General features: G+C 42.8%; 5 protein-coding genes and 2 long non-coding RNA genes across 26 annotated transcripts in view; 3 read left to right on the plus strand and 4 right to left on the minus strand.

The window, feature by feature from the left end:
• Nucleotides 1–14,367: 14,367 nt before the first annotated feature.
• Nucleotides 14,368–54,723, minus strand: CSRP1 (cysteine and glycine rich protein 1). 2 transcript variants are annotated; one of them, XM_007481133.3, is made up of 6 exons: nucleotides 54,613–54,723; nucleotides 39,575–39,687; nucleotides 26,811–26,979; nucleotides 22,904–23,033; nucleotides 16,877–16,970; nucleotides 14,368–16,111 (listed from the first exon to the last, which is right to left on the minus strand). In XM_007481133.3, exons 2-6 carry the CDS (start codon nucleotides 39,684–39,686, stop codon nucleotides 16,035–16,037), a joined length of 582 nt encoding a protein of 193 aa, XP_007481195.1. In that variant the 5' UTR covers nucleotide 39,687; nucleotides 54,613–54,723; the 3' UTR covers nucleotides 14,368–16,034. The 2 variants fall into 2 exon arrangements, with proteins under 2 accessions (XP_007481195.1, XP_001363524.4); XM_001363487.5 differs by lacking the exon at nucleotides 54,613–54,723 and adding an exon at nucleotides 52,063–52,375.
• Nucleotides 54,724–111,087: 56,364 nt separating this feature from the next.
• NAV1 (neuron navigator 1) lies at nucleotides 111,088–480,549 on the plus strand. Of its 12 annotated transcripts, XM_056815718.1 has the most exons (34): nucleotides 111,088–111,487; nucleotides 183,856–183,918; nucleotides 222,069–222,289; nucleotides 233,921–234,716; nucleotides 240,374–240,477; nucleotides 276,328–277,095; nucleotides 363,118–363,220; nucleotides 367,566–367,931; nucleotides 438,405–438,543; nucleotides 440,568–440,865; nucleotides 441,616–442,306; nucleotides 443,072–443,515; nucleotides 444,087–444,128; nucleotides 446,248–446,396; nucleotides 449,415–449,585; nucleotides 450,696–450,748; nucleotides 451,774–451,797; nucleotides 451,912–451,989; nucleotides 455,284–455,367; nucleotides 455,642–455,753; nucleotides 457,156–457,277; nucleotides 461,924–462,120; nucleotides 463,395–463,560; nucleotides 463,649–463,817; nucleotides 464,360–464,457; nucleotides 464,840–464,935; nucleotides 465,201–465,360; nucleotides 465,697–465,932; nucleotides 466,574–466,728; nucleotides 466,878–466,949; nucleotides 468,925–469,121; nucleotides 470,004–470,122; nucleotides 471,600–471,797; nucleotides 474,008–480,549. In XM_056815718.1, the coding sequence occupies exons 4-34, from the start codon at nucleotides 233,953–233,955 to the stop codon at nucleotides 474,101–474,103; spliced, it is 6,471 nt and encodes a 2,156-aa protein (XP_056671696.1). In that variant the 5' UTR covers nucleotides 111,088–111,487; nucleotides 183,856–183,918; nucleotides 222,069–222,289; nucleotides 233,921–233,952; the 3' UTR covers nucleotides 474,104–480,549. The 12 variants fall into 12 exon arrangements, with proteins under 12 accessions (XP_056671696.1, XP_056671698.1, XP_056671700.1 ...); XM_056815722.1 differs by lacking the exon at nucleotides 449,415–449,585 and having other exon boundaries at nucleotides 111,089–111,487; XM_056815717.1 differs by lacking the exon at nucleotides 222,069–222,289 and having other exon boundaries at nucleotides 111,089–111,487.
• LOC103093828 (uncharacterized) lies at nucleotides 249,020–374,745 on the minus strand. Of its 7 annotated transcripts, none has more exons than XR_001627818.2 (9): nucleotides 374,547–374,745; nucleotides 371,185–371,330; nucleotides 278,291–278,363; nucleotides 274,772–274,811; nucleotides 274,499–274,561; nucleotides 264,533–264,580; nucleotides 261,221–261,277; nucleotides 260,679–260,764; nucleotides 249,020–255,187 (listed from the first exon to the last, which is right to left on the minus strand). It is a non-coding gene; the product is annotated as an uncharacterized LOC103093828 (long non-coding RNA). The 7 variants fall into 7 exon arrangements; XR_001627811.2 differs by lacking the exons at nucleotides 371,185–371,330; nucleotides 374,547–374,745 and adding exons at nucleotides 318,606–318,639; nucleotides 355,639–356,679; XR_001627819.2 differs by lacking the exons at nucleotides 371,185–371,330; nucleotides 374,547–374,745 and adding exons at nucleotides 318,606–318,639; nucleotides 355,994–356,678.
• On the minus strand, nucleotides 417,030–438,472 carry LOC130457118 (uncharacterized). Its single transcript, XR_008916154.1, has 4 exons — nucleotides 438,265–438,472; nucleotides 422,776–422,828; nucleotides 420,295–420,436; nucleotides 417,030–417,294 (listed from the first exon to the last, which is right to left on the minus strand). It is a non-coding gene; the product is annotated as an uncharacterized LOC130457118 (long non-coding RNA).
• A 6,532-nt stretch (nucleotides 480,550–487,081) lies between the features above and the next one.
• Nucleotides 487,082–521,991, plus strand: IPO9 (importin 9). Of its 2 annotated transcripts, XM_056815729.1 has the most exons (25): nucleotides 487,200–487,337; nucleotides 492,533–492,643; nucleotides 499,684–499,745; nucleotides 499,967–500,053; nucleotides 500,384–500,585; nucleotides 504,762–504,850; nucleotides 505,669–505,755; nucleotides 506,700–506,819; nucleotides 506,916–507,016; nucleotides 507,268–507,326; nucleotides 509,934–510,085; nucleotides 511,035–511,133; nucleotides 511,933–512,039; nucleotides 512,312–512,451; nucleotides 513,661–513,820; nucleotides 514,348–514,574; nucleotides 515,293–515,441; nucleotides 515,979–516,107; nucleotides 516,992–517,267; nucleotides 517,744–517,910; nucleotides 518,620–518,753; nucleotides 519,521–519,640; nucleotides 520,067–520,168; nucleotides 520,450–520,526; nucleotides 520,896–521,991. In XM_056815729.1, exons 5-25 carry the CDS (start codon nucleotides 500,525–500,527, stop codon nucleotides 521,004–521,006), a joined length of 2,667 nt encoding a protein of 888 aa, XP_056671707.1. In that variant the 5' UTR covers nucleotides 487,200–487,337; nucleotides 492,533–492,643; nucleotides 499,684–499,745; nucleotides 499,967–500,053; nucleotides 500,384–500,524; the 3' UTR covers nucleotides 521,007–521,991. The 2 variants fall into 2 exon arrangements, with proteins under 2 accessions (XP_001368702.1, XP_056671707.1); XM_001368665.4 differs by lacking the exon at nucleotides 492,533–492,643 and having other exon boundaries at nucleotides 487,082–487,337.
• Nucleotides 521,992–538,289: 16,298 nt separating this feature from the next.
• Nucleotides 538,290–542,676, plus strand: SHISA4 (shisa family member 4). Its single transcript, XM_007481137.3, has 5 exons — nucleotides 538,290–538,829; nucleotides 539,215–539,383; nucleotides 540,351–540,484; nucleotides 541,696–541,863; nucleotides 542,103–542,676. Exons 1-5 carry the CDS (start codon nucleotides 538,751–538,753, stop codon nucleotides 542,147–542,149), a joined length of 597 nt encoding a protein of 198 aa, XP_007481199.1. The 5' UTR covers nucleotides 538,290–538,750; the 3' UTR covers nucleotides 542,150–542,676.
• A 9,405-nt stretch (nucleotides 542,677–552,081) lies between these two features.
• The window catches only part of LMOD1 (leiomodin 1), a 68,547-nt gene continuing 43,912 nt past the window's right edge, over nucleotides 552,082–576,716 (minus strand). Inside the window, exons 2-3 of the mRNA XM_001363646.4 lie at nucleotides 557,987–559,417; nucleotides 552,082–553,035 (exon numbers count right to left, since the gene is read on the minus strand). Of these exons, the coding sequence (XP_001363683.2) occupies nucleotides 553,009–553,035; nucleotides 557,987–559,417 (1,458 nt within the window). The 3' untranslated portion in view covers nucleotides 552,082–553,008. The remainder of the gene's footprint in view (nucleotides 553,036–557,986; nucleotides 559,418–576,716) is intronic.

Here is a 576,716-nt window from a genome sequence, read left to right on the forward strand (position 1 = left end):
TTCTCCTTATTCAGTGCAGTATACCCTGCAGGGCACCCAGCTGCCCTTTCTTTTCCCTGTCTCCACCCTGTCTGAGTTGGATACTACAGGAAACTTTTAGACCCCTAAACCTGGGGAGATTTAGGTTTGTCCTAGCACTAATATTATGGTAGGATTCACTCTTTTTCTTGTAACTACTTCTGAGTCTTCTCTCTAACTATATTCTCCCCTTGCAAGAAGGAACTTTCTTCATGAACTTCCTTCACCTAGACTAGAGGATTTGGGGGTCCCTAAAAGGCCTCCCCTGACATCTAATGCACCCTTCTTTGTCCCAGATAGTTTGCTTGAAATATGTCCCCTGGCTGCTAGTTAAGATTTGATCAACCTTAGCTCTTCATCCATGTTCTAGGCTAGGATCTGGACTCAGACCCTTTGAGGACCAGGTGATCTCAAAAGCAGAAGCTGTCATCCAGATTGTTATGGAAGGAGATTCAAAATGAATGGCTGGGTTATAACCAGAGTTAGGTAGGTGAGGTTTTGCTCCAGGCATTGGGGAGTGGAATAAGGATAGGAATAGAAAGCAGTTTCCTATTTTCAACCCTCCTCAGGAACAAGCTGGGGCACCTGGGCATAGTCAGGGAGAGGTAGAACAGATTATGGGGTTGCTTTCCAATAATAACAAAACCCCCAATAATAATAACAATGGCCAACATTTATATAATCCTACTCTGTGCCAGGCACTGGACTAAAGGCTTTACAAATCTTATCTCATTTTATCTTCCTAATACTCTGCAAGGTCAGTACTATTATTATCCTCATTTTACAGTTGGGGAAATTGAGGCAGAGTTGAAGTGAGTTGCCCAAGATCATGTAGCTAGTCTTTGAGGCTAAATTTGGTCTCAAGTATTCCTGATTCCAGGCAGAGTGATCTATCAAACAAGTAGCAGAAGGGGGCTTCAACTTTGAGAAGCAGCATGAGACAGAAGAAAAGCTAACTCCAGAATTGGAAAACTGGGTTCCAATTAGGCTTCTGATGTACTTTCTGTGTAACCTTGACTAATCCACTAAGCTTCCTTGATCCTGTGTTTGTTGTTGTTGTTCAGTCCAACTCTTCAGGACTCACGGACCATCTGTGGGGTTTTTCTTTGGCAAAGATACTGGAGTAGTTTGCCATTTTCTTTTCCACTGAATAAAGGCAAACAGAGGTTGAGCGACTTACCCAAGGCTACACAGTAAGTGTCTGAGGTCAAATTTGAACTCAGATCTTTCTGACTCCAGGCACAGCCCTCTATCCAGGGAGCCTTCTAGCTGCCCCTGATCCTATATTTTGCATCAATAAAAATGAAGTCCTCCCAGGTCCGTTGTAGCTCTAGATATATGATTTTATAATCCTATAATTCTGGCCTAGAGAGTCCTTGGACTGACTGAAGGGAATGGGATTAAATGATTTTCACAGCAGATATACCCCAGGCTAAATAGAAGGAGACCTCTAGTAGGTTCAGGGAAGGGATGGAGAGGCATAGCTGCCATGAGCTATAATCTCCTCACCTTCTAGAGGGTCCAGAGCCCTGTATCTGGGCCTCCTCAAAGGAGGGTAAGAATTCAGGAACTTCTGCTATCCCTTTCCATCTTCACACACACACACACACACACACACACAATGGGGACAAGGGACAAGACCACATGTGCGGCTGTTTTCCAGGTAGCCAATCCCACTGCTTTTCCTCCTCAAAGGAAAGACCCAGCCCTTTGCCCATCCCCTGTTGAAGGACAGGTCTCACCCACATCCATGTTAAGAGGAAGGGATGGATTTGGGGGTTTGTGGCTGCTTTTGGACAGGGATAATGTTGGTGGAGGGAAGATATGAGTGAATAGAAAAGGATACTGGGCCTGCCCGCCCTTCTTCCCACGACCTTTCTCCCTCTACCAGACTCACTTGCTATCCTACTGACTCGAAACTGATCTCCCTTGGCATAACTGGTACCCAGTTCTCAAGCATAATTAGTTCAAATAAGAAGCAATCTTCCTATAGCTTCCCTCCTTTTAATAAGGAGCCTCCTAGAAAAAGCTGATGACACTTCTAGCCTCTATTTCCTCTCCGCCCACTCATTTCTCTCTGCAAGGTTACCAAGAATCTCCTCATTGCTAAATCCAATGGCCTTTTCTCAGAACTCACCTTTCTGGACCTTTCTAGCTGTCTCGGCATCATTGGCCACTCCCTGCACTTCAGTACTCTCTCCTCCCTCAGGTTTGGTGATACAGCTTTCTCCTGGTTCTCCTACCTGTCTGACTCCTTAACTGGATCATTTCATCAGTGTCCCACCCATAACTGTAGGTATCCTTCAAGGCTCTGTCTTGGGTCTTCTCTCAATACCCACACACTCTCTCTCCATGATCTTATCAGCTCACACCAGTGCCATTATTCACTCCTTGCAGATCTGTATATCAAGCTAATCTCTCTTTTAAAAAATCCTTATCTTCCATCTTAGAATCAATACTGTGTATTAGTTTCAAGGAAGAAGAGTGGTAAAGGCTAGGCAATGGGGGTTAAGTGACTTGTCCAGGGTCACACAGCTAGGAAGTGTCTGAGACCAGATTTTAGCGTAGGACCTCCCATCTCTAAGCCTGGTTCTCAATGCACTGAGCTACCCAGCTACCATGTAATCTTTCTCTTGAGCCCCAGTCTCACATCTCCAATTGCTCATTAGAGTTTCCCAATTGGAGTTACCCAATGGCATCTCAAATTTAACATATGTGTGGTGGTGAGAGCAGGTAGGTGTCTCAATGGATAGAGATGGGAGGTCCTACGTTCAAATCTGACCTCAGACAATTCCTAGCTGTGTGACCCTGGGCAAGCGTAAAAATGGAGATCCCCAGAAGTCCTTGCTCTAGTTCCCGAGATGCCCTCTAATCTCACTGAGATTTCCACCTGGGTGAGATCAAAATTTCTATTTAACTGGCTGTAAAAGCCTACTCAGCTCTCTTCCTACTTCTGCTTCCAAGCAGACTAGTCTCTCATGATATAAATGAAATTGAATGGGCCTTTCAGCCCTCCTAGGCATGTGCTTTCTTACTTGCATTTTCTTAAATTCTTTAATAAACCTCTAAAAATATAATACTTTTAGCAGAGAAACAATTTTTAACTGCTACACAAGCCACTTAACCCTCATTGCCTAGCCCTTCCCACTCTTCTGCCTTGGAGTCAATACATAGTATTGGCTACAAGACGGAAGGTAAGGGTTTAAAAAAAAACAACCTTATTCTCCTTCAAGGTTCACCACCAATGTCATCTTTTTCATGAAGTCTCCCCCAATCTCCCAAATGTTTAATGTTCTCTTTCTCCTCAAATTACCTTGTGATTATTTGTTTACCATGTCTTTAAGCAGCTAGGTGGTAGAGTGGATAGAGCACTGGACTTAGAATAAGGAAGACATCTTCAAAAATTCAAATATAGCCCCTGATACTAGCTTTATGGCCCTAAGCAAGTCACTTAACCCTCTTTGCCTCAGTTTCCTCATCTGCAAAATGAGCTGGAGAAGGAAATGTCAAATCACTCTAGTATCTTTGCCAAGAAAACCCCAAAATGGGGTTATGAAGAGTTGAACATGACTAAAACAACTCAACAACAAAAATAAAAATTTCTGAGGGGCATCACTTTCTAAATGCAAAAAGTAGGGGCAGCTAAGTGCTACAGTGGATAAAGCATTGACCTTGGAGATAGGAAGTCCTGAGATCAAATTTTACCGTAGACTTCCGACACATACTAGCTGTGTGACCCTGGGTAAATCACCTAACTCTATTTGCCTCAGTTTCCTCATCCATAAAACAAGTTGGAAAAGGAAGTAGCAAAACCACTGGAGTGCTTTTGCCACTCCAAGAAAACTCCAATTTGGGTCACAAAGAGCCAGAAAACAATGAAGCAACTCAACAACAACAGCCTACTATGTAACTCCCATATCCAAGACTCTTCAATGGCTCCCTATTCCTTGTAGGATATAATACACATTTTGCAGCTCAGTATTTAAAGCTCTTCATAACATGACTCCAGCCTGTCTTTCCAGATTTATTTCACATTACTGCCATTTATATATTTCACAATCCTACTAATTTTTTTTGCCATTTTCCAAGTTTAGCATTTAATCTCCCTAACCCATGTCTTTGTATGAGCTACGCCTCATGTCTAGGATGCATTCCCTCCTCATTTCTTTCAGCTCTTGAAATCTTTAACTTCCTTCAAAGTTCAGTTTGGGTGCCATTTTCTAGAGCAAGTGTTTCTTGACCTAATCCATAGTGCTTTTTCCTTCCTATAATTGTCTTTTATTTACTGATCTCCTCATACATTGTTTCCTCTCTGTAAGTTCCCTGAGGGCAGGCGCTCTTTTTCTTTTTTGTCTAGGTATCTCTACCATCTAACACTGTATTTTACTAGCATGTGGTAAATGCTGAATAAATGCTTGCTGAATTGGATTGGTAGCTATGAGAGGATCTCCACAGATAAGGGCACCTCTTTCCCTCAACCTTGAGCTGGCATCCCAGAGTGGCATCCCCCCTTTAAATTGGAGGGACTTTTCCTGATTCTTGTTCCAACTCTTTATGGCTTTCCTGAAAGGGATCACTGAAGCATCAAGGATCATAGGAACTATAGGACTTAGCCCTGAAAAGAATCATTTAATCTCTCTCTAGTTTATAAATAAAGAAACTGAGGTCTTGCCCAAACCTGTGTCCTCTGCCTGGGCGACATCCTTTCCCGGCCAGTAGGCTTTTCCTCTTTCAAAACCTTTAGCTCTCTCTCTAAATATCTGGCTCTGGTAGAAGACCGCCTCATTTGCTTGAGAAATAGTTTTCCCCCCAAAACCATTTCATGGCATGCTGTAATGAGATCAAAGAATTCCTCCCAATAGTAAGAGAAGGGTTCCTTTCTTATAATGGCAGCAAGGTGGTACAGTAGATAGAGCTCTGGACCTAAAGTCAGGAATCTCCGGAGTTCAAATCCAGCCTCAAACATTTTAATAACTGTGGGACCTTGAGTAAGTCACTAAATCCAGTTTGCCTCAGTTTCCTCATTTGTGAAATGAGCTGGAGAAGGAAATGGCAAACCACTCCAGCATCTTTGCCAAGAAATCTCCAAATGGGGTTATGAAGAGTTGGACACAACTGACTGAAATGACTGAACAATAACCACAAACACCTTCTCATGTGGTTCCAAGTAAGGCTTTTGCCCCATTGCCTGAGGTCCTTCCATTAAAGTGTCTCTTCTTTGGACAAGGAAGGTTTTTAAGTCTTCAAGAAAACTATATCTGGGATTAGTCTGTGCGTATCTGAGAGAAAAATCAATATGGAGATAGAAGGTAGGGTAAGGAGAAGGTTCAGGGGAAATATGCTAGGGAAGGACTGGAGAATGGATAAGAAGACCCCAAGACACTGAAAAGGAGAGGAGACGTCAAGACCACACTTATGTGGTTTTACCCAGGTTGGGGTCATGCCCTGCTCCCAAACCTCCAATCTAGATTTGGGTCTGTCCTAACCTTGGACTAGTTACTTCTCCTTTCTAAACATCAATGTTCTCATCTCTAAAATGGAGATGCAAGAGATGCCTAAAACAGCTCTAGGAAAGATCCAGAGAGATAGCACTTGTGAAATATTGTGTAAACTGTAAAGCCTTTTCCTAAGATCAATAGTCCAGTGCTTAGCTAGTGCCTGGCACATAGCAAGCATTTAATAGATGCTTATTGATGATTGACTATTGACTGACTATGGACAAGGAGAACAGGTTTCTCTGTGACTCTATGGCGCCATCTGCTGTTGACTAGGGGCATTGTTGCTGCCTCCCAGTAGAAACCTCTGCCCCCCACCCCATTCCCTCTCCCACCTCAGCTAGGAATTCTTCTTACCCCCTCACTCACACACATTCCCCGCCCTGCTCCCTCCCAAGGCCAGAATGTGCCACAAATCCAACTGTTCTAACCTTTCCCAGCATAGTCCTCTGGCCCCCATCTCTGCCTGGGGCCAGCGTCTGATTCGTCATTCTTGCTCAGTCCCTCCTGCTTCTGCCTCCCATGAGGCCTACAGAGCCTGTCTCCTTTTCCTAGCATTAGCTCCCAGGTGTTCCAGGATGAATTAGGGGAAATCACGGCAGCCAAAATGGGTCCAAACCCCAGGCCTCTCAAAGCTTGTGACTTTGGGCAAGTGACTAACAATCTCTCAGCCTCAGTTCCTTCACCTGTAAAAATGCAGGGAGGTAGGGACAAGATGATCTCGGAAGTCCTTCCTGGTTTGAAAACTGCGCCTGTGAGACCACAGCCTTCTCTAGCTAGTGCCCAGCAACAAGAATTCTGCATGGTTGGCCAATGGCGGGGCTCCCGAGTAAGAAGTTGACCAGCTGCCAGAAATCAGTTTCGGCTGTAGCAGGGATGGGAGAGCAGCCAGGAGAGGGCGGCCTGCCTCCAGCATCCAGTCCTCTTCTGAGATCCACTGAGTCCAGCGAGCCCGCCAAAGTCTCCAATTGACCCTAGAGCTTCTGAAGGACTTTGCACCCCCTGAGCATCATGGAAAATATCCAGCTTGGTCTCTGTGAGGAATCGTTAGGATAACCAGGCTCAACTCGTTTCACTTACAATGCTCTCTTCTGCATCTCTTGTAAGATGTAAGCTCTTATTTCCTCTGGAGAGACTTCTCTTATCACTCCTTCCTTTCTTCCTTCCTTTTCTCCCCTCTCTTTTCCTCTTACCTTTCTTCCTGCCTTTATTTTCTCATCCTCTCCTTTCCTCCTTCCTTCTTTTTTCTTCCCTCTCTCCCTCCATCCTTTTTTCCTTCCATCCTTCTTTCCTCCCTTCCTTTCTTTTCCTCCTTCCTTCTTTCCCATAAGGTAGTAAAAAGATTAATTGGCTTAGGGTCAGAAGATAATGGAATTCAACTCCTAGCTACTAAGATGCTTACAAGATGGGTGACCCTGGTCAAATCAGTCTCTGCGCCTCAGTTTCTTCATCTGTAAAATGGCAACATTTTATAGTTGTTATTTATTAATAATAACAGATAACATTTATACAGCACTTTAAAAAATGCAGAATATTTTCTGCAGGTATCTCATTTAATCACAACAATAATCCTGGGAAGAAAAAAAAATGAATCAATAATTAAATTCCTACTATATGCCAAGTACTGTGCTAAGCACTGGGGACAATAAGAGACAAAATAAACAAACAAACAAACAAACAAGGAGCTTACAATCTGATGGTACTGTCATTATCCTTAATAGACAATCCTCATTGTATGACCTGGTCAAAGTCAAATTGCTAGTAAGTCTGAGGCTGGATTTGAACTCAGGTTTCCCATCTATTTCTATCACAATCTGTTTTGCTACTTTAATTTCTTGCAATATTTACTTCATAGGACTGTTGAGAGAAAATCAATTCATGAACTTTAAGCTATTAGTCAATATGAATTATTATCTATTCCTTCAAAAAATGCTTCCAAAAAACCCTACTACTACTACATTCAGGACACTGTTCTAGACCCTGTAAGGAATATAAAAAGACAGAAGTCTTGACCTCTGCTTTGGAGATATGAGAGTCTGGCAGCCACCCCCAGTGTTCTCCCCCATCTCTGAATTACTATGGCTTTATAACAAGTCACTGGGTTCTAAACAAGAGAGGTCATGCTCTGAGTTATAATTTATTAATGTTCAAACAAAGGATACAGCAACAGATGGCATGTGCCAGCCAGTGACAGCAGACCGAGTCCCTTTTGTACTGACATAGGACATGCCACAAAACAGAGACTTGCCAGTCTTGCCAGAATAACAAACTGACCTGAGCAGCTCCTGAACACTGAGGCTCACCCAAGTGGACTCATATCCCTTGGCGAATCCACTCATTTGGAGTGAGCAGAGCAGCCCCCAGGACTTCTGAATAGCCGATCACAATTAAACCTGATGAGACCTAAGCAGAGATGGATGGAATCCTCTGGTGCTCAATTATTATTTCTTTTTTTTTTAATTTGAGCATTTCCAAACATTATTCACTGGAGACAAAGATCATTTTCTTTTCCTCCCATAGCTGATGAGTGATTCCATTGGGTATCACATGTGTTCTTGATTCGAACCCATTTCCACGTTGTTGGTATTTGCATTAGAGTGTTCATTAAGAGTCTCTCCTCTCAATTATTATTTCTACCTGTGGATTCATCAATCATTCCAGAAGTTTCCATATGACAGGCCCTTCCTCCTTCCTTTCAAGGAAGGCGCCTCGTCTGAGTACTTATTGTGTATACCCCTCCTGTGCCACTGAGCACATCCTGCCTTGTTATCGTCAATTATATTCCATGGGTTTGTTTTGTCCCTACAGCTGAACTAGAAAATTCTCCAGGGTGGAGGACTATGTCTTAATCTTTGGGTCCCTTCAGTCTTACTTCATAAGGAAGGATTTAAAACACTTTATAAACATGATTTTATTTAACCCTCACAATCATCTGAGGTGAGCACTATTGCAGTCCCCATTTTACAGATGAAGAAGCATCTGAGAGAAATTAAATGAGGTGCCCTGCATCACAAGTAGTGTTTGAGGGGAGATTTGAATCAGCAACTTCCTGACTGCAGGTCCACCATTCTACCCACTGTGCCTCCACCATCAGTGAAAAAGGTCATTCAGGGCAGCCCTCCTCTTAGAGGTGAGAGTTTAAGGGACCTGTCCAATGCCACACAGAAAAGAAGGGCAGCTGCAGGATTCCTCAGGATACATCCAATGCTCTTTCCATTAAACTCAGCTCAAAAGTAATCAGCAGAGAGGAAGAGGCAAGGCTAGGGAAGCTTTTCACACTAGCCTCAGGTCAAACTCATCCTTGCCCTATTTTCTTAGCCCCTGGGAGATTGATCAGCAAACAAATACTACTACACCTCTTATTACTACTACTACTGCTACTATTACTACTACTGTTACTATGACTACTACTATTGATCTTACTATTACAGCTGCTACTATTACTACTACTGTTACTGTGACTACTGTTATTGCTATTATTGCTACTACTACTGGTGATGATGATGAAGACATCACTTATTTGTATAGCATTTTCTAGATTTTTAATGACATCATTTTTTTGTTTCTAATTTTTTAATTTAATTAATTGAGAATATTTTTCCATGGTTACATGATTCATGTTTTTTCCCTCCTGTCCTCCCTCCCCCCTCCCAGAGCTGGCGAGCAATTCCACTGAGTTTTACATGTACCTAAATGACATCATTTGATTGTCATCCCAACTCTTCGAGATGGACTTCTAGCCTTCAGATAGTATGGTTGATAAAGCACTGGGCTTAGAGTCAAGAAGATATGAGTCTGAATCCTCCCTCAGACACTTACTAGCTGTATGACTCTGGGCAAGTCACTCAACCTTTGTCTGCCTCAGTATACTCATCTATAAAATGGGAATAATAATATCCCACCGCCACCACCACAAGGATTGTTGTGAAGATCAAATGAGATACTATTGGTAAAGCACTTAGCATAGTCTTGGCACAGAGAAATGCTTAATAAATGTTCCTTCCTTTTCTCTTCTCCCCCTTCAGGAATCTGGGGTTTCAAGTGTGTGTTCATTTCCTCCCCAATGAAGATACCAAGCCTTCTACAGCTTAGTGAGTGATCTTTGATAGTTATCATGCTTGAAAATGCATCATTCTTCAATCTACCTGGTGATAAGCTTGACTAGACTGAGGTGGGCTGGTCCTGGCAAATAACCGATGTATGGTCAAGTCATCCCTGGGTCTATACCAAAGCCCCTGTAGACTTGCTAGACCTGACAGAGTTTAGGCTACCCTAATATGCCCCCCTAGAATCCAGACTCACCTCTGTAGCACAATGAGGCATCAGAAGAAGTCTTTAGTCAAGGAGTACCATTCATGAAATAATAATGCCTTCTCTGTCTTGCCCATCCCACAGAGTTGGGATGACAGTTAGATGATGTCATGTTTGCTTGAAATCTATTAAGTGTTATACAAACAAGTGGTGTTATAAGCAGTATAAGTAGTAATTGTAGTAATAGTAACAGCAGTAGTAGTAATAGTAAGAACAGTAATAGTAGTGGTAGTAATAGTAGTAGTAGCAATAGTAGTAGTTAGCAGTAATAGTAGTAGTAATAGTAACATCAGTAGGAGTAATAGTGATAGTAATAGTAGTAATGGTAGCCGTAGTAGGAATAATAGTAGCAGTAATAATAATGATAAGCAGCATTTGTTTGTTGGTCAATCTCCCAAATGCTAAGAATTTGAACTAAGGCTGATGTGAAAAGCTTCTCTCAATCTGTCTCTCCCTCCCTACTGACCTCTGTTGAGCAGGAGTTCAGTGAAAAAGGCATTAGATTTAGTGTAAGGAAGTGGATTCAAGTCCTGTCTTTGTCTTTTCTTTCCTGTGTAACTCTGGAGGAGTCACTTAAAGCCTCATCTCTAAAATTCGAGGGTTGGACTCAATGGCTTCCAAAGTACCATCCAGTTCTAAATCTATTAACAGATGGACTACCTACAGAGGAGGAGACAGAATAATTTTTCTAGCAGAAACTCCAGATATTCTGTTCATATGGTCCTAAAATTAATTTCATGCAAATGAGGAGACAAAGAATAAACTCATTTGGTAGTTTATTTCTTGCTGAATTTGCATTATGAGTAAGAAATGACACAAAAGGCATTTGGGTGGTTAAGTGGATAGAGTTTTGGACCTCAGACCAGAAAGACCTGACTACAAGTCCTAGCTGTGACTCTGGGTAAGTAATTTAATCCTAGTCTGCCTCAGTTTCCTAATCTATAAAATAGGAATAGTAATAAGACCAGCCTCCTACAGATGTTGTGAGGATAAAAGTAGATTTTTAAAAGCACACTGCTGGCCTCAGACACTTTCTAGATGTGTGACTCTGGGCAAGTCCCTTAACCCTCATTGCCTAGCTCTTACCACTCTTCTGCTTTGGATCCTGCACATAGTACTGATTCTAAGATGAAAGGTTGGGCTTTTAATTTTTTTAAAGCACATTACAAATCTTTAAACACTATAGAAGTGCTGGTTATTGTTATTATAGTGGTTATGAATTAATATCAAATCCCTATTTTCCTTTTCCTTTTATTCTTCCTTTTTTCCTTTATTCCTGTCCCTTCCTTTCTTTTTCTTTCTCCCTTCCATTTCTTCCTTCCTTCTTTCCTTCCTTTTTCTTTCTCCCATTCTTTCTCTTTCTTTCTCTTTTTCCTTTTTATTTCTTCTTCCTTTTTTTTTTTTAAACTTATCTCTCTATCTTGCTCTGGCCAGATGTACAGTGGTTGCTCACAACCTGATTCCATTGTTGATTGGCACAAATGTTTTGACCTTATCTCTCTCTCACTTGGGCCTATTCACCCTTCCTTAAGCAGATGGTGACTCCCTGCTCCCAGGAATCTCACCCTATTGGGCCTATCTCAGTTAGGACACAAGATCAGCTCTACTCCACTGCAGCTCACTCTGGAGCTCAAGTGAGCCACCACCTACTCAGTAGTGGTGATCATAGGTTTGTTCAACTACACTCATCTGCTCCTTTTTTCAATATCATCTTTTATTGTTTAATTCTTCCAGTTTACATACTTCTCCTATACTTTTCAAGATTTCCTCATTTGTGATATTTGGGGGGTTATTGGTTGATTTCCTCATGTTTAAATTTTCATGTATAGTTCATTAATCCTCTATTTTGTTAAGGCATATTGCCAAAGGTATCCTTTTCCCTGCATTGCCATTGTCCCCCACAATCTTTCTCATCATAATCAGTCTCTTTCACATATTTATGGGGTTTTCTTATGACAGATTCTTTGATCCACTCATTGGTCAAGATGTCATTGAGAAGTAATGCCAGAAGCAAGACATATTTCCTAAGATGAGATGCTCCAGGGCTGTGACTTCTTCCTCTGCATATTATTCCCATAGTGGATTTTTACTCTAGGGGCTTCTTAAAGAATTAGCTTTAGCCTTTGACCCAGCCATAGCACTGCTGGGTTTGTACCCCCAAAGAGATAATAAGGAAAAATACTTGTACAAGAATATTCATAGCTGTGCTCTTTGTGGCGGCCAAAAACTGGAAAACGAGGGGATGCCCTTCGATTGGGGAATGGCTGAACAAATTGTGGTATATGTTGGTGATGGAATACTATTGTGCTAAAAGGAATAAAGAACTAGAGAAATTCCATGTGAACTGGAACAACCTCCAGGAAGTGATGCATAGTGAGAGGAGCAGAACCAGGTGAACATTGTCCACAGAGGCTGATACACTGTGGTACAATTGAATGTAATGGACTTCTCCATTAGTGTCAATGCAATGTCCCTGAACAATCTGCAGGGATTTAGGAGAAAAAAACACTATCCACAAGCAGAAGTCAAAAAGTGGGAGTAAAAACACCAAGGAAAGGCAACTGCTTGACTACAGGGGTGGAGGGGATACGTTTGAGGAAAGACTAAATGAACACCCTAATGCAAATACCAACAACATGGAAATGAGTTTGGATCAAGGACACATGTGATACCCAGAGGAATCACGTGTCACCTGGGGCGGGGGGAGGAAAAGAAAATGATCTTTGTTTCCAATGAATAATGTTTGAAAATGACCAAATAAAATAATGTTTAAAAGGGGGAAAAAAAGAATTAGCCTCAGGAAAGGTCTGGGATTCAGCTGGGAGTGATATACTAGTTATTATCCTATGATTTTGTGTCCAATCCTTTTATTTTACAGATGGGAAAAATGAGTCAGAGAAAGATAAAGTGACTTGCCCAAGGTCATGCAGTTAGTGGTAGAGCCAGGATTAATTCCAAATCCAGCATTCTTACCATTGTTCTACATTGCTTTCTTTCAACTTATTCATCTGAATATAAACTGTATTCCTAAAATGAAATCTCTTTAAAAGTAAAAATGTGTATGTGCTGACAAAGAATGATTTTAAGTTTATGGTACAGAAGTATATTTATAGAAAATTTATGTTGCCACTTTTTTCCATTTAAAAATTTAAAAAAATTGTAATGATACTCTTAAAAACAAAAATCTTTGCCTTCTATCTTAGAATCAATACTGTATGCTGGTTCCAAGGCAGAAGAGCAGTAAAGGCTAGGCAATGGGGGTTAAGTGTCTTGCCCAAGGTCACTCAGCTAGGAAGAATCTGAGGTCAGATCTGAACCCAGGTTCCCCCATCTCTAGGCCTGACTCTCAATCTACTGAGCCATCTAGTTAACCCTTCTTGATACCCTTTTAAAAACACCTTTCAGTGACTCCCCTGTTCCCAACAAGAGAATAGTTCCCTACAACAAAGCTGATTCTTTCCATTAAAATAAAAATGTTTTATTTACTTTTATCACCACCTCTTTATTCTTATTGCTTTTCTTTGTCATTCCACACTCAAAGTCTACACAATCAAGATTTGAAAAATAGGTGTGTTCTCTGTCCAAACCAATATAATATTTGACATTTTCCCTTAGATGTTGGTAAAGTCCTTTTGTTTGGTGGCAAGTTGAGGGAGAAGAGAGAATCTACAAACTCTGAACTGGGTAAATAAGGGGAAGGTCATGATTCTCTCTGACCATATGTCAAGAGAATCAGGGGGGCTCAGAGGGCCCTCAAGGTGAAGCTAGTAGAGTGGGCAGCAACAGTAGAAAGAGTTAAGGTCTACCACCCTCAACAACTCAGAGATGTGGGCCTGAGTTACAGAGGAGTGAAGAAAATCTCACATGGGACTGGGCAGGGGTTTATCTGGTTGTGGGGGCCCCAAGGTCTTACAGAAATCAAGAACTGAAATTATTGAACAACTGACCCCATTAGCCCTCCCTGTCCCTTAGGGAAGTACACTTTCTAGTTCTGATGGCTGGGTTTTTCTCTCCTTATGGGGCTTCCCAGATCAGAAGTTTCTGGAATCAGTCTGACTGGCCAACCTCAAAGCTGAGATCACAGCTCAAATGTCAAAACACCAACAGTTCCCATTGGTTTTCTCCAAATCTAGGGAAGAGGGACAAGTAACTCCAGGTAGTGATTAGGCCTTGAATGGAGAGCCAAAAAGTCATGAACTGAGTCACCTTGTGAAGCATGGATTTAAATAAGAATGACATGCAATAATCCTTGTCATTGTTCTCCACCACCCCTATGATGAACATTCCCCGTTCCTTTAGTCTAGGGCTCATATGGCATTGTCTTGAGTTCCTTTTCATTTTTCTCAACCAGCCTTAATGTGATAATTTCCAGAACTCCTGAGAGAAAAGTAGTCAGCAAAGAGATGAAAACAAAAGCTTGAGTAAACAGAGTTTCATATTTTTTCTGACCCTTTAGGTACCATTTTACTACCCCATCCAAGTTTCTTTCAGTTTCTAGGGGATTGACATTATTGCCATCTCTCAGGACTGGATACCAGGATTCTTTGTTTGTTTTTTATCAGCTTTATTGATTACATAAGAAATTAGCTTAAATACATTGTCCTTTCCAATGGCAGATATCACAGATGTATCCCTCAGAATAAATTTGTCCTAGCCCGATGGTTCTTCCAAGGTCTCCTACTTCCCTGGTCAAGATCCAGTCTCACACTCTCCCAAGGACTGCTTCTTCCCTCAGGGTCTAGCAGTGATAGGGGTGGTTGGAGCAAAAAAGGGACTTAGAGAAAGAAGGATTGAGGGAAGGGAAAAGGTAATGGTGGAAGGAAGAGAATATGAGCCCAGCTAGGAGACCCTAAAAAAAGATCATTGCAGGATGGTTAAGAGGTAGGTTGGGATAGATAGAAAAATGTCTAAGTGGTTTGGAATCTCTAAACTACATCAAAATCTTCCCCTTACAAGTTTTGGAAATTTCTACAGAGTGGAGAATAGACTGAAGAACCCCTGGAGAGGAGCTAGGAAAGGGTTAGGGCTCTAGGCTGGCCACCAAAATCTCTAGCCTGAAGATTCCCCCTGATGAGAGTTAGCTTTGAGTTCCCTGAGGTTTGGATCACTGACTGATGTTCAGGAGTCTAGTTTAGCCCAGAACTCCTTATGCCATCAAAGCAATGGTGTGGACCACTGGGGGATTCCAAAACTGACCCTGCCTTTGAGGGAGCTCCAGACTGGAGGTGATATGGGCCTGATCCCAGTGCTCTAGGCCTGTGGCTAGCAGAGACCATTCCCAGCACCTCCTAACAGGAGTAACGTGGGCACTGTACAGACTGCCGGCAAGAACAAAGAGGCCTCAAGCAAACAGTACTGAGCATTCAAATCCATTGTTGTCCTCGAAGGTCAAATATAATGTTTGAATGTGTGCAGTCAAGCAGTGTTTAAATGTGTACATGCACACTCAGAGAGTGTGCCCACGTGAGCAAGGGTGTTGCCCATTCCAAGCCTTTGTGGGAACACAAAACTTCAAGGTTCTATCCTGTGGAAATTGCCACCATCCCCTTGTCTGAAGGCATCTGGGAGTGGGATGAATCCAAGTGATGGTCTGAATATTGATGCCCTTCTTCTTATGCCTCTTACCTCCTCCTTTCCCCTATGTGCCCCAAACCAAATCCTGGGAAGGCTTTTATATATATTCTTCATCCTTATCCCTTCCTTTGTCTTCCCTTCCCACATTCTCTTCTGGCTAGTATAGTTTTCTGGGATTCAGGAAATTGTTTCGGATCCTTTGGCCAATCTATGCAGTTAGCAGATGGAGTGAGGGGGCTAAAAGACAAAAATTCTGGAGAGCTAGGGGCGAGGATGCAGGATCACTTCTTGGAAAAGCATTAGTACTAGAAGTCCTTTAGAATGTTCACACTAGAAATGGTATCAACTAGGTAAGGTGAGCAAGAAGGTGGGCCCTAGAAGCCCAGTATCCCAAGCAAAAACCCATACTGCACAAAACCAAAACCTGTGATTATAGATGCTAGTATAAGTGGCAGAAGAGAGAGAGAGAGAGAGAGAGAGAGAGAGAGAAAGAGAGGTGGGAAAAAAAGAGAGACAGAGAGAGAGAGAGAAGCAGGTAGCTTCTTTATCTAGCCTGGTCTACATAGACAAGGGCTGGAGTTGGCATTGGTGAGGCACCAGAGGTGAGCAAAGGAAATGGGAACACTGGCAACTGCTTCACTCCGAATGGACCAAAGCCCCAGCTCCTTGGCCAAAGCCAAATCCTTTGGGCCCAAAGTTTTTGGCGTAACATCCTGCAAAGGAAACAGATGGTTAGATTTCCATTTGTCACAAAGGCCAGGTGGGAGCATGTTGGGGACAGGCTCAGGTACCAAGATTACCATCCTTGCTGCCCATTGTTGCCTGTGAGGCAATCCACCTTCCTCTCATCTATAAAAGGCTTTGTGGGACAGTGGAAAGCATGAGGATGTTGGACCTAGAACACCTACCAGATTCAAGTACCTTAATTTCCTTATCTATAAAATAGGGCTACGACTTATACTTCCTAGCTCTTAGGGTGCAGTGAGAATTCCTAAATCTTAAAACATGGTAGTTTCCTTGAACTTCTCTTCCTCCTCTGTAAAATGAGCACCTCCACCAGTAGATCTGAACTCCTCAAGGGTAGAGATTGTCTCACTATTTGTATTTGTATCTTCAGCAACACACTCTGTTTCTGTCCCAGAGTAAGTACTTTTAAAAAAGCCTTTTTATGCATTCCTACAATAAATTTTTGGTATGAAAATTGGCTTTGATTTCCTCTACTTTGCTCCAAAGTTCCCCTGATGCCCTATTTATTCAGAGGCAATCTATATACTTACACATCTTAAATTAGAAGGTAGAGATGCAGTTAAGTATATTTCATTACCCCAAGTCTTCATTTGTGGAAGACAGGCCTAGATGATTTCTGAAACACCTTCTTGCCCTAAGATGTGGTGCTTCTTTCATGGAGTATGGATTAATCTATCACATGGTGGGCCTAAAGTCATATCCAGCAGCCTCACCCTCACCCAGCTACTCACCTTTGCAGTAGATTTCCCCATCCTTGTCTGCCAAGGTAGTGGACTCCAGGCCTTTGCCACACTTGGCACACCGGAAGCAAGACTTGTGCCAGGACTGGGAAGAGAAGGGAATGGGTGTGTGAGCTGTTCTGTAGTCAATCCTCCCACTCTAGCCCCTAGGGGAAACTGTGCTGAGTGAACTTCAAGATACTAATGAGGTCTACATTGCCAATGGAGCTAAGAAAAGCGAACTTCAAGTTCCAGATTGGAGAGGGAGTCAGAGACAGCGAATATGTACGGGAGACATCTCAGTTATTAATATAACCAGTTGAACTCAGTTGTAGTCTGTCCTGCAGTCAGCTAGCAGCCAAGTGAAGCACTAAGTACTGGGGGGTAGAAGGAAATGTAAAAGACAATTCCTGTCCTCAAGGAGCTTATTAAGTGGGGGAGAAAACATGCAGATAAATATGTTCACACAGGATTGAAACAGGATAATTCGTAGATCTCGGGGAAAAAAGGCACTAAAATTAAAGAAGATGTGCTTCTTGCAGGAGGTAGAACTTTGGGTGAGACCTGAAGGAAGCCAGAAGATAGAGATGAGAAGGGAGGAGAACATTCCAGGCACAAGGGACAGCCAGTGAAATGTTGAGAGTCAAGAGACAGATTGTAGTGTTTGAGGAAAAGCAGATGGACCATTGTCACTGGATCCGGAGTATTCTGAAGGGAGTAAGATGTAAGAAGACATGGGAGGTAGGAAGAGACTAGATGATAAAGGACTTCAAAAGCTAAACAGATTTTTATGTTTGACCCTGGAGGTAATATGGTCATCATTTGGCCAAAAAGCTAGTATTGTTGTTGTTGTTCAGCTGTTTCCAAGATCCCATTTGGAGTTTTCTTGGCAGAGGTACTGAAGTGGTTTGCCATTTCCTTCTCAAGCTCATATGATAAATGAGGAAACTGAGGCAAATAGGGTGAAGTGACCTGCCAAAGGCCACAAGCTAGTATGTGTCTGAGGCCAGATTTGAACTCAGGAAGAGGAGGCATTCTACTATACTATACTATCTAGCTGCTCTCCTCCCCCCCAAAATCTAGATACCAAAAGACTTGTTTTAATAATTTTTTAAATGTCTGCAAAATTCTTTTCCTTTTAGGATGATTTCTCATCTATTGTCTCTTTTTATAAAAGTAGAAAGAGGAGGCAGCTAGGTGGCTCAGTGGATAGAGAACCAGGCCTGGCAATAGGAGTCCTGCATTCAAATATGGCCTCAGACACTTCCTAGCTATGTGACCTTAGGCAAGTCACTTAAACCCCCATTTCTTAGTCTTCATTACTCTTCTGCTTTGGGACCAATATATATTATTGATTCTAAGACAGAAGGCAAGGGTTCTAATAAGTAAATAAATACATGAATAAAATAGAAGTAGAAAGAATAAATACTAGATCTGAGTTCAAAAGATCCAAGCTCTAATCACATTTTTAATCCTGAGCAAATCACTTGCTCACTAGGTCTCTACTTTCTTGTCTGTAAAATGGTGTGTGTGTGTGGGGGGTGATAATAATAACAATAATATTCTCAGGACCTGTCTCATAGGACTATTGAGCAAAAAGTGCATTGTAGACCCTAAAGGGTCATACAACAGAATAGATACAAATGTCCCCTCTTTTACAGATAGGGAAAATGAAACCTAGAGAGAATAACCAAAGTAAAACAGTTAATTGAGTGACCAAGCAAAGATTGGTAATCTATTCTCCTGAATCGCCACCCCAGGGCCATACTTCCCTGGATTGTATTTACTACTCCTCTGCATTCATTTATGAGTTGTACCTCCCTACTAATTTGGAAACGCCATGACAAGAAAGAAGTTCGATTATTTTGTGCTTCCTAAGGTGGGGATTGCCAAAGATCTGTTGGTTTGAATTGCTTCCAGTTCTATTTTTTTCTCCCCTGATGACTGTCCTAGGTCTTATTACTTCACCAAGTTATACTTCAATCCCTACCCCCTACCCCTTTTTAAAAACCTTACCTTCCATCTTAGAATCAATCCTGTGTATTGGTTCCAAGCAAAAGAGAGGTAAGTGCTAGGCAATGAAGGTTAACTGACTTGTCCAAGGTCACACAGCTAGGAAGTGTCTGAGGAGAGAATTGAACCCAGGACCTCCTGTCTCTGTGCCTGGCTCTCCATCTACTGAGTCATCAAGCTACCTCATCACTTCTGTCTTTTAAAATACCTAGCTTCCTTTTTTCCTGGTCCCATAGCCCTGTACTCTATTGTTGTTTGTTTATTTTTTTGTTTTTCCTGGTTCCCACCCATCGGCCTCTACTCAGCTAAGACAGCAAGGGACAGTCTTTCATCCCTGAGGTGGGAAAAGGGAGAAGGCAAATGGAAAAGAAGTATCCAGAGAAGACAGTGAAACTCCAAAGTACTCAAACCAAGATGCGGGGAAAGAGGAACTTAGTACCAGAATTGAGGTCCACTTAAATTCTTTAAAAAGGTCATTAAATTACACTCGGAGAACCCAGTCGGTCTGGAAGACCCAGCTTCAGAACAAACCTATGTCTCCAACACTGATGTTCAAGCAAGATTTCTATTTTCCTCCCAACCTTGAATAAGTCCAGCCAAGCCCAGCAAGGTCATAGATTTGGGATCCCCCTCAGTTGACTAGGTCCTGGGAACTTCCTCCTTTACCCAAAGGCCATCACTTCAAGGAAGAGGATTGTACCAAAGAAAACTGCTCAAAGTACTTTTAGCTCTGGGGGGAAAGTGCACTGTGGTTCAGTGTCTCACTAGGAATTTTGGACCAGCAATGGCCATATGTGTTTCCTATCTAGACTTAATGGCAAGTGAACATGGCTATATGTTCCTTTATGGAAAGAAGCAAGATTGGGGCTTGCGAAATTTGGCTTGGGATCTCCCCAAAATAGCCAAGTTCCTAGCAGATGAATCTCATCAGAAATCATTTAATGAGCCGAGTTGCTGATACATGGACAGCTACCAGAGATAAAGAGGATACCAAAACACAGCATTCCAGATGGGGACAAAATGGTACCTTTCCAGGGCAAACAGGATGCTGGGTTTGAGGAAGAAAAGAATACAGTGAAGAAAACAGGGGTGGGGACAGTGGTGGAATGGGAACTGTTCATCTCAACTACAAACAAACTGTCTCCAACTGCAGGAAAGTAAAATAATCTCTGGTACCCTGAGTTTGTTGAGCTCCCCAAGTTTGTTCTTCCTGAGTTTGTTCTTCCCCAGATCCTGATGACCTTGGGTGAGTGACAGTGTAGCCAGTTATGGGATCAAGGAGTCCTAGGTTCCATTCTCATCTCCTCAGATTTCTTAGCAAGAACAAAAGCTCCCATTTCATGTCTCCCAGGCTGCAAATGGGTCAAATCCTGGATTACCCCATCACCCTTCTTATTGTTCATTTAATCAAGTTCCCCTCATTTCTACATTTCTACAACTCCAAAAATCTCTCTAGATTACCCTTTCTGGATCAAAAAAAAAGTGATAACTTTTTTTATTCTCTCGAAACATGAAGTACAACCTCCTACATGAAGCCTTTCAGGATCCTTCAAACTTGTAATGCCTCCCCCTATTACCTTGCTTTCCCAACATCTACTGGAAGCCTTTCCCAATCCTTCTTAATTCTAATGTCTTCCCTCTTATAATTATTTCCCACATACTGCATATATGGCTAATTTGTACATATTTATTTCTTTGTTGTTTCCCCCCATTAGCTCCTTGAGGGCAGGGACTATCTTTTGTCTCTTTGTATCCCCAGTGCTTAGCACAGAGCCTGGCATATAAAGGTATCTTTTAATAAATATTCACTGAGTGATTGCCTGACTTGTAGATGCATAGAGTCTTCCCTCCCTATATCGCGGTTCACTTATTAGGGATTCACTGTATTGCAGGTCTAAAAAAAAAATCTAATTCTGTATTGCAGAGTTTTCTCTATATCATGGGATTTTGCAGATGAATACCACACTGTACACAATGGAAATGCAGTACACCACTACCATTTGCATAAGTTTGCTATCATGAGATTGTAGGCAGCACACTATTGGCTGATAAAAGGCAACCAACCACAGCACTGTGTTCTGTATCCTGGGCACTGATTGGCTTAGTGACTGTAGCATTAGTCTGTTTGCTCTCCTACTACTTGCAGATTTTCACCTATCCTGAGGTCTCTGGAATGTAACTCCTGCAATTAGTGAGATACTTTGTGTGCGCATGTATGTTTTTTCCCTCCAATAGAATATGTCTCTTGAGGTGACTAAATGACACAGTGAAAAGAGCACCAGGCTTGGAGTCAGGAAATCTTGAGTTCAAATTCAGCCTCAGATACTGGCTGTACAAATCATTCATCTTGTCTGCCTCAGTTTCCTCAACTGTAAAATGAAGATCACAATAGCATCTACCTCTTGGGGGTGTTGTGAGGATCAAATGAGATAATATTTATACAGGGCTAAGTACAGTGCCTGACATATACTGGGCACTTGGTAAAGGCTTTTTCCCTTTCTTTCTCATCCCTTCATCACCACCACCCCTAGCTGAGGAAAAGAGACTATTTTATTTTTATCTTTGTAAGGTCAATGCCTATCACAGTCCCTGGCATACAGCAGGTACTTAATAAATGTCTCTTGATTAATTTTATCCCCATTACTAGGTTAGCCTTTGTTCAAGTCCTGAAGATAATAAATATGTGAGTTGATATTTATATCAACTGTCTTTTGTTCACTACATAGGATAATGGCTAAGGAGTAAGGAGAGTAGCCTAGAATTTAGCTGTAGTCCTCTAAAGTTGCCTCTGAAGTTCAGGGATCCTGGGCATGCCACTTTCAGAGGATTCTAGGTTTAAAGATAGAAGAGCCCTTAGAGATCATCTTGTCCCTCCCTTTCACTTTACAGATTAGGAATGAGAAGCCCAAAGCCATTAAATGACTTGCCTAAGGTCACCTGGGTAGAGTAAGGGGCAGAGCTAGAATGACTCTGGGCCTCTTCTGTAAAATGAGTTTGTTGAATTAGGTGATCTAGTAGATAGTGCATTGGGCCTGGAGTCAAGAATATCTAAGTTCAAATCCAACCTGGATGCTTATTAGCTGTGTGACCCCAGGCAAGTCACTTAACCCTGTTGGTCTTAGTTTCCTCATCTGTAAAATGAGAAGGAGAGTGAGGTGGCCAAACCACTCCAAGTATCTTTGCCAAAAGAAAACCTCAAATAGGATAACCAAGAGTCAGATATGACCAAAACAGTTGCCTTATCCTCTTCTAGGATTTTCTATCAATGTGTTTTAGTCTGTATGCCCTGAGAAAGGGCATGTTTATGCAACTATGTACAGTGTACAGGTTTCTTTTAAAGCCTCTCCAATGGTAATAAGATATGAGAATAAGTGTTTTCAGCTTCTTGAAGAACAGAACTACAAGGGGTCCAGCAGGCAGAGCATTAAACCTTAAATGCAGAAAGTTCAGAGCTGCCACCTCTGGAAGTGAGGCAGGACATCTGACTAAATGACCTAGTATGGAACTTATTTCAAAAGAATCTCCTTGGGGCAGCTAGGTGGCTCATTGGATAGAGAGGATTCCAGGAGTGGAGACAGTAAATCCCGGGTTCAAATCTGGCTTTGGACACTTCCCAGCTATGTGACCCTGGACAAGTCACTAACCCCAATTGCCTAGGGCTTGTCACTCTTCTGCCTTAGGAACAATACTAAGTATTTTTTGTTTTTTTTTTTAAACCCTTACTTTCAGTCTTGGAATCAATACCGTGTATTGGCTCCAAGGCAGAAGAGTGGTAAGGGCTAGGCAATGGGGGTCAAGTGACTTGTCCAGGGTCACACAGCTGGGAAGTGTCTGAGGCCAGATTTGAACCTAGGACCTCCCGTCTCTAGGCCTGGCTCTCAATCCACTGAGCTACCCAGCTGCCCCACTTAGTGTCAATTCTAAGACAGAAAGTAAGAGTTTTTTAAAATAATTTTTTTCTCTTTATCTATTCAACCTGCTACCTCTCCACACATGTTGACTGACCATGCCAAGATGGCAACTTACCTTCCCAGCTCCAATCACTTTTTCCGCAGCATAGACTGCTTGTCCACACCGAGGGCAGCTTTCAGAACCTCCTATCTTCTGGGCAAATTTGGATGCGTTAGGGTTGGTCGTGGGCCTGTGCCCAGGGGTCCTAGGAGTAGTAAGGACAATAACAATAATTTGACATTTATATGACACTTTAGATGTTTATATAGTGCTTGTAACCACTTCGTTAAACTCACACATGAAGATACTGCCATTCCAGGATAGTAAATGCTTAAGTTGAAATGGATGCCCAAGTGACTTGGGAGAAAGAGTTTCCTGGATCTTTATGGAAAGGCATATTATTAGATACTCATGACCTCCCTTCTTTCACCTGAGTCTCAGAATGGGGACCATTCTCTCTGTCTTTGAACCATAAAGTATTAGAGCTGGAAAGGCCCAGAGAAGACTTCAGAGAAACCTGGGAAGATTCATATGAACTGATGCAAAGTGAAGTTAGGAAAACCAGGAGAACAATTTATATAATAATGACAACATTTTGAAGACAAACAACTATGAAAGACTGGTGAACACAATGGCCAACAACAATTCCAAAGGATTCATGCTGAAGTGTTATCTCAGAGAGAGAAGTGATGATCTGAGATTTTTATTTTTGGACATGGACAGTGTAGGAATTTATTTTGTTTGACTATGCATGTGTATAATGGATTTTACTTTTCTTGCTTTCTCCATGGTGGAGAAGGTGTAAACCTCAAATTTCCTTAGACTTATAAATGTTGGAAATTTCACCATTGGGATATTTCATACTTGGAAATTTTCTTACTGATAGTCTATTGGAATGGGAACCCCATTGGCATGGGAGGTTCCTTCTCTTCCCTTCTTCAGATTACTTTAGGACAGAAACCTTTTGCTGAACAATGGAAAGGACTTTGACCTATGCTTAAGCATAGAACAGGAATTTCTTTGAGTCTTGATTGATTTTAGAATTTATACAATGGAGATACTTGGAATAAATCTCCACCCTATTCAGTCCTAATAGGATTGAGTAAGGGCTGCAGCCTAGATCAAAATTTAATTATTCCAATCTCTACCATACTCAAGTTAACAGGATTTAGAAAGGGCTGTAGCAAAGGAGTAAAGATTTAATCATTTGAAAATATGACCTTCAACAGACATGTGCAAAAGCCAGAAACCCCTGGGCGGTCCTGGGTTAAGCAAGAGCCTCCATTGACAGGGAAATTGATGAACAGTGATTGGTAGATGTGAGGACTGAGGGGAGGCAACTTGGAGGGTTTCCTTAAAGATAGGGGGTCTGAAGACTCAGGGAGGGGGTTGAGGTTTTGGTCGGTGTGGTTGCTGGGCTCTGAGAAGGCTTGCTCTGAAGGAAGCTGAAGGTGGGGGCCTCTGAGACTGTTTCTCCATTTTGGACACGTGAGTAATAGGGACTGATCTCTTTTCTTTGCCCCAGCTATCTAAGGGCTTGGGCCTTTTGGCCCAGCCTAAACAGAAGGGGTATTTAAGCCCTATTCCCTTCTCTCCCTTTTTCTCTCTCTCTATCTCTAATTCCCTTCTTACTCCTATTGTAATTAAACTCCAAAAAAGGCTGACGGCTGACTTGAGTTTTTCAATTAGGAATTACATAGCTGATTCCTTGGCAACCTTAAATTAATATATATCAGTCTTTTAAAGTGATTCCCTTGTTACAAAGGCAAGATGGGAAAGAGAGAATGTGAACTTGAAAATCAAACTGAACTTAAAAAAGATTTTTTTAAGACCCATATATAATCATCTAGACCAATGTTCGCATTTTATAGAGGTGGAAACTGAGGTGCTAAGAAACCAATTGTCCTAATCAAAGCTATATATCTAGTTAATGGCAAAGCTGGGACAGGCACACAGATTTCTAGACTCTCCAGTCAGTACTCTTTCTGCTACAACATATCACTTCTCCATTCACTTACATTCCAAACTTCAGCATCATTTTTCTTCTTATTCACAAAACAATTCACTACCCTACATCCTCCTCTTCTCCCACAATGCTTCTGTTCTAACCCTTATGTCACAAGACATCTAAATGCAAATCATTCCTCATGGGACAGCAACCTCTGTAGAAAACTGGGCAGCTGCATTTGTGGCTTACTGACCATGTCACTGGGACCAGGAAGCCAGCCAGAACTGGCCACAGGTAGGCACCAATCAATAAGTAGTAGGTAAGAGGTCACCCTGCGTCTTTAACTCTAATGTTGCCATAACCACTCGAAAGCAAAATTACTTTGGGCAATGCCTGGGGAAAGGAAGAGGAGCTATGGCAGCTGTATTCATAACAAGAGATTAAGGTTGTGCGAGCTTTAAAGAAAAATTGGGCAAGAATTTCCTCTGAGCCTTCCAATTTTCATTGAAAGCCTTCCAAAACATCCTCAATGTCTGGAGTTGGGGTGTAGGCCAAAAACTAAAAAATTTTCCACTCTACCAGAGGAATATACTAGAAAAATTACCAGACTTGAATTAGACCAGGATTCTTGATCTAGAAGACCAAGAATTAACTCTTTCAGTGCTCTGGGCCTCAGTTTCCTGACCTGTAAAATGAGAAGATTGGACCATGGAGGGTCCCTAGCTTCCTTTCCATCACTGACATTCTACAGTTCCATGATTCTACATGGCTAAACAAAGTTCCTCCCCCTGGGGGTCCAGCAATACATTCTTACTACATGAATTATGGTCATGCCTAACACTTAGAATCTTGGAAGCAGCTAAGGAGCATAGTGGATAGCTCACTGTACTTAGAATGAGGAAGACACAAGTTCCAACACTGCCTCATACACTTAGTAGCTATGAGCCCTTGGACAGACTTCAGACTTGGTTTCTCCATCTTTAAAATAGTGGAGAATAGCCCCCTCTACCTTACCGAGTTGTTGTGAGGGTTTAAAGGGACAACACATGCCAAACACTTTTTTTTTTTAAATCCTTACCTTCCGTCTTGGAATCAATATTGTGTAGTGGTTCCAAGGAAGAAGAGTGGTAAGGGCTAGGCAATGGGGGTCAAGTGACTTGTCCAGGGTCACACAGCTAGGAAGTGGCTGATGCCAGATTTGAACCTAGGACCTCCCATCTCTAGGTCTGGCTCTCAATCCACTGAGCCACCCAGCTGCCCCCCAAATACTTTCTAAAGCACAAAGGGCTATCAAAATGCTATATTGATTAAGTTGAGTTGTTACTCCATTGCTCTGCACTAAAGCAGGAATCACCTTCCACCCCCTCCAATGAGCAACCATCTAGTCTTTGCCTGAGAATGTCCAGTGATGGGAAACTCACTGCCTCTAAAGTAAGCCCATTCCACTTCTGGAGTGTTCCCCTTGTCAGGAAGTTTTTCCATATCTTGTGCAGAAATATCTACCCATTGCAATTTTAACCATGACTCCTACTTCCAGAGCCAAGTAGGGTCCATCTAATTCTTCCACAGGGCCCCTTCCTATGTTTATCATGGTTTTCCTAAGTCTTCTCTTTTCCAAGATAAACATCCCTTGTTGTTGTTGTCATTTCAATCATGTCCAACTCTTTGTGACCCACTTGGGGTTTGGGGGGTTTTTTGGCAAAGATACTGGAGCAGTTAGCCATTTTCTTCTTCAGCTCATTTTAAGATGAAGAAACCAAGGCAAACAGGGCTAAGTGACTTATCTAGGATCACACAACTAGTAAGTGTCTGAGGTAACATTTGAACTCAAGAAGATGAGTCTTCTTGACTCCAGGCCTGGCACTCTATGCACTGTGCCACCTAGCTGCCCCTGTAGGAGAGAATTAGCATTTGTTCAGTTTTCATGACTCACAATGAGCTTGGGTCCACTAAAACCTCCTGGTTGTTTTCAATATAAACAACTAGTCACACTTTCATCCTATACTTGTAAAAGAGATGGAATTCGGTACTTACTCTTCATGCTTGATGCCCAGCGACTCCCCTTTATCGGTGCTCAGTGTTCCAGCTCCCTGACCATATCCATAGCCCTTTGGACCATACTTCTTGCCATAGCAGGACTTGCAGTAAATCTCTTCACCATGAACAGCCACAGTAGTACTATCCAGGTTCTTCTTGCAAACCACTGAGGAAGAAGTAGAAGAATGTTTGAGAGCCATAACCAGGGCAGGGCAACTGAGGTTTTGGCCCAGGGCACCAATTTTAGAGGACATTTAAAGCTCTAGCAATCCTTTAGCAATGTAGAGAAATTACAGCTAATTAGCAAAAAAAAAAAGACATAATCAAATTAGGAAGCTATCATATGGCCCGATTCCTACCCCACTTCCCCATATACTCCAAGTGAATCTCAATTCATTTTAGTCCCACCACTCCTTTAACATCCGCCAGCAGGGATGTCCAAGTGTCTTGCCTTAAAAAGTTAATTCTGGGAAACATTTAGTATCACTCACCCTTGAAACAATGTTTCATGCTCTGGGTACAAAAATGATTAGTTCCAATTTGAGTCTTAGAATCCTAGAAATTCATTAATGAAAGGGACCAACCCTCCCTCAATTTACAGTGGAGGACATCAAAGCCTAGAAAGATTCATTATTTCCTGTCTAGTCCAGAGCTTTTCCCACAGGTGGGAGAAGAAAAGGGGGAAAGCAAGATAAGGCACTGGGTAGAGAATCATGGGAAAGAAACTAACCACCATATATAAATGGATAATGACTAAAGTTCTCCAAAACAGATAGATAAGGCATGTATTCAGCCCTTCCTAGGCATGTTGTCCAGGCATTTGTATTGGTATCATGCCCTGAGGATTTATGTACCTTTAAAAACTAGAAGGTAAAGAAATCTAGAATGGTCTAGGGCACAAACAGTAGAGTTTAGACTTAGAAATACTCTGATCTCCAGTGCCTAGATAGATGTAGCTAGTCCTTGTGTTATTCCAGCTTTGGAGAGTCTGTCTCCCAAGTCCTCTCCTCCAAGGAAAAGGCCACGCAGTATAGGTTTAGCCTCCTCCTTCTCTTTCAGACTTTCTCCCTAATTTTTTTTTAAGTTCTTACTTTCTGTCTTAGTAACAACCCTAAGGCAGAAGAGAAGCAAGGGCAAGGCAACTGAGGGTTCCAGCTAGAAATGTCTGAGGTTGCATTTGAACTCAGAACCTCCTGTCTCTAGGCTCGGCTCTCAATCCACTGAGCCACCTCACTGCCCCCTTACTAAATATTTAAATTTAATTGGAATAAGTTCCCAACTATTAGAGGTTTTGGCCATTAGAATGGGATCAGGTAGCAGTTTGTTGACATCACCTCCTTCTCTTTCTGTCTTAGAACAGCAAGAATATCCACTCTGCCTGGCAGTTCCATCTTATCTAGACAGGGCAACCTCACTATATCTACCAGCTGCTCTGAGCAAACACAGTCTCAATTTCTTTAGGCTCTTCCTTTGAATCTAATTTAACTCCACCATACATCCTACAGAATTTAGTGCATTGGACCTGGCTGCTTCCCCAAAATGTGCCCTTGCTGAATGATAATCCAGGGAAGCTACCAGAATTATGCCCTCCTCCTCATCTCACCCTCCCTCAAAGCAGGCGTACCCTTGGCTCCTTAATTTTTTTTTTTTTGGCACTAATAACTGTTGTCTTTCCTTAAAGGGTCCTGGGCTAACTTTTCCTCCACCCTCCCTCCCCTACATATTCAGGTTGGAGATTTTTGCCTAAATATAGATTCTCCTGGCCTGCTCCTTTCCTCCCAATCCCCACCCTAATCCAGTACAGCAGCAAGACTAAATAAGGAACTCTCCAGCCTCTTCTCTAATGGCCTGGCCTCCCAGGAGGAGCTCCCTGTGATTAGGAAGGAGGGAGAAAGGACAAGAGGCCAAAGGCTCCAACATTCCCATCTAGGGATGAGAAGTCTACAGATTTGGCCAAGACTATTCTTCTCTCCCTGTGAGGCCCAAATGGAACTTGGAGCTCAGAGATCAGAGGTAAGGTAAGAAACTGATGACAGTGAGGAGGAGTCTAAAAGAGGATAAGAGGTACTTCTTTGAAAACACTAGAGCTAGAAGAGGCCTTAACATCTGGTTAAGTAACTTCATTTTATAGATAGGAAACTGAGATGTTGGGCAGGTCATTCAACTTTTGGACCCTCAGTTTCCTCATTTGTAAGATGGCAATGATATTTGATGCCATCTAGCTCACAGAATTGCTTTAAGGAAAGCACTTTGTAAACTTATTATTATGCAAATGAAAGTTAGGATTCTTTAAGATCCCATGGTTATTTTCCTGGAAGAGTCAGAAACCAAATCATTCTTTCAGCACCAATTTAATCATCCCCCAATTTAATCATGATGAAAGACCCTCTGTCCTTATAAAGTAAGGATCTTTTATTATTTTTTCAATTTTTGAAAATTTTATTTAATTAGTTGATTTAGAATATTTTTCCTTGGTTACAAGAATCATGTTCTTTCTCTCCTCTCCCCTCCTGTAGCCAAAGAGCAATTCCATTGGGCTTTACATGTGTCATTGATCAAGACCTATTTCCATATTCTTTATATTTGCACTAGGGTGATCGCTTAGAGTCTACATCCCCAGTCATATCCCATCGACCCATGTGATCAAGCAGTTGTTTTTCTTCTGTGTTTCTACTCCCACAGTTCTTTCTCTGGATGTGGTTGGTGTTCTTTCTCATAAGCCCCTCCAAATTGTTCTGGATCACTGCGTTGCTGGAGTAGAGAAGTCCGTTATATTTGATTGTACCACAGTACAGTCTCTGTGTACAATGTTTTCCTGCTTCCGCTCCTCTCACTCTGCATCACTTCCTGTAGGTCATTCCAGTCCCCATGGAATTCCTTCACTTTATTATTCCTTTGAGCACAATAGTATTATATCACCAACAAATACCACAATTTTTTCAGCCATTCCCCAATAGGAGGGCATCCCTTCATTTTCCAATTTTTTGCCACTGAGCTACCCAGCTGCCCTCAATTATGGATCTTTTAAAATAGCCTTGGGGGGGGGGGGTAAGCTGGGTAGCTCAGTGGATTGAAAGCCAGGCCTAGAGACAGGAGGTCCTGGGTTCAAATTTGGCCTAAGACACTTCCCAGCTGTGTGATCGTAGGCAAGTCACTTAACCCCCATTGCCTAGTCCTTGCCACTCTTCTGCCTTAGAATCAATACACAGTATTGATTAAACACAGGTTTAAAAATAAAATAAAATAGCCTTTGGGGTCTGGGAGGTTTTCTGATGAGGACAGTGAAAAGGTTATCTGATAAGGACAGTCTCTTACTGGCCCCACAAAATCTTGGTTGGTGATCATCAAAGAATGGGAGTTCTGTAGTTTCCTCTTGTATATCATGCTGTCCAAGGAAGAAAATCCTCAAACTGGAACCCTCGATCTTAAAATGGGCTGAGGAGAGGTAAGTGCATGGGCTGATCAGTACTGAACATCCCTATCTAATATCTAATATCAAGGTATGGTTGGCTCAGTGCCTCACTATCTTCAGGTAGCAAATCAGGTATTAATTTACACGAGGAGAGGGAGTTTCCTCAGTGGGAATTCTCTAAACCAATATAATCAAGAAAGGCTTTTCAAAAGTTTTTCAAGAGATTTCTCCAACATTCTTAGGGCCATGCTCCATTTTAACATCCCATTGTGTCCACCACAGCAATCAAACACAAGACCTGGATATTCCTTAGCAGGCCAATCCAGATTAAAATGTAATTGGGAAAACTTTTAAAAATTATTAACAACACAATAAAAAAAGATAATTTAAATGTGTGGTTTTCTAAATCAATTTGAAGCCCATAGGAATACATATGTAGTATGGATTAGTGCCCCCCCCCCATCATTTCCATTTGGGGCAGCTAGATGGTGTAGAAGATAGAGCAACAGGTTTGTAGTTCAGAAGACCTGAGTTCATATTTGGTCTCAGACACTTGTGTGACCCAGAAGTCAAGTAGCCTCTCCTTGACCCAGTTTTCTCATCTCTAAAATAAGTACATTGGACCAAACAATGAAATACACTTGAGGTCTGTATGAGCAAAGAATAAATTGAAGTCTGTGTCTTCCAGCAAATTAAATAAATAAAATAAGCACATTGAACTTTATAGTCTTTAAGATTCCTTCTAGCTATAAATCTCTGATCCTATCATCTCTTGCCAAGGTGCCTTGCTGCTGCATGAGTGCCCTCTATGTGCCACCTGCCCCCTTTCCTAGTTTTAGATCCATAATCAAATAAATACTGTCGTTGCTACTGGAGAAAGTATATATGTTTACTTCTCTATGGCTTTTATCACCATCTCTGTAACATTCCAAAGCAAATTGCCCCTCCCTGGCTATCCCTCGCTCATACATGTAGAACAACATCCCTCTAATAACAACCCCTTTTTAACTTCCAACATAGCCACTATTCTAGTGCAGGCCCTCATCACCTCATGCCTTGATTACTTCAAAAGCTGCTGGACTCCAATACATCAGCCATCAAAATCATTCTCCTTATGTGTGGATATGACTGGGTCACTCTGCTACTCAAAAAGCTTCAGTGGCTCCCTCTCCCCTCCAGGATGAGATGCAAAGTGCTCTATTTGGCATTCAGAGCCCTTCATATCCTAGCCCCCATGACCTTTCCAGTCTTCTTACACCTTCCTCCCTTCCGTGCCCTCTTTGATCTACTGACACTCACTTTATTGCTCTTCCATAGACAAGTACCTCCATCTCTCAGCTTAAGGCATTTTCTCTGGCTGCCCCCTTGCCTGGAATGTTCATCTCTGCCTACTGACTTCCTTGGATTCCTCTAAGTCCCAACTAAAATCCTCTCTAATAGCCCACAGGAAGCCTTTTCAAAGCCTTCTCTTAATGATATTAATTAATTGTTTGTACATACTTGTTTGCTTTTTTGTCTCCCCCATTAGACTGTCAGTTCCTTGGAGGCAGAGGCTGTTTTGTGTCTCCTTTTGTATCCCTAGCATTTAGCAAAGTGCCTGGCACATAGTAGGCACTTAAATCTTTATTGACTGAATGATGTTGACTCCTATTAGAATGTAAGCTCTTTGAGGGTAAAGACTAGCTTCCTTTCTGATTTTTAATCTCCATTACTTGGCAAATAGTGTGAGAGTGCCAAGAACTGGGGATTCAAATAGAAGGTGAATAAATATTTATTCATCTATTCACTAAAATGTTTATTCATTCATTCATTCTTTCTTTCTTTCATACTGTCAGCCTACTAGTGTTTACTTCCATTAATCTAGGTTAGGCCTAACTGAATTTTAGTTTCCACAGGATTTACTGCCAAATATTTCTTTATTCCAAGAGGTGTCACTCCCTCCCCACTCAGGATAAACATATGAGCATTTAGTAGGGAACTTGTCAACCACTGCTACCTATTTTAATTTAACCCTTCCCACAAAAGCACTAGGGAGGCTCTGAAAATACTCAGTGCTAGTCTGGATGCATGCTTTCCCATCTAGGTGCCTCTTCATGGGCCTGTTGGAATGTCCTTGAAGTCACTTATCTCTCTCTCTCTCCATCGACTGGCTCCAAGATTGATCCCCAGGACAGGAGCTGTGCTTTTCTCCTACTCTGGTATATTCTGTCCCTTCCTTGTCCATCTCATGTCCAATGTAGAGAAAATGCTGGCACCTAGCTCAGGAGGATCAAGGAGAATCAAGGTCTCAAAGTGTCAGAGAAAAAAAACTTTCAAGATCTTAGGGACAGCAAGGTGGGTACTTCTTTTAGGGCTGGTTTGAGGCTTGTGTGGTAGTACCAGGAACTCAGGCCAGACCTCAAATCCTGATGAGCCCTTCTATCCTTCTACTTTTATCTTGTCAGTCATCCTGAATTCAAGCTGAGAGTCATCATCTCATAAACTAGCAGCTTCTTGACCACAAGCTTCTTCCAGCTGCCTGAAACTTCAAGCCAGATGGTGAAATAGGTTCATAAGTGGCATATCACAACCTCAGAATTAGAAGGTACTTCAGAGGTCATCAGGTACAACCTTTCCTGGGCCAGAATAATCTCTGTGCTCAAAGACCTCCAAAGATAAGATCTTGTCAACATGGCATTTTTTCTTAAATGAAAGAAACACACAAGAGATCAGTCAACTGTCCAGTGATTTAGGCTGAAAAACACACCATTGTCTGATTATCTAAACACATCAGGCAAAGGTGCTTTTCCAGCCCAGGGTATCTGGCCAGAGGCCAATTCCCCATTCCATAGAGACGAGAGGTAAATGTGAAATGAACAAAACAGAGACTTGGCAATTACCTATTGAACAATATGAGAATTCCAAGTAGATACTTAAGGGTAAAAGAGACACCTATTGGGCCAAATACCCAAAAGGATTTCCTACACAGATAAAAGGAACTAAAGAATTATCCAGAATCTAACCTTTCCATATTTCCACTGGCCCATTTCTAGGCAGCTCCCACATTCTCTAAAAGGAGCTGCCAGCCTTTAGTTTGTCCCATTCAAAATTCAAGCCTGAGGGGGCAACTAGGTGGCTCAGTGGTTTGAGAGCCAACCAGGAGACAGGAGGTCTTGGGTTCAAATCTAACCTTAAATATTTCCTAGCTGTGAGACCCTGAGCAAGTTAATTAACCCTTATTACCTAACCCTTGCTGCTCTTCTGCCTTGGAACCAACACACAGTATTGATTCTAAGATGGAAAGTAAGAGTTAAAAAAAAAATTCAAGCTTGAGATCTGTATCTCTTAAGAGGCAACACAGAAAAGAACACTGGATTTGGAGGCACAGGACTAAGATCAAAATCCCTGTTCTGCCACTTTGAGACCTTAGAAAAGTTACTAAACAACTCTGGCTTCGTTTTCATGTGGATAATAACAGGATTGGACCAGATGACTTCTGGAGTCTCTTTCACCTCTAAGGAATTGCTTTGGTCTTCTCCTCCTTGACACTTAGAAATCTTTTGGGGAAAAGAATAGTCATGATTATGGATTCTCATCCTCATTGTTTCATGAGTATTTATACTAGTACATAGTAATTATACTAATTAGAAAGGCGATGATCCTGGAAGACATACATGCTTCTCCTCATTGCCTATAGTATCAAATATAAATTCCTTTATTTAAGGAATTTAAAATCTTGATTTGACTTTAGACTAGACATATGCTCTCTCTCTCTGTCTCTCTCTCACTTTGTTTCTCTGTCTCTCTGTGTATTTCTCCCTGTGCCTCCATCTGACTCTCTGTCTCTGTCTCTCTGTCTCTCTCTCTCACTTTGTTTCTCTGTCTCTCTGTGTATTTCTCCCTGTGCCTCCATCTGACTCTCTTTCTTTGGCTCTCTGTCTCTCTCTGTCTTTGTCTCTGTGTCTCTGTCTCTCCTCCCTCTAACCTAGCCCATTGGCTATTCTCCAAGCAAAATAATAATTTTTTGCCTCTGTGCCTTTGTATGGTGTATACAAGCTGTCCCTGCTGCCTGGCATGCTTTCCCTCTTCACTCCTTCCCTCTCGAAACTCCTAGCTTCCCTTAAGACCAGTTCAAGTACTACCTCTTACCTGATGCCTTTCCCAGTTCCCCCAGCTGTAGTGCCTCACTCCCAAAGACCATGTATTTATTTTGTATATATCTTATGGTCTTAGAGAGTTACCATCCTAGAGCTCTGAGAGCAAGTTAAGTCACTTACCCAGTGTCACAAAGCCAATATATGCCAGCAGCAGAACCTGAACTCAATATTTTCTTGTTTCAAGGCCAGTTCCCTACCCACTGTGCCAAGCTCTCTCTCAAGATGCCTAGAATATTATCAATATTTAATAAATGCTTCATGGTGGATAATATTTGAGAACCAGTTTAAGTACAAAGATATACAACCAGCATGCCACTGGTCCTCAGGAAAATGTGCCATCATTTCTGAATAAATTCTGTTCTCTTGGCATCTCTCTCTCCCTCTCTCCCTCCTTTCTCTCTCCCTCTCCCTCTCTCCATCCTTTCTCTCTCCCTCCCTCTCTCCCTCCCTCCCTCCCTCTCCCTCCCTCTCTCTCTCTGTCTGTCTGTCTCTCTCTCCCTCTCCTCCACATCCCCCCCTCCCTGATCCTCTTATGTATTCTCCACCTTTGGCTCCCAGTCCTGTCATGACTGTGCATTTCCAGTCCCCTGCTCTGTGCTGGTAACCTGGCCCCAGGTCCTGCCCTTGTCTATCTGCGCCTTCGTCCTTCATTCCTAATCTACCTCTGTTTGTTACCTCACCTAACCCCGAATGGAAACAAAATCATTCAGGGTACCAGGAAGCTGACACCACAGCCAGTCCTGTTTAGGTCAGAGATTGAACAACATTCTTTTGGAAGCCTCTCCTCCCCAGAAGCCAGGGCCCTTCACTCCGTCAGCTTGCCAAGACAGCTCCTACTCCCTCTGGAAAAATAAACAACTCAAAAATTCCAGAGTGGAAGCTCCAGCAGAAAGCTGCTGATAACAAGATGCTGCTGCTTCTGAGTCCTTCACCGCAGGCTGGAGGCCAACAAGGCCCCACCGGAGCCCATTTGGTCCCTGCTCACCCAACACGTCCCTCCCAGCTGTCAGCTGAGAGGAAGTCAGCAATAAACCTTATTAGCTACATTTGGGGATGTCTTCAGGCTGACCTACTGGGCAATGAGGAAAAAGCAATGTCAGTGAAATGCAGCTGATTGCTTACACCTTCCCTCAACTCCTCAGCACCAACTGATCTCTTTTTTTCTTTAAATAATCCTTACTTTCTGTCCCAGTAACAAGTCTAAAAAAGAAAAGCAAAGGCAAAGCAAATGGCATTAAGTAACTTGCCCAGGGTCAAACAGCTAGGGAGTGTCTGAGGCTAGATTTGAACCCAGGGTCTCCCAATTCCAGGCCTGATGCTCTTGCCACTGAGCCACCAGCTGTCTTTACTAATCTCCTTTTCTACCTGGTTCAGATGAATTATACATCTCTACTTCAACTAGTGTAAAGCAGACATGGCCCTAATTTCCAGAATCTCTAAGACAGACTAGGAGGTTTAGGGTGTTTTTATGGGGCAAGCAGTGACTAGGGAGAAGGCATGAATTTGATTTTGTCCTGTAGGGAACTCCAAATATGGAAACTCCATCCACACAACTATAATTTGTATTTTTAAAAAGTTGCCCAAGGCGGGGCAGCTGGGTAGCTCAGTGGATTGAGAGCCAAGCCTAGAGATGGGAGGTTCTGGGTTCAAATTTGAGCTGAGACACTTCCCAGCTGTGTGACCCTGGGCAAGTCATTTAACCCCCGTTACCTAGTCCTGACCACTCTTTTGCCTTGGAGCCAATACACAGTATTAATTCCAAGACAGAAGGTAAGAGTTAAAAAAAAAAGTTGTCCAAGGAATGGAGAAATTTAACCAGACACCTCTGTGTCAGAGACAAAATTTGAACCCGAATCTCCATGAATCCAAGATCAGTCCCTTATCCTCTATGCTAAAATGCCTCCTGGGCTTTGACTACATGACTCTTATAGGTCTACTCCAGATTGCGCCATATTGAATGACAGCCCTACAATTCTATCTTAGTTCCCCTCTTCCCATTACAATTACATTACCTTTCATTACAATTCATTAGATTCAGGTTTTATTCATCTCTGTTTTCAACACAGCACCTAGCAACAGGGTATTACTCAAAGTGGGCACTCAGTAGGCATTAGAGAAGAAGGTAAGGGGTAATGGAGAGGAAGAAAGAAAGAAAAATGGAATTGAATATTCAATTGACACAGAGGAAAAGGCACTGGTCAGAAGACTCAAGTTTGACCCCTGGCTTTGCCACAAGAACCCTGTGGTCTTGAATAAGTCATTTCCCTTCTCTGGGCTTCAACTTCTTCATCTGTAAAAGGAAGAGGTTGGGAGAGATAGCCTCTAAGGTCCTTTCCAGCCCTAAACCTAGGATTCTATAGTCCTACTCCTCCTAAACATGAGGGTCTTAATAGTTTCCTCCCTCGGCTTTCCTTGTGAGCACACTCTTGTTTTTCTACCTTTGTGTCTCTCACATGTCCCCTTCTTTCCAAGCACACAACCCCCACCCTCCTACTGAGGTCCTCATTAACTCATAGCTGAACTAATGCAAGAGCTTCTGGTTGGTTTTCCCTGCCTCTAGTCTTGTCCCACTCCAAGCATCCTCCACTCAGCTGCCAAAGTGATTTTCCCCCATCACTGGTCTGACCACAGCAACTTCCCTTCCTACACCACCTCCTGAACTCACTCCAGTGCCTCCTTGTTGCCTCTATAATCAAACATAAAATCTTCTGATTGGTATTTAAAGGGCTTCACCACTCGCCCTTGTCTCGTGCTTCCAATCTAATTCCCCTCTAAGTACTCTACAATCTAGAAACAGTAGCTTTCTTGCTGTTCCTCATATTTGATGTCCTAACACCCCTTTCCTTTTCCCTGTTGTATCTTATGTCTGGATTGCCTTCCTTCATGCCCATTACCTGTTGTCTTCTGTAGCTTCCATCAAGACTCAGCTCAAATCTCATCTCCTGCAGGAAGCCCTTCTGGTGCCCTCCCCACTTGCTCCTGCCCCTGGTTCCTTTCTAAGATTACAATATGCTACATAACCAGTGCTTAGCAGAGCACCTGGCACAGGGGAGGTGCTTAATAAAGGCCTGTTGGATTCACTTGACTTTTAGGTTGACTCTCATTAGTGATGTAAGCACCTGGAGATTGCTAGATGGATCAGTGGATAGAGAGCTAGGCTCAGAGATGGGAGGTCCTGGGTTCAAATTTGACCTTGGACACTTCCTAGCTGTGTGATCCTGGGCAAGTCAATTAATCCCAATTGCTTATCCCTTACCTATCTTCTGCCTTGAAGACAATACTGAGTATCACTTCTATGACAGAAAGTAAGGGCTTTAAGAAAAGAAGAATGTAAGCACCTTGAGAACAAGTAACATGTACTTGTCTTTCATTGTATCCCCAGTGCTGGGCACAGTGCCTGGCATAAATAATAAGTGTTTAATTAATGTGTGTTGACTGACTGGCTAAATTCAACCATTTTGTGACTTGAGAAGTGTATTCCAAAGTTCTGAAAACCCCTGGGTATGTGTGTCTCTCTTTCTCCTTCACTACTCCTTTTATCTCTCTCTGTTTCTGTCTCTTTCTCTTTGTCTTGATCTCTGCCTCTCCTTTCTTGCCCCTCCTTCTGGCCTCTCTCTTTTTGTCTGTCTGTATATCTTCTTTGTCTTTGTATGAGTGTCTCCTCCTTCTCCCTACCTCTCTGTCTCTGTCTTCTCTCTCTCTCTCTCTCTCTCTCTTTTTTTTTTTTTTTGGTCTCTATCTCTGTCTCTGTCTCTCTCTCTATATATATCTCCTTTTTGTCTGTGGGTGTCTCTTCTCCTCCTTCCTTCTCTGTCTTTATCTTGTCTTCATCTCTTTCTCTTTCTTCCCTCCTTCCTTCCTTTAAGACTCTTTCTTTCTTTCTTTCTTTCTTTCTTTCTTTCTTTCTTTCTTTCTTTCTTTCTTTCTTTCTTTCTGTCTTTCTTTCTTTCTTTCTTTCTTTCTTTCTTTCTTTCTTTCTTTCTTTCTTTCTTTCTTTCTTTCTTTCTTTCTTTCCTTGTCTCTGTGTCTATCTGTCTGTCTGTCTCTCTTCAGAGAAGCCCAGTGATAAAGAAAAAGCCCCCTTTGAATACCCAGACCATGGACATTTTGCTGGCTACTAGAACAGGTTGTTCTAGTAGGTTTGAACAGTTCATAGTCTTTGGCTTTACTCATCTTAAGGGAAGGACTAGAACCAGCCTTGGGATATTTTCAGTCCCAATGGGTGTTCAGCTGATACTTCCTCACTGACCTGTCCCCATTTGCTATCAAGCTGACCCTAGGAATCGCTACTCCAATGATAAAACCATCTGCCAGCTTACAAAGTGAGGACTCCTAAGTCTCCTCGACAGTTCAGTTACTTGGTATGACACACGTCAATCACACAAGGCAAGCAGATCTCTCTGTCCACTTTCTTACCCACTCCAGGTCTGAGGGAGGGTAAATATTGTCTTTTATTTTTTAAACCTTCACTTTCCACCTTAGAATCAATACAATGTATTGGCTCCAAGGCAGAAGAATGGTAAGGGCAAGGCAATGGAGGTTAAGTGACTTGCCCAGAGTCACACAGCTAGGACATGTCTGAGACCAGATTTGAACCCAGGATCTCCTGTCTCTAGGTCTGTCTCTCAACCCACTGAGCCACCCAACTGCCCAGATAAGAGTTTGTGACTCTGAGCTCCTTCCTCATCTTGCTCTAAGTATGATGACAAACAGTAACTGAGCCTTAAGGAACAGGTGATGAATGGAAACATAGATACAGATCTAACCCCAGATTTGGTGCCCTTCTGCTCTGGAGTGACCAGTTGCCTTCATTGTCTTATGCTAAGAGTAAGTTTGGGTTCAAAGGCTAGTGATTCTTTGGGGCCCAAGAGTCTGGCTCCTAAATGTCTGGACAATGACTAAGAAGAATAGAACAAAATTCCAAAGGAGAAAAGTTTTGTTTACAAAGTCCCAACATGTTCTGTTCTCATCTGCTAAACATCGTGCCACCCCTGCCAACTTGTGGCCAGTTCCTCTCCTAGGAAAGCAGCTTCTTGGGAGAACAAAGAGGTCTTTACAGCATTGCCCTCCCCAGTTGCTGTTTCAGCCAAATTTAGACAATATCCATTCCCTAGGATGGGTTCCCTAGAGTGTTGATAGGCCCAGCCAGTGCTAGCAGATCCTGGGTCCCAGCATCCCATGGCAACAGCAGAGCCCAACAGCACCATACTCACTGCACAGGAAGCAGGACTTGTGGAAGCTGTTGCCTTCACATTGAACCTCTTCAGCAAAATAAACCGTCTTTTGGCATACGCCACATTTTTTGCCTCCTCCCCAGTTTGGCATCCTAAGAAAGAAATGCAGAAACAAGGCATGAAAAACCTGTGGAAGCACAGAGAAAAGACAGAAGGCTGAGGAACAATGAGGGTGCCATGGAGGCAGAACTAGACGTAACCCTGAGACTTGTATACTTCAAGATGGCAGCCATCCATGGACAGCCATGCCCTCCCCAGTCATTGGCCTTCATTTGCTTCAAAGGTATCCTCCCTTAATCTAGCTATCCTATAGAGGTTTCCATCCAAAACAAGTCAACAAAAGCATACTTTTAGAGCCTGAAACATATCATCTAGTTCAGGCCCCTCATTTTATAAATGAGGAAACTGAGGCCCAGTGAAATTAAATGACTTGCCATCATCACAAAGGAAATAAATATGAGAGGCAGAAACTCGGCACCTCTGACCTTAAAGCCAGTATTCTTTCCCACCAAGGCTTTCTATTCTAGATACTGTTGGGAAATTCAAAGAAGTACAGTTCAGTCCCTGCCTTTCCAGGGCTTATCTCCAGTTGAAAAGATGAAACAAGGGGACCACTAGGCAACTCAGTAGATAGAGAATCAGGATTAAATGTGGCTTTAGACAATTCCTATCTGTTTAAGACCCTGTCCAAGTCACTTAACCTAGCCCTCACCACTCTTTTGTCTTACAGTTAATGCTAAGACAGAAGGTAGTGACTTTGGGCAAGTCACTTAACCCCCATTGCCCAGCCCTTACCACTCTTCTGCCTTGGAACCAATACAGAGTATTGATTCTAAGACTGAAGGTCAGGGTTAAAAAAAAAAAGAAAAGACAAAACATAAGTATGTGAAAAGTTAATGATACAAGAAGTAAATAACAGCTGAAGATACTAGTCATAAAAAAGTCACAAAAACCCTTGCTGAAGAGGTTCAACAATCCTTTGTCCAGAAACAAAGTCCAAAGTACACAATAGCATTTTATCACCATCATATACCACAGTTTGTTCAGCCATTCCCCTTGGGACATCCCCTTGTTTTCCAATGCTGACTCGCTATCCATTACACCATGCTGTCTCTCTAGAATAATAATGATAATGATGGTGAAGATGATGATCATGGTGGTGGAGATGGGGATAATGATGATAGCAGTTGACATTCATGTAGCACATGGTTTACAAAATATCCTAAATGTATTATTTATTATTTCGGCATAATAGATCACCCAGATCCTACATCTGTGCTAAATGCTTCCCAAGTTTCAACAGAAACTTGTGCAGACAAGATATAGGAGAAAACTCAGGGCTAGTTCTCGGGGAACCCCCAGTCTGATTAAAGAGACCAAAACATGCATAGATACTTAAAACACACATTAAGGACTTTGTCTTACACATCTTGGGGACCATTCGCCTCCCCCATCTCTCATTCTACCTATTGCCCCAGGACCTTGAACCAATATGCAGGCATTGGATAAATATCTGTTGATGAATAAATGTTTGGGAGAGTTGGAGTGTGTATGCTAGAAGAACTGCAATGACCAAACTGGGAAGACATATTCCTGGAGGGGTTTCAAAGGTGATGAAGGGTTCTGTTTGATCAGCATTAAGGCAGAAAATTTCAAGTGGGAGTTGGCTCCCAGAGATCTCTCTTCTTGTCCCCACACCACTCATTAGGTAAAGGACAATTCAATAAAATCCTAAAGAATCTAGAACCAAATAAGGGAGGGATCCTATAGCAAGAAAGACTATCACCTTTCTTTTCCAAGTCAGAGGATAATAGAAGCAAGCATCACAAAGACAGAGTTGGAAGGAAATTTGGAGGTCATCTATTCCAGTTCCTTCATTTTACAGGTGAGGAAACTGAGGCCCCGAGAAGAGGAAATAAGTGGCAGTACCAGGATCCAAATACAGATCCCATTTCTGAAGTTTAGTAGTTCAGAACTCTTTCCCCTGTACCGTGCTGTTTTCTCCAACATTTTGGAGCATGTTTGGCTTATATACACCATGTATAGGGGCCCATTGGTGGTATAGTGGATAGAATGCCAGCCCTGGAGTCAAGAAGACTCATCTTCCTGAATTCAACTCTGGCCTTAAACACTTTCTAGCTGTGTGACCCTGGGGAAGTCAATTAACTCTGTCTCAATTTCCCCTTCTGTCAAATAAGCTGGAAAAGGAAATGACAAATCACTGGTTTCTTTGCCAAGGAAACTCCAAATAAAGTCATGAAGAGTCAGACAGGACTGAAAAACACCACCACCACCATCATATCCAAAGCCCACAGCTTCATTCATTTGCATGCTTAAGTCTCACCATTCTTCAGTCTCTTCCTTATGGTGGAATAGAAAGCCTGAATTTGGAATCTTGGGCCTGGAGTTAAAATGCCAGCTCTCCACTGACTACCTGTGTGACCTTGAACAAGTAAGTCGCTTCAGCTTTTTGGGTATCCCTCAACTTCCTCATTTTGAGAAATGTCTGAATGTCTGAATGAACTAACTCGAAGCTCTCTCCATTCTCTGCCTAAATTTCTGTGATCCTGGACCACTAGATCTATGCTTCCAAACAGGATATATTCTGTTTCAAAGCATCCAGGAGACTCTCACCCTACTCTCTGCTATCAGTCCCCTTTCCTTACTCTAATCTCGAATACCATTTCCTTCATCCCAGGCCCCGAAGCATCTTCAAGTCCTGATGGCTTTGTCTGGTGTGAGGCTGCCCTCATAGTTCAGGTTTATATAGCACATTGGGGCTTACAAAGTAAACATTCTGAGAGGTCAAGTCACTACAGCTATTATTGTACCCATTTGACAAATTACCATACTGAGGCTCAGAATCATTAAGATTTTCTCACAGTTATACACCTATATATTGGAGCAGCAATTCAAACCCAGGTCCTCTGAAACCTCTCTGCGCTCCCTGGAGGGACAAGTTGGGGTTGTGGGACCCAACAAGAGATTATGCTTCCCCCTCAAGTGTGAATTTTGCCCTGTACTAAATTGTGGAAAGCCAGCTTTCAAATGAAGTATTTTTGTTTGGTTTGGGTTTTTTAGATATAAGAGCTCTTTGCCCTGGGGGGGAGACCCACAACACTCCTTTGCTGAGCGCCATAGAAGCCAGACCTTGTTTCTCCTGGCTTTTAGCCATGGGCAAACGTCCATGCAAGTTCCCAGGGAATCAAGAAAAACAGAAGAAAAGATGGAGACCAGAAGACCGGTCAGGGAGAAAATCTGTCCCCGGAGGCTTCTTATTGGGGTATTCTCATATAACAGATAAAACCAGTCTGGCCTCCTAAAGATTCCATTAATCACTTGGTTGGGAAGACTGGGACTGACTTAAAAGTAACTAATGAGGGGGAAGCTCAGAGCCAGGGAGGCAGAAGGAGCAAAGAGGCTTTGGAGACCCACAGGGGCTTTGGTGACATTCCGTTCAATCCCGTTAAGGGCCTTTCCTAGGGGATGCCTTGCCAGTTTCATATTAGAGGAGATGCTCCACTACAATAAACTTGGCTATTCTTTCTTTCTCTCTATGGGGGAGAAGTTGGGTTTTCAGTTCACTTCTCACTCCACCTCCTCTTGGTTTCTGCCCAACCCCCTTCTTTTTGGCCAAGTTCTTGACATCTGGAATCCTGGATTGCCTTAAAAGGAGACCTGCTTCTCCAAGGCTCTATGTCACCAGGCGGAGGGAGGGGGCCCTTCTTTTCATTCTTCTTGAGAGACGGAGGCTCTGAAAAGGGCAAGTCCTCTCCTAGGAGACTCACTCCCAAACCCTCACAAAACCTGCTCAAATTAAGACTCTTGTTCATCATCCAATGGGCTCCCCAGGTAAACCCGTAAGCCTACCTCCCAGGCACTGGACCAGATGCTCTTGGAGCAATTTCTTCACTTCATTCTTGAAAGTCTGCTGAATTCTCTGTCTCAGCTCTGCTGATGGTGATGGGTCCTGGTACCCATCTGATGCTCTGAGCCTCAGTTCCCCTTTGTAACATACAACTTGTTGCTCAGTTCTGTCTGACTCTATGGGACCTCATGGACTTTTGTCCATGGGGTTTAACTGGCAAAAACACTGGAGTAGTTTGCCATTTCCTTCTCTAGTGTGTACCCATTTTACAGAGGAGGAATTGAGGCAAATGGGGGCTAAGTGACTTGCCCAGGGTCACACAGCTCACAAATGGCTGAGGCCATATTTTGAATTCAGCCCTTCCTGACTCCAGGCGTGGTGTTCTATCCACTGCACCACATAGCTATCAATATGTATCTTACATATTCTCTAACTTGATTCTCACAATTATACTTTAACTCTGGTTGTGCAAGAACAAATGAGAAAATTAAGGTTCATAAAGACTGGAATATGCCCAAGGCCATACAGCATGAAATTTGCAGAGCTAGAATTCTAGTGAAGGTCTTCTGGTTATAAGTTATAAGATTGTTTCTCATTTAAACTTTATATATCTTCTATGTTTATTTGCATGTGGTTTTCCTATTAGAATTTTAGCTCCTTGGAGCAGTTAGGTGGTTCAGTAGTTAGAGAGCCTAGAGGTTCTGGGTTCAAATTTGATCTCTGATACTTCCTAGTTGTATGACCTTGGGCAAGTCACTAAACCCTCAATGCCTGCCCTTATTACTCTTGTGCCTAAGAGCCCATATTTAGTATTGATTCTAAGATATAAGGTAAGGGCTTAAATTTTTTTAAAATTAATTTTAGCTCCTTGAGGGCAGGGACTTTTTTTGTTTTGTTTTTGTCTTTCTTCATGTCCCTGTCTCTTAACATATGGTAAGAATTTATTAAAATGCTTGTTGTTTGGATCATCCCATTAAACAATCTTGCCTCCATATATATGTAGAGGATACATTCTGTATCCCCCCCAATCTATAAAAAATGAGGATTTACCTTTCAGTTGGCCTATATGACCACCCATCTTGAACTATGTTCTGGATGATTGTTAGTAACCATTGCTTTGAATAAAAGTGCCAGCCATACATCTACTGCATGCACAGCATTCTCCTGGGTGCTTTATGCTCTCCTGTACACAGAAGCCACATGTAATGCCTTGCATGGAGTAGGTACACAATAAATGTATTTGGAGTTCAGGCCTAACAAATCAGTTATGAAAACACAACCTTTTGAGAAGGGGAAGTTGCCTCCTGGCTGTTAGAGATGTGCTGTTCCCTGTTCACTTCAAATAACAGGAAATCTGGGGCTGGCACCTTTAAAGATCAGCTTCTAGTGTCATGTGGCTAATCCTATCATTTGACCACAATCCCTCTGTTATGAGACATCCTTGAAGAGGGATCCAAGATGGCAGCAGCTTCCCCACCTGGTTCTTCCCTAATCCCATTTTTAAATAAGGCTTGATATGATTTTTTAGGATCAGAAGGGCTAGAGTTTAGGGAAAATTAAATGGAAAATAAGTAACCCATTTCGCTATAGTATATAATGGAAACAATATTGAGTTTAGAGTCAGAAGGCTTCAGTTTGAATCTTAACTCTGTGACTTTCTTCACTTTTAAGCCTCAGTTTCCTCATCTGTAAAATGAAGGAGTTTCTAAGATCCCTTTCAGTCTTAAATCTATGATCTTAGGGAAAAATGTGTTTGACTCCCAGTTCTGATGACTACTAGAGATCAGAGGGGAAAAAAGGACAAACTTTTGAGTCTCAGTTTCTTCACCTGTCAAATGGTAATAATAATGTTTATTCCTTCTTTTTCAAAGGAAAGCACTTTGGGGCAGTTTGTTTGCACAGTAAATGGCTAGACTTGGAGTCAAAAGACCTCTAACACTCTTTAACTTCTATTAATTGTTTCCTCATCTTCAAAATGGGGATAATAAAAGCACCTACCTCCCAGGGTTATTGTGAAGACCAAGTGAGACAACATATGCAAAGTGCTTTGCAAACCTTAAGGTACTAAATAAAGGTTATATACTAGCATTTATTCAAACCACTACACCTACTTGAAGGGGCAGGTAGGTGAAACAATGGATAGATAGCTGGGCCCAGAGTCAGGAAGATCTGAGTTCAAATCTAGTCTTAGACATTTACTAGCCAGGTGACCTTAGGCAAGTCATTTAACCTCTATTTGTCTAGAAGACAGCTAGATGACATTGTGGCTAGAGGGCAGGGCCAGAAGTCATGAAAGAGCTAAATTGAAATCTGGTCTCAGATACTTACTAGCTGTGTGATCTTGGACAAGTCTCTTAACTCTGCCTCAGTTTTTCCACATATAAAATAAGCTGGAGAAGGAAATGGCAAACCACCCCAGTATCTTTGCCAAGAAAGCTCCAGATGGAGTCACAAAGAGTCAACCACCACTGAACAATACACATGTGAGTCACCGATTATCCATAGACATCTGGTTTAATTATGAACACATTACCTCTCAGTCAATGCACCAAATAAGACAGGATAAAGAATTGTTTCTTTTTTTTCCCCATCATTCCACTAATTCATTTATCCCAAAGAAATAATAGACAATCTACTCCTTATATCTTGTTTCTCTCATCTCAAACACAATCAAAGTTACCCCTAGAAAAAGGGCAACATTCAAACACTCCCTCTACATCCCCACCCACTTGGTTTCATGGAGTCAAGTGGTTGCCTAGTTAGGAAAAATTCTGCTAACATTACCTGGGCTCTTTGGTATCTGGCCAGGTACACAAAAGAGCTCTCAGGCCCTTGAGTTTTGCAACCTAAGCTCACCTAATCCTCCATTTTGCAGAGAACTTCAAAGAGAAAAAGCAGAAATTGTCCTATCTATTAGGGCTTGGGGTTAATGTCCTGGAAGAGGTATTAGTGGCCTGGAAAATAAGACTTTTTTCAAAGCCTAGAAGTCACTTCTAAGGAGGAACAGGATCATTGGGCAGAAACAGATCATTCTGAGGATAAGGAGATGGCCTCAGAAACTAAACCTCTCCACAGTAAGTCTCCTGAATGTGCCTTGTGTGGTTAATACAGAGTGGAGATGGAATACCGCCGAGAATACCCCAATATAGATTAAGCAAAAAAGGCACACAAAGTTGTGGTGGTGGGATTCTGGCTTAGTGGCACCATATGGCAAGCTTGGGGCCACACAATCAGTAACATTGTGGGTGCAGTGAAAAGTACAGTGTGTCTGGAATCGGTTCTAGACCTTCCACAAATTGATTTCATGACCCAAGGTCATTAGGAGTCACTTCATGCCTCTATGCTTCAGTTTCTTTATTTGTAAAATAAGGGTGCTAAACTACATGCTCTCAAAAGCACTTTCCAATTCTAGGTCTATTCTCCCATGATCCCTAAAGTCAATCCCTTTCGCTCTAACAGCTGAAGAAACTCAACCTTTGTGGCCTCCTCTTGAATATCCTGTCTTTCTCTCACCTAAGCCATAGACTTCCATTTCTTCCTATCTCTTTTAAGCTCACCTTCTCCAGGAAGCTTTTCTTGACTGATATCACCCCCAATCCTCCCTATAACATGCCCTGAGACTTCAGTTTGTGCTTTTTAAATTTTTAAATTTTGGTTTGAAGTCAATTTTGATTGCGTTAAATATGCATTTTAATTCTTCATACATTTGACTAACCAAAATATGAGCGACCAGTAGGCAAAGAAAAGGGAAAACCTACAAGCCAATCAGAACCTACAAGAACAAACCTACAAGACAGGCTTCCTGTCTATCCTCTATATCTCCCCATAGTACCATCTATAGGACATTATGCATAGAAACTGACTCTTGTATGTTAAATTATGAAGAGTGAAACAAGCAGAACTAAGGGAACATTATATATAGCTTTGGAAATATTGGTTGAAAAATGACTTGTGTATGTCCACCTCCAGAGAAAGAACTAAGAGAAACAAGCAAGACAGTTTTATATATAAATATTTTTGGGGGGCAAACAATGCCTTCTCTGGTGTAGGAAGGAAGGAAGAGAGGGAGGAAGGAAGGAAGGGAGGGAGGGAGATACCTAAGAATTTTAATGTAACAAACTAATTTTTTAAAAAGAAACTGAGTCAGGGAAAATTATAACTAGCATTATATATACACTGGCTCCTTTAGGATGATCATAGCTCTAAAAGTACCATCTATGTTCCCTCCCTCCATCTTATAGATTAAGAAGTTTAGGGAGATTAAGTGACTTCCAGTGTCATTAAGTTAGTAAGTGGCAGAGGGAAAACAGAACCTAAGTCTTCTGACTCCAGGTCCAATATTGTTTCCATTAGATCATAGTGCTTCTCAAAGATGAAGGTAGTAGGGGCAGCAGTCTAAGAATTAGACCAGTTTTTAGTTTGTAGTTTAGTTTTTTAACTACTGATCCTACTTCCCTTGTGCCATTCCCCTAAACAAGGACACTAATGAAAGAAGTACTTGACATCTCTGAGGACAGATCCCAGACCCTGGTAGCTAGCCTTCATTTTATTTCCCCTAACATGTCATCTTTCAAGAGCCTAGACACTTCCTCTAGCCCAGGGGAAGCTACGGAACCCAAGCCTGGAAATACCAGAAGCCTCACTATTTACACACTTTACCATACATGGGAATCACTAATAGGCGACGTCAGACAAATTCCTAGGGAGAGATGTATTCCAGCCACATCATTATCATATAAATTCCTGTCAACTGGAGGCAGCCGGCAGGATGCAAGGGGCTTACCCCTCTAGACAGTGACAGAGGGGTAATGCTCAGTCTCCCTCTCTAACCCCATTTAACGCCTTTGTCTCTCTTCTGCCCTTAAAGATCTCTCTCTGATCCTAGTTTTTGCAAGAAAATTCCTTTTCTAGACATATTCTGCTCCCCATAAACCTCTTGGATCTGGTATAACCATATATATAAGGATCCCAGGGACTTTCTCCCTCAACAGATATTTATTTGGCAGAAAATTGGAAGGCTACACATTCTAATCCTGCCCCTGTCATTATGGTACTATGTGACATTTTTTTAGGCTTCTTTACTTCCTTAAATTGTCCAAATTTGGTTAAAATTTAAATCTATAAAATAGATACATTATAAGAATTTTTAAAAATCTAAAATAGAACACAAATGTTGTCTATTGTCTTGTAATTGTATTTTCTCTAGCCATGTTACTTTGGTGTTAACATACTTAAAGGATTGTCTGACATATTAAGGGGAATTTGGAAAAGTGAGGCAAAAAAGTCCCGTAAGGACAACCTTGCTTGATCTCTGCTGAGACAGCCTAGTGTCCATTTCTACCTTTTTCAGTGTTTTTAAGCATTCTGATTGACCCTGAGAAATTGAGATCAATCAGAGAAAACCCATTAGGTGTGGCTCCTGTTGAGTTTCCTTCATATCTTTCTTCCTGGATCTCATTCCAGTCCGGAACTCTTTGGGAGGGTGGTTTTTACTACCAAATATATAAACTCCAAAGGCCAACATAATCATTCCAAATCTGCCCTTTCTTCCCAGAGTACCACACAGAATTACTTGAGCACATTTCTACTCGCCTAGCCTGCAGTTTCTACATTGTTACTAACCTAAGGAAAACAGGCAAGTAGCTATTAACAGGGTTTCAATAAAGGCAATGAAACATGACCAATCAAATCCCACTCTGTGGGACAGATCAGCTAAGAACTCCAGATTTCTAAGTCCTAGTCTTCTTAAACTCTAGCTCTCATTGCCAAAAGAAAAAGATATTTGAAATTAAGAAAGAAAAGGTCCAGCATAGTCAGGGGGAAAAGCCAGATTAATGAATTCAGATTTAAATGGGACTTGAGGGGAGGCGGGATTGATGTCTTTCCTTATTTTCCTGGGCCTCTTGCCTCACTCTCTCTTTAGCTCTAGGTCTCTGTCTCTCGTGTCTCCATGCATCTCTCTCCTTCATTACTTTATCCCTCATTAGCAGTCCAGTTCTCACAAAGATTCTTTCTAGCACTAAAATGTGCTAATGAAAATACAGCCCTCTCTGTCTAGCTGGCCTGCCACTTCCCTTCCTCCACCCCTTCTTATGCTTTGTAAAGCCAGAAAGCCCAATCATCCTATATTTTAAAACCCACTCTAGTGAACTTCCTTTTCTCTCTGACCTACTACATATAGCTTAATGAGAAGGATGAACTCTGGGAAAATTCAAAATGCAAGCTGACTTGCTTGGTGGACATGTGAAGTTCATCTGAGTTCATGCCAGCTAAATAGCTTTCCTCTAAAGCAATGACTCAGTGATCTGGGCTGATCCATCAGGGCTAGAGATCAGTTCAAGAAAATGGGATAATGATTCAAAGATATCAGAGCTCCTCAGAAAACAAGGGAAAGGGGGGATTCTTCTATTCTCCACTCTAGGTGGGAGAAGCTCTCTCCCATAACATCAGAGCTGATAAGAGAATTAATGAAGAAATTCCTTCAACACAGGATTTCTTTGAGAGGGAAGGAACAGAACCAAGGCACTCATAGGTTTATATATGGAAAGACCCTAATAGTCATTCAATCCAATGCCCTCATTTAAAGATGAGAAATTGAGAACCAGATTGAATGAAGGATTTGCACAAGGTCATACCAAGTAAGTGGTAGAGTTGGGATTTGAACTCAGGTCTTCCTGACTCCAAGTCAAACACTATCCACTATATCATGTGCTGTTTGATGTGGAGACCTAAAAAATTAGACACCAAAATGGTTTAGCAAGATCTACTTAATGCCCTGATACCCTCTTTCTACTCTCACTCTAACTTCCACCTGGAAAGAACACTTAATTAGGGTGTTATTGTTATTTTATTATAGCTCACATATAAATAAATCTATGGTAACATTAGTTGTAAACTTGTTGGTTCTATGTATGCTTACCTTTCTAATTCTGATTTTTTAAAATTGAGATTATTATTGTCTATTTTTCTTTTTTATAAAACCTTTACATTCCATCTTTGTGTCCAATGGTAGAAGAGTAGTAAGGGCTAGGCAATGGGGGTTACATGACTTGCCCAGGGTCACACAGCTAGGAAGTACCTGAGACCTTGAACCCTGGACCATCTCTAGGCCTGGATCTCAATCCACTAAGCCACCTAGGTGCACACCCTCACTCCCCAGCCCTGTCTATTTTTTCCCCCCAGTTATTATATGGATACTCTGGAACTAGCAGGGGCAGGCTATGAAAGAATGAACCATTCAGCTCTATAATTCTTGTTACTTTTTCCCAACACCCTTCTCATTTCAGCTCTGTCACAGGCTAAGTCCCAACAAGGATGTTCTGCCTCATTTAATCCCCCAAGACAGGCAAAGGGGCAATTAGGCCGATCAATTCATTCTTCCCCTAAAATGGAGGAACTGGAGTAGGCAAAGGCAGAACCCAGCATTTTATAGAAGGAAGTTAAGGAAGTACATTGTACCGTTGCCATCTAAGACGCAGATCCTGACTCAAACTCAAAAAAGGGGGGTGGGGTGGGGGGGACAGGAAAAGGCGGGAATGGAGAGTTTAGACTAGACTTCTATGGCCCCTTCCAGCTGTATCCTTCTATGGTTCTATGGAATGTCTTCATGTCGGAAAAGACAGAACTGGGGGTCGGGCTGCCAGGGACCCAGGAGACACACAAAGACGGGAGTTTCAGGACTCTGGAATTTTCTCTCAGCAGTCAAACCTGAGGCACAGGTCTTAAATATGTAAGTATAAGAGCAGGAAGGGCAACTCTTCCAAACTCGCTGAGAAAGGCAGCTGGGAGCTTTGGGGGCACTTAGAGCACTTCCAGAAAATGAACAAGCTCTACTTCAGCACGCTGACAGCCTCGGGAGAGAGTAAGGAGGGTTTCAGTCTAGATTTGAAACCATGAGTCCTCTCCAGTGTCCTCTCGCTCTCACCCCACCCCCCTCCCTCCCCAGTCACATAATCCTTTCATTTCTGGGCCCTAACAAGCCCCGAATACAGAGGGCTGGAGAGTAAGGGGAACATAGTGCCTGGCACATAGGAGGTTCCTTGAATGGAATGACACAGATGCCCACATTTTGTCTTCGTGACACTCAGGGAGTGTCAGTAAAGCCAAGAAGCAGCTTTCTGGTCACTGTCGTCCCGCAGGGTGCGCTCAGTACCAACAGAAAGGAGGTAAAAGGAAGGAGAAAAAAGGAAGGAGGAGAGCCTCTGCGGGGACAGGTGCTGCAGGGGCCGAGGACCTTCAGGACAGAGAAGCCATTGCCATGCCCCATCTGGCTGCAGCCACCCCAGATGGCAAGACTTGTCTCCTAACGTTCTTCTCCAGTTGCCTCCCTCTGCCCCTTTGCCTCCTGCTCAACTCTGAGGATCCTCAAGAAATCCCCTCAGGAAACTTCCCGCCGCCGCGGGATCCGAGTGGGCAGGGCCCGCCTGTCTGAGCGCCACGCTGCGGGTGCCAGCCAGGCTGGTGAGGGTAGGAAGGGTGGGGATGCCCAGAGCCCACTGCAGGAACCCGGCAGGAGGGAGAGCACAGCCCTGGCCGGACGCCCGGTCCTTGCAGCAGCTGCCTGACGGAACTGGAGGGTAGGAGCCACTCACTCACTCACCTGACGGCTGCGGCGGCGGCTGGCTCCAAGGACCGGCTGGAGGGAGCTCTCTCAAGTGGCCCGTTGGTCGGGTGCCGCTCAGGCCCTCCGCTTTGTTTTTGTTCTCCTCCCGAGAAGGCGTGTCCCGGAGCAACACCAACCATCAGAAAGCTTTGCACACAGCACCAGCGGGGCGCTGATGTCATGTTTCCTGAGCACTGTGGCGGGGGCGCCAAAGGACCCCGGGGCAGCCCAGCCTGTCGCGGCCCAACCCGCCAGGGAGGCCCCGGGGAGGTAGGCGCCTGGGAGTTCTGCATCCCACCTGGTGCCTGGACCACTGGCCCCTAGAGGGACCAGCGGAGGCTTAGATGCCTGGACAAGGAGAGGTCTTTAGATTTCTTGTTGAGCAGATGGATAGTAAAAACCCACCGGCTTTCTCTGAGATCTTTCTTATAGAAGTAGGAGCCTATGGGTGAGAGATGTTGCATACACTGTCGGATGTGGTCAGTGTGTCAGATGGGTTTAGTTGAACTGTCTTTTAAAAAAGTTTTGTTATACATTTTATAACGTGTATAATCTATATCAAAATGCTTGCCTTCTCAAGGATGGGGAGGGGGAGGAAAGAGAGAGGGAGAGAATTTGGAATTCAAAATTAAAAACAAAACAAATGAATGTTAAGTTTTAAAAGCTTTGTTACCAGAAAAAGCCCAGAGAATTGGAAAGTGGAATATTCCTAAACAAATGTAATGTAAAAACTACAAGTAACACCAAAACAAAAAGAAAAATTTTTTTTAAGGTTTTCAAATTCTTTTATGCATCTTTACAATGTTCCCAAGGATACATACTCATCCCCCAGGATAAATAAAAAAAGCAAAAACCTACTACTTTCAGAGCAGTAGATGTTCAACATGGAAAGAAGGTAAGCCAACTGTAATAAGGTGAAGGAGGTAGAGTAATCCAGCTTCCTACATTCCTCTAAACCTAGTTTTCTTCCACCCACCTAGCAGCTGCTAGAATCTGTTCATTTCCCATCCCAGAAAGGGTTTGAAAGTTTCCCTTGACCTCTCTGGATCCTAATCTCTAGTTTGTAAAACCTTCTGTTGGGATGCTCAGAGTTTCTGCCAGCTCAGACTTGTAGTTGACGTAGGAACAGAGGACAGGAACTGAAGCTGCAATTTTGTTGATATAAGAAACTCCTCAGTGAGGGAACTCCCAATAGCAATGTAGGTTGGCCTCTTTTCTGCTATGTATAACCTCAGAAGGTTGCCTCCAGAGTTTGTAACTTGCCCAGTACCACACAATACAGTACAATAAATATTAACCACCTACTATGTGCTAGGCACTGTGCTAATTGTTGGGGATACATATTAGAAAAAGTAGACTCTGCCCTCAAGGAGTTTATAATTTAATAGGGGAAGGCAATATCCAAAAGAAAACTGGAAAGGAGAGGGATGGTGATGGTGATGGTGAGGAGGAGAAATCAAAAACAAGTAGAGCATCTGGTTGTAAATGAAGAGATGGCTGAGATTGTGAGCCCTCTAAAAGTGAAGCTTTGGGAAGAGGTTTTTTGTTTTTGTTTTAATTTTACCCTCCAGGCCTCCAATCAGAGGGACAGCAACAGTTGGTTATGAAGAAGGTTATGGAGGAAGTGTGAGCACCAAAGCTGAAGAAATCTCCTGGTGATGAGCATAGTCTGGGGGTAGGATGGTACATGATGATGATGATGGGGATGGAACTAAGCAGATTAGCTGGTTATAAATTAAGATTCCCCCACAGACAGGATGTGTCTTATCATATAAACCTTAGTTGTACCCCTTTCAGGGCCAGTGGTCCAGACCTTAGGTGAGACAAAGAGGCAGGATTTGAAAACTGATCTTTTTGACTTTGAGGCCCAAATTCTTTGTACTCTGCCATGTACTTCTCAATGGCATCAGTATATAGTGACATAGTCCCCATTATTTCTTCCTCTCCCACACACTTGATGCTAGAAGAGAAAGACTGGAGGGAGGAGAAAAGAACTATAGGAATGTGAAAATTCCAACCAAAGCACACAACATACTGAATGACACAAAATTCAGATTGAAGAGAAACACTTTAAATGGAGTAACCCATTCTCTGTTTAACCATATGGTGTGAGATTTAAAAGAGTGGGATGCCATAAACTGTAATATTTAAAATAGCTGGAAGGCCATAAACTGTTTTAATTAAAATAGTGTATGGCGTAAATTGTAATAATTAAAATGGTTGATAGATACAAATTGTAGTGAGTTAAAATGGTGGAAGATATAAATTATGATAGATATAAGAAAGGGTGAGTAAATTTGACCGCTGAAAATATGTTTCCACTACAGTGTCTTGTTTTTAAATCAATATATAAGGTAGTCGCCAGGGAAATATTCCCAATTATTCAATATACCCAAGTCAACTGGGTTTTATAGAGATTTTAATTAATAATACAATAAGTAATTAAAGGAAAGAGAGAAAAAGGAAATAAGTATGAAGGGCCTTAAGCCAACATGGCCTAGACCTGAGCCTTGAGAGAGATCAGTCAGTCAGTCTTTTATCACTCACCACAAGGTCTGTCTAAGCAAGGATTCTAGTGACAGCAGGACAGCTCCATCTCAGCTGACTTCACCAGAGAGAGTTCCAGCCAGAGTCCTCCTCAAAGAGCCTTCCAGCCAGAGACTGTTCCAAAGGGCCTCTCTCCAGAGCCTCCAGAGGGACAGAGTCCCCTCAGAGGAGCTCCAGCGAGACCTCCTTAGAGATTGTCCTCCAAGAGCTTCCCTTCTCCAGAGCCTCTCTCAAGAGATTCTTCCCAAGCGATCCTCATCAGAGATCCTCCAAAAGGATTTCTTCCTCAAGAGATTCTGCTTTTTCTTATATAGGGGTTTTTCTCCTATGTCACCTCCCCTAAGTCCTTACTGTAAGACTCTATGGCTTACAAGACTCATCCACAGGGTCGGCCAGTCCTGTGACATCCTGTTTGGGGTAACGAAAAATGAAGAGTAATAAAAGAAGAGGTGAACACTATATGAAAAGAGAGAAATAGTGCCAATTTTATTTGCTTCACACAGAACTTTTATAGGCAAAGACTACTTAGACAAAACCCACAGGAATTTATCATTCTTCATTCCAGAAACTCTAACCTTGGTCCAGGGATAGGCAGGTGTTCAAAGGTTAACCTACATTCTTTGTTTATTACAAATACAAACAAGGGGAAGAGGGGCAGACAAGGGGATAGGCGCCCACCTAATCGCAATTTGCCTCTCATAAATGTTATCCTGCATCCTTCATGTTTACTGTTCCATCCTTGGTCCCAGGATGGGTGAAGGTCAATCCTCATCTTTGTCTGAAGCAAAGACAAGCAAGTCCACAACTTTATCTTAAGCAAATACAAATAAAGAAAAGAGGAGGTATTCCTTGACTACAATTCCCCCTATTTGTTTTGCAAAAGACTTCTGTGGAGAGCCAAGATTCGGCCAATTTTGCCCAAGCTGGACAAAAGGAGTTGGAACAGACAGGGAAGAAGGACCGCTAAGATAACTATGAACTGTATGAAAGTTAATATGGTTATACTCATTTGAGCTAAAGGAGATAGCCAACTTTGGCCTGACAATCCAATTGTATAAGGAATCAGCAATATGTTCGGGACGAAAGTCTTCAGCTAAAGAGTTATCCATCTCATCAATGATATGGTTCAATTCTTGAATATCCTCTGAGATGCTACTTTTTAACCAAAGACCTTGTAAATCATTTCTAATTTCTTCAAATGCAAATCATTTCTAATTTCTTCAAATGCATCAGACATGTTAGCTTTAACAGGAAGGAGGCAAAAGGCTGAATAGCGATAATCACACCTTAATTTACCCTTGATAGCTAAAATTTCCACTTGATTGGTTAATAACAATACATCTTTAGATATTTGTTGTAAAGCATAAAAACCCTTGTATTAATATCCTGCTGTGAGTGCAAAACCTGGGTTACATTCTGTGCAAGCCCATGTAAGTATTCTGCATCATGTTCCAGGGTCTGTACATTAGCTACATTTTTTACTAGAGAAACACTTCTGACAGTTGTAGCTGTTATGGCGGCTATAAGGGCTACAATTCCTAAAACTAAGCAAGAAATACATCTTCTTTTCCTAGGGCTGATTAGTTGAGACAATTTTTCCATTGCTCTATCTGCTGGTGAGTGATACCACCCCCCTGAGTGTTTACCTTGAATGTCTAATGTAACACTTCTAGTTACTGGTTTTTGGACTTTTCCATTATAAGTAACATTAACCTAATGAGACATATTTACTTTATCCAATGCCAGGGCTATCTTTCCATAATCAGTCAAAATCTGTGTGAAATTAGCAAAATGTAACCAATTAGCTCTGGGGGCATCACCCACAAAGGCGAGCTTATCCTATAAAACAATCATGAAATTTATAAGAATCCAATTTCTTTCCAATACACCTTGTGTTGTTATGCCAATACACCCAAATCATATTTTTCCAATGAATACATGATGCCCTTTTAGATCTACATGATAGCAAGGGCAGAAACATATTAACAGTGTCTCTTTGTTCATATCCCATCACATATGGACAAATAGGTCTTTCTTGTCCCCAAATACTATCACAAGATTCCCCTAGCCAACCAACCTAGATATTGCAGTGGGCCATAATCTTCATATTTTTCCCTTTTATCTACATGATAAGGTCCTATCCAGAAAGAGTCTGACAGGTCAGGAAGACCATAATAATGCACCTGCAGAGATCTGAGGGGCAGGCATGCTCACTGGGGGTGCCTCAACTAGTCCAGTCCAATTGAAAGGCACAAACAAATTGTTGGCCTGATTGTTGTCCTTAGCTTGTCTCTCAAAATGGTAAATGCCAGGAATATCAGTTAGTTTTTGTATATAAGATGACTTCTGGTAAAGCGTGTCCCATGCTGACATACTCTACCCAAGTTGGTTGTTCCCCAAAGACCATCTCTTTACTCCAGTAGCTTCACTTAAATTCTGGAATAGAAGTAGAAGAGTCAGTATCTTATGGAGATGTTGTCAAGTCTCCTTGTGAGGCTTCCTGCGTCCTCTCCTTGTCCTTCTCTTTATGGTCAATTTCTTGAACTCAGCAAGGAGGGAGCCATACTCTGTCTTTACCTGTGGAGACACAAACAGAACCTCGGCCTTGCAGGACCACTGGGTGGTCCTTGCCTCTTGCCAAGTTTGATTATCATCTTTCCACATGCCAAGTTTTTGTTCTGGGGCAAGGAGCACAGGAGTGGTGCCTGAATTTCATTCATAAGAAAATGCAGAGAAAAAATTTTCATCTCTGGATATATTATTGGAAGTAAAGATCAAATTATTTATAGTATATACAGCTATTGCCAATCATCAATGTGGGATGCTGTCTCCCCCTTTTTGTTTTAAAAGAAATGTTTTTAAGATCTGATTACTGTGCTCCGCAATAGTTTGTCCTTGTGGATTGTGTGGGATACCTGTGAGGTGAATAGCCCAAGTGTGGCAAAAAAGAAAAAATTGTTTGGAAGTATAAGCAGGTCCATTATCTGTTTTAAATGTTCTGGGGGAACCAGTCATTTCAAAAGTCATTAAGCAGTGATTAATAACATGAGAAGTTCTTTCTCCCATCAAGCAGGAAGCTCATAAAAATCCTGAATAAGTATCCACAGTGACATGGATATATTTAAGTCGTCCAAAGGACCATTCATGGGTCACATCCATTTGTACTATTTAAGTCTCTGGGATTCACAGCAATATGCATTGGGGGGTGGTTTGGAACACAATTAGGACACTTTTTAACAATACTTCTGGCTTGATCTTTAGTGAGTTGGAACATTTGGCATAAAGCAGTACTATTTTGGTGAAATCTATGATGTGATTCCTCAGCTAATTGTATATCAGTTAGATAACATTGAGCAATCAAAGCTTGATCTATGATATCATTTCCTTTAAAAATAGGTCCAGGCAGATTGGTATGACTGCGTACATGCATGACATATACTGGATGTGTCCTTTGTCATATGACAGTTTGTAATTTACATTTGTACATTGCTTTGAGTAGATCTGATGACAGCTTTTTCTATACCTTGCAAGAACTGAAAAATATATTTAGAGTCCATTATAAGGTTGAAAGGTTCCTGAAATAACCAAAAAACTAGTCAAACAGCTGTTAATTCATTTTGATGGGTAGAAGAATAAGGAGTGGTAAAAATGACAGGTGAACTGCCTTCCTTGTATACTCCTGTCTTGTAATTAGCATTTGCATCAACACAAACATTAGGTCCTGATACCGGACAATCTCTTAGAATATTAGGAAAAACAATAGGATGTTGTGACAAAAAAGAAAATAAGCCTTGTGGAGTGTAGGTGGTAATAGCAATGGGGTATGCTAACGGTAAAGACTAAATATTTCTGTAGTATATCTTTAGCAATGGGTACCTGGACTTCATGAGGATACTCTCCTAAACCTGAGACCACATGTTCTATGCCTTTCCATATTAATTGAGCCATAAGACAGTCATAACTCTGTAAAGCCTTTCCCATTTTGCTGTTTAGATGTAACCATTTAATGACTCTTTGTTTCTCAGTTAAGGCACCTGTTGGTAACATTAAAGTTGCAAAAATAGTCACTTCCACGGCTAATTGAGGCTGATAATGGTTAAGTGGAGCCTGATTCAATTTATCTTCTACTATCTCTAAAGCAAGAGAGGCCTCCGGTGTCAAAGTTCCAGGGGAATTCAAGTCAGAACTCCCTTCCAGTGTTTTGAATAAAGGTTGTAATTCAGTTGTAGTAAGAAATGAATATTGCCTAACACAATTGATATCACCTAACAATTTCTGATAATCATTAAAGCAGTCCTTTCTTAATTGTATTTTTGAGGCATAACAGATGTTGCCTATAACTGAGCCCCTAGATAGAGTACGGGACTTGTTTTGTGAATCTTATCTTGAGTAATAGCTAAATGGTATTTTTGCAAGGTAATTTCCAATTGACTATAGATAGCACTTGCTTATTTGAGATTCATCTTCAGCTACGATAAGAATATCATCCATATAATGGACGATGTACAGAGCAGGAAAGTGTAGTCTTACAGAATGAAGGGCTGAAGCTACATCTTGTTGGCTGAATAATCTTATCGTTCTGGACATGGAATGTTTGCACTAAAATTCACAACTTCAAACAAGCTACTTGGTCAGACCAGGCCTGGCAAAGTTTGTTTGTTTGAGTGTCTTACAACCTCTGAATCTACGATTAAAATACACTTATCTTAAGTTCTATCACACAGAGGTTGTTAACTCTTTGAGATCCCTATTGCAGTTCATAAGTATTAGTGTGGAACTTCTTTCTCCTTCCTGTGTGCAAGGAAGGGGTTAATAGCTTCTGAGCAATTGATCCTAAGGCTCCTTGGCTCAATTTAGATTTATTACTTAACAGCCTTGTCCCATCCTTCTTTAACAAGTGAGCTTACTAGAATATTGAATTTATCAAACCTCTTTCATAATAATTTACTCTCAGTGGATTTTAGTTTAAACTCCACAACTCCCAAATAACTTTGATTAAGTCCTTTAGCGATGTTTCAGTGTGTAACCAAACTGAAGCACAAAGCATTTACGTGCACTCCTCAAAACCTGTCTAAAGTAGAATAAAACCTACAGTTTAGTTTTCGTTTAGCCTAAAATATTGCTATATTCCTGATTAAATTCCATCAACATTATTACAGTTATATCTAATTCATACTAAAATTTAAGAATATCAGTTTGTTTCTCTATTCATTACTCTTATTGCAGTGGAACACTTCATAAAACGAATCCAGACACCTCCAAATTCAATTATAAACTTATATAGATAGGTTATAAGATCTAAAGTTATTTCCCTTCACATAAAGATTCTTATTTGACAATCAAACAAACCTTATCACAAACATAGTTAGGTGAGGTCAGAGATCCTTAGGTTTGTCCTCGGGGGCTGGTTACTTTCACAGTTACTTAATCACATTCCTAGGTAGCTATATGTTACCTGGCATTCCAGCCAGACCTCTTTGATATTCCTGAAGTTCCTTTTGTTACCTGACCTTCCTAATTCTTATCCTTCAGCTAATTAGAGTATTTTTTTGCAGCCTGCAAAAACTGTTTGCCCTCCTGAGGGGGAGGGGGCTGGGTCTGTTTCCTAAAAAAAAACTTAGGAAGGGATAAATCCCCTTTATCTACTTTAATTAATTATTTTCTCTTATTGGGACTACTTCATTATTTCTCCTGGCTTCCCCTCCTTACCATTATTGTAAGTAGAGGAAAGGCACTATATGGAATTGTATTCAATCTTCATGACAAGCCCTCTTGATTTCAGGGCTGGTTAAATTGGTCTTGTTAAGGACATACAGTTTGTATATCATATACCCTTAACCTATTTAGGTGGAAAACTTAATTCTCTTCATAATACAAATGCATACATATTCTGTATTCACTCAGCATCACTAATTTCCAGCATTTGGTATCTGAATACATACGTGTTCATCTCTAGATTACAAATTCCTTCCTATGCATGTTTCACATTTAAAAACAATTCATATAACCTTGATCAAAAACATCATTTAGAAATTCTCTCTTGCAAAATACCCAATTCTTAATACTAGTATTATAAAATTCCATGAACAGATTAATTACTTAAACTTCTTGTGTGTCATATGATTTCTTGTTACTATTCCTGACAGCACATGCATTAAAATAAATCTGATTTGAAAAAATCCCAAATTTAATTTCTAGAATAAGTTCTTCTCAACAACAGGATGACTTTTACATATATAAAGTAGCCAGTGCAGTGCAATTTTTTGTCCTGATAGAATAAAATATTCCCTCTCTGTGTCAGTCTGGCTATTAGCCACATTTAGACAATTCTCAAATTCACTGAAACCATTATGCAAAGCAATATTTAATAAAACAAACTTCTAACCAGGAGTTTTGTTGTGCTCAATAAAATCTGATTAATATTTCACATTTAACTGACAAATAGTTACACGAAATTAAATTTAGATCATATCAAAATCATTAACAATACTCCCAAATTGCTTACATCAAACCATAGGATTAATCTTAAGTGAAAAATAATCTCTAATTGTGGAGTAAAAATCTCTCTTTTTCTGCTCTGAATTTTTCTCTTTTTCGCTCCTTTGGGGGCCCATCCAAAGGAAGAAAGAGGAAAAAATCATTGAACAGGTTATTTGCTTTTGTCCTGTGCTGAGGATTTTTGACAGACAAGTTCAATCTTGCAACTATCCCATTTTATACTCTTTCTTTTTGTGAGTGTCCAATTCAAGAATACATAGAGATGAGACTTTGACAAAGACAACAAAAAACAGAAACACACAACATTGTGACAAGCATGCTTTGCAAGGAAAAAATCAGTCTTTTAGGATCCATTCTAAAGAAAATATATAATTTCCCTCTCACCCTTAGAGTATCTCATATACTCACCACCGAGGGGATCTCCGTAACGTCAAAACTTTGCATGACCAGCACACAGCGTCGGGGGTTCTCCAAAGAGAACCGAAAGAAGGGTTCCAAGAAAAGAAAAGAATGGGGGGAATGGGGTCCCCAATAGGGGACAGTTTAAACTAAAAAGCGAAAGAGAGAGAGAAAAAGTTGGGGAACAGAGGAGGCCCACAAATACTGCACTCTCTCTGTCCGATTCTTCTGCCCATCCGAGCTGCAGTCTCGGGGCAAAAGCTGTTAACTCTTCGTCATCCTATGACCATCAAAGGAATCGGGATTACGAATGAAAGTCCCTGTCCGGGCAGCCATTTGTAAGACTCTATGGCTTACAAGACTCATCCACAGGGTCGGCCAGTCCTGTGACATCCTGTTTGGGGTAACGAAAAATGAAGAGTAACAAAAGAAGAGGTGGACACTATATGAAAAGAGAGAAATAGTGCCAATTTTATTTGCTTCACACAGAACTTTTATAGGCAAAGACTACTTAGACAAAACCCACAGGAATTTATCATTCTTCATTCCAGAAACTCTAACCTTGGTCCAGGGATAGGCAGGTGTTCAAAGGTTAACCTACATTCTTCGTTTATTACAAATACAAACAAGGGGAAGAGGGGCAGACAAGGGGATAGGCGCCCACCTAATCGCAATTTGCCTCTCATAAATGTTATCCTGCATCCTTCATGTTTACTGTTCCATCCTTGGTCCCAGGATGGGTGAAGGTCAATCCTCATCTTTGTCTGAAGCAAAGACAAGCAAGTCCACAACTTTATCTTAAGCAAATACAAATAAAGAAAAGAGGAGGTATTCCTGGACTACACTTACATCTACTAATCACTGTAGACATTTTCCAAAGGACTGCCCATCTGAATTCCTGCTAAGTTGACTAATCCCCTCAGTAAGTCTGAACCAGAGAAAACACAGCTGAGTTGACTAATCTCATTAAGAGAAAACCTGCCCAACCTTTATAGGTACCTAACATCCCATTATATCAATTCTAAAAACAGGCATGGCTCAAAGAACTCCTTGCCTCATCATAAGCATGGGTCCAAGTACTTTCATTGTTTAGCAAGGAGTTTTCTCCCCTAAAGCAGTCTTAAGTACGGGTGGAGTAGAGGTCCTCCCATTGCAAGGAGTTTTCTCCCCTAAAGCAGTCTTAAGTATGGGTGGAATAGAGGTCCTCCCATTTCTGATCCTGGCAAGTTCTCACATCAAAATGGGGAATGTTTCCAGTAGGGAATTTGTTCCAATGGAGGATTCCTCAATGTGGAAATTTTTAACATTCACAAGTCTGAGAAATTTCAAGATTTACAATGGTTTGTGGCTGACCCTCTCCTCTCTCTTTCTGCCAGTAATAGTATCCCTACTCTGTCCTTTTAGAGCAAAAGACTTCATCTTTTGGATTACTAAGATTGAAGTCTATGGAAATGGGAGCTTGCCAAACCCTATGATAGGCCCCAGGCTTCTCAATATTATTATCCGTTCAGAATAGCCACTGTAGAAAGAGGTCACCCTAGTCTTTGATATAGATGAGCCCCTTCGCTTGGGACAAAGAATGCTATCCACCTCCAGAGAAAGAACTGTTGGAGTCAGAATACAGATCAAAGCAGATCAAATAAATCTTCGTTTATTTGGGTTTTTGTTTTGGGGTTTTGTTTTGATATGATTATTCTCTTACAAAAATGAACAATATGGAAATATGTTTTGCATGATAAACCTAGATTGAATTGCTTGCCAGGTCCAGGAGGGGGGAGGGAGACAATTTAGGTCATATAACTTTGGAGAACTTATGTGGAAATTTGTTATTACATGTAATTGGTAAAAAAAAAAATCTTTATGATAAAAAAGTAATCCCTTTACTTGGGTCCTTGGAGACAAAGTATGGGGGGGAAATGTCTGGATTCTATTTACTTGCCATGTGACTTTGGGTAAGTTATTTAAGCTCTCTTGGCTTCTGTTTCCTCATTTTTTAAAAATGAAGTTGAACCAGATGATCTGTAAGAGTAATGTATCATAATATTCAGATCTGGGTTTGAATCCTGCCTCTGATACTACTTGTAGATTTGGGGTATATTACTTAGCTTTTTAGAATCTTAGTTTCTTCTTCTCTTAATTTGAGATAATAATACTTCTAATTACATCACAAAGTGGTTGTGAGGAAAGCACTTTCCTAACAGTAAAGTGCTATTTGTTGGTCAGTCATTTCAGTCATGTCCAACTTTTCTGACTCCATTTAGGGTCTTCTTGGCAAAGATTCTGGAGTGATTTACCATTTTCTTCTCCAACTCATTTTGCAGATGAGGAAACTGAGGCCAACAGTGTTAAGTGACTTGTCCAAGGTTGCACAGCTAGTAAGTGCCTGAGGCTAGATTTGGACACAGGAAGATGAATTTTCCTGATTCTAGGCCCCGCACTCTACTGCACCACTTACCTGTCCTGAAATGCAATAAAAACATGAATGATTATTAAATCCTAAGTCCTTTTCTCTCCTTGAAAGAAACCACTAGATAGAGGTAGAGAGGAACAGTCCCAAAATTTTGATTAGATATAAACTTAGAGAGTCAATAAGCATTTATGAAGTACCTACTATATGCCAGTCTTTGCACAAATCCGGGAAATACAAAGAAAGGCCAAAGATGGCTCATAATCTCAAGGACTCTACAGTCTACTATTTCTGCTCCTGAACCCTGGACGGAATCCTCCTTATCAAGGAATCTGGAACAATCAGAACAATCAAATGCACTGGGTAAATAAGAAGGCATTTCAAGTAATGGTCCCTATAATGGATGATTATTATGTCAGGCTCACAGATCCAGCAGAGACCTCAGAGACCACCTCACCAATCCCCTTCATTTTATGGTTGAGGAAACTAAGGCCTAGGAAAGTGAACCCATTTGCCCAAGGTCACACAGGAAGGAAATAGCAGAGAAAGCATTTGAACCCTGATCATTTTACTCCATAGCCTTTCTACTCCATACTCTTTCCACTCCCTGTTACCAGCAACAAAAGGCAGGCAGCATTTTTTGTACTCTTTTTTTTTAACTTGATTTTTTTCTATTGCATATAGAAACAATTTTTGATAATTGTTATCTAACCTCTTACTATTCAGATTCTCTCCTTCCCTGAGGTGATAGTCTGATGTAAATTATACTAGCCTGTCATGCAATACATATTTCCATTTTCCTCATTCTACATTCCCCAAAGGAGACACGTATCACATATATAATAAAAGCTCATGAAGGAAATATAGTGAAAATAGCATGTTTTCGTCTGCAACCAGACTCCAAAAGTTCCTTCTTTGGCTATGGATAGTTAAGATGTCCCGAAACTGCCATTACCTTTCCCTAAATAACAATCCCTCCTCCTAACTTTCCTATTTCTATTGAAGCTATCACAATCCATCCAGTCCCCCAGATTTGCAACCAGCTCTTTCTCATCCCCCACATCTGGTCCATTAGTCCTCTGTGTCCACTGATAGCACACAATTTATCCACCTACCATCTAGTTTTGGATTTGAATACAGGTTCTCTGATTCTAGAACCTGTAATTTTTCCACTTACTGTGATACATTCCCCACCTCTTGGTGATCATGAAAGTGGAACATTTCCATAAATGCCTATTCATGAGATGCCCACTGCAAAATGCCCCGGAAGCAGTTAGTGAAAGGAGCCCAGAAAAAACACTAAAGCTGAATGTTTATCTTTGGGAATCATCTTCATAGTCATCTAGGAAGCATTCTACTCTTTCCTAGTTAAGTTGCTATTCCACTCTCCATAGGGGCTTTTCCAAAACTTCTTGTCTTTCCTCAAGCCTCCCAAGGCACTACCTTCCCCTTGACCTTCCAGTTGAGGACATCCTCTTTTACTTCAACAAAAATAATTGGTGGGGAGGCAGATAGGTTGCTTAGTGGGTAGAGTGCCAGGCCTAGAGATAGGAGGTCCTGGGTTCAAATCAGACCTCAGACACCTCCTAGCTGGGCAAATCACTTAACTCCATTCCCCTCTTCCCCCTTGGTAATCATGAAAGTGGAATATTTGTGGATTATAGTGAGATTAAGTTTATGACCATCTCTGAGCATGGCTGAGGTAGATTAAAGATATAATAGAACTTGAAGGGGTTGTAAAGTAGAGGCCAAGGTGTTTAAAACATCAAGATATCTATCAAAACCCCTTAATATAAAGGCAATAGTAGCAATGGAAAAGACTGTCTACCAGGTAGTAAGATTCTTAAAAAAGGAAAGACCTTAAAAATTGTTGTGAAGATCAAAGTGGAGATCCAAAGCAAGGCAAAAACTTGGTCTATGCTCAAGACAACATGCAAAGAACTATGTATGTATAAGAAAAATAGAATGTAAATGGTACGTTTATAAAAGGAGAGGTGGAAGAAGGAAGGAACCAGCAAAGACCTCTTGCAGATGGTGGAATGAATGGGTAGGCTGGAGAAGGCTTGTATTGGTCCAGGAAAGCCATTTGTTAAAGTTTCCGTATGAACATTTAGACTTTAGAAGTAAGAAAACACTATGTAAATCAGGGCTTAATCTGTTGTTATTCTGATTGCCTAGATTTAAGAAAGTGATAGGAAAAAATGTTAATAAATGTAGATTGTGGAAAATTAATATTGAATTGGGAAATAATTTTCTGCCCCCCCCCCCCACCAAATAGTTTGATTTTTAGGCTGAAACAGTTTCTTCCCCCAGGATATGAAACTGGGCTGGATCTCTCTTTGTTAAGATCTTTGTAAAGATATTGTAAAGATATGTAAAGATACAAAATATATTTTGTAAAGAATAATATATAATAATATATACTTGACTCACTTGAGAGACTGGATGATGAAATCAGCAAGCTCTAGCTGCCATTTTGGACTGCAGTGACCCAACCACATGGTGAGCTTCTTGACGCATTTAAGATTGACCTCTTTTCCAAAACATCTCAGCAGCAAGAATTACCAAGAGAAATTCCATTTAAAATCACCCTAGACAATATAAAATACTTAGGAATCTATCTGCTGAGACAAACACAGGAACTATATGAACACAACTACAAAACACTCTCCACACAATTAAAATTAGATCTAAATAATTAAAAAAAACATTAATTAGTCATGGGTAGGATGAGCTAACATAATGAAAATGACAATCCTACCAAACTCATTTACTTATTTAGTGCCATACCCATTGAACTACAAAGGAACTTTTTTACTGAATTAGAAAAAAACATAACAAAGTTCATTTGGAAGAACAAAAGATCAAAGATATCAAGGGAAATAATGAAAAAAATGTGAAGGAAGGTAACCTAGCAGCACCAGATCTCAAATTATACTATGCAGTGGTCATCAAACCAATATGGTACTGGCTAAGAGACAGAAAGGAGGATCAGTGGAATAGACTTGGGGTAAATGACCTCAGCAAGATAGTCTAAAATAAATCCAAAGATCCCAGTTTTGGGGACAACAATCCACTATTTGATAAAAACTGCTGGGAAAATTGGAAAACAGTGTGGGAAAGATTAGGTTTGGATCAACAACTCACACTCTACACCAAGATAAACTCAGAATAGGTGAATGACCTAAATATAAAGAAGGAAACTATAAGCAAATTAGTTGAACACAGAATAGTATACTTGCCAGATCTTTGGGAAAGGAAAGATTTTAAGACCAAGCAAGAGTTAGAAAAAATTACAAAATATAAAATAAATAATTATGATTACATTAAACTAAAAAGGTTTTGTATTAAACAAAACTAATGCAACCAAAGTAGAAGGGAAGCAACAAATTGGGAAAAAATCTTCATAACAAAAAACTCTGACAAAAGTCTAATTACTCAAATTTATAAAGATCTAAATCAATTGTACAAAAAAATCAAGCCATTCCCCAATTGATAAATGGGCAAGGGACATGAATAGGCAATTTTCAGATAAAGAAATCAAAACTATTAATAAGCACATGAAAAGATGTTCTAAATCTCTAATAATCAGAGAAATGCAAATCAAAACAACTCTGAGGTACCACCTCACACCTAGCAGATTGGCTAGCATGACAGCAAAGGAAAATAATGAATGTTGCAGGGAATGTGGCAAAATTGGGACATTAATGCATTGCTGGTGGAGCTGTGAATTGATCCAACCAATCTGGAAGGCAATTTGGAACTATGCCCAAAGGGCAATAAAAGACTGTCTGCCCTTTGATCCAACCATAGCACTGCTGGGTTTGTACCCCAAAGAGATAGTAAGGAAAAATACTTGTACAAGAATATTCATAGCTGCGCTCTTTGTGGTGGCCAAAAATTGGAAAATGAGGGGATGCCCTTCAATTGGGGAATGGCTGAACAAATTGTGGTATATGTTGGTGATGGAATACTATTGTGCTCAAAGGAATAATAAAGTGGAGGAATTCCATGGAGACTGGAACAACCTCCAGGAAGTGATGCAGAGCGAAAGGAGCAAAACCAGGAAAACATTGTACACAGAGACTAATACACTGTGGTACAATCAAATGTAATGGACTTCTCTATTAGTAGCAATACAGTGATCCAGAACAATTTGGAGGGATCTATGGGAAAGAACAGTATCCACATTCAGAGAAAAAACTGTGGGAGTAGAAACACAGAAGAAAAACAACTGCTTGATCACATGGGTTGATGGGGATATGATTGGGGATGTAGAGTCTAAAATTTAGAGTCTAAATGATCACCCTACTGCAAACATCAACAACATGAAAATAGGTTTTGATCAAGGACACATGTAAAACCCAGTGGAATTGCTCATCGGCTACAAGAAGGGGTAGGGGGGAGCAGAGGGAAAGAACATGATTCTTGTTATCAAGGGAAAATATTCTAAATTGACTAATTAAATAAAATTTTTTTAAAAAGACTGACTTCTTCCTGCAATCATGTAATGAGGAGGGGGTTGAGGTCTCTGATTTCACCTCCTCTGTTTATAAATCAAAGATCTCCAGATCATAAAATGAGTGATGACATCACAAGGGGTAGGTTACAAAATTGATGATGCCAAAGATTTCCTGGTTCTGCTCACTTTCACTTTGTATCAATCCACATAGGCCACCTCAGGTTTTTTCTGACCATTCTACTCATTATTTCTTATAGTAGCCCAATGTTGAGTCATTTCAGGCATGTCTGACTCTTCATAACCTCATTTGGGGTTTTCTTGGCAAAGATACTAAAGTGGTTCACTAGTCCCTTCTCTAGCCTATTTTACAGATGAGGAAACTGAGGCAAACAAGATTAAGTGACTTGCCAGGTTCACATAGCTAGTAACTATTTGAGGCCAAATTTGAACTCAAGAAAATGAGTCTTCCTGGCTTCAGGTCAAGTATTCTACTGCACCACTATGCTGCCCAATAGGATCCCATCACAACCATATACCACAATTTGTGTAGCCATTCCCCAATTGATGGGCAGGCTCTCAAGTTTCCAATTCTTTGCCACCACAAAAAGAGCTGTTACAAATAATTTTGTATATGTAGTTCCTTTTCCTTTTCCTTTGATCTCTATAGATTTAATGGTATTACTATGTCAAAGCACAAACTGTTTTATAGTTCTTTGGAGGTAGTTCCAAATAGTCTAAGCAGTTCACAATTCTGCCAAGGCATTAGTGTCTCTGCTTTTCCATATGCTATCTAGGATCTGTCATTTTTCTTTTATGACATGTTAGCCAATCTGATAAGTATGGTGTACATCTGAGACATTTTAATTTGCATAGTGATTTAGAACATTTTTTCACGTGATTCGAGATGGCTTTGATTTCTTCTTCAGAAAAGTGACCATTCATGTACTCTGACTATTTATTAATTGGAAAATGGCTCTTATTTTTATAAATTTGATTCATTTCTTCATCTATGTGAGAAAGACCTTTATCAGAAAAACTTGCTGTAAAAATTCTTTTCCAGTTTCCCACTATCCTTCTAATTTTAGTGACATTGGTTTTGCTTCAAACTTTTTAATTAATGTAATCAGAATTATCCATTGTACTTCCCATAATCCTTTCTATCTCCTGTTTGGTCATAAACTCTTTTCTTATCCCTAACACTGACAGGCAAAATTTTCTATGTCTCCTAGACTGCTTATGATATGAACTTTTATTGTCTAAATCACAAACTCATTTTGACCAGATAATGTGAGATGCTGGTCTATGCCTAATTTCTGCCAAACTGCTTTTTAGTTTTCCCAGAAATTTTTGTTAAACGCTGATTTTTTGCCCCTAAAGCTAGGATCTCTGGGTTTATTAAACACTAGATTAATGACCACCTAATCTAGTCATGATCCATTACTTCATTTCAGAGAGTCAATTGTTAAACATTTACCTGTATATCCCTATATGTGTAAGTCCTTTATATAGGCTAAAGAATTATATATTAAGAGATATATTATCATGTCATTAGTGCCATTGCTCTAAGGAAATGGGGAAAAAGATTCAGGAACCAAAGAACCAAGAATGAACTCCCTAAATGCTGAGAATACTCTCCCAGGAAACTTTTTAAATTTTATTTATTTTTTTTAAAAATATTTTTCCATGTTTACAGGATTCATTTTTTCTCCCTCCCCTCTTCCCTCCCATCTCCCAGAGTTGACAAGCAATTCCACTGGGTTGTGCAAATGTTATCATTTGGTATTTATTTCCATATTATTCGTTTTTGCTATAGAGCAATCTTTTAAAGCCCAAACCCCAAATTATATACCCATATATACAAGTGGTAAGTGATGTCATATGTTTTTCTTTTGCATTTATACTCCCATAGTTCTTTCTCTCAATGTGGATAGGATTCTTTCTCACAAGTCCTTCAGGAGTTTCCTGGATTATTGCATTGCTACTGGTAGTAAAGTCTATTTCATTGTATTGTTCCACAATGTTTCACTTTCTGTGTATAATGTTCTCTTGGTTCTGCTCATTTCATCAGGTCATTGAGGTTCTCCTAGTTCATATAGAACTCCTCCAACTCATCATTCCTTAAAACACAATAGTATTCCATCACCATCAGATACCACAATTTGTTCAGCCATTTCCCAATAGAGGGACAACCCCTCATTTTCCTTTTTTTTTTGCCACCACAAAGACCATGGCTCTGAATAGTTTTGTACAAATATTTTTCATTATCTCTTTGAGGTACAAACCTAGTAGTGGTACTGCTGGATCAAAGGGCATGCAATCTTTTAAAGCCTTGTGGGCACAATCCCAAATTAAGGCCAGAAAAATTAATACCCTTTTTCTCAGTTTTTATGGTAAATAAACATCAAAAAATAAAACAGTGGGAACCAGTGAAAAGAGCACTTGAAGTCTAAAGTTCAGTCCTTCATGACCTCACAGACCATATTGTGCATTGTAAAAATGGAGACTTGAATCCAGGACTTCAATCCCCAGAAGTCCTTGCTCCACTTCCCCAGAATGCTTTGTAATATCACTGAATTCTCACCTGGGCCAAGAGTGAGATGGGGTATTTAACCTGGTTGTAAAAAGGCTCTGCCCTTTTTCCTACTTCCACTTGGGAGCACATGCGACTCTCTACCCAGCAGGCAAGATGTGAGTGGTGGTGAATAGGCTCTTTGGGCTTAGACACGTGCCTCTCTTACTTGTATTTTCTTTATATTTTAATCTTTAATAAACCTCTAAAAATATAATACTCCTTGCAGAAAGAAACTAATTTCTACCTCTATCAGTTTCCCCCCCTAAATTTTAATCTTTACAGCTTGGAGACCACTTCAGGAAAACGAAATATCTCAATCTTCTGATTCTTTTCTCTACTTTAGTTCAGCTTTTCATAGCTACTGCCTAGAATTTTTTTTTTAAGCACGTTTCTCTGGCCAAGGTTTTTTACCCTCACAAAGCTGCTGCTCATTCCAAACTTTAGATAGCTCACCCCACCTGGCTCGGCCTCTTCTCCCTGCCTGCAGCCATCTGCTCCAGACCGTTTTACTGTTTGACCCAGATTGCAGCTCACCTGCCCACCCCAGCTGCCCGCTCTGGCTCCCAGCCCCGCTTGCCTGCTTTCCTGTCCCAGCCCTGCCCACCCTGGTGTTCACTCTCGCTCACCCGGTCCCTGTTTAACCCAGATCTCAACCACCTGGTGACCTGCCTGCCCAACAAACTCTAGCCTTTGTTAGATTTAAAATGGTTGAGGTCTTAAACTGTAGTGATTAAAATAGTGGAAGATATAAATTGTGATAGATATAAGAGAGGGTGAGTAAATTTGACCACAGAAATATGTTTCACTACAGTGTCTTGGTTTTTAAATCAAATATAAGGTGGTCGCCAGGGAAATATTCCCAATTATTCAATATACCCAAGTCAACTGGGTTTATAGAGATTTTAATTAATACAAATATGGAATTAAAGAAAAGAGAGAAAGAGAGAAAAAGGAAATAAGTATGAAGGGCCTTAAGCCAACATGGCCTAGACCTGAGTCTTAAGAGAGAGAGATCAGTCAGTCAGTCTTTTAACACTCACCACAAGGTCTGTCTAAGCAAGAATTCTAGTAACACCAGGCCAGCTCCATCTTAGCTGACTTCACCAGAGAGAGTTCCAAAGGGCCTCTCTCCAGAGCCTCCAGAGGGACAGAGTCCTCTCAGAGGAGCTCCAGTGAGATCTCCTTAGAGATTGTCCTCCAAGAGCTTCCCTTCTCAAGAGCCTCTCTCAAGAGATTCTTCCCAAGCTATCCTCATCAGAGATCCTCCAAAAGGATTTCTTCCTCAAGAGATTATGCTTTTTCTTATATAGAGGTTTTTCTCCTATGTCACCTCCCCTAAGTCCTTACATCTACCAATCACTGTAGACGTTTTCAAAAGGACTGCCCATCTGAATTCCTGCTAAGTTGACTAATCTCCTCAGTAAGTCTGAACCAGAGAAAATGCTGCTGTGTTGATTAATCCCCTCAGTAAGTCTAAACCAGAGAAAACACAGCTGAGTCGACTAATCTCATTAAGAGAAAACCTGCCCAACCTTTATAGGTACCTAGCATCCCATTGTATCAATTCTAAAAACAGGCATGGCTCAAAGAACTCCTTGCCTCATCATAAGCATGGGTCCAAGTACTTTCTTTGTTTAGCAAGGAGTTTTCTCCCCTAAAGCAGTCTTAAGTACGGGTGGAGTAGAGGTCCTCCCATTGCAAGGAGATTTCTCCCCTAAAGCAGTTTTAAGTACGGGTGGAGTAGAGGTCCTCCAATAGCAAGGATTTTTCTCCCCTAAAGCAGTCTTAAGTACAGGTGGAGAAGAGGTCCTCCCATAGCAAGGAGTTTTCTCATCAAAATGGGGAATGTTCCCAGTCCAATGGGAAAATTTTTAACATTCACAAGTCTGAGAAATTTCAAGGTTTACACCTTAGAGCAGATCACTCATCACTCAAGACTCATTTCTACCAGCTGGTAACAAATGGGGGTATTGGCTCCATGTGGGCAGATCAGAGCATAGGAGGGAGAGAGACAAGAGGGAAAGAAGAAAGGTTTTTTCAAGCAGGAAATTAAAAGCATGGCTATTTTACAAGAATACCTTTTAATTGCATTGATCCTTTTATTGACTTCACCTGCATGTCAGGGTGGAGATTCAGCTCTGTACAACCTTTTAGCTAACTTTGGGGAGGCAGCTGGGTGTCTCAGTGGACTGAGAGCCAGGCCCAGAGATGGGAGGTCTCTGGTTGAAATCTGGCCTGAGACACTTCATGGCTGTGTGGCCCTGAGCAGATCACCTGGACCTCATTGCTTACCCCTTATCAATTTGCCTTCAGACAATAGGTATCTAAATGGATAATTAAAAACAAAAACAAAAAACAAAAACAACCCCAAAAAGACTGGAGGTTATATAATTTTAAGGCATTTCAGACTCCAATGGTTTAAAAAAAATCTCTGTATTCTATTGCATTTTACTGTTTACTTTGTTTAAGGTTTAACTTTGTGATTTTAAGTTCATATATTACTGCATTCAATATTATTCTCTTATATTGTTCATTTTAATGTACTGAGTTTTGACTACTGTTATATTCTGTTGTTTTCCCCCTATAACTATATTGAACAAATATCATTGTAATTAAGCCCATATATGAAAAAACCAGCCTTTCTAGTTTTGACTTTGTAAATTGTCACATAGAGGATAGATGGACTTCATCAGAACTGGTTACAATTGTATAACAACCTTTGGAAAATTTAATGTGCTAAATATCTCAAATTGATTTTAAGGGTTTTTTAAACATGATTTTTGGAATTTTTTTTAAACAATCTCTGGTTATTTTGCCTACCCCTACCATGAGGTAAGGCCCATTCTAGTAGCTGAAGTGAAATACAATTATAACCCCAAACCTTCCCGCATTTCTAAATATGTGAATGGAAGTTGGGACAGTTAATCTCAGGGTATTTGTACCCCTAAAAAGCCTCCAAAAAAGGAGCACCCCTAATTTATACTCTTCAGCTCACTACTTTACTTCCACCAGAATGATATCTCTAACCCAAAATGAGTTTTACTTTGTTTAAAAATATGTTTATTACCAAGGTTGAAAGATTTGCTACGTTTGTAAAAACTGTGACAAATATCCATCCATTCATAGGTTTTTTTTAAATGCCATACAGCAACTTATGTGAAATATGATAGTGTGTTTGTTTGCTATTGTAATTAATTGGGCTATTGAAAATTTTGGAGATTTTGATAACTACATATTTGTACTACTCCTCAATTCATTTGCTCATACTTACAGTGGATTGTGGCCAGGTATGAAGAGGAAATGGATCTCATTTTTGGTGAGAAAGCCTTGTAATCTTTATTTTCTTAGCTGACACTATGTCAATTATTATAAACTACATTTTTGAATTTTTAAAAACTCTTTTATTATTATATTTTTCTTGCATGTGCAATATACTTTTTCAGTTTTTTTTTATTTTTTCTCTCCTTTTTATATTTGAAGCATGTCACCAGCATTAAGGTTTTCTTTAACTTTTTGACTTTTCAGTACTATAAGTTTAAAATTACATTTGTTAATGCATGCCCAAAAAGCTAGAGACTATAAAAATGATGCCACTAATTATTTAAAAAAATTATGGGACTTTGATTAATGATTCTGTCTGATTCCAGGACAAGATATACACAAAAGAGCCATTGCACAGTGCCAAAGAAGCACAAAGTTAAACTGCATAGTGCCAATCAAGCACAGGGTCAAAGAGACCAACCAATCCTGGTGGGACTGATGTAATTTTGAGCCTAGACAAAGAGGACTTGAACATGTTTGGGGTTCAAGGTTGCGGCTGTTTAACATGTTTTAAAGGCAGGTCTTCCTTGGTCCACATTCTACCAAGTATCTCAAACTTGTCTCCTACTTGGCTCCTATAATCTGGTCCCTTTTCTGCCTCTCATAGTGTGGTACCTTTCTGTAGTTCTGGCTACTGACTGGGTAAATGAATCATTGCTTAAATCACTTTAATTGGGCCCTGATTCAAGGACCTGTTATAGATTTATTTTTCGTTTACTTGGAATTTTTACACATAAGACTTTGATAGTCTATATTTTCTTCCAGTATTTTCTTTTTTATTTGGATTTTTCTGATATCTTTTTAATTTCTCTTGCCAATTGATTCATATACCTCATACCTCAGCCATGCATCCCTAAGTGATCCTGTATTTTTCAATCACCCTCTTAATGGGGGAATGTAAAAAATATCATTATTTAAATTGCAAAGTTTAAATTCCTTTTTAGAATAATTTTAGGTGAAGAAAAATGCTACCTCTCTGAATCCAGAAACTGAACTGTTGGAGAAGACACCATGAAGAAGCCTCCAGACTACAAGCTGCACAAAAATGAACTTTGGGTGTGGTTGACTGAACATTTATTTGTACGTATACTTTCATACCAAAGGGGACTGCCCCCTAACTGGCTTTTTGTCAATGTGTCCAGCAATTATTGGTTTTGTTCTTTTTTTCTCTTATCCTCAAATTATTGTAATCTTTAAATTGATTATGTTTTTATGATCCTTTGGGGAAGTCCTTCTTCCCAGAGGATCAAATGGGGGATGTAAAAATGGAGACTTGAATCCAGGACTTCAATCCCCAGAAGTCCTTGCTCCACTTCCCCAGAATGCTTTGTAATATCACTGAATTCTCACCTGGGCCAAGAGCGAGATGGGGTATTTAACCTGGTTGTAAAAAGGCTCTGCCCTTTTTCCTACTTCCACTTGGGAGCAGACACGGCTCTCTACCCAGCAGGCAAGATGTGAGTGGTGGTGAATAGGCTCTTTGGGCCTAGACACGTGCCTCTCTTACTTGTATTTTCTTTATATTTGAATCTTCAGTAAACCTCTAAAAATATAATACTTCTTGCAGAGAGAAACTAATTTCTACCCTGCCTTCAGTTTCCCTAAATTTTAATCTTTACAACATGGAGTTTTCTTGATAAATATGTGGTTTGCCATTTCTATCTCTAAAGGATTAAGGCAAACAGAGGTTAACAGTGATTTGTCTAGGACTCCACAGTTGAACTCAGGTCTTTCTGATTCCAGACCTAGCACTCTATACACTGAGCCATCTAGTTGCCTCCTGAAGTCCAAGGACTTGGGTTCAAACCCCCTTTCCCATGTTGACTTGTGTGATCTTGGCCACGTAACTAAACTGTTTTCCAACTACAACATCAACCAATTGATCAATCAATAAACATTTATTAAACACCCATCCATTTTTCTAAACTCTTGGGGATTGGACCAAATAACCACTGAAGTCCCTTCCAGCTCCAGATGGCTGATTTCCCAATCTCAGTTCACTTCGTTAATTTAGTATTTCTACAGGTAAATTCCTGGGAGCTCTTGGAGGACTAGAAAAGGTTTCATATCCATGGGAACTTGGGGGAGGAGGTTGAAGAAGAAAAGGAAGTCCAACAGATAAATGGTAGATAGGCTAATCTGAGAAAAGACAACGTAGACAATTTTTGAAGAACAAAAGCCTGGATTAAAGAAGGCTAGGAGGAAACAGGTAGAAATACAAGAATGGAAACATAAGAAATAGAGATGAAGTTCCAAACAAGGTAATCTAGTTTCAGAGTTTCATTAGGGATTATTAAGACTTTCCCAAGAGTGGGTGCACTGGATAGAGTTCTGGGTCTGGGGTCAGAAAGACTCATCTTCATGGGTTCAAATCTGACCTCAAATATTTATTAGCTATGTGACCCTGGACAAGTCACTTCACCTTATTTGCCTCAGTTTCTTCTTCTCTAAAGTGAGCTAGAAAAGGAAATGGAAAACCACTCCAGTATCATTGCCAAGAAACCACCAACTGGGGTCACAAAAAGTCAGACATGATTGAAAGCTATTGAACAAACAACAAACTTTATATTAAAGAAGGGGGAAATGCTTTGGGCAGGGCAAACAGGTGGCTCAATGGATAAAGCATCAGGTCTGGATTTGGAAGGACCTCAGTTTAAATTTGGCCTTAGATACTTCCTAGCTATGTGACCCTGAGTAAGTCCCTTAACCCCCTTTGTCTAGCCCTTGCCTTTCTATCTTAGAATTGTTAGCAAGACAAAAAAGTAAGTGTTTAAAAAAAAAAAAAGGCTTTCCCCGGATCAAGAAAAGAGACTCAGAAACTCTCTGGACTCTAGTGTTGGATTTGCATTCCACAGTTATTTTGAAACAGGCAAGATAGCTTTTCGAATGACCACATCCTCTTCTCTAACCTTGATGCAAATAATTTTATATATCTACTTCCTTTCTCTGTTGGTCTGTGGCTAGCTGCCTAGAGAGATAGAAGGCCTCTCTCAACAGAGGTTGACAATTACAACCAGTCAATTTCCAGCATGGCATAGGTAAGGGGGAAGAGGCAAAATGGAGAAATCTGGATGGGAAATCTTCATTTGGGGTATCAGGACCAGAAAGTAACCAAGAAAAGAATGTCAGGAGGCTTGAGCTGTCTTGGCTTAAAGTTTTCTAGGCAGCAGGAATGAACACGGGGGTTTATAGATTTAGAGATGGGAGGAATCTTAGAGATTATGTTGTCTCATTCCTTCATTCTACAGAGGGAATTGAGGCTCAGCAAGATTAGTTTACCTAATGCCACACAGACTCTAAAAAGCAGGTCTGAAGCCAGGTCCTCTGACTTCAAATCTGATGGTCTTTCTCCAGCCCCTCACCAAGGCCTGCTGACTGAGATTAAGGACAAAATTTATGTTTATTTGTGTAGGAGAAAGAGGATGTTCTGAACATTCTAGCTCAGTTTTGTGTGTCCTGCATTCTTGTCCCACCTGATTTCCCATACTTCTGCTGATGTTCCATGTTCCCTGTTATTCTCTCTCTCTCTCTCTCTCTCTCTCTCTCTCTCTCTCTCTCTCTCTCTCTCTCTCTCTCTCTCTCTCTCACACACACACACACACACACACACACACACACACACACACACACACACACACACACTCTCAATTCTCTAAAACTATTCTGGCCCTGGATTTGGCTAAGGCCTGGGTAAATATCAATGGTTTGAGGCAATAAAAACCAAGTTAAGGATAGACAGCCATCTACTGGCAGGGGATGGACTAAATCCGATTTGTCAAGTCAAATCCCATTTAAATCAAGTCACCAAACCGCTCAACTGTAAAATAGTGCCTTACACTTGGGGTAATCCAGATTTAGGAAAAAAGTAATAATTCTGATTTACACTCTCAGATATTTAGATGGGTTGCCATGCCATCCATTTCCACTAGACTTGGAACCCCTTTCTTGATATTCCCAGTGTTTAGCACAGAGCCTTGCTCATAGTAGCTACTCAATAAATGCTTGTTGACTTGATTTGACTCTGTTTGAAGTTTCCTCCTATATTGCAGATCAAAATTATTTCCATTCTTTTCCATCCTGGGCAACTCTGGTCCATGTCCTTCTGAAAGTACTCCAAAGAAGATTCACCCAATGTTCCAAAGACTTTCTTGTCATTGTCAGAATACTACTGGAATAGTCTAGTTATCCATCTTGTCAATTCTCGCCCTGCAAATGGACCACTTTCTCTTCCTGTCATGCATTGAGTTGATGCAATTTTAGCTATGATTCTCCTGAGTTTCTCATGCATTGCACTCACCATTTACTTCTCCCTTGTCCTTTGTGTTGTTTTCTTTTTCCTCCTCTCTTTTTGAGACTCTGTGTCTCCATGTTTCATCTGGGATTGGAAGTGCAATAGACTCTCCTGGGCCCTATCCCAGAGCTAATCATTATGGAAACTTTAACCTGCTCTGCTTTTCTGAACTAGGCTGGTTCTCCCCTCCTTAGACAGCCTAGTAGTCCTCTACTCCCAGGAGCTAAATAAATCAGTGCAAGCCTTAGAGCTGATATCTAATCAGTTTTAGTCCTGCTACAACTCCAGACTCCTAAACTCAAGTATTCCATTAGCTGCAAGCTCCCCAGTAGTATGAAGTAACAAGCATGCATCATTCATTATATCCAACTTGTGAAATTTGTTTTTAATTTTTCATGTCTCACTCCCATACAGTCGCGCCAGTAGAATATTGCTGTTAAAGTTAGTTCTCCCCCTCCTCCATCCCCCAAAGAATCTTTGGACCATTAGAGAATCTTTGCAATTTCCTGAAGAAAATCCAGCAACTGTCATCCCATGTTTAACTCTGGTCCGAATTTATAATCCACTTCTACTATCTATCTCAGGTAGACATCCCTGGACAAGCTCTAGGTTTTCCAAACTAAATGCATCTTGAAATCTGGACAATGTACATTTTTCATCCACTTAGTCATTCCTGTATTAGTCAAATCATACTCTTTTGAGTGGTTGCTGATCTCTTCTAGGAGGTTCTACAGTTTTCCAGGGCTTAATATAACCAAAACATTGTCATTCACAAACAGAAGCATTTGGAGGACTTCAGCTTCCATTAGAAAGCCCTCTTTAAATGGAACTCTACATTTTATCTCCTCCATTACAGTAGCAAACACTTATCAATCAATCAATCAAAAAATGTATTAAGCACCTACTATATGCCAGGTATTTAGCTAAGGGCTGATGAAATAAAATTAAATCAGAAGCCATTCCTTGCTCTCAAAGAGCTTACAATCTAATGGGAGAGACAACATGCAATCAAATATATGTAAAGCAAGTTACATATAAGATAATCAGGAAATCAATAATAGAGGGAAGACACTGGAACTTTAAGAGTTTAGAGAAGATTTTCAGTAGAAGATGGGATTTTAACTGGACTTAAAGGAAGCCAGGGAGGTTAGCAGTCACATCAGAGGAGGGAGAGCATTACAGGCATGGGGAACAGCCAGGAGGCCAATGTCACTGGATCAAAGAGTACAATGGAAGAAAACTGGAAGAGTAAGAAAGAGCTTAGATTAATAAGAGTTTTGAATGTTGAAGAGAGCATTTTGTATTTGATCCTGGAGGCATAAGGAGCCACTAGAGTTTATTAAGTAATCTGATTTTAACTGGGTCTCAGTCTCATGCTCTATAAAATGAGCAGATTGTATTCTAGGTCCTCAAAAGTTCCTTCTAGATCTAATGTCCTGTGATTCAATATTCAATATACCATAATATATTACATACTATAATAATATACTATCAGAGGCTAGTGTAGGTCTTCATCACCAAGAAAAAAAAATGAGTTGCTCCCTCTGCTGGTTTGTTGGTGAAAATAACTTCTCAAGATCTTTTCCAAAGAGGTAAGAACTGGGGAGAAGATCATAGAATCATAGATTTAGAAAGTACATCAGACAACCATCTGGTCCAACATACACACACTCTTTTATAGATTAAGAGAATGAGACCCAAGGAGTTAAGTTCTTTGCCTAATGTTGCACCAGCAACTTATTGTAGAGATTCATGTATCAGGAAGGCCTTGAACTAGTACTGGATAACAATGAAGAGTACCAAAAGTTTCTTCTTCTTTCTTCTCTTCCTCCTCCTCATCCTTCTTTCTTCTTCTTCTTCTTCTTCTTCTTCTTCTTCTTCTTCTTCTTCTTCTTCTTCTTCTTCTTCTTCTTCTTCTTCTTCTTCTTCTTCTTCTTCTTCTTCTTCTTCTTCTTCTTCTTCTTCTTCTTCTTCTTCTTCTTCTTCTTCTTCTTCTTCTTCTTCTTCTTCTTCTTCTTCTTCTTCTTCTTCTTCTTCTTCTTCTTCTTCTTCTTCTTCTTCTTCTTCTTTTTTTCCTTCTTTCTTCTTCTCCTTCCTTTTTCTCCTTCTTCTTCTTTTCCTTCTTTCTTCTTCTCCTTCTTTCAACAAATGACTGAAAGTGAGTTGGTTCATAGGCGGAGAGACCTCAGCAGATATGGAACTATTTTTTTCCCAGCAGAGATTTTTGGTGTTTTTTCTTCATGATGTATTCATTTCTCTCCTCTATAAAATCATGTCTCCATTTCCTAATCATTTGCTTCATCCCAATGACATTTTCTTGGAGCTTATCTTCAGAGAAAAGGAATCTTCTAATATAGTAAGAGTAGCAGTAGTTTGGTCTAGAATGTGCATTTTATGGATGTCATTTTAACTGGCAGATATGTTAACCATAAAGGCAGATATAGTTAGCTTGCTCACTCTAGTTTTCAACTTCCAATACTCAGGCCCTACCACAGTGATCACTGGAGATCTCATATCACCTTTAAAATACACTTTGCAAAGAAGACCCTCTAATAATGGGAGCATTCCTCTTCCTGTGTAGTGTTTACTAAGAGAAAGAGTTAAATTGTCCTCTACTAAGCTCTCTTCTAAGGTAATCTCCTCAAGGGCAGAACTGAATCTTAATAATATTTGTCTCCTCCTTGGAGCCTATATTCCCTTGTATATAGTAGGTACTCAATAAATGCTTGTTAAATTAAAAATAATCATAATAAGGGGGTAGCTAAGTGTCTCAGTAGACTGAGAGTCAGGCCCAGAGATGGCAGGTCCTTGTTTCAAATCGTACCTCAGACACTTCCTAGCTGTGTGACCTGGGCAAGTCACTTCATCCCTATTGCCTAGCCCTTACCACTCTTCTGTCCTAGAACCAATACATGGTATTGATTCTAAAATGGAAGATGAGGGGTTTAAAATGTTCTTAAAAGGACAGCTGTCATTTATATAGCATTCTAGAGTTGCAAAGTAGATTCACATACATTACATCATTTGAGCCTCATAATCCTGTGAAGTAGTTAATGCAAGTATTATCATTCTATCTGACAGAAGAGAAAAGTAAGACTCTACAAGGTTAAGTGATTTGCCCAAGGCCACACAGTTAGCAAAAGCAGAATTGGGATTTGAACCTATGCCTGATTGAAAAGGAGATATGGTTTAGGGTCTGGAATAAGCCTCTGATTCAGAGATAACAGGGTTGAATTTAGCAAACAGCCCAAGTTAATCTTTCACATTCTTCATCTTGGTATAGAAGCAACTGGATCACATAGTGAATAGCATCAGGAAGAATTAAAATCCAGCTTCAGACAATTACTAGCTGTGTGACCCTGGGCAAGTCACTTAACCTGGTTTGCTTCAATTTCCTTGTCTATAAAATGAGCTAGAGAAAGAAATAACAAACCATTCCAGTATTCTTGTCAAGAAAACTCTAAATGGGGCTATGAAGACTCAGACACAATTGAAAAATTGTGCTAAACATTTTTACATGTATGTGTTTTCTCCTCCATTTGAGGCCAAGCTTCTTGTGAGTAGTGATTATTTCCATTCTTTTCATTTATATCCCTAGTCCCTAGCACAGTTCTTAACACATAGTAGGCACTTCAGAAATACTTGTTGATTGATTGGAGAAAATATAATAGTGATAAAAGGAAAGTCACTCATGTGGGGCAAAAATTATCAGTGCAAATGGAGGGAGGGGAAATGTCGTTAGACATCAATTCATTTGAAGATAGTCCTGGCTATGCTATTGCTATTCGGTTATGTCTCACTCTTCATGGCCCCATGTATCATACTACCCATGAGATTTTCTTGGGAAAGATAATGGAGTGGTTTGCCTTTAATCCAGTGGATTAAGGCAAATAGAGGATAAGTTACTTGCCCAGGGTCACACAGCTAGAGAATGTCCAAAGCAGGTTTTGAACTCAGGTCTTCCCAACCCCAAGTCCAGTGTTCTATCTACTGATAACCATTCCATTTGAGTCAAAATGAGACGTAGCTTCCCAAACAACTAACATGATTTTAAACTATCATTTTAACTGAAGAAAAGAAAGGTGATAGATCTCTCATCATCATCAAACCACATCTGGAGGATGAGAATGGCTAGGATGGTCAGGAGACTCATGTTATATACATATAAACAAATATTTATTAATGCAATGCCTGGCACATAGTAGGTACTGTCTAAATGTTAGTTCTTACTCTGATTGTTATATATGTATAGTAAGAGCTAACATTTAGATGCATGTCTGCATACATATGTATCTTGAAGGAATTCAGAAGTTTAAATTTTAAAAGGAAAAAAAAAAACTTAGGGGAAACTCCAAAGGGAGTAGCGGTATCCACTCTCTGAGGGATCCAAACTTGTAGTGCTAGTGGGCATTGGCAGAGTGAGTCCAGAGTGGGTCTTTCATCAGCCTTATTTTATACACCTTTTCATTCAGTTGCTATTCCAGACAGACTCTTCCTGAAACTTGATTTGCCATCTTCCTCCCCAAAGGAGACATATATCTTTGCTTCTCCCTGCTGACTAACCCAGTAGAATGTAAGCTCTACCATTTCATTTCTATTTTTGCATACCCATCATCCAACCCAGTGTTTTTACATACTTAAATATTTAATATTAATATTCAAACTTGTTTAAAATATTTAATTGCTCAATTAAATTAATTAAACATCACACAAGCCTGGATGAGACAGAAGACAAGGTTTTGTGCCTCCTTCTCTTGAAGCAACAAGCTCACCTTCTGTACCTTGACAGTATCTGCACTACTGATTTTAAAGGCTTATTGTGAAGAAGTAATTTATATCCAAGTAAAGGATATGAGGGAGGAAAGACAGGAAAGAGGGAAAGAAGGAGGGGAGGAAGAAAGAGAAAGAAAAAAGAAAAAAGGAAAGAGAAAGAAAGAAAGAAAGAAAGAAAGAAAGAAAGAAAGAAAGAAAGAAAGAAAGAAAGAAAGAAAGAAAGAAAGAAAGAAAGAAAGAAAGAAAGAAAGAAAGAAAGAAGAAAGAAAGAAAGAAAGAAAGAAAGAAAGAAAGAAAGAAAGAAAGAAAGAAAGAAAGAAAGAAGAAAGAAAGGAAGGAAGGAAGGAAGGAAGGAAGGAAGGAAGGAAGGAAGGAAGGAAGGAAGGAAGGAAGGAAGGAAGGGAGGAAGGGGGAAGGGAGGGAGGGAGGGAGGGAGGGAGGGAGGAAGGGAGGGAGGGAGGGAGGGAGGGAGGGAGGAAGGGAGGAAGGGAGGAAGGGAGGAAGGAGGAAGGGAGGGAGGGAGGGAGGGAGGGAGGGAGGAAGAAAGGAAGGAAGGAAGGAAGGAAGGAAGGAAGGAAGGAAGGAAGGAAGGAAGGAAGGAAGGAAGGAAGGAAGGAAGGAAGGAAGGAAGGAAGGAAGGAAGGAAGGAAGGAAGGAAGGAAGGAAGGAAGGAAGGAAGGAAGGAAGGAAGGAAGGAAGGAAGATCGTTGTTAATGTTGGAGGATTTATGAAAAGGCAGGCACACTGAATCATTGTAGATAGCACTGCAGATATGTCCAAGATACCCTATTATTGGACATGTTCTCCAGAGAAGTTAAAGACTGAAATAAAGGTTAAATACTTGCCAAAATGTTCACAGTATCTCTCAGTAAAGAACTGGAAACAAAGTGGCCCATCAATTTGGACGCCTAAAAAATAAGAAAGGGCAAAGAATTCAGAAAAACAGAGGAAGGTGTATATAAACTAATATAGAACAAAACAGTAGAACCAAGAGAACAGCATACACAATACCTACAACTATGTAAATTTCTAAAAATAATTAAAGGAAGTCAAAACTCTAGATAACTGAAAAACCAATGAAGGTCCTGGGGTATAGATAGTGTAGTGCCACCCCTGGCAAAATGGACATACATTCACAGAGTTTGGTGTTGAAGTAAATCAAATGGGGCAACTAGGTACCTCAGTGCATAGAAAGCCAGGCCTAGAGATGGAAAGTCCTGGGTTCGAATTTAGCTTCAGACACTTCCTAACTATGTGATCCTGAGCAATTCCACTGCTTAGCCCTTACCTCTCTTCTGCCTTAGAACAGATACATAATATTGATTCTGACTGAGATGGAAGTTAAGAATTTTTTAAAAAAGAAATACATCTAGCAACAGGAAAACGGCAGGGATGGGATGATCGGTGGGGGACAGGACAAAAGGAGAGTAATACAGAAGAGGGAATAGTTCCAAGAAAAATAAATTTCCTCATTTCAAAAAAGGAATTAAAAGGGGATTCAAAAGACAAGCAATGAACGGGAATTTAAGAGGGTGTCCTTTACTTACAAAATGGCTGAACAAATTGTGGTTTAAGAATGTAATGAAATGCTATTGCAACATAAAAAAGATAAAAGAGATGTTTTTAGAGAAATTGGGGTACTCTAAATTGATGCAAAGAGAAAAGAGATAGCAAGTTACGCAAAGAAACAACACTCTCAAGAAAATCAGCTTTGAAAAACTGAAGAACTCTGATCAGTGCTGTGATGAACATTGTCTCCAAAGGACATATTATAAAACATGTTACCCACCTTCTGACAGAGATCCAGAGATGGATTCAAGGTTCAGAAAGAGACATGCATTTTTGGACATGGTTTTTGAGAGGTATCATTTTGCAAGACTATTTTTATTTGTTATAAGGTTTATTTGTTTTATTTGGGCTTCTCATGGAGGGAGAGCAATAGCAATATAACAATTCTGAGAGGCAAGTGCTATTATCTTTATTTTAAAGATCGGTGAATTGAGGCTTAGAGAGGTTCAGTGACTTGCTTAGAGTCACAAAGCTAATAAGTATCTTGAGGCAGGATTGAACCCAGATCTTCCTCACTCCAAGTCCAGCACCCTCTCCATTCTGACACCCAAATGACAATCCCAGCATCAGATAGGGCTCGAAGAATATGAGAGATTGTGAACAATTGTAGACTGCAATAAGGGACAGTACTGCAGACTGGTATAGTCATGTTGCCTTCCAAGAAGGAAGGAGATGAAGTGGAGAGATGGAAGCACTCACTTTTCCTGTGCTGGGATTGAAAATACTGAGTCTGCCCCTGCAGCAGGATCTCTATATCATTTATAGGATTGGGACTTCACCAAGTAGTACACTGATTTTGGTGGGACCAGGAGTCAAGCCTCTGGACAGAGAAGGGAGTTCACTGGGAGGAGGAGCCTTCCCCAACTGCTTTGCTAAGGGCATGGTGGAGTCTTTTCTGTTTAGCTATTCCATAAATAAAACCTCTTTTGTTTTTAATGCCTTTGTTAGCCTGAGTGCCTGGAGGAGAGTTCAAAGCCCTTTAAGAGACTTGAGTCTGTTTCTGACATGCCAGGGAAGAGCCTGGGTGGGGGCTTAAAACACTGAGATTATTATGAAAGAAAGGCTTCCATAGTAGAGCTTGGTCCATCATGTCAGAGGTCAGGCTCTGACACACAAGTTACACCCATCTATAAAAGTCCTATTCAGGATAACCATACTGCAAAACATCTGTGAAAAAAAGACCCTCCTCTTTCTATTAATGGAAACTCTATGTTCATATTATGTGTGTTTATAGTGGGTTTTCCCAGTTAAAGCTCTACTTTGGACTAGCAAAATAACTAGTCTCAGTTGAGATCCTCCACTGAGAACCATTCAGCTCAATGCATCCTCTGGCTTGGGACTGATATCAAATGACAAAAAACATTGTTTTAAAAGAAAAATGAGAAAAAAAAACAATCAACAATATCAATCAATGCACCAAAGAAATCTCTAAAATATATGCAACATCCCATACCCAGTGATCTTCTACTTTTGCAGAGGAATGGGAGGAAGTGTCTTCTATCTTTTTTATGGTCTTGCTGGTCTTTGTGATTTTGATTCTTTTCTCTACTTTGTTCATTTACATTGTTGTGTTCCTTCTGCAGTGTTTTCATGGCTTTGCTTATTTCACTAGGGATCAGTTCTGGTAAGTCATTACAAGCTTCTTTGTATTCATCATATTCATTTTTTCTCTCTCTTTTTTAAACCCTTACATCTCAGAATCAATACCATGTATTGGTTCTAAGGCAGAAGAGCAGTAATGGCTAGATGATGGGGGTTAAGTGACTTGCCCAGGGTGACCAAATTTGATCTAGGACTTCCCAACTCCAGGCCTGGCTCTCTATCCACTGAGCCACCTCACTGCCCCCTAATCATATTCATTTCTTACAACATAAAAATATGCCATCACATTTATGAATCACAGTTTATTTAGCCCAAAGGTTCTCAGACTTTTAGGTCTTTCTTTGCACCACTAAAAACTTTCAGGAGATTATGCTTATGTGAGTTATAGTTGTTGATAAAAAACAAAAAACTTTTGTTTCTGTGGATTACATCTATTGCTACTTACTGTAGTAGAAGTTAAAACTGATAAGTTTTCAAAAATTTATTCATCAATTCATCAATAAATAAAAATAACCATATATTCCAAATCAAACAAAATAAAATCTTGAGAAGAGTAGTGTTTTTAACATTTTTTTACAAATCTCAGGTCTAATAGAGAAAAGCTGGCTTTTTATATGTCTGCTTCTGTATTCAGTGTTGTCCTTTGTGCTCCAACACGCCCTAAGCACTCCACAGTGCTTCGCTGTGTTGCCCTCTCAGCCGTTGAACCTTCTTATTGGTTTCTTCCGTCTGTTCAGCCGAAGCAGTCTTCACATGCTGGGTGAGCAAAGCCCTGGTTCACCAGGGGTCGACGACCCGATGGCTACCCTCACAAAGTTTAGCCGGCCTGTCGAAGCCGTTGCCTGGGGTGTGGCCGCTGCCACATGCTAGCAGCTACTAGGAGCCACAAGTGAGAGCTGGGTGTCAGGTGGGGGTCAGAGGCTGGAGAGCTGCCCTAGGAGGGCACGACAAGCCCTCCATACCAGAGATACTACCCCTCCCTGAGCACCCCATATACCCCAATGCAGCTGAGGAAGTCTCCAGATGTAACAATTTTTCATGCCACTGGACCCAGGCTTCCAATGCCGAGAGAGTGGGACTATCTCTGTGCATCGACTTTTCCACTTAAATCTCCTTCACGCACAAGTATCTTTGTGCACACTCATCTATCCAACCCCGTCCACCCTCTTCAAGACCTGCAGCGATGGGGGAGTGACGACACAACAGGTGGAGGTGACCACTGTCAGTTGTAGTTACAATCCTGCACATAGGCGCCCCACGGACCAGTGGTCGCTCAGCCCTGTGGGCAGCAGGGACGTTCGGCAGCATCCTGGGTGACTGACTGAGCAGCCCTCTCTAGGACAGCACTGCTCACCCTAATCAAGGGAGGGGACTAGAAAAGGTGTCCCAAACATTGCCTGCCCTACAAACACCCAGTCAGCACACCGCGGCTGGCAGGTCATCCCCTTTAAGCAGTCGAAATCAAAGAAAAAATACAAAGAAACTCCTACTAGGAGCATGGAACATCAGGACATTACTTGATAGAGAGAATACCCCAAGACCTGAGAGAAGAACAGCTCTAATCGGTAAAGAACTGGCGTGCTATAACATTGACATCGCAGCCTTAAGCGAAACACGCTTACCAGAAGAGGGATCACTCAGCGAACCCACCACTGGATACACCTTCTTCTGGAAAGGTAGAGCCTCAAATGAAGACAGAATCCACAGTGTTGGCCTGGCCATCAAGACCAGTTTGCTCAAACAGCTGCCAGACTTGCCTGTGGGCATCAGCGAGAGGCTCATGAAGATCCGTTTGCCTCTCAGCAAAGACCGGTATGCCACAATCATCAGCGCATTTGCCCCAACACTGACCAGCACCGAGGAGACCATCGAGCAGTTCTACTCTGACCTGAGTGCCATCCTGCACTCAGTGCCCACAAATGACAAGTTGATACTACTGGGAGACTTCAATGCCCGTGTTGGCCAGGACCATGAAAGATGGAAAGGAGTGCTCGGCAAACATGGCGTGGGCAAAATGAACAACAACGGCCTGCTGCTACTCAGCAAATGCTCAGAGTTCGAACTCACCATCACGAACACTGTGTTCAGAATGGCGAACAAATATAAAACAACGTGGATGCACCCAAGATCAAAACAGTGGCATCTCATTGACTACATCATTGTACGCCGGCGAGACATCCAGGATGTAAAGATCACCAGAGCCATGAGAGGAGCTGAATGCTGGACAGACCACCGATTGGTTAGAGTGACTCTTCAAATGCACATTGAGCCTCGCCATCCAAAACGCGCCCAGACAGTTCGCGCATTTTACAACATGAGTCGTCTTAGAGATCCATCTTATTTGCAAACATTCCAGTCCTGCCTGGTCAACAAGCTGTCTGCCAAGGGACCACTCACTGGAAGCTCAACTGAGAAATGGAACCAGTTCAGAGATGCAGTGAAGGAAACATCAAAGGCAGTCCTAGGCCCAAAACAATGCAACCACCAGGACTGGTTCCACGAGAACAACACTGCTATTGAAGACCTATTGAGCAAGAAGAACAAAGCCTTTATGGAGTGGCAAAATAACCCAAACTCTGCTCCTAAAAAGGACAGATTCAAGTCTCTCCAAGCCACGGCGCAGCGTGAGATCAGGAAGATGCAAGACTGATGGTGGGGAAAAAAGGCAGAAGAAATCCAGCAGTTTGCTGATATGAAAAACTACAAACAATTTTTCAGTGCCCTCAAGACTGTCTATGGGCCATCAAAACCCACCACCACTCTCTTGCTATCCTCTGACAGTGACACTCTCATAAAAGATAAAAAAGGCATCAGCAACAGGTGGAAAGAACACTTCAGTCAGCTTCTCAACTGACCCTCTTCAGTCGACCAAAGCACCCTTGACCAGATCCCCCAAAACCACTCCATCGAACAACTTGATGTCCCTCCTTCAATAGAGGAAGTCCAAAAAGCCATCAAACAAATGAGTGCAGGCAAGGCACCCAGTAAAGACGGGATCCCAACCGAGGTGTACAAGGCCTTAAATGGAAAGGCGCTCCAGGCATTCCACATAGTGCTGACCAGCATATGGGAAGAGGAAGACATGCCCCCAGAACTCAGAGATGCCTCCATCGTAGCCCTATACAAGAACAAAGGCTCACGAGCAGCCTGTGACAACTACAGAGGCATCTTACTACTCTCCACTGCTGGAAAGATCCTTGCCTGTGTTATACTCAACAGACTCCTGTCATCTGTTTCAGAGCAGAACCTGCCTGAATCACAATGTGGCTTCTTACCAGATCACAGCACCATCGACATGGTCTTCACGGTGAGGCAAATGCAGGAAAAATGCCTTGAGCAGAACCTGAGTCTCTACATTGTCTTCATAGACCTGACAAAGGCGTTCGACACAGTGAACAGGGACGCATTGTGGGTGATCCTTAGCAAGCTCGGTTGCCCAGCAAAATTTGTCAAACTGATCCAGCTCTTTCATGTCGACATGACAGGGGAAGTCCTATCTGGTAGAGAGACTTCCAATCGCTTCAACATCTCCAATGGCGTGAAACAAGGCTGTGTCCTTGCTCCGGTACTATTCAACCTATACTTCACCCAAGTATTACGACATGCTGTGATGGATCTAGACCTGGGCGTCTACATCAAATACCGACTGGATGGCTCACTATTTGACCTTCGCCGCCTGACTGCAAAAACAAAGACAACAGAGAGATTCATCCTGGAAGCTCTCTTTGCAGATGACTGTGCTCTCATGCCCACCAAGAAAATCATCTCCAAACCATTGTGGACAGGTTCTCCACCGCAACAAAACTGTTTGGCCTGAAACTGTTTGGCCTGACTATCAGCCTCAGCAAAACAGAGGTGCTGTTCCAACCTGCACCAGGGAGGCCAACTAACCAGCCGTGCATTACAATCGACGGCACGCAGCTTTCTAACATCAACACTTTCAAGTACCTGGGCAGCACCATCGCCAACGACGGGTTCCTAGACCACGAGATTAATGCCAGGATCCAAAAGGCCAGCCAGACACTCAGGCGGGTGTGCTGCAAAGTCCTCCAACACAGAGGTGTAAGCACTGTGACGAAGCTCAGTGTACAACGCAGTGGTCCTCAGCCGCTCCTGTATGGTTGTGAGACATGGACACTGTACCGGAAGCACATGAAACAGCTGGAGCAATTCCACCAACGCTCCCTCCGGTCAATCATGAGGATCCGATGGCAGGACCGAATCACCAACCAGGACGTCCTCGACAGAGCCAACTCCACCAGCATCGAAGTCCTGTTCCTCACAACCCAGCTACGATGGTCTGGACACGTCATCTGCCTGGACCCACAGCGAATACCAAGACAGGTATTCTATGGTGAACTGTCAGCTGGACTCAGGAAACAAGGCCGACCAAAGAAAAGATCAAGGATCAGCTAAAGTCAAACTTGAAGTGGGCTGGCATGACACCAAAGCAACTAGAACTCGCTGCCTCTGACAGAAGCAGCTGGCGAACCCACATTCACCATGCCGCCACCACCTTTGAAGATGAGCCACGTCGACGTCTTGCCGCTGCGCGTGAACGCCGACACCAGGCCACAACCGCACCTCCCGTAACAACTGGCGTCCCAGGCCCCATGTGCCACAAACTGTGCGCCTCAGCCTTTGGACTCCAAAGCCACATGAGGGTACATCAATAGATGATAATGCACAAAGACAATAGTCATTCTCGATCACCGAGAGACTACTATATATATATATATATATATATATATATATATGTATGTATGTATGTATGTATGTATTCAGTCTGTTGGAATAAATTATCTTTATTGAAGTATATGAAGAAAATCCAAACTTACACAGATATGGAATTGGAAAAGAAGGACTATTTTATATATATTATATATTTATATATATGTATGTATGTATGTAAATGTAGTTAAGTTTACATTTTGCCCTGGCTGATCTTTGCAAGGGACTGCAAGAGTTTCCTCCCATGGGAGGAATGTAACTTGAGTTCCAAAGTCCATTGGTATCAGACTCTCTCCTCACTGGTAGAGATCAATACTCTAAATCTGTATGAGGGACTGGGTAGAATTGTCAGGAGATAGATGAGGTTCCCTCTCTTCCATCTCTTAATTCTCTTTGTACTCTTCAAATCACTTCAGGTACTCCTGGCTTTCATCTTTGAGACAGAAGATAAAGAATGCCAAGCCCACTTGATGTTGCTGTGGGGAGAATAAGGCGGGGGAAGATGACATGAGAAGAGCTAGCACTCTCCATCATGAATCTATTGCCAGTTTGCTATTCTAGAGATATGAAGGTATTTCCCCTTGGAAGAGATCTGAGACTCTCTTTTGGTTAAACTGAATTACCTCATTCTCAATGGGAAAGTAAGCTCCTTCATTCTGTATTGTCTGGTATATATTCTCCTATGTATGCTTTTTAAAATTTGTTTTGCTACCAATTTGGATAAGTGAGTTTCTTTGTTTTAAAAGATAATAATTTGGTGGGGGAGCAGCTGAGTGACTCAGTGGATTGAGAGCCAGGCCTAGACATGGGAGGTCCTAGGTTCAAATCTGGCCTCAGACACTTCCTAACTGTGTGACTCTGTAAAAGTCAGTTGATCCCCATTGCCTAGCCCTTACCACACTCTTCTGCCTTGGAGCCAATACACAGTATTGATTCTAAGACAGAAGGTAAGGGTTAAAAGAAAAAAGATAATAATTTGGAATTATGGAAATAAGGTGACTAAAATGTCCATCCCATTTAATATAAAGGTTTTGCTACTAAGCTTATATTCTAAGAAAGTCCTTATATACATTTCTTTTTTTTTTAACCCTTACTTTCCATTTTAGTCTAAATACTAAGTATTGATTCCAAGGCAGAGGAACAGTAAGGGCTAGGCAATTGGAATTGAGTGACTTGCCCAGGGACAACTAGCTAGGCAATATCTGAAGCCAAATTTGAAACCAGGACCTCCTATCTTCAGTTCTGGCTCTCTTTCCACAGAGTCATGTAGCTGCCCCTATACTATCTTAAGATCTATAACGGGCATGTCCCTGTAGAATCCAGTGAACTAGAAGGTGGGATGCCTTGGAAAAAATACCCTCAAATAAACAGTAGCAGAAAAGATGCCAACATCAGTTTTATGTGACATTGGATTACCTTCCATTGAAGGGAAACAGAGACCTCTGGATATCTAGAGGACAATGTTGAGGATAGCTGCGGAAAATGGTGGAAGAGGGAGGATCTCATCCCCACAAAGTGGAGAGGAAAGACCCCATCTAGTGGGTTCTTAGTTTAACCAAATAGTCTAGTTAACTGATTCCTACACTGCTGGAAAAGTTAAGGTGCTGTCAAAATAAAAATGTGACTGTATCACCCTCATTCCACCCCTTCCTCTTGCCATGACTACGGAACGGGGGAGGAAGCAGGAACAATTGAGCAAAAAGGAGAGTGAGGTAAATGTCATTCCTTTCAGTCCATGGGAGGGAATCAAAATGAAGAGAGATGGGAGTCAAGAAAAGGAGGATGGAGAGCTCCCATTCAGACTGAACCGCCAAGTCTCTCCAAGACTGGATTACCCATTGGAAGGGCCCAGCTGGTGAGATGAGCAAGGCAGGTGCTAATTCATGAAGCAAGTGGTAAGGCAGAAAAGGCCTGAGTGGAGAAGCTGGCAGTGAGAAGAGCAGCAGGAAGGCCTTCTTTCTACAATGGCAGTCTTCCCCGGTCTAGTTTCCCCAGCCCCCAAAGATTCCCTCATCTAAGGTGACTGGGACCCTCCTGGAGGATGTGAGTGGAATGGCATTTAAGAGGAATTGTGTTCTATTTGCATTTCCTTTGCTTGCTTTGTTTTTGGTTTTGTTTTTGGGGGGAGGGTGATATTTAGAGGGGAAGAAATGAGCAGTGAGGTTAAACAACTGAACTGTGTCTTTCCTAAAAGTCCTGGGTGTGGGTTGCTAGAGACTGGGAGAAGCGGTGGGTATAGTTACATAATCACATTTAAATATTTTGTGATTCTTAATATTTTCTGCTGTTTTGTGCCTATGAGTAAAAACTGTCTACAGTAGCATGATTATCTTCCTCTGTGGGACAGATTCCACTATGCCCTACTCACTTAGGGCCCAGGGAAATAGAGCTGAGCCGGGGAACAAGCAGGAATTTCCTTTGTGTGATTGATTCTAAGATGAAAGGTAAGAGAGGAGAAGGGGGAGAAGAAGGGAGAGGCAAGGAAGGAGGAAGAGGAAAAGGAGGAGGGGGAAGAGAAGAGGAGGAGAGGAGGAGGAAGAGGAGAATTAAAAACCAAATCCAAAAGTTACACCATCTTTTAAAATCATTATTAAATGTTCATGTCCTCTAAATTTCAATGCCCTGAAACAACAGCTCAGTGACTCCCTCTGGTGTAAAAAAGCTCCATATCCGGAGTAAACGTGGAGCTATCTATGTTCCACCGATTGTTTCCTAAACCAACAACAATAATATTAATGTTAACTCATCTTTCTATAGCACTTTTAAAATTAGAAAACCAGAACTGGTGGTTCCTGCCTCACTGGGTTGCTGTCAGGCTTATAGGCAAAATGGTTTTCTAATTTTAAAAGTGCTATAGAAAGATGAGTTAACACTAATATTATTGTTGTTGGTTTAGGAAACAATCGGTGGAACATAGCTCCATGTTTACTCCGGATATGGAGCTTTTTTACATTTAAAAAGATGCCCTCCTGAAGGGAGTAATTTGTGATCATCCCAGGCTGAGCTGGTAGAAAGAAAGCCAGCAAATGCAATCGCTTCCTATTGCTACGGGAGCCCCTGGCGAAGAGCAGTCATCACACAGTGTGTCCAGCTTTCCAAAGATCTCTGTCCTGAGACAATCTACGCCAGCTGAATCATCTTTTACTCTCTTGGACCTCAGTTCTCCCCGTTTCCAAATAGCTCCGATTGGCTGATGGAGGCCTGCTAATGGTTTCCTGATTTGGGTTTCAGGGCCTTGGCACCAGGGAATTTTCCAGGCCACAAAGACTGAAGGGCCACATTAATACTGTCTCACTCCTCCCAGGAGCTCAGTCTGGGTTTTATTCTAATTTCTCGCCGGCCTCATCGAAGAAGGTCCAGATGATGAGAATTTGAGCAAAGGCATTTCTCCCCAGCCGCCACCGCCACCCCCAGAGTGATTGCATGGCTTTTTCCAATCCTCCACTCTCCCTGGGGCTTTCCCACATCTTCGCTGCTCCAGCAGGGGTCAGCAGCATATCACATCTGGTCTTACTGCTTTGGCTGCAGTCACTTGTCCTGGCATTGCCGCAGGAGGGTCGGGATGTGGGAAGAGAGAAGAAGGGGGAGGAGATGGGAGTCCCTTCATTTTGAAACTTGGCTTCAGTGCCAACACTGGCTCCACATTCCTTCCACTAGGCAGGGGTGGGCTAGGAGAGGGGAGGGGCCATTCATGACTAATATTGATGAGTCCAGCGTGTTTGTAGTCTAAACATCATCTATGCCAACATACCCATCTGGTTTTCTATCAGTGTTTTTATGTTTGTTGGCCCATGTGAGTGCATTGTGTGTGGGGCTGAGTGTTAGAGAGCGCGTGCCTCTGTTTCTTCTCATGGCAGCTCCTTGAGGACAGAGTTCAAGTCTCTCTGGACAAGGACAGCTTCCAGAAAGCTGGCAGCCCTCTGTGATTGTCAGGTGATGATGATGATGATGGCTAGCATTTATAACACTTTAAGATTTGCAAAGTGCTTCACATGTATTACCTCATTTGATCCTCATGACACCCCTGCAAAATAATAATATTATTATTCCCATTTTACAAATAAGGAAACTGAGGTTGAAAGAGCCTAAGTAAGGTGCCCAGGGTCACATGGCTAAATAAGAGAGGGTTGAAATACGAAGTCAAATCTTCCCAGCTCCAATCACTAAATTAATGGTAAGGCATCAGGGAATAGATTTTTGGTTTCTTCTTGTTCTTTATTTATATTGACCAACTAGGGAAACTTTTCCTGATTTCTGTACTTCTCGCACATGCTCAGTTGAATGGAATTCTCAGCATGGCAGCTAGCGTCAAACCCATAGCAGCCAAAAATCCAGAACACCCATGACCTGCTCCCAGCCCTGTTCTCATTCCCAGACCCATCCTCATCGTTGGCCCCCTTCCCAGCCCTCTCCCTCCTCCAGCCAGCCCTGTACTGAGCCACACATCTCTCCAGATCTGGCTTACATGCTTTTAAAACTTAAAGGGACAGAGGACAGCAGAGAGGAAGGATGGTAAGTCTCTGGAGATCACCATTCCCTCCACTTTTCCTCCCAAGCCCCATATGAGAAACTGTACTTTAGAACAGAGCCATATTTCCAGATAATAATAGCCCACGTTTATTCAAGATTTGCAAAGTCCTATTGTACTTTGTCAACAGTGTCAAACAGACAGTCACAGAGTTGACAGTTGCCTGGGATCTGTCTTTCTCTAGGGAGGTCTGGTCTTTGTCTTCAAAGAGCTTTTAACAAGACAAGACAAGACAAGACAAAACAGATGCCCCCATTCTCTGACGTTCAGCCCTCAACAATATGTTTCATTTAATCCTTCCAATAACCCTCTGAGGTAGCCCCCATTTTACAGATGAGGAAACCAAGGCAAGGGTGACATAGCTAGTAAGTGTCCTTAGCTCCAAGTATGACTTACTGTCCCTTCAACTCTGGAGCTAAACAAATATACAGACTTAATTGCAAATGGAAGAAAGGCAACCCTGAGCTTTGGGAACAGCCTGGTCAGAAATGAGACCAGAAGGATCATGCAAAGATCTTGAGCCTGTGGTTTAAACTTCCCACCCCTCCCTGGTCACCTCCACAGCAGCTCAAATAGGGTGACTGGCAGGAATAAGCAGCTGCCTGGTCTCTCCACCTGCCCTTGGTAAGGAGGGACTCTTGCCAAAGCTTTGGGCACCTGACTTGTTTTCCCAGGAGTTGGGTTACAGCAGCGGATCTGGGCAACAGGTGTAGCCCTTGGGTTATAGCTGCAGTTAAAAACATCTGTATAGTTTGAGAGAAGGCTACAGCTGCTGCATGGGCTGGAGGCTTATCCACCACACATAGGCGCCCACTTGGGGAGCATATGCAGCTGGCAAAGCGTGCTTTGTGTCTGGGTTTTGCATAGCAGTCTCCCCCCTCAGGGAGAAACTTAGTTGATTTGAACTGAAATTCACATAATGTAAACTTCCCCCTCCCCAACATGGGCCTCTTTCCCTCCCCTCCACCCCACAAATCCAAAGCATTTTGAGGTAGAAAACTTGAAAAATGAAAAGTCAATTGTAGATAACTTATTGGTCCAAGTACAAAACAGGTCTTGCTTCTAATCCTGACTTGGCTACTCACTGTCTCATACATCCTTCTTCCCTTTTTTTCCTCACCTCCTCCTTTTTCTTTCCTTCTCTTTCTTTCCCTCCCTCCCTCTGTCCCTCCTTTCCTTCCTTCCTTCCTTCCTTCCTTCCTTCCTTCCTTCCTTCCTTCCTTCCTTCCTTCCTTCCTTCCTTCCTTCCTTCCTCCCTCCTCCCTCTTTCCTTCCTTCCTTCCTTCCTTCTCCCCTCCCTCCCTCCCACCCTTCCTTCTTTCCTTCCTTTGTTCTTTCCTTCCTTCCTTCCTTTATTCTTTCCTTCCTTCCTTCCTTCCTTCCTTCCTTCCTTCCTTCCTTCCTTCCTTCCTTCCTTCCTTCCTTCCTTCCTTCCTTCCTTCCTTCCTTCCTTCCGATGTGGGCAGGCAGTGGGCAGTAAGGGACAGTAATAAGAACAGGACCCTCATACTCTGAAATTTCTCATTTCTCACTAGTTAGCACTAGTTAAAATTCAACTTCAAAACCTGTAGTTTCAGCATTAGTCAAGCATGAATTGTCGATTGTTCAATTATCCACTCTGTATACTGAATATGTAACATCCTATACTAAGCATCAGCTGTGTTCTTAGAAATAATTAATTACCTATAATGTTCCTCCAGTGTACTGCATCCCCCCCCACACACACACACACGCCATGTTCCCATTCTAGAAGGGCAATAAGACCTCCCTCACGTTGACAAATTATGACAAGGTGGATAATGGAGGAACATGGACCCGGGTATGTTCCTTATTCCCTATGGCAACAAACCCCAAAATATATTTCCACCTGAGTTTGGAAAGGGAGATGATAAGCTACCAGACTCCAATAAATATGCCAACCTTGATCCATAGGGTGTGGAAGATGCCACTCTACAGCAGAGCTGTTATTCCATACTATCTACTCCAGAAAGGCTACTCTACTAGCCCTAAGGCTACCTGATTAGCCCCCAGACTAATCCACCAGCTATTCTACTACCACAAACTGCCTCTTCTTCAAATAAAATTCTTTTCTTACTTCTGGACTGAATGGAGTTTGAATCTTTCATTCTTGGGGCAAGACCCTGCTCTTCCACATCACTTCCTTCCTTCCTTCTTTCCTTTCTTTGTTCCTTTCTTTCCTTCTTTTTTCAGTTTTCCTTTCACAAAGATAAGAAAATTCTGGCTTTCTTCTGCCCCTTACAAAGAATAATAATAATCCTCACATATATATGTGTAGATATGGAAATGGGCTAAGAGAGTGCCATTAGGTTTTCAAACTTTCTTCAAAATGAACCTAGAAGATAAAATTACCCAAATAATATTAACCTTATTCTACAGAGAGGAAAATTATAATAAGGTCAGTGGAGCTGTAAGATTGAGAAAGGCAAATATGATTTCATGGGCAGAGCCTTGGACTTGGTGTCAGAAGACCCAAGTTTGAGTCCTAATGCAGACATTTATTAGCTGTCTGAACGTGAAAATCACTTAACTGCTCCAAGACTCAGTTTCCTAATCTGTAAAAATAGGCTAGATTTTGGAGTTACAAAGAAAAAAAAAAACCACGAGAATTTGACCTCAACAACCTTACAGACAACACACAATATCTCTCTATATATAAAATACATAGTGATTTGGGGCATGGCAGGGTGGGGTGGCCCTAGCAACTGAATTGTGGTGGCAACTAGGAATTTGAATAGAGGGAATTAGGGAAGTGAGGGGGTAGTACATTCCAGGAATAGGGTATATCCTATTCAAAGGCATGGAGATTATAAATGGAGGAACAAGAGGAACAATAAGAAGTTCATTTTTTCTGGACTTTATAGTATTTGAAGATACATTATGTATGATAAAGGGCAGTTAGGTGGGGCAGTGGATAGAGTGCTGGGCTTAGAATCAGTCAGGAGGACCTGAGTTCAAATGCAGTCTCAGACACTAGCTGTGTGATTCTAGTTCTGTTTGCCTCAGTTTCCTCATCTGTCAAATGATCTGGAAAAGGAAATGGCAAACTACTCCAGTATCTTTGTCAAGAAAACCCCCAAAAGGGGTCATGAAGAGTTGGACATGCCTGAAAGCAACTAAATAACAACAAGATATATAATAAGACTGGAAAGCTAGACTGTAACCAGATTGTGAGACTTTAAGTGCTAAAGAAAATTCATTTTTTATTCTAGAGGTAACAGAGAACCCCTGGAACTGATGAATTGGGGCAGTGAAATGGTTAAACCTGTGCTTTAAGAATGTCAGCCTGACAGTTATATAGAAGCTGGATTGAAGAGGGGAGATTTGAAGCAGAAGGGTCCATTAGACAATTGTAATAGTCTTCCTGAGATATGAGAAGGATGAGAAGGACCTGAACTAGTGAGAGAGAGGATCAGATGCAAAATACTTTGGAGTATTATGTAAATGTGAATGTTATTAAGTGACTTACCCAAGGTCACACAACTAGGATTTGGACCCAGTTTGACCATTGCTTTTCACTTTATACTAGGACGCTTCCCAAGGATATAAGGGAAATGGGAAAGATAACTACTCAGAAGAAAAGCTTTTTATAACTACAATTAATTCTTATCATTTCAAACTAATAAAAAGCTTCCCAAATAAAGACTATATCAAGACCATTTTCTCATGGAGGCTCTGGCCACTTCATATCTAGATAATAATGACCTACTAACCTCCAGCCTCTATCTGAAGAGAGGAGTTGAATTGAATTTCATACCTATCCTGGCACCCACTTCACTTGGTTATTCACATTCCTTCAATGATTTCCCATCACTTTCCCGATCAAATGTGGTAGCTAGGTAGGATAGTGATAGAATGCTTGTTTGGAGCCATGAAGGCCTGAATTTGAATCCTGCCTCAAATATTTAACTAGCCTAAGCTCCCCTGGGTTTCTTCATCTGTAAAATGAGGATAATAAAAGTACAATACTTTCTAAAGTTGTTGTGAAGATCATGTGAAAACATATGAAAAGCCCTTTGCAAACCTGAAATCCTATTATAAATGTTACTTATTATGATTAACTTCTAATACCCTTAGCTGTCAAACTTCTCATTCATCTCTAACTTTCTAACTTAACATCTCTAACTTACCCTCCTTGCCAACTTTCTCTTATCAGTAATTAACTGCCCCAGGGACATTGCAGAGCACTTTGTTCCATACCTGTCTCAAGCAGCATTTACCTTGTTATTTTATAACATCATCTATATTTGGCTTATCACCTGTTATGAGATCCTTGAGAGCAGGGGTTGTCTTTCCTCTCTATTTGTATTTTCAGCTTAGCTTGGTGATTTGAACATAATAAGTACTTTAAAATGCTTTTTACTTATTTTGTTTACTTTTATTCACTATTTTTATTTTTCCTGTCTAATAATTATTTCATTTATTGTTTATCTTTCATTTTGTTCTTAAGGGCAGGGGCACTCTTACCCAAATGTCTTATCTCTTCCAGTCTTGGCATAGTAGTGTTTTACGCACAGTAGGTACATAATATTCTCTAACTTTGATTGAGTCCATCCTAGAACCATCTTCCTGCAAATCTTGCCCAAACAAACACTTGAACTTGGAACTAACACTTAGAACATCCTCTTTCCTTCTGTTCAGCACTCCATGACTCTCTTCTTGAGGTCATTTATAGCCAGGAAACCTTTCCCAGTATCCTCTTCACAAAATACTCACCATCACAATATCTGACCCACCTTTTCCCTCTCAATAGAATTATGTGGTTGTTGTATTCTTAACCTCTCAAATGGAAAGATTGTAGCAATGTATTGTCAAGTGGATGAATTCCCCATGAGAGTTTTAGGAAGATGGTATTTAGCTAGAGAAGGGGGTTCTGAGCAGTGCCAGTTTGGGGATTGCTTCCTTAGCAGCTTTATGTTCAAGAGTTCTAGGACCCATCCTTCTAGATATATATGGGAATCCTTATGCAGTTCTTGATTCTTCGAGAAGAGACTCCCAGAATCCAGCCTCCTAGAAAAAGAATGGAACCATCCCGGATAGCATTGGTCTCAAATTTGAGACTGATAACCTAATAGGGGAGATAAGACAAATTAATAAATAGAGACTGATCAGGGAACTCAGCTAATCTGCCCCAGATACTCTGTAACACATTGAGTGTCCACATCAACCTTGTAGGGGGATTATGGGGTATACCTGGGCAGTACCAGTCTCTTAGAAAGAAAAAGATGAAAGTTATGGTCCAGGAGCTAGAAACTCAACAGAGAACTAAGCCACAATAGAGAAGAAAAACTTTGGACTTTTCCTTTTGCAACTACGAATTTTTTGAACATGTCAGGTCTCACAAGAAGGGAGTTTTCTCCTTTACAACATTAAGCTCATTTTCCATGCTGGAGATGGGAAACAGATCCAAGTGCTTAGGCCAGTGCCAAAAGTCCAGAGGACTGACCTGCAGTTTTATCCATCTGGAGATGCCTCAGCCCTCTGTCCTGCTCTTCTGATTACTGAATCCTGAGCTGACAAGCCAGTTCATGAAGGCCCCTGGCTATGCTTACTTCACACCACCCCCATCTCCCAGCTTTCTAATTCCTCTTCATGTTTTGTCTTCCCCAATTAGAATGTAAGTTACTTGAAGGTGGGGATTGTTTTGTTTCCTTATATTTATATCTCCAGTGATTAGCGCAATGTTTGGCACATAGTAAGTATTTAATAAATACTGTGTTTGTTGTTGTTCAGTCATGCCTGACATCTTGTGAAAATCCTATTTGGAATTTCATGGTATAGATACTGGAGTGGTTTGCTATTTCCTTCTCCAGCTCATTTAACAAATGAGGAAACAGAGGAGTGGGTGAAATGACTTGCCCAGGATTACACAGCCAGTGAGTGTCAGAGGCCAGAGTTGAGCTCAGATCTTCAGTCCCACACAGTCTATCCACTTTGCTACTTAGCTGCCCCCAATAAATGTGGTATCTAATAACTATCTCTCTATCTTCTATCTTTATCTCATTATCATCTATCATCATCTGTCATCTATCAATCTACCTGCTTATTTATCAGTCATCTCAATCAATCCATCATCTTAATCTGTCCACCTATTTATCTATGGCTCTATGGATCCCTTGGATCCCTTGACTGATGTGGGGTCTCAATGAGGTACAAAGTATCTGAGGTAGATTGACTGAGTTCCCTAATCGATCCCCATTTATTCATTTGTCCTATCTCCCCTATTAGGTTACCAGTTGTCTGAAGCCAGAGACCAGGATTGTTCTTTACACTCTAGCTCCCAGAACCCTTTGGACTCAATCAAGACTTGATGATAGATAGATCTAATGCCCTTAGCCCCATATGATTTGATACCATGGTTCTTTGACATCATGCTGAACTTTGTTCCCCTAAATCTTCCCCAACTTAAATGATATCACATTTTCTGTCCTGTGGTTAAAGTGGCTTGCATTCCAGCTAAACTACAATGCTATTCCATATGGCCCACGCTTGCCAGTCGCCATTCCTCCAGACACTTGAGGGGAGGCTGGGAATACCAAGGACAATAAAGCCCTTATATGCCTTGGGTGAAAGGCCCAAGAGCAAGTAGCACCCTCCCCCTTTTCCCCCCTAGAAATTGCTTACCACATAATTCTTAAAGGAGTATATTTTCTTTTTTTATTCCTTTCTTTCTTTTATTCCTTCCATACTTCTTTTCTTCCTTCTTTCTTTCTTTTTCTTTCTTTCTTTCTTTCTTTCTTTCTTTCTTTCTTTCTTTCTTTCTTTCTTTCTTTCTTTCTTTCTTTCTTTCTTTCTTTCTTTCTTTCTTTCTTTCTCTTGTTTTTTCTTTCTTTCTCTCTCTCTCTTTCTTTCTTTCTTCCTTTCTTTCTTATAGTATCCTGTGTATAGTACCTTTATATTTGCAAAGCACTTTCCTCAAAATAAATCTAAAAGATAACATAGCACAGATATTCTTAGAGGAGAAAATATATAAAAGATTCAGAGAAGCTGTGAGATCAAAAAAGGCAAGTAGGAATCAGAAGACCTGGATTCCAATCCCATTTCGGCCACTTGATGTTTGAATATGGAACAAATTACTTAATTACACAGGTTCTCAGTTTCTGAATCTGTAAAATGGAGATAGGAATATTTATTTTACCTACTTCACAGGGTTGTTATCCAGAAAATACTTTGCAAACATTAAGGGCCCTATAGATTTAACAACAAGCTTTTGTTAAATGCCTGCTCTGTGTCAGGCACTGTGCTAGGTACTAGGGATATGAAAATGAAGTGTCTGACCTTGAGGAGCTTAGAGATAACATTTGAACATCTTAATTCACATTATATATATATATATATATATATATATATTGTGTGTGTGTGTAAATATAATACAACAATATATCTATCTTTTGATATATACATTTTCTACACATATACACACAATAAATACAAAATGATTAGGGTCAGGGAGCCCTAATACCAGAGCTTTGAAGGCAAGTAAGGATTGTAAGAGGGAGTTTTGGAGAAAATATCATTTGGGGCAGTTGGTGAGAGCCAGGCCTAGAGGTCCCAGGTTCAAATATAGCCTCAGACACTTCCTAGCTATGTGACACTAAGCAAATTACTTTATCCCAATTGCCTAGCTCTTACTACAGATTCTAAGATGGAAGGTAAGGGTTTAAAAAATAAAATAAAATGTAAAAATATATCTTATTTAGATTTACTGTGTATCCTACTTCCTGGTAAGTGAGAAAAAAGCAACATCTTCCTGATAAAGGTAATGACTCTCTTACTCTTGCAAAACACCTAGTTACTGGGCAAGCTTTTCACCAGAATATTTTCCCAGGCTTATTGACAACTAAAAAACTCAAGAAGCACATCTCTCTAATAAGGAAACAGATGTGTACAAGAATATTCATAGCTGCGCTCTTTCTGATGGCAAAAAAAATGGAAAATGAGGGGATGCCCTTCAATTGGGGAATGGCTGAACAAATTGTGGTATATGTTGGTAATGGAATACTATTGTGCTAAAAGGAATAATTAAGTGGAGGAATTCCATGGAGACTGGAACAACCTCCAGGAAGTGATGCAGAGCGAGAGGAGCAGAACCAGGAGGACATTGTACACAGAGACTGAGACACTGTGGTACAAGAGAACGTAATGGATTTCTCCATTAGTGGCAATGCAGTGATCCTGAACAACCCAGAGGGATCTATGAGAAAGAACACTATCCACATCCAGAGGAAACACTGTGGGAGTAAAAACACAGAAGAAAAACAACTGCTCAATTACATGGATTGATAGGGATATGACTGGGGATGTAGACTCTAAATGAACATCCTAGTGCAAACATCAACAACATGGAAGTAAGTTCTGATCAAGGACACATGTAAAACCCAGTGGAATTGCGCCTTGGCTATGGGAAGAGGTGGGAGGAAGGGAGGGAGAGAAAGAATATGATTCTTGTAACCAAGGAATAATGTTCTAAATTGACTAAATAAAATTAAAAAAACAAAGAAGCACATCTCTCTTAAAGAGGGCCTGAAATATGTCAGCAACCATCCTCAGAATGATGATCCAGGAATGGAGAGTATGCTGGTGGAATTGGGTGAAAAAGAGAGAAGCAAATATTCTAACCCAAATAAGGAGGAGACTCCCCTCCCTTAATTGCTAATGAACAAAGCAGGGCCATGGGTCACTAGGGGACCTCAGAAACCTATTGAAGGTGAAATTAGTTTTCAAGTCTCAAGTGTGAATGGAAACTTTCTTTTTTTGATGAGGAAACTGGATCAAAACTGGGCAATAGAGAATGAGAAAAGGTGCCAGAAGCCCCAGAAGCCCCAAACTAAATTAATTTTATAATGGTCAGTGAAATAAAAACTCTATTTAATGCTTTCTTCATGTCACCAGTGAAATCAGGTTTTACACAGTGCCATGAAGCTCCTCTGAATAGATCCATCTGAATATACAAATAAAGGAAGTACAAGAGGGATAGAGGGGGGGAATACAGTGGCCTTAGGTCACACATCAAGTGAGTAATGGCCATGGAAATGAGACCAGGATCTGTTGAAACCTTAAAACTACTCCATAGCACCCAAGTCAGGCAGCCAAATTAGCATTATCCAAAAGCCCAGCTAGAGGCAGCTAGATGTCAAAGTGGATTGAGAAATGGGCCTAGAGTCAAGACAACCTGAGTTCAAATTTGACCTCAGACACTTAGGCCATGTGACTCTGGGCAAATCATTTAACTCTCATCTTTAAAATGAGTTGGAGAGGGAAATAGCAAGACTCTCCAATATGTTTGCCAAGAAAACCCTAAATGAATCACAAAGAGTAGAACTGCAAAAAAATTCAATAACAAAAGAGGCTGGGAGTTTGTAAGAAATCAGGATGGATTGCCAAAGAAATTAATCTGATAGTTCCAAAAACTTCACCAAAACTGAAATCATCTCCCACTCTAATTCTTCCAGTCACTGAAATTTAGTCCTTGGTCCTACAATGCCATAGTTTAAGAGCTGAAGAGAATTAGGAGAACTCTGTAAGGTGGCACCTTGGCAGAAGACTGAGTTTTAAGAGAATATTTGTAAAATTGGCATTGATCCTCATGTTAATTCTCTCTTACCCTAAAACAATAATGGCTATGAAAAGAAAAAGCAGCTGGAGGGTAGCCACAATTACAGATTGGAGATGGAAGAAGAAGGAAAGAAACTCATTCCAAGATCCAATGACAAGGCACTAAGTCGGGGGTCTTAGAGGTAAGATGAGCCTGCCTCACTGCTGGGGCTCCTGTGACAGCATCAGTGGGTCTCATTGCTCTGCTCCCCACTTTCATTCTGTTATTCACTGCTCAATTCTATCTTCCAGGCAAAGGAATGTCTCACCAAAGTCCCTTCCCACCATGCCCTCTTCCCACCTTAGTGACTTTGGCCTTGGCCAGAGCTCTGAGTTCATCACTTATTGATTTTCATATTAAAAGAAAATCCATTTGCCTCATTCAAAACCACTGAGTCATCTCTGCTGTGCTTATGTTCCCCCCCCCCAAAAAAAAAGAAGAAGGAGAAGAAAAATCTAGCCACTCATGCTGCAGTAATTTGGGCGAAGGGTCATCTCTCTTTCCTGGGTCCCTTTTTCCAAACCAAGTTCAGTTTGAACCAAAATAAACTCTTTATCACTATGTTCGAGAATCAATAAATGAGTCAGCAGGATGTAGAGGTCACTTTGGTGGTCACCCCTCTTTTCCTCTGTGTACACACTAGTTATCTTCTCTAAGAACATGGAAATTTAGAGCAAAAAAGGACACATAGATTATATAGTTGAACCCTCTTGTTTTAGATATGTAGAAACTGAGCCCCAGAGAGATGAAGTAAACTAGCTAAGGCCACACCATGAGTTAGTGGGAGATATAGGGCAAAACCCACATCCAACTAACTCCCAGCCCAGATCTCTTTTAACTAGAGTTAGGGAGTCCTGAGTTCAAATCCAGCTTCAGACACATAGTAATTATGTGATCCTGGGCAAGTCATTCAACCACTTTCTGCCTCAGTTTCCTTATCTGTAAAATGGGGATCATAATAACACCTACCTTCCAGGGTTGTTGTAAGGAACAAATGTGGTAATATTTGTAAAGTGTGTACCACAGTGCCTGGCATTGTTGTTGTCATTGTTCTTATTAACTTCATCCTTTTCTCTCTACCCATTCACTCACTTATTTCTCTCCTGCCAACCATCTTCATTCATCTCTCCAGTTGCTCTTAAATATTTCTATTATTATTTGTTTACTCTTGGTGGTCCATGATTAGTACATGCAGAGCATGATGGGGAATGGAGTCAGAAGAGAGTGAAGAGATGGATTGTGTTCAAATGGTGGAAGACAGTGGTTCTCTTGAAGGATGGAGAATTTTAGCACAGTCTAGCCCTAGGGGGCTTGCTTAATTTCTCTGATTTCTGGTAGAAATGCTCATTTGTACTCAGTCTTCCATAACTCTCTGAAAATCCTGGTGTTCTACATAAATGTGAGCTATTATTATAGATTAAGGATTATGATCTCAGGGTGAGAAAGGGGAAACTGAGACATATAGTAGGAGGGGATCTGTACCCAGTTTTTATCAATGATGGCTTAGTACTTCCAGGCTTAGTACTGAGTACCCTGACTATAATCTCTATTATCTATATTCCTTTTGGCCAGCCTCATTATCTCCAAATGACTAGTTTCCAGGATTTGACTTATTCTTGGAGTATTCTTAGTGAACCGTCATGAGGCTTGCCAAAGTTGAGTTACTACTCAAAAGGAATGAATCTCAATCCAGGTATGTTATCTAAGTCTCCCTCTCTTCGCCCATGCAGTGGTGATTTCCTGGGGAGAACATTTGACTTGGAGGCTAGAGCACTAGCTTTGAACCTTAGCTCTGACACATACACAAATCACTTCAACATCTAAACTTTAGTTTTTTCATCTGTAAAATGATGATAATATTTAAACTATCATGAAAAGTCTTTTGTGGGATTATTATGGCTATCAAACATGTTTCAAAGGGGACAATGGATGCTAATATGAATGTAAGGTTAAGGGACAAAGAAACTTATGAAAAAGAAGGAAATGAATACTTATTAAGCACCTACTATGTGCCATTCATTGTGGTAAGTGCTTTACAAATATTATCTCATTCCTGGAGGAATTCCATGTGAACTGGAAAGACCTCCAGGAATTGATGCAGAGGGAAAGGAGCAGAACCAGGAGAACACTGTACACAGAGACAGATACACTGTGGTACAATTGAATGTAATGGACTTCTCTACTAGCAGCAGTGCAAGGACCCAGGACAATCCAGAAGACCTTATGAGAAAGAACCTATTCACATCCAGAGAAAGAACAGTGGGAACAGAAACACAGAAGAAAAACATGATTGGCCACATAGTGTGATGGGGATATGATCAGGATTTTGATGTTAAAAGTTCACTCTACTGCAAATATGAATAACATGGAAATAGATTTTGAACAATGTATAACCCAGTGGAACTATTTGTCAGCTCTGGGAAGGGGGAGGAAAGAGAGGGAGGAATCATTAACCATGAAACCATGGAAAAATATTCTAAATTAAAAAAAATGTTATCTCATTAAGGGTAGCTAGGTGGCTAAAGCACCAGACCTGGGTTCAAATGTGACCTCAGATACTTTCTAGCAGTTTAACCCTGGACAAATCACTTAATTCCATTTGCCTTTCCATTCTTGGAGTTGTTACTAAGACAGAAAGTAAGAGTTAAAAATAAATAAAAAAACAAGTATCTTGTTAGTCTTTAGAGGTAGGGGCTATTATTATTATTATTACCCTTTTACAGTTGATGAAACTGAAGCAAAGCTTCGAAGGTTAAGTGAATTATCCAGAGTCACACAGTGTCTGATGCTAGATTTGAACTCAGATCTTCCTGACTATAGATCTAGCACTATATCCACTGACCCACATACCTGTTTATCTAAGACCAATTTATTTTTTAAAAAGCCCTTACCTTCTGCCTTAAAATCCATTCTAAGTATTGCTTCCATGGCAGAAGAGCAGTAAGGGCTAGGCAATTGGAAACCAGGGGCTTGTCCAGGGTCACATAGCTAGGAAGTGTCTGAGGTCACATTTGAACCCAGGACTTCTCTTCTGGCTTTCTATCTACTGAGCCACCTAGCAGCCTCTAAGACCATTTTCTTTTGATACAATTTTTTTTCTTGCCTCCCCACTCTTTACAAGGAAAAACAACAAAGCACAAAATGCTGTTCCTTTTAAGTGAAAATTATTTTTGAAAGAAAACAATTTGCTTTGCCTTGCTACTACTAACCAGTGTCTCCAGCACCATGCTCTTATTTGGAAATAAATCTTTTCAACTTTCTACTAAGACAAGTGGCTTGGTTAGACTTACAAGTCAGGGCTCCAAGCTTTTCATTTTAGCTTTGCCCCAGATTCTTGATCTGGCCTAGGAACTGTTTGGAGAATTCACAGAGAATAAAATAATAATAGCTAATATTTATAAAACACTTAATATGTACCAGACTCTATTTACAATTCTTATCTCATTTGATTCCCACAACAATCCTAGGACATAGGTGCTAACCCCATTTTAGAGATGAGGAAAGAGGCAGAGATTAAGTGACTTGTCCAGAACTACCAAACTAATAAGTAATAGGTATCTGAAACTAGATCTTGAAATCCGGGCTTCCTTGACTCCAGGTCCTGTGCTTATTTTTTTTCTAGCATTCCCCTCAACTCACACCCTAATGTGCATGGGCACACACACACACACACACACACACACACACACATGCACCCACGCACGCACACGCATGTGCAAACAAACCTCAGAGCCCAGTTTTTGAGCTCTGATCACCTCCAATCCCAGTGACCAGGTTCTTGGGCCCTGGTAATGCTTGGATTTCTCTTGCATCTTTCTTCCAATAGCCATGAAAACCCTCTATAGAGATATCCAAGAAGAGGAATTTTCTCTCTTTTCTTTTTTCCCCTCACTGCTCTCTTCAAGCAGAAGCTTAATAACCAGCTGTCACAGATGCTATAAAGAAGATTGCTGCTTTAAGTAGGAGGTCGAACTAGACAATCTCTAAGGTACCATCAAATTCAAAGACGGATTCGGTTCTATGATCTCTCCCGCTTATTCATTCCTGTTCTCTGCTTCCCCTTTGCCTTTCATCTTTCCCCTCTTCTCCTTCTTCCAAAACTCACTGAAGGGGCAACAGGACAAGAAACTGGAGTGGCAAAGTATAGCAGAGATAGCTTTGGAGTTGGAAGATCCAAGTTCAAATCTCAGCCTTAAAGATTCCTGTGACCTTGGACAAATAGCATCTCAATTTCCTCTCTCAAGGGGTTAAACCGACTGATCTGTAAGGCTACTTTCAGTGCTTCTCCTATGACTTACAGAGTCATGTTGGTGTTAGAAGAGTCCAAGAGATCCAGATGAAGAAACAGGCTCAGGGAGCTTTGAGTTTGTTAAAAGCCACGTGACTGTTAGTGGCAGTCAAGACTAGAATGTAGATCTTTAGTACTTTTTCCACTATTCTGATTAAAGATAAGACAGCAACTGGGGTCAGGTAGGTGGCTCAGTGCATTGAGAACCAGGCCTGGAGACAGAAGGTCCTAGGTTCAAAAATGGTCCTAGGTTCAAAAATGGCCTCTGACACTTTCTAGCCAAATAACCCTGTTGCCTAGCCCTTACCACTCTTCTGCCTTGTAACCAATATACAGTATTGATTCTAAGACAGAAAATAAGACTTAAAAAAAAGATAAGGCAGAAGCATGAGGAACAGAGAATAGTGCCTGGCTTATAGTAGGTGCTTAATAAATGATTGATCAGGTCTCAGTTCCATAGTCCTTCTCTGCTGAAGAGATGGAAAAGCATCAATGTAACTAAGTTCAAGCATCTGAAGATGTTTCTGATCTGTGACTCAGTGGATAGAGAGAACCAGGCCTAGAGACAAGAGGTCTTATATTCAAATCTGACCTTTGGATACTTCTCAGCTGTGTGACCCAGGGAAAGTTACTTAAACTCAATAACCTAGCCATTACCACTCTTCTGCTTTAGAATCTATATTGATTCCAAGGCAGAAGGTAATTAAAAAAAATAGTTCTGTTTTTTGTTGGGGGTTGGGAGAGAAGCCCAAAGGAAAGTGGAAGTTTCAAGTCCCCCCCCCCACCCTACATGTACAACCTTGGATAAGTCTCTTAACCTCCCTGGGCCTCAGTTTCCTAAACTGTCAAATGTCTAGGTTATGCTAGATGGCCTCTTTAGAGCCAAGACCTTAATGAAGGGTCAGTTAGGGAGTAAGAATCCTCTTGGGACTCTTCCCCCACCTTCTCCTAGGGAATCAAGAAAATGCCATTTAGAATAGGAGTTGGTGGTGGGGGGAGGAAGGGAGAAGGATGTGAGGATATAAGGAAAGGGGCACTAAGAAGAGATGGAGGTTCAATGAGCCAAGGAAAACCTCATTTGGGTAAAGGTTTTTGGCTCTGGCAGGAAGGAACCTGAGCCACACCACCAGAGTTGCTCTTTCTACTTCTGGGAGAGAGGAGAGATGGGGAGCTGGGGGGGAGGGGCACGGGGAGGGGCGTGGAGAAGGCAAGAAAGGGTTACAGGGAATAGCTTTCCAATGACAAAGTCTGGAAGGGACCCATGCCTCCGCCCCTCTGCGGGTTAAACTGGCACGGGGCGGGGGGGGGGGGGGGGGGGGGGAGAGATCCACAGCAGAGGAGTCCCCTTTCTCCCTCCCTCCCTCCCTCCCTCCCTCAATCCCTCTATCTCCTCCCATCCCGGCAGTGGCCTGGCACACCCACCCCTCCCCTAAGCCAGCAGCATAAAGGGCTGGCGTGTGCCTCGAGGGCAGCGGGTCACATGGCTCCACCTCCTCGCCCGGGGATCCCGGGGGACCTCACTTTGTTCAGGATGCTGCCGAGCGTACCCATTGTGGAGGCACAGCCCTCTGCTGCCTCCGGGCTAGGGCTCTGAGAGGAAGAGGAGGAGGAGGAGGAGGAGGACAAGGACGCAGGCAGACGCCGCCGGCCGCACTTGGGCTCAGGGGCTGGGACTGGCGGCCAGGGGGAGCCCCAGAACAAACTTTGTGAGGCGCGAGGGTACATCCCGGAGGCAGCTCTGAAAGGGAATTAGGTCCAAAAGTGGAAGATGGGCAGCTCCCACCGGCATGCGTAAGCGGACTTGGAGTACAGACCCGAACGGTGAGTGGCTTCTCGCCTGACTCGGTGGCCTCGGGAGGTCCCGGCGTCGGAGTCACTACCGGTTTGGCGGGGTTGAGGGAATCAGAGAAGTCTGACACTTGGGGTTCCAGCTGGGGATGATGGGCAATGCCCAGTCTTGGACAGGGGCTTGGTTTGGCGGAGGGAAGAAAATTGCCGACTGGTGAGTGAGAAAAGGGTAGGAGTTGGGGGGCAGGAGAGACGAGACACGGAGAAACCGAGATTGAATCACAGAGAGAGATAGACAGAGACAGAAACAGAGACAATTAGAGTGAAAGAGGCAGACAGAGACAGAATCACAGAGATAGACAGAGACAGAAACAGACAGAATCACAGAGAGACAGACGGAAAGAGACAAACACAAAGAGAGACAGAATCACAGGGACAAACCGAATCAAAGAGAGACATATAAAGACTGAGGCAGAGACACTGAGGGGGCCAAGGCAGAGACAGACAGAAACAGAGACAAAGAGGCAGACAGAAGCAGAGAAATCTATAGCTGTGCCTGCCTTACTGACAAATATATCGTTTTATATTGGCACTTATTAAAACAGTCAGCTTTAGGACTATCTGTTACAAGCCTTGGTTGTCCCATCCACTTGATATGTATGTAAGTATCTAGAGTTTCTGTGAGGGCAGGCACAAAACGGAGAGTACTGTATTTCCCACACTCCTTCCCACATCTGTAACTCCTAGTCTTAAAGCTCCTAATGCCACTGACCTCTCTCCAGCTTGTTGACCAGTAACAGAGGGCATGAAGAGCCAAAGGGCTAGGGCAGGTGACTTTGTAGGCTGTTTCAGAGCTCACCTCCTATAAAGTCCCTGAGTTTGGGATCAGGAAACATCCCCAATCCCCCAACTTCTCTGTAATAGTTTCTGACCTTCACTCTGCTGCTTTCCTCCCTGGGATGGCCCCTCTTCCTCCCCACCCCCCAAATGTCTGCTGTCTGGAAGCAAAGGAAACTCTTGGGGAATGAAGTATATTAGAGGGTCATTCTAGAGACCTAAATCCTGGGAGGGAAAGGAGTGTGTCACACACACGCACACATTCATTCACTCACAAAAGGCCAGCTCAACTCCATACAGAGCAAATGTGGAAGGCAAGAATTGGGGGGAAGGGGGAAGAGGGAGACAACAAGTCAATTTATCTTAGCAAAGGGAGAACCTTGCTCCCCAGATTACAAGAACATCAGCTGGTAGAGAAACCAGACTTTGCTAGGACATTCACTGGGCTCAGCTGGCTGGCGTCCTAGCAATACGGGAATCAGCTCCATCTTCTTGCTGATGATATGTTGTTTATCTCGTTTCCTGTTTCAATGATTCAAGATGCCATTGGTTCATTGGAACTTAATGCCAAGGATGACTTATATGAGACTGCTGTACAAACAAGAACCTTGCCGGTATTCTCTTCTTTGGTCTTGTGTCTCCAGATTATCTAGCACCAAGGATCTCACCTCCAGATTTCACTTGTGATAGAGACCAGCACATCATACAAGGGGTGTGTGTGTCAGAGCTAGGAAGTTAATTCAGGATTCATTCAGGGTCATTGATTTCCCTTTGTCCAAGGCATTGTTAGAGGCTTTAAAAACTATATCTGTTGAGTATCTTGGTTTCAGTTAGAAGTTTGTATTTTGGTCACTTCTGTTTTGGGGGTTCAGTCTGGACATATCGAAGGCACAGGAAAGCAGAACTATACTCCTCTGCCAAAAAAGTTGTGTCTTGTAGATATATTTGTTTCCAGGACTGGTTTCTAAGGGGAAATCTGATTGTAGCTTCTCTATTTAAATCTGTTACTACCTCATTTTTACATCATGTTTTATGGTTTATAAAGGGCACACTTGCTTGTCATCATAACAACCTTGGAGGTTACATGCTATTATTAATCCTATTTTACAAATGAGGAAACTGAGGCTTAGAGAGACTATGTGACTTGCCCAGGATCATGAAGTTGGTAGTATGTGAGGCAGGAAATGAACTCATATATTTCTGATGTTAAGGTCACAGGTCCCTCTTCTACTTCTCATTGCCTCTGCTTTACACTAACAAGCTGGATAACTTGGATGAAGCTATTTACATATTTTACATCATTGTTTTTTCATTATAGAAAAGGAGTATGAGAAAGCTTGAAGGTGCTTTGAGACTTTCATTGACCTAAGTAGTGGGAAAATACCTTCAAGCCTCACTAACATACTGGATGACCTTGGATAAGTTACTTTCCCTTTCTAGACCTCAGTTTCTTCATCCATAAAATGAATGGGTTAGAGTAGATGGTCTCTGAGATCCTTTCTAACTCAACAAATATTGTCATTCTAAACTTCCATGAGTCCTCACTGGAACCCCCAACTCAAGATTTTAACCCAAGAGCTGATAGTAAAACATTTAGTTTCACCTTTTATTTTGTGAATCCTGGCCTGAAGCAAGGCTACTGCTGTTCAGTTTGAGAAGGAAAACTACTTGGAGTCTGGCCAGCTTCAAACATTTTGGCATTATCTGGGTTCTGGGTTTCTCAGGCTGGGAGTATAGCCTCTTGGGGGAGCCTCTGAGGAAAGCTGAAGTATTGTTTTTCCTTTTCTTGTCTAATCCTCCCCCACTCCCAGCCCAACTAGCCCACATCCTCTGGAAGAAGCCTCTGGGGTCTCCTTCAGCTCTGGCTCAAAGGAAAGGAACACCCTAGCCTAGGAAGGTCTCCTGACTGTCTTAAAAATTCTCTCTCTCTCTCTCTCCCTCTCCCTCTCCCCCTCTCTCTCTCCCTCTCCCTCTCCCCCTCTCTCTCTCCCTCTCCCTCTCCCTCTCCCTCTCTCTCTCCCTCTCTCTCTCTCCCTCTCTCTCTCTCTCTCTCTCTCTCCCTCTCTCTCTCTCTCTCTCTCTCTCTCTCTCTCTCTGTGTGTGTGTGTCTTTGTTTGTGTCTCTGTCTCTCTATCTGTCTGCCTCTCTCTTGCCTTTAAAATCCTATCTGAAGTAGAGCAGTGATGAATGGTATAAGCAATGGTAGCTAGTATTTAGAATGTCCCTAGTGTTGCTTCTATAGAACTCTCTGCAGATGTTACCTAGGAGCAAATGTTACTAACCAAGGGAGGAACAGAAACCCTGCAAGGGATAAGTGTTGCAGGCTTTCCAAAGAAGTCAACCACTTGCCCCTAGTGCCTCTGGGTAGAGGGAACAGAGAGAACTCAGAAATGGAGCAATACTTGGCAAAAGTACCATCTTTTCAGGCCTTTGTTCTTTAGCTCTACTCACCATAGAAGAATAATTTAAAGCATTTGTCTTTCTTTCTTCTGGAATGTTTATATATCAGCACATACATTTATGTATAAATACATACATATAGATATTCATGCATACATATATGTGTAGATACACACATATATTTATATAAGTATCAGTTAATTCTAAAACAGAGATTACCACAGGAACCAGTCTTCTAAATCTAATCTGTTCCCTTGACCTCCCAAGAAGGCTGACTCAGGCCTCACTAGGACATTCCAGTTTCCTCTGAGGTGGTAGGGATTTTGATACTCTGTTTCCTGTGTTTCCTGAGACGTGAAAAGAAGCCGGATGACTGAACCCTGAGCCACTCAGATAGACCAGTGAAAGCTACTCCCTGACTCAGTACCCTATTCAAATCTCACATGCCTTCTCCCAAATCCACTTACAGAACTCGAATTTTAATAGGAGATGCAATTCCATAAAAGAAAATTTAAAGGTACTAAATGCATCTGGCCTGGCACAAGCCCATGAATACCAGGATATTTTCACTTCAAAGGATTCTGAGATGATGTATTGAGGCCCAGCCCTCCAAGGATTCTTTCATTACTGCTATTTGTAGCTAGAAAAGTAGGGCGATTGAGAGAGTTAATATGAAGTACTCAAGGCATGACCCCTAACCCCTGGGGGAGTCAGCATCCAAGATGGACTTCTCATTCAGGTGCCCAGGAGTCCCACTCTCCGGCTTAACTCATCCGCACCCAGGGAAATTCAGCAGGTTTGAAACTTAGATATATAAGGTAGCAGATTCCCATGGTTGTCAAAGTCAAGAATCAGTAAGACCAAAGGAGTGAATTGAGTCATTTTGCTGATTTTTCACTGAGGACCATTAACTAGGAATCTCTCAATGTCTTTACCCAACTGCTCTACATCTTCTTAAACAATAGGAACTGTGGATGCATGATTGCTCAACTTTATATAAATTCACATGACCTCAAAATAGGTTGTATTGGAGGATAATCCATGATAACTTGGTGGTGATGACAAAGTGGTGGTGGTGGTAGCAGCAGCAGCAGCAGCAGCAGCAGCAGCAGCAGCAGCAGTAGTAGTAGTAGTAATAGTAGTAGTAGTAGTAGTAATAGTAGTAGTAGTAGTAGTAATAGTAGTAGTAGTAGTAGTAGTAGTAGTAGTAGTAGTTAGTAGTAGCAGTAGCAGCAGCAGCAGCAGCAGCAGCAGCAGCAACAGCAGCAGTAGTAGTAGTAGTAGTCTGCTACTGAAATTGCATCTAGGCTATTTGTAGTGAGTCTATGGAAGATGCATTTATATTCTGATACTTCTATTCAAATCCCAAAACAGTTAATTTTCTCTACCTTTGCAATAGTCCACAAAACATTAAGTACATTTCTAATAATAATAGATAGCATTTGTATAGAACCTTAAGGTTTGCAAAGTACTTTATAATTATGGTCCTCATAACAACCAAAGAAGGTGGGTGCTATTTTGATCTCCATTTTATAGATGAGGAAACTGGAAAAAAAACCCAGAGATTAAGCAATTTGCCGAGCACCACATAGTTTGTAAGTATCTGAGCCCAGATTTGAACTCAGATTTTCCTGAGTCCAAGTCCAATACTTTGTAGCCAAGTGACACATTGGTTGGCTAAGTGGTACCATAGATAGAGTGCTGGACCTGGAGAAAGGAAGACCCAGTTCAAATATGGCCTCTAGCACTTACTAGCTGTGTGCCCTGGACAAGTCACTTAACCCCCAATTCTACATTTGCAAAGTAGACAAAGATTGTTGTGAAGATCAAATGAGATAATAATTGTAAAGCACTTAGCACAGTACTTTATGTACATATAAAGTACTGTATAATGTTTGCTATTTAGTATTATTATCTGCTACACATTTGAGAGGTAAGTAACAGATGGATAGAAAACAATGGGAAATTCTTTTATCTATCCCATTCCAAGGACTTTTTCTATTTTAATTCTGCCCCAAAAGATGAGAACAAGATTCATAATAATGATGGTGATGATGCTAATAATAACTGACATTTATATAATAACCAGCTAGCATTCACATATCACTTTAGGGTTTTTTAAATGTTAGACATATGTTATCCAGAACTTTCATACTACAAAATGTCTTTACAGGGAGTATCTCATTTGACCCTCACCCCTAACAACCCTGGGAGGCAGATCCTTTAGGGATTATTGTCCTCACTTAAAGATGATCAGATTTAGAAAACTAGTTATCCTATTGCAAAGGAAGCAAATGTATTGTATAATTGAATTCAACTAAAAAAAAAACATTTGTTAAGAACATGCTATATGCAAGGCACTGTGCTCGGCTCTGGGGACACAAAGACAAATTAAAATAAAAACCAGCCCCTGTCCTCAAGTAACTTACATTCTACTAGTACTTTATATATCGATGAGTGAATTTTTGTTCAGTCATTTTTTTCAGTTGTATCTGACTCTTCATGATTCCATTTGGAATTTTCTCAGCAAAAATACTGGAATAATCTGCCATTTCTTTTTCTAGTTCATTTTACAGATGAGGAAACTGAGCCAAACAGTATTAAATGACTTTCCCAGAGTCATACAGCTAGTGTTGAAGACAGATTTGAACTCAGGAAAATGAATTTCCCTGACTCCAGATCTGGCACTCTACCCACTGTGCTACCTAGCTGCCCAAGTGAATTTTACATAAATAAGTAAAAACCTCCAGTTTTAGTGCTTTTAAAGTTTACAACAGCACTAAGACTTTTAGAGTACTATGTGTAATACAATGTAAAGAGGGAGAAAACACTAACATTTTAGGAGTATCGAGGATCTTGTAGGATATGGCACTTGCGATGAGCTTGAAGTAAGCTAAAGATTCTGAGCCAGAGATGAAGAAGATGTACCTTTCAGGTAGGAGGGAACAGCACATGCAAAAACTCAGAGATGGGAGGTATATACTTCTGGAAACAGTGGGTAGAGTTCATGAAGGGAATAATGTAAAATAAATCTGAAAAGGTTGGCTGTACTATAAGACAATTGAGTAGAACAGTGACTAGAGTGCTGTACCTAAGGAAGATTCCTTAGGTTCAAATCTGAGTTTAGACACTTATTAGCTGTGTGACTCTGGACAAGTCACTTACTCCCGTTTGCTTTAGTTTCCTCATCTATAAAATATGAGCTAGAGAAGAAAATGACAAACCACTCCTATATCTTTGCCAAAAAATCCCAAATGGGGTTATAAAGAGTCTGACACGACTGAAATGAAACAACAGGCTGAACTATGAAAGGCTTTAAATACCAGGCTGGAGACTTTGTCCCATAAACAATACGGATCAACTGAAGCTTCTAGATAAGGGAAGAGACCATCCAACTTATAGTTTAGAAAGCTCTTTTGGCAGTTGTGTGGATGGTGAGTTAAGGACCAAAGTCACAAGAGGAAGGGGGTCTAGAGAGGAAAGGGGAATGGCAGGGCAGTGATGGCAAACCTTTTGTGGGGTGATGTGAGAAATGTCTTCAGGAGTCCATGGAGAAGGGGAGGGGAGCAGCCTGGACCTGAGTCCCTCTGGCTTTCTAGTAATGAACTCTGGTGAACTCTGTGCTGAGGGCAAAGACACATGTGGCTACAAAGAGGGGCTCTGTGCCATAGGTTTGACACCACAGGCATAGGGCATGGTCAGCTAAGTGGGTTTATTTATATTACCATAGGAATAAGAACTGGGACTATGATTTCACCAATACAGGGAACTCCCAGATGAGGAATATCTCTCTACCACTATGGGTAGGCACTATTTTCAGCAACTTACTGTCTTAAAGAGTTGCAGACTGGAAAATCAACATGCAATCCAGAAAAAAAGAAAAATTAAGAATAAAAAAAGAATAAAGGAGCTACCTAGAGAAGTGAAAGATTAAGTACCTTACTCAGGGTCATTCACCCTTTATGAATCAGAAGCAGGTTGAACCTAGGTCTTCCTGGCTCTGACTGACTCTATCCACCAGGTCATAGCTGCCTTTATGTCCCAATGACAAATAATTTTGTTCTCTGGTTTTCAGTATTAGTAATACCTTTTCTCCTAGTTTATTATAATGAAGATAGTCCAGAACTGATGTGCAAAGAAGAATATTTCTATTGACAGAGTTGGGCCAAAATACCAACTGTTCCCTTTCTGTCTCTGCTATAAAAAAAGAGGCAAGACAGCTGATCCAGGATGCCTCTGTTTAGGTTAATGGAAGGCCCCAAACCTCTGGCAGATGCCTGCCTTATCTCTCATTTACTCTGATCCTCCACTTTCCCCTTGCCCTCTCCAAAGTTCTGGAAATGAAGGAATGACTTCTATGGCCTCCCCTTAGCTGCCTTCTGACCGATGTGTGCTAGGACCTAGTGTTAGACCTGTTCCTTCACCCCTACTCCCTTTTCTGGATTTTCTCAGCCTCAGTAAGCAGTTATGTGTGTCTGCATTGCTCTCTCCCTCCCCAGCTGGGAGGGACTAGGAGACCTGCGTAATCTCCACCAAACACTTAGCTATCTCAAGGGAGATAGAAGGCTCGGTGAGACTGGGAGTGCATAAACAGCCAGCACTCGTGCTAATGGGGTCTGGGCTGCTGCTCCCCCTGCTGCCAGACAGCAGGCTGAACTGTACAGACCTCTGTTCAGAGTCAGTTTTCATCAGAGGGTGGACCATCTTTGCCCCTGGCCCCCAGGGTGGCATGATTGGAGGCCCTCAGGGCTATAGCCAAAAAAATATCCTATGAGTAATTTAGGGAAGTTGCCCAGAAATCATTTGGGAGTTTTATATTGAGCCTTAATGTCCTCTTTTCCCTGGATGTAGCTTTCAGATGGAAAGTTGGGAAAAAAAAACAAATAAGAATTTGTTTTGTGACTCGTTAATTTTTCATACAATCAAATTACTTTTAAGTGGCAAGGCAATCTGTTTGATACCCTTTCCTGATATTTTCTGTCCTGGAGCTTCCTGACTTGGCTGCCTTACCAGGCATTCTATACATTATTCCCCCATCACATGAATCTTCATCCCCCCAAACTGACTCACTTCCTATTCTTCTCATTTAGTATGCCATCTCCCCCTTTCCAAGGCCTTTGCATTTGACTGCGCCCATGCCTGGAATTCACGTCCACTTAGCATCTGCCAGTTCAAATCCTATCGCCTACAGGGGGCCCTTCCTGATGCCCCCAAGTGATAAAGTCTCCCCCTAAAATGACCTTGTATTGATCTTATATTTGCTTATATGGGTGCATGTTGTCTCCTCTGTTAGAATATAAGCGCCTTATGGGCAGAGACCGTTTCATTTTTGTCATTTTATTTCCTTTGAGTGATAAAAAAAAAATGCTTAACTAATACTGGTTGATTGATAATGAATACATGTTCATCATACATTTGTTGTTGTTCAGTTGTTCCAGTCATGTTCAACTCTTCATGGTCTCATTTGGGATTTTCTTGGCAGGGATATTGAAGTAGTTTGCCATTTGCTTCTCCAGCTCATTTACAGATGAGGAAACTGAGGCCAAAAGGGTTAAGTGACTTACCCAGGGTCACACAGCTAGTAAGTGTCTGAGAGCACATCAGCAGCCTTCCTGATACCAGATCTGGCACTCTATGCACTATGATGCCTTCCCCTCTTCTAACATTTAGGGACATTAATTTTATGATGTGCCAAGACATCCTCCCTGATCATTTGTTGTGTCTTTACCAACAGCTAGCCTTCTACATACCCACTCCTTGGAGACCCACATTTTATTGCTACCCACTTATGCTCCACTTCCCTATTTTTTTCAGCATGAAATCGCAATAATGGATCAGTTAACACCACACCAAGCTCTGAGTCATCTCTCTACTTCCCTTCAGCAACCAGAGAGGCCACTCTAGGGACCTTCAGAGCCACGAAAGAATAGGGAGGAGGACAAGAGCAGTGAAAATGATTTTGATGGCCTTACACCCATGCTCATTATCCGATCCTAACAAAGACCTCTGTTTTGGGTGCCAGGGCTAGGCTTTAGGGGAAGCTGCTTTGGGGTGGGAGGACCCCTTAGAAAGTGAGAAATCAACAGCACATAAAGGACACTTCTCTGGAGGGTGAGTGTGCTTCGTGAGAAGGGTTAGGCCATAGGTTCATAAATTTAGAGCTGGAAGAGATGGTAGAGGCCATCAGATCCCTTCATTTTACAAAAGAAGTAAAGTGATGACCAGGTGAAAATAATAATTGTAAGGTAGCAGAGTAGATAGAGCTTTAGGCCTAGAGAGGGGAGGAATTGGTTGTAAATCCAACCATAGACCCTGGGTAAGTCACTTAACACCATTTGCCTTGCCCTTGCCCTTCTGTCTCAGAGTTGTTACTAAGATAGAAAATAAGGGTTTTTAAGAAAAAAATAATAATTTCTAGCATTTGTATAGTACCTTAAGGTATACAAAGCATTTTACAACTCCTCACAACAACCTAGAGAGGTAGGTGCTATTATTATCCCCATTTTACAGATGAGGGACCTGAGGCAGAAAGCAGTGAAGTGACTTGTCCAAGGTCACACAGTTAATAAGCATCTGTGGTCAAATTTGAACTTGGATCTTCTTGACTCTAGGTTTAGCACTGTCCATGGGTCATCTGACTGCCCCTTAGTAGTAAGTAAACCCCAGAGGCAGGACTTGAACCTACCTGGTTCTTCCTTACATCAAGGTTGATCTCCCAGACTCCCAGTTGTGATATGTTCTATTTTACCCATCACTAGTCTTTCTAGCAATGGGCTCTTAACCTGAAGCTGTAAATTAGGATTTAAAACTATTTAATATTTGATAGTTGTATTTAGCATAATTAGCAAATTCCCTTTGTAATTTTATACATTTTAACACATTACTCTGAGAAAAGGGGTCCATAGACTTCCCCAGACTGCTCAGGGGGCCATGACCCAGAGAAGGCTAAGAGGGGCAGCTAGGTCACAGAAGTGATGGAGTGCTAAGCCTGGAGCTGGGAGGTCCTGGGTCCAAATCTGCCCTCAGATATTTCCTAGTTGGCTGACTCTGGGCAAGCCACTTAACCCCAGTCGCTTGGCCCTTGCTCTTCTTCTGTCTTAGAATGGATACTAAGACAGAAGATAAAGGTTTATAAGAAAAGAAGGCAACTAAGAACTCTTTGCTTTAGGCACTCTGCCTAAAGAGTGGAAATAACTTGACTACTTGCCATATGATAAACTGGGACTTTCTGTTGCCTTAGGGATCTGCTTTAAGCTAAGGATGAGTCAAGAAGATAATGGATCGGTTTCCCACTTGCCTTTGGTCTCCGTAGCCCTAGATCTTCCTGGTTTTCTTGGGACCTTTGCTGAGCACAATTCTTGCTGAGCCCCCATAATGTTTGTACCTGTCCTGGCAAAGCTGGCTCAGACCTCGATTTCCTCTTGACAGTGTGATTACCATGCCCCCTTCTTGGGTCAGGCAGAGGGGCCCATCCAGAGTTGGCAAAGGAGCAGTAGGAGAGTCAAGCCAGGCTGTATCCATGAGAAGCCAGCTGCTCAGCCATCTGCACACCGGCCTCTAAAATAGGCTAATCATATTGGCATATAGTGGGGGGCACTTCCTGAGCGACCATGAACCCCAAGGGCTCCAAGAGGGAGGGGATACATACAGCAGCAAACTGAGAAGAGAGAGTGAACCCTGTCTGGGGAAAGATGTGTGTCTGTTCTGAAATGTATGGTCTTACCCTGGGCTACTCAGCCTGCCAGACTGCAAGCCTCTGGGGGTGATGGGGGTGGGGAGACTGGCTAGGGCTTTGTTCAGTACATCCCATCTATTGTCCCTCCTGGCCCGTGTTTCTAGGGCGTTATAAATAGTACGGGAGCCAGCAGGAAAATCCACAGATGTGACTGCAGGGAAAGAGGTGGGTGGGTAGGAGAGAGAGGATGTAGGATAGTGAGAGATTTGAAATGATGGGAGAGAAACTGATGGACCTGAGTGCAGTACAAACTGGAGCTGTCTCCATGGCAATGGACCACTGCAGGAGGGCCCAGTCTAAGAGATGCTCCAGGGAGCTCCTCAGGCCCAGGAATCAAACATCAGACTGACAGATTATGAAGCCAGAAAAGTCCCTTGCTGGGAGTCAGACCTGACCTGCCTGTTCCCTTCTCTAGCCTCTGTCTCTGCACAGCTCAGAGAGAAACCACACCTCCACTGCCCACCCCCCACCCCCACCCCAGTCACAGACTCCCTAAATTGTTGTCCCCTTTTTAGAGTCCCATCTTAAATCCCTCTGCTATGTGTAATGTACCTGGAGGCAGCTGTCAAATTGCCTGGGAGTAATAGGCATAGAATAAATACAAGAGAATTCCCTCTTTCCAAAGCATACTGCATGGAGGGAACAGGAAGGACTCTTATTTCCTCTGCCCTTCTCGGGGGCCCCTCCATCAATCAATAGCAAGCATTTAGTGCCTTTTGAATGCCAAGCACTGTGCTAGGCACTACAAATACAGAGAGAAAAAGGGAAAAAAGCCTGCACCTCCAAGAAGATTGTGACCTCCCCAGACCTTGAATGTAAATAACATGTATTAAATGTGGTCAGTCAGAATCTGAGGCTATCATACTAGGGGGATAAGAAGAACTTCGGTGTAGACCTGGGAATCTTCTCAGCCTTCCAGCTCCTATTTCTTTGTTCTCCAGATTCCCGGATCCTGAGTTCTTTGGCTGAATCAGTTAGAGACCCATAAAACAGATTAGAAGGACCTCATAGAACATCTAGTCCAACAGGACCATCCTGGTAATAAGTGCCAGTCAGGATTCAGATTTGGCTCCTCTGATTACAGAGGGCTCTTTCCATGTTATATGAGGAGGGGGAGGTTAATAATAGGTGGCATTTACTTAGATAGCATTTTAAAATTTGTCAAGCACTTTACACAAGGGTAGCTAGATGGCACAGTGGATAGAGAACCAGATATGGAGACAGAAGGTCCTGGTTTCAAATCTAGCCTTGGACATTTTTTGGGCAACTCACCTAACTCAAATTGCCTAGTCCTTATGGCTCTTCTGCCTTGGAACCAATACTTAGTATTGATTCTGAAATGGAAGGTAAGGGTTTAAATGAAAATTTTAGCCTCTGCCATCTACTACCCATGTGACTTTGGGCAAATCACTTCCTCTATCTAGGTCTCTGTTTCCTCCTCTACAAATGAGGAGATTTGACTAGATGATCTCTGAAATCCCTTTATAATTTATTTTATTTTAACCAATTGCATGTATCAACAGTGAAATCCCTTTCTAGTGCTAAATCCTACATGACCTGCCAAAGGCCACACAGTGAGTAGCTTACTGGCAAAATATGACCTGGAACCCAAGCCCCTGACCCACAGTCTAGTTCTCCTCCTCCCCCACCATGCTTCCTCCAATCCCCTGTCACAGTGGGCAGCTAGAAGACTGGGAGAAAAGGTCACTGGTTCCCCTGCAGAACTGAAACTTGTTCTCAGATATAATCTGAGTTGGCCCAGCTGGTCCATCCGCTTCCCTGGGAGGTCTGCTCAGGAGAGTAATCCTGAGATGAGTACAAGATGCTGAATTACCTTGCCGTTGGAATGGGAAAGATAGAGGCAGAGGTGAAGGGGGGGGGGTTATATTTTATTACCAAAGTATCACTTTCATATCTAAAGGCAGGGGAATAACTAGTGTTGTTTAGTCATTTCAGTCATTTCTGACTCTTTGTGACCCCATTTAGGATTTTCTTGACAAAGATGGTTTGCCGTTTCTTTCTCTGCTTCATTTTATAGTTGAGGAAATTGAGGCAAATAGGGTGAAGTGACTTATCCAGAATCATACAGTTAGTAAATATCTGGGACTAGATTTGAACTCTGGAGTCTTCCTGACTTAAAGTCTGGCATTCTATCTACTAGCTGCCCCAGAGTGATAACTACTATAGGTCAAATGATGCTTTGCCTCACCTGTTCACACCTGGCTGAACTTCCTCCCCATGGCCATCACTATCCCTACACCTAGCTTCATAGCCTAGACCAACATGCCACAATTATCCCACCATCCACTTCAGGTATAGTTCTCCCTCCCAAGAGAAGGGCAGACTGGTCCTCTAACTTGAAGGGGATAGAGGAAGGGATAGGGATAAGGCCTTAGGATAGGGATGCTGTAAAGAAAGGGATCCTGGACTGGTAACCTTTTCCCAGAGCCTGCCCTAACTCTTACTCCCATATCGCCATAAAACAACATGGTTGAATTTTCCTCTGCTCTACTGCCCCCTGGGAAAAATTCCTACTTCCAGCCCTTCTGATAGGTGATGACACATGTCTGTTTTCAAAGAAATGGGCAGGACTCCAGAGCACTCACCTTCTGCCATAGTGAATGTGACACAACTCATTTGTATTATATTCTTCAAAGAGAAACTGGGTAGTAAATGATCATCCTCATCATCCTAAAGCCTTTATGGCCCAACATGGTACAGCTATCTTAAGTGTCAAGTGTGTGCAGAGACCCATGATAAGAAATTAGAGGATCACTTTCCTTTTCAAGTGGAGCCTAGATGGCTCCTGGATGGCAAGGTTTAGATAAGCCACGAGCCACTGGGCGACTCAGTGAACATGCTCCGCCAGGCTTGAAAATTAGAGGACATGGGTTCAAATTTGACCTCAGACAATTCCAAGTCACAACCCCAATTGCCTAACCCTTACCACTTTTCTTCCTTGGAACCAATACTTAGCAGTGATTCTTAGAAGGTAAGGATTTAAAAAAAAAAAAGATAAACTATAATCCTGGCATCCTGGATTATAAAGTCTACTAAAGAATCAAGACCCTGATGTGAATTATTGTGAACTCCTTGGAAGCAGACATTATTTCATGTATTCCCAGTACATAGCACACAGCAGGAATCAAATGCTTGTTAATTGATTGACTGATATACAATATAAACCTCTCAATTCATGCAGAGTGAATTGTGCTGACAGAATCTCTTCCTGGTATGGACTTAATGTTTATAACAGATAACACGAATATGAATAGACATGGAACATACTTTAAAATGACTGAATAACAAATGGTGAATGGAAATTTTAAGTAAACAAGGTTAACAATTTGAATAGTACATGAATGAATGATAAAAAACAGTTATTAAGTGCTCACAATTTTCCAGGCACTGAGCTAAGCTTTTGCTCAATTATTTCAGTTGTGCCCAGTTCTTGGTGTCCCCATTTGGAGTTTTCTTGGCAGAGACAATGGAATGGCTTGCCACTTCCTTCTCCAGCTCATTTTTCAGATGAGAAAACTGAAGCAAACAGGGTGAAGGGACTTGCCCAAGGTCATATTGTTAGTAAGTGTCTGAGGTCAGATTTGAGCTTGGGAAGATGAATCTTCCCAACTCCATGCACTCTATATGCTCTATGAACCATGGCATCACCTAGCTACCCCTCTGATCTGAGCACCAGGAGTATACATACAGTTATCCTTTCCACATCAACTTTCCCCATCATAATTTTGATATATCATGAGTCCGCATAAGAAATTAAATGGGAATTTTGGGGAAGTTTTGTGGAAGGCACAGATGACATGCAAAGGATAGCAGATGACCCAGAAAAAGTTTAGAAACTCAGAAATGCACAGTTAACCCAAATTTTACAAGAAGGTACTGTAAATACCCCATAAAAGCTATTTTGACTTTTCCCCTTATATAAAGGAAAGGCTAAATTTTTTTGCACAGATTTCCCATGTTGTGGGGGCACTGTGCCCCCAAATTCCCATGATGTGGAAAGGATAGCTGTATAATCAAAAGAGATAGCTCTCTTTAGGACAGTTAGGGAAACAATTGTATAAGTAAAGAGGAATTACAGGTAGGGCAGGGAGAGTGAGAGATTTGTTAGAGCTTTATGTTTGGATGGAAAATGTATAAGGATAGCTAATATTTACACAGAGTGTCCCAAAAGTCTCAGGGCACTTGAAGCTTATTTTTGATTGGAGAAGCTTAAAATACACTAAGACTTTTGGGATGCCTTACGTATATGCCTTAAGGTTTGCAAGGCACTTTCCATATGTTATCTCATTGAAGGAGGCTGGGCTTGCCTTTAGCTCCTTTTCTTCCGATCGGACTGGGAAAATTTCCTCCAAAGTAGTAAAGGGAAGATTTCAGGAGCATCTGGAATAATATAAGAAGCAGCCTGCAAACAGGATATTCCAGGTGTATGGCCCACATTACAAGCAATCTGGGAGGCAGGAGTGAGAGGATCCTCTACAGGGGCAACTGAGCATATTTACCTGAAATTACTAGAGGGAACAATAGTGAATTGAGGTTCAAAAAAAATCAATTACTCACATATCAAATGCTCAAAAATTAATTAATTAATCTTTTTTTTTAAACTCTTACCTTCTATCTTTGAACTGATGCTGAACATCAGCTCCAAGGCAGAAGAGCAGTAAGGACTAGGCAATAGGGGTTAAGTGACTTGCCCAGGGTCACAAAGCTAGTAAGGGTCTGAGATCAGATTTGAACCCAGAAATCTCCAGTCTCCAGACCTGGCTCTCAAACCACTGAGTCATCTAGCTGTCCCTTACAGTACCACTTTTTGCATGAAGCCTTTTCTGGCCTGCCTTTCCAGCTGTTAGTATTTTTTTATTGTTGTTCAATCATTTTAGTCATAGCTGACTCTTTGTGACTCTATTTGAGTTTTTCTTGACAAGGAAAATGGTTTATTCTATCCTTCTTCAGCATATTTTACAGATGAGGAAACTGAGGCCAGTAAAGTTAAGTGGCATGCCAAGAATAACACAGCTAGTAAGTGTCTGAGGTTAAATTTGAACACAAATCTTCCTGACTCCAGGTCTAGTACTCTCTCCACTATACCACCCAGCTTGTCCAAAAGGTTGTGACATGCCTAGTATCACACAGCTAGGGGACGTCAGAGGCCAGATTTGAATTCAACACCTCCTGTCTCTCTAGGCCTGTCTCTCTCTCCACTATACTACCTAGCTGCCTCTGTGACTTTCCCTTCTACAATTAACTCACATCTATGTTGTATATACTCCTATTTGTACATGTAGTCTTTCCTGATACAACGTAAGCTCTGGGGAGAGTCATTGTTCCATTTTTGGTTTTAGGTCTCCAGCACTTAGCCAGTTCCTGGCATTTGGCAAGTACTTAATAAATACTTTGTGATTCATTGCTTGCAGTGAGAAAGATATGGAGCTTTTAGTGGACTTACTATGAGTCAACAGTATGACCCAGAAGTGAAAAAAGGGCCAGAGTTAAGATCAGGATTAGAGTTGGACTACTTAAATAGGTGCTTAGCATCCAGCTGTGTGAACCTGAGCAAGTCACTTAACCCCACTGGCTTGCCCTTCTGTCTTAGAGAAGGAAAAAAAAAAGCAAGATACCCATATAGAAATTTCTTTTCATCTGAACCTATAAACCCATTTGTGAAGGGAACACTAGTGGGAATATTCCTTCCACTGACCCAGATCAACTTAACTATAATACAGAGTTTTGTTGTCATGGAGTAATGGGTAGAGAGCTTGGTCTTAGAGTCAAGAAGACATGGATTCAAGTCTTTCCTCTAACTTATGCTGGCTCTATGATCATAGGTGAGTCACATTCCCTCTCCATGCAACTCCCTAAACTATACATTGGGGTAGGTAGGTGGTACAGTGGTTTGAGCACTGGGCCTGGAGTTAGGAAGATCTGAGTTAAAATCTGGCCTGACATTTATTAGAATGAGGGAGGAGTTAATCTCATTATACTCTGCATTGGTCAAATCACATCTGGAATATTGGGTTCCCCTCTGGGCAGTACATTTCAGAATAATATTGACAAAAATGAGTATATACAAATGAAAATAATCAGGACAATGAATGATGGGAAATTATGCCTTTTGTAGGTGAATAGAAGGAATTGGGGATGTTTAGCTTGGAGTAGAGAAGACTCAGAATGGAAATAATAATTGTTTCAGTAAATTTGATTTTGAAATGAAAAAGACATTAGACTTTTTTCTTCTTTGTCGTTTAGGACAGAACTAAGACTGGTGGATAGAAGTTGCAGTCAGATATATTATATATATATATATATATATATAATGAGAAATCTATTTAAAGGCATCCAAAAGTGAGGTGGGTTCATTCAAGAGGTGATAACTTCCATTTTCAAATGGAGACTGGATGGTCACTTGTAATACTATATATTGTAAAAAGAATTCCCTATTTTGATTCAGATTGAACTATATGACCTATGACAGTGATGGCAAACCTTTTAGAAGGGCAGGGGATATAAGAAATGTCCTCAGGCATGCAAGGGAGAAGGGAACAGACTGGCCCCACATCTCTCTGGCTTTCTAATGATGAACTCTGCTGAGCTCTGTGCTAGGATGATGACTGTATGTCCACAGAGAGGGCTCTGAGTGCCATAGGTTCGCCATTACAGACCTATGAAATCTCTTCCAAATGGAATTCCATTAAATGGTAAGAAGTGATTTAACTGAGGTAGTCTCTGATACCTTGATGAAGGACTTTGAGATCATGGTTGAAAATCTGATCTGTGATCCAACAGAATGAGGCTAACAGCAAGGGCAAAGTGTTCTTTTCAGAGTAGCATTGAGTACCAAACACAGAAGTTCAGTGCTAGGGGCAAAATCGGGGGAAGAGAAACAACAAGAGCCTGAGGAACTAAGGAAGAAAGAAAAAGAGGTAGGTTGATCTGCTATTGTGAACCATCCCACCACTGGGGAAAGAACTCTGGATTTGAGGTCAGAAGACCATGATTAGCTGCTCTTCCAAAAATAGAGCAGCTTATAATTTCTTGACTTAATTTCTTGCTGTAATAATAATTCCATCCTTCAAAAGACTGAGGAACCAACATGAGGAAATTCAATTATGTATCTGATTTTCACTAACAGGGAGGATCCTGGTGATGGGGTGGAGATGATAGGAAAATTGTGGGAAGTGACCACTCCTTCTAGACTTGTGAGGAAGAGGAAAGCCCGGAATAGTTTAACATACACTCTTGATTTGGGGACCTCAGATTTCAAAAAGTCCAGAGGAAGGAAGGATAGTTTCCCATGGACTAAAATTATATAGAGGGGCAGGAGAGGGAATGAGAAACCCTCAAGAATGAAATCCTGAAGACAAAAAGAGAAGTAATTTCAAAGAAGAGGAATCCAAAACCTATCTGGAGAGATTCATATGAATGACCAGAAATGTTTATCAATCAATTTATTATTTAAAAAGTCTTTATCTTCCACCTTGAAATAAATACTATGTATTGGCCCCAAAACAGAAGAGTGGTAAAGGCTAAGCAATGGGGATTAAATGACCTGCCCAGGGTCACACAACTAGAAAGGATCTGAGGCCAGATTTGAACCTAGGACCTCCCAATTCTAGACCTGGCTCTCAATTCACTGAGCCACATAGCTGCCTCTTTTATCAATCAAAAAAGGAGGCTTTTACAATGTTGGAGAAAGAAAAGAATCAAAGAAAGACTAGGATGGTGACTTGGCTCAGAGGGACAGTGGTATTTGATAATATAGAGGGGACTGACAAGAAAGAAAGCAGAACTGTCCATTTCTTTTTTCTCCCTGTTTTCTCTGTCAGGGAGAATGACATTTGGATCGCCCCCTTTTCTTACATTGCCCCCCCAGGTCCTCATTACTTCATATCTAGATGATTGCAATAGCTTGTCTGCCTGCCTCAATTACTCTAATCCATCCTCCACCTTGCTATCAGACTGATCTTAAAATCTATGTCTGACCATGCCACCAGCCCTTTCCCTCAATTTTGAACATTTTAGCTGGCTGTGCCCAATTCCAAGAATGCCATCACTGCTCATCAATACCTCCTGACTTCCTTGTTTCTTTCAAGTTTCAGCAAAAGACCTTCCTTCTGCAAGGAGACATTCCTATCTTCCATAAATTTATAGAAATTATTATATACATAATATGTTATGTATAAATTATGCATGTATGTGTATGTTGTCTTCTCCTTTAGACTGAGCTCCTTTAGAGCAGGGACTATCTTTTGCTTTTCTTTGTATCATAAACACTTAGCACAGTGCCTCGAATGTAATAGGTACTTTACAAGTACTAATTGACTGACTGAACTAGAAAGGTGGAGTTTTTATTAGTCCTTCATGTCAGTAATATCTTGGAGTAATTTGTTATTTCCTTCTTCAGCTCAATTTACAGATGAGGAAACTGAGGCAAACATAGTTAAGGGACTTGCCCAGAGTCACACAGCTAGTGTCTGAAGCTGTTTGTCTCAGTTTCTTCATCTGGATAATGAGCTGGAGAAGGAAATGCAAATCATTCCATTATCTTTGTTAATAAGACCCCAAATGGGGTCAAAGAGTCAGACATGACTGGAAAACAACTGAACATTAAGAATAGGTACTACCAGACTACACTTTATTTCCTTTTTATTCACAGAATTACTGAATTAGTAGATGAGAGGAATGCTGTAGATGTGGTTTACTTAAATTATAGCAAAGTATTTGTTAAAGCCTCACATACTATTCTTGTGGAAAAGACAGAAGTGAGCTATGTATATTTAAATAAACTGGAAACTGGTTGACCCAATGACCCAACTCAGAGTAGTCAGTGATTCAGTGTCAGCCTAGAAGGACTTCTCCAGGGGAGTGCTGCAGACGCCTGTGTTTCACTCTGTATGGTTTAATATTTTTATCAGTGACTTCAGTGCAACTATCAGTGACTATAAAGTCATAGAGGGTAGACTCCTCAAATATGCAGATGACACAAATCTGGAAGAGCTAAAACTAAACAGTCAAAATAAGTCAAAATCCAAAGAAGACCTCAAGAGGACTAGAACACTGGGCTGACTGTATCTAATAAAATGGAACTTAATAGGGATAAATGCAAATTCTTATACCTGGGACCAAAACATCAATTTCATAAGTACAAGATATGGAAAAACATCATCCAATGTCAATTTTCCTGAAAAAGATGGGGGGGGCAGCATTAATGGAATACAAGCTCATTATGAATCAGCACTGTGATATGGAAGCCAAAAAATACTTATGTGACCTTGAATTTCATAGAAACAAACAAAGCTTCCAGGAACAAGGTGGTGATAGATAGTCCTACTGTACTTTTCTCTGGTCAGACCACATGTAGCCTATGTTCAGTTATGGATACCATATTTTAGAAAAGACATTGACAAGTTGGAGGGCATCCAGAGATAGGCATTTAGAATACTGAAGGATCTTGAATCTGCCATATCAGAATCAGTTGAAGGAACTAAAGGTAGTTAGCAAGTATAAAAGAAAACTCAGAGGAGACATGATATCTATGTTCAGTTACAGTATTTGAAGAGTTATTCTGGGGAACGGTGATTAAACTTGTTCTGTCTAGCCCCAGAGGGCAGGACAAGGAACAATGGGTGGAAGTTACCCAGAAGCAAATTGAAGCTTAAGGTCAGGAAAAGCTTCCTAAAGATTAGAGCTACCTATGAGTACAATGGACTGCCTAGAGATAGCATGTCCTTCCTCAGCAGAAATCTTTAAGCAGAAATCTGATGGAACTTGTGTTTGGTGTGTTGTGAAGATTCCCTTTCAATTATAAACTAGACTGAGGCCTGCTGAGGTCCCTTCAAAATTTAAAATTGTGTAGGGTTGGTCTGGCTCCACCATGAGCTTAGTCAGATGACCTTGAACAAGTCACTTATTACATCTCAGAGCTTTGTTTTTTTTAACCTTTACCTTTTGTTTTAGATTCAATACTAAGTATTGGTTCCAAGACAGAAGAATGGTATGGGCTAGGCAACTGGGGTTTAGTGACTTGCCCAGGGTCACACAGCTAGGAAGTATCTGAGATTAGATTTGAATCCAGGACTTCCTATCTCCAGATCTGGTACTCAATCCACTAAGCCACCTACCTGCTCCAGAGTTTCAGTTTTATTAACTATTGTGGGAATAAAATGAAGAGGGGGTGGATTTATAGGAAAATTCTCTTCAAACTAGAAAATTGCTTTTACTCCTATCATGCTTCATGATTGGCCATTCAGTCAACAAAACATTTACTCAACAAGGTTGGGGAGGATAAAAAAACTAGATGGCACAGTTCCTATCCTCAAGGAGTTTAGTATCTTTTAGGGAACTGAGATCTAAACATGTGGAAAGTCAAGTAATAGCCCAAGTTTGTGGCACAAGAGGAACAATTAAGGGAACAGTCGTCATTACTTGGGGAATGCAAATTACAGACAGCAGAAACCTGGGCTTCAATCCTGTATCTGACACAGAATACCTGTGACCTGTCAGGCAAATCACTTAATTCCTTTAGCCCTCAGTTGCCTCCTCTTCCAAATGAGATCATGAGATCAAGACATTTTTTTCTTCAAATTTCAGTACTTATGTATTTATATGTGTAAGTTTTTACACTCAATTTTATAAGCTAGTAAACATTGGGAAATTATTTCTCCCACAAAGCTATAACCACACATTTCCAAGATAGTATACACATATAGTTGAACTAACATTAATCACATCACCATTTTAAAAAATTATATAATAAAACAAATCATCAATTATCCAAATATTAAGTTATACAGCTCAAAAGGCACACAAAATATTAGAGGTCTGCTTAAGTCATGTCAGGAAATGGGGCAGCTAGGCAGTGCAATGGATAGAGTGCTGGACTTGAAGTCAGGAAGACCTGAGTTCAAATCCAGCCTCAGTCACTTACTAGCCATGTGATCTGGGCCAAATCACTTAATCCCTTTTGCCCACCCCCCCAAAAAAATTCATAGTAGGAACTCAATTTTCCCCCCAGGGAAAGAAGCAAGAAAAGTCTCTTTTAACAAAAGCAGTAGCTGGTAAGTGACTTTTAATAGTAAAAGAAATTATAAAAATTTCAGAAATTATATGATTAAGAATTGCTTTACACTGGTACAATCTATATTCAATTCTTTACTACCTGCAGGGTGTGGAGGGAAGGAATCTGAATTATAAGATGTTAGAAAACAGTTGTCAAAAATTGTTTCTACATATGATTGAAATTTTTTAAAAGAAAGAAAAAACAAATTGCTTTAGTTACAATAATAAACATCTCTCCCTTTTAACTAATATTTACAAAAGGACATATTCTACACTTCCTGCACAAAACAAAGGCCAACATTTTATTAGAAATATTTAATAGTCTACTCCCATCCTTTTCAAGCCCTCCCTGTCAATTTGTGTCCCCTTAGCAGGAATATTGAATTAACTGTAAACCTTATTAAAGATTTTTGTGCTTCTGTATAGCGTGTAGATTTTTAAATAGATTTTAAACCAGAGAATTATGGTCTTCTTTTCAAAACATAGATCTTGATGACGGCACAAAATGAGCTCAAGGTTTATAGGAAGACATTAAAATATCACCATAAGACTTAGAAAAATCCAACAAAAGAATGATTGTGCAAATCCTGATATTCTAATGTAACTCTGAGAGATGTAAACATACCGCAAGCAAGCAATTACTACAGAGGCCCCCTCATCAATACTGACCTGATTGGAGGAATAAGAGCCACATAGAGTTTGGGATACTGTTTATGGTTCCAAAGATGTTAACTCTGTATGATACTGAAAACATATAAGCATTGAGCTAAAGATTTGGGTACCTAATCTCTCTAAATTTCATATTTGCTGATAAGACTCTGGTATTGGGAAATAGATTTGAATAAGACTTATTACTCAATAATGCATAATTTCAGGAAAGTTCAGTTGACAAAAGTGATAAGCAAACAGTTCTTCTAAAGGCTAAAAAGCAAGAACAGGTTGTTAGTAATTCAAAGACAGAAGTTGCATTTCTACTAAGCTTATAATCTATAAATTTGTTTTTTTTAAATATTCCTTTGGAATATTTACTATATATAATGTTACATATATGGAGAGCTATTATATACAGATAGCATTATATAGCTATAAAGTTATAACATAGATTTATTACACTTATTCATCAGGACAACTAGGTGACTCGATGGGTGAAAAGCCAGACCCACAGACAGAAAGTCTTGGGATCAAATTTGGCCTCAGATACCCCTTAGCTGTGTGACCTTGGGAAAGTCATTTAACCCCAGTTGTCTAGCCCTCACTCGCTCTTCTGCCTTGGAGCCAATACTTAGTATTATTCTGTTTGTTTGTTTGTTTGTTTTTTTAAACCCTTACCTTCCATCTTGGAACTATACTATGTATTGGTTCCAAGGCAGAAGAGTGGTAAGGGCTAGGCAATGGGGGTTAAGTGACTTGCCCAGGGTCACACAGCTAAGAAGTGTCTAAATCCAGATTTAAACCCAGGATCCTCCCATCTCTGGGTCTGACTCTAAATCCACTGAGCTACCTAGCTGCCCCCAATACATAATATTATAAGAAGGTAAAAGTTTTTAAAAAATAGACTTATTCATCAAGCCTATAAGATGACTAGTATGTATATAATTTGCCCAGGTCCTATCTCCAATTTCTGCTTCCAGAATATATGCAGCTTAGATTTAGACCTTAGAATTCATGTAGTTTGACCCCCTCCTTTTTCTTTTTTTAAATCTTACCTTCCATCATAGAATCAATACTAAGTATTGTTTCCAAGACAGAAGAGTGGTAAGAACTAGGCAATGGGGGTTATGTGACTTGACCTGGGTCATACAGCTAGGAAGTGTCTGAGGTCACATTTGAACCCAGGACTCTAGGCCTGGCTCTCAATCCCCTGAGCTACTGAGCTGTTCCTCCCCCCTCCCCCTGCCCTTTTTCAAAGAGAATTCCAGCATTCAATTTCATTTATTTTGTTGTTTTTTTTAATTTACATTGTTGCCATTGTTTATAGTATTTTCTTGGATCTTCATGCTTTACCTTGTATCATTTTCTATAATACAATGTTCACACAGCTAGGAATTTACACAAATCTTCTTCTATGCCTCTCTGTATCATATACATTGTTTCTTACAAAAGTAGCAAATAGACTGCTGGATTTGTAGTCAGGAAGACCTGAGTTCTGACCCTATAGGTTCCCCACCTATGCGACTTTGAGCAAATCAAACTCTCTTTGCTTTAGTTTCCTCATCTGTAAAGTGGAGATAATGCCATTTACCTCAAAAGGTTGTTGTGATAATCAAGTGAGATGACATGTAAAGCACTTGGCAAAACTCAAAGTACCATATAAATATTTTTGCTGTGATGTTGTTTAGTTGTGTCCAATTCCTGATGATCTCGTTTAAGAGTTTTTTGGCAAAGATAGTGGAGTGTTTTGCCATTTCCTTCTATGGTTCATTTTTCAGGTGAGGAAACTGAGGCAAACAGAATAAAGAGTTGCCCAATCAGAGGACACACGTTCCTATAAAAGAGTGTCAGGATGCACTGAAGGTCTTTTGTATGAGACGCAGATGCAAGGAATCATTCTTTGTTTTAGGTTCGGGTTTTTTTAATGCTTACCTTCTGTCTTAGAATTGATAATGAGTACCAGTTCCAAGGCAGAACAGTGGTAAGGGCTTGGCAATTGAAGTCAAGTGACTTGTCCAGGGTCAAAGAAGTGTCTGAAGTAGACATGAACCCAGGACCTCCCAAACTGGCTCTCTCCACTGAACCACATAGTTGCCTCCCTCATTCTTTGTAAATGGACAGCATGCCCCATGAATAAGCAGTGTTATTTCTCAGGGTAAAAATTAAAGAGAGAGAGACACACACACACAAACACAGAGATGAGACAGAGAGGAGAGAGAGAAGACAGACAGGAAAGAGAGAGACAGAGAGGCAGACAGGAGAGAGAGAGAGAGAGACAGAGAGACAGAGAGAGACAGAGAGAGAGATAAAGATTTGCCCAGGTTTACACGGCCCATAACTGTCTGAGGTTACATTTGAACTCAACTCTTTCCAATCCACTGCACCTAACACTAGCTATTATTATCATTACAACACAACAAAAAGTCAGCCTACATCCGTGTAACAGATTTGTGGGTAGCTACTTTGCTTCTAGTTCTTGGCAACTCTGATTAAAATATCGCTGTTCAACCTTTGGTGGCTGGAGGACATTGCTTTTTCAGTTCTCCAAAGCCCTTACCTAACAACTTTGTGAAGTGGGTAGTGCAAGTATCGTTATTTGTACTTTACAGATGGAGAAATTCAGATTCACTATATGAGGCTCGCTCTTTTGTGCCTTCCTCGGAGGCAGAAAGCTAGTGTCAGAGGTCATATTCTATTCTGGATCTTCTGACTTAAGTTCCTGCACTCTCCACTACACCACGCTACATCACTTATATTATTTTTATTTGTCTGCATGTTGTAGTCCCTGTTTTGGACTATAAATTCACCGAGGGCTAGAAATATGTCCTTTTCTTATCATTGGCTATACCCAATGTCCAGTGAAATGTCTTGTACAAGTGGGTCCTTGAGATTGACCTCTTAAGTGCTTTGAACTCAGAAAAGAGAGGCAGTGCTATTGCCTGGGTTACCAAAAGATGACCTCCATTACTGGAGGTAGGTAATGAGCTGGACATTAAAGAAAGGTAAAAGAGAGTGCAAAAGAAGGAGAACCACCCACTTTTCTCATAAGGCGTAATGAAGTTGGCAGTGGGACTGGGCCAGAAATAGAGATGTGACTACGGTAGTTATGTCAGATAGTGACACTGTCAGGACCCAGGGACCCTGGGCCACCAAGGCCACCAAGGCCACCACCATGATCTAGGTAGAAGATACGGCTTGTGAGCAAATGGAGAGAGGCAAGAAGTCATAAAGAAAGTTTAGTGGGAATAGGGATTAGGTTAAAGGTATTATTGGGAGATAAGAATGGACCATCCTGAGGGGGGCCATGAATGCCAACTTAATAAATTTAGACTTTATTTTGTAGGTTAATAGAGAGCTATCAATGGTTTTTGAGCATGGGACATCATGAAAGTGGCATTTTTAAATGATTAATCTTGTCTCTGTGACCTTGGAGAAAATTGTTAACGTCTCAGTGCCCCCAGGCAACTCTCTTAGAGTATAGCTTACAAAGACTGCTAGTAGCACAGTGAGTAGAGCACCAGGCCTGGAGGTGGGAGAGCTTGGGTTCAAATGCGGCCTCATGCACTTTCTAACTGTATGACCCTGGGCAAATCACTTAACTCCAATTGCTTAGTCCTTGCTGTTCTTCTCTCTTAAAGTTGACGCCAAGACAGAAGGTAAGAGTTTAAACAAACACACCAAAAAAAGACTGTAGATTGCAGCAGAACAAGTATAACTTGCTCTGAAGTTCTGAAGGAGGAAATTTCTTCATGGAAAGATTCTCTATGACAATGAAATTATATCTAGGTAAATCTTTAAAAAAACCATACCCACACAATGGCCTGCAGTGGTACAAAAGATGTGCTGGAGGATGAGAGACTGGAGGCTACTATAGTGGCATAGATGTGAGGTGATAAGGGTCTGAGTTGGGAAAGAAAGAGATGGCTGGCTACAGGGACATTTCTTTTCTTTTTTAAACCTTTATTTTCCATCATAGAATCAATACCATGTATTGGTTCTAAGGCAGGAGAAAGGTAAGGGCAAGACAATGGGGGTTAAGTGACTTGCCCAGGGTCACACAGCTGGGAAGTGTCTGAGGCCAGATTTGAAGCCCAGACTTCCCATCTATAGACATAGCTCTCAATCCACTGAGCCACCCAGTTGCTCCCTTTAAGGACATTTCTGAGGGGATCCTACATAGAAAACTTGAAGAGGCCTCAGAGGTGATCTAACCCAACTCCATCATTTTACAGGAAGAAACTGAGACTCACAGAGGTGAAATGACTTGTCCAAAATCATAGTTAATAAGTAGCAGAGCTGTGATTCAAAGTGAAGTTCTGAGATTCCACATTCAGTGACCAAGAACCAACAAGACTTGGTAACTGATTGTATATAGAAGGATAAAGGAGATGGGAAAGGGAAAGGTAGTGGTAGTGTTTTGGGCAACTGGAAGAATGGTGGTACCATTAACTAAAAGTAGGGAAGTCAGGTGGAGTCTGTTTTGGAGGCCAGATAATGAGATCTCAAGACCCCCTGACCCCAGTCATTGTTCCCTTCTCTTTTGACCTCCTGGCCAGGTCTGAACCCTCAAGCCCTCTCCAATCAGTGAGACCTAGAAGAAGGCAAGTTATAAATAACCCTTCTGAATCAAAGGGTTCTCTTCCTGTACAGGAAACACCGCAAACCAATGAGGCAGGAAAAAGGTGTTTCCGTAAAGGAAGCCAGCAGCCAGGAACAGATCTGGAAGCCAGATGGGATCCCGGGTGCACAGAGGGAGAAGGACAGAAGCTTGGAGGGCTCTCAGAGTACTTCTGTCCAACTTCTGGGGGTGCCATATGGTTCTGTCTCTCTGTCTAGGAGGGGGAGTTCTTTCAAGATTGACTTAGGAGGAGGCAGCTTGTAGAGGGGTCCCCAGTGGGTATCTAGGGCATGGACAGGATGAGAGTATTGAAGATTTGGGGCAGGGGGTAAATGAAAATATCAGATCATATTCCTTCTCCTCCCTTCTCCTTTGTCTCAATTCCTCTACCAGCATGGAGACCAGGGAGCACAGCTCATCCATTTTGCCCTCTTTCTTTAGCAGAATTCTGCCCCTCATTGACAGCAAAGAGGATCAATTCTCCCTTATCTCCCACTCCATTCACATTTGTAGAATGACTACCATAGAAACTAGTTAAAGACACGAACAACCTACTGAAAAGCCCTAGAATCTTAAGGAGATTATTATAAAGTTTATTATAAATACATAATAAAAATATGATTTTATTGATACTTTTAATAGCACTCATTTCCCAATATTATATATACATATACTGCATATACATAAATGTGTATGTGTGTGTGTGAGAAAGAAAGAGAGAGAGAGAGAGAGAGAGAGAGACAGAGACAGAGACAGAGAGAGACAGAGAGATGTTTGATTGTTTGATTTCAGGACATCCAAACTCCATGGGGAAATCACTCACTCACCTGCTATCTGGATCCAAAGGGTCTCCTTGGTCATCTCAGAGATCTCAGGCATAGGCTTTATGGGTAGGAAATATTCCACTACCTCCAACACACTGAGGCACACCCTCTCAGTTTTCATCCTTCTCTACAAGGGTCCATTCCCTTCTGTGACAAGACCAAAATGTGTTTGTCTCCCTAGTTTGAAGATGGATAAAACTTCTAAGACCCATAGATTCTTAGACTGAGTCAAGCAGGAGTTGAGACTCATGTAATTCTGCTTAGACTTCATCCTCCTTTCTTGTGGAACTGCTCAAGGAAATCAACCGTGATCCCTGGGAGTCTCTGGAGAAAGATGATGGTAATTAGCAAGGCTGGCTGGGCCACTCACATTTCAACAAAACCATGAGGAGGAAAACGCCTAGACATGGTCCATTGAAGAAGAGCCACTTATCAGGCACCTTGGGGAGAGAGATTTGAAAAGCTAGACCCTGCCCTCAAAGAACTTCCAGTTTAACTGGAGAGGGAATGAACACGTAAATAGAGGAGACAATGGAAAAAGAGGATTCATGAGGAAGCTGCCCAGAGACACTGTGGGGAATCCAAGGTGTGTCAGCCCTTCCAGCTTTCAATGTTTGATTTGTTAAATCTGCATAGTTCTTGCCTTCATCACTTGTGATCTTAGTTAGACAAGGCAGAAACCTATGAGATATACAACCCAGATCAAACTGCTTGTCAGCTCTGGGAGTGAGAGGGAAGAAGGGAAGGAGACCATTTGGACCATGTAATATTGGAAAACATGTGGAAATGTGTTATTACATGTAATTGGTAAAAAAATAAAATGAAAGAAAAAGAAACATAAGAAAAAAGACACACTTAGAAGTAGATAATTCCTCTCCAGGATGTTCTCTCCTGGACATTCTCTATAATCTCCCACAAGAAGCCTCTTTATCTATGGAGTTCACATATTTGAAGTACCCTCCACCCCTGCAGCCTCTCCCTCTGATTGGCTGGTTCTTAGCAGAACCTCCGGTTTAGGTAGGGGGTCCAGGTCAACTGTGTCTTTAATCTTCTCCAGGCTATACTCCTGACTTTTCTAGACTTTCCCTCTTTGCCAAATACCTTCATCTCTTGCCCCACATCCTCCTTTTCAACTCCTTCATATGTGTTGTTTTCTGCTTCTACCTTAGAAAAGAAAGAAGGAAAGAGGGAGGAAGGAAAGAAGGAAGGAAAGAAATAAGCATTTATTAAGCAACGGCTGTACTAAGGGCTTTACAAATATCTCTTTTGATCCTCAAAATCACTCTGGGAGAGAGGTACTATAGTTATCCCCATTTTACAGTTGAGGAAATTGAGGCAAACATGTGTTAAGTGACTGGTCTGGGGTCTCACGCACTGAGAGGATGTAAATCAGTGGTCCCTGTAAGTACTCGGTTCCAATGACCTCTGATGAACACTGATACAAAGATCTAAACAAAGACACTGCTGCCAGCTAGACAAACTTTCACAGAAAGGCAATAGCCTTAGGAGACTGAGAGGGCAAGGGCAGTATCAGGTAATTAATTCTCTTTCTTCAGGGAATGGGGTCATCCAAAAACCAGAGCTTAATAAAAAGATTCCAAAACATCTAAGCTAGGAATGGAGTCAATCTTTTGGCTTGAAAAAAAAATTAAATCTGGGATCAAAGCACCTGCATTCTAAAAACTACTTAACACTTGTGTGATGTTCAGTAATTTCCCCAATGCCGGCCTCAGTGTCCTCATCTGTAAAATGGAGCCTAGATGTTTCCAAAGAGCCTTTGCAGCTTCTGATGAATCTTAAAGAGATGAGCCAGAGCTCTTACTCTGAATGGCTCCTACACATGCTTACATCCACCAGCAGAGGGAACCCACGTCTCATAGAATCCAGCCCTGCTCCCAGGCTCTTTTTGCCCTAACGGGAGAGCTTAGAACTGCTGGCTCTGGAAGAATCACCTGTTGCCCATTCTCCGTGGAAGAAAGCCACACCCAATCCAGAGAATGGGAGAGTCTGAAAATGGGCTGTTGAGCTGTTAGCCACAGCAATGTAAGTGAGGGTCAGAGAAATGAGAAAAAACCGGATATGAGAGTAAAGAAGCTCTAGGTTCTCCCCTTCAACCTCCTTACTCTTGGGTCTTGAGAAAGTCATTTACTGGCTTGACCTCTGTCTCTTCTCCCTGGCAATCCTCAATCCTTCACCCTTCAGCCCCCATCCACAGCCATGGAGGCTCCCTGAGTATTGTGAAGCCAGGTTTCAGCCAAACTGGGATGTGGCTTCCAGAGGAAGGAAGTGTGTGCCATCTTGTAGTTTTCTATTTTAACTAATTTGCCTTGCAAACCAGGTGCCAGTCTAAGTTGTTCCCAGCCTCCTGAAGGACCGTGAGTGTTGGCCGCACCCTGTAAATTTCCAAACCCTAGGGCGGAGCCCCAGTCAAACCACACTAGTTATGTTTCACCAGTCTGGTTTCTTTCTTTTAATTTCATGCCTTCATCAAGAAGACAGTAGCCGGGAGCCCCACAACACACAACATCCAGTTACAGGAAGACACTGGCTGCTCCCATGCCATCATATTCTTTACTAGACCGCTTTTGGTTTTTCAATGTATACTAAGATGAGGCTTCTCTATAAGTGAGCCAGGTGTGGGCCCAGCACGGGTTTGTGACCTTCATACTTTGGTACCTTTGTAACAGGTAGAGAAGGAAGAAACACCACAGTGTGAGTCTTTGGGGTTCATGGGAATTCGTCCAGCCTGTCTTGGGCGTAGTGTCCCACTCTCGATGATATTTTTAGTACCTACCTCCGATAGCTATTATTTATATGGATGTTGTCAAATGGAAAGAGTGACAGACTTGGAGTCAGGAGACCTAGGTTCAAATTTTATCTGTTTATTACACACATACGACCTGGACAAATAACCTATCCGGGCCTCAGTTGTCTCCCCTATAAAATGAGAACAATAATATTTGCCCTGCCTACCTCACAGGGTCGTTGTGAAGAAACCCTTTGAAGAGCCACAGAAATGTGAGTTATTATTCTTTGCCCAAAGTCCCTTTGAGACCAGATTGGCTTCCTCATAAGGATACCAAGATCCCAATGACTTAACTCGAAAGCATTTCCTTCATTCCCTTGTCTTTTTTCTGGGCTCCTTCCTCTGTAGGGAGGAGCAGCTAGAGATTGTCTGACTCCTACATTTCAGTCAAGATTAGAGCCAAAAATCCTCTAGACTCTCCTAGGTCGCCCTGGGAGGCAAACAGAAAAGTCAGGCTGCTGTTCCAAGCTGGCCTCAGACCCACCACTAAGCAGACAGAGGGAATGGTCAACTTACTCAGCATTTCTCTAGCATCGATTTTCAACACGTCCCCTCTCATTTATTCTATTGTTTATTTTCCCCCAAAGCCCTGGGGAATCTATTCTTCCTTAGGTGTCCTCCAAGTGATGGGGAATAAGGCTAAAAAGCATTCCTGTCTCTTAGTGAAAGCACAGGAAATACCTGCTTTGCTAGGAATACCCCACCATGTTCGGAAGAGAATAGACACGACATTGCCCCTGCCTTGCAGAAGTTCACACTTGGGGAAAAAAATAAATGAAATTTTCTATTATTTAAACCTTTACATTCTGCCTTAGTATCAAATTTTTTAAAAAACCTTTATCTTCTGTCTTAGAATCAATACTGGTTTCAAGGCAGAAAAGTGGTGAGGGCTAGAAATATGGGGTTATGAATTGGGGTTGTGACTTGCCTAGGATCATACAGCTAGGAAGTGTCTGAGGTCAGTTTTGAACTCAGAGACCTCCCGTTTCCAGACTGGCTCTTTATCTACTGAGTCATCTAGCTGCCCCCAAAATTTTTTTAAAAAAACTTCACCTTCCATCTTGGAGACTATACTATACTATACTATACTATACTATACTATACTATACTATACTATACTATACTTGGAGCCAATGCTCCAAGGCAGAAGAGTGGTAAGGGCTAGGCAATGGGGGTCAAGTGACTTGCCCAGGGTCACACAGCTGGGAAGTGTCTGAGGCCAGATTTGAACCTAGGATCTCCCATCTCTAGGCCTGGCTCTCAATCTACTGAGCTACCCAGCTGCCCCCCCCCCCAATAAATTTTTTAATTTGAACTCTTAAAAAAGATAGTTATGTGACTTTTTTCCTTTAAGGATTGGGGCAGGGGTTCTTTTTAAAAAAAAAATTGGAGTCTGAAATCTCCCATACTTCTAGGATGAGAAGTGATTTTGAATCAGAACATTGCCCTAAAAAAGAATTTGTAATAATAGTGACAGTTCATAGCTATATTTGTAGAATCAAGCCTAGCTCATAGTAAGCACTGAAATGCTTCTCATTCATTAATTTAACATTAATATCATTAATAATCTAATTTATTAATAAATAGCCATTCATTCACTCTCTAAGGTTTGCACAGCCCTTGCCATGCATTATTTCATTTGATCCATACAACTTTTTGAGGTAGGTTTCATTATTATCCCCATTTTACAGATGTAGAAACTGAGGCTCAGGAAAGTTAAGTGACATAGCTAGTAAGAGCCCAAAAGATGATTTGAACTCAGGCCTCTTTGACTCCAAGTCCAATACTCCCTCTATTCCCCCACTTGGTTTCATCTCAAATACAGCAGGGACAGCAACTTAGTTAAAGAGGAAAGAGGGGGATTCAGGATTAGAAGAGGTCATGAATGTGAGTGGCAGAACACTTTTCTAGTCATTTAGTTACTTCTGGTTTCCTTAATACCTACATGTATTTTCCTATACACATGTTGTGTTAGGTGATCAAATCATAGGGTGTAGAGGTAGAAAGAACCTTAGAGGTCATCTAGTCCAGCCTTCTCATTTTACAAAGGAGGAAACTAAGGTCCAGAGGAAGCAAAATGGCTTGTCCAAGGCCACAGGGCACGTACCTATGTTTCTCTAATTTGCATATTTTTAAAAAATTTAAACCCTTACCTTCTGAGTAGGAAATAACAACACCAGATTTTTAACTTAAGTCCTCTGACTCTTAATTCCAAAGTACTTTCTTCTATTGTTTTTAACCCTTACTTTCTATCTTAGTAACAACTCTAAGACTGAAGGGCAAGGGCTAAGCAAAGTTAAGTGACTTGCCCAGAGTCATCCAGCAAGAAAGTGTCTCTGAGGCCACATTGGAACCCAGGTCCTGTCCCATCTAGCTGCTCCCTTCATTTGCATTTTTAAAGATTCTTCTTATTTGTATAGTGCCCCTCTCTTCTACCAGATTGGGAGCCCCTGGGATGGGGGTAGAAGCTTCTCACTGTCCCAAGGTAGGACCATGCCTCCTCCACCAAACTGAGAGTTTCCTGAGGACAGGGACTGGCTCTCAATAATCCCACTGGGATATCTGGGGTTACTTAACTTCTCTGGGACTCCATTTCCGCTTCTATTAAATGAGGGGGGTTGGCCCCCAAGACTGCTGAGGTCACTTTCACTCCAAATCTGTGAATTTACAGCTCTCCCATCAGACATTAATCATCATTGATAAACGAGAGGTTCTGGGTTCTGATAAATTAGGTGCATGGGAGAGAGATTAGTATCCTTGGAATACTTGTAATTAATCCAAGAAAAACTTTGCTGCAGGCTGGACTCTAGATTTCAGAGATCCAGAAGGCAGCTTTCCAAGCTGACATGAAGCCCTCTCCCATTGGCACAAGGTCCTCAGCAGCAGAAGGTGTTTCTGAAACAGGGAAATCTGGAGAGCAGATGCTGGCGTGGCCGCCTGAGGGACAGACCCTGGAATACCTCAGCTTCCACTCTTAGTTTATTCATCCAGCCTAACAAAGGGGCAGGCATGGGGGAACCTGAGACCTTGGTGCTGCTTAGATGGGCAAGTCCTGAGTGAGCTGTGTGGTCGAACACACCTACTCCCAGGTGGAGCCATATTTCAGCAAGCAGGAGTTGAAAGGATCCTGGCAAATGCTGCTTTGTGGAAATTGCCTTTTGGAAGCCATGAGATTTCTCTGGGAGAGAGCCTAAAGAATCATGTAGGAAGTTGGTCACTTGCCCAAACCTACAATTAATTTATAATAATAATAGTTAGCATTGGTGTAGTGCTTTGAGGTTTACAATGTGCTTTACTTAGTATTTCATTTTATCCACACAATGCTGCTATTGTTGTCCTTTTATAGTTGAGGAAACTGAGGCAGGGAGAGGTGAAATGACTTGTCCAGGGTCACACAGACAGTAGGTATCTGAAACCAGATTAAAAAAAAACCTTGCCTTCCATTTTACTTGATTTTATTAAAATTTACATATTTAGATTTATTATATTATATTAGTATAGATACATTAATTTAGAATATTTTCCATGGTTATATGATTCATGCTCTTTCCCTCCCTTCCTCACTTCCTCCTCCCAGAGCTGATGAGCAATCCCACTGCATTTTACATGTATCATTTATAAAAACTTATTTCCATATTATTAGTATTTACAATAGTGATCATTTAAAATCAACATCCCTAATCATATCCCTATCGAACCATGTGATCAAGCAGTTGTTTTTCTTCTGTGTTTCTGCTCCTACAGTTCTTTCTCTGGATGTGAATAGTGTTTTCTCATAAGTCCCTCAGAATTGTCCTGGATCATTGCATTGCTGCTAGTAGAGAAGTTCATTACATTCTATTGTGCCACAGTGTATCTCTCTGTGTATCTCCTGGTTCTGCTCCTTTCATTCTGTATCAGTTCCTGGAGTTCTTTACAGTTCACATGGAATTCCTCCAGTTCATTATTCCATTTAACACAATAGTATTCCATCACCATAATTTCTTCAGCCATTCCCCAATTGAAGAGCATTCCCTCATTTTCCAATTTTTTGCCACCACAAAGAGCGCAGCTATGAATATTTTTATATATGTGTTTTTTTCTGTTATATCTTTGGGGTACAAACCCAGCAGTGGTATGGCTGGATCAAAGGGCAGACAGTCTTTTATCACCCTTTGGGCATAATTCCAAATTGCCTTCCAGAATGGTTGGATCAATTCACAACTCCACCAGCAATGCATTAGTGTACCAATTTTGCCCCATCCCCTCTAACTTTTATTACTTTCCTTTGCTGTCATATTGGCCAACCTGCTATGTGTGAGATGGTACCTCAGTCAACTACTCCACTATCTTTGCTCAGAAAACCCAAATGGGATCACAGAGCCAGACATGAATGAAAAACAACTGAACAATAACTTCCTGCCTTCAAGTCTAAAACTATACACTATGCCATCAGGTACCTACTCACAGTGTTGGGAAGCATGGAATAATTTGCTTCCTGACCTTTGTGCTCTATCTCAGAGGCCTCAGAATCCTTTTCCCTTTGGACTATTGGCCACTGAGCATCATGTACTGTAAAAGCTGAATGGGACCTTAGAGATCATCTCTCCATTGTCTTGTTCTGCCTCACAGATGAGGAAGCATTACCTCCATTTTATAAATGAAGCAGAGGCATACAGAGTATGCTCTGTGAGTAGCTCAGGGTCACACAGTAGATGTCTGATCCTGAATTTGAATTCAGGTACTCCTAACTCCCAGTCCATTGATACACCCCCTGGCCCACTTAGCTGCCCAGTGTGTGAAGGAGAAATGGAATGTGTCTGAGTTAAGCCTCAGGATAGAGCTTCAGAGCACCATCAGCAGTGATGCACTGATATCTGGGTACAGCAGATCAGCAAGACTGCTTGGGATTGTGGTCATTTTTGTTGTTCTGTTATTTCAGTCTTGCCCAACTCTTTGTGACCCCATTTGGGGTTTTCTTGGCAAAGAGATTGAAGTAGTTTGCCATTTCCTTCTCCAGTTCGTTTTACAGATAAGGAAACTGGGGCAAACAGAGTGAAGTAACTTGCTCAGGATCACACAGCTAGGAATTGCCTGAATCTAGACTTGAACTCAGATCTTCCTGATTCTACCCACTTAGCCACCTAGCTGAGATTGTGGTAAAGGATCAGATAGAGAGGTGGTAACAAGAAGTCGATATGAATTGTGGCTTTGGGTTCCAAGAAGAGCAGGCAGAGAAGAATGGGAAAGTGGTGATTCTAGGAACAGGTCTTTAAGAAAGGACCATTAGACATTGATTGAATGTTCAAACTGAGCTGCATGAGGAACTAGAGAGAAGAGGCTGTAGGGAGATAGCATTACTCTTCAAGCATCTCAAGGGCTATTCTATTGAAGGACTTGTTTTGTTCTAAGGGCAGAACAAGTGTGGAAGTGGAAAAGAGGCAGATTTTAACTCACCATTGGAGAAACTTTCCAAAGTGGAGTAGCCAGCTGTAGAAGGTAGTGGGTTCCCTCACACTGGAGGCCAGGTGACCAGATAATCTTTATGGAGTATATAAGCATGCAGTAGTTGGGTTGTCAGACTTGTAATCCAGGTGGTCTGAGTTTGAATCCTGCCTCAGACACTTATAACTTGCTAGTTGTAAAACCCTGAGCAATTCACTTAATTTCTCTCAGCCTTCGTTTCCTCATCTGTAAAATAAGGATAATGGTAGGGCAAGGAAGCGAGGAAGGAAGGGAGAGAGGGAGAAAAGAAGGAAGGAATGAACAAATGAATGAGCGAATGAACAAATGAACAGATGACTGACCTTGGAAAGCTAGCCCTCTTAACCAGGAGAAAGAAAAACCCAGACAAAATGCTTCCAAAGTTATCAGTGTGTGTTTGTGATCTTAGAATGTCAACTTCTTGAGGCCAGGGGCTGTCTCACCTTTGGTTTGTATCTCTGCACCTCACAAATATGAAGCACTCAGTTTGTTGACTGGGATTAAAAGACATCTCTTAGGCTGTCATCAAAGTTACCAGTGTGAGAGACTCATCAGAATCAGTGAGAAATCTGTCCAATAGAATGAAGAAAGTATAGGCTACTGTGGATTACTGGTGGCAGGGGAGGGGGCAATTGACTTCCTAGTGACTTAGATTAATATCACTGTCATTTCCCATGCCCAAAGAAAAATGTCTAGTTGACCAATGTAGGGGAGAATGAAAACTAGAAGCAAGGAAGAATTTTCCTGAATCCACACTTTTCTTTTTTATAATTAAAACCTTTACCTTCTTAATGTCTTAGTAAGATTTCCAAGACTAAAGAGCAATAAGGGAGAGCAACTGGGGAAAAATGGCTTGCCCATGGCCACATGGCTCAGAAGTGTCTGAGGCCAGATTTGCACACAGGTCCTCCTGACTCTGGGCTTGGCTCTCTGTCCACTCTGCTGCCTAGCTGCTCCCGAATCCACATTTCTTATCCCAGCAATAAAACCTTCGCCACAAGGATCATAGAACTTATATGCTATATAATTATAAACATACAATTTATATACATATACTTAGTATTGATTCTAAGATGGAAGGTAAGGATTTTTAAAAAAAAAATTTATCACAACTTAGTTGGCACAGCTGACCAGGCACACTGTCCTTGTTCTTAGAACATCAACCCTGACTGGGAAGTATCTGCATTTTGGTAAAGCTCAGCTTTTCCAGATAATTTTATGGGCATATTTGGCCATCGTAAGCAATGGATTAAGGAAACCTGAGTTCTAATCTTAAATCTGATGATTTTCTGACTTTTGGACCATTTGCAAGTTATTTAACCTTTCTCTCATTGGATCCGTTTCTCCATTTATAAAACGATTAGAGGTAACATGGGACAATGGGACAATAGATAGAGAGCAGGCTTTGGGAATCAGAAAGACCTGAGTTTGAATCTTACCTTGGATATACACTGGCCATATGACAGTGGGCAAGTCACTTAACTTGCCAGTGCTCTAAGCACCCACTATGACTCCAAATTTCAGAGAAGGTATCGATTTTCACTGATGAAGGGAGTTTCTTTATCTGAGAGTCCCCTATACTAATGAAATCACAGGTTTAGTTCTCCTCCTCCCTACAAAATGAGGATAATAACACTTGCTAGCAATGCTGGGCTCATGGAGTTGTTTTGAGGACAGTTCTTTTCAGGCCTCATGTGATACTTCCCTGCATCAATGGATCGGTGACTTGATGGATGTGGGAGTTTGCTTCCCCAGCAGAGATTGCATCCTCTCCACACTTTCTCATACTGGGAGACTTTTGTGCTTGCTCTCCCATAAATCTTCTAGGAACACTCTATCCAACATGCTGGCAGCCTTTCTCTTTTAACGTTTTATGGTTACCAGTGCAAGACTCCGGATATCCATCTCTTGCATATCTCACTCTCACTACATGACTGAGCCATCTACTTTTCCGGTCAGCCATAACCTCGTTTGGGATCTTTTGTTAGCTCTTTCTCACAGCCCAGGATGAATAGAAGCAGGAGAACAATGAATTTTGTCTCAGTCAGAGGAACCGACATTTAAATCTGGACTGTGATGCTTCTTGCCTGTGTGACCTTGGACAAGGCATTTAAACTCCTTGAACCTCAGTTTCCTCATTAGTAAGGGAAGGTTAAGGTAGGTGGCCTCACAAGATCCCTTCTAGTTCTGCACATATGATCCTAAAGAAGGATCGGTTTGGGAGAAAACTTTTACCCAAAATTAAGCACAGTGCCTGGCACATAGTAGGTTGTTCGTAAACATTTATTGTCCAGAATATATAGCAGACTGATCCAAGTCCAAATGGTAAGGGAGAGAAACCCCAAATGTCAGCTCTCAGAAGTCATTGGGTCAGAGAGGTATGTTCCCATTTCTACTGCAAACAAGGTCTAGATTTTGTTCCCTGTTCGTCCTAAGCCCTCTGTGTGGCCTTGGTAGCATTACTGCTTCCTCCCCGTGCCTTCATTTCCTTCCTCATCAGAGTGAGAAGTGACCCCTCCTCAAGGCTGGGAAGCTGGAACACAAGGCCTCAGAGATACACAAAGTTTCCCTTGTCTGGAGCAGTGGCGGCTGCCAGCCTATGGGCATGGGGCCCAAGCAATGACTTGTCCCAGTGAAGCTGCTTTCAAGGGAACAAAAGGGCTCCTTCTTTGGAGGGCAGATAGACCTAGAGTGAATTCCAGAAAGAACTGAATCCCCCTCTGTGGGAAAGAATTGCTTCTGTTGTGTCCAATAGAGTTTGTTATGTGCAAAAGGTTTTACAATCGTTTTTATTAGCAGAGCCCCCTGAGGCCAAAGGAGAGAAAATAGGTTAATATCCTTCCTTGTCCATTCCATGAAAATGGAGAAACTGAGGCATTAGATTTTGGGGGCAACCCTAAGACAATGCTATGAGGTAGATTTGAACTGGCGATGTTGAGAGCATTCAACCCATAAAGCCACTGCATTCTCTTACTAACTCTAACCACCATTTTACCCATTTTGAACTGAATTAAAAACCTTTCAACTGAAATGTCCTTTGGCACCTCTCACTCAGTTTTTCTTTAGAAAACTAACTTGAAACTTGGCTGGTGAATGGACTCAGTCACCCTTAGCATGTCAGCGTTCAGAGGATTGCTGTTTCAAACTCTTGGCTTTTCCTTACCCCCTGGCTCTCAACTACCTACAGGATCATATCCAGGATGCATTATCTTTCCTTTATCTATGTTATCTGCCCCCCCACCCCCCCCCCAGTGTAACTGCCATTTCACATTTCTTGTGGCTTCCTGGGTTGGATTCCAGCCAAACAAACCTTTTCTTTCCCTTTGGTGCCTTTGCAAAGGACACTTCAGTGCAGAGTGGTAGTAGTGGTGGTGGCAGCAGCAGCAGCAGCAGCAGCAGTAGTAGCAGTAGCAGTCGTAGTGGTAGTAATAATAGTAGTGGTTGTGGTAGTAGTTGTAGTAACTAATATTAATATATAGAACTTTAAATTTGGCAAAATATTTTACATGAATTACCTCATTTGATCCTTATAACAGTCCTGTGTTTGTGGGTCCTATTTTTATCCTCATTTTATAGATGAGGAAACTGAGACTGAAAATTAAACCACTTGCCCAGATTTTCAGTTAGTAAATGTTTGAAGCAGGATTCAAACTCAGGTCTTCCCAGCTCCAAGAACAACATTCTATTTGCTGTACACTGTAACTACCCCCATGTTCTCTACCCATTTCTCACCCTTCATCAAAACTTTGTTTTAAAGCGCACTATCAACAAAGTCCTTGCAGATGACTCTCGCTTGTCTGGTTCTCCCATTTAATCTAGCTGTTGCTTCAGTGTTAATGTAAAAAGTTAATGTAAAAAGTAAAAAGGCTGTCCTTTGAGCTCCCCCCCACCACTCTTCACCCCCCTGCTTGATTTGTATCTCCCTCTTACCTCTGCATGCTAGAAACTCTTATTTCCTTTAAACTTAGCCCAGCTGAAACCTTTCCTGATCCTTCCAGAGGCTCCCCCAAGTTGCTTTGTCTTTGTTCGGTATGTACTTTGTACATATTTCCTTATGTATGTGTTGCCTCCCCCAATAATACATTCGCTCCCTGAGATTGCCCCCGAGGGTAGAAGCCATTTTATTTTTGTCTTTGTTTCCACAACACCTAAAACTGTTATTGTAGTTGTTCATCATTTCAGTCTTGTCCAAACCCAGTTTGGGGTTTTCTTCCCCAAAATACCACTAGGGCAAGTAGGGTTAAGTGACTTGCCCAGGTTCACACAGCCAGTAAATATCTTAGCTTGTATTCGAATTCAAGATGAGTTTTCCTGACTCCAGGCCCAGCTCTCTTATTATGTCACTTAGCTTCACGAAAGCCTGTTGTTGATTGATTGGCTGATTAATTGAAAGGGAGTGGGTATTGGATTTTATAACATCTAGGATCCATATCACTTCTAAATCCAATGATCCACTCAGGAATAACCAACTCAGCAGGAAGGGAACATAAAGGTCACGTAGTCCTAGATGTAGTCCCTGCAGAGAATTAAGAAGACATAGTCCTGCTTTCAGAGAGCTTCCAGTACTACTGAGATCACACACTCACACTCACAGAATCATAAAATCTTGATGTCAGAAGGTCTTTTATCTAACCTCCTGTCCAATTCAAGAGTTCGTTTGTTTTTTTTAATCCCTTACCTTTTGTCTTAGAATAGATATAAGTTCCAAGACAGAAGGTCTGTAATATCTAGGCAATTAGGGTTAAGTGACTTGTCCAGGTCACACAGCTAGGAAGTGTCTGAGGTCAGATTTGAACCCAGGTCCTTCTTGGTCCTTTTTTTTTTTTTTTGGAGAATTTTATTTAATTAGTTGATTTAGAATATTTTCCCATGGTTACAAGATTCATGTTTTTTCCCTCTCCTCCTCCTAACCCCTTCCCATAGCTGGTGGGCAATTCCATGAACCCAGGTCCTTCTGACTCCAGATTTGGCTCCTCTATCCAATGAGTCGCCTAGCTGTCCCTTGCAAGAATCCTCTTTACAATATCCCTACCAGATTGTCATAGTACCTCTAATCAAATACTTCCAAAACTATGGAATTCACCACCCATTTCACTTTTGGGAAGCTCTGATTTCTCCTTATGTTGTTATTCAATCATGTCTGACTCTTAGTGACCCATTTGAGTTTTGGTTTTTGGTTTTTTATTTTTTTTGCAAAGATCCTGGAATGGTTTGCCATTTCCTTCCCTAGCTCATTTGACAGATGAGGAAACTGAGGTAAACAGGGCTAAGTGACTTGCTTAGGGTCACATAGCTAGTAAATGTCTGAGGTCAGATTTGAATTCAGGAAGTTGAGTCTTCCCGATTCCAAGACCAGTGCTCTATCCACTTCACTACTTAGCTGTCCTAAAGTCTTCCTTATACTGAACTCAAATGTGATTCTCTACAACTTCCACCCACTGATCTAAGTTTTCCCTTCTCTAGGTACAGGGGGAAGAAAATCTATTTGCCATAGGAAAGTGTTTCAAACATGTGAAGAGAGTGATCATTTCTTACTTTTCCTGTCTCCTTAGTCTTTTTTTCTCCAGTGTGTCCTGAGAGCCCCAGAAATAAACAGCTGATGTAAGTGTATGCAGGGGATGTGACTCAAATGCAGGAGAAGGGCAGACTCCTGGAGTGAGTAGCTCTGATTGGAGTTAGTCATGGAGGGTTTTTCCAAGGAGGTAAATCTTGAGTAGGGGCTCAAAGTAGTGGGAAAACAGTTTGCTTAATAATAAAACCAAAGAAAGCCCTCGATTTCATTAGGGATTCTCTGTAAGAGTGCCTGAGCTCTCCAGCTAGATTGGGCTCCGTGGCTATTCCCAGAGACACTATCAACAGCTAGCCCCTGACCTCAGCTGGCAGGAGCCCCTCTGGGATCTTCAGCATGATGACTATAAATCACTTTGACATGCAGAATTCCCTCCTCTGAGCCTGAAGCCCCTCCTGCGCATCTCCAGCAACTTGTTCATTCTGGTCCCATGATGTAGGCTTCAAAGAACATCTTCCTTCCCTACCTCACTTCCTGTGCCTATGTATCCCTTCCTCATCCCTAGTCCTTTTGCCCTTCTTACTTTGGAGAGAACCTTAATAACTTTTAGAACATGGATAATGCTCTCTTTTCTCTCCTCCTCCCATGCTACCTCTCTTTCTAATTATCTCAAGACTTCCTTCTCTCAAACTGAGCCAAGCCACCTCAACATAACCACGAAAGGGGGCTTAGGAGAGCAGATAGAGAACTGGACGTGGCCATTAAAATCCTCTCCTCTGGCACTTACTGACTGTATAGCTACAAACAAGTCAATTAACCTCTATGAGCCCCAGTTTGCCTATCTATAATGCCTGTATTACCCACCTTGGCAGACTGTTGGGAAGCTGAAATGGCATAATGTGTGTAAAGTACAGCTTCCACTTCTAAGGAAGTGACAGGTCCTCTCTGCTGGTCACATCCTATCTAGATTGTTGTGCCCATTTCTGGAGGCCACATTTTATAAAGGACAGTGAGAGCTTGGCCAGCATCCAGAAGAGAGCAAGCAGGAGAGTAAAGGGCCTCCAGGCAATGGCATGTAAGGATCATTTTAAAAAATATATTTTCCTTTATGTTTTGTTCAGCCCTTCCTTTCCCTCCCCACAGGCATCATCTAGCAAAATATATAGATTATGTCTTTGGTGTTTCCATTTCTCAGTTTACTCTTTGAAGGTGAACATTCACACATTATTCTTCAAATATTAAATCTATAGCTGGGTGTGAATTCTTTTGGGTCTATTCATTTCATTCTTCATTATCTTATTTTGTTCTTTCCAAGTTTAAAAAAATTTAATCTGCTCATCCTTTCTTATAGCACAGTAGTATTCCAGCACAATCACATAGCACAATTTGTTTAGCCATTCCTCAATTGATGGGCATCCCCTCAGTTTCCAGTTCTTTGCTTCCCCAAAGAATACTGCTATAAATATTTTGGAATATATAAGGTTTGTTTTTTTTTTTCTTTAACCCTGATCTTCTTGGGAAATTGATCCAAGTATTGCTGGGTCTGCGGATATATTCAGTTTTTTTCACTTTCTGGGCATAATTCCAAATTACTTTTCCAAAATGGTTGGATCAGCTCACAGTTCCACCCAACAATGTATTAGCATCCCCACTTTTCCACATCCCCTCCAACATTTGTCATTTTGCCCTTTTGTTATTTTAGCCAATCTGATGGGTGTGAGATGATACCTCAGAGTTGTTTTGGTTTGCATTTCCCTTATCAGCATTGATTTAGAGCATTTCCTTATGTACCCATGTGTGGCTTTGATTTCTTCATCTGAAAACCATCTGTTCATATGCAAGGATCATTTGAAGGAAACGTGAAGGTTTAGGTTGAAGAAGAGGAGGCTCAGGGAAGATGGGAGTGTCATGTGGAATAGAGATTGGATTCATTCTGTTTGTCTCCAGAGGATAGAATTAGAAATAGCAAGCAAGTGTTGCAAAGAGGCAAACTGAGACTTGATGTCAGGAGAAACTACTTTACAACTAGAACTATCCAAGGTCATGGGTTCTCTCCACACCAGAGGACATTGAGGACATCTCTATCTCCCTTTGTGCAACATGCTGTGGTGGGCATTCTTTTTTTGTTTGTTTGTTTGTTTTTTGGCATGAGTTCTTTTTCTACTCTGAAATGTTTGGATTCTATGATTCTTGATATTTAAATGTCAGTGATTATAATTGATCTTTAGGGCCTGGGTCAAAGAATAGTATCAGGTCTAAGGGGATGAGACCATTTCTGTTCACTCTGATTAGGATAATGAGGTAGATGACAGGGACAGATGGATGGAAATCATATCACACCCTCCCCACACCCCTTCCCCTTCCTGCTTGATAAGATGTGGGAAATCCATCAGTCACAGGGGAAAAGCTGACCAACAAACCCTCCCTGTTTGGATTATCAGGCTCCTGTTGGTTCAGGGGGGTTATCTGTTTTTCTGATCGAGGTTGTCAGGCGTGGGTGGCTGGGCCAGAGGGACTCTGATCTATATCGATAAGCATGTCACAAAACAAGTGGAATGATCACCTCCTGAGAGTCACGCACAGATCAGACCAGGGCAAAAATCTCCTCTTCACATCTGACCCTGATAAGGAAACTGGGCCTCAGCCATTGGCATGGGTTCAGTTTCCTAAACACACACACACACACACACACACACACACACACACACACACACACACACACACTTCACAAATTTCTCAGGGAGCCAGCTAGGGCATGGGGGGAAATGGAATCCAATTAAATGAGTGTTTGTTAAACTCCTACTATATTCTGTTCAATTATTTGTCCACGAGAACTGGTGAGATAGCAGTGAGATGAATCCTGCCTACCATCCTCACACCAGCCACAAGAGAGCTGGGAAAGTTGCGTGAGTCTTAGAGGCCATCTAGTCATAGGATTATAGATTTAGAGCTTATAAGGACCTAAGAAGTGGTCTAATCTAACCTCTTCATTGTACAGTTGGGGAAATTGAGGCTGAGTGGTCAAATGGCTTGCTCAACATTATACAGGTATAGAGTAGCAATGGGGGAGTTTGAACTGTTTCACTGATTTCAGAGACCATAATCATGTCCCTCCCTGCCCTGCAGTGTTTTCTTCTAATTGGTCATTTCCTCTCAGAACTTCCATTTTAAGGAAGGGTCTAGGTCAGTCATATTGTCATATTCACTTCCTTCTTGGTCTCTTAGTCCCTCTGCTTACTTTCTAGACATCTTTCTCCACCATAGTAGGCACCTTCTCTTCCCTCCCCTTTTCCTTTTCCAGCTTCCTTTTATATGTCATCTTTTCTCTGTTAGAATATAAGTTCCTTGAGGGAATTTAACACAGTGCCTGGCACATAGTAAACACTTAATAAAAGCTTGTTGACTTGATTTGATTTGTTTCAAAGGAGTAAGGTATTGTGAAGAAAGGACTAAACTTGAAGTTCAGAAGAAGGCTGGACTAGATGACTTCTGAGGTCCTGTTCAGCAATAAATCTATGATCCTGTTTGGTTTGACTCCAGGCTTTGTCATGGACTACCTGAAACAAATTACTCAACCTCTCTTGGGTCTCAGTTTCCCCATCTGAAAAGATAACATAATCTTGCTCTAGAGGAAGCAATGTGGTAGCTTTATGGTAGAGAAGCAGTGCTGTCCTGAGTTGAAATCCTGGCTATGTGAGACCACAAGCAAGTTGTTGAAACCCATTAGGTCTCAGTTTCCTCATTTGTAAAACAAGTAGGCTGATCAACCTTTAAGGTTCCCCTTCAAGTTCTGAATCTATGATCCTACCTCATAATGTTATGGTAGAAAACTAGCTTTGTAAACCATTAGGTACCAAAGGTATTATTACAGATAAGGAAGTGATTGGTCAAAGGTCACACAGCTAGATCTCCTGACTTCTTTGATATTTGTCCTATAATGTGACATTGATCTTTTGCTCCAGCTCATGCTAGTTTACCAAGTTGGGTTAATCAACCTCTGCCCTTTAGGTATTGTAGCCTTTCAATAGCTTGTCAGGTAGAAATAATGGAATTGTGCTGACCCATCCACACTCTCTCTCACTCAGTTCCCCAGTGACCAAACTCCTTTACCTCTCTCTGTCTCTCCTCTTCTCTCCACTCCTCCCCACTCCTCCTCCTCTTCCTCTAACTCTTCCTCTTCTTCTTTCTTCTCCACCTCTCTCCCTCTCCCTGACTCTCCCTCTCTCCCTCCCCTCCTCTCTTTCATCATATGGTTGAACTATCAGTTCTAAATCAGGGATAGAGCCAAGGCAGTGTGCCCAGATGTGGATCAAATTTAAAACCTCGACCTCATTAAGCACCAAGTTATTATCCAGCTGTACTTGTCAGTCACCCAGCCTGCTAATCTTCATCCTTATCTTCTTTTCTCAAGGATTCTGCTCTGCCAAGAGAGTTCACTAGCAACCTTCCTTGCTGCCTCAATCCACCTTACCCTCTCCATCTCCTGTTTATGGTGGAAGGCAGCAGAACATTCAGGACATATATTAAATTAATAATTACTATGTTAAAAAGGAAGGCTAAACAAAATAAAATCCTCATCTTTGTGTAAAACTTTAGAATTCAGAAAGCTTTTTCATGCCTATACTCTTGTTTTATCCTCACAATAGCCCTGGGGGAGGAGAGGGGGAATAACTGTCATCCCCAATTTTCAGATGAGGGAACTGAGGTTGAGAGTTTGAGACCTACCTAAGGTAATGTAGCTAGTAAAATAATGCTAGTGGGACTTGAACCCAAATCTCTTTTCCACTTGGTCCTTGGATCCATGTTCTTGCTACTCTATCATATGATTATAAACAGGCAAAAGTGTTTAGTGGAATAGAGACCAAGAGAAAGAAATGGGAGCTGCCATGCCAGGAGTCCTGCCCTTATTCCCAGCCCTTCTGACTGGTTGGTTACTGATTGTCTCTGGCTGAAGGCAAACATCCCTTACTGTGGGACATCCCTGTGAACATCCAGGTGGCTGAGATCTCAGCAGCAAAGACTGGAGAACAAGCCCAGGGAATAGGCAGTGCTGTGGGATTAAGGCATATCCAGATGTTTTCCTTCATGCTTCCCGTTGGCAATGTCCTCAAGAGCATCCCTGAGATGTTAACACCAGGCAGACACTGTCTCTGCTCTCCATGATGCCAAGAAAGGTGTCAGGTTAACCAACACACAAAAAAAGTTGCTGGCTTATCTCCTTTGGTGGCCATTCATTTTATGGGCAGGTTACTTTCTCTCTCTGAGGACTCATTTTCCTTATCTTTAAAATAGGATAATCTTATTGATTCTTCCTTCTTCACAGGATTGTTATGAGGAAAGTGTTTTGTAAGCCTTAAAGCCTATAGAAATTGAGTTATTGCTATTATGCATATGTGTGTAAGTGTGTACATGGGGTGTGTACATGGGTGGGTCCTTTAGAGTGCCTATAATTATGTCTGGGCATTCAAGATCAATTAATCAATCACTATTTGTCAGGTGAAAAAAACATGCCATGTACCTGGCTGAGCACTGGAGAGGCAAAAGGAACTCCCAATATAATGGAGGATAATATATATATTAGCTTTAGGGAGGATAACTAGGAAATAAATAGAGGGAACCCATTAAAGTGAAGAGAAGCTGAGAAAGGCTCCCTATCAAAGATGGGGTTTTAGATAAGACTTAAAGCCAAGGGAAGAAGACAATAGGCAGAGATGAAGAGGGAGAGCATTCCAGACAGCAAGGACAGTCAGAGAAAATGCCCAGAGATGGAGTATCTTGTTTGTGGAATAGCCAGGAAGCTGGTGTCACAAGATTGAAGAATACACGTCAGGGAGTCAGCTGGAAGAAGACTGGAAAGATAGGAGGGGGCTAGGTTATGAGGGCCTTTGAATACCAAACAGGATTTCATATTTGATCCTTGAGATGATGAGGAATCACTGGAGTTTATTAAGCAGGGAGGTGACATGGTCATATCTGTGCTTTAGGAAAATCACTTTGGTGTCTGATGAAGGATGGATTGTAGTGGGAAGAGACTTGAGGCAGGTGTAGACCCAGCAGCAGGCTATTGCAGTAGTTGGGGCATGAGGGGATGAGGACCTGCACACCTAGAGGGGTGGCAGTGTCAGAGTAGAGAAGTGTGTATATTTGAGATGTTGCAAATGCAAGATTGATGTGCCTTGGCAGCAGCTTGGATATGTGGCACGAGAATAGTGAGGAATTGAGGACTAAACCTGAGTTTGGAGCTTGAGAGACTGGAATGATGGAGTTTTTCTCAATAGTAATAGGAAAGGCAAGAAGACAGGAGGAGTTGGGTGGGGAAGAAAATGAGTTCCATTTTGGATGTGCTGAGTTTCAGATGTCTACTGGACACTGGATCCAAGATGTCTGAAAGACAGTTGGAGATGAGAGACTAGAGGGCAGTGCAGTGCTTGGGGCAGAAAAGCCAGTCTCTTCCAGTGATGTCATAGCATCCACATTTATAAAGAAAGCCACATTGTCTCCCCAAAGGGAAGGCTCATCTGCTTGTCTGAAGATCCATGCTGATCTTTTCTCTTAATCCTGGGCAGCAGGCATGTGTGACCCAGAAGTGTTTCTGTCACGATCCCAGAGTGCGTGTCCATGCCTTCAAGTCCTGCAGCTTCCGGCAGTGGGACTGCACACACGTGTCTGGGCGTCCCGAGGTCCCTGATCTTGAATGAAAGTTCCTGGTGACAAAAGTCAGACAGAGAGGCCGGGGATTGTGGGCAGAGAGCCAGGACAGCTGCTGTGGGTGAGGCCGTCTCAGCTCCCCGGTCCTCCCATTCATTTCCTGTTAGCCGGGATCACCCGAGGGAGAAGCTTGTTTCCGCCCGGTTCCGACACATCTAGTAGGCGTGAGGTGCATTGAGCAAACGCGACCCGGGGTAGGGGAGAAGAGGGGTGTCGGGCATTTCGCAGAGAAGCGAGGGAAAGGGGAGGGAGCCAGCTTTTACACTCCCTTTCCCTGAAGCATCATGGCGCCAGGGGGCAGCGCTGAGCTGTGAGACAGGCAACTCCCCGGGCCAGAGTGCTCCCTGGCTTTGTTCCAGCGAGAGTCTGGCTGGCTGTCTCCTTTCCCAAAGGCAAAGCAGCTGCAGGGGTTCCCAAGCTCAGCGTTCACTCCTCAGATCCTGCCACACCTGAATGTTGTCTGTCGCTTACAGAGAATTACTGTCTTCTGAGCAAAGGCGACCTTCATTCCATTCAATGAATGCTATTCCATATTGTTGTTCAGTTATGTCTGATTCCTTTTCTTGACAAAGATATTGGAGCAGTTTGCCATTTGCTTTTCCAGCTTATTTTACAGACGAGGAAACGGAGCCAGGCAGAGTTAAGGGACTTACCCAGGGTCACACAGCTAGGAATTATCTGTATGAGGCTGGGATTTGAACTCACAAAGATGAGGCTTCCTGATGTCGAGGCACTGCACCACCTAGCTGAATGTTAAGCATCCTTTATGTATAAGGCACATGTGCATAGGTGCTGAGGAGGAAGGTCAGGAAAGATTCTAGGGGGGGGGGGACTGCTCCTATCCAAATCAAAGGCAGAAGATGAAATGTCCACCACAGTGCCTGATAGTTAAATTTTCAGTGTGAACATGTGCACCTTGGATATTGGTAGACACTGACATCTTATTTCCCACTTGGCTATACTCATGTGGGGCTTCTTTGGTCTCTCCCTCTTGGCCCCAGGAAATTCATCTTGGAGAAATCTCATCTTGCAAGAGCCAGTCCATCTTGTTATTCATTCCTCATCAGTACCTCAGCCCCTCTCATGGGATGGTGGAGCCATAAACCCCTCCCCTGAAAGAGAGGGAACAGGACTGACTCTCCTCAAACATCTCATTTCTCATTCCTTTTGAACTGCTTTGACTTCCCCCCCCCCCTTCCTCCTGCCTCTTGCTAGTCTCATCCTACCCTCGGCTGAAAGTTTTTTAGCTTTTATTTATGTGTTTGCTTCCCATGTGAGACTGTAAGCTCTTTGAAGGCAAGGACTGTTTTTCTTTTTTGAATTTGTATCCCTAGCATTTAGCACAGTGCCTGGCACATAACTTAATGATTTTAAAATTTTGAGGCACTATAAGTCAGGGCTTGATTTATTGTTTTATTGATTGTTAGACTTAAGAAAGTGATAGAAGTAATATCAATTATGTAGGTAGACTTTAAAATGCATTGTGGGGGGGGCAGCTAGGTGGATCAGTGGTTAGTGAACCAAGGTTAAAAATGAGGTTCTAAGTTACAATCTGACCTCAGATACTTCCTAGCTGTGTGACCTTGGGCAAGTCACTTAACCTCAATTGCCTAGTCCTTTCCTCTCTTCAGCCTTGGAACCAATACTTAGTATCAGTTCTAAGACAAAAGGTAAGGGTTTTTTGAAAAATGCATTGTTGTCATATCCTCCCCTCCCAGAACAGATTATTAAACATTTACCAGAATGTATCTAGCCAGAAATAATGAACTCAAAAGATTTTATCATTTACGATCATCTCGTCCAACCTCTCACTTAATACAGGAAGCCTCCCTTCAACATCCTTTACAAGGGGTCTTCTAGCCCCTGTGTGGACAGATGCTTGCAATCTCAGGAGATTCCCATCTGACAAATCCATTGTTGGACTGAGTTCTTTATCCTGGAATATTTCTGGGAAAGTTTGGGGACTTCTGACATGAAGCATATGAATCAGTGAACTGGCCTCCTTCATCTCTAACCTTCCATTCCTCCCCCTTCCCCTCGCCTGTGACATCTGTAATGATTCCCAGAGCTGTGAGTCTCTAAATAGCTGTTTGGTCGTGGTGGCACTCATAAGACAAGCTGAGATTTCTATATTTTGGAAAGGTGACATACTGGGGATGATGGTGTGGGAACAGTGATCTAGAGCTGGCAGGAGAGAACAATGTGAATGGATTAAATTGAATCTTAGAGATCACCTAAATCTTTCTTTCCAGGCCAATTCTCATTACCTCCTGTGTGACATTTCCTTCCTTGAAATCTTTGCACAGGCTATCTCTTCTTCCTGGAATGAATGCTCTCCCTCCTGATTTTCACCTCTTAGACCCCCGTGCCTGAAATGTCTCCTCTCCTTCCCTCCACCTTTGGGGTTCTAGCTTCCTTCAAGCTTCTCTCCATGTGTAAGGCCTTTTGTGGCCCCTGTATCAGTGTGTGCTCATCAGTAGTCCTGAAGTTACTGGGAGTTTGCCTTGTGAGTAGGCTATAATTACTTCTCTAGGTGTTTTCCACCCCCAGCAGAACATAAGCTCTTTAAGGAGAGAGGCTGCCTCATATTTTTCTTTACATTCCCAGTACCTGTTGGACTGAACATAGTATATGCTCATTATTTTACAGATGAAGAAACTGAGGCCTCGTTATTATATAGACGAGGAAGCTGTGACTTGCCAGGGTCCACACAGGTAAAAAGTGGAAGAGCTTGTGATCCAAACCTAGGCTGTCTGACATCAAATCCAATGTTTCCTCCATGGCACCCTGCTATAGTGGGTGGACTATTGCCTGGAAGGAGAAGAGGAAGTCAGTGTCTTAAGACAAATGTCTTAGGGCAAAAATGGTTGTGTATTATTATACTTTGAAATTCCTGGTACCTCTCGTTTTTCATTGCTCAATCCTTCTTGATTACTAGGATTTATATAGCACTTTAAAGTTTGCAAGCAGCGTTACAAATATCTCATTTAATTCTCACAAGTACCCTGTGAGGTAGGCACTATTATTTATCCCCATTTTTCAGATGAGATAGAGGTTTAGTGACTTGTCCAGAGTCATGAGTATCTGAAAATGAATTTGAACTCAGGTCTACAGATTCACCTGAGCCTGAAAGGTGCTTCTGGCTGAGAAGCCAACCCAGTGTAGGGGAGTGAGTTCTCTTTCAGCATTATGTGACCAACTTCCCGAGATGCCCTGGTTAGACTGACCTGAAAAAGAAAAAGAAAGAATGAAAACAGTGAAATGAGAACAGGTGGAATGAAACAGGTTGCTTCCTACCCCAGGCAAGATCTACTGACCTAAATGAAGTCTATGCCAGAGGCTTCTGTTCCATGTGTGGAGAAACACCTTTCTACAAAGTAAAAGGACTGAGCAGACCTGGGCAAACAAAACCTATATCCAAGGACACTGGCTCCAACTTACCTCTCTTGCCTTGTTTTACATTATGCTAAAAAAAAAAAAAACTTTACCTTCTGTCTTAGAATCAACACTAAATACCAGTTCTAAGGCAGAAGAGTAGCAAAGTCTAGGCTACTGGAGTTAAGTGACTTGTCCAGGATCACAGAGTTAGGAAGTATCTGAGGTCAGATTTGAACCCATGGTCTCCCAATTCCAGATGCAGCTTTCTATCTACTGAACCACCTTGCTGTCCATTTACTCAGTGTCTTGAGCAAAATGGAATTGCTATTTGTTCCCCTTTCCCTTTCCCCCAATCTTGCCTTTGTTTCCCCATGCCTAAAATGTACTCTCCTCTCCTTGCATTCATCTATTTTCAACAAGTTAATTTTTAAGACAAAATTTATTGTTGGTTTTTGCTTTCCCCTGCTCCCCATGGTCATGATTCTTTAACCACCCACATCACTGTTTCCACTGAAACCTTCCTGGTAACAAAGAAAAACATAAAGCTAAGCTTTCCTCACAAGAGCCCACTGAGGTCTGACAGTGGATAAGAGTGTATGACAGCATATACAGTGTCTGAAAGTGGCGCAGCAGTAAGTCCCTACTTCCCTGTCACTTCAAAGGAGGAAGGTGTATTTCCTAATCAGTTCTCCATCACTGAGATTACTCCTTATTCTCCATCAGAGGTCAACTGCTTTTGCAGAATTTTGCAGAATCCTGTACCATTATTGTAGTCATTGTGTGTATTCATGGATAATAGTGATGTGTGTTTAGAGCTAGAAGAGATCTAGTCCATTATCTTCATTTTATAGATGAGGAACTAAACTTCATAGATGCTAATGACTTTCCCAAAGCCACACAGGTAATGTTGGAGGTAGGATTTGAAGAGAGGTTCTTTGACTGTAGAGTCAGTATCTTTTCTACTGTACCACACTATTGTTATTTTGACTCTTCCTTCTTCACCCTGTATCACTTCCTATAGGCCCCTCTTAATTTCTCAGAATTCTTCATCTTTATATTTCTAATACTGCTTCTAGATGAGTCCAATATTTAGAGTAGTGAGCCCGGAGTAAGGAAGACTCATTTTCCTGAGTTCAAATTCATCCTCAGACACCTACTAGCTATCTGACCCTGGGCAAGTCACTTAACACTGTTTGCCTCAGTTTCCTCATTTGGAAAATAAGCTGGAGAGGGAAATGGCAAACCACTTTAGGTTCTTTGCCAAGAAAACCTCAAATGGGATTGTGAAGAGTTGGACACCTGAAAAATGACTGGACAATGATATAATGCAATAGCACTCTACTAATACTCATGTGTCACGTGGATAAAGGAAGGTAGACAGCAATCTTTAGTCCCCTTTCCTACCACCACCCCAAATTCAGTTATTATATTCCACTGACCACCAGTGCTCAAATAATATGTTCTAGAGTCATCCCATCCTGTTCTCGGTCCTCTTTTCAGAGATACAATCTAATCCCCTGCAAGCCATTGTCCCCAGTAAGAAGTCCTTTTATTGATACTTCATCTTCAACAGAATTACAAGTCCTTGTGAGTGTCCTAGAACTCCTTTGCTCGAACATCAAGCTTATTTATATCGCCCGTTCTTCATCATTGCCCTAGCAGTTGCCTTTGCTCTGACACTGACCCAAGATGCCTGTTACCAAGGCAACAAAGCTCCACATCTCCTAAGCTTCTTGGAAGCTCTCATCCCTTGACCTCTGTTGTCCCTGCCTTCTTGATCTAATGAGTTAAGAGGATGACATAGTAGAAAGAGAACTTAAGGAGGTTTGTATTAGGTGGTCTCCGGGGTCCCTTCCAGTTTTATATTCTACTGATTCTGCACAGAAGGAAAGAGGAAAGAGAGGGGATTCTGTCCTGTGGTTGCCATCCTCATCAACATGGCAAGTGGCACCTAGGGCCTGAGGGGCCTTGCTATAGCCCTGTGATGTAGGTAAAATGGGTGAACATTGGTTTTAAAAGAATAGTTTTCTAGTTAGATAGGGTTGCCTAACAGGCAATGCTTAATTCTGGTTTCATAGTCCCATACAGATTCGGAGCTAGAAAAAACCTTAAAGATTATTCTAGCCCAACACTCTCATTTGGAAACCAAGGATTAGAAAAGGAAATAACTTGGTAAAACTCACAGAGTTAAAATGGTAGAGTTAGGAATTGAACCTCAAGGCTTCTGACTCCAAATCTAATACCATTTCCATGAAACCAACTCAAACAATTCTTCCAGGTCAGCCACTGACTATCAATCAATCAGTAAATATTTATTGAACCCTTATTATGCTCCAGGAAAATATGACCCCTGATATACATATTGGGAGAGAGTAGCTAGGGGGCTCAGTGGATTGTTAGCCAGACTTGGAGATCCTGGATTTAAATCTGGTCTCAGACATGCCCTAGCTATATGACCCTGGGCAAGTCACTTCATCCCTATTGCCTGGCTCTTACCACTCTCCTGCCTTAGGATCAATACATAGAATTAATTTTAAGATGGAAAGTAAGGACATATATTCACATTGGGAAGATAATCCATAGACAATACGAAGCAACATATTCCAAATGCCTTAATAGTAACAACTCACATGTGTATTATACTTTTCTCAGAACAATCTATAGAGATAGTGTTATGTTTTATTATTCCCATTTTACAGATGAAGGAACTGAGGCTCAGAGAAATTAAATGATCCTATCCACAGTTCACCATGGTACAAATTCAGATAAGCCATTTTCAAAAGAAATACAAGCTGTTAACAATCATGCATGTGAATTAAAGCTTTAATATCTTTGCTAAAAAAAGAAATGTAAATTAATGTAGCCAATGAACCTCTGTTAAAGTCTCCTATGGATTGGGTACTATGCTAAGAGTTGGGAATACAAAGATAAAAATGAAATAATCCTTGCCCTCAAGCAAGTTACATTTTATTGAAGGAATGGACATGAACATAGATAAGTCAATGTAAAATTATTCAAAGTAAATACACATCAATTCTAAAAGCATTTAAAGCACTAGCACCTGAAATAATCACTTACACTAATGTACTGATGGAGTCATAACTCAGTCTAGCCAATTATTTTTAACCCTTACTTTCTGTTCCAATTACAACTTGAAGACAGAAGGGCAAGGGCTAGGCAAAGGGGGTTAAGGTCCTTGTCCAGGGTCACACAATTAGAAAGCATCCAAGACCAAATTTGAATCCAGGTCCTTCTGACTCCCAGAAGGAGTCACAGACTGACTCCCTGTCTAACCAGTTTTAAAAAATAATTTAGAATTATACTATAAAAGTGATAGCTAAGTGGTATAGTAAGACTAATCTTCTTGAGTTCAAATATGGCCTCCCATACTTACTAGCTGTGTGATTCTAGGCAAGTCACTTAACCCTTTTTGCCTCAGTTTCCTCATTTGTAAGATGAGCTGGAGAAGGAAATGACAAAGCACTCCAGTATCTTTGCCAAAAACATCTCAAAAAAAGGGTCATGAAGGGAGCAGTTGGGTGACTCAGTGGATAGAGTAAAGAAGGGAGGTCCTAGGTTCAAATCTGACCTCAGATGCTTCCTAATTTGTGACCCTGGGCAAGTCACTTTACCCCCATTGCCTAGCCCTTACCACTCTTCTGCCTTAGAACCAATACACAGTATTTATTCTAAGATGGAAGGAAAGGGTTAAAAAAAAGAGTCATGAAGAATCAGATATGACTGAAACGACTGACCAACAACAAATAAAAATCAATGAATATACAAACCCTTTACTACTACTAAACATACACTCCAAAGGAGGCCAAAGATGGGGATAAATTTGTCACCAGCTTCAACCTCCTCTGTCCTTTTTTAGTCAAGTCCAGATACCCTCCCCATCTTTCTTCTCTTCAGTGCCATTATATTCATTTGTTAATTGAACAAGCATTTGCCATGTGCCAGACTCTAAGGATTCCAAGACAAAGATGAGGCAGTGCCTGTTCTCAAGGACCTTACTTTCCGCGGAGGTGGGTAGAACAACATAAACAAAATATTTATAGTTTCATGGGGAAAGGCACTAACCACTAGTAGGGAAGAGGAATCTACATAGGCTTCCTGTAGCAGGTGGCCCTTACACTGAGCCGTAAGGGAAGCTAGGGATTCTTTAAAGCAAAGATGAGGAGGGAGTGCACTCCACACATGGGCTGTGAACAGCCATGGAGATCAGAGATGGGATGCAAAGACTGGGGAACATTGAGAAGGCTCGTGTGACTGGAATGTAGAGGGGGTAGAGAGTGATGAGTAAAATATGGAAAGATAGACCAAGCTAGACGAAGAAAGGCTTTAAATGCAAACCAGAGAAGTTTGGTCAGGTCTGGACTGTACAGAGAGCAGTTTGGCAGAGGATGGGTTGGAGAGGGAAGAGATTGGAGGCAGAAAAACCAACGAGAAAACTATTGCAATAGGCAAGGAAGAGTTGATGAGGATCTGAACTAGAATAATGGCTGTGTGAGTGGAGAGAAGGGGACAGCTGTGAAGAAGGCAGAATCAATAAGATTTGACAGTTGATTAAAAACATGGAATGAGGGAGAGGGAAAAATCAAGAATAACTTCAAGGTTGATAACCTGGGTGACTTGAAGAACAATGATGCCCTCTGACAAAAAGAGGGAATTTGCACCTGCTCTCGAAGCCCCTCAGAACTGATGTTGAGAGCCACCCACAGATGCATAGACTCCCCTGTCTTTGGTTGTGACAAATATTTTGTCATAAAAATCTTTATTGGCCTTTTCTATTTTTCATCTGTCGATTTTCATCCTTGCACTCAGGATGGCATTACTTAGTTGGGTCTTTTGTCAAGTTCTCTTTAAACCTGTTTGTCTCTCTATTGCTTCTGAGGTCACACTGCCTATAATCTTCCACCAGCCTCCTCTGGAACATTTTAAGAACAAGTGTATATTCTAAGCTGATGCTGCCCTTAGCTGGCATTATGTTGCCCTTGTGGCAGCAAGGTAGAACTGTGGATGGAGTTCAAGACTTAAAATCAGGAAAGCTCACACAAATTTGTCCTCAGGAACTTATTAACTATGTGGCCCATGGCAAGTCACTTAGCTTTTGCCTACCTCAGTTTTTTTAACTGTAAAATAAGTATCATCAGGAGGCATCTGGGTGGCTCAGTAGATTGAGAACCAGACCTAGAGATGGGAGGTCCCAGGTTCAAATCTGGCCTCAGACACTTCCTAGCTGGGTGACCCTGGGCAAGTCACTTAACCCTCGTTGCTTAGCCCTTACCACTCTTCTTCCTTGGAACCAATACATGATATTGATTCTAAGATGGAAGATAAGGGTTTACAAGAGTAAATACATAAACTAAAAAAATATCATAATAGTACCTACTTCACATGATTATTGTGAGGATCAAATGATACAATACTTGTAAAGCACTTGGGACAGTTCTTGGCATGTAGTAGGGGCTATATAAATGCTTATTCATTTTCATGCCAATCCTCGTCCCCCACCCCCCACCCCAGGATATCATATTAAATTGAAGAGGAAATTTGGATCATCTAGAAAAAAGCAACATGATATCTTGTGGGAGGTTAGAGGATATAGGACAGTAATGAGATACTCAATAGTGAAAAGAACAGTGGAGATATGGGGTAGGTGAGGGTGGGGGGAAGATGTCCAAATCTTTCTTGGTTGACTCCTCATTCTGTCCTTCCTCCCCAAATGCTGTCTGTCCTGGTGCCATGAGGAGGAATCAACCTGCTATTCTAAATTCTCTTCCTGCCTCCCTCCCTCCCCCACCTCCACCTTGCAGGGCCAAGGAAGGATGTAGCTAATACATCTGCCTGTCATCTGTTCCACTTGAAATTCTGATAGCTTCTCAAATCCTGGTTCATGCAGACTTTTGGAGAGGGAACTTGGGACCCAAAGTAGACTTGTGTGCAGGTCTTCAAAAGCCTCCTCTCCGAGAGCGACCATCACTTCCTCCATGGCTTCTCCATAATGACCCTTGCTAATAACAGAGGCCAGGATTGTCTTTTCCAGTGACCCAGTCAACATGCCTGTCCTGTGGTCGTCTCCAGATGTGAGAGCCCTGAAAGAAACCACAGTAAAGCCTAGGACCAGTTTAGCTGTGGGAATCTGAGACGTCTAAGGTGGCTGGTCAGGCGTCACCAAGCCTCTGTTGATTTTCTGAGAAAAGTAACTCCCAGAAGGCAGCTGGTACTTGGCCGTAAATGAGATTGGAACACTTTTCATCCATGAACAGAGTCCTGAGGGTCAGTGCAAATATAAAATATGGTTTATAGAGTCCAGAAACACTGGTTTCAATATTGGAGTTTAAACATTTTAACATCCTAGAGTTCTGCTTGTGGTTCTAGAAAAGATACTGGAATTGAATTTTCATAGAAGAATTACCAGGATTGAACTATCCTGGGGACAAGCTGGTAGCCGGCTAGTAGGCAGCATGGTATAGTGGAGAGAATGCTGTGAGTAACTTGGAGTTAGGAAATCCTGAGTTCAAATCTACCTTCTGATATTTAGTAGTTGTCTGACCATCAGTAAATCACACCTTTGTGCATGTTCTCTTATTCTATTCATTCCCCAAATTTCATATTTTACCCTCCACCTCTGCATAGATACAGGGTCTATGCCTCATCCCTAGAATGCCCTTCTGTCTCTTAGGACCCTTATTTTTTTTAGTTGTGCCCAACTCTTCATGACTCCACTTAGGGTTTTATTGGCAAAGATCCTGTAGTGGTTTGTTATTTCTCCACCTCATTTTAGATGAGGAAACTGAGGCAAACAAGGTTAACCACATTGCCCAGATTCACACAACTAGTAAGTATCTGAGGTTAGATTTGAATTTAGAAAGATTAATCTCTCTGATTCTAAGCCCAATGCTCCATTTACTGCACCACCTAGCTGCTTTAGGACCCTTAACTTCCTTCAAAGCTCAAGTCGGGTGCCAACTCCTTCTGATCTCCCCAAAGCCTCCTCTGATCCCCCAAGTTGTTGGTGCTCTCTCCTTTCTTAGCTTATATTATAGTTATGAATCTGTTTAGATGCTATATCCTCCTCAGGCCAGCCCCATAAATGTAAGCTTCTGGAGGACAGGAGCAGGTTTTTGTTCTGTCTTTGTAACTCCCATAATACCTAGCACATAATAGGTAGTTAATAAATTCTTGTGAATGAATTAATCACTGGAAGTATGACACAACTTCCAGAATGCAATCCAGGTTTATCATCTTCTATTAAACAAACTTTTTGGAATAATGGAAATAAGGGCAGCTAGATGGCTCGGTGGATAAAGAGTCAAGCCTGGAGATGGAAAGTCCTGGGTTCAAATTTGGCTTCAGACATTGTATAACCCCAGGCAAGTTGCTTAACCCAATTGCCTAGCCCTCCTCTTCTGCTCTTATGCCTTGGAACCTCTACTTAGTATTGATTCTAAGACAGAAGGCAAGGGTTTTTTTAAAAAAGCATACTGGAAATAAGGATGAGAATAACAGGAAGTATTTACTTAGTCTCTTCTGTAAGCATTGTACTCTCCCAAAAGAAGGATGCGGCATCCCTGCCCTAATGCCTTCCTAAGCACATCCTCCCAGTTCCATGGGTGGGTGGGGAAGTTTTCCCTAGGAGTTTATCTCTATTGCACAGTGAGTTCAGATCAATTCAAGTCAACATGCATTTACTGGGACCTACTATGGTTGGAATAAAGATCCAGTAGTTCAACCAGTAGACAGTATCCAAAGATGAACTGAACTTTGGTCAGGGCATTGATTTTCAACCTGAGTTTGGGGACTTATAGCATGACACTGAGTTGGGCACACCCAAGTGTCTAATTTCTTCATTGTACAAGCTCTGTGAAAGTTCAGGGTGGTGGACAAAGCTACCTTTTTGTGGCCAGAGACCCACTGCTTCAGTCATTTCCCTCTAGTGGAAAAGTCCAGCCAGTCCAAGCTGGGATCACTCATCCTGAAAGAACATTTTTCACCTCTGAGTCTTCAGTCCTTTGTGTTTCTTCTCTCATCTTCTGTTCACCTCAGTTGACCCCTGCTATGTTTTGCTAGGACTTCCTGGGAGGAAGATAAAGGGAAGGCAAGCTAGCTGCTCTCTGCCCCAATTCATCCCTGGGAACTTTTGGGTTATGTATGGAGAAAAGAAAACTAAGCTCCAGACTTAGGAGCCTCCCCCTCACATTAACATCTCATCTTTGCCATCCCTGCTCCTTTCTCTTTTGAATGCTCTCCAGTTAGTGACTGTTGGAAGACACTCTATTCCCAACATCTGGCTAAGTCTTGGCCCCATTTTATCTTCTCTTATAGTCATGAATAATGAACAACCACATTTATAGGACAACTTAAAGCTAACTAACTGCTTTTGTCACTGTAACTGTGGCCGGGAGGTGGAGCCAGTATTATGCCCATTTTGCAGATAAGGAGAGTGAACCCAGTGGTCACTTGTCCAAAGTCACCACTAATAAGACGAATCCACATTTTCCATGGGGGCTTTACAGATCCTCTAGTTAAACTCTTTCATTTTATGGGTGAGGGAGACGCAAGCCAGGCAGGTTCATGTGACTCTCCCCTGGACATACTGGAAGAAGGCAGCAGAGCTGAAATTCAAACCCAGGGCTCTCCATTCCAAACTCAATGCTGTTTCCATGCCCCAGTGACTCCAGAACCAGAACTTTTTACACTGCAGTGGCCATCAGGAAGGAAAGAGAGATGAGCAAGGGATAGGTGAGGGTGTATAGCAGGTTCTCAGAACCTTCTTATTCCTTGGATCAATGACCCTCCCTTGGTCTGACAACCTGTCCTGGGTAGACTATACTAAGACAAGAGCAGGTTTTTGCAGCCAAATGAATCCCAGGAGCTATAAGGTCTGGTGAGCATGTTAAAGAGTGAAGTAGCTTATGGGGCAGCTTAGAGGGCTCAATGGATCAGAGAGACTCAGAGATGGGAAGTCCTTGGTTCAAATGTGGCCTCAGACACCTCCTACCTGTATGACCCTAGGCAATTTAATCCCAGTGAATTAGCCCTTACCACTCTTCTGCCTTGGAACCAATATATAGTATTGATTCTAAGACAGCAGGTAAGGGGTTAAAAAAAAGAGAGAAGGAAACAGCTTGAGGCAGTGGAGAGGCCATTGGATTTATTCATAGAACCTAGTTTCTAATTCTTATTCTGCCCTTATTATTGTCTACATGACCTTGGGTAAATCATTTCATCTCTGTGGGTCTCACTTTCCTTGTCTGTGAAATTAGGAGGTTGGATGAGACAACCTCAGAAATTCTTTCCAGCTTTAAATCTGAGACCTGGTGAAACCTCTGGATTAACAACTCTGATGATCACAATGACCAACTGTGATTCCAGAGGAATGATGAGGACTCTGACAGAGAGAAATCTTGGACTCAGGGCACAGGATGAGACATACATTTTTTGACATGGCCAGTAGGAATCTGTTTTGTTTGCCTATACATTTTTATTACAAGGTTTTGTTTTTCTTTTCCCTCCCTTTTCTCTCTCCTTTTTTTCCAATGGGAAGAAGTGGGTGGAAGATAAAAAAAGATTTTTTGTAAATTGAAAAAAAAACCTTAAAAGTAAACTCATTTGGTGATATCAAACCATTCTGTCCCAGTTCTGCCAAGCACAAGGATCATCAATACCACTGACTTATATAGCCTCATATTACAAAATCTGCTTTGGAGTCTATCTGAGAGATCAGTCAGGATGGGTCCTTGGCAGCTGGTGGCATGGTAGACCCGAGTTCAAATCCAGCCTCAGACATGTACTAGCCATATTTTGTTTTACCCTTGTCTGCCTCAGTTTTCTTAGCTATAAAATGGAGACCATCATAGCACCTGCCTCCAGGGTTATTTTTTTTAAACCCTTACCTTCCATCTTGGAATCAATATTGTGTATTGGCTCCAAGGCAGAAGAGTTGTAAGGGCTAGGCAATGGGGGTCAAGTGACTTGCCCAGGGTCACACAGCTGGGAAGTGTCTGAGGCCAGATTTGAACCTAGGACCTCCTGTCTCTAGGCCTGGCTCTCAATCCACTGATCTACTCAGCTGCCCCCTCCTAGGGTTATTTTAAGGATCAAATAAGATAATATTTTCAAGGCACTTAACACAGTGCCTTGCACATAGTAGGTGCTTAATAAATACTCATTTATTCCCTTCCTTCCCTCTTTTCTTTCCAGTTTGGTGAAACTTATGGACCTCTTCTTGGATAATGTTATTAAATACATAAAGTAGAATACATGAGTACAAAGGAATCAATTTTGCTGAAAATAAGATGGGATTTTTCCCCCATCCAAGTTTATGGAATTCCTAAAATCTATCTGAACACCTACTCTAGAGCTATGAACCTTTGGACTCCTCTTGGCCTCAGTTTCCCCTTTGGAAAATGAGGGCATTCAAATAGGTGATTTCTAAAGTATCTTCCAGCTACGGATTCTAGGATCTTCTTTCAAGCTGTCCAGATGATTCTTAGACTTTGTATCCACCTACTACTGAAGCACTGGGAAAGACCCTGGAGTGCTATTCTGGCCAATCAAAGAGAGAATAATGTCTGAGGTACAGGATTAGAAATGTACAGTTGAGGGGGCAGCTGGGTAGCTCAGTGGATTGAGAGCCAGGCCTAGAGATGGGAGGTCCTAGGTTCAAATCTGGCCTCAGACACTTCCCAGCTGTGTGACCCTGGGCAAGTCACTTGACCCCCATTGCCTAGCCCTTACCACTCTTCTGCCTTGGAGCCAATACACAGTATTGACTCCAAGACAGAAGGTAAGGGTTTAAAAAAAAAAAGAAATGTACAGTTGAATGACCTCTTACTTCAGAGGGTGACTGCTGAGTCCTGGAACTTCATGGCACCCAAACCTCCCTTTCAAAGCATACTTTGGGCCAGAGTGAAATGAATCTGTAGGGCAAAGTCCCTTCCCCATATCCCACTCCTGAAAGCTGCATCCAGAGATCTTGCATCATGGAAAAGGCCCAGCCCACTACTTAGAGGTCATTTCTTTCTCTTTAGGGATGCCTATGCAAGACAAGCTAGTCAGAGTGGCTTTATCCAGCCTTGCTTCTCATTTCATGGCCTTCAACCTCTGTCACTAGCATGATTGAATTTCCTGTCCTCCCAGCTCTTGAGAGCTCTCAGAGCTGGCCCTCCCTGTGCCAGGCTCACCCAGGGCTGGCATAATGGCTGTGATCATTTTGCCAGTGAGAGAAGGGGGACAAAGTAAGGGCAGGCGGGCCACTGTGCCCCAGCTGTGCTAATTGAGCTCTTCAACAAGCCTACTGTTACCCATCTACAATTAAAACAGAAAGCTCCTTATCTCTCTGGCTCCCATTATCTCAGACTCTGCTGAAGGGCTTTTTCCCCCCCAAGAGGTCACCTGTGGAGGCCAGTGAGAGGTTGGCATTAACTCTTTCTTTCTGGGAGCTCTTGGACATCCAGTGGCCAGGACTCAAAGGAAAGTGGCTCTGCCATCCTGAGAGATGGCTTTTATTTGGGACGCCCATTCTTTCCTTCCTGTCCCTTCTTCCTCTCTTTTCATCTCTATCTGTTCTTTCTCTTCTTTCAGGGTCTTCTTCAAAAACCAGTCTCCTGCATGAGTCCTCCCTCGACACCTTCTTCCTAGCCCTCAGCCCCAGGAAAGTATTCTCTCCCCTTTCAGATGCTCCTGAAACATTTCCTCTGAATTTCACATTTGCATAGGTTTCAGGATGGAAGGGAGTCCAGAAGCTATCCTAGTCTCACCCTCTCATTCTACACATAAGGAAGTAAAATGAGCTACCTAAGGGCACACAGGGTGCAAGTGTCACTCACCAGATTTAAGTGCAAGTCTTCTGACTTGGGAGAATCATTGTGTTCTTTCTATCGAACCACAGCCTATCTAGTCTTCTGGGTACCATTGTTCTTTCTCCTTCCCTAGTGGTTCCTTAGGATCTGTTTGGTTGAATTTTCTAGTGTAGATTGGAGCTTGTAAAGGGTAGAGAAAGCCTGTGATAGTTCATCAGTGTTGTAGGCATCTAAGTGGCACAGTGGATAGAGGCTGGGGCACAGACACAGCAAGATCTGAGTTCAAATGTGACTTCATATATTTACTAGCTGTGAGACCCTGGGCAAGTCCTTTAACTTGTTTGCTTTCAGTTTCATCTATAAAATGGTGATCATACTAGCATCCAAAGAAAGAAAAAAATAATAGCACCCACCTACCTGGGTTGTTATGAGAATCAAATGAGATTATATTTGTAAAGTACAATACAAATGCTAGCTGTTATTATTATTAATGGCTATAATAGCTAACATTTTTATAGCACTTACCATGCACCAGGCATTGTGCTAAGCACTTTACAAATATTATCTCATTTGATCCTCAGAGCAACCTGGGAGGGTTTTATTTATTTATTACTCTCCTTTTATAGTTGAGGAAACTGAGGCAGATGGTGATTAAATGACTTGTCGGGTGTCAGACACTCAGCTACTAAGTGTCTGAAGATAGTTTTTCATGTTTAGTTTTCATGTTGGTAACTTTACTCCCAGGGTAGTTGTGGAAATGAATGAGAATGTTTGCAAAGCAACTGTCTTCCCTGGAGTAATAATAAGAGTGCCTTTTGTACAGCACTTGACAGTTTGCAAAACGTCACAACATGGGAGTTTCAAGGCAATCTTTCAAGGCAACAGGACAGGAATTGCAGATTTCCACTTCATAATTTCACAAAATAATCATATGTTAGTGGTGGAAGATACCTGAGAGATGATCCGTTAGGCCCAGAGAGGAGAAGTCATTTGCCCCAAATCTCACTGGTAGAACAACGGATAGAACACGGGCCTCCAGGCTCCACTCCCAATGTTCTTTCCCTAACCCACCTTGATTCCCAACTCTGAACTAGTATTGGTAGCAGTAACCAAACAGCAGCACAGAATTCAGGGCTGGAAAAGACCTTAGAAATCCTCTCAAATGAGACCCAGAGAGAAGAAGTCCAAGGTAGAGGTCAAGATTCCCAGGGTCACACTGTTAGTAAATAACAGGACCTGGATTCTGACCCTGCTACTCTGACTTCCAATCCATTGGTCTTCCTACTGCATCCAATGCCAGTGGTGACTTTGAAGGGTCTTATCAGTTCCAGTGGGCTCAGATTTAGCAAATGCACTTGGCAGTGAAGCAGCATTAGAGTGATCCCACTATATCTATTGATATTCCCAGTTAAATCCTATCTAAATTATTCCTTCCAAACCAGGATCACTTATAAAACAGATTTCTTTTTTTATTTTATTTAATTGATTATTTTAGAGTATTTTCCCAGGATTACAAAAATTATGTTCTTTTCCTCCCCTCCCCACAACTCCCTCCCATAGCCGTCGCACAATTCCACTGGGTTTTATATGTCATTGGTCAAGACCTATTTCCATATTATTGATATTTGCACTAGAGTGATCAAAACAGATTTCTAATTGAGGGAATGAAGACTTCTATGTTTAAATCCAAAGCCTATGACTGGTTTTCTATATTACTTTATACAAATCACTTACTTATCTGAGCTTCCATGTTTCTAGATTTCTAAAAGTTGAATGAACCCTCCTCTCCCTGGTCTTATTGTGTTATTGGGAGATCCACTGAAATGAGTTTGGAGGCTCTCCAAAAAAAATTCTGTCTGTATAATTTTCAGATATTCATCTTGTTATTGCCAACTAGGTAAACAGAGGTATAGGGTGGTTCACTCAAATAGCTCAGAAGTCAAGTCTGGGGCATAGTGGGCAACTGTCAAAGCAATATCAGGAGACAGGATGTTTAGTTTTTGGACCACAGAGCTTTCTGCTGGTGTGATGAGAGCCACCCTATCAGATCTCCCACTGATATTCTAGGAAGCAGGCAGGACCCCTGCCTCTCACAACATCCTCTGCAGGCTACAAGAAACTGCCCCTGGTGTTCAATCTCTCTCTCTGCCTCAGTCTTTCTCTGTCTCTGTCTGTCTCTTTCTCTGTCTCTCTGTTTTTCTCTCTCTGTCTCTGTCTCAATCTCTCTCTCTCTCTCTCTCTCTCTCTCTCTCTCTCTCTCTCTCTCTCTATTTCTCTCTTATTGGCAGGCAGGCTAGGATGCTTGGGAAATTTCAGCAAATCTAAGATTATTAAACCCTGGGCTCAGCCTTTTTTTGTTCCTTAGTCATCAAGGAGAAGGGATCTGATGAGAGGCTTATTCCAGATAAGGACAGAAAAGCTTCTGGTTCTTTGCCAAGCAGCCCAGACTCCAGACATCTCAGGTCAAGAGTAAGTGGCAAGAGGCAAAAGTCTGGATTTTCAAACCAAGAAATCTTTAAGAAAAGTTTGAAACAAAAACCAGACTCTTTGGCCCAGAAGTAACATCCAAGGTCTAATTTAATCGAGCAAGCATTTATTAATTACCTACCCTGTGCTAGAGACTCTGTGCTAGGCACTGAGGAGGTAGAGGTAAAGCTAAAAACAGCCCCTGCTGCCTTCAAGGAGTCTCTTCTCACTCTTTTCCCCTGCTATCATGTTATCAACTCTCCATGCTATCAACTAAAGTTCTTAAGCCACCCAGACAGTTTAATGTAGGATGCCAGGTTTTCAATCTGGGATTTCTTATTAAGGCAATCCTAGGGAAGCTACTGCTCAGATCATACTAACCTAGTCCCAGGGGTGCCTGGAAGAGGAGAAAGACAAAGGAGATTACTTATGAAGAAAAGAGTTGCACAAATTGTGATAAATTGAACCAAAGAACAAGAAGGCATTTATCCAAAAGCCCCCTTTTTGACAGAGCCCTGTTTGTATGAGTGTCAAAAGATCTTTCTGTTCCTGAAAAGGCTATTTTTACAGACTCCATTATGGTTCACAGTTAAGGCTCCACTTATGATCTCCTTAAGTAGAGGCCAATCACTTATTTGTCCAGGCTGGACCAGCAATCTATCCAGGGCCAAGAAGCCCTGAACAAAAAGGGATGACTGCAGGGTAGAAATCGCTGTATAAAACATGCTAATGATATGCAAAATATGTAGATTATCTCCCTCTCTCTCTTTCTCTAACACACACACACACACACACACACACACACACACACACAAACAGAGCTGACTCTTATTAAGAGGATGATAGCATAACCCTTAGGTCTGAGCCCCAGGGGTTATATCTCTTCCTGTTAAAAATCCTCCCCCCTCTCCTTTGGCAGAGTTAGTTGTTTGGGATCTGGACTAGCTGAGGAAAGCTGTCACAGGCTTAGTCACCCAGATGGTGACTTTGACTCCCTCTCTTCTTTTTGAAAGCCCCTTCCCTTCTTTCTTCCTTAAGAGAGCTCTCCCCAGTGAACTCTGGGGATTAACTCATACTAGTAGAAAACTGAAAGGTAGAGGAGGACCTCTATACATTCGTTTTGAGGGATAGAGGGAATGCAGGTTGAGAGCCCTGACTTTTTGCATGGCTATCATATCTTGGCTTTGACTCTGAATATTCTTTTTTTTTTTTGACTCTGAAAAGGTCATCTGTCCTTGAACAGCATTCATCTCTCTTCTGCATTGCTTCAAACCCAAGTTTTTATGGAATCTTTGTAGGACTAAGCCATGGACTAAGGTCTTAAAAGGTAAAGAATAGACATAATCCTGCTCTTAAGGAGATGAGAGAGATGAGATATAAAATCTACAATGTAATGAGAGAAATAAGATGTAAAAAAACACCAAACAGTCTCTGTACCTCATAGATCATATGATTTTAGAGCTGGAAGGAACCTTAGAACTCTTCTTGTGCAGAGATTTTTCACTTAGGATCCATGAAGAGATTTCAAAGGGCCTGTGACCTGTCATTGGTTTCCTTTGTAATGCTATGTATTTTATTTTGTTTTTAAAAACCTTTCTCTGCGAAGAGGTCTAGAGGCTTCACCAGACTATCCAAGGGATCTGTAACACAAATAAATTAGGAGGCCCTCATTTTAGTTTGACTTTCACTAGGGCAGCTACATGTTACTGTGGACAGAATGCCAGAAGGAGGAAGATGCAGGTCCTGTAGCAAGTTGTTCAATCTCTATGAACCGCAGAGTTTTCATATAAAATGAGGATAATATTCACTTTTACCTTCCAGGGTTATTGTAAGGATCAAATGAGATAATATATGTAAAATGTTTTGCAAATCTTAAGGTACCATATAAGTGATGGCTCTTATTATTTTGTAGATAAATAAACCAAGATCTACATACAAAGGGATTATGACTTACCCAAAGTCATGAAACTAGTTAAGTGTAGAACCAGGAATAAAACCCAGACTCCTGGCTATTATGTCATGCTTGGTAATTAAATGTCTATTGAGGAAGTTTGGTTGGTGATTTGGTTGATGAGTTGAAAAATGGGCAGAAGGAGCCAGGAAAGGCTTTCTGGAGAAAGGGGCCTCAGAGCTCTGCTGTAAAGGACAGTAGAATCATTCATGATGGGAAGGAGAACTATGGGTGCAGTACATGAAATGATTTGAAGTTAGACAATAGAACTGCTATTAGGACCAAGATCCTCCACAGTTTGAAGCTCTTTCCATGGAAAGAAGGATAATTATGTATGATTCACATTTATGTAGCTCTTTATTATTTACAAAACACTCTTCTCACAACAACCCACTGGGGTTGTTGGGTGGAGCAGTGGATAAAGTGCTTTCCTTGGACCTGAGATTGAATCTCAACTCTCATATGTCCTAACTGGGAAGTGACTTGTTCCCTCTCAGCCTCAATTTCTTCATCTTTAAAATGGAGTTAACAATAGTGCTGACAGTAGCAAGGTTGTTGTCAGGATCAAGTGGGATAAAATTTGTAAAGTATCTTGCAAACCTTAAAGCACTATATGAGTATTTGCTATTATTACCTCCATTTTACAGATAAAGAAATTGAGGCCCAGAGAATAAAAATTACTTGCCAAGCTAAGACACTTAAGTGGGAGCACCCAGATTCAGACATAGATGTCTAGCATTCTTTTTCTTCTATGCCAATCAATTAATAAAAAATCATTTGTTAAATACTTACTTGGGTAGACATTGTGCTAAGTGCTAGGTTTACAAACAAAAGTAAAAGTAGTTAGTAACAAACACTTAGGGCAATTGTTACTGGATCTCTACTTCAGCCTACCGGATGCCCCTCTTTCTTTTCCTTTCCCTCTTTCTTTAACTTTTCATTCTTTCTTCCTCCCTTCTTATCTACTCCCTCTATACTTCTCACATCCCAGAACCATGTTGAGGGTCTGCCAAGTGGCCACTATGACCTTTTCCACACCTACTCTTGCCCCCAGGGTTAAAGATATTGCTGACCACTATAAAAGTATGAGCAGCACTGTCCTATTCAGGAGACTGGAAGACTGAAGTTTATGGAAAATCAAGGAACTGTCAATTCTGATGGTCTTTTCTCAGTTCTGGTCCTCCCTTGACCTTTCTCTGTGCCATTTAATATTGCTGATCCTCTTTCCCTGGATTCTGTCTTCACTCCTGATGGTCTTATCTGTCAAACTGCTCCTCAGTTTGCTTTGCTGGTCTTCATCTATCCTATCCTCTTTTCCTTCTATACTATCTCACTTGGTGATCTTATTAGCTCTATGGGTTCAATTATCATCTCTATACAGATGATTCCCAGATTTATACATCCAACTCTTTCTTACCTTAGATTCCTGGGATCGGCTATCCAATAGACACCTAAACTCAAGTCCAAAACAAAACTCTTTATCTTTCTATCTAAACCTTTGCCTCTTCAAGACTTCTCTTTCACCATCAAGGGCACCAGCATCTTCCCAGTCACCCATGATGGCCATCTTATTGGAATCCCTGTCTCAAGTTTTTCCTCTCCCTACTCCAATCCATCATTCAGTTAATTGTCAAGTTGATGTATCTAAAGCATAGTCCTACCATGTCAACAACTCCTCACCCCCAGACACAGAATCAAACATAAAGACCTTCATTTGGCATTATAAGCTCTTAATAATGTATAGTGGGCAGGAGATGGAGGGAGAGAATTTGGAATTAAAAATTTCTTAATAAATGGTAAAAAAGTAAATAAACAAAAAGATTTAAAATCTCTTAATAACCTGGGCCCTTCTGATTTTCTAGTGTCTTTGTGTCTATTTCTCTTCCAAGCATGCTAAGGTCCAGCTACACTGGCCTACTCGCCATTTTAAAAAAAGAGGTGCTCCATTTCCCCTCTCCCTGCCTTTGTACTGGTTGTTCCCCATGTCTAGAATGCTTTGCTCTCTTACCTCCACTTCTTAGTTTCCCAGGCTTTTTAAAAAAACTCAGCTCAAATCCCACCTGCTGTAGGAAGCTTTCCCAACACCTCCAGCTGCTTTAAAATACTTGACAACCTTTCAATATTCTTTAATCTGTGATTAACAGCTTTTAATTCATCCTTTAAAATCAGCCAGACCCCTTGCTTGAAAGAGAATGTGTCTGAAAGACAACTAAAATCGGCTTCAGAAAAGAGTAGGATTTAGGTCTTGGGGTGGAATCAAGATATTAAAGTAAAAAGAAGCATTAGAGTAGCCCACCCCCCTACACACACACACACACACACACACACACACACACACACACATGCATACACACATACATTCTCATACTCACTCACAAACTCGTTTTTGACATAGATCTAGAGAGAGCATCTTACTGAATTCTAATTGGGAAAGCCCAGAAGAAGTTCCAGTGAATCATGTTTCTAGTTCTGGATGGCTTGGGGAGACAGAGAATCTCCTCCAGGGAGGGTATACTGGCCAGGAGTGCATTCCAGTTTGAAGAGGAAATAATAGTTTAGTTCCTCTGAACCTGTAGAGCCTCCCAGTGAGCTAATAGAAGCTGTCAATTAATAGTCTATTGAAATGTCCAGAAATAAGCTGATATGCTCAAACCAGGATCAGAAACTTGCAGAACTCAAACCAGGAGAGAAGTTGTCAGGCATCCCCCAAAGTAACAGCACTTTGGAAGCACTGAAAGCTTGCAGGACATCAGCCAGCACTGTGAAAGCAGAAGAAGGACATAGGAAAACTGAAGCTCAGGCCAAACGTGCCTCCAAAAGCAAGGCAGCTAAAATAAAGTCCAAAGTCCAGAAATAGGCTAGATCTAATCAGGATTTAGCTTGTGAATAAAATGCACAAACCTCCCACAAATAAAGTAGTGTCGTATTTATTATACTATAAAATATCAAGATGATAATTCTCTGAGTTGCCTTCTTTTCTCCTTTGAGAGTACTTTCCACCTCTGGATGTCTTCTATGTACAAAATTACTTACATGTCTCTCCCATTAGAATATGACCTCCTTGAGGACAGGGGCATTGTATTTTGCTTTCCTTTGCATCCCCAGTGGTTAGCATAGTGCTTAATACATAGTGAGTACTTAATACTTGTTGAATGATTGAGAATCAGGTGTCCAGATTCCAAATATTGTTGTGCAGCAGCATTTCTTCAAAACATAATCTCTGGCTTCCTGATGTCTTTCCCAGATTTTAATAGTCTCCAACAGCACAGATTGTCCATCCATCAGCTCCATGAGCCTGTCATCAGATTGGGACTGCCCTGGGTCCCCAGATCTAGCTCCTCTCTCAGGCCAGAACTTCTTCCATGAGAGAAACTAATGTAACTTACTTATAAATTAAGGTATCTGTTCTCCCACTGAAGCCTGGGAACCAACGGTTCAAGGACATTTCCTCCCGTTTTCCTTGGCCCTTTCCACCTTCCCCTCCTCTCAAGTCAAGCAGGCCCCGAGGCTACAATAAAATGGCTGTAGTAGACAGATGAGTCAATGTCAGAACCCCAGTGTTACTTACCTTTCCCTGACTGATCCCATTCAACTCAGATCCCTCCTTTCCTCAGTATAGCTTCTGTTTTTTTAATGTACCCATCTGCATAACCATCTTTCATTCCACCATTCATTCACCAAATAGTTATTAGGTACTATGTGCAAGGCACTTTGCAAAATTCTGAATTCCCTTATTTCTTTGCAAGTATTCATATATTCTATTCTCACACACTTAACTTCTCACTAACTGGGAGTTCTCCAAGGGCAGGGTCTATAGGTCTTTCAACAAACCTGAAATTCATATTAGACAAGGGCTGTATCTCCTTCATCAGACTAGAGCTCCCTGAGGCCAGATTTATTTTTTTTCCTGGGAGCTTTTCTCTTTGCCCATTCCATGCCCAGTTCTTGACTTTGAGTATGAAGGTACCCTTAATTCAAGGTAGTCACTACATATTTGGGCTGAGACAGAGTGCTGATAAAAAGAACTCCTCACTGGGCAGAGGCACTGGGTCTCTGTTTCCAACCTCTTTCAAAATGAACTCACACAATCTTTCTCCCATAAGGGGCCATATGGGTCTCTGGTTTCATTTTCATTCTCTCTCCTGAAGTTTCTCCTCTATTTTCCATCACAGGTATAAAAAGGGCAAGCTCAAGGTAACGAAGCTGATGATAACCAAGTACTGTTTTAAGAGCAGGTAAGAAAACTATGATTCCAGATCTTCACTGTCAGTAAATTTGGATCTGTCATTCAAGCTAATGGAGAAGAGATATTCAGGGCATCAAACCTCCAAAATATTGCTAACAGTCAACATAAATCTGGGTGAGGGAGCATCCAATTTCTGGGGAAGGAGTGTTTGAATCTTTTGTCTGTGTGTAGAGTGGGAAGGTTATAGGGTCACTGGAGGGATTCTTACCCATCAGAGGTTCTGAATTATCTGCTCTAGTTTGATCTATGATATTGGCCCCTCCTCCAGAAGCACAATGCTCTAGCAGACAACTCTTCATTTTCTGGTTAGTCCAGCTTTAAAAAAAAACCAAACCTTGTCCCAGTTAGTGTCCAGACCCTCCCTGGACATCTCAGGAGTTAGCCCTTGGACTGACCCCTAGAGGAGAGGAAAGAGAGAGAAGAGGTGGCAGCTGCTGGGATTTGAAAGCTTGTTAAAAGCTTCCTCAGACTGAACAAAATCTGCCTGGGCTGAGGGTAGGAAAGGGAGGTAGAAGCCAGCACATGGCCAAGGTCTGTGGTCAGAATAATTTCTAAGAACATCCGTAGCTCAGAAACAAGAGCCCTGAGAGCCCAGAGATCCAGGGAGCTAACAGAACTCACCATTGGAGCCCTCACAATGCACCATTCTCTTAGCCTCCTGGTATAGAAAGGTAAGAATTGGGGGAGAAGTCTTGTTGTAACCTGATTATTTCTTTCCAGTAGGAACTCTGGGTTCTAAGAGAAGGGAGGGAAAAGGGGGTGGTGAGGATAAGGATCGCTTTATCCCTGGCAGAAGGAACTTAGAAAGGAAGCCTCTCCTTTCTTTAGTGATCTTTATTGAGTTTATTTGCCAAATTTGTGTAAGTTTCTGGGACAAAAACTGTGGGAGAGATTAAATGCCTAAATCTACCACTTTGAGCCTCAGAGGATGGCTGGACAGGCAGCAGTATCTGGTGCTGGGGAGCTATCCAGCTGGGAGAGGTGCTGAAATATACCAAGATCATAGCCCTGAAGGTCAGCCTCAGGGGAAAGCCCACAACCCTGCTCTCAGTTCTCTTCTTTAGCCTGTTTTTCATCCCATGATAGGAATTATGGAATTAAGCTGGTAGTGAGGAGCATCAAAAGATTTGGAACGATTAATCGCAGATTATGAAAAGATAGAACTTCAGGGCTTCTGTCTTCTCTGGAGACTCGGGAAAGCCCTATCTTTCTCCCTTACCATGTCACCTCTTTGAAGACGAATGGTCCATCTTCCCTCTTCCTGTCTTTGAATTGACTGTCCCTCATGCTTGGAATCATCTGCACCTCCTAGTGAGTTTCCTTCATCACATCATTCCTCATCATCTTTATCTATCTTTGACCACATGACTAACAGGAGAAAAGAACAATAAGGTGGATGTTTGACTTACACTAAGTCTAAAGATAGATAAGTTCAAACTGAATTCAAGGGAATTGGGTCTTACCCCTACCAGGGAAGCTGGGAGCCAGAGATAGTCCTAGAGTGGACTGGGTTGGTTCAGGGATTTGCTTCCACTGGCATGAGGTTCAGGGCATCTAAGCCAATAATCCCCAACCCCAGATCTATGTCTGTTCCTGGTATCTCTTCTTAAAAAAAATTTTAGTTATATTTTTTGACACAACAGACACTCTTCAGCCACTGTCACTCAGTGCACCCTACCCCCACTGCAAAGAACATTCCCCAAAAGCAGTTTCTTTATTGTTAACAAAGGATATGTCCTTTAACATTATGTGCCACTAGCTTTGGCTGGTTTTTTTTTTACCATTATGTTTTTGCCTTTTATTGTTTCATTTACATTATGGCCATTATTGTCTTTCCATATTCCTGAACATTGCAAATATTTCTCTTTAAGTCAAACAATGGTTCCCCAAAAAGCATAGTGCAATGGAAAGAGAACTAGACTGTGGGTTAAAGAACCTGGGTTTCACTCCCAGATCCATGACCTACTGTGTAAATCATTTGACCCTGGGCCTCAGTTTATTTAAAACAAGGGGTTTAGCCTAAATGAGTTACAAGGCCCCTTCTATGAAGGTTTTATTGGTGTCTATGATATTCCAAGCACTATAAGGGATATAAATATAAAATGTAGCCCCTACCTTAAGGAGTAGCAGTAAGGTTGAAACAACCCAATAGAGCTGTCTCCCCCACTTTTTGTCACTAAAGCAAAACCTTCAATAAACATATTTTGCTAGGTTCCACCTCCCCTTCATAAGACTTCTTCTTAGAATCATTCCGGATCAATTTCTTTCCCACATACCATCATCTCTCCTAATGGCCATACTCAAAGCTCCCGTTCCCCACCCCACCCTTAGCTATTTCTTTCCTTATAACACGGGCTCCAGAGTAGATCACACTTTCCATTCCAGGTCCAGATGTGGGATATTCTTCTCTACTAACAAGAAAGACTTCCTCCTTCATGATGACTAAGATCTATCTATCAGCTATGTAATAGTAAGGGGGAGGAATTTTCTGTCTGAGCTCAGATGATGGTGGTGGGAAAGACTGAGCTGCTGCTGATTTTTTTGTTATGGCTTAAAAGAGGTGAACGGAGCTGGAGTGGCAGCTCACATTGTAGCTGGGAGCTGCTATAGTGGGAGATTAGCTTCAGTAGGATTAAACGTCAGCCCTAAAATATGGTTATTAGGGTCAGATCTACCCCTACAAAATACTTTGGATGTAAGGTAAGGCAAAGGTTATAAGGACAAGTGGTGTTTCCCTGTTCTATGTGAAGGTCATGGGATGCTGTGGACAGAGATCTTCACATCATTCCTTCCTGAAATCTCATCAGCTCTAAGAGACATTATGGTATAGTGAGTAGTCATCAATTTGGAGACAGGAAGAATCAAATTAGAATCCTGCCTCAGATACTTGCTAGCCATAAGTCATATTTATCTATATGATCCTCAGCTGGAAAATGGGGATAAATAATAGCACCTGTCTCCAAGGATCAAATGAGACGACATATGTAAAATTCTTTGCAAACCTTAAAGTATTAGATGAATGTTAATTGTTACATTTTTCTCTGCAATATTATATTTGGCCCTTACTTTTAAGGTGTGGAACTGGCTCCATAAAATTTGGTTCTTTGACCTGGGTTTAATCAAATTGTGTCTCTGTTCCTTGCTTGCTATGTGACTTTAAGAAAGCCATTTAATTTCTTTGGTCATGTTTCCTCTTTAGTAAAATGGAGCGTGTGGGATTAGATGATCACTATTTCCTTTCCCCCTTCAAATCCTATGAATCTGTATTTATATTTGAAAAGGACATAAGTAAAAGGGCAAGACTTTTATTTCAAGTCTTCTGACACCAAGTCTCATTCTGGAATGTTTCATGTTGAATTTACTGATTAGGTCAATTCACTCTAAATTCCTGGGCTAGTCACCTCTTGCGTAAAATGTATATGAGTATTTTTGGGTGGAGGCAAGTAGGATAAGTAGGAGGATGCCCCTAAATGAGGTCTGGGACTTCTGGGCCCACTGGTGGAGGAGGGCAGAAGATCCTACCAGGGAAAAGAAATGATCTCTCCAAGATCACTCAAGGAGTTAATGTCAGTATTGACACAAGAAACCAAGGACTTAAAGTTTCAATCCCAGGCTCTTTTCTCTAAACCATTCTGCCCCAAAGAACCTCACCTCCCACAGATTCTCTTGAACTTTTCTAGGGTTGTCTACTGTTCTACACACTTCCCCAAGAAACCCAGAATCACCTGAGGGCACTTCTATAGACACCCCATTGCTCCTCATCAACTGAAGCCTTCTGCATTATCTCTGGCCCCAATTTAAAAGCTGCTGCTCTCCCCTACCACCTCATCTTCAGCCTCCCCTGCCCCTGGACCTCTGGATTGGCTCTATCTGTCTCCCTGAGGGCTTGACTGTGACACTCAGTACTTCTTCTATCCATCAGTGCAGCCTCACTACACAAACCACAGACTATCACATAACAATTCAACATATCTCTGGGGATTTCTGGTTAAGCCAAAGGAAAAGATCCAATAAAGCCATGCTCCCTGCTATACCCAACTTCTCTGATCCTTGTGCTTTCTGGGGCTCAGTCAAGATTTTGCTACATAGCTCTTGAAGAAAAAGATGAAATAATTCATCTGGTCCCATCCCTATATGTGCTAACTTCCTCCCTCCCACTCTGCAGGAAATTAGGGTTCAGATTCTCTATCCTGCTTCCTGTTTAGCTGGGAAGACTTGTTTTGATATTTCCTTGCCAGCTCTGGCTCATTTCCTTCTTCCTTTTCTCATGGCTGCCCAGGTGTGCTTTATGGATCCTGACCAATGATACAACATAGGACCAAATCCCCTTCCATGGTCTGGTTTCATATTTTATCTACTCACTGGAATCTTTGTCATCTGCTTCCCCCACACTCTCCCCTATAGATGTATTCTCCAAGGTATCTTTGCCAAGAAGTATTCCAGGGAGAAAGGGAAAAGCATTCAGACTTTCACTCCCTCTTGTTTTGCAGCTTTGTCTGTCCCTCTTCTGCTGCCTCTATTACCAGTCCTTGCCTCTACACTTGTATCCTTGGGTTACCCTAGAATCTAAAGGTTTACAAAAGAGCCAGCAAAATCAACCCTGCAGCTAAATCCAACTTCCTTTTTCCTCTTACTTTTCCAGAGCACATTGAAGACTCCAAAAGCTAGTCTGACCCTTTCTCTCTAAGCAGAAATTTTCATTTTAAACCTCTGGCTCCATAGGAAATTTAGGGGAGGAATGGACCCAAATCTATCTTTCCCTAGTCCAACCAAGACAAGAATTAGGGGTTTTAGAAGGAATGTTTTTAGATAAGCAAAACAACATTAAAACTTCATCAGCAAGATAAGGGGATTGGACAAGACAATGTCTAAGGTCCCTTCCAGCTTTAATAGTCTTTGGATTCATGCAAACAAAATACATTATTAATGAATTTAAAAAGCATAGCATTATAAAGTTATCCACAAACTAGTCATAAATTGGCTGGCACAGCTTCCAGAAACATATCTGATCCTTGCCTAGACCTTGTATCAATCTTTAATTCCTACTGGTTTTTCATTCTCTGGTCCTAGCCACCATCAAATAAAGCTATGTTAATGATGCACCTTCTGTTCCAGCTAGAACTCAAGCTTGGTCTCTCCCCATGACCAACCTACATGATCCCTAGAGATGGTTCCAGGAATAGTCATAGTCATGCAGAATCCCTAGCCAAAACACCCCAAGTAGGCTAGCTTCTTTTTCTAGTTTCAAACTTAGCTCTCTTTGTTGGATCTCCCATGGAATTTTTTACTTCCCACCTTAGTCTTCCAGTCCTTCACTCATTGGAGAATCTAATAAGCAGATTCAAGAACTAACTAATGATTGCACGTTTGTGAGTCCACATTTAATAGCTCCAGACATCTTTTCTTTTGTTAATAGCTTCCATTTATGTGTGCAAACCTTTCTATTTACACTCTCATTTGATCTGTGCAACAGCCCTTTGAGGTAGGCACTTCTGACATTGTTGGTTCCTTTTCACAAAAGGAAGTAAGTGGTAGGTTTGGATTATCAAATAACTTGCCCAAGACTATACAGCTACTTCCCTCCTTGATTCAATTTAATAAACCTTTGTTAAATGCTTACTATATTATAAGGCAATATGAAAGGCTCTGTTCCTTTCTTTTGCAATCTCTCAAGTACTTTAAACAGAGTGATAACACAGATAATATCACCCACTGCCACAAAAAGGTCCTTTCATCTCAGACTGTATCCCTTAGGCCTCATAAGACCAATCACAAGATAGGACTCCAGATCTGTCCTCTTGAATCCCTCCCATTTCCTGCCTTGTACTTCCTTTCTTCCATTATAACCTGATCAAAATTGCTACCCACAGACCTATAGCTCTCAGGTCCTATATCCCTTCATACTGTTCCCCAGGGTGGGGCTGCCATCAGGATACTCCCTTTCCCTGTCCATTCTCCCCACCTTCCCTTTTCTCATTCCTAATGTAAGACTAATTTTTATTTAATTTTGTGCTTTGAAATTTTTAATTAATTAATTTAGAATATTTCTCCATGGTTACATGATTCATGTTCTTTCCCTCTCCTCCTGCCACCCCCACTCCCATAGCCAATGAGCAATTCCACTGGGTTTTACATGTGGTAAGAAATCTGTAAAATGGTACAGAATCCCAGAGCTGGAAAGAACCATAGGGACCATCAATTCTCAATTCTGTGCCTGAACAAAAAGACCTTCTATAACACCTCTGGCATTTGGTCAAAGAAAGTGCCCAAAAGCCATCAAAAGCAATCCAGGTCCTGAGTCCAGTATCCCTATCAGAACTAATGATTCTTGCCCTCTGGGCAAGTACCATAAAAAGTGCCCAGAACAGAGGCTCATTTAAATAAGGGAAGGGTGGAATATTCTAGTAAAGGGCCTCAGACCTTAAGAGACAAAGGCCCTAAGGAGAGAAGAACCCTGGATTTCCAGAGGCTGCTGTCAAGGACACAAGCTGGGATAGCAAGTAGAATGAAGTTCACCTGAGCTATGGCCTCTGCGGTTAATTATCATCTGCTACCTAGGTGCTAGACTCAATTGTTTCTGCCTACCAAAGGACTATAAATGCTCTTGGCCTCCTCTAAATCTTCTGTGCCCCATGACTAAGCCCTGATCACTCTCTCTTTACTTTTGGCTCCCTATCTAGGTCCCTACTTTACGGATTAGATCTGAGCTTAGGCTCATTCTTACACATGACCTAGCAGCTCTCCTCTTTCAAGGGATATGCCTGTTCCTCTAAACCACTAACTCTCTTCCTCTTCAGAAACTGTCCTACCTCTCTTTCAGGGAAAACCTAATGGCTAGGGCTCCCTAGGCAAAGCTGCCTTGATTCCATTATCCTTTCCTGAAAGGTTTCCTTCCTCTGACCTTGGTCTCATTACTCTTCTCTCAGGGATTGTCATCCAGCTCTCAGAATGCTTGTAAACTAGAGTACAAAACTAATAAATCCAGAGTTTGATGGAGCCTGCCCCTAGGCTGAGAATAATCAGGTGAATTTCTAGTGGTCCTTCTGCCTCCTGGCATCTGAGTGGTGTATTACAAAATGGCACTTGGGCCATGTGGTCCACTTTGACCCGTAGGTCTGAGGAGTTCTTCACACCATCTTTTTCCTGACACTCCATTTCTGTGAAACTGAGGCCTCACAATAAGATGGGAGTGATTCACAGGGTCTGCTCTTTTTCTAACTCGGCACCACTCATGTAACTGCTATAAAAGAGACCAGGGAGAGAATGTGGGGGTGGGGAGACAGGAGAATGTGCCATAAACAAGGAGAGATATTTAGTGGCTTTTAAGCGGCAGGGGTGTCTCTAGGGAGAGTTTGAGGGAAAAAAAACAAGACACTCTATTTGGAAACAATTCTGCTGAGATATAGCCTCATCTCAGCTTCACTCCCCCGCTGTTTATTACCAAGTGTCATGAGCTTGAGAGGAGAATTTGAGCAATCAACGGGTTCACTTTCTGTCCCTAAAGTCACAAGCTTTTCCAACAACAAGCTACAAAGTCCAAAACAGAAACATCTAATGGCCGGGCTGCACAGAGCCTCGAGGGCTCATTTTGGCAATCCTCCTGCCTCTAGGCATTATTCCAATGGATAGTTCAAAGAATCATAGCCTGAAAGAAAGGAAGGAACTTAAAACGTGATCCAAACTGGTTTCTTTTCTTTTTTTTCCCCCTACAAATGAAGAAGCTGATTAGAACCCAAGTCTTCTGGACCTCATCTCCCCTCAATCCTTTGCTTATTCCATTATACCATTGCCTACACAATTTCTTTGTTGTTATATGGGATGAACTCAGCAAGGTAGAGTTTAGTAAGACTCATTCATAGCTTACAAAGCCCCAGTACCAAACCACCAATGACTGTGGGCTCAAATTCTTATGGACTCATAGAATGACAGAACTAGAATGGACCTCAAAATCTTCTACTCTAGGAATTCTTAACCTTTCTTGGGTCAAGGACTGTCTGAGAAGGGCCATCTGAGAAGGGACCTCTTCTTGAAACAGTGTTTTTCAATGCATAAAATAAAATACAGGATTAGAAAGGAATTTTATTCAAATAGTTTTCAAAACATATTTTAAAAAGATAATCAAGGTCATGGACCCCAGGTTAAGAACTTCTTCTGATCTAGCCCAATCCTTTCCATTTTAGAGAGGAGGAGACACAAGCAATATAACAAAAATTACAAAAACAAAAATTAATGAATGTTAAACCTTAAGTTCTAAACTATTTAGAGCTCTCCAGATCCCCTTTTGATCCTAATTACTGTGCATTGGCCATGTGTACACAGCATCATGAGCTCTTCTTGTTCTGTATAACATGATTTCTGTCTCTCTTCTTATAGATCTCCCGGGACAGAGTCCACATTCTTCCAAGTAATATGTAACAAATTTGAATAAGCCTTTCTCCTTCTCTGAATCTTTTCTCTGCCAAGGCAATCAATCTTCTTACCCTCTAATTTGAATCACTCTCATTGCATTTTTAAAAGTCCTTTTCCTTCTTATTTATTGCCCTGTTAAGATAGAAAATAGCTAGTAATCATGACAAGGTGCCATATTGGGTAGAATCTTGGACTTAGAACCAGAAACCTGTATTCAGGCTTCTAGATCTGGACTTGGAAGAAACCTCCCAAGCAATCTGGTCTAACCCCTTCATTTTATAGAAGAAGAAACTGAGGCCCTGAGAATTAAAGTGATTTATCCAAGGTCACACAAGTAGTTAAGTGTCAGAGATGTGATTTTTTAATCAAGCTCCTCCTTTTCTTCTTTTTTTTTTTAATTCCTACTTTCTGTCTTAGTAACAACTCTAAAACCAAAGGGCAAGTGCTAGGCAAATGGGGTTAAGTGAATTGCCCAGGGTCACACAGCTAGGAAGTAAGTGTCTGAGGCCCTATTTGAACCAGATCCTCCTGACTTCAGGCTTGGCATTCTATCCACTGACCCACCTAGCTGCCCCCAGTGCTCTTTCTAATGCATCATACTTCCTGCTATGTTACTTAAGACCTAGTCAGTATTGAGCAAATCCCTAAATCTCACTGGGTCTCAGTTCCTTCCTCTGTAAAATGAAAAAGTCAGATAAAATGGTCTCTATGGTCCCCTACCAGCATTAAATCCTATGATACTGTGACCCTGGTCTATTACTGAGGCTGGTGTATAGGTCCCTTTCAGTTCTCATCTCTGCAGTAAATAATACACAGTCAGTCCCTTTGGCCTTTCATGAGAGAAAAGGCAAGTTCTCCCCTTCTCATAAAAACAAGAAGTTGCTTCAGGGACATACAATAGGAAGGGCTGGACTAGGAATTGCATCCAAAAGTCCTAAGGACAATCCACTCATCCATCACCCTGCTCTCACTCTATTCTCTGACCCAATTCTACATTTATAGCCCAGGATCATCCACGTAAGGAAATTGGGCTTAGGCCAAACAGAAGAGTTAATGGAATTTCTCAGATCTTGTTGGAATTATTAGCAGAGGCAGTTTTAGAAACCACAGTGGGATTTAGAGGGTTAAGGATGAGAATTTGGGAAACATCGTAGACAGTGAGATAACTGATTCTAACAATGTCTGAGTGACTCAGGGCTCTTCATTCCCCTTCTCCAGAGTCCTGAAGTCACCCTAGAAGCTGGTTCTCAATCAGCAAACTACCACAGATCCCTGTGGGGACAGATCCAGTCATGAGCACTGAGAATACATTCAGAAGGACAAGAAGATAGGGTACCTGCTCCCAAGATGCTCCCAGTCTGATAAGGGACATAGCCCCTATTCCTAGAGGAACTCTTAGTCTGATGGAAGTGTGAGAATCCCCTCTCCCTACATGGAAAAAGACATGGAGAAAAGCAAATAGACAGACAGGTAGGTAGGTAAGTAGGTAGACAGATAGAGAGAGACAGAGAGAAAAAAAAAGAGAGAGAGAGAGAGAGAGAGAGAGAGAAATCAGTGGACTATACTAAAGGACTACCAGAGAAATTAGAATAAAAGGTGAAAGTAATCCCTTATATTTACATAGTGCCTTCTTCACAATAACTGATTCATTGCACTAGTATTATCTCCATTTTCCAGATGCAGAAACTAAGGCTCAGAGAAGCTGACATTTTTCTAGCTCCTAAGTATCAGACTCTAAACTCAAACCTAGATCTGCCCTGACTCAACGTCCAATCTACTTTTTTTTTTCTATACCTACTGCCTCAGTTTGGGAATATTTCCTGGGATCAGAGTGTCCAGAGTAAATTTATGAAGCTGGGGCGAAGTATGTTTTGGCAGAGAGGGGAAAGGCAAGAGCACTTCAGCCCATGAAAGGATCTTTTTTATAAATCCAGGAAAGGATCTACCTTCCTACTACCCTGAGGACTTATTGCCCTAAAAGAATAGAGTTGGATTACAACAGGCAGATTTTAGGCTATAAATTAAGAATATTTTTTGACTGTGTGATTATTAAAGAAGCTTCCACAGTGAGGCAAGGAGGAGACACCTTTATTGGTCTAGACCGCACCCAATCTGCTGAAAAAGACTTAAGTTTTGGTTCATATGTATTTCTGAAGCATCATTCCCCTTCTCAAAAAACAATTTCCTGTTTGACATTTAAAGCTCTTTACAATTTGGCTCCAGGTCATCTTTCCAAGCTTTTGCATGCTACTCTCCTCAAGAACTTGTAGTGACTTGGGGGACATCTGCCCCAGGCATGTAAAGATTTTCCTGGCAGAAGGGTTAGATGAGAATAATTTGTTTCAATGGCCATTAGGCAGCTGAAGCAGGTATTGTGGAAGGGCTTAGAACTTGGTCAGACTTGGAGGACACAGTATCATGCTTTGTATCCCAAGCCATTACCAGTCATTTTGATGTTGGTCTTGCCACTAGATTTCAATGGCTCTGGAAAAAAGAGTGAAGCATCTGATGACTTTGTGCAACTAGCACACTTCAATTCATGCACAAATCATGACCTCATCCCATGCTGTCATTGGTCCTTTTTGGAAAATAAAAGATGAACAACAGAATTCCAAAAACTTTGTTACCTTTCCCCCCACCTTTTCCTCCATTTACAATATTACATATTCTTTCTCCATGCCTGGACTGAACTTCCTCTCACTTTAGAATCCCTAGCTTCCTTCAGGGCTCAGCTCAAGTGCTGCCTCTTATATGAGACCTTTCTTGATATCTCTAGTGGCTAAAATCCTCCCTCACTGAAATCACTTTGTGTATAGATGTTGATTTTACTTATATGTGTCCATGTTTCCTACGAATAGAATGGTAGTTCCCTGAGGTCAAGAACTGTTGGGTCATTGTCTCTAAATGCCCAGTTCCTACCTTACCTAGCACCTGGGCCACAAAATTACCCCCAAACTTGTACCTTGGGATCAATGACCTCATGATTCATGTACATACCATATATTGTCACAGAATGGCTGTTCAGACCATGACCATGGTCTGTAAGTAATGCCTTCAGCCCTGATATCAATACAATAGTAATCGGTGCATGAGAAGACCCTCCCTTTGGCTCACATCTGCTCTTCTCAAACTAGAGACTAAAGTCTTTCTGTGGAGGGAGATTCCTGTCATTCCTAGAATCAGGTGCTCAGAGTATGAAAGCCTCAGCCCCCATCTAGGCCATCCCCATCACTTTGTAGATGAGAAAACTATGACCCAGAGAGCTGGAGAATGACCTGCCCAACATTGCCCTGTGGTCCCCTTCTCCCACTGGTGAGTTCTTCCTGCAGCCTCTATTTTGTCAAAAGTCTTGGACCAGTCATTCTTTTATCATCCTGCTCTGTTTCTCCATCTCTAGACTTTGCTACCATACTTCCCGCCTACTTCTTTCTGCTCCCTTTTATGTACTGGTCTCCCCAATTACAATATTAGCTCTTTAAGGGCCAGGGCTCATTCTCTTTACTTATATTTTTTTTCTGAAAACTAAGCACACTGCTTAGCATATAGCACTTAATAAATGCTTGTTAACTGACTAACTAGTGACCAGAGCATGAAGAATACTGGTCTACTGACTCTTGGTCTAGTGTTCTTTTCTTTCTGTATCTCTCTAGTAACTCAGACTTGGTTTTCACAGAGACATTTGTGCCTTATAAATCAGTCTCAGGAATTAGGGGCAGTACAAGAGGTCAATTGCATCTGTTCTTAAGTCAGAACTCTATCCAGCAATGCCTCTTCCCTTGCAACACTTTAAGGAGGTTTTCCTCTCTCCTCTACCTTCTTTTCTTCCCTTTTGCCCTGGCCCTGTTTTTCTTGTTTATACCTCATGCCCTCACATACCCACAGGGTGATCCTTTCTATTAACACCTTCTTTCTCTATCCTTTCTGCTCTTTTGGACCTAAGCAGCCAATCATGAGCGTGCAACCTCATGTTGCTAAGCAACAGGCTCCCTACCTGCCCCATTGTGTTAGGATCTCCATGACAACATGTATTTCCAATAGTTAGGTGATGACATGTAGTGGGGTGATGAGACACAGGATTTCAGAGCTCTCGTGATATTCTTTGAGCACAATTTAACAGACATTTATTATCAGTGCCCACTACCTGCCAGGCATTATGCCAGGTGCTGGGAAAGATGAAATACAGTGATGAGGAATTATAAGCCCTATCCTCAAGAAGCTTACTATTCAAAGAGAGGGTATATGATATGTATAAATAAATCTGATAACAAAGTAGACTATTAAAAAGGCAAAGGAGAGATTTAAATAAAATGCCTATGAAAATTTGATTCACTAACTTTAAAAAATTATATATTTTTAATAAGCAAAAAAATGTTTTTCTCCCCACCCACCCCAAACTCTTATCTGAGCTGAGAACAAAAGAAAAATAAAAGCCCTGTTTCAAAAATGTATAGTCAAACAGAACAAATCTCCATGTTGACCATGTTCCCCCCTCCCAAATGTCTGTATCACTAAGTAAGGGTTTTATGCATGATAACATCAATTCTATTTTTTAAAAACACTTTCTGTCTTAGAATCAATACTGTGTATTGGTTTTAAGGCAGAAGAGCAGTAAGGGCTAGGCAATGGGGGTTAAGTGAATCCCTGGTAGGGATTTCTCCTTCTTGTGAACTTCCTGCCATTTTGCACTAGTTTTATGGAAAAGCAGCTTGGTGTAGGAGGAAAGGCACTAGCCATAGAGGCAATAAGAGCTTTGTTCAAATTTTTGCCACTATCACTAGCTCTGTCACAGATCATTTAACTTCTATTTGCCTCAGTTCCCTCATCTGCAAAATGAATGAGTCAAACTCTCAAAGTCTTCTAAATTCTTTTTCCAGCTCTAAATCTAGAATCTCATGTCATATATATCAGATAATAAATGTTAGTGTAGAGTAAGATATGATTCAGTAGTTAAGAGCACTGGGTTTGGAATCAGGAAACCCTGAGTTCAAATCCAGCCTCACACACTTCCTAGCAGTATGACCCAAGAAAAGTCACTTAACCTCTGATTGACTGACAAAAGGATCCACTGGAGAAGGAAATGGCAAGCCACTCTGGTATCCTTGCCAAGAAAACTTTATGGATAGCTATGGTCCTTAGGGTCACAGAGAACATGACTATATAACAACACATGCTTATGTACCTCTCTTACCACCCTTGTCAGATGGTAAGTCCCTGAGACAAATAGTTTGATTATTTATTTACTTTAGGGACCAGAATACTGCTCTACACCTACTAGGTGCTTAATCAGTTTGCCACATCCTCTAGGAAGAATGCAGAGGGGACATTGGCTCTGTTGGTCACTTTGGGCAGGAGCCCTTAGGGTTCTGCCAAGGCCAAAGCTAAACAGCTGTTCTTCAGATGCCTTCATGTGGCAACTAGAAAAGTATGTTCTGGGTGCTGCTGGAAATGTAGAGGGGAAGCAGGGAGGTGGCCAGAGATTAGAAAGGCTAAAAACCAGAGAAGGAAGGAAACTGACCTGCTCAGAACTCCTTTAACTGGGCTAACTACTCTCGGGAGAGAGAGATTCGGTAGATGTAACCTGGTGCTAATAACTCATTTATAGGGCTTTAAGGTTCCCAAAACACTTTGCTCACAAAAACCCAGTGGGATAGGCGGTACAAAGTTTATTATCCCCACTCTTCCATGGAAGAAATGGAGGCCACTACTTGCGAAGACTTGCTTATAGTCATCCAACTAAAAGTGTGAGAGCTAGGATTTAGATCCAAGCCTTTTGGCACAAAATATATGGACTTTCCACTGTCCTACACCAGGCAGTATTCCCTTCCATGAGTCTTTCTACAAGGGAGCTTTTTCCATAGTGTTCCTGCTTTGGAACAGAAGGCTTAGCAGGCACACTCTGGTCATGACACAGTTTGATTTCTTAAGATTGTAGGTTATTTCATCCACCCTTTTGCATCTAGGAGGGACTCTTACCTTAGCCCTCCCAGGCAAAAGAGAGACTGTATCTCCAAAATAACAGAAAAAAGGAAGCCTGGGGTTTTTTTAATACCTTGGTAGATAGAAAATTCCTTCAGAAGTCTAACTTGAGGTGGGGATGAGGACTACACCTTTGATCTTACCAGTATAGTTTCCCAGGTGAGGACATCTCCTCTGCCAAGGTGCAGGCTGGCACCTTTCTCTGGTTTACAGAAATTGGTAATATATTCTTGACTGCTAAATCACTCTTTGATTTCCATAAGCCCATACTGCACCAGTGGTAAGCAGTGAGAGCTGGTCTGACAGCAGTGGAAGGACCAAAAGTGTGAGTAGAACACCATTAGAGTTTGTTTGCATTCAGGTAGCAAGTTAAATGTACCAAGTTTCCTCCAGCTCTTGGTTCCTTCCAACATCCCTCTTGAATTTGCTTTGTTTGGGTAGGCTGAATAATGGAGCTATAGAATCAAAGGATGTTAGAACTTGAAGGTATCTTAGACACCACTTAGTCCAGCCCTTTCATTATATAGATAAGGGATACGAAGTTTAAATAAAAGTGTCTTCCCAAGGTCAGGCTCCAAGCTAATAGTTGCTGCTCTAGGGCCTGAACCCATTCATATTGTGTCTGACTCTTTATGGCCCATGGACCATAGCATGCCAATCAATACTGTCCATGACAGAGAAAATGGAGTGGTTTTCCATTCCCATCTCCAGTGGATTAAGGCAAACAGAGGCTAACAGAGATTTGTCTAGGGTCACTTAGTTGGTATCTGAGACTGGATTTGAACTCATGTCTTTCTGACTCTAAGCCAAGTACTCTAAGCACTGAGCTATCTAGCAGCCTCTACTAGTTCATATAGAGGAGAGCAAATAGTACGGTCCAGTAAAATGAAACAAAATAAAATAAGAGCTGGATATGCACATATATAGATAGTGTCTTAATACCTTCAAAGCACATCTCACTTAAATGGATTGGTTGAAGAAATTGGAGATGGTTAGCCTAAGAAGGGAAGTAATGGGGTTAGGGATAGATTAGAAATGCCTTTAAGTATTTGAGGAATTGCCACGTGAAAGATTATTATTATTAATGACAATAAGTCCAATTTTATTTACATTATTATTAAGAAAATGGTTAAATATTAATATGATGCTTTAATACTTACAAAGGTCTTTGCAAACATTTGATACAATAACAGTGAAAGGTAGATGCTATTATTATTTGCATTTTATACATGAGAAAACTGAGGCTGAGGGAGAAGGGAATGAATGTTTCTATGTGCCAGATACTGTGCTAAGCACTTTGTAAATATTATCTCATTTAATCCACACAACAACTCTTTAAGATAGGTGTTGCTATTATTTCCATTTTACAGTTGAAGAAACTGAGGCAAATAGAGGTTAAACTACCAAACAACCTGCTATATTAACCTTCTGCTTGTCCCCAGAAGACAGGCTTTTCAGAAAGGCAGATTTCATAAGCCATTCCCCAATTGATAAATGGGCAAGGGACATGAATAGGCAATTTTCAGATAAAGAAATCAAAACTAGCAATAAGCACATGAAAAATGTTCTAAATCTCTTATAATTAGAGAAATGCAAATCAAAGCAACTCTGAGGTATCACCTCACACCTAGCAGATTGGCTAACATGACAGCAAAGGAAAGTAATGAATGCTGGAGGGGATGTGGCAAAGTAGGGACATTAATTCATTGCTGGTGGAGTTGTAAACTGATCCAACCATTCTGGAGGGCAATTTGGAACTATGCCCAAAGGGTGCTAAAAGACTGTCTGCCCTTTGACCCAGCCATAGCACTGATGGGTTTGTACCCCAAAGAGATAATGGACAAAAAGACTTGTACAAAAATATTCATAGCTGTGCTCTTTGTCGTGGCCAAAAATTGGAAAATGAGGGGATGCCCTTCAATTGGGGAATGGCTGAACAAACTGTGGTATATGTTGGTGATGGAATACTATTGTGCTCAAAGGAATAATAAAGTGGAGGAATTCCATGGAAACTGGAATGACCTCCAGGAAGTGATGCAGAGTAAAAGGAGCAGCACCAGGAGAACCTTGTACACAGAGATGGATACACTGTGACGCAATCAATTGTAATGGACTTCTCTACTAGCAGCAAAGCGATGATCCCGGACAACTCTGAGGAACTTATGAGAAAGAACACTATCCACATTCAGAGAAAGAACTGTGGGAGCAGAAACACAAAAGAAAAACAATTGTTTGATCTCATGGGTCAATGGGGATATGATTGGGTATGTAGACTCTAAATGATCACCGTAATGCAAATATCAATAATATGGAAATAGGTCTTGATCAATGACACATGTAAAACCTAGAGGAACTGCCACGTTGGCTATGGCAGGGGGTTTGGGAAAGGGCAGGGAAAGAACAGGATTCTTGTAACCAAGGAAAAATATTCTAAATTGACTAATTAAATAAAATTTTCAAAAATAAGAAAAAGAAAGCAGATTTCAGTTGCATGTAAGGGAAAACTTTTTAAAGGTTAAAACTATTTAAACACAGAATGGGCTGACTTGGGACATAGTGAGTTCCTCATGACTGGGTATTTTCAGCCAGAGGCTAGATAACCACTTGGCAAGGATACAGTTGTAGGCTGGATCCATTGAAGGTTTGGGTTGAATTAGGTGCCCTTAAGGTCCTTTCCCACTCTGAGATTCTTTGATCCTTTAATAGGAAATGGCTGAACTCTTCCCAGATGCCCTATACCAACAGATGCAGGGGAATGAGCCATGGATCTGAGAGGCACAGCAGAAAAGAGAAAGGGCTGGGGGAGCTGAGGATAGAAGAGGGAAGAAGAAAGTCTCCTAAGGACCAGGATTTGGTGTCCAGATTGCCAGTACATCCCTCTGTCTCCTGCTACCTGAGAGCACTTGGAGACTTCAAAGAGACCCCCTATGGACAGGGGAGGGAAAGGAATAGGTAGGTCCTCCTCCCCAACTCCTCTCCCCAGGGCCTGGAGGCACTGTGGTGGGTGAAGGTTTTCATTAACTTAGCTGCCAGGGTCTGGTCTCTCCCTGTGTGTGTGATCCCCATGGTAATGTGACAGCCCTATTGAAAGGGGGAGAAAATCTCCTGACTTGGCATTTCTAATTTGGCAGTGCTGGAAGGTGGGTGCACTGTTTTATCTCTGCCCTTCAAGGAAAAAGGGCTGTGTCAGTTTGAGTGAGGGAGCCTGGCCTTGCTCTTAGAAACCCACAGAGACTGCTTCTTCTCCTCAGCTCTGGGAAGGATGCCAGATAGGAGAAGACAAACTCCCAGTGAGCGCTTTCCATGGAACCCCCCTTTCTGGGAATTCAGATCCCTTGACATACAGTTCAGTTTGATAAGCATTCATTAAATCAGGGGGAAAGACACAAATGGGGTTAATAATAATGCACAATATTTAATGATAAATATATTACAAAGGTGCAAACTCGTTCGTTCATTCATTCAACAAACATTTAATGTCAGCTGTGTGTTGCTGGAGTCTGGTCTAGATAAAGACAAAGGTTCAATAGACTTGGTCTCAATCCTAAAAGACTTATGACGGAGAATGCTGTCCCCCTCTAGAGAAAGAACTGTTGGAGTCTAATGGATGCAGATCAAAGCAGACTCTCTTTCACATCTGTGTATTTATGGTTTTATGTGGGGGTTTTGGTTATGTGTTTGTGTGCTCTTACAACAAGGACCAATATGGACATGTGTTTTGCATGACAATAAAAATAAAAATTTTAAAAATAAAGGCTCAGACCCTGCCCTCAAGGAACTTATACTTTAATGGGGCAATGCTACTAAAATAGAAAATATCACATAAATTAGCCTCAAATGCTATGTGAAATAACATGTTGTTACTGATTGGGCATCTGGGAAGCCTTTTTTAAAATTAAAATTATATTAATACCTTCTGTTTTTAACCTCACTTACATTTCTCAGTGGATCCCTCTTCCTTCCCTCATCCTTTAAGAATGAAATAAACAGTTCAGCAAAACTAACAGGGGCATCTAGGTGGCTCAGTAGATGGAGAGCCAGGCCTAGAGATAGAAAGTCCTGGGTTCAAGTCTGGTCTCAGACTCTTCCTATTTGTGTGACCTTAAATAAGTCATTTAAATGCTATTACCTAGCCTTTACCACTCTGCTGCCTTGGAATTAATACTTACTGTTGATTCTAAGATGAAAAGTAAAGGTTAAAAAAATAACTAGTATAAAGAAAAAGTCTGGCACTGAAATATTCTGGATCCCTAGTTCCCCATCTCCATGAGGAAGTTGGTGGGAACGTGCCTGGAGAAGGCCTCATCAGAAAGGTGGAATTAAGTTGGGCTTTTATGGTCTGATTAGCAATTGGGCAGGCAAAGAAAGGAATGAGGTCAACTCAGACATAAGGACCAGTGTGAATAAAGATGGAGGAAAGTGCCAGGCATGTTAGGGGACAGAGGATAATCCAACATAAAAAGTACATGTACTGGAGTAAGATAAGGCTAGAAATATAGTGTGATAATCTTGTAGAGGGCTTTGAATGCTAGGCAAAGAAGTGGAGGAAGGAAGACCTGTTTGGAGTAATGTAGGCAGGCAATAATTATTATGCACCTTATACTAGTGGTGGTATTAGTGGGAATAGAGTTGGTTTGTTGGAGAGGAAAAGAATGAATGCAAAAGATGCTGCAGAAGAAGAATGGCTTAGTAACTCAGCTTGAGGCACAAAAGAGAACAAAGTCAAAGATAACATAAACATTGAAACATGGGAGCTTGAGCAAATGATGGTACCATTAACAGAAATATTGAAGTCAGAAGGAGAAGCAGCTCCCCACATCCTGATGGAGGGGCAGTGGACTCCCAATGCAGTTTAAAACAAACATTTTTTGATTATTTTTGGTTATTTGTTTTTCTTGTCTGTGCATATTTGTAACAAGGTTTATGCTTTTGTTTCTTTTTTCAGTGAGATGGGAGGTAGAAGGGAGAGAGGGCATTTTTTAAATTGAAAAATAAAATAAAGACAGCTAGGTAGCTCAGTGGATAAGGCATCAGGCCTAGAGTCAGGATGCCTTGGGTTTAAATCTGGCCTCAGACACTTCCAAACTGTGTGACATTGGGTAAATCACTTAATCCCCAATTGCCTCACCCTTGCCACTTTAGTCCTTGCTACTAAGATAGAAAGGATTTTTTTTAATTCAGCAAATTTTATTTAAATAATTAATTTACAATAGTTTTTCCTGGTTACAAGATTCATGTTCTTGCCTTCCTCTCCTTATTTCCTCCTCCCAGAGCAATTCCACTGATTTTTACATGTATCATTTATCAAAATCTATTTCCATATTATCAATATTTGCAATAGAAAGATCATTTAAAATCAACATCCCAAATCATATCCTCATTGACCCATGTGATCAAGCAGTTGTTTTTCTTCTGTGTTTCTGGTCCCACAGTTCCTCCTCTGGATGTGGATAGTGTTCTTTCTCATAAGTTCCTCCGAATTGTCCTGGGTCATCGCTTTGCTGCTAGTAGAGAAGTCCAGTACATTTGATTGTACCACAGTGTATCAGTCTCTGTGTACAATGTTCTCCTGGTTCTGCTCCTTTCATTCTGCATCAATTCCTGGAGGTTGTTACAGTTCACTTGGAATTCCTCCAGTTCATTATTCCTTTGAGCACCATCATCAACAGATACCACAATTTGTTCAGCCATTCCCCAATTTTTGCCACCACAAAGAGTGCAGCTATGAATATTCTTGTACAAGTCTTTTTCCTTATTATCTCTTTGTGGTACAAACCCAGCAGTGCTATGGCTGGATCAAAGGGCAGACAGTCTTTTAGCACCCTTTGGGCATAGTTCCAAATTGCCCTCCAGAATGGTTGGATCAAGTCACAAATCCACCAGCAATGCATTAATGTCCCAATTTTGCCACATCTCCTCCAACATTCATTACTTTCCTTTGATGTCATGTAAGCCAATCTGCTAGGTGTGAGGTGATACCTCAGAGTTATTTTGATTTGCATTTCTCTGATTATTAGAGATTTAGAACACTTTTTCATGTGCTTATTGATAGTTTTGATTTCTTTATCTGAAAATTGCCTATTCATGTTCCTTGCCCATTTATCAGTTGGGCAATGGCTTGTTTTTTTATACAATTGATTTAGCTCTTTATAAATTTATGTAATTAGACCTTTGTCAGAGGTTTGTGTTATGAAGATTTTTCCCCAATTTGTTGCTTCCCTTCTAATTTTGGTTGGTTTTGTTTGTACAAACCTTTTTTAATTTAATGTAATCAGAATTATTTATTTTACATTTTGTAATTTTTTCTAACTCTTTCTTGGTCTTAATATCTTTCCTTTCCCAAAGATCTGACAAGAATACTATTCTGTGTTCACCTAATTTACTTATAGTTTCCTTCTTTATATTCAAGTTATTCACCATTCTGAGTTTATCTTGGTGTAGGGTGTGAGATGTTGATCCAAACCTAATCTCTCCCATACTGTCTTCCAATTTTCCCAGCAGTTTTTGTCAAATAGTGGATTTTTGTCCCAAAAGCTGGGATCTTTGGGTTTATCATAGACTGTCTTGCTAAGGTCACTTACCCCAAGTCACTTACCCCAAGTCTAGTCCACTGATCCTCCTTTCTGTGTCTTAGGCAGTATCATATTGTTTTGATGACCACTGCTTTATAGTATAGTCTGAGATCTGGTACTGCAAGGCCACCTTCCTTTGCATTTTTTCATTATTTCCCTTGATATTCTTAATCTTTTGTTCTTCCAAATGAACTTTGTTATGCTTCTTTCTAATTCAGTAAAAACGTTTTTTTGGTAGTTTGATGGGTATGGCACTAAATAAGTTTGGTAGGATTGTCATTTTTATTATGTTAGCTTGTCCTACCCATGAGTAATTAACATTTTTCCAATTATTTAGATCTAGTTTTAATTGTGTGGAAAGTGTTTTATAGTTGTGTTCATATAGTTCCTGTGTTTGTCTTGGCAAATAGATTCCTAAGTATTTTACATTGACTAGGGTGATTTTTTTTCCAATTTAAACATTGTTTTATTTGGTTATTTTCAAACAATATTCCTTGGAAACAAAGATCCTTTTCTTCCCTCCCCCTCTCCCACCGCCCCTCCTCTAGCCAACGCACGATTCCACTGGGTATCACATGTGTCCTTGCTTCAATCCCATTTCCATGTTGTTGGTATTTGTATTAGGGTGTTCATTTAGAGTCTCTCCTCATCCCTGTCCCTTCCACCCCTGTAGTCAAACAGTTGCTTCTCTTCAGTGTTTTTTTCTCCTGGATCCCTGCAGAATGTTCAGGGACGTTGTATTGACACTAATGGAGAAGTCCATTATGTTCTCTTCTACTTCAGTGTGTCAGTCTCTGTGTACAATGTTTTCCTGGTTCTGCTCCTTTTGCTTTGCATCACTTCCTGGAGGTTGTTCCAGTTGCCATGGAATTCCTCCACTTTATTATTCCTTTTAGCACAATAGTATTCCATCACCAACATATTCCACACTTTGTTCAGCCATTCCCTAATTGAAGGAAAACCCCTCATTTTCCAATTTTTGGCTACCACAAAGAGCGCAGCTATAAATATTCTTGTACAAGTCTTTTTCCTTATTATCTCTTTGGGGTACAAACCCAGCAGTGCTATGGCTAGATCATATGGTAGGGTGATTTTAATTGGAATTTCTCTTTCTAATTCTTGCTGCTGAGATGTGTTGGAAATACATAGAAATGCTGGTGACTTTATGTGGGTTTATTTTGCATCCTGTAACTTTGCTAAAGTTGTTGATTATCTCTACTAACTTTTTAGTTGATTCTCTAGGATTCTTTAAGTAGACCATCATATCATCTGCAAAGAGTGATAGCTTGGTCTCCTCACTGCCAATTTTAATACCTCCAATTTCTTTTTCTTCTCTAATTGCTACTGTTAGTGTTTCTAGTGCAATGTTAAATAATAGAGGTGATAATGGGCTTCCTTGTTTCACTCCTGATCTTATTGGGAAGGCTTCTAGTTTATCCCCATTGCAGATGATGTTTGCTGATGGTTTTAGATATATACTGTTTATTATTTTTAGGAAAGGCCTATCCCTAAACTTTCTAGTGTTTTCAATAGGAATAAGTGTTATATTTTATCAAAGGCTTTTTCTGCATCTGTTGAGACAATCATGTGATTTTTGTTGGTTTGCTTGTTGATATGGTCAGTTGTGTGGATGGTTTTCCTAATATTGAACCATCCTCGTGTTTCTGGTATAAATCCCACTTGATCATAGTGAATAACCCTTGTGATCCCTTGCTGGAGTCTTTTTGCTAGTATTCTATTTAAGATTTTTGCATCTATGTTCATTAAGGAGATTGGTCTATAGTTTTCTTTTTCTGTTTTTGATCTGTCTGGCTTTGTAATAAGTACTGTATTTGTGTCATAAAAGAAATTTGGGAGAACTCCTTTTTTGCTTATTCTGTCAAATAGTTTGTATAGTATTAGGATTAGTTGTTCTTTGAATGTTTGATAGAATTCATTTGTGAATCCATCAGGCTCTGGTGATGTTTTCTTAGGGAGTTCTTTGATGGCTTGTTCAATTTCTTTTTCTGATATGGGATTATTTAAGTATTCTATTTCTTCTGTTAATCTAGGCAATTTATATTTTTGTAAATATTCATCCATATCACCTAGATTGCCATATTTATTGCCATATAATTGGGCATAATAGTTTTTAGTGACTGCCTTAATTTCCTCTTCATTAGAGGTGAGGTCTCCCTTTTCATCTTTGATACTATTAATTTAGTTTTCTTCTTTCCTTTTTTAATTAGCTTGACCAGTACTTTGTCTATTTTAAAATTTTTTTTAAAGTGCCAGCTTCTAATCTCATTTATTAATTCAATAGTTCTTTTACTTTTTATTTTATTAATTTCTCCTTTAATTTTTAGGATCTCTAATTTAGTTTTCATCTGAGAATTTTTAATTTGTTCACTTTCTAGTTTTTTAATTTACATGCCCAATTCATTGACCTCTGCCCTCCCTAATTTGTTAATATATGAACTCAAAGATATAAATTTTCCCCTGAGTACTGCTTTGACTGCATCCCATAGATTTTGAAAGGATGTCTCATCACTGTCATTTTCTTCAATGAAATTATTAATTGTTTCTATGATTTGTTCTTGAATCAATTTTGGAGAATCATATCACTTAGTTGCCAATTAATTTTTTATTTGCCTCTCCATGTACCCTTACTAATTATTATTTTCATTGCATTGTGGTCTGAGAAGGTTACATTTATTATTTTTGCTCTTTTGCACTTGCTTGCAATGTTTTTAATGCCCTAGTACATGGTCAATCTTTGTGAATGTACCATGTGCTGCTGAATATTTATAATGAAGTACTATTGTACCATAAGAAATGACAAACAAGATGGTCACAAAAAACCTTGGAAAGACTTATGTGAACTAAGGCAAAGTGAAGTGAGGAGTATCAGGAGAACTTTGTGCATAGTAACAGCAATAATGTATGATGGTCAACTGTAAATTAATTTATTATCAGTAATGCAAGGATCCAGGACAACTCAAAGAGAGTGATGAAAAAGGCTATCCACTGCCTTAGAAGGAACTGACAGAGTCTGAATGCAGATCAAAGCATATCATTCTTCACTTTATTTCCTTCATTACTTTTTCTCTAGTGTAAGCGATATGCGTCTTCTTTCACAACATGATCAACGTGGAATTATGCATTGTATAATCACACATGTTCAACCCATATCACATTACTTGCCAACTTTAGGAAGAGATAAGGGTAGGAGGAAAGGGGAGAATGTGAACCGCAAAATGCCAGAAAATGATTATTGAAAATTATACCATGTTTGCTACTAAGATGATTCATTCAAGGTCACACAGAACTAGAAAGTAATTCCCAGCCTATTGCTTCTTCATATTTGACTGTGAACTTGAACAAATAGCTTGGCCTGAGGTTATTTATTCATCATTTCATCTTGCAATGCCACACTTTAGGAAGGTCATTGATAAGCTAGAGAGAGTCCAAAAGAGGTCACTCATGTTGGTAAGAGTCTTGAATCAATGTCATGTGAGGATCATCTGATGGAACTGGAGATGATTTGCCTGAAAAAAGAAAAAACTTGTGGTTTAAGAACATATTAGCTATTTTCAAGTATTTGAAAAAACTTCAGTTATTGAAAATTTGTGCTATTTGTTCTCAGAGGACAGAACTTGTAGCACTAGGCAGAAATTCAAAGAGGCAAATTTAGATGTGATAAAAGAAAAATTTTTCTTAATAATTAATGGTTATCCAAGAGTAAAATGGGTTACTTTGAGAGGTAGCAGGTTAGAAGCAGCTAAGTGGCTTAGTGGATAGAGCCAGGAGTGGAGACAGGAGGTTGTGGGTTCAAATATTGCCTCAGACACTTTCAAGCTATGTAACCTTGGGCAAGTCATTTAACCTTATTTGCCTAGTCCTTACTGCTCTTCTGCCTTGAAACCAGTATTTAATATTGATTCTAAGTCAGAAGATAAGGTGTTTAAAAATATTTAAAAAGGAGTGGGGATAATCATATTTACCCTGAATCACTCACCAAATTATAGTGGGGATCAAATTACATAATACATATAAAAGTGTTTTATTAGCTATAAAGTACTATACAAGTTCAAAGGATTATACAATTTGGCTAACACACAATTCTAATAGATGAGCTTAGAATCAGGATGGCAGATCCTATGACCTCCAGCTGTCTTAGAATGGAGCCCTTGAGGATAACCCTACCCTGACTTATGATGTGGGGGTCAAGGAGGACAACTGTGTAGAAAACTTTAGCTAGGAAGAGTTTAAAATCATTCTTAAATATCATCAATTTTCCTTCCATCCCATCTCCACCAACAACAGAGGTATATCAGAGTGGATGTGCTCCTTGTTATATTTTTATATCCCTTCCTCCCATGTACACAATACATTCTTTCTCCATCAATGCCAGGGTTTCTGCCAGCATCATCCCATCCACTCCAGGGCTTGTAGGTATTCATAGAAACTAAAGGGCCAGGACATGCCAAGTGAAGTTGTCTCCATCCGGCTGCAAAAACTATCAATGGAGGACTTTGGGGTCTTTCCATTTCTGAAGAAAAAGGCAATAATAAAGTGAGTGTGAGAAAAAGGAAACTGACAGGCAGGCAAAGCAGGGTGGGAGAGTCAGCCATCTGGCCAGTTGCCCCAGGGGGCTACAAGGGCTCTGGTTTCTCTGTCTTCTCTTCTGTTTCCCCCTCCTCATGGCTCTGCTGCTCCCCTCCCAAATTCCTCAGGGTCAAGGATTGAGACTCCAGCTGGAGTCTAATTGTTACTTTGGAAAGCCAGATCTCAGCCAAATAGGGAATATGGAGTAAGTTGGGGGCAGGGAAAGAAAGGAGCTTGAATATGGTGTATCCTAGTCTTACTTTCTCTGGTAATTGGCTTTAGATGTAGCCATTACAATTTTCTCCCACTCAAGTAGAGTGTCTATGTTCAATTTAGCAATTATTTACCTAGAGTCCATATATTTCAAAGGATCTGTACATTTTCAAGTAAAAACAACACCTTTATTTCAAAATAATTGGTTTCCCTTGTGTTTTAGTTTATACATTTTAAAACATTATTAGAGGAGTCCATAGACTTCCCCTGACTGCCAAGGGGATCCATTAAATACAAGGTTAAAGATCTCTGCTCAAAATAAACTACATGTCTAAATTTTTGAGGAATATACATTTTAAAGGTCTTTGGAGTGGGAGGAGAGGGGAAGGCATAGATTAGAGAAGGCATTCTGGAGCAGAGAGGTGATGAAGTTAAAAGTTTTAGGGGAAGGAAGAATACTTCAGAAATGACTGTAATTTAAGGGACAGCTAGGGATCACAGTAGATAGAGCACCAGGCCTGGAGTCAGGAGGACCTAGATTCAAACTTGAACTTAGACACTTCTTAGCTGTGTGACCCTAGACAAGTCACTTAACCCCCATTGCCTAGCCCTTGCTGCTCTTCTGTCTTAGAATTGATACTAAGACAGAAGAGAGAGACAGATTGATGGAGAGACAAAAGAAGAAAGAAATTCATTAGCAGGCATGCATTCTGGAATGGAAAATTTACAGAAGCAAAAAAGTGACCATTCTAGTCCATGGAGCATCTGAGAGAAAAGAATGAACTTTTCTGGACCAGGAGATGTTTTAGAGCAGAGATAGAATTGTTTTGAAGCAGAGGGTTGTTATGGATTGGGAGGGTATTATGAACCAGAGAGAGGGGGAAAATGCATTTCTTCCCCTGGCATAAACTCCCTATTCCTAGAGGAGGAAAGCTGTGTGCCAAGCACGTGGATTCACATGCTCAGATTTCTTTCCCTAGAATAGGGAGGTATTTATAGCCGTGGCCTCCAGCCCCCTGTGATTTGTGGGACAGTTTTAAAGCATTGATTTTCATTAGCACTAAATCACTTCCCTTCTTAGCTAATTGAAAAGGAACCAACAGATACTGACGGGCCACAGCTATTTGTATGGATCAAATCAGCTAAAAACTCCAAACTGCTGTCACAGCAGAATTCCTCAGCTGGGCTGCTTTGGAAGCCCTTCCTGGGTCTCAACATTCATTTCCTGAATCCAGAGACTGATCTGAAAATATCCCCTTCATTCCCCCCCCCCCATCCTCCTGCCAAAAAAAAGAAGAAATGAGCTTGATTCCTGGCAGAAGAAATTATGGTTAAACATAAGAAATAACTTCCCATTTTGAAGGAGGCTCTAAGAAATGTGATGAAAATTGAGGAACCCTAAAATGTTAAGAGTTGGAAGTGAACTTTAGAGATCATATAGGCAAATTTTTTCATTTTATAAGTTAAAAACAAAAGAAGAAGGGGGCAGCTGGATGACTCAGTGAATTGAGAGCCAGGCCTAGAGATGGAAGGTCCTGGGTTCAAATTTGACCTCAGATACTGCCTAGCTGTGTGACCCTGGGCAAATCACTTAAACCCCATTACCTAGTCCTTACTGCTCTTCTGCCTTGGAACTAATACATAGTATTAATTCCAATGTGGAAGGTAAAGGTTTAAAAAATAATTTAAAAAATAAAATTGAGTCCTGGAAATTAGCTAAATAGCTAGTGACAGAACTAAGCCTTTAACCATGGTCTTGTTTCTCCTGGGCCATTATGAGTTTTTTTCCCTTAAATTCTTACTTTCTGCCTTAGAATCTATACTGTGTGTTGGTTCCAAAGCAGAAGAGCAGTGAGAACTAAGCAAAGTGGCTTGACCTAGGGTCACACAGCTAGAAAGTGTCTGAGGCCAGATTTGAACCCAGGACCTCCCATCTCTGGGCCTGGCTCTCAATTCACTGAACCACCCATTTGCTCTCCTCCCTCCAGCCTCCCTGGGGGACTGTTTTCTATAGATTGTAGTGGCCCAACATTTCCATGAAGTTATCTCCTAAGACATCCTTTCTCCTTCCTGTATCCCATACTGTCTGTTTGCTCTAGAGGTAAGTGATGGTCAAACCAACATCTCAAAGACTCTTCTAATCCATTATAGGCCTCCAGATTAAACCAAAGCAGAGAGCTGAAATTCAGACACATTCATTCCTTAGCCTCTTCTGCTCCCATGGAAATGGGCATAGAATTAATTATCCTGCTAAGAACTAAGGACTATGTGTAGGTGGAAGAGTATGGTGCAGAGGAGTAAAAAACTGAACTTGGAGTCACAGCACCTGAGTTCAAATCGCTCCTCTGCTATTTACTACCCTTGAGATCTTAGGTCAGCTGGCCTTAATTGCCTCTTCTTCCTCATCTGTAAAATGAGAGGGTCAGACTAGCGGTCCTCTAAGGGCCCTCTTCGGTCTGTGAGCCCATAGAACATGAAAGTAGTCATCAATCTAACAAGCATTTATCAAAGGGACCTTTATTTCTGGATTATAGGTCAATGTTTTTGGAAGACTTTGGCTTGGCCAGGTCAAACTACAGATGTCTCCCACTGCCCTTCAAGGTCTTCTCTCCTGGCACTTAAGAGCTCAGGACTAAATTTAGGGGACATAAATTAAAATTCCAGTCCTGATCTTTGCTACATGCATGACCTTGGGCAACCCCTATAATCGCTCTAGTCCTTAATTTCCCCATCTGTAAAATGAGAGATATGACCTAGGTCAGTGATGTCAAACTCAAATAGAGAAAGGGGCCATTAATCTATCCATAAAGATCCCTGAGGACCAGATATTAACTCAATTTAAAATGTGATGATATCTATCTTAATTGAATTTTTATTTATTTTGTCAAATATTTCCCAATATGTTTCCCAGCACTTAATCTGGTTCTACTATCCTAAGAGTGTAGTGGGCCATTGTGGCCTGTGTGTTTGACACCTCTCGCCTAGGTGATCCCTAAGGGCCCTTTCAGCTCTTAACTCTTATCAGTAGCAATTCTAGGAAGAAAGTTGAGAGGGTTTTAATTCTCTTTGAACAGCTGTTTAGTCATGATAGGGTCAACAAGTTTCAAGAAGAGTATTTCTATTTACAGAGGGAAGGACAAAGGGAAAGAAAAGACTGGTTTGAGAGAGAACCAGGTCTAGCCTGGGTTAGAAAGTTTGAGGTGTAGGGCTTTTCTGCCCAGGAACTCTCATTGCATGATTCCCACTGAGAGCTCACATCTAGTTACAGAGACCATGGAGGAATCAAAACCTTCTCCCAGCCCCTTCCCCACAATCCTAGCAGGCAGGGCTCATCTGTTGCTATTTCTTGCCAACAACTTGCATCAGAAGTAAAACCGACAGCTTCTCCACATGTCCCAGCTCTGTCTTCCCATGGACAACAGCTGGTGGGACCAGTTTCCTTGCCAATGAGTCAGACAAAAACTCAGCCACTGGCAGCTGGGCTCCTGGAGTAAAGAAAGGGGAGAGTGGGAAAGCCAAGGAGCATCCAGAATGGACACATGGAAATTAAGTAAGGTAGAGCAACTTTTCTCAAATGCTATCTTCTAATAACTACCCAAACATTATGATGCCCTGGATCTTCCTCTGTCTATATGGGAACAAAGCCTGAATCTCTTCTCTCTTTTCATCAAATAGCAAATCTTAAGCCCTTAGGCTTGATCCACTGTACTACCTAGCTGACCCTTCCATCCTTCATTTTTGAAGATGACCAATGGTATAAGCAAATACAATGAAGTGGAAGGAAAAATAGATGTAGAGCTACAGACATGAGTTCAAATCTCTTCTATTTCCAGTATGATTTTTGGAGAAATCCCATATCTCTGAGCTTCACAGTTCCCTTCTTTGGAAAATGAGAGGTCTAGACTAAATGCTTCCTTAAGGTCCCTTTGATCTTTGTTATTTAAAATCTATATGTCAGAGCAGCTAGGTGACTCAATGGATTGAGAACCAGGTCTAGAGACAGGAGATCCTAGGTTCAAATCTAGCCTCAGACACTTCCTAGCTATGTGACCCTGGGAAAATTACTTAATTCCCATTGAATAGCCCTTATATTTATTCTGCCTCAGAAAGACTGACGGTAAAGGTTTAAATAAAATCAAACTATAAGAGTTACATGGGCCAGAAGATGCTACTAAAATATGGGGAGGAGGCAAAATTTGATGACAAAGGTAAGGAAATCTAGAGGACTTTGAAGGGAAATCTTGAAGGCTTACAGATAAGGAAGATGAAAGAAACTAAAGCTTTAAGAATAGTCCTTGGCTTATGTTTCACTGAATCTCACTCCATTTCTTCATCTCTGTGATGGAGAGTTAGGTGTTCTTGACAAACACAAAGAGATCCTTTTTCCTGGGTGATATCTGAATGGTCCAGTGGAAGAGGTCATGGAGATATAAACAGAAACTGGTTGAAAGAAAATTAAGCTAAATGTGAGCATTGGATGCAGGGCAGAGGGACTAGGGAGGCGGAATACATAAACATTCTGGAACTACCTCAATATAAACCTTACTTGACAGAATCATGTTTTTGATGCCAGAATGTTGGCGATGAAAGCCAAATCTGTCCAGCTCCCCATCCCATCCCCAGAAATAGCTCTGTGTGTGTGTGTGTGTGTGTGTGCTCGTGTGTGTGTGCTCGTGTGTAGTTTGTATATAGTGTGCTGAGGCAGCAGTAGCTATTTCCTTGAAACAACATCAGAGGTCATGGGCTTAGTGTTTGGTGATCTCAACTGGGAAGGACTTCCTGGTAAAGGAAGTAAGAAGAAAGTGTCGTGGAGACACAGAATTTGGGGGCTACAATTAATGATCCTCTAGTCTACCTCATTCACATTGAAAAGTTAGCACCATTAAACTGCTCTTTAAGAAACAGGAACTTTTCCATTTGGGAGACCCCCCAAGGAAAGAACTCACCCTCCATAATGCATTCCATAGTCTTGAAAATCATTATTTCAGAAACAACTACCTGCTGTCTACCCCCACCTTTTACTTCAATCATAAACTAAAAACAGAATTTAAGGCTGAACTTCAGATAGAACTTCTAGGTAGGTGATAAAGCCTAGAAGACCCCAGAGTGGGTAACAAAGGCAAGTATAGGGCGTCCACTAGGAGCTCTGTAAGAAACTGATCAGCATCATCTCCTTAAAGTGCTGTCTGCCTAGAGTAACAGAAAGGACTAGGTGTTAACAATCACAGGCACAGAATCTCAGAAGTCACTTAGTTCAGCCCTTCTCTGAAAAGGAATCTCCTCTACAACATTCCTGGCAAGGCTATCCAATCTCTACTTGAAGACCTACAGTGATGGGTAACTTACTACCTGCTAAGGCAGCCCACTTCACTTTTTGGATAGTTTTAATATTTAAGTAGTTTTTGAGCTGTGCTGGGGGGTCAGCTGAATCATCTCAGGAAAGCTGATTGTTAAATTTTCAGGGTTAGCAGTTTCACCTTGAAAATCAGTTAGTGCTTCAAATCAGAGTTTGAGTCATTGTTTTGTCGGTCATCTAGACTTAAGAAAGTGATGGGGAAAATGTTAGTAATGCAGATTAGGTTTAAAAGCTTGCATTTTTTAAAAAAGAGAGACAATTATTATACATTTCTGGCACACCTCTGGATAGTTTCACCTATTACCAAACTAAAGTCTGTCTCTACGGTCTCCACCTACTTCACCTAGTTCCGCCCTCTGGAACCAAATAGCATAAACTGAACCTTTATTCCATATGATCAACTTTCAAATACTTGAATTCAGTTATCATGGCATGTCTTCCTAACTGTTATTTTCTCTAGGCTAAATATGCTTCTTGTATGGCATCATCATCTTTCATGTCCTCAGCATGCTGGTGACCCATCTTTGGATGCATTCTAGCATCTCAGCATCATTCCTAAGATGTGGTACTCAGAACTGAATCTAATATTTTAGAATCACAGAATTTCAGAGATGCTCAGATTTCATTTGGACTAAAGACTTTTAACCTGGACTCCATAAACATGTTATCTATCTTCAAAGGTTGTTGTGAGGGTCAAATGGGATAATATTTGTAAATATTTTGCCTAGTACCTGGCACATAGTAAACTCCATGTAAATGTTAGCTATTATTGTTACTATGTATTTAATTTTATGTATTTAGGGGAAAAAGTAATCTAAGAAGAGTTTCTTAGGCTTTACTAGACTGCCAGAGGAGATCCATGACCAAAAACCAAAACCAAAACCAAACCTGAGCTAGACTTATTCATACTTAAACAAAAATCACCTCTGCAATATATCTAACAGGTAGATAACCAAGCTCTGCTTTTTGACCACCAGTAATGGAACCCTCTGCTTTCTAAAGCTGTCCATTCTACTTCTGATGAGCTCTAATTGTTAGGTTATTGACCAAGGCAGAATGGAGTGGAGCTCTAGTCTCTCTTATTCTTTAAAGTGTCTTAATACTTGCATTTCAAAGAGTTCAAAAGCCTTTTTCATCATTTATCCCCACCCTTCCCCAAATGGCCAAAGATATCTTCCCATTTCCATGCTGGTGGGGGGTGGGGAGGAGGTCTATAAAAATCAAATGATTAGGCCAAGGACATGTAGCCACTGATGGAGTCTAGTCATTTGTGTATTGCCCACCTCCCAGACTGCTGCATCACCATATTAACTACAAAAGATGCTGCTATTAAAATGCCATTGAAAAAGTCAGGCTGTATGATGTAGTAGGGCAGGTAATGAATGACTCTAGAGTTGGAGGATCTGAGTTTGAATCCTAACTGCTTTTTAAATGGAAGCATAGGTCCTTGGAGATCGTGTATTTAGCCCTCAAGATCAGGTACCTGAAGTGTAGAGGGATTAAGTGGCTTATCTAAAGCTGCATAGCTAGCAGGCAGCAGGACTAGGTTTTGAATTTATCTTCTGATTCCCAGATTCACTCACATCTTTACCAGCTTTATGACTTTGAACACTAGCCACTCCCCCCTCCTTGGGCTCAGTTTCTCTATCTGTAAAATGAGGGAGATTGTGCTGGATTATCTCTAAAATCCCTCCTTTCCAAATCAATTGTTACTCTTACAAAGCTCTATGGAGTGCTTAGGAGATACATGCTATGGTCCTTTAACTGCATGCCCAAGGAGCTGTCCTATCAGCACCACAGCTGGGTCTCCTCCATCCTTGCCTAGAAGGGCACTCTCAAAGACAGAAGGGCCTACATCCTATAACTTCAGCTGATCCCTATCCCATGAAATTTGTGACTGAGCATTGTCCTTTAAACTCTAAAATAAACTAAAAAAATCACCTGGCCTTCACTCCTCCACCCTTCCTGCTTTGAGCAGAGAGAAGGAACCTTGCCTTTCAGGCTCTCTCATCACCTTCAAAGAAGTTAAATATTAATAGAGCTAAAAGTACCTCCTGGTTCCTGCACTTAGAGGGCATGCTGCCAGGAGTTTCCATTTGTCCCCACTATGGCCCAGACATAAGCCACAACCCTTTTTTTTGCCTCAAGTTTCTGATCTGTGAAATGAAGAAGTTAAGCTTCATTATCTTTAAAGTCTTTTTCAGATTTAATGTTCCATGATTCTAATATTCATTCTATTTATACATAAGGAAAGGGAGATATTTGGGAACTGGGAAGAGGAAAGTGGTTAGAAAACATGCCCTATGAGAAATGGTTGAAGGAATTAGTAATCTAGAGAAGAGACTAGTTATGGGACAGAGAAGATAGTTGTCTTAAATATCTTCAAGACAATTGTATGCAAGAAGCTTCAGACTCATTCTGCTTCATCCAAGAGGGAAGATCTGGAGGCACTGGAGACAAGTTGAAGAGAAGCAGATTAGGATTCACTGAAAGAAAAAGTTGTGGAACTGCCCAGAAGTGGAATGGGCTCCCTCAGACTCGAGTGAGATTGCCATCCCTGAAGGATTTCAAATAGACTGAATGATCACTTGTTTGGAATGCTGCAGAGGGAATTTCTGTGAAGATATAGGTTGTTGTTTATTCCAGACATATCCAACTCTTCATGATCCCATTTGAGGTTTTCTTGACAAATATACTAAAGTAGTTTGCCATTTCCTTCTCCAGCTCTTCTTACAGATGAGGAAGCTGAAGCCAACAGGGTTAAGTGACTTGCCTAGGGTCATACAGCTAGTCACCTTGTCACCTTATACCTCCATGCCTATGGTAGCCTTGTCAACAACTTCCAGCCCAGCACTTCTATCCTCCACAGTACTGAGGATCTTTTTCCTTCACAGGGTATTTTGTGCTCAATGAAATCAAAATGTCTGGGCATAGACACCAAAGTTTCCATTCCAATTCTACAGACATAGTCAGGACCCTCTACAGCAAATTATCCTTTCTCCCATTTAGCCCTTCTACTCCAGCTAATTTTCCACTTCCTATCCATGAGGGGCTCTCTGCCTTTGGGATTTAGCCTAAGTTATTCTTCCTGCTTTAGAATAACTTCCCCTTAGGGTATTCAATTCACTGCAAGGATGAGGAATCAGAATCCTAAAGATACTCCATGACCCTAGTGCCACTTTTATACCTACTTAGCTAAATGAGCATTAATTGGTATATGATTTTGAGAATGTTGCCTATATGATTATGTAATATGCAGACTAGTGGGAATTCTGATGGGCATTGTTGAAAATTGTTTCAGTCCTAGCTCTGCTACTTATTAGCTACAGGAATCTCTAGCAAGTGATTTCCCCAGAATCCTTCATTTCTCTCTCTCAAACATTTTTTTTACCATTTCTGATTGTTTGAACTGGTTATTTTCAGTTCTTAATCCCATGATCCTCATAGCAACTTTTGGCCTTCTGATAGAAAAAAACCCTAAGAAATTCCTCATCTTTTGCTGAGGATGTCCACTGACTTTCCCCTCTCTTTACATTACTTTAGCCAGTGTAAAATAGAGATGATCTGCAACCTCCCCTGTTTTACCTGTAGATCCTAGAAGTCTCTGAACAGAGAATTGGGCTGATCATTTCCATGATCTATGCCTGGATGCCCATTCACCTTCTCCACTCTGGTCTGAAAGAACCCCCAAAAACAGTTTCACTGTTGATAGAGTACATTTGTCTTATAAAAGAACCTCAATAATTTGTCTGCATTAAAGGCCCGAGATTGGAAAACTAAGAGTCCATGGAGAGGAAAAATTAATCATCAGCCCTAACACTTTTCACTGAGCTCCCAGAACCCCACTTTTTTCATAGAACCACAGAATCTTAGAGTTAGAAGAGACCTCAGAGGTCTTCTAGCATTTATTAAGAAAATGCTACATCCCAGGCACTGTCCTAGGCACTACAGAATGCAAAACTGAAACAGTCTCTGCCCTCAAAAAGCTTACCTCCTACAGGGCCATCTAGTCCAATTCACACCTAAAATAGGAATCCCTTCTACAGTTTATCCGATATACTATGATCCAGTCTCTGAAGACTTCTTGTACCTCTTTTCCAACTCTGAGAGAATCTATCCCCTCATCTCTGAGTCTCTTCCCTACTCTACAACTATCACCACCCCCTCACAAGCACTACCTCTACCATGTTTCACACTGGTACATCTCACTCTTCCTTTTAGATACTTACATCAATATGGCACAGTAGCTATAATGATATATATAAACAGCTTACATTTAAGTAGTGTGATATCATCTACAAAGAGCATTTCTTACAACAGTCCCATGAAATCAGTGAAGCAAGTATCGCCCTACTTCACAGATGAGGATGTTGATGCTCATGTAAAGAAAATGATCAGTCCAAGGTTCTCTGGCTAGTAAATCACAGGGTAACAATTAGAACTCAGGGGTTCTGATTCCAAGTCCATTGCTTCTCCCATTGCATTATGTGATCCTGAAAAGTTATATTTAAAGTACATTTTCAAAATCACATTGTGTTTGCTTGTTTTAAAAAGTAGATGGTAGAGGTGATTCTCTGAAGATCCAGCACCCTACCCCCATGATTTTTTCTTTTAATAAAGCAGAGTTCTTTTGTAAAAAGGAATTACAGAGGAACAGCTAGGTAGTATACCAAGCCTGGGGTCAGGAGGACCTGGGTTCAAATGTGACCTCAGACACTTCCATTGGCAAGTCACTTAACCCCAATTGCCTGGCCCTTACCACTCATCTGCCTTGGAACCAATGCTTAGTATTAATTCTAATATGGAAGGCAAGAGTTTTTAAAAAATAAAAATAATAAAGAGGCAGGATTACAGAAGCTAAGCTGGAAGGAGCAGCAGTAGTGATCAGTCTTATTGGTAGATATTGGTTTCCTAAGTTCATGCCATTTGTTGAATCTTATCCTGAGATTATTTGCTCAAGTTGCTTGGGGGTAGTCAATGTTTCAGACTCCAGACCAGATCAGGCAGCCCAGGGGGAGAAGAAGAACAGGAAACCCAAGTCATCTAAGAACTGGGAGGGATAGTTTCAGTACCAGCTTTTAACTTCAACCTGCTGAGTGACCTGGAGCTTCCCCAGATTTAGGTGGAGAATTGGTGGTAGGGAGAGATGAGGAGGGGAAAACAGGGTAGTGATGAAGTACAAACATTCATTAATACTTGATTGTCAAGCACTCTGTCCCATCTGAAGCCCTGCTCAAAAGGCAGATAATCTTGCCTCTCTCTCAAACACACTCACTTACTCCTGAGAGCAAAGAGATGGAATCATTACAATTAATATCTTTCATCATGAGGAGCTCTGAGTACTTTGCTCATATTACCTCTTGCAGTCTTATTAGGACATGGTGGAAGAGAAAACTGAAGAGACAAGGTAAGGTCTTACCTTTTTACAGGAAGGGAAAGTGAGGCCCAGCACTGAAAGATGGTATCAGAGAAGAAGGAAACACAGTCCCTTCCTTTAAAGGAACTGATATCTATCTATATGGGACTCCAGAGGCAGCTATCCACTTCTGGAGTAGAACACTGGACACCAACCTTCAATGGACTTAGCCTAAGGGCAGCCACAAGGACCAGTCCATTTGTGAAAGTGCCTTCCTTTTTGGCATGGTGGTATATACCTTTGATTCTTGCTACCAAGGAAGAGGTCCTCTACCAATACAGTGAGTGTCCAGGACTAGGCAGCCACCAGATTGCCTAAGGAGGGGAAAACTAGCCCATGTTGGAAATATAACAAGTTCGTCTAAGTCAATCAACAGCCTGTTAGCCTTTCCAGGTGGAACAAGATAGGGAGACCCAGGAGCTGCTGGGTGGCCTAGAGGTTTGAAAGCCAGGCCTAGATACTGGAAGGTCCTAGGTTCAAATCTAGCCTCAGACACTGCCTAGCTGTGTGACCTTGGGCAAGTCACTTAACCCCCCATTGCCTAGCTTTTACCACTCTTCTGCCTTGTAACCAATACAGAGTATTGATTCTAAAGTGAAAGGTAGGAGTTAAAAAAAAGATAGGGAGACTCAATAAATAAATAAATAAATAAAAGGAAAGAATCATCCTCTAAAAATTGTAACCATTAAGATACATCTTATCCTGGGAGTGGTGTGGATAAAGGGATCCCAAAGGATTCCCCATTCTGCCCTTTCTATTCTCCCACTTATATTTGCCATCCTTGCCACCCAGCTGGACTCTCTGAAGATTAAATCAGCTCCCAGGCTGGATTAGACTCAGCCCCCTATTGTAGCTTGCTATCTCACCAGCCTCTGTGCTGACCTACATTTCTCATGCAGAGAGATGCCCCTAGCAATAGAGAATCTGTCTGTCAGGAGAGCCAGGAAGGGTGGTAGAGAAAAAAAGAATGGTCATTCCTCAGAACTGTCCTAGAAGAAGACTTGCTGTCCTTCCACTTCCAGCTCTCCCCACACATACACACACCCCAAAGTCTGCTTGTCCCTTCATACTCTGGAATCATCCAAGGCCATCTCTAATTCATGGAAACAAATCAAATAATAGAAATGGGTAGGACTGGCATTCTTGGAGCATAGGTTCTTCATCACTTCTGTATCAATGACTTTTTGAGCAGTCTAGTTAAGTATATAGACCTCTTCTCAGAATAATGTTTTTAAATTCATAAAATAAAATGCTTAAAATTACAAAGGAAAACATGTAATTGGAATATAGTTGTCAAAATAGATTTTCAACTAAGTTTATAGACCGCAAGTTAAAAATCTGAAACACGCCTGGCCTTATTTGGGGAGCCCTCCTTTCACACTCTGATTGTGACCCAGGTCTCCCCCATTACTGACAGGGTCACCAGCTTAAGAGCTGCTGGTCTGCACCCACAGATCAAACTCTCCAAATGGGGCCCAAGCTGACAGAAAGGAGACAGGGAAGAGAAGGCAAGAATCCAGCAGCAGAAAAAGAAGGAAAGGGTGGGGATGTAATGACCTCAATAATGGTTTGAGCATTTAAAGTTTTTTTTTAATCCTCTTCCTATTGAGCTACTGAAAAAATGATGACTGGCTTAAAATGACAACTGCATTTGATGCATTAGCAAGGTAGAGCTGGAGCAACCTCCTTCCTTTGGCTTCCCTACTGCCTGGTCTGTACTGGGGCAGGGACTGAGAAGCTGCAAGGGCAGTGTGCAGAAATCAAGGCAGGAGAGACCAACCCTCCTGGAGGCACAACTGGGAGCTGGGAAGCACAGGAACTAAAGATTTAGGTAAGTCAAACCCTAGCAGGGATCTCTGGGCAATAAGCAGATAGGCAGGTGTGGGCTTCTCTCAATGGTGTGCTAGCAAAGGTTTAACAACTGCCTCTCAAGAGGGAAAAACAGATGCATGGCGCACTTTTAAATTTAATCTGCATTATTAGCATATTTTCTGTCATTTTCTTAAATCTAGACAATCTACAAAACAAGAAATCAAGGCCAAATTTGTAGCATTTGCTCATTTCTGAGATCTAAATGTTCAAACAGAAAATCTAACTATCAGTTGTCTCTATCATTCCCCTGGCTTCATCCAGTGGAGATGGAAACAAGGCCATGATATGGTTTCAGGATGGGGCAGGGGGCTGTTTTCAAGATGTAGTTTAGTGGGGCAGAGTCAAGATGGCAGCTTAGAGACAGCAAAAATCGATTCCTCTTTAAGATGTAGTTAGGAAAAGCAGAGAGGACTCAATCTGCATTATTCCTTATAATGTGTGAGGGAGAGGGGGTTGAGGAGCAGAAATGGAATGGGGCTCATGAGGCTATGTCCTGAGGATCAAAGACTTTGCCTTCCTGGTACAAAGAGACTTTATAGATTTGGAGTTCATAAGACCATAATGCTTAGAGCTAAGAGAGTTCTCTGACATCATCTAATCCAACCTTCTTATTTTACAAATGAATAAACTGAATTAAAGTGACTTAACCTTGGGTTGTGACTTGCCCAAGGTCACACAGGTAGTTTGGGGGCTTAGTTGAATGAGAACATCCATCTTAGTCCATTTGCCACAGGTGTCTTGACCCAGAGGTTCATTAAAGAATGCAGTACTAACAAGGCTAGATGAGTTAGATCCCCATAGTAGCCAACTGACAGCCCCCAGACTCTACACTTAGACCTGGTCAGTTAAAGTGTGATAAAGTAGAAAGAGCACTAGATTTGGATTCAAGAGACTTGAGTTCAAGTCCTGAGTCCAACATTTAATAGTGGTGTGGCCCTATCTGTCACTTTATCTCAATGAGTCACAGTTTCCCAATAATAAGCATTTGTACTACCTTTTGGCATCAATGGCTTGTGAATAGGTCAGTTTGAAACTGTTACAATTGTTCTGAAATCATCTCATTTTTAGCATTTCTTCTCATTTGAAACCAACTTTACTATGAGGAATGTGCTATATATAAGCCTTAAGCTCTTTGGAAATGTGAGTTATTATTATCTCCAACATATGTGATCAAGAAACAGTGTGGCATAAGAGATAGAAGGCTGGTCTTGAAGTCAGGAAGGCCTGGACTCCACTTTAATCTCTGACACATCTGATCCTAGAATTTTAGATTTAGAGCAGAAAGGGACCACAGAGGTCATCTAGACCCTTCCTCTAATTTTACAGGTGAGGAAACTGAAGCCTAAGACTCACTCAGTGTCACACAAGTAGAAAGTAGCAATACTAGATTTAAACCCAAGTCCTCTGACTCTTAATTCCCAAACACTTTCTTCTTTTTTTTTAACCCTTACTTTCTATCGTAGTAACAACTCTAATACCAAAAAGCAAGGGCTAGACAATCAGGATTAAGTGACTTGCCCAGGGTCACCTAGCTAGAAAGTATCTGAGGCCAGATTTGAACCCAGGTTCTCTCAACTCCAGGCTTGGCACTCTATCCATAGTGCCACCTTGTTGCCTCTTCCCAAACACTTTCATTTGAATCTCACTGCCTGCCATGCACATGCTCCTTGTATAACCATGGGAAAATCCTTTAACCCTTCAGTCCCCCCTGGCAACTCTCAGACCAAGTTGCTAATCAGTAGCAGTGCTAGTTTCCAGGATGGAGAAAGATACAGAGCTTCCCCTCTCCCCCCACCCTGGAAAATGTGAGGATGCCTTAAAACAATTCCATCTCTTTATTTCAATGATTTTTCCCCCCAATCTATGATCTCATCAACCAAGGTACTCATTCCATTGGAACAACTCATAATCCATCCATGACTTCTCATTCTTCTCCATATTCTCCCATAGATCTTCCTCAGAGATCCACCCATCAGGATTAAAATTTTCCTCTAGGTCTTTTAACATTTCACAGGTATTAGTCAGTGCAGTACTGAGTCTTGCTTATCCATTAACTCTTACTTTGCCAAACATTCAGTCCTTTGCCTTTTCTAATCACACAGTTCTTCAATGGCATCCATTAAGCCTCTGTGTGTTGATCATCTTGGAAATATGTTACATCCTCTTGTGCCTTTTATACAACTTTCTCTTACCCTTTAGATTACAACCTTGATTCTTCAGGGGATTGCAGTGTTCTGAAATTTGGAACTGACAGTGTAAAACAACTAGGTGGTACAGTGGATAGGGTGTTGGACCTGTAGTCACGAAGGCCAGAATTCAAATTCCATCTTAAACTTCTTAACTGTGTTTGACTCTGGGCAAGTCACTTAAACATTATCTGTCAGTTTTGTCATCTGTAAAATGGGGGTAATAACAGCACCTACCCCTAGAGTTGCAGTGAGAATAAAATGAGATATTTGACAAATGCTTTGCAACTCTTAAATGCTACATATCAATATTGTTACTGTATTTTTAGGATAGGTTTTTAGCCTGAAGAGCAGGTTGGGATAAATGTAAGAATGGTGCCATGCCCCAAATTCAATCCATTCTACTTTTCCTTCTGTTCAGTTTGAGTCCTTGTATTTATGTATTGATACACTATCTCAAAGGACTTATTCTCTAACTATGTGTTATAGTTTGGGTAATAGATATTTTTCTTTCATTTAGCTTTTCTTGTATGTCTTATTATGTTGCTACATAATTATGAACCTCATCAGAAAGACCCAAAATAGTCAGTTATCCAAGTGATCCCCACGTAGTATTACCTGGAAGATCTTATCCCCTATAAAGATATCCCTCTTCTATTTGAGTTTTGCAGAGACCATTCTCCATGTCACTGGCATCAGGTTTAATAACATTAATTAACAATTAATTAGTAATAATATCCCTGTTTTTTTCTTGCTTGAATTAGCAATCAGTGATTAATATGATCTTAATATAAGAGAAGAACTCTTAAGATTGTATTTTAATGCTCACATATGTGAATATAAAGATGTACTTTTCTATTTAAAAAATCATTTGGGAAAGCCTGCCTGTTCTTTTAACATTTGTAGCAAGAATGTCCTCAATATGTATGTAGATTATTCACATAAAGGTTTTTTTATTAAAATGAAAAAGCAGGGGACAGCTAAGTTGCTCAGTGGAGAGAGCACTAAGTCTGGAGATTCTGGGTTCAAATAAACCTTAGATGTTTCCTAGCTGTGTGACCCTGGGCAGGTCACTTAACCCCAGTTGCCCAGCCTTTACTGCTCTTCAGCTTAGGAAATTATACTTAGCATCAATTTTGAGATAGAAGATAAGGGTTTGAGTTTTTATAACAAAATAAAATGAGAAATCAGACATATAAATCAATGGATTTTTTTTGGTTTGTAGTCCATAATGCTGTCTGTAATTTTTCCCCCTTTTTCATATCTTTGCCCTGATGGACCTTGTAAAATGACCTCACAAAACATTCAAAACTGAGTCACCTCATTCATGAACTTCAGCCTGGGCCAATAGCTTTTCCCGATCTCATCTTCTTGAGAACCATTTTAGCTTCTTGTATGGCACACTGGGGACTAAAGTATTAGCATCCAAATCTGGTGGTCCCACTATCACTGGTGCTTAAAATAGAGTCTTATAAACATGCTGAAAATTTGCTTCATTTTTCCTTTATTGCCCTCATGCCAGTGGCATCTATCAATGTTCTTGGTCTGATGTGAATCATTTGGGTCTCACATAAACATTTCTTTTTTTAAAACCTCTACTTTCTCTTCCTAGCTGTGTGACCCTGGGCAAGTCACTTGACCCCCATTGCCTAGCCCTTACCACTCTTCTGCCTTGGAGCCAATACACAGTATTGACTCCAAGACAGAAGGTAAGGGTTTAAAAAAACCCTCTACTTTCTGTTTAGTAACAACTCTAAGACAGAAGTGCAAGATCTGGGCAAACAGGGTTAAGCTCATGGTCACCCAGCTAAGAGATGTCTAAGGCCAGATTTGAGTCCTCCCAACTCCAGGTCTAGTGTTTTATCCCACCTAACTGCCCTTTATACCAACCTTTCTGTAGATATGTTTAGCCATTTTGCTCATCATTTTTTCCATTATAATACCATACCAATCCCCCTTCTCCCATTGATGAGTTCTTTCCAGGGCTCTTTTTGCATGGATGAGCCCAAGTTGACCATCCTTCACTTTCCTCCTGACAATAGCTTCTGACTCTTTGGACTCTGCCACCATTCCCCCTCACAGGAACCATCTCATCTTTCCCACCCTTCTTCTCTTTTCAGCTCCCTTTTATGTATCATCTTCCTCTTTAGAATGTAAGCTCATTGAAGCCTGGGACTGTTGATTTCCTTGTATTTTAATCCCCAACACTCAACAGTGACCAGCACCAGTAAGTATGGGTATCCCTTCTATACCAAGACTTTGCCCATCACAATTTCAATATGTTGCCAGTCAGCATAATAAATTAAATGAGAACAGGGGGAGGAGTTCTGCAGAAGCCACAGATGGTACATGAAGATCAGCAGACAACACAGAACAAGTTTGGAAATTCTATAGCCTATGATCAAATACTTGCCCCAAATTTTACAGTAGGATACTGTAAAAACTCCATAAAAGAAAAAGAAACAATCCAAACTTCTTCTCTGGTATGGAAATAAGCCAATTTTTTTTAACAGAGATTTTCTAGATCATGGTAGGGGGCACCCCAGGCCCTGAGATACAGAAGAGATATACCCATACTTAATAACTGTTTATTGCCTGCCTGTTTATTGACCATCATCCTCCATATAGTTTTATAAATAAAAATGCATTTAAATTGGTGTTGGCCTTGGCCATTATGTCTTTCTACTTAGTTAGGAGATCAAGTGTTTGCAGACTAAGGCAGTTTCCAGGTTCCTTTGACCTTTATAGTTTGATGACTGCTTTAACTTTTTTCAAAAAACCTTTACCTTCTCTCTTAGAATCAATACTAAGTATTGATTCCAAGGCAGAAGAGTGGTAAGAGCTAGGCAATGGGGGTCAAGGGACTTGCCCAGGGTCACACAGCTAAGAAGTACCTGAGTCCAGCTTTGAACCAGGACTAGGTCTGGCTCTCAATCCACTGAGCCACCTCGTTGTCCCCAAACAAAGGGTCAAACATTTGCAAGAGATTATGATAATCAATTTCCCTTTTGTAAATTCCTATTTTTCTGTTTCATTACCCCTTTTGAGTAGGTTGAGTTGGATCTGCTATAATCTTTTACAAGTCTTCCCAGCCTTAGCTATCCTAACTTGTAGCTGATTTGGACTATTGCTCTTACCAGTTGATAGTCTAATCACATAAAGAGCCAATTCTGATGTAACTCCTATGTTGGTAACCAGTCATTTTCTTTCTGTTAAAATATAGTCTGTTTGGAGGCAGCTCTTTGGATAGAGGCAGGTCTGGAGACTGGGGGTCTTGTGTTCAAATTTGGACTTAGATCTCTTCTTAGCTGTGTGACCCTGGACAAGTCACTTAACCCCCATTATCTAGCCCGTACTGTTCTTCTGTCTTAGAACTGATATTGATTTTAAGGCAGAAGATAAGGGTTTTAAAAAAAAAACAGATATAACCAGCTCATTTTTGGTAATGTTTTTCAGTGTTCAAGACTATATCCAGTGCCTTCTTTACTCTCTTATGGAAGAAAAATGAATCCAAAATACAAAATCCCAACCCAAAACTGAAAACAATTCCTCCTATAATATACCTGAGTAGACATTCAACTTCTGCCTAAAGCATAAGTAAGGAGAAAATCATCACCTCCCATGGCAGCCAATCCCACTTTCAGATGATGTTAGGAAATTTTCTTGAACTTTTAAATCATTTATATATATATATATATATATATAAATGATTTAATATAATATAATAATATAAATATATATATAAATATAGATTTAATAATATAAATATATATATAAATATAGATTTAATATTATATATATATATATATATATATATATATATATATATATATATATATATATATATATATATATATAGTTAAGCCCTTACCTTACGTTTTGGAATCAACACTGTGTTTTGGTTCCAAGGCAGAAGAGTGGTAAGGGCTAGGCAATGGGGGTTAAGTGACTTGTCCAGGGTCACACAGCTGGGAAGTGTCTGAGGTCAGATTTGAACCCAGGATTTCCTGTCTCTAGGCCTGGCTCTCAATCCACTGAGCTACCCAGCTGCCCCCCATTACATTTCTTAATAATTTACATTCCTTTGGCTGCTTGTTTCTCAAAATTAATCCACATTTTCCAACATAAATTTTCATTAGTCCCCTAGCATTTATTAGGCATATTATATAGGAACTATGTTCCAGGCAAGTCCCTCTATATTATAGTCAACACTGAGTTGGTTTAAAGGGTCTTGTTAAGTTTTGTGTAGAATTCCCCTGCCTCTTCATTTTCTTCAACAGCTCTTGGCACATAAAGCACAATTATCCTCGTGGTGGTCTTTTAGCTGATGCTCGTCGTGAGCATCCCAAGAAAAAATGACCAAGAGTCCTCTCAGTTACTTCTCTCAATGCCTTTGAGGGCAAAATGATTATCCAGGGACAATCTATGAGCCATGCTCCTATTTAACAGCCACTTCCTTTTGGCTTCTGGTTTCTTTTGTTAAAGAGAGTGTCAGCATTAACGGGGTTCAGTTGTTCCAGGCAGAGGTCAGTTCTTTGGTCATTGGACAACCATCTCATGTTTGGAGTACTTGCAATTAAATTAAAGTTTATAGATGATGTAACCACTGTGTAATTCTTAGAATCTTCTATCCTTTCTGACACCCAACCATAAATGTGGAAAATGGAAAGGGACTTTTATAGGATTTGAGAGCCACTTAAAACTTTCCTCATTTCATGAGTTGCCACAGGCAAAGAATTCACCAACTAATGGCACCTCAGTGGCACAGTAGATAAAGTGCTGGACCTGGAATCAGGAAGACTTGAGTTCAGATCCAACTTCTAGACATTTACTAGATTTGTAACTCTAAGGTTAACTCACTTACCCTCTGCCTGCCTCCATTTCCTCATCTGTAAAATGGAGATAACAATAATAATAGCAACCTCCTAGGGTTGCTGTAAGAAACATGAAATAATATTTGTAAAGCACTTAATGTCTAGCACCTAGCACATGCTTAGTACATGTTTCCTTCCTTTATTCCCAGTGGTCATCCTACTTAGTGATCATCCTCTCCATTCTAAACAGACTCAGTGTGTTAGGACAAAACATTCAACATTCAAAACATGGTGGAACCTATCCGAGGTTCTTTGCTTCTTCTGATCACCTTCTTTTGGCCCCATCTTTGACACATGGGTCACCTGTCTGGGACAATGAAGCATCAAAATAGTAATTTGTTAAAGAAATTCTCTCCCTACAATTAGAAAAAATGGGGCAGGTCATCTTGTTCCTATACCACCTCCATGTAGGACGTTGAAGTTCCTTGGCAGGGGGTCATATTTAAAAGCTAAAGAACCTGAGAAACTTATCCAAGGCCAGATAACATGTACAACATATGATTGTTCTCTTCAGAGAGGACTCCGGGGAGTGATCTGATCCAAGTCCTCTGATCCAGAGTGATCCTGTGCTGATATAACCACAGGAATGGTGCCTTTCTAGCATGCTGTGGAGCAAACACACAAGTGTGGGGTTCCTAGAAAGGGGATATTAATCAAAGGGCAGAAGGGCATTGTTATAGATGAACTTCTCTCCAACTTATTTCCTCCTTTCCCTCCCATTTGGGTACCCCTCAGTCTTCTGGACCATTTGGCATTTTTTCCTCCTGCCTCTATGTAGCTTTCAAAGGAGGGATTCCATGATCGTTGAGTCTGATTTGCCATTAAATTTCCCACTGTGATAAATGTAGTAATCAGTGTGCCTAGGAGGAGGAGGAGGAAGTCTATAGGGCCAAACTCCTAGAAGTGAAAAGGACCCAACCTTTTCTGAGAATATAAATCTATCTCATCACTTCCAGGGGCAAGAAATTTGGGTATTATCAGTTTCTCCAGCTCAGCAGAAGTTTGGACATCAGCTTTCCCAGCCAAGACATGTCATCTGTTGTCTGACTGTTTCAGTGACTTCAGTGACCCTGTAGCACAGTACTCAGGGAGTGGTCTGTGCCACTCATTTGATCTATCATATGTGTTAATGTTATTTATCTTTTTTATGAATTGGGCAATTAATTGAAAACTACCTGAGGCTTTTAGTGGACTCAGTATGAGTCACTAGTATAACACAGTGGCCACAAACAAATTAATGGGACCTTTTATAAAAAGAAAAAAAACCTTACCATCTGTCTTAGAATCCATACTGTATATTGGTTCCAAGGCAGAAGTATGAAAAAAGCTAGGTAATGAGGGTAAAGTGACTTGCCCAGGGTCACATCTAGAAGTGTCTGAGGTCAAATTTGAACCCAGGACCACCACCACCCCATCTGTAGGCCTGGGTCTCGAGCCACCTAACTGCCCCCTAATTTGATCTTTTTTTTTTAATTGAAATTTTTATTTATTTAATTAATTTAGAATAGTTTTCCATGGTTACATGATTCATGTTCTTTCCCCACCCTTCTCTCACCCCATAGCCAAAGAGCAATTCCACTGGGTTTTACTTGTGTCATTGATCAAGACCTATTTCCATATTATTAATATTTGCACTAGGGTGATTGCTTAGAGTCTACATCCCCAATCATATCCCCATTGACCCATGTGATCAAGCAATTGTTTAATTTGATCTTAACAGATAAATAGAGCCCTGAATGAAGGGGATAAGAGTCCTACTCTACCACATCAGTCAACCACATCTTAAATATGATGTTCAGTTCTGATCATTAAATTATATGAAGGACACTGAGAAACTGGAAGTCTTTCAAAGAGGACTTGACATGTAAGCTCAGTACAGGCCACTCCTTTATGTCATTCTTTGTACTAAGAGCTTCAAACATAATAGAAGCTTCTTTGATAACAATCACATGGGCAGCTACGTAGCTCAGTGAATAGAGAACCAGGTTTGGTGTCAGGAGGACCTGGGTTCAAGTCTGGTCCCAAACACTTCCTAGCTGTGTGATCCTAGACATATCATTTAACCCCAATTGCTCATCAGTTACCACACTTCAGTTTCAGAATCAATATTTAGTATGAATTCTAGGATAAAATGTAAGAGTTTTTTTGTTTTGTTTTTACTTGAAGAAACTACATGAGGCTTCCTAAAAGGAACTAGGAACCTTTTACCTGAAGAACTGGAAGGTTCAGAGAATACAAGCTACTTTAAGGATTTCTCACAAGGAAGAGGGAATAGACAGACATACTCCTCTTAGCCCCACAGGGCAGAATATTGGAACAATGACTTAGAAGGAGTTAAATTTTAGATCATCCTAAGGAAAAACTTTTAAACAATTAGAATGGTCCATAAATTGAATGGTCTGCCCTTTAAGGTAGTAAATTTACTCCCTTTTGATGGAGATGTTTAAGCCTAGGCCAGAGAACTTTTGTTGTTGTTCAGTGGGGTCTGGCTCTGCATGACTCTGTTTGGGGTTTTCTTGGCAAAGGTACTGAACTGGTTTGCCATTCCTTCAGAAGAAGAGAAGAGAAGAGAAGAGAAGAGAAGAGAAGAGAAGAGAAGAGAAGAGAAGAGAAGAGAAGAGAAGAGAAGAGAAGAGAAGAGAAGAGAAGAGAAGAGAAGAGAAAGGAGGAGAGGAGAGGAGAGGAGAGGAGAGGAGAGGAGAGGAGAGGAGAGGAGAGGAGAGGGGAGAAGAGGGGAGGGGAGGGGAGGGGAGGGAAGGGGAGGGGAGGGGAGGGGAGGGGAGGGGAGGGGAGGGGAGAGGAGGGAAGAAGAGAAGAGAAGAGAAGAGAAGAGAAGAGAAGAGAAGAGAAGAGAAGAGAAGAGAAGAGAAGAGAAGAGAAGAGAAGAGAAGAGAAGAGAAGAGAAGAGAAGAGATGGGAAATGAAGGGAAGGGAAGAGAAAAGAAGGGAAGGGAAGGGAAGGGAAGGGAAGGGAAGGGAAGGGAAGGGAAGGGAAGGGAAGGGAAGGGAAGGGAAGGGAAGGGAAGGGAAGGGAAGGGAAGGGAAGGGAAGGGAAGGGAAGGGAAGAGATGGGAAATGAAGGGAAGGGAAGAGAAAAGAAGGGAAGGGAAGGGAAGGGAAGGGAAGCAGAGAAGAAGAAGAGAGGCTAATAAGTTTCTGAGGTTACATTTGAACTCAAGGAAGGTGAGTCTTCCTGACTCCAGGCCAAACACTCTGCCTACTATGACACCTAGTTGCCCCAGTAGCTAGATGACTACTGTACTTGCTATGAATTCATAAACATTCATGCTTCTGGTAGGAATTAGGTCAAATGGCTTCTAAGGACACTGTCAACTCTAAGATTCCATGAAATCATCTGTAGAATTAAAGAATCATAAAGTATTAAAGCTGAGGGTAGACCTTAGAAATCATCATATTTTACACATGGGGAAACCAAGGCTCAGAGATTTTGTCTTCATACAAATAGTAGCAAACCTATGTTAGACTATTGGTCTTTGGATTTCCGTTCCAATGTTGTTTTTCACTCCATAGCCTTTCTATCCAACTTTATTGGCATGGTTCCATGTCTTGTGCTATTTGGATTCACCTGTGCCTGGTGAAATGTTGCTATACCCTTTTATTACTTGTTATCAACAGTGATGTTGATGAGAACAATGGCTTATCTCTGAAAGCTGAGGATCAATCATAGCTTTAGGCCCCATAGTCCAGGCTCTGACTTCTAGTATGTCACCATTTATTCTCTGGGTATGGGATAGTTAAGAGTCTTGATCCTTCTCCCACCAGACTTCCTTGGGAGCCAGATATGAGCCAATGTGCTTCCCTCTTTAATGTGAGACAGAAAACCAAAAGTATGAAAAATCAGCCTATGTTACTAATGTCAATAATTCAGGGGTCAGGCCTTGAAGGAGTCATGGGTAGGAAGTAGGATGGTTTGTGACATTTTTCAACTGGAGGAAAAATGAAGCAGTAAGATTTTTCTTCTCCCACAAATTGGAAACATCCATTAGAAAGAAACAAGATGACTCATAACATGTCATTGGGACAAAAGATGTAGTGAGACAGTTTCTCCCCTCCCCCCAAGAACTTTTCTTCTAGGTGAGGCCACTGAAAAATAGTGGAATGGTTTTAGGCCACCTCTCTGAGAAGGAGGGATCTAATGTCTTGCTTCATACTCATTCAAGTCCAAATCTGTCTTCTTTATCTGTCTGTTCCAGTGGGTTTAACTTAGATTGTCAGCCCACATGGGTCAGAGGCTGTGCCATCATGAAAATCAGCCAAAAGACCATGATAAAGATAACTGTGCCAAAGTTGACATAAAGATTATGTGCCAACACCTGTTAAAGAAACTGAAAAGCTAGAAAAAGATATTCTATCAAAAACATGATAAGATCTTTCAAACTACTCAACTTTGTTCGAGCCAGTAACTCGACAGAATCTAGGATATCAGTTCATACACTTGCTAACAGGTTCTCGACTCTGGTGACTGAGGGAAAAAGCCAGAACTTAATTTCTTCTCTCCTTTTTTCACAGAATCGTAGCCTCGAGCGCCAACTTTGCTGAACATGAATGGAACAGCCAACCTGAATTCAGCTAGCCGCCCCCATTATGCCTCATCTATCCCTGTTCCTCGAGCCACTTCCCAGACCAAGATCCATGCCCTGGCAGCATCACCCCAACTGCGCCCACGCCAGCATAGTCTTGTGCCCAGCCCTCAGCGGGCAGCCTCACCAAGACTAGGGAAGGCAGTAGGCAGCCCTAGCAGCTCCTCGCCCAAGATTCCCAGAGGAAGAGGCTCTGCCAAGATTTCAGGAGGGCTGAAGGAATCTTCCTTCCCAGGACATGAGACAGCAGAGGGCTATGAAGGACACTCAAGCCAGAGTTTGAGTTCTCCATGGAGCAGTCCCCGGGTAACTCCCAAAGCACTTACTGGTGGCAAGACTGGACCTAGGAGGACTGATGAAGCCCAAGTCATTGGAGGCAAGAAGAAGAGGACACCAGAAGGGATCAGGGCCTCCCAAGCCCAGAGTAGGAGTCCCTCTCGGATCAGTCCACATAGAGACAACCTAACACCAGGAGCTTGTGAGAGTCGGAAATCTTTGAGCTGTCAGGGGAAAGATCAAGAGGTGAACTTTAAAGGTTCTGGCATCTCCAGACCCCTGGGATCTGAGGATGAATTTCAGAATGAAATACCTTCAGGGACTTCCTCCTTGGTCAGTAGTCCTGTACATAGCAAAGTTTCCTCCCCTACCCTGGGGACCATCAGCTTCTCCTCGGCCTCGCAACAGAACCATCCTGTCACTGCCACAGTGGCGCCCTTCCAGTACAGGTAAGTGCAGAGAGAAGAAAAGGGAGAGGTTGGTGATGAGGGTCCAACCCTGATAGTAAAGAGGTTCTGGGTTATGTTGATGAGAAGCCATGTAGATGTAATCATGTAGATTAGGGACCAAAGGTTTCAAAGATGCAGAGAGAATGAACCTGGGGACTTTGGACACATGAGGATTGGGAACTGAGAAGCTGGGGAGTCACTGCCCTGATCAATCATGGGAATTCCCAACTAGAGAGCCCAATGGAGGACATATGGAGATGCCTCAATTTTTTTTTCCCCTGTAATTGGGGGTAGGCTCAGTCCAGGGAGCTGATGAAACAGAGTGAAAGGGTGCTGAGCTAGGGCAGGTTGTGAGTCTTTCTAACCTCTCTGATTCTCCTCTTTAGGCACCAGGTCTGCAATTTCTCAGGTGGGCTGCCCCTGGGGGAAGGTCTAGGCTTCCATGATTTCCCTAGGCAGACTGAAGAACACAGAGTACTACTACCCACAACCAAACAGTACATTCTATATTATATTATAAATTTATAATGTAATTATATTCACATATTACATTATAGAATTATAATATCATTATATTTATATACTATATTATAGGATTATAATATTTATATAATATATTCATATATTATAGAATTATATTTATATAACATATAATTATCTATTATGCAATTATGTTTACATACTGTATATACTATATCATATAATTATAATATATTGCATAATCTAGATAATATATAGACATAGTATATTAATTATTATTTTATTAATTTTAATTCAATATTAATTCATTTTTCTTACCATATTAATTTGAATATTTCACACACTTTTCTTCCTAACCTTGCTTGTATAAAACCTTAGCACAGACTATCTCAGGGAAAAATATTCAGTATTGTGCCTATATTCCTATGTGGACCTATATGTATATATCTATATGGGTGCACAAAAATATACAAATATGGGTTTAAATGTATATGTGTGTATATCCCAAAACTCTTGGTACAGTATATTTAATTAAAGATTTCAAAGAAATGTCAAGTTAGGAGTGTGACCTGTATTTGAGACCATGGACCCTATTCAGACTATGATGATAATTATTATAAAAATGATACATCATTTAGAGCTAGAGAACAGGATTTGAACCCCAGAAACCCTAAGTTTCTACCCTGCCTTTGAAACTTCAGATCTGGGCAAAGCACTTCATCTCTGTCAGCCTCAGTTTCCTCATCTGCTAAATCAGGTTGTTATCAGAGTCAAAGGAGGTAACATTTGTAAAGCCCTTTGTAAACCTTAAGCCATTCAAACGTTAGCTATTCCTCTGAAGTCTCTTCAACTGGAGAGCTCCAAGTTCTACCATTCTGATTGGTCTCCATGGTGACAGCTGAATCTCTGTGTTAATTGGATGCATATAAGATGTTGAGTTGGGTTGGGTTGTTTTTTTTTTCTCCTCCTTCATTTCAAGCCCTGGTGTTGGAGTTTGGCTCAGGATTGGAGGAAGCTAGGATCAAAGTTAAAACGAGAGCCAGGACTAAGCAGTAAAGTTAAGGGTCTACAGTGGACCTCTTAGGCTCAAGACCCTGTTGACAGATGGGGAGGAATGTGGTCTAAGTTTTGAGACCTGGAGCTGCTGACACAGGCAGTCCTGGCCTGGGTCCCAGGATGGTCTGCCTTCCTCAGGCCCATTCCCAAAGAGGTGCCATCTGCTCCCTGGAAGCACGAGACATCCCACTCTCAGGGAAATCTGGCCCCTGAATGGCATTCCTATCACCAATTCAGCCATCAGCAGAATGCTTGCTGAAGGATGAAGGAGAGGTTATCTCATCCCACCCTCTGTCTGTAATCAGGCTAAGATCATACCCTGCTCCTGGGAATCACGCATGATCCTGATCTGGGAAATTCCTGGGAAAAGAGATGTTCTGCCTTCCATCCTTCCCCCTAGCCTCTTTCCCCAAGATCCCTGCTCAGTCCCTTGGACAGAAATCAGAGATTGTTTTTTTCTCTGAATTAATGGCACCACCTCTAGAGTCCCAGAAAGAGTTTTCAGACAACCTCATGGTCTCATTTCAGGTGGGTACAGGGGAGTGTGTCGCAGGATCATAGATCTAGAGCTGGCAAGTCACCTGGGTGGTCATCTAATCTAAGCCCTTCATTTTATAGATGAGGAACCAGCAGTCTAGAGAGGACCTTGTCAATTGCTCAGTGGTAAGACTGGGGCTTGAACCCAAGTCCTGTTCAAATCAAGTGCTCTTTCCCTAGCACTATCCATTCTCTGCCCGAACCCAACTCCTCTCTCTACCTCCTCGCTAGCTCCTCTCTACCCTGCCGGACCCACAAAAGCCTCCTCATTGTTATCACTAGGTATTTTTCTAGGTCCAAGGGCTCACTTCTCCCATGATTCTTCTCTGATATCTCCTGGACCATAACTCTAGCCATGTATAGAAATACATAGTACACTATATGTAACTTTCTTTTTTGTGTGGAATTGTGTTTAATAGAATATGAGAAGGGCAGCGAGGTGGCTCAGTGGATAGAGTCAGGCCTCAAGATGGGAGGTCCTGGGTTCAAATCTGGCCTGAGACACTTCCTAGATGGATGACCCTGGCAAGTCACTTAACCCCCACTGGCTAGCCCTTACTGCTCTTCTGCCTTGGAACCAATATGTGATATTAATTCTAAGATACAAAGTGAGGCTTTATTAAAAAAATAGAGTATGAGGTCATGGGGTGTGTGTGTGTGTGTGTGTGTGTGTGTGTGTGTGTGTGTGTGTGTGTGTGTGTGTGTACGTGCTGGCATTCTTATTCAGCTTTTCTAGGGGCCTTGCTAGCAGCCAAATGCTTCCCACCTGGAATGGGATAGATTTTCTCAGGAGACATTGTAACTTGACCCTTTAGACTTTAGGATATAGGGACATCCAGCCTTCCTCCGTTATCTGACATGGTTTCCTGGATGAGAGAGGAATGAAAGAGGGGAGGCTGTGGGGAATAGGAGGCTGAGAAGCTGCAGAGAGATCCCCCATCTGCTCCCTCATCTCCCAGAACTCCCTTACTTGGACTTTCTACTGTATCTAGCCAAGCCCACATTGTTTAAAATAGTTTCATCTATTTATGTTTTCTTTTTGTTTATCCTTATAACTATGGTGTATGACATGTATGTGGCACATGTATATAGAAATATTACATAGTGGGACAGCTAAGTGGTTCAGTGGATAGAAAGACAGGTCTAGAAATGGGGGTCCTGGGTTTAGATGTTAGATACCTCCTAGCTGTGTGACTCTGGGCAAGTCACTCAAACCCAAATGTCTAGCCCCTACTGCTCTCCAGCCTTGGAACCCATATTTCATATCAGTTGAAAAAGAAAAGAGAGAGAGAAACATAGAAAGAGAGAGAGGATGGAAGGGGAAAGGAGGGAGGGAGGAAGTGAGGAAGGAAGGGAAAAAAGGAAGGAGGGAAGGAAGAAAGGAAGGAAGGGAGAGAGGGAGGAAGGAAGGAAGGAAGGAAGGAAGGAAGGAAGGAAGGAAGGAAGGAAGGAAGGAAGGAAGGAAGGAAGGAAGGAAGGAAGGAAGGAAGGAAGGAAGGTGAAAAGAGGGAGGAAGTGAGGAAAGAAGAAAAAAGGAAGGAAGGAAGGAAGGAAGAAACGAAGGAAGGAAGGAAGAATTAGGAAGGAAGGAAGGAACGAAGGAATGAAGGAACGAAGGAAGGAAGGAAGAAGAAGGAAGGAAGGAAGAATTAGGAAGGAAGGAAGGAAGGAAGGAAGGAAGGAAGGAAGGAAGGAAGGAAGGAAGGAAGGAAGGAAGGAGGAAGGGAGTATTTGTGTGTGTGTGTGTGTGTAATCTATATCATAGATATGCCATATTGTTTGTCCGTGTGTGTGTGCACCATGTCTGGCCCTACCCCAACTCCCTTAGACTGGGAACTTCCAAGGACATAAATGACTTAATCATCAAACAGGTATTAACCACTTATTGTGTGTCAGGCCCAGTGCCAGTTGCCCAGAATACAAAACCAAAAATGAAACCATCCCTGAACAGACACCCCTGTGTGTCTCCACAACAGACGAGGAGCCCCTGAGGGAAGGTCCTGTGTCTTTTCTGCGACTACTCCATTCTACCATCCATCCCTCCCTCAGACCCAGCACCCTGATTCGGACCCTGCATCCCTTTTCAGTGATATTCGAATACCAACTTAAGGTAACAAATGCCTTGGTAAAATCATGAAGAAAACAGGAAGGCTAGAAACAGGAGAAAAAGAAAAAGCTTGTTCCTCAGCTCCTTCCCCTTTCTTCTCCAGAATAGGCTGGTTGGCCCCTTTTGAACCCCCCACCCCACCCCAGTCATTTGCCCAGCTGCCAAAGAGTCCATTTAGCCAGCGGGCAAGTGGGCAGTCTGAGTGCCCAGGGCAATTGCCCTATTTAAAAGTCCATCGCTCCTTCGTTCTTGGGGCCTGCTTACACAGTTGGAATTGTGCTTCATGGCCTGGGTGCTGCAGAGAGCCAGCAGCCAAGGACCATAACCTTGGCTGACCCAGCCCAGCGGGAGCTTCTCCCTGGGCCCTTCTGTCCCGAGGCGGAGCCTGCCTCTGCTCTGTCCCTCGTATCTCGGTTCCATTGGCTCCTCCACTTCCCTCCAAGAGTTACTGATCTCCCTCAGAGAGGAGGCTTTCCAGTGCTCATGGGGCCAGGGCTCATTGCACGCTGGGTAGCCTGATAAAGAAGCCCTGACTCCTAGACTTATAGACCCTAGTTGACTTTCTGATTACTACAAAGGAGAAGGAAAACCGAAGTTTGATTAAGGGATTGGGGGAGATGCCACCTCCTCTACTCAGTAGACTGCATATTTTATTAAAACCCTCACCTTCAGTCTTGGATATTGGCTCCAAGACAGAAGAGTGGGAAGAGCTAGGCAATGGGGGTTAAGTGACTTGCCCAGGGTCACCCAGCTAGGAAGTATCTGAGGCCAGATTTGAACCCAGGACCTCCTGTCCCTGGGCCTGGCTCTCACTCCACTGAGTTACCCAGCTGCCCCCGACTATGTATATTTCTGAGAAAGGGGCAGAACCATAACTCACAATTCACGTGTATGAGGTGGGAAAGATTTGGGAGAAGTTCACCTGGTCTGTGACCTGGGGGAGAGGAGAAGGCTGCCAAGAAAGCAGCTCTGGGAGTTTTCCATTTTAAGCAATTGTTCTTGCTAATAGAAAGCTGGCCTGGAAAACCTGGGTTCATCCCATCTCTGTATGACCTCATCGCGGGTTACTCTCGGTGACCTCAAGCCAGCTCTGAAAGGCTATAAATTGCCCAGCAGATACCAAACTGCCTAGGTAGGAGTCTCCTATAAGAATGATATCACAGGTCTGGTCCCCAAAAAGTTCTTGCTAACTAGGTGCTAAACTCCGTTGTGGTTGCCCCGCGCCGAAGAACCCTCTTCATTTTTGTCTGTGACCTAGTTCCGGCTCTGGCGCAGGCGGGTGGTTGGAGCCCAGGCCACTCGCCCCTCACTGACCTTGCCCAGAAGGCGACGAGGTTTCCTTGGGACATGTCCCGCTAAATGGCAAAGACGGAACACAAGACCCATTCTTGGTCCAGCTAAGCCAAAAGGCAAGGCCAGTCAGTATTCCAGGAAGGAAGCACTTTCCGTGAGTGACCATCCCCTTTTCATCCTTCAGGCTGCAAGGAGACCAGGACACGGACTCCCTGCCCCCGGATGGTTGTACCTTCGAAGACTACCCCAGCCCCTCGGATGGATCTGAAGACAATTTTCCTGGCTTGGGTAGGTTCACATCAGGGGACAGACTTTCTCCTAGAAACGGGGAGGCGCTAAGAAAGAGAAACTGTTAGGTTTCCTGGATGGGCAGAGAATCACTCAATAAAAGGTCCTACTTTCAAAGAGTGAGATTTCAGCCAGTGACTTAGGGGGGCTGAAAGATTTTAACATTCTAAACCTGGAACTAATCTCAGAGCATCCATGAACCTGCAAGGGAAAAATAATATACCTTTGTTTTAAAATAATTGGTTTCTTTTATAATCCTGTATGTTTTGTTTTATGGATTTTAAAGCATTCTTCTGAGAAGGGCTCCATCAGCTTCATCAGACTGGCAAAGGGGTCCAGGACACACACAAAATTAAGTAACCCTCCATCATAAATTCAGACTTGTAAACCAAGACCTGTATTTTACCAGGAAGATTCTTCCATATAAATCAATAAGGGAAAAGTTTATTGATAACAATAGCCAATATTTATATAGCATCTACTAGGTGCCAAGCATTGTGCTAAGTATTTTAAAATTATAATCTCATTTGATCCTCACAATAATCCTGGGGGGTGGATTTGTTATCCTCATTTTACAGCTGGGGAAACTGAGGTAAACAGAAATTAAGTTACTTGCTCAGGATTACACAGCTATTAAGTATCTGAGGTCAGATTTAAACTCGGGTCTTTGTGACTCCAGGCCCATCACTCTATCCACTGTATCACCTCACTGCCTTATTAGCAAAGTAATCAAGGACTATGTCTCCCTCATCAGACTGGGAGCCCTCTGAGAACAACCATGAATTGTCTGACTCAGTTTACCTCACATCTTGTAATGCGGGACTCCTATTTAGAAGCCCAAAGCACAGTAATGCATGCCCTATCACTAGATCCTAGCCCAAAGAATGTGGGTAATGACCTAACACTGATGGAGAAATGCTATGCATGAAACTAATCTCCTGTGCTATTAGCCTGGCACAAATGGGAACTTTTTCCAAGAAAGGGAACAACTTGCTTTGTGCAAACTTTAGGATCACAGGGAGTTTGGGGCAGGAAGCAGTAAGTCTGCAACCCAAGCTGCTGCTCTGAGCTGTTGAGGTCCTGGAAACAGAAATCAAACCCCAGCCCAGTGTCACCCAGATATTTTTAATCTTCCATTTTAGAATCAATATCATGTATTGGTTCCAAGGCAGAAGAGTGGTAAGGGCTAGGCAATGGAGGTTAAGTATATTGACCAGGGTCACACAGCTGGGAAGTGTCTGAGATCAGATTTGAACTTGGGACCTCCCGTCTCCAGGTCTGACTCTCAATACACTGAGCTACTCAGCTGCCCTGCTAACCCCATATTCTTCCTATTCTGGCCCTCACCTTCTCTACCCAGCTACTCTCAGGGTTGGCTTTTCTTTCTGACCCTCTCTTAGCTTCTCTACCAAACCTTCTGAGCCCTCTGGATCCTTCTAAGCATTCTGGTGGGTGGGTATACACCCTGGCAGAATAATGCCTCAGGTATAAGATCAGCACTCACTTTGCATGAAAAGCAGCCCCCAAAAATAGATGTTTTAAAAAAAAGCAATCCTTCTCCTCCCACAGTACAGTGCACATGCAGGAGAATGAGGGCACCAAGCTGGGGGGTGGGGGGAAGAGGGGGAGACACGCAGAAACCAAATTTGACTTCACACTAAAAATCCATCAGAAATTAGAGTGGTGTAACCAGAAAAGTATGCAAGACTCTATTTTTACATTTGCATAATAGCTTCCTTATGTGTCTGCCACATTGTTTGAAGCCTGATCATCTCCATCAAATCAACGAGAGTTAATGATCATTATTGGAGGAGTTGACGGAAACTCTTAAAATCCACTGCAAAGAGGAAAAAAGCCTCAGTCACATCCTCCCTGTCCATGTCTTCGTTTTCAGGGAAATGGCTTAAATTCTTTGACCAGTCAGGAAGCAAAAGAGTCAACGAGCTAGCTGACCAGTTGCAAGCTGAGCTGTTCTTTTTTCTCAGAACAGCAGAAAACTGCCATGAGATTGGGCTTTGGGGAAAAGGAAAGCAAGGAGCCTTGGGCATGTTGTGGCCTTTAAACATGCCTTTTAAACCTCTAAACTTCCCTATTTTGTTCTGGTTGGTTGTCAGGGAGATCTTCATTCATTTGCCTGGACTCTCCTAAGTTGGAGTGCTCCAGGAAGATCCTTTGGGCATTTGCCCAGTGTTCTGGCACAGCCTACCCTTTCCTTAAGCTTGCAGGTATAGAGCCTCGGTTTTTGGTGGTGAACCTTATCACACACATACACCATGCTCCAGTGGCATCACCCAGGATGTCACCAATTCTAGGAACCCCTATCTCTAGAAGCTCCTATTTCCCCTTCTTCCCAACTCCCTCACCATACCTAGCCTTCACCCAAGTCCGTGACACCCTGGAAATGTAACCAACACTACAACATGGGCTTGAGGGATTTCTCTAAATTCCTTAATAATGACAAATAACAATAACAACAACAAAAAACACAACAGCATTGGCATCGTACTTTAAGGTTTGCAAAGCAGTAATATCATTTGATCCTTACAACAACCCTGGGAGGTAGGGGCTAGCATTAACTCCACTTTTCAAATGAGGAAACCAAGTTAAACAAGGTTAATTGACTTGCCCCAGGTCACACCAATAATAAGTGTCTGAGACTGGGTTTAAAGTCGGGAAGACAAGTCTCCCTGACTCCAAGCCCAGCTCTCCATCCATTGCACCACCTAGCTGCCCCTCTTGTAGGGTCCCATTAGCATTGTGCTAAACACATAATAGGTGCTCATTAAATACTGTCATTTCCTTTTTAATTTGCCCATGAAAGAGGCATCATTTGCTTTCTGAAGCTTTCAAACAAAAGTACCTGTTTAAATGTATGGAATCCAATAAAAGCATCCGTGGCACATGAACATCTTCTGAAAGTCTGCTTTCTTGTCTTACCTGCTTAGATGGGGAGAAGAATCTCCCTCTGACCCTTTGGGCTATGTTAGCCCCTAATAATCATAGGCAGGCTGACCCTGATGGGTGCTATGTACCTAGACAAAGCAATCTCAGAGCTCCTTCTCTTAAACTGTAAAACAAGGCTGGTAACTGTATATAAAATATTTTATAACTGTAAAACAACATAAATATAAACCACCAGCAGCAGCATGGTGTAAGGAGAAGGAATAAGCATTTAGAGAGCACCTACTATGTGCCAAGTACTGTGCTAATGGCTTTACAAATCTGATCTCATTTGATTTTCACGACCACCTTGAGATGCACCTGCCATGAGTGTCTTCATTTTAGAGTTAAGAAAAAGGTAAATAGAAGTGACTTGCTCAGAGTAACATGGCCAGTAAGTACCAGAGACCAATTTTGAATTAGAATTTTCTTGACTCGAGGCCACCATTGTATCTGAGGCACCACCAGTTGCCTCCAAAGTCCATAGAGAGAGGCAACTAGGTGGTTCAGTGGATAGAGACCCAGGTTCTGAGTGCAAATCTAGCCTGAGACACTTCCCAGCTTTGTAACCCTGAGCAAATCAACTCCTATTGCCCAGCCCTTGTCCCTCTCCTGTCTAGAATTGATACTGACAGAAGAGAAAGGGGTTTTTTTGTTTGTTTTTGTTTTTTTTAAGGCTCATTTGGAAAATAGAGTGAAAACATGGTGAGCTAAGAGTTAACTTCCCAGTATGGGCATCAGCATGTATCTGGGTGAAGAAAGGCTAAGAAAGGTTTCTAGATATTCCATAATAACTTCTCCTTTGTGGCTTGTTTGGAAACAAGAGCTCAGTGGACACATAATGAAGGGATCTTTTCTTGTCCTAACATGTGTCATGGGGGAAGAAGCCAGAATCCACTCCAAGCTCTGGACCTTGCACGTGGCTTTATATATATTTAGTCCAGGAGGTGCCAGTGCTGAGTCTGGCCCCAGGCTGGAGTTGTTTTGTTTTTTCCCCATTATTCTTCATTGCCTGTTTACCATACCAACCATGTCATGCCACAGGCATTCTTTTCTTCCCCAAGGGATGGATGCTGGGGAAAGAGTCCCTTGTGAGGGAAGCCCTGGACCCACAGCCATGGCAGCTTCCCAGGGATTCAGCCCCTTCCTCGTGACTCCAGGACTGTGTCTTTTACTCTCTTCTGAACCCCAAGTTTACAAAAAGAGCCTCTTGACTTTCTTGACCCCTTGGGACCACTTGATTTCTTGGCTCCTGCCATCAGCCTGATATAGGACCATGATGTCAGACACATATGGAAATAGGGGCAAGGTTTCTCATCCAGATGTGTAAGAATCTTTGCTGTCATTTATTGACTTAGTTTTAAAATGTTATCTATGTTTAATTTATTTTGCTAATTATTTCCCAATTACATTTTAATCTGGTTGGGGGGCTGGTGGTTGACTCTCTAGTGAGAGAACTTCAGTTCAAATCCCAGGTCTACCATTTACTACCTTGGGACCTTGGGAAAGTCATTTCTCTTTTCTAGGCCTCAGTTTCCTCATCTGTAAAGTGGAGAGCCACTGAAGATTTATAAGAGAAGATATATAACCAGATCTGTGCATAAGGATTGTGTGATCTCCAAAGATTTTTCCCAACTCTTAAGAATCATGAATCTAGGGTTATGTGCTAGACAGCAAGATAGAGCGGGGCCCACAAGCATGTACCAGAATGGCATGATCACTGTCACTGTGATGATGCCAGGCCTAGCATAGCAGGACATGGGACAAGGGGCAGGCCTTCAGGGGCCACCTGTCTTCCCCTTGTACACTGAGGGCTGACCTCACAGACCCCCAGACCCACCTCTGAGAGGCTTGAGCTTGGGGGAGGAATGGGCACAGATGGCCAGGGCCCACCCGCTGGACCCAGCAAGGATAACCTTAACAAGGGACCAACCCTCTGACTCATACAGCCCCACTATGGGAGGAGCCATCTGCCTCAGGGGCAAGAAGAGGATGTGGGATCTGTGTGGGAGTGCAGAGATGGATAGCCAAGGATCTTGCCCCCTCCCCCCCCCCATGCTCAGGATGGTTCTTAACTTCACCTCCTTCCTTAGTGGTACACCATCTTCCTTCCTCACCTCTTCAGGGGGAGAAATCATAAAGAAAATGAGGAAATAAAGGGAGGAAAGGGGTCTTTTGCAGATGGCACCATTTCCACCCCCCCCACATATATAACCTTCTGGCAATTGGGGAGTCCATCCCACTTCATCTTTCTAATGGTATTATACCTCTTGGGGAGCCTCTTGGGGAGCACAGCCTGGGACCCTCAGCCTCATCACCCCACCAGCATCACATTCATTCATTCATTTATTCAGCAAACATTTCTTGAGTACTCACAATGCTGAGGAGATAACAAAAGGTATAGGAAGTTGAACAAAACATAACCTTTGCCTACAATGAGCCTCTAATCTAGTAGAGAAGAAAAGCCAGGTAAAAAGGAAATTATGATATAAAGCAGAGCATCAGCATGGAAGAAAAGGACAGAAAAAGTACTTTGTGAATTTGGATGGGGAAACAATCAGTTCTGGTTGAGGGGAATCATGGAAGGCTTCATGAAGGAAGGAACTCAACCTGGAAGAATCTCTATGAAATCAAAAGACAGAAATGGAGACACAGAAATAAAAGTATATTTATGAAATTATAATGTATACATTTGTACATATAAAATAGAAAGGCATAGCAAGGATAGAGTGTGGCATGGTCAACTGCCAGAGACAGAAGAGGCTGTTACTTATTCAGAGGACAACTGGCTCAATTCACCTGAATCATCAGTATATAAGTATAATAATTATATAAGGAAAGCTCCAAAGTCTAAAGGCAACAAGGCTAGGAAGCCAGTTTGTGGAAGCCTTGAATGCCAGACTAATGAATTTGCCCTTGATTTTGTAAACAAGGATCTATGAAATATTTTCTAACCAAGGAGCAAAGTAATCTGATGTTCTCAGAGAGATTTATAAAGTGGAGCAGGAAAGAGGGTTGGAGGGAAGAATGTTATGGATAGGAAGATGATACAAAAGTAGGTTTTTTATGACTTTGAGTAGGGCAGCGTACCTGGGAACCTACGTTGGTATGACCCCTGTACTCCAAGGACTTCCAGTCCAAGACAAAAAGACTGGCACAGTCTCACATGTAGCAGCTAAATGAAAAATACTGACCACACATCTGAAGTATTGAGCATTCACCCAGTGTGCATCCATCAGGCTGTGGGTATGACTTGGGTTGCAGGAGAAAGGGATTGCAGGGACCATTGTGTGCACATCAGCTTGGAAAAATCGGGCTTGAGTTTCGTCTCTTCTTGAGCAAAGGAGAAAGGCATCATGAAGGAGCTGGACTTTCTGGACTTTTTTGATTAGGCAATGCAAAATGACTTGGTGAGAATGAAGGAAAAGGCTGATCCAAGTGGAAGGTGCAGGACTTTGATGTAGTGAAGGATTATCAACATCATTGCCTGAGAAGAACAGAAGGGCAAGGTGGGTGTGCTGGAAGCAAGTGGGGAAGTACATTTGCTTATGGTACCCTGCTGGAGGACCCTGGATCTCTTCACTGAGCTTACTGTATCCCTTTGTGGCAGGAGTATTTGGCAGTGGAAGGGAGGAAGAGAAAGTGTGATTCCTTACCCTAGTCATGCTTTGCTCAAAGACAGGAAGGGGCTTTGCCTCACAGAAAATTTCCTTCCTCTGTAATTTGATTTGGCTCCAAGTATGACTGAACCCAGAGAGTTCCGACCAATAGGAAGGCAGTAGAGCCTGGAAGAGAGGGCTCTCCTGTGAATTCCAAGAACAGAGCCCCAGGATGTCCTTGTGGGCCCCAGGCTCTCTGGGATATCTACTCCTGGAAGCTGTTCTTAGGAGAAATCCTATGAATTTGAAACAGATTCTACTATCTGGAAGTCAATAAATCTCTTCTCAATACCAACTCCCAAATTTAGGCAATTAGTTTACAACTGAATCCTCCATAAATAACCTGCCAGACTTCTAATGAGCCCTCAGGAAAAATGAATTCCAAGAAAAACACAGAATCTTTGAGTTGGAAGGAGCCTCAAAAACATAGAAACCAACTCATACCTGAAAAATGTTCCCCTCTTCATCACACGCAAGGAATGGTCATTAAGCCTTTGCCTGAAGACCTCTAATGAGGATAAAACCAATACTTTCCAAGGCAGACCATTTCCTTTTTAGATAGCTCTAATTGTTAGGAAGTTTTTCTTTAAGTCACGTCAAATTTACCTCTTTGTGAATTCTGGCCCTTGTTCCAAACCTGTCCTTTGAGGTCAAGAATAAAAAGAGGAATTCCCCTTCCATATAACAGCAAATGCATGAAGATGGCTGCCATATGCCCCTCCCTAAATCTTCTCTTCTCTAGACTAAACATTCCTGGTCCTCAAATGGTATGATCTCAACTCCCTTCACAGACCACCCTGGCTGCCTCAGGGTGGGTGGCACCTATCAATAATATCAGCTATCTCTCTAAAATGAAAAGCATTCTAGATGTTTCTAAGTTGAGGGCTCTGGACCAAACAGGGTCCTCTCACCCCATCTAAGAGCATGGGAGAGGGGCTAGAGTCTGGCCCTGGTACAAAGCCCCAGGCAAAGAACTGAGGCTGAATATGTCATTGAACCAAAGACAATACAATCAAGAAGTATTATAATTTAAGAAAAACCCTTGAGGTAAACTCAGAAGTGCGTAATTCCACTTGGGTTGGCCATGGACTTTAAGAGGGCCTGGAGAAAATGGAGCAGTAAACTTTTTCTAAAAGGCATTAGATAGCCTCTCAGATAGAGTTCTCATATTTAAAATAAATAAAGTTGTCAAATTTATAAGAACAAGAGTTACCCCTCAACTGATAAATGGACAAAAGATATGAACAATTTTCATATGAATAAATCAAAGCTACATAGAGATATATGAAAAATTTCTCTAAATCACTTCTGATTAGGAAAATGCAATTCAAAACAATTCTGAGACATCACACATCCATCAGATTGACTAAAATGACAAAAGGCACAATGACAAATGTTAGAGGGGATGTGAAAAATGGGGACACTGATAAGCTGTTGGTGGGCCTGTAAACTGATCCAACCATTTTGGGGAAACAATTTGGAATTACACCTAGACAGTTATAAAACCGTAGATACCCTTAGACTTAGCATTGCTATTGCTAGGTGTGCTTCCCGAGGAGATCAGGGGAAAAGTATATGAACCTCTATGTTCCAAAATATTTGTAGCAGCTCTCTTTGTGTTAGCAAAGAGTTGGAAATTGAGGGTATGCCCTTCAATTGGGAAATGGCTAAGCAAATTATCGTATATGATTGTGATAGATACTGCTGCTCCATAAGAAATGATGAATAAACTAATATTTTTAAAATGCAGAGTGACATGGGCTATGAAAAGCAAAATGAGTACCGCCACAGATTTAATACTTGAAGACTAGCTTGTAAATGTTACCTCCAGAGAATGAAGTGAAAAATGGAAACATGAAAGACATTCTTTATGTATATATTATCTGTCTCTCCAGTGATGCCTTCTATGATACAGGGAGGGGAAGAAGGGACTAAGGCACTTGTAAATAAATTTTATTAATTTTTTTAAAAAGGCATTTAGAAATCAAATGAAAGCTCTTACAAAGAACAGAAAAAAATAACTTCTAATACTTTCTAAATAACTTAGAACAAAACATAGAAAACCTTATCCAAGAAGTGGACTTTAAAAATAACTTCTAATACTTTCTAAATAACTTAGAACAAAACATAGAAAACCTTATCCAAGAAGTGGACTTTAAAAATAACTTCTAATACTTTCTAAATAACTTAGAACAAAACATAGAAAACCTTATCCAAGAAGTGGACTTTCTGAAAACTAGAAAGGAAAAAGCATAACAATTTTTCTTTGAAACAATAAGAAATATTAAAACAAAGTTAAAGCTGAAAAATTTGAAGGCCACATAAAATATCTATGATTAAAAACAAGTTGGAATAGACTGAGGAGAAATGATTAAAAACTCACCAGACATGCTGAAAACCATGACCAAACTAAAAAACCATGTCAATAAGTCATAAAAGAAAATTGCCCAGACTAATTAGAAGCAGAGGAAAAAATGAAAATTTAAAAAAAAAAAAGAATCCACCAGTCACCTCCTTAAAGAAACTCCAAATAGAAAACACCCAGAAGTAACAGAGCCAAAATACAGAATTTCTGAGATCTAAATTCAACGGAACTATGGTTAGGATCACATTAAGGCTGTGCTGCATCTACACAAAATAGAGGAAATATTGAAATGCAATATTGCAAAAGGCGAAAGAAAAGAGGTTTGCAACTAGATGTTGTCTGACAAAGGCAGAGTCCAATAGTACTATTACCTCCCATGACCTGGAAATTATAATGCCTCTATTAATGCAGCTTAAGTTGTTAACCCATATTGAATTTGTATTGCATTAACTCCTTCCCATCACCAGGCCTATCCCTAGCCAGATCTTTTTATCTTTTTTCAGGCTCTCTAGCCATACTTCCTCTTTATTGTAGTTGAAAGGTTGGATTTTTTTTTTAAGCTATGCCTTTGTCCAAGTCAGTGACAAAAAAGCCAAGCACAGATTCCCAGGGACACTCTTCTGGAGACCTCCTAAGTCACCATTAACCATTACTCTTTGGATCTAGCCATTCAACCAATTCCAAATCCACCAAATTGTAATATTATCATGCCCACATCTCCAATTGTTCCATAAGAATAGAATGACTTTATTAAATGTTGTGCTAAAATGCAGGGGAAACTGTTTCTCCAGCTTTCCCTTTATCTCTCAATCTAAAGTAATCTTGTCAAAAAAGAAAATAAGATTAGTCTGGCACGACCTGTTCCTAATGACGCCATACAGGTTCTTTCTAAACACCATTTCCTTTTCTAGATATTCATTAATCACCCATTTAATAATAGATTCTAGAATTTTGTCAGGAATCTAAGTCAAATACAGGAGCCTATAATTTGAAGACTTTTTGTCCTCACCCTTTCTGACAACCAGAACATTTTCTCTTTTCTAGTTCTGTGGTACCTCTCCTCTATTTTCTTTTTTTAAAACTAAGTCTCCTTATTTCCCCAAGGCTGGGTGTACAGGGGCCATTCATGGTCCTGCTGCTGTCACAAGTGTTCTAATTCTAAGCTGGGTCAGTGTGCCCATCCTTAGAAAACCAGGTGTCCAAAACAAACAAACAAAGAAAACCAGGTGTCCATCACCCACTCTACCCCATATTCTGGAGGTTCACTATATTGAAGTCAAACTGATCAAAGATATCCCAATAGCACAGCCCACTGAAGCTCAGGATTCCCAGACCCAAGAGATGTACCTACCTCAGTCTCCCCCGTCCCTGTAATCATGGGTGTGTGCCACTACACCTGATTTCCATCATCTTTCAGACAACAAAGGCAGTGTTGTGCTTTCCCCTCCCTTTCCAAAGATCAAGGCTTTTATTTTATAACACTCACCCACAACCATAATAGCACTGGAAAGGCTATTAAAGATAATCCAGTCCTACCTTTCACCTTTTAGATGAGGAACTCAGACCTAAAGGAGTTAAAGGATTTACCTCTGAAGTCCTCTAGAATTTGAACCCAAGTCCTCTAATGTCATCTCTTTCCCCTGTATCCATCTTCTGACAACTTTCCACTTCAACCCCAAGCAACCCTTGTCTGCCCATGGTTGGTGAAAAGAGCAAATCATTCCCAAAAGCTCATGGACTACCCTTGCCAGACTGGGCTCTTCTTTCTGTCCTATCCCAGTAAGAGCTCAGCATCATATACCATGTATATGGTGGAGTTGCCTGGCCTAAGATGACTCTTCCAATATCTTGGAACCTCAACTCTCCATCTCAAAACAAATGTCATGGATCCATTCTGGGAAATCTTTGACCCCTCACTCTGCTCTCTCAAAGGTACCACCACATTCAATTCCTTGGAAAAGAAGTTGAAGACTTGATATAGGAATGATTTGTGAAGAATCTTTTTTCTGAATTATACCATACTAGGGGGCAGCTAGGTGGCTCAGTGGATTGAGAACCAGACCTAGAGATCTAGAGATAAGAGGTCCTGGGTTCAAATCTAGCCCCAGACACTTTCTAGCTGTGTGTCCCCAGGCAAATCACTTAAACCCCATTGCTTGGTCCTTACCACTCTTCTGACTGGGAACCAACACACAATATTCATTCTAAGATGGGAGGAAGGGGTTTTCTAAATAAATAAATTAGACTACACCCACCCAAATAACTGTGAAGCATTTGTCCATGTTCCCTGGGTTACCCTGCTCATTCAGAATGAGAAGTGAATACTCCAGCCTGGTTGCTAAACTTCCACCTCTCGCCCATTCCTTAGCATCAGTCCCTGGAAATCCTGCTGCCAGAAGTGTCACCTGAGTTATCTGACATCACTTAACCTAGTCATCTAATCAGGGGTTGTTCAATCATAATTACTTCCTTATCTGGGCCTCGCTCGCTCTTCAGAGGCATTAAAATATATGGAGTGCTTTTAATTTTTCTTCTATGCTAATTATGGTCTGGGAATAAATTGCCTAGGTTAAGAGCAAAGAAACTTGGAACAGGCACCCTGAGGAGTCACTCAGTCAGTCAATGGTCAACAAGCATTTATTAAGCTCTTACTATGTGCCAAGCACAGTGCTAAGCACTCTGGATTAAAAGAAAAGCAAAAATACAATGCCTGTTCAATGACTCACCTTCTAATGGGGAGACCACATGCAAACCACTATATAAATACAAGATAGAGACAGAGTAAATTGGATATAATGTTAAAAGGAAGAGGGAAGAGGATGGAGGGAATCAGGAAAGACTTCTTGCACAAGATAGATTTATCACTTCATCTGGAAAGACGCCAAGGAAACCAGAAACTGGAGGGGAGGAGGGAGAGTATTCCAAGTATGAAGGACAGCCAGGGAAAAGGCTGGGAGTGATGATGATGGGAGATGGAGTATCCTCATTGGTCACAAGGAGTTCTTTCAGAAGTTGACAAGCTTATAATGTTATCCCAAATGGCTGTAGTGGTTGATGTAAAAGTTACCACTGATGACCCAAAGAGTTCTTGATACAATGTCACTGCATTTCCAAATCTGCCTCCCAAGGACTGCTGGTATTCACCACATCCATCTCTTCAGGGTAAATCTGGACTGACTGGAGGAGAGGGTCACACACACCCTGTAATAAGAGGATTAGAATCTCCCACTGAGAAACTTCCCTTATAATAGGGCTGCCCAGCAGGACTTAAATAGCAAGATCCCAGGGAGAGGCAGTTTGAAAGATCGAGGTGATACAGACACAATAGCCGTGGAAATTAAGTGCTGAGAATTACACCCAATCTGAATAGACAACCAGTTCCTTTAAGTGGCAGCACTTATCCTTGGCTATGGCCCCTCCATCCCCACCCCCAGCACCTTCCTGGCTCTGGAGCTGCAGAGTTTTCCTCATTGACTGCAGAGAGTTAAAGAATTGGGACACAAGAAAAGTCAGTGAGAATGGGCAATTCATTCCAGATGGCCAGGTGGGATGGGGAGAGGGAGAAGTCAGGGTGGGCTTAATCTTCACACCTCTCAAGTGTTATAAAAGGAACGGCCAGCTGCTCTTTCCATCTTCATTCCAGAATGAAGAAGAGGGCAGAATGAAGGACTGAGGTCTGGTAGAAGGAGAAACTTCCTGACTGGCATCTCTTGTCAGTAGCAAAAGAGTTGTGGCAGCTAGGGGGTTCAGTGGAAAGTGATCCTGACCTTGGAGACAGGAGGTCCTGGGTTAAAATCTGATCTCAGATGCTTCCTAGCTATGTGTGATCCTGAGCAAGTCACTTGACCCAGATCAACTGCCTAGCCCTTACAGATTTTCTGCCTTGGAACTGATACTAAAACAGAGGGTAAGGGTTTAAAAAAAAAAAGTAAATGAGTGACGGAGTGGTAATAGAGAGATATCATCCATTACAAAGAACATACACCTCTTCTGACATGTGTAAGACATTAGAATGCCTGGAGGCAGGGGCTTGGACCAGATGACCTTATAGTATCCCTCCCAATCTGAGAAGACTGGGTTTCCATAGAGATTTACCAGGTGATAAGCCTCTTATACTGAAGTCAGGCAACAACAAAACCAGAGTTCTCATCACAGCATCAACACTCCCACCCGTCACTTCAATTAATATCTTTAGCGTTTGCAGAGCCTTTTTTTTAATTTGCCAAGTAATTGTCAATGGTTATCCTATTAAAATTCATTAAAATGTGAATCTCTGACATTCCTCTGTTCACTTTAGTGCTTAACACTTAAAAACCTAGCAAAAAATTGCTAATAAGCTGCAGAAGGGGCCAGCAGAGAAAATGAATATTGACAGGAAATGGGAATTTTTCTCCTGAGTGGCAAGGAAGGGCAGGTTTTTGCATTTGGCTCATAGTTTATTTGCACCTCTTGTCTCATTCCAGAATAGGAAAGGAGAATAAAAATCATGATTTCAAGCCAGAAAAGACCTTCTAGAAAAACTAATTCAAACTCTCATCTTTATATCACAAAGGTGACATGAATTGTCTAAAGTCTCACAGCTAGTGAATAACAGAACAAGGATTTTCATTCAGATCTTTTGATTCCAAATCCAGCACTCATTTCACCTCTGTACCCTGCCTTTCTTCAGAGAGCAGTGTCATTCCTATATTACTGGTCTGAGCATCCAAAGCCTGGATGCTGCTGTTTTTATCTCTTGTCTCCTTATCTCCATGGCTGGAGGAAGCTGAATGGTGCAGTGAATAGAGCACTAGGCTTGGAGTCAGGGTAATCTGAGTTCAAAACCAGCCTCAGACACTTACTAGCTGGGTGATCCTGAGCAAGTCCCTCAACCCTGTTTGCCTCCGTTTCCTCATCAGGAAAATGATCTGGAGAAGCAGATGGCAAACCATTCCAGTGTCTGTCCCAAGAAAACCCCAAAAGGGGTCACAAAGAGTAGGACACATCTGAAAAACAATAGCCAATACACATAAGGGGGTAGGGGGGACCACAGCTTGCCTTACTGGTTTGCTTTATATGTATTGGGGATACTGGAATTTAATCAACTAGGTCCATTTCTCCCTGATCCAGGAGAATAGATAAGATAGCTAAAGAATCCGCCCCACGCTGTGATTTAACAAGCAGCCAAAAGTACAAAAATCTGGGTTCCAGTGGAATCATTCAAACTGGAAAACCTGTCAGGAGTAAGAATGACACATATAGCCTGGGAGCTTCTTCCTGTGGCTTCCATAGAAAGGCAGGTCTTGGACTTTGGCCCAATATCCTTCCCCACAATCTTAGAATTCCCCCTCCACACAGTTACCCAGATCTACATAACACCACGCACAATACACATACACAGAGAGAGAACCCTCAAAATGAATATTTACGCCAGTCTCCTCATTGCCAACCCCAGCTCCCACCTCTCTTAGGCCTGCTGGTTGCCATGACAACTGAGCTGGGCTGGTCCTGGTCCGAGCTGTGTGGTATGCTGTGTAAAGCCCATCACTGGCCTGGTGTGCGGCCGACACCCCAGCTGGTGTGTACGGGACAGTTACCATGACAACATGTGGCAAGCACATGTGGAAAACATCTGGGCTTTTTACCCTAGGGCTTTTTATTAGCCTGAGGAGCAAAGAGATCTGGTTTTCAATGAGGACAGTGTTAGAGGGGATGGTCAATTAGGTGTTCACCTCGTTGGTCTCTTTCCCTCTGTCACTCCAAAAACCTGTGAATATAAAGTGTGAAACTGAAGTGTAGAAAGACTATGCCATTTTTCCTAGGAAGAATGACATGTTAGTGAAGAGCACTGGAGCCCCTTGGTCTCAAATGTTTTTGTTATGCAGGTGATTGGCAGGGGCTTCTGAGGGGGGTCCTCAAGGGGTCCAGTATTGAACCAGAATCACCAATTCACTGAACAGTGACCAGCAGCATCCCGCCCATGGGAAGAACTGACCCCTGCCTCCCTAGAGTCATCAGGACTGTTCATTCAGCAAGCATTTTATTAAATATTTCATATATGCCAGATACTGGCTGGTGAGTAAAGGAGAGCAAACTCAACAAACCCAACCTTTTTAGCTAGTCCCAGCCAGCGCCATGTTTCATATTCTATCCAGCTGTCCTCCTATTTAAGTTGCCACCTCTTCCTAGAAGTAGTTACTTAACCAAATGCCCTGTGGCTTTGCTCACCATCTCTGGGACTCCCCAGACCAAATTTCTTCCCTGGCCATTTTGTTGTTGTTATCGTTCAGTTGTTTCAATTGTGTCTGACTCTTTGTAACCCCAAATGGTGTTTACTTGGCAAAGATATTGGGGTGGTCTGCCATTTCCATCTTCAGACCATTTTGCAGATGAAGAAACTGAGATAAACGGGAGTAAGTGACTTTCCCAGAGTCACACAGCTTGCAAAATTGAATTCAGGTCTCCCGACCCCAGGTTCAGTGCTAGTTAGACAGTGGCAGAGCTAGAACTGGAACCCAGATCTCCGCTCAGGTCATGCTTTCTCTGCTCCCTTCTTTCCCTAATCTAAATCATGTGCTGCCTTGCCATGACGTCTTCATCTTGTCTTCTTATGGTGACATGTAATTAGGAAGCCAGCCCTTCACTCCAGTACTGAGTACTGTTCTACCCTAGGTCACAGGCTCTCATCACCCCTCCTCTGGATTGCTGTAATAGCCTCCTAATTGGCCCCCCAACCTTGAGTCTCTCCTTCTTCAATCCATCTTTTCCAAAGTGATTTTCCTGAAGTCCAGGTCTGACCATATCATCTCTAACTCAGTAAACTCCTTTGGTTTCCTATTACCTCTTCACACACTCCAGGCCATCCTGGTCTTCCAGCCTCACAGTCTATCCATCCTCACAAAGGATATTCTCTCTCCTCTCTCTGTATCTTTGCCCCAAATCCCAGGAAGATACTGCTTCCTTGCCTCTACCTATTAGAGCCCCTTCATTCCTTCAAAACTTAGCTCAAAGACAACTTTCTATTTGATAACTTTCCTAATTCCCCTCCCACATCTGTTAGTGCCCTTTCTTTCTCCACTAAAATTCTTTTTGTGATTATTTTATGTACGTATGTACATATAGATGTATATACATATACCGTATATATGCACAGACATATATACATATTCTATAATCCTATATCAATGTTGTCTTAACCCCTTACAGTCTGGCTTCCAACCTTATATTCCATCAAAACTACTCACTCCAAAGTTATTGATGATCTCTTAATTGTCAAAACCAAAACCTTTTCTCTATCCTCATTCTCCTGGATCCCTCTGAAGCCCTTGACACTGTTGATCACTCTCTTCTCCTTGATGCTCTTCTCTCTAGGTATTTGGGATTGGACTCTCTCCTGGTTCTTCTTTTACCTATCTGACCACTCCTTCTCTGTCTCCTGGGTAGATCCTCCTCCAGATCATTCCTCTAAACATAGATGTTCCTCAAGGTTGCCTCTGCCCTGGACCTTCTTCTCTTCTCCCTCTGTAGTACTCTACTTGATGATCTCATCAGCTCTGGTGGATTTAATTACCATCTCCATAACAGCAATTCTCAAGTCTTCCTATCCTATTCCAAACTCATCTCCAAATTGTCTTTCAGACCTTTCAAACTGGATATTCAGTAGACATCTTAAACTCAATATGTCTGAACCCAAACTCATGATTTTCCCCCCAAACCTTCCCCACCCTCCTACCTTCCCCATAACTTTTGAGGACAACATCCCCCCAGGCTCTCAGGCATGTTGAGTGATAAACCTGGCTGTCATCTTCAACTCCTCATTATCCCTCACCCTCCATATCCAATCTGCTGCCAAGTCTTGCCAACTTCACCTTTGAAGCATCTCTCAAAAGTAGTTCCCTTCCCTTCTCTGATCCCTGCCACCCCTCTAGAGCAGGCTCTCATCACCTCACACCCAAGATGAGCCTGCTGGTGGGTGTACCCTTCTCAAGACTCTCTCTTCTCCAGGCTATCTTCCATTCATTCACCAATGTGATTTGCCTAGAACATGGGACTAATCAGATCAAAAAACTTCAATGGTTCACTGTTGCCTCCAGGATCAAATACAAAATGCCTTGTTTGGCATTCAAAGCTCTTCATAACTTAGCTCCCTCCTGCCTTTGACCTACTCTGCAACAAGTACTCTTCAATACGGTGGTACTAGGCTGCTGGCTATTCCATGAACAATATACTCCATCTCTCAATTCCAGGCATTTTCTCTGACTGTCCCCCAGGTTTAGGACACTGTCCCTCCTCCAATCTGCCTCCTGACCTCTCTGGCTTCCTATAAATCCCAACTAAATGTGCCTTCTATAATACAAAGCCTTCCCCAACCCCTCTTCATTCCAATGTTTTCCTTATGTTATTTCCTAATTATCCTGTGTGTATTATTTATATATATATATATATATATATATATATATATATTTGCTTGTTGTCTTCCCTCCTGTCATATTGTAAGTTCCTCAAGGGAAGAATTGTCTTTTGCCTCTTTTTCTATACCCAGTGCTTGGCACACAGTAGGAGCTTAATAAATGTTTTTAAATCAATGGATGGTATCCTCTAATGAAACACGAGCTGATTTGTCTTTGTACCCCCAGTGCCTACTGTAATACCTGACAATAAATGATTGTTGATTGAATCATTGAGTAACTATAATTCAGATGAACTCATTTCAGCCAGGACCACTGAAGACCAGATAGTGAAGATCCATGCCCTGCCCTTCAGTGTGCTTGGGGAGGAATGTCTCAGATATATCAGGGAACAAAACAAGAAGGGCTATAACCAAGTCCGGACATATCTGTGTAGAAAGAGGAAGATAAAACTGACTCTCCTTAGCCTTTTAAAAATTGGGTGACTTTAAGAAAATTGCTTCCCTTTACTAGACTTCAATTTACACCTCTTTTAAAAGAGGGGATTAAGGGGCAGCTATGTAGGTCAGTGGACAGAGAACCAGGCCTAGAAACCGGAGATCCTGAATTCAGATTTGACCTCAGATACTTGTATGACCCTGATCAAGTCACTTAACCCCAGTTGCCTAGCCCTTACCACTCTGCTGATGTGGAACCAATATTTAGTATTGATTCTAAGATGGACAATAAGATTTTCCCCCCCTTTTTTTTTTTTAGAAAATTTTTTCCATGATTACATGATTCATGATTTACTACCACCACCACTGAAATAAGGATTTTTTTAAATCAATAGGTTGGAATCAAATATCTCTAGGTTCTCTTCAACCATAATTTTCCATGTTTCTATACTCTTGGCCCTGAACTTCTACTATCCTTCTGCTATTTAAAAAATTATTATTTTATTCTTGAACAATTTTTTAAAGTTACCTGACCATCTCACTACCCACCCCTTCACCAGTGAGAAAAAAAATTAAAACAATCAAACTCCCCAAACCCAATCCTTTAATAGATATCTATGTGGTCAGGAGAACTGAATCCCCATTAGCCACAAGGGGCCCTGACTTTGACAAAGCTTTTCTCTGAGACCAGGGAATATGGGCCGTGTGGTTTTAGAAGGAAGATATTAAGAGTAATCCTTGCTGCAAAAGGAGATCCTGATTCTCCTTTTCCCAGACGAGAAAGGAGAGAAAAAACTCACTACTTTGCTACAGATCTCAAAGCAATTTCCCTATTAAAAGGAGGGAAGATAAGCAGCAAATTGTTCAACTGAGGAAAAAGGTCAATGAATCAATCAACTAGTAAGTGTTAGGCTAAATGATGGGGATACCAAGACCAAAATGAAAGTCCCTGCCCTGAAGGGGTCTACATTTTCTCAGGGAAAATGACAGTTACATATTTAGGGCTATACAAGATCACACACACACACACACACACACACACACACACACACACACACACACACACACACACACGGCTCAGAGTTTGATTGAGAGGATGAAAATCACTTTGGAAGCTAAGGTGGAGGATAAATTGGAGAGGGGAATGACTTTTGAGAAGGAAACCAATTAGGAGGTTATTACAATAAGTCTAAGCAAGAGTCAAAGATGGAACAATCTGCTTTGAGATAAAGTAAGGCGGGCTTCACAACAAAATCATAATAACAATATTTCACATTTACGAATCACTTTAAGTTTTGAAAAATGTTTTGCATATATTATTTCATATTTAGACAAATTTATTCAATTGGTGCCATTTTATCCCTTTTTATAGATAAAGAAACTGAGGCTGAAAGAGGTTAAGCCACTTGCCCAGGGTTAGGCACTAGTAAATGTCTGGGGCAATTAGATGATTTAATAGATAGAATTGTCTCTGAAGTCATGAAGACTTGAGTTCAGATTTAGCCTCAACTATTTATTAGCTGTGTGGCCTGGGCAAATCATTTAACAGTTTGCCTCAATTTACTCATCTGTAAAATGAGCTGGAGAAGTAAATGACAAACCACTCCTAGTATCTCTGCCAAGAAACCCCCAAATGGGGTCATGAAGTGTTGGACGATTGAAACAACTGAAGAAATAAGTGTCTGGGGCAAGATTCAAACTCAGGTTTTCCTGACCCCAAACCCAGTGTTTTATCCACTTCAGGTGCATGTCACCTCAAAAAGAAATGAAGACCTTATGGTAGAAAATGAGGGTATTCAAGACAGGGGGAGGAAGCAGGCTAGCATGGCGGAAAAAGACAGCCTGACATCACTCCTGCAGCCCTCGCCTGGACCAGACTTCTAGCTGGAATCCCTCTTCCTGACTTTCCTCCAGTCTGGGAGCCAGCTACACCCAGCTGTCTGCTGCTGCTCTGCTCCCCTCCACCCACCTCTGGGGTACGCCTCCTCTTGTAATCCCCCTACTCTGTGGGAAACAGCTCTGGAAAGGAAGCAGCCACCACCTGTTCCCCCTAAAAATTCTAAAAGCCAGAGAAAGGAAATCCCAGGAGGGAAGGACCCCTTCTTCCTTTCCCAGCCCCAGGGCTTAAGGAGGGATAACTTGTCCAGGGATGGACTTTATTCTTTTTGGGAGATGGAGGTTCTGCTCCTGGCCCCACTGTGGGCTGAGGAATGGATCATTTGCCCTCTCTGGACCTTTTAAAAAATTATGCTCTACTTTTGTCTGGGCCCTCTTGCCTGTGGAGGGAGATGAGGAAAATGCTTTTTTCTAATGGCTACCCAGTCCTAAATTACAGAGTAATACATGTTATGCTTTAATTTAAACTAGAAAATTGGGGGAATGTCATTTTAAGCAATAGAATATTTCCACCTACCTTAGAGATGGTGAAAATTAATGTGAACCAACAGCTAGAAGCTTCTGCAAAAGAAATCTCAAGGTGGGATTATGGCGGGGATCCATCTGGAATTCCAGTGTTTCCAATGAGATTCCAGCCAGAGCCCAAGCTGGAATGTCTCAATGACCCAACCCAGGCTCAGGATATAAGCAAACCACTCACCTTCCTTGGTCCCTAGTTATCCCTGATTTACAGTCAGTCAATCAATACTTCCTGTTCTGTCATGTCTGACACTGCCTCCTCTACAGCCCAGCCCCCAGAGCCATCAGTGCTTCCCCTCGACCCTCATCCAACTCTGTGATTCCATTTGGAGTTTTCTTGGCAGAGATAACTGGTTTGGTTTGCCATTTCCTTCTCGAGCTCATTTTACAGCTGAGGAAACTGAGGCAACTAGAATTAAATGACTTGTCCAGAGTCACACAGTAAGTGTCTGAAGCCAGATTTGAACCAGGCAAGAAGAGTCTTCCTGACTTCAGGCTCAGCCCTCTATACACCATGCCACCTAATGAATCAATACTTACCAAGCCTAAAGTCTTGTTAGGTATGATTATAGTTCTTGACTTCAGGGTGTTTCCAACCTAACAGACCCAAGAGGGGAGGAAGAGGGAAGTGAAAGGATTAAGCCTTTTACATAGTGCTTGCTGTGTTCCAGGCACTAAGCTAAGTGTTTTTCTTCTCCACAAATGTTATCACATTCAATCCTTAAAACCTCTTGAGGAAGGAGCTAGTATTTTTCTCATTTTATAGTTTGGGAAACTGAGGCAAACAGCAGTTAAATGACTTGCCCAGGATCTCACAGCTAATAAGCAGTTTGAAGCTGGTCTTCCAAACTCTGCTAGCTGCCTCTGGACAAGGGGAAGGCTAGAGGGAAGAGAGATTAATATACCAGCAGGTAAGTGAGGGGAATAAACAAGTAAAAGTCCATAGAAGCAGATGGGATAGTACTTTGGATTAACCCCAGAAGCATTCCCATATGACAAAGTGCTCGAGGTTTTAGAAAAGTCAGGGACACTCTATACAGTGCAGGGTAGGGAAAAGAACATTGAATTTGGAGTGAGAAAACCTGAGTTTCAACCTTGGCTCAATCACATACTTACTACCTGTGGGGACCTGGACAACTCAATCCCTTCTCTAGGACTTGGTTTCCTCTTCCGTAAAAGGAACAAATTGAGGGGCAGCCAAGTGGCTCAGTAGATAGAGAACCCAGCCTAGAGAAGGGACATCCTGAGTTAAAATCTGGCCTTAGACATTTTCTAGTTGTATGACCCTGGGCAAGTCACTTAATCCCCATTACCTAGCCTTTTACCATTCTTCTGCCTTGGAACCAATACACAGTAGTGATTCTAAGACAGCAGGTAGGAGGTTTAAAAAAGGGGAGAGGGGAAGTAGGACTAGGTGATCTCTAACCCAATATAAAAATACAAATGTAATAAATTATATGTTAATAAAATTATTTTAACAGAATTAATATTAAAATAAAAATAAATCAATGTAAAATTTCTGTGGGGCTTTTCAAGCCCTTTACAACCTGGGCACTCACGCACGTGCCATTCTCAGGACAGATGCATGGAGGAAGAGGATTTTTACTTATCCCTCCTGCGAGGTGGCTGCTATCTACCAACCCCCATCTTTACTGCTGCCAAACACCCCTTTTCCCTTGTCAGAAGAGAAATACAGTGACAGCAGAGTGCCTCATCCTCTTGACAAGATTTTGCTGGTGGCATTGCAGTCATCCCAACTGCCTGATGAATTTGTATGCTATCCCCCCCCCCCTCCACCCCAAGCAGCTCCCTTGGGAGCAGAAAAGAGCTGGAGGAAAGGCTATGTTGGGGCTGGATCCCAGGAGTCCTAAATTTGAGGGGAGGGTAGGGACCCTAATAAGATCCCAGCAGCAGGAGGTGCTTTCTTGCTCTGAATCCCATGATTTTTATTTCCCTTTCCTGTCCTGACAGGAGACAAGTGGTACAAATAAAATAGGGGCCAGATGCAAGAACCTACCCCTTTATCCATTTTTTAAGTGCCTTCTCTTCCCTGACTTCAGGAAACTCCCACCTGCTCCCTGCCCTCCCAGAGCTCCTGTTCTACTGAGGGACATGCAGTCTCAGCTTTTGGGGAGCAAGACACCCATCCATCCACCTAATGGGGGAAGATAAAATACACAAGCCCAGGCACAAATAACAGAAACCCAAAGACATGAATTGTGTCTCTAGATGCTAGAATAATTAATGCAGGATGTGACTGTAGGGAGCTAGATAGAATTAGCTTTAAAGAGGAGGTAAAAAATTTGTTAACTCTTACTTTCCATCTAGAATCAATACTAAGGATTAGTTCCAAGGCCGAAGAGCAGTAAGGGCTAGGCAGTTAGGATTAAATGTCTTGTCCAGGGTCACAGAGTTAAGTGGTATCTGAGGCCAGATTTGAACCTAGGATCTTCCACCTCTAGACCTGGCTTTCTAGCCTCTGAGCCACCCAGCTTCTCTAAGATGGTAAATTTTGAGCCTGGTTTTTAAAGCAGGAAGGGACATGATTTGACCTGGCCTTTGCTTGGGGACAGTAAAAGAAGGATAAGATGTTGGGATGTGGGATTTATCTACCTTAAGGAGAGCTGGAGCTGGGGAAGCACCAAGCATGTTCCTGGCAGGGCACTAGATGCATAATAAGTATTGGATTCAGTTAATGCCAGCTGATTGGCATGTGGCATGAAGAAAGTTAGATTGGGAGAAATCCTGGGAGAAAGCAACTACTTTCAAGAAATCAAGAAGACTTGTGTTCAGATTTGACCTCTGAATATATGACCCTAGGCAAGTCACTTCTTTTTTTGCCTCAATTTCCTCATCCACAAAAAGAGAATAATAATAGCACCTACCTCAACATTAGAATCTAAAACGAGTTAGTAATTTGTAAAACACTTCATTACAACCACTGTTATTATTAAACTTGAGGAAACAAAAAGCAGGTGTTGTTCAGTCATATCAGATTCTTTGTGACCCCATTTGGGGTTTTCTGAGCAGAGACTGGAGTGGCTTACTATTTCCTTCTCCGGTTCATTTTACAGATGAGTAAACTGAGGCAAATGGGGTTCAGTGTTGTCCCCAAGGTCATACAACTAGTATCTGTAGCCAGATTTGAACTCAGGAAGATGGATCTTTCTGACTCTAGGTCTGGCAGTCTGTCCACTGTGCCACCTAGATGCCCCATCAATTACTTTATATTTATTCTCTATAGAGAAATAGCGTAGCATAGAAGAAAGAGAGCTGACCTTGGAGCTGAGTTCAAAGTCAGCTTCTGACACTTACGGGCTGTGGGACCCCTGGGCAAGTCACATAACCAACCTCTTAGTGCTCTACCCAACTCTTTAAGACTATAAGGTGTTGGGTGTGTTTTTTTTAATGGGCACTTCCTCGCTGTGTGACCTTGGCCAAGTCATTTAACCCTGTTTGCCTCCTCATCTATAAAATGAGTTGGAGAAGGAAATGGCAAACCTCTCCAGTCTCTTTGTCAAGAAAACCCCAAATGGGGTCTTGAAGAGTTGGACATGGCTGAAAGCAACAATTGAATTGAGAATGGAGAGGAAGCACCAGAGACTAAGGGGAGAGGGGAGGTAGTGGGTAAGCTAAGCTTTGAAAGAAGGAGAGGGTAAAGGAGTACATTCCGGACAGGAAATCCACATTCTTGCACACCAGAGGGGGAAGTTCAAGGCTAGGCTCCATCATTAATAGTTATATGACCTTGCCTGTCACTTAACGTCTCCGAATCTGTTTCCTCATATGAAAAATGGGGCTGAGAATGAGTGGCTGTGAGGAAAGTGCTTCGTTAGTAGAATATTAGCTTACCTTTGCAGAGCACCATAAGGCTTTCAGAGTGCATCCTTCACCATGACCCTGTGAGGTAGGTAGCATAAATATTAAGACCTCCATTTTCCTGAGGTTTATAAATTGTACAATTTTATAGAAATGAGTTATTATCATTCTTATCTCTCAAGATCAGCAGGGATGGAAAGGTCTATCAGTTTCATGCTCTCCCTTCTAGTGCCCACTCCATTCCCAGATCCTATTGTACAATCAGAAATGTCTCAACCCCGTAGGTCACTGATACTCTGCTGCTTCCTGCCTCTGTGGCCTTGGACAAATCACTATACCTCTGTACATGAGGAAACCTCAGTTTCTTCATCTGGAAAAAGGAGGAAACTAGGTAATCTCTAAGATCCAGGGCAGCTCAAAAAATGTCGGATGCTCTGGAGCAAACATGCTTTGTAATCTTGGGCAAGTCACTGACCCCTTGGTTTCCTCATCTGGAAAAAAGAGGAAATTGACTAGGTAATCTCTAAGATCCAGGGCAGCTCAAAAAATGTCGGATGCCCTGGTCCAAACATGCCTTGTAATCTTGGGCAAGTCACTGACCCCTCAGTTTCCTAATCTATTAAATGAAGGGTTTGGATTCGATGGCCCTTAAGGTCACTTTCAGGTCACAGGCTCAGGGCTGTGAAACCACATGGCATCCCTGTTTCTTAACTGTAAGAGGAGAAGAGTGACAGGCTGGACCCCCCCCACCCCCCTCAGCCTTCTGGCCTCTAATTGCTAATTGAGTTTCCAATTTCCCCTTGGTACAAGCCCTCTCTAGAAGCTACCATTACACTGGGTGGGAGGAGAATGGGGTGACAGTGCCATTGCTTTGAGGAGGGGACTGGGGCTTCTAAATCCCCAAGGGGCCGGCCTCTTTCCCCTCCCCCCAGAAAAACTGGGCTGGGTCTGACTACCTCAGACAATGGTCACTGACATCACCACATTGTCATCCTACACCCCTCTCCCCTCCCCATTAGATGGTCTGCCCCACGGCCACAAGTCTTTCTTCAATGAACCATTCGCTCCCCTTTCTGTCCTGCTGGGTCTGCAGAGAATGAGGTGTGGGAGGGCGCAGCGATGGGAAGGATCCTGGGCTGGGTCGGGAGTCGGGTATGTGCTCTAAGGGGGCAGGTCCCTCTCTTTTTAGTACTAGCTAGAGGAGGCTTTCTGCACACAACCCCTAGCAGGTTTTATTGACTGATGCTGGGATGGCTGTTGCCACGGCAGCAAATGCTCCCACTGCAGTGGAGGATGGTGGGATACTCTGGGGATGTGAAAGGAATATAAAAAGAGCCCGAGAAGGGAGAGGTCGCTTTAGGGAGTGTCGGAAAGTTCCAAGATGCTGAGATGAATATTTAAAGGAGCAGCACTGTGAAACTGTCAAGGTCCTTCAAGAATTTCTGGCTAGTGCCAATAGAGACACAAAGAACAGACAAATGGATCAGGCTTGAACACATCAACAGAATGGCTATTCAAGGCATATCTCAGCTTCATGGGATAAGGAACAAGTCCAGGGATGAGGCAAAGGGGAAGGTGCTGACCTCTCTCATTTTAGTTCAAGAGGATTTCTTGGAGGAATCTGGATTTGAGGAGTTGTGAAGATGAAGGAAAGCAAAAGCCCTGGGTATAGTTTGGGAGGAGACTCAGAGGGATGAAGGGGAATAGGGGAAGAGTTAGAAGGAGAAGGTCAGAGAAGGGGAGGAGGAGAGAGGTGAAGAGAGAAGAGAAGCGAGGAGAGGGAAAGTGAGAAGAAGAAAAGAGAAGAGAGAAGAGGAGAAGGGAAGGGAGAAGAAAGGAAAGGAGAAAGAAGGGAAGGGAACATAGGAAAAGATCAATACCATGCAATCTGGAGCTGAAGCAACCTTAGAGCTCACCTACTCCAACTCCTTTACAGATAAAGAAACTGAGTCAGAGAGGTTAAGTGACTTTTCTAGCTTCTTCCTGATGCTGTTGAGGTCCCCTGCTTTGGAATCTCCTACTTTGGAATCACATCTTCTACAGCACATGACCTCAGGCTAGGGCACACTGCTGACCACCTTCAAGACAAAGGACCATGGGTTTTTTCCCAAGGTGTGAGAAGCCATGATAATAAAAAGGGGGACAGGCAAAGCATATTATGGGCAACACAGTAATCTACCCATTGCTTCTCCAGGAAAATACAGATCATAATTAAGAACAGAACCTGACTCTGTGGCTCCCATTACTGGATTAAAGTCCTTGACCAATCTTTTTTTTTTTTTAATCTAAAACTCCTACCTTCTGTCTTAGTATCAATTCCAAAACAGAAGAGTGGCAAGAACTAGGCAATGGGGTTAAATGACTTGTCTAGGGTCACACAGCTAGGAAGTGTCTGAAATAAAATTCGAACCCAGGACCTCCTTGACTCCAAGCCTGGAAATCTAAATATTGTGCTACCTAGCTGCCCCAAACTCTGATGAGTCTTAATCATAATAGCATGTATACAGTGTTACTGCTGTTTCTACAGTGTTTTCATGTTTTCAGAGCACTTTAAATACATTGTCTCGGGTGATCTTCAAAGCCATCTGGTGAGTGGGGCAGATATTTTTATCACCAGAGGAGAAAGAGTTCCAGGAATAATGATCAGGAAACCTGGAGACCTGGGTTCCTGGCCTATTCTACTAGCAATCACTGTGTGAGCCCAGGCAAATCATCTACTCTGGGTCTGAGTTTCCTTATCTGTAAAATAGCTCTTTGGTCTCTTCCAGTTCTAATTATAGATGAGAAAACTAAGGTGGAGAGGTCCAGTGACTTGCAGACTTTTCTCTGGCTTTGTCCCCTGTTCCCTATTCCTGTACCCCTAAATCCCATTCCAGATGCTTCCTGTCCCCATAGCCACCCTCTCTTCTAACCCCATTTTTTCACCTTCTCTTCCCTGAAGCTGAGACCTAGTTTAGGAAGGGTTTATTTACACAGGAAAAGAGTAAATTCACAAACTGTGCAGGAGGTATGGAGAGAACCTTCAGAGTGTTAACAACACTATCTGCCCAGGGCCTAACTGGAAGGTTCTGGAGCTTCAAAAATCTACCCAAGTCTGGCTAGTTTCCCCTGACCTTATTACAAAGCCTCATTGTTTCTAATTTGTTTTCATCTCTGACCCCCAGGGCCTTCCTCATGCTCCCTCCTTACATCTGGGATACCATTTCCTTCCCAATAAGGACTTAATGCCTTAGTTTCTCCCAGCATGCCCTCTTTTTAATCCATTGATCATTTTAAAAATTCCAAGCCATCTTCCCCTCACCTCCCACCAATCATGGAGACACTGTAGTATCTGACTTTCCCCTGGCTGTGCCTCCAACGTAGAACCCAAGTTATTCAACAAGCATCTATTAATCAATTACTGTTAATCAATAACAATTTAGTATAAATCATCCATTTACACCAGGCCCTCTGCTAAGTGGTGACTACACAGAGAAAGGCAAAAAACATTCCCTGCCCTTAAGTAGCTTACCTTCTGATGAAGAAGACAACATGTGAATAATTAGGTATGTACAAGATATGGGCAGCTAGTTGGTGCTAAGTCTAGAGCCAGGAAGACCTGAGTTCAAATCTAACCTAAGACACTAGTTGTGTGTCACATTCTCCTTCAGTTTCCTCATCTAAAAAATGAACTGCAGAAGGAAATGGCAAATGACTCCAGTGTCTTTGCCAAGAAAACCCCAAATGGAGTCTGGAAGAGTCAGACATGACTGAAAATGACTCAACAACCAAACAATATACACAGAAAAGATGGGGGATAATCACAGAGAGGAAGGCAACAGCCCCGAAAGGACCTGGAAAGGCTTCTTGTTGGTTATGTTTTTATTTTATTATTATCCCATCACATAACCCCTCTGCAGGTTTTGGGATTTGCCCACTTGGTTCTCTGAATCACGTTCATTGAGAGAAGCATCACGGCATGGTAGGTATTGGTTTGGCCCCTGAGTGAGGAAGTCCTGGGTTCAAGCCCCCCTTGTGACACACAATGGCTGTGCAACTCTGGATATGTCCTTTAATTTCCCAATATTCCAGGCTACTCTCCAATACAATCTATCAGAGCAGTTGCCCAACTACCTTGGTAGAAGGCATTTCCTCACTAGGAGTTCAAAGGCTTCTTGTAAAGGTGAGATATGAGCTAATGCTTGAAGAAAGAAAGTCTGGGAGAAAGTAAAGTGCAGAGGTGAGGAGAGAGCACTTTCCCATCAAGGAAGGGAGCCAGTCCTAAGGTAAGAAGGTAGGGAAGGGAGTAGGGTTTGCAAGGAACAACAAGTAATTTTATATAGGCTGGAATGTAAAGTGTATATGGGAAAGCAGATCAAAAAGATCAAAAGGGCAAAGGGAAAAAAAGAGGTCAGGTTATGAAGACTTTTAAAGACTTTATATTTGATCCTGGGGGCAAGAGGGGGCCACTACAATTGGAGTAAGGTAGATCTGTGCTTTAGGAAAATCACTTTAGCAGATGAGTGGAGTATAGATGAGAATGGATAGATACTGGAGGCAAAGAGACCAGTAAGAAGATTATTCTAAGGGGCAATTAGGTTGCACAATGAATAGAGCACCAGGCTTGGAGTCAGAAAGACCTGGGTTCAAATGTAGCCTTAAACAGTTCCTAGATGTGTGTCCCTGGGCAAGTCACTTAACCCTGATTGCCTAATTCTTGCCTCTCTTCTGTCTTAGAATCGGCACTAAGAAAGAAGGTAAGAGTTAAAGGGGAGCAGGAGAAGGAAGAGAAAGAAAGACAAGGAGGGAGGGAGGGAGAGGAGAAAGAGAGCAGGAAAGGGTGGGGTGTCTATTTCAACAGTCCAGGGAAAAGGCAATGAAGATCTGAACTAGGGAAGTGACTGAATGAGTGGGGAAAGGGGTGGTGGTGGTGGGGGGGGGGGTATACATGACCAGATTTGGTAGCTGATTTACTCTGTTGTATGAGCAAGAGCAAGAAGAGGAGGATAAGTGACACTGAGGTTCTGAGCCTGGGCAGTTAAGAATATGGGAATGTCCTTAACAGTAATAGTAAAGTTCAGAGAGGTTAAAGGTTTGATGAAAAAGATAATAAGTTCTGGACATTCATCTAGGTGGTACAATAGATAGAGTCCTCACCAGGCCTGGAGTCAGGAAGACCTGAATTCACATCTGACCTCAGATTTTTACTGACTGTGTGACTCTGGGCAAGTCACTTAATTTCTGTCTGCCTCAGTTTCCTCATCTGTAAAGTGGAGATAATCATAGCGCTTACCTCCAAGGATTGTTATAAGGCTCAAATGAGACAGTGATTGTAAAAGCACAATGCTTTTCTAAACAATACTGGAATATGGCCCAGAAGGAGAGAATTGGACTGGATATGTAGACTACCACTATCTCCATTTGATAGGTGTATTGTCCTCCCTACTGGACCACAAATTCTATGAGGGCAGGAGTCCTGTCCCCTGTGCCCACTGCTACCCCTGCAAGTCTCCCTAATATCCCAGCAATGCAGAAAACCAATAGGGAGCTGCTCATGGATGAACTGAGCTCAGACTAGGGGTGAGTCAACATTTGGGAAACTGTTTCCCTTCCCTGAGAGTGGTTGCAAAACAAAATTTGGGAACCCAGTCAAACATCCACCCTTATCCCCATTCCTGCCTTTCACAATCAAGGAAACAGTTGAGTTTATATTAAATGTTTCCATTTTGTGATCTCATAAGTATGAATGCAGAGAGGGGCAGCTAGATGGCTCAGCGGATAGAGCACCAGACCTGGAGTCAAGAAGACTTGAGTTTAAATCCAGCCTCAGATACTTCCTGGCTGTGGGAGCCTGGACAAGTCACTTCACCCTGTTTGCCTCAGTTTCCTCATTTATAAAATGAGCTAAAGAAGGAAATGGCAAACCATTCCAGTATCTTTGCCCAGAAAACCCCAAAGGGAGTCATGACTGAAATATCATCTGAGCAACAACAAAGTAGCAGTGCACCCTTTACCTTGTACACACTACAACCCCTGTAACACACTCATAAGTTCAAAAAAGAAATACTGTTCCTTCCCAAAGGAAGGAGCTAAGCATGGTGGGGAAGGAGTATAGAAGCTGTGCTGAGGGCTCATTGGTTAGTCTGAAGGCTTGGAGTAGCAGGCTTCGAGGAGGGATGATTCCTTGCCGCATCCCCGTTGACCTAGAACAAAATCAAGACTCCAAAAATGGAGTTTTGTAAAATGGGACTCTAAAGGAGAGAAAGAGTCTCAGAGAGAGGTTAAAGTTTCCTCTCCATTACCTCTATGATCTAAATGAGAATGGGACTTAAATTGCAGCTGGAGAGATTTGGACTAGACTACGAAAGGAACTTCCTTGACCCTGGTAAATTCTAGACTAGATGTCCAAGGAAAGTCTTGAGACCTCGTTGTTCAGAAAGATTTAAGAATGGTAGGCAAACCCACTTGAACTGAGCTGTGTTGGGTCTCGTTTTGTGTGGAAGCTGAGGGATATATGAAATGGCTTTTATGTGGCTCTGTGGGTATAAAGACTTTAAAAAAAATAAAAACCCTTACCTTCTATCTTAAAATCAGTACTGTGTATTGGTTCTAAAGTAGAAGAATGGCATAGGCTAGGCAATTGGCATTAAGTGACTTGCCCAGGGTCACATAGCTAGGAAGTGTCTGAAGCCAGATTTGAACCCAGGAACACCTGTCCCTAGGCCTGGTTCTCAGTCTACTGAGCCACCCACCTACCCCTGGCATAAAGACTTTTGACAGTTTGAGACTTAACTTCTAGTTGTTTATAAAGTGAAGAAATATACTGTAAAAGAAAGTAACTCTAAGACTTCAGAACTGACCTGTATAGGGTCCTGAAACACCACACTTCTAACATTTATTGGGGTCACTCTCTCCTAGGATTGTTGTTCTTATTCAGTCATGGTCTCAACTCTTCCTGACCCCACTTGGGGGTTTTCTTGGCAAAGATACTAGAATGGTTTGCCATTTCCTTCCCTAACTCATTTTCCAGATGAGAAAACTGGAGCAAACAGAATTAAGTGACTTGCCCAGGATCACACAGCCAGGAAGTGTCTGAGGCCAAATCTGAACCCAGGACCCTCTATCTCTAGGCCTGACTCTTGATCCATTGAATCAACTAAGTGCCTGTGAAATTTCCTACTTCAAAAAAACCTTTCCAGGTTCATCTCAGGACCACAGAACCTCAAATCAGCAGAAAATTCAGACATCATCTAATCCAACATCTAACTACACAAGATTCCCTTCTTCCCCTTTTGTGAGAAATGATTCTCCAGCCTCTGCTGGAAGACTTCCAGTGTGGGGTGCAGGAGTGATGCATTACCTCTGGAGGCAGGCCATTCCACTTTTTAGCAGCTTCTCTTATCACATTAAACTGAAATTTGCTACTTCATAGCTTCTACCCCTTGCTCCCAAGCAGAACCAGTCCAACCCCACTTCTGTGTGCTTTCTATAAATACTTGGAGATAGCCATCATGAGCCCTTGAAGTCTTTTCTCCAAACCAAACAGCCCTAATCCCTTCAATCAGCCCTTGGCATGATCTCAGGACTGGTCACCATCCTAGTAATCATCTCCTAGAATGGATGCTCCCTAGTTCATCACTGCCCTCCATAAGCAGGCTGCCCAGAATTGAACAGAAGGCTTCAGCTGTGGTCTGACCATTGTCATTCTGTCTTTTCAGTCACGTCAGACTTTCTGTGACCCTATTTAGGGTTTTCTTGGTAAGGATCCTGTAGTAGTTTGCTATTTCCTTCTCCAGCTTATTTTACAGATGAGAAAAGTGAGGCAAACAGGGTTAAGAGATTAACCCAGGGTCACCCAGCTAATAAGTGTTTGAGGCCAGATCTGAATTCACAGAGACGAATTTTCCTGACTCAGGACCCAGCTATGGCACCTAGCTGTCCTATGGTCTGATCATAAAGTAAAAAAAAAAAACCTGGAAGAAAAGGGGGTCTGAATCTTCTTCCTTCCTTCCTTCCTTCTTTCCTTCCTTCCTTCCTTCCTTCCTTCCTTCCTTCCTTCCTTCCTTCCTTCCTTCCTTCCTTCCTTCTTTCCTTCCTTCCTTCCTTCTTTTCTGTCTTAGAATCAATACTAAATATGGGTTCCAAAGGCAGAAGAATGATAAGAGTTAGACAACTGGGGTTAAGTGATTTGCCCTGGTTCACAAAACTAGGAAGTGTCTGAACTCAAATTTGAATCCTAGACCTCCCAGCCCCAGGACTGGCTCTTAATCCATTGAGTCACCTAGCTGCCTCAAAGACTTGAGGTTTTTTTTTTAGAGACTCTGCCATTGCCAATCATGGGATCTTATCCAGGTACTCCATTCAGTCATTCTCTCTGGGCTTTGATTTCCTCATCTGTAAAATAAGATGGTTAGATTACATTTCTTAGGTCCCTAACCTGATTCAAACACTCAGATGCTGTAATTCTATAATGCCCTTTACTAATGCTATGCTGGTAAATCTTTTTAACAATCAACTCTCCAAAAACAAAAAATAGGCAGGATACAATTTTAAGTTTGATCTACATTTTAAACAATTTCTCAATCACTTTAAGTCTAGAAATCAACAAAAAAATAAAGCAGGCCCCAATTTGTAGTATTTGACAATTTCTGAGGTGTCAATGCTCATGCTGAAAATTAAAAACTGGATAGGAACTGACCCCTAACACCTCTGAGTCTTCCGATTATCCTCCTTATTTCCACCTACTGACTTTCCTGACTTCCTTTATGTCCCAACTAAAACCTCACCTTCTACAGGAAGCCTTTTCCAGCTCCTCTTAATTCCAGTGCCTTCCCTCCTACTTTTTTCCTCTTTATCTTGTTTATCATATATGTTTTTTCACTTGATGTCTCCTCTATTTGACTGGGAGCTCTTTGAGGGCAAGGACTGTCTTTTGTCTCTTTCTATATCCTCAGTGCTCAATAAATGTTAACTGGGCAACAAACTGTTGCTTATAGGCTTTGGTCAAGTGACTGTCCCTAAGCTTCCTCATCTGTAAAATGAAGTTGAACTTGATGATCTCTAAGGTCCCTTCCTGCTCTTTGTGCCTATGTGCCATGAGCGACCTTAACACATGACAAAAACAGAACTAAATTGTGTCCTCCCTCCTTGAGCTCATCTCTTGCCAAACCCTAGGCCACTCCTTTTCTGTTCCACTCCCTCACTTAAGGCCACATAGCCTGCTTACAATTTCTTTAGTCTGGTCTACCCTCTCTAGTTCCTGAGCCATTATCTATGATGTTTTTCCATAGATGGTAGAACAAACTGCCTCTGTCTGCCTGCCATGCCCTATACATCTCTGCTATATTGCATCTAAAAGCTTCTTCCTCCAAGAAGTCTTCTCAATGTATTACTTGCTTGTTCTCCAGCCTATCAGCAACCTCTGATTTACCTTTGCTCTTCTCCTCTATGCTTCCCACTTAAATTAATTCTTACAAAATAATCTTCTAACTGAATGTTTAAGTTTCTGATAAAACCATTAGATTTGTTCTACTTGGCCCCAGAAGGTACAATAGGTAAGAATTATAGAGTTCAGTTATACATAATTAAAAATTTCCTAACCCTTGTACAAAAGGGCAATCGGTTTCCTTGACTGGTAGTGAGCTCCCCATCACTAGTGATGTTCAAGTAGAGCTTGGAATGCTAGGGACTTGAAGGGTCTCCTTTTCAGGTGCATATTGGACCAGATAACAACAGAGGTCTCTTTTAACTCTGGGATTCTGTGATATTAAATATCATAAAATAGATTCTATATTTATACTTGGTCATATTTAGAGGTCATTTACGTCAACTCTCTCATTTTACAGATAAATAAACTGAGGCCCAGAGAGATTACTAGACTTGGTGATATTAGAGAGCAGAGTCCCAGGACCTAGAGGCAATATTTGGCACATAGTAGGCATTTAATAAACATCTATTGAATGAACAACTTAAGAAAAGAAGACTTTGCAATTACTGTCAGGAAAGCGAGCCCTCTCTTACCACCTCTACCTCTCCAGCCCCAGATTCTTCTGGACCTCTGGCATTCCCCTATTCCAGGGCCACCTATAAGAGGAAGAGAATTGAGACTGAGTCTCTGTGGGGTGTTTCTTTCAATTATGCCCTTTCTCCTGAACATAGGGTATACGATTAAGTCAGGTTGCTGGCCTCTTGGACCTCCCTAATCTCATTTTTTACCACCTTCCCACCCAGCTCCCAAAGTCTCACATCTGTGATCTGGACATGGATGGGCATGAGGTCCTGATTGTTCCTCACCTCATAAGACTAGCTGACATTTTTCACAAGGCCAAGAGACCTAGAAAAATCAAGGAAATTGATTATCATAAAGGGGGTATCTACGGTTTGATTCAAACAGAACTTTTGGCTCTGCTGGCTGCTGCTTTCCGAAAAACCCTCCAGATCTCCATAAACACCCCGTCCCCATCGGATTTCCTAGACCGAGCATTGGGGTCTCCACAGTCCAGCTGCTCTCCCTTCCCACCCCTACCCACTTCACCTGACTCCTCACGGAGGGGGCTGGAGGGGCGCTGGACTGCACCACACCTAGGCTCTCTCTCCTTCCCTCTAAGACGTGACTTCCCAGACCAGACACCCCCAGAAGGGAAACCTGGGTCCCGAAGTTAGCCTGGGAATGGGAAGAGACCTTTACTGCTCCAGCGGTCGGGTTGTTAGCCTCTTGACGCTGCTTGCCAGGTCCTAGAACAGACCCAAACCCCTTTCACGCTTTTAGAAGACTCTTCAGCTGGGGTCTGTAGGGAGGCTGGTTAGCAAATGGGGGAGGCCACGAGTGGTCAGAAACCTTCTTCTCTCACTCTTTTGCCCCTGGAGTGTCCCCTCCCTCCCCGATTCCGGATCCCATTTTTCACCGCCCTCTTCTTGCCCCCTAGCCACCATCCCCCCATCTCCCTGCCTCCTGGAGTCAGACTCGGCCAAAAGACGGGGCTGGGGGAGGCTGCGTCTCCTGCAGCTCTAGGACTTGGCCTCTGCTGGCCTTCCAGTGGCCGTTTCTGTCTCTCGGCAGCGGAACAGTGAGAAAAAATGTTCCGATCCCTTATCGACCACCTCCCCGCTCCTACCCCGCCCCTCGGGCTCCCTGCTCGCCGACACCTCCCCCTCCCCGGGCCAGAAATAGATTTCTCTCTTGCTTGCTTGCTCGCTCGCCCTCTCGAGCTCACTCTTACCTCCCTCCCCTTCGCCTTTTTTTTTTTTTAAATCCCCTCCCCTCTTCCTGAGCTCCGAGCCCTGAGCATCTTTCCTCGCGGCTGCAGCGGCGGGCAGAGGGAGGGCGCTGGCCGGGGGTGTGAGGGAGCTAGGGGCTGACAGCGCTCGAAGTATCAGCAGCAGCAGCAACAGCAGCTGGGAGAGGCAGCTCCGGCCGCGACCAGGCTTGAAAAGCCCAGTCCTCGCGGTGCGCCTGCCTGCTGCGGCTGCATCGAACTCGGAGCGACTGGAGGGCTGGGCATCTCTTTCATCCATCTTTTTATTTATTTTTATTTTGGTTTCTCACTACCCCACCCCTTTCTCTTCTCCACCCCTTCTCGTCTTCTCCCGCCTTCTTTTCTTCTCTCTCTTTTCCCCTCGTTTTTTCTTTCCTCCCTTTCCTTCTCCTCTTCCTCCTCCTCCACCTTCCCCCTTCGCTTGTCTCCCGTCCTCCTTTTCTTTTTCTTCCATCCTCTCCTCCTCTTGTCCTCGTCGTTCTCCTCTTCTCGCCTCTCTCCGGCGCCCCTTGGTTCTCTCCCTTTCTCCCTCCCTCCCCTCTCTTCTTCCCCCTTTCTCTCCTTCCTCCTCCTCTTCTCCCTTCGTGATTCCAGACGCCCGGATCTTCAATGCGTTCCTGGCGGGCAGGATGCTGGGCACCTCCCTCAAGAGCCTGCAACCCGAGGTGGAACTGAGCGGCGGCGAGGGCTCCGACGAACTCAGGGGCTTCGGAAAGAAGGCAGGCGAGGGCAAAAGCATGATGCCCAAGCGGGCCAAGCCTCCAGGCGGCGGGGTGGCCAAGGCCGGCGCTGGAGAGCTGAAGGTCTTCAAGTCTGGCAGCGTGGACAGTCGGCCCCCGCCGCCGGCCTCCAACCTCCGCAAGCAGAAGTCCCTCACCAACCTCTCCTTCCTGACAGACTCGGAGAAGAAGATGCAGCTCTACGAGCCTCAGTGGAGCGACGACATGGCCAAAACGCCCAAGGGCTTCAGCAAAGGGGGGTCCAAGGGCCGGGAGGCGCCCCTCATGTCCAAAACGCTCTCCAAATCGGAACATTCGCTGTTTCAGGCCAAGATGACCCCTGGCGGGGTAACCAAGCCCCCTTTGGCCCCACTGGCCCCGGGGCTGGGCAAGCCAAGTCGAATCCCCCGGGGCCCCTATGCAGAGGTGAAGCCCCTCAGCAAGGCCCCTGAGGCGGGTGTCAGCGATGACAGCAAGTCTGATGACGAGCTTCTGTCCAGCAAGGCCAAGGGGCAGAAGGGGGCACCACCACCGGCACCCGCTGGCAAGGGCCAGGAGGAGCGAGCCTTCCTCAAGGTAGATCCCGAGCTTGTGGTGACTGTGCTGGGCGACCTGGAGCAGCTGCTTTTCAGTCAGATGTTGGGTGAGTGCCTTGTCCGCCCCCTTTTTTCCCAACCTCACTGGCCTTGCTGTTCCCTGTGCTGAGCTGGGGAATTGTATCTCGAAGTTGTGGGGAATGAAGGAGTCTGTACCCTCCCCCTACACTCCCCAGGGGCAGCCCCTGGTGTACCTGTAAGTCAGTTTCTAGTGCTCCATCAGAGGAGGGTTTAAAGGAGGTTCCTATCCTCCTCATTTCCAAGGCCACTGGGCCAGATGTGCAATGCTGAGCTGACAACCCCCTCCCCATCTGGGAGATGGCCCTGGAGCCTGCCCCAAAGGTTCTCCTGCTCCCCCAGAAGTGAGATTTTGGGGTTAGAGGAAGAGAGCCAGAGGAAGCCTAAGGGAAAGAGAAATGCAGAGAGATGAGGCAGGGAGTGGCTGTATTTTGGAAGCAGTGGGGGGATTCCCCACTTCCTCCTGCAGTCACCTAGTGTAAGCTAGTGTAATTTCCAGGGCACTGGGAGTTGCACTCCGACTCCAAGTAATAAGCTCTGCCAATTTGGACTTTATTCTCCTACTCCCATTCCTAGCCCCATTTTTTAAAAGGCTGGTGAAGAGTCCGAGCTTTTCAATAGAGCTTTTTTCTCCTTTGCCAAAGAGTTTGGCCTTAAAAGAAAACAAGGAAGCAGGCACGAAGGAGGGAGTGTGGATACAACCCCTGATGGCTTAGAACAATGCTTTCTTTGGCAAAGGAAGAAGAGAGATAGTCTCCATTGTTCTCAGAGCCAAAAGTGGCAATTTTAAAAAACCTAAAGCACTCTGCTTCCTTGGGGGGAGGGGGCCAATTCCTGAAGAATGAGAATCTGCCATGGAATCTGGGGGTCAGGCAAAGAGAATGGCAAAGCACCCCATATGGAGCAAGTGTAAATGAGAGCTACGTTTGAGAGAGGATACTGCAACCAGAAGGAGCAGCAAGGGAGGTTCTTGGAGGTCAGGTCTTACCTCAATGGTAAAGAGCTCTATCTTGGTACTGGGTGCCCATTGCCCTAGGGCGGGGGACTGGGGTGGGGGGAGAAAGGGGGCGTGTCTACACTTCTGCGTAAAGGGGAAGGACTAAGCATGGGCTGCTATCTGAGTGACAGGGATGTAGCAGGAACAGGGAGGGGATTCTGACTGGAGAGAGGGGATCCTGAGTTACCCCACCTTCTTGCAGATTCTTAAAATAATCCACTTCTCACCTGTCCAGAGGCAGGGAAGATGTCAGGAGACTTCTGGGCATCTCCTCATGGGACTTTTGAGCAAGAAGATCACCTAATAATAAAGGTGAACGAGTATTAGAGATAGACAAGAGCAGTCCTATTCCTACTCACCTCTCCACCTGCTGCTCCCAAGATGCATGTTAGGGAAAGGGAAGAACTGATTGGAAAATGGCCTGTGGCCTAACTAGGGAGTGTTATAGAAGGTATTGGGTAAGGGTAACTGCAGGAGAGTGGCAAGGGGAAGTGGTTTCCTGCCCTTTTTGGCATGGCATTGGCATGTCTGCAGGTTCCAAGAGAAAGTTATAGCAGTTGTTGCTAAGAACCACTAGACAACTGGTGAAATGAATTAGCCCCCTACCCCCACCCCTATTGCTGGCTGATGTGATGACTCATCAGATCTGACCTCAAATCTGTACGCTCCATCTTCCTCCCCCCCAAAAATTGGCCAGGAGGGCAGGTCTCTAGGATATTCTCCATCTCTTGCTGCCAGCACTGAAGCCTATTCATTTTCTATAACTGGAGAAGGGAAGGCAACTGGTAATAACACTCAGAAATGGATTGAGCTTGGGAAGGTGCCTAGAAATAAGAGGGAGGGGAAGAAGAAGATCGAAGTGCACCTGCTCATCTGTGCAGGACTTTTAGGTTGTCAGAGCACTTTCAATAAATCATTTCACATAGTTCTCACAAAAGCCCTGTGAGGTAGACAGGGAAGGCATATATTCTTTGTTCTCCTTTTTCAAAACTGAGAGCTAGAGGTTAAGAGAGGCCCAAGAACACACAGCAGGGCCAAGAGGGCTCAAGGGTTCTTTCCAGATCAGATTTTAGAGGACATCAGAAGGGAACCTACAAAGACAAAGGATATTTGGACAGGGAAGCTTAGAGAAGCCCAAGCAACCCCACTACCAACATAGCAGAGGAAGGGGGCTGAAGGAGGTGCCATTGCCTCCCCAGAAAATCTCTGGCTCATCCTAACTTTGTACCAGGCTTGGTGATTGATACTGATTTTCCCATTTGCTAGTATCCACCCTCCAAGTTACTTTGAGCATATTTTATATTTACTTAGCTGTGTACATGCTGTTTTCTCCCATGTAAGCTCCCAAAATTTAGGGAGTATTTCATCTTTTCTTTGAATAAACAGCCCCTAGGCACATAGTAGGGAATGAGTGAATTAGGAAAAAGGAAAAAAAGGGATCATTTAACATTCTCAATCAGAATAAGGAGATATTCTGCTTGCAAGCTGGCAGGGTAATGCCAGGCTCCGAAGTTGATATAGGGAAGGTGTTTCAGGGCATGAGAAGCCAGAGTCTCCAAAGCAATGCCCCATGTCCTCTATCATAGAGGAAGGAAGAAAAGGAGAGACTTCAGGGTAAAATTTGGGGTCAGTCTGTATCCCATGAAGGTACTACTGCAGATGTCTAAGATAGAGGCCTTACTGAAGAGCCTTTTAAGGGTAGGGTAAGAAGTTTAGGGTCCAGAGTCCAGCACTTATAAAGCTGGTTATTTCCCTTGTCCTAAAAAGCCAAGGTTGAGTTCCCAGTCCAAGAACCTGACAGCAGCCACGTAATAAGGTCTGGAGTGGGTTACCAGGACAGCAGGCACCAAGTGAAGGCTTTTTGGAATGAAAGGGAAAAATGGGAATGAAATCTGATCACTCCCTTCCCAGGAATCAGCTGGGGCCCAGATGCTTAAAGGATTGCTCCATCAGTCACCTTGAAATCAGCCAAATTGTTAAGGATCCAGCACTGGAAAAAATCCTGGGAAATTTGAAGTTGGGGACTGGAGTGAGGGAACACAGATATTACTCCACCCCTACAAGATTTTAGACTCATGAGATTTCATGGGACAGTTTAACTCCAGGGAAGAGATGGGGGCGTTGAGGTCTGACTTAAAACAAGACCAAAGACAGAATCCCATATGCTAATAATGTACTAGGTGACCTGGCCTTAGTTTCTATGTCTGCAAATTAGAAGAAGCCCTTCCCATCTCTCTTCCTCATAGAGTAGGAACAAAGGCCTGAAAAATACCCCCAAACTCTTTAGAGAGAGAAAGTAGAAGCATATATTGACTATTAATAAATGATGATTAAATATTAATGATGCTGAGAGTGTGACTCATAATATTTTTCTTATGTTAATTTCTAAGACTGAGTGTGAAGATGTCAAAGCAAGTTCAGTTCCTTATGCCTCAGTGAACATTCTATTCTACCTTCAGGCAAACTCAGCAAATGGGAAAGCTGAGGCTGACCCAAGTTCAAAGGGTAAACATCCAGGATTTTGGACACTAGGTCCCACTCCTTCACAAAAAGGACTTTATGGGCTTAGAGTTGCCATGTCAACAGCTTCACAGTTAAGAGCCCAGGTCAAAATCCAATGAACAAGGATGACCATGTCTGTCTATGTTGGAAGATCATTTTCTAAGCTCTTTGGAAATGCATTTTCAATTTTTCATGCCAGAAAATCTGCTTTGAGATGTCCCATGTTGACAGAGGGAAAAAGAACCTCAGGTTAATATTTCCTTTTCTGTCCTTAAGAATAGGGACTAGTTTTGTCTTTTGTTGTTTATTAGGGGTTTTTCAAGGTGAGGGGGTTGTTTTGTCTTGTTTTATCTTTGTATCTTCAAGGCTTACTGCAGTACTTGGTCCATAGTAGGTGCTTAATGATTATTGATGACTCCCTTCCAACCAGTACTGTGGCCTAGTGGATAGAGAATTGGCTGCAGACCCAGGATGCCATGGACTCAGGTACTGCTTCAGATGTAGTATGTGACCCTGAGCAAGTCATGGATAGCAAGAGGTAAATCCAGGATTTGACCCCAGCTCTTCCTAATTCCAAATATAGCATTTTTACCATTGTGTCACTCTGTCTTGCCTCCCAGCCCTGGCAAGAAAATGAGATAAAGGAGAGTAATTTGTACACCCTGGCTTGGCAGGTGACCTTGAGACCTTCAAACTTGGCTCTGTCTCTGGCATTCTTTTAGGTGAGGCTACCTTTGGTTGTCTGTTTTCTTCATTGTGGGTTATGCTAGTGCATGGAACCTGGATAAGAAGTGCTGAAACTAACTCTATCCCTAGGCTTGCTGTGTGACCTTGAATAAATCTCTGTTTCTCTGGACCTCTGTAATTAATGGAAGAGTTGGGGAGAGGTACAATGTTAGCATAATAATAACTTATATCATGATAACCCTTTAAGGTTTATAAAGCATGAAGTACTTTTAAGCTGCTCAAAAGAAGCATTTTTTAAAAGGTAATTGAAGCTGTTTAGGCTCCTACCTTGGGATTAATGCTAAGAGATATGTTGCTCATGATCCTTTTATTAGTTTTCTAAAGCTTATGTCCTCTCAAAAGCCCTGAGCCCAGAAAGCTCAGGATGAAGGTGAGCAGGATGTCCTTTATCTGATTCATCCTTTTGGTCAACATTACACCCAGAAGAGCTCCAGGGAGAGATTGCCCTACCTCCAGGCTAGCCTAATTCTTTACTTATGCTATGGTTTATGTCACATTTAGTAAGAAATTCATAGGATCATAGGATTTAGAATTGGAAGGCCCAAAGACGTAAATGACCAAAGGCTGGTAATGAGTAGAAGAGCCTAGATTAGACCCCAACCCTTCTAATTCTAAATCCAGTATTCTTTCCATTATGCCATGAGCATCTGAGCATTGGACTTTGAACATATGTGTAAGTGGTAGATATTAAATGAAGATTTTGGAATGAATGAATAAGCAGGCCCCTGGACTATCCCTTCTCCTGAGAGGTAGAAATGCAGAGAGCTTCTGTACCTTACAAACTTTGGGACAAATGAGGAGGGAAGGATGCTGGGGAGAATAACCAGGGGAAAGAAGATGGGGAGAGGAGAGGTTTCCTCTACAGTGCCCTGGGAAATGCCCTTCATGAGTCCTTGGTATTACAATAGCATCCCATTTCTTAAACTCTGGATCCTACAATTGAGCAAAGGGGGTGATCAAATGGAGCTGTTAGCCATTATATCAAGGGCCTACCTGATCACCTGATCCAGGTTAGGGAAGGGGCTATGGTTACCAGTCTTGGAAAGGGTGCATCCTTGGCACTTCATCCCTGAGCAGGGAAGGGCAATAGGGACAGACCTGCCCCCCATATTTGCTATTTTGGGTCCTAGCAGCATGGATCTGGGCTCCATGCCAGCCTGGCATTCAAAGGAAACAGAGACCTCCTGCAGTATTCCCCCCACCCTTTTCCAGCTCACGTGGAAATCCTCGGGTGCCAGATACTTTTATCTCTTTCTCAATGCCTCACACACAAATTGACCCTCCCCCCCACACCCATTCTACTGGCCTCAGGATACAGTGATTGAGGTGGGGGCCATGTAGTTAAAGAATTAGAATCAGACTGAAAATAGTCTAAATCTTTTCCAATCTGGGCATGGCCCTGGTGGTCGGGGCTGCTACTCTTGCTGGCCTCCCTGATTCCCTTGCCACTGCAGCGTACTGCAGCACTTTTCCTGCTGGAGCTGAGAAGGGAGAGAGAGGCATTTTACACACACACACACACACACACACACACACACACACACACACACACACACACCCCTCTTCCTCCTGCCTGTCCTTGGAATTTCCCTGAATCATATTCAGCCACCTCCTATCATATATTAAAATTCTGCCCCACCCCCACCATCCCTAAAAAAATGGTCTTCCAGCTTCTGCTTGAACATTTCCACTGACCAGGAACTCACTACTACCCATTCCATCAGAGGACAGCTTTAATTGTTAGAAAGTTCTTTCCTATATTGTGTTAAAATCTGTTTCCCTGAAATTCCCACCTACTGGTTCTAGTTCTGCTCCCTGGAGCCACAGAAAACACAGATGACAGTCCTTAAAACATATTAAGAGAGCTATTATGAGCAGGATGGGACCTTAGAGATTACCTAGTTCTCCCTCACCTCATCCCCATTTTATAGATGTAGACACTGAGAGTCAGAGCTATGAAGAGATTTGCCAAAGGTCAAATAGGTAGTAGGTTCGGGATTTGAACCCATGTCATCTCTCTTCACAGCACATCAGTGCCTCTCTTATTAGGACTCCATTGTTTCTTCCTTGGCATTTTCCTTTGGAAATAAGCTCATCAGTTTCCTCATCCATCAGGTGGGTCCTGTAGTTCTTTATCCATCACTGAGAAGCTAGAAACAACCCTGAGAGAAGTAATGACAACTCCTGGTTCTAGAAACCCTGGTGAAAAGATGGCCATCCACTTGGTGGGCTTCCCTTCCACCGTATCCCCCAAAGCGGCTCATCTCTCACTGACATACAGATGAATGTAGTGCCTGCCAGAGACTCCCAGTCCTGCACAAATGAGCCTGCTTCCCACCTTCCTCCCAGGCTTGTCCCTCTGCCTCCAGACCATGAATGAGCTTCAGAAGGAGAGAGGAACTGAGGGAAGGAATGAGCAAGGGAAGGGGAAATAGATGCCACATGTTTCTCATTTGCTCTGGCTGACCTCCCCCCCAACACCCTGTTTGGATTACCCAGGCATGTTTGATGTCCTGAGCCTATAGCCTTCCCTCTCCCGCACAGGAAGGACCAGGGGGCCAGGGACAGGCCTTGTGGGCTGGCTCAGGTTGGAGCCCCCAGCTGGAGTAGGAGGTGACCCTAGAAACTGGAGCCAGCCCTGCTCCCAGCCTCCCCAGCACAGCTGCTTCTGGGGGTGGGGCCTTCTGCCAAAAAGGAGAAGACCAGGGACACCTAAATTCTGTTTAAGCTCATTTATCCAGGACCTCAGCTTCACTGTGGAGCAGCAGGACTGGAGGTTCATGCTGGGAAAACGCCTCAAGCGATGTTTGTATCTCCCTGCTGGGGTCCTGCTTTCTACCAACATAGATGAGTCCGGGGCAAGACTATATACTAAAGATGTGGCTGATGCAGTTATAGAAATGATCTCTGTGAACCAGTGGGCTGGTGGGGGTTGAGGGGGAGTTGGAAGTGTTTTGGTTGGCTACGGATGAAGAAGAAGCAATATTAGCCCTGGAGCCCTTAAAATAATCCTAGATGTCTTAGTTGAAAGCACTTTATAAGGAGTAAATCCTGACTTTGAATTCAGAGGACCTACATTCAAATTCCAGCTCTACCTATATCAACTCAGGCACGTCGCTGACTTCATTGGGCTTCAGTGTCTTTCTGTAAAATAAGGGAGTTGGACCTTCAGTCTTCTAGCCACAGCCATCTGGTCTAACCTCCTCATTTTCCAGATAAGGAAACTGAGGCTTTTTTCCCTGGATGCCTACCCTAGTCTTATGGGAGGGAGGGAGAGTGGAGAGGAAGATTGTAGGAAATTATAGGTAAAACGAATGGGAGATGGAAGGGAATAGAGAGCTGCCCAGGCTCTGGAATGCCTCCACGGTCTCGGAGGGTACAGTTCCTCCATGCAGCCTCAGCCCTGGCTCTCGTGAGTCCCAGGCCTCTGCTGCCAGGCCCACTGCTATATAGCTCATTTGACATCCAGCTTCTCCTCTAGCCAAACCTCAGGGAAGCTGCCAGAGGCTGCCAGAGACTCCAGCTTGGTCCCTGTCACCCTGGAATCTCCTTTAAATATCTCAATGATACATTTCAGGGCCACTGGACTTGCAGGGATCTTGGCAGCTTTTTCTGATGGTTGGGGGAAGGGAAAGAGGAAGGTGGTCAGCCATTCCTCATTGCTCCTCACAGTTCCAGCATCCAAAGAACCAGAGATGAATACGGTGGAGAAAAGAAGTGCTTCCTGAGATGGCACCCCCATGGGATGACAATATATTCTTTTTTTTAAAACCCTTACCTTCCATCTTGGAATCAATACTGGTTCCAAGGCAGGAGAGTGGTAAGGGCTAGGCAATGGGGGTCAAGTGACTTGCCCAGGGTCACACAGCTAGGAAGTTCCAAATTTGAACCCAGGATCTTCCATCTGTGGTCCTGGCTCCCAATCCACTGAGCCACCCAGCTGCCCCCCTGAATGACAATGTATTCAAAGCTTCTGGATTTGACTTGTAAGAGTCAAACCTTGCCATGGGTCCAGGTCATCTGGGTCTGGGGCAAAATAAGGAGCTATGAGGATGAGGAATTAGCCATGGGACAGGTGGAGGTAGCTAAAGACAATGTGTGCAGAAGGACCATCCATGCCTGATGCTTTGATGGAGTTGTGTTCATGTGTGTCTTTCACATACGCTTTTGTATATGCATGGGTCTGCCTTTGGTTTGCATGCCTGCGCTCAATGGTATGTGTCTGGGTCTCTTTGTGTTGGACTGCATGTGTTTGTGTTTATGAGGACAGGGCTGGACAGATTTAAGGATCGAATATAATAATAGCTCAGCTGGGCTATGAAGTAATAATGGCATTTTCATGAAGCTTTGTGTTTTTCAAAACATGTTACATCCCCCTACTCTCTTGATCTTTACATTAACCCTGTAAAGCAGCTGGTGCCAGTTATTGCCCCCATTTTACAGATGAGGAAATTAACACTCAAAGAGCTAAACAGACTTGCCACATTTACAAAACTAGTAAGTAATAGAGCTAGGATGGGATCCGTTCCCCAAGCCTGAGGTTCGCACAGATATTTTCTGGAGGTTTGGTCTGCTGTAGTGCCTTTCTTAGAAAAATGCAGTGTTTATCAGCTATTCCCCAGGCTCCTCGACTGCTGACTTCCTTTGCCCTCTGGGGAAGTCCAACCCTAAAGAGCAGCGTCATAGAACAAAGGAAAGAAATCTGGATTGTTGTTCATTCTTCATTTTTAAATTTCCCTTTTTAAAAATACTTTGGCCTTAGAATCAATACCAAGTATCAATTCCATGGCAGAAGAGAGGTGAGGGCTAGGCAATTGGGGTTAAGTGACTTGCCCAGGGTCACACTGGGAGATGTCTGAGGTCGTATTTGAACCCAGGACCTCCTGGTTCTCTATCCACTGAGTCACCCAACTGCCTCCATCCTTCATTTTTAAAGAGGACCAATGACATCATGAGACAATCTTGACTTGACTGTAAATTGGACTTAAGTTTGGCAGAGTTAAACAAAGTCCGTTTGCCTCTTTCTTCCAGAAATCTGGATTGAAAATCAGAAGCCCCTCTCACTTGGCAAATGCAGAAACAGCCAAGTGAAGTGACTTTGGTCAGTCTAGTTCTTTGTCTTTATCACATTCTGTCTAGTATCATTGAAGAATTCAATTCAATAAATATGCAGTAAGCAGTTATTAAAGGCAGAGCAAGGTGCAAGGACCAAGAAATATAAAGGCAAAAATGAAACAACCCTTGCCCTCATGGAGCTTATAGACTTACTGGTAAGGGATAGTGCATATCTACAAAGAACTATGATATGGTTCAATGCATGATAGCCAGTCAACAAGCATTAAATAAACATTTTCTATGTGCCGATCACAGTGCTAAATAATGGGTATACAAAGAAAGCCTTATCCCCCAGGAACATACATTCTTAAAAAAAAAAAAAAACCTATTTTCTGTCTTAGTAACAACTCTTAAGACAGAAGGGCAAAGAGGCAGCTAGGTGGCTCAATGAACAGAGAGCCAGGCCGGAGATGGGAGGTCCTGGATTAGAATCTGGGGCCTTGGACTCTTCCTAGCTGTGTGACCCTGGAGAAGTCACTTAACTCCAGTTGCCTAGCCCTTTACCACTCCTCTGCCTTGGAACCGATATTTAGTATGACTTCTAAGTCAGAAGGTAAGGGTTAGTAGAATTGCTTGTCAGTTCTGGGAGAGGCGAGGGAAAAGGAATGGGGAAAACCATTAATCATGTAACCATGGAAAAATATTCTAAATAAATAAAAAATAAATGTTAAAATATTTTTATAAAGGAAGATAAGAGTTATTAAAAAAAATACAGAAGGGTAAGGGTCAGGCAAACAGGGTAAATGACTTATCTAGGATCACACAGCTAGGAAGTATCTGAAGCCAAATTTGAACCCAGGTCATCTCCACTCCAGGCCTGGTGCTCTATCCACTATGCTACCTGCCTTCCCCAAGGGCCAGATATTCTAATGGGGAAAGTCATGTGTACACAGAATATATATAAATAAGTCCATGTGAGATACATACAGCACTGAAGAGGTGGCCAGAGTCTGAGAGAATAGGTCAATACAAACAGAGAGGATCAGGAAGGGCTTCCTGGAGAAAGTGGTGTAAAGTGGGTTCCAAAGAATGATGAAGAGGGGAAAAAGAGGGCATTGCACTTCTTTTTTTTATTTTTTATTTTTTGAGGTATCATCCAAATTTTATTAAGAATATTTGAACTCATGCAAGTATTTAAAAAGAGTTTCTATAGATAAATGTATCTCCAAGTTGAAAACATTTCTTCTAAATATTCCTAATGCAAAATGAACAGGAACATTTGAGAGTAGAATTTTAAGTCAGGAAAGAAACGTAAAAGTCATCCAAATGTTTTTGTAAATATTTAAGGGCTATCTAAATATCCAATTTTACAGATGAAAAAATTGAGGGAGGGATAGAGAATTTAAATGACATATAATATGTCCTATAGCTAATTCAAGAACCTAGGTCTCCTGTCTGGGCATTGCACTTCTAAGAAATGTTGTGAGCAAAGATATGGAAGTGAAGACTGAGTTCTGTCCCAGGGAAAGAGCAGTCTTGTTTAGTTGGGTCAGTGAGGGTATTGAGGAGAACCTTAACGTAATAATGCTGGCTAGCACTTATAGAGCACTTAAAAGTTTGCAAAGAGCTTTACACAAATTAATTATCCCACTAGCTCCTCATAAAAATGCTGGGGGGGGGGGCGGGCAGTTAGGTAGCTCAGTGGATTGAGAGCCAGGCCTAGAGATGGGAGGTCCTAGGTTCAAATCTAGCCTCAGACACTTCCTAGCTGTGTGACCCTGGGCAAGTCACTTGACCCCTATTGCCTAGTCCTTACCACTCTTCTGCCTTGGAACCAATACAGAGTATTCATTCCAAGACAGAAGGTAAGGGTCTTAAAAAAAACAACAACAAGCAATGCTGGGAGGAAAGTGCTATTATTTTCTCCATTTTACAGAGGAGGAAACTGAGGCAAGGAGCGGTCACATGACTTATTCAGGGCCACAAAGCTGGTGTTTTCGGTAGGATTTAACTCAGATCTTCCTCCCTCTTAATTCAGGGCTCTAATATAATGCAACATACGGAGTTATTTATGGCATTAGATCGTTAACTCCAGGAGGATGGGAACTTATTTTTCCTATATGTAACCTCATCTTGCAAAAAATCATTCATTTAATCCGACTGAGATTGAGATTGATCTGGGGTCACCTTTGTCCTACTTGTCCTCAGAATGTCTGAAGCCAGAGGGAAATGTTACCTGAGCAAGGGGTGGGCAGAGGGAGGAGGGCTGGTCCTTGCTATTGATTCTGCAATTAACAAAGTGTGCGGTGGGGAAGGTCTCTGAAATGTTTTCGGAGATGATCAAAATGAAAGCCTTTGCCAGTCCCAGGTGACAGCAATGCACTTGGCACCTCACAGAGATAATTGCCCAGGCTCCATCACTACTCCTGTAGTTCTAGCTGTCTATGAGAGACACCCAGGCACAGGCAAAGGGGGCAGACCCAGAGAAAAAAGGAGAGAAACATTAAACTAGGATGTGGGTGGACTGAAAAGAACTTGGATCCCTTGAAGATCCAAAGGTCTAAGCAGACCCAGGGCCAAAGGTTCTGTTCTGGAGGCTCAGTTCTAAATCAGAGTTGGGAACTGCTACCTCTGATCTGCCTAAACCAGGGCAGATTGATATGAGAAACAGTGGCATAGTAAATTGAGCATTGGAGCTAAAATCAGAAAACCTTTTAGCCAGGTGGCCATGGGCAAGTCACTTTCCCTCTACAAGTTTCTTTATCTATACAAGAGAAATTGGTGACCTGATGATTAAGAACAATGAACTTGGAGTCACAAAAGATCTGAGTTCAAATCTTACTTCCGACACTGATTAGCTATGTTACTCTGGGCAAATCAAATATTGAGTCCCAGATTCTCTTCCTCCCTCTCAACCCTTTCCCATCCACTTAGAAGGCAAACAATAAGATATCACTTAACCTTTCTCAGCCTCAGTTTCTTCATCTATCAAAGTGGGGATAACACTACCTCTCTAAAGGTTGTTGTAAGGATCAAATAATGTTTGTAAAATATTTTGCAAACCTTAAAGTTCTATATAAATGTGAACTATTATTAAATGGTCACTGAAGGCCCCTTCAAGCTTGGATTTGGAACAGCTTTAAAAGTAAGCAAGAAAAATGGCCTGGCATGTGGCAAAGCAAAAGGGAGAGGGCATTCCAGGCATTTGGCACCAGTCAAGAGAAGGCAAAGAAGCAGATGTGGGCTGAGCAGACTAAGAGGATATGGAACAGGTTCTCTTCTGGGAAACAAAGGGAGAAAAAACTGTGGTGTGAGGAGACAAGGGAAATGAGAGGGTCTAGGACACTCTTGGTGCCTTGAACCATTCCTTTGATGTTCCTTGGAGCTGCTTTCCTTGCCGTGAGGTCTGAGTGTTACTGTAGAGTTCCACTAGTATTTTGGGACCTCGATACTGCTCTGAGAATGTAGACTCAGCTAAAATTCTAAAAGGGCCCTTAGAGATCATCTAATTCAAACTCAGAATTTTATAGATAAGTAGCAGAAAGCCCAGAGGGAGGGCTTCAATTTGGCCAAAGTCACCCAGCAAGCAACAGAGCTGAGAACTGAGCTCAGGTCTGTTACTAGCCAATGTTCTTTCTACTACATCCTACTGCCTCTGGGCATCACCAGAGGGTCTGGGTGTTAGGCTGGGGTCCTCCTGTTCACGGGAGTTGCCATGAGCCCTGAGTGTTGTCATGAGGGACTTGCTGTTTTCTAGTACAATCCTGTGATGCATTGTATCAGAGGAAGATGAAAGCAATCTTGTAATTATTTTCTATATTTTGCATAAACTTAGTTATACTTTGTATAAACTTCTGGGGTGATGCCCTAAGGGACTATAGAGACCATCATGGTGTCTCCTATAGAATATAAGCCCCTTGAGGGCAAGGACTCTTTCATTTTTATCTTTGCGTACTCTTGCCTACCACCTAATGATATTTATATTACTTTATAATAGATAGATATTATAGATAGAATATAATTGATGCCTGTTGTTGATCCATTCGTGCAGTGTCTATTTATAAGCACTCAAGTTTGATGGCACAGTAGGCTATGCCAAGGGCTCTCCAGGAGCCTGTCTGGATCCCAGAATTTGGAACCAACATTATTGACACATATGTCAGAGATCATCTTCCCAAACCCCACTTCAACTCCCTAAAGTGGAGGAAGCATCCTGCTATAAGCATCAGTCTTCTGGGAGAAGAGGAAAGGTTCAAAGGGGATACTGATGAATCTACCCGGGAAATCGTAAAGGTCATGGTCATGGGGAACATTGAGGATGGAGCACGTATATGAAAGGAGAGTGGGAGCCATAGTAAGTTCAAGTTTCTTAGTTAAAGGAGTGCCCCCTACACTAAAGACCCTCAACTTATCCTCTTGGTAAAAGAGAGATCAGAGGCATATTTCAGGACTCCTTCTGTTGGTTCTTCAAGCTGCCTATCAGTTCACCCAACTTCTGTTGTGCCCCTTCCCATCCTCAGCTCTAGCCAGTAGCCTTCTAGGCTGCGGTTCACCACGCTGAGGAATGGTTTTTGTCAAGAAGCCTATTTTATTGTGGCTGATAAGCCATCTTGGCACAGAGAGGACCAATAAATCCTGGCTCCTTCCCTCCTCTCTCACATTGGAACAGGTGGGCATGATCTATCCTAGAAAAGGCATTTCCCACCAAACTAGAGGGCTGAAAGGAGGAAGCCAGTGCCTCCCTCATCAAAGCCAGAATCAGAGGGAATTTGCCACAACAGATCAGGGGCCCAGCCTGTGAGGGACGAGCCAAGAACGGGGTATGACGCTAGCTGGCTCCCCGGGCAGGAAATGGATTGCCTCTCTGCTACAAACAGGGATCCCAAACCCAGGGAAAAGTCACTTAACCACTCAGTACCCTAAGCAATCTCCAGGGAAAGATGTGGTGTCCTACTGCAGCTGCCTCTTACTTCTTGAATACAATTCCTAGACTTAACTTGAATTTTACAAATTACTGTAACCACTGGGGCCAGGCACCTCCCTGACCTGAACACCTACCTACTGTCTGCAAGCTAGAAGAGAGGAGGAGATAGGAAAGAGGCATTCAGCATTCAACAGGGATGTACTAAGCACTTACTATGGAACATTTATTAAGCACCTACTGTGTGTCGGGCATTGTGCTAAATGCTGGGGATACAAAAAGAAGAAGTCAGTCAGTCTCTGCCCTGAAGGAGCTTACAATATAATGTGGGGAAAAATACATGCCAGACACTACTAGCTCCTGGGAATATGAGGACAAAGGACATGGGGACAGGAAGACTGAAAAATAAGAGGTCAAATGCCTGCCCTCCAGAAGCATCCATTCTGTGGAGGGAAATAGCACATATACATATAAAGAAATACAAAGTATGGACTGGACCTGTGATTTCATTGGTCTGGGAATTCCAGGTGAGGAAACTCCCTCTACTGTTGTACTTTCTTTTTAAACCCTGATCTTCTGTCTTCTGATTTTGAATCAATACTGAGTGTCATTTCTAAAGTAGAAGAACTATAAGAGTTAGACAGTACAGGTTAAGTGACTTGCTCAGGGTCTCAGAGCTAGGAAGTACATGAGGCTAGATTTGAACCCAGGACCTCCCATCTCTAGGTCTGGCTCTCAATGATGGCCCCTTGTACATCAACACTTTTACAAGTCATGGTATAGAGAGCTGCCTCTCTAGGATAGCTGAGAGACTAAGTGATTTGCCCATCAAATATGCCAAGGTGAGTCAGAGTCAGATTGTGAAGGGTTTTAAATACCAAATAGAGGAGCTTGGGTTTTATCTTAGAGGTAATAGAGATAGCTGGGTGACTCAGTGGATAGAGAGCCAGGCTTAGAGACAGGAAGTGTTGGGTTCAAATTTGACCTCAAACATGTCCCAGCTGTGTGACTGTGGGCAAGTCACTTAACCCCCATTGCCTAGCCCTTACTGTTCTTCTGCCTTGGGACCAATACACAGTAATGATTCTAAGACAGAAGGTAAGAGTATTTTTTTAAATCTCTTCAGCAGCTATATGGGGGTTGGATTGGAGGAGAAGACTTGAGGCAGGGAGACTAGTTAGGAGCCCCCTTTCTAATAGTAGGAATTGGGGTAGAGAGACTGAGCCCATCACTGAATTCTGAGAAGGAGAATAACCTGAGGACCATAGACATCTGTGGTGGTGGGTTGGTGGGGATAAACGGAATGGAAAAATCCTCAGAATCTGGAAATAGGGAGAAGGAAGTATAGCTATTGCCCCTCCTGGGCCAGTATGGAAAAAGGGGCATCTAGGAAGGGCAGACAGCTGGCGATCCCTCAGGGAAGGGACTCGTTCTTTTCCTTGGAGGGCTCCCTGAAAGAAGACACCAGTGTGATTGGGTGCAGGAGAGGGAGACGTCCACCTCTTGCCCTCTAGAAACTCCGAGTGTGATGATGGAAATTCCATCCCTGTCTTCAGGGGAATCCAACCCTTTTTTTGCTTGTTTGTTTAAACTCTCCTTCAGCCTGTTCTCCTGAGTAATTCTTCCCGCCTCCCCATTAAGATTCTCTGCCTCTAATCCTTATCCCTCATTCTAGCGATCTCTGAAGCGCTGTACCCTACCAGGTTGTTGGGAGCCCATCCCAGCCTTCACCATAAGAGGATGATCTCTAACCCCAACAGGACTGGAGGGCCCAGCTAGAAATTTGTCTTCAGGTGTTCATGGCTCCTTCAGCCTCCTTCCTCAGAGTAGCCTAAATTGTGCACTCAACGCCCAAACAAGTCCATTTACATGCTGGTTTGCACATAATGTGCATATGGCCAAACCTATCAAAATCTTCAGATCTTTTCAATGATATGTTCAAAATCTAGTGAAATTGCTCGTTGGCTGTGGGAGCGGGGTGGGAGGAGGGGAGGAAAAGAACATGAATCTTGTAAAGATGGAAAAATATTCTAAATTAATTAAACTTTAAAAAAATAAAAAAATCAATATCAGTGAGAATAGCAACCCCCCAAAATCTTCAGATCTTTGTTTATTACTTCCATTCTTGGCCAAAATCCGTAACTCTTAATCTTCATCACTGTCTCCTCCTCATTCTTTCTTCTTTTTCTTTTTCAAATAAACACTTACCTTCTATCTTGGAATCAATATTATGTATTGGTTCCAAGGCAGAAGAGTGGTAAGAGCCAAGCAATGGGGGTTAAGTGACTTGCCCAGGGTCACCCAGCTAGGAAGTGTCTGAAACCAGATTTGAACCCAGGACCTCCTATCTCTATGCCTGGCTCTCAATCCACTGAGTCACCCAGCTACCCTTTTCTTCCTTATTCTTGAGCCCTGTTGTGCCACTGAGTTGGCCAAGCTCAGATAGCCCTCTCCATCAGGTTCCCCATCAGTGTTCCCCCACCTCTCTTCTAGCTGTCTCTTGCTTGTCCCTGTTTGGCGCTTTCTGTTTCTTGCAGCTTTCCTTAGAGCAACAGCAGATTTTGCCTCAGTACACCCCGTTCTCATTGTGCCTCCAACACTGTGAATGTTTGGCACTCATTAGTGTAGGCCCAGATGCTGGCTTTAGAAATCAGACGCCTGCTCTGAGGACACCAGGAGGTAGGAATGGGTCCAAACAGCACCGACTGCCAGAATGGAGCATCTGCAAAATAATCTTCTTAAAAAAAATTTGTGGGGGCAGACAGTGAGTCTGAGGTGCAGAGCTGGCCTCAGATACTTCTTACCTGTGTAACAATGGGGCAAGTCACTTAACCCCCAATACCTTGCCCTTATTGCTCTTTTGCCTTGGAACCAATATTTCATATTGATTATAAGACAAAAGGTGGGACCTTAGAAAAAATTGTTCCTCCGCTTGTGGAGACAGATACAATAGCTGTGTCTTGGGTCGGGGAAATCCGTGAGTCTTTTTCTCTACTAGGTTAGATGTTAGACTTAGATATAGGGTATATTTACCTTCTTTAGGTCTCAGTTTCCTCTCCCTATTAAATAAGGTTATTAAAACAGAAGGTCTGTAAGCTTCTGCCATCTTTGAGAGTCTCTGGTTCACTATAGAAATACTTTCCATATATTTGAGCCTTAGAACTCTGAAAGGTAAATACCACAGGTCTTATCCCCATTTTGGAGATGAAGAAACTGAGACTCATAGAGGTTGAGATTTGCCTATTTACATCACTGGTGAATGTCAGAAGGGAGATTTGAATCCAAGACTTGCTGGTGCCAAATCAGGAATTCTTCCTACTACAGAACACTGAACAGGAAGGAGATAACAGTCCCATGTAGTGTGAAGGACACCCGGCTCCATTTCTGATTCCATGCCAGGCTGTGGAAATACCCTTTTTGAGGATACACTGGCCACTTCTGTCCCAACACCAAGTTCCCCAACATCTCCAACAGACTGGCCAGAGTGAATCTGCAACAATGGAACTGTTATTTGTCAATCTCATGAACAAGTCTCAATTATCCATGTCTTTAAAGGACATCAATGCTGTGGCTTATCTTTACTATCTAAAAGACATTTCTTTTAAGCTGGGGGTGTGATTTATAATTAGGGTGGAGGGATGAAGAGAGATGAGAAGGCATCTAGTCAACATCAAGTGATGGAAAGAGCATTGGAAGGGGGCAGCTAGATAGAAAGAGAGCCAGGCCTAGAGACCAGGATGTGGGGGGGGGGTGTTTGCAGGATATCTTGGGTTCAAATGTGGCCTCAGATATGTCCTAGCTGTGTGACCCTGGGAAAGTCACTTAACTCCCATTGCCTAGCCCTTACTGCTCTTCTGCCTTAGAACCAATACACAGTACGACTTCTAAGATGGAAGGAAGATAGAAAGGAAGAAAAGAAAGAGCATTTGGAATTCAGAAGACTGAATCTTAGGTTCAAACCAGCATTTAAGTTCAACCAATCAAATGTGCAAATACAAGTCGAAGGAAACAACGATGCAATCATTCATGTAAAAATGATCTGAGTATTTTAATGAGCTGTAAATGCAATAGGAGTCAGTGGTGTGACATGGCAGCATCCACTCCCCCAAATGAATTTAATTTAGGTCTTGTTAATAGATGCAATCTTTCTGAAGACCATGAATTACAGAACAGCCTCTGCTCTGCTGTGGGAGAGGGAGCTTCTTCACAGGAGATTCCCTATATCAATGAAATCAGAGTTCTAGATCCCCCTCCAAAAGATGTCTAGAATAAGGAGGGGGGGGTGAGCTGGGTGAGGTGGTAATAGTTTCACTGTACCCTGTCTTTGTCTATTGTTCTAGGCAACACATTTTTTAAAAGTCTTTGATGACCTTAAAACAAGTCTAGATCTGAATCTAGAATGATGAAAGTTCTTGAGCTCATGACTACATGAGAAGCAGTAAAGGAACTGAAAGAAGTTAGCCTGGGAGATTTACAGAGGGGACAATCAATTGCTACCTTCAGGTATTTCTAAGAGCTATCATGTGGCAGAAGAATTGGATTTGTTCTTGGGCCCAATGAGAAAAACTAGGAGCAATTGGTGAAAATTACAGAAAGGAAGATTTAGATTCTTTGTAAGGATTATCTAGGTGTCATAGGGATAAATCTCCAAACCCAGAGTCAGGAAGATCTGAATTCAAATCCAGCCTCAGACACTTAATAGCTGTGTGACCCTGGGCCAGTCATTTAAATCTACCTCAGTTTCCTTATCTGAAAAATGAGCTGGAGAAGGAAATGGCACACCACTCCAGTATCTTTGCCAAGAAAACCCAAATGGGGTCACAAAGAGTCAACATGACAGAATAACCACAACAAAGAAAAATTTCATCAGATGAAAACTACCCAGAAATGGAGTAAGGCAACTCAGAAAGTAATGGTTTTCTATCACAGGAAGTCTTGGAGATGAGGATAGATGGCCCCCAGTCAAGAATATTGTAGGAAAGAGTCCTGCTTAGGTATACACATTTTGGACTAGAAAAGCTTTTGGGACCCATCCAAATGGGATCCATGCCATAATCTGTAACCTGGATTCATATTCCAGCCTTGCCTTAAAGAAAAAAATTTACCTTCCTTCATAGAATCAATGCTTTGTATTGGTGCCAAAAGAGAAATGCAGTAAGAGCTAAGCAATGGGAGGTTGAGCGACTTGCCCCCCAAAAAAGGCCAAATTTGAACCCAGGACACCCCATGTCTGGGCCACTAGCTGCCCCTCAGCTGAGTGACCCTGGACAAACTGTTCTACATCTCTAAGCCTTGGTTTTCTCATCTGTAAATGGAGATGATAAGAATATTTGCCTACCTCACAAGGGAATTGTAAAGTTAAAAGTGCTACAAGGATCTGAGCTGGGGCAACAGGACTCTAAGGTGCCTGCTACTTTCCACAAAAGAGTACCTTTGTAGTTTCCCAGTGGCCCGCCATGTCAGTTCCTGAAGAGATTTGCCAATGCCATGTAGACTCCAAAGCAACAGGATGTGGCTCGACACTTTGGTTCTTGGTTCTATACAGCCTCCACTGTACCCTGTCTTTTTGTGTGCCCTTGGATGTATTCTTTTCATGTGACTCTCTCTCTGAGTCTTATCTTCTTTATTTTTTTAATAAAATGAGCAATACTGCACAAGAGGCTCTCTAAAGTCTCAATTAGCCCTTGTTCCACAGCATCTCAATGGGTCCCAACTCCCAGAGACCTTCAGGCGGAGACTTGGAAACTGATGCGCCAACTCCCAGGTCCATTTTGTCCAGTTAGCTCAATGGCTCCTTAATGTGGTAGACAAATGATTATATGAACTTATGGGGGAGGAGAAGGTGACAATGTGGAAACACGTGCCTTCCTAGAAATCTAGCCATTCTTCATTGTGTGGCTGGAGCCTATACTTTGTCAGTGATCTGTAGGGACTAATTTTTGCTCCCAGTCCTGCCTCTCTCTCTCATTCCCTGTCTGGATAAAAAAACAGCCTCATAAATTTAATGCTAGAAGAGACTTTAGCAATTGAGATCGAATCCAGGAGTTCTTATTCCGAGGTCCATGAAATTGGATTTTTTCAATAAATACTTTGATAACTGAATTTTAGTATAACCAGTTTCCTTTGTAACTGTGTACTTTATGCATTTCAAAACGTTGTTCTGAAAAGGAGTCCATCCGTTGGCTTTACCAGACTGCCAAAGGGATCCATGACCCAAAAGAGGCTAAGAACCCCAATTTAGCCCCATCCCTTCATTTGTCAGGAGAAGACACCGAGGCACAAAAAGTAAGTGGCCAAGCAAGGAGTCACATTTTGACTTTGTTTCCACTATACCACATGATTAGAAATGTGAATCTTTTTTTAGAGGGGGAAGAATATATTTTCATTGATGCTTTTATTTTCTCTTGTGCCACATCCACCCATCCTCCTAGAACCCTCTATTATAACAATTGCAATACAAATACAGTTAAGCAAAACCATCTGCATGCAGGAATGCAGATCTGTCCCCTGAAGTCTGGTAGAAGTAACCTAAAAGAGAAGCTGAAGGAGAAGTTTGTTCTGCGTCTATAGAGTATCAGTATGAGGTGCGTGCTATGGTGGCTGTCAAGTCAACAAACATTTATTAGAGAAGCTGGGAATACAAATACAAGCAGAAATAAAGACAGTCCCTGCCCTCAATGAGCTTACATTCTAATGGGGGAGTAGGGGCAGACAACTGAGAGAAGATGAAGTCAATCCAAATGAGGTCCCCCTAGAGGAAGTCCTCGAGAGTCAGGAGTGCAACCTGGAGAGCAATGAAGACATCTCTTCCTTAAAAAGGAGGTTCTGGAGGAACCAGCCAATCAGAGGGAGAGGAGGGGTGGAGGGTCCTTCCAATGTGCAAAATCCAACAGAAGAGTGAGCTTCCAAGGTGAAGAGGTTTCTGGGCCTTTGTATTCCATATCCACAAAGAAGAAATTATTGTAGCCAGAAGAACCAAAAAGAATTGCCTGGAGGCATCTAAGTGGCTCAGTGGATTGAGAGCCAAACCTACAGACCGGAGGTCCTGGGTTCAAATATACCTTCAGACACTTCCTGGGCAAGTCACTTAACTCCCATTACCGCTCTTCTGCCCAGGAACCAATACACAGTATTATTGATGGAAGGTGAGGGTTTGGGAAAAAAGATCTTGATCTGAAACCAAGGAATGAGAGCAGAGGGGTTTGTTACATTTCTTTTCCTGGCCATCTTCAAACTGAGCAGTTGCTAACATGTTGGGATAATCAACAATACGACTTGTGCTCTTAGCAATCAGTCCCTGTGACGGGGCTCAGAAGAGAAGGGGCTTCCTTCCTTTGAGGTCGAGGACTGAACTCCTTACCTTTACAATGTCCTCTCAGCCTGAGGCTTCGAGGATTCTGTGATGGATTGATAGTACATTACGAAGACTGGGCTCTGTTTCAAAGCCAGCAGGCAGCCACCCTTAGGCATGTCACTTTTTAGGATTTCTCTGAATAATGTAAAATGGAGCCAGGAACAGGAGGAGCCTTTAGTCCCTCCTCCAAGGAGAGGAAGCCCAGCTCCAGATCCATGGGAGCCTTGGCTGCTGGCCTCTGCCTAAGTGTGAGATGGCTCTCTTCCAGATCCATGGGGCACACTCACAGAATCAGAATTGTTGGAGGTAGAAGAGACTTTAGAGATCAGCTAATGAACACTTCTCATTTTATAGGTGAGAAAACCGAGGCTCTGGATGAAATTGTTTGCTCAAGGTCAAACAGTGAATTTAATGGCATAGTTGGGATTAGATCCCTTTACACCAAGCTGCCACTGACCCCTTGGGTGAAAAAAACGGTGCTATATAGAACCATTGAGCCAGCATTATTATGGTTTGTGACAGTCTCATGTAGCATTTGATCCATGCTGGACATCAGTGTGAACATCCAATTTGAGATTCACTTTCCCCATCTAGTACACAAGGTTAATGATCTCTGCCCTGTCTATATAATCGTATGCATAAAATGCTTGAAGATCTGCAAAGGGCTTTATAAATACCTCATTTTATTCTCACAACAACCCTGGGAGTTAGGTACTATTAATATCCCCATTTGGGGGGGCAGGTGGGTGGTTCAGTGGATTTAGAGCCAAGCCTAGAAGCAGGAGATCCTGGGTTCAAATCTAGCCCCAGACATTTCCTAGCTGTGTGACTCTGGGCAAGTCACTTAACCCCCATTGCCTAACCCTTACTGCTCTTCTCCCTTGGAACCAATATAGTATTGATTCTAAGGCAGAAGATAAGGGGTTTGAAATATATACATATATTTTTAAAATATATAAAATAATATAAAATAAATATATAAAAATATCTAATATAATATATTGCATATATAAAATATATTACATTATAATATATTGCATATATTATATAAATATATAAAATAAATATATAAAAACATAATATATTATATATGCAATATATTATGATGATATATTGCATATATAATATATTATGTTTTTATATATTTATTATATATAATATATTATTATCATCATAACATATTACATATATAATATATATAAATAATATAAAATAAAAATATATATCACCATTTTTCAAATGAGGAAACTGAAGCAGACTAAGGTTTAATGACCTGTCCAGGGTCACCCAGCCAATATAAGTGTCCAAGGCCAGATTTGAACACGGGTCTCCCTAACTCCGGGTCCAGCACCCTTTCCACTGTGGCACCTAGCCTTCCCAAGTCACAGGACTAAATGAGCAATGCTTTGGAAGTCCTGTGTAGCTTATAAGAAACTCAGCTTAGGAGAAGGGTCCCTAGAATCAGTTCCTTCCCTAAATGGAGCAACAGATTCTTTCCCCTTATGAGTATAAGGGACTTAAGTGGCATGATGGATTGAACGCTAGATTTGGGGTCAGAAAACCCAAGTTTGAATCCTACCTCAGCGACTTAATAGCTGTGTGACTATGGGCAAGCCACTTAATTGCTCCGTGCCTTATTTTCCGCATCTATAAAAGTAGAGATAATAAAAGCCCCTACCAGAGAGGCTGTTATAAGGATTGAATGTGACAACATAATCAAGCACTTTATAAATCTTCAGTACTATATAAATGCTGGCTATTGTGATTATTGCATGTGGCTGAGCCAAGTAAAGCTCTATATTCTGCCCATAATCATGGCCCTGACTCTGATACCCTCCCCAATCTCACTGCTACTCATCTGGGTGCCCTGGCTTTGGTGCCCCACCAGTCTTGGCTTTCTAATGTGCACTTCGAGCCACAAGAGTGCTTTTCCTAGGGCATGAAATCAGCCACTTCAGTTAAGTACCCACTGTGTGCCCAGCCCTGTGACGGATATAAAAAGACAAAAATGAAACAGTGCCTGCCCAAAGGGAGCTACACTCTATTGAAAAAAGCACTTTGACTGAAAGGGTCATTTGGATGAATTCTACCCAGCACACCGGATGACTCCAAAGTGACCTAATCCATCATAAGGAGTTACAAATGCCTTCCCAGAATTCTCCTCAGCCCCATGGAGCACTCAGCTTTGGGCTCTGCTCTAAAGAGAGAATGTTTCCGTTTTCAGCTCATTGTTCACGTGCTCCCCAGCTCCAGATCTATGCTGGAATTAGTCTTCCCAGACATGCTGAGGAAATAGTGACCAGGTTCCCTCCCCCCAGGGGAGAGCTTCTAGGGTCATTCTAGGTCCTAGATCTCAAGCTGGAAGGGAGCTCAGAGATCAGCTAATGCAACCCCCTCATTTTATAGATGAAGAAATTTGGTGGGTAAGTGATTTGTACACAATATCACAGAATAAGCATTAAAGGCAAGGTTAAACCCAGCTTCTCTGCCTCCATGACCCGATGGATATGTTACAGGGACAGCATCATTGTATGTAATCACAAAGATGAAAGAGACTGTCCCTGAAAAGGTACAGAAACATACACGTCTACATGCATTTTAGTTATGTAACAACTATAAAGAGCAAGACAGACTTAAGCCATCCAAACTACTCAGGGTCACACACATCAGAGCAGACCTTTTAGCCCCATCCACAAAAGGGGCAGCTATGTTGCACAATGATTAAGAACTGAGTTCAAGTCTAGCTTCTGCCACTAGCTGTGTGACCCTGGTCAAGTCACTTTACCCTGTTTGCTTCAGTTTTCTCATCTGTAAAATGGGTTGGAGAAGGAAATGGCAAACCACTCCAGTATCTTTGCCAAGAAAACCCCAAAGGGGGTCACAATGAATTGGACATGAATGAAACTGCTGTAAAACAAATAATTTGACCTAGTGCAGAGCTCTATTAGTCTGGGTCACCTTCTATGACCCCTTCAGTCATATAATTAGAAGTGAATTTGTACGGGAGAGAAAAGAGTACCCTCTTCTCAGTGAATTGCTGGGGGCAAGAATTAGGAGACAGAACAGGAAAGTTAGAAGCAGATTTTGCTTTAATATAAGGGGAAAATTTTTCAACAATTTGACTTCTCTGGAAATAAAATGGACTCTCTGTGACTCAGAAGGTAGATCTTGGTTTCCCCTTAAAGCCTTCAACAAAGACTGGATGACTAGTTCATTGGGATGTTTTAGAAAAGATTCCTGTCCAGGCAGAGGTTGAACCAGATGGCTTCGGAGGTTGCCTTCCACTCTGAAATCCTATAAATTGTCTCATGACAACAGGTGGGCTGTCTCAGAAGTGCCTTGGTCAATGTCTGCCCCGTGTAGCACCTTATGAATTTTTTAAAACTCTGTTGAGGTTTTAGTGTCAAATAACAAACATGTCTCTTTCTGTGGTTATTAATCCTCATAAAATATGCCTTTAAGATCAGCTCCATAGGTCCATCCTTCCACACATGGACTCATTAAATCTCTCGATGAAACCGGGGCAGAGACAGGGACAGGGGGAGAAGTTCTGGCTTCAGATAGCTTGAGCTTGGTCCAAGGTGGTTTTGGTTTTTTATTGCCAGGTTCCTCAATTCCCTTGAAATAAAACGTTCTTTTCCCTGGGAAGTCTGGATGGTATAAACCTGGCTTTGTATATGATAAATCAATCTGAGCAAAATCCCCCAACTTTCCCATACTCAGGCCGGCCAATCTCTGGAGTCATTTAATCTTCCCCCTCTTGGATTTACCCAGAATTTCCCCAGCTCAAAGTCTGGACTCAGTCTCATCTGAACAGCAGTGTTACAACTCAAGCCCTGATTTACCTGCTTCCTTTTTTTCCTTAGTTTCCTAGGGAGTAGGAATCGTTCTTATTCTCACTTCTGTTCCATCCCATGAGCCTCAGTTTCCCCCTCTAGACACATAGGAAGATGTGTCTGTTCTGTATTAGAAATCCCAGGAGAAAGAGGGATGAGGTCATGTTTTTGGAGGTCTCCAGGCCCTGTGGAGACAGCTTAGAGAGGCAAGTGGGGGGAATTTGCACATTTAGCCCCCCGATTCTGACTTCTACCTCTGATGGCTTTAACAGACTTCTTTCTCAGATGGAAAATCAAACTGTCCACACAGGAAATTAGGCTTCGCTCTGACCGCCTTGTCATCTGGGTGAGGCTTTTAGGGTGAAATGTGATGCCTGTTAATAGAGAATTTATAAGGCTTGTCGGGGAGCTGAAGTCTGCCAGGGGCAATGGCCATGTCAGTTCCCACTGTCTCAGGTGCCTGTTCTCCAACCCCTAGAGTTCCAGACCTTCCTCAAACTCAGAGTTTTCCTAGGACAGCCCTTGGGTATCTTGAGACCAAAGAGGCAAGAATGAAGGTTGTAAAGAGAATAAAGAAGGGACTCTTGGCCCAAGAAACTATAGCTAATCCAAGTCCCAGTCCACCAGCAGCCCTGCCTGCAGAAGATGGAGAGGAAGGAGATGGCAGAGTATAAGGAGGTGGTAGTGTTCACAACAGAAAATAAAAACTGTAACAACTCATTCTTCTGGTAGTAAAATCTCCATCGGTCTCTTCCATTCCCCCTCCCCCAGTGCATAAATGGGAACCATTAAAATACTGTCAGTGTTTTCTGTAAAGAACAAAGAATATATCTTAGCTCTTGCAAAGAGACGGAAGGAAGGAAGGAAGGAAGGAAGGAAGGAAGGAAGGAAGGAAGGAAGGAAGGAAGGAAGGAAGGAAGGAAGGAAGGAAGGAAGGAAGGAAGGAAGGAAGGAAGGAAGGAAGGAAGGAAGGGAAGGAGGGAAGAAAAGAAGGAAGAAGGGAAGGAAAGAGGGAAAGAAGAAAGGGAGGGAGGGAAGGAGGAAGAAATTGATAAAACCATTTTTATATGTGATATTGAATCATTTGACCATATAAAGACTTTAGAATCAAGAACTTGCTTTTCCCAGTCTTCAATGGCTGTTGTTGCTGAGGAGCTAGAGCAAAGGTAGTTGATAGGTCAGATCTCCACAATGGTTGTCCTCCTGGAGGATGACTATGAAAGGAGGTTGGTAGTACAGTTGGTCATCTGAGTGGCACCATTATTCCTAGGGATATTGGACTTATTCATATTAGAGACATCTGGACAATGGCTATTAGTAGTGTTGGCAATGATTGAGAAGCCCCTTCTCCACAAGGGTTGGCTTCCATGATGATGGTTGGGGGACCAGGCTACAAGTAATAGCAATGGTCTGAGAGGTAAGTAACTGTGATTCCTAGGGCTCTTGGACTCTAGGTCCTGGGCTATCTCCACTGGGTCTGAAGGGAAGTGATAGACATGTATGATAGAAAAAACCCACATAGCGAGATTTGGGTAGCATTTTTTAGTCTTATGCCATCTTTATTTTATTTTTTTAAACCCTTACCTATACTGAGCATCCATTCTAAGGTAAAAGAGAGGTAAAGGCTAGGCAATTGGGGTTTGTTGACTTGCCCAATGTCATGCAACTAAGAAGTGTCTGAGGTCAGACCTGAATCCAGGTCCTCCCATCTTCAGACCTGATTCTCTATCCACTGAGATACCTGCCCCTTGCCACTTTTATTCTTGGAGATTCCTTGTGTTTTTCCTTTGTCTTTCTTGCTATAGTTCTTGCTCATTTTTTTTTGTCTACATCTCCATTTCTGTTTAAAATGATGTGTGGGAGGAAGCAGCTGGGTGGCTCAGTGGATTAGGAGAGCCAGGCCTAGAGATGGGGAGGTCCTGGGTTCAAATATGGCCTCAGATACTTCCTCACTGTATGACCCTGGGCAAGTCACTTAACCCCCATTGCCTAGCTTTTACCACTCTTCTGCCTTGGAACCAATACACAGTATTGATTCTAAGATGGAAGGTAAAGTTTTTGTTGTTTTTTTTTTTTTTAATAATGTGAGGATTGTAGAAAGAGCACTAGGTTTTCAAGTCCTGGCCTTGTCTCTAGTTGGCATTGTGAATATGGATAGGTCACTTCCCTTCCTCTGACCTTCATTCTCTTCATTCTTCATTCATTGACACTAATGGAGAAGTCCATTACATTCGATGATACCACAGTGTTTCAGTATCTGCGTACAATGTTTTCCTGGTTCTGCTCCGTTCGCTCTGCATCAGTTCTTGGAGGTTGTTCCAGTTCACGTGGAATTCCTCCACTTTATTATTCCTTTGAGCACAATAGTATTCCATCACCAACATATACCACAATTTGTTCAGCCATTCCCCAATTGAAGGGCATCCCCTCATTTTCCAATTTTTTGCCACCACAAAGAGCTCAGCTATGAATATTCTTGTACAAGTCTTTTTCCTTATTATCTCTTTGTGGAACAAACCCAGTAGTGCTATGGCTGGATCAAAGGGCAGACAGTCTTTTAGCACCCTTTGGACATAGTTCCAAATTGCCCTCCAGAATGGTTGGATCAATTCACAACTCCACCAGCAATGAATTAGTGTCCCCACTTTGCCACATCCCCTCCAGCATTCATTACTTTCCATAGCTGTCATGTTAGCCAATCTGCCAGGTGTGAGGTGATACTTCAGAGTTGTTTTGATTTGCATCTCTCTGATTATAAGAGATTTAGAGCACTTTCTCATGTGTTTATTAATAGTTTTGATTTTATCTGAAAACTGCCTGTTCATGTCCCTTGCCCATTTATCAATTGGAGAATGGCTTGATTTTTGGTACAATTGATTTAGCTCTTTGTAAATTTGAGTAATTAGACCTTTTTCAGAGGTTTTTGTTATGAAAATTGTTTCCCAATTTGTTGCTTCCCTTTTCATTTTTGTTTCATTGGTTTTGTTTGTACACAAACTTTTTAATTTGATGTAATCAAAATTGTTTATTTTACATTTTGTGACTCTTTCTATGTCTTGTTTGGTTTTAAAGTCTTTCCCTTCCCACAGGTCTGACATGTATACTATTCTGTGTTCACCTAATTTACTTATAGTTTCCTTCTTTATGTTCAAATCATTCACCCGTTCCAAGTTTATCTTGGTGTAGGGTATGAGGTGTTGATCACCTTCAGTCTTAATATCAGCTCTAAGATATGATAAGGGCTGGGCAATCTGGGTTAAGTGACTTGTCCAGGGTCACACAGTTAGATAGTATCTGTGGTCATATTTGAACCCAGGTCCTTCCAACACTAGAACTAGATCCCAGAATGATTTTCAACTCACATTTCCACAGCATATTGCCTGTTAGATGATAAGCCCCTTGTGGGCGTTCACTGTCTTCTCCTATCTTAGTGCCTTCATATAGTCAAATCAAAACTAATTTCCACACTTCCTAGCTGTGTGACCCTGGGCTAGTCACTTTATTGCCTAACCCTTATCTCTCTTCTGCCTTGAAACCAGTACCTAGTATCAGTTTTAAAACAGAGGGTTTAAAAAGATTTCTACATTGGCTATGTGTAAATATAGACATCAATTTTAATATATTATTTAAAAATAGCTAACATTTATATAGCACTTGCTATGTACCAGACAGTGTGCTAAGTACTTTATAATTATTATTTCATTTGATTCTCACAACCTGGCAAGATAGGTATTATTATTATTATGACCATTTTACAGATGAAGAAACTGAAGCAATTAGGTGACTTTCCCAGGATCACACAGGTAGTAAGTGTCTAAGCATATCTTTGAACTCAGGTCCTCCCGACTCCAGGCGCAGCACTGTATCCCTTACACCACCTATATTTGTCTCATTCTGCATTTGGAGTCTTGCCCTTTCTCTCAGGAGGCAGGTAGCATATCTCATCATTAATCTCTGGGATCAGGGCTGGCCATCAGGCTGATAAACATTTCTAATTCTTTCAAAGCTGCTGGTCTTCGCCATATTGCTGTCATAGCCATTGTTCTCTTGGTTCCAGTCACTTCGTGTGGTTTTAGATCATATGCGCCTTCCCAGGCTTCTCTGGAAACATTCCCTTTGTCATTTCTTCAAGTGTGATAGTATTCCATCCCAGCTATATGCCGGAACGTATTCCCCCATTCTCCAGTTTGTGAAACACCCCCTCAGATTCCCATTCTTTGCCCTCTCAAAGGAGCTATAAATATTTTTGTACATTCTTAGTTTGTTTTGCTTAGGATGAATCCCTTCATTAATCTACCCATGCCATTAATTCCCCCTTACTCTTTCTCTCCTTTCCCTCCTATTTCCCTATTGAAATAAAATGTATTTCAGTACCCAGTTCCATGTGTATACTCTTCCTTCTTTTAACCAGTTCAGATAAAAGTAAGGTTGAAGTATCTGCTTCTCCCTCCCACCCTTATTTGTGTAGAAATTGACTTGTGCATCCTCATTATGTGAGCTAATGCTTGTAATCTTCCTTTCCCTCCCCAACAGTTTCTTTTTTTTCTTTTTTTTTCACCCTTATCTTCCATCTTAGACTCAATACTGTGTATTGCTTCTGAGGCAGAAAAATGGTAAGGGCTAGACAATGGGGGTCAAGTGACTTGCCCAGGGTCACACAGTTGGGAAATGTCTGAGGCCAGATTTGAACCCATGATTTCCCATCTCTAGACTCATCTCAATTCACTGAGCCACCTAGCTGCCCCTCTTTTCCCCCTCTTTTTACATTCTTCTCTTAAAATCATCCAAACATAGCTGAACTACTCCTAGGCTTTATCTTATTAGATTCCCTCTAAACCCCTGATGATAAGAGAGTTTAGAGGGGAGATAGATAGATGGATGAATAGATACATAGAAACATATATAGATACATAGATACATAGGATGGATAGATATAGATATGCTCACACATATATCTACCCATAATTGAATCAAAGTATCCCTAGTATCAGCAGACCTATCTGTTTGTCTCCCTATGTTGACCTGGCCCTAGCGAAGGACCCACTGTGACATTTTTCTGATTTTCCCCACCAGGATTCTAGGTCTATTTGGAGGAGTTTTCTGGATGGGAGTCTGGTGGCATTCCTTCACTTTTTGCCAATGGCTCTAATTTTCCTTTAATAAATGTTTGTGGAACTGAAGACTTGATCCCTGCCTTCATGGAATTTAGATTCTAGCTAGGGCCACAAGAGTGTGGGCATGGAAAACAGAGGTGGGATAGAAGAGCCCATAACTGTTTTGTTGTGCTTTTTTTTAAACCCTTTACTTTCTGTTTTAGAATTGATACTACTAAGAATCAGTTCCAAGGCAGAAGAGAGGTAAAGGCAAATAGGGTTAAATGACTTGCCTAGGGTCACACAGCTAGGAATTGTCTGAAGGTAGATTTGAACCCGGGTCCTTCTGACTCCAGGTCTGGTGTTCCATTTACTGTTCCACCTAGCTGCCTCAGTAGCATATAACTGTTAAACCCTCCTTCCACCTCTTCCATTCTACTTTCACTCTCTCCTTTCCCTTCTTTGGGCTGATCTGGAATTCAACTAAGTGTATTGAATTCCCTCTCTTCAAGTAGTCCTCTCTCTCATCCCAAAGCTCAGATGGGGAGGGATGGCTGGGTTAAGGGGGAAAGAGGGGGAGATTGCTATGGTGGAGGGAAGAACAGGGAATGAGACAGCTGTTTGGGGGCTGGGCAGTGGGAATCCAGAACAGGACAGTAGCCAAAGTTTCCATGATCTTGGTTGGCAATGCTTATCTCTCCACAGAACTCCCCAGCTGGTCACTAGGCAGACCCAATACACAAAGGGGCCTTTGTCTGAGAGTCTCTCTCCCAAGAGCCCTGGCACCAGTCTTGGTGAAAAAGCTGCTTGTCTCTGGTGAGGGAACGAAGGTTGTCTTGGGAGAGAATTGTCTGGACTTTAGCAGTGAGGGGTTTTTGAGTCCTCCAGAAGCGACTGGACCAGCCCCAGCATACAGCAAAATTGTGAATGAGGTGGTTTATCTTGGCACCCCGGGCCTCCCAGTTCTTGTCGCCACCTCCCCTCCTTCCACAAACATGTACTGGATCCCTTTGAAATTACCTGTTATTTCTCTTCTGCCTTGGAACCAATACCCAGTATTGATTCTAATATGGAAGGTTTAAGGGGAAAAAAAGAAATTACCTGTTATTTAAAATGAGTGTATCATATGCATATGAGAGGCATGTAAAAAAGTCAGTCAAGGGCTGAAAGAGAGGGTTGCACTGAGAGAAAAGGGAAGGGAGAGATAGAATGGGGTCAATTATGTGACATGAAGAGCGAGAAAAATGAATACAGACAGGAAGATAAGGGTGGTGACAGGCTATGCTTAAACTTTACTCTCATTGTACCTGGCTCAGAGCGGGGAAAATGAGTATACTCAGTGGGGCATCGAATTCTAGCTCACCCTACAGAGAAGTAGAAGGGGAACAAGACAACAGAAGGGGGTGTAATTGAAAGGAGGAGGAACGGGGTGGGGGTCACAAAAAGCAAAATACTGGTGAGGAGGCACAGAGTGAAAGGGAACAGAGCAGAATCTAAAAGGGATAATACTATGGAGGGCAATACACAGTGATCATAACACTAAATGTGAATGGGATGAACTTACCCATTAAACAGAAGCAGATAGCAGAGTGGATTAAAAAGTAAAATAAAGAGGGCAGCTGGGTGGCTCAGTGGATTAAGAGTCAGACCCAGACACAGGAGTTCAAATTTGAACTCAGACACTTCCCAGCTGTGTGACCCTGGGCAAGTCACTTAACTCCTGTTGCCTATTAAAAAAATAAAATGAGTATATCAGGGCAGCTAGGTAGCACAGTAGATTGAGTGTCAGACCTGAAGACAGGAGGTCTTGGGTTCAAATGTGGCCTCATGACTCTTCCTAGATGTGTGACCCTGGACAAGTTACTTAATCCCCATTGCCTAGCCCTTACTGCTCTTCTCCCTTGGAACAGATACCCTAAAATGGAAGGTAAGGATTTAAATAAGTCAAAATAAAATATGTATATCTTATATGCACATAGTTGTTTGCATATTGCCTCCCCCTTTAGAATGGGAGCTCCTTGAGGGCACGTGCTGTGTTTTCACCTTTTTTTGTATATCCCTTGGACAGTAGTACAATATATGCTTGGTGACTGCCTGACTCCCACACTTCCAGCACCCAGTTCTCATAATCTTCCCTTTCTCAAAAGCTGGGCTTGGCAAAGGAGATGAAATGTCCAGTGTGAGCTGTGAGAGACTGATAAAAGCTTAAAGGTTCCCCCTCAGTCAGTCAAGTGGGTCCCTAAGATAAAAGAAATCGGGGCATTGGCTTTGAGCCTGCCCTATACCATGAGAATGGGCTGCTGATGAACTAGGAAGCTGGACGATAATTCCAAGTCTGGTGGGAAAGGAGGTGATTGCTTCGGCTGGAGCTAAAAAATAAGCCTTCATCCCAGAAGCTCTGCTTCATCTTCCACTTCCCATTCCCATCCCCAGCACTAAAAGAGGAACTGTTCCCAGAGCCTTCCACACGCAGCCCTCAGGCTACCCTTTCATTGCCTCTTTCCCTCTTCCAGGCTGCCCTTGATGGGCAGCTTAACCCAAATTCCCCTGGAAAAAAAAAGATCATGATTTCCATGTATTTTCCTCTGGTCCTTCTGGGGTTAGCAGTTAGGAATGTCAATATTAGCATGGCCATCATTATTAGACATTTATAAATGGTCCTAAGTTGAATCCTGTTTGAAAAGAACTTGGCCCCTTCCCTTCAGGGCTCGCAGACTTTGTACAGCAGAGAAAAGCGGGTGCGTTTGGGAGTGAGGGTCAGAGAGCCCTTGGGCCTTTGATGTCCTCCCTGGTCATCGGGCTAAGGGACCAGCTGAGAGGAGGTGGCAGACTAGAGAAGTCAACCAAAGGACTTGGATCGTCAATCGCTATGGAATTGTAAGTTGATTAGATTTCTCCTGTTACCCACTGAGGGAGCCTGAAATACAGGAAGAAACAACTGTCACTGTCCTTATCCCTGCTCCCTCTGCCTGTCCTGCCCTGTCCTCATACTATCTATCATGCAGGGGCTGGAACTCAATGAAATGCAACAAATACAACCCTGCGGTAGAGATATGAAAGCGAAAAGCGGCAAAACAACTCTTACAGGGCTACGTCAATGTCAGGGATGATTAATACATGTGTGTGCGCATACATTTTTGTGTATATATATATACACATGTATGTGCATATATGCCCACTATACATGTATACATGGATGCCTATACACACGTGCATATAGATGGGTCCTTTTCATTGATTTTCTACATAGATAGATACTGATATCAGTATACATATCGATAAAATTAGCTCCTTTGGGCTTCACTACAGCAACCCAGAAGCAGTGCTATTGGTAATGTTATCTCCATTTTACAGATGAAGAAACTGAAACTGAAAGGCTAAATTACTTGCCAAATCTATAGTCTATAATCCTGTGGTTATATAGTTATGGATTTGAAGGATTTGAACCCAGGTCCAGTATTCTCTCCTTTGCTTTCTCCCTCAAGTACATAAATCACTACAATTCAAGGCAGAGTATGGTCAGGGAAAGGCCTGGGTCTAGACAAAGTGCTGTTAGAAATATAGAAACTATACAAAGGAGACAATCCTCACCTTCTAGCAGCTGCCAATCAGACAAAAGGAAAGCTTGTACATGACGTAAGACAAGATGTAGGAAGCACAAATGAATACAGTGTTAACTGGTTATGTAGCTTAAAACTGCACCAAGACTTTTGGGACTGCCCATAAATATGGTGAGGAAAGGGAAAGATACAGGAGTGGTCTAGTTTGCTTCTGCTCCCAGCCCCCAGGTTCCTTCCCCTTAGTTTGGAGCACCCAGAGTACAAAGGCCCATATTTAGGACCAAAGGAGAGGGGATCTGCCTTAGGGGGCCTCCCAGACTGATGGAAGGGTGGTCCAGGCCAGGGGCGTGTCTGGAGCAGTGATGGTGAACCTTTCAGAGGGGGGTGATATGAGAAATGTCCTCAGGCACACATGGAGAGGGGGAGGGGAGCAGCTTGGCACCATGTCTCTCTCTCTCTGGCTTTCTAGTAACAAACTCTGGAGAGTTCTGTGCTGGAGTGATGGTGCGTGTGCCCACAGAGAGTGCTCTGAGTGCCCTCTCTGCCACTCATGACATAGGTTCACCACCACAGAGCTGGAGCATAACCTCAAAGGCAAGAATGAGAAATGGAGGAAGGCAATTTGAGTTCTCAGGTCCCCTGATCAGCTCAGGAAGATCTTTCATATCATACCTCAAAGGATCTGAGTGCCATTCCAGGGGATTTAACCTCTCTTTCCTTGGTTCCCTTCTCCCATCAGTCTCATTTTGGTAGCAAGGAGTAAGGACCTTCCTCAACTGTGGACTGAAAGTCAGGTGAAGTCACCATGGTAACCAGTGGGATGACAGGGACTCTAGTTGTCATAGCAACAAGACAAAAACCCAAAAGTAGGAGGGGGAGGGGAAAGAAGGGGAGATACCATCTGTAATGTCTCTCTCTAATACCATTTTATTCCTCCAACCCCCTCCCTTAAGGGTCCCTTCTGAAATGAGAGTGTACCTCTGGGACCCAGCCCTGGGCTTCTGGGATGTCTCTAAGAGGGAAGGTTCTCTAGCATGCCTGGCATGTGTCTAAAAACCTATTCACTGAGTGAATTAAATCATAGTGCACAGGGGACAAGGGCTCATCTCTTCTTTCTGCCCCTTTCCTTTTATTCTCAATACCTGTCCCCTCTTCCTAACTTCTCTCGAATAGTTAGGGTACCACAGTCCTTCCAGTCACCCAAGCTTGACCTAGGTACCATCCTTGATTGCTGGCTCTGTCTTACTCCCCCCACTACAACCACATCCAATCTCTTACCTGCCAAATCTGCCAATTTTACCTTTGTAATAGCTCTCAAATCCTTGTCCTGCTCTCCTCTGAACCTTCCACCCCCCTGGTACAAGCCCTCATCACCTCAAGCCCGGGTCTCGAAATAGTCCGCTGCTTGGTCTACCTGCCACAAGTCTCTCCCCACTCCTGTCCATCTTCTCCACAGCTCTCAAAGCGATCTTCTTAAGAGAACAAACTGACCGTGTCACCTTCTCCTATTCAAGAAGCTCCAAGAGGTCCCTATCACTTCCAGGAGCAAATGGGAAATTCTTTCAGTTTGACCCTGAAAGAACTTGCCCCACTCCACCTTTCCAGTTTCCCTAAGTGGATGCTTTTGCTGCACCCCATTAAACCACACTGGTCTGCTCTACCTGCAGATCTAGCCAGTCCTGCTGAGGACAATGACACAGTTTATCTATGGACCTGCTCGCAAGCTGCTGGAAACATAATCAAGGGGAAAGAGCATTAGAACCGGGAGACTGGGGTTCCAATTCCAGCTGGATCTGTGGATAGAGCACTGGGCCTGGAGTCAGGAAACCCTGAATTTAAATCTGGCCTCAGATACTTCCTAGCTCTGTGACCCTGGGCTAGTCCTTTAACCTCTGTTTAAAATGGGAATAATAATATCCCCTACCTCCCGGGGTTGCTGTGAGAATCAGATGAGATAATATTTGTAAAGCATTCAGCACAGTGTCTGGCACATAGAAGGTGAGATATAAATACTTATTCCCTTCCCCTTATCTGGGCTCTTCCTCCATTCGCTGGCTGTGACCTTGGGCATTTTGTCTCTAAGCTTTGGTTTCCTGTAAATTAAGGGGATTGGGTTTGATGCCCTCTCGTGCCCCTCCCACCAATAACATCTTATAATTTAGAATGGAATAGACAGGGACAGAGGAAAAAATCAGGATCCCTGGAGGAGAGTGCTTTGGAGGGAAATGCAAGGAGGGAAATGCCTTAAAGGATATTTTTGTGGGAGCTATAATTGGCCCAACCTAATAGCCAGTGGTCCATCTCAACTAGAATGACATCTTCCTGAATCATGTCTCTGTCTCTCAGTTCAATGGAGGAAGGTTCTCAGCCCCCGAGCTCTGTTAGTGAGTGGCCAGGCGCCTGGCTGAGGGGGAAATGAGATTCTATCTGGTCTAAGCTTTGGGCTCCTCTGAGACATCCTGGGGCCTTCTTTAGCCTGGGGAGCCTAAGAGAGACAGCTTGCCCAGGGATGTCTCCAGAGAGAGTCCAAATGCCAGCCCTCAGGAGCCCATAGAAGGCCCAGCCCTCCTTGTACTTAAGAGGAAACTTTAGCCTGAGAAAGTTTGACTCTCTCCTGAAATCTGCTCTCACTTAACCTGGGGGTGGGGAGTGGGGAGAGGGGCTCAGATTTCAGGGCTCAGAGGCACTCTCTTTCTTTCCGTCTCTCTTTCTTCCTCTCTTTCTTCCCATGATTTCAGAGCAGCTGCTCGAGAAATGCTGAGGAGGCTGCCGAGAAAAGCTTCCCAGGCTGAAGTCCAGCGCTCTTCTCTCTCTCTCTCTCTCTCTCTCTCTCTCTCTCTCTCTCTCTCTCTCTCTCTCTCTCTCTCTCTCTCTCTCTCTCTCTCTCTCTCTCTCCTCTCTCTCTCTCTCCCCACTTTTCTCCCTTTATCCCTCCTTTTCTCTCTCCCTCCTCTCTCTCTCATCTCTCTCACTTTCTGTCTCTCTCTATCTTCCCCTCTCCCCTCTCTCCCCCTCTTCTCCATCAGTAGACTTCCTAAGACCCACTGCAACTGAAACAAAGCAGCCAAGATACAAAGAAATACCAAGGACATACTAAAGGGTTGCTTGACTTTAGAAGATGCTAAGCATTATAATGTAGGAAGATATTTAAATATCAAAAACCCTGGATCCTAAATCATCTACTTCCTGAAAAACTCTCTCCTGTGGGCATACAGTGAATTTAAGATCCCCAAATCTCTACCATTACCCCAAAAGTTAAAAGGAATCATCAAGGGACAACTAGGGGGCTTGGTGGATTGAGAGCAAAGCCTAGAGATGAGAGATTCTAGGTTCAAATTTGTCCTCAGATACTTCCTAGGAATGTGACCCTACGAGTCACTTAACCCCATTACCTAGCCCTTGTTGTTCTTCTGCCTTAGAACCAATACATAATAGTGATTCTAAGATAGAAGGTGAAGATTTAAAAATGAAAAAAAGAAAGGATTATTAGTTTTAAACTAGAAGGGATTTTTCAAGGTCATTTAGGCCAACCCTTTCATCTTACAAACAGATGATGAGACCCCGAGAGGTCAGATAATTTCCCCAAGATCACACAGATAAGTAGTCCATAGAGCTGGAATTGACTCCAAGTCCATTGCTTTTTTCCACTGGACCACCCCTCTTAAGCCTCAATTTCCCCAAAAGAGTTTTCCTCGTGAAATAAGAGCAATATATTGCAAGTCTATTCCAGTCCTTCAAATCTTTTCAAAGCACATTCATAACCATTCGTTTACTCTGTCCTTATAAGATCCCTATGAAGTTGGCAAAGAAGACAGTCTTCCTCCTCTTAACAGAGGAATAAATTGAGGTCCAGAGGGGTAAAGGGACTTGCCCAATATAACACAGCATATTAAAGATGGAACTGAGGCTAGAGCCAAGATCTCTTGACTCCCAGCCACTGATTTTTCTCCCTATCCCACAAAGCTTCCTACTACATCATGCTGCCTCCTCACCCACCCACCCACCCACCCTCGTGCCACCTGAGCACAGATTTCTTAGCTCCTTCTTGCCAAAAACATTGTTTGTGAAAGCCCCCCCCAACTCCAATCTCTTGAGAAGAAAGAAACCCCGCAATCAAGCTGTGATAGCAGAGAATTTGTTTAACTATTTCCATGATCATGTAGCCTCCCCTGGATAGAGGGACTCCAGTTACCTCATTAATTACTGCAGTCCCCTCCCCATGTTCCCATTTGTCCCTATCAGTAGCTCGGACCCAAGCTTAGACCCCAGGACTTCCCCACCGATCCCTTTACCCTCCCTCCTACGTGCCACTTATACCCATCAAAGATGGATCAGGCAGAAAAGAGTTAAGGGGGCAGGGGGGGACCCAAGAGCCTTCAGAATCCCTGTGGGGAACTAGCAGCCCCTCCCTTCCATCTGCTTCCAGCTGAGGCACAGGCTGCCTGAGGAGGGGGAGCAGAAATGGAGACAAAGGTCAGGGGAAGCCCAGAAGGCTGCAGAAGACAAGGAGGAATGGGGAGGGGGGTGGGACACTGAATTGATGGAGGGTTATTGAGGACTGACAGAGGAGGAGGGGTGTTTCTGAACATGAGGGGCCCAAATGAGGCCCCCATGGGGTGGCAATCCCCACCTCCTCCAGCATGGGCAATATGCTCTATGGAATTGGCATCAAGGACCACTCTGAAGCCTTGGCAGGGTGAAGGGCATGGCCAAGGATGCAGTCAAGGTTCATTAGAGACAGTGATAGAAAAAAGAGCCCCCTTTAAGGAGCTACCCAAAAAAGAAAACCTGACCTTCTCTAGGTCATTTGTACTCAAAATCAAAGAACCATCCAATGTCAGAGTTGGTTGTACCTTAGGGATCAGGTAGTAGTACAACATCACTTTACAAGTGAGGGAGCTCAGACGCAGAAAGAAGAAATGATAGACTGAAGTCAGGCGGCCACAGTATTTGATGGTTGAGTAGTGAGCACTAGAACCAGGACTTCTGACTCCCGGCCAGGTTCAGGATTCATCTAAGGAAGCTGGGGCATAGATAGGGTGGTCTCCTACCATGGTACAGGGGAAAGCACACTGGATTTGGAACCAGGGGATGTGGTTCAAATCCCTGCTTTTCTACTTCCTTTCCAGGTGACCTTAGACAAGTTACTTCATTTCTTTGGACTTCCATCTCCTCTCTAAAATGAGAAGATTAGGCTAGATGGCATTTAGTCTCTTCTAGCTCTAAATCACTTATCTTGTGAACTGGAATGGGAGCCCAAGGAAAGAATCTCAAAGTGCCAACTCCTTAACCAGACTGTTCTACAGACAGGCAGGTCTCCAAATCATTCTTCCTCATGTCTCTGATTTCTTAGATGTTTTCTTTTTAGCCCAACATCCTCTCCCCTCATACATTAAAAAAATACATATACATACATATATATACACACACACACATATATATACATATATATACAAATATATATATATATATATATCTTTGTTGTTGTATCATTTTTAGTTGGGTCCAACTCATGCATTTAGGGTTTTCCTGACAAAGACATTGGACTGGTTGGCCATTTCCTCTTCTAGCTCATTTTAAAGATGAGGAAACAGATAAATAGGGTAGAGTGACTTGTCCAGGGTCACACAGCTAATAAGAGTCTAAGGTCAGATTTGAACTCAGGAAGATGAGTCTTCCTGACTTTAACCACTGCCATTGGAGCCATTAATCTCTAACCACAGCCCCACCTATCTACCCATCTATCTATTTACTTATCTGCCTGTCTATCTATCCTACTATCACCAAATAGAATCCCAGAATTATGGAATATCAGAGCTGAAAGGGACCTAAGTGATCCCCTAGCCCAGCCTCCTTTTAAAGAAGAAGACACCCAAACCCTAGAGAAGTCAATAAGCATTCCAAAGCCTACATCTTTGGAATTTGTATGGAAAAAGTGAAAGAAGTAACAGAAATGGAGAGAGATCAGGACACAAATGAAACTGTTCTCTCATGTTGACTCCTCATGTAGTATACAAGCCCTTTGAGGGCAGGAACTGTTTCATTTCCATCTTCATATTCCTCATACTTAGCACACAGTAGGCACTTAATTAATGTTTCCTAAAGAGCAGCTGGGTGGCTCAGTGGATAGAGCTCCAGGCCTGGAGTTCCTAAGTTCAAATCTGGCTTCAGACACATTTTAGTTGTGTGACCCTGGGTAAGCCACTTAACTCCAATTACCTAGCCCTTATCACTCTTCTGCCTTGGAATTAGTATTAATTCTAAGATGGAAAGGAAGGATTTTAACAAAGTAAAATAAATGCCTCTTGATCGATTGATTGGCTTGCTCTGTTTAGACAGACAAATGTGTTTATTGGGCTCGTTTATAAGCACCATGATATAGTGGGTAGATGGGGAAGGGACTAAGCATTTGTAAAGTCCCTACTCTGTATCAGGTACAGTGTACTAGGCAGTTTTACAGATATCTCTTTTGAGAGTCACCATCACAACAACCACCACTCTGCAGGTAAGCGCCAGCTATTATTATTCCCATTTTACAGATGAAGAAAGTGAGCCAACCAGAAGTTGTGACTTGGCTTTGTCACACTTTAATGAGTGTCTGAGGTCAGATTTGAACTTGAGTCTTGCTAACTCTGGGCTCAGTGCTCAATCCACTATGCCACCAGCTGCCTCTCCATCGTATCAGGAAAACCTCTATTCAGAGTCCACCTCTGACATTAGGACACAACCGAAGCCTTAGTTCTTCCCCTGTAAAATGGGCTTAGGTCTCAAGACAACAACAAAGTCAACAGATATATATATATATAAAATAGCTACTGCATACAAGAGCCTGGACCCTCTGCTGATAAATTACCAAAAAAATGAACAGAACAATCATCATAACTAGCATTTTTATAGTGCCTGCTTTGTGCCAGGTGATTTTTAAATATTGTCTCAAATAATCCCCAAAACTATCTGGCGTTTCCCTGTGGTGAGACTCAAGTGGGATGTGTATATTAAATGCTCTGCAGTTTTAAGTATTAGAGCAATATCACTTATTCTTTCAGGAAACAACTTCCGACTTTAGGTTTGTGTGGGTTTTAGGACAGTCAGGAATCTCGCTTTTCCCTCTGGCTGCGGTGGAAATCCATCTCTCTCTTTTATCCAGGCGCAGCTATTCTGGGAAGGCCAGGTAATCCAAGCTGAGGTCTCAGTTACTATTGTTTGGGTGTTTCTGCTCTTTGCCTCCTGTCTCAGGCTCACCACACATCCAATACTTCCTGTGTGAGGTTGGATGGGCTGAATTCCGTTACCTTCGCTGCTGTGTCTAATGGAAGCCTAGAATCCCAGCGGCTCTCCCGGCCATGCTGGACTCTCTTCAGCCCTAGGAAACCAGCCCCTCCACTTCCTTTGGGAGATGTTGTGATCATGAATGAAGTCCATCCATTCAAAGCTAAGAGGGAGTTTGGAGGGCACGGTTTCTGTTAATACTCACCCTCTTCCAGTGATCCCAAGAGAATCAAAGACTCCTAAAAGGAGAGAAGTTATAGGATCATAGAGCAGATCTGGGAGAGACATGGAAGCCATCCCATTCAACTCCTTAAATTTCAGATGGGGAAACTGAGGCCCATAAAGGTCAAGAGGCTTGCCTAATTTCTAGAGCTGTAGTCCGCTTTGTTTAATGCAGCATATGCAGTGCAGGAAACTTGAGTGCTTTATCGGATGGTGATGGGTCCCTTTATTAGACATAGCCATGAAGTGTGGAACACACAGTGCCCCCCCCCATATGTATTCCCCAGCCCTTTGTGTGTTACGGAGGGGCCAGTACTGGACAAGCTCGGGATTTTAAAGAATGCAAATGTGCCTTATTGTAGAAATTTATGATATAGTTTGTCACTTATAAAGCTTAAAGAGATAAACAAATAATCTGCATAAAAACTGGAGTGAGAAAATTCATAAGGAAGGTAGAAAAAGTTTTAGGAGAGCTGAGAAAAGTTCTTTTTGGTAGAGGGAATCAATTAGGTAATTGATAGAGGCAGAATCTGAACTCAGGCCCTCTGCCACAAAATCTAGTGTTCTTTTCCACTTAGAAACTATTTAGTTTCATACTTCCTCCCCCTCCCCCAATACCTCACTTATCTTTGCAAAGGTGGGAGACTATAGGTGTAAAGTGCCACATATGCTATATTTAATTGCGATTTCAGTTGTGATGAACTCCCTTTTTTTTAAACTCTTACCTTTTATCTTAGAATCAATACTAGGTATCAGTTCTAAGACAGAAGAGTGATAAGGGCTAGGTAAATATTAAGTGACTTACCCAGGGTCACACAACTAAAATGTGTCTGAGATCCCATTTGAACTCAGGACCTCCCTTCCCCAGACCTGGTTCTGTATCTATCCACTGAGGCCACTTAGCTACCCCACCCCTTCACCTCTTTTTAAAAACAATTTTTAAAAAAAACCCTTAATTTCCATCTTGGAATCAATACTGTGTAATGGTTCTAAGGCAGAAGAGTGGTAAGGGCTTGGCAATGGGGGTTAAGTGACTTGCCCAGGGTCACACAGCTGGGAAGTGTCTAAGATCAGATTTGAACCTTTTAGGTTCAAGCTAGGATCTTCCATCTCTAGGCCTGGCTCTCAATCCACTGAGCTACCCAGCTGCCCCCTCTTCACCTCTTTTTTAATTGATAAAAGACTTTTTAAAAAAATCTTTCACCAAAACCTGTTCTTCCTCCTAGCTTTCTAATCCTATTTAATGAAACTACCACCCTTCTGGTCATTGAGCCTCAAAGCTTCGATCATCTGTGATTCTTCCTTCTTCATCCAGTACAGCTATTCAGTCACCAAGTCCTGTCATTCCTTAAGCCCAAGATGTTCCTCGGGTCTCCCCCTTCTTCTTACTCTCCTAGCCACCAGCCTAGTGTGGCTTCTCATTCCTTCGTGCCGGGATAGTTGTAAATTTTCTAACCGTTCCTCTTCCTCCTCCCGTCTGCTGATCTCTTCTTCATACGGCTGTCCAGATAAATCTTCCCAAACCACAGCTCTGACCGCCAATTTGGAATATTTGAGGAGAAAGCTTCTTCCTTCCAAGGAGGGTGATAGCACTTTGTTGCCACACCCAATAATTTTCCATTTAATAGAGTCATTTGCATAGAATGATTGAACAACATCTTTGGCACCCAACATGGAACCTCGGTGCCTTGAGTTGCCTACTTCTTCTTCTCTTCTCCTTATCTTTTCCAGGAGTTTTTAGGTTTTAAAGAGTTGAGGTTTTTCCAACAACAGCAAAGTCAGCAAATATTTATACAGTGGTTTCTCTGTACAAGGAACCGAACCATATGCTAAGTTACAAAAAATGAATAAAACAATAATAATGAGCATTTATATGGTACATACTTCATGCCAGGTGCTTTACAAATAGTGTCTCAAATAATCTTCAGAACTACCCAGGGAGACTCTTTACCTACAGAGATTGAACTGAAAAATGAAAACACAAAAGACATTAAAATATTTTTTTTCTGGTGTGGGGAGGGGAGAGAAGGACTGAAATGCCTGGAAATAAGTTCCAGTAATTTTTAAAAAGTATGACTGTCAAAGAAAAAAAAACTAACCAGTGAGGTACATGCTGTTATTCCCATTTTGTAGTTGAGGAAACTGAGGCAAATAGAAATTAAGTGACTTGCTCAGGGTCACACAGCTAGCAAATCTGAGACCAAATTTGAACTCAGATCTTCTTGACCACAAACCCAATAATCTATCTACTAAACCACCTAGCTACCTTCTCATCCTGTGATTTTAAAATCATTCAAACCAGAGAAATAAAACATAAAGTCACAAACAGAATATGGATTAGAATAAGTACTTTAGAATATGATAATTATATGTATATCTAAGCAGCGTTAAGTGTCATGAGAACTCAAAACAAGTACAGATCATCTCTTGAAGGAGATGCATGGAAAATGTGGCATGGGAGCTAACACTTGATTTTAGCAGAAAGAGATGGGATTTTGTGGAGAAGGAATTCTAGGAGGAAGGAATGATATAAGTGAAGATATGGGGACATGAATATGAAGGACATCTAGGAGTTCAATGTGGCGTAAGGTTAGAGTATCTGAGGGGGAATCGTAGAAAATAAGGCTAGAAAGGGTTAGCACCAGATCACAATGGGGTTTGAATGACAGTTGAGAAGTTGAGCCTCTATTCAGTGGTCATTGAAAGACCATTGAAAGTCTTTGAGCAGGAGAATAATAGGATCAAAAATATTCTTTAACAGCATGAAGGCTGGAGCAAAGTGGGGAGAGATGAAAGATAGGAAGACCTCTACAACAGCAGTGATGGAAAGGAGAGGCAATAAGAGTCTGACTACAGTGATGAAGTGGCCTTGAAGCTGGTTGAATAACCTCTTCTAATGCTCTTCCTTCTTCATTGAAACAAGAAAGGATTCTGGGAAGATATGGTCTTAGAAGACTACTTGGAGGAGGGGAGGAAAGTGGGAAGAGTACAAATCTTCTGGAATAATAAGTTAACACAGAAGAATATTTCCTAGAGGCTGAGGCTATATGTCCATAATCAAAGCTGTAGGCACTTCTAAAATGGATGTTTGGGTTAATTTTCAAGACAAGAAATCATTTTCTTTTCTTTGGGGGTTTTACTTAGGGGAAAGAAGCCCAGATATCACAGTTATCACTGACACCTGCCCCTGATCAAAAATAATTATTCAAGGAATCCTGAGAGCCAACGTAATTAGTCCAATTAATTTCAAGCAATGAATTATTCTGTCCGATAATCATCTTCGGAAGCAAAGGATTCATTAGCATCCTAGGATGAGAGTGAGGTGTCAAATGTCCTCTTATCTCTTTTCCCTTTCCCTGACAAGACAGGCTAAAATTGTATCTTGCTTGGATGAATGCCATCTACTTAATAGAAAGAGATTGCTCAGGAGGAGTTATGGAGGCTGAACCACTGAGTTTGCTGCCTCAGTTTACCCAACTATAAAAGTGAATGGGGAGGCTCTGACACTGGTCAAGGATTTCCTAAAGGTTTCCAAGCACCACTTGTTCCCTATACCCAACCTGAAAGGAATTGTTTCTTTTGGATCAAGTGTATATAATTGGCTTTCTAAGATAGAACTGTCTTTGCCTTTCATGAGGAAAAGCTACTTTTAATTTTTCTGAAGCCAGAAGAGATGGGGTGCTGACTTTTTAAAAATTAGATTTATTTATTTAATTAATTAATTTAGGATATTTTTCCATGGTTACATGATTCGTGTTCTTTCCCTCCTCTTCTCCCACCCCACCTCTAATAGTCAACAAACAATTTCACTGGGTTTTACATGTGTCAAGATATGATCAAAACTTACTTCCATATTATTAATATTTGCACTAGGGTGATCATTTAGAGTCTATATCCCCAATCATATCCCCATCGAACCATGTGATCAAGCAGTTGGTTTTCTTCTGTGTTTCTGCTCCCACAGTTCTTCCTCTAGATGTGGATAATGTTCTTTGTTTAAGTCCTTCACAATTGTCCTGGATCATTGCACTGCTGCTAGTAGAGAAGTCCCTTATATTCGATTGTCTCTGTGTACATTATTCTCCTGGTTCTGCTCCTTTTGCTCTGCATCACTTCCTGGAGGTTGTTCCAGTCTCCATGGAACTTCTCCACTTTATTATTCCTTTTAGCACAATAGTATTCCATCACCAACATATACCACAATTTGTTCAGCCATTCCCCAACTGAAGGGCATCCCCTCGTTTTCCAATTTTTGGCCACCACAAAGAGTGCAGCTATGAATATTTTTGTACAAGTCTTTTTCCTTATTATCTCTTTGGGGTACAAGCCCAGCAGTGCTATGGCTGGATCAAAGGGCAGACAGTCTTTTATCACCCTTTGGACATAGTTCCAAATTGCCGTCTAGAATGGTTGGATCAATTCACAACTCCACCAGCAATGAATTAGTGTCCCTACTTTGCCACATCCCCTCCAGCATGCATTACTTTCCTTTACTGCCATTTTAGACAGTCTGCTAGGTGTGAGATGGTGTACTGACTTTTACATCTCTGAGTAGAGGAAAAGAGAAGAGTCCTCTCCAAATGGAGAGCATTGAACACATGTAAGATTCCATCCAAGATGTCAACCAATGGAACCTGACCCCATGGTTAAACCAAAGAAGGGGAGAAAAAAAGATAGAGAGCCTCTTGAAGATGGGAAATAGGCTGAAAGGCCAGACACAGAGGGGTGTGTGTGTGTGTGTGTGTGTGTGTGTGTGTGTGTGTGTGTGTGTGTGTGAGGGCCTGGGGGCATAAAGTATTTTTTGGAGGAAGGAAAGCCAGACCTGAGTCTTTGTAGGGTGGCCTTATTGTTGAGTTGTTTCAGTCATATCCAACTCTTCCTGACTCTATTTGAGGTTTTCTTGGCAAAGACACAGGAATGATTTGCCATTTCCTTCTCCAGCTCATTTTATAGATGAGGAGACTAAAGCAAACAAGGTGAAGTGACTTGCCCAAGGTCACATAGCTAGGAAGTGTCTGAACCTGTATCTGAACTCATGAACATGAGTCTTCTTGATTCCAAGCCCAGCACTCTATCCATGGCACCTCCTGGCTGCCCCTATGGTGGCCTTACCTAGGGAAAATTCACCAAATCATTGATTCAGAGACATAAAGGACATTAGAGGTGATCTGGTCCAGCTCACTCATTTTGCAGATGAGGTTACTATGGCCCAGAGAGGGTGAATAATTTGCCCAAGGCCATAGAGGCAGTGAATGGCCTAGCCAGCCTTGACCACCCTCTTATGCAGAAGGGAATAGAAAATTCCTGAGCTGCCCTTAGGCTGCAGACTCTGTAGCTCCCCCTCCCCCCAGCATCTTCCCTGGGCCTTCTCAGACTAGGCTTTATCCAGAACAAGTCATGCCAGACCCACTTAGTCTCCTTAAAATGGAAGATCAAGGGAATTGTAGAGACATCATTTTCCTAGACTTTAGCAAAGCTAATAATAAGCACTTAAATGTTTGTTGATTGACTGACTGACAAGGAAACAGTAAAAATAGATGTGACTAAAAAGGATAAGCAGGGAAAAGACATTACTTTTAAAGGAAACAGACAATGAATCCATATAAAAACTTACAATGCATTCTGAGTTGCACAGAATCTTAACATCTAACTAATTGAATTCAGTATTTCATGCTATGCTTATGGAAAAGATGAAGCGGTGTGAACTAGACAATAACAATTAGGTAGATGAGGAATTGGTTGAATGATTGGACTAAAAGTGTACTTTAATGATTCAGCGTTAACTCAGCAGAAGGTCTCTAACAGAGTGCCCCAGGGATCTCTGCTGGGACCTCTGTTATTTAACATTTTTATCACTTACTTCTATAAAAGCTTAGATAGCACATTCAGAATTTGCTGATGATGTAAATCTTGGAGGGGTAGCTAACACAACCAGTGATGATCAGGTTCCAAAAAGATCTTGATGGTCTAAATCAGGGTTCTGCAAACTACAGCCTGAGGTTCAAATCTAGCATGCCTGTTTTTATGTGGCCTCTGAGCTAAGAATGGTTGTTCCATTTTAAAATAGAATAAGATTTTATTTCAAAATGGAAAAATCATTCTTATCCAGGGGTAACCAGATTTGACCCTCAAACAGTAGTTTTTCCAACTCTGATCTATATCAGCAATTCTCAGACTTTTTTTTATAGCTTTAAAAATTATTGAAAAGGCAGGTAGGTTGTCCAATGGATAGAACACAAGACCTGGTGTTGGGAGGGCCTGGATTCAAATCTGGCCTCAGACACTTCCTAGCTTGATGACCCTGGGCAAGTCATTTAATCCAATTACCTATCCCTTACTGCTCTTCTGCCTCAGAACCAATACTTAGTATTGATTCTAAGATAGACGGCAAGAGTTTTTATAAAAATTATTGAGGACATCAAAGGGCTTTGGTTTATGTGGGTTGTAGCAATTGATATTAAACACATTAAAAATTCAAACATCTTACTATTATTACAAAAATAGTTTTGACCTTTCAGATACCCTGAAAGAGTCTCAAGGACCACCAGGAGTCCCCAGACCTTCCTTTTAGAACCACTGGTCTAGATGATTGGACTGAATGTAATAAAATGAAATTCAATGGAGATAAATGTAAAGTATTATATTTAGGTTCAAAAAATCAATTTCACAAGTACAAAATGGTGAGACAGCAGTTTGAAAAAATTTAAGAGTTTTTATTAGAGCACAAGCTCAATGAGTAAGCAGAACTAATATGGCAGCCAAAAGAGTTCATTTGATCCTGGTCTACGTTAAGAGAGATATAGCTTCCAGGAATAAGGAGGTAATGGTCCCTCTGAGCCTCTGATCAGACCACACATAGAATACTGGCTTCAGTTGTAAGTGTTTCAGTTTAAAAAGACACTGATAAACTGTACAATGTTCAGAGGAAGACAACCAGGATGGTGAGAGGCCTTGAATCCATGCCATATGAGAATCAATCTAATGAACTGGGTATATTTAGCCTGGATAAGAGGATACTCATCAGGGGACCTGATTGCAGTTTTCAAGTGTTTGAGGGGCTGTCATGTGGAAGATGGAGTAGATGTGGATTTTTTGGTTCCAAAGGGAAGAGCCAAAAGCTGTAGGTAGAAGTTGCAAGAAGGCTAATTTAGGCTTGACATCAGGAAAAAACTTCCCCAACAATCAGAGCTGTCCAAGAGTGGAATGGGTCACCTTGGTAGGTAGTAGATTAACCTCCTTCATTAGCTCTCTTTGATCAGAGCCTAGATTAACTCTTGTCAAGTAGGTAATAGAGAGGATTATTTGGGTTGTAAAGGGGATAAATTGGCCTGGATGCTCCTGGGTGAGTTTCTTTCCTAATCATAAATTCTGTGTCTCAGTCACAGGGGGCTCCAATTCACCCCCTTCTCCTTTAACAACCAACCCTTAACTAACTCAGTAATCTTCCTAATCCCCTAGTGGGGAACTGGTGCTTTGTGCCAAAATATTCTGAAGCATCTTGGCTAGCCCATTCATCTCACCTCTTTAGCCCCTTCGAGGTCCAGTTCAAACCCTCCCTTCTCTGGGAAGCCATCCCTGACCACTTCAGCCTAAAGGGATCCATCCCTTCTTCCTCTGAATTCCCATAGCATTTACTGTTTTAGCAGAATTTTCCAAATGAATTTGATTGTAGAAAATTTGGGGGATTGAAGTTTATTCACAGAATCCATAAATGCAAGGAATTTTTGTAGCACAATAAAGCAGATTGTGCCTATCTTTATGATAAAAATGCCACATCTCATAAAGTATTTTTAAAACATGCATAATTTCATATTTTATATTTTAGGGGAAAAATTCAGGGAATAGCAGAGTTCTCTCATGGATTCTATTTTAATCTGGTACATTGTTTGGGAAATGTTAGTCTACACTCATTAGGCATTTCTTACATATTTTTAAAAACCCTTACCTTCTGTCTAGTATCAGTTCTTTTTTTAATATTTAATTTTCCCAATCACATGTTATCATTTTCAGCCTACATTTTCCAAACTTATAAGATCCACATTATGTCCTTCTCTCCATCCTCCTCTCTCCTAGAGATGGTAAACAATTTGATATGAGTTATACATTATTAGTAGTATCAATTTGAAGACAGAAGAGCAGCAAGAACTAGGCAATTGGAATTAAATGACTTGCCAGGAATCGTCTGAAGTCAGATTTGAACCAAGTTCTCCTGACTCCAGACCTGGAGTTCTATCCACTGTGTCACCTAGTTGCTCCTCTTATATATTATCCTGTAGTCTCTTTACCTATAATAATGTTAAAAATTATGACAATAGTAAATATTTATTCTCTCATTTGATCTTTAGAGAAGCCCTATGAAGTGGGTACTATTATTATTCCCATTTTACAGATGAATAAATAGTCTGAGAAAAGTTATGATTTTACTCAGGGTAGCACAGTGTCTAAGGAATGATTCAAAGCCAGGTTCTTCTTTTTGATTTCAGATCGTGTGATCTATCCACTATCCCATAATAACTCTCCCATATTATATGTATGTTATTACCCCCCAACTAGTGTATAAACTTTTATGGCAAGGGCCATATCTTATTCTTCTGTATACTTATGGTACCCTACAGGCATTAGGTGCTAAATGAGTTATCAGTTTCTTTCTCACCACCTGGATACGAATTACATTTCTCAGCGAGAAATGAGTAGATGTATATAGGACAGCCTTCTCTTTTTCGATCAGAACTGTATCAAAACCATAAACTATCAGAGGCTGGTGGGGTTAAAGGGATCCCCTTTTTTCTTTTCTTTTTTTAAACTCTTACCTTCTCTCAGAATCAATAACAAGTATCAATTCTAAGGCAGAAGAATGGTAAGGGCAAGGCAATTAGGATTAAGTGACTTGCCCAGGATCACACAACTAGGGAGTATCTGAAGTCAGATTTGAACCCAGGTCCTCTCAACTACATGACTTGTGCTTTATCCACTGTGCTCTCTATCTGTCCCAAGAGATCCCTTTCAAGGGGCAGGATGGTCAGGGAGCTATCAATGCAACTGGGAAGGGAGGAGGTGGAGCCCAAAGAGAGCAGCCACTTTATGAGCCTGGGACAGTGACTTTTATTGTAGTTTTCTGAAAGGGTTTTAAAGAGTTGTGTGACCAGTAAAAACATATACATATATGTCACTGTCTGGGGAAAATCGCTACTCTGCTATAACAGGAGCCTATAATGTCTTCGAAAATGAAGAGAAGTCTTTAGAACAAGTTCCTAATCTCCATTTAAAAACATTTATGGTGTTGGGGGAGCAGTATCTGCCTGATTTGTGTCTGGCAGGGGAGGACTTTAGTGGAGATGCCAGGGCCAAAGATAAAGGCACATGTGCATACGTAGGCACATGGGGGATTCTCCCTTGCCCTCATCATCCAGGAGATAACATTGATTAGGCACCCACAGGATGCTCTTTGGGGCATTTAAAAGCCCTTTATAGGCTGGCTCCAACTTACTTTTCTAGCTTTATTTTTCTATTAATCCCTTTCATATTGTGTGGTCTGGGCAAGCTAGTCCCTTTACTATTGCTCACAAACAGCTCTCCATCTCCCATCTATCCCTTTGTACTGATGGTCCCCTCATGCCTGGGCTGCATCTACTGCTATGTGCTCAGGACTGTGGAAGAGGCAAAGAACAAGGCAAGGTTTATGCTGTCATGGAGCTCACCGTCTGGGCAGCAAAGACATTTTGTTATTGTGTTCTTAAATAACAAAATAAGAGGGCAGCTTGATAGCATAGTGAATAGAGTGCCAGGGAGTCAGGAGGACTTGAGTTTAAATCCAGCCTCAGACACTTCCTAGCTGTTTGCCCCTTGGCAAGTCCCTTAACCCCAATTGCCCAGCCTTTACTCTTTGTCTGTTTTAGAATTGATACTAAAGGGGATGGTGAAATTGCATGCTTGGATTTAAAATGGCAGAGTAAAGGATGCTCCACTCTCACAATCCCTCCACATACAAAGGAAAACTGAAGAAATGCCTTACTGGGGTAAGAAGAGAGAGTAGCCCAGGCAGCACTTTTATGAGAACCAGCAGAACTTGGAGCAGCCCAACATGCTGTGACTCCACCAGAGGAATGGATAGCAGCTTAGCTCAAGCCACCCTACAGAGGTATAGAAGGCAGAAAACCGCCCACCTCCATGTGACAGCAGAGGATCTGAGGCAGCAAAACCCAGAGTAGGGGACCAGCCCAGCACGTGAAAGGACAGAGAAATGGCTAACACAGGGTGTTGAAATTAGCTGGACAAAACAGCTGCAAACCTCCCCAAAGCAAGCCAACAGAGCCACCTCCTCAACAGATACACTCAGAAACTAAGGCAGCCAGACCCACCCCAAGTACCAGAGAAGAATACTCTGTAAGCTTGGAGCAGCATTCCCTCTACCCCAGGAACAGAGAAGTACCTCAACATTTAGATAAGGTAATGGGAGAATGGAAGGAACAACTAGGAAAATGAGCAAAAGACAAAAACATCCCTGATATCAGAAAGTTACTTTAGTGACAGGAAAGACCAAAGTATGAACTCAAAAGAAGACAACAGTGCCAAAAAGGAAAATTTGAAGCCTCAAAGGAAAGTGTAAGAGCACATCAGGCCCCAAAATAACCCCTGGAAGAGCTTGAAAAAAATTTTAAAAACCAAATAATAAGAGAATTGACAGGAAAACTCAATAACAGGGGAAAGGGGGAAGAGGGGGGAGGGTGGGAAATTCGCTGAAGAAATCAACTCCTTTAAAACTAGAATCAGCCAAAAGGAAAGAGAGATACAAAAATACATTAAAGAAAATTATTTCCTAAGGAATAAAATGGACCGAATGAAAATGGAGGCTAAAAAAAACTCTAAGAATAAGATTTGTCAAATGGAAAAGGAAACCCAAAAATTCAAGGAAGAAAATAAATTCCAAAAAATTAGAATTGAACATATAGGAGCTAATGAAACCACAAGACATCAGAAAGCAGAAAGACAAAAAAAAAATTAAAGGGGGTAACTAGCTGGCTTAGTTTATAGAGAGCTAGACCTAGAGATGAAAGGTCCTATATTCAAATGTGGCCTCAGACACTTCCTAGCTGTGTAAACTTAAGAAAGTCACTTAACCCCAATTGCCTAGCCCTCACACTTCAACCTTGGAACCAATTCTTAGTATCAATTCTAAAACAGAAGGTAAAAGTTTAAGAAAAAAGAATTGATGCTAAGACTTAAGGATTTAAAAATGAATGAATAAATTACAAAACAAGATCATATATGCTAAGTACAAGAAAAGCCATACAGATGACAAGTATATGGGAGTTCTGAAGAGAAAGTGATCAGCAGATGGACCTTGAATTGTCCTTTGACTGGGGATAGGAGACAGGGAAGAACCTCAGTTGAGAGGTATTAGTGGACAAGGAAGGACAGAAAGAACAAAGACATGAAGATAGAAAGGTACAAGGCATGTTTGGGCAAAGACTAGTCTGGTCAGAATAGAGAGTTAATATAAACTAATAGCTAGGGATGAGACTGGAAAGGAAGTTTGGGGCACCATTTTGGAAAGCCTTTGATGTCAAGAGGAAGAGGGTGAACATGGACAGTTTTTGAGGAAGAGGGAATCTGGAAAAGATTAGATAGAGCATTAGACTTGTAGCTAGGAAGACCTGGGATCAAATTTAGCCTTCTTCTCTGTGTGCCCTCTTTGTGCCTCAGTTTCCTCATCTCTAAAATGTGACCATTAGACTTGATGGCCCCTGGCTCCCTTCCAGCTAGAAATCTATGCTCTTATGATCCTTTAAGGACTATGAAACCTTCGCTAGGACACAGATGCCTGTGTGCGGTAGACTTACTACAAACTGGCATATGAAATCATCTGGACCATTACCTGCCTCCAAAAAGGACTTGCTACTTAACTCCTCATCCTTCCTTCACACACAGAGACACACACACACACACACAACCCAGTCTGGTCACAGCCTGTCTGCTCACCCTTGTCCTCAAAGCCTCTGGTCCACTGTTTCCATGGCAACCCCACCAATTCAGACAGGTGCTGCTGTAGCTAGGAATGGAGACTGGGGAGAGTAGAGGGAGCCAGAGAGAAAGAAGCTGAAACCCCTGATAACAAAGGCAGACAACTGGGGGGAGGGGTCAGGGAGAAGGCAATGGACCTAGCAGGGCTAGCTAACTGGTTTGGGAAGTGGGACTGAGAGCTCAGAAATCCCCAGAACCAAAACAATGCCTTGGTCTCATGGAAGGAACTGGTACAGACTGAGGCGGGGAGCCAGAACCCAGGCATCCAGATGTCTAGCCAAAGGCTCGGGGGAAACTGCTTCGGGGGCCTGCCCCCTAGCTCCCCTAGCACACCTCATGCTTCAGCTCCCAAAGGGGCTTTCTCCTATTCCTAAAAGCTCTTTTGCTTATAAAAGATGGATGACTCTTCCTTCTCCCTGTGGGGGAAGAAGGTCAGGAGTCACCAGCTGCTGCAGCCTCTGTCTGCATTTGCAGACTTCAGATATGGAGGGGACTGTGAGCCAGGGGAGAGAGGGCCCTGTTTCCAGAAGTCAGCCAGCAGGACTGAAGAATGAGATAAGGAGAGGGGGCAGTGATCCCAGGATTTCTGAGTTTCAGGAGACCTCAAATTTTACCCAACACTTGACCAAGCATCTTCTCTACAACGCCGTCAACAACCTTTTCACCATCCTGGTTGCTTTCTTCTGGAAACCCCCCATCTAATTAATGCCCTTCCTAAAAAGTTCTTGTTGAATCATTTCAGACTCTTTGGGACCCCATTTAGGGTTTCTTAGCAAAGATACTGGAGTGGTTTGTTCATTCCTTCTCCAACTCATTTTACGGATGAGCAACTAAGGGGAACAGGGTTAAGTGACTTGCCCAAGGTCACACAGCTAATATCTCAGGCTGGGTTTGACTCAGGAAGATGAGTCTCCATGATTCTTAAAGCACCATTTAGCTGCCCTAAAATGTGCTGCTTAATCTGAGAGATCTTGGACCAATCTCTTCATTTCACTTTTAAACTATAAAATAGGGTTCTAAAGAATGCAAGAGCTAAAGGGGACCTCAGGATTGTTTAATTCAACCCTTTCTTTTTATGGATGAGAAGAAAGGCTTTCTATGTCAAATAACTCTGCACTTGCCTCAGTTCCAGGAGAACCAATGACTACTCTGAGTGTAGCCCCTGACTAGACTGTGCCAGGTAACACAGGCATCATTTCCGGGGCTTCTTAGCCAAAAATTTCATAGTCTCTAACTGGGAAAGAGGAACAGAGGAATTCCCTGGTCAGATGGGGAAAAGTTCCAGCAAAGGCTTCCTGAGATACAAAGGACTAGGCACTAGAGAGACCCAAGTTAGAAACAGTAGCCCTGTTGTGTGACCCTGTGCAAGTCACTTACCCCTCATTGCCTTGCCCTTACCACTCTGCTGTCGTGGAACTGATATTAAAATAAAAGAGGAACTAGTAGCTCAAATGTAGTCGACAGTGGTGACTTCATCCGCTTTACTCCTGCCAAATGTATGGCAGTGGGACTGACCAAAGGTGCTTCGAGTCTGGTAACAATGTTGGTTTACAGTCACTGGTCACTAGGAATGAATGTGCTGGGCTTGCTCACCCTTTCCTCTCCGGCTGGGAGAGAGCGAAGCCTGAGTCAGAAAGAGGAAAGACGACCTGAAAACTCAATAAGGGTCAGCAGTGAGATGTGACAGCCATAATAGCGAATGGGACTTTGGGAAGCATTAAGAGAGAAAAGAGCTTCCAGGAATAAGGAGGCAACAGCCCCACTGTCATCTCCCCAGCCCTGGCCACACTCTACTTAGACTATTGTGTTCATTTCTTTCTTTTTTTTTTTAACTAGCACTTTCTCTCTTAGAACCAATATTGAGTAGCAGTTTTAAGGCAGAAGAATGGTAAGGGCTAGACAATTGGGGACAAGTGATTTGCCCAAGGTCACACAGCTAGGAAGTGTCTGAGGTCAGATTTGAACCCAGGACCTCCTGGCTCCAGACCTGGAGCTCTATTCACCATGCTACCTAGATGCTCCAGAATCATATCTTCTCTAAACTTTCTTTACTCCCAGTGCTTAGCAAAGTTCTTTGAACAAGCAAGTGCTTAATAGTTATTGAATGACTCATATGAATTTTTTTCAAAATCCTTACCTTCTGTCTCAAAATCAATCTAAGTATCTTTTCCAAGGCAGAAGAGTGGTCAGAGTGAAATGACTCACCCAGGATGGAACAGCCAGGAAGTGCCTGAATCTACTCAGAACCCAGGATTTCCCATCTCTAGCCCTAGTGCTCAATCCACGGAGCACCTAGCCACTGCTATTGTGTTCATCTCTGGTTGCCGCAGGTTAGAAAGGGGATTGATAAGCTAGAAAGGATCAAAGGTAGGATGGCCAGGATGTTAAAGCACAGAGAGTCCAGGTCATACGAGGAACAGGTAAAAGAAGGGAAATATTTACCCTAGAGGGAAAAAAAAAGACAAGTATTTATCAAGCACTTCCTACATTCAAAGCATCAGACTAAAACTCAAGCTACAAAGACAAGTATAAACAGTCCCTGCTCTGAAAGAGTGATTATGCAAACAACTAGACAGGAGGTCCTGGGTTCTAATTTGGCTTTAGTCGCTTCCTAGCAGTTGGGCACTAGGCAAGTCACTTCTTCCCAACTGCCTTGTCCTTGCTGGTCTTCGGTCTTAGAACTGATACTAAGGAGGCAACTAGCTGGCTCAGAGAGAGCCAGACCTAGAGATAGGAGGTCCTGAGTTCAAATTTGATCTCAGATACTGCCTAGCTGTGTGTGACCCTGGACAAGTCACATAATCCTCACTCACCTAGTCCTTACTACTCTTCTGTTTTAAGATTGATACTAGGACATAAAGTAGAGTTTGAAAAACAACAAAACCACCTATTTACCAACAAGATATATACAGGATAAATTGAAGGTGATCTTAGAGGAAAAGCACCAGCATTAAGGAAGATTGAGACGGCTTCTTGTAGAAAGCACAATTTTAGATGAGACTTATAAGCCTAGAAGTGGAGATGAAGAGGGAGAATATTCCAGGAATGGGGGATAGCCAGTGAAAATACAATAGAAAACTCAAAAGAGGACATGATTGTGGTATTCAAGAATCTGAGAGGCTGGGAAATAGAGGGGGAATTGGACTTATTTTGTCAAAGGGCAAAACCAGGGGAAATGGGTTGAAGTTCCAAAAGGGGCAAATTGAGTTTTATGTCAGGAAAAAATTTCCTAATAATTAGAGCTATTCATAAGTGTAATGAGCTGCCCTGGGAAAAAGTGGGTTCCCTCTCATTGGGGTATTCAGTCTGAAGATAGCTGACCCCTTTGTCACATGGTATAGCAGATATTCCTTTGGATTGAATTAGATGGTTCCCAAAGTCCTTTTCCAGGGGCAGCTAGGTGGTGCAGTGGATAAAGTGCTGAGCCTGTAGTCAGGAAGATTCATCTTCCTGAGATCAAATCTGGCCTCACGTACTTCCTAGCTATATGAATCTGGGCAAGTCACTTAAGCCTGTTTGCCTTCATTTCTTCATCTGTAAGATGAGCTGGAGGAGGAAATGGCAGACCATCTTTGCCAAGAAAACCCCAGATGAGGCCACAAAGAATCAGACAGGACTAAAAAATGACTGAACAACAAAGTCCTTTTCCATCCTGAAAATCTCTGCTTCTTTGTCTCTTTATGTATGTGGATACAACTTGTGGCATTCTCCAGTGATATATAAATGGCTTGATATGTCTAGAACTTTGAGGCCATCTCATGCCCTATGGTATTGTGAAGACTTAAGAACAAGTTGTATTTATCTTGCCTGGAAACTCATCCCTTTCTCCCCTTGGCTTACCCTTCAAAATCCATTTCAATGGGGCAGCTTGGTGGCTCAGTGGATAGAGTGTCAGACCTGGAGACAAGAGGTCCTGGATGCAAATATGATCGCAGATACTTCCTGACTGTGTCTCTGAGTTTCTCACTTAACACCAGTTGCCTAGCTCTTGCTGCACCTTTGTCTGAGGTTAATCCTAGGACAGAAGGTAAGGGTTTAAAAAGAAAATCCATTTCAGGTACCCCTTCTACAAAGATCTTCCTGATCACTGTAACCCCCCATGTGCTTTGCCTCATCTGAAGGACCCCTCAGAATCATGTGCAGGTGCTATCTTTTAAAAGAGAGTATCATAGAATCTAGAACAGAACAAGACCTTCCAGAGAGTGCAACCTCTTCATTATAGATGAGGAAATTCATCAAAGGCCAGCAAAAGGGAAGTGACTTGGCCAAGGACATCTAGGCAGCTAGTAGAAGAGCTAGAATTTGAATCCAGATTCATTGGATAATACAGCCAGAGCTAGAAGTGACCTCAGAGATCATTTAGACCAACCCTCCCATTTTACAGATGGGGAAGCCATACAGAGAGGTATAATGACTTCCTTGTGTTCACACAGGTAATAAATATCCAAGATGGAATTTGAACCCAGGTACTCTGACTTCACATTCAATGCTCCTTCCACTGCTTCATACTTCCTCTCAGATTCTAAATCCCATCCTTTCTCTGTTAACAAGAGAGGAGAAGCCATATCTTCACTTTATTCAACATTTGTCATTGAAAAACGAACATACAGCAACCTAAAAAGACAAGCACTGCTGGAGCAGCTCAGTGACTTAGTGGATAGAGAGCCAAGCTTGAAGACAGTAGGTCCTGGTTTCACATCTAGTCTTGGACATTTCCTAGCTGTGTGACCGTAGGCAAGTCACTAGACCCCCATTGACTGGCCCTTATTACTCTTCTGTCTTGCTAGGTAATAGGTTTAGGGTTAAGTGACTTGCCCAGGGTCACACAGCCAGGAAGTGTCTGAAGCAAGACTTGAACCCAAAACTTCCTGACTCTAGATCTGGTTCTCTATCCTCTGAGCTACCTAACTGCCCATGGAAGCTAGGAATTCTTAAAAGTGAGGGGGAAGGAAGGAGTGCATTCCAGGCATGGAGGATAGCCTATACAAAGACACAGAGATGGTCCAAACAGGCAGCTTCCTCAATGCCAATTTTTGAGGGGCCCCAAAGTTCCATGTTTCCAATAAAAATGAGAGGCCAAATAATACCTCCTCATCAGAAAGGTCTCCTGTGCTTGTGTTACCCCAGAACTGCACCTGTTATTAATCTAGTCCAGAGTACCAGGTGCTCCCTCACCCATTCCTCATTCATCTCCCTCTGCCAAAAATGGGGGGCAGCCAGAGGCCAGATCCTGCTGTGTTAAGTTCTTCCCCCCACACACATTCTCTTGGGCCCCTAATATCCTGGAACATCCCCCTCCAAAAGACAGATCTATTGAAGAGTCTGGCTCCAGCCTGGAGTTCCTCTTTTCTTCCTGACACTGTTCATTGCTTCGAGGCCAGAGCTGAGTCTGTCTTTATTTAGCACACGGAGTAGGGCTCTTTGCCTTTCCCCCACCCCCACCCCCACCCCCACCCACCCCGTCATCACCATTCTTTTCAAAGGGCTCCAGCGGGAAGAAACCACTGTGGGTTCTTCCAAGAGCCCTGACCACATTTGGCTACATAAAGACAAGGGCTGGTATGAGTGGGAGAGATTGCAATGGGGCTTCAACACCCAGATGGAGAAGCCAGCCCTGGGTGCTGATGTGGCTTTGAAGCGGAATGGAGTTGGGCAATCTCTCCAGAACAGGCTTTGTCCAGAGCGTTGTCTTCATCCCAATCATGACCGGGTCAGGGAAATGCTTTCTCCCTGGGACTGGCTCCTCCAATTGTGAGAAGCTTGGTGGCGCCAGCAGAGGGTGTGGGCCTCAGTGGTCTGTGTGTCCCAGTGGGCAGCTGGCTGGAGTTGGGAGAAGGTTCAGGCAACTCCCCAGCTCCTATGGGGCTGACCATGTGGCGACTGAACTGACCTGCTATCTCATTAGGGCTCTGTTCTCCCACTCGGACCCAAGGTGGGTCAAGCAAGCCCCTCCTCCCACCCCCCAGCAGACCCCTAGGAACAAGATGGACCCTGGGAAGCATGGCCAAAGACTCAGGTCACTGGGGCTTCTTCTCCACTGGAATCTGAGAATCGTGGGATTTGGCAACTTGGAGAAATGCACGTAATATAACTTTCCCAATGAACCAAGCCCCTTCCTACTTATAGAAGCCCTCATAAGACATTAGACCTAAAAGAACTCTTAGAAATAATCTGAGGGCAGTGAGGCGACTCAGTGGCTAGAGCACCAGATCTGGAGATGGGAAGTTTGGGGTTCAAATTTGACATCAGACCCTTCCTCGCTATGTGACCCTACTACCTAGCCCTTGCTGTTCTTCTGCCTTGGAACCAATACCAATATCAACTCTATAACATGCTTAAATGCTTTATGCTATAATTTAATTATTAAATTATAATTAATATAATAAATAATAATAAACAATAAAAATGTAATCAACATGCTATGATTTGATTATTAAATTATAATTAATATAATTAATAATAAAATATAATGAATATGCTCTAATTTAATGCTTAATGCTATAATATGCTTTATTTTTTAAATAAAACTCTCCGTCTCCAATCTACCCTCACCCTAACACATGCTCAAACCCCTTCTAAAGGGGAAAGAGATTGAGCATTTACTGAGTGCCTCCTTCTCAGAGGGATGTGAAGGGTGACCAGGCGTGTCCCAGGCGGAGGCTGCAGCTTCCAAGGCTGCTTGTTGTCTTGGGTAGATGAGGCAGTAATAGACACAAGCTTTCCTCCAGTCAGGGTAGTGGGAGTGGACCACATTCAAGAGGAGGTGGGGAGCCAGAACCTTGTGTCTCCCACATGTGTGACCCACTGAGAGGGAGGGAGAGGAAAAGGGAGGACTCGGAAGAGGAGAGATGTAAAGCTGCTTTGGCTTCCACTGTTTCCCAGGCTGTTGCAGCAACGTCTAAATTGGATAGACAAGGCAAATTCTGAATGATCTTATTAGGCAGCTGCGCACAGTCTTTGGACTTGGCAAGCAGGTTGCCCTGCCTGCCAGACACTCTGGGAAGGTTCATCAGAGTCCAGCAGTTTTATGATTACCAGAGCTTGGATGAGGCTGGGAGGAAGGGAAGAGAAGGAGAGGATATCAGAGAATGTCGGAGACAGGAAAAGTAACTGCTTCAATCCATCAATAGCAGTCATTTATAAAACACCTACTATGTGCTAGGCTAAGCTGTCCTAGGCACTAAGAGGACAAAGAACCCAAAAGACAAGCCTTGCTCTCAAGGAGCTCACAGTCTAATGGAGAAACAAGATGCAAAGAACTTTGGGCAAACAGGACAGGATAAATGAAGCTAATCAATAGAGGGAAGGCATACCAAGAACTAAAACCTGATACCATCTCTGGTTTTGAAAGCTTATATGTGAGATGGGAGGCCCTGGGTTCAAATCTAAAACTTTCTAGTTGTGTGATCCTAGGCTTGTCCTTAATTGCCTAGCTTTTACCACTCTTCTGCCTTAGAATCAATACTTCATATTGATTCCAAGGCAGAAAGTAGGGGAGGGAGGGAGGGAGGGAGGGAGGGAAGGAAGGAAGGAAGGAAGGAAGGAAGGAAGGAAGGAAGGAAGGAAGGAAGGAAGGAAGGAAGGAAGGAAGGAAGGAAGGAAGGAAGGAAGGAAGGAAGGAAGGAGGGAAGGAGGGAGGGAAGGAAGGAAGGAAGGAAGGAAGGAAGGAAGGAAGGAAGGAAGGAAGGAAGGAAGGAAGGAAGGAAGGAAGGAAGGAAGGAAGGAAGGAAGGAAGGAAGGAAGGAAGGAAGGAAGGAAGGAAAAAACTTATGGGCAGTTTGGACTTTCCAAGTTTATCTCATCTATTTCCCTGCATCTGGAAAATTCTACATTTCATACAGACATGTGGGTGATGAGTCACGGAATCATAAGATCACAAATTTAACCAAAGGGGACCCTAGAGGTCATAAAGTCCAAAGGAGGAAACTGGAATGAAATTACTTGCCCATGGTTACATAGCTAATTAATAGTAAATCCCGATATCTTTAGAGAATGAGGTCATCTTTTTGTAGTTGTTTAGTTGAGTCTGATTTTTCATGACCCCATTTGGGGTTTTCTTAGCAAAAATTCTAGAGCAGTTTGCCATTTCTTCCTCCAACTCATTTTACAGATGAGGAAACTGAGGCAAACAGAGTTAAATGACTTGCCCAGAGTCACACAGCTAGTAAGTCTTTGAGGCCAATTTTGAACTCAAGTCTTCTTGACTCCAGGCTCTGTACTCCATCCCCTGCACCACCTGGTTGCCCCAGTAAGACTCTAGAGGGTCAGAAAGTACTTCTTCATATCCAGCTTACATCCCCCTTGCTCAAATTTTCTCCTTGATTTTTTTTAAATTCCAGGCTCAGGGATAATCACCTGGTCTTCTCCAAACTCTTTATCAGTGATCATTTCACTAGTTCACAATTCTATACGTTAGAGTATTTTTTTCCCTCTTAAAGCTAAACTAGTCTGCTTTTACATGGTGCTGCCCGTCTCCTTGCCTTAGTCTCTGCCCTATTATTAAGGCTTGGGCCCCAAACATAAGCAGCAAACCCCTTGAGAAGACAGATGGCCTGTGACAAGGGATATCAGGGTGGACAGCAGGATGTCACCGGGGTCAGGGATGTGGAAGGCTTCGAAAGAGTCACAGGCCCTTTAGGGGTTGCTGTGGCTCAACCAAGTCAGCAGAAGCTCTTTGATGCCCCAGCAGACGTGTTTCAGGCCGAGCTGAGGACAGGAGATCTGGGAAATTCTTAGTAAAGCAGCCTGAGGCAGAGCAAGGAAAGGAGCAGTGAGAAAACACTGCTCATTCCCTTCTGAGTCAGTCCTACTGATAGCTGTCACTGTCATGGCCCAAGTGCTCTCCTCAGACTGAATATTTACTACAATCTGAGCTCTGGCTCCTGTCCTGGCTCTGTCAGTGTCTTGCGGGTTTGGGAAGGCTGCTTAACCTTTCTGGGACTCAGGTTCCTTCTCTGTAAAACGAGGGGCGAAGGGTTCCTCCTAGCCAATATAGTCTATGATGGAGAACTGCTAAATGCTACCTTGGAAAGCAGGTTAGATGTGAAGACAGAGGAACTGGGTTCCAATCCATGGTCTCCTACTTATTATTTGTATGACTCTGGATAAATCATTTGATATCTCTGGGTGTGCAGGAAGAAGAAATTAGATTAGATTAACTCGAAGTTCTCTTCTAGCTCCAGATTTATGAGCCTGTGATTCAAGACTTTATGAACCCCACAACCCCATCCATCCTCCTTATCTCTACACACATGTTTTTCTCTCTGTCTGTTTCTTTCTCTCTCTCTCTCCTCTCTCTCTCTGTCTGTTTCTCTCTCTGTGTGTCTGTCTCTTTCTTTCTAGCTGTCTCTCTCTGTCTCTCTTTCTCTAGCTGTCTCTATCTCTCTAGCTATCTCTCTCTGTCTCTCTCTTTTTCTGTCTCTTTCTCTGTCTCTGTCTCTCTGTTTCTCTCTTTCAAGCTATCTCTTTCTCTCTCTCTTTTTCTGTCTCTCTGTCTGTCTCTGTCTCTCTCTAGCTGTCTCTAGCTATCTCTCTCTGTCTCTCTTTCTAGCTATCTCTTTTTCTGTCTCTCTTTCTGTCTCTGTCTCTCCCTGTTTCTCTCTCTTTCTAGCTATCTCTGTCTCTGTCTCTCTGTCTGTCTGTTTGTCTCTCTCTCTAGCTGTCTCTAGCTATCTCTCTCTGTCTCTCTTTCTAGCTGTCTCTCTTTCTAGCTGTCTCTCTCTCTTTCTCTAGCTGTCTCTCTTTCTAGCTATCTCTCTGTCTCTCTTTTTCTGTCTCTCTCTCTTTCTGTCTCTGTCTCTCTCCCTGTTTCTCTTTCTAGCTATCTCTGTCTCTGTCTGTCTGTCTGTCTGTCTGTCTCTCTCTCTACCCCCTCCCCTTCCTTTGTCAGGGCTAGTTGAGTTTACATTCTTAATATCTCTCACATATACCTTCTTCTCTCTTCTGACACTACCCCAACCCTACTAAAAGCTCTCCTCACTTCATGTCTGGAGCCTCATAAGAACTTTATTGGTCAGTTTCCCCACAACAATCCATCATCCTTCGCTCCATTATCAAATTGATTTTCCTGAAGTCCAAGTCTGATCTTGTCTTCCCTCCAGGCAACTAGGTGGCACCGTGGACTGAGCCCTAAGACTGGAGTCAGGAAGAACTGAGTTCAAATCCAGCCTCAGACACTTACCAGCTGTGTGATTCTGGGCAAGTCACTTAACCTCTGGTTTTCTCTTTTGCCCAAGTATCAAGTAGGACTCATGATAGCACTTACCTCCTGAGTTTACATGAGGATCAAATGAGACAATATCTCCAAAGCACTTAGCACAGTGCCTGGCACAAAGTAGGTGGTTAATAAATGTTTGTTCTTTTCCCCTTCATCCCCCCATCCCAATGGCTCCATATCACCCTCTCCGTTTTGCTTTCAAAACCCTTCATAACCTGGCCCCTTCCTACCTGTCCAGTCTAACTACTTCTTACTCTCTTCTAAGTAGTCTATGATCCCATGACACTAGCCTCTATGCTGTTCTTTGAACACAATAGTTCATTTTCCTAACCCTGAGCATTTCACTGGCTGTGTCTACCTCCTAGCTTCCTTCAAGGCTCAACAAAAGTCCTGTCCTCAGCAAGGAAACTTCTCTGGGGGCAGCTAAGTAGCTCAGTGGATAGAATACCAGGTCTGGAGGTCCTGGGTTCAAATCTGACCTCAGACACTTCCCAGCTGTGTGACCCTGGGCAAGTCACTTAACCCCCCATTGCCTAGCCCTTACCACTCTTTGCCTTGGAACCAATTTATAGTATTGACTCTAAGATGGAAGGTAAGAGTTAAAAATAAATAAATAAATGCTTGTTGGGGACAGTTAGGTCGTTAGAGAGCCAGGTTTGGAGTCTAGAGGACTTGGGTTCAAATATGACCTCAGACTCTTCCTATCTGTGTGACCCTGGGCAAGTCACTTAATCCCCACTGCGTTGCCCTTGACTCTTCTTGGAATTGATACCAAGACAGAGGTAGGCAAAAGAGAAGGAGGAGAAGAGCAGGAATAGCTTTTGGTGGCGGTACATGTGTGTGTGTGTTGTTTTTACCTTTCTTTGTTAATATTAACCCTAACCCTAACCGAGGCACATAGTAGGTGTCTAATAAATATTTGCTGCTTTGACTTAGGCATCACCCAACCACCATCTCTATTGGCAGAACTACCAGGATGGAATGGGGCCACCTAAACTTCTCTCCACATCCCCCTTTATTTCTTGCTGCACCCTTCTGTTAATCTAACCAAGATGCCCTCTTATACCCATCTAATCTGGTCCTCAGTGTCTTGCTTCTGAATTATTGTTCAAAAATTATTCTTTAATATAATTACTCTCATATTGCTTGCCTTCTTAACAGGTGGGGAGGGAGGGAGGAAGAAAATGTATAACCCTAAATTTAAAAAAAAGTTTAAAATAAGTAAATAAGTCATTACCTCTCTGAGGAACCTGGAAAACCACTTCCCTCATCTTACTCACTCTTTAGGTTATAGCTTGTAGGCCATCTCCTCCAGAAGACCTTCCCTCTGCCCCATCCACCCCTTATCCTCTAGAGCCTCTTCTAGTACTATTCTCCCACTCCTCAGCAGAAGCCCTGGCCTAGCTTAGCCTAGCCCCCTTAGCCCACTTAGAGACCTCTGGACAGAGCTCATAGGTGTCTGTACAAAGAAGAGGAGGAGGTAACCTTGGAGGAGGCCGCAGGGGACCCCAAAAGTCCCTCTGCAGAAGACGGAGTTTGGACTGAGAAATAAAGGAAGACAAGAATTCCAAGAGGCAGGAGGCTTTGGGGGACAAGCAGTGCAAAGGCCCAGAGAGAAAACACTAATTGTCTTTTGAGAACAAGTAAGCCAACCTGACTGGACAGTAGGGTTCAAGGAGGGAAGTAATATAGAAGTAACAGCTGACATTTATATAGCACCCACTATGTGCCATTCACCCTGCCAAGCAATTTATAATTATGATCTCATTTGATCCTTACAACAACCCATTTTACCAGCAAGGAAACTGAGTCAAATAAATTAAGTGACTCACCCAGGGTCACACAGCTAATTATAGAGTCTCAGCTCAAATTCGGTCTCAAGTCTTCCCAATTCCAGGCCTAGGATTCTATCCCTTTTGTCAACCTCTGATAAGCAAGGTAGGAAGGAGCCAGATTGTGAAGAGCTGTAGGTATCAAATAGAAAATTTCTACTTTTTTGCTCCTAAAGGTAATAGGGAACCACTGGGGTTTGTTGAGTAGAAGAGTGATGTGATCAGATTTGTGTTTTAGGAAAAGCCCTGTCTGCCATATAGAAGATATCTTGGAGTGGAAAGAGATGTGAGTCAGAGAAAAGACAGAGTTAAAATTTTTGTCTTCATCCTGTCTGGCGGGGATAAGGACCTGTGTGACTTCACTGGCAGTAAAGAAACACCTAAGAGAACCTTCCATTTTATAAACAAGGAAAATAGAAGGTGGAGGAATTTGTCCAAAGTCATGTAACTCCCAAGTAGAACAACTGGATTTTGTGCCCAGGACATCTGACTAAACATCCAAGGCTCTTCTGTTGGAGGAGGGAGCAGGGAGGGACTGGAGAAGGATTTGCAGATCCACGTGTTGGTGCCTTAAGTGTTTAGCAGTCAGCCTGGAGCCTCATTTAACTCCTGAATCTCTTTGCCTTTATCTAGGCAGGCGCAGCTCTACACATCCATCCCAGAGCCAAGAGAGTGGAGGCAGGGTAGGATCTCGGGCATCATATGGTTAGTGAAGGGAAGAGTGGGGCAGGTCTATGAAAAAGATGCAGTGGTAGAAATAGGTCTGAAGAAATTGATCAACAAATGAGCTTTACAAAGTACTTCCTTTGTGCCAAGCGCCGTGCTAGGCATTGGTGATACAAAGACGAGACTGAAATACAATCCTTGCCTTCAAGAAACTTACATTTTATCAAGAGAACCAGAAAAAAACCCCAAGCCTTCCCTTCAACCCCATGGGAAATATGGAAATGATTCTAAAATTCTCAGCCTGGCTCAGCTATTAACTCACTGTGGAATCCCTGGCAAGTCTCTTACTCTTGAATTTCTCCATGTTTAAAAATGGCTTTCAGTGAATAAAATATGCCTTGACTTCCTCTTTTGCAAAATAGGTAAAATAGTTACAAACGCTCTTCATAAGAACAAAGAATCATTATTATTAAATACATACACACTCTAGAAAATATAATAAAAAAATCTCCCCAGGAATATTTCCAACTATAGATCAACACCTCCAAAAAGAGGCTTCACCCTAGAATAACCCTGTCCCTTCTCCTCCTGTCTACCCCTCACCTCCGGCTGCAGATGGTTCCCTCTGCTGTATATGCCGTTGCCATAGCAATTCCTCTCTGATCCTAGTACGTCAACCGTCAACCTGTCAGAACAGGGCATCTGGGCAGTATCGCTAATGGAAAACATCTTCCAGTAAATCTCAGGGTTCGTTTGGCAAGAGAACTTGGTATCTGCCAGAGAAAGGAGATTCAGCAGGCTTGGGAAAACCCTAACTGGGGTCCCCAAGGCTGGGAGTAGCCTTCTCCAGGAACCCTGCTCTGAGAGGGAGATGAGTTAGCTTGGACCCCCTCCAAGCCTCAGAATTTGAGTCTGTTCAGCTCAGAGGAAGAGAGGACTCAATTAATCCAGGTTCTTACACCCTAAATCCTTACTCTGACCCATGCTGCTGCCATATAACAAAATAATACTTAGAGGGAGATGGAGGACACGATGCAGATGGCCTTCTGTAGAGTTAAAAGTGGTGGGAGTGGATAAGGTTGATTTTTCCCAGGGTACTAGATTAATGCCTTTATGGTCCCTTATAGCAATTACATTCTATGACTATAAACCTCCCCATAACCATCCTCCTTATACATAATGCAACCACCATCTTTACTAGCATAAACACACAGACCAGAGCTGGATCAGCTGATTGGGGCAGCCCAAACTTCCAGAAACCAGACCTTTGTTCCACATCTGCTTTTATCTCCTGCTTCCTTCAAGTCCCAGCTGAAATCTCACCTTCCACAGGAAATCTTTCCTAGTCTCTCTTCATTCTACTGCCTTCCCTCTCTTGATTATTTCCCATTAATCCTGACTATTGCTTGTTTGTACATTTATTTGTACGTTGTCTCCTCTATTCGATGATTAACTCCTTGAGAACAAGGACTGTCTATTGTCTTTCTTTGGGTCCCCAAGTATTTAGGACACAATGCCTGGCATGTAGAAATGCTTTAACAAATATTTATCAACTATCTGCACTCTAGAGCTTAGCCCAGTGCTTACTACACATTGGTACTCAATAAATGTTGATTGACTGACTTCAGTCTAGAATTTAGCCCAGTGCTTAGCGCATAGTAACTACTTAGTAAATGTTTATTAACTGACTTTATGTAGAGCTTAGCCCAGTGTCTAGCACACAGTAGGAACTTAATAAATGTTTATTAACTGGCTTTAGAGCTTAGCCCAGAGTCTAGGACACAATAGGTACTTTAAAATGTTTATTCATCTGAGGGACAGATGGGAAAGAATGCTAAAGAAAGAATTGTGGGAGTAGAAATCCAGAGGAAAACGTATGATTTATCACTTGTTTGTATGATTTGGGTTTGGATTTTAAGATTACTCTATTACAGATATGAATAATAAAAATAATGTTGATCGATTGATTGATACTGGGCTAGCAAACAGTAGGTACTTAACAAATGTTTATCAATTGACTTTTTATTTTTTAATTGAAAATTTTTATTTAATTAATTTAGAATATTTTTCCATTGTTACATGATTCATGTTCTTTCCCTCCCCTCCTTCCTCACCCCCCAGTAGCTAATGTGCAATTCCACTGGGTTTTACATGTTTCATTGATCAAGACCTATTTCCATATTATTGATAATTGCACTAGGATGATCATTCAGAGTCTACATCCCCAATCAAATCCCCATCGACCCATGATGTCAAGCAGTTGTTTTTCTTGTGTTTCTACTCCCACAGTTATTTCCCTGAATGTGGATAGTATTCTCATTGGCTTTTTAGAGCTTAGTCCAGTGGCTAGCACACAGTAGGTACTTAATGTTATTTAACTAAATGTACTACAGAGCTTAGCTCAGTACCTAACACACAGTAGGTAACTAATGTTGATTGGCTGATTGACAGACTCCATCTTATAGCCAAGCTGCCTTCTTATAGTTATCTAATGTTTTCCCACCATATTCTGCCTCTGAGTTATGGTCCAGAGCTGTGCCTCACCATAATTCAAGAAGTAAGGCTTCTTTCTTAATGTTTCTACCAGTGGATCACAGCCTCCCAGGATGGGTAATAATTTTCTGAGTGCTACTTCCCAACTTGGTCCCCTGCTTATGGGGGACTCCATCAGCTCTCAGGTAGCAACTAAGTGGCAGAGGGCACCAAAGTTCCTTCTATAGGGGAGAGGGTCCCTTCCCATCTTCCAAACTCTCTGAGAATCAGAGAATCATCTACTTGTTGCTAGAAGGAACCTTAGAAAGCCATTGAGTCCAATCCTTTCATTCTGCAGATGAGAAAAGTGGTACCCAGAAAGGTCATTGGATGGAGATACAGGTAGCAGGTGATATGGGCAGGTCATCCATTCCCCATGACCATAGAGGTAACAAGGATTGACATCGAGGTCCTTTCCCTTCAAACCCACTCTGTGGGGTTATGTCATGCTATTTCTTGGAGAATCTGAAGTGCAAAGTAAGTCTGCACAATATTTTCTCCTCCAGGCAGGAATGGAAACTAGGAGTCAGGTGGGTGTCCTCACACTTCATTCACTAGCTCAATATTGACCATTCCAAAAAAAAAAAACAATATATGTTGGGGCTGGAAGAAAGGGAAGGACAGCCAAAAAAGAAATCTATTTCCCGAAGAGCTCAGGAACAATGCCATGGAGTTTTCACCTTCTACTTTCTTCTCAGGAAGGCAGACCAGCCAGCATCCACAAAGCTGAACTTCCTCCCAACAGTCAGGGCTGGGATACTGAGCAGAGTGGGAGCCTGCTCTGAGTGAAGAGCAGAGCAAAGCAGAGCAGGATCGGGTTAGAGTTCAAGGAGGATGTGCACCATCGTCCTAGGATGGCCTCCTCCCCCCCAGCCAGTGCACAGCTGCTGTTGGCCTAGAGGATGTGGCTTCCTGTCCTGACCTCACTGCAGGGTACTCTGGCCACGAGACTGGGAAACAGCTGCCACTTTCTCCTCCAAAGGGGCTGCATTGTGGTCCATCAGGGAGGAGGGATTCTTTTCTGCTGACAGGGCCAGCTTCCTGGCTTGTGCTTTGGGATCAGTGCAGAGGAGATGAGTCTAGTCATTAGAGGGGGAAATATTTAGAGACATTTTGTCCCTTCAGCATCTGAGAGGTGAGGGATAGGGATGGAGCAAGAAGGGAACCCTGCGCCTTCCAGAAACCTTGGCATTGATTCTGGACTGATCAGGGGAAACAAAAAGGTCTTTCTTCAGCCCAGAGAAAAGTGAGACAGAAAAAAGCAGGATACAGTGGGAAGAACACTATCGGCCCTGATATTAGAGGATCTGTATTCAAATCTCAGTTGTATTAAAGTTGGGGCCTGGGGTATTTTTTGCTTGTTTTTTTTTTAATTTTAAACCCTTACCTTCTGTCCTAATATCAATTCTAAGACAAAAGAATGGCAAGGACCATAATTGGGGTCAAATGACTTGTCCAGGGAAGTCTAACAGCTAAGAAGTGTTTGAGACCAGATTTGAAAAGATTTAAAAATTTGTTTACTGGCTGTGTGACCTTGGATAGATCACTTAACCCTTTGGACCTCTTTCCTTATCAACAAAATAAGGACAATAATACGCAATGCTATTCTCAGGGAAATGACCTCATATTCTTTACTGGTTAAAATCTGGACATTACCATATGATTCTACAAGAGGACTTAGAAGAGTGAGCCTCCTTCCCAACTGGCTGGGAACACCTCCAGGGAAACCTAGCCACAAAACAGAGTTCCTTGCTATTCATAGCCCCTCAAAAAAAGTTCTCATTCCCTGCCCCTCCACTCCCAACATGTCCTGTCCCCTCAGAGGAGTCAAGGACTGAGTAAATGATCTCATGCAAGGAATGCTAGCATTGGATTTAAAAGATCTGGTTTCAAATCTTGATTTTGCTGCTTACTTCATGCATGACTTTGGTCAAATTGATTTGCCTCTCTGGGCCTCAGTTTACACATCTATAAAATGAGGGAGATGGCCTCTGAGGTCCCTTCTAGCTCTTATTAGAGCTAACTAGGTGGCACAGTGAAAAGAGTGCTGGATTTAGTCAAGGAGACCTGAGTTCAAATGCAGATTCAGACACTTCCCAGTTGTGTGATCCTGGGCAAATCACTTAAACTCCTTCTGTCTTAGTTTCCTCCTCTGTAAAATGAGAAGAATAATCGCTTCTGACCTCACAGAGTTGCAGTGAGGACCAAATGAGATAACCTACATAAAACACATTGCAAATCTCAAATTTAATAATAATAAACACTATAATTCTGCTTCTGGTAAATACGATTTGTGTGACCTTCAGAAAGTCACTTAACCCAGGGGACAGCTGGGTGACTCACTGGGTGGAGAACCAGGTCTAGAAATGAGAGGTCCTGGATTCAAATTTGACCTCAGACACTTCCTAGGCGTGTGACCCTGGCCAAGTCACTTAGCCCCCATTGCCTCACCCTTATCGTTCTTCTACCTTGGAACCAATACACAGTATTGATTCTAAGATGGAAGGTAAGGGTTTGAAAAAGAAAGTCACTTAACCTGCATTGGTCTCAGTTTCCCTATCTGTAAAATTGAGAAGGCCAAACCATATGGCTTTGGAAGATCCCTTCCCTCTCTAAACCCAATGATTCCCCTCTGTTGATGTGACAGTGACAAGGGAAACTAGCCCTAGTTGAACATTCCTGGAGCTAGGATCCTGGGGATTAGGAAGCAGGACAGGTAGGACTGGGGGGGAGGAGAGGGGACCTGAGCAGAATTCCAAAGGAAACCTGCCTTCAGGACTGAAGGGAGTGACCAATGGCTGCTCAGTCACCGTTCACTGCGGTGCAGAATGGGGCGGGAGCTGAATGATGCAGCAGCCAAGCAGATGGCCAGCAGCCCCATCTTGTGGCAGCTTCTTGTCAGCAAGTCCCCCAAATCCTTCTAAGAGGACACAGGTCAGGGGAGAGGATCTGGGAAATGATGTTGTCCCCTAAAGAGCACTGTTAGCTTTTAGGGTCCCATTCCCCACACCCCTATCACACACACACACCCTATCATCATCACTGCCCTGAGCTGAGGGAGGGAGGAAAAGAACTTGAGTACCACTCTACCAAAAAAGGTCACCTCTGCTCTTCAGGATGAAGTCAAGGACTTCTTCTCCCAAGAGGGTAGGACATCCCAACAACTAAGTGGAACCAGTGATGTTGGAGTGTCTTGAGTTAAAAGAGGAGGAAGCAGAGGCTTAAATGCCATGAATCCTCTGCCGCAGAGCCTGGCATCTGAGGGATCTGCCCCTTTGCTTTGAGATCCCTTAGCGTGCTGCTGAGTAGTCAAAGATGAAGGAGAGTGGTTGTTAGGTAGCACAGAGAATAGAGTGCCAGGTCTGGAGTTGGGAGGTCCTGGTTCAAATCTGATCTTGGGCACTTCCTAACTGTGTCACCCTGGGCAAGTCACTTAACTCCAATTGTCTACCTCTTACTACTCTTCTACATTGGAACCAAAACTTAGTATCAATTCTAAGAGAGAAGATAGGTGTTATTAAAAAAAAAAAAGGAAGAAGATGGAGGATGGGAAGACTCATATGGATCTTGACGAATAGCACAATAGAGTGTTAAGAGCTGGAAGGGACCTTAGGAGTCATCTAGCCTAACCCCTTTATTCTACAGATGAGGAAACTGAGAGCTCAGAGAGGGGAAGAAATTTTATCCAACTCAATTGGCTGGGGCCCTTTGACTCAGATTAGTGTCTTTTCCAGTCCACCATATGATTTCCACCCTAATTTCTGTCCCCGACATTCCCTTGTTTAAGACTTCAGAGGGTTCTCTCTACCTATGCTTTCTTAACCCAGACCTTCTCAAACAAGATATAAAACCCATCCAGACTCGAACCCTGCCATTTCACACCTGGTTTGTTACCATTCCATCCTCACCTTTGTTTCCAACCATCCTTTCAGCCCTGCCTTGCATGCTCATGCCAGCCCAGAGTTGGTACTTTCCACCAACATAGCCCCAAGCACAGGATTATATATTTAAAGCTAGAAAGAGCTTCAGAAGACAATTATTCCAACTCCTACCTTTTACAGATAAGAAAACTGAGGCCCAGGAAGATTAAGTGACTTGCCTGAGGCCATGGGTGATGTTCTCCAGAGGTGAGATTTGAACCCAGGTCCTCTGATTTCAAATTCAATGCTTTTTCTACCATGTTGTATAAAATAAAAACTATTGCTCATCATTTCCCCAAACATAAGATCATAGATTTAAAACTGGAAACTATTTTAGAGGTCACCTATTTGAACCCCAGTCATTTTATAGATGCAGAAACTGAGGAGAAAGATTAAGTAAATTCCCTGAGGTCACAGGGGGGTAGGTAGGAGAAGAGCAGATTCTTGAATCCAGCCCTCTGGTTCCTCATTCAGTACTCTTTCCACCATACATTGCTTTATCAGTCCAGTTGCTGGTTCCCAAGTTCTGGGGATTTCCCTGGAGGTGACTGATAACCCAGCTAACTCCTCTGGGAAAGGAAACATTTCATGACATTGTCAGAACTGATTCCCTTACCACGAAAGTGAAAATACTCAACTTGTTTCTGCTATGGAGGCTCCCTGACAACTGACTCAAAAAATATTGTGACTTCTATGTGGGAATAAATGAGGCTATGAGATTAGTAATAGAATGAAGAGTAGTCCCCCGCATGCTCTTTTGAAACAGGTTTCCTGTCTGCCAAAGTTCCCATCCTGCCATTATTCCAAAGACACCTCAGGTCATAGAAGCATTTGGGTAGGATGCTGGGCCTGGGAGGAAGTTGGATGGGTAGACAAAGGGCAGTCCTCCATCATGAACATAGCATGGATTTTTATGACAAGGCTTAGTTGGGGGTTTGAAGTACCTATGCTGTGGGGATGAACTCGTTACCTTCTTTTTTTTAAATACCCTTCCTTTGTGTCCCAGTAAGACAGATGGGCAAGGGGAAGGCAATTGGAGTAAAGTAACTTGCCCAGGGTCACACAACTAGGAAGTATGTGAGGCCAGGCTTGAACCCAGGTCCTGGTGCTCTATCCACAGTGAACTCATTACCTTTCAAAGTGGAAAAGAATTGAGGTCAAGAGTGATGGTCACTGGGGTACCCCCAAGGAGTCATCTAGTCTAGTAAAGGGTAATCTTGATTCTGGGCTTGTTGTTAGTGCATGAGTTGTATAGCATTCCCTCTAGACACTTCCCCAACTGGATACTCAAAAATGCAGCATGGCTCCTAGAGGCTGGTTGTCTGTTATTTCCTGAAGTGTCTTAGGGTAACCCTGTGGGCTGGAGAGCTCTAATACCATTGCTTACAATCCCCTGCTAGTACGCTTCCCTCCAATTCTCAGTCAGATGTCATTAACTATCAGAAAGTGTATTTATAAAGCAGCTATAGTGAGGATAATTTCCATAAAACTATAGACACACACATACACACACACAGAGGGTACACTCTCAGAGAAGTGGGTACTATGTCATCCTCCAGAAATGATTTCCTCTCAGGGGCCTAGAATCCTGAGCTCCCCAATTTGGTCTTCTCCCACTCACCTGACTAGCACTGAACTAGTTTGCTGTTTTTATATATAGTCCAAGAGGTGTGACTTTATCTTCTTCAACCAATCACAAGATATTCTCAATGTGATGTCATTTATCTTCATCCAAGGACCCAAATTCCTTATACTTCTAGATTGATTAAGGGCTAATGCACATTGATTCACTGATTCACTGGAGGGAGAGCAATTCTATGATAAATTGGGGTGGAGGCTGACCTCCATTTATAGTATCAATGGCTGCTTCACACATAGTAGGTGCTTAACAAATATTTATTGAATTTAATTCAACTGCATTTATCTTTGGTTCTAATGAACCAAAGCCTAGAATTCAAAGCACCTAAAAAGTGGAATGAAATATACCTGGGAAGGAGAGAAGGAATACATAATGAATGAAGGATTTAGCAAGGCACTGTGCTAAACGCTTTATAAGTATTATTTCATTTGATCCTCCCAGGAACCCTGCTGTAGTTCGATGCTATTGTTATCCCCATTTTACAATTAAGGAAATTATGACAGATGAAGGTTAAATTACTTGTCCAGAATTGCACAGGTAGGGGAGCATTCAGAAGGCTGATTCATTTGCTTCTTTGGCTTGTTTAGTGACCAAATAAACTGGGTTTAGAAGACAAATAGCCTCATTTCAGAGCATTTATCTTCCAAGTTAGATCAAAGATTCAAAAAAGGATCTTAAAAAGAAATCATTTTTACTTAAAATATCACCATAATGATTTTCAAGTACACTTCAAATATCCTTAAAACAAACCACCTCTAAAGATCTTTTTTTTAATGGAATTTTATTATTTTGAATAATGTTTGAAAAAAGAGTAAGCCACTGGCTTGGAGTCAAAAATCTATCCTTTGTTTGGCATCTAAACCCCTTCACAACCTGGCTTTAGCCTACATCTCTAATTATGCATTACTCTTCTTGATGCACTTTCTGGTTCAGCCAAACCAGACTCCTTGCTTTTCCCCACACACAACATTCCATGGCTCATCCATAGGCTGGCCCTTCCCCAGGCTGCCCCTCTGCCTGGAATGCCCTCCCTCCTTACATCTACTTCTGCTTCCTTCAAAGAGGAACTCCAAAGGCCACTTCTGCAAGGGACCTTTCCTGATCTCCTCCCACCCATCCCCATCTCCCAAATCACTTTGTACTCATCTTAGAGCTACTTTGAGTGCCTCCATGCTGCCCCCAGTCCCATAGAACGTAAGCTTCTTGAGGGCAGGAACTGTTTCATTTTTTCTCTTTAAATCTCTACCACGTGAATAGAAGACGATTCGGTTCTTGTTAATTGCTTGCTTGCTTGCTTAGCCGGTTGATGGATTTCTGCTTGGTATTTCTTATCATGGAATCTGCCCGGTATTTGCTGAGCTTCAACAATATGCCAGGTCTGGCTCCTGCGCTGCTCACAACCCAATGCTAGCATTAATCAGACGAGGAGAACAGGTTGTGCCCTTGATCTGGCTTTTTGTTTCCTCCCTGTGTGACTTTTCATCCTTCCTGTTTCAAGCCCTGATTCCCAGCAGGTCTGCACAAAAACCATTCTCCTAAGACGGATAGCTTCCTTCCATGTTCTCACATGAAGGGGAGAGACTGTTACTTTCATTAGCAACGTGGTGCTGAGGGAGAAGGGCTGGAACTGGAGTCAGAGGATCTGGGTTCAAATCTCAACTCTGTCATTTTCCTGGGCCATAGACTCCCCATCTCTATAGGGGATACATTCTAGGGACCTACTGCAAATGGCTGAAACCAGAGTTTTAAGTGTACACCTGCTGACCTCCGGTAGGTGCTCCTCAGCCTTCCACCCCAACTGCACCAAAATAAATAGATAAAAAGTGAACTAAATGAAATAGAAGGCAGAAGAGACTGCCATAGGCAGATTGCTGCTTTAGTGAGACCTCTGGTCTTCACTGTCAACCTGCAGATAATGGAAACCAAAAGAGGTGAAAACCATGGGATAAGTGGGCCAGGCTGTTTAACACTGGGCAAGTTACCTAACCTCTCTGAGCTCAAGTTCTTCATCTTTAAAATAAGGGGACTAGAATATAGGTAGGAGGTCCAGGACTAGAGATGGGAGGTCCTGGGTTCAAATTTGTTCTCAAGTACTTCCTGGCTGTTTGAACCTGGGCAAGTCATTTAACTCCCATTGCTTAGCCTTTACTGTTCTTCTGCTTTGGAACCAATAGACAGCATTAATTCTAAGACAGTAGGTAAGGGTTTTAAAATAAATAATAAAATAAAGGGACTAGGAGCCCAGTGAATAGAGTACCAGGCATGAAGTCAGGAGGACCTGAATACAAATCTGGCCTCAGACACTCCTGGCTGTGTGACCCTGGTCAAGTCACTTAACCCCCATTGTCTAGCCTTTACCACATTTCTGTCTTGGAATGAATACTTCATATTGATTTTAACACAAAAGGTAAGGGTTAAAAAAAATAAGGGGATACAAAAAATAAAATTTAAAAAAAAAAACAGTGGAATTGCTCCTCAGCAATTTGGGAGGGGGAAAGGAAGGGGGGTAAGGAAAGAACATGAACCATGTAACCATGGGAAAATATTCTAAATAAATATATTAAAATAAAAAAAATAAAACTGCAGTTTCCAAAGTTAAAAAAAAAATAAAGGGGACTAGATGAGACTTAGGTCCTTTCCAGCTCTAAATCTATGACCCTGCATTGCAAATGTTCTTGGAGATTAGAATCCTAGGCTCTCAGTCTGGCTTGGTCACTAACTACCTGTGTGTCATTCAGTCAGCTAAGATCTGGTGAATGCTTACTATGTGTTAAGCAAAGTACAATGTACTAGAGATACAAAGAAAAGCAAAACTCGGATCCTGCCATCAAAGAACTCACATTAGAAATGATATCCAAACAGCTATGAACATAGCTGGTATGTTGTGTTTTTTCAGTCATGTTTAATTCTTCATGACCCCATTTGGAGTTTTCTCAGCAAAGATACTAGAGTGGTTTCATTTCCTTCTCCAGCTCATTTTACAGATGAGAAAATGGAGGCAAACAGGGTTAAGCGACCTACTCAGAGTCACCCAGCTAGTAAGTGTCTGAGGCAGGATTTGAACTCGGAAGGATGAGTCTTCCTGACTCCAAGTCAATCTCTTTATCCTCTGTACCTTCTAGCTGCCCTTCACACTCTTCAAGCACTTGGTGATCCCCTTCAGGGTTTTCTTGGCCAAGGTAATGGAGTGGTTCTCCATTTCCTACTCCAGATACAATAGAGTGTAAATCTGAGGTAATCCCAAAGGGGAGGCACTAGCAATGAGTGGGGCCAGGAAAGGTGGGCTTCAAGCAATGTGGGTTAGGTTTTCTCACCTAAGAAACAAGGAAGGTAACTAGAAAATTTATTTTAGTTCCCTACCAGCTCCTAGATAAGGTGTTCCTCATCCGGTCTATTGTCTAAGGTAGATCCCTGTTGCTGCTACCCAACTGCTGCTATATTACCTAAGGCCATCTTGGAATCTGGACAGCAATTATTCTACCATTGGCCCCAGGCTAAGCTTCTCATAAAAGTTCTGAAAAATACATGATGGAGCAATTATAATTTCAACAGGCAGTGACTGCAATTTACTTAATTGTCAGCTAATTATGGGGAAGTTGGGCTATTGAGTGATTGATCTTGTTGCCCACCACCTTCCAGCACCATTAGAAATCTGGCATTTGGCGAGATCGCCCTGACTGGTCATTCCCCATTCCATACCTAGATTTTAGAGAGATTATCCTCAGTTTCCTGGGCCCCAAAGTTTCCCATGGCTGAGAGCTACTCATGGAAGGCAATGTTACTCCAGAGAGTTAGGAGATTAAATTGGCTTCCCTTTTTATGACTGAGGCCAGAGGTGTGAGAAACCAAGAAGAAGGGTTTTCAGTGGTCATCTCCTCCACTCTTCCTGCCTCCAGCCAGAAGTGCCCCTGGCCCTGACCAAGCATCAGCAACTTGTGTTGGGGAAGGTCTCCTCAAGAGGATTCTCAGGGCAACCAGGTGGCCCAATGGATAGAATGCCAGACCTAGAGACAGGAGGTCCCAGGTTCAAACTTGAACTCAGACACTTCCTGGCTTTTTCCCCCTGGGCAAGTTCCCTGACCCCAACTGCCTTGTCTTTACCGATCTTCTCACGTGGAATCAATACTTGGAATTGATTCTAAGACAGAAGGTAAGGATTTGAAAGAAGAAATAAAAAAGAGGATTCTCACCACCTTCCTTCAGTTCCAGTGCCTTCTACAGGTTCCAAGCAGAAACGCAGGAGACAAGCAGGCAGATCCCAGTGGTCTTGTCAAAGGGCTGAGTCTCTTCTTCCCTGCATCCCTAAATTCCAACTATCTGCCTTCTGAAAACCACATGCCAGGCTTCCCTGCTGACTCAAGACTATGTCCCCTCCCCACCTTTTTCTGGATAAATGGAGGCTAAAAAGTTTAGGGAGCTCCAAAGAGAAAGTTAGGCTAGATTTATGCTGAAGTAGTAGATCCACATGGCCTTCTCTTGAGTTTAAGGATGGAGTGAATATGGCAGAAGACACATTTAAGGGAAAAAAAGGCTATATTCAAATACCTTCACTCCACTGGGAATCTCTGTTGACTCCAGGATCAACCAGAAAACTCTTCACTGTGTTGCCAAGGAAAGAACACAGGAGTTTGAATGGTACCCCAGTGAGGGGAGGACAGGGGGAGGGGGCATGAGGGCTGTATCAAGAATTCCAAGAGCTATTGTGTGGAAATGGAATTAGATTTCTTCTGTTTGTTGTAGAACAATCTGGAATGATGCCCTTAGAGTTATAAAACTGTGTATATGCTTTGATCTGGCGATACCACTATTAGATTTAAATCCTAAGGATAAGAGGAAAAGGAAAAAAACCTGTACGTTTGAAAATATTTTTAGCATCTTTCTTTGTAGTGTCAAAAAACTGGAAATTGAAGGGCTACCCACCATCTGGGGAATGAGTAAACAAGTTGTGGGGAGTGATCATGATAGGATACTACTGTATGGTAAGAAATGATGAGCAGATTAATTTAAATTTTTTTAAACCCTCACCTTCCATCTTAGAATCAATACTGTGTGTTGTTTCTAAGGCAGAAGAGCAGTAATTTCCTGGAGAATTGAGGGTAAGTGACTTGCCCAGGGTCACACAACTGGGAAGTGTCTGAGGCCAGATTTGAACCTAGGACCTCCCATCTCTAGGCCTGGCTCTCAATCCCACTGAGCCACCCATCTGCCCTGAGCAGGTTAATTAAAAAGAAATAAATAAACATAGAAAGACCCACATGAAATTATGAAGTGTAAAACAAGCAGGACCAAGAGAGCATAATATACAGAAACAAAAATATTGCTTTAAGAATAACTGTGAATGTCTTCCTCCAGTGAAAGAACTGATAAATAGAAAAGGCATGATGTAGTTTTATATATTATGTGTGTGTGTGTGTGTGTGTGTGTAGTCAAATGATGCCTTCTCTGGTGTGAAGTGGGGAGGGAGATGCCTGGGCACTTAAATGTAACAAACTAACTAATTAATTAATTTATAAATATATATTCATATGTATATATTCCTGATCCCAGGAAGCCAAACCAGGAAAAATGGGTGAAAGGGGCAAATAGAAGTTTCCCAGCCTTTAGAGCTGTTTCAAAGTAAAATGGGCGGCACTTTTAAGAGGTGAGGATGTCCCCTTCTTGAAGGTCTTCAAGCAGAGGCAAAATGATCATTTGTTGGGTAGATCAGAGTGGGGATCCTTTTTCAGCTATGGGTTGGATTTGATGATTGCTAAGGTGCTTTTTCAGCACCCAAATTCTATGATGCTGTGAGTTCAAATCCAGCCTTGGCTATTTGCCACTTTTGAGATTTGGGGGACATCATGTCACCTCTTAGAGCCTCCATTTCCTAATCTGTAAAGTAATTGGGCTTTGCATCCCATGAGCTCTAAAGTTCTTGCCAGCTCTAGATCCTAATGTCTGTTAGTCAATAAAATATATTAAACACCTACTGTGTGCCAGGCTCTATGCTAAGCACCAGAGATACATAGAAAGGCAAAAGACAATCCCTGCTCTCAATCTAAGGAGGGAGATGACGTGCAAATAACCATTACAAAGGAGGGAGAGGAAGGGGGGAGGGAGAGAGAAATTGTCTAATGGATAGATGATGGAGGGAAAGATGGATAGAGAGAAAGATGATGAGTAGATAGTGATACATAAATTGGAGATATCAATAGAGGAAAGGCACTGGCAATAAGGGAGCTCAGGAAAGGCTTCTTGCAGAAGGTGAGATTTCCACTAAGACTTGGTTCTATGAATTAAACTGATGTGTTTGTAGGGATGCCTCTGGGTTTACAGAATAGAGTATCATAAAGGACTAGACTTGAAGTCAGACCATCTTGGGCATTTATTCATTGAGTGACCTTGGACAAAACTCTTAACCTCTGTGAACCTCAGTTTCTTCCACTGTAAAATGAGGATGGGGTGGACTTCAGTAAAGTCAGATTCAAATAGAATCCCTGTGGTCTCCATATTGACTTAGAAAACCATAAGCTGACATTATGTATATTTTATTGTATTTTTATTTATTTCATTGAACATTTCCCAATTACATTTTCATCCAGAGTTTCCCCAATCTCTTGTGCACTCAGGCCATGAGTGTGATCTGTTCATTTCTAACTCTCTAATCCTTCATCTACTACAAATTCTCCTGTCTCCAGTCAAAGCTGCTTTCCTCTTGGCTGGTCATCAGTGAAGATGGAAAACAGGGGATCACCATCATCCTTGGAGAATACAAGTATTATAAAATCCCCTCTTCAGCCTTCTCTTCCCCACTTAGCAGTCTAAGTCATCCTGCTTTCTTTGGTTTCACAGACTTCATTCACCATCTTATCCTTTGATTGTCTTTCTTCCTCAAAGTGATAGCTAGGGGATGGCCACATGGTTCAGTGGTTAGAGAGCCAGGTCTGGAGATGGAAGGTCCCAGGTTCAAATTCGACCTCAGATGCTTCCTCACCTTTGTATGAGCACCTTTATGGAAATGGCCTAATTAGTTAATCAGACAGTGCTCTGTGTATATGTGTGCTTCTTTGTGTTTTAGCATTTACAAGTAAATTCCCAAGTCCAGCAATATCTATAATTGAAGTTATAAATTGGTTCTATGCTACATGTTTATTCCTCTGTGTTTCATGCATACATATGTCTTGTGATAGGGAAAACTTGTATACATGTCCTTGCTCCAATGACTGCTGGTCAAACAGAAAACTTGCCCTAGGCTGGCATAAAAGTCATTAAACACTAAAGGAAGCACCACCCTACAATGCAGATGCCCTGTTGCATGCTGGGTATGTGCAGTTGTTTACATGAAGCTAGGGTGAGTTGCCATGGTGACAGCTGGGTTGGGGGAGCTGCTAATAATGCCTTAGAGACCCTGAATTAGCACACCCACCCCTCCAGTTCCCCAAAGCTGTTATTCCATCTGTGCAGAGAGAAGCATCCAGCAGCAACTAGGGGAAATGGAGGGAGCTATGGAAAGATCTTTTAAGGCCCTCAGTCAAAGCCCCCTAGCGCTGTCCAGAATGAAAAAGAGTTTTGCATCCCCTCTGCTGGACCATGGCTGTTCCCCATCCTCACCTGCCATGGGATTTACCAGGCAGAGGGAACTTGTACAACCTACCCTCCCACCCCTAATCCTAGAAACTCTTGTCATGAGCAGCCAAACCCTGGAATGGAGAGGTGGGGTGGGATGCCTTGGGGAAAGGAGAGGACAGGTCCCCAGCCCTTCCAAACTACTCTTCCTTCATTCCTGCCTTCCTTCCTTTCTTCCCACAAAGCTCAGAGGGCTTGATGAGGGCCAGGTGAGACAGCACGGAGTATTCTTTTCAGGCTGAATTCTCTTGGGTGCCCCCAGTGATTCCTCTCCATTATCCTCCAAGAGGAGAGTACCTGCTCCCAGAGTTCCTAAAGGACAACCCTGACCAATTCTCCAGACGAAAGACTGATTGTCATATACAACCTGGCCACCAGATGTCGCTTCCGGAAGACCTACCAGATTTCAGCTTCTCTCATCTTTGGTATCTCCTGGAAGAAGCAATCCTAGGACTAAAGACCTCCTTCATCCGGGGTCCCTCTACTCGTAATCTGTGTCAATGGGCACCTGCCTAAGACTGATAGAATTAGATGAGAGAAGAGAGTGATCATCATCTCAGAAGATGGGATAAAGTGTATTAAGGAATTAAAGATTGGAATCAGGGAGCCAAGTGAGGAATGCTTGGGGAGATAGAGGAGAAGGACTTACTTCTCTCTCATGTTCTCTTCTCTTTCTCTGGAGCTGTCACTTCCTGACCTCTGAGGATACAGTTCATTCCCTTCTTCCTACTCACCTAGCTTCCTAGAGCTCTGAAGTTACCCATAGGGTTTGGTTTGGTTTGAGTGAGGGGTTGGGGGACAGAACAAATCTGGCAGATTCCAGAACAATCTGGAAATGTGATTGCATCAATGTTGGGAACTCCCAGTAAGGAAAATTCCTTCCCCCACCAGGTATTATGAGCAACTTATATGATTTATAATCTCAGAGAATTGTCTGGAGCCCTAAAAAATTAAGTAGCTTCCCCCAGGGTCACAAAGTTGAGGCACGTTGATGAAAGAAATTGATCCCCCAGGTTTTCCTGACTCCAAGACCACCTTCTATAACCGAGTTTGAGCCTAGAATCCCAAATTTAGGGCTGAAAACACAAGATCATGTGGTCCTTCCTCATTCATTTTACTGATGCACAAACCAAAGCAGGGAGATTGTCCTCTTCAGGGACCAACATTGAAAAATGTTAAGTACCTAGTTAATATAATAATAATAATAGTATCTTACTAAAGCCTAGATCTTAGAGATGGCTCCAAGTAACCTGGAGCTTGTCTATCTAAAAGACAAAGGTTAATAATTTCCCCCACCTTTGCTTCTTTATGAGATCTTCTTACCAAATAAAACAGGCATATTCTCTCCAGTATCAGTCTGGGGTTCTTGGGGGCAGGGGATGTTATCTTCAACGAAAGAGGAGTCACTGGACTCTAAACCCCTCTTTAGCATGCCAGCAGAAACATTGCTGAGTGGTATTCCTGGGTTCTGTGGTTGAATCTGAGTCATCTAGGAGTAAATAGCTTTGTTTGTAGGTCACCATATTCTGAGACTAAAGAAGGATCCTTGGACCTGTACATTGAGCAACTCATCCAAGCTCTTCTCTTTCCTCAGTTTACCTATCCTAGATCAAAGGGCTTCAATCCTCTATCCTGCTCTACAATATCTAGACAGACAGTTAGGAATTGCAAAGACCAAAAAGCCTGAGGATGATTTCAGGTGCTTTGATAAATGCCAGAAATGGGCTGAGATATTTGCACAGAGCTGCCTCTGAACTCTCTGACCTCTTCCTGTCAAATCAGACCTTTTCTTCCCACCTGGGAAATATGGATTGGAGATGCTGGTATAATAGAGCCAAAGCCTGTACAAATATGGTTTGTTTGCTGTGCTATTAAAAACCCTTCTTTTCCTGACCTGGTTCTCACTGGTAGGGCCTAACAAACCTGCCCCCCACCCCCCACCCCCCACACAGCCATCATTCTCCACTTCCTGATTGTCTCCAGCATTTACAGACATTTCTCTAACTTGGTGACCATGGTCTTGCACCCATTGTTTCAATGGCATGTACGGTACCTCTGGCTGCCCCATAACAATTGTAGAACATCAGGGCCTCAGGGAGTTGGCAAAGGAGTCCATTATTGTTATATTTTTCTTTGCCTGCTAGCATGGTGATCTGAAAACTTTATCAGGATATCTGATGCTGCCTAATGAAGACCCGTGTAGGAAAATAAGTCTTAATGTAAAAAAGCAGCTTAGAGATCATGGAGTTCAACCCATAAAGCCCAGAGAATATAAGTGACTTGCCCAAGTGGGAGAAAGGAAGGTGGGGCAGGTTTGGGTGTGGAATTGAATTGTAAGAAAGGTGCCCTGGAGATCTTGGAAGAGGGAGTGGTTGCTGCCAGGACCTGGCTCTCTGCCCATCCCCACCCAACCCTCCCTCCAGCTGGCGAGACAGTCGAAAAAGCCTCTTGCCAGATCCCAGGTTTCAGTCTTGGCAAAGGGCAGGAAAAAAAACCAACCCTCAACAGGATTCCAAAGTTTTCCCTTTTCCAGCTGAAATAACCCAACGCTCCAGCTGAGTCTGTGGTGGGCCGAGTGGGCAGCTTCATTCATGAGGGAGGAGGGAAGGAGAAATAAGGGGAGAAGGCAGGGGAAGATTTCCTAGCAATGTCAACCCTCCTGAATTCTCCGCTGGTTGTTATTATGTAAAGTCATTCATGAAAACCTCTGCCTCTTCCTAGCTGTGTGACCTTGGGCAAGTCACTTGACTCCTATTGCCTTACCCTTATTGCTCTTCTGTTTTGGAACCAATGAAAAAATCTGCCTCTTAGATTCTAGGGAGACATCCTGAATTTGCTTTGAGATCCTTACATACAATCCTTTTGAGTTTTCCCAGCTGTCAAATTGCCTTCTCTACTGGGCCATTTGTTTTGTCACACTATAAATCAGAAAGGGGGAGGTGGCACTAGGAGGTGGACTCAGTGGATTGAGAGTCAGACCTGGAGAAAGAAGGTCCTGGGGCCAAACTTGAACTCAGACATTTCCAGCTGTGTGACCCCAGGCACGTCACAACCCCCATTGGCTAGCCATGACTGCTCCTCTGCTTTACAACCAACGTGCAGCATTGATTCTAAGACAGAAGGTAAAGCTTAAAATTTTTTTAAACAGAAAAGAGGAAGGATTTGTTGCTTTGTAATACAAAAGCTTTTCCTTCTGAAGTTCTGTTAGGTCATCCGTGTCATCCAGCCTAGAGACAAAGAAGGCAGATTAGATGACCTCAGGTAGGCTGTTCCGGCCACAGCACTCCAATGGCCAGATCTTTACTTGTATGTCTTCAATGGCACCTCTGAAAAGAGTATTGTGTTGGCCATCCCTGGCCTTGGCTCAACTCTCTTGGCCTCTAGCACCCATTCCTCAGCCCCTCCCACCCCTCCCATATCCCTGAGGTCCCTCCTGGCCTTTCTAAACCAACACTACCACCCCCACCCCCACCCAAGGTAAGTTACAGATATCAGACCTGGTGGGTTCTTCTGCCTCTGCTATTGGGCTATCAGGTTATTCCGAGAAACCTCTTTCAATCCTAATTAGCAGATGGAGGAGGCCCATCTGATCCACCTCCCAAGACCCCCATTGGGAGCAGCCCTTCTCCCTTCTGCCCAGCTGAGCTTCCAGACGGGGCCCCATCAGAGTGCCGGAGACTCAGAGAGGGAGGGTTGGTTGCAGAAGCTAGCATCAGTTGCCACAAACCTTGGCTGGGGCCCTTGTTTATTGGGGAAACTTCCCCTAAGGACAACAGCCAGGTGCTCTCATGATTAACATAGAGGTGAGGGGGTAGAAATTCTGGGGGCAGATCTCATTTATATGGACCTCCTTCCTGGGCTGTTGCTCACATATACAGGCCTGAGGGGAGGCAGCCCTAGCTCCATTTTCATAAGTAGCTTTTCCCCCAGTGATCAGGCATTCCAGGGATTTGTGCTGCCTTGTTTATTCTAGCTTTTGTCTTCCTGGTCAGTTCCCCATAATGGAGTGTCCTTTGCAGTCAATCCCCAGACTCATCCTATCTCTTTCCTCTCGCCCTTTACAGATCCGGAGTCCCAGAGAAAGAGGACAGTCCAAAATGTCTTGGACCTTCGACAGAATCTGGAGGAGACTATGTCTAGCCTGAGAGGTTCCCAGGTAACTCACAGGTAAGCCTTAAGTTGTAATTCCCCTTGCTCCCTCTCTCTTCCACCTCTGCCTCCTCCACCATGGAACAACTCAATGTTTCTCCAGCTCTTTTTTTCCCAGGTATGTATATGTATCCCACCCATCAGTACCTCAGATTGTCCTGGCACTATTTCTCCTTGCCTTCCAATTAGCCAAATGTCCTTTCACCATTATCCCTCACTAAGAGGCCCTTCCCTTCTAGCTAAGCTATGCTTATGTTTGTCCTTGTTCCTGACTCAAACCAGCACCACCAGCAGAGATCAGGGAGGGTCATCTTGCTGTACTTAACATAGCTTCATACTGGCATCATTTCCTACTTGTGCCTGCCCACTCCTTCCCCCACCCCAAATGCAGAGGGTCTCCAGGCTCCTGGTTGAGCCTAGAGACCTCTTCTTCCCTTGGCACCTCTACCCTAGCAGCCTGCTGGCCACATTCTCTGCCCTGACTCAATATTTCCCTTCCCTGACTGCTTGCTGCCCAGATGAGCTCATGCTGTCAGCTCTGTGGGGGGGCAGTGGGGGCCAGACTGGGCTCTAGGGGTAATGAGTATAGGAGGCAGCCAGGATTGGGAAATTGTGGGGTGTGAGGGAGAAAGTTGGTTAAAGGACAAGTCACACCCTCAGTTGAATTAGACGTTGGTTCCTCCCCTATCTCCTGGGGATGGAAAACTGAGAGCAAAGTTGGAAAAGCTATGGAGATGGCAGTGATGAGAAGGGTATTTCCCTAAGCCCATGCTCTCCGGCCCATGGTAGGACTATATTATAGTCCTTCAAGTATTAAGTACTCGGGTACTTAGCCTGCATGTCTTGCACCCCACTCCCAATTCAGTTATCCCATCACTCAGCTCTAGGCACCAAGTCCTGATCCTGTACTTCAGTCATGCTTAGATCTCATCCTCAAGGCTGGGGGGCCTTTTTCAGTGTTTTCTTTTGAGAACTGAAATCAAAAATGAAACATACCACCCATCTTCTGACACAGAGATATCAAACACAAGATGCAGAATGAGACATGCATTTTTGGAGATGGCCAATGTGAAAATTTTGTTTTGCTTGAATATATATATTTGGTTCAATGGTTTTGTTTCTCTTTTCTTTTCCATTGAGGGGTAGGATAGGAGAGAAAATAATTTTTTGTTAATTGATCAGTGAGAAGTAGGAGAACAAATAAATTTTCATTAGTTGGAAAAAAATGCCATTATAGGACAGATCCTTAGGCATGTTTTTGAAGTCTTTCCTTCCTGGATTAGAGACTGTGCCTGTGCCAAGACCTTCAGTATGACTTTTTTGAAGGAAGAGAGATGATAGAGAAATAAATTTGATGAGGGAAAACAATTGCTTTGGGGAGGGGGGATGCCTAAGAGGCTCTTGCAAGGGCAACTAAATGGCACAGTGAATAGAAAACAAGACTTTTTCTTGAGTTCAAATCTCACCTCAGACACTTACTAAACTGTGTGGCCCTGGGCAAGTCACAACTCTGTTTGCCTATTTAAAAAAAAAGAATTCTGAAGGTCTCCCCCTAACCAGGATTCAGGCATCTCTAGTATGTGCCTCCTATTCCCACTGGTAAATATAGGAACACCAAGCAACCTGGAAAATCAAACTGGTCAGTGGAGTCTAGATCACTAAACATAACACTAGAGTAATCTCAGTTCTCATTAGATTGGCCCAGTTCAGAACAAGCTCCATCACCATGTTTCCTAGAGACCCCAACTCCTGAAACCCCACCTTGTTTCCACAACTCCACTCCAGCCAATCTTGGGAAAGAACTGGGACAGTCCCTCAGGCTTTGGATCACCAGCCAGCTTCATCCCAGGACAGCCAGAAAGAACTTAGTTACTGATGGGGTCACACCCAAAATGACTCATCCCCAGAGGAGCAGAACAGCTTCCATTTCCTTGGCTGGACTGACTCTCACTTGCCAGATGTAGGACAGCTGTGACCACCGCTGTGGCTGTTTATTGTCTTCAGGAATGGGGCAATATTTGAGAGACTAGATCTAAGACCCACAAGGAGAGCTAGGTGACTGTTCCTTCTAGGGAAGAGCCCTTTTCTCATCCTTTACAAAAGTTGACTTAGCCACTCCAAATCTGTTTTTCCCCTGACGATGTCTCCAAGTTGGTTTCCACCCCACCCTTTTGATCAGATTCTTATTCTTACTATTTATATATCACATATCATGGTAGAAAAGGCAAGATGGTTGGGGGGGGGGGGGACGAGTTATTCTCAGAGCCAGGAAGACCTGATTTCAAGATCTACCTTTGACATATATAAGTTATGTGACCCTGGACCAGTCACTTGACTTCTCAATGCTTTAAGTAAACCTCTAAGAATGTATGTTGCAGAGAAGGCTTCAACCTGCATTGATGGCTAGTTTCCTCACCAATGAGTTTCCTGTACCAGTGGATCGCAGGTCCGTCCATTCCTTAGTCTTTCCTGGATTTCTGTAGTCCTTTCACTCCTCAAAGCACACCCAACCAACTAACCCATTTCAATTCTAGCTTAACAGAATATATTGGCAGATACAGTTAAGTATCCCCAGGTTACTAGTGGAGCAACTTGGGGAGAGTGAACTGAGCCAGCTTGTTCTATATATTGTTGCTGGTAGAGCTGGGATGAAAACCCAGATCTTGGCTCCCAGCAAAGGTCTCTTTCCACCAGACCACAAGGATGAGCCCCAAGGCTAGGTCATGGGGGTAAGTGGGTGCTGGCTTGCAGGTTAATTAGAGATTTAGTTCCTTTTCGGAAACTTTTGCACCTATTAAGTTCCCATTCTACTCCTATTTCTGCCCTCTGAGAATGGATTGGCGGGAAGAGAGTTGGGGTGTTATTGGGGGAGGGAAAGGGAAGAGGATTATCTGGAGCTGGGGGTCAGTAGCTATGGGGAAATGAAACTTTCCTCTCTGCCTTGTGTTAAGCCTACTCTTCAACCACCACCACCACCCCCCAGCAGGAACTGGAGGCTAGTATGGAACTGGGCCCAGAGGGAGGGGGGAAACCTAATAAAGCCCAGTGACTTCTGCAATAAAATCTTTCTTCCTGATTCAAAGGATGGTTCTCCCTAGGGCCTTGGGGCCCTCACTTTCAGCAATTTCCCCAGACTTTATGATGTCTGGAGGATAAAAGGAGGAAAGTCATTTGGGAAGAAACTTGTTTAGCATTAGCTTCTGCAGGGATCAGGACAGGATTAGAATAAGCCAGGAAGTTCTTGATGCCCACTCTGATCATAGAATGCCAACATGATGCTAATGAATATATAAGAGACTCAGCCTCAACTTTTCTGGACTTCCAGAACCTTCTAGGCTTATCTTATTCATCCTATCATCTTCATCATCATAGTTTTCTAAGGCACTAACATGGTTGGAAAACTGTGTGGGCTACTGGACTGCCACTTATGTCTCTTCTCTGTAATTTGATTCAACAGGGCTTTATTGAGTGTCCCCAGGGAGCCTAGTAATGTGCTAAGCCTGAGGGGGAGTCTTTCTGGTCCTCCCAAACAATAGGAAAACACACAATCCTAGAGCTAAAGTTGATGGGGATCTTTAACGTCATCTATTCTACCTACCCACTCCCATTTTACAAATGAGGAAACTAAGGAGTGACTTGCCCAAGGTCCCATAAATAATCAAAAGTAGGATTCTTTTGCACAGACTGTCCCCCATATTTGGAATGTACTCCCTTCCTCCTTTATGCCTTGTAAACTGCCAAGTTTCCTTCAAACCTGAGCTCAAATACCTCCTCCTATATTAGACCTGTCCTTATCTCCCTGCTGCTAGTATATTCTCCCCAAAATTCTGTTGTTGTTTTTCAGTCATATTCAGCTTTTCTGTAACTCCATTTGGGGTTATCCTGGCAAAATGAGGTAGTTTTCCAGTTCCTTTTCCACTCATTTTACAGTTAAGGATACTGAGGCAGACAAGAATTGAACTAGAAAACACCTAAGATCTCTTTCCACTCTGATCTACAGTCTACATAGGTGCAATGGATAGAGCACTAAGCCTGGAGTCAGAAAGATCTGAATTCAGATCTAGTCTGAGACACTTACTAGGGGTATGACCTTGACCAAGTCACTTAACCTCTGTTTGCCTGTTTACTCACCTATAAAATGAATCTAATACTAAGCACCCACCTCTCAGGGTCTTTATGAGACTCAAGTAAGATAATTACAAAGCACTTAGAATAGTGCCTGGCACATAGTAAGGACTATATAAATATTAGTTATTATTATTATAATTATTCATCCTATGATCTATTTAAAAACAAAACAAAAATGTCTTCCAGCTCTTAAGTTCTTCTCTTCCTAAGAACCTGCCTTATTCTTCCCTCATAGCTCCCTGGAGATGACCTGCTATGACAGTGATGATGCCAACCCCCGCAGTGTGTCCAGCCTCTCCAACCGCTCATCCCCACTCTCTTGGCGCTATGGCCAATCGAGCCCCCGCCTGCAGGCGGGCGATGCACCTTCAGTGGGTGGGAGCTGCCGATCTGAGGGCCCTCCAGCCTGGTATATGCATGGCGAGCGAGCCCACTATTCTCACACAATGCCCATGCGGAGTCCCAGCAAACTCAGCCACATCTCCCGCCTTGAGCTAGTTGAGTCTTTGGATCCTGATGAGGTTGACCTCAAATCTGGCTACATGAGTGACAGTGACCTCATGGGCAAAACCATGACAGAAGATGATGACATCACCACAGGGTAAGTAAATGGCCCAGTCAAAGAAAGGGGGGGGAAGGCATTATCTTTGTTGGCCTAATGGAGAGTGGGAAACTCAGGGATACTTTCTTTCAGATTCTTTACAAACATTTTAAGAATGGAGATTTGATCTTTCACTTTGTCATGGTTATGTAAAGCCCTATGGAACCTCTTTTCACCAAGTCCTGAGTTATGGATTTGCTAGAACAAAAAGGTTGGATTAGAAATATCAATAAAATGTTCCATTAGAGTGGGGGAAGGGTGAGTTTCTTTCCCCTATGTATGATTGGTATGGTTTTGTGGGGTACAGTTGGCATGAACTGGACTTTTTGGAGCTAATCTGCCAGTGGTGGTGAAACCCTTTTTAAGTTGCGTAGAAGGTACCCACCTGAATTAGTATAGGAAGTTCCTTTTATCTGTGTAATAACAAACACTATCTATAGCCCATCAGTCATTATAGATTTTTCTCTGATAAGTTGCTCTCTAGACCTCCTAGCAGCATACTGTTCCCTTCCCAATCTTTAAAAGGCTCTTCATCTCACCTTCCTTCCACAGAAACTCCTAAATCTTTTCTCCTTCCTGTCCCCTTCTCCTTTTCTAGTCATTATTGTACCCAGGACAAATTCAGCTGAGGGTTGGAAGGAGTAAGATCTGAGACACTGTTGAAATAGCTTCATGACAGAGGTCAAGGGAGTTAAGCATATTGAAGAATTGGGAAGGAAAAAATAGATCTAGGAAGCCAGAGAATTTAAAGGAACAGAGATTGGAGAAGAGAAAACTGTAAGCCAGGTATAGAATGGATTGAGGAGAAAGTGATCTAGAGTTCTACGAATGATAGCAAAAAAAGGAACCTGGATACGATGGAATGAAATGGACTTGTTCAATTATTTGGTTATGTCTGACTCTTTGTGATCTGTTGAACCATAGCACATCAGGCCCTTCTTTCCTCCACCATGTCCCAAAGTCTGTCCAAGCTCATGTTCACTGTTTCCATGACATTATCTATCATCTCATCTTGCATCTTCTCCTTCTCCCTTTGCCTTCAATATTTCCCAAAGCCAGGATCTTTTCCAGTGAGTCTTGTCTTCTCATTATGTGGCCAAAGAACTTGAGCTTTCACTTCAATATTTGTCCTTCCAATATGCAGCCTGAATTAATTTCCTTAAGTATAGACTGATTTGAACTCCTTGCTGTCCAAGGTACTCTCCAAAGTCTTCTCTATCATTCAGCTATCTTCTCCCCTCCATTCTACACACTTTCTTCCCTCAGTTTCACACTTCACTTTGCTAACAAAGAATCATACACTGACCGACCTCACCTCCCTTCCTCCAGTCTCCTACTATTTTGACAGTGGTGTTACTTATTGCTTCCAGAGCGGTTGAAGATTCAACCTACAGATTCTTTGAGGTTATTCTTATTGACCCATTCCATAAAATTATTAGACAAAACCTCAACACTCAATGGATAACTAAACCAGTGCATAAACACACACAGATGCATGGTCTTACCTCAGCTGGCTGGAAGAGCTGGGGTCTTGGAAAAAGGCAGAAGTTCTACCATACAATTGGGGGATCTTACCATGCTGAAGATGCAGTATTCTCCAACTGCATCAATGAAATTATTTTTTGCACATTAATTTGTAAATTTAATATTTAATAAACAAAATTTAAGACAGTGTTTTTAAAAAAAGCCAGCAGTGAGAATGAATCCCTAGTAGAAAATATGGAGTTTCCTTTCCTTGGATATCTTTAAAACTAAGAGAGGTTCTTGTCTGAATGAGACAATTTCACTTGATTCTTACTTTGAGGCAAGAGAGAAGACTTAATGAATTCTAGAGGTCCTCTATGAGGCAAGCATTCTAGTATTTTTTTAGAACTAGATAATCCTTTTACTCATCATCAGGCCCACACATGCAGTATTTCCTTTGCAGCGGAACCTGTTAGACTTTCCACCCTCTTGGCAAATCCTTCAAGAGCCGAGGGTCACCTCCACACTTGCATAAGACACCTAGCATCCTGGTGATTTACCGATCTCTGGTGTCCAAGGACCAACATATCTCAATTCTGATCAACTCATCATCAGAACAATAAATTTTTTGGCCACAATAACTCTCAAATACCTCATAGGTCTAAGTTATGGAGCAATTGTGATCAAAGATGGTGGAGGAAGTTTCCAGCATCAGGGCAATCACAAATCCTTGAAGAACTGAAGGAATATTCCTTGTAATAAGCCCATCGTCATTTCCTATTATTTGTTGACATAGAAGTAACTTTCTGTTCCCATCTCCCAGTCCCTTTGTGATGAACACAATTTGGGGAATGTCAAAATTAGGATAATGAAGGAAACAATAATATCAAAGGAGACTGATTTGGCTGAGGGAAAACACACACCCCTCTCAACGGGAGGGTTTTCTGATGATTTGCCCAAGAGATTCAGGAAAGAGTGACCAGTTCCATTCTGTGCTCTGTCACAATGTGTGGTTAAGACTAGTCATTTCTGTTCACTTCAATTTCTTTCCTGATAATAACAGAATAAGATTTTTTTTAATTTCAGATTCTTTGCAAATGAGGTAAGAAGTTTCTTTTTGCTTGCACAATGTTTATTCATCTATTTTTATTCATCAAATAAATGTTTATTGAGCATCCATAATATTCAGGGCCCCATTCCTTCTTATAATCCAACTAAGAAACAAAGCAGGCTCTAATTTTTTACTCCTAAAATCATTAGTTTGGATCTCAGATCACTGAGTGTCAGAGTGAAGCCTAGGATCCAGCTTTCCCAAGTCTAAGTCCAGTGCCCTAACAAGCTAAATGAAACTGGTCATCACCATTTCGGGCCTTAGTTTTCTCATCTGCCAAATGAATGGGTTAGACTAGATGTTTTCTAAGGTCCATCTATAAACTGCAAGGACCTTTATTGCCACTTATGAAATTGGGCAATGCTTTTCCAGTAACTCACATACCATGTGTTTTCCTTTCCCATATTGTTCTCTCAAACTTCAGCTGGCCGGTAGATGCAAACTGAAGGCATAATACATTAAACTAACATTTTTATAGAGCCCTACCTATGATCTGTATAAAGCAAATCACTTGACTCCCAGAAATCCTGTGACGTAGATAGTACAAATATTATTCTCCCTTTCTTCCTCCCATTTTACAAAGGATTAAGAGTTTATTATGAGAAGAGAAACTTCAGCTGGTGCAAATGACCCCTTCCCCTCCCCACCCCCACCCCCACTCCTGTTGCTCCCCCTCACCCTGATCCTGTGATGAGTCCAGTCGTCTTGCTTTAATGGGACTCTCCAAGTCAAGCAGTTCAATGCAGGTCTTTAGCACAAGGAGAAACCAAAGATCCCTGGGACCTTCATTTGATGACTTCCCCATTTGACTCTGGAAATGACATCTGGAGGCAGAATGAGAGAAAAGAGGAAGGGAATATGCATTTATTAAACACCTATGTGCCAGGCACCATACTAAATGCTGGGCAGCTAGGTGGCTCAATGGATAGAGAACAAGGCTTAGAATCAGGAGGTCCTGGGTTCAAATGTGGCCTCAGATACTTCCTAGCTGTGTAACCATCAGCTAGTCACTTAACCCCAATTGCCTAGCCTTTAACCACTCTTTTGCCTTAGAACTGCAACTTAGTATTGATTCTAAGATAGAAGAAAAGGGTTAAAAATTTAAATAAACAAAGTGTCTCATTTGATCCTCACAACAACTCTATATGATTTGATGCTATCATGATCACCATTTTACAATCTAGGAAACTGAGACAAATAAAGGTTAAATGATTTGCCCAGGGTCACACAGCAAATACATGTTAGAGTCTGGATTTGATGAGTTCAGGTTATTCTGACTCCAGGTCCAGTGCTCTACCACTGGTCAACCTAGCTTGAACGTAGGGGTCAGCAGGGTAGAGATAAAATGTCATCCAGTGCTCTCCTTCCTTTTGGAGCCTTAGCATTGATTCAAGCTCTAAGTCTCAGCCTCTAATGTTTAAATAGTCATGCCTCTTATAACTTTCCCCTCAGTTCTTTGATCTTCGGCCCCTTTTCCTTTAAACTCTTCCAACATCATGAGCCCTTCCTCCTGCCCTTTGGCACACAGCAATCGCTGATCATTGTACATTTCCCTCTCCCAGATCTGTCAGAATTGGACCATGGAAAAATGTCTTGGATCCAGATGGCAGTTTGGGGAGGAGAAAGAGGGAGGGACAGAAACGAAGGAGGAGGACACAATGTTCTAGCCAAATTGTCCTACACTTCATGCCAGGAGATCCTAAATCATAGATCAGGCTCAAACAATAGATCTTAAATCTTTAAATGTCAGGTCTCCAAACTATTGGCTGTCACATTGTTCCCTCCTCTTCTCTGAGATTTGCTGAGATTAATGGTGATGTAGTGAGTAGAACATAGGAGTCAGAAAGACCTGAGTTCAAATCCCACTACAGACACCTTCTAGCTATGCAACTTAAAGCAAATCACAAGCTCTCTAAAAGCAGCTTCTTCCTCCATAAATTGAGGATAATAACAGCACCTCCCTTACAGACTTGTTTTGAGGATCAAATGAGATAATGTCTATGAAGTGTTTTGCAAACCCCAAAGCACTATGTAAATGGTAGTTATTGGTTATTAGTCCCAATGAGAAAGAGAATAAAGCCAAAGATGAGGCCTCCTTTCCTGGACTGATTGAAGGTTTTAACCAGAAAGAGGTCTCAGTGACTCCCAAAAGGAAAAGTAACTCTACCTCCTGAAACATTTAGGAGTACCCAAAATAACAGTTTCAGTCTCTGAACTTAATCCCACCCAGGCAAGCCTACTCTCTTCCTCAGTCTTCTGGGACAAATATAGAGGGATCTGGTCCAGAGAAGGTCTGGCCATAAGCTTTGAAGCAAAACTAATGAATGACTCATGGATGGGGTTGTTTACTGCCCATTGGCTCTGGGACTGCCCTGACCTCAGATTCAGATCAGCCTGGCCAGGAGCTTGATTGGAAAGAAGACATTTCCACACACACCATGTGTTGAGCTCTTACTGTATACTCATCTTGTATCAGACCAATGGGAGTCGTGCAGAGAGAATATTCAGTCTTTCTACAAAGGAACGTAGTTTCTGTCCTCAGGAAATTCCTTGTTGTGGTGGGGAAGGCATAATTCTTGCTGTTGGAGAGCTCCTAGTCCAATATGGGATGGGGGGACCTCTAACTCCCTATTTCCTGGAGGTAACAATCTCTGGCTTCAGGAAGCTTCCATTCAGATGGAAAAGACAGTCCATGCACAAGTGTGGACAAGCACTTGTGTACAAGAATTGGGCATAAAATTGAGGGAAGGATCTAAGACTGAACTATTGGAACTTAGATGAAGCTATAGCCATAAGTGTGCTGTGTTCACGCTGGAAGTGTGGCTTTGTCTATATTGTATTATATTTCCTTTTACAAAGTAGACATGTTCTGGGGTAGTCAGAGGAGTGGGGTTGGTAGAGAGAAGCAAAAAAGATTTTTGTAAATTACTTCCAGTTTTCCTGATGGTTTACACAACTTAGTGGCTATTTTATCTTCATTCTGATTGCTCTTTAGTTTTAATTTTTCCATTCCTGGCTTCTCTACCAAGTAGTCTATGCATAGGAAACCCAGAGTTCATGTTGGTGATCCCTTTGTAACCATAAGGATTTTTTAAAAAGAAATATGGATAATTGCTCCTCAATTTACAAGTTGTTTAGAGTTTTAGATTTCCATCTCATTCTCAGTCACCGAGAGACTACCACTACTCTTCTCCTTATTTTGCTTTTGGAAAACTAGGACACATCTGTGTTTCCAATAAATCTTTTTTTTTAAACCCTTACTTTCTGTCTTAGTATCAACTTTAAGACAGAAATGCAAGGGCTAGGCAAAGGAGGTTAAGTGACTTGTCCACAGTCATACAGCTAGGGAGTATCTGAAACCAGATTTGAACCCAGTTTCTCCCCACTCCAGGACTGGCTTTCTATCCCCTGGGCCACCTAGCTACCCTCTTTCCAATGAATCTTGAAGGGAACTTGCTCTGTCTGCTTAAAGACCAATCTTTTAAGTTGTAATCATTTCAGAAAACCCCTACCATTAAAATAATCTGACTCTGCCAGTGGCTCAGCTGCCTCAGGAGAAGCAAGCCATCTACCCAGCTCCCTTGTCTGGACACTGAAAAGAACCTTTTCTCAATGAGAAATGAAACCCATCCTTGGGCTCTCACTTCCCTACCTAAATGAGGTGAGTGCATATATACCAGTCAAGCTGGGAAAAATCAAGTTGATTCTGAGACGTGCCAGCTCGGAGACTTCTCCTCTGACTAGGGTAGATGATTAGATTTCCCTCTTGCCTGCTGAATAAAATACAAACTCAGGGCGCTCTATGGCCTGGCTCTACCTACCTTTCCAGCCTTCTTGTACATTGTTCCCAAAAGACACACTATCCTCCAAACAAGCTAAACTACTAAAAACTCAGAATTATAGGTCTAGAGCTAGGAAGAGTCTCAGAGGCCATCTAATCCAACCTTCTCCTTTTACAAGGGAGGAGATTAAGGTCCAGAGAGGGCCTTCATTTGACTTGTCCAGAGCTATATGATAGGTGTCAGGAGGGAGATTTATACCCAAAAGTCCTCTGAATGCAGTCAGTATTCTTCCTTTTCTAGGACACTGCCTCCCTTGCATCTCATCTTGCTTCCTCTTTTGTTATTGTTTAGTCATTTCTGTCATGCCTCACTCTCTATGACCTCATTTGGGGTTTTCTTGGCAAAGACCCTGGAATGGGTTTATCATTTCATTCTCCAGCTCATTTGACAGATGAGGAAACTGAGGTAAATGGGGTTAAAAGACTCATCCAGAATGGGTTCCAATCAAGAACACATGTGATACCCAGTGGAATCGCGAGTCAGCTATGGGAGTTGGGGGGGGGGGAGTGGGGGAGGAAAAGAAAATTATCTTTGTCTCCAGTGAATAATGTTTGGAAATGCTCAAATAAAAAAAAATTAATTAAAAAAAAACACTCATCCAGGGTCACACAGCACTTAAGTTTCTAAAGCCAGATTTGGATTGAGTCTTCCTGACTCCAAGCCTAGTGCTTCATCCGTCTGGTTGCCCCTGTTTTCATTTTCACACACACACAATCTCCCTTGTCTAGAACAGACTTCCCACTCCACATCTTAGCCCATCAAAATCCTTCTCTTTCAGTGCCATGCAGCCTTCCTTTTTGGCTCCCACCCTTGCCATTAGAAGTAGCGTTTCCCTCCTTTAACAGATCCCCTTGTTCTGTTATACCTCTCCTAACATTTTATCATTTCTTTTTCAGTTTTTATCATCCCTTTTTATGTATTTGTCTCATCTCCTTCACCCAGGAGACTGCAAGATCCTTGAAGGCACAGCCTCTATTGTGTTTGTTAACACCAGCAACTAGAGCCTATTAGCTTGCACAGAAAAACCATTTCCTAAATGTCTGTAGTGCTGAATGGAAATAGCATCAGCAGCACCATAGAATTCTAGCTCAGCAAACCCTCCTAGGATGGCACTGTCTGTTTAGTGCTTACCACATAGTAAGTAGTTAATAAATACTCTGTCATTCATTCATTCACTCCTCCTCCGTATTCCCAGGTCCCTTGCCAGGCTGTTAGTCTGATCACAAGAAAGGCAAATTCTTTTTAATGTTAGGCACAGCAAACAGTAATGGCAAAGGCAAAACCAATTGCTGCCACTTTATTGTGGGTCAGGGTAGGGTGCATTAACTAATATGACATGATCTTTTTGGCCATCTGTCATAACTATTAGCTTGTGTGAAACTTGTAATCAACTAAAATCCCTGTGGTTTTTTTCCCTTGTTGCAAGTCAAGACATCACCCATTGTGATGTCACTGGTCTTTTTCAAAAATAATGAACTAAGTGGGTCAGTGGATAGAGAGTCAGGCCCAGAGATGGGAGGTCTTGGGTTCAAATTTGACCTCAGAAACTCCCCAGCTGGGTTACCTTAGGCAAGTCACTTAACCTCCATTGCCTAGCCCTTACCACTCTTCTGCCTTTTGTCCTATGCCAAGTCAAGCAACCAGGCCCAGGCATCTCTGTGAGCTGAGGCAGGTCTGTTGCTAAGGCAGTGCTAGGTCTTTATCTAGCAATTAACAACCAGTAGTTGAAATTGGCCAAATGTGTGGGATGGGGGACTAGTTGGGCTAGGGGATGCTCGAGCAGTTTACCTATGGGGAGATCAGACAAACCAAGAATCATTCTGTAAAAGAGATAAAAGCAGAATAGTCTAGGTCAATTCCAGTAGCCTTTTTTAGATTAGGGTGATCAGAGCCAAGCAAGGTGGTGAGTAACAACCAAAGATGGAAGCCAGAGTGTAGGAAACGAGGGTCCACTAGGGAAAGCAAGCAGCTGGAGGTATGCCGATAAAGGGTTATCTAAAAGCTAGAACATAAATTCAGGGAAAGACCACTCATTTCTCAGGGAAGTAAATCAGCTTGGTACCATGAGGAAATTAGCCAGATTTGGAGTCTGGGGTCCTGGCTTTAAATCCTGACTGTTCAACTTCTTGCCTATGTGACCATAGATAAGGTCAGACCTTGAGCCTCAGTTTTCTCATCTGAAGGATTGGACTAAATGACTTTTTAGGTCCTTTCCTGCTTTAAATGTGCAATCCTTTCCTCCTAAGGGGATCAAGTTCTAACAGGGAGTACATGCTGCAGAGGAGAAATTTCTGTCAACATGATTCTTTAGCTAGCTTGGTGCTTTCCATAATGCAGCAACTGCTTATGCCAGGAGGATATATTAATTATGACTCTTCTCCCCTTTCTTCTTAAACACACACACACACACACACACATTAATTGGTTGATTTTACACATAGGAACAATTTTTGACAATTGTTTTTGGATATTTTTCCATTCAGATTTTCTCCCTCTTTCCCTTCCTCTACCCCCTCCCTGAGGCAATAAGTAGTCTGATATAGGTTATTCTAGGGTTTTCATGCACTTTATTTTCCATATTGTTCATGCCATGAAAGAAGACACATCACACATACAACAACAACAACAACAAAATTCATGAAGAAAATAAAGTAGAAGATGGTATGCCTTGATCTGCAATCAGATTCCAACAATTCCTTCTTTGACTGAGGATACCATTTTTCAACATGAGTCCCTTCTGAATACCTCAGGAAGTTGCTTTGCTGATAATAATTTAGTCTTTCATAGTTGGTCATCATATACTATTTCTATTACTGTGCACAATGTTCTCCTGGTTCTGTTTACTTGACTTTGCATCAGTTCATCTAAGTCTTTTCAGGTTTTTTGGTTCATCATTTCTTACAGAATAATATTACATTATGTAGATAGTTAGATTGATAGATATAGATATGTATATTTCTTATAGAACAATATTCCATTATAATCATATACCACAACTCGTTCATCCATTCTCCAAGTGATGGACAACCCCTTGGTTTCCAATACTTTGCTATTATAAAAAGTGCTTCTAAAAATATTTTTGTACGGGGCAGCTAGATGTCTCAGTAAATTGAGAACCAGGCCTAAAGATGGGAAGTCCTGGGTTCCTATCTGGTCTCAGATACTTCCTAACTGTGTGACCCTGGGCAAGTCACTTTACCCCATTGCCTAGTCTTTACCAATTTTCTGCCTTAGAACCAATACACAGTATTGATTCTGGAAGAGATAGATAAAAAATATGTATGTATGTAGATAGATAGATAGATAGATAGATAGATAGATAGATAGATAGATAGATGGATAGATAGATAGATAGATAGATAGATAGATAGATAGATAGATAGATAGATAGATAGATAGATGGATGGATGGATGGATGGATGGATAGATAGATAGATAGATAGATAGATAGATAGATAGATAGATAGATAGATAGATAGATAGATGGATGGATGGATGGATGGATGGATGGATAGATAGATAGATAGATAGATAGATAGATAGATAGATAGATAGATAGATAGATAGATAGATAGATAGATAGATAGATAGACAGACAGACAGATTTGTTTGTATGGGTAGGTCCTTTCCATTTATCACTAATCTCTTTGGGATACATCCCCTTCCTTCTTGATATAAAACAGCTCCAAGCAGCAAGTAAGTGCCTCTGATATTAGCCATCTTAGTAGAAAAGAAAAGAAAGAGTAAGGCATACATTTTTTTAGCATGTCTGTAATCGTTCTCAGTGGTTGCCACTTCCTTTTTAAGTGCTCACAGGCCATCTGTTTGATAATCCATTCTAGAATTTCACTGAAGATTAACTTTACCCACAGGCTTAGAGTTCTAGAAACCCAATTTCCAAAAGGAAAAAAAAAAAACTTCCCTATTTTTGCAAAAGACATTTGCTACGCTTTAGTCTCAGAGCACTTTTCTGGTTCACCAACAGCTGCTCCAAGCTTACCAATGCTACCACCTGCTACCTAGCTCTCATCTGTGTCTTTAACAAGCCACACCCTGATGAAATGTTCCAGTGGCCAGGAAGGCAGACTGAAGCAGGCTCTGTGAAGTGATTAGAACTTGGTTAGACATTGAAGAAGCCAAGGTCAATTGCTGCATCCCACACCATTGCCAGTCATCCTGACTGTTGTCTTGCCACTGAACCCTCATGACTGGAAGAGAGAATCAGGCTGATGACTTTGTGCAACTCTGCCTCATTTAAATCCTGTTCACTCGGGGATGAGACATCACCTTAAGACAGCAATGGTCCTCTTCAAAAACGAAGGACCAACAGCCATATGCAGAAAGTAGCACTCACCAGATTTGAACTCAGGACTCCAGATCTGGCACTCTATCTATCATGCCTCCTAGCTGTCCTAACCTCCTAGAACCTGAATTTTCTCATCTGTGCAATGAAAACAGCAGTACATACTCTGCTTCCCTCATGGAAATGTGGTCATCTTGGAAAATACTGTATAAATTGAAATGCTCTATATGAATGTAACATCATAGTCATTTGTAAAGCTTTAGATGTGACCACTTCTCCTTCGCTCTAACCTACTTAGTTTTCTCTTCTCCATGGTGAAAATCCTCAGCTCCTTCCAAAGTTCTTCATCCTGTCCATCCTTGCCTTGGGATACGTTAGTTTGTCAAGTGCTTTTGAAAAGTTGGTGCCCTGCCCTGAACATAGTATTTCACATGTGGTCTCCTCTAGTGTCATGACCGCCCTCTATTCACACTGATAAGTGACAGTCAACTGTTGACAGGCCAAGGTGACACCCCAAGGAATTTCTGCCACTTATGGAAGAGAAATCTACTTTCTAAAAATAGCTAGACTCTGGGATTTTATCTAATCAAAGGGATAAGGAAACCCTCCCAGTCACCTGCTTTTCATTCCTCATTTCCCCCCCTCCCAATCTCCACCTTTGCTATCCAGGATTGGGGGGGGGGTTGGGAGGGGCCAGTCATGAAGTATTGTTGACTATATTTGATCTATAAAAATAGTAAGAACGGGGGTCCCTTCTAATTCAGTCCTTTCAGACTAAAAGGTGACTTTTTAATCTCATGTCTCCTTTGTAAAATAGTAGATCAGGCATGCCACATGCTATTTTGAAATGTTTTACGTGCTTCTTCCAGTGTGGCAGCAAGATTAGCACCCCAAGAAGGTAGCATGATAGAGTATGAATTGCCCTGATCTGAGCTCTAGGATATTTACATTCAAATTCTACTTGTGCCCTAACTTACTGTGCAGCCTGGGACAAGGCACTTCTCCTTAGGCCTCAGTTTCCTCATCTGTAAAATGAGGTTATGCTGACTATCTCTTAGATCCTTTCCAATTTGACCATCAATGAGGCTATTAAGGATCAGAAAAATAGTTTTCTAGAGCTCATGGACTGAGGCTCTCGATGCTTTAACACTCAATCTTGAAGGGACTCGGGGTGAAAAGATATTTTTTTCTAGCCGTTGTCTGCCAGGACTTCCTGATTTCCACAGTTTGCTAACCTGTTATATTTATATGTGATGGTATAGCCTGATCTTCCTGTTCTCCCCAAATCCCTACTCCAGACCTGACAAACTAGCTCCCTCTTCATTTCCCTCCTTCTCCCTTGCCTCACCTACATTTCTCCTCTTTGCCCCTCCTCCTTCCACCTCTGGAACTGATTTTGGACCTCAGGATACAGATGGGATTAGTTTCTCCTTAACTTTAAAGTGTCATGACAGGAAATGTAAGCAGAATAAGCCCATAAGCCTCTGCCCTCAGAGGCTTCTCCCAAACCTGCTCTTAGCTCCAGGAACTCTTAAGCCCAGGGTTTAAAGAGACATTTCCAACTTCACTGATAAAGTCTCAGCCTCCGGAAGTCATTCTGAAGAGCATCTGGGCCAGGACCGTTTACCCCCTTACGTGGTGGACAGCTGACCCATGGGAACCCACCTGACCAACTATTTCCAAGTACAGGAGGCCAACTGAATGGTCTCCACCTGGGGATGGATCCTAGGTTCTGATGAGGGGAAGAGAACTCCCTTTAGTATGAATCTGACAAAAAGGAGTCTCTCTTCCTCATCTCTTCTGCCTTGATTGCCTCTCCATCCCAGGAAAGCTCTCATGGAAGGTGCGTCAAGACGAGTATATGCCCATAGAACCAAAATCCCTAGGAGAAGGCAAATGAGCCTCCACCCTTCCTCCAGTCAGACTGGGAGAGAGACTGGTTCCAGTCACTGATTACAATCCAAGCGAGGATAGAGGAAAATAATAATTATAATATTATTTATATTCTTCTTTTTATAATTTTATCACATGTGATCCTCACAGCCACCTTATGAAATAGGTTTTATTATTATCTCCATTTTACTAAAGAGGAAACTGAGGCTGAGAGAGATTAAGTGATGTGCCTAGAATCATACTACTAGTCAATAATATCTGAAATAGGATTTGAACTCCAGTTTGCCTTCCGCCAAGGCTTGGCATCTGGTGTGTCCACAACAAAAGACACATGCTATACAATGCATTCAATAGCAAATGACTCTTTTTGTGCACCTATGAACACTAACAACTATCAAGGACCAGCAGGCTAACTCCAGTATTATGGGTGCAGTAAAGCACTTCTTGGTGGAATCGTGAAAGGAGCACAGATCTAGGAGTTAAGGGACATGAGTTTCAAGCACACTAGGATCTAGGTTCCCCAGTGGATAGAACATAAGCCTGGAGACAGAAAGACCTGAGTCCAAATCCAGCCTCAGACATTTACTAGCTATGTGACCCTGGGCAAATGACTTAACCTGTCTGCTTCAGTTACCTCAACTATAAAATGGGTACAATAATAGCACCTACTTCCTAAAGTTACTAAGTTATCAAATGAGGTCATATTTATAAAGTATTTAGCAGAGTGTTTGGCACATTGTAGGTGCTTAATAAAAGCTTGCTTCTTCTTTCCTTCATTTCTCTACCACTAATAATAACTTGTCCAAGGTCATATAACTATTGAGGCAGGATTTGAACTTGGGTCTCGATGATTCTAGGTCCAAGGCTCTATCGACTATAACATCTGGCTACCGCCTAGTTTGACTTGACCCACCTCCATGACTAAATTTCCCCATCTGTAAGATGAGAGAATTGAACTAGACAGCATCGAAGGTTGCTTTTGACTTTGTGCTTCCCTGATCCTGTCACGTTATCTTTTTGGACAAGATGAAGGAATATGGACTGAGGGATAACAGAATTATGTGGGTCCATCTTTGGTTGACTGGTCAAACTTGAAGAGTATTGATTACTGGCTTCTACTGGGGGAGGGATGCCTCCAGGGGGATTCCACAGAGTCCTATTATTATTAATGTTCTATTGTCAGTGATAAACTACAGCATAAATATTATACGTATCAAACTACAGATGGCATGCAGCTGATAGGAAGAAATATTGCAATGAATGACCACCAGAATCAGTAACCCAAAAGATCTCCCCAAGTTGGTAAAATAGATGAAAGCTAACAAGATCATAGGTTTATAGATTTAGAGCTCAAAGGACCTCAGAGGTCAGAATCCAACCCCCTCATTTCACAGATGAAGAAACTGAAGTCTCAACAGGTGAAGTGACTTCCCCAAGGTCACACAAAGCTAGAACTTGAACCTCCAACCTCCAACTCTTAATCTAGCACTCCAAAGCCAATCCCTTCCCACTGTACAATACTGACTCCTATAAAATTTCAATAGGAACCAGCATCAAGATTTACATTTGAGGGGGTTTTTTTAAGTCAGTTGTGTAGAAAAATGAATGTGTGTAGGAAAAAAAAGTCTGAGGAATTAAGAGAGTATTAGTCCCTCATTGCCTCTCACCTAGGCTTTTGCAATAGTCTACTAATTAGTATTCCTGCCCAAGTCTCTCCCTTCTGCAATCTATAGTCTTCTGTCACCAAAGTGACTTCCCTAAAGCCCAGGTCTAAACTGATCATCCTCCTGCTTTAAAAAAAAAAAATCCAGTGGCTCCCTATTACCTCCAGGGCCAAATATCTTGTTTGATATTTGAAGTTCTTCATATCATGACACCTTCCCACTTTCCCTGTCTTTTTATACTTTACTCACCTTGACAGTAGGTAAAAGCTGAATGAAAGAAAAAACCTCCTAACTAGTAGAACCACTCCCAAAAGTAAGACTTGTACTGTCCCTCAGGGAAACGAGTTCTGCATCATTGGATCAGTCAGTCAACAAACACTTCAAGAATCTTCTTTGTACTAGTCCCTGTGCTGAGGCCATTGAGGAATAAAAAGATGAGTACAGCTCTATGTTTGCCTTCAAGGATCTTATACTCTGGTAAGAGATATGAAAGAAGCAAAAATAATTATCATGCAAAATAGATCATCAATATAAAAGAGAGATGAGAAATGTCATTCCAGATCAAGAGAAGCAGATTATTTCATGAGGGCAGCCAGGTGGCTCAGTGGATTAAGGCCTAGAGACAGGAAGTCCTGGGTTCAAATCTGGCCTCAAACACTTCCTAGCTGTGTGACCCTGGGCAAGTCACTTAACCCCTATTGCCTAGCCCTTATCACTCTTCTGCCTTGGCATCAATACGCACTATTGATTCTAAGATGGAAGGTAAGGGTTTTTTAAAAAAGAGATTATTTTAGATTGGTGGTGGTCAGAAAAGCCTTCATGGAGGAGGTGCACTTGATCCAGGGCCTAGAAAGATGAGTAAGATTTCCCCAGATAGATAGCATGTCAGTAAAGGCATGGAATCAAGAAAGTGCTGAACGAGTTAGTTTGAGGAATGGTGAGTGATTAGATATGGGATAAGCATTGAGTTTGTGAAGAAGTGAATGTGACATTAAACTATATTATTAAGTACTTTATGGGAGAAAACTATGCTGTCCTTCAGTTACAGTTGTGCTAATGTAGAATACAATCTTGGTAGGATGTGCATTGTCTTCCTTACCCAACAGTGGTGATGGACATCAGCCCTAAAGCGGCTCACCCAGCCTCTTTTGTGACTAATGGCACAGTCTGTGAAACCGTAGTGAGAAGTATAGCCTATGGCTGTGTCATAGTAAAGCAAATGGGCTGTTTACTAGGTCAAACTGGGGACCTTGGCCTGATTATCACCGTGCTCTAATCAATAGAGAGGACTCTGATTGCTGTTTGTGTTTGTATCTAAGGGGGAAGGAGCACAGAGTGACCTAGATTGGGGGGAAGCCTTGGGGTGCCTCTTCCACCAGGCTTGACAGTGAGGTACCCACATAGCCTATGTGGGATTAAGATGAGAAAACAGAGGCTGAGAAAGTCCAACAAGGGAAGGGGATGGGGAAAATCAGGTACCACAGAGATACAGGCATCTGCTGTCTGGGGTTGCCATGACAACTGATGCAGACTAAGGAGAGGCTCTCTTTGCCGGTGTGTCCTAGTAACCCACAAGCTAGCTCCTGAAGTTTTCATTGTTGATTGTACTATTTGTTTGAAGCTCAGGGGGTGAGGGTGGGAGATGGAAACACCTTTTCATGTGCCTGCTATCTATTTGTCCCCTGACTTTTTTGCCCCTTTTCTTCTTTTCTCATCCCTCTCTTTCCCCTCTACACACCCTGTGCTCAGGGGCAAGCTGGTGAAGCAGGGACAGGAGAGAGAGAAGGGGAGAGGGGAAGGAAGGAGACTAGAAAATGCCAAGTTGTTGGAATCCTAGAACTGAGGAGCTGACAGGGTCCTCCTGGTCGCATAGTAGGTAATATTTCCCTAATGGAAATGTACTATAATAGAATATACTCCTTGGATTCAGAGGACCAATATTTAGGTCTTGGCCCCATCACTTACTAGCCATGTAACTATGGGCAAGTTATTTATTTTTATAAACTTCAATTTCCTAATCTGTAGAGTGGGTTTAACAATATTTATTATAATAGCCTCAAGGGATTAACTGGAAGGGAAAAAATGCCTTCAAATAATGGGATGCTACTATCATTCATTGAGTAACTCATTCTTCCCATGTGGGACCCCTTCTCTGATTCTGCTAATCATGCTTCTCTTCTTCATCAGAATCCAGCTTAAAACTCAGTTCTTCCAGAAATATCTCACTAAACTAACTTACTGGTACTTTATTCAGTGTAACCTCAGTAACATTAAGCTAGTCACTGAATATTTCCAACCTCCATTTTGTTCATTGGTAAAATGGGTCAATAATGCTACCTCACAGGGTTATGAAGCAAGTGTTTTATAAATTTTAAAGTGCTATAGGAATGAGCTATTATTATAGCTTTCACCTGTATGTTTCTGGGTAAGTATCCTTGAGTTTTCTTTCTCTATTCCATGTCTTTTTCCATCGATGGTGGAGCTTTCTGAGGGAAAAGACCTTGTCTTCTCTAGCCTCTGGATCTTGCTCTTCCCAACACCCACTAATCCAAGGCATTGATAAATGCCAGCCACCCATCATGAGAGACCCCTGAGAAGCTCCTAAGTGATTCAGTCTAAGCTCCAACCTCTAGGACGGGGACATGCTCTGTAGAGTCTAAGGAGAGGTACCACAGCCAGAAACTCTGAGCCGAGGACAGAGAACAGCTCAATCTTGGTGAATACAGACGTTGTTTGAATCCTCTCTCAAAGGCAGAGCTGTTCCTGAGATGTCCATGTGGGGCCAGCCTTTGCCCCCTGGGCTATCAAGTGTCCCTGAATGGGCAGCAAAAAGCTATTCAGTGCTGGCAGTAAAGGGTCCAATAGACAGGTCGAGGGGCTCACTAATTGAGTGGCTGCCAAGAATGTGGGTCACAGTAGAGGGAAGCCACATGGAACTATCATTGGAGATGAGGATGGGGTAGAAATAAACAGAGAGATTGTGGTTGGAAAGACAGGCAGATACTGAGGAAAGAAGGTGAGAGAAAAGAGGATGTCAGACCCAGAGAAAGTAGGTGCCTTAGAGACAAATCAGTGCCAACAGCATATGTGAGACAGCTACATATAGAGAATGTAGGAGAGGCAGGCATGGGGAGACATTGACAGACCGAGAGATAAACACAGAGTGAACATTTGTGATGCGCAAACAAAAGGGGATGGATGAGAGACCAACAGCCACTGTGTGTGAGGGATGCACACAGAAAGTGTGTATGTGAAAGAAGGCATAGATACAAAGAGGCTGTGTGTGCATGAGACAGACACACAGACAGGGTCAAGAGACCCACAGAGAGATACGGTATGGGGCACCCAGGGAGACAGAGAGACTATGTGTCTAAGCAATGGTCGGACACTTGAAAGACACATACAGAGAAAAGTATGAGGGCCCTTTCAGTCAGCTCTCACTCATGGGACTAGACCCAGAGCTGGGGAAAGCACACAAACCCATCCTTCCATCCTTTCTCACTTTGACTGACATGGGACTGAAAAGACTCTTTCTCTCTGCCTGCTGTCCCTCTGTGATTCTGTGATACTTAGTCTAGAAGAAAGGGGTGTTCTCCTCTCCATAGTTCCCACTCTCATTTACTGACGATCTCTTTCCCTGGCACTCTTTTCTCATTGGTCACCTTTCCCCTGGAGTTCCTGTCTCAGAGTCTCTCTCTTGAGACGTGCCTGGCCTTTGTCACAGGCACCCAAAGATATGATGACATGGAACAGTTTAGGAATGAAATTATTGTGCACAAACGCATGCCCACACACACACACACAGAGCCACACTCAGGGTCAGCCAGGGGTAACAGTTTTCTGGGGTGTGGTTTTATCCTTTTGGCATCATGAAAAGGGGAGACCGAGCTTAATAACGACCATCTCCAATGTCTCTCTGAAAACTTCAGGAGTTTCAACATGTCCCAAAATGCCTCAATGGAATAGTTTTACCTTGTGCTTGACTACTCTGCACCCAGGTAAGGAGGACACTTTCCTGGTGTTTCCTAGTCTGAGCTTATTGAGAGCCATAGGACCAGAAACCCTCCTCCCACCCCCTTAGTCCAGAGACCTTTGACTGAGGTCCAGCAGCCTTTTCTAGCTCTCAGCTGGTTATTCTTCCAGATGGGGTCTCTGGGTATTTGGGTCAATTCGGTCAGCAATTCTGTAATTTTCTTGTGTGTCCCTCTCTCACCATGGTCAGCCTGCATGTGCCTGGCTTTTGTTCTCTCCCAGAGCTCAGGAACCATTTGGGTGGCTGGTGGGTGGGGAGGACCATACTAGTGGGAGGTCAGGCTGTTCGGAAATAACCAGTCCTCAACCTCAGGAATCTCCTGAGCTGGGGGAGTTGCTCTTACATAGACACATAGACACATACATGCACATGAACACGCCTGCTGCAGCCAGCTGTGGACCTCAGCACATCCTGTCTGTGGCGGCTTAGACAAACTGTCAGACTCTGAGTGATCGTCACCCCACAGAGAGCTGCAGTCCTGCTCCCACCTCTTCTTCCCACTGCCCAGGAATGCATCTATCTGCCCCCACATTCCCCATAAAGGCTCCATTGCATTCTTAGGGTGGGATCATAGCATAGGATCCCTAATGACCAAGTCAAATCCTTTCAGTGAATGGAAATACAGAATCCTGTTGGCTAGGTGTAGGAGAGGCTTCCCTCCTTGCTATGTCTTCCAGCTGTGGGGAGAGTGAGAAAAAGCAGGAGATTTTCTTAGGTTATGTAAATATTTATGGAATAGTAATATAGCTGGGGTCAGCCCACCCCTCTGGTTGGTCCCCTTGCTGAGCTGGAGAAATATCAGCTGGGATGGAGTCTCTACTGCCTGATTATAGGGTCTCAAAGGCTTTCTGGCATTCTGGTCCTGGGGTTAATGCCTTCCCCCTCCCCTAGCCCATCATTTAGTCTCTGTTGCTTCTCAAGGCCATAAATGAGTGAGGTCCTACCTCCTGCTTGGGCTAGGGAAACAGCCTAGAACTGGGCTTGTCCCCCCCACCCCCCCAACATCAGAGGATATCAGTTCTGACACCAGTGAAGAGTAGGAGGTAGAAGGTAGGAAGCCTCCTCCTGGATGGAAGAAAGGGCATCATCCTTAGCTCAGTCAGATGGAAGAAAAGGAGATCTTGGGAACAGTGGTCAAGGATCCTTTGAAACATCAGAGATCAAGGAGCCTGTCAGCAATCAGGGACACCCCCTGGGGTTGTTGTAAAGATAAAGCGATTAAGTGTGAAAGTGCTCTGGAAAAAAAAAAAACAGTTTAAAGGGAAGAGAGGAGAGTCCCCTCTTCATATGTGCACACTAGGGACTGATGTCATCATCATCATCATCATCATCATCACCATCATCATCATAAGTGATTCTTTCACAGTCACAAGTAAAGATAATGAGGACTTTGGGAATGCCCTAACCCCCAACCCCCATGGATCCTCCAACCACATTCTAGAAAGGGTTAAATCACTGTGGTTCCTCTTTCCCCCATCCCCTTCCCTCCCACTGCCCTACCATTCTGGTTTAATTATTTTTCTGTATAATCAGCCCTCTCTCCGCTTCAAAATGCCAGGCCTCCAAAGCCCAGCCCAGGGTATAGTACCTTGCTGTTAGGGTTTTAATTGCTCTTTGTCCTGGGCTTGCCAAAATGCTGCCTGCTACTAGCCTGGCAGAAGTGGGGGAGAAGGAGAAGGGAAGAGAAGAGCTCGGAGCTCAGCTCTCAAGCATTGGCACTGGGAAGAAGGTTTCCCTTTCCTGGGTACTCATGACATGATACAGTGATACAAATTCTGCCACTCAAAGAACTAAAAAGAAAAAGAAAAATCATCTCCTAATTAACAAGAAAATGAGACAAATGAGAAGGAAGAAGAGGCAGCTGCCTGCCTTGGGACCCTACTTTCTGAAGATCATATCTCCAAATTTCATCAGAGAAAATGGAGTTTGGAAATTAAAAGCTGTAGAAACAAAAAGAACTGTAATTTCATGTTAAAAGCACTCATTTAGGAATCAAGACCTGGGTTCAAATCCTAATCCCACAGTTCACAATCTGTGTGACCTTGGTCAATTCTTCCCCCTCTCTGGGACTCCACTCATCTATAAAATAAGGGAGATTGAACTAAAGAAACTTTAATCTCTTTCTATCTCGGAATCAGGATTTTGACCAAGATCTGAGCTGGGAGTCCTTTTAGGTGAGAAGGCCTCCAAATGGCTTATCTTGACTGGTACTCCATACAGTAAAAAGATTTACTTTTTCTTTCCTTTTTTTAAAAACTCTTACCTTCTGTCTTAGCATCAGTTCTAAGACAGAAGAGCAGTAAGGGCTAGATAATTTGGGGTAAGTGACTTACAGGCAAGATTTGAACCCAGATCCTCCCAACTGCAAGTCTGACTCTCTATCCACAGTCCTACCTAATTGCCCCTTGCTCTTTCTTCTTATCTGGCCCTGAACCCAACTAAATTTAACCCTATTGACTTTTGAGCCTAAAGTTAGGGGGACAGCTATATCTGAGATAGGAAGCCCTCTACCAACACAGGTGCGAATCACCCATAACTCAGGGGGGCTTTCAAGGAGCTGCCTAATGTTCAGAGATGTTAGTCAGATGACTTCCTCATGGTATATACCAAGTAAATGTCAGAAGTGGAATTTGAACTCAGTTTATAAAGCCCAAGTTTAGTACACCATATCTACTGTAACAAGGATAGAACATGTCGGAGTTCAAACTCTGCCTCCGACACTTTTCAGTGTTATAGCCCTGGACAAGTCACCAAACCCTCTATGTTCCTCAGTTTCCTCATTTGTAAATTTTGGGTAATAATAGCCCCTATCTCAGAGTTCAAATAAAATAACATGAAGGATTTAAAGCCTTCTACAGGCACTAGCTCTTATATTATTGTTCACTACTACACACTCCCGTGACTCCATAAGAGACAAAACAAGGATGAAAGGACCACCGATAACTGATCCAGTGGGGCAATATTTATGTTTTGTGGGACCTCAGAGATCCTAGCTGAGGATGAAAAAAAAGGGTAACAGGAAGAGCTGAATCAGGGGGCCTCGGGATGAAGAGACCTAGATTTTGCCCACATTTACGTCCAGCTCCTTTCCCTTCCCATTCCTTGGTTTCCCCCTCAGTAAAGAAGGCTCTCTGAGGAGGCTGGCACAGAAGCCGAATGAGATCATTTTCTGCTAAAGGCTCTCTGGGTGAAACACTTTAGAGGAGGACAGAGGGCAACTCTTTGAGATAGATGGGTCTTTATCCTCTTTCTTTCTCTTCTGCCCCCTCTCTTTGGCTGAGCTGCCTTCTGGAAGAACCCCTCACCCCCCTCCCTCTCTGCAGGTGGCTCCCCCCTCTGCCATGTGGGTCTCAGCTGTCCCTAACTCTAGGCAGCCTCCACAGAACAACATGAGAACCCCCTTCCCAGCCCTGACCATGATTCCTGGACTTTTCCACAGTGAAGAGCTAGAGAGATCCAGCCTCTATTATCAGCCCCCCCCCTTACACATACACATATACCCCCACATACATACCCTACTACGACCACCTTGAAGTGGAGGCAACTGTTCCACCAATCCCTATTCTCATCCCTTCTTGCCAGGAGAGGTTAGGACCTCTTCATGTTTTGGAATCAGGCATGAATGATAGGACAGGCTGTGATGTCCTTATCTGGACAAAAAAAGTCCTAGAAAAGCGGTCCCTTCAGTGGTGCAGTCCAGTTACCTAAAGGTCCCTGACCCATTGACTCAAAAATAAGAGGGATAATAAGCAGAAGCTTTCTCCAGGCTCTTTCCTTTGCCGGTAAAGGTCCCTAGTGCCATGGTGTCAGGTGGGGTGAGTCCCTAGTGGAAAAAACACTGGTTGGGTTCTATTTCAATTCCCTTCCTGGTCTTGGTAGCTACATTGTCCCCATTCCTTCCCATAAAGAGATAGAAGAAGACTGAGGAGCTCCTGCCCAAACCCTTCCTTCTCAACATAGAGGGAGAAATGTGGAGAACAGGAAGATTCAGATTCAGAAACCAGATGGCAGGCACACAGCATTCTAGAGGACCTTGATGATTTAGGGAAAGGGGTTGAGAGATGAGAAGTTTTCTAATAGGATCCCCCTGAGGGATCCAGTAAGTGAACCCACAAGAAGTTCATAGCCGCTATACGAAATGATAAGCACAATAATTTCAGAAAAAAAAACTGGAAAGATCTGCATGAACAGATGCAGAGAGAAATAAGCAGAACCAGGAGAACATTGTACACAGCAACAGCAATTCTGTATGATTGATGGTCAGCTGTGAAAACTTGGCCACTCTCAGCAACACCATGATCTGGGATGGGGAATGCTCTGTACTTCCAGAGAAAGAACTGTTGAGTTGGATGGATGCAGATCAAAGCAGACTTTCTTTCACATCAATGTATTTACAGTTTTATTTGGGGGTTTTGGTTTTGTATGATTGTGCTCTTACAACAGTGACCAATATGGAAGTGTGTTTTGCATGATAATATATTCTCTAAAATAATTTAAATAAATAAATTAAATAATTAAGATAATTTTTTTTAGTTCATAGCCTATCCCTAGAGCTGGCCTTCTTGCTGGGACATTGTCTCTTTAAGGCCCCTCTCCCCTTAGTACATTATTCTGAAGTGAGATGGAGCCATGGAGCAGACTTCTAGGAGGGAGGAAGAGGGCCATATGGGACCAACAGGGAATGACAAAGGGATGGCTGCTGTGAGGGAATGTACAGTTCCACCTCTGTCCTCCTGCATAAAGCTATTGCCTAGTGGACTCTCACTTCATTCCTCCCTAGCCCTCACCCCAACCCCAGCACACAAACAAGAACATGAAAACACCTAAGAAGCCCTCCTGAGCCAGTTTCTTCTCAAAACAACAGCATGGGATGGCAGGTCAAGCACCTGTGGCTTTATCTTTACAGGATTGTGGGAAGGGGGCCCTCACCCTAGCCTCAGATCTGCTACAATTGAGACCTTGTCTAAAACAGGAGCTCTTAATCTTCCATGTGTCATGGCCCCCTTGGGTAGGCTGGGGAAGTCTATGGACTCCATCTCACTACTATTTTGAAGTACAGCAAGTACAATACATAGGATTACAAAGGAAGCCAATTATATTCAAATCCAGTTGTCAAAATATTTTTTCAAAACAAGTTAAGAGCCTCAGTTTAGAAAGCTCCAAATGAGGAAAGGGGATTGGGCATCGTGAGCTCAACCCGGAGGAAAGCATCACTAGCCGTTACTGTCCCAGCTGCTGCAGAATCGTCTCACTTTGTCTGAGCCCAGAGAAGTTAGTGTGACATTACTATTCCCCAGATAGCCCAGAAACACAGTTAACCCCATCCCTGAGTCCCTGAGTGAGAAAAGGCAAAATGCTGTCTTGGAATCCCCAGACAGTACCACCCACCCATCTCCCCTCAAGCCCAGATTCTGGCTCTCTGACTCCCTATTCAAGACTGTGAGTCTTTCTCCTAAGAATACTAGAAATAGAAACATTATTATTAACTCCAACTTACATCATGCTTTATGGTTGACACAGTGTTTTCTCTACAATAACTCTGAGATGCGTAGTACAAGTATAATCATTTTCAGATGAGAACTGTGTGTCCAAAATGATCACAGATCTAAGACTGAAAGGGTCCTAAATGACTTGTTCAAGGTCATACAGCTAGTAAATATCAAAATTAGGACATGAACCCAAATCCACCAACTCCAGGATCAGTATTCTCTTTTTTTTAATGTTTTATCTTTATTTTATTTTAATTAAAAATTCCCACATAAGTTTTCCAAAGTTATAGGATTCATGTTGTCTCCCTCTCTTCTTCCCTCCCTCCTTCTAGAGTTGACAAGCAATTCAATCTGGGATATACGTGCATTTATTATGCAAAACATTTTCATATTATTCATTCTTGTAAGTGAATAATCTTTATATATATATATATATATATACCCAAACCCCCAAATGCATCCCCAAATAAACAAGTGATCAGATGTTTTCACCTGTGTTTCTACTCCCACAGTTCTTTCTCCGGATGTGGATAGCATTCTTTGTCATAAGTCCCCCAGGATTGTCCTGGATCATTGTATTGCTGCTAGTAGCATAGTCTATCGCATTTGACAGGATAAGTGTTCTTTCAACTATACCACACTTTCCTCCCAAGGAGATGACAGAGCTAAAACTCAGAAGTTAATGATTTGTCCAGGTTTACACAGCCAGTACTGTTAGAGCTGGGATTTGAACTCGGGACTTCTGAGCCCAAATCAAACATTCTTCCCATTATCCCACACTTTTTTGAGTCTGTTCAGAATCGATATACTCAGGATGTCATAGACTATAAGACTGTGGGATTTAGGGCTTTGGGGGTCTTTAGAGGAAAGGTCCTTGAGTCCTGGTCTTTCATTTTAGAGATGAGGAAATACAGAGAAATGTCTTGCCTGGTCGTTTTCTTAGATTTTTTTTCCCCTTACCTCTCAAATGCCAGGACACAGTTTAGAAGGTAAAAAGTTTCTACCTGGACATGGCAAGGAAGGCAGTGGTTATAGGCAGGCAGGTAGGTTTGCCTGAATGGCACCGACTTCTGAGAGAGGAATCTGGACCCCCCCCCCCTTAGACATTACAAAACACATCCATCCAGCCTTCCCCATGGACATTTATTTAAACAGTTTGATTAACTCCAAAAGCAAAAGATCCTGCCCACAGAACCCCAGATGGGAGTTCCCCTGGCTGGGTTTTTCTACCCCTAATGCCTTGTTTCATTATGCTAAAGCAGTGATCAGAGGGGTAGGAAAGGTAAAGGAATAAGTATTTCTATAGTACCTACCTGCACCCTTAGTTTTTACAAATATTATCTCATTTGATCCTCCCAATCACCCTACAGGGTGGGTAGTGTCATTATCCCCTTTTTACAGTTGAGGAAACTGAGGCAAACAAAAGTTAAGTGACTTGCTAAAGGTCACACAGCTAGTAAGTGTCTGAGGCTCCATTCAAATTCAGGTCTTCCTGCTTCCAGGACCAGAACTTTGTCCAGTACCTAGCTGCTAAGAGATCAGCTGAATGTCAAGAATCAAATGACTGGTCTTAGAAAGCCATATCTGGCCATATCTCCATAAGGATTCTAAGAGGATCATGTGATTCCTCCACCTGAAAAATTGCCGCTAAAAAGCTAAATGAGCTCACCCCTGAGTAGACCAGACAGCAGAATATAAAGAACAGGAGCTCTGAAGTCAGAAGACCTTGGTTCAAATGCCACCTCTGTAGCTTGTTCCTGTGTGTCCTGGGACGAACCACCTTGTTCATATCTTAACTCTGGAACTTACTACTTCTGTAAATGTGAAATGGTCATTTGAACACTGCCACTCCTCCCCAGCCTCAGTTTCCATTTTGGTAAAACAGGATGACTTTAGTGCTTATTTTACAAAGTTGTTTTGAGGTTTCAGGGGAATAATGTATGTAAAATGCTTTGTCAACCCACTGTATAAACGTTAGCTATTATTCCTTCCACCACCCACCCTTGTTCTCCAAGTTGTATGATCAGTTTGGTTCTTGCTATCTTTTTTATTCAATGATATTTTATTTTCCCAATTACATGTAATAATAATTTTCAACACACATTTCCCAAAAAAAGCCAAACCGCCTCCTTCCCTCTTCCCATTGGGAGATGGTAAGCAATTTGAACTGGGCCATACATGTATTGTCTTGCAAAATAAGCTGCCAGGTCGGTCATTGTTGTAAGAGCACACTCATACACAACCCAAACCCCAAAATACAACCGTAAATACGTTAATGTGAAAGATCTTGCTATCTTTTTGCTGGCCAGGTCTTCATCTTTCTATCCCTCCTACCTCCCACTTTGTTGTTGCTATTTAGTTGTTTCTGACTCTTCATAAGTCCATTTGGGGTTTTCTTGGCAAAGGTACTGCAGTAGTTTGTCATTTCCTTCTCCAGCTCCTTTTATAAATAAGGAAACTGAAGCAGTCAGGGTTAAGTGACTTGCCCAAGGACACCCAGCTAGGAAGTATTTGAGACCAGATTTGAATTCAGGAAAAGGAATCTTTCCGACTCCAGGCCCAGTGCTCTATGCACCTAACTACTTCACATTACACAAGGTATTTAAAAACCCAGTCCAGCTAACTAGGGCTTGGTGTTTCAAGTTTCCAAAGCCTCCCTCGATTCTTCTTTCTCAGGCATTCTTTCGAAACATTTACTGCTCACATCTTCTGGGTCATCACTTCACAAGAAAAAAAGAGGCCAGGAAGAGGCTGACCCTTTGCATTCTGCTCACCAGGAAACTTTAGCACAGAGCATGGGGAGATGAAGCCAGGTTGTCCTGGTGCATCAGCAGCAAACCCAGGAAGGCTGGAAATGCGCCTCCCTCCCCCCCCCCAAAGGCATGGCTGAGAAAAAGCAAGGTCATGCATACTTCCTGGCCAAGCAGGGGTTAAGTCCTGCCGGGAGCCAGGTAGAGGTCAGAGCCTGGAGCCCCTGATCCGCACCACCCTACCCGGAGAACGGTTCTGAATAGGAGATGCAGCAGTAGTTCTTTGTCTACCTGCTCTGGGTGTTAAAGAGCCAGCTCCCAGCCTGCACTCGCCCGTGCCTGGGACAGAAGTCACTGTCAGGGAAATGAAGCTCTGTAGCTTTAAGTACAGCTGTAGCTTTAAGTACTGAGCCGGAGTGGTGAAGAGAAGAGGAAGAGAGGAAGAGAGGGAGAGAGAGAGAGGGAGAGAGAGAGAGAGAGAGAGAGAGAGAGACAGAGAGAGAGAGAGACAGAGAGAGAGGATTCTGGTTTCTCTTCCTCCACATGGGCCACTGCTGATGCTTTTTTCTGGGTGTCTCAGGAGGGTACAGGGAAAGGCGGGTGGAGTTAGTCCAGAAAGCAGGACGGCTGTTTCCCCAGAGGAGAGCTAGCTAGCCAGTAGGAAAATGCTGCACATGCCTGTGGCCAGGTCAGGGAGACCGATCAAGACCGTGCATTTCCCCAACAGGTAAGCGCACCTTTGACCTCATCCCTCGCCCCCCTTTCCAGTCACACCCCAGAAGCAACGTGGTGCCTTGAAAGCCAGAGAGACTGCCTGGAAGCTGCTCTTTCTAGCTGGGCTTAGCAGCGCTGCTTTGGGTGATGGGTGTGGGGTCTGCAAGAAGGAGGGTCTCTTGGCAGCCCTCCCTTTCTCTGACAGAGAGATTAGTCAGAGCTGTTGGAAGCTTCCTGCGCCCCCCCCCCCAGCCATTTGAGGGGAGGGATTTGGATGGGGGCTGATGGGCGGGAGGTATTGGGATGAGGATGAGGACTGGATTTCAATTCCGCACTCCCCCCCCACTCCCAGGACCCCCACCCCACCCCAGGAGACCAGGGTAAAGCTGAAACAATAGCGAAACTTGAATGAACTTCAATCTTTGTGGAAATGTGTGCACTCTGTGAATGAGGGGGCTGAGGTTAGGAAAGGGGGAAGGAAGAGCACTGACCAATGCTTTCATGAGGCCAAAGCTTCCGTGCATTCAGGGTATGGGATGGTGGAAGCAATGAAAAGCACCCTGCATGGATGTTGCTCCTGGGTAAGCTCCGTACATGCTAATCCAGGGGTCTGCATCTAGGGAAAGAAGGACATGGTGGGGAGGGAGAGAGAGAGAAAAGGTGGAACCTACCAGAGGGCGGGCTTTGCATTTGAATTTATGAACAAGTGGCAGATGCTAGAGTCCTCAGAGGCTTCCAGCCCTGGGGAGGTGGGGGGAACAAGGGAAGGGGCTCATCTCCACTAGGATGATTTGGGGAAAGGACTGGTCCAGTGTGTCCCTCGAATTCCGTGTGAAGAAGTCTGATGAGAGAGAAGGTGGGATGGGACTGCAGCTGTTTTATAAAAGTGATGTTAAAAAATGAATAAAGATGGGAGGCAGCAAAAGTACCTTTCAGCTGGGAAATCCTGAAACTGATCTGGAACCTGGACTTCAGAGGAAGGATTGGGAAATCCCAGTGACCTAGCTAAAGAGGCTGATTATTTTCCCAATACTGCTCTATACCCTCCTTTCTCTTCTCATCAGAACCCCACACACAGCCTTGCTTAGCCTACCATCTGATCTAGCTTATTAGAGAAATAGACAGGTTGTAAATTAAACGTGGCAATGCAGAAGGGGTTTGTGATTGTTGTTGCTGCTGCTGCTGACCCTGCTGCCATCTCCCCTTGCCTAAACCGAGGAATCCTGCCCAGCTCAAGCTTCCTCTCATTTTCTGAAGGGACCATGTCAGCACCCCCTGTTAGAAGCAGATTCTTCTTTTCCCTAGTGTTTCTGTAGACGTAGCAGTGGTGGCTTCTCATTAGGAATCAATTGCCTGCAAGCTTTGCACACAAAGACACAGGGGTTAGAGGGAAGCAATAAGCAAGGTTGAAAGGATAAAATGGTTAAGAACATAGGAATGCCATCTTCTGGCTCCAATTCTGCAGAGCCCACCCCTCCCCCTGAAGGTTATTTGGAGTGCTGGAACCCTCAGCCTGGCTGCTGTCAGTTCCCAACTGTAAAGCCCCAAGGGCTTTGTCCCTTACTCAGGATCTTGTAGGCTAGGGTGGTAAGAAAAGAACTTTGAATTGCTCTGTCATTCTGGTGATTGGTTGGGAGAATGGGGGGGGGTTATTGGGGCAATGGAGTGAGAAATTTGCCAAACAGAATTGTTCAATTTAGGAAAATCACTAGGGTCTCCTGTTTCAGGAGAGACTATAGGCCCCTATTTCTTGCCACCAGGTGCTGTGAAAAGAAGGGGAAAGTACCAAGGGAGATTCACATATACCACTCTCTATCTCCACATATTCCAAATCCACATAAGAGCTGCCTAGTGATAACGTGTATCAAAGAAAACCAGGGCCTGTGTGGGCTCAGTCTTTCTCCTGGCTTCCTCAATCCCTGAATGAAGTTAAGAATCTTTCTTCACTATACCATCTTCCTCCACCCCTTCTCCCTCAGTATCTTTCCCCAATCCCAATGAACATCTTATCCACAGGCCACTAAAACCCTTAGTGTCAGCAGTGCCCCAATACTTCGGAACTTGTACTATCTTCTACCACTCTCATTTCAACATCTTTCCCCCACACCAACCCCAACAACACCATCAAATCCACCCCACAAGCAAGTCTAGGCTTTGTATGGAGAATATAGTACTTTCTCCCCAGGGACTGAAATAAGAAGAGCTCCTGGCTCCTTAACAGAAATAAAGGGGGGTTAGCCTGGTGAGGGTGGGAATCCATCTGCCCTGCCCAGAGAAGGACATAGGTTATGTTACACTGGCATAGGCTACTGCCTCCTAGGGTAAGATTGTATTCACCTGCTCGAGTATCAGGTTCCTAAATCAAATAAATGATGCTTGGGGTTTAGGAAGAAGATTAGTAAGAAAAACCCAGTCTGCAAATTCTGGAGTTCACTCCAGAACTGGAAAGACTCAAGTGTTTAGGCAGCAGGTAACATAGGACAGTTTAATATTTGTGATCCTGGCCTTAGGACATGCCAGAGGAACATAAAACCTAATGGAACAGCTAGAAACTTCCCTGGTAGGGGCTCATTTCTCACTGAAGGGATTTTTCAGATGGAGTGTGGCCAGTCCACATATCTAGTCTCTCTTCCCTGCCTCATTCTTTCCCAGAAGTGCCTAGCTTTGGTTAAAAGGGTAAAATCAAGGGTGCTAGCAACTAGTCAGCCCAATGGATATGTGGGGTCGGGATACCTGGGGCTATCACTGCCTCAGACACTTATTAGCATTGGGACCCTAATCAATCACTTAAACTCTCTCTCTCTCTCTCTCTCTCTCTCTCTCTCTCTCTCTCTCTCTCTCTCTCTCTCTCTCTCTCTCTCTCTCTCTCTCTCTCTCTCTCTCCTCTCTCTCTCTCCCTCCCTCCCTTTCTCTCTCTCTTCCTCCCTCCCTTTCTCTCTCTCTCCCTCCCTCTCTTTCCTCCTCTCTCTCTCCCTCCCTTCCTTCCTCTCTCTCTCCCTCCCTCTCTCTCTCTCCCTCCCTCCCTCCCTCTCCCTCTCTCTCTCTCTCTCTCTCCCTCCCTCCCTCCCTCTGTCTCTCTCTCTCTCTCTCTCTCTCTCTCTCTCTCAACTTCCTCATCTATAAAAACAGGAAGAATAATAGCACCTACCTCATGTAGTTGTATGAGCCCAAAATGAAATGGCATATGTAATACATCTTGTGAATCTTAAAGTGCTTTATAAATTTTTATTCATGTCTTTTAATGCTCATTCTTTAGGCTCTTTCCTACCCAACACATGAGGTTCAAGTTCTCTAGAGGGCCCAAGGAGCAGAAGTAAAAAGATTTAGGGTTTTCTTAAGATAGGATTCCTGGGTTAGGTTTGGGAAGTGGACTGTGGTATATGATTTAATCAGCCCTCTATGTGCTAGAAGGAAGCAGCTTCTGGAAAATTTGGAGGGGTGAGGGGAGTTCCTGTATTTGATCCAGGGTAGGGAGTACCCATGCCATTTTTTCCTCTCCAGAGTATGATACCAACCAATCACAGAAGACCCTACAAATAAACACTATTCTCACAAACTGCTTAGTAACATAGAAAGAGTACTTGATTTGGAGTCACCAAGTCTGGATTCAAATTCTGCCTCTGTCATTTATTACCAATGAATTTGGGCAAGTCATTCAACTCTTTGGGGCCTCATTTCCTCAACTATAAAGTGAAAAGTTTGATCTAAAGGATCTGTGAGGTTCCTTCTAGCCCTGTATCTATGATCCTAAGACATATAGCCATCAACCCACCAGCATCCTTCCTGCCTCCACCACTATGCAAAGGGCCAGAAGCCTCTCAATAAGTAGGCCCCAACTTCTTTCCCTGAAGAATCTAGGAACAGAACTCCCAGTGGTCTATACACTTAACCCACAGCTGGCTCTCTGGGGCAGAGGGCTGATAACTTGGCAAAAATTCATCCTCAAATGAGAGGATGAGGACAAACGACCACGAGGGATAGAAAGCCAATAAGCTGCTTCTCATTAGTGGGAGTTTTATGAGACTAGGCACACATATCACGAGCCGACCAGTATTGTCCCTTCCTTCAGAAACTCTGCCCTCCATTGGGAGACCTTTTGGAGCTATCCTGGCACTAGGCAGGTTGTGAACAGTTTCCTTAGTTCATTAAAACATGGTAGTCATGACCTGTGTGATCTTGGCCTTTATGGGCTTCAGTTTCCTTATCTGTAAAATTAGAATGTTAAATTAAATGGCCTTTAAGGTTGTTTATTTTTCCCATCTCTAAATCTAGAATTCCTCTAGTTTATTATTGGCAGTCCTAAACAACTGAACCAGCCCTAGAAATCCTAGATCTTGAGGATATGGGGTTTCTAGAGGTACTTTGGGGATCTTTGATGGCCAGTGGCCCTGAGGTCCTATCCTAGACCAGAAACCTTCTAAAGTACCTTCCAGTTGTAGAATTCTTGTCTTGGATCAGGAAAAGCCCATTGATGGGGAGATATGAAGGGGAGTTTTGTTGTTGTTGTTTTTAAGTTAGCTATCATACATATTATACCAAATCCAGTCAAGAAGTTTCCCAAAACAGAAGGGGAGATAAGGGGGCCCAGGTTAAAACTTCAAGTGTCCAGGCTTAACTCTGCCAGCTCTTGATCAAGATGTTCCATCCTGCAGAGTCACTTGCTGTTGAGGCAGGACCCTGTGAATTAGGCAATTGATATAGGAGATGCTTTGGTCAAGACCACCAGGCTTCTCTTTGGAAACTGTTAGTGGAGTAACTTCTCCTGGTGATATCTAGATCTAGAATTTAAATCAAGGATTTCCACACCCCAGACATCAAATCTGACCTTTTTTCATGCTTCTTGGATTTCTTGAGACTGAGACCAGAGTAGAAGCTTGAGAATTGATCTCCAGACTGTCCAATGGGTAGCAACTGCAGGGTTTGGTTTTGTTTTTTCAAATTATGCCAAGGATGTGTAAATTCCCATGGGCACAGCTCATATGTCTCCAGAGACTCCAAAGCTCCACTGAAGAAGAAATTAGAGAAAGAGACAGAGACAGAGAGACCATGAAACCATTCCATTTCTAAACTAGACAAGTGTTTAGTACAAGGATAAGAGGACTTTGCAGTAACCCAGGGCCATATATCAGTAGAGGAAGTATGGAATCAGGTTCTCTTGGCCTTTGTGTACTAGTTCCTAATACCAACTAGAGCTTTGCATTGAGGGATAGGAACTACAGTCTTGTGGCCCATGGACACCCAAGGCAGGGTCATTTGTTGGAGCATGAAGTTACTAACAAGGCTGTACTACCTCAAGGAATCTGTTTTTCCCATTGGATTTATTATCCATGCATCAGAAAAAGCTAAGGACATCCAAGCCACCGTGTAGAATGCATGATTGTAGGGTTGCAGTTTTGTGCAGTTCAGACACCCACAGTGTCATCCATTTCAGACCCCATGGTTTTAATGATTGGCCTCAGAGAGAGCACTGAGGCAACTATCCAAGGGAATGACGGAATCCCCTATTATTTAGTTTAGCCTTTGTTCAAGGGCTATATTACCCACTTAGGCAAACTGAGTCAATGACTTGATCCCAAGATTTTGAAAGAGGCCAACATCTTGTGGGAAGTAAAGAAAACAGCAGCCAGAAAAACTCTATCCTCCTGTAGATTAATATTGGCAGAAATCAGACTGCCAGCATGGAAGGAATGGACTGGAGCCCTGATATAACACTGGTGGTAGAAAAAAAGACTTGTGGCTCAGTTGTCATAATAATACATCTATGTACATGTATGCAGTGTTCTGGCTTTCAAAGCAGTTTCACACATATCTTTATCTGCTTCTCACCAACTCCAAGAAAGCTTGCAAGGTAGACAGTATTTTATAGGTGAGTTAAAAGTAGGACTTCTGCCACCAAGTCCCATGATTAGGACCTACGTCTTACACTTTTCTTTTTGGTGGGGGATATTGGGGAGACAGTATCCTCCATGGTAGTACAGTGCCTAGCCTAACATTGAACTAATTGTAGGAGATACTCGGGGAATGACTGGTTTTTACTACTCTTCTGCTTTATGCCATGGTTATGTTTAAAAGATCTTGATTGGATCTACTCTGAATTGCGCCAAGGGGGATATTGTAGGGCAGAACTGAGAACCTGTAATACATCTAAATCTGCATTATAGAAGCCATGTTGTCATAAAGTTCTCTACTCCATTGTGATTTTTAAAAGCTATTTTCAAATGCCATAATACTAAACATTTATTTTAAAACTCACAAAATTGTGAATCTTCTCTCACAGTTCTTGCTCTTCAATGAATGACCAATACTAATGCTAATACTAACCAATACTAAGCAGATCGTAAATGTATAAAGCTATGTCCAGACCAAAATATGTTCATGGAATAGCAACCAGTCAACCAAAAATCGTTTAATAAGCACTTACTATATACATATCTACATTCCTAGGGATACAAATATCAGTTTTAAAAATGAAACTTTTTGTTCTCAAGGATACTTCTTAGGGAAGAGAAGAGAAGGGAATAAGTAGTTAAGTTTCTACTAGGCACTGTGCTAAGTGCTTTACAAATATCACATTTTGGGGGTGGCTAGGTTGTTCAGAGGGTAGAGAGCCAGATCTAGAGGTGGGAGGCCCTAAGTTCAAATCTGGCCTCAAGACACTTCCTAGATATGTGACTCTGGGCAAGTCACTTAACCTAATTGCTTAGATCTTACCACTCTTCTGCTTTGGAATTGATACTTATTATCAATTCCAAGACAGATGGTAAAGTTCATTTTTTAAAAAGGCAAATATTTCATTTAATTCTAACAACAACCCTAAGAGGTAGATGCTATTATTATCCCCTTTTTATAGTTGCGGAAATTGAGACAAACAGAAACTGATTAACTTAATAAGATACATACAAAACAAATAAACTGTGATATGCAAGTATGGAAAAGTTGGGAGTTTAGGCAGAATGGAACTAAGGAGTTCTCTTTTACTAATCTCTTTTGATTAGTCATGGAAGAGGGGCTATTTTAGGAATCCTGGAAATAAGGAAGGAGGAGAACTTGGAGAACTTTTGGATGAAAGATTTTCAAAGCTCAAAATACATTTTGGAAGAGATCTCAGAGAAAAGGATGAAATGATCAGATGACCATTTTCATGGCACACAAGGCCCATCAAATTCTTGATTAATATATTTGTTGTATACGGATGACCATTTCTGTACATGTTTGCTTACAAGAACTTAGAACCCAAATCTCTAAATAAAATGAATATTTAACAGGTTTAAAGATAGTTTAGTTATCAGCCTAAGAAGAACCACTGAGGAAGAAGCTATGGTAGTATTTCCCTTGAAAGAACCCTATTGCCTACCTAGATGAAGGTAATCTCCAAAGATCATTTTTTCTCAGTGCTTATAATATTTTATTCTTTTTATTAAAGTATGGCAAGAAATATCCTAAAGAATATATTCATCTCAACTAGGATTCTTCCTATTACTGCATATCAGAAATGTAAAAAAATTAAAAATTTACTGTTACATGTGGCTATAAAGTAACAAGACCAGTATAATGATCAAGTTTGTTATTTTATATAGACTTCTCTGTGGAGGGGGTTTGCCTCCTAGGGTCCTCTGGAAGAGCTGTAGTCCCAGAGGTCTAGGCTGTTCAGAAAAAGAAATAGAATCCAAATTCATACACCCAAATGACTTCACTGGGAACATAAGGGCTTCTGCCACACCCCAACATCCATGGCCTCAGGAATCCAGGGACTAAAAGAGACAACTAGGGAGTTTGAGAAACAAATGATGAATCCGTGAGAGGATAAGGAAATGGTTGCTTACTCATAAGACCCTGGTTCCAGAGTTTTTGTGTTAGGTGAGAAACTGATTCTGGGAATTTCCATAGAACTGCCCCATCAACTTTCCCAAGACAAATCCAAAAGAAACTGATTAAAGTAGCCTTGCTTCTCTGCCCCAATCCAAAGTTCCAAAGGCCCTTAGAAAATACCATACCAACCAAGAGAATCAAAATGTAGTTGGAACTTGATTTGATTTGATACAGCAATTTATTCAGACAAGTCTTGTCATTCAGTACCATCAATTTTCATTTTCTATAAGATGGAACCAAAGGCGTCTGCCCCACACTAGCCCCTGCAGCTATTGTGAACATAAGTGAAATAATACTGGTCAAGTGATTTGAACTCTGGAGTTCAAAGCCAACTAAGATGTGTCTCTTGGAAATCTCCACCCTCACCCCATTGTCTCTTTAGCAGCTAACACAGAAATTAGAGAATAAGGAGGTGTTGGGAAGGATTAAAAAGATCTAAGAGTCAGCAATGCAAATATGACAGCTCCATCTTCAGCCTCTATCATCTTCAACTCACCTTGAAGGTCTCCTCATCTTCAGATAATGTAGTGCATCCAATGGTGTGGCTTTGAGCTGCTCCCAGAATCCCCTCTTGAGGACATTCACTTTGAGCATCATATTCCTCTCACCTATGCAGAGGCAGTTAAGTGTTAAAGTGAAGAGAATACTAGACCTGGAGTCAGGAAAACCTGAGTTCAAATCCAGCCTCACATACTTACTAGCTGTGTAACCTCTTTGCAGTTCTCTAAATAAGACACTCCATCTCTCAACTCCAGGCATATTCTCAGACTGTCCCTGGAATGCTCTCCCTCCTCAGCTCTGCCTAAAGGCTTCCTTTAAGTTCCAACTAAAATTGTATTTTCTACAGGTAGACTTTCATAGCTCCTCTTAATTCTAATGCCTGTCCTCTTAATTTTTCCTGTACATTATTTGTATATATTTGTTTGCTTGTTGTCTCTTCCATTAGATTGTGAGATCCTTGAGGACAGGGACTCTCTTCTGTCTCTTTGTGTACCCCAAGTGCTTAGCACGTTGCCTTAAATATTTATTGACTGACCAATTGTCCTTGGGCAAATCACTTAACCTCTATCTGCCTCAGTTTCCTTATCCATAAAATGGGGATAATAATAACACCTACCTCACAGATATTTGTAAAATGCTTAGCACAGTGCCTAGTACATGGTAGGTAATATGTAAAAGTTAGCTATTATTACTAGCTTCTTTATACTTTTTGGTTCTGTAAACACTCTGGGCTTCTCAGAGATCAGATCCATCACTGTTATTACTGGGGATTATTTGCTTGTGAGATAAGCAGTTCTACAGGAGAGGCTGGATAGAAAGCAAGATGACTAACTCTGGAGGGCATGTGTGTTTGTATATGTCTGTGTGTGTGCATGTGTACACGCACACACATGCACACAAGGGAGGTGGAACAGCAAAGAACATTTCAGGCTTGGGGCAGAACTCTAGGGGAAAAACAATATCCTGCTTCAGCCTGGATCTGGCATCTGAAGAAACCTAAGGGTGGGATGACATCAGGATTGAGTAATACAGCCATGGGCTGGAAGGCCCATGGGGGGCTACTCCATGAAGGAAAAGATATTGAGTAAGAAGGGCAAGAGGTTCCAGGCAGGAATAAAGAGAGGGGCTTTTGAGTGGAAGAGAGGTAGCTGTGGCCATGATACAATTTCCTTTGATTCTGACAATGTATCTTTGTAGTAGACATAAAAACTTCCAGTAGAACGGACTTTCCAAAAGGGCAGAAACAGGCTCTTTTTTAACAAATGTCTCCAGAGCCTAGCAAAGTATCTGGTGCATCTTTTTAGGGGTGAGAGGGTGGCGATATGGGCAAAAGAACTCGGAATCTGTGACTCCAGCACCGTAAGAAATTCCCAGGAAGAAAAATGCCCTCTGTTAATGCAAATTAATAACAGTTTTGCAATTTAGGATGATAGAACTAGGTTTGGACAGGTCCTCAGAAGCTGTCTAGTCCAATTCCTTCTATTTGTAGAGGAGGAATATGAGACCTAGAGAGGTTAATGATGTTCCCAAGATCATTCAGGTAGCAAGTGACAAAAGCAAGATTTAAACCCAGATCCTCTGAGTCCAAAGCCAGTGCCCTTTCCTCTATACAGTTTATGTATGACGTTAGAGAATCCTGGGTCACTGAAAGGTTAAATAACTTGCCCAGGATCAACCAACCAGAATGTCAGAGACTGGACCTAAGACTAATTCTCTTTCCCCTACATTATAGAAATAGAGTTAAGTGCTTCTTGAATTGACATCATGGATTTTTGTTAAATATAAGAAATAAAGACTATGGAAGGAATAGAAAATTTCCTTCTCTAGAAGTCTTTAAAAGTAGCTAGCCAGAAAGATGAATATTTTTTAACACAAAATGGATGTAAAATGGACTAAAGAAATGATACATCAGGGCAGGTAGGTGGATAGAAAGCCAGGCCTGGCGGTGGGATGTCCTGGGTTCAATCTGGCCTCAGATAATTCCTAACTCTTTGCCCCTGGCAAGTCACTTGACCCCAAATGCTTAGCCCTTCACTCTCTTCTGCAGAGGGTAAAAGTTTTAAAATAAGGAAAGGAAAAAAAGAAATGCCACCTCAAGGTCTTGTTGATCCCAAGGGCTCTATGAATCTTTTTTGCAACTGTGATCAGCATACCCCCAAGTGAAACCAAACAGTTTTATTTTTGGCTGCCCAAAGTCAAACCACATGCCTACTCATTTCTCAACTCCTTTGGAGTGATAATTGCTGAATTTCCCTATTTACTCAAGCCTGATAGGTGGCTCATATTCCAAGGGGTTTTTGTTGGAGTGATGCTTCATGAGGGCTGTGGCCTTTTGAAATCTCAGGAGGGACCTTTGCTGAGAGCCTCCTTGGGGAGATCACAGAGAACCTTTTTCTGAGCTTTGAAGTGTCTGTCTTCCTCAAATCAGAAGAGACAAGAGAAAGCTATCTGTTTTCCCTTCCTTTTGCCAGCAGGCCACTTCCTCAGGAACGATGCCGGTTCAGTTTTGATTAACTAGTGATTCTTGCAGTTTTAAACATTTTATTTTTTCTTTTCAAGTTCCCAAAGAAAGATCCTATGGGAAACTGTGGGCTACTTATAAAGCTTTAAAATAAAGACTTTCACTTGAGTTCATGCAAGAAAAACATGATAATACTAAAAGCAATTTCCTTATCCAGTCATTTCCTGTGTTCCCAAAGTTGTGATTTTAGATATATGTCTTCGGATAATAAAAGCTACTTTCTATCTAACATCCTAAGAGTCTGTTACCTTTGAACCTGGGGAGATGGAGGTCTGGCAGTAACTACTGTAGTAAGGAAAACAGAAAAAAAAAGTAGCAACAGAGAGACTTCTATTTTAAATGAATTCCTACTAAGTATACTCCTCCCTTCAGAAGGCTTCATACATAGCCAACTGACTAAAGTGGCTTTTTTGTTTCTTGGAGGAAGAGCTAGGCAAAAAAGTCCATTGCTGGCTCAGCCATCTTTCTTTGTGACTATGAATTGAGGGAAACTGAGGCCCAGAATAATTAAATAAATAATTAAATCACTTGTTCTAAATGAATTGAGACACCAGAAAATGGCAAGAGGGAAAGAATTGTAGTATGAATTGAATGGATAGAATATTACCAAGGATTTGCCCCATGAATATGGCAATATGATCTTATACAGTATTGAGTGCAAAGACCAAGATGGTTAGAGTCTTGTTGGCAGATGATTACAAATCATATGGGGCTCTCAAACTTGTAGGATTTCTTGGTGACTGTGAGGCATTTGTACAGGTGAGGGTTTTCTTTTATTGATTTTTAAAAATTATCATCATGCAAAGCACACTTCCATTGGTCCTTAGAAGAGCACACTCATACAAAACCCAAACCCCAAAATAAAGCTATAAATACACTGACACGACAGAGAGAATACTTTAATCCAAATCTATGCACTCCAACAGTTCTGGAGGTAGAGAGCTTTCCCCATCATGTCTTTCAGGATTGTCCCAGATCATTGCACTGCTGAGAGCAGCCAAGTTTTCACAGATAATCATCATCCAGTATTGCTTTGACTGTGTACAGTCGTTCTCCCGGTTCTACTTATTTCACTCTGCATCAGTTCACGCAGGTCTTTCCAGCTTTTTCTGAGAGATCATCCTGCTTATCCTTTCTTCTAGCACAATAGTATTCCATCACCAACATGTACCCCAATTTGTTCAGCCATTCCCCAACTGATGGACATTCAGATAAGAGTTTTCTAAATCTTATTTACTTTCTCATTTCTATAACCTCATTTCTATTTCACTATTAAATGGGTAATGTAATGCCTGAAACCATGATTGTAGTGCTTTAGACACTACCTATATACTTGTGCAGTGCATTTCTCTGGGATACGACCATTTTTTTTACCTATTGACTCCTATGTCTTTCGCTTTCTGATGGCTTCTTCGGAGGTGCCCATTAAAGCAAATCTTTCGCAACCAGTTATTAGTTGGCTTTCCTCTCTCATTTTCTCCCTCATACTGACCTTTGGCCTGTGTGCACAATGAGGTATTGCGCTGTCTGATTCTCTTAAGTAAAAACCTTCTGAGCCCTTAACAAAGAAGTTTTAACCATGAGCAAGCCGATAATTGATTCATGAACTCTGCCTTCGGATAAGAAATCAGTCCATTGTGAGGAAAGAATGAAGGTAAGAGATCCATAGAATTACAAGGCCTGCCAGGAGACTGGATCCCTGACATATCCACAGACTAGATGGAGGGATCCCCTGGACCAAACTGAATATCCCAGCCCTAGTCTTTCAGCCTCTCTTCACAGCTGATGACAAAGGTATGACAAAGGTGTTTTTACTCAAAAGAGTTAGATTGGGGCTAATCAAACATGAAAGCTCTTTATTCCATGGAATTTCTTAATGTTCTGATAGTTCTTTGCACATACTTGTATAGTTAATATCAATTAGGACAGAGATTGGCAAGTAAAAAATTTCTTTCAATGGCTTCTGCTTGCCTCAACTAGGTTCCTTCCTTTGTAAAAGCAGAAGAGCCCATCAGAATTTAATTTTCTTTTAAGTTTTCCAGAATTCTTGCCTCTGGTGGACCCCTTGGGAATATTTGATTTGAGATCTTCCATCCCGACATCTTGTTAAGGCCCTCAAGGATCTGAACAGTTGTAGGCTCATTGTTAAGAGGGGAATTCTATAAATGAGGCACATTCCAGGCATCACTGAGGCAGAGGGCTGAGATGGTGACACGACTGCTTCTTGCTCCCTGGAAATGCAAGGAGAAACTTAGGAACAGGCCCCTTGGTGTCTAATTGTAAGGTTGGTGGAGGAGAAGGAGACAGAATGGCGAGGTGTGGAAAAGCCATGGTTTGGTTTAAAGGGAAAATTATTTCCAAGTATTCTGAACAAAAGTGTGCCAGTTGGGAGAGAACATCCAGATTTCCGTGGTGTGATGGAACTGTTCTCTCAGTGTGTATACCTCACAGTGGTAACTTGCAGATTTTTCCTCCATGAAGCTTTATTTTTGGAAACCACAGTAATTTGCGTGGTGGGCCCTATTATTAACTGGTAGTTTTATGCTGTTATCGGAAATCTTTACATTAGGAAAGAATGTATATATATACACACATATTATATATATATACACACAAATATATAAAAAATATATATTTATTTGTTTATTTATTTATATTTATATATTTTTTAATCAAAATAAAGGCTCAGTATTTGAGCATCACTTCAGCCTGGGGGATGCATTCCCAAGTGAAGACATTGGCCTATGAGTTGGGAATTAAGGAGTCATTCCTCCCTTTCCTTCCCCCAATCAATGAGACTTCCCTTCATCTTCCCTGACCATCTCCCCAAATGAATAGCACTGATGTAGCTCTCTAGGAAAAACTGCCTATCTGTGGGGTATATGCTGATAACATAAACATTTAAAGAAAAAATGGTTCACATGGGAGTAAGCCATGACAGAGCTCTGCAGTCCACAGTATGTAACTGGTGAAATGTGATGAGCCCTGTAGGAACTATTTAGCATATTTCAGAAATGTAAAAAGTAGAAGCAATTGTGCTATATTAAATTCCAACCTATAATTAGGTAATTGAAGAAATCTCCCCCTCCCCCATTTAATTAAATTCTATAGTACCATGTGAGGCAAAACTCAGTCACCTTACATTTGAAGGCTGTCGAGGGTTAGGGAATGGTTATATCTTTCAGGGTTCTCTGATGGGGAAGAAGGTTAGGGGTGGCCCTGTGTCTGCACAGAACTCCTCTGGGACTGTCTCCAAAAGAGCAGTTCTTCTATTTAAATTGGCACATGCTTTGCAGTTAGTGGAGGGAAATGTGTTCTGAAGAAGCGACAAGAGCCCAAGGTTCTGAAGAACCTCCTGTCAGAAAAGGTCAAACAGAAGAATTTCAGAACACAAGCTCTTGAGAGCAAATTGTTGCCATGCTATCCTTTTCTAACTACTTTGTATATCTAAGGTCTCTAGGAGAACTTTCCACCAGCATTATCAATAGAAACATATTAGAGGGTGTGCAAAATGCTGCTTATTTTTTGGTTGGGGAAAGGACCTTGTTTCAACTAAAGACAGAGCTAATGGGTTCATTGTGTGATTTTCCCAGACACATGGGAACTCAAGCAAAAGTCCCCCCCAGACTTCACTAGGAATAAGCCAGGAGCTTAACCAACTAACTGCATGAGAGATGAATGCTTTCTCTCATTGGATCATTCCCCTGAAAAGAGAAGGCAAGAGGAGGAATCCAGGTACTCCAGGTGTGATAAAATTCTAAGAAAACATTTTTATAATACGGTTAATAGTTTTTAAATTTCACTTCCTAAAGTTTTTGAGCTTCAAATTCCTGTAGACAGAATTAAGATCTCATTAGGATCATAAAAACAGAGGAAGTTAAGTTGAAAGAACCTTTGTCCAGCCCAAGGGCTGTTGTTTTTTTTTTAACTTCCTGCTGTTTTCTTTAAAATGTAGCCCTTGGGCTAATGTTCTCTTACTCTCCTCATCCTCCAAGATGAATGCTTTTATAAAAAATGTTTTATTAAAGGCATCTTGACAAACAGGTGAGGGGGAAAGTACTTTTGATTTAGCTTTACAAGGGCAGAAAAGAAACCTTTTAAAGAAACCAAGATCTATTCAACAGGGAATTGCTTTTTAAACGTCATGAAACATTTGTCAGGGACTTCCTCGACATGAGGATAAACAGCTTTTACCTGGTTGAAGTATTTCTGAAACAAGCTATTGTTGCTTCTGAACACACACTGAATGAGCATGTCAGTATTTTTAAAGATAATGGTGTTACAGAAATCCAGAGGTAGACCTATTTGGATTCCAAAATGAGTCACTGTTACTGCACATCCTATAATAAAGTGAAATTAATACAAGCTCAGCTTTGACTGACCTTAAAGCCTCTAATTATATACAATGTAGGCAAATGTTCCCCCTTGCAGTCTGCCCAGTGATACCAACTGGACCTATCCTACGCAATTTCTTTTCAGGCTGTTTTCTCTAAGAATCCTCTATTCAGTATCCACTCCACAACTGATACAACTAGTGTGGGCTGTAAGCCCAGGTCTTCCACAAATTTGGGGCATTTTGTTGTTTTTTGGATCTGGGAGCAAAAAGTAGGTGGGGGCATATAAGAATGCTTTTCACTCCAATCAGTTTGGGGGTGTTAGCAGTTATAGTTTGGAGACCTGAAATTAATTTTTTTCCTGATTATCTGTGATTTCAATGACCATTTTACTAGCTGTGGTCCCCATTAGTATGAATAATTAAATGATCATTTGAATTTGTAAAGGTTAGAGGACTCTAAATTAATTTTTGGTAAGGAAAAGTAATCTACTAACATGTATTTTGAAAGGGTAGCAATTTGCAGGGGGTTTGTTTTTAACAAAATATAAACCCTGTGGATACCATCTTTTTTGTTTAAAAAAAATCTTAATATCCAGTGATGAAATACTTCCAAAGATGTGAAGATCATGAGCTGCTTTTCCAGATTGCACCTTAATTTTTTTTTTCTTCACCATTAATATAATACATGAATCTAATGAGGGCCCTTCCTACATTCTCTAATTATATTCTTTGGACTAAGTTATCTGAGTTTTAACTAATGGTTCCAAACATGTGTGTGTATGTATGTGTGTGCTCGTAAACTCTTGCCTTCTGTCTTTGAATTCATACCATATATTGGTTCCAAGGCAGAAGAGTGGTAAGGGGTAAGCAATTGGGGTTAAATGACTTGCCCAGCATCACATAGCTTGGAAGAGTGGGGTATCTGAGGCCAAATGTGAACCATGGACCTCCCATTCCCGGGTTGGCTCTCTTATCCGCTGAGCCACCTAGGTGTTCCTTCTTTTATATATATTTTAAGAACATACTTTTAAAAAGATAATGAGGTATCCTTGAACATAGGTCTGATAGTTGGCTGTATATTACTATCCACTGGTAGATAACCTTTCAATTGCAAGTAAGAAATTACAACTTGGTTGTTCCAAAACAATGAAGTAGCCCCTTTAAAACTGCTATTGATGATGTTCCATCAGCTGCATCTAGGCTCTTACCTTCTCTGTCAGCTAGCCTGACCTAAACAATTACATTTAGATTATAAATTCCATTGGATTCCTACCACAGGATACAAAATTATTATTGTTGAACTTAACCTTTAATAGCTTTGAAAAACAAAAAGAAATGAGTTGTTTATTTCACACAATATTTATATTCTACCCCCAAAATAAAATAGAGTCAAAATTAAAATAAATGCTTTAAGGAATTTGTAACAGGCATGATTCTAAACAAAATACTATTATGGGCAAAAGTATCTGAGAAATAACCTTAGATGCATAAGATATCTTAAAGTAACAGTTTTTCAAATTTTTTTCCATTGTTCAGTCATTTTTCAGTTGTGTCTGACTCTGTGGCCCCCTTTGGGATTTTCTTGGCAAAGATACTGGAATGGTTTGCCATTTACTTGTCCAGATCACTTTGCAGATAAGGAACCTGAGGCAAACAAGATTAAGTGACTTACCAGAGTCACACAGCTAGTGTCTTAGATCAAATTTTAATCCATGACCTACCTCTATACGCCTAGTTCTCAATCCACTGAGCCACCAGCTGCTGCCCTGACACGACTGTTTTTTCTTTGTTGAGGTGCAGCCTAAAATGTCTATAGTAACTGGCCTTTCTAAACTGAATCTATTAACTAAAAGGCCAGAGAATTAGATAGGTTGAAGCAACTCCCAATAGGACAAAGCGAAGTTTGCGCTCTGAGAAATGTGTGCAGTTCATCTCCTCCTCAGTGTCTATATAAGGGAGCTCTAGATGAAAATCATTAAAAAAGAACCTCAATGTGTATGCTGGATAGAATCAGACATGGTGAGTGGGGCTGAAGCACCTAAAAATGTTGTTACAATATGGGCATTTTCCAAGACTCAAAACTACTGAAAACATTACAAGTGATTAAAAAAATACACCAAAACACATCTGAATATTAGCGCTGGGGCAACTCGGGAGTCCTGTGCTTTATTGTACACGCTGCAGCAATGGAAGCCCAGGTATAAGCAAATGATTCTGGAGGGGCAGGGGGAGACAAAGGACTTAAGTCCTATGTTCTTTCATGTCCATTTGTTTCTAATTTGTGGTATTGCCATCAGATTTTCTGTATTATTAAAATGCCTATTCCTCTACACACTTCAGGCTTTTGTATCAATTTGGGGACCAAGCAGTTTTATTAACTCCTCATACTGTGACATGTCTCTCTTCAAAATGTCCATATAAGGCCCAAGAACTCTCTCCAGTGCCTGCACATCCATAACAATGCATTTGACTTTGCCTACTGCATAAGCTGAAGTTGTTCTAGGTTTGTTGCTGATCAAAGCTGATTCCCCAAAAAAATCTTCTTCATGATGCCTCACAATTTCCGCCTCCTTACTGCCAAGCTTTTCGCCCACAATTTTGACTTCACCTGATTCAACTATGTAAAACTTGTCTGAGGTTTGACCCTTTGGGAAAATGCATTCTCCAGACTGATAGTTGTTCTCCTCTACCACATCGAGGATTTTCACTGACTCTGTGTCCTCCAAAGATTTGAAAAACGGTACATTGGAGAGGAGCATTTGAATCTTCTTTTTCTTTTCCAACTGGAACGTCACAGTGATTGTCCGGAAAGTTGGTCGATCCAGGCCCCAAAGGCTTCCTTCTGTGATGGCAACAATAGTAGCAGGTCTAGGATAGGAGTACATCAAAGCTAGCTCTCCAAAAGCACCCATGTGCTTATACTGGCCAATAATATTATGCTGACTGTTGTTTTGTACTATAACGTCAAATATCCCGTCTTCAATGACATAGAAGTGGTCCCCGTCTTCTCCCTGTTCCACCACATGCTCTTGGGGAAGGACTTTCTTCTCAAACATAGCACTAAAGATCTGGAGAAGCAACTCGTCCTCCAAGCCTCGGAAAGGGAGTAAATCTTTACAGGCTTCTTTCAGTTTCCTGACTTGCTCTTCTGACTTGGGGTAGATGGCCCATACCACCGTGGTTTCTTCCATAAGCTCCTCCTCCCCTTCACTGGGACCAAAGGCTTCTGCTGGAATGGAACTCCTTCTCTGGTATCTGCCCCTGACCTGGGAGGCGCGCATGAATTCTCGTTCGTCCTCGATGGAAGCTAAGGTCTCCAACTGGGCACGAGGGAGGGGCGAGATGTCTCTCCTCCCCTGGCACTGCCCAATGCTGGCTGTCCTGTTGGGGGCTGCCGTGCGGGTCTGAGAGAGGGTGGCTGCATTGGACGTTCGACTCCTAGGGACCACCAGCTCACTCTTGTCCTGCGGGTGGCCTGAGCTGGAGATCTCTTCCATCTCTTCCCGCGGCTTTTGGCTCGTGTTCCCCAGCGCGGCCCTGGTCTTGCGCCTCCCGGGGCCCCCTCCTCCTCTGCTGGACTAAAGGAGGGCTGCCGTGCAGACCCTCCCGACGGACCCGCCGGACCCCTCCCGGGAGGGGCGGGGTCAGGCTTCTCTCGACCAGAGCACCAATCCGGAGCTAGGCCCAGGGTTTGACGGATAAGGGAAAAAGGGTCGGGGGGGCGGGGCTGTCTCTGATTGGATGCGGAGCAGAATCGACAATTGAATGGAAAATGTGGGCGCCTAGAAGGCCTGATAGTGACAACTTTATGGAACAGCAGGAAGCATTGCCTTGTCTAGCCCTTGAAGGCTGTTGAGGAGGAGGCCTGGTGTCTCTTAGAGAATATGTAGGGAGCGTGTGCTTCCTTTGGACCGCCTGTTTGACCAACGTTGACCTGGTGCTATGGGCTTCAAGTCGAAGTGTATTGAGGAAGGAACTGAAAGGGCCCTAGGGAAAGGGGCATGTTAAATCCTCAGGACTAAACAGTGGGTTGCAGAATCTCACTCAAAGTTGATCTCCTGTAGGGTCTGCATCTTCTCCAAGGGATGACTTGCCTTAAAAAAATAAAAAAGACAAAAGTCTTGGGAGTTTGCTTGAATAAAAAGAAACTCTTCTCCATTCTCTGCCCCCCCCCCCAAAGTCTGGGACTTTATTTCTCACACCCTAGAAATCAAACTGGATGCTTAGTTGGTTTTTCCTAGGGAAGACTAGGTGGTATCAAGGTGATTTAGAAACAAACCAGGACTCCTACGTTTTTATGTGTTGTAAACCTTAATTAACTAACACTTGAGCCAGCTTTCTCCATTTTACTCCATTATGTGCAGACCATCAGAATGTCCAACCCAAAGAACCTCTCTCATATTTAATGTTATTATGCTGGATACCCACAAGCATTCACTAAAGGAGTGTAGGGAATCCACTAGCAAAAACAAGATGATTACGATTAAATTATACAGTATAGCTAGCATGCTGTTTTAAACTGAAGTCCTTTCCTAGAAGTTAGAGACATTCCCTTTTTCCGTCTTTATGGGATCTTTTCACACTCCATAATCCCAAACTCTAGTATGGTATTAGTCTTTGAAGTGTAAGAGCCAACACATTAAATTGTACTCTCTGACCCTCCTTTTAGAGAGATGAACCCATGAACCCCAGATTTCCAAAAGAATGCATTAAAAAAATAGGTAATTCCTGAAGACAGTAAGGTGGTCCAGGTGCCAGTAAAATATCTCATCTTGCTGCATTCTTCCATAACTGCTGCCAAGTCCAGTCAGTTGTACTAGAATGCCTGCTGTTCACAGACAAAAAGAGGTGAGGAGAGTGGATGGATCTGCAGAAATCTGTTACCTCTCCTGAGGAAAGGACACATAGCACATGCTTGACTGAAAGTGGGTTGTGTTCTCTCCCTTTACAAAGGAGAGCATAGGAAAAGTGCCTACTTTATTGCTGGAGAGTAATTGGGGATTGATCTTTGAATCCCTGTAATATATTTAGTCCAAAAGAATATCTCTACCCTCTAGGTGATATTCTGAAGATATCTGTGCTTGGTTTTTTATGTTAATTAAGCAACTGGGGTGTACAATATGAAGTACAACAGGAAAAAATTAGGAATGCTCCTATTGTACTACAATTAGAAGACAAGAAGGGTCAAACAGATTTAACAGGCCCCTTCCCTTCCATTTCCTCCTCCATCCACTTTGACTTGGAGCCATAGCATCAGGACAACATTGGTCAAAGCTGGAGGCCCTGTTAATATAACCAACCAGCTCTCCATACTTCCCAGAAGACTTCTCAAATAGCTTTCAAGGGCTAGATGAAGCAATGTTTCCTTCTGTTCCCCAAGGTCATCACCATGGCCTCCCTAGATGCCCACTTCTTCCATTCAAACAGAAGACAGTGATATCTAATTCAAATAGAAACTGGACTACCAAAACTACATCAGGGTTTCTGTGGATAGCAAACTGACATAGAAAACCACATCTTAACATTATCTACATTCCATTTTATTTTTATTTTGCCAAACAACTCTCAATTATCCATATTTTTTATCTCTTAGACCTTGTATTTGACACCTGATCTAATCTGCCCCTCTGCCTCTAGGCAAGAATTCATATTCATAATAGATGATTTGTATTGTGGTTGTCCTCTGGCATCAGAACCAGAATTTGAATTTAGATCCTGTGAATGGGCAAAGATCTGGGTTCTAAGTTCATAGGTTGAACTGTGTAGCAACTTAGAAATGGAGTCTTTTCAGTCAAATTGAAGCCTTATCCTTGGTTAAACTCAGGATGTTTCAACACGTTTGACCAGCAATGAAGGGATTGTTATGTTGGTTATGCTTGACTGGGTGGGTATAAGAAATAGCTAATGTTGGGTCAGATCCCAGCCTTGCCTGATGGATTGAGTGAACACCAACTTTCCATAAAACATTCTCAGACTGTCACATGGATTGTTTGCTACAATGGAAATCTTTACAGTTGAATCCACATAGACTGAGAAACGTAAAATGAAGAACCATGTCCTTAAGTTCTCCTGCCTTCCCACAGATATTACTGTTGAAATAAAGATTAGGTGCTGATTAGCTACAAATTGGATAAGACTGTTGCCTATAACATTTTTATTCTTCAAGGCTCCAGCTTCCAATTTTACATAATAATAATGGTGCTAGCTTTTATAGGACTCTACAGTTAGAATGAGTTCCCTTATCTCCTTTGATCTTCACAACAAGGCAGGGAAAGTATCCCCATTTTATAGATGGGGAAAACTCAGATCCACAGAAATTAAGTTACTAGTCAATGTCAGCAACTGAGGCAAAAAACACACCCAAACCTTCAGACTATAAGTTCATTGACCTTTCCACTATCTATCCTAAACAAGGAGGAGGGAAAATGATAAAGCTGGCTTCTTCCATCACTGGCTGGGTGGCTGCCTGCCTGCTTGAAGTATCTGTCTTAGTCTTGAATATGAGCTGGGCAGACTCAGGAATGAGTTGACAAAGTTCAGAAATGAAAGCAAGGAATATAGCCTTGGGTCTGAAGCTCAAACTTTTTGAACTTCTCAGTTAAGCTTTCTAGGACTTCAATAAAGCCACACAGAAACTCAGCAATAATAGAATTATGAGCAGAAAGCTTACATGATCTCCAGTAAACATGTCCCACCTTGTTTCTGAGTCTCCAAATGTTATGGCTATTTGTTTTCTTCTCACTTAAAGGAAGGAAAATACTAGAAGATAAAGAGGTCACACAAAGTTATGTTGCCCTGCCATTAACTTGGGCCAGGGTGATCCTTACTTCATCCGCTGTTCTCGTAGTTCTCCCAAGGGAACCACTGGAATTCCTGAAAGAAAAAAGAGCTACTGTCAATTGTAGGTTGATTTCTTTTGCTCATTTTTTCCCTCTTCTCAGCATGCTTCAGATTCTATTGATGGAGACCAACATAATGCTGTAGCCTCTCTAAGCTAGAGTAATTCTTCCATACCTACCTATCCTGGAATGACAGCTTTCATCACCCCAGGCATTTTTGTTGGAAACATTTATTTTTCTAACTTGTGTTTTGAGTGATAGAAACACAAAGAAAACATCTTTGAGTCCTACTGCATGAGCTAAGACAGCTCTTAACATGGAGTCTGTGAACTTTTTTTTATTTTTTAACTCTTGCCTTCCATCTTAGGATCAATACTGTGTATTGGTTCCAAGGCAGAAGAGTGTTAAGGGCTAGGCAATGTGGATTAAGTGACTTACCCAAGTGTCTGAGGCCAGTTCTGAACCTAGGACCTACCATCTCTAGACCTACTTCTCAATCCACTGAGCCACCTAGCTTCCCCCTTGGGTCTGTGAACTTTTTTTTTTTTTTATGTCCCAGAGATTTTCTTTATTTCTTTTTTTTTTTTTTAATTTTAATATTATTTTATTTGGTCGTTTTCATACATTATTCACTGGAAACAAAGATCGTTTTCTTTTCCTCCCCTCCCCCCCCCCCCCCCCCCCCCCCCCCCGCCTTTCCCTCTCCCATAGCCGACGCATGATTCCACTGGTTATCACATGTGTTCTTGACTCGAACCCATTTCCCTGTTGTTGGAGTTTGCATTATAGTGTTCATTTAGAGTCTCTCCTCAGTCTTATCTCCTCCAACCCTGTGGTCGAGCAGTTGCTTTTCAGCGGTGTTTTTACTCCCACAGTTTATCCTCTGCTTGTGGGTAGTATTTTTTTTTAGATCCCTGCAGATTGTTCAGGGAAATTGCATTGATACTTATGGAGAAGTCCATCACCTTCGATTGTACCACAATGTATCAGTCTCTGTGTATAATGTTTTCCTGGTTCTGCTCCTTTCGCTCTGCATCACTTCCTGGAGGTTGTTCCAGTTCACATGGAATTCCTCCACTTTATTATTCCTTTTAGCACAATAATATTCCATCACCAACATATACCACAATTTGTTTAGCCATTCCCCAATTGAGGGGCATCCCCTCATTTTCCAATTTTTGGCCACCACAAAGAGCGCAGCTATGAATATTTTTGTACAGGGTCTGTGAACTTTTTAAAAAACTGCATAATTATACTTCAATATAATTTGTTTCTTTTGAAGTTCTGTATGTTTTATTTTATGCCTTTAAATAATGTACTGATAACTAGCATTTATATAATGCCTTAAGTTTGCAAAGCATTTGACATTGATTATCTCTTCTTACCCTCACAGCCTTGGAAATTAGATGCTATTATGATCTCCTTTTTATGGATTGGGGAAACTTGGGCAAACAGTGGTGACTTATCCAGAGTCACACAGCTAGTGACTAAGGCTGGATTTAAACTCAGGTCTTCTCAACTGTAGGTCCAACATTCTATCCACTATACCACCCAGGTGCCTTTTTAAAAACATTACTCTGAGGACAGCTAGGTGTGGATAAAGACTTGGAGTCAGGAAGACCTAAGTTCAAATCTCATCCTCAGCCACATACCGGCTATGTGATCCTGGGCAAGTCACTTTACCCTATTTGCCTAAAAAACAAACAAACAAAAAACCAACAGTATATCCCTCTCATTTAGGAGGGAGTCACTCAGTGGATAGAGAGCTAGCCCTAGAAATGGGAGTTCCTGGACTCAAATCTGGCCTCAGATACTGTCTAGCTGTGTGACCCAGGGCAAGTCACTTAACCCCCATTGCCCAGCCTTTACTAATCTTCCACCTTAGAATCAGATTCTAAGATGGAAGGTAAGAGGTTTTTTGTTTTTTTTAAATAATTAAAAATAAAAACATTACTGTGAGAAGGGGCCCATAGGTGTCACCAGACTATTTTGATTGGCCATGGCACAAAAAGGGTTATGAAACCTTGAGCAAAGGTCCTTAGTCCAGAGAAGCCTAAAAGGACTCCATGAAATTGAAATCAGATCTGAACTTCCTAAGCAACTCTAAAATAGCTTTTGAGTTACAGGCTCAGATTGATTGTCCACCAGAGCTTTAGGTGAATTAGAACAAGAAACTTCCCATCACTACTTTCAAGTTTTATTTGCTGCCAACACTTAAGTTTCCATATAGAAAAGTGCCTCCACCATCTTAGACCTCCAGTGCATGTTCTCTGCCTCTTCAGTGGATAGAGCACCAGGTCTGGAATTGGGAGAACCTGGGTTCCAATCTGGCCTCAGACATTTCCTAGCTGTGTGACCCTGGGCAAGTAACTTAATTCTGTTTTTCTAGCCCTTACCCTTCTGGTTAGAGTTGCTACTAAGACAGAAAGTAAAGGGGGGGGGCAGTACTTTAAAGCCTTTCAGCCATACCAAGACCTAAACTGTCCTCTCCCCATTTAAACAGTAATGGCAGCAGACACTGAAGCTCTCCCACTAGCTTCCAAGTTTGTGTCAAACCTCATTCCAGGGAGGAAAGATAATCTTACCCAGATAAATCACCCCTGAGCAGTTTCAGCCTCATCCTCCTTACCCAGTGCCTTGAGATCACTCGAGCCCCAATCTAACAATTAGCATTCTTTAATTTGGGGCCAGGGAAAAAAAATAGTTAATTTACAATCCACTCCAGCCCTGGGCTTGAATCATCTCTATGGTATTAACCCAATTCTGTACCAGATGTCCCACTTCCAAGCTGGGAAGGGGTCTTACAATAGTATTATGTAATGTAAAAGAATTTAGAAAATTTATGCTTTACATTGCTGGAAATGTGGATGTATTTGGAAATGAAGTTGCTCTGATTTTCATTTAACACCAATCAAATCCTCCTGTATTAAGCAGCTGTAATGAAATAATGAGGAGGCAGCTAGGTGACTCAACAGAGAGAGCACCAGCCTAGAGTCACAAACCCCCAAATTCAAATCCAACCTCAGGTACTTACTGATTGACCCTGGGCGAGTCATTGAACCTGTTTGCCTTAATCCACTGGAGAAGGAAATGGCAAACCACTTTAGCATCTTTGCCAAGAAAACCCCATGAACAGCTCCATCCACGAGTCAGAAGAGTCATACACAACTGAATGGCTGAACAACAACAATGGTTAAATGGTTATTATTCCCAGGCAGCATGCTCATTGTGTGAACACACACACACACACTCAATCAATCAATCAATCAATCAATTTAGTACAAATGAATGAGATAGATTCTCTACAGTAAGGGGAGGGGTGGAGGGTTATCGTCTGTTTCTCAAGCCAGTTCTTGTTTATTACACTATAATAAAGGACTGTAGGGGAAGGTAGCCCTTTATTTCCTGTTCATATTTTGGGACTTGGGTTTTTGTTCTGTTTTACCAGTTTCGGTGACTTTCTCTCGATTCGATTCAGTAGAACTAATGTGAATGCCATGAAGGACAAGATGTTTGGGCAGGACCCTTATCCCCGATTATTCAGAGCTAGCTTCCTGAATAGATCATTTTTGCCATGGGAGTTAAAAAGAGGGTGCTGATCCTCAATGGTTGCTTTGATAAAGACAGCAGAAAAGAAATAGAAAATGATCTTTCTTGACTAGAGCAAAATGAGGGAGAAGATGACGATGGAAGACTGAATTTAATAGAAACAGAAGTCAAGACAAAAAGGGAGGTGATACATTCAAAGAGGCCTTCTGAGAGCTTGTTTGATACATACTAATAGGACTTCATTCCACAAAGGGGGAGTAATTGAAAGCCGAGAGGTGTTTGTTGCCAGCTCAGCATTTCTGGGTGGGATCTTTTGGCGTTATTAGAGAAAGTTCAATACTCCACAGATTCTTAACCTGATCTTTTGAATATACCTACCCTTCTGTAATACAATGAAGGGACTAGGACTGGAGTTCAAATTTGACCTTAGACACTAGCTGGGTGACCCTGGGCAACTCACTTTACCTCTGTTTGCCTTAATCTACTGGAGAAGGCAGTGGCAAACCATTCCAGTATCTTTGTCAAGAAAATCCCAGATGGGGTCACAAAGAGTCAGACATGACTGAAAACTCTACTCTTACTTCTGGTGCCTCATTTTCTCTATCCTGAAAAAGGAATAATAAAATTCAGTCGTTCATAACTATATGCTTTTAGATTTTAAAAAAGAATTTGACTTATTATTAAATAATTTTACAGTAATCATAGCTAGCATTTTTATAGTGCTTTAAAGTTTTCAAAGCACTTGAAAAAATCCCACCTTACTTGATCCGTTGTCCCAGATGGTAAATACTATTATTATCCCCATTTTACAAATTAGGAAACTGAGGCAGTCCAGAGACACAAGCAAGTAAATTTCTGAGGCTAGATTTGAACTAAGATCTTCCTGACTCCAGGTTCACCATTTGATCTACTGAACCACCTAGCTGTTTTGGTTTTTTTATTAAGGTTTTATTAACAAATAATAATAATAAATAATAAAACTAAGGTTTTATTAATGTAGTCTTCTGACTCCATGGACTATGCTGTCCATGGGGTTTTCTTGGCAAAGATGTTGGGGTAGATAGAGGAAATTCCCTTTCTCTGTCCATGCATACTGGCAACTGTTCTGGTCTCAGATACTTGATGGCTATATGACTCTGGGAAAGGCACTTTATTTCTGTTTGTCTCAATTTCCTCATCTGTAAAATGGGCTTAATGTAGTACTTACCTCTCAGGGTTGTTATCAGGATCAGATGAAATGAGAATTAGCATCATGAATAGTTAAGAACTACATAAATGTTAGCTATTGTTATTATTTTATTGTACCTTTATAGAGTTATCTGAGGCAGGTCTTACAGAGTTTAACACAGTGCTTAGCATATAGAATTTATTAAATGCTTGCTGTTGGTCAATTGATTCTTGATTCTGAAGCTAGTTCTCTATCCCCTACACCAGTGATGGTGAACCTTTTGGGGGGGGGGGGTGATGTGAGAAATGTCCTCAGGCACCTGTGGAGAAGGAGAGGGGAGCAGCCAGGCCCCTTGTCCCTCTGGCTTTCTAGTAATCTCTGGGAAACTCTGTGCTGAGCTGACAGCAAGCAGGCCCACAGAGAGGGTTCTGAGTGCCCTTTTGACACACGTGCCATAAGTTTGCCACCATAGCCCTAGACTATCTCTGAGGGATTTTTATTGATTGGTATATGCTTCCATATCTTTGTCTCCTTCAACCTGCTTGTAGAAGGACTAGAGTGGTTTCTGAGGAGGAAGAGTGCAAATATATACATCATTATAATTGGAGGAAACAAGCATGTCATAAAGGTCCAGGCAAATTTTTGTGATATGTGGAGCTAAAGATCACTTTCCTACAAGGGAAATGAGAGAGAAGAGGGGGAAGGCAGTAGGTCAAGATAGCTAGATAGGGCAATGGGATAGACCCCAGGAAAAGGAGGTAGAAAGAACTGAGTTCAAAACCAGCCTCAGATACTTACTAATTGTGAGACCCTGGGTAAATCCTTGAATCTTCCTCAGGTTGTTTCCTCATCTGTAAAATGAGATCATATTCTTAGTGCTTTTCAAATCTTAATGCTATATATACTTGCTAGTTATTATTCTGGTCGTGGAGGAGGTAGCTTCTAAAATGGACCTTAAAAGAAGTGGTGCCTTAAAGTCTCTTTTCCTTTTTCCCTGAAATTGATCTGAGCTTGCAGGACTGCTGGATAGAAAAAAAATCTCGTTTCAATGTTTCAGCTGAGTAGGTCAGTTCAGAGAGGCCAAAGCTGGGAATAAAGGTCTAAGCTAAGGGGTCATTTTTAATATGGAGGGCTTTCTTTTCTGGCCAAGACTGCAGTCAGCCAAGACTCATTGTTTCTTTTCCTTTCTACTTTCCGAGAGATTATTGGGGATCTAAGCACTTAACACACTTCTTGTGCCTTCCACTGGAGAATTTGCAATGACCACTGATTTCTTTGTTAGTGTAAAAGAATGACACTGATGCTATAGCCCAGCATTTTGGAATTGTGACACCTCCTATTGAAGAAGATGCTGAGACTGTGGGTTGAAAGGTCAGAGAATCGAGAATAGAATTGGCAAATGTCTCCTCTGATTCTAGGCCAAATACCTTTTCCTTCCCACTTTGGAAAGCACCACTAAGGAAGGGGTAGAGAGTGTTGATTCAAAAGAGGGCAAGGGATCTCCCCTTGCCCTACTGACTCTTCCCACCTTCTGTATGGAAAAGCTGGACTACACAACCTAGCTGCTGCTCTGTACTAACTGATAGAATATAAGCCCCTTGCAAATAGGAATTGTTTCATTCCTTTTATTTGTAACCCTATTGCCTAGCACAATGCCCTATTAAGTACATAGTAGGTATTTAATAAAAGCATGTTGATTAAGGAGCATTTTACAACTAATTTTGTGACGCATATTATTTTGTGCTGAAAGGTAACCCTAGGCACCATCTGATGGACCCCTCTTATCAGTCAAATATGGAAACCCAAGTTGAGAATTGAACCTAGTTTCCCAGATGCTATTTCTAAAACACAGTGGTTAGGAGTTTAGTTTACCCTTTTTTTTTGCAGATGGGGAAACTGAGGCTAGAAAGGTGAATTAACTCTATTCCAATTATATAAAAAATGAAACTGACATCACAACTCAGGAATTCTAAAGCCTGACTTGATGGGCTGCCCTTTCTCCTTTGATGGTGGATTAGTTCAAGTCTCTGAAGATTTGTTTTGTCTTTTTAAGCAAGAAAGGCCCTATTCTGTTTTCTTTTTGAATGGTCATTGAATTGCTTGTATTAGGAACTTTTGAAAAGGAGGAGGGAAGGATGTCCTGTTTTTTTCTTCTTGCCCCATGAAAGAAGCAGAGAGGAGGGACCTTGGGAGGGAAGGCTCGGGGGTGGGAGGGGAACTCTCTGAAACTAGAGAAAACTCAAACAAACTGTGGCCAGCCGAGTCAGCATTCCTCACACACAGTTGGTCCTAATTAAGGAGACCGGCGTTAAGCAGCTCAGCTTTCGGCTCTTTATTCTTTGCTCAGGCCCCTGCCAGCTGACATGGCAAAGCTTTAACCCCCATCTCGAAAGCTCCTCATGTCTCTCTCCACCCCTCTCTGAAACCACCTCTTTTCCCCCACCTCAGGCTCCCACTAAGTTATAGCAATGCCCTTTATGGAAACCCTAATCCAATTGGCTCTCCTCTGCTTCAGAGTACTGTGATAGCATGCTGCCACAGGACTGAGCTATCAGAGCATCATACCATCAGAGAAGCACCAATAGAACTTGATTTCATCACAGAAGAAGGGAATCCCTCTGGGGTTAATTTTACAGCCACATCAATGCATCAGTGCCTCCTGAGGATAATCCCCTTCCCTTTGTCTGTTTGATTCCTGGATTTTCTTAGCCTTATTCTTCTAGCCCATTTCTTATATGCACCCAGGTAATGCAAATGTTTCTGCAAGATTACTTCAAAGCCTGAAACTGGTGTATCTAGCCAGCACCGGCATCTGGCCCCCTGCAAATGATGGGGGATGGCAGTGACATTCAAACGAGAATGAAGCTCATTGTTGGTAAGAGCCTGGGATTAAAGCATCAGGAGGAGCACTGAGAGGGACCTTGGAGGCAGATAACGTAGCCCCATCCCCTCATTTTACAGATGAGGAATCCAAGCCCAAGAAATGTAAGTGACTTGCCTAAAGCAACATACATTGCAATGAGCAAGACTGGAATTTCAATCCATGTCTTCTGACTACTGCAACTCTACTACTCTTTTCACTATGGAGGTAATATTAAACAAGATGCCATCCCCTTCTTTTTAATGTTGAGGGAAGGGAAGAAAGGCTCTGAAGCTCTCCTGTGATCATTCTGGAGCACCTATTATGAATGAATACAAATATATAGGCAAGGGTGGCAACTGAAACACTTCAAATACTGCATATTAATGTATATGAAGAAACCTGAGGTTTCTGCCTAAACCACCGAGCCAGCCTGAGTGCCTATGAGCCTGTGTGTGTGTGCCCTCACCACTATGGTCACTGAGTCCCAGTCCTTAGAAGAGAATGAGTGGAAACCTGAATGTTGAAGGTCACTCAGATCTCCAGGTTTGGTCAAGGGATTCAAATTGGGATCAGGTAGATAATAGCTCTCCCACTTCCTTTTCTGTCTGACTTCAAGTGCCATTAAAGAGGCAACATTCAGGTCTCTCCTATTATTCCAGAATGTCGTCCCACAGGCTTCATGAGGAATGCCTTGTCTACTCTCTTGGCACCAACTCTTTACTGACCAGGGAGATGAGCCTGATAGGAATTCTGGTCTGACTTCTGAAAGAGAAGCAGCAATGGGGAGCCATTAGTAGGAGACAATGGAGAAGAGAAGGGGAAAGGACCCTAAAGTTCCACAAATGAATACTTTGGCCTCAGACATGAACAGGAGAATTAGATCACAGAAATACTTTGAGAATCATGAACATCAAGTTTTCCTGGATTTTACTTTTTCTGGACCTGCTCTTTCAAAAAGATCTTCAAAACCTTTGTCCCTGGTCCTTAAATACTTCCCTGTTAGGACCAACTAAGAATTCCTGTCTTAGATATAGAAATAGGCATAGAAATGACTGCCTGCTCTTGAATTCAGTGTTGATTTTTTTTTCTGTTCCACAATCAAGGAGAATTGAGGTGAATAGCAAGAAAGTAATGTGCCTGACATTACAGAACCAGTGAGTCTGAGAACTGAATCCTGGGTTTGGAGTCTGAAGCCTGTGACCTATCTGTCATCTGCCATGCCCTCAGCATTTCTGAGACTCAAATTGGTGCCTTTGAGAAGTAGATGTATCTTTAGCAAGTTGCTGACACTGTTTTACCACATTCTGAAAACGGTATAAAGAAGAGGCCACTGTTGATACACCAAAGGGTGTGAGAGAAGCTTTTTTGGGTGCAGAGTCTCTCTTGCCTCACAGAGAGAACTCTGGTCATCTTTCTGAGTCCCTTTCTGTTGCATGATCATTCCCCTGGATTAAGTCTTGGCAAACTAATCACCTAAAAATTTCAAATTGGCTTCTTCCTTACCCTCATCTCCTTCCAAATCCCTGCTCTGTACAGTTCATCCTCTTTTCCCAACTCCTGGCTTTGTTGACCAGATCAGGCCAGCTTGCTGTGGACCGTGCCAAACCACAGACATGTAATGAGGCAGACAGCTAACTCCCCCCTTGCTCTAGAGTGTGCTGAGGCCAACTGGAGGTGGGGAACAGAGGAAACTACTGCTGTTAGGAGCCGTCGTTGACATTTATATAGCACTTTAAAGTTTTCAAAGTACTTTATATCTTATTTGTTCTCCAGAATAAACCTGAGGTGAGTACTGCAGGTATTATTCCCCTTTTTACTGATTAGAAAGGAAATTCAAAGAGGTTTACTTGCCCAGGGTTAGCCAGATAATAAATGTCAGAAGTGTGAATCAAACCCCAATTTCCCCCCTCTTCAAATTCAGTAAGTGCTCTTTTTATTATACCAAATCATCTCCTTTATTTGTCACTTTGCAATGACTTTATCCTGTACTTAAGTATAATGCTGGGATCTGTACTGTAAACCTCAAAATTTCTTAGACTTATAAATGTTGGAAATTTCACCATTGGGAAATTTCATACTTGAAAAATTCCCTATTGATAGTGGGTCTTGGCTATTGGAATGGGAACCCCATTGGCATGAGAGTTTCCCCCTCCTACCTTCTTAAGATTACTTTAGGACAGAAACCTTTTGCTGAACAATGGAAAGGACTTTGACCTATGCTTAAGCATAGAACAGGAAGTTCTTTGAGTCAGTACACATACGTGACTTCTTTGATTTATTCTCAAAGCCACGCATCATGTCACCCACTTCTATACTCACTTGCTGATTTGGTTCCCTACAGTCTTCCCCATCACTTAGCTGCTTAAGCATGCAGATGCCCTCTTTGAGAGCTTAATCTAAGGTGGGTGGCTAATAATTCAGTGCATGCACCCCTAATATGACCATGCTTAGTGCCATCAAAGGAAAAAGTCAGCTAAAGTTTAAATGTAAACCACAACTTTTCCTGGCCAAGGACCAAATGTAACTACTGTAGCAGCTAATGAACTCCATTCTCTCAGAGCTGACATTTCAAAGATCAGGAATTCTCCTGTCTGGGAACTGTTACCTTGTTTGCAGCTACACCCTACCTTTGAACCTTCAAGGCACTTCATAACTCAGAGCACATATTCTGTGATTTGCAAATCATCTCTTCTCTCTAAAATAGACTGTATACTCCTTGCAGGGCCAGGCCTAAGGGAAGCATCTTTGATTTCCCGTAGCATGTAGCTTAACTGATTTGTTCTCCCAAGTGCTTTGCCACTTTGTAAATGGGTGCTTGGGAAGTATGTTGGACAATGCTGAACGAATGGAATGGGAGGGAGCTGGCTTATGGTAAGGAATGGCGGAACTACGACAGGAGTTGGAGAAGTTATGATTTACTCTCAAAACCATCAGTGGATTCCACCTTTTAAGCAACTACAGATCTGTCCAAAAGGCACCCAGTTACCTTGGTATAATAGGACGAGCACCAAATCTGGCACTGACCACCTTGAGCTCTGCCATTTCCTAGCTGTGATTTTGGATAGGTCCCATAGCATCTCTGGCCAATTTCCTCAGCTCTCAAGTGACAGTGTTGGACTGGATCTTTTTTAAGGTCTCTGAGCTGGAAATCCTGTGATTCTTTGGAGCAGCCTGTCAGGGAAGTCAGCTATGAATCCTCTCCAGGACAAAGGATTTGTATAAAGTAGAGGAAGGGCAAGACCTAATGAAGCTCTGAAATGCTCAAATTCACCAAACTAGACTTGGGATCAGTTGGAGATATAGTCCATTTAACTTAGAGGTTTGGGCCCCTAGCCAATTAATTAAATAAAGAGCATTTATAAAGCACTTACTGTGTGATACCAAGCACTGTGTCCAGTGTTGGTGGGTTCTTCCCACACTCCCACACATGGGCAAAGGCAAAAATAAATACACATAAGGGTTATCTAGGTAACACAGCAGATAGAGCTCCAGGACCTGGGTTCAAATCTGGCCTTAGATATTCCTAGCTGTATGACTTTGAACAAGTCACTTAACCCCAGTTGCCTAGCCTTTACTGCTCTTCTGCCTTGAAATCAATATTCAGTATTGATTCTAGGAGAGAAGGAAAAGTATGTGTATTTTTAATTAGTTAATTTAATTAAATTAATAAAAATAAATGCATATCAAATGTATGGTGTATGTGGAGCAGTAAGGAAAGGGATAAAGGGACAATGACAATTCATGCGTGGAAAGAGTAAAGTTAAAAAAAGATCATTGCTTCTCTTCCAGTTATCTGTGGCCTGGAATACATGAGTTTAAAAATAAGTCATTACACTGGCTTTTTCTGAACAAGAAAGAAATAATGCAGTGAAGTATTATGGATCTCTACAAGGAGTTAGCTCTCTTAGTCCCAGTTAGACCATAAATTTCTTGAGGGCAGCTACAATGTATTATATGCTTATTTGTATTTTCCCACAAAACCCAACACACCGTCACAGACATTTGTTAAATGCTCAGAAATTTTTTTTAATGGATTAATTCAACTACCTTTAATCTTCCCTTTACCTCCTGAAAGGCAAGAGCAGTCCATCCTTACTATGCCCTGTTCCCTCATGGTAGACCTCAGAAAAGACATGGGTAGGAGCCAGCTGGGAATGAACAAAGTATCATAGATCTGCCAGTGCCAACTCAAATGCCTCCTCATCTTCTCTGGGTGCGGTTCATTCTCTTCCCCCTTACTGTTTACTAAAAAAGCCACTGGATCAGCCAGTGGTCAGAGGCATAGACATGCTAATTCCTAATGCTTATTTTACAAGTAAGAGAATGCTATATGGAGAAAATGGTTCTTATTCTTCCTTCTCTAGAGGCTGATGGAGTTTCAGAGATATTTTGGGGATTTGGATGGACTGGGGCAGCCCCAAAGACTATACTCAGTTTTATCTCTATTGGAGTTTTGAGGTTAAAATATTTTCATTCAAGAGGGGTGCCCCCAATCTAAGAGATAAGCTTAATTTTGAGACCTTTCATTGAATTAATTCTGCTTCAGGATGGGTCAGGTTCTAGAATCCCAGACCAAACTGGACCCTTGAGCCTGCCTCAGTTCAGACCTGCCCAATATTACAGGGTACAGTCATAAACCACCTGATCATTAAAGGCAGATGACAAAAGTGTGCTGGATTTGAATCCTTCCTCCAATATTTACTGCCTAGATGTTAGGAAAGTCATTTAACCTCTCAAGCTCCCCATTCCTTCATCTGTAAGATGAAGGGGTTGAACTAGACGCCTTCTGAGATGTCTTCTAGCTCTAAAAGCAGAATATTATGATCAAAGGAAAATAGTGTTGAAGTTATGTCTTGTCTCCCAAGATCAGAGGGCGTGCTGCCAGGCTTTCATGGCACCACTGCCCCCCTAACTATCTTACCTGATCCATCATTCATCAAGTGAGACAACGCCCAAAGTCGAGGCATTAAGAGAAGACCTTTCTTGCCTTTATCCCACGTGAGTTAGATCTGCTCACTACAACACAGATCTCATTGTTGACATAGCCATGGAGTCTGAGTAACCTCCCAAGTCTGTCTCTTACTCCTTTTCATGACCAATTTGGAGATTCTTCTCCCAATGCTGTGGGCTCTTTCTGGACAGAGAGGCTCCTGTTGTCATGGAGACTGTCTCTAGCTTGGCTGGCACAGTGAGCTCCTCTCTTTCTAGGCTGGTAAAGAAGGGGATCCAGGCATCCCTGCTTCAGAGGAGAGGAAATTGAGCCCAAAGTCCCAGAAGGAGGGAAAGGAGAATCCAACAGGAAATCAACAAGAATATTCTTTCTACAACCTGACTTTCCACATGTCAACTTTACGTCCATCCCTGGCCAGGGATCTCCATTAGGGTCAGAGAAGGAAGAAGGCTGGTAAGGCAGGCACAGCCCAGGAACCTGATAAGCATAGCTTAGAGTAGATAACTGATGAAGCTTAGTTCAATGGGGTATATTCTCTTTGACGGTGATAGAGTAGTGACTTAATTCAATTCAATGACTGTTCAAGCAAAGCATGGAGGACTGTTTCAGGCCTAGCCCTTGGCTATTTGACCTTCATCCAGGCCCCTCTGCCTGGATCCAGGCTCCTTTGGTCATTCTGGGGTGACTTTCCCTGGGACACAGGGAAGAAGTTTGTGAGGAGTGGCCAGCTCTAGCCAAGAGTCTTGTTGGTGTTGGTACTTTTCCCAGAAGAAAGGAGTGTTCCTTGCCCTGTGTGCTTTAATGTTTTTTCAGCCTAGACACAAAAAGAGCAGTGTTTAACTGAGCTGGCCACCTCACAGTCCTCTTTTCATCCTAAAGAGGAGACAGGGTACTCCAGAGTGCTCCTTCGAAGATGGATCAGAGCTGGGGAAATGGGGAGCAGGGCAGGAGAAAGGCCTTTGCCCTTCTCTGGGTCTCAGTACAAGAAGGGTTGGAATAGCTCAAGAACTCCAAAAAGCCCTTCAGCTAATTCAAGAGCACCTGGGGAAGTAGGGGAAGAGGAGGCACCTCCTCAGGGGCTAGTGCATTGGAAGTTCTTGTTCTACACCCCAGCATAGTGATCATTGTTGTTAACTATTGTCAGTCGTGTCCAAATCTTCTTGACCCCATTTAGATTTTTCTTAGCAAAGATACTCAAGTGGTTTGCAATTTCTTTCTCTGGCTTATTTTACAGATGAGGAAACTGAGGCAAGGGGGGGTATGTTACTTGCCCATGGTTACACAGCTACTCATCTTCAAAGGATAGACAAGTAGCTATGGGCTAGCCTGCTATCATTAATAAACACCCGACAATCAGACAAGCTGAATGATTTTATAGCATCATTTAGAGATATTACAGAAGAACTTGGCTATAATGTATTAAGGCTGTCATTAAGAAACAATATTGATGAGGTAATATTGGAAGATATTGGTAATGTTAAAGGAGAGCTGTCTACACACAAGTACCATCCTTCTGTATAAAGACTTTATTAAAAACCCTTATCCTCTGCCTTAAAATTGATACTAATTGATACCCCAATTGCCTAACCCTTGCAGCTCTTCTGACTTAGAACTGATCCTAAGATAGAAGACACAGGTTAAAACATAAAAATAAAAAGCACACTTTCTTCGCTCATCCTCCAATATAATGCTCTATCTTTCAGCTCTGGACATTTTCTTTAGTTCTCCTCCATACCTAGAACTCTTCTTCCGCATCTCTGCCTCATAGTTTCCCTGCCTTCCTTCAAGTTTCAGCTGAAGCCCCACTTGCTGTAAGAAGGCTTTCCCGGTCCTATAATCTTAGTGCCTTCCTTTTGAGACTATCCTCATTTATCCTGTACATATCTTGTTTCTGTTATTGTTTAGTCATTTTTTTCAGTCTTGTCCAATTCTTCCTGATCCCATTTTGGGATTTTCTTTGCAAAGATACAAGAGTGGTTTGCCATTTCGTTCTCTAGCTCATTTTACAGATGAGGAAACTGAGGAAAACAAGGTGAAGGGGTTTTTCCAGGGTTACATGGCTATTAAGTATCTGAGGCCAGATTTGAACACAGGAAAAAGAGTCTCTCTGACTCCAGATCTGGCATTCAATCCCATGCCACCATCTTGTTTCTACACAGTTATTGTTTTATGTTGTGAGCTCCTTGAGAGCAGAGACTATTTTTGGCTTTCTTTGTTTCTCCAACCCTGGGCAAAGTGTCTGGCACATAGTAGGTATTTAATAAATGCTAGCTGACTGACTGACTGACTTCCTCACTCCTTATGTAAGCTTAGACAAGTCACTTAACCCCTGAATGCCTCAGATGAAAGGACTGGATTAGACAGCTCCTGGGTTCTCTTCCAGCTCTAAATGTATGATCCTACAATTCATTAGAAGTCTCCCCCCAAAATATTGACACATAGGTTTCATTTTTAAATGAAACTAAATAAAAATTAATTCCACTCTAGGAATTCCAACACACACCTGCAGACTGGCATAGTGCTGAGGAGAGTGCTGACGCCCTTCCTACAGATCACTTCACCAGTCTAATATGGCTTTTACATCTGCTGCTTGTCTAATACGGTTTGCTGCTGCTCCTAAGGACTTTGCTCTAATAGCACAACCATCTCAGTGTGTTTCATTCAATTGATCCACTCCCTCCCTCCCACTTCCATTATGTCCCCAAGAAATTTCCCAGAGTCCCCTCAGGCACCTCACTACCCTACACAGTCAGTGACCTGTAAGGGAATGTTGACCCTCATTGGGCAGCAGAATTGACTCCAAGCCCTACTCCCTCCCCCCCTCCTCCCTAAGGGAACCATGGAGTACCTACCCATCCCCAGAGGCCCTAGAGAGGGGGTAATGGCTTCTCTAAGCCCCACCCCCTCTACCCGAGGCACCCACCCTTCTAGCTCTGATCTTCCCTTCTCTGCTGATCACCAGAAAGGAACTGATTGATAGGCCTGGAGATTAACTTTCCACATGGTTGACCATGTTTAACCCTGTGTTTCCCAGGATAATGGAGAAGGCAGAGCGGTAGCGCTCTGCAGTAGCTCTCCTATGCAGAAGCTTGCTAGAGCGGAAGCTGTGGTAACCAGTTGGGTAAGGAACTCCCTGGGCCATGGACGGAGTAGATTTTAGAACAAGGATTTTACCTGAGCCACAAGGATAACCTGAACAACTCAAGCAAAGAGAAAGGCAAATAGTCTAATGACACGTGCACCCAGGAAAGCAGCTTAGATGGATTTGTTGATCCACCCAGTTAGAACAAGGACTGAATTCAGAGAGCAGAGGGAATTCCTGCTTCTGAACATTCTCCTCTGGGCAGATGATCTGTTGAGGGTTTTCTAGTCCTTGGTGGTGGTAAAGATCTATTAAATGGCCCCAGAACCAAAGTGGTGCTTAGCTTTTAAACAGGAACCAAATACTTCCTGCCTAGTTATTCTTTGAGTAGTCTCAAAGACTCCTCTGGGAACACCTCACCAAACTTCCCCCCAATGAACAGTACCTTACTATAGGGGGAAAACCTGGGGCTTGGGAGAAAGGTAGACCTGGTCCAGGGAAGGCTGAGTACTCACCTATCAAACAAGGATTTCCAGCCCCAGCCCCCAGCTGCCATGAAGGAAAGGCAAAGCAAGACTTCCTAGCAGTTGTGCTCTTGAGACTTCCACAATCTCTCTCCAAAGGTTTGCTCTAAGGTCTTTCCCCATGCTCTAAGGCCTTAATTTCTAATAATTAGGTTCAGATGGAAGGCCTAGCATCATAGACCCTCTTTGTCTTTGGCCGAAGAGGATGTTCTATGTTTTATTTGTGTTTGATGGCCAAGGATCAGATCTTGCCCTGGGAGACATAATACAACCATTAAGCCAACTCTGCTTCCACCCCAGCTCCCCTGCATCTCTTTATTCTATAAAATAGGGAGAGTAATAACCTGACTAGGGGTGAGCATGAAATTTAATCTTTAGGTATGAGCTCAGAAAACAAATCAGTCATAGCACCCTAATAACCATAGTTCTAGTGACAAAATATAAATAGCATGAATTAAGCACACTCTATTCCTCATGCTTTCTTTTGCTCTCTCTCTCTCTCTCTCTCTCTCAATAAATCACTCCAGAGCATCTAAGCCAAGTGTCCAAACCACCCACTCTCCTATTCCCAGCAACAGAGTTAAAATGAGACCAGGAGAAATCTGGGCCAAGCACTCCCAATGACTTGCGTGTCTGATTATTATTCCATGATATGAAACTCAAAATAAATCAAAAAGGAAAAATTTGCCAGACACTAACTAATTCACAAAAACACATTTTCAGTCTTCTTGGTCCTTGTACTCACGCAAGCTGAGATACACCAGTGCTGCCCCCCCCCCACCCCCATGCTCAAGGACCCAAGGATGAACCTTAATACAAGTAAACTCTAACACTCTCTCTTTCCCTCTTTCCCCCTTCTCTTTCTTTTCTTCTCTTTTTTCTCTCTTTTCTTTCTTTTTCTCCTCTTCCTCTCCTCTCTCTTCTCTTATCTTCTCTCTTTTTTCTCTTTGTCTCTTCTCTTCTCTCCTCTATCTTTATATATACATATATATGTGTATGCATGTATGTATGTATATGTCACATACACACACAGCAAAAAATTATTGAAATTTCACATTCAGCTTTAGGTGCCATAATACTGAATGGGAGCAGCAGGTAGAACAGTGGAAAGAGCACTGACCTGGAAAATCCTAAAGTGAGGAGAACCTTGGGTTCTAGGTTCTAGTCCTCATTCTACTACCATGTAACCTCAGCCAAATCATGCCCAACTTTCTGTAAAATGGCAGATGGAAGTATGTTTGGACTTTATGATCTCCCAAAGACTCTTCCAGCTCCAACATTCTACAGTTCTTTGATTCAAGCCTAAAACAAGAGTTTTGGGTGGCTGAAATAAAAGGTTCAAAAACATGAGAAAAAGTTAGAGTCCTAGAATAAATTAACAGCTTAGAAATGAAAGCATATTGGGGACCAAAAGGAGATTTTCAAGCAAACCTTCTTCAGTATTCCTAAGTACTGAACAACAGAAAATTGGTATAAATGCAAGAGGGAGCTCTTTAGGTTAGACAGAAGATGAAAATTTCTGACCATATGACATGTTAAACCCAGAACTGAATTCCCAAAGGAAGACAGTCATTTTTAAAGTAGAATTTTTGGAATTTAAATCTCATCTAAGTTAGACTATTGCAATAGCTCCCTAATTGGTTTCCCAATCTTCAGTCTCTTCTCTCTATAATCATAAATCTTCTCTGCAGCTGTCAGTGATGTTCCTTTTTTATTTTTAAACCTTTACCTTCTGTCTGAGTATGGATTCTAAGACAGAAGAGTGAAAAGGGCGAGGCAATCAGGGTTAAGTGACTTATCCAAGGTCACACAATGAAGAAGTATCTAAGACCAAATTTGAACACGTCTTCCCATCTCTAGACTTGCCTCTTTCTCCACTGTGCTACTTAGCTGCCCCTTAATTGGGAATCCTTTTTGTTTTTTTTAACCTTTACCTTCACTCTTAGTATCAATTATAAGACAGAAGAGTAGCAAGGACTAGGTAATCAGAGTTAAGTAATTTGCCCAGAGAGATACAGCTAGGAAGTTTCTGAGACCAGATTTGATCATCTACCCATGTCACTCCTCATCCCTGCTCAAGAAACTTTGGTACTTCCCCTGTTTCTTCTAAGACAAACTAGACACCTCTGCTCAACATTTAAAGCCCTCCAAGATCTGAATGAAATCTACCTTTCCAGACTCATGTTATCTATCATTTGCCTTCACATACTCTATGTTCCAGGCAAACCAACTTACCTGCTTTTTTTTTAAACCCTTACTTTCCATCTTAGAATCAATACTGTATATTGACCCCAAGGTACACCCAGAAGAGTGGTAAGGGCTAGGCAGTGGGGGTTAAATGACTTGATCAGAGCCATACAACAGGAAGTATCTGAGTTCAGATTTGAATAAGCATTCTTTGTGGAGGGGGAAGGCATCCTTATTTAAAGAGAGAGTATTATTGGTGGTGATAATATTATTCTTAAACCCATATTTTCCATCTTAGAATCAATGCTGTGTATTGGTTCCAAGGTAGAAGAGCAGCAAAGGCTAGGCAATTAGAGTTAAATGACTTGCCCAGGTTCACACAGCTAGGAAATGTCTGAGGCCAGATTTGAACCCAGAATCTCCTGTCTTAGGTCTGTTTTTTCTTATACGTGACATTTCACCTCCTACCTCTATACCTTTGCATTATTTCTGAAATGCTCTCTGGCCTTCCTTGTGCTTTTGGGAATTCCTAGTCTCTTTCTGGGCTCTCAATTCAAGAGCCACATCCTATAAAGAGTCTTTCCTGATTTGTCCATTGTCAGTGTTTCTCCTTCTTCTTGCTATCATTTTTTAATATGTTGTATTGACTTGCTTGTGTGCGTGGTCTTTGCCCCTGGGGAGAATATCAGCTCCTTAAAGAGGTCCTGCTTCATTCGGGGTCTTATTTCCCCAGTCTGCCATGTGATAGACCTGCAACGTTGACTTGAAATGACTCCAAGTTTAATGGGCTTAACACTAGACATGGAGATAAAACACGGTTATCAGTACATGAGGCAGGGTCTCTTTATCATTATATATATGGATTCACACACACACACACACACACACACACTCACACATACAAGATATATAACAGCAGCCTTTTCCTGACAGCTCAGGTCTGTTATTCCAAGCAACTGGCTTGATGAAATGACTCTGCACATACTCAGCTCCTCTGTTTGGCCTTCATGTGCCCCTAGCAGTTAACTTCCCAGCAACACCATGAGTCTGATTCATTTACCCTTGAATGACAGCAGAGCATAGGTATTCTCTAGAGATAGAACATGATCCCTGCAAGGACCTGCTTAATAGGTCTAAAGACTAAAAAGAAAAAGAAGGGAAAAAAAGTGATAGGACAGCTAGGTGGCTCATTGGATTGAGAACCCAACCTAGAGAGAGGTGGTTTTGGGTTCAAATCTGGATTCAGGTACTTCTTAGCTATGTGACCCTGGTCAAGTCACTTAACACCCTTTGCCTAGACCTTGCCACTCTTCTGTCCTAGAATATTGATTCTAAAACAGAAGAAAAGAAAATGCGGATCTACTTGATTAAAGTGGGGGGAAGCACTGACTATGTGCCAGGCACTATGCAAAATGCTTTACAAATGTTATCTCTTATCTCATTTTATCCTACCAACCCTGGAAGATAGGTCTGGTTATGATCCCATATGATCCCATTTTACAGTTGGGAAAACTGAGACAAGCAAAGGTTGACTTAAATGAGAAAGGGCAGTTGAAAGAACTGTTACGCTGGAGTAAAAAGGTTTCATCTTGGAACAGTTGCTCAAAACTAGGGGACATCAAACAGAAGAAACACCCAGAAGAAAGGCTGGTTGTCAGCTAACCATATACTTGAGCTCTGAACATCTTGCTTTACCATGATGTTTGTTTCCTATTACATGGATCTGACCAAAAGGGGGTGGGGATGGGGGTAGGGGGAGAGAGGGGGGGAGGGAGAGGGAGAGGGAGAGAGAGAGAGGGGGAGAGAGAGAGGGAGAGAGACAGAGAGAGACAGAGACAGAGACAGACAGAGAGGGAGAGGGAGAAGGAGAGGGAGGGAGGGAGGGAGAGGGAGAGAGAGAGAGAGACAGAGAGAGAGGAAGAGGGAGAGAGAGACAGAGACAGGGAGAGGGGGAGAGAGAGAGGGAGAGAGAGAGAGAGAGACAGAGAGAGACAGAGACAGAGACAGAGACAGACAGAGAGGGAGAGGGAGAGGGAGAAGGAGAGGGAGGGAGAATTTATTAAGGTCTTTAAAGTGTGCTGGGCAATGTGCTAAGTGTTAAGGCTACAAAACTGTTCCTGCCTGCAAGAAACTTATATTCTAGGGGGGGGGGGGGACCAGAAGATGGACAGGGGTTGCTGGTGGGAGAGGAGAAGCAGGTAGAGATATCCAGGAAGTGACTGAGCAAGCTATGGTAAAATCTCCCCTATCCAATTCCAGAATCCCCAGGATAAAGTCTAAAGTTTTGTTTTGTTTTATGGGGGAGGTTGGATCCGGGGATGATAGAATGTAGGCAACATAGTTTGAAGATGGCCAGGAAGTGACTATAGTGTCTGGAATGGCCTTAGTATCTGAAATGACTAATATTAGCCATTAGATTGAGGGGCTTCCCTAGCACCCAGTAAGAGTCAAGCATAAGTCAGCAATAGACTTCAGTTTGGGAATACACTAACCCCTATAAAATGATATCTTGGAAATCCTCCCCTGAAAATTACACTGGTCAGTGATCAGTTGGAGCAGCCCAGGTCCAGATACAGATTCTTGGCTGCAGTCTGAAGTTGGACCTTTAATGTGAAAACCCTGAATTTAAAAAAAAAAAATTAAAGCTCTACTCTGAGTCTTTGTTGGTATTAGGACTCACCCTGTAGTCCTCTCTTCCAGATGGCGCTTTACAGTAGTAAATCTTCTCTCTAAGGACAAACTATTCCTCAAGCGATCTGAAAAACCTCTCCAGGTGTGACTTCTGTCTTAACCTCCTGGTATTTCTCTCTTGTCCTACAGCTGGGATGAGAGCAGCAGTATCAGCAGTGGGCTCAGCGATGCCTCGGACAATCTCAGTTCTGAAGAGTTCAACGCCAGCTCCTCCCTCAATTCCCTCCCCACCACTCCCACCGCTTCTCGAAGGAACTCAACTGTAGTGGTAAGTGAGTCTGAAAAATGCCATGCTGGAGTGGCTCTAATCCATATACCAAAGACTAAGCCAAGGAACCAAGCAGGCAGTGCCATCTTCCCAGCCCAGGCTTCCATGGACATAAACATACGGATCCATTTCCTTATGCCCTGAACCACCTTCCTGGGCCAGTCGGGGAGAGACTAAATCCCCTAAACATTCCCCTGACCATCTGATGTGGCTAGAGTCAGAAGTCCCCAAACTTTCAGGAGTTCCATTAGTTTAGGGATGATATTACATGAGCAACCAGGACTAGAGTGGGAAAGAAGCAACCAAAACCCTTGCTGTTCTCCAAGGTTCTCAAACAGGTCCACAACAGAGCTCCTCAGATTTTTGCCCCAACCCACCCTTTTCTGAATGGTTCCCTTCTATTTTCAAGGGAGTCATCATTGTCCATTAGCTAGGTTTGAAACCTTCATGTCATCCACAACTCTTCATTTCCCTTCCGGATATATCCAATTAGATGCAAAATCTTGTTGTTTCTATTTCCATAGTGCCACCACCCTAGTTCAGCTGCCCATCACCTCTCCCCTGGTCAACTGCAATAGCCTCCTTATTGCCGTTCCTGCCACGTCTCCCCCCATTCCAATTCACCTCCATGCAGCTGCCAAAGGAACGTTCCTAAATCAGTTTTTAACCTGTCATCTCTATTCAGGAAACTCTCTGGGTTCTCTGTAACCTCTAAAATCAAAGCCTTTCCTAACCTGGCCCCATCCTACCTTTCTAGTATTTTTACACATCCCTCCCCTCTTCTCAGGCATGTTAGGGCTCCCGCCTGTTCTTCACACCCAACATTTTATCTCTTCCCTCTGGCCTTTGCCCTGGCTGTCCCACCTGCCTGCCTAGAATTCTCTCCTTTGCTTCTTAAAATCCTTCGCTTCCTTCAGGACTCAAAGCAAATGATACCTTCAGAAAGGGTCCTTTCCCAGCCTCAGCCTCCACCCCCCAAACCCCAATCCCAGCTGCTAGTGCCTTCTCTTCTCAGGTTACCTTCCATTTCTTCAACATAGATCTTGTGTGGGCATGTATGTGTATGTGTGTGTTCACAAGGTGTTCTAGATAGATAGATACTTAGATATTGGACCCTCAGAGAAGCAAAAATAGTTCTTGCCCTAAAGGAACTTGGAGTCTATTGAAGGAGACAACATGTATGGGATATGCATGTGTGTAGGTGTGCATGTGCACACATGCACACAGTGTTCCAAAAGTCCTGGTGTACTTTTAAGCTATTAAAATTGTTAAATTTTAATTTTAAATACACACATTTAAAATTTAAAACATGCAATTTAAACATACACATTTTATTTAGACATATAAAACATTCACTCTAAAATTTAACATACACACATTTAAAATTTAAAAACATACACACATACATATATACATATATACACACACATAGATATGTACATGGAGCATCTAAGTGGCACAGGCTTGGAGTCAGGAAGATTCATCTTCCTGAGTTCAAATCTGGCCTCAGATGCTCACTAGCTATGTGACTCTGGGCAAGTCACTTGACCCTGTTTGCCTCAAGGTTCTCAGCTATAAAATGAGAGAAAGAATTGGCAAATCACTCCAGTGTCTTTGTCCAAAAATAAATAAACAATCCCAAATGGGGTCACAAAGAGTCAGATAAGATTGAAATACCTGAAGGAATCTTCCAAGGTTGCTGGGGGGTCAAACTATTCCAGCCCCAGTAAACCAGACAGACAGGGAAAAGAAGAAAGTCAAACCCAAGTCATTTCACCATGATTTTGTAACAACAAAAAGACATGTACATACATATGCATCATACATATGTTATCTTCCCCATTAGAATATAAGTTCCTTTAGCGCAAGGACTTATTTTGCTTTTTCTTTGTATTCTTGGTTCTTAGCAAATATGGCAAATACGGAAAATGTTTGTTGATTGATTATGAGCATGCATTGACCTCTACATCTGGCAAATAGTCCATACCACGCCTCACTCTCTCCACTTCCCTTCCTCACCCCAGTTACGCACAGACTCAGAAAAGCGATCTCTGGTGGAGAGTGGGCTAAGCTGGTTCAGTGAGTCAGAGGAGAAAGCCCCGAAGAAACTGGAATACGATAGTGGTAGCCTTAAGATGGAGCCTGGGACCTCCAAGTGGAGGCGCGAACGACCAGAGAGCTGTGATGAGACCTCTAAGGGTGGAGAGCTGAAGAAACCTATCAGCCTAGGACCCCCAGGGTCCCTCAAGAAGGGCAAGACCCCTCCAGTGGCCGTCACCTCACCTATCACCCACACAGCCCAGAGTGCCCTCAAAGTAGCAGGTAAGCCTGGAGAAATGTCTATCCTCACTTGAAATCTTCTTTACTCCTGTTCTTGGTACCCACCCATGGGATGCTTCTATAGGCATCCCAGTGGTTCCTTTGGGAATCCTTTTACTCTTCTTAGGCACTAGGACAAATTGTTAAATAGCCCCAGAGAAGTTGAGGCACAAGAAAAGGCTTATTGCCAAGATATTTGCTTTCTCTCCTAGAGAAAACTCCAAAGTGATCAAACAGCAGCATGAGACAGTTTTGTTGTTCATAAACTTCCCAGGCCGCCCCATGGATATCTTTCAGTCTTTATCAATATCTCCCTCAGAACTGTTGTTGCCAGTTATTTTCTTCATTCTCTAGACTCTCCTCATGATGATGATGATGATGGTGATGATGATGATGATGATGATGTTGATGGTGATTTTGTACTCCCAGAACGTTTGTTGGGTTTAGTCCCTTCTTGACCCTCTTGGTGGATCATCCATCCCCCCACAGCTATTAGAATGTCCCTGCCATGAAAGCAGGGTACCTAAACACTTGGGACCTTTCTAAAACAATTCCCTAGGAGCTCCTAAGAGATTTCAGAATTTTCCTCCATTGCCTAAGTCTTCCTTAGCATATCTGTTGCCTGTTCAAATCTGACCAGATCTGTAGTCTTTTGGCCAGAGCCCTTAGCCTTATTCAGAGGGACAGAAAGGAGCTCAAGGAAAGGAGTCAGTCCTTCATTCCCTAGATTTAACCGCCCTTACTCTCTCCTAGGAAAACCTGAAGGGAAGGCCACAGACAAGGGCAAACTCTCAGTGAAGAATACTGGATTGCAGCGTTCTTCTTCAGATGCTGGCCGGGACCGCCTTGCAGATGCTAAGAAGCCCCCCTCAGGCATTGCCCGACCCTCCACCTCAGGCTCCTTTGGCTATAAGAAGCCTCCCCCAGCCACAGGCACAGCCACTGTCATGCAGGCAGGTGGTTCAGCCACCCTAAGTAAGATCCAGAAGTCATCGGGCATCCCAGTCAAGCCAGTGAATGGGCGTAAGACCAGCCTGGATGTCTCCAATACCACTGAGCCTGGATTCATGGCTCCTGGGGCCCGTACCAACATCCAATACCGCAGTCTGCCCCGACCAGCCAAGTCCAGCTCCATGAGTGTGACAGGCAGGGGCGGACCGCGTCCCGTGAGCAGCAGCATTGATCCTAGTCTCCTCAGTACCAAGCAAGGTGGCCTCTCAACCTCGAGGCTGAAGGAACCTTCCAAGGTTGCTGGGGGTCGGACTACCCCCGCCCCAGTAAACCAGACAGACAGGGAAAAGGAGAAAGCCAAAGCCAAGGCAGTGGCCCTGGACCCCGACAATGTTTCCTTGAAGAGCATTGGCTCACCAGAGAGCACCCCTAAGAATCAAGGGAGCCACCCTCCAGCTACCAAGATTGCAGAGCTACCACCAACCCCACTCAGGTACTCTTCCTCTCCCTTCTCTTCCCCTCTTCTCTCTTCTTTTCTCCTTCCCTCCTCATAGCCCTATAATGACAAATGCTCATATTTGCATAGCAGTACTATAAGGCTTTTTACAAAGCACTTTTCTCACAACAACCTTATGAGAATTAGCTCAAATATTATTCTTTTCAAACAGGTTTTTATTAATCTTTTATTTTTGCATCACTTTGATTTCCCCTCTATCTCTTCCCCACCAGAGAACCATCTTTTTATAACAAAGAAAATGATTTGTTTATTTCTTAAAAGAAAGAAAAAGAGGAAGAGAAGAAAAATTAAAAACAAGTTGAGATTTTTAAAAACCACCCTAATGTTAAATTCAATATTCCAAACCTCTGGACCCCTGCTTCTGAAAAGGAAAAGGGGGAACCATCTTCTTATCTCTCTTCTCTGGGACCAAGATGCTTCTTTATAATTTAGTACAAATATTATTAACCCCATTTGTAGATGAGAAAGTAGAGGCATGGAGAGATTAAATGACTTGTCCAGGACAGAGCTAGGAATCAAACCCAGTTCTCCTGATGCCCTGTCTTAACTACAACATGTTGTTGCCCATCATACATGACTTCTGCTACATTAACCTGCAGGGTTCTTTTCCTCTGTGTGTCTGCTGCCTTTTCCCTTTGACTATCAGGGTCCATGCCTCCTTCTAGTATTTCCAACAGCAGAGTCTGCCCACAGGGAAGTGACCCTTAGTAAAAGATGTTTCCTTGATTTGATTTCCCTTAGAGCCACATCCAAGAGCTTTGTCAAGCCTCCCTCTTTGGCTAACTTGGACAAGGTCAACTCCAACAGTCTAGACCTACCAACCTCCAGTGAAGTCCATGCCGCCAAGATCCCGGATCTGCATCCTCCAAGCTCAGCAGCGGGTGGTCCTCTCCCCACTTGCTTTGCTCCCAGCCCAGCACCCATCCTCAATATTAACTCAGCCAGCTTCTCTCAGGGCCTGGAGCTTATGAGTGGCTTCAACGTCCCCAAGGAACCCCGCATGTACCCTAAGCTCTCTGGCTTGCACAGGAGTATGGAGTCACTACAGATGCCAATGAGCCTGCCCAGTGCCTTCCCCAGCAGTACCCCTGCCCCCACCACACCTGTACCCCCTGCTGCACCCCCAGAGGAAGAAGCAGGGGAGCTGACCTGGAGTGGGAGCCCAAGAGCCGGGCAGTTGGAAAGGTAAGAGAATGGAGAGCGGAACTGTCTACTTGGCCCTAGCCCCATGCTTTTACTTGCCAAATTAACATAGCTGACTGATCCTTCTCACCCCCCAGTCCAACTATCCTTATTGTCTCTATTTCCAGCAAAATTCTCCTAACTTAAGCTTTGCTTCCTAGTTCAATAGAGTGTTTAGCCTTCCCAAGAGTAAAAAGGCTCTCCTGGGAAATCATACATGACACACTCGGGGGCTTTTTCTCTTTTTGTTTATGGAAATAAAGTAGTTCATTGTTCCATCAAATTTGGATGCCCTGTAAGTCCCCAGAGTCTGGCCAAGTTCTCTCCAGTCCTGTAGTCACAAATGCTGCCTCCTGAGTTAATACACATAGCCCTTTCCATCCTTTCCATTCATATATTATTTTGTACTCTATTTATCTATGCACACATCTCCCTCCTAGACGTAGTAGCCCCTAACATTTAAATCTCCCTAGCATCTAGCCTCATGTTATGTACATAGTAGGTGCTGAATGTTTGCTGCATGAAATGGAACTTATCTGAACATACGTGACATTCTTCTCTTTCATTTCTACAGTAATCAGCGAGATCGGAACACACTTCCCAAGAAGGGGCTCAGGTAACCCTAGACACGATTTTCTCTTTTCTTCTCCTTAAGGCCCTTTTGCCTTCATTCCTAACAGTTCCTTTCATTCTCCCTCCCCTGCCTTCGCTAGTTTAGTGACCCAGTGTCTAGGCTACACATGAGTTATGAGTCAGCCCTATATGAAGTGTTCTTTCTTGGTAAGAGGAAAAACAAGTTTCTGCAGGAAAACGGTGATTTGCACACAGTAGGTGACTAATAAAAATTTATAAAATGGAATTGGGACAATAAACACACCCTCCTGCCTTATTCTATTTAATGTTATTCTGGGACAATCGTATTTCTGGAAATCCATTTTCCTTAGACCCTGTGAACAAGAAAAACATTCAATTGTTGGGTATAATTTAGATAGCCTTAAAAGGGGCATCTTATGTTGCCCAAGCCATTGCAGACCTGCTGGTGAGCCAATGATTATAGTCATAGTTATCTATTTGAATGTGACATGTTTTGGTGGGGAAAAAATAATGGATTTGCAATTGGGAAACATGAGCTTCAGTTTCCATTTCCACAAAATGAGAATAGTATTCTAACTAACCTCAAAGGTTGTTGTAAGGAAAGGGGCTTTATAAATAAGAAAGAAAGGGAGGAAAAGGGGGAGAGACAGAGAGAGGGAAGGAGGAGGGAGAGAAAGAAAGAGAGAGAGAGAGAGAGAGAGAGAGAGAGAGAGAGAGAGAGAGAGAGAGAGAGAGAGAGAGAGAGAGAGAAGAGGAAGGGAAGGAAGGAAGGAAGACAATGGAAGGAAGGAAACAAAAGAAGGATGGAAGGAAGGGAGGCAATGAGAGGGAGGGAGGATGAAAAGAGGGGGGAAGGAAGAAGGGAAGAAGTAAGTATTAAGTGTCTATTATGTATTAGGCACTGTACTAAGCATTTTATTTTATTTGTCAAACCCTTACCTTCTGTCTTAGAATCAATTCCAAGACAAAAGAGTGTTCAGATCTAGTCAATTGGGGTTAAATGATTTGTCCAGTGTCACATAGCTAGGACATATCTGAAGTCGAATTTGAATCCAAGACCTCCAGTGTCCAGATCTGGCTCTCTATCCACTGAGCAACCTAGCTTTGCTAAGCATTTTACAAATAACTCATTTGATCCTTACACCACACTAAGAGATAGGAGCTTTTGTTGTCCCCAATTTACAGTTGAGAAACTGGGGTGGACAAAGGTTAAGTGACATGCTAGACTTGAATTCAGGTCTTACTGACTCCAAACCCAACACTCTATTCACTGTTCCTGTTTCTACCTTCTGATGCTACCCAGAAATAACTGATATTGTTCTCATGATCACTAGTCAAATGGTACATTCCACATGTAGCCGTAGAGGCAACATGATATATAGTGAAAAGTTCTTGGAATCAGAAAGTGAGTCCAAGTCTTTGACTGGACACTTGCAAGTTGTATGAATAATGGCAAGTCATTTCTCTCTGGGTCTCAGTTTCCTCATCTGTCAAACAGGAATAATAATAGCACCTAGCTGTTTTGAGAATCAAATGAGTTAACATTTGTAAAGCAATTAGCAAATCTTAAAGTGTCATAAAATGCTAGTTGTTGTTACCCCTCTTGCAGTCTGATGGAGATTCTGGGTCTATATCCCTGTCTGGCTATTCTCCATAGAAAACTGGATTTTGGAATCAGGAAGATCAAGCAGCTAGGTGGCTCAATACACAGAGAGCCAGACTGGGAGTTGAGAGGTCCTGGGTTCTAATCTATTCTCAGACAATTCCCAGCTGTGTGATCCTGGGCAAGTCATTGAATCCCAATTATAGCCCTTGCCACTCTTCTTAGAATTGATACTAGGACAGAAGGTAAGGGTTTAATGAAACAAAGATCAGAAAGATTACGGTTCAGATCTCAACCCTAACCCAAAGTAGCTCATCTGACAAATACGAGGATTGGGTCTAGATGATCTCTAAATTCCTTTCTAGCTCTAAATCTATGATCCTGTGATCCCTCTGGCCCCAGGGATGTTACCAAAACCCTTGTCCTGGGCTCACAATCTCAAACCAGATCAGCTCAGGCACCCCTTCTCCTGGCCTCATCTAAAGCCCTGGCGCCATTTACATGTGCCAACACCAAACACCCTGGCTGCTCCCTACAGGTACCAGCTTCAATCCCAGGAGGAGACCAAGGAGCGGCGGCACTCGCACACCATTGGGGGGCTGCCAGAGTCAGACGACCAGTCAGATCTGCCTTCACCGCCGGCCCTCTCCGTGTCTTTGAGTGCAAAGGGCCAGCTCACCAATATAGGTCAGTGCTTTGCTATTCTTCCTTTCTTTTTCGGTCAATTCACTGTTGCATGGGAGGAAGCAAGGGTCATCCTTTAGGTCAGGAAAGTTTGTCTCTTGTTTTCCACCTCTGATTCAATTCACTGAATGACACATGATACATAACGGTAGTGGCTGTCTGTCACTGTTTCTCCATCCCAAACACAAACCACTGGACATTAGCAAATTGCTTTGGAATCTAAATTAGAAAGCTGCCTGATTGACACTTGGTCTTCTGAGTCTTGCCTGGGGCCAACATCATGCAGGGGGACACGGAGGGACAAAAGCAAATACATCAAGTGAGAGCACTGGCACCGGCACCTACGTCATGCTGGGGGCACAGAGGGACAAAAGAGAGTGTACAAGTTTTCCTGTGTCCCTGCTAGCATCACAACCAAGAAACAAACACCCCTGTCTCTTTGTCCTACCAAGCTTGGTCAGAAATAGGGCAGTATAGGACAGCTGGGTAGCTCAGTGTATTGAGAGCCAGGCCTAGAGATGGGAGGTCCTGGGTTCAGATTTGATCTCAGACATTTCCTAGCTGTGTGACCCTGGGTAAGTCACTTGACCCCCATTGCCTATCCCTTATGGCTCACACACTATTGATTCTAAGGCTGGATGATAAGGATTAAAAACAAAACAAAACAAACAAACAAAAAAAGACCCTAGAGCTTTAAAGTCCTAAGAGAGGGCTCAGAGAGGAAAAGCACCAAGAAAACACCACACCCAGCTCCCCAGCCTTACCAGTTGCTCAGGAGGGAGGGAGGGAAGGAAAGGGAAGCCGCCCTATCCCCAGGCATAGTGCTGACTAGGACAGGTTCTGCCCTTGGTCCCACCCAGTCTTTTCTTGCATTAATGCCCCGAAGGCAGGATATGACTTAGATGCTTGAAAGGAAGAAATGGTGGCAGCTGGGCACCACCACAAACTCCAGCTCAACAGGATTGTCAATAGGACAGAGCATGGGGCTGAGCTGTCAGATCTGTTTGTGGTGTCCATCTGGAAATCGCTACCCATGCCACTGCACAGGAGAATAAAGGTCCAAGTGGAGGGTCTGAGGGTCTGTAATGTGGCACTGCCCCATGGCACTGAGAACCTGCAACCGGTGAAAATGTGTGAAATCAGCAACCAGGTACAGGTACAGAAAAGACTAGAATGCTGAGAAGGGAAGGATTAAATAGCAATCTGCCGATCAACAAAGGTTACTTGGCACAGGGTAGAGACTAGCTGTTCCTTATCACCACAGAGAGAGTTAGACTTATAGTGCAGGCTTGGCGACTGAGATTAAACAGGAAGGGAGGCACTGAGGTGGCTCAGTGGCTAGGAAGCCAGGTATGGATACAGGAGGTCCTGGGTTCAAATCTGGCCATAGACACTTCCTGACTGTATGACCCTGGGCAAATCACTTAACCCCCATTGCCTTAGCCCTTACTGTTCTTCTATCTTGGAACCAATGCACAATACTGATTCTAAGATAGAAGGTAAGAGTTTAAAATAATAAGAGGGAGTGGGGTGGAAAGAGTTTTGTATGGAATGAAGAGATCTTTCTATTAGAAATCCATAAATCAGCAAGTACCTATTTTATCTATGTGCTAGACACAAAGACAAAAATAAAGCTTACATCTGGGAAGACAATGGGTACATATATAGACAATGAATACAAGATCATGGGTGGAGAGGGGCAAGGTCCAAGGCACTGGAGGAATCAGGAAGGGCCTCTTGGAGAAGATGGCACTTCAGCTGAGTTTCTAAAGAAAAGCAGGGATTCTGAAAGGCAGAGGTGAGGAGTGAGAGCACTCCAGACACGAAGGATAGTCTTCACAACGGTCCAGAGATGATAAATGTGTGAGGAACACCAGGAAGGCCAGTTTGATTGGACTGTATCATGGGCAAAAAGAAATAGCATCATCATAATGTTGAGAAAATAGGTCAGAGCTAGGTCATGCAGAGTTTTAAATGCCAAATAAAGAAGTTTATATTTGATCTAGAGGTAATAGAAATTCACAGAAGTCTACTGAGTAGAGGAGTAATTTGGTCAGACTTGTGCTGCAGAAAAAAATCTCTTGGCAGCTGTGTGGAGGATGGCTTGGAGAAAAGGGATTAAAGCACGGAATACAATTAGAAAGTCATTGCCATGGTCTGGAGGAGAAATGATTAGGGCCTGAATTGGGGAGGGGGGGTTGGGGGGGGGACAAGGTGAAAGAGGTGAGAGATGTAATGGATGTGGAATTGATAAGACTGGGCAACTGATTAGGGGGAGAGGGAATAAGGAATTGAGGGTAGAGGAAAGGATTTCCCTGATCTTCATGACTCTAACCTAAGCCTGACCTTACACCAAATAGGAACTAGTCAATACATTTAGCATTGTCTCTGACCCAGACTGGTCAGCTGCCTCCAAGCCAGGGGAACTCTGGGTAGGGAGGGTCATATTTCTGGCTACCCCAATGCTGACCCCAGTAGTAGAGGAACACAACTCCACAATAACCCCTGTTTGAGGAGGAGACTTTGTTTCCTTTGATGAAACATCTTGCATCCCACAGTTCCACCCACCTTCCCTAGCCTGCCCCAAAATTCAGCTCCCTTTCTTGGTCTCTGTGCTTTCAGTGGTAGGATCTTAGGTCCCCCCAAACTGTCAGTGATGTTTCCAGATATCAGAGCAATGACACAACTCCCATTTTCCTGGATTATTCTAAATTGCTAGGAGGTAATCCCAGAATAGCTGGCAGAAGTGAGAGTCCACAGAGATCCTTAGAACCAGCAATCATCTTTACCCCCTCCCTCTAGATTGTAAAGTCTTCTTTCCTGCCTCACCATCCCCAAACTTCCAACTGCACGCACACTCCCAGTGGCCCACTCGCCCCCTTCCTCCCCTTGCCCCAGTCCCTTCTGCCTTCCCACCAGATGTCTCCCACACACCTGCTGCTCCTTCCCCCAAGGGATTGGAGTGCTCATGACCCTGCCTCTTCTCCCTGCCCTCCCCCTCCCTTCCCTCTATCCTTCCAGTGAGTCCCACTGCAGCCACCACGCCAAGAATCACCCGCTCCAACAGCATCCCCACCCACGAGGCGGCCTTCGAGCTATACAGCACCTCCCAAATGGGAAGCACCCTGTCCCTGGCCGAGAGACCCAAGGGGATGATTCGGTCAGGATCCTTCCGAGACCCCACGGACGACGGTGAGACTTCATGCATCGCGGTTCACGCTCATTCCAGCCCAGCTGGGGATTCCTCTCACCCACCACTTCCACCACCACCTTCACCACCACTCCCTCCAACTCCTCCTCCTCCTCCTTTCCCTCTTCTACCACCACCACCACCACCACCACCAAATACACAATCCCAAGGACATCAAGTTGGGGCCATTCAGTTCTCTCCCCTTAAAAAGCCCTGGTGGCCCTAGAGACCTCAGAATGTCATTTCTAAGCACTGGGATATTGGGCCTGAGCATCAGCCATTGGGGATGGGGGTGGGAAAACAAGCATGAAAGAGTTAAGTGGGACCAAAAAGAGACCTTTTCCAATGATCTCCCCAGTTATGTGCCAATTATAAAGCAGCATGGCAGGTGCTTACCCTAGCTAGAATGAGGGACCACTTTGTCCCTCTCACACTAATGCTTCCAGGCTTAGATTTAGAGGGGGGATTTTTGTGTGGTCTTATCCATGAGAGCTGGGGCCTCAAAGGTCTAAAGGTTTCCTGGCTCTCCCATTATTATTCATTTCTAGGACTCCCATTCCAAGAGACAGACGTTCCTTAGAGATTTCCTTTGGTTCTTGAAATAGGAGCTTTTTCTTTACCCCATGTGCATCAGAGTGAATGTTCTCCACAAGATTCTTTCATCTGGCTAAACCCCAAGATTCTCTGGAAGACCCCAGAAGTGGGGGAGAGGAGACAGGCAAGACTACTGGATTGCCTCTGACCAGCTCTGATAAGAGACTCGACCTCCTCTGCAGCTACACAGCTTTTCAGACTGGGAAGGCTCATACCTTCCTATGAAATCTGCCTTTCCCTCTCTCCCTTATAGCTGAGTTCCCCTTGGACCAGGCTGATCAAGGAGCCAATACCCCTACAAAGTGGATTGTGGTCTCTTCACAGGACCTTGTCTTCTCAGCAGAGATCAGGGACCAGCTTTGGAACAGTTGGGATTCCAGTGGTCTCCCCTGCCCTGTCCCCTCTCTGTTGATTCCTGATGCCACCCAGAGTCCAAGTTCCTGCCCTGGAGACCTCCCAGAGACCCCTTTCCCCTAGAGACTCCCATTAATTCTTTGTATTCTGTTTCTCTCTTTCAGTTCATGGCTCTGTGCTGTCCTTGGCTTCCAGTGCCTCCTCCACCTACTCTTCAGTAAGAGCATTGAGTTGTCCTTCCATATTCCCCTATCTTGCTCTGTCTCTTCCCAGAAGCCCCTCATTGAGGGGTGACTTAGGAGGAGGGAAGGACTGTTTTCTCTTTAGATATCTTGCCACATGGATTTCTGGATGGGGAAGATGGCTTAGGACTCATAACAATTATGTATCAGAATTTTTGGATCCTTTTCTTATCTGCCACTCTGGGCACCTTTGGTGTCTCAGTTTCCCCTTCTGTAAAAGATGGAGAATCCCTATTTACCTTGGGTTCTAGCTATATTTGGATAAGGAGAAAATAATAAACTTCCATAACTCCTAGGTTCTATTCATCAACAACATTCATGGAGTGTTAGTCATGCATTGAATGTAGGAAATTCAAACTTCTGAGATTCTGAGTTCTTCCCAGAAGTTCTCTTCCCTCCTCCCTAGAGGCCAACAAGATAAAATATTTTCTACTGGCCAGGTAAATAGTTGAGAGAAGGGCAGGAGGCCTGTGCCCAGGACTCAGCAGATAGAAGAAAAAGGACTCCAGGTCATAGGCCATCAATATACAAGCAAACATCACACAAAATTCTAGTGATACAAAGGGGCCTTGGCAACTACTGAGTTCAACCCCCTCAATTTACAACTGAAGAAACTGAGATCCAAATACAAGATACAAATGACTACAAGGGATAATTAGCAACAGGGCTGGGATCCAAATGGAGGTTATAATTCTAACCTTCTTCCCATTCCACCCCTTCCTTCAAGTGAACTGGTGCCTTTTTTTCTCTGCCTGTTTGTACAATAATGAAATTAGTTCAATGTGGCCTGTAGGGAAATTAGCCTTGATTTCAGTCTAGTTGTGGGGTTTAGAGTGGGGTTCTTTGGGAAGGCAGGGGCATTAAATGGAGTTCCAGTTGCTCCCCATCTCTGTCATGCTTCTCTAAGTCTGCCCTGCCACTGATAACCCTGCCACCTCCATTATAACTGCCTCCTTTCTTTCTCTCCCTCTCTCCCCTTCCTCTGTGCTCCCTTCTTCAGGCCGAGGAGAGGATGCAATCTGAGGTAGGGTCCAAAAGCCAGTTTCTCTGCTTCTTAACATCACCACGCCCCTCTTCCCTCCCAGACCTTTTGCTTCCCCCCCACACCCATGAATTCTGTTTCCCTACTTTCTTGTAGCAAATCCGGAAACTTAGAAGGGAGCTGGAATCATCACAGGAGAAAGTGGCCACACTGACATCCCAGCTGTCTGCCAATGTGAGTATTTTCTTTGAGGGGGAAGACAAGAGGGAGACAGTGTTTGCCACATAAAGATATACTCTGCTGGGAAGAAAAGGAGGTGGTATGGTCTGTTATGTCTTCAACTCTCTAATCTGACCACTCGGGCAAACTCTTGACCTCATTAAGCCTCAGTCTTCCCACCTATAAAATGGGAAGATCCATTCTTGTGTGCCCCACCCAGTATGTGAGTTCTGAGGTTGGATAAAATCTTGCTTGCAAACAGCTTTGAAATCCCAAAAGGAAAAAAAAGAAAAAAAAAACAAGATTTATCATGGAGGCTATGCCAAGATTGAGGTAATCATGTCATTGACCTTAGGCTATCATGGCCCTGAAGTAAAATTATAAAACCCCTAAACTGGCTCACCCCACTGCCCTGGTGTTTATGATGTTACACAAGCAGGCAGCCCAGATCTGGGTCATCAGTATTCTCTTTGCTGACCATATCACCACATAGAAACTCAATTCCTTCCCTTACAATCTCCATTTCCTGTTAGTCTCCACAAAGAGCTAGTCGGAATGGTCTGAGCTTCAGGCTGGGAAGCCAGAAACTCCTGGTTTCTGCTGTCTACATGCCCCCAGTGTTAAGGTTTAGGATGAGTCATTTCCTATCTACTGGCCTTAATTTCCTTTTCTGTATAATGGGGAGAAGCCACTTCATCCCACTAGGCAGGGAGTATCTACTCCCTGAACCCACTAAAAGGGTAAACAAAAAACATAACAGCCCAACTGTGAATGGAGAGGGCGGGGCAGCTGTTTTCCCCAAAAATTGTAAACAACAGCTGAGTTGATCTGCAAGAACCATCCAAGTGTTCACACAAAAGTAGCCGTATCTGCAATTTCCGCAGTAGCTCCGGTTTCTCTCTCTCCTTCCCCTCTGGGGGATCCAGCTGCTGGGCCTGGGGAGACATCCTTGAACCAAGTACAACAACTCCCCACTCAAAACTAAAGTTTTCTATGTCCCCAGTAGAATCAAGCAGGGACTGCCTCATGCTGATCACACTCTTTCCCCAGACCCAATTCAGGAGGTATTCCTTGAAAGGTGACACCAGCTATGTCGGAAGTTCATCTTAAACACTCTTTCCCAGTCCTGAGGATCCATCAGAACTGAAACATAACTGGCCAAGGTCCATCATCTCTTCATATCCACTCTGACAGAGACAGAGACAGAGACTAAGGGGGAGGGTGGGGGGGCAGGTGATAAACATTATTATTTCTGATTAATTTACACTGCAATCTGCAAACCATCCTGTTGTCAGGTCAGGGCTGAAACAGAGCAAAGAGAAGAGATTTGGAGAATTTTCCTAGAACAGGAAGTTCCCTTTGACCAAAAAAAACAAACTCTAACACCCAAAGTGGCATATTCTGCATCCAAAAGGGAGAGGTCTTGTGGAGGCATTGAGCCTTCCCTAGCTACAGAAATGAACCCAGCTCCTTAGTCAGGTTTTCCTGTATTGCTTTCTCTAGCTCCCCTGGCTCTCACCCTGGCTTTATTATTTTTCCCACAACACCTAGATTGCAGAGACTTTGGGTGCAACCCAGAAGCAGAAAGAGAACCTAAACCATGACACCCCTCTCAAATGCCAGTGCAGTCCATTAAGTGTGACTTCTAACTCTGAGGTCTTTTTGCACCCTTGGCTAGTCAATGAGCCAAAGAGACTGGAAAGCCATTGGGAGAGAAGCCCAGCTGAGGAGGAGAAAGGTCATATATCCAAAAAGGAACTGACTGGGATATTGAAGGAGGCCGAAAGGAAGCTAGTTTGTCTGTAATGGTCAGGAAATCCTCTGGGGAAGCAGAAAGGTGGTCTGTTTACAGAGGGGAGTCAGAGAAAGCTTTAAAATAAGCAAAAACAGCAGGTGATGAGGTCAAGATGTCGGCAATTTTCCAGGCAGTGAGAGAAAACAGATAGCTCATCTACACACAGAAGAAACCCCTCTACCTGGGAATCCTGGTCCTCATAGTGAGAAAGAAACCTGATTGGAGACAGGAAGGGTTGTCTGAATTGAGGCATAAATGAGAGGGAGGGAGTGCCAGCTGGGCAGGGAGTGGGCACAGACTGGATTGGTGGCATCAGACATTAACTATGAGCCACCTGGCGTAGTGTCTGATCCTGAGGATTTCTCTAGAAGGTTCCCCACAGTTCAGAGTTCACTGTCACTCACCTAACATCCCAGTTTGGCTGGCCATCATATAGTCTTTGCTCTTTCTCCTGCCCTAATTTCTTCCCTCTCCTGCCCCTCAGTGTCACATCCGGTCCCTCCTCTGTGCATCCTTCTGTCTGTTGCCCATCCAGGGCGCAGGTTTAGGGTCAGGCCACGTGGGGATCAGCCTTGCCCAGAGCCCCTTGGCTCAATCCAAATCCTTCTCCAGTCCCTCTCAACATCCTAGCCTGGCCCCTAGTGGACAGACTATGTAATGGCCCTTAGGACAGATTGTTGATGGCAATCTCTCCCAGACCCTGCACAGAAGTCCTTGACCTTCATTCCCCTAAGTAAAGAATACAGTTAAAGACCCCCAAATTGAGGGATAAACAGGGAACAAACTATTAGCAAGCTCCTCCTTGGGAGAACAAAGCTGGAATATCCTATTCTCTAAAAGTCGGAGTTCTACCCTGGGGATCCATGGCTAGATTCCAGGGGGACAACATTACATTATTTTCACTAACTTTGGTGTCCTTTGCAATCCTATGTAATTAATTTCATGCATTCAGGAATATTCTCAGCACAGCGAGGTATCACTGTTAGGTAGCACAGTGGATAGAATGCTAGACTGAAGAGTCCAGAGGACCTGGGTTCAAATCTGGCCTCACACACTTCCCAGCTGTGTGACCCTGGGCAAGTCCCTTAACCCCCATTACCTAGCCTTTACCCCACTTCTGCCTTGAAACCAGTACACAGTATCAATTCTACAACAGGTCAGAATTTTAAAGGAAAAAATGGCTACAATATAGAATGTGTGAAGGTAGATTAGTATGAAATAAGCCTCAGAAAGTAAAGTGGGGCCATATTGTAAAAGCCTTTGAATGGCAGGCGAAGGAATATGGAGTTTCTTTATTTTAGGAGGCAGTAGGAGGCCACTGAAGGTTTTAGGTTTAGGGGAAATGGAGTGAGTAGACTTGTGCATTAGGAAAATGTCATTTGGCAGGGATTCATTTTAAAGGCATTCATTGACACTGAACAGCCCTAGAGTTGTTTTTTGTAGTGTTCCTCCCTACTCCACCTCGACCCCCAAATCTTAGGCCATTTAGAAGCCTGTCTTTGCATTTGTTTTAGGCTAACCTGGTGGCCGCCTTCGAACAGAGCCTGGTAAACATGACGTCCCGTCTGCGGCACCTTGCCGAGACAGCAGAGGAAAAGGTGAGGAGGCTGAAGACAAAGGAGCTAGTCTGAAAGGCTGGGTGATGGTAGAACAGAACAGGGAGGGATTAAGTCCAGTCTCTAAAGGCTGATCATTTTCCCATCTCCTATGGGTGCTGGGGCTTTCCATTGGGGATGGATGCTACAATCTCTCTGGGGCTTTTTGCTGGATTCTCAGCTTAGCCACCTTGGACATATGCCACTCCTCACCTCAACAAACCCGATAAGAATCTCCAGACTTCTAAATAATGATGCCAGGTTGATTTTTCCCCAGGACACAGAGCTGCTGGATTTGCGAGAGACTATAGATTTCCTGAAGAAAAAGAACTCTGAGGCTCAGGCTGTCATCCAAGGAGCTCTTAATGGCACAGACGTCACACCCAAGGGTGAGGTCCTGGGAAGCAGACAGAGGGTGTACAAAGAGAAGGGAAAGATGCAGTCTCATGGCCACCCATCCTCCAAACCAGGTGCCAGGTGGCATACAAAACTGCCAAGTGAGGCCGTCTCTTCCTTCCTCCTAGTCACTCTCCAGTCTGGTACAGGAACCAGTAAGTGAAAGGTGGACTGAAACTGCCAGTGCTAGCCTGCTGTCTTACTGATTTATAAACTGGCATTTAATGTTCAGCAGTAGAGTAAGAGAGCAGATTGATTTTGTAGGGTTAGTATGTTTCCACTGTTTTTTAAACCCTTAGCTTCTATCTTAGAATCAATACTAAGTATCAGTTCTAAGAATCAGGAAGAGCTAGGCTTAGGGTTAAATGATTTGTCCAGGATCGCACAGCTAGGAAGTATCTGAGGTCACATTTGAACCCCAGACTTCCTGTCTCCAGACCTTTCCAGACATTTCCATTTCCTGAGCCACCTAGCTACTCCCCTGCTAACTTTAACTGGAGTTTCGGGTCTTTTATTTTTGCCCCCACAGCTCAAGAACTGAAATACCTATCAGAGAGCTATAAAAATGATAATACCTTGCCTTTCCACAGTGCTCCCTACCGCAATACAAAAGGATTTTATTTATTATTATTGAAACCTCATCACACTGTGGGATGGACAAGTATTAAAACCACCATTTTTACCAAGAAGCAAACTAAAGCCCAGAAAAATTAACTGATCTGCCAGCCTCACAGTATGACTTGTTCAACCAATCAGAAAGCATTTTATTGACCTGTTATGTGCCAGGCACTATATTTGTACTAGAACTGTAAAGAGGCCAAAAAAAAAAACAGTCCTTGCCCTCAAGGAGCTTACAATCTAAAGAGAGAAACAACATGCAAACAAATGTATTATTCCTCATTTCATGTCTATTATATGAGGTTGTTCTCATTATCAAATGATTTTGAATGAGAATCTGCCCTAGACTAAGTGTTTTACCAAAGATCCAGGTTCTTCCCTCAAGGAATTTTTTTCCTCTTTTTTATGCTTTTTTGCCACTTTTTCTATATCACTCCTCAAAAATTATATTGCCCAGGGCAATGGTCCTGGGAAGTTTATTTGACAAACATTATTTTTGCCTTTTAATTTAGGGAAGCTTTAATTGAATTCATTTTTGAAATTTTCACCACATCCCAGAGTATCACAGGCCTCAAAACTCATGATCTCTCTTTCCCCATGACCTGAAAAATCAAAGGGAAGTCCAGATCCCCATTTCTCAATGTCTGTGGGACAAAGGGTAACTAAACACTGTCTTTTTTTCACTGAGATATGGACATAGGACTAGTTTGGGTCCTTCTGGAAATGGACTTCCCTAAGTTCTTTTCTAAGTAATCCTTGTTATCTCTGGACTTGTAGACCTTCGGATCAAGAGACAAAACTCTTCAGACAGCATTTCCAGTCTCAATAGCATCACCAGCCACTCCAGCATTGGTAGCAGCAAAGATGCTGATGCTAAGAAGAAGAAGAAAAAGAGTTGGGTAAGTGAGGGCGGAGAGGAAGGGGGGACTTTATCAGATTCAATTCAAACCTGGAGCCACACTCTTTCAGGGTTAGTACTGGTCCCACCCACCCTTGCCCGGATGTTTTATTAGCTGAGGGCATTATCTACTAACTTCTCCTTCTCCCTAAACTATCTTTGCTCTGACTACCCAACCTCATCCCTTTAGGACTGTCTAGGCTCAGGGGTCCCTTCCAACTGGAGAAAGTCTGACAAGATATCCAGAAAAAGGTCTCAGATCAATCCCTATTCCCATCAGAACTGTAGTAGGGAGAGGAGTCCATGAAGGAAGGGGACAATTGCCCACTCTGTAGACCTCAGTAATTCACCTCCAAAGGACCCTTTCTAGGATGCTTTGAAGAAGGAAGTTTTTGTGGGTGGTTCCTTCCCCCTCCCCATTCCAGGCCGCTTGTGAGAAATACTTTCTGGAACTTTTAACCTAAAGAATGCCTTTGCATTTATTTTTTGACAACTTGGAATAGCCTCTGGAAGGGCTTTCTCAAATGCCCCAGGTAGTTTCTGGAACAATCTTGGTTTCTCTCTTCTTAGTGCTTTGTGGCAAAGAGAGGACCTCCTCCTCCCTGGAAATATCATATTCCTCTCTTAACAGAAAGCCTGTTCCAGAGCTTGGCACCCTCCCTCACACCCACCAACCATCCCCTGTAGCTCAGGGAAGGCCCCAGCTATATGACATGAGTGATGAAGTGTTGTTTTTTTTCCCTCTCAAATGCTGACCTCAAACCCCTATTTTTTTCCAGGTCTATGAGGTAAGAATCTGAGACCCAGTTTCACCCCACCTCTCACCCCCCACCTTTCCCTTTGCCATGACTTCTCCATTTCCAGGGCAATTAATTCACCCTGCACTAGATGTCCACTGATGAAACTAACCATCACATTCATGCCATTATTCCTAATTCACCTTGCTGCATGTTCCATCCATAGCTACTTGATGAGCATAGAGGAGGTGGTCTGATTGGAGCACTAATGAGAAAGAAAGTTATGAGGGAAGCTAGATAGCTCAGTACATAGAAACCCAGGCCTAAGGATGGAAGGTCCTGGGTTCAAATCTGGTCTCAATCACTTTCTAGCTGGATGACCATGGGCAAGTCCCTTAATCCCCATTGCCTAGCCCTTACTGCTTTTCTGCCTTGGAACCGATATACAATATTGATTCTAACATGGAAGATAAGGGAAAAGGAAGGAAGGAAGCAAGGAAGCAAGGAAGCAAGGAAGCAAGGAAGGAAGGAAGGAAGGAAATAAATTACACATTACCCTGAATCATTCATTCATTTTTTCCCCTCTCATTACAGTTCTGCCCAAAATTTCTCTCTCTCTGTCTCTCTGTCTCTGTCTCTCTCTCTCTTCCCCCCGCCCCCAAGCTGGCCTATAACCAAATTAAACTCTGGGTTATCCACTTACCATATCCAATCACATAAAACTAGAAGTCCAATGTGGGGGGATCTTTGCTTGAAAAATGTTGCCTCAAACCCCAGGCTCTACAGGCCAGGCCAGTTCTGGCCTTGCCCAAGGATGTTATTCTAAAATAAAATGAAAGAAAGAAGAATAGTGAATATACTCCATCTGAAGATATCTGAGATCCCAGGGAAGGTCTACAGCCATCTTGGGAATTGGAGTGGTCAGTCTAGAATAGAGCCAAGGTCCTGGTATAAAACAAAACATGCATCTGAGTCTCTCCCAATTTATTCCAGACTCATATTGATCATGATCCAGATTGCCAGGGGTGGTAGTAGGAAGTTCATAGCCAGGGATATTCTTTCCCATGGTAGGCATCATAATGTCCCTAAAGTCCTAGTCCATCTGCATTCTAACAGTTCAATTAAACAGACATTTGTTAAGCACTTGGCATGGACTCTGCATGGCACTAAGTGCTGTGAAGGATACAAAAGAAGCAAAGGGCATGACTCCTTCCCTCAATGACCTTATTTATAGTCTAGTTGGAAAGACAGCGAAGCTGATAAATACTAGAAAGCAGACAATCAAGTGCCAAAATGAGTGGCAGAAATGATAAGTGTCATGGGAATTCACAAATAGAGGCACATGATGTGGGCTGGAGCAATTGGGGAAGGCTTTGGAGTTGGGTCACAAAGAATAGTTAGAATTCATATTGGTGGGACAGTTAGGTTTTAGGCATAGTAAGAGTGCCAGGCTTGGAGTCAGGAGGACCTGGGTTCAAATCCAGCCTCAACCACTTCCTTACTGTGTGGTCCTGGGTAAGTCATTTAACCCTGATTGTACAGTCCTTGCCACTCTTCTATCTTATATTGGTTTTGAGCAGGGATGCTCAGTACTTTACAGGCAAGAGCTGAGTTGTGGCAAGAAGCATTAAATTGGTATTGGGAACTAAGGGGATTTAACATTGAATAAGTAAAGTAAGATACAATTATAGAATGCCTTGAAGGGACCAGGAGTTTGGACCTATAGGCAATAAACATTTTTTTAATATAAGGGACATGTGATCAACATGGTGTTTTAAAATTAACCTAATCTCAAAACTGTCCAAAGGATTGAAGGGATTGGTAAAGGAAGCCTGGAAAAGGAGATAAATTAGGTAACTATTCGAATATTTTAGGTATGAGCTGATGGGTCCCTACCATATGCACATTAGCACTTTGCTATGCTAGCTAAGGACCTGGATATATTTGTTCAATTCCTGTTTTCTTTATCATCCTTACTTTCTATTCTAAGGCAAAAAGGCAAGAGCTAGGCAATTGGGGTTAAGTGACTTGCCCAGCTAGGAAGTATCTAAAGCCAGATTTGAACCCAGGTCCACCAGATTTGTTGATTCCTACAATGTGCAAGTACTGAACCTGAATTGAGTATTTTGGTATCAGCTTTTTGTTTGATAATCTATTTGCTTGCCCTTAGAAATGCCCCAAAGAGCACTTGGGATGGTCACAGAAGCAAAATCTTAAGGATAGTGGACTCCCAACAGATCAGAGGGGTCATGGCCCTAATGGTGCTGATACTAGTTCAAGAAGTTCCCAACAGATCTTCTTTAGAATCATAGAGAATCAGAATTACTACTTACTGGGCAACTACAGCCACAAGACCTCCCATCTTGCAAATGCAAACCTGGAGCTCCCTCAGATGCAGTAATGGAGTGGAAATTCTATCAATCAGATGACCTAGATTCCTCATTCCAGCCCTCTGGACTTGGCAAATCATCACCTCTGGGTCTGAGTTTCTTTATTAAATGAGGGATTTGAATTAAACCAACTCTCAGGCCCTTTCTAGATCTAAAATTTACACAAACACACACACCTCATTTCTCAATGTGTAGTCCTCATTATTACTGGATTGTACCCCAACTCAAACTACTCCAGATTATATATTATATTCCATTTAATAGAGATCTGGTCACTGACTATGCATCAGCTGGAAGCTGTCACCAGGCAGCCCTTCCTATGTCCCAAGAGAGATTCCCACCAACTCCCCCAACTGCCTGGAAATGGAAGTCTCCAATATCTATAAAACCCCAATAATTTCCCCTTCCTTTCCCCAGCCATCCTAAAGCCCTGGTTCACCTCTCTCCTTTGCAACATTTGGCACTCTTCTTACCGCCTCTTGCCACCATTCCAAGTCTGTGTTCCTGAGTGTGTGTGTGCATTGATATGGGTATGCATGCTGCATGACCAAAGCCTACAACATGGGACAGTTCCCTGGTTTGCATTGTTAGCTCACATCTTTAAGTTCCATTCCTCAAGAAGGGGAAAGGGAGGGCATTTGAGAGTTGATCGCTGGAGAGCTCGGAAGTCTGGCGGCTTAGTTCATACCATGACTAGTGGGAACAAGGGATACTAAGATACACTGGAGTCCACTCTTCCTGACAGTTCCTGAGGCACCTTGGATGGCCTATGTTTATAGTCAATCCTGGTTGCTTGGGTATTAGGCAGGTGAGCCCAAGTCAAAGATTGAATCTTGAGACTCAAATGATGCCAGGTTCTAGATCAAGGGTTCTTAACCTGAGCTCCATGAATGTGGTTCAAAACATTTTGAGAACTGTATTTCACTATAATTGGCTTCCTGTTTAATCCTATATTTTTTACTTTATGCATTTAAAAACATTATTCTAAGAATAGACTTCCTCAGACTGCCCAAAGGTATCCATGACAAAAAATAGAAATGGTTAAGAACCCCTAATCTGGATTAGTAAGAGTTCTGCTGGGAAAAAGAGAATTGAGATTCCTACATTGTAGAGAGGCACCAACCAGCATTGGGGGGCCCCACTGTGACTATGCCCTAACTGCCTTCTGTGCACTTAGGTCCATAGAAGGCTACTTGGAGGTCTTGTTTCCCAAATATGAGAGGGAAGGCCCAAACCCAAGCCAAGCCCCCCACAAAGAAATAGACCAGAAGATTCTACCTTCTCTACCAGCCCCAGTTCTAGAGAACTCCTTTTCCCTTATTCCTCAATACAAAGAGGAGCCTTATAAAGAAGACTTAATCCCAGCCAGCCAGCATCCTACCCTCAGGCAAAGCATCTCTCCCTCCAGCCCTCTCAGTTTCAGGACCCCCAAAGGAGCCTTATCTAGGACTAGTCCCGAGGGGTCAGTCCTAAAACACAACCCCCTACTTTACTCCACTCTTGGCTCTGTTCTCTTACAGCTGCGTAGCTCCTTCAACAAAGCCTTTAGCATCAAGAAGGGCCCCAAGTCAGCCTCCTCATACTCTGACATTGAGGAGATTGCCACACCTGACTCGTCAGCCCCATCTTCACCCAAACTTCAGCATGGATCCACTGAGACTGCCTCACCATCCATCAAGTCCTCCAACTCCTCCTCTGTGGGCATTGACGTCACCGAGTAAGTATCTCCCACCAACCCAGGACTCTGTGACCTTACCTGTCTGAACCAGGGTCCCATTCTGGGGGGGCTCTGCCTGCTCAGTATCAATTCTGAATCCCTAGTGTCCTTCAAGGCTCAGCTCATGTGCCATCTTCTATGTAAAGCCTCCCACCCCAGCTGCTAGAGCCTTTTCTTTCCTCCCCAAAAAATACACTTTGGGGCAGCTAGGTGGCTCAGTGGATAGAGCACCAGAGCTAGAAAAGGGAGATTCTAGATTCAAATCTGTCTCCTGGGATGAGACAGCTAGGTGGCCCAGTGGATTGAGAACCAGGCCTGGATACAGGAGGTCTTGGGTTCAAATATGAGCTCAGGTACTTCCTAGGTGTGTGACCTTGGGCAAGTCACTTAGCCTCCATTACCTACCCCTTATCACTCTTCTGCCTTGGAACCAATACGAAGTATTGATTCTTAAGTAGAAGGTATGGGTATGGGAAGGCTAGGCAATTAGGGTTAAATGACTTGCCCAGGGTCACACTGCTAGGAAGTACCTGAGCTCAAATTTGAATCCAAGACCTCCTGTCTCCAGGCCTGGTTCTCAATCCACTGAGCCACCTAGCTGTCACATCCCAGGAGACTTAATAATAACCAGCATTTATATAGCACCTACTATATGCTAGGCATACTGTGCTTTATAAATATTATCTTCTTATATCCAATATTATCTCACTGTATTTTCACAGCAACCCTGGGAAGTAAGCATTAATACCAAATAGTGGATAAATAATTTGCCCAAGGTCCCATAGCTGATGAATGTCTAATTCTGGATTCGAACTCGGCTCTTCTTGTGTCCAGGCCCAGAGTTACCTACACCAATGAAATCACAGGCCCATCAACAACAATAATGATAATAATAAATAGATATATGAGTGGGTTTGTGTACATTTGTATAAATATATCTTGTCTCCCTTGAAAGCAGAAGCAGTTTCATTTTTGTCTCTGTGTCTCCAGTATCTGACAAATATCTGTTGATTAATTGTTTTGATGCATGCCCCACCAAAGGTGTCTGCCAATAATTATTCCTTTTTAGGTGTCCTTGGGGGAGGGTAATGTAAAGATTGCCCTTCGTTGTTGATAGAGAACCCAGTGATGCCTTGTGAGCCAAATGGTCCTCGGGACACATATCCATATCTTAATCTCCCCAGAAGCCCCCCAAAACTTTGGTATTACGGTGGGCAGTCTTGTCTATCTCTTGCTCACCTATCCATCACAATGCTACTCTCCACCCCAAATAGGATGTTCCATGCCAACGAGGAAGAGGAGGAACCAGAGAAGAAAGAGGTATCTGAGCTTCGCTCAGAGCTATGGGAGAAAGAGATGAAGCTCACAGATATCCGACTGGAAGCTCTCAACTCTGCCCACCAACTGGACCAGCTCCGGGAGACCATGCATAACATGCAGGTTAGCCCAGGGCAAGAGCTGGTGGAAGGAGTGGTCTGGGGCTTGCCCAATCCCTGAAGTCCTTAACTGCTGGCTCTCTTCTCCCCAGCTGGAGGTGGACCTCCTAAAGGCAGAGAATGACCGTCTGAAGGTGGCTCCAGGTCCCTCATCTGGTTCAACACCGGGGCAGGCCCCCGGTTCATCTGCTGCCTCATCCCCACGTCGTTCCCTGGGTCTTGCCCTGGCCCATTCCTTCAGTCCTAGCCTCACAGACACAGGTACCTACCCAAAGATAAGAGTATTTGAGAGTGGGAAAAGGAGAGACAACATCCTCTGTCCTTACCTATCCTACTTCCTCCAGGGGCAATGTGAGTTCCACCTGAATTCATTTTCTTCCTTCCTGGGAATGGCTCAAATTTAAATGCTTCAAAGTTTAAAAAAACAAAACAAAACAAAAAACCCTTTTCTTATATTATCTCTTTTAACTATCTCTGGGAGGTAGGTGCTATTATTATCCTCATTTTACAGATAGGGAAACTGAGGCTGATAAAAGTTAAGTGATTTCCACAAGTTTACAGAGCTAGTAAAGGAGTAGAATTCAGACCTTCCTGATTCCAAGTCCAGCACTCTGTCCACTGTACGTAGGAAATCATAAGACACACCAGAGTGTTTGTTGGTCAACCTAAGTTATTCTATGCCTCAATTTTCTCTTTGGGTAACTAGAAAAAATGAGAAGATTAATTAGAACCACTATGGAAGACCTGGGGAAGGGAGTGTGTTCCCAGGGTCTTCACTCAGCCTTTCCCATTAACCTCCATAGACCTGTCACCCATGGATGGCATCAGCACCTGTAGCTCAAAGGAAGAAGTAACCCTACGAGTAGTAGTCCGAATGCCACCTCAGCACATCATCAAAGGGGTAAGGAATTGGAAGGGATGAGGGGGACTAGTGGAGATGGGGGTAAAGAGAGCAGCCACACTGGGAAACCAGAACAATACTTCATTTTATATCCAAAAAATAAAATCTGGAATCAATTCTCCCATTAGTAAAAGGTGAGCTCATCGAGGACAGGAACTCTTTCATTTCCATTTTCATTGAGGTCAGGGACTACTTTGGTTTTGTATTCTCAAGACTTAGTACAATTCCTGGCATATAGTAGGAGCTTTATAAATGCATGTTGAACAGAAACCCTTAGAGGGTTCCAAGCTAGAGCTTTCCCCTGTCAGAAGAGACTCTTCTTGCCTAACTTCTCCAGAGCCACAGAGAGAAATATTTACTGGCCTCTACTTTGGACTTTCAGGACTTGAAACAGCAGGAATTCTTCCTGGGTTCGAGCAAGGTCAGTGGTAAAATTGACTGGAAGATGCTAGATGAGGCCGTTTGCCAAGTGTTTAAGGTAAGAGAAAGTCATAGCCTCTTTCCAGTAGGGTGGATCATTGCTCATCGGGTCTTGAGCTGTGGTATCTGTGGGTTATCTGGGAGCTTGGATGTTTTTATCCGGAATACTCAGATGTTAGTGCTTGAATGGGGACAGCGACCTCCATCTCTATCCTCTTTAATATTGTCTCTCTCCTTTCCTCTCTCTCTTCCTATCCCCTGCCCCTTTGTCATTGTCAAATACCAAATGTGGTATTTGCCTTTCTCTTTGGCCCTTTTCATAGGACTACATTACAAAGATGGACCCAGCTTCTACACTGGGCTTGAGTACTGAGTCAGTCTATGGCTACAGCATCAGCCATGTGAAGCGGGTACTAGATTCGGAGCCCCCGGAGCTGCCACCGTGTCGTCGGGGTGTCAATAGCATCGCGGTCTCACTCAAAGGTTAGTCCTTTCACCAGGGGATAGGTAGCCCAGAGTGGGAGTAGAGGCTTAACCAAGCACTGATGCCTTCCCTTTGGTGCCTCCAGTAGTCCTTCCCTCTACACCTGAGTCTCTAAATCTGTGTCTCTTAATACACAGTGAGGGATGTTTCCCAGGATCTGATGTCCTTCTAGGTTTCTTATCTGGGGATTTGTACAGCCTTCCATGAAGCTTTAAAGGGAAATAATTTTAATCTTCTCAGGAGACTTCCTAGGAAAAGGATGTGGAGGCCTTTCTGGGTCCACTGCAATCCTTGAGGTTCTAACTATGGTTTGTTTCCTGGGGTGGTGTGTACAGGTCTAAAAGAGAAGTGTGTTGACAGCCTAGTGTTTGAAACACTGATCCCCAAGCCCATGATGCAACACTACATAAGCCTCCTTCTCAAGCACCGACGTCTCATTCTCTCGGGCCCCAGTGGCACAGGCAAGACCTACCTAACCAATCGGTTGGCTGAGTATCTGGTGGAACGCTCAGGCCGAGAGGTCACAGAAGGCATTGTCAGCACCTTCAACATGCACCAGCAGTCATGCAAGGTACCTACCCCCAGGACACCTATCACTATTGGCTCAGTTGGCCAAACATCCCAAATTCAACATTGGCCTGAACTCCCATCCCCTAAACACTTCTCCCTTCCTCTCTCTAATCTCTTCCCTTATACCTTCTTTCTGCTCTCCTCATCTCTTAGCTTATTCTTCATCCCCTCTACTGGTCTTTAATTTCCATCTCTGCAAAATGAGGGGGTTGGTTAAGATCTTCTTTCCCTCTTCTGCTTCCCTTCCTCTAATCCCTCCTTTCATGCTCCTTCTTCCTCACTCTCATTTCCCATCAAGAAACTGCCCTTCCTCTCCCCTGCATCCTATTTCTTCTCCTCTCTTGCTATCCTTTCCATTTCATTCTCCTTTAAACCTTTCCTCTGTCACAATTTCCCAACCCCTCTCCTATTCTTCTCCTTCTGCCCTCCTTAGCATCATCCCTATCCCCAGACTCAGCACAGAAAGCTGAACATAGCCAGTCAAGTTCTCTCTACACCCTCTGGATTTGGCTCAAATCAAATGGTTCTGATTATAGGATGTGATGGAAGCTCTTTGTCTTTGCAGCATTTGGTTCTGGATTAGTCCTGGGGTTATCTTTCTCTCTTGGGACCTCACCTACTACCTCCCTTTCCAACCCCTAGGACCTGCAATTATACCTCTCTAACCTGGCTAACCAGATTGACCGGGAGACAGGCATCGGGGATGTGCCCCTGGTGATTCTGCTGGATGATCTGAGCGAAGCAGGATCCCTCAGTGAACTAGTCAATGGAGCTCTTACCTGCAAATACCACAAATGGTGAGCCAAGGCTAAGAGCAAAATGTGCTTATGGGAAGCTGTCCGTGTCAATCAGCTTTCTTTCTATAATATTGACATGGCAAGGAGCAATATCTGGAACAAATCCATGTTTGTTTGTGTCCCCCCTCCCATTCTTTTTTTCTTCACAGCCCCTATATCATAGGTACCACCAATCAGCCTGTGAAGATGACCCCTAACCATGGCCTGCACTTGAGCTTCAGGTAAGGATCCTGCTTTACTCCTGGACCTGGGTGGACATTAGATGCCCTTTTCCATCTCCCAATTTCCCTCCCTCTGTCTCTCCCTGCCTGCTAACTACCACAAAGAATCTGATCTCTAAAGGTTATAGCCAAAGAAGCTGGGGACAGCTAAAGGAAAAGAAGCTCGAGGAACTCTCAGTGTCAGAGAAAATGAAATGAAGGAATAGACCCATATAAAGACTGTCAAGGATACCAATTAAAAAGAAGTAAACCTTCTTAGGAAGAGGAATCATGAGTTAGAATAGGGGGTCAGCAAATTATGCCCCAAGAGCCAAATCTGCCCTGTCTCCTGTTTTGTACCTCTAGAATGATTTTTATATTTTTAAATACAATAAAATATTATTTTAAAATATTAGAACCATTCTTAGCTCATAGGCTGCACAAAACGCAGGCTGGATTTGGCCCTTGACCTCTACTTTTTGGCAACCCCTCAGTTAATCAGCTCTGTCATCTGGATTCTCAATCAGTTCTGTTCTGAGGGCAGGATATTAACATCTAAGAGGATTATTTAAGTGAAATAAACTCATTTCCTCAAACTTTAAAAGATGACCATTGATGGAAGTTACTGTACTAAGTTTGGGATATAAAAATGAAAAATGACACAGCCTGTGCCCTCAAGTACATTATAAGGGATGAAGAGAGAAGATAAGACACATACATAACTAACTATGACACGAAGTAGCCTGTGATTAGAAAGAGAGCCAGACAAGATACTCTAAGGAAAACTGTGGAAGGAAAGATATTGTTCTCAGCTGGGAGAATGAGACAAAGGCTTCTTGAAATAGGCTGGCACTGAGTTAGTTAGGCCTTACAGGGAGAAAAGCATCTCAATATGCAGAGATGTAGAGGGAGTGGATTCCAGGCAGAGAAGTAAAAAAAAATGAACAGATAGTGAGAAAACAGAAAGAATGAGTGCAGACTTAACTCTAGGGAAGTGGAAAAGAAGTAAAAATATAGGCTTATAGTTTAAGGGCTTAATAAAATCAAGAAAAATTATTTCTAGGATAGAGAGACCTAGGAGCCAGTAGAGAAGAAGAGATTGAAGGTCCACAGGAGATCATTGGTCCAGAGCAGTTAGGTAGCTCAGTGGATAGAGAGCCAGATCTAGAGACATGAGGTCCTGAATTCAAACATGGCCTCAGACACTGCCTAACAAATCACTTAACCCCCATTGCCTAGCCCCTGTGGCTCTTCTGCCTTGGAGTCAGTACACAGTATTGATTCTAAGATGGAAGGGAAAGGTCTAAAACAAAATGATACAGATCCTCCTCCAGGGTGCTCACATTCTAACAGAAGGAGACAATATATATGGGGAGATGGTGACCAGCAAAAGGAATTTTTCAGTCTGAGTAGTTCAGGAGATTGTAAATAGAGCCATAAGATGCTCCAGATTGTCATAGTGTGTTGGTGGTGATAATTATTCAGTTATTGCCCCCAGAGCAAGAAGTAGAAAGGGGTAGAGCTACACATGGCTAGATGATCCCTGCTGAATAGACCTCGGTGTCTTAGTGGAGGGCTGGTTGGAATGTGTAGCACAGTTTAGTAGCAGCTAGATAAAGCAGATGAAGGTGAGCTTTCACTTGTGCACTTGCTGTTAAGAGAGCTCAGCCCCAGACCTGTATCCCAAGACAAATAATTTGGGGGTGGAGTATGTTCTCTGCTCAGTGTTATAGGTGGGCAAAATAAGGGCATCAACAAGACAAATGGAAGATGCACTCTTTGGGTTGGATGTTAGCTGGCAAGATGAGATAACAGTGCAAGCTGCCAATTGCTCCTGCTTTGGATCTGACTCTCGTATTAGTATCTCGGAAGAGACCATCTCAGCTTTAATGGATAGTGATGGTGGGGTAGGGGGGAGAGAGGGAAGAAATGGATGGATGGATCCTAGTCATGGCCCTCCAGTGCAATCTGACTGCTCTCCCCATTCCTGTGGTAGGATGCTGACATTTTCCAACAACGTGGAGCCAGCCAATGGCTTCCTAGTGCGTTACCTGAGAAGGAAGCTGGTTGAGTCAGACAGTGATATCAATGCCAACAAGGAAGAGCTTCTTCGAGTGCTGGACTGGGTGCCCAAGCTGTGGTACCATCTCCATACTTTCCTAGAGAAGCACAGCACTTCAGACTTCCTCATAGGTACTGGGATTCCTATACCCTCTTGGGGTTGGCAGGGCAGCTCTCTTTGTTTACTTCTCTTCTATGAGAGGATTTCCCACAGAAGAAAAAAGATCACATGGGTCGATGGGGTTATGATTGGGGATGTAGCCTCTAAATGATCACCCTGGTGCAAATATCAATAATATGGAAATAGGTCTTGATCAATGACACATGTAAAACCCAGTGCAGTTGCATGTCGGCTATAGGAGGGGGTGAGGGGTGGGGAGGAAAAGAATATGAATCTTGTAACCATGGGAAAATATTCTAAATTAATTAATTAAATGAGATTTTCCAAATATGTAAAAAATAAAGAAAAATATAAATCTTCCTCTGAGAGAGAGAGAGAGAGAGAGAGAGAGAGAGAGAGAGAGAGAGAGAGAGAGAGAGAGAGAGCCTTTCCCTTCTCCCTGTAATCTCTAGCATTTAAGTAGGTCATCAAGACCTGGTGATGCCAAGTTGAGAATCAGCTAGCTATATAGCCAATATTCACTAAGCATGTGGCTTAATTCATTAAGTATATGACCATGATCAGGTTATTTCTACCATCTCAGAGTCTCCATCCCTCAGTTATCCAATCTATAGAATGGGGAGAAGGGGAGGAAGAGGTAAGGGATCTTAAGGTATTATTTCTTTTTAAACTCCATTAACTTCAAAAATGCAGAGTCTATGAAGGTGGCCCCATAGCCTCTTGATCAACATGACATTAGTAGATTACTCACTTTATTCACTCCTATCTCAATTCTATTTTCTTGAATCCTTTGAAGACCAAACTCTTCTAGACCTGACATGGAGGGTAGTAAATGAATAGAGGATCCTTGGCCACCCTTCATCACTATCTTTTTTCCTTTTCTTTTCCCTTAGGTCCATGTTTTTTCTTATCTTGTCCAATTGGCATTGAGGACTTTCGCACTTGGTTCATTGACCTTTGGAACAATTCCATCATTCCTTACCTGCAAGAAGGGGCCAAAGATGGGATCAAGGTGAGACCCCTCCCGCTCTCATCCACTGGTTCCACTCCTGCTACAAGATCAGACCCCTTCAAGTGGCTAAATGTGCAAATCCCTATAGTGGCAGAGCATGAGACTCACGTCCCCTGTGAAATCATAAATGAAAGGGAATTATGAGGATAGGTGGCTGGATTGCTCCCCTACTGCTTCTGTCTGACAATTCAATCTAATTCAATTTAACAAATATTTGTCATCTATTAACAAGCGCTATACAAGGTATTATAGAAAATAGAAAGTTTAAGCGAATACACACCAATGTCATCTAGTCTAGCCTTCCTGAGTCTGAGCCACTTTCTAGGAATGAGACAATTTTTTTGAATACTGCAGGTCAGAAGTCAGATGACCTGAAAGACCCAGTAGACTTGGGTTTCAGTCCTGGTTTAGCCATTAATTTACCTTGAGTACCTCCTAGCTATATGACCCTGGGCAAGTCACTTGATCCCCACTGCCTAACTCTTACGGCTCTTCTGCCTTAGAACTAATACTCTGTATTGATTTTAAGATGGAAGGAAAGGGCTTAAAAAAATTGTCATGAGACAATGGTCAAGTCTCTTAGCTTCTCTAGACCAATTTCTTTACTTACAAAATAGAGATAATAATTCCTGTCCTGCCTACTTCACTGAATTGTTTCCAAGATGAAATGACATACATGGAGGCAAGGGGGTGGGGGAATCTAGTCAAAAGCTAGCTTTTGGATAACCATAATATTGCGCAGGCCAGTTAGTAAGACAAACCTGTTTCTGAGTCTCATTGTCATCTTCTGTAAAATGAGGGGATTGAACTTGAGATCTCTAAGGTTCCAGCTCTAACAGCTGGGATCTATGAACCTAGAAATAGTAATGTGTTATTGGTCAAGTCTGATGCATTAACTTTTTGATGTGGGTTTTTTTGAGATGGGTATCAATGATGTGGCAGGTTTGCAGGAGAACATCACCATCGTTTTTGTTTATTTATCTACTTATTTGCTTATGTATTTCTTTTTTCCCCCCTAAACCCTTAACTTCTGTCTTAGGATCAATACTAAATATTGGTTCCAAAGTCTAGGTAATTGGGGTTAAGTGACTTGCCCAGGGTCACACAGCTAGGAAGTGTCTGGAGCCACATTTGAACCCAGAACCTCCTATCTCCAGGCCTGGCTCTCTAGCCACTGAACCACCTACTTATATACTCCCTACTTATATATCTCTTTAGAATTCTCATTGCTTTTTTTCTACTTCTAAAACTTGGGCACGAAGGGGAGAGAATCTATGGAGAAGGGAGTATCTGGGGAGAAGAAAGTTGATTGGGAGATGGCTCTATGAGATGAAGCCCAGGTGGGACAGGAGATGGAGGAAGTCTCAGGGCTCAGATTCTGAAAGAGTTCAAGTTCTCCATGGGAACTAGCAAGAGACATGGAAGCCATAGATCAAGGTGAACAATGGTTTTGATGATCTTATCTCTTTCTCTCTAGGTCCATGGACAGAAAGCAGCTTGGGAAGATCCAGTAGAGTGGGTTCGAGACACCTTGCCTTGGCCCTCAGCCCAACAGGACCAATCAAAGCTGTATCACCTGCCTCCACCTAGTGTGGGCCCTCATAGCACAGCCTCACCCCAGGAGGAGAGAACTGTCAAGGACAGCACCCCCAGTTCTCTAGACTCAGACCCTCTGGTGAGTAAAGGCCACACCAATGAGAGGATGGAGAGATATAAATCTGGCTCAGGTGCTGATGGCTAAATGAAAATGTTGGAACCCAGGGCCACAGGGAAGGCAAGCGTTGAGTCTTTCTTGGAGAGTTTTTAAGGCGAGTGGGAGCTAGGATTAGAAGAGTATGAAGTGTGTATCAGGGTTCTCTTAATTCTCATTGCCATTCTGATACCCTAAAAATCTGAGCTTTAAAGGTTGCTTCAGCTAGGTGTACCTCAGAACTCCTGGTCAACTGTCTCGGTAGACAGGCTAAACTAGACTGAGGGTAACCACCAGGCCTGAAATTCATCAATGAGTTGTGGAGGTTGTCTAATCCAGGCATGTGAAGTCATCTTCATGAGTTCAAAACTGGCCCCAGACTTTTACTAGCTGTGTGGCCCTAGGCAAGTCAACCGTGTTTGCCCCATTTTCTTCACCTGTCAAATGAGCTGGAGAAAGAAACGGCAAATCACTCCAGTATCTTTGCCAAGAAAACTCTAAAAAATGGGGTCCCTGAAGAGTCGGATATGATTGCAAAATGACTGACCTGAAGAAATGAGGCTAGCTATTAGGAAGGTAGGGTGAGCAGTGGTTAGCACAGTGCCAGGCACACAATAGGCATTTAATTAATGCTATTTGACTGGTGGACTTGATGGAAGAGATAATTGGAAAGTCTTAATTAAAAGGATAATTCGTCCATTTTGGAAGTAGAACAAAAATGGGGATGGGGTGGGGAGATCAGATTTGTTGGTGAGACAGCCATTCACATTCTGCTTTGTTTTCTAGTGATTTATATGCATGTCATCCTTACCAGATGACAGATAAAGGCAAGGAAGTATATAGGTGGAAAATCACTGGACTTTAAACTCAGGAGACCTGAGTTCAGAGGTATCAAGGTAGCACAATGGAATCAGGAACACCTGAGTTCAAAACCTGCCTATGATACTTCCTAACTCTGTGATCCTGGGAAAATCATTTAACCTCTGTCTGCCTCAGTTTCCTCATTTGTAAAATGACGGTAATGGTAATAGCACCTATCTCCAAGAGCAGTTGTAAAGATAAAATGAGGTAATACAGGGAAAGGATATCTAAATGTCCACTATTATTGTTATTTTCCTGGAAGACAGCTAGATGAGTGCTGGGCCTGGAGTCTGAAAGACTCATCTTCCTGAGTCTAGCCTCAGATACTTATTAGCTGTGTGACCCTGGGCAAGTCACTGAACCCTGTTTGCCTCAGTTTCCTCATCTGTCAGATTGAGTTGGAGAAGGAAATGACAAAACACTCAGTATCTTTGCTAAGAAAACCCCAAAGCCCAACAATTGGGGAATGGCTAAATGGGTTGTGGCATGATTGTGATTGATCACACTGCTATGCCAAAAGAAATGATGAGCAGGTTAATTTTGGAAAAACATGGGAAGACTGTGAAGAGTGAAACAAGCAGAACCAAGAGCATACTATATACAACACAGAAATATAGTGTGAAGAATGACTTGTGTACATCTGTCTCCAGATAAAGAACTAAGGAGAAATAAATAAGAAATTGCTTTATAGGTACATAGATATCTATCTTTTGGTCAAGTGATGCCTTCTCTAATGGTGGGGCGGGAGGGGTTTCAATTGGGTATTTTAGTGTAACAAATAAATTTTAATTTTAAAAATGAAAATAAAACCAAATGAGGTAAGGAGGAATCCAACATGATTGAACAACAAATATTTTCCTGGCTCCAGCTATGTAGTCTTCGGCAAGTCACCGAACCTCTTTAAACAGATTTCCTAATCTATAAAATAGCAATAACAATACCTGAGTTGTCTACTTCAAAAGATTCCTAAGAAAGTACTTTATAAATCCTAAATTACTATAGAAATGTGCATCATCATTAAGCTCTTTGAGGGCAGAGACCATACGTAGCTTACTTATTTTGGTATCCCACACAAAAGCCTAACCCAGTGCCTTGAACATTATTTAAGCAGTCAATCAATGTGTACTGACGGGAAGAGAGTAGCTGGTGAGGAAGCTATCAGAATGTTCCTTGTCACCTTCTAATATTCTCTAATGCCGCCATGTCTTAGATATGTTGGAGAGCCTTTGCACTAGGTTCAAGATCAGGATTTCTTCCCCTCTCCCCTCAACTCCCCCAGATCCAAACTGTGAGAGCCTGCTAACCTTTAACCACCCATTCTTGCCCCACTTCAGATGGCCATGCTGCTGAAACTCCAAGAAGCTGCCAACTACATTGAGTCTCCAGACAGAGAAACCATCCTGGACCCAAACCTGCAGGCCTCCCTTTGAAGACCTAGCCACCATTGTTGGCCCAGAGAGCAGAGTGAGCCGGCCTCAGCTATGTCAGCCCTTCCTTCTCTTCTTTCAGAGAACCCATCTACAGCCCAGAAAAGGGACCTGGAGAGAGTTGGTGGGAGGGGAGGGGCAGGTTTTCTGGTGCTGCACCTTTGAGGACTTCCTAGGGTTGGTGGGGTGGGGTAAGAGGAGCTTATTCCTCTGGATAAAAGACTGGCCTCCTCTCAAGACTTTGGGGAAAGAAGGATTCTGGGAGGTTTTTTTTTCCTTGGTTTTCTGTCTCAATTACAAACTCTTGGGCTTTATAGGCAGGTGAAAAGGCATCAGGAGAAACCTGCAGCAGTTCCTAGCCAATTATGGACAGTTGTGTGGGAGATGGTCCTATGAGGTGAAACCTGGGGCAAGGGGAGGCAGGAGCTCCCCAGATTCTCTCCCAGCCTCTTCCCAACCCTACTGCCACTGCCAGCAGCTCTCCCTCAGAGACCTGGATGGAGCCTAGAAAAAAAGAAGCATGTGGTTAAAAAAAATTTTTTTAAATAAAGGTTTAATTCTGTTGATAAAGGGTTAAAAATCAAATGGAAAAGATGAAGCTGGAGAGGGGACACAGTTGTCAAGGTAGAGAGAGAGCTGCCCACTCCCATTCCCTGGATGGCCCAGAGGATGTCCTCAAGATGGCTGTCAACACGAGCCCCACCAAGCCACAGACAACATCCCCACATCTGGCCCTGGGAGGACTGTTAGCTCTGTCTTTGTACCTTCTAATTTAATATGCATGAGGACAGCCAATAAACCCTGCCTTTTATTTTGTTTTTCTCCCACTTATCTATTTATTTGTCCTTTCCCCTCAAAGACTAGTTGGTGCTTGGACTTCTTTCCAAGCTTTAGTGTGGATTTTTCAGGATGAGGGCTTTCTTTTGAAGGATCTGATGCTGTCCAACTGGAAGCAACTAAATTTTCCTGCCATGATATCCAGCTCCAGTGTCCTCACAGTTTATGGGGAGGCCTGGAGCCATGAAGAAGGACCAAGCCAGAGAACAAACTGGGGGGGTCTAGATATCCACCTTCCTTCTCTCAAGAAAGTACAAGCTCTAAACAGAAGCTTCGGGTCTAGTCCTAGAACAATGGGAAGGGTCAAATTCATCAAGTTGGATGCTCAGCACTGCTCTTCACCATGAACTGTCCTCAAGGAAACCCTATCCAGAGAACTGGAAGGATAATGATCTTCTATTATATAGTCCTGATGGTTATTAGGGGGCCTACCTGAGGCCAATTTCCCCAGTTGACACTTGCTTGACTTCAGGCAGTGAATTGTTCTTCAGGAGGAGATCACATCACCAACGCAGAAGATCTACAGAGTCAACGCAGAAGATCTACAGAGGTGGAGGGAGGAGAGGAAGGAACCAATATCCATCACCTGAAGAGATCTTCCCTGCTGAAGACACCCCCTTTCTCTGCTGCCCTAGAGGTTCTGAAAGGATGAAGAATCTGGAACCAATTTGTACCCCTTCACCACATGGGCCTTGGGGAGCCACCAGAGTCCAAATTCTAATTGCTTCCTATGGGCCCCAGAGAGCCAGCTAGAAAAGAAGCCTCCAATTGGATCTATGGTATATTGGGGCCAGAAGACCTAGAACCAAAGCCTGAAAGATTGTGAGATCATGCCTCTCTCTTGTATTGGCAAATTCACTTCCTTCATCTCTGAAAAACTCCAGGCGCACCAGAGCCCACGCTGCAGCTTCATACCATAGCCAGAGTTTCTGGGCTTTACACATTTATATCCATCCAATAAATATTATGCTTACATGTCAGCGCGTAAAACAATGGCCTTAGTGTTTATCCTTCAGGCTCTGGAGAAACAAAAAGAATTCACCTGAATCAGGAGGGATCCTAGCCTGGACAATTCTCTCCTACCCCGACTCCAGACCCGATGTTGTTCCAGGCAGCCTTCAATATTCAGCTCAGATGCTTCACTGCTCCCAACAAAAGGCTCCTCTGCCCCTTCCCATCCCCACATTCACATTCACACTGGTCATCCCCCACGGGTTCCAGTGCTGAGACCCATCTTTGCTCTTGCTGCTAAGTCCCTGATCCATGAAGACACCTGACCAACCCAGCTGTAATTTATGCAATTCTGTAACGGGAAGAGGCTCTTTGTCCAAGGATGGTGCTGAAATCACTGCCTTAAAGACCTCTGCTGTGCAGAGAGTGGGAGGCCCCTGAGCTGGTTGTCCCAGCTCAGAAGAAAAGGGGATATGAGATGGGCCTGGGGCTCCAGCAACATGCCAAGGCTCAGCTATCTAATGATGCCTAGTGCTGGTGGAAGGAGCACTTAGCGCCTTCTCTTCTGGTGCTGCTTAGCCAATGCCTTCTGACCTGGATTGTTACTGGCCAGTTGAGAGAAAGAAGAGATGAGATGCCTCCCTTTTTATTTTATTTTCCTGGTTCCAAATGCCTGACATCCCCCAAGGGAAGTTCAGGCTCCCCGGTAACCATGGAGACAGCCCTGGATTTCTTTTGGCTCCCTAACAGCTAGGGTCATGAAGGCCTCTCTTGCTCTGACTTTCCATCTCTGTTTCATTCCTGGGATCTGTGCCCCACCTCTGCTCTTGGTCTCCTGCTGCATTTAGCCCAGGTCTCCTGCTGTCCTACCCTAGGGTGAGTGTTTCCCCCTACAAGGGGAGAGATCTGACATCCTCAGAATTCTCTCAGGAACCTGGGACCCTGTTTACAGTTGCACATCTGGGCCCCTCACTGGGAGGGATCAATCATCTTGCAGAGAAAACTCAGACATGGTGGCAGCTGCAAAAGGTTGAGCCTCCTCATGGTGCTATAACTCCCTGGGATGCTCACCCCAGACTCTGCTGAAACAGAAAGAACTTGATGTCTCCCTCACTGCCCAAGAGTACATGATAGGAGCAGACCCAAAACATCCCTTCTAGCTATGTCTCTACTCCCTTGCTCGGGTCATAGAGATCTTACCTTCAGCAGAGGAAAACGAGGTCCCCAAGGAGGACTCTGGTCCTCTGGCACCTTCAGAAGATGCCAGCCTATCTTGTCAAGGTTACCATTCCTCCTCTTTCTTTTTCCTGGAAGCCTTGATTTGGGTGGGAAATTACATATGTGGTATCTATACCTACCACCTTCTTTGGGGGAGAGCCACAGTCCTGGGAGAGGTAACATCTCCTCTGCTGTGGATGCAAATGGCCAACAAGTGGGATGATCCAGCTGTCTCTCTTTGCCCTGGGCTCCAAAAATACAATTCTAGGTCAGTAGGGGCTAGCCTGGGATGTATCTGTTTGCTGCTTTCCTGTATTCTGAGACCTCATCGAGGAGACTTTTCAGTGAAACCACAAAATGTGCAGCTCTAAGGTGCTCATTTCTCTGTCCTTATGTAAATGTGTGTGCTTGTATCCTTGTCGTGTCAATCCACCATCAGGAAGCCACACATGGAATTAGAGAGTGGCAGGGAACAGGAAGCTGCTGATGGTCTGGAAGTGACCCCTATTGTAACCAGTTCAGTGCCAGAGTTCACTCTTAAATTGTCAGAATTCCCAGCACTCAAGCTAGGATCCTTAGGGCCACTGAAGTTTTTTCTTACACTTTCTTCCCTTCTTCTGGTGAATAAGTTCCCACAGATTCAGAACGTTCCATCCTTCCACCTCCAGAAGAAATGTTGGTGTTTTCTGAGTAACCTAAGGGATAAACTCTATCTTGGCAGGCTCTCTGGGAGGAAAGAAAGACAATAATTTAAAACCATGTCTTAATTACACGACACTGATCTCTAAAGGCTCATTCCATGGCAGCTCCATCCATTACTACCATGAAATTTTGCTCACTCTGTAGGAAGTAGGAGAACCTAGTTCTGGAATCAAGGAGACTACAATATTGGACCCTGCACTTTAGCATCCAAGGCATTACCTACCTGGGGGACACTTTCTCAATTTCTGTGTCCCCATCACACAATTAAAATGAAGTCTCATGAGAGGCTTGAGTAGGATTTTGCAAGTGATTTCCCAACTCCTCATCATCTTTGTCCTGGGTATCCTGAGTCCCATCTAGGCTAAATAGTAAAAGGGACTCAAAAACACGCCTGCTGATGAGTTATTGATTACTCTCTGAGATCTTGAGCTGCTAGAAACAAGTGCCTGGTCAGAAGATCCAGGATACTAGTTCCCAGGCATTATAGCTAGGGTTCTGACTGGCAAATTCAATGTTGTAGCAACACTAGGAAGCCTTAGGAACTTAATGAAGTGGTAGGAAATGAGAAGGCAGAGGTCCTTCGATAATCAGAAGTGGATCAGACATGTATATCCCTGGATCCACAGTCAACACAAGCACATTAAACTAATTAAAAAGACTGCCAACCCAATTCTCCCTATAGGGGCTTGTCTCCCACCCCCTTCACAGAAAGAATTCCCACTAAGTGCCAGGATTTCCAAGGATCTTCCCAAGCATGGCTGTGGCTCCCAGAAAAGGAAGACACAACTATACAACTTGTTCAGTCATCAATCTGAAGAAAATTTTTAAAAAATGCACAAGGGTGAGGTGGCTTTCAGGGGACCAGGGGAAGCTGGAAAAGAGTTAGAATTTGAGGCTGGGGAGACAGATACTAGCTCTCCCACTTTCAGGGAGTTGGCTCCACATCATGGAGTTGCTTGTCCATTTTGAGGAAAGCTTGTCCATAACCCTCTGCTATTTTGGATATATTTTTACTTCCCAATGTGCCATGAAGAATGTTGTGACACCAGGCTGGCCATGGGGCTGAGAGAGGCGTATGGGTGTCTAATTCAGCTCTTTAGTATTTTAGAGGGAACTGTGAGTACTACACAGTCCCCATATTGAGAGACTTAAGGACCTGCAGTGAGGAGGTCCAAGATTCTAGTTCTGAAGCCACTTTTATGCCAATGGTGGCTGTTTCCCCAGATCATTTATTTTCTTTTTTAAAGAAGAGGCTACAAGGCAAGAGAGTGAGTATTTGTAACTGTCTCTGATGAGTATGAGTGGTCCAGACAGGAATAATGATAGCCCTAAAATGAAATCTCTGAAAGGGGCCTTAGCCTCTTGACTCTGCCCTAGCCTTTTCTCTACTATACCTACTCAGGGCCTTTTTCTGGTCCTATGTTGCTATAGGCTAGCAAAAACCCCAGAGGGCTAATGTTTCTATGAAGATGGTCATCTCTCACAACCTCTTATCCCTTTTTCTTTTGGGGATTTCAGAGATTCATGTTAGGGAGTGAGAAGGAGGGAGGTTTTGGCTAGACTCTCATTACCCAGAACAGTTGGCTGATCTAAAAGTTCCCCTTTTCCCAAACCTAGCCTTCTTTAAAGGCATTCAGAGTAGTCTAAAGGAATGGAGTCAACACCCCTCCATCTTTTCTCCTCACACCAGAAACAGGATGTGGTTCAGATAATTTGGTTGAATTTGTTGGCTACATTTTATTTTGTTTTGAAATCTGAAAAGAGTTTTTTATTCCCAATTTAAAGCTTTTTTTAGCTAATAGGACCATGAGAGAAAGGAAGCAAATCAAAAGATTTCCTCCAAGTAAAGAACTTCTAGCTAGGAGATAGAAAGATATTCTTAGTCCTTCCATTAAGCACCAGCTTGCTTTTTGAGCACTGGTGCTAACCAAGGGTCTGGAAAAAAGCTTTGAAGCCCTGAGAATGGTGAACTTGGCAAATTGCACTGAAAACACCTTTTTCTTTCCCAGAAGGCACATGACATGCCCTTGGGCCACCTCCCTTCCCTTGGGAGCTTCCTACTTCACTGCCACCTCTCTGAGGCTAGGGGGAAGGGAGTGATTGGATTAGAGTTCCCAGAATCCCCAGCCAGTCTCTTGGGCTACTGCTGCGCAGTGGCTCCTCATTTCCCAGTGTTAGCTTTTTTCTAGAACAAGATAAAAACTTTTTTTAATAAATCCACCCTCCCACTATACCCTATCCTGTTTTAGACGGCATTGATTACGTGATGGAAACTGTTTCTCAAATGCATGGTATATCTCAAGCATAGGGCAAGTGGGATGGGCCAGGGGACTTTTATAACTTTTTTTTTTAATTTACAAGGAGCAAAGCCCAATCAACAGGTCCCCAGCTCCATGTGTCTGTATGTGTGTATTTTCTCTCTCATTTGCGCTCCTTTTATTCCTTTCCTTCCACTTTCCTTTTTATATCTGATGTAGAGAAAGCAACATTGAACCTGGAAAGCAAATTGATGTATATAGTTGCGGTAACAATCATGAAAAGAGCTGGGCTGTCCCCATAGCAACCTGTTTTTAATAAGAAATTGGTTAAAAATCAAATCCATGCCAGGGCCAGCTGGAGAGGCCATCACCACCAACAGCCTCACCCGGCTGCCCTCTCTCTACCCCAGGCATGTCTCCTCCCAGCTAGATTCATCTGTCTGATACCATTTGAGTTTCAATAAAGTTATCTCCTGTATTGTCCAATGGGTGTCTAGCTCTCTTACCTCCATAATCTCTCTCTCTCTATTTCTCTCTCTCTCTCTCTCTCTCTCTCTCTCTCTCTCTCTCTCTCTCTCTCTCTCTCTCTCTCTCTCTCTCTCTCTCGTTATCATTCAACCTATTCCTTCTTTGGGTCGTCATATAAGAATTCAAGAAAGTTGTTTGACTTGGCTTGTTATATAGTTCCCCAAGGTTTCTAGGTAAACTGAACTGACTAGAAATGCCTCATCTTAGTAACCAAATGGATGAGCCCAACTGTCTGTGTGAGATGAGTCTCAATGAATGGGGATCCTCTGTTGGGCATAAACATGAAATCTACCATGATTCCTCCTTTGAAATTTAAAGCATCTGGACTGAGAATCCCATTGCTCTTTGAATGCCCACTTCCCTCAAGAAAACCCACAAGCTTTTGAATGTCCTTAACTTTTCTCCTTGAAAACAGATACACTATAAAACAAGGGTGTGTCTTAATGGAGTTCACTTCCCCATAACCAGCCATGAAAGGGAAATACCGTTCCCCTTCCACACTCTGTTAGACAATGGGGTCTTTTCCCGTCTATTACAAAATTGCCACAGCAACACTGCCCACTTATGCTAGGCAGATTGGAGGGAAATAGTAACCAACGAATTTTAAGTCATTGAAGCAGGGAGCAAAGGGTACTCAGAGATGACCCAGCCTCTGTGACACAATTCAGGACTCATTTCTAAAAGATGGACAAGGAACTAGCAACAGTGACCTGTGAGATATGAAATTTTCTCTTCACTTATCCAAAGCATTTAGCCTCCTTATTTAGTTTCTGAGAAACTCTTCCTCTTTCCTCTAATTATCCTCCAACACTTCACTGCCACCAGAATACACTCTTCCAACTTCCTGTATTTTTGCCTCCCTTCCCTGAAGACTGTTCACGCATCCTGCTACATGGGATTCTGCTTTTTCTTGTTCCAAATACACAAAACTCCAAATGAAAACCCTCTTGGCCCACGGTGTTTCCAGAGGCAATCTTCCTAAATAAAATTTCTCCCATACTCCCAGGTAGATGAATTTCCATCTTAAACTGATCCAGAATATACTAGGGATGAGGGGATTGGATCCCTCCTTGGATTCAGACACAGCTGCCCTTTGGGGCCCAAAAGTCCTGCTTCAGCTGTTATCATATCAACAAAATTAGGCAATATTACCACTATAAATATACTAAGACCAAAGAAGGAGCCAATTAGAACAACCTATAAACAGACTCAGATTTCTAATGTTTAAAGATTTATTAGCTAGACAAGAAGGTTTCTCCATGCTAGTATGTCTACAGGTCCCTAGACAGATGGGTACTAAATCATTTTCATATATGGACACAGAATCACTAGTAGTGAACTCCTACAAGGGAGTCAACCCCTAGAAAAGGGGAGGAATGGAATCCTCTGTGTAGAGGCTCAGACTGGGAAGTGTCCTTAGAGGTTATCTCCATCTAATTTATACTGGAACAAGAATCCTCTCTATAGTATACCTAGCAAATAGTCACTCAGCCTTTGCTTGAAGATATCCAGGAAAAAGGAAAACAAGCCATTTCCTCTCAAGGGTACCCATTCCACTTGAGGATAAGTCTAATTTTTTTTAAACCTTTATTTTCTGTCTTAGAGTTGATACTAAGTATTGGTTCCAAGGTAGAAGAGCAGTAAGGGCTAGGAAATAGGGGTTAAGTGACTTGGTCAGAGTCACACAGCTGGCAAGGGTCTAGGGTCACATTTGAACCCAGAACCTCCTGTCCATACCAGGCTCTATCCACTGAGCAACCTAGCTACTCCTAATAGGTCTAATTTTTAAGAGTCCTAAATTTGCCTCTTTGTAACATTTGCTTTGTCACATTGTTCATCACTCATTGTTCTGCTCTCTAGAACCAAGCAGAAGGAATCTAATCCCTCTACATGGTAGCTTTTTAAAGACTTCAGAATAGGTTTCTCTGCTTTATAGACTCTCCATCTCCAGTTCCTTCCAGCATGTTGGAGTCTTCCTCCATCACCTTCTTTGGGACACTCCTTCCTAAAATGCGGTGCCCAGAATTGACTACAGTACTGCAGATGTGGCCTGACTAAAGCAGGATACAGGTGGGCCATCAACTCTTTATTCCTGGGATACTAGACCTCCCAACACTGCCTAAATTTACATCAGCAAAGGAAGGAGCATGGGGGGCAACTAGGTGGCACATCAGACCTGGAGTCAGGAAGTCTCATCTCTTGAGTTCAAATCCAGTCCCTCATACTTACTAGCTGAGTGATCCTGGACAAGTCACTTCACCCCATTTGCCTCAGTTTCCTCACCTGTAAAATGAGCTAGAGAAGGAAATGGGAGATCACACCAGTATCTTTGCCAAGAAACCCCAAATGGGGTTATGAAGTATCAGACATGACTGAAAATGACTCAACAATAACAACAAAAGGACTCTATGTATTGGGTGCAGCTGGGTCGCTCAGTGGATAAAGAGTCAAGCTTGGAGTCAGGAAGTTCTAGGTTCAAATATGGCCTCAAAAGACACTTCTTAGCTGTGTGACCCTAGCCAAGTCACCTTGCCTTGGAACCAATACACAATGTTGACTCCAAAATGGAAGGTAAGGTTTTAAAAAAACCTGGGCAAGTCTCAGCTTCTTTGAGTTTCCTCGGTATTCAGATGAAGTTTCAGATTCGATCAATGGGATCAAACTCAAATAAAAATGGGCCACTAAAAGGCTACACACACTGACATAGAAAACTACGTAGTAACACTATCTTTGTCCTATGGAATTTTTATTTATTCTATTAAATATTTCCCATTTTAATCTGGTTTACGCTACCCTAGAGAGTGTTGTCAGCTGCCTGTGTTGCCCAAACTTGCCGTCTCTGATATAGATGACTTCTAAGGTCTTTTCCAACATATCATTTATGATTCTATTGGCTCTGCTGAGCTCACCATCCACAAAGACCTCCAGACTTTTATGGATGAATTCATACTAGGTCCATACAGAAAGCACCCAGTAGGGTTTGCTCAAGTCCATTTGTGATATGATGATTTAGAGTTAGCAGATCCTCTTTCATATAAGTGGCACAATAGATTTTAAAAAGTGTAAATGAACCTGGAGTCAGGAGGAAAACTCAAGTTCAAATTCAGCCCTAGATTCTCTCATCAGTGAAAATCTGCCTCAGTTCCCCAATCTGTAAAATGGAGAAGATAATAATAGCACCTACCTCCCAGGGTTGCTGTGAGAGAAAATATTTGTAAAGGGCTTTGCTAACCTTAAAGTGAAACATAAATACTAGCCATTATTATTATCTCATTAAGATTAATATTTATTTTTATATTCCTGGGTGGGGTAGTTTTTATGTACTTCTCATGTCTTTTGCAGTGTTTTAAAAATTATTATTAAACTCTTACCTTCTTAAAATCAATGCTAAGCATTGATTCTGAGACAAGAATACCAAGGGTTAGACAAATGGGGTTAAGTGACTTGCCCAGGGTCACACAACTAGAGAACTAGAGAAATCTAAGGCTAGATTTGAACCCAGGTCCTTTCCACTCTAGGCCTGGCACTCTATCTATGGTGCAACCTAGCTGCTTCCTTGCACAGTCTTTGAACTCATTTTCTTATCTACCCAGGATCATGGTAGCCTGGTAGCTTGGTGATTTTCACCGATAACTTTCATAAAGATGAACAAATATTAATAGCCCATTTGTTCACATAATTTTCACTTTAATGGGATTAAGTTAAAGGCAACAAAATGGATTTGGAGTTAAAATACTTGTATTCAAATCCTGATTCTTCAGCTTCCTGCCTGTGTAACTTTTGCCTAGTCATTTGACCTATTTGTAAAATGAGGGAGATATTTTATATTGAATCTGAAATTCATTCCTGTTCTAAATCCTTTGATTCACTCTCATCATTTCCTTTTTTATCATATTAATATAAAAAACTTCTTTAAAATACTTTAATTTGGGAGACAACTGGGTGGCTCAGTGGACTGAGAGCCAACCCTAGAGATGGAAGGTCCTGGGTTCAAATTTGACCTCAACACTTCCCAGCTGTGTGACCCTAGGCAAGTCACTTAACACCCATTGCCTAGCCCTTACCACACTTCTGCCTTGGAACCAATACACAGTGTTGATTCCAAGAAGGAAGTTAGGGTGTTATTAAAAAAAAAAAAGACTAATTTAGACAACACTTGCTATTGGTTTATTAATGAAACAGTCATTTTAGTTGACTAGTGCTGTTAAATAATACACCAAAGCATTAAGTCTTTGCCTGCCACATTCCAGTTTACAGATTGTGCTAATCCAGGCTGGGACTATAAATCAATTAACTGTAGCCTCCTCTTTCCTATTGGGTTCCTTGAGAGCTGGCGTTTCAGCCTCTGTCTCTTAGGTGAAGAAAGGAGGAAGCAGATTAGAGCAGGGAACCTGATCCCAGCATCTCCCCTTCTGCCTGTGCCCCCATAGCAGACCCCAGTCATCTCCTTTCCTTCTTCCTCTCTCCCGACAGTGTTCTACTGCCCAAATATCTCTAAAGATAATACATGCATAACCCAATGGAATTGCTTGTCAACTCTGGGAGAGGGGCAGGATGGAGGGAAGGAGACAACAAGAATCATGTAACCATGGGGGAACATTTTTAATTGAATTACTTTTTAATTTAAAATTTTTTAAATTAAAATTAAAAATTTTTAAATTAAAAATTAAATTTAAAAATGAAAAAAATCACTAAACTCAGGCAATCAGATCTGTGTGATAGATTTCACAGACTCTCACAGCTGGGAAAGTCCTCACAATCCACCTCGTCCACAGAATAAGAATGTGTAATAATAATAATAATAATAATACAAATGAGGATGATGCCAACTAGCATTTCCATAGTGCTCAAAGGTTTACCAAGTGTTTTGCAAATATTATCTCATTTGATCCTCACAATAACCTTCCCCCAAAGTGGTCATGCAGTCATTGCTTAGAGACTTCCAGTGAAGGAAAACCCCATGGCACCCGGAGGCAGCCCATTCCAGTGGGGAATAACTTTAAGTACTAGGAGATGCCCGCCCCCCCCCCCCCCATCTTCAAGCCTAAAGAGCAGCTGGGTGGCTCAGTGGATTGAGAGTCAAGACTGGAGACAAGATGATCCTGGGTTTAAATTTGACCACAGACACATCCCGGCTGTCGGCTGTGTGCAAGTCCCTTAGCCTCCAATGCCCAGCTCTTCTCCCTTAGAACCAATACACAGCATTGATCCTAAGAAGGAAGGTAAGGGTTTTTAATAATAATAATTTTTTAAACCTACATCAAGCTTAGATTTGTTTTTTCATAACTTCTCTTCATTAAACTTTGGCTTGCCCTCTGTACAAATATCTCATTTGATCCTTATCACAACGACGGGGAGGTAATGCTATTATGACTCCCATTTCACAAATGAGGCAGGTGAGGCAGACAAAGGTGAAGTGATGTGCCTAGGACCACACAACTGGTAAGGGCTGTAGGCTCGATTTGATTTGGAGTGCTCCTGATTTCAGAGCTCTCTCTGTGGCCCACCCCAAAGCTGCCATATGCCACCTTGGCAAGTGTGTGCTGGAAAATGCTTAACAACAGGTTGGGGCTGGGGGAGAGAATGTAATCAGGACACATTTCTAAGTTTGCTCTACATTATTATTTTATTATTTAACCAATATTTTTCATGTAGATTTTAAAAACTTTAACCAACATTTAAATTTAATCTATATAATGTTTTCTCCTTTTTAATCCTTACCTTCCATTTTAGAATCTATACTGTGTATTGGTTTCAAGGCAGAAGATCAGTAAGAGCTAGGCAATGGGGGTTAAGTGACTTGTTCAGGGTCACACAACTAGGGAGTGTCTGAGACCAGATCCATTACTTTCTTAAATCTAGACAATCAACAAAACAATATAGAGGGTGTCAGGGATGACAGGGAGTGAATAAGTCAATTTCCCAGGGCAGAAGAGCAGGAAAGACTAGACAATAGGGGTTAAGTGACTTGCCCAGGATCACACAGCTGGGTGGTGTCTGGGAAGAGATTTGAACCCAGGTCTTCCTGACTCCAGGCCTGGCTTTCTAGCCACCTAGCTGTCCCAATAATAATAAATAAATAAATACTAACAACAACAACAACTGGCATTTATTAGCACATAAACAGCATTTAAATTTTCTGGTTTCTATGTGCTAAGCACTGTGTTAGGCACTGTACACACATCTCAATTATGGGATGGAGGAGGCAGCAGAGACGGACCATTTATTATCAGTGTAGCTGCTCTCTTAGGTGTAACCTTTGGAAAATCCTTATTAGAATTTTTGAGCAAGGTTCGTCCCAACTACACTAGGCACAACCTCTCCGAGAAAAAGAAAAAAAAAAACCTCTTGACCACAGGAGGCGCTGTGTTCAGAGGCTTCGGCTCTGTCAGACCTCTCAAGTCCTGCCCTCAACCTCTGCTCGCCTCCGCGATGCGCATGTGCGGCTTCGCGGATTGGCCGCGCGCGGGAGCCGTCGTGCCGGTGGCGGGTCCCGGCGGCGGGAGGAGTGGCCGCGGCGCTGGCTGGCTGGCTGGCTGGCAGGCAGGCAGCGAGGCAGCGAGGCAGCGGGCGGGCGGTCGGAAAGATGGCGGCGGCGGCGGGCGCGGGCTCTGGGCTGCCGGGGCCAGTGGCGCAGGGCTTGAAAGAGGCGCTGGTGGAAACGCTCACGGGAATCCTATCCCCGGTGCAGGAGGTGCGGGCGGCTGCCGAGGAGCAGATTAAGGTGCTGGAGGTGACGGAGGGTGAGTGAGGCCGGCGTAGCCCGCCCGCCTCGGGAGGGGCCCGGCACGGGGCGTGCGGGACCCCCGGGAGGCGGGATGTCTGTCTGCGGAGGGGAGCAAGTGATCTCGGAAGGTGTCAAGGGCCAGGCCGCCGTCTGCGGGGCCTGCGCTGCTGTGACAGGATTCGAAGCACACGGACCATGGGCGATGTCCCCCCAATTCCTGCGGAGGAAATTAAATAAGTTGCCCCCCGACCCTGTCCCTTCCCCTACCCACGGGATGCTTCTGGAGCTGGAGTCCTGATTGATGCACACCATCCAGCCGGGAAGCCCCTTTCCTGTCCCGACTCCCCGTGTGATTAGCATCCATTTTTAACGTTGGCATGCTTATTTCTGAAGTCTGGTCCTAGGAACACCTTCTCTGAATCCCCCGCCCTCTGGGATACTCGTTTATTGCTCATAAAGACCTTCACTCGAGTGGGGAAGGCAGAGAACTTAAAAATAGCCCTGGTTCAAATGCCAGGCTTAAAACGAGGGTTCCAGAGGCTCTGTTAATTTCCTATCGACTGGTTCTATTGTGCCTGCCATCAGGATGTCTAGCCAGTTTGACAAAGAGGCATTTTGAGCTTGAAACCATACTCAGTAGAAGGGGGTAGAAATAATCTCTTGAGTGTATATATATGTACACACACACATATATATATACACATATATACACACACACATACATACACACATGGTTAGTACCTTAGCCGGGTGGTGGATATAATAATATTGAAAAACCTATACAAAAAATCAAACACATTTAGTGTAGCATCTCTTCCAGAATATCAGGGTTAGAGGATTCCTCGGAATTTTTTCTAAGAACTAGCCAATGGGAAAATCTAGCCTTTAGCTGAGGGCTCCTGAGAACCACCAGGGAGTAGTAGGATAGCTCAACAGGGTGAAAGCTATGTATTCACATAGAGAACCTTTATGATGGTTCCCATACCAATTGATAAGCAGTATAAGTAGCGCTCCATTATAGGCTTTAGTTTTTCATAGGCACTGGATCTGTATTGGGAAAGCTCGATGAAATATTTTTTTTAGTTTGGTATCTATTTGATGTCACAACTGGTTAGACTCTTCTCTCAGACAAGGAGAAACAGATGGCCTTTAAGTTTGTTGCCAGTAGACTTAGAAAATGAGGAGTTGTAGTTTCAGCCTTTGGAAACAAGTATTTTAAGCATTATTTCCATTAGTTTGTTTGTTTGGGGGGTTTTAATGGGATATTTCTTTCTTTGTTGGTATTGGGGAAGATAGTAGGATTTGAACTCTACTTAAAAGCCAATTGAGGAGGCACCTAGTTGGCTCAGTGGATTGAGAACCAGGCCTAGAAACAGGAGGTCCTTCGTTCAAATGGAGCCTCAGACACTTCCTAGCTGTGTGACCCTGGGCAAGTCACTTAACCCCATTACTGTTTTTACTGTCCTGTGTTTTCAAAGCAAGGAAACTAGGTTTTTCTTTGAACATTTAGGGCCAAGTTACCATTGGTCAGAACCGGTACCTCTACGAATGACTTTTCTGTTGCTTGTGATGCCCCGTGTATGACTTGAACCCTTCCTCATAAACATATGTTAAAATGTCCAACAACTCCATTGGGGTCTTAATCTGTCCAACTATGGCACCCTCAAAAAGGTCTTAATTGAACAGAATTGCTCTTAAACTATCAAAATCATTTTAAAGCATTAGCCCTCCACTTCCTGTTGCTTTGGTACTTGGAACAAAATTCAGATGTCTTCAGTGGTACTAAAGTTATTTTCTGTACAATTTGATAGGAAGGTGCTATGAAAAAAGGCATGATGGTTTTATAGGATGTGACCTATTATTGTTGTGTCTAATGGCAGTGTGGTATATGGCTTAGATGTTTAGACTACCTGGAGATGTGGCACAGGTGGAGCTATGGAAAGTGGCTTGTATTCTTTTGGGAACTGTTTTTAAAATGAACTATTTTGTTTTTTATCCTTCAAACTCAGAAACAAGAAGGCAAATTCCGCTTTTGTCATAGTTCTTGGTGTACCTTCTTTGGAAAAAAGACTGGTGGTAGAAAAACTGTACCCTTTCTTAAAACTCAGGATCCTGTCTCTCCTTTCCCAACCACTGCTGGCATTGGAGCAAACCACTTTGCCATATAATCCAGATATCTCAGAATGTTCACTCTATGCCAGTTTTGTAATTGGTTGATCTGCTCAACTTGAGCCAATACTTTGTTACCTGTTTATCATTGCCCTCTTCTGAGTAAGCAGATAGCACCTGACTGCTCAAGTCTATGATATAGCCAAGTATGTGGGGGTCGCAGTAATGAAAAGGATAGCTCAAAGATCCTCTGTTTCTATCAATCAGTTGAAGGTCTGAAGTGAGAAACAGTTCTTTCAAATAGTATCCCTCTGAAGATGCTTCAGAATGCTGTTATTTCTGTCATAACAGTGCACAAGGATTCTTGTCTTCTGCCCTGAAAAACGGGTTAACAGTTTTCCTTAGAACTTTAGTGATCTTACAGTATAATCTAGAAATTAGTTACCTTTTGAGTTCAGGTCCTTTGATCTTTTTCTGCCTCTACAGGAGTTTTCTTTCTCCTCTTCCCTCTCCCTCCCCACAAATTATTAGATCAAGTAAAAGCTCAGAACAGGTATGTCTCAGGTTTTTTTTCAGTCCCTTTGTCCTCTTAGATAACTTTTATGCCAATCATTATGTTGCCTCTTCGATTAAAGTCTGGTTCTTGAACTTGCTCACAGCCACTTCACTTTTGATATTCTCTGCCTTCCTGAGCTTCCAGGAGCCCCACCATATTAAATCTTCTCTCTCTCTCTCTCTCTCTCTCTCACACACACACACACACCCCCCCCACACACACACACACACAATAAGGCTCCCTAATATTGTGCTGTGGTTCACTGAATTCCATTTCAATGTTAGGAAAAGTTATTGGCCACTTTTGTCAGCTATTCAGATGATGAGTGAGTAAGTAGGATTTTCAATTCATTCCCTTTCCCCCAAACCTATTCTTCCTTCAGATTTGCCTATTGGTATTGGGGCTTCAACATCCATCTAGCCTCCTAATGTGTAATTAATTCAATTCTTCAGCCTCTCCTCATCATCTCACCTCTTAGCCAATAAGTTGTCAAGTCTTGGTAATTATATCTCCACACTATTTTTCAAATCCCGCCCCCATTTTTCCATTCAGAGCCATCACCCTTTTTCAGAACCTCATCATCTCTTGTTTAGACTATTATAGTAGCATTCTAATTAGTGTGCTCACTTTCAGTCTCTCCTCTTTCCAATCTACCTTCCATGTAATGGGAAAAGTAGTTTTAGAATATAATTCTGTCTACCACTGTCCTTGCTTGAGAACCTTCAGTGGCTCCCTGCTGCCTCTAGAATAAAAAACAAACTTGTCAGTTGAACATTTAAAACTGTTCACAACACGACTTCTGCCTATCTTTCTGGGCTTGTTTTCTTTTCCCCGTGTTACTTCCTTTTATGTATCTTCAAGCACCTTGCTAAGAGGCAGTTTGACAGATTTAATAGAGGCACTGGCCTTGGAATTAAGAAAACCTGGATTCAAAGGCTTAATAGCATTGTGACCCTGGATGAGTCATTTGGTGTCTCTATGCCTGTTTCCTAATTTATAAAATGAAGCAGTTGAATTCTAAGGCCCCTTCTATTTCTAAATCTATGAACTTATGATCATGCATTCCCCCATTTTAGTCCTAAGTGTCCTACTTAATGTTTCCCTAACTCAGCACTATTATCTCCCACCTCTGTTCCTTTTCACAAGCTGCCTCTCTTTTTCCATGAAAGCTAACTCATATATCATCTATGGGAAATTTTTTCCTGATCTCTTTAGTTGTTGATATTTTTTCCCTTCCATCTTTGTATTCCTAACATCAATACAGTGACTTACATATAGTAGGTGCTTAATAATGCTTTTTAGATTAAATTCAGTGAAATGCTTCTCAAGGAATGCCAACTGCTGGAGCCCAAAGCATATTGTGGTCTTTTAACCTGCCTCCTATCATTTCCAGGGAAACAGCTTTCATATAGTTAGTTGCCTAATTTTCCAGAGTGGGACGTAATTCTGAGGCCTCCAAGCTGAGATAGTTCCTATATGGAAGAAATAACTGCCCCAGCCCCCATAACCATGTTTCATTTGAGCTAACTTCACAACCTACAACACATCTAGGGAGTTAGGTATTCTGGGAAGATTTTACTGGGCCAAGTATGCTGCTCTGTTCCTTTATTTCCTTGGATTGAAGAAGGCCTACCAGATCAGTCAAAGTATTTCAGTTAAAGCCTATATAACTGAATGAATCACAGAAGGAAATTCTGTTGGAAGAATCATTCTTCACTCTGACTAAAGAGTTCAGTAGGTCCTGTGCTGCATAAGAGCTCAGCTGATATTTCTGGAACAAGTAGCTTCCCTAAGATCACTAAAATTTTGAGTTCTGTCAGTGAAACTTAATAGAATTAGACGTTTCTCAGAAAACCAATACACTTTCATAGCTGTGATTGTGTTTCTCTTAATGACGTGGTATCTATGGATACTGAGAAATTGTGAGCTCACAAGGTTGTCTTAATTGTACTCTTAATCTCATGTTCTCCACTAGACTATATTGACTCTTCCACTCTGTTGGCAAGGTTGAGAGGATATCATCCTCTTTGGGCTTTAAGTCAACTTAGCTGGTTTCTTTTAGGTCTTAATTCATTCCTATCCTATTTTCTCCATTCTTCTCTAAAGCTATCATCCCAACAAAATTGAATGGAGAATCTTTCTTGCCATCGCAAACACTGACTCTCTAAATCATAAAAGCATAGCCTTCATTATGTAGACTGATCATCTTTCCCATATTTCTTTCGGTGGTTTTCTTCTATCAGAAAGGTTGTAGCCTTTTCCTTGTGATCTGTTGGTCATTTCTGTCTTGATTCCTTATTAGTCATCGGTCCCTAATGCTTCACAAGGTTGAATTCTTTCTTTCCTTCCCCTGTACTATCTACCACCATAATATTGGGGGCCATTGAGGGGGTGGAAATAGCTCTCCCTCACTTCTCCTGGCTCTTAGTTGGTGCTCAAGATACTGGAGTATTGATTTCCCTATCTTAGCTGCCTAGAGAGATGATCCCTGCCGGTTGAGCATTTGCTTTCTGGTTTTCATGGGCACTTTTCTGGCTCTCTTGCAGTGTAGCGTAAGCATTGTCCTCCTGCGAAGGGAGCCCCTCAAGGATCCAGACGCACTCCTGGGCATGTGGCGGGCACCGAGCCGAGCGGAAGGCGGCCTCGCTCGGAGAAAGGCCAGTGGTGGAGTTTTCTTTTTCCTTTCAGCTGTGGTTTTGTGGTGCCCCTGCTTCCTAGCCCCTATGGGAAAGATGGAGCTACTCTAGGACTCTGCTTAGAACTCCCCACCCCTAGCCCCTTCTTCCCTTATCTAAGCCCTTGTACAATTTCTCCCGCCAGTAGTTGACTAAAACTCTGATTGTCAAAGTACTACCCAGGCCTATGTCTCTGATAGACCCTGAAGGCCAATAGTGTTTCTTAATTTGTCCTCCACCTTATCCTCTTCCATTCTCTCCTTTGCCCTTTCCTTTATAAATAAATATTTAAATGGAATGTATTTGCCAGGTAGTGGGGAAAGGAGAGAAGTGGCAATATGGATGACAAGACTGACTAGAAAGTGATTAAAGAGACAAGGAGTTTGAGAGATGACAAAGGACAGTTTTTAAAGAGAGATTAAGGAAAGGAGATTGAGAGGAAGAACTGTGAGTCAGTGTGTTGATAAAAGCTGTAAATGAAGCCTCGGGTCAGTGTTGAAACCAAAACTAGCAGATTGGTGCTATTCTCATTTCAACCTAGCAGAATTTACTCAAGATAATCAAGCTCCTTAATTCCATCCAACCCAATTGGGAATGTTCTCTTTTAATTCAGTAATTTGATATAGTTCAAACCACATTTTAATCTTGATTGCTAAAGGACTGAAAGTCAGACAAATAGCACTGTATACTAGCCTTAGATGTGACCCCCCCCTTGCCAGGGATAGAGAGGCATTTCTATATCCTTTTTTCCTACCTTCAAGTAATTCCATTGACATAAATACAGATCAGTAACTTTAAAATAAAAAATCCTGGTGCCATTATTTCTACGGTTTGCTTTAGTTGTAACAGTCCCTCTAGAAAACACTATGGGCTCTGGTTAGCTAGTACCTATAAGCTTTATTTTATCTCTTTTAATAGGAATCTCCAGTGAGCAGGAGCATGTTTTAAAATAATGTGGAAAAGGCATGTTGCATTTATTCCTGGTTTCATTATTTAAGAGAACTTAAAGTTTTTAAGCTAATCCTTTAAATTCTCCATGCCCAGGTTTTGTTTTGCAGAGCTGAGGAGACACCCAAGAAGATAACTATGTAACAATAACAATAAAGCATAGTTAGAGATTACTTTGTAATTTCCAAACATTCTGCTCGTGATAACCCTGAGGTTATCCTCATTATATTGGTAAACCATCTCAAGTACATAGATGTAAAATGCTCCGAACACAATAAGTATTTAGTAAATGTTTGTTGAATTGGGCTAGCAAAGCCAAAGGCTAGGGCATTGGACTAATTCCAGTGGGCTTTCCAGCATACTGGGCTGCTGCTTCTGTGATTCTTCCTTAGAGCCCTGTCTGCATAATTAGTCACTAGGATTCACTCAGTTACTGAGAAGTATATAGTAGAGTAGAAAGTTCACTCCCTGAACCTCAGTCAAGGAATCTTGGGTCCTGATCCTGCCTGGCACATTCAAGCTGTGAGAATCTGGAAGAGTTACTTATTCTCTCTGGACCTTAGTTCCCTCATCTGTAAAATGGGGATAATAATTCCTGTAGTGCTTTACTTTATAAGGTGGTTGGGTGTATCAGATGAGATAATGGATGTAGAGTACTTTACAAACCTTAAGATTATACATGTATATATAATTCATTTTTTAATATTAAAAACTAATATTTTAACAAACAGGAAAAGATTTGCAGAAAACAAACTTCTTAATCAGAGAGGGTGGAATCACCACACTTGGGCACTAATTACACATTCCTAATTGTATTTAAAGGGAAGGTAGAAAGAGCAGTAAAGAAAATGAGAAAGGAAAGCTGTAAGATTGAACCAGATATCTCTAGAGATATCTAGCTCATTCTGGCAATGTCACAGTTAGTTATAAGGGCATTAAGAAACTGAAATACAGGGTATCTGGAGGAAGAAAATGTAACAACAGCAACATAGAAAAAAATTAGATTTTATTAATGTCCCAAAAAGGGTAGCTAAAGACTATTAATAATTTCTATCTGTGCACCCGCTCTCCTATCTGCAAATTTTTATGGATGTAATCCACAAGGCAGTGGTATCAGGGAATATGTTAACTTTCACAAGTAACAGTCATTAATGGACTACATCTTTACTATTTCACAACCAACTAGAAGATGTAGAGAATATAAGGTCCTGTTGTGTTTGTTTTTGTTACTTACAAAGAAGCATTTGATTTAGTAGAAGAGAATGCTGCCAAATAGGCACTTTTTCAACAAGGTGTCTCCCATCCATTTATCAAAATCATTCAAGATATCTTGGAAGACATAACAGAAATAACTATTCGTTTTGTTCAAACCCACCCTCTGATAAATATTAAAGGGGTGTTAAAACAGAGAGACATATGCTTGCCACAGCTATTTGCCAGAGAAAATAAGAAGAGAGTCATCACAGAATCCAGATCAAAGAAGGGATTCCCTATGAATTAAGAGGGTCCTCTAGTTGTTCCTGATTAGTGATGCAGTGATCTTAATTGCTTCAATCCCTAGAATATTGCAAAGCCTTTTGAAAGAGATCTGTAATCACTCAGATTCCACATAGGTGAAACAGCAGGTAAATGAAGAATTCCTGTTATACTGAAACATGTGAAAATATATTTTATCATGCATCTGGATATACACCCTATAGATCTTGTCCATCAACAGAGGGAAAAAAAATAAACTGGGAAGCATGTAGAAAGGACTGACATGAGGAATTTTTTATTTTTTATTGACCCCAATCTTTCCATAAAAGCAAAGGCTCATTTTTAAAATACTAACACTCAGGGCCGCTGGGTGTCTCAGTGGATTGAGACCAAAACCTACAGACAGGAAGTTCTGGGTTCAGACATTTCCTAGCTGTGGGACACTGGGCAAGTCACTTAATCCCAATTGCCTAGCCTTTACTGCTCCTCTGCCTTGGAATCAATACCCAATATTGAGTCTAAGATGGAATGTAAGAGTTTAAAAATTAGTGTCTCACAGAGGGCAGTGAAGAGGCTGCAACATTTAACCAATGAGGAATTCTGAAGAACAGAAGTAAGAGACATCTTTGAGAAATAATATAATAAGAGACAATGTGGTCAGATGGCAGGGGGAAAAAGATTATAGGTGAATGACCAGAGTACAGAAAGCAAAAAAAGGCTCTAGTGTGTTGTTTGGACCAGCCTCATGTGAGATACTTGTGGGGTATGGATAAGAGTGGCATAGGCAGTTGCAGGCATAAATGTATTGCAGTCAATATGGTTGGAAAGAACTCCCAAATCCTTAAGATTATAGATCTATTTAATTATTCTGTAGTAGCTGATAGTCCTAGCATTGTAAAATGTTGGGGATTAGGGTGGGGGGTTCATTTATGATTTGTGATGAAGGAAAGAATGAATGGGAAAATTGACATTTGCCCTTGGGATTCTCCCACCCACTCATCTGATAAGAGTTTATATCATTTAGTTTTCTTAGGTTTCCAAATCATTTTTTAATTCTTTCTTGGTATGTTGAAGGTTCTAATGAAACCCATGCCATTTCCCTCTTTTCTAGTTATGTCTTTCTTAGGAAACTAATGGTGATTTTTTTTTCTCTTTCAATTGTTCTTTAAAAATAGACTACCTTTTAACAGTCTTGTTTCCTAAGTATAGGGGCCTTAATTTCATTACAAATCCATTTATATTTTATTTTATTTCATTTTTTTTTTAGCCCTTACCTTCCATCTTGGAATCAATACTGTGTATTGGTTCCAAGGCAGAAGAGTGGTAAGGGCTAGGCAAAGGGGGTTAAGTGACTTGCCCAGGGTCACACCGCTGGGAAGTGTCTGAGACCAGATTTGAACCTAGAACCTCCCATTTCTAGGCCTGCCTCTCAATCCACTGAGCTCCCAGCTGTCCCACCTCTCCCCAACCTTGATATTTTAAAATAAACACAAACCCAGTGAATGCCCAAGTTTTGGAGATACGCATCATTATTTCCCATACCAGGCTTTTCATTGCTGGTATAATGTGGACTCTTACTATAAGTGACTGTTCTCATTACCCTCACTCAAGTCTCATGAGAAAGGAAGCAACTTGACAAGCAGGGGTTGAGATCCAAACCCAAGACATTCCTCTGGCTGCTTTCTGTAGTGCTTAGATAATTGCTGTGTCTCTGAATACAAGTATCTTGAAGTGAAGCACTCACATAATCAACTGCACTTGACCTTTGGGGGAAGGGAAAGGGAAAGGTTGTGATGAAAAGAAGCCCACTTTTTCTACCTTTTATAGAAAGTATTCTAGGATGTTAAAATTTAATTGTAGTTTGTTTTGTTTAGTTACAGGATGGTTGGATAAAAGCAGATAGTTTGCTCTTCTTCCCACAATGCTTCATTGTTATCCTCATCACAGTGTCATGCCTGTATATTCATCTAAGAGTGTAGTCCTTCTGTCTTGGTCAGAACTCCTCACCTTTAGCTCAAGGAGATTGATTTCCAACCAAACAAGTCTAAAGCTGTGCAATTTTCTGACTTCCTTACCACTGAAAGTTTTGTTTTTCCTAAATGTTCATGTATGTTTTGTCTTCAGATTTCTTTTGGACAAATGTGTTTATTCTTACTGTAGTTCTCCTGTTTTTCTCAAATGCAAGCCTAATCCTTATAATAATGGTTCCAAAAAATTGTGCCACTTCTAGAGTTATTAAAATCTGAGTCAAGTTGACCCACCCCAAAATGACTTATGTTTGGGGGGTAATGTTGGGAAGGATTTTACAAGAGATCACATCAGGGCATGTCAGAAATGTGCAGATACACCTATCTGCACCTTTAGGACCAGATACACCTATCTGCACCTTTAGGACCAAACTGATTCAAACATGATTTTTTAAATTCATATAATGAATTCTGTCATACTTTCAAAGATAGTATAGAAACCAATGAAAATTCCTATTCTTTTGGACAGATTTCATAGTTATTGTTTAGCTAGCTCGTTATTCTCTTGCTCAAATTGACTTAAACGTTTGGTACCTGAGGACTCTCTCTAAATTGCATTCAATTCAGCTGTCTAAAATCATTTTCCAAATGTCTGGCTTTTAGCCTAAAATCTTCCTCAGGTAAGTTTGCTTCATGTGGATGACAGCCCTTAACTAGACACATAAATGTGTAGACTACATTGATAAGATTATTTCTAGCAAATAAAATGAGTTTTAGAAGCCTAAGGAATATTTTTTCCAGTTTTTTTCCCTTTTTTGTGTGTGCTCTCATCATCTGGTACAGTTATGGCAAAACTTTTAGAGATGGAGTGCCAGGCCTCCCCACCCCAGAGACCATGTGCTGTGCCCCCCCCCCCAAGTGCCAGGCTCATCCTACCTCCCTATGCAGGGAGGGAGAAAGTGCTCCCATTGGGCATTTGGGTGGGTGAAGTGAGGAATTTCCCCAGTGAGTGTAGAGGGGTGAGGAGAGTGGCTGGAGAGCTCTGTTCCCCTCCAGCTCTGCTACCTGTGAGCCAACCACCTTACTCCCTGTGCACTCCCATTGGGCTGCTAGGCAGAGGGGCTGGTGAAGTGAAAAAATGCCCTCAGGCAAGGTGGAAAGGGGGAGGGGAGCAGCTCTGCCAGACTCCCTCTGCCTTTCTAGCAACAAGCTGGGAGATGGGGGGAGGATGCAGTGGTCACATGCCCTCAGAAAGCCCTCTGCATGCCATAGGTTTGCCATCACTGATCTAGGTATATGCTTGAAAAGGAGACTGACTTCTTTAATAATTCAAATTTCTTTCTCTTGTGGTATTCTTGCTAAAAAAAAAAATGCCTTCTTTCTGCCAAAGTGAGATGATTGGTACCATAGGAATGCAATTGTAGCTATTGTTAAGTTTTTAACCATAGATCTCAATCCTCTAGCTAGTCTTTGTAGTAGTCTAGTTACTTGAGATTAAGATATCAAATACTACATGTAACAAAAGAAGTATAATAATCATTTTAATATAGACTTTTTAAATGCATAGTTCATTTCATTTATTTATTTATTTGTTTGTTTGTTTGTTTATTTATTTATTTTGTGGCCCTTACCTTCTCTCTTAGAATCAATACTGTGTATTGGTTCCAAGGCAGAAGAGTGGTAAGGGCTAGGCAATGGGGGTCAAGTGACTTGCCCAGGGTCACACAGCTGGGAAGTATCTGAGTCCAGATTTGAATCCAGGACCTCCCATCTCTAGGCCTGGCTCTCAGTCCACTGAGCTATCCAGCTGCTCCCTACATAGTTCATTTTAAATACATATGCAGCATAATCCACTATTGGGGGTTTTGGTGCTTAATGAATAACTCATTTTAACCATGTGGACAGAAACACTGGTCAAGGGATTTCAAGGGTCTAGTTAGAAGTAATCAGCCCTCAGGCTTCCAACTAAAGGCCTTCTAAGTCTGAAAGGCTGCCTGCTCCTAATTCTCAGTTACCCAACTTGAAATTGTGATGCACTTTTGAGTTTTTCCTCCTCTATCTCTACCATCCAGACAATTAAATTTTTTATAATTGTCACTTTGCAAATGGGAATAAAGTCCACATTTAAACTTGGGGACAGCATTCACTGTATACCAATAGAACCATGCACAAACACAAACTGAAAATGCTTGGATTTTTTAGAGCACTTCTATTTTTATGACCAGGCTTGTTAACTACTTATCCTTTCATTCTAAACCAGAGCTAGATGCCCAGAGCTTCTTTCTGATGCACAGTCATCTAATCTCTGGGGGCATACATGTGTTTAGTTAACTCCTATACTCTGTTTAGAGTCATCTTATATTAGAAATATTTATTACCTTAGAAGAGATAAGTCTACATGTACAGTGGTAGAAACAGAAGACCATACTGGCATTGCTTGCGGTGATTCCTTCCTGAACAACCTACTTTTCTCAAGCTGAAGTATCTGAGCAGCAGGTTTTTACCCCTAAAAAAGAGGGGCTAAACTATTTACTGAAATCCTTTTTGTTGCCATCAGAGTTAATTCTCAGTAAGTTGTCATGTCATTTCTTATATACTCTTAGACTAATGAGAAACTTTTTTTCTTTTCAGAATTTGGAGTTCACTTAGCAGAACTGACTGTGGATCCACAGGGAGCATTAGCCATTCGTCAGGTAAGCCTAGAATGGTTTTACTTTTCTCAAATGATTGAATCTTCTTGTGGAAAAAAGAGAAACTAAAAGGTTGATTTTACAAATACATAGAGAATTTCATATTAGATTTGTCTGTGCTTCCATGTTGTGGGCAGAAATCCGTATGAAGTAAGAGGGAGGGTGTGTTCCCTTTATACCTTATCCAAACCTTCGTGGAGTGAATTAGCTTGTTTCCTTTCCAGTTGGCATCAGTCATCTTGAAACAGTATGTGGAAACCCACTGGTGTGCCCAGTCAGAGAAGTTCAGGCCTCCTGAAACCACCGAAAGGGTCAGTATATTTATTATGTTTGGCAATGGGGGAAGGTGTGTAGAAACTTTCTGTTTTGAGAGATTAGGATGGAAAATCCTCTTCTACCCTGCAAAGTTTTGGAAACTGACCCAAAAGAGACTTGAGGGAGGGAATTGTTCCATTGGGAAGAATATTGTTGTGACTTAAATAGCAAATATCTTAATAAGTTGTTTGACAAACTCAATCTAGATCTTTCAGACACATATGTCATGTGGCATTTAAAAAACATTCTGTATAGTTCAAGATATACACAATGTAACTTGGAAAAACCACATTGGGCTAGATCTAAAGGGAGGATATTTCTTACAGGCAAAAGTTGTTATCCGAGAGCTGCTGCCCAATGGACTGAGGGAATCAATTAGCAAGGTTCGTTCCAGTGTGGCCTATGCAGTATCAGCCATTGCACATTGGGACTGGCCAGAGGCCTGGCCCCAACTCTTTAACCTGCTGATGGAGATGTTGGTGAGCGGAGATCTGAATGCTGTTCATGGAGCCATGCGAGTGCTGACAGGTACTAAAGATTTACCTATGCAAAGTCTTGTTCACGTTTTCCAAATCAAACAGAAGTATTTGCCCAGGGCCCTGTGGAAGGGATCACCAAACAGAATTGACCTTGACTCTTATTCATCTCCAAGATTCTCTCTCTGTATTTGTCCCAGTTCTAGACACTCTTTCTGGGTTATTGTCTTCTGTAGCTATTATTGTACCTGCTCCCTAGGGACACACTCATCTCCCTTCCTTTTACAGATGAGATATAGAAGCATCTCTTTTCCCCTTAGTTCAGCCAACACACATTTGGGATTTTTGCAAAGGAACTCTTAATAGCAAAGTAAGAAGTCATGATAAGTCTATATAGAAACCACCAGATTTATAGAATACAGACCTGTGAGTATCTCACCAATAGACCTTGGCTATTATAGCTTAGAGAGCACCCTTCTTTTGTTCCTTTTTCATCACTTCAACCCTAAAAAAGATGCCTAAACTTTTTTTAAAATTGTATTTAATTAGTCAATTTAGAATATTTTTCCTTGGTTACAAGAATCATATTCTTTCCCTCCCCTGCCCCCACCCCTTCCATAGCCGGTGCGCAATTCCATTGGGTTTTACATGTGGTCTTGATAAAAAACCCATTGCCATATTGTTGATGTTTGCACCAGGGTGATCATTTAGAGTCTACATCCCCAATCATATCCCCATCAATCCATGTGATCAAGCAGTTGCTTTTCTTCTGTATTTCTACTCCCACAGTTTTTCCTCTGAATATGGATAGTGTTCTTTCTTGTAAATCTCGTAAATCCCTCCGAATTGTTCTGGATCACTGCATTGCTACTAATAGAGAGTCCATTACATTCAATTGTACCATGGTGTTTCAGCCTCTGTATATAATGGTTCTCCTGGTTCTGCTCACTCTGCATCACTTCCTGGAGGTCGTTCCAGTTCACATGGAATTCCTCCAGTTCATTATTCCTTTGGGCACAATAGTATTCCATCACCAACATATACCACAGTTTGTTCTGCCATTCCCCAATTGGAGAAGATGCCCAAACTTTTAAACCTTCAATTTACCTTTTGAGTCCCAGTTTTATTATCGGTATGAGAGAGTTAGACTCCATGAACTCTCAAGTTCTTTCAGCTGAAAATGCTGTGCTTTCTGAATGACAGACTTCTTTCCTAGAACCTTTTGTCAGGAATTGTCTCTAGAAATTAACTCACCTCTGACTAATCATCTCCTCTGGGAGTACTCTTAACTGCTTGGGTCTCACTCTCATCAGCTAGAGGAGAAAAAAGACTTCATTATCTGGCTCTAGGAATTCTTCCCTTGAGGGTAGGCCATCTTGCATTGACACAGAGGATGTCTCTTTAGCTTCTCTCTTGAACAGCAAGCCCTTGGAAGATCTGACCTCACTTCTGACCTCTTAGGTTTACCTGTTTGGTTGTTTTTCGTTTGGTTGCCTTTAGCTACCAGCCATTTAGTTGTGAATTCTGACCCTTGATAGAGCAGAGCCTCTTTAACTCTTGTCTAGGTTAATGTCTAGACCTAGTCTTACTAGCAGCCATGTGGCTTCAATGATAGTTACTATTTTCCCCTGAATTTTGTAGTTATCTTGTGAGGTCCCTGATATCCAGAAGCAGACATTTCATTTCTACCTATTTTTTGAAACCTCTACAGTAGGACCCCTGTACCCATGGAGGATATATTCCAAGACCTACAATGGATGGATATAAGAATACATTCTGGCCCCATATATATGTGCTCTCTCTCCACTCCTGCCTCTCAGCTAAGCACTCCTCGGCCTCCCATCCCCCTATACTCCTCTCCCCCCCCACCCCCCCCCAAAAAAAAGTGAAAATGAAAACAGAAGAAACTCCAGCTGATGGCAGACTGCTGCTCAGGGCTGCCAGACCTTCATGGTTGCCTGCAGATAATGGAAACCAAGGATATGGGGGGTAGGGGGACTATTTATCTCCCTTTTGAACTGGGTACTGAATTCTTATTTCTTGTCTGAGATTCTTTCTTCTGTACTCTTTTGCAAAGGAGAGATGACTGATAGATCCTTAGCCTTTCTCAGCTCAGGTTCAGTTCTGTCTGTTATCCTAGGTTCCCTTTCAGACTACAGTTTTACTTAAGTATCTTAAACATAATAACAGCATGATAGTTCCTGATTGAGGAAATGAATTAAAGCCTCATGGTCTCCCAACATCAAAACTACTCCCTTCTTATCAGACTAAGAAAAGAGAAAGGAGATTGTATACTTGAGCTGCAAGTGAGTTTGAAGAACCTCCATTGCTATTAACTAAGAATAATATCTTCAACACGGATGTCTTCCATCATATTATTTTGTTCTCCATCATCCAAAGAAAAATACCAAAGAACACCGCATCCGGTTATAATGGAGAAACTGATTGGTGTGGTAGAATGAAAAGATCTGGAAGTTAAGCAATCATTCCCAGTTCTACTGCTTACCAGCTATATGATTTGGGACACCTGGCTCTCTTAGGCTTAGGTTCTTTACCTGTAAAATAGAAATAAAAATATTGACTTCACCTCCTTTACCAATTGTTTAAGGAAAAAGGGAAATGATATGTGTGAAAATGCTTTGTAAATTATAATTTGATATAGGAATATAAATTATTGCTGCTGTGATTATGGAAACTTCCATGCTCCATGCAACTATTCTCCTAAAATATCTAAAATGCATGGAACTCCTTCAGTAACAGGAGAGATTCAGCCATGCATGTGTGTATGGCAGAGCACATAGTAGAGAAGAGATAACTAAGGAGAAGAAAGGAGAAAGTTATAATTTTCTAAAGGATTTTGTGATAATGCCCCATAACCTCTATGGGGAAATTTAACAATTGTTTCTACTTTTTACATATGGAAGAAATAAGTTTTAACGCCATTGGAAATTTGCTTATTAGCACCTGACAATGAGAACTCTTAATTGATTTAATTTCCAAACAAGTTAGGAGATGACATTGTTGCAAATCTTCCATCCTCCTGATTTACTGTGTCAGGTTCATGTAGATGATTTAAACAAGTTACTTTTCTGAGCTTCAGGCTTTTAATCTATAAAAATACAGTAAAGTACTAACTGTCAGAATTGGTTGTGGAAGAATAAATATGATGGCAAAGCACTCCATAAAAATAGGAAATACCATTGAACTAGATCATTCTTTGTCTTTAATATAACTTCTTGTACTATGTATATGTAAGACACCAGTTCCATTTGTCACTTCCTATAGAAATCAGAGAAGTAGTCTTCGTGTTAAACTCTTAAATAGGCCTACTTCAGATAATGCAAGAAATTCAATCCTGAATTTTTGATACCAATGCCATGATCTTTGGTACTTGCCTAGCATCAGTAAACTGATAACTTTGGAGATTTCACCTTTTATTTCTAAATCCTACATCTTAATTTAAGAAACATCCAAGCGCCTTAGTCTTCCTTCCTCTTCCCTCTTCTTGTGATGACTTAAAAAAAAAAAACAGCAGATACATCAAGCCCCAGTAAAGAGAGAAAGAGAGAAGACTTGTCTTCAAAATTCCATTTTTTCTTTTTTTAATGGCAGTGAGATTAACCATTTCTCCCTGATGGCTTATTTAAATACCATTTTTCTGATTTATGGTTTGTCTTTCTCCATATCCATGTCAGAATTCCTTTTCTGCTCCAGGTAGCAGCAGCTTTTGCCTTCCAGGCAAGTAAGTGTCATCCACTATCAGTGTAATGGACATAAGAGTTCAAGGCCAAGCAAGCCAGCATAAACTGAGCCAAATGGACCAAAACGTCATGTCCAGAGGAACTATTAAAAAACAAACAAACAAGAGATCAGAAGGTGGATTTGATTACCAGAGAGGCAACTATTAAGATTGTCTTAATAGAGGATAGATCTCAAAGTGCAGTGATCTCTCACATCTTTCCAACAAAAACTTCTGTGACATCTCTTATGGCTCTCTTTGCAGTATTTTTATGAAATTTTTTTCTCTCCTTTTTCCTAATCCTCCCAGGATTCTTTTATTCTCACTGTCATCTTTTTCCTTTTCATAAGAAAAAATCTACAGTCTCCTGCTTCTTCCCTACCTCTAGAATAAGCCTGATCCCTAGTTCTTCCACACCAATATCTTTTCTGGCATTTAATGGCTTTGGGGACAATAGTTGGAGCAACAATAACACTCTTTTCATCCTAGAATTCACTCGGGAAGTAACAGACACACAAATGCCACTTGTCGCTCCTGTTATTCTCCCAGAGATGTATAAGATCTTCACCATGGCAGAGGTATGGAAGCTCCATAGTCCTTCCCTGTGGTTAACAGAAAGAGCACCAGCATTTGGGGCAAGGGAATTATTTCTAGACTCATGCTGCCGTTTAGCCAGTAATAAGTCTCCAAATCACAATTATAAATTCATTAGTTTATGTTAGAGTAACACTGAATGTGTCTGGAACTGCCAGAGTGTGCCCTACACAAAATTAGCAAATGGACAGTTTGTCTTCAGCCTTATTTCTGACACCTGGCATCCTGTCCTCTATTTCTCCCAGAGGACACTAAGATTCCATGGCTTCCCAGTGCTTTGATCTCAGCTAGCTGTTGAAAGTAAAATCAATCTGATTAAATCCATTCACACTAAAATATGTTAACAGAAAGCTGGTGTGAGCCTCCCTAGGAGTCTTTGCATTGAAAAAAAATGAACTTAGTATAAGCGCAAAAGAATGGCAGGAATTAAAAGCTCTAAGATAACACAGTGATAAGTTTTAATAGGTGTGCCTTCCTGGTGCTGCCCAAAACTGAAGTCTGTCTACCTGACATATACATAATGCCAGCTTTGATAGTTCCTAGTTCTGAGATTGATGCTATTCTTACTATATTCTAAACCATAAGATGCAGAGGCCTAGACAGCAGGAAGACACTCCTTTTTTTCCCCTTTCTCAAATTTTCCTTTTCCTCTATGTGATCATTGCCATATCTGTAGGTTAACTAGTCCAAGTCAATCTGGAGTGAGTTAAATATTCAGAATAATTCACAGAGCTTCCACTAACGTTTGTCTGAATTCACTCACTCATGATGGGGTACTTAAAGTTTGTAATCTCTCTTTCAGGTGTATGGTATTCGAACCCGTTCCCGTGCTGTGGAGATTTTTACCACCTGTGCTCATATGATCTGTAACATGGAAGAGTTGGAAAAGGTGGGTGAGACTTCGGGTTGACAGCAACATGTAAGACCATCATACCACACAAACTGATATCATTTCAGAGTTGTATTGTTTGGTTGTTACTAATTGTTCCTAAAGCTATTTGATGGCAATAACATCAAAAAGTTTTGTCAGGTAGCTTTTCCATTTTAACTAAAATTTTTCATTGCTTATAGTTGACTTTTCTTTCATCCAGTTTTCAGTCCCCTAGGCCTAGTGGCCTATTGTTGTCTTTTTACCTCCTTTCAGTGAATCATCCTTTCCTTCTGGCGTCTCTGAAGCCAAAATAGCTGAGGGCACTGATTGATGCCCGCCTTGTAGACTTCCCATTGGGAGACCCTCTCATTCTCATTAGCCTTTCATTGCCTTTGCACAGGCTGTCCCTGATGACTCTCTGGAATGTAGTCCTTCCCCATCTCTGCTTTCCTTGGACTCCCTGGTGTCCTTTAAAGCTCAGAATCGACCTATCTCCTATTCTTGACATTCTCTACTTCCCCCTACTTCAGTGTCCCCACCCCAAAATTGCTTCTAATCTATGTTATACTTTTTTTTTAATATACTGGAATATTGACTTGTCTCCTTCAATAGAATAATATAAGCTTCCTGAGATCAAGATTTGGTCATTGCCTTCCCAGCAGCAATCATAGCATCTGGAACAGAGTAACCAACTTAAATGCTTGCTGATTGATGGTTGATATATCAAGTCTTAGAATACTCATGGGGTGAGACTGTGAAGCAGAAAGCACAAGATTTCATCAAGGAGTTCAGGTGTTAAATTTAAATGGTAGAAATGTTAAGCTGCTCTGGTTAGGGATTGGCACTTTGGAGACCTATCTACACATCTCAGACTAGACAAGGAACTTCCTTTGGGGGCTTATGTACAAGTGACTTCCAATCAAAAGACATGTCTAGAGACTTGATTTAACTTCTTTTAACAGGGTGCAGCCAAAGTGCTGATCTTTCCTGTGGTTCAGCAGTTCACTGAGGCCTTCGTTCAGGCACTCCAGATGCCAGATGGCCCTACATCTGACAGCGGGTTTAAGATGGAAGTCCTAAAGGTAAAAATTTACCAGAGCATTTAAGAAAATTTCCAGTTTAGAAAGAAGTCTGAATTAAGTGGTTCTTTCACATGGATTTTTCTTCTTTAATTTTAGGCAGTAACGGCCCTAGTGAAAAACTTCCCCAAGCACATGGTTTCCTCCATGCAGCAGATCCTGCCAATTGTGTGGAACACCTTGACTGAAAGTGCTGCTTTATATCCTTTTTTTGGAAACCTGGGAGGGTCTTATTATATCTCTCCTTAGAAAGCAAGAGCACTGAAGTAGTTGGCCTTTCTGAAATGGGGTTTTATAGTATGTGGGAAAACCTGTTAACTTCAGTTTTAAGATGTACTGGTAAGGCAATTATATGAGGAAAAAAAGAAAAAGCTCCCTGTTTGAATGTGTTTTTTTCACCTATTTACATCTATAAAAATACCAAATTGTTCCCCTTAACTTTATTCTATACTTATGTGAGGACAGAAGTAAATTATACTGAAGAAGTAGAAGATCCTGTGGATTCTGATGGTGAGTATTGGTTTATAGGGGTTAGGGACACCAACTCATAGGATCTCTTTTGAAAGTTTTCAGATCAGGCTTAGGTTGCATTTAAGTTTCAAAGATATAGATAGGAATTCTTCCAGCTAGGGCAAATGTTGTCTTTAGACATTTGGAGAACTCAAAAGTGGAAAGCCCACCTAACCTTTCCTAGATGGCTTAGAGGAGGAATAGATGCAGTAGAATCTCATTTCAGATAATTCTCTCCAAATTCACCTGTGACTAATAAAATACCCTGGTCGTTGCTCCCTCCTTCATGACCTTTGCCGCATTGTTTGCCGATGACCGTCTTCTTGGTACATCCTGCCTCTTCTGGTTTTCTCAGACTTATCTAATGATTTCCTTTTGGATTTCTTTTTCTTATTCCTGAGGTATCTCACAAGGATATGTTCTTTGTGGTCTTCATTCCTATGGATTGAGCTATGTCTGTGATTCCCAAATTTCTACACCTAGTGTGATCAGAACCCCATGCACTTGGTTTGGGGAGGTGACATTCCTTCTCTAAAAGGTTCACCATCACTGCTCTAGTCCTGTGTTTCCAGTTGTCTACTAGTTATACACTGAGATTTTCCTCCTAGTCCCTCAAACTAAACATATCTAAAACTAAACTTTGCATCTCCCTTAAAACCTGCCATTCTTTTTTAACCTTCCTTTTTTTTGTTGTTAACATTACCATTCTCCCATTCATCTAGACCTGAAAACCCATAACTTTCCTCTCCCTCAACACCTCCATGGTATGTCTCACATACAACCCATCTTCATATTCAGAAGGCTACCATACTGTTTCATTTCCCAAACTCTTTTTCTTGGACTATGAAATAAGTGGTCATTGGCCCTCTTGATCTCTGGGACATCTGTGACAGAACTGCCATCTCCCTGGTGTACAGGTCTGATCATTGTGTTTGGCCACTCCTGCTCAAAAACCTTTGCATGTCTCCTCCTGCCTAAAAGATACACTCTAAATTCTGAGGCCAGACCATTAAAGGTCCCCTACAATCAAGACTCTATCTTACCTTTCTACCCTTACTTTATGTACCTTACTCAATTCATATCTTCTGCAGAAGCAGATAGAGGCTTAGTGAACAGAATACTAGACTTGAAGACAGAAAGTCTTGAATTCAAATTCAGTCTCAGACACTTACTAGCCCTGTGATCCTGAGCAAGTCATTTCACCTCTGTCTACTTCAGTGTCTTCATCTATAAATTAAGGGTAATAATAGCACCTATCCACTAGGGTTCTCAATAGTCGGTGTTTGTAAAGAGCTTAGCACAGGGCCTGGTCCATAGTTTAGTTTCGTGGTAGTCTCTCGGTGTCTGAGAATAATAGTAGATGCTACATAATTATGATTTTTTTTTTATCATGATCATTGTTGTGGCCACATTGCACAGCTAGCTGTTACCTTCATCTTATGATTTACTGTCACACTAGCCCTCCTCCATTCCTAAACACATTCTATCCATATCTCTGCTGTGTTGAAATTTTCTATCAGTGCTGAAATCTTCCCCAACTCTACTGACACGGTTTTCCTCCTTTCCCCTTTTATCATTCTACAGAAATATATATGCCTCATATCCTGTGGTCTATTGTAAGCTCCTAAGGGCAAAGACAGATTTGTTTTTCATCTTTATATCCCCCTTTATATATGCACATAGCCATTTCATAAAGCAGTTGAATTGGAGCTACATAAATCAAAAACTGATACAAAAGACAACTCAGAAAAATCTTGATTGAATCCAAAGGGAACAAGAGCTCTCAGGTGGAGGTTGAGCCACAGTATAACTATTGTACTTTTGCATGTGGTTCTTTAATCTGGTTGCTTAACACAGCTCACTGGTTGTCAAGAATCCTGCCTCAGTCACTAGTATGTGACCCTGGGCAAGTCATTTAACATCTCACAACAGCTTCCTCATCTTTAAAATGAAGATAACTGTCAATCCTGACTGACTGAAGGTCTGACAAAGAGGCAATATGAGACCAGAGTAGGGCGATTCAGCAAGATTTATTAAGCGCAGCAACAGTAAAGGGGGAGGCCCAGGGCCAAGAAGGTTAGCAAAGGGTCCTGACTAGGTAGGGGGAGACATAGGTTTTTATTGGTTTGGGGAAAGATGGGGTGTAAAGGATTAAGTAATCTTATATCTACTTCATTGGCTATTTCAGGTTGGGGGCATTTGGTTCTCATGATTGTATAGTTCTCAGTGTGGTGTAGTTTCAGACTATCAATTCCTCTTGAATCTGTCAGATCAGGGCATGAGAAGCTACAGCGTTCTGTTAGGCAGAACAGCTGCTTTATTCCATAGTCCCAGCATGGGAAAGGGACTCAGGGCTGTCAATAACTACCTCCCAAAGTTGTTGCGGTAAGGGTCAAATAAGATCAGATTTGTAAAATTCTTTGTAAACCCTAATGTGTTATATACATATTGCCTGTTGTTGTTATTGACAGACTAGTCAACCAACATATTCTACTTAATTGATTTCCAGATATAATGCAGTTACCTGCAAATACGTCTAGGGGCTTTTTGGTTTGTCTGTTTTGCTCTCTGGTTATCGATTCCTTTCCTTGTGTGCCCTTCTTCTAGGTGAAGTGCTGGGATTTGAGAATCTTGTCTTCAGCATTTTTGAGTTTGTTCATGCCCTACTGGAAAACAGCAAATTCAAAAGCACTGTGAAGAAGGCGTTGCCTGAGCTGATTTATTACATTATTTTATACATGCAGATAACTGAGGAACAGGTAAATGTCTTCTGGAAAACAACCCCAACTATGTCCTTTTAAAGTGTCAGGGTTAGAAGAAAGATAGGTTTTAGGGAATAAGAGGATATACCAGCAGGGTAGCTTCATGCTAAACCCTAAGCAATCATTGGCATTACATTTGTCCTAGGGAAATAAAAACACATCAGTTCCTATGTCATGGAGCTGTGCTAAGGTGGTTTTGTCAGCTTCTTCAAAACTCCAGGAAAGAGCATTTGCATCAAAAGGTGAGAAAAAATGCCATCGCCCTCTCTGTGTGTGTCCATTTGCCTAGTAGTTGAGTCCCTGCTGAGGAGCCAGGTGATGAAAAGAGATTATTATCTTAATTGGAAGATTATTGCAAATAAGAAAGCTGATCACAGAATAAACTGATCTCCCATTTCCTGGTGGTGGGGTACACCCTACCTGTTTACAGTGAACTGATAAATCAGACTAGTAGATTACAAAGGTTTTTTTGCCAAAAAGCAACAAGTTGTGGTAACTGCTTTACCTTCCTGATAAGGTAATACATTCCCCAAAAGTAGCAGTCTTGAAGGACAAACATCTTTGAAAGAAGTCGAACAAAAAAGAACTCTTCAAGAGGTGCAGCCAGGTGGCTTAGTGGATAGAAAACCAGACCTGGAGATGAGGGGTCCTGGGTTCAGATTTAGCCTCAGACACAGATGGTTGTGTGACCCTGGGCAAGCCACTTACCCCAATTGCCTAGTCCTTGCCACTCTTCTGCCTTGGAACTGATACTCTGTATCAATTCTAAGACAGAAGGTAAGAGGTTTATGTTGTTGGGTTTTTAAAGAACTCTCCAGCCATAGAGCCTTCATATAAGGAAAGGCAGATCATCCCCTGTTCTACACCCTTTTCCTCTGGTTACTGCTGAGGAAACATTTGATCCAAGTTATCCCTATAGAAATCTAATTTTCCTAATGTTTTTCAGATTAAAGTATGGACTGCTAACCCCCAGCAATTTGTTGAAGATGAAGATGATGATACTTTTTCCTACACTGTCAGGATTGCAGCCCAGGACCTATTGCTGGTAAAGACTAGTGATAACCAGTCCCCACCCAACACTGATGAAAAATTTAAGCTCTTTAAGCTTCTGGTTGACTCCCACCCACTACCCAATCCCAGCTGAAGCCCTGTTGTTAGATGCCTTTATTACAGTGTTAATTCAGGTATCCTGAAGAACCAATTGCTGCCGCTTCTCTGGGCAGGATAACTGCTTTAAGAATTTCAGGCTTGTGGGAAAAGACTAGAGAGGAAGAAGGCCTCAAATGAGCAAGGGCAGTGTTTTTGGATCCATTTTTCTGCCAGTATTTATAGTAGCAATCATTTATTGGCAAACTTAATGGGGAAAGAGCTCCCTTGGGAATCTGAGTGATACCATCCAAACATCTGCTCCTGTTTTCCTTGGTACAGGGGGAAGTGCTGACATGTACTGCTAGTGAAGGTGGGGATCAATTCTCAGCATCATGTAGCTTTCTATGAAAGAAGGGCCTCTCACAACAAGCTCAAAAAAAAAGGTTTAGTTTTCATTTCCCTGTTTAGTTTGAAGCTCCAGAAGTTCAAGTGTCTGGTCTAGAGCCTTCCAGGTTTGGGTCTGCTATCAGTAGTGGGTGTTCTATTAAATTAGCCAAAAAGTAGGATATGTGAAAGTAAGGATAGAGAAGACAATATCATTATCAAGAGATTTTATTTATATATAATAGCATTTACTTTCACACGGAAAGAATTGATTTTATGCAGCTAGATAACATTCTGACTCAAGTGATTAGCCATTAAACCAGGTTTCATTCACACTTGCAGATTTGTCAAGAGTCATTTTCTCCTTCTAGGCTGTGGCCACAGATTTCCAGAATGAGAGTGCTACAGCCCTGGCTGCTGCTGCCACTCGACATTTACAAGAAGCAGAACAAACCCAAAGCAGTGGCACCGAGCACTGGTAAGGAAGGAGCAGCAGAGGCTGGGTTAAGCAGCCCTACCATCCTACAGCTTGTTTGTATTGTTTCTCCTTTAGTCAGTTTTGGTATCAAATTTCGCCATACCTCTGGTTAAAGATAAAGCTAGTAAAGACTGTCCTAGAAGACCACCTAACCAGTTCAGGTCATTTTGTACTATCTTGCCAGACAGAACTATAGTTCTTAAGTGCTCAGCTTTGGGTGACCATGTTTGTTTGACCAAACCAGGGGGTACTATTGTATTATGCTTTTGCAGGTGGAAGATCCATGAAGCTTGTATGCTAGCTCTGGGTTCTGTGAAGTCTATCATTACTGACAATGTGAAAAATGGCAGGGTGCATTTTGATATGCACGGGTTCCTAACCAATGTCGTCCTTGCAGATCTCAATCTCTCAGGTATGTTCTAGCATAGTGCCCAGGCTCCTACAAGGCCTTGGTAGCTGTCTTCAACTTAATGGTAAATCCTTTTGAGTTGTTGAGGTAGGTCTGATTATCCTTCCACCCAAGCAAAGTCAGGGCCTCCCAAACAGTGGCCTGAAAAATTTGACTGGCTTTATCTGCCAAGAAAATGATATTGCTGAATTCAAATTTCTCCCCAGCCATTCTTGGCCATATCAATGCTCGTTTGATCCCAGTGGTTCTTGGCATTTGAACAGACTTTGATTCTGCTTTTTTTCACCTTTAGAACTTACTGGCCTAATCTTTGCTTCTCTCCTGATTGGATCCATAACACGCCAGGGAATCTACATCAGGCTCACGCCTACTTTTTTTTTCCAAGCTTTTATTCTCAGCCTGTAGCCAAGTGATTAAAAATTTTAATTCTCCCCTCCATGAAAATTTCTTGCTAATAAAAATAGCCCCTGCTGTTTATATGGATTCTCAAGTCACATTCTATGATTCATTGTTTTTGCCGTACTTTATCTCTTTTCTTCTGTGCTTTATATTCCCTGCTTCCATTCTGTAATGCCATCATCCCTTCTCGGAGAGTTCAGTGATTTTTCTTCCATCCCATTCTCAGCATGTATTTGACTAACATTCAGACCTGAAGTTCCTTTGTTACTTTTCATTCTAATTTTGAACCTCCATCCAGTGGTCTTTGTGATAACTTCAACCAGTTGAAATCCTCTCTGTTCTTCATTCTTCTCTGACTGTGAATAAGGGTAGATAATATGTGAAATGTTTTATCATCACCTCTCCCCCATTAAAGTGTGAGTTCCTTGAGGGCAAGGACTGCCTTTTGCTTCTTTTTGTTTACCTAAAGCTTAGCACTCTGCCTGGCACATGATTGTAGCTTAATCATTGTTGACTGACTGCCCCACTTCAGTAAATACTTTGATTAGGATCAGTTTGAATGGAGGTCCATTAGTAGAAATAAGAAGAGCCATGAGCCATTATATAGATGATAGGAAAGAAGGGGAAGAGAAAGGACTTTCTATCAGAGGCTACAAAGGTTGAGCTTTCTTGCTTTTCCTCTCATCTCTGAGATCCTTCTTCCTTTTTGCATGTCATGTAGAATCCAGTTCAGAGTGGCTTCAAGTTTGGCTCATGGCTAGAAGGATCATTGCAGTAGGAGTCCTTATTGGATTGTCTTTGTCTCTCCCTTAGTCTCTCCTTTTCTGTTGGGCCGAGCTCTCTGGGCTGCCAGTCGGTTCACTGTTGCCATGTCCCCTGAACTGATCCAGCAGTTCCTACAGGCAACTGTAAGTGGTCTGCATGAGACTCAGCCCCCATCAGTGCGGATCTCTGCCGTCAGAGCCATCTGGGGGTGAGTGAACTGAAAGTTTTAGGTCTGGGGGTGTGATGGGGACTATTGGAGGGATAGTATTCAGGCAAAACATCCTGAGCCACAGGTGGCCTATTGATTTATTTTACCTGGAAACCGAAGAGATACTGGATACTGAAAGATCTTAAGGAAAACTGACTAAGAAAGAAAGGAATATGTTTATAGTTTACGGATGAAGAGATAGTTCTAATGGTTGAGTCTTAAGAGATCTTGTGCCCTTTATCTCTCATTCCCTTGGAATTTCCCACACAGTTTGAGTTAGGAAGTATTTGTTGATTGATCCCTTCTCAGCCATCAGTCAATGATAAAAGAATGAAAGAATACTTCCTTGTGGTTTTACCTCAATCTTTTTCACAGTGGATGAGATGTACTAGAAAAAAAGAAAGCATCAACAAGTTCACCACTTGCTTAGTGATTGGGAGGTTATCTTTCTGAGTGGTGGAGTAATTGGAGTGATGAGTACTTACCCAATCTGTTTACAACCCTGACTACTCTCTCTCTGTATCTAGTTATTGTGACCAGCTGAAAGTCTCAGAGAGCACCCATGTGTTACGGCCCTTCCTCCCCAGCGTCCTCGATGGCTTGATTCACTTGGCAGCCCAGTTCAGCTCAGAAGTTCTCAATTTGGTGATGGAGACGCTATGTATTGTATCCACAGTAGACCCAGAATTCACAGCCAGTGTGGAAAACAAAATCTGCCCATTCACTATTGCCATCTTTCTAAAATACAGCAATGGTAGGTTTCTACCAACAGCCACAGGAGACAGAAGGATAAGTTGATTGGGGGTACCAAGTGTGTTTGGAAAGAGAAACTGTTATGAACAAGTAAACTCAGGTGGAGCTTTCATTGTATCTCTTTGGTATCTTGAAGGACTTGCCATAATAAATAAGTATCATTTCTGTGAGGTGAAGGGCCTACCCTGAGAAGATAAATGTGTTTTTAAGAACTTTTAAACCAAAGCATGGGGGCAGCTAGGTGGCTCAGTGAATCAAGAGTCAGGCCTAGAGATGAGTGGTCCTGGGTTCAAATATGACCTCAGATACTTGCTCACTGGGTCACCCTGGGTAAATCACTTAACCCCTCTTAATTAGCCTTACTTCTCTTCTGCCTTGGAACCAATACTTAGTATCAATTCTAAGACAGAAGGTAAGATTTTGTTTTGTTTTTTAAAGGAAGAAAGGAGTAATGGTTGCCTTATGGAAAGGTGCAAATTTTAATTTTAATAGAAATTTAAGAATTTAAATTTAAAAATAAAAATTCTAAATACAATGTTGTGTAGCATTGGGGAGCAGTCTTTATATGCTATCAAGTTATTCTTTTGGCCTCACTGGGGCTTGTAGTGATAAAGAATTCAGTAACATGGGAAGGCAAAGACAATCATTTCATGACTAAAATAGGCAGTTCCCAACCTCCTGGGAGTCACACTGGTTTTTGTTTGTTTGTTTCACTTCAGACCCTGTGGTTGCCTCATTGGCTCAGGATATATTCAAGGAACTGGCCCAGATAGAGGCTTGTCAGGGTCCCATGCAGATGAGATTAATCCCAACCCTGGTCAGCATTATGCAAGCCCCTGCTGACAAGATCCCTGCTGGACTGTGTGCAGTGAGTAGCAGAAACCCATGGGGAGCCTTACCTAAGTGGGGATTCATTAGGGGGAATCTGAATATCTTACCCAGGTCATCTCTCCTGGCCTATTCGGTATCAGCACAAAGAAAGCTGAGAGATGTTCATGTGAGGAACATGCCCCTTCATAGTGTGGACCTCACCAGGATAGAAGACAGCACTTGATAGCTTTTGAAGATTCCTCATGCACAGAGGTGCCCTCACTTAATTCAGTTAGCCAGCATAATAAGCTAGCTGTGTATCAGGTCACTCAGTTTGCCACCAGGCTGTCCATCCATCTCTTAGTATCCAAGAAAGTGCTTGTCTCTTTTGAGGGGACTAGGAGCTTCTCTACTACCTACTGCTCAGTTGTACTTTCTCTAGGAGGAAACCTACATCTTGTGGGGCTTTTTTTGCAAGAGTAAGATTGTTCTACCCACTCAGTTCTGTCTGATTCACTGCAGTCTGCAAAGAAGCCTGGACTGCGAATCTCCCAGGAAAAAGTAGCTCTGACTGCCCTTCTTTTCTTCTTCACAGACAGCCATTGATATTCTGACCACAGTGGTTCGAAATACAAAGCCTCCTCTCTCCCAACTACTTATCTGCCAGGCATTCCCTGCTGTTGCACAGTGTACTCTCAACACAGATGATAATGCCACCATGCAGGTACCAGAACACTGGTGGGAAAGGGGGAAATGAGCAGCTCCCTGACCTGTGGCCTTGTAATGGGCTGAGCATGCTGAAAGCATTCCATTTGGGGGTCCTGATGTCATCCTTTTGGAAGGTGCCAGGGCTCAACTGACTGCTCTTGTGGGTGTTAGAACGTTCAAGGATAGTGGGTATCTGCTGCAGCTAGAAATGTCCAAGGGCACTTGGGAAAGTCTCTAGAATGAAAATCTGCATATTCTGACTGATAGATCTCTAGAGGAGAGAGCAAGATACAAGTCTTTTCTTGTTTCAACTGCTAACTCTCTGGGGAGCAAGCTTCTTTCCCAGACCTAAACTACTACAGCTAATTGATCGTTCTGGTTATTGGTACTTGCTAGTGGACGTTGGTTAACTTGAAAGGTCACTGGGGAAAAGGTGCTTGTGGGGAGGGAGCAGGAACCACTCTAGTTCATAGGGTTTCAGGCAAGATGGCAGCCCCTGTCTACTTATTTTTTGGTATTTGAGCCATTTGAGGCATGTGTTCTGGATTATTTTTCTAGAAGTCATGATGGATTTCCACTGAGCCATTCTTTTTTTTTCCCCTACCTCTACCACCACTGTTGCCACTCATGACACAACCCTGTGTGATCAAGTGTTATTTCAGAGAATTGGCTACATGCTGTCACTTAGAGACAAAAAACCTTGTTCTCATTCAAATCTTGCTCTGACCTACTGAACTAACCAGTCACAAATAGCACCTAATGGAGACCAACTCTGAGTTCCTCTGTCTAAAATAAGGATGTTTCATGATGTTGGTAGCAGAGGGTGGAATTTCTGTTTCCATGAACTCCAGGCATCCCACTCTTCCTTAGCTTCTCACTTGTGTTCTGTCCTTTCTTCAGAATGGTGGTGAGTGCCTTCGGGCCTATGTTTCTGTGGCCTTGGAGCAGATCGCACAGTGGCATGATGAGCAAGGCCACAATGGTCTCTGGTATGTGATGCAAGTGGTGAGCCAGCTCCTTGATCCCCGCACCTCTGAGTTCACTGCTGCCTTTGTCGGCCGCCTAGTCTCCACCCTCATATCTAAGGCGGGCAGGGAGCTGGGTGAAAATCTGGACCAGATCCTTCGGGCCATCCTCAGCAAGATGCAGCAGGCAGAAACACTCAGTGTCATGCAGGTGAGAAGACAGCAGAGAACCTCAGCTGGACAAAACTTAGGGACTCAGAGTGGAAAAGTGATGGGTCATTCACTGAGTTTTCCCATTGCTTCCTTGTCTTGTCATCCCAATACAGGGAGATCTCCTTTTTCTCCTTAAACATTCTAATCAGGAACTGAATTTTTAGTCTGTATAACCCAGTGTTCTCAACCTTTCTAATGCCGTGACCCCTCAATACAGTTCCTCATGTTGCAGTGACCCCAAACCAAAAAATTATTTCAGTGGCTACTTCAGAACTGTAATTTTGCTACAGTTATGATTTGGAATGTAAATACCTGATATGCATTATGTATTCTCATTGCTACAAATTGAGAGGTTGAGAGCTGCTGGTATAACCCATTGCTTCCATATACCTGCTTTATCTTGGCTGACATCATCCTCAGGGCTTTGGAAGCCCTTAAGCAAGTGTTTCTCCTGTGTTTTTTTTTTTCTCTTAGTCTTTGATCATGGTATTTGCTCACCTGGTACACACTCAACTGGAGCCCCTCTTGGAGTTTCTCTGCAGTCTCCCAGGACCAACTGGTAAACCTGCCCTGGAATTTGTGATGGCCGAGTGGACGAGCCGGCAGCACCTGTTCTATGGACAATATGAAGGCAAAGTCAGGTAGGACCCCAGCTCCCACATTTCAGCTTCTTTCTCAGCACTTCATTCTACTCCTGCTTTTCTAATCTGATTCTCTGAATTCCAGTTAAAGAGATGATAATACTCCTGTATTCCTTCATCCCAACTCTTTACCTCATTTCCCATTCTTCTCTTCTCTTGAACAGCTGCCATCTTCACATACTTCAGAACAATTCCCAGCTCATGCTATATATATACCAGGGAGGCTGTCTAAGAATGGCTTTAATTGGCACCAGATTTCCCCTGGCCAAATCATAAGCATTATACTTCCTTATGTTTATGCCCCCAACTAACCATTTTTGTCACCTCTGTTTAGAAGAAAAGGTTCTCAGGGCAGCTAGGTAGCCCAGGGGATAGAGTGCTAGACTTGGAGATGAGAGGTCCTGGGTTCAAATGTGGCTCCAGACACTTCCTAGCTGTGGGACCCTGGACAAGTCACTTACCCCCAGTTGTCTAGTCCTTAATACTCTTCTGCCTTAAAGCCAATACTTAGTATAAAAAGAAGAAGAGATTCTCAATCTAAACTCTAAAAACTTCCCATTTTTAGTTCTAACAAAGGGGCCCAATACCTCTAAAACACATGATGCAGGATTTCCTTAACTGAGACGAGGGGTTAATTAGAAACTCCTTGCCTTTTGGAGTGGGACCAGTAGCTAGGTGACTGTTGGTGGGTTTTCTTCTGTCTTCCCAGTTCTGTGGCCCTATGCAAGCTACTCCAGCATGGCATCAATGCAGATGACAAGCGACTGCAGGACATCAGGGTGAAGGGAGAAGAGATCTTCAACATGGATGAGGGCATCCGCACTCGTTCAAAGGCAGCCAAAAGTGAGTGAAACTTCCCCTCTCTGAATAAGAGTTCCCTTTAGAACACAGGGGCATCCTTACTGGGTGTTAGGAGACTGAATCTCACCTGTCTGAAAGCCAGGATGCAGGGTGTAATCTGGAGCGTGTCCCTTTCCCTTTGGGGACTACAATTTCTCTATAAAAGAGGCTGAAGAACTTTGGCTACTCTGCTGTGGCCCTAGCCTTTATGCCCACCCTTTCCAGTGTACTTGACACGGGAACCTGTTTGTAGCAACTGCTTGAAGCTGTTTGGTGTTTTAGAAGCCCACATTCACTTTGGGATCAAAATCTGACTTGCTTCCACACTTTGTATGACTCCCAGTATTTTTGAAAGCTCAAGCACATACTCAGAAGTTATTTTAGACTGTGTGCATTAAGGAACTATGGAGGAGCCAGGCCTAAAGACAGGAGGTCCTGGGTTCCAATCTAGTCTCAGATACTTCCTAGCTGTGGAGCCCTGGGCAAGTCACTTACCCTCCATTGCCTGCCCTTAACTGGTCTTCCGTGCTGGAACTGATACACAGTATTGATTCTAAGAAGGAAAGTAAGAGTTTTAGAAACAAACTATGGAAGGCATGGGGAACGACGAGATAACCTCTGTTATGTGTAGGTGCCTCCAGGTAGGATGAAGGGGGGTTGTGTGTATGTGTCTGTGTGCACATGCCCACCTATGGTGGTCTTTTCTAGACTCTTGTTTCAAAGACCACAAGGACCACACCACGCTCTCTCTCTCTCTCCTTTCTTCACAGACCCTGAACGCTGGACAAACATTCCTTTGCTAGTCAAAATCTTAAAGCTGATCATCAATGAGCTCTCCAATGTCATGGAAGCTAACGCCTCTCGCCAAACACCTGCAGAGTGGAGCCAAGGTGATGAGCTGAGCTGGGGCCTTATCCTGGTAAACCCTGCTGCAGCGAGGGGCACGGTCCCTGGGCCTGGAGCCAGGAACACCCCAGTTCAGAAATGAACACTTACTAGTTCTGTGACCCTAGGCAAGTCATTTGATTTCGGTTTGCCATAGTTTCCTCATCTGCAAAATGGGGACAATAACAGCCCCTGCCTCCAGGGCGGTGGTGAGGATCAAATGAGATCATGTTTTGCATACCTTAAAACACCATATAGACGTTCTCATTGTTTATTCAAACAGCATGTGTTACATGGCTCATGGTCTAAGGGAATTGGAAATTAAGACATGTTCCAGGTTTCAGGGCCTGCGATGCATTTTTTCTCTGGACCACCCTTTTCAAGACTTAAATGTGATGAAAATTCTCTAGCTACCTTTTTCTTCCAAACAGATGACTCAAATGATATGTGGGAAGACCAGGAGGAAGAGGAAGAGGAAGATGAAGGCTTAGCTGGACAACTGCTCTCTGACATTCTAGCATCAAATAAATATGGTAGGCAGCTGATGGAGGGAACAAACCAGGGCCTCGGAGATCAGGAAATGAAATTTCTTTTAACACAAACTAGGGCAAAGAAAGGAGGAAGGGAGGTGGGCTTGACCCTATAAATCCTTGGACTCTGGCCACAACTAACCAAGTCCTGCTTGTCCCAAAAGAAATTGGAGCATGAAAGTCAAGTCCTAAGCTCTAGGGTACATTGAGATGCTCCAGGAGAGGCCTGGGTCATATGTCTCTGCACCACCTTCCTCTTCCTGATCTTTGACTCTGTCCTACAGATGAGGATTACTACGAAGACGATGAAGAAGATGATCCTGATGCCCTGAAGGACCCCCTCTATCAGGTCGACTTACAGGTGAGATTGTCCAGGTGGGAAGCCCAGTCCCTAGTGTGGGGAGACCAGACTCACTGCTGCTTCTCGGGAGAACTCGGACTTGGCTTAGATCCCACAACAGAGGCTCCAGAATGTTCCCTATTGTGCCCCACCTAGCATCTTTCCTCTCCTTGAGGCTACTTTGGGTAGGAAACAGGTAGGACTTGGAAGCAGCATTCCTGGAAGGGCCTCAAGTGAGCTTGTGTCCCCTGAAGCTCGAGTACCACAAGCTCCTAAACAAGTGCCATTCAGCCAGGAGCAGGGCCCCTGCTGTCCAGCTGTGTGCCCTTCCCTCAGTTCTCTGCCAGCATGGCTCTCCATGACCATCCTCTGCTCTCCCCCCTCTCCCAGGCCTATCTGACCGACTTCCTGTGCCAGTTTGCCCAGCAGCCCTGCTACTTGATGTTCTCAGGCCACCTAAACGACAATGAAAGGAGGGTGCTCCATACAATCGGCATCTAAGCCAGGGGGCCCTCCCCTGCACCACCGCTCCTGCCAGCCCAGCCACAAACTGATGTTGAGACGTACCTTGCTTCTCCTCTGAAGCTGCCTCCCAGCCTCGGGCCCCTCCCCAGGCAACCCACACTGACTGAAGCACAGACTGGGCTCACCAGAGTTGTCGTTAGAGGGATGCTGGATGAAGGGACTTTGATCATTCCCTTTGGAGGTCATTCTAGCACAAGAAACCTTCTTGCCCCTGCCTCTGCCCTGGCTGGATGTGGTCAGCCTTGAAACATCCCTGGCCAGAAGAGTCAGGGGTTTCTGTGTCAATGGATTGTTTTTCTCCTTCTCTGGGGAATTAAAAGACATGGTCACTCATGTCCCACAAACTGGCCTTCTTACCACCCTGACTTTCATAGGACAACAGGCATGTTTGGATAGGAATTCCATTTTTGTCACCAGCCCCATACCACTGACTCACTTGGTTCTGGTTGGAGATGAAGAGCAAGTGGATTCCTGGTGGTCTCCAGTGACCCTTTCTCCTCTTCCTTCTACCCCCAGCCTCCAAAGCCTCCACCAAAACTCATCAATTGATAAAAATCATCACATTTTTTATATCCTGCATGAAACAACGAAACCATCAAACTGCCCTTCTCACAAGTACGCACATGGTAAACCTGACAGAAGGCAGGTTCGGTTTCATTTTTAAGAAAAATACACAAGATTTTTTTATAACCGACCACCCCGAAAGTGTATTTAATTTGCCTCCTACACACAGATACATGTGAGCCAGTCTGACATGCATTTTTCTCCTCTCCCTCCCCTCCCCCTGCCCAGTGTCCTCAGAAATGGTTGAGGTGTAGCCCACAAATTAGCAATGTGTATTTTTCTAGGACAGTAATCTTTACAAATGAATTTGCTCCATGTGGTAGAAGGTGCTTCCTGAAGCACCTCTTTGCCTTCCATTCTCTTTGGGGGGAAAAGTAAAATAAAGTGATAAAAAGAACCTAGGTGGAATCCAATCTGAGAAGAGCTGTACATGTAAAAAGCCCAGGAGGCTTTTCATCAGGGCAGTATTGCCCTACCGCTGTGTGATGACTGGGCTGGTAGTCTGTGAGCCACCAGCCTGTCTCCTCGCCATCTGCCATCCTCCCACTTAGATATTCCTGTGGGGGAAGGAGGGATCCCATCCCATCGCATCGCATCCCATCCCCTTCCCTCCTGCCACTTCCAGGCCCAAAGGTTTTTTAGCCAAGGCTTTGATCCCCGGCTCTCGGCTTCTTACATTCTGGTTCATGAGAACCCCCAGCTTCCTGGATTGAGGGAGGCCACTCGTTGTGCCCCTTGCAAATTGGTGGGCTGGATTGGGATTCTCGGGGTTTGCGTTAGTTTGTTTTGGTCGGAAGCAGTTGCCCTACCTGGAGAAAGGTTAAAAATAAAGGATTTGTCCTGGAGCCCGCAGTGAGGGCCTGAGTGAGAAGGGGTTTATGCCCTTGCCCAGGTGATGCTAGGGCTGGAACTGCCACCAAGCGTGGCTCTTAGGTCGGCCTTCCTAGAGAACAGAAGAGCTTGAACCAGATCCCCTCGGGTTCCTCCCTGCTCTGGGCTCCACAGCCGCGCTGTAAGGTGGTCCTGGGCTCTGGGATAGGGGGCACTTGGAGCCAGTACTGCCTCCTGCCGCCAGGGGTCCCTGTGGCTCTGCCCCCCATTCCTTGGCTCCTCCCTCACTGCCCCCTTCAAGTGTGAAATCAAAGGCCTTCCCCTGAGCGAGTCACAGAGCCCCTCCAGCCTCCGCTTCCCCTCTGCGAAATGAGAGTGTGGAGCCCGGGGACCTCTGATCCCACCCCATTGTCTGCTCCTATCTTGTGCAGAAAAACAATCTCTTGGGCTCCTAGAGGCTTGGATGTGGCCAGCTTTCATCCTCTAGAGCAATGGGGTCAAGCTCAAATAAGTGGGGGCCGCCCTGGCTGGCTGGGGCCCACGGATCCCACGTAGCGGCGTATTAGCATCAAGTGGGTCTGTATTTTCCTCATGTTAAATATGTCCCAGTTGTATTTCCATTGGGACGGGGGAAGCGGGCTGTGCTTTTGACACCTCCACTTCAGAGTTTCTCCATGCACCCTAAATTCTCTCTTTCCCCGGTAGGCTTTAACCAGCCTGCCAGGGTTCTTCCTACTCCACTTTCCTGTTCAGTAAAGGAAATGCCACCCATCTGAAGCACTAGCTACTGAACCCCACACCAGTCGCTGCCCTTGAGCCATTTACAAGCTAAACGTGGAGGCAGGATATATAGAATTAAAATAATACGGTAAGTAGTGTGGAGGGGCAGTTGGGTGGGTAGAGAGCAGGGCCTACAGGCAGGAGGTCCTGGGTTCAAATATGACCTCAGATACTTCTTAGCTGGGAGAGCCTGGGCAAGACACTTAACCCCAGTTGCCCAGCCCTTGCCGCTCTTTCGCCTTGAAACCAATATTTCATATCAATTCTAAGACTAGAGTTAAAGTGGGGTTTTTTGTTTTTTAACTCAAATCTGGCCTCAGACACTTCCCAGCTGTGTGACCCTGGGCAAGTCACCCCATTGCCTAGCCCTTACCGCTCTTCTACCCCGGAACCAATACACAGTATTGATTCTACAACAGAAGGTAAGGGTTTAAAGGGGGGAAAAAGTCGTATAGGCATAAAGTATGGTCATTAAAAAAAGATAAACCCATTGGGCCAAGGTGGGCCAAGAAAGCTTTGGGTTTTTGGAGAGGGCATTCTAGGTACAAGCAATAAGCAAAGGCATGAAGGTGGGAATGTTTTTCATGTTCGAGAATAATAGTCCATTTGGGCTCGTATGGCTGATTGTTGTTAGATGGTTTGAGACTAAATCGTAGGAACCGCTGAATGTCAGACTAACAAATTGTACTTGATAGCAGGGAGTGGTGACTGGAGCTGCTTTAGGAAGATTCATGAAAATGCCGGCTAGACAAGCAGGGAGAGTCGGGCAAGAAAGCTAATTAGAACGTTAGAGCAGTTAGAAAAGAGATGATGAGGGACTAAATTCAGTGGTGACGCCATTCAGAAAGGTGGTGCAGGATCATGAAAAGGAGCCTCCGGATAGATGGCCCCACCTCATTTTACAGACAAACTACGTCAAGGCAGCTGACTTACCCAGGATCCCTCGGGTGGCAAGGCCAGGATTAAAAACCAGCTCTTCCAACTCCAAATCCCCAACTGCAAGACCTAGCAAGGTCTCCTTGGTTTCAAGTCTGGAATAATGGGAGAATGGTGACACCACACTGAAATGTGAGGAAGCTGTTTATGGGGAAATTCCTTGGAGAATGCTGGGAGCATACCCATGGGCATGGCAAGGAGCCAGCAAGGAAATAGTATAAAGGCCAGAATTCAGTTAGGGTGAAATGAAGGCTCCCCAAGAAGGGCAGCATCCTAGGGTGCGGTGGGGGGAAGATGATGGCAGGAGAACCCAAGGCTGATGACCAGTTTTGAGGTGCTACCACTAGCGTTAAGTAGCTACAAGATTTCAGTTGAAATCATCAGGCAAGGCTGTACTCTATGAATGGTCCTCGAGGTCCCTTCTCCCCAGCAAGGAGTGACACAGCACCTTTGGGTTCTGAGCAGACTGGTACATGGCCTCAATGAACCCATTAGCAAATCCCATTCTAGCTTAAAGTGGTTTTGAAAGCCATTGCAACTCTTCAGTGTTTGTATGGAGTTCTGCTGCTGTTATCTCCCCCATCAGACTGAGCTCCTTAGCCTGGCACATAGTAGGCACTTGCTAGATGCTTGTTGACCTTACCATAAAAACCCTGTGACTTAAAGGCTGAACTGTTCTGTTTTTAGGGAAGAAGTTTTTTCAGGCATATAAGGCAGATGCCAAACAGCCTGCATCCAGTTAATTAGGAAGGTAGAAGCCATTCCAGTGCCAGAAGCAGAAATTCCATTAATCTGGTTGCCACCCTGCCTCTAGGATAAGACTTTTTGGGAGCAAGTTAAGCCTGGCACATTCCAGCCTTAAGGCTCCTTTTCTCTCCTCTTCTCTCTTTCCTCCTTTCCTCTTCTCTTTCCTCCTTTCCTCTTCTCCTCTCCTCTCTTTCCTCCTTTCCTCTTCTCTCTTCTCCTCTCTTTCCTCCTTTCCTCTTCTCTCCTCTCCTCCTTTCCTCTTCTCTCCTCTTTCCTCCTTTCCTCTTCTCTTTCCTCCTTTCCTCTCCTTTCCTCTTTCCTCCTTTCCTCTTCTCTTTCCTCCTTTCCTCTTCTCCTCTCCTCTCTTTCCTCCTTTCCTCTTCTCTCTTCTTCTCCTCTCTTTCCTCCTTTCCTCTTCTCTCCTCCTTTCCTCTTCTCTCCTCTTCTCCTCTCTTTCCTCCTTTCTTCTCCTCTCCTCTCTTTCCTCCTTTCCTCTTCTCTCTTCTTTTCCTCTCTTTCTTCCTTTCCTCTTCTCCTCTCCTCTCTTTCCTCCTTTCCTCTTCTCTCCTCACCTCAAAAAGCAAACAGCTAACTCCCCACCCTAGTCTCCCAGCCAACACAAATGCAGAAAAAAGGAAGAAGAGAACCATAAAGAGGATTGGCTTTCTGCAAAAACAACACAGAAAACATTCAGAGGGAGACTGACTGGCCACACTGGAGTAGAGGCAGAATTCCTGCACAGAGCTAAGAGATTGTCCCTGGTGATAAGGGCCACCTTGCTACTGGGCTTTCAAGAGCAACTGGCTGTAGCTGGCTGACTACAGAGACTGCACACTTCCAGCTCTAAGATTCTTTGATCCCAGAGCTCACAGCTCAGGACACAGGACTTAAAAAAAAAAAAGAAGAAGAAGCAGAGGCAAGAGATGATAGAGGAACAAAAGAATGTCTAATTAGAGCAGGTCTGGAGCTACTGGAAGGCATCCTGACCTAGCTGGATCCAGGGCTTGGTGCTGGAGGCTTGTTTGGGAGGTTTGGGCTCTGGTAATTAGATCTGACTGTATAATCAGCCTCCCCAGATTCACAGATACTGGAGAGGATCAGAGAATCAGAGTTGGAGGGGCAGGAAAGACTAGTGCAGCCCATTGGTTTTATAGAGAAAAGGAGGCCCCAGAGACATAAACATGACTTAGCCAAGATCATATTAGCGGTAAGTAGCAAAAGTAGGTTTGAATCCAGGCCTTCTGCTTCCAGATTTATGTTTCTTTCCATGGTGAAATGTATTTCTGACCCATTTTCTGTGTGCCCGATGGAGATGGGCGGCAATAGGAACAAGACCCTCATACTCTGAAATCTTGCATTTCTCACCAGTTAGACAAACTGCAGCATTAGTCAGGCATACGCCGCAAGCATTCATCATTAGTGTTGGTTCAGTAATATACTAGACTGGGCCATCAGCTTTGTACCAGTCTGTTTTCTTGATTTCTCCTATTGTTCTTCATATACTTCAGTTCAAAAGCTCGAGATGTAATCATTGACCTACAGAGGTCCTCCAATGGACTGTATCCCTGCTCCCCATCTCATTCCAGAGGGCAGTGGGACCCTTCCTACACTGACAAACGATGACAAGGTGGGCAATGAGGAACAAGGGACCAGCACACTGAGGACTCTGGCATTCCAGAAGGATCCCCCAAACTGTGCACGCTCCTTATTCCCTGTGACGAACACGCCAAACCCCCAAACACATCTCCACCCGAGTCCCATTTTCCAGGGTTTGGGGGAGAGGTGAAGATTTCTCTGGAAGGGGGGATAACTGGCCCCAGATGCTAATAAATATGCCAACCCTGATCCACAGAGAGCCGAGCTGCTACTCCACTCCTGGAGCTGCTATTCCACACCTGGAGGTACTAAGGACTCAAATCGACCTTGGTGTCTCAACATCAACACCATCCCTTCTAGGATCAATGTTTCAAGCTGCTACTCCACACCTGGAGATTTGCTGTTCCATCAGCTCCAGAGAGGCTACTCTACTAGCCCCTGAGTTTATCCATCAGCCCTAAAGCTCCCTGATTGGCCCCCCACTATTCTGCCACCTATTAGGCTATTATACCAATATAAAGCTCTCCTTTTTCAAAATTACTTTCTTATTTCTGATTGAACAGTTTGTTTTGAGTCTCCCATTCAAACAAAAAGCAAGCAATTCCTGCTCCTAAGGAGCTCCCATTCTAATTAGAAAAGACACGAAAAGGAGGTGTATCGAGGCAGATGGAAAGGTCTGAGAGAGTGACAGTAAGTCAGAGGACAATTCCTCTACGTTCGGAGTGCCAGGGCAGGTGGGAAGGCTCAGGGGTCCACCGGCTTACTGAATGTCATCACCAGGGAATTCCTGTCCATCCTAGCAGAGAAAAGGGGTCCCTGGCCCCCAAGGGCTCAGAGAGGGACCCCAGTCCTCAGAGTTAGAAGGAAACATGACTCGGGTTTCCTCTGTGGGCAATAAGGAGGGGAGAGCCAGGGCCAGACCAGGGGCACCAGGTGAGAACTGAGCCAAGAAGCTGAATTCAGAAGCTTCGTTAGTGCTGTCCCTACTGAGCTTCCAGAGCCCTGTTGAGATGGAGAGAGGAAGATGATGTCCCTAGACTTTCCCCTGGAAACAATAGGAAGGAGTAGCCCAAAGTCCCCCTTCCTCTGGGGGTCTCTCTGCCCCCAGCGCATGCTCAGAGAGCTCTCCTGAGTGTCCACAGACAGGCCTGCCACCACACTGCTAGGCACTTCGAACAATCATTCTTCCTACGATCCTGGTTAACTTTATCTTCTGTCTTTCTACTCTTGGGGTCTAAATGGATGGTTCATCTGATGTCTGGCCTGCAAAAAGGAAGGCGGCTCGGGGGAAGTGTCCCCTCTGGCTCTGATGTGGGGAAGGGGGAAGAGGAGCTGGCCATCGGGGAAGTGGGGGAAGGGGAGAAACTCTAAACAGAGCCCTCTCCTTTGGCTCAGCCGCCCTTCCCAAAATAGCCCCCGCTGGCTGCCGGGCCTCTTCCCCCAACCCCACCCTGCCCACAGTCACAGACAGCCAAGGGATCATTTGGAGGCAGCCTGGCTCCCGGGAGCAGACTGGCCCCCGGCTGGGTTTCACTGGAAGGTGAAGGGAGGAGAGGAAAGCCCCGAGCCCCAAACAGCAAAGGTGCTGACAGCGGGGAAGGAAAGGCCGGTGGCAGTTTTCTGAGGGAGAAATCCAATCTCTCAATAATCACGTGGAAAAATGCTCCCAATTACTCTACTACAGATTAGAGAAAAGCAAACTAAAATAACTGTGAGGCACCCACCACCTCCCATCTGTCGGACAAAATGAGAGTGCTGGAGGGGATGTCGAAGAGCCTGCAGGGACACTAATGTACTATTGGGAGAGATGTGAACTGGACCCACCATTCTGGAGAACAACGTGGAAAAGGTCCAAAGAGCTATAAAACTGCACATGAGGGGCAGCTGGGTGGCTCAGTGGATAGAGAGCCGGGTCTAGAGACGGGAGGTCCTGGGTTCAAATGTGGCCTCAGCCACTTCCTAGCTGGGTGACCCTGGGCAAGTCACTTGACCCCCATTGCCTAACCCTTACCACTCTTCTGCCTTGGAACCAATATTTAATATTGCTTCTACAACAGAAGATATGTGTTTTAAGAAAATAAACAAAACTGTGCATGCGCCTTTTAACCCAGCAATGACACTACAAAGTCTATACTACACTACAAAAGGTCCTTTCCAGGTGGTATTGTGGATAGAACGCTCAAAGTCAGGAAGACCTGTGTTCAAATCCAGGCTCAGACACTTTCCAGCTGGGTGCTGTTTGATTCAGTTTCCTCAACTGGAAAATGAGCAGGAGAAGGAACTAGGGAACCACTCCAGTAGTATCTTTGTGGAGAAACTCCCAAATGGGAGCAACAAAGAATTGGATGAGGCTGAAAACGACTAAATACCTACAGTTTGTGGTGACAAAAAATTGGAAGTCAAGAGAATGTCCATCAGCTGGGGAATGGCTGAACAAGGTGTGGTCGATGATTGGGGCCATATTTTATTGGGCTACCAAAAATATGAGCAGGAGAGGGACTTATGAGAAAGAACACTATTCACATCAAGAGAAAGAACTGTGGGAGCAGAACCACAGAAGGAAAACATGACTTGCCATTTGGTTATATGGGTATATGATTTGGGATTTGGGTTTTAAGAGCTCACTATTACAAAAATGCATAATATGGCAATAAGTGTTGAGTGATAGCACATGTATAACCCAGAAAAAGTGTAACTACATGTAATCTAGAATATCATTTTAAAAATCTTGCTACATTAAAAAATAGTACAAGCAGGCTTTTTTCAGAAAAACCTGGGAAGACATATATAAACTGATACAAAGTAAATTGAGCAGAACCGGAGCAATGTACATAGTAACAGTGATATTGTGAAGGTGACCAACTGAATCACTTGGCTACTCAGATTGAGACAATGACCCAAGACAAGTCCAAAGGTCCCACAATGAAAAATGCTGCCCACCTCCAGAGAGAACTGATGATCTCTGAGTGGAGACTGAAGAATCTCTTTCTTAACTTGATTTTTATTGTTTTATTTGGTTTGGTTTTTTTGTTTTTGCAACATTGCTAATGTGGCGATATGACTTGCTTGAATTCATATGTTTGTTGTTCAATAATTTCAGTATTTGTGACTTCATTTGAGGTTTTTCTTGACAGATACTGGAGTGGTTTGCCATTTCCTTTTCCAACTCATTTGGCAGATGAGGAAACCGAGGCAAATAGGAGTGACTTGACCAGAGTCACACAGCTAGGAAGTACCTGAATCCAGACTTGAACTCAAGTCTTCCTGACTCCAGGCCCAGGTTCTCTCCACTACACAACCTAGCTGTATAATCAATATCAAAATACTTGCCTTCTCAAGGAGCCAGGAGTGGAGGAAGAGGGAGAATTTAGAACTCAGAAAAATTTTTAATGTTAAATTTTTAGGTTTTATATGTAATCAAGAAATATTTAATAAAAATTAATTTAGAATTTTTTTATTAAAAAAAAAGTCCTTAGTACTGATTGCCTTTCATCTTTCTAGCCCTGGAATAGAGAAGTAAATAAAACACAGTATTTGAAGTCAAAGGACCCATAGTCAAAATCTGGGTCTGTTGCTTTCTTGGCTGCCTCAATTCTTCCTCTGTTAAAAAAAATGGGGGGGGATTAAGGGGCAGCTAGGTGACTCAGTGGATAGAGAAAGTCGCTTCTGCAGACCAGAGGTCCTGGATTCAAATGTGACCTCAGATACTTCCTAATTGTGTGACCCTGGGCAAGTCACTTAACCTCAATTATCTAACCCTTACTGTTTTGTTTTTTTCTGCCTTGGAACAGATACTTAATATTGATTCTAAGATAGAAGATAAGGATTTTTTAAAGGGTGGGATGGGCAGGGATTGTCCTAGATCTCCAAAAGTCCCTATCAACTCTAAATCTTATGGGTTCATGGAGGGTGGAAGAGAATAGTCAGAGATATCTATGCCCTTCACTCTCCCAGGGCCCAAAAGGGAAAGACAGGAGGATCAGAAGCCATCCTTCCACAGACTGCTCCTACGCTACTGTTGGACTGGCAGAGGGCCCAGGCCCTGGGGGTTGTGTGGCAAAAGGCTAGAAAGAAATTATGGTGACTTTGGAGGCGATGAAAGCCAGTTCTGAGAGTAGGACACTTGGCTGGGGCCAAGGGGAGCCCAAGGAGGGGAAGCCAGCTCAGGCACTGGAACAGCTGTGGGGCAGGTCCCCCCTCTTCTCTTCAACCAAGGCTGGGTCTGAACTCCAAGGTAGAGGCACCCTCTGACCCCAAGCAGCCTGGCACTTTGCCTGTGCTGGCTTCTGTTTTAATCTGCTCAAGTCTGGGTGAGTGGAAGAAGCATTCCTGTAAAGGGACCCCCCAAATCCAGGGTTGGTTTAGAAAAGGTTCAGGGAATAGAGAGGAAAGACCTCTAATTGAGCAGCTGATAGGAAGGGGACAGCCCTTCATTCCATTGTTCTCTAGTCCTCCATCCTACCTACCCCAAAGAACAAAATAAAAAGAGTGTGGGCTTCTGGGAAGCCTCATGGCTCAAGGGATAGAGAATCAGGCCTGGAGATGAGAGGTCCTGGGTTCAAATGCGGCCTCAGATACTTCCTAGCTGTGTGACCTTGGGTAAGTCACTTAACCCTCCATTGCCTGGTTCTGACCTCTCTTCTGCCTTGGAACAGATACACAATATTCTAAGAAGGAAAGTAAGAGTTGGGCTTGTTTGTTTTTTTGGTTGTTGTTGCTTTTTAAGAAAAAAAAGAATGTGGGCTTCCATTCCAACAAGAAATGTTGAGATTAGAGATAGGGATAAACTTCCTAGCCAAAGATATGAATATATAAGAGTTGGGGGGGGGGGCAGTGATTAATGGACTTCCTTCTCTGAACATCCTATTGAGAACTAGAAATAACCTCATCTGGTCTAGACCAAAGGCCAGACACCCAGGCCATGATCTCAGAGTCCTAAGCAGGGCTAAATCAGGACTTCTAGGCAGCTCCCCTTCCCTAACTCCTGGAAGGCGACTCCTACTCTCCCCTTCTGCCTCCCGTTGAGGATATTGTGAAGAGAGATGATATCAGAGGAAGAGTCTTCTGGAGGGAGCCTGTAATTATCTGTCTGCAGCTGCGGGGCTGGGGGAGGGGAGGCAAGGGAGGCGGGGCGCGGGGTGGAGGTGGGAGATGCTCTGAGATTAGAAACCCTGCGCAGGGCATGACGGGGTGACAGTGCTCATGGCCAGGCATCAGATAGATGAGAAAGCCGCGGCTCCTCAGCTCATGCCACATTCCTCAGTCCAATCTGTTTTAGATTTCCAATAGTACCAGGTAAATGCTGGGGGTGGGAAAGTAGCTTCTCAGGGATGCTCAGGAAATATTGTTAAATAGCTGCACTAGAGCTGTCCAACTATGGACCAGCCTGCCTCGTGAGAGCTGCTTTGGAAATGTTCTGAGAGCGGCAGCCAGCAGAGTGGCTCAGTGGATGGAGAACTAGGGCTGGAGACAGGAGGTCCCAGATTCAAATGTGACCTCAGATACTTCCTAGCTGTGTGACCCTGGACAAGTCACTTAACCTTTAATTGCCTGGCCAAAGGATCCACTGGAGAAAGAGATGGCAAATCACTCCAGTATTCTTGCCAAGAAAGCCCCATGGATAGTTGTGGTGCATGGGACCATGAAGAGTGGGACAACAATAATACTCCACGAATGGGGTAGATAGTCGGACTAAGTGACCGACAAGGTGACTTTCAGACCAGGTTCTAAGTATCCCAGGTGTGGTCAGGGACCAGAGCGAGATGTAAGGATTCCGAGGGAGGTCCCTGGTACCCATCAGCCCCAGAGAGGAAGCCTTGGAGGCCACATTGTCAGGATTCAGAAGAGTCTGTCTGGCATTTACGCTGAGCTGAAGCAGGTGACTCAGCCCAGTGACTTCTCCCATTCCTGCTCAGCTCCACGAAAAACAGGGATTGGGTCAGCCTTCTCCCCCCACCCACATCCAGAGCATGCGCATAGTCTGGCTTCCCCAGCTCCAGGCGCTTCCTCACCTCCCCCAGACTTCCAGCTGTCCTGCCATCAAAGAAGTGCCTGCCAGGAATACAGAGGCCCCAGGACCCCAGAGCTCAGGCTCATTATTTGGGGGGTTTCCAGGTTGGACCCATCTAAGGAAGTGGACTGGGTTGGGGAGGGGGTTTAGCTTTTAGCTCTTTGTGACATTTTAAACAGCAATTTAAAAAAATCCTTACCTTCTGTCTTTAGAATCATTACAAGTATCTGTTCCAAAGCAGAAGAATGGTAAGGGTTAGGCAACAGGGCTTAAGGGACTTGCCCAGGGTCACCCAGATAGGAAGGGTCTGAGGTCACATTTGAACCCAGGACCTCCCCTATCCAGGCCTGGCTCTCTATCCATGGAGCCACCTAACTACCCCTTTAAACAACATTTTTAAAAATATGAAATAGGTTTCTATTGAGGGCTAATTGGCAGAGTGGTGTGGCACTTGGTGAGCCTGGCTTCTCTCTCTCTCTCTCTCTCTCTCTCTCTCTCTCTCTCTCTCTCTCTCTCTCTCTCTCTCTCTCTCTCTCTCTCTCTCTCTCTCTCTCTCTCTCTCTCTCTCTCTCTCTCTCTCTCTCTCTCTCTCTCTCTCTCTCTTTCTCTCTCTCTCTCTCTCTCTCTCTCTCTCTCTCTCTCTCTCTCTCTCTCTCTCTCTCTCTCTCGTGAATCCCTGCTTCCCTGATGTTTCCTTCCCATAGAGGAAACAGGTTCATAGATGGAAGCAGTTTCTGAGTGTCCTTGGCTGAAACAAGTTCCCAAAGGGAGCCCACCCTGGCCCCAGAGCTGAACATCCTCTGTGGGAACAGATAGAAAAGGGTGGCACCACTAAGAAGGGGCAAGAAGATTCAGTAGGGAGAGGGAGATTGAAGAGAAGAGAAGGGGAGGAAGGAAGAAGGGCAAGAGTAGAAAGAATGAGGGAAGCTGGGAGGAAAGGGTTAAGAATCCACACCTAAGGATTTGAGTCCTTACTTCCCATGCTCCCATCTTCCTCTGGGTCCAGTGACATACTGGAGGGTATGGCCAGATAGAGCCATGAAATGCCAGCTTCAGCCCAGGTCACCAGCTCTCCTCCCATGACCATAGATGGGGAAATGTGTTCTCCCTGATCATTCCTGTTCAGGTTCCCTGATTCCCTCTTCATCTTCATCCCCCAGAATATCAGAACTAAGTTCTCCCATGTTCCTTCTCTGGACCAAGCTAGCAGAGAACTGAGAGGGCAGGAGTAGAGCCAAACACTGGCTGGAACTCCTGTGTATGATTCTCCTGGTGGTGGTGGGATGAGGTAGGGAGCAGCAGCTCCTCCTTCCCTTTAGAGATATGTGGCCACTTCCACAAAGAGCTCAGAAATTCAGGAAGATTCCAGAGGAAGCTGTTACCCTTCCACCTAATGCTCCTCTCCCAGGTGCCCCATTCTTCACCATCTCTCCAGTCTAAATTTTGTTCTATCTGAACAAGCCTGCTCCCCTAGTTCACCCCTACCTGCTTCAGAAGCTCCAACATACATTTATTGAGTCTTCTTTAGTGCAGGAAAGGCTTGGGCCTCTGGGAGATGCCCAGATAAGAAATCTTATGGGCCTCATGGTCTAGAAGCTTCCCAAAGGCAAAGACCTTAGCTTCTTTGTAAAGGATGCTCTCTGCATACATTAGTCTTTCAACTAAGGTTTTTCAGGGATTGATTCCCTGTTTTCCCCATCCCCAGCCAGAATGATAAGAAATGAGTCATTTGTAACTCTGCCCTTTTCTGATCTATCAGTGTCTGACACCATGATCCTTTGGGCTTCTTTTGTAATGAAGGATTTCCTCATTGGTTTGAGCTCCCAGGGGGCTGACACTGTTGAGACTTAAAAGTGTATTGATAGATAGTCCCCTAGGACTCATGATGAAAAATGTCATCCGCCTCCTGGGCAAGACAAATGTATTATATGGCTATCTTCCACATCAAAGGAGGCAAGGGCGTGGTGGCCCCACAATCTAGAAAATCCTCCTAAAATTCTTTGACACCCCCCCCCACCAGCAAAGAATTTAGAAGAATTCTGAATTTTTTTAATGGTGTGTTTACAGTACCTTACTGCAAACTTGGAATTAACTATGAATTTTTTTAAACCCTTACCTTCTGCCTTATAATCAATACTACATACTTGTTCCAAGGCAGAAGAGTGGTAAGGGCTAGGAAATGGGGGTCAAGTGACTTGCCCAGGGTCACACAGCTAAGAAGAGCCTGAGGTCAAATTTGAACCCAGGACCTCCTGTCTCTAGGGCTGGCTCTCAATCCACTGCGAGCTACCCAGCTGCCCCCTTAACTATGCATTTCTGAGTTTCCAGACTTTTTCCTCTGTCATCTCATGGCCTTCTTGTGTCATATATGGCTTCTGCAGAACTCCCCAAAGATTCCCATTTAATTTTTTTTAAAACCCTTACCTTCTGTCTTAGAATCAATACTGTATATTGGTTTCAAGGCAGAAGATTGGTAAGGGCTAGGCAATGGGGGTTAAGTGACTTGCCCAGGGTCACATAGCTGGGAAGTGTCTGAAGCTAGATTTGAACCTAGGACCTCCCCCCTCTAGGCCTGGCTCTCAATCCACTGAGCCACCCCGCTGCCCCCTATCTCATTTAATTTCTTATGCCAACTCATCATGTATCAAAACCTACCTCAATAGGGAAAGTTTTGATGTGGAAAAGATAACTGTATTTCACTTTCTTTCTTCATTAACTTTTTTTTGGTCCGAGGTCTCTGCCACAAAATGAATAACATGGGCAAATGTTTGCTATTATATCAGATTGCTTGCAGACTCAGAGAAGGGGAGGTAAAGAGTGAGGGAGAGAATTTAGGTCAAATGTTTTTAAAAGAAGGTTAAAATTTGTTTTTATAAGTAATTGAGGGAAAATAAAATGTTATTTTAATGGAAATTTGTTATTTAATTAATTAATTTAGATTATTTTTCCATGGTTACATGATTCATGTTCTTTCCCTTCCCTTCCTCCCTACCTCCCAGAGCCAACTAGCAATTCCTCTGGGTTTTACATGTGTCATTGATCAAGACCTATTTCCATATTATGAATAAAATATTATTTTTAAAAAGTGTATTAATGACATTACATACTATTACATTATGGATATTATTGATTATATGCAAGTTGGGAGATAGGACTATCTACCCTATTACTGGACCCTAGTATCAGCCACCCATCTGCCATCATCACTAGTACAAACAATAGAGTACCAAAGGGCTGTAGGTTAGGGGCAATTTAGTAGAATAAAAAGGTCACTGGACTTGGAATGAGAAACCCTGGTTTTGGGTCCCTCCTCCAGTGGTTTGATGGTTATATCACTTCTTAAGACCCCGTTGTCTCATCTTTGTTGCTGTTGTTGTTCAGTTGTGTCCAACTCTTCATGAGATATAAAATAAGCACAGTGCTGGGCTTGGAGTCAGGAAGACCTAAGTTCAAAACTAGCCTCAGACACTTCTTACTAGCTGTATGACCTGGGGAAGCCATTATATACTTTATATACCTTAGTCTCCTCATTTGTCAAATGAGCTGGAGAAGGAAACCACCAACCACTCCAGTATCTTTGCCAAGAAAACCCCAAATGGGGTCATAGAGAGTCACCACGACTGAACAACAACAAAATATAAACAGTCAACATGCATTTATTGTTTGTGAAATGTTTTCTACATGCCAGACACCATGACAAGTGCACTGGATGCAAAGAAAGGTTAAAAACAAAGCCCCTGCCCTCCAAGAGCTCACACTCTAATAGGGGAGATAACATACAAACAGATTGAAAATGAAGGAGAATCTCCAAGGGAAGGGCATTAGGCATTGGAAGGGGGGGGAGATAACTAGAAAGACTCCCCCTTCCTCTCACTCCCATCAGAAGTTTGAGTTTGAGTTGTGGGTTTTTTTTTAAACCCTTACCTTTTGTTTTAGAATTGTTACAAATATTGGTCCCAAGGCAGAAGAGAGGCAATTGGGGAATACTGAGATAGTGGGTAAGGGTTTTAAAAAAAGATCAAAGAAGTTGGGGACTTAAGAAATTGCAAAGGGAGATCTTTTTTTTAAGGTACTTTATTTTACCATGTAATAACAATTTTCCACATAAGTGTTCTGAAGTTATCTGATCCAAATTGTCTCCCTCCCTGTGATCCCTCCCATCTCCAGGAAATGGTAAGCAACCTGACCTGGGTAATACATGCAAAATCATGCAAAACACATTTCCCATACTGTTCATTTTTTGTAAGAGAATAATCATATAAAAACAAAAGCCCAAATAAATTAAAGTGAAAAATGGTAGGCTTTGATCTGTATTCCTTTTTTAATTGAAATTTTTCATTTAATTAATTAATTTAAAATATTTTTCCATGATTACATGATTCATATTCTTTCCCTCCCCTCCCACCCCTGTAGCTGATGCGCAATTCCACTGGCTTTTACTTGTGTCATTGATCAAGACCTATTTCCCCATTATTGAGAATTACACTAGGGTGATCATTTAGAGTCTATATCCCCAGCCAGATCCCCATCAACTCATGTGATCAAGCAGTTGTTTTCTTCTGTGTTTCCTTTGCTCTGTATTTTGACACCAACAGTTCTTTCTAGAACCAGGTAGACGGCATTCTTTGTCATAATTCCTTCAGAACTGTCTTGTTTGAGAGTAGCTAAGTGTTTCACAGTTGATCATCATACAATATTACTGTTGCTGTGTACAATGTTTTCCTGGTTCTGCTTATTTCACTCTGCATCAGTCCATGAAGGTCTTTCCAGCTCTTTCTGAAATCATCCTGTTCATTATTTCTTATAACACAACACTATTTCATCACCATCTTATTTGTTCAGCCATTCCCCGATGGATGGCCATCTGCTCAGTTTCCAAGGGCCCCTACAAATAGCTTCATACAAGTAGGTCCTCCCCCCCCCTGCCCCTTTTTGAGGGAGATCATCTTTAACTATAGGAATTAGGAAAGGCTTCCTGGAGTAGGTGGTGGCTGAGCTTAATAATGAAGACCTGTACAACAAAGATAATGACAGCTGATTTTTTGTAACTTTTAGCTTCTGTCTTAGAATCACCTTTATAGTGTCATGGTTCCAAGTCAAAAGAGAGGTAAGGGTTAGGCAATGGGGTTAAAAGTGACTTGCCCAGGGTCCCACAGCTGGGACTAGTGTCTGAGGCCAGATTTGAACCCAGAAGGTCCAATCTGTTGGTCTGGCTCTATCCACTGAGCCACCCAGCTACCCCAAAGCTGATATTGATCAAGTACTTTTAAGACTGGCCAAGGGCTCAACATACATTGTCTCATTTGATCCTCACAAAAAAAATGGTGCACTGATGGTCTTGAAAAATTCAAAGTCAGATGGAGACATAAGCTATGATTAGAATTCCTGCTGTTAGAGACACTCCTCCAAAAGATGTAGTTTGAAAAGACTACATAACTGAAAAGTACCACTAATCCCATTGCCCAAAGTACAGCCAACCCTAAGGCAAGTCCCAGCATTGTATCCACTCTGTGGGCACAGGGGTGGGGGCAGGGCCCTGTCTTAGGAAGCCAATGCAGCTGGCACAGAAACAGGGCCCTGTGAGGGCAGGGTGACACAATGCAGCTCTGAGTGGCCTCTCAATGGACGTCTGTGTTCTCGGGCTCTGTGGAGGGGGCCATCCCCCCAGCCCCTTCTGTCCACTTCTCTCTGGGCCCCTCCTCGCGAGGGACTCTCAGTAACCAGGGCAGCCTCTCCTCAAGGCTGGCACATCAACCTGAACGGTCCGAGATGGCCCGGGGTCTGGGATCTCTGGCGCTCTCCTCGATGCCCATGGCCAGGTGAGGCAGGGCTGGGGGGCGTCGCTGGGATCCTCGGGGAAGCGCACAGTAGGCAGAGGAAGCGGGAGCCACGCTTGCTCAGCCCGACCCAAAAGCGTAGGGGATGCTCAGTGCCAAGGTCCACGCGGGGAAGCGCCCAGTGGGGGCCCCTAGTGAGTGGTTATTCGCTGGGGCCAGTAGCACCAAGCCGGCAGGGGTAGAGTTACCCAGGCTGGCTGGGATGCCTGCTTAGTCCCTCCCCTAGAGGGGGCGGGAGCAGGAGCAGGAGCTGGAGCTGCCGCCCGCCCGCCAGCCAGCCGCACGCCTACCCGCCGGGGTCCCAGCCCTACCACAGCTCCCGCGACTCCGGCTCCCGTTGGGTCGGCTTCCTCTTTCCCTCCGCCATCTCCCCCGTGGCCACCCCAGCCCTGCCTTTGCCCCTGTCCTTGCCCCCAGTTATGTCTCCTCCGGGGCTGCCCTGGGCCCCAGCGCAGCAGCTCGCTGGAATATTGTTCTTCAGCCTGTTGGCTCCTCTGGGTAAGGGGGTGGTTTGGGGACGGACCGGCTCAGGGTGGGGGAGGAAGAGAGAGTGATGGGGTGGGGGACTGTAGGACCCGGAGGGAGCTCCCGAAGGAGGACACCGCAGAGGGGCCAGGGGAAAGCCCCAAGAACGTGGGCCCTGGGGACTGGATTTCCGGAGGAGGGAAAGGGTGATGAGGCAGGACCCCAGATTGGACGCCTGGAAAGTGGGCACGGGGTCAGATGCCGGGGAGTGAGAGCCCATTGGCAGGAGCGGCGAGGGGGAGGGGGAGGTGAGTGGCTGCCAGGAGTCCAGTAGGGACTGGTATCCACAAGCCGTTAGAAGGAGGAGGCTGGGAAAGGGGCAAGCATGGTGCCCACTGGGTCCCTACTGTGTTCTTAGTGTTGGCAGATGAAGACTGCCTGTGGTATCTGGATGGGAACGGCTCGTGGCATCCCGGGTTTGACTGTGAAGCCTCCTTCTGCTGTGGGACCTGCTACCACCGTTTCTGCTGCAGAGATCTCTCCAGAATCATCACGGAGAGGCAGCAAAAGCACTGCCTGGCCTTTAGGTGTGAGCCCTTAGCCCCGGCCCTTTTCCTCCCAGCCCCCTCCCTTCCTCCTTCCTCTGTCTCTTTCTTCTCCTGTGACCCTGCCCCTCCTGACTCTTCACACACACAGGCCATTCTTTTGCTTCTTCCCCCTCCTTAGCTTGGTAATCACAGCTAATGGTTAGTGTCTGGCCTGCAAACTGCTCTCCTGGGTTCCCTCCGGCTGCATATAGGGCCTGAGGCTTGACCTGGTCTGGGTTTCTTTATTTCCTCCCCCTGAGCCCTATTGTTTGTTTGCTTATTCCTGCCCCAAAGATTCCCTGGAGAGCTAAATTAGCGGTGGAACCCAGGGAGAAGCTTTATCATGTATGCAGGAATGAAGTAAATGCAAAAAGTCTGTGAACACTTTGGGGCTGGACCATCCATGCTCTCTTCCTCAGGCTCTCTGCAGCTCCCAAGAGCCATGGGACACCAAGGGCAGTGGAGCCAGAAAAGTCACCCCAGAAAACTACAAGTCCCAGGATGCCCACTTGGTCTCCCAGATATCTGCTGGCTCACCATGGTGGGGACACTAGGCTCCTCTCTGGGGAAGAGCCTCAGAATAGGCCCCTTCCCTTCTGACCTTAGGGCCTCCCCCACCTTCCCCAGGGGCTCTTCCATGACATATAGCCATCCACTAGGGCTAGAGCAGAACACAGTGTGTTGGACCCTATAAGCTTTTTTTTTTTCAAAAGCCCGTACCTTCCTCAGAGAATCAGTACTATGTATTGGTTCCAAGTCAAAAGAGAGGTAAGGGCTAGGCAATATGGGTTGTGACTTGACCAGGGTCACACAGCTAGGAAGTGTCTGAGGTCAAATTTGAATCCAGGACCTTCTGTCTCTAGACTGGAATCTCTAGTTCATTATGGCTACAGGATAGCATCCATCCAAGCGTCCTGGCTCCTTCCTCTATGGGCTGGAGGTTGACAGGGTGTTCCTGTGCCCATAGCCCCAAGACTATCGCCGGTATTGCCTCAGCTGTGATCCTGTTCATTGCCGTGGTAGTCACCACCATCTGCTGCTTCCTCTGCTCCTGCTGTTACCTCTACCGCCGACGCCAGCAGCTTCGCACGCCCTTAGAAGGTACTTAGGGGGGTGCTGGGATACGGAGTGGGCTGGTTGGACGTGAATGTGTGTGCACCAAACTTGGAATCACTGGGAGCTTTGCTGTGGGGTATGAGTGAGCATTCTTCTTTGTGGATGTCATAGAGTTGAATGACAACTAGGGGACGGTAGCCAGGGTGGTTGGATGGCGGCCGCTCTGGAGGATGTCCTCATATCACGGAGTTGGAGCTCGGAGGTCATCTAGTCCAACCCCTCATTTTACAAACGAGGAAACAGCCTCAGAGAAGTTGTGGCTTGTTCAGGATCACATAGTTGGTTAAGTCAACAAGGCAGGATTTGAATTCAGGTCTTCTGATTCTAAGGCTCTACCTATTATACCATTCTGCCTGTGGTGACATTTTGCTTTTTTTTTTAAACCTTCCATCTTACAATCAATACTGTTTATTGGTTCCAAGCCAGAAGAGTGGTAAGGGCTAGGCAATGGGGGTGAAGTGACTTACCCAGGGCCACACAGCTAGGAAGTAGCTGAGGCCAGATTTGATCCTAGGACTTCCCTTCTCTAGGTCTGACTCTCAATCCACTGAGCCACCAAATATATTTACCCTGGCAGGTAGGAAGTATGATACTGCTGAGATGGTTTTGGGGTAGGGAGCACTGTGAGTGGGAAGGGCTGGGGGACTCACCCCTGAGGCAGCTGTGCTGGAGTTTGTGATTCCAATCCTTTGAGCTTTTGCTCTCCCTGTCCCAGCTGGGTATTCCCCAGGTGGCCTATTCTCAAGCCCGAGGTCTCTGAAATCTGAGCCCCCTCCAGGAATTGTGCCCTCCCTGCCTTAGGGAACAGAAAGGAGTGTGGTGCTGTAAACTGATCTGTAGCAGTGAGTGTCTGAAGCCTGCCCACCCATTCCTTGTCTCTAGATCAGCTTCTGGAAGCCGAGGGGCTGAGAGAGGAGAGAAGCTTGGGGGATAGCAATCCTGCCGCCTGCCCAGCCACGGTGGCGCAGGAATACCATGACAGTGCTGACCCGGGTTCATTTGAAACAGAGGGGCCCTGATCCTACCCTGGACCAAATGACTGCTCTTCCCTGGCACTCGCCTACAAACCAAGGGGTTCAGATGGGATAATCTTTTAAAATTCCTCTCCCTGCTTACAAGCTTATTCACTGTCAACAAGTATTCATTCTGTGCTCATTTGGTGCTGAGAGTTTAATGTCTGTCCTTTGCTTCCCTAGTTCAAGAGATCCCAATGACAGGCTTCCCCATCCAGCCGATGTACCCGTATCCTCAGGATCCAAAAGCTGGCCCCGCACCCCCCCAGCCAGGCTTCGTGTACCCACCCAGTGGTCCTGCCCCCCAGTATCCTATGTACCCAGCTGGTCCCCCAGTCTACAATCCTGCAGGTGAGAAGCACAAAGCCCCTGGGTTGTCTTCCGTCACAGTGCCCCCAGTCCCTGCTTGGACATCTTCCAGACTGCCTTCTTCAACCCTAAGTTGTTGGTCCCCTTCGCACAAGCCTTGAAGCTGTCCATCCGCATTTCAGCCCGTCTTAGCCTTTCTCACATCCTTCCCCCAACCTGCTAAGAGGCGTTGGTCATGTTTTCCAGTTATGCTCACTAATTCCATTCCTTTTCCTTTTCAGCTCCTCCTCCCTACATGCCATCACAGTCCACTTACCCTGGGGCCTGAGGAAGCAGTCCGGTATTTCTGCAGTCTTCCCTCCAGGCAGCACTGTTCTGAGGCAGACCCTAATTTCTCCACCTTGTTCCATTGGTGGGAGAGGATCATGCAGAAGGACCTATCCATGGACATTGAGCATCATACCAAGTGGACAGATACATTGATTTGGGATAGGCTCCCTGACGGCATGGAACAGTCATGGGACACCTATTGGGAAGGGACTTTGGGGCTAGGGAGATGGTGGCATTATTTTTAACATGGGAAGAAAGATAGGAAGTGTTGAGAAGGAAAGCGTGGTGGATGAGGGCACACCCTGTGCCCTGGTAAGTAGTGCCCTCCAGCAGGCCACCTTCAGGAGGGTTGTTGCTTACCCACGTTTGCTGCTCTTTCAACTATCACAACCCATCAGAGTGGAAGTGGAAGAGGGCCACGCCTATGGGTCACCAATCATCCTCTTCTCCCTTCCTTCCCACTACTGCCCCACAAATCAGGGCTCTCCCCCCAGATTAAACCTGTAAATAGGTAATACGTCTAAATCCTGCCTTCAGAATCCTTGTGCGTGTGTTGGCACAGGTCCTCGGCTATCGAGCACATGACCCAACTCTCTCCCCAACTTTGGTCTGTCCACCCTCTGTAAGTACCTAAAAATTGTGCCTTCTCCTTCCACTTTTCCCAATTTGGCTGGGTATATATTAGCCTCACATTCCCAGGGATCAGGTGTGTCTCCAAACAGAGACAGGCTAATGCCTTGATCTCCAGTGTTGGTATAAAACTCACCCATTGGGCAACCTGGCACCAGACCCAGCTTTAGTGGCCAACAGAAAGAGGAACAGCTTGGACCCGACTGAGGCAGAGGAGGGCATAAAACCACTCTCTGCTTGTTCCTCAGGTTATGGGGATGCAGCTACTGCTGGCTGGGAAGAAAGGTTGCTCTGTGGTTATAGGGATGCCTCATTTAGGGGGAGGAGAAGAGAGGGGAGACTCCAGAGCTTTTTTCACTCCGGTTTGCTTATCATTTTCCTAGAATAATATGAGGGTGGGTTCTGTTAGGAATCTAAGTTGGCAAAGGAAGCTCAGAATCCAGAAGCAGAAACCCAAGTATCAGAGACTTAAAAGATCATGGCTTTCATTGGTCAATCCCTAAGATTCCATTCATTGCTGTTGCCAGTGTCCTTTTTCCAGGTGGTCCACAAAGGCATCTTTCTCTAAGCAGATTTGTTGTTATTTAGTCTTGTCAAACCCCATTTGTAGTTTTTCTTAGCAAAGACACTGGAGTGGTTTGACAGCTCATTTTACATTTTACAGATGAGGAAACTGAGGCAAACAAGGTACAGTGACTTGTCCAGGGTCACACAGCTACTGAGTTTTTGAGGCCAAATTTGAATTCAGGTCTTCCTGACACACCAGGTCCAGCACACCACTGTACTGCCTAGCTCAGCTTTTGAGCCCCTAAACAGGCAGAATGTGCTGGGGTTCTAATAAGCAGTTCTCTCTCCACTGGGCATTTGCCTAAACACTATCTTTGGTCCCCATACCCCTGTCACTTATTATTGCATTTCTGAATGGAGGGGAGACCTCGGTTCTTGGCTTTCTCTTAACTATGACTTTGGTTCAGTCATTTCTCATTCTCTAGTCTTCTGTTTCTTCTTTTTTTAATTTAATTTTTTTCTTCTTTAAAATGAATTTAAGGTATATCTCTTAAGGCCCTTTTCCAGCTCCAGGATTCAGTGAAAGACCCAAGAGGACCCTGTCTCTATCCAATCTCCAGAAACTTCTAGGAGTACAAAAACAGGCTCCTTCCCAGCAAGCCCACAGTAACACTGCTAGGGGAGGGAGTTTCCCAGAGATTCTTTTTATTCAAATGGGAAAAAAAATATCTCCAGGCTGGCTTCTCAGGCCTCCCCCAAGCTCAGCTGCTTTTTACAGGTTTCCAAGAGCCTTTGCTAATCTGGCCAACCATCTCCTACCATCCTCATGGCCTCCTCCTTCCTCTTCATCCTGTAGCCCCTTAACTCCAGCTCCCATCCTCTAGCCCTGTATTTTATCCCATCTGCTACTGGATCTTTCCTCCTTTTTTCACATCCCCTCTGCCTCAGACCCCTTTACCACTGCCTTACTCTTCCATCAAGGCACAAGAGGAAGGGGTGACTGACTTTGCTGGAGACAAAGGTCCTGGATCTGTGTCAAGGGACTGGCCACAGCACCCAAGGCTAGCCCCTTTGAGGGCTCTAGGCACTCTCCCTATAGAGGGCCCTCAGTTTCTTCAGTCAGTTGTTCCTTGGCAAGGCAAATCCAGGAGCCCAGCTTTGCCCATCATGGGGATGATACCCCCTTTATTGTCCCCCCACCTGAGAAAGCCCTTAGACCCCTCCCTCCACCCCAGTCAGTCTTCTTCAAGCCTGATTAGGGCTGAAGAAGTTCCTACCCATCAGTAGTGAGTGTGAGACTATACCCAGAGCTCTGTAGCTGAGTGGGATATGGTGATGTGAGATGGTAACCGAAGGGGCCTCTGATGGCCAGACTTTACTTCAGATAGTTCAACCTTCACTCCCATGGGCACAGGAGATATCCCGACAGAGTCGAGGGCACTGGGCCTAAAATCTGCATCCCTTTTCTAGATTGAGAAAACAAGGGATTTAGTGAGGGAGTGGATTAGGAGGAGGAGCCTTCCGTTTTGACTGGAACACATACAAGGTAAAATAGCATCAATCATCCTTGAATCAATGAGCTGGAACTGTTTGCTTAAAACAATAGATCTCCAGCACTAGATCACAGGCTAGCCCCTACATCACTCGTAGCTAGGGGGAAGGGATCCTAATGAATGCCACTCATTTGTTCAGAAATATTTCCCAGCATGGTATAGTAGGCAAACTGCCAAATTTGGAGTTAGAAAGCCCAAGTTCAAGTGATCAGGTACAAGTATTTATTGGGTACCTACTATGTGCCAAGAACCTACTATGTGGTGGGCACTGGGAATGTAAAAACAAAAATGAAACCATCCCTGCCCTTAATGAGCTTAACATTCTCTGGGCAGAGAAAACATTTGTGACCCTGGACACATCACTCATCTTCATTGGACTTCAGCTTTGTTTGTAAAATGAGGATTGGGGTTGGACCAGGTGCACTCTAAGGCCCCTGCCTGCTTTAAATCTAGAATGTCATGATGCTAAGGAAAACAAAGCATGATAAAATAGAAGTGGGCATTGGGGCCCAGAAGACAACTTTTGCCCTGAGTGGGGCTTTGCTAACACCCTCATTTGTATGGGACAGAGAACCCAGGAATCCCCTGTATGACTCCCCTCCATGAACTCTGAATGACACATGGCAGCATCACCCCTGAACCTCTCCCTAAAGGTCTGATCTTTTCTGCACCATTAAAGGGACTCACCAAGGGGCGAATTGGAGCAGAATTCAGTTGGCTCTGACATGGCCCCATCCATGGTTTTAGAGTCACTTATTACACTAAAGAGCTGAATAGGATGAAACCTCCACCAAGAAAGCCAAGAATTGGGTCCCAGCAGGATGGATTTCTCTTCCACAATTCCCATGCCCCCCTCAGAGCCTGGCACTTCCAGCTATGTACTGGGTAGAGACTGCAGCCAGCCTTCAGCAGAAGCCCTATGTAGGGTCTAGCATGGTAAGTAGTCTAATTCTCAGAAAAAAGAGATGAGAGGCTCGGCAGAATCTGGGGGGGGGGGCATTTACCCCACAGACATAGATAACATGAAGTGGGTGAGGGAGAAAAAACAAGCATTTCTTAGCCCACTTGCAGAGATCCAGGCAAGGGCATGATTGGGACCAGAGCAGGAGGAGCACCAGCCACAGTGGAGAAGGAAGGGAAGGAAGGTATGAGGGCCAGAGAGAAAAGAAGAGCCCAGGATGGATCATAGATAAGATGGGAAGGACCAATAGAGACCACCAGTGCAACTAGACTCACTTTACAGATAAGGAAACTGAGTCATTGTTCCCCATCATCCAGATACTGTCAGAGATAGGATTTAAACCAGGACCTTCTGTTTTCACAGGCAATGAAATAGGAAAAGGGGAAGGATTGGAAAGTCACTGGATGAGCCAGAAAAGGGAACTGAGGTTAGGAAAAAAGAAATTGATGAAGAGGGACACAAAGGACAGTGATTTAAGGTGAAGGAGAGGCAGCTAGGTAGTGGGGTTCAAATCTGGCCTTAGACATTTCCTAGTTGTGTAACTCTGGACAAGTCACTTAACTTCAATTGGCCCAAATGCTGAGGGAAGGTAAGAATTTTTAAAAAGGGGAAAGGGGAATGGAGATGGGGAATCAAGTCTTGGCACCTAGGGGTGGAGAAGCCACAAGACAAAAGATTCAAGTAAAGGTGGAACCCGAACTACAGTGGGAATCAGGGGCCATTTCCATACTGACTGTATGACTCTGGGCAAGTCATTTTACAAGCTGCTTTGGTTCTCAATTTTCTTATTTTCAAATGGGGTTGATAATACTTTCTGTTCTAACTTCTCAAAGTTGTTTCGAGAAAAGGGCTTTCAACTAAGCCGTAAGGTATACCTATGCCCAGTGGTTAGATCGGGGGAGAGAAAGTGAATCTGGGGCAGGGATGCAGGTGGGCAGCTACCCGGAGAGCTAGCCTTAGAGACTGAGCGTGAGTGAGAGGGAGAGAGGCATTGAGACAGAGGGGAGAAGGAGAGCCAGAGTGAGTGCACTCCACTCACCGGTGCACGCACCGGCAGCCCCGGCCATCCGGGACTGCCGTTGGGGGTCGGAAAGCTGGGCGCTGACAGAGGCTAATGGGCGCGATGGCGCACCCGGGTTCTTCTCGCCGACGTCGCGCAGATTGCACCCGGGCGCGTTGCTCTGGTCGGTGTTCGTCTACCGGATCCGCTTCTCAGGCGTTCACTTGGGTGCCCGGCCCGGGACCACGAACAACAGCGCCTCCTGTAGGACGCTCACCCACATTCCCATCTCCTGCACCATGAAGGTGGGCTTGCGCTTCAGCGGCCGCGAAACGGCTCGCCAGCTTGGCCCAACCAACTGCTGCTCGTAGGCCCGGGTTGACGGCCGGGGGAGCCCCTCCGGGCTCTGCGTGGCTTTTCCCTACTCAGGGGACTGAGGACCTGGAAAGCGGGCAGGGAAAGCAGCCCATAGCTGCTCCAGGCCACTGACCAGGGGAACCCGGAGTCCGGGTGGGGGGCACAGTGAGGGGGCTAGATATGGGGAGACGGCGAGAGGGACAACGAATGACATCGCCGGAAGTGAAAGAGGAGCGGGGATTTGGGTGGGAGTAGGGGTGGGGGTGAGGGGCTGGAAACGGGGAGGAGGGTAGAGATGGGTCGTGGACCAGCAACGACTGGAATAGGGGCTGTTGGTGGAGAATGGCGGATGAGTTCTTCTGAACTTGGAGGAGGTAACCGCGGACCTATGGAAAGCAAGGTGCGCACGCCTTGGCATCTGCTAGAAAAAGGCCGAGCTTTGCCTTGTGGAAGGTGGTAGCAAAAACAGCAGGCATTTGGAAGGTTTGCACCAGCTAGCTGGGGGCTCAAGGGCGAGTTTCTTTACTCTTTCAGTAAGAGGAGTCAGAACTCCACGAACTCTAAACTCAACATTCACTCATTCCGTCAACTAGCATTTATTAGGCGCTTTTTGTATGCCACTTATTTTGCTAATCCTCAGGGATTAAAAAAAAAGCCAAAAAAGTCCCTGCCCTCAAGGAACTCACATCCTAACCTGGGACACATAAAAGGAGAGTAAAAACTAGGTATGCTCAAGGTCTAGACAAAAGATGAAAGTGATTGCAGAGGGCACTAACAGCAACTAGGGCGTTGAGGATAGTGGGAGGGGGACCCAGAAGAGGCAGATCAGTGAGTTTGAGCTGAGAAGGGAGACTAAGAGGCAGGGGTGAGAAAGTGGAGCATTCTAGGGATGAAGGACAGCCATGGAGATGGAACATGGAGTGTCATGTGAAAGGAACTGCAAGGAAACAGAGGGTAATTGAATTGTAGAGTGCCTGGAGGGCAGTAAAGGGGGGAAAGACCTGAAAAGTTGCAAGGGGGTAAATTATGAAGAAGTTCAAATCCAAACAAAGGGTTTTGTAATAAGAAACCACTATAGTGTGGTGACTGGTAGGGAGAGTGGACTGGAGTGGACAGAGACTTGAAGGTAAGATTGATTATAATGTTATTGCAAGAGCTCAGAGTAGATGGGGCAGCTAGGTAGCCAGTGCATACAACCTGGTCAGAAAGACTCATCTTCCCAAATTTAAATCTGATTTAAGATACTGTTTGACCCTAAGCAAGTCGATTAACTGTTTGCCTCAGTTTCTTCATCTGTAAAATGAGCTGGAGAAGGAAATGGCAAATCACTCTAGTACCTCTGCAGAGAAAACTCCAAATGGGGTCACAAAGAGTAAACAGTGTTGTGTGTCTAAATTAGGATGGTGGCTGTGTGGAGAAAGGGAGACTCAGAAAGGAGACTGGGCAATGAATAAGAGATATGGAGTGAAAATGAAGAAGCTATCTTGACCTAAGGCTGGGAACCCAGGTGACTGGAAGGATGCAGATGCCAGTGCCTGTGCCCTCAACAACATAGGGTAATTTAGAAGAGGAATGAGTTTGACATATAACAAGGTGTTTTGTTAAATTGTATGTAGAAACACGAAATATCTACAGAAAGAGATTGAGATGTCCAAAAGGTAATTGTAGAAAAGCAGATGCTGAGGAAAAATATATTGGATCCTGAGAGACAAGAGCTGACAGTTAACAGAGGTGGGTCTGGAGCCCCTGGTGGGTGAATGACAGATGAACAAGACAGTGAAGGCACAAAGTCAGAACAACTTAGATTTCAGAGACATGGGGAATATGTAAACTGAGGCAGGGTGGGGAGTCAGAAGATCTGGATGTCCAGGCTTGACATTAGCTGATTGGGTGATCCTGGACAGATCCCATGGGTTTTTTGAGCTTTAATTTTCTCACCTCTAAAATGGAGATAATACTCATCTACCTCACAAGATTCTGATGAGGAGAAAGAACACTTTGCAAACCAAAAAGCACTATAGAAATGTGAATAATAATGGAGTAGAGGAATGGGAGTGATGAGATGTTGAGCCCCTGGAAAAATGGACTTCTTCCTCTCATCTCTGCATAGTTTTGTGCCTCAGGAATGTTGGAAATATTCTGACCCCAGAAAGGGTCCCATAAAGGGAGATGAATGCTGGGAAACATACTTTATGGACTCTTCATGTGACCTGAACAACAAGCCCTTGGCAACAAGACAGAGCCAGCTAGTGGTGGGTTGTGAGTGTATCTGGCCTCTAGAGGGAGTTAGAATTCTGCAAATTGGGTCTCTAGTTCTCCCGTGAAGAGGGTTAGTTGGGCAAGAAGAGGATGGTATGGAAATAGATTTTGAACAAAGATACATGTATAACCCAATGGAACTGCTTGTTGGCTTTCTAAGTGGGGAGGAAAGAGAGGGGCGGGGAATCATGAATCATGTAACCACAGGAAAATATTCTAAATAAAAAAGGGAAAATTTTTAAATTTAAATTAAAAAATTTTTAAAGGATGGTAATAATGCCAGAGGGTTATATGAGATCCTGATCCTCTCTCTTTCTCTATACCTATCTATTTACATATGGTTTCCTTTGTTAGAATGTATGTAAGCTCCTTGAGGGTAAGGACTATTATCTTTTTTTCTTATCTCCCTTGTGCTTAGAACAATGCCCAGCATATCTCAAATACTTTATAAATAAATACCTATTGACTGGCTGTTCCTTGGGTGTGGAGACATCCCTAGGGTTGGAAACAGAGATATCCCTAGGATAAGGAGTAGGGGTCTGAGTCTAAGTAGATTGTATGCTCTTTCCCTCTCCCACACATCATACTCCTTCCCATAGCAATATTTTCATTCAAGTGAAATCTGATTGAAATGAATATGGGGACCCCATTGAATGAAAAAGAGAAACCAAAAGAGCCTACCTGAGGGGGGGGAGCAAAGACCAGAGAGGAACAGATCTGTGTATTCTATTGAAGTTTTTTGAGTTTATGGGCCAGTTGTCTGTATAAGAGAGTCATCTCGGGGGCAGCTGGGTGGCTCAGTGGATTGAGAGCCAGGCCTAGAGATGGGAGGTCCTAGGTTTAAATCTGGCCTCAGACACTTCCCAGCTGTGTGACCCTGGGCAAGTCACTTGACCCCCATTGCCTAGCCCTTACCACTCTTCTGCCTTGGAGCCAATACACAGTATTGACTCCAAGACGGAAGGTAAGGGTTTTTTAAAAAAAAAAATAAAATTAAAAAATTAAAAAAAATAATAAAAAAAAAGAGAGTCATCTCTTTTCCCTCTTTTTTGATGGCTAAGAACTGCCTTCTTCAATTAATGCCTAGTTTTAGAAGCAGCACAGGTTTGCAAAACCCAGGCTAAGAGAGTAAAAGGCTATCAACCACAATAACCTTGGGGGATCTTCAGGATAATCAGAGGTGGTGATCAGGTCCCCCTGGTGGACACTACAAGGCTAACAGCAATGGGTATTTCTTGCCAATGTGGTTTGAACAGCCTAGAGGTTCTGAAAATTTATCATCAGACAATGAGAGTATCTTGCCTCTTTTTTATCCTCAGAGTTTAGCACAATGCCTAGCTAGTAGATGCTTAATACATGTTTTTGGTTGAGTAGCCCAAGGATGATCCTTTCATTTGGGGCTGGTTTGTATGGTGCCAAAGTTTACGCAATGGTTCTATAAAAATATCCAGACTACATAATCTAAATGTCTATCTCAGAAAGCCAGGCTTGGAGACAGGAGGTGCTGGGTTCAAATGTGTCCTCAAATACTTCTTAGCTAGAGGACCTTGAGCAAGTCACTTAACCCTATTGCCTAGCCCTTACTGCTCTTTCTGCCTTGGAACCAGTCACAATATTGATTCTAAGATAGAAGGTACGGGTACTGTTTTGTTTTTTAATGTCTAGCTACACTCCAATCTCCTCTTACCAGACACATATTAGACAAGGGCTGGGTTAGGACTGCTGGATCCCTGGTCAGGACAGCAACTATATAGGCTGCCCTAGCCTATAGTGCTATATCTCTTGGATGGTCACTCTAGGTCGGTTCCTTTGCTGCCTCGTGGCCTCTGTAGGGAATTGGCCCAGGGCCCATGGTTAGGCAGAGAAATGGAATGAGTGTCTCTCTCTGAAAATGCCTAATATAGGCATCTTGGGGAGCCTGATCTCTCTGCCTCTCCCAATTGCTTGAGAACTGGCTGCTATCAGTGCCCTCACTCCTACCCCTTTGGCTATGGTGAGTATTCCAGAAGCTATGATGTTTCTGGGGTTTAAGTGCCCAGGTCAGTAGGAACCATTTGGTGCATTGACAGGCTCCCTTCTGATTTCTCATGCTTGCTCCCCCCGCTTGGCCCCCCCACTTTATGACTCCAATCACTGTTAGCTTGACGGACTGACTATCTAGCAAAGCCATAATAGGGATAGAGACTGGGCCTGTGATTTTATTGCCATAGGAAACTACTGAAGAAGGCACTCCATCTAGCTATACAAGATGGCTCTTTCTCTGTAGTTTGTAGTCCTAGAGAAATGTTCAGAGCACCCAGAGAGGTTAGCAAACTTGTCCAAGATCACATGGTTAGCATGAGACAAAAGTAGGACGAACTCAGTTCCTTATCCAGTATACCTCATCTTTCAGAGAATGAATGGATGTTATTAAATTGAATTGCATTTACAATGGGCCTCTGTCTTCTATTAGACCATGGGCCGCTCTTTCAGCCAGCTTCCTTCCCCCTCTCCCTTTCCCCTACCCAGATCCTCTGAGGCAGGTTTGAATCTTCTCTGGGAGTAATGGGGGGAAGGTTCGAGAAAGCACTGGGTTAAGGTACTTCTTTCCAAGGTCCTCAGGGAAAAGAGGAGGTGTTGAGGGCAAGGTGCATTCAGGCACCTCTGTAGCAAGGACAATCATAGGCAACTAAAGGTTTGTATATATTATCAAAATCTTATGGAAAAACAGATATCAGCTATTCTATACAGTAGCCAGTAAATGTGAGGGAAATGCCTCTTGGTGCCCAGTATGACCAACTGTCATTCTGACTGTGACCCTTTCTCATTCCTACCCAGCAACCAGCCCCTTCCCTTCCCTTCCATTACACCCCCTTCAGAGTTCATCCAGAGCATTGCTGTTCCTACCACTTCCTTTCCAATCAACACAGACACATTCCAGGAGCCTTCTTCCTGGATGCAAGGATTTCAGGGTGGCATTCTCTCACTTCTCTTTCTGAAAACCCCTAAATTCCTCCCAATTATGTGCAGCCCAAATAGGATTCTTTTTGTTGCCTTCTATTCACCTCTACCCTTCCATACCAAGTCATCTTTTTTCTCCTGGCAGTACCCCATGCAGAGACCCACCAACCCATGAACTATGCCTCCTGGGCTCCTCGGCGAGCCGAATCCCAGCCACAGGAGCAGCAAACATTGGGAGTAAAAGGAGAAGAGTGTCGTGTGGTCCTTGCTGGGCATCTCTCTAGCCATCAGTCTTCCACAAATAGCTGGGAGCATGGTGCCCAGAAACAGTACCACCTTCTGATTGGCACACTAGATGGGCTCTTCTAGTCCAGAACCCTCTATTCCATAGAAAAGAAGTCCTTGGAGCATCTCAAAGACAAGAAAAGAAGGGTGAAGTTAAGGGAGGTGTCTTTCCTTGAATATGGCTTGGACTCCAGGGTCCCTGGCCTCTCTCTTGGGACTCCCTTCACAGAGTAGGTCCCTCCACAGCAGGAAGCCAAGGTTGGGGGAGGTCTGCATCATTCTAGGAGGCTTGGGCTGGGCACAGTTATGGGATGGGCAGGCAGCGTCCCCAGGCCCCTCCGGTCGGGAGAGCTGGGTGCCTTGTCCTACTGAAGCAGTTTAGGTACTTCCACCTACATGGAGGGAAAAGCAAAAACCCATTATTATTAAAGGACTGGAGCTTCCTAACATCATCTTGTGTATCTCCTATCTCCAAGCATCACTGAACAATATATTATGTTACTCTGACTCAGATTCCTAAGGGAAAGGAAAGAAAAGAGTCTCCAATGCCCCTTTCTACATTTGACTGTCCTGGCTAGCAGAAAAACTTTTTTGTTGTCTAAACTTAACCCTTCAAGAAACAACTGCCTGATCACATGGGTTGATGGGGATATGATGGGGGATGTAGACTCTAAGTGATCACCCTAATGCAAATATGGAAATAGGTCTTGATCAATGACACATGTAAAACCCAGTGGAATTGCTCATTGGCTACAGGAGGGGGGGTTGAGAGGAGGGGAAGGAAAGAACATGAATCTTGTAACCATGGGAAAATATTCTAAATTAATTAAATAAAAATTTTCAAATAAAAATATTTAAAAAAATAAAGTAAACTTAACCCTTCATACCATTTCTGTAATTCTCCAAAGAAGGAACTTTGAAGGTGAAGTCAGGAGATTGTCTGGGTTAAAATCCTGGTTTTGACATTATTGGTCATATGACAAATCACTTTACCTCTGCACCTCAGTTTCCAGATCTACAAAATGGGGATGATAATACATGCACTACCTGCCTCTTAGGGTGGTGGTGAGGGCCAAATGACCCAATAATGTATATAAATTTGTTTTTGTTTTTTAAAAACCTTGTCTTCTACCTTAGAATCAACACTAACTATCAAGTCTCAGGTAGCAGAACAGTAAGAGCTAGGCAGTTGGGGTTAAGTGACTTGTCCAAGGTCACATAGCTAGGAAGTGTCTAAGACAAGATTCAAACCCAAGTCCTTCCAGTTCTCTCCACTGAGTCACCTAGCTGTCTCCACAGGGGTTCTTAATCTGGGATTTGTATCTTTAAAAAATTTTTTTATAATTGTTATAATATAATTGCCTTCCTTTGTAGTTCTCTGTACTTTCTTGTATGCGTTTAAAAACATTATTCTGAGAGGGAGTTCATAGACTTTCCCAGGGTTCATGAAACCAAAATGTTGAGAATCCCTGGATTAGGAAGACTTCTAGAACACACAATAACTATGATGCCTAAGTGTGCAAAGAGAGGCCAAATACATTTCAAGATGAGGTTCTTGGAGAAACAGGTAATATAAGAAAAGGCTTCATGGAGAAGATGACCTTGGAGCTGGACTTTCAAGAATAGGTATAATGCAGAGGGTGGCACAATTTCCTCCAAGACAACCAGCTCATTCTCATGATGGTCATCTACAGGACAATATTAACATTTCAATATGTGTTAAAGCAAGGGGAACCTTTTTCTCTTTATGTAAAACATAATCAAGGTCAATACGGTGCCCCAGGGCCACTGGAACTAGTCACATTCACCTCAAAGCCCCAAAGGATTGTGGGCACATAGGTTAGACTATCACTGCCACCTAAAGGTCAGGGCCATGAATACTGACTCCTTCCCCCGAGATGGGACTACCAGGTTTCTGCTGCTAGATTGTACAACCTCTCAAGGAGACAGAATAAACAGAAACAAAACTGACTCTTGGGAGTCATTACTTTAAAATGTTCTCTCTCTGTCTCTCTCTCTGTCTCTCTCTCTCTCTCTCTCTCTGTCTCTCTCTCTCTCTCTCTGTCTCTCTCTGTCTCTCTCTCTCTCTTTCTTTCTCTTTCCTCTCCTCTCTTTTCTCTTTCTCTTTCCTATTTCTCTCTCCTCTTTTCTCTTTCTCTCTCTCTCTCCTCTCTTCCTTCTCTCTCTCTTCCTACTCCCCACTCTCTCTGTCTTGCTGTCTCTCTCTCTGACTCATTGTTTCTCTCCTTTTTCTCTGTCTCTGTTTCTCCTTCTCTGTCTCTGTCTCCTCTCTCTCTTTCTCTGTCTCCTTTGCTCTCTTCTCTTTCTGTCTCCCTCTGTCTCTGTCTTGCTGTCTCTGTCTTTCACACACACACACATACACAATTCGAAGAGGACAAGAAATTGAAACTAGTTCTGATATTGCTGAAAAATAGTGTGTAGTCTCCACTTACAACACTTGATTCCCAGTGTGTAATAGCCTTTCTCTCGACTTCACAGAGCACATTTAGCTCCATCTCTCAAATGCCTTTGTCATGTACTATGGTATATTATAGTTGTTGGTTCATGTGTCTCCCTCTCCCTACTAGGTGTCATGGTACCACATGGAAGAGAAGGGCCATTTCTTATCGAAACATATATGGCAGCCAGCTTCTAGCACAATTGAAGATACCTATGAGGCAGCATGGCTTTAAAAATAGAAAGCTGGGCTCCAAAGACAGAAGACCCAGGTCTCTTCCCCTCTCCAGATAACCTTCTGTGACTGTTAGTTGAACAACAGTGCCACATCTGCATTGGTAAAGAGAATTTCCTCTTGGGGAGTCCCCATGGCCAGTGAAACTACAGTGTCAGATTACCCTCTACCTAAATTATTCAGGGCACTGATTTTGTATACAGTAAGTGCTTAATAATGTTTGTGGCCTTTGACCTCCCCTATTTCAGCCCAACCCACCCTGATCAGCTGGGGAGCTTTGACCCATAGCATTTCTAGCCTGACCTGGCTTGCCCCTTCCTCAGTAGGTAGCCTGATGACCCATCCTGGAGACTGGACGGCTAATTGAGTTGGCTCCTTGTAGCTCAGAATTCTTCAGCTCAAGTGATCTAGCAGTACAGATTATAGGCTCGCTCCATCATGGCAGCAACTTCTTCATTTAGGAAAATGAAGTTCACACCTGGTTCCTCTCACCCTAGGAACTGATTCTATTCTTTCAAACGAATATATGAAAAGACAGAAACTGCCCTAACCCTTGCTCTTCTACAGCTAGTTGTTTTTCAGGTAACTCTGACTCTTCCTGACCCCATTTAGGGTTTTCTTGGCAAAGTTACTGGAGTGGTTCACCATTTCCTACTCCAGCTCACTTTATAGATGAGGAAACTGAGGCAAATAGGGTGAAGTGACTTCGGTGAGTGGTCCAGAATACATTCAGCCCATGCCCCAGACATTTTAGTACTTAAATACAAGATCATAGAGCTTGGCAGTCCATTCCAGCCTGGTCTCTCCAGCTAGATTAACAAGTTCATTAGGATAGGCAAATGTTATATCTTATAATTCTCTTCTATCCCCCACATCACCCAGCACAGTGTGGGGCATGTAGTACATTTATTTATTGACCAATGCCTACTCTTGGTCCGAAAAATGTCAAGAGGTTTGGCTAGTCTAGAGAAGGACAACCCAAATTATGAATCTTTAAAGGACCCAAGATTACCAAGGGGAAGAGAAGTTAGAAGAGATGCTTAATAGAGGTTTTGAAGCTGATAAAGGGAAAGACAGAGTCCAAGTTTGTCTCTGTCTCTCATAGAACAGAACCAATGGTACAGTGGGGAAAGTATATGATTGATCAGAGGACGTAAGTTTGGATCCTGCCACTGATGCTTACTACCTATGTGACCCTGGGCAAATCACTTAACCTCCCTGGGTCTTCATTTCCTCATCTGTAAAATGAGGGGTTTGGTCTGAGAGGGTCGCTTATGTTCCTTCTAGCTCTAGATCTGAGTCTATGGCCAGCTGTTGGATGGTTTCACTTCAAGATGAAGGGATTTGACATTCCTGAGATTGAGGGTTGGAGTGAGCTGTGAAATCTCCTATTACTAAGATGTTTAAAGATAGAATATGGTCACTCTCACCTTAGTTCTGTCCTCCAATCATTTCTAACCCTCTGGAAACTTTAGATTTCCCTCTGCCTCTGATAAATGAACTTTTTGCCTTCCTTTGCTAGTGGCTTGGCTTATATGCCAGTTCCTACAGTCTCTATGAAAATCCATGGGATATCCTTTCGCCTCCAACTTTTTCATTCTAGCACTCCTTACCTATTGTCTTTTTTTTTAAACTCTTACCTTCCATCTTGGAATCAATACTTAGCACTGGTTCCAAGGCAGATGCAGATGAATGGTAAAGACTTGCCCAGGGTCACACCACTGGAAGTGTTTGAGGCCAAATCTGAACCCAAGATCTCTTGTCTCTAGGCCTGACTCTCTATCTACTGAGCTACCTAGCTGCTCCTCCAGTTGTCTTCTTCCATTAGAATTGCCCTCCTTGAGGAGGGCAGCTCACTTTTATTCATGTCCCCAAGGCTTAGCACCATGCTGTTAAGATCTTAATAAATGCTCTATACCTCTCTATCTATCCATCCATCCATCTATATATCCATCATCTATCTATCCATCTGTTTGCCTGTCTATCCATCTGTCTATTCACCACCGATTATCTATCTGTGCTCATATACCTATCCATCTATCTATCCATATCTCTGCCTATCTATCCTCCATCCATCCATCCATCCATCACTCCATCATCTATCTATCATCTATCTATTTCTCCATCTATCTTCATCTCTCCCCCCCCCCCCGTCTCTCTCCATCTCTGTCTCTCTCTCTCCTGTTCGATATGGGTCAAGTGTGGTCTGGCTATAGGCAAGGGAGTGATCTAGAAGATCTTTCAAAGTCCCTTTTAAGCCCTAGAAATCTGTTTATTCAAGAGATCCTGATTTGCTCAGAGTCACAGAGGTAGTAAGCATCAGTGGCAGGATTCAAACTTATGTCCTCTGATTTTAAATCATAAGATCTGAAATTAGATTTTAATTCCTTTTCCCCACTGTCCCACTGGTTCTGTTCTATGAGAGAATCAGAGACAGAGACAGAGACAGAGACCTAGCCTCTGTCTCATAGCCTTTCCCTTTATTGACTTCAACATTCTGTTTTAGGTTTTGAAGGGGTGTGAATGAATACTTCAGAATCCAAGAAGTGATGTGATACTTTCTCTGCCTCCCCCACCCCTAACAAGCCCTGGCCTTGCTACCTCTTATCCCACCCTCCCTGACTCCTTCTATCCCGTCCCAAACCACATGCCTTCTTGAGCTGCTTGAGGTTGCTGGAACGTATGGCAGCTAGCAGTTGGTCCCGGGAGTTCTTCTCCTGTGCTGGGAGGACCTTATCTCCCATCTTCCTTTGGGTGGCTGGAGAAAGGGAATTCCTCAGGTTCTCTGGCAGGAGGGGTGGAGCCAGAGGAGGTGGGGGTGGGGGTGGAGCCGCTGGACTGCCACCCTTTTTCGGGGAGTTCTTCGGGGAGGGCTTTGGGGATGGCTGTGGTGATGGCTTAGGGGAGCCCTTGGGCAAGGTCCCAATCTTGGGTACTGTCAGCTGGTCCTTCTTCTCCCCACCCCCACCCTGTGCCAGTTTCTGCTCCTGTAGCCTTTTCTGCCTCTGTTTGTCCATGTTACGGCTGAGCAGATTGGTGACAGTCATCCGGGGACCTGCCAGCTCAAAGTGATAGCCTAATTTGAGCAGCGTGGTGTTCTCCTTAAGGAGCTTGGCAATCTCCATTTCTGTCTTGCCCCCGCAGATGTGTCTTTGATTATGGAAGCGTAGCTCCGTCAACGTGTTGTTCTGGAGCAGAGCCCGGAAGATGGCAAGGATGCCTTTGCCAGTGATGTGATTCGAGTCCAAGTTGACACTGGTGATGGTCTTGTTGGCCTTGAGCATGATGGCGATGGCAAAAGCCACGTGGTCATCGGCCCGAGTGTTGGCCAAGGCAAACACCTTGACCACGGTGTTGAATTCCAGTGCTTCGGTGAATTTGACCAAAATCTCATTTGTGATGCAGTCTGAGTTGTTGACGTTTACTTCTGTCATCTCTGGGTCATTGTTCTTCACCTTTTCCAGAGGTTCATCAAAGATGCTGGGGGCTGCTTCTTCTTCTGCCTTGGCTGGAGTCTCTGGGGCCTTGGCAGGGTTACTGGGGCTGGGCTTCCCAGACTCTGCTGTCTTAATATCCTTGGCCTTGATGTCATCCTTGGGTTCCTTTTGGGTGACAGACTCCCCCTTCTTCACTTTGCCATCTTCTTTCTTGGCCTCCTCTTTGCCACTCCCTGTCTTCAGTTTCTCTTCCTCCTTTTTTTTATCTGCCTCACTTTTATCGCTTCCCTTCTCCTTCTCTTTGTTCAGACTTCTGCTCCTTTCAATCCCTTTCTTCTCGTCCTCCTTCCTGGCTGCCACTGTCTTTTCTTCTCCTCTCCCATCCTTCCCTGTCTCTTTCTTGTCCACAGCGGCTCTGACCCTGCCCTTATCGATGCCCCTCAAGACTTTGTCATCCTTGAACTTCTCTTTGCTTTTGCCATCTGCTTCATCTTTCTCTCTCTGTCTGTTTATCTTTGGACTCTCCTTCTTCTGTTCTCTTCCCAGCTCTGAGTCCCGTTTGGAACTAAGGCCTTTTTTACTGGCATCCCTAGCCCTTTCATCTCCATTCTTGACATCTGTCTTGGTTTCTACTTGCCTGCTTTCCTAGGGAGAATTCAGAAAGAAAAAATAAATAAACATGCAGCAATAACTAGTTTGAGAGGGTGTTGAGTGGTAGGACATGGAGTGGGAGTCCTAAGCATGACCTTCAAGTCTCTAAATAGTTTTATGCAGTGATTAGCCATTTTCCATTCTTCATTGAGGGTGCTAGAGTTTAAACCTCAACAGAAGGGACGGACATAAGAATTTTTTTTTTAATCCTTACCTTCTGTCTTAGTATCAGTTCTAAGACAGAAGAGCAGCATAGACTAGGCAATCAGGGTTAAGTGACTTGCCCAAGGTCACATAACTAGGAAGCATCTGAGACTAGATTTAAACTCCCAACTCTAGACCCAGGCATTCTATCCACTGTCTTCCTTAGCTGTCCCAAAGGAAAAATTTCTTCAGTTAATAATAATAGCTCCCATTCCTGTGACAGAGGGAGATCAGTAGCCTGGAAAAGTGGATCTAAAGCCTTGGCCTTAGAGCTCAGAAGACCAAGTTCAAGTCCCTCTGGCAGATACACAGTGGCTGTTTCACCCTGGGCAAGTCATTTAATCTCTCAGGGCTGTAGGCAACTCTTTAAAACGGAAAACTGCAGAGACTGCGATGATCTACATTGGTAGAGGGAGTTTCTTCATCTGGAATTCCCTGTATTGATGAACTGACAAGTCTAATACCTATCCCTATTCCTATAACATTAAAGTTTGTGTAATTCATTCTGTACAACAACCCAATGAGGTAGATCACAAAAATAGCATCCTTGTTTTATATAAAAGGAAACTGGCATTCAAAGAATTTAAAAGTAAATTTTAAAAGCCACCATGCAGTATGTGTTGGAATGGGGATTTGAACTCAGGTCTCCAGATTCAAGTGCTTAAAAAAAAAAAAAAACCTTTACCTTCGATCTTAGTGTCAATACTAAGTATCAGCTCCAAGGCAGAAGAGGGGTAAAAGCTGGGCAATGGGAGTTAATATGATTTGCCCAGAGTCACACAGTTAGTATCTAAGGTCATATTTCCTTTTTTTTTTTTAAATACTTACCTTCCATCTTGGAACCAATACTGTGTATTGGTTCTAAGGCAGAAGAGCGGTTAGGGCTAGGCAATGGGAATTAAGTGACTTGCCCAGGGTCACCCAGCTAGGAAGTGTCTGAGGCCAGATTTGAACCTAGGACCTCCCATCTCTAAGCCTGGCCCACGGAGCTACCCAGCTGCCCCATTTAAGGTTAGATTTCAACGCAAAACCTCCTGTCTCCAGGTCTGGCTCTCTATCCACTGAGCCATCTAGCTAACCCTATCTAAAGTTCTTGACAGTAAAATGAATAAACAAAGGGGGCTCCTCTCCTACAGAAAATGGCCTTGTCTCTCTCATATAATTCAGAATCAGTCTTGCCTAGGGGGATGGAGAAGAAATGGGTGGAAAAGAACTCAGGAGGACCTTGTAAGTTCTTGGGTTCTGGGGTTTTGTGACTCTCATCTTGGTTATTAGAATGACATAAATGTTAAATGAGATTACACCGAAAGAAAAAATACCCATCATTCTAAGGACTCGTGCTCAGCAATACCTATACAGTCAGAAGAACCCCAGAATCACGGAATGGATTCTTACAGAGAAGACTCTCCTCTTAGTAGGCTGTAAGAGCTGTGGAAAAACAACTGCTTTGATTACATGGGTTGAGGAGGATACGATGGGGTGTAAACTCTAAATGATCATCCTAGTGCAAACATCAACAACATGGAAATAGGTTCGGATCAAGGACACATGTAAAACCCAGTGGAATTGCGCATTGGCTATGGAAAGAGGGGGGAGGGGAGAGAAAGAATATGATTCCTGTAACCAAGGAATAATATTCTAAATTGACTAATCAACTACAATTTTCAAAATAAATAAATTAATTAAAAATTTTTTAAAAGAGCTGTGGAAAAGCACTGCTCATCTCTCTCTTTTAAGTCACTCATCTTCTGACTTCAAATCTGGCCTCATATGCTTACTAGCTGTGTGACCTTGGGCAAGTCACTCAACCCTGTTTACCTCAGTTTCCTCATCTGTAAGATGAACTGGAAAAGGAAATGGCCAACCACTCCAGTATTTTTATAAAAAAAAAAAAACAAACCCCAACCCAAATGTAGTCATAGAAATTGGAATGTGCCTGAAAAATAAGCAAACAACAATAAAAATGACCTGAGAAGATCTAGTCAAGATTCCATCCTGCTCATCTGGCCCCAGGGCCCTCCACAAAGGGAACACAGGGCTGGTTCTATGGAAACATTTTGTACCTGCACCACAAACAGATGCCATCAGGGACCTGGCCTGAGTTTATTTAGCAAAGAAAGTTCTTGGCTCCCTGGTCTGAATCACAGTGGGCAGTCAGAGGGCACGAAGTTTGGTGAGGCATGGCCTTGGAATGCCCCTCCTCCCTCCACTTTAGGCAAGTGAGTCTCAGGTCACACAGCAGGATCTATTTGGGGGAGGGTCCTGGGAGCCAAGGATTCTGCAAAGCCTTGTTCTCATGGAGCCTCCCATTCTTTGTCACCTTCTGACACTCTGAATGGACCATGGTTACTCCTGGGGGGGATTCATCAGCTCATTTCCCAGAGCAACTAAGTGTAGCTGAGACTGTGTAAGACATTTGGGAAAGATGAGTTCAGGAGAGAGGATCTTTTCATTCATATATTATTAGTAACATATTTCTACAAACTTTAATCTTTTTTTTTTAACCCTTACCTTCTGTCTTAGAATTGATACTAAGTATTGGTTACACGATAGAAGAACAGTAAGGGCTAGCCCCATGTTGGTGAGCCTATGGCACAGGTGCCAAAGGGGGCTGCTCCCCTTCTCCTCTCCATGCTCCTGAGGACGTTTCTCACATCACCCTCTCCTCTGCCCAGCAGCCCAATGTGAGCACTTCATCCCTCCTCTGTCTGGGGTAAGGCTATGGCGTGAGGTGCAGTGTGGGCACTCAGTCTCTAAAAGGTTCACCATCACTGTCATAGGACATGGACCCAGAGATCCTCAGGTGGGTAGAGGGTAGGGAGGTGACTGCATGATGTTACAGGCCTTATTTATGGGGAAATCATCCTAGTCTAGATATTGCTCATAACTTGGCCCTGGCCAAAGGCACTACAAAAACGAGATCTAGACGGTTAACCTCAGTGCCCTGCTGGATACTATCGAGCAATCTAATGAATGGCAGAATTTCAGAGTTGGAAGAGACCTCAGCAGCCATCTAGATCAGCCAATATGATAAAGGAATCCCTCTTACTAATAACTGAGCCTCAGCATCAGAAGACCTGGGGTCAAGTTCTGACTGACACGTACTGGTTGTGTAATCCTAGGCAAAATACTTAATTTCTCAGCACCAATATTGATATAGTGCTTTAAAGTTTCCACTACACTCTACATACATTATCTCATTTGATCCTCACAACATCCCTGCATGATAGGGGCTTTTTTTTTTTAATCCTTACCTACCATCTTAGAATCCATACTGTGTATTGGTTCCAAGGCAGAAGAATTGTAAGGACTAAGCAATGGGGGTTAAGTGACTTGCCCAGGAAGTGTCTGAGGGCAAATTTGAACCCAGGATTTCCCATCTCTAGACCTGGCTCTCAATCCACTGAGTAAAGGTTGAGTAATTTGCCCCGGGTCACATACCTAGTAAGTGTCTGAGGCGGGATTTGAACTCGGGTCTTCATCACATTTGACTCATTGCTCTATTCACTATACTACTATCCAGCTACTGTAACTCAAAGAAGGTACCAGTCTGTATTGGTAAAGAGGATTTCCTTACCAGGGTGTTCCCTGTCTCAATGAAATCATACATCCAGGCACTGCCTCTTCTCTGACTAGCTGTGTGACCCTGGGCAAGTCACTTTACTCAGTTTGCCTCAGTTTTTTATCTGCAAAATTAGCTGGAGAAGGAAATGGAAAACCACTCAAGTATCTTTGCCAAAAAAAAAACCCAAATGGGGTCAAGAAGAGTCATACAAGACTGAAAAATAACTGCACACAAGATTTACAAAGTATTTTACTTGCATTATCTACTGGTGGATTCTCAGAACTTTCTGAGCAAAGATATCTGACTACTCATGGGGCTGTCCAGTTTGAGCTGGTATTAGGAGTAGGCTAGGAGGGGAGAGAGAGAACCATAGGTGGCCTTGGCCCCCTTTTCTCCTCATCTCTCCCTTGGTCTCTTCTTTCTTCCTCACCCCTCCATGCACACAAAAAATCCCTGACTCATGGGGCCAGCAGGATAAGCCCTTCCTGGCAGTTTCCCTGTCCTGCCCATCCTATCATCATAGCCTTCTTCCATGTCAACTCCATGTTGGCCTACAGAGCTGGCTTTCCCTTCACAGCCAGGCCAAAGTTGGTCTCTAAGCATTGGGCTTCCATTTTGGTCTCCCCCTTTCTTCCTTCCCTCCTTCCACATGGCCTTCCTCCAAGAAACCCCACACCTTTACCATGCCTTAACTCATAGAATCAAGAGTTCAAAGGACTTTGGAGGTGATCGAAGAATCAATCCTCTTCCTCTGCATCAGCCTGATCCCTCCTGGAGCCATTAAGGCTCACCTGGTACCTCCTGGCCCCCTCTGTTATGTCTGGACCCTCGGATGATGCCCAGGGCTCCTTAGAGCCCCCTTGGAGGGCCCTCGCCATATGGGCCCCTCCACGTGTCAGTTTCAGAGCAGGCATGCTAGACCTTTAAAAAGAATCTAATAAAAAACAGGTTGGTGGGAGGGAGGGCTGGGAGAGGGGGGAGGTGGCCAATTCATCTGCCGTTTCCTCCAAATAGTTCGGAATGAGCAGGGTTGGGGCCTGTTGCAGCTCGCAGCCCTCAGAACCTCTCAGACATTTCCTTAAAAGGAAAAGGAGACCAAATCCCTCGCTGGCCTGGGATCTCGGCGTTCAGAGTTACTGAGCTCTTTTGGGCACAAACCAGAGCTGTCTCCCATACGCCTCTCGACAAAGGAACACTAAGCCCTCTGTTTGACCCCCTTATTCTGAGATGGGTGGCCGAGTACTCCCCAGATGCCTCGAGCGGCTCATTTATCTCGTCTCCAGGCCAGGCTCCATTCAGCTTCATCTCTTGGAGTTAGAGGGATCCGGGTTAGACATAAAGCAGAACTTCTTACGGGTGGGAAGCCTAGAAAGGTGTGACTCCGAGCCGTAGCATCTCTCTCCTTGGGGACATCTTTAGGAAGAGGAGCATGATGTCCTCAGACCTCATTTACGGGGAAATCCCTCCCAGAGCCACCGCCCCTATGGAAAATGGGAGGAAAATGGGATTCCCATGATTAACCCGCCCCAGGGCCCTGCTGCCTACTATGGACTGGAAAGTCCTGCTTGGAGACAGAGAGAATATTGTCAGGTCTGCAAAGCGATGGCACCCCTTGCTGATCACAGCGCCCAGAATATTACAGGCTCTTACAACATTTCTGTTGGTATATTGCCATGCTCCTAGGGGGCACAACGGAGAGACCACCTGGGTCTGAAGTCAAGAAGACCCAAGTTCAAATCCAGCCCCAGATCCTTCTTAGTTTTGTACCTTAGGCAAGATACTTCATTTCTGTTTGCCTCAGTTTCTTCAATTGTAAAATGGGAGTGATAAATAGTAGCATCTGCCTTCCAGATTTGCTGTGAGGATCCAATGAGATATTTGTAAAGTTTATAGCACAGTGCCTGGCATGTTGTAAGTGCTAGAGAAATGTTATTTATTATTCTGTGTTAGCTCCCAGATTTGTTGTGAGGATCAAACAAAATATTTATGAAAGCATTTACTGGTACATAGTAAATTCTATATAGATTTTATCTATTACCATTGTTATTCTCTGAACTGAACTGAATTAAGTTGAATTTCCCCCATAGTTCCTCCCACTGTCTCTCTTGGTCACATAAACTGATGGGTGTCTATCCCTTGGCTTTATTTATTTATATCTGCTTGGTTGATTGCCTTCTATGGAGCGAGAGAGACACAACACGATGTCTCTTCCCTCTTTTTTCTTTTCTTTTCTTTCTTCCCTTAAAAAAATTTTTTTAAACCCTTACCTTCTGTCTTAGAATCAGTACTATGTATTGGTTCTAAGGTAGAAGAGTATTTAAGGGCTAGGCAATGGGGGTTTAAGTGACTTGCCCAGGGTCACACAGCTAGGAAATGGCTGAGGCCAGATTTGAACCTACGACCTCCTGTCTCTGAGCCTAGCTGGCTCAGTCTAGTTTTCTGTCTCCAACTCATAATGTTTTGAGGTTTTTTTGAACCTTTACCTTCTGTCTTAGAATCTCTACTGTGTATTGGTTCCAAGGCAGAAGAATGGTAAGGGCTAGGCAATGGGGGTTAGGTGACTTGTCCAGGGTCACACAGCTGGGAAGTGTCTGAGGTCAAATTTGAACCCAGGACCTCTCCTCTATAGGCCTGGCTCTCTATCCACTGAGCAACCCAGCTACCCCTCTTCCCTCTTTTTACAAGTCTTTATACTACTTCCTCTGGGAAATACTCCCTGATTACCCATGAAGAAGAGGGGGAATCTCACCATCATCAGATGCCTGGTACTGTGCAAAACACTTTTTTAGTGATGTCTGACTCTTCATGACCCCAAGAGACTGGAGTGGTTTTGCATTTTCTTCTCCAGCTCATTTTACAGATGAGGAAACTGAGGCCAAAAGGTTAATTGACTTGTCCAAGGTCATACAGCTAGTTAATATCTGAGGCCAGATTGGAATACATGAAGATGAGTCTTCCTGACTCCACGCTCTGCACCCTATCCACTACCCTACCCAGCTATCACACCATCATCAGATCCAAATCCTTATTCTTAGACAAGGAGAGAAGAAAATCAGGGCTGTTTTTATGAATCTGTACACTCAGAACTTTTTGGCACTCCATAGTGATATGTTCCTCTTTGTAAATGCCAGTCACTTCCTCAAACAGAATGACAAGAAAGCTGGAGAAGACCTGGGTTCAGGTCTCTGCTTAGGACCATGTACAAGCTTCTTCACCTTCCTCAGCCTCAGTTTTCTGATCTATAAAATGAGGCAGTTGGACTGGAAGATCTAGAAATTCTTACTAGAATTCAGATCTCTCCTTCACTTTCCTTTCCAAAGACCCAGTTAACTGAGGGGGAGATTATGCCTATCATAGCATAAACCAGGCTCTGCATGACTTGGGCACCAGAGAATGGGGCAAGGTCTCCACAAAGAAAGGCAAGAGGAGCCAGTGGGCTTAAGTGGCAGCAGCAGGCAGCAGGCAGGTTAGATATCACATGGAGTTAGAATGTGTGTCAGGATCCCTTTCTTTTGTAGAGTTTTCAGGATCAACCAGGATTCCTCTCCAAGCCCCATCTGCTTGGGATGTGGTAGTGCCTGCAGGGGAATGGACAGAGACCATCCCCCCTTCAAGATCCAGACCAGGGAAATTCCACTTTCCTGCCCCAAAAACCAGAATGGATCAGCTGTCAAGTGAATATAGTCAAGAGTTAAAGCTGACGCTATCCACATTCAGAGGAAGAACCGTGGGAGCAGAAACACAGAAGAAAAACAACTGCTCTATCACAAGGATTGATGGGGATATGATTGGAGATGTAGACTCTAAGCGATCACCCTAGTGCAAATATCAATAATATGGAAATAGGTCTTGATCAATGACACATTTAAGCCCAGTGGGATTGCTCATTGGCTATGGGAGGGGGTGGGGGAAGGGAGGGAAAGAACATGATTCTTATAACCATGGGAGAATATTCTAAATGAATTAATTAAAAATTTCAAAAAAATAAAATAAAATAGTTAAAGCTAGATGGGCAGGGCACTAGAGCAAGACCAACAGCCAGCATGGAATTGGACCATGATCTTTGGTGTTGCTAGACCTGCAGTTTCATTGCCAGCCTCCCTAAACCATTGTCTGGAGGGGACAAATGTATCCCCAGAATACTCTCTGGGCTCATAGCAATGGCTTCCGTCTTTGGCTGAGATTCTCTGCCTTCCTCAGTCTGGGGGCTCTAAGCTTCCTTCCCTCAGGGGAATGGGGGGTGCTGGGTGCCAAGGACGGAGAGTTCCTTAAAAGACCTTGTTCTAACTGGTGCCCTGGCTCCCGTTGCTCCTTGATCAGGATGCTTATTAACAAGGAAAGCACCTCTGGAATGTGTGGTATCTTCTTCCCAAGTCCTCCTTGTCCTGCCCCGCAACAACCACACACACACCACACACACACACACACACACACACACACACACACACACACACACACACACACACACACACCCTGAACTACCTTGACTCCTGGAAATGATATCCAGAGATCCCATCTCTGATCCCTACAGGGACATCCACATCCCAGCTGTAAGAAGCCTTCACCCCGCCCTTCCCAGCTCAGCCTGTCCTTTGGGTCCCAGAGCCCATCTCTGCTCCCACCCAGCCACCTGGTGGCCCCTTGGCATTAGGCACTGCAGCTGTTCCAGGGAGAGTCTGGGAGCGGAGCTGGTGCTGGAGTCCCCTGCCAAGGACCATCTCAAGGGAGCAGCTCCATTTCAGAGTGGATATGAAGGGCAAAGAAAGCTGATAACATGCACCCAGTAGGCCTGAGGGCCAGCAATGGCCAATTTTAAGACTTTGGGGGCCAAGGGAAGGCCATGGGTGGGCAAGTTCATGGGATCCCAGGACAATCAATTAAGAACTGGAAGGGAGGGGGCAGTTGGATGGCTCAGTGGATTGAGAGCCAGGCCTAGAGAAGGGAGGTCCTAGGTTCAAATCTGGCCTCAGACACTTCCTAGCTGTGTGACCCTGGGCAAGTCACTTGACCCCCATTGCCTAGCCCTTACCACTCTTCTGCCTTGGAACCAATACACAGTATTGACTCTAAGACAGAAGGTAAGGGTTTAAAAAATAAATAAAATTAAATAAATTAAATAAAATAAAAGGGCAGCTAGATGACTTAGTGGGAGGATCCTGGTTCTAGACTCATCCTCCTGAGTTCAAACTCACACTTTACCAGCTGTGTGACCCTGGGCAAGTCACTTAACCCCCATTGCCTAGCCCTTACCACTCTTCTGCCTTGGAACCTATACACAGCATTGACTCCAATAAGGAAGGTAAGGGTTTAAGAAAAAAAAAAAGAACTGGAAGGGAATGTAAAGCTCAGCCTGTCCAGCCCTCTCATTTTGCACCTGAGGAAACCAGGCCTCAAGGGCTCAGACTAGTTTTCTGTCTCCAACTCAGAATGTTTTGGGGGGTTTTTTGAACCCTTACCTTCTGTCTTAGAATCTCTACTGTGTATTGGTTCCAAGGCAGAAGAATGGTAAGGGCTAGGCAATAGGGGTTAGGTGACTTGTCCAGGGTCACACAGCTGGGAAGTGTCTGAGGTCAAATTTGAACCCAGGACCTCTCCTCTATAGGCCTGGCTCTCTATCCGCTGAGCCACCTAACTGCCCCCTCATCCACACCTCGAGTATTTCTTTCACCAAGGATTTTCCATAGTGTCCTTTGGAGACCTTCTCCTGGAAGGGAGATCCTCCCCTGAGCACTGGTGGGGGTCAGCAGGGGAATGAATAGAGTAGGATCCAAAGAGCCTTTCATTCCCGAGGATGGATAACAGACCGTTACCTCCCATAGTAGTGCGTGTGGCCGGGGAATCGGGGAACTCCAGGAAGAGATGGCCAGGCCTTGTGGCAGAGCTTTTGGGGAAAAGATCTAGAATGACAGAACTGATGGTTTCACTGGGAAAGGTCAGCCTCCCCACCCCCAGCCATTCCTCAGGCACCAGGAAAATGGCCAGTACCCCCTGGAAGGCTTTTAGTCCAGCCAACTCATTTCTTATTTGTCATTTTCTTCCCTTCTCCCTCTTAAGCAGCTTCGTCAGGGGTTTGGAATTTTTCCCTTGTCTTGTTTTTTTCCCCTGGAAGTTCCTCCCTCCAAACAAGGTGGCCCCTGATTCAGCACAAACAAATGGGCTCATCTCTCCACCCTACTCACATTCATGGCCCCCCCCCCCCCCACTCCTGGAGAAGTCTCTTGTGATCATGAAAGCTTAGATATTGACCCAAACGTTCCCTTCACCCATTATATTTAAAGGTGCTTGTTTCCTTTGGGGAGGGCTGAATTCTTACCAATTTCAAGTTAAAGGTGTTAATTCTTTTTTTTCTTTAATCCTTACTTTCCATTTAAAAATCAATACTAAGTATTGGTTCCAATGCAGAAGAATGGTAAGGGCTAGGCAATGGGGGTGAGTGACTTGCCCAGGGTCACACTGCTAGGAAATGACATGTCTCTAGGCCTGGCTCTCTATCCACAGAGCCACCCAGCTGCCCTGAGGATGTTCATTCTTAAAGATTTTCCTAGCTGTGTGACCTTGGGCAAGTCACTTCACCCCAATTGTCTAGTCTTTATCCCTTTTCTCCCTTGGAACAGACACTTGGTTTTGATTCTCAGAAAGAAAGTAAAGGTTGGGGGGGGGAATCAAACCTAAATTTGTCTTTTTTTCCATTTCTACCTACTGTTGTTAGCTTTTCCTTGTGGGGTTAAACAGAATAAATCTTTTCTCCAACTTGTCATCAATATCCTCCCTAAAATATGGTACCCAATAAGTCAACGTGATTCTCTAGATATGACTGGAGCAATGGAGCTATCACCTCCCTACTTCTTGGCAATATTCTTCTCTAAATGTATCCTAAAAGCACATTAGCCTTTTAGACTACTGAACCGTACTGTAGGAGACAGATAGGTGGCTCAGCAGATAGAGCACGAGGCCTGGAGTTGAACAGGTGAGGATTGGGGTAGGGGAAGAGGACCATGGTTCAAATCTGGCCTGAACAACTTCCCAGCTCTGTAACCCTGGGCAAGTCACTTAATCCCATTTGCCTGGCCCCTTCTTTCTTTGAGTGGATACTAAGACTGAAAGTAAGGATTTTTAAAATGATTATGCTGAGGTTCTGTGCACTAAACCTCCTAGATCTTTCTTGAATGAACAGTTATCTAGCCTTTTCCAGCTTGTCCTCATACAACTGATTTTCTGAACCCAAATGTAAGACTTCTCATATTTATTATGTCTCCTAAAACCTGAGATCTTTCATGGATGAGCTATAGTTTAACCATACCTCTGCCATTTTGCACCTAAGAAACAGACTTTTTCTGATCCAAGTGCCATTATTTAAACTTCATCTTATTCATTTGGGCCCAATATCAAGATCTTTTTGAATTGACTCTTTCATCCCATATATTAGTTATCCCTCCTAATTTTGCATCAATAAGTATGCCATCTGTCTCTTTACCCAAATCAAAACAAAATATTGAATCACAGATGGTTGAGGCACTTCCCTAAATAGTTGCTTCCAAGATGATGACACCAAGCCATTAAAGACTACTATGGGCCCCAGCTGTTCACATCCATTTGGAATCTACTTAAAAATATCATTTGAGGCAGTTTGGTGGCTCAGTAGATAGAGAGCCAGGTCTAGAGATGAGAGGTCCTGGGTTCAAATATGGACTCAAGACACTAGCTGTGTGATCCTGGGCAAGTCACTTAACTCCCATTACCTAGCCCTTACCTCTCTCCTGCCTTGGAACCAATACTTATTATCAATTCTAAGACAGAAGGTATGGGTTTGGGGGGGGGGGAAGAGTACTATTGTTTAAACCAACTCACTTCACCATAAGAATATCATGAAAGACTGTCAAATGCTTTGTTCGAATGTATCATCCACATTTCCCTGATCTATCAATTAAGTAGCCCCATCAACAGAGAGGAAAAAAGTTGCCAGTGAACACATGTGAGCTCTTTGCAATTTTTTCAGATGCTCATTAATCACCTCATTAATACACTCTATAATTCTAGCAAAGATTAGAGTTGATTTCAATGATCTGTAGTTTTGAGACTCCATCCTCTTTCCTTTTTTCAAAACTGGGAAGCATTTGCTGCCCCTAATCTTATTCTCCATGATCTTCTGGCACTGGTGCCATGAGATAGATAATCTGCCCACCAAGGGGTGATACACTCAATCCACCAGCCCAAGGGTCTTCTCAATCAATGTCTCTCCGACATGTGGGCAGGAGCTATATCCTCCCATCTACTCACCCACCTCCCTCCCAATCCCATCTGCCAGCTCCTTCAGTACCCTACTTCATCAGGACCTGATGACAGGACATCTCGGTGCCCTCTTCTCTCCTCACTTATTTTGGTCATCAACTCCCCAGTAGCTTTTTTTGTTCTGTCCCCAGCCCAAAAGTTATTCTCCTGGCATGGGGAGAAAACAGAAGAAAAGAGTTTATAGAGCCAAAAGTGAAAGCAATCTTAAGAGGCTAATTCAACCTCCTCATTTTACAGATCAAGAAACTAAGACCCAGGGAGGGTAGTTGACTAGACCAAGGTCCTCTAGGGAGTAAGCATAAAATTTTCCATTCTTTTTCCATTGCAACATGCTGCTATTAGCAATGAGATGGTCTAGTGAATAGAGCACTTGGAGTTAGTAATGCATGAACTCAGATCCTACTCTTGTTACTCAACTACTCTAGCCTCAGTTTCCTCATTTGTAAAATGGGGAAGAGTGTAAGGTTATTTGTAAAGCACTTCACAAACCTCAAAATGTTATAGAAATACTAGCCATTATTATTATTTTGCTTTCTCTAACAGGTCATTGGTCACCATCATCCCATCTACTCTGAGCAGCAACCTGTTAATCCCTTCTTTTTTTTTTAAACCTTTACCTTCCCTCTTAGCTTCAATACTAAGCATTGGTTCAAAGGCAGAAGAGAAGCAAGGTCTGGGCAACTGAGATTAAATGGCTTGTCTAGGGTTTGAGGCCAGATCTGAACCCAGGAACTCCCGTCTCTAGGCCTGACTCTTCATCCAAAGAGCTGCCCAGCTGCCCTTGGTCCCTTCTTTGATCTTTTTCTTTTTCAGATATATCACTACAGGTAATTCCACAATGACCTTCATACTTAATAGAAGCTGGGGTGGGACAGAAGTCCATGAAAATTCCTGACTAGGAAAAGAGATTGTGATCAGGGAGTACTGTGATCAGGACCAATCAGTGGAGGTTAGAAGCAGTTAAAGTAGGACTGTGAATAAAGTGCTAGACTTGGAATCAGGAAGACCTGGATTCAAATTCTGCCTCAGACATTTCATAGCTGTGTGACCCTGTGTGTAAGTCACCTTTGGGTTAGTTTCTCTTAGGCACAATTTCCTCAACTGTTAAATGGGAATAAGAATAACACCTACTTTTCCTAGGTGGATGTGAGGATCTTGCAGACCTTAAAACCACTTATTATTGGAACAAGATGGATACCAATGATAGGACAGCTCAGGCCCAGAGAAATTTGGGATCACCAAGGGCATGGTGATAAGACTGGTGCACCCTTCTATATTTTCTGTTTCTATATGTTCACAATACAGATCTCAGGGATCATTCCCATAATCCACAGTGGGCTAAGTGCTTCAGAAATGTCCCACAGGAAGAAAACCTGGACGGTTAAGCAGGACTTTTGGGTAGAGGCTTCCTATCTAAGGAGTAATCCATTATTTTGCTTGTATTTTTTGCTCTATATAATAAACTGTGAACTGAGTGCCGTTATCTTCTGAGTCTGTGTGGATCATTGATGGAGTAGAAGTCCCGATTTGGGCCACCTCTAATTAATTAATTTTCTAATAACTGGGAACCACCTCTTGGTCTAGATTAAGAATCTAGTGGACACAAGTTTCTGTTTTGCCAGGCCTTTGGAAGCCATGCAGTTTGTCAGCCTACCAGGACAGAAAATTCACACCCTCGAGAACCTCTCACGAGCCTATGGGAGAGTCTTCCCTTGGCCCCTTGTCTTCTGCAGGCTTATGGAAGGCAACATATAAACCTGGGGAAGGAAGGGGGTGCCCAGTGCTTGGTCCACTGCAGTGCCCCATCAGATGCCTGCCAAGTACACACTCAGTCTACCCCAGTGTCACAATCGCTTAGAAATTAGTGTTATTGTTGTTACTTCTTGCCTTCATCTACAACCTTAGTTCAATGTAAGCTTTAGGATGCCTGATGTTCTTCTTACAAGATGATGCTTTGGAATAGAATGGCACACCATTACTGGGCCATGTTTCTACGCCAGTCTGTGAATTCCCTGGGTTCATCCACATTACTATAGACAAATATGTTTTGTCATTACGCTTTGTATCTTCAAAATTTCATAAAGAGGGGACAGCTTGGTGGCTCAGTGGATTGACAGCCAGGCCTAGACACAGTAGGTCCTGGGTTCAAATCTGGATTCAGACCCTTCCTAGCTGTGTGACCCTGGGCAAGTCACTTAACCCTCTTTGCCTAGGCCTTACTTCTCTTCTGCCTGGGAAACAATACAAAGTATCGATTCTAAGATGGAAGGTAAGTTATTTTTTAATTGATTACACTTTAATAGTCATGTCCTTGACATTTACATTGTATACTGAGATGATAGAGTTAAATATGTGATTATAGGCATTTAGAAATAAGAAAAAAATTGTAAGAATAAATTCAATGAGACATCAAGTAGGGAGACTAAGCTCAACAAAGGAATTTGTCAGAATCATAAAAGAATATCTTGTGCAAAATCCAAATTAAAAAAGCACAATGATTGCTGGAATTAGAATAAGGAAGACTTGGTTTCATATCCTGTCCATGACACCAGCTGGGTGAATGCCAGTGAGTCATTTAACATCTCTGAGCCTTAAACAACCTTCTCAGATTTGCCTATCAAGTTGTAACTAGGAATTAACTAGGAATTTACAAAAAATTCACAAAGAACCTGTTATTCCTTCTGGACCGTCTTTCCTCCTACAACCGAAGGTCATTAGAATCTATCTAGATTTTCTATGAACCTTGAGAAACCTGCTCTCTCAGGGTTAGGGTGCACATCAGTCCATGCCCAACTATTCTTTCATCTATTACAGATTATAAAATGGAATGATCACATCCTCCAAGTATCCTGTTATTTCTACCCTCAGCAAATTAATTCCTCCATATTAATGAAAATCAGATTCCATCCCATCTTAGCTTAGGTAATAGTCATACTTTCCCATGATTCCTTCATAGAAGATCTAACTTCCATATCTTCTAGCATTCCATAAATACTGGTGCAGTACTTGAGCTATCTTTTCTATTGAAACATATCTGGTCTACTTCCTTTTTTTATTTGAACATTTACCTTCCATCTTAGAATTGAAACTAAGTATTAGTTCCAAGGCAGAAGAGAATAAAAGTTAGGCAATTGTGATTAAGTTGACTTCATTTATTTATCATTTATTTCCTGGGTTATGTCTCATATTGCATGTCTTGTGTTCAAGCCCATAACTTGGGTGTAATGATGACTAAAGCATCATATGAATGACTCTAGAACTATACACCTCTCTTTTTTTTCTTAAACCCTTACCTTCCATCTTAGAATCAATACTATGCATTGTTTCTCAGGCAGAAGAGCAGTAAGGGCTAGGCAATGGGGGTTAAGTGACTTGCCCAGGGTCACCTGGCTAGGAAGTGCCCGAGTCCCAGATTTGAACTCAGATCCTCATCTCTAAGCCTGACTCTCTACCTAGTGAGTCATCCAGCTCCCTCCTTCCCCAAACCCTTTTGAAGGATGTGAAGGACTTTGAAGGATCAAGGGATGTGAATACTAAAGAGAAGCATTTAAGAGTTTCAATGGGAGTCATGAAGGTCATTGAGTACAGGATTGGAGTCAGGCGACTGGAGTCTGAATCTGAGGTCAGATACTTAAATAGGAGTTTGCCTATGGACAAATCGCTGAATCTTTCAGAGCTCCAGATTTCTCAAGAGTTTACTCTTAGAGTTAGCAATACTTGCCATGGTCTACACTTGGATTTGAATCTTGTCTCTGCTACTAATTAGCCATATGATCTTGGATGTGTTCCATTTATACAGTAGGAAGGAAGGAAGGAAGGAAGGAAGGAAGGAAGGAAGGAAGGAAGGAAGGAAGGAAGGAAGGAAGAAGAAAGAAAGAAAGAGAAAGAAAGAAAGAAAGAAAGAAAGAAAGAAAGAAAGAAAGAAAGAAAGAAAGAAAGAAAGAAAGAAAGAAAGAAAGAAAGAAAGAAAGAAAGAAAGAAAGAAAGAAAGAAAGAAAAGAAAGAAAGAAAGAAAGAAAGAAAGGAAGGAAGGAAGGAAGGAAGGAAGGAAGGAAGGAAGGAAGGAAGGAAGGAAGGAAGGAAGGAAGGAAGGAAGGAAGAAGGGAGGGAGGGAGGGAGGGAGGGAGGGAGGAAGAAAGGAAGAAAGAAAGAAAGAAAGAAAGAAAGGAAAGAAAGAGAAAGAAAGAAAGAAAGAAAGAAAGAAAGAAAAGAAAGAAAGAAAGAAAGAAAGAAAGAAAGAAGAAAGAAAGAAAGAAAGAAAGAAAGAAAGAAAGAAAGAAAGAAAGAAAGAAAGAAAGAAAGAAAGAAAGAAAGAAAGAAAGAAAGGAAGGAAGGAAGGAAGGAAGGAAGGAAAGGAAGGAAGGAAGGAAGGAAGGAAGGAAGGAAGGAAGGAAAGAAAAGAAAGAAAGAGAAAGAAAGAAAGAAAGAAAGGAAGGAAGAAAAGAAAGAAAGAAAGAAAGAAAGAAAGAAAGAAAGAAAGAAAGAAAGAAAGAAAGAAAGAAAGAAAGAAAGGAAGGAAGGAAGGAAGGAAGGAAGGAAGGAAGGAAGGAAGGAAGGAAGGAAGGAAGGAAGGAAGGAAGGAAGGAAGGAAGGAAGGAAGGAAGGAAGGAAGGAAGGAAGGAAGGAAGGAATGTACTAAGCACTTTGTTAGGCTCTTTACAAATATCTCATTTGATCCTTATAACCACTCTGAGAAGGAGGTGCTATCCCCATTTTTCAGAGACAGACAGAGGTTAAGTGACTTGCCCAAGGTCACACTTCTATTAAGTGTCTGAGGCTAGACTGAAACACAGATCTTTCTGACTCCAGACCATCATTCTATCCTGCATCACCCAGCTTGACTATGGAGCCAAAACCTCTGCTCCTATGTTTTTCCTTTTTTTCACTATGCCACACAGCATGAAGAAAAGGATAAAGACTTGAATAGCTCTAGCTACTGAGCTCCTATTGCAGGTACTCCAGTTTCCCATTATCTCCCCTCCTGGACTCCTACTTCTTGATCCCAAGTTGAAATGCCAGGGGGAGGGTTCCTCCTAAAAGATCATGGAAACAATTCTCATCCAGGAGTTCTTAAGCTTTTTTTTTTTTTTTAATGTCATGGACCCCTTTGGCAGGCTAGCAAATCCTTTAGGAACCTTTTTCAAAATATTGTTTTTAGACGCATGAAGTGAAATACCCAAACTTTAAAAGGAAACTTATTTATATTGAAATATAATTATCAAAATATTTTGTTGA

Source organism: Monodelphis domestica, chromosome 2 (assembly GCF_027887165.1).
Source record: "Monodelphis domestica isolate mMonDom1 chromosome 2, mMonDom1.pri, whole genome shotgun sequence".
NCBI classification, from domain to species: Eukaryota; Metazoa; Chordata; class Mammalia; order Didelphimorphia; family Didelphidae; genus Monodelphis; species Monodelphis domestica.

What these genes read in the sequence shown, in the direction of transcription:
- CSRP1 (XM_001363487.5), bottom strand. Translation starts at nt 52,358, where the DNA reads ATGCAGAACTCCCAGGCGCCTACCTCCCCGGGGCCTCCCTGGCGGGTT. An exon ending in GCCGCCGCCGCAGCCGTCAG is followed by an intron (nt 39,688 to 52,062) that starts GTGAGTGAGTGA and finishes TTTCTTTCTTAG; the next exon opens with GATGCCAAACTGGGGAGGAG. An exon ending in TGGGGAAATCTACTGCAAAG is followed by an intron (nt 16,112 to 16,876) that starts GTGAGTAGCTGG and finishes TTTCCTTTGCAG; the next exon opens with GATGTTACGCCAAAAACTTT.
- SHISA4 (XM_007481137.3), top strand. Translation starts at nt 538,751, where the DNA reads ATGTCTCCTCCGGGGCTGCCCTGGGCCCCAGCGCAGCAGCTCGCTGGA. An exon ending in GCTTCGCACGCCCTTAGAAG is followed by an intron (nt 540,485 to 541,695) that starts GTACTTAGGGGG and finishes TTGCTTCCCTAG; the next exon opens with TTCAAGAGATCCCAATGACA. An exon ending in CCCAGTCTACAATCCTGCAG is followed by an intron (nt 541,864 to 542,102) that starts GTGAGAAGCACA and finishes TTTCCTTTTCAG; the next exon opens with CTCCTCCTCCCTACATGCCA.
- NAV1 (XM_056815718.1), top strand. Translation starts at nt 233,953, where the DNA reads ATGAATGGAACAGCCAACCTGAATTCAGCTAGCCGCCCCCATTATGCC. An exon ending in CTTCCCAAGAAGGGGCTCAG is followed by an intron (nt 444,129 to 446,247) that starts GTAACCCTAGAC and finishes TGCTCCCTACAG; the next exon opens with GTACCAGCTTCAATCCCAGG. An exon ending in CACTTCAGACTTCCTCATAG is followed by an intron (nt 469,122 to 470,003) that starts GTACTGGGATTC and finishes CTTTTCCCTTAG; the next exon opens with GTCCATGTTTTTTCTTATCT.
- IPO9 (XM_001368665.4), top strand. Translation starts at nt 487,181, where the DNA reads ATGGCGGCGGCGGCGGGCGCGGGCTCTGGGCTGCCGGGGCCAGTGGCG. An exon ending in CTCCTGAAACCACCGAAAGG is followed by an intron (nt 500,054 to 500,383) that starts GTCAGTATATTT and finishes TATTTCTTACAG; the next exon opens with GCAAAAGTTGTTATCCGAGA. An exon ending in TTAAGATGGAAGTCCTAAAG is followed by an intron (nt 506,820 to 506,915) that starts GTAAAAATTTAC and finishes CTTTAATTTTAG; the next exon opens with GCAGTAACGGCCCTAGTGAA.